Source organism: Artemia franciscana, chromosome 8 (genome assembly GCF_032884065.1).
Source record: "Artemia franciscana chromosome 8, ASM3288406v1, whole genome shotgun sequence".
Classification (NCBI taxonomy): domain Eukaryota; kingdom Metazoa; phylum Arthropoda; class Branchiopoda; order Anostraca; family Artemiidae; genus Artemia; species Artemia franciscana.
Window position 1 is genome coordinate 29,346,014 of NC_088870.1, and position 470,863 is coordinate 29,816,876.

At 35.2% G+C, this 470,863-nt stretch overlaps 5 protein-coding genes across 10 annotated transcripts in view; 3 read left to right on the top strand and 2 right to left on the bottom strand.

Annotated features, from left to right (window-relative positions):
- Nucleotides 1–9,088: 9,088 nt before the first annotated feature.
- Nucleotides 9,089–114,438, bottom strand: LOC136030255 (protein sly1 homolog). Its single transcript, XM_065709096.1, has 15 exons — nucleotides 114,347–114,438; nucleotides 107,930–108,080; nucleotides 93,470–93,683; nucleotides 90,561–90,651; nucleotides 89,043–89,132; nucleotides 86,806–86,947; nucleotides 82,815–83,030; nucleotides 64,654–64,744; nucleotides 62,989–63,106; nucleotides 49,877–50,061; nucleotides 48,087–48,166; nucleotides 23,873–24,020; nucleotides 21,386–21,589; nucleotides 16,145–16,222; nucleotides 9,089–9,214 (listed from the first exon to the last, which is right to left on the bottom strand). Exons 1-15 carry the CDS (start codon nucleotides 114,369–114,371, stop codon nucleotides 9,188–9,190), a joined length of 1,860 nt encoding a protein of 619 aa, XP_065565168.1. The 5' UTR covers nucleotides 114,372–114,438; the 3' UTR covers nucleotides 9,089–9,187.
- Nucleotides 114,439–116,286: 1,848 nt separating this feature from the next.
- Nucleotides 116,287–283,179, top strand: LOC136030256 (serine/threonine-protein kinase pakG-like). 3 transcript variants are annotated; one of them, XM_065709097.1, is made up of 11 exons: nucleotides 116,287–116,377; nucleotides 133,319–133,485; nucleotides 142,986–143,244; nucleotides 174,558–174,770; nucleotides 187,868–188,006; nucleotides 194,970–195,096; nucleotides 206,409–206,457; nucleotides 235,907–236,086; nucleotides 238,268–238,402; nucleotides 242,414–244,791; nucleotides 278,426–283,179. In XM_065709097.1, the coding sequence occupies exons 3-11, from the start codon at nucleotides 143,006–143,008 to the stop codon at nucleotides 278,857–278,859; spliced, it is 3,894 nt and encodes a 1,297-aa protein (XP_065565169.1). In that variant the 5' UTR covers nucleotides 116,287–116,377; nucleotides 133,319–133,485; nucleotides 142,986–143,005; the 3' UTR covers nucleotides 278,860–283,179. The 3 variants fall into 3 exon arrangements, with proteins under 3 accessions (XP_065565169.1, XP_065565170.1, XP_065565171.1); XM_065709098.1 differs by lacking the exon at nucleotides 142,986–143,244; XM_065709099.1 differs by lacking the exons at nucleotides 133,319–133,485; nucleotides 142,986–143,244 and having other exon boundaries at nucleotides 116,292–116,377.
- A 14,654-nt stretch (nucleotides 283,180–297,833) lies between these two features.
- LOC136030257 (protein FRA10AC1-like) lies at nucleotides 297,834–325,062 on the top strand. The gene is made up of 6 exons (XM_065709100.1): nucleotides 297,834–297,882; nucleotides 301,001–301,119; nucleotides 302,067–302,232; nucleotides 304,396–304,561; nucleotides 312,380–312,539; nucleotides 323,098–325,062. Coding segments are annotated over exons 1-6 (894 nt in total). The 5' UTR covers nucleotides 297,834–297,880; the 3' UTR covers nucleotides 323,379–325,062.
- Nucleotides 325,063–327,447: 2,385 nt separating this feature from the next.
- On the bottom strand, nucleotides 327,448–367,492 carry LOC136030258 (3'(2'),5'-bisphosphate nucleotidase 1-like). 2 transcript variants are annotated; one of them, XM_065709102.1, is made up of 6 exons: nucleotides 367,473–367,492; nucleotides 356,985–357,123; nucleotides 345,165–345,377; nucleotides 342,017–342,065; nucleotides 331,347–331,639; nucleotides 327,448–327,765 (listed from the first exon to the last, which is right to left on the bottom strand). In XM_065709102.1, exons 1-6 carry the CDS (start codon nucleotides 367,475–367,477, stop codon nucleotides 327,502–327,504), a joined length of 963 nt encoding a protein of 320 aa, XP_065565174.1. In that variant the 5' UTR covers nucleotides 367,478–367,492; the 3' UTR covers nucleotides 327,448–327,501. The 2 variants fall into 2 exon arrangements, with proteins under 2 accessions (XP_065565174.1, XP_065565173.1); XM_065709101.1 differs by having other exon boundaries at nucleotides 367,470–367,488.
- Nucleotides 367,493–367,778: 286 nt separating this feature from the next.
- LOC136030259 (L-asparaginase-like) overlaps nucleotides 367,779–470,863 on the top strand; it is a 120,711-nt gene continuing 17,626 nt past the window's right edge. The window contains exons 1-14 of one of the 3 annotated variants that reach the window (XM_065709106.1): nucleotides 367,779–367,878; nucleotides 402,780–403,020; nucleotides 406,854–406,974; nucleotides 413,316–413,430; nucleotides 418,383–418,508; nucleotides 430,841–431,051; nucleotides 433,321–433,433; nucleotides 436,892–437,077; nucleotides 440,665–440,778; nucleotides 448,715–448,806; nucleotides 453,178–453,407; nucleotides 454,889–455,069; nucleotides 459,080–459,179; nucleotides 463,438–466,412. In XM_065709106.1, coding sequence (XP_065565178.1) covers nucleotides 402,999–403,020; nucleotides 406,854–406,974; nucleotides 413,316–413,430; nucleotides 418,383–418,508; nucleotides 430,841–431,051; nucleotides 433,321–433,433; nucleotides 436,892–437,077; nucleotides 440,665–440,778; nucleotides 448,715–448,806; nucleotides 453,178–453,407; nucleotides 454,889–455,069; nucleotides 459,080–459,179; nucleotides 463,438–463,608 — 1,782 coding nt within the window. In that variant the 5' untranslated portion in view covers nucleotides 367,779–367,878; nucleotides 402,780–402,998 and the 3' untranslated portion in view covers nucleotides 463,609–466,412. Of the gene's footprint in view, nucleotides 367,879–392,639; nucleotides 392,764–402,779; nucleotides 403,021–406,853; nucleotides 406,975–413,315; nucleotides 413,431–418,382; nucleotides 418,509–430,840; nucleotides 431,052–433,320; nucleotides 433,434–436,891; nucleotides 437,078–440,664; nucleotides 440,779–448,714; nucleotides 448,807–453,177; nucleotides 453,408–454,888; nucleotides 455,070–459,079; nucleotides 459,180–463,437; nucleotides 466,413–470,863 lie in introns of those variants that run through there. The other 2 variants (XM_065709105.1, XM_065709103.1) reach the window with 2 other exon arrangements.

Genomic DNA, 470,863 nt, shown 5'->3' on the forward strand with positions numbered 1-470,863 from the left:
GAGGAGAAAGCCCACTTTATAAGAACAACTTAAGGGGGAAAAACTGAATAATGAATTTAAAGTTCTCATAGTTAAGCAAACCTTTGGATATACTAACCAACAACCCTGGTTAGCCTACCCTTGGCTCGTAAATAGGGCCTTGTAAATGATCGTTATGTTGTTCCAGCCCAGTGATATGAGATGAACACCACCAAGATTAAATGTAGAAATAAAGCCCAAAATGACATTGATACCAGAGTCCAAATTTACAAAACATTTCCACTAGCGATATAAGCGGGCAAAACAGATTTTTGGAAAACAAGGCATTTGTAAATATCTAGGAACCAAATAGCATAGGGGAAAACGGATTAAACGAATTGATAAAGCTTGCTTTGCTTGAGGTAGATTGTGAATCCAACTTTTCGCAAAAACCCGCCTTTTGAACAAACAGAGCCATGTCTCAAGGAAGGCATTAAATGCTTCGGGAAGTCGTCTCGAAATGATATAATATCTTGAAATAGGATTAAAAAATATTACAGAATAGAAATATTATCAAACAGTTCGTGGTAACGAACTGTAGTAAGGAGCGATCCGGCTCAATAGTAACCAAAACTCTAAAAAATTGAATTTTGATATCCATAGCTACATCAAAAGAATCGCATTTTAATGTTGATTTTAAATATATAAGTTTCATCAAGTTTAGTTTTACCCATCAAAAGTTACGAGCCTGAGAAAATTTGCCTTCTTTAGGAAAATAGGGGGAAACACCCCCTAAAAGTCGTAGGATCTTAACGAAAATGACACCATCAGATTCAGCGTATCAGAGAACCCTGCTGTAGAAGTTTCAAGCTCCTATCTACAAAAATGTGGAATTTTGTATTTTTTGCCAGAAGACAAATCACGGATGAGTGTTTATTTGTTTTTTTTTCCAGGGGTCATCGTATCGACCAAGTGGTCCTAGAATGTCGCAAGAGGGCTCATTCTAACGGAAATGAAAAGTTCTAGTGCCATTTTTAAGTGATCAAAAAAATTGGAGGGCATCTAGGCCCCCTCCCACGCTCATTTTTTTCCCAAAGTCAACGGATCAAAATTTTGAGATAGCCATTTTGTTCAGCATAGTCGAAAACCATAATAACTATGTCTTTGGGGATGACTTACTCCCCTACAGTCCCTGGGGGAGGGGCTGCAAGTTACAAACTTCGACCAGTGTTTACATATAATAATGGTTATTGGGAAGTGTACAGACGTTTTCAGGGGAATTTTTTCGGTTTTGAGGGTAGGTTTGAGGGGAGGGGGCTATTTGGGAGGATCTTTCCTTGGAGAAATATGTCATGGGGGAAGAAAAATTCAATGAAAAGGGCGCAGGGCGCAGGACGAATCTGGTCACGTTAGAAAAAACGTCAAATTCAGAGCTTAATATACAATGCTGGGTGTTCGGAGCCTCTCTATTATGGAGTATAATTTGAAAATAACACAACTATACGAGCGATAAAACATATATACCACAGCAATAACTCAACTAACGAAAGAACTCCTAAGAGATAACACGACTATAAAGCGAAAACATGTGAAAACTAACGGGAAAATAAACGAACTAAGAGGTGGAAGGGGCCCAGAGAAAAAATATAATCCTTTTCCAATTTTGAGCCTAACTTCCGCAAAGGAGTAATAATGTCAGAAGCCCCGAAATACCGAATTATTTTCTTTCAAACAGTTCGTGGTAACGAACTGTAGTAAGGAGCGACCCGGCTCAATAGTAAACGAAACTCTAAATAATAGAATTTTGATGCTAAAATATACATCAAAAGAATTGGATTTTCATGCTGATTTTAAATATATAAGTTTCATCAAATTTGGTCTTTGTCATCAAAAGTTACGAGCCTGAGAAAATTTGTCTTATTTTAGAAAATAGGGGAAAAACACCCCCTAAAAGTCACATAATCTTAACGAAAATCATACCATCGCATTCAGCGTATCAGAGAACCCTATAGCAAATGTGGAATTTCGTATTTTTTTCCATAAGACAAATCACGGGTGCGTGTTTATTTATTTGTTTCTTTTTTCGTTTTTTTTTCTTTTCCCCAGGGGTCATCGTGTCGACCAAGTGGTCCTAGAATGTCGCAAAAGGGCTCATTCTAACGGAAATGAAAAGTTCTAGTGCCCTTTTTAAGTGACCAAAAAATTGGAGGGCACCTAGGCCCCCTCCCACGCTCATTTTTTCTCCAAAGTCAACAGATCAAAATTTTGAGATAGCCATTTTGTTCCGCATAGTCAAAAACCATAATAACTATGTCTTTGGGAATGACTTACTCCCCCACAGTCCCTGGGGGAGGGACTGCAAGTTACAAACTTCGACCAGTGTTTACATATAATAATGGTTATTGGAAAGTGTACAATCGTTTTCAGGGGATTTTTTTTTGGTTTTGGGGGTGGGGTTGAGGAGAGGGGGCTATGTGGGAGGATCTTTCCCTGGAGAAATATGTCATGGGGGAACAGAAATTCAATGAAAAGGGCGCAGGATTTTCTAAAATTACTATAAAGAAAACAATGAAAGCAAGGAGTAGCATTGAAACTTAAAACGAACAGAGATTATTACGCATATGAGGGGTTCTAAAAATACTTTAGCATAAAGAGCGAGGTATTTAGGAGGAGATAAATACCTCGCTCTTTATGCTATAGTATTTTTAGTAATTTCAACTATTTATTCTACGGCCTTTCTGATTCAGGGGTCATTCTTAAAGAATCGGCACAAAACTTACGATTTAGTGTAAAGAGCGAGGTATTAACGAGGGTACAAACCCCCTCATATACATAATAAAAATTTAAGAATATAAAAAGTTTGTTACGTAAGTTAATTCTTAAGTTACGTATATTTTTTACTAATAAAAAAATTCGCTAAAAATTAAAATTTATAGTTGCCTTTTTGTGTAACCGAAAAATTGCATGGCAACTAGGCCTCCTTCCCCATCCCTTATTTCTCAAAATCGTCTGATCAGAACTAAGAGAAAGCCATTTAGCCAAAAAAGGAATTAAAATGTAAATTTCATTTTAATAATTTATGTGCGGAGAGCTAAAATCAAACATGCATGAATTCAAAAACGTTCAGAAATTACACGAAAAAAAACTAATTTTTCTAACTGAAAGTAAGGAGCGAAATTAAAACTTAAAACGAACAGAAATTACTCCGTATATGAAATGGGTTGTCCCCTCCGCAATCCTTCGCTCTTTACGCTAAAGTTTGACTCTTTACCACAATTCTGCTTTTTAAAACAATTAAAAGCTTTAGCATAAAGAGCGAGGGATTGCGGAGGGGACAACCCATTTCATATACGGAGTAATTTCTGTTCGTTTTAATGTCGCTCCTTACTTTCAGTTAGAAAAACTAGTTTTATTTTATGTAATCCGTATGTTAAAGCAGAGGTTAAACTCTAGCAAAGAAACGTAATGAGTAAAAAAAAGTAAAGAAAGCGGCACTAGACTTTACAGTTCCTACCGGCGGTGCTGACCTCCGTTTCATGACCCCTCAACCAGGAAGCGCGAAAGTGGTTGGGGGCCAGCCATCCTGTGTTTTCGCATACCCTTCCTGTTTACCTTTCCCAGATTTCTCCATGTACCCATTTAGATCTGGGTTGATTCTGGCTCAGCTCACAGAGTCAAGCCAGTGACCCCCGTCCCAAACCAAATAACCAGCAACACCAGGATTCGAACCCCTGTCCTAACGGACAAAGGATTTCAAGTCTAGAGTACGAAACACTCGGCTACGACGAAGATTAAAGTGTGACTTAAAATAATAATAAAAGAAACTCTAAAAGAGGTTTGATAATAATAATTACATCAAAAGAATCTACTTTTTACAGTGATTCTAAATATGCAAGACCCATTAAGTTTAAGTTACCCAACAAAAGTTACGAGCCCAAAGATAATACTCCTGATTTTCAAAAAGGAAAAATAGCCCAAAATGGGAGAATGATCTTGATGAAAACTACACCATATCAGAGGACCCCACTGCAGAGATTTCCAGCCCGTATGTAAAATTTGTATTTTTTTCACAAAGGATGACCATGGATGCTTTATCATTTTGTTTTTCTTCCAGGAGTGATCGCATCCAACCAGTGATCGTAGAATATCGAGGAATTTTTTGTTCGGACGCATGTTGACAGTCTTAGCACCCTTCCTAAGAATTTAAAATATTGTACCACATGGAAGCAGTGTTGTCTAGGATGTTGTGCCGCAAGACCATTTCGATTCAAAGAAGGCACAAAAGCTATCCTCGTAATGGAGCAAAGAGACAGACGAACGGTATATCGGGTGGATAGAAATACCTGGCGCCACAAATTTATGAATAGCTAATAAAATGTGTACATTTATATACATATATACAAATATTATCATAGACTGAGGCATGCAGCAGGAACGCTGAGCGGGCAAAAGCTCTCACCTTATTTCAAAATGATATTTTATTTTGAGGCTGCCCTCTCCTTAGCCCCCTGCTCTTTACGCTCAAGTTTGAAATTTTGTCCCTAATTCTTTAAGAACGACTGCTTGTTCTTTTACGTTCTAGTTCTCGTTCTGAACGACTATTTCCACAATATGTTAAGAATGAAAAAGCTTATTAATGTACATTTACTTTAAAAATAAATTTCGAGTCCTAATATTCTAGCAGGTAATCAAAAAAAAAACAAAAAGAACATTTACCCGCTAACTGTTTTTACTGCACCCATAAATGCTTTCAAAATAGCACTCTTAAACTTCATCGTAAAGACCGTGGGGGCTAAGGAGGGCAACCCTCTTCATACACGGAATGATTTTTGTTTGTTTTAACTTTTAATATCACTTTTTACTTTCAACTGAAAAACAAAACTTTTTATTTTTATTTTAAAGAGCACACCGTATTTAAATTGCATAAAACTACGCAACAGTGATTTAGCTAAGGGAAACAGTTGTAGCTGATACAAGTTACGTCAAAATGTGGTTTTTGCGCACCAAAATAGCCGTGATTCACTTACACTAATAAAAATATTTTCTTCCAAATTTAAAGTGCATGTCAAGGCCACTACGGTCGGAAATGTAAGCTAGAAGAAATAACATTCTGATACGCGGTGTTGAGGCTCCACAAGGAACTGAAAACCTGAAAAATACCGTACTGACATTCCTCCAGTCTAAGCTAGGAATTACAAATGCCGACCAGCTACGTATGGGTACGATGTATCGCATTTCTAAAAAAAAACGACTCCCTCTGAATCTGCAGCCGTTCCGAATCAGTGACGTAATACACAAAAACAAAAAGTTGTTGAGCCGATTTTTGTTAGCCTTGGTGACAATGACCGCTCTGACAATGACAATGAAGCTGAAAAAGACGGCTTTCAGTGTGTCAACAGACTTACCAGCTGAGCTCGGTAAAAGAAGAAAAGAATTACTAGCACTCGGGTACAAGCTGAAAACTTCGAAATCAGCAGCTGAAAAGGTTGTAGAAACGCGGGTGGTCCAACGACGAATAAGACTGTGGTTGGATGTAAAAAAGTCGCGAAGTTCTGATTGGTCAAAATTTTCAGACGAGTGCTTTGATCCGTTTACACTGAGAATAACGGCACAACCTGACGATCCTGATTCGAATTCTCAAAGACTTTAGAGTTCAGTTTTTTGTGGTTATAACAGCAAAAGTGGGCAAGAATGTCATTGATCAATAAGTTGTTTCGCTTGCCTAAGTGATTGATGCATTTTCCAAGAATGTCTCATTTTCCTTTTTTTCCTGTGTTTTGTAGTTATTCATGTTTGTTTGCGTTAGTTTACTATTGCAGTTTGGAAGAAATTCATTCGGGTGTGGACTTTTCTCACGGCTCTTCACTTCGCTTCAAGATACGACCACACTCCTCCCAAAGATTTAGGTAAGTTTTGAGTTCCCACTCTTTGTCCCCGGGGTGCAATGCCTTGCCGATAGCTCAGAATAGGTTAGAACAGTTAGAAAAATCGTTTTTGAATTTGGAAGAAATTTTTGATCGAGTAATAAGTAATGAAACAGATTATTCTTTGTTTAGTAGTAGTAAGTTTCCTCGAACTAATTATACTCAAATAATAAATATGGCCCAAGGATGCTCCAAATCTCAGCTCAGTGTAATTCAACAGTGTAATTCCAGGATTATGTTCATCACTGACAGATGTAATGACTATGTGTCGGCAAGTACAGCCTGATGTTCTTGCACTTTGCAAAACATTCCTGACGAGACAGAATGATAGCCTGTTAGATATCCCCGGGTACACATCGAATTTTATACATAGAAAAGATACGAGACGAGGAGGATTGGCAATCTACACAAATAGTGAATACCCAGTTCATATAAACAACCAACTGACTTGGAACGTGGAGGGTGTATTTGAATCACTTTTCCTTGAAATGTCGCTTCCTTCACAAAGAAAAGTAATCATTGGAGAAATTTACCGATCCCCATCAGGCTCTGTTTCTTCTTTTATGGATATATTATCGGACACACTCCAGCTTCTGGAGAAACAGAATGTGATGTGGTCTTTATGGGCGATTTCAATATCAACCTGTCCCATCCCCTTATAAGTTGCGCCAAAGACCTCCTCACGCTCATGTCTGGATCTACCCTCTATCCGTCAATCACTATCCCGACAAGAGTTACGGAAAATACTCATTCTCTAATAGACAATATTTTCTCGACTTTATCTCCATTCTCAGCTTCAGTCATCGTCAGTGATATGTCAGATCATTTCCCACTATTCACCATCTTCGAGACATCAAAAGTAGCAAGATCATTTTTGAGAATAAGAGAACACGTACCGATTATTGACCTACGTGAAGAAAATTTAAGGTCATTAAATGATGAACTGGAGAAAATTACGTGGGATAGTGTTCTGGAAAAAGAAGATTTGAACGAAGGTTTCGAAGCATTCCATAATACGTTTACAGCTTTATACAAAGCACATTGTTTTAAAGAAAAAGCAACTAAACATGGGAGAAAAAATACACCAATTTATCCGTGGGTTACTGAGAATTTACTCAGATATATTAATAAGAAGAACAATCTTTGGGCTAATTACCGTAACCGACCAAGTATAGCTAGCCTAGAAATCTATGAATCTTATAAGAAATGCCTCCAATCAATTCTCAGAAAGGCCAAAAGAGAATATTTTAATACAAAACTAGCTGAAAGTGGTAAGGATGGAAGGAAAGTTTGGAAAACAATTAATTCACTGTTACGACCCAACGACCAAAAACCTGAACTACCCTCCAAAATTACTGTTGATGTGAAAACCTTTACTGAGCAAGCCGAAGTTGCGAAAGCACTTTGCACTTTCTTCGCCAGCATTGGAGAGAAAACGGCGAACACAGTAACATCCCAAGCAAAATCCTACAAGGATTTTCTAGGTTCAGCGTGTGTTAAGTCAATGGCAGTCATTCCCGTAACTTCCCTCGACGTCTCAATGATTCAAAAACTTGAGAGGTACATCTGCGTCCGGATTCGACCGCGTTCACACGAAAGTGTTGAAAGCATTCAACTGAAGATGCGCTGACCTCATTGAGCTTATTTATCAACAAAGCTCTTGATCTGGGACTTTTGCCAGCTGCTATTTTACTTGATATCAAAAAAGCATTCGACAGTATGGATCATGGAATTCTACTAGGTAAACTAGAACAAATCGGCGTTAGAGAAGAGGCACTGAAATGGTTCCAGTCCTACCTTAGCAATCGGCGCATGTACATAGGAGAAGATCCGTTGAACGATATCGTGGTAAATTTCGGTGAGCCACAGGGGTCGATACTAGGTCCACTGTTATTTCTGATTCATGTGAATGACCTAAGTCGTGTTCTGAACCCAAATTTCAGGACCTCACGGTGCTGCAAACTCTGCTGCGGTGAAGACACTTCAAATAATGACAACGACTCTAGTGAGCTGCTGACATTCACCGACGATACTACAATGGCCTCCTGTGACTCTGGCATGACGTCACTCCAGAGAAAACTAGAGATTGTCTTAGAAGAAACTTACGTCTGGATGGATGCAAATCGATTTGTAATAAATGTCGACAAATCGTGTGTGCTATTCTTTTCAAGGATTGGAACTATTCATCCAGATATAACTGGAATTACAACTTCTAGAGGAACGATCAGGCGGCCAGAAACGGGTTTTGCGAGGTATCTAGGTGTACTCCTGGAGGAAAACCTCTCCTTTCTAGACCACACCCAGGCTGTGGAGCTGAAACTCTCTCGCAATCTTGGCATCATCAGGAAACTGAAGCACGTATTTCCTCAAAAAACCCTTCGTCTACTTAACAACGGACTTCTGAAACCTCACCTGCAGTATTGTGCCATAATTTGGCAGTCAACCTTCAAATCACACCTGAAGAGACTTGACTCAATCCACAAGCGTGCATTGAAAATTATTGGAAATGTAGAAGACTATCTGTCCCTTGGTTCCCTTTACCGCCTGTCGTGCTCAGTTTTTGTTTTTGAATTTTTATCCGGTTTACTTCCATCTCCCTTCCACAATCTGTTTCGGTTGATATCTGAACAACATAATCGAAACACGCGCTCTGCCTTTGACCTTCAAGTGAGACGAACTCCAACAGTACGTTCAGATTTTCCCCGGATGTAGCATGTGCTAAAGTGTGGAACATGCTTCCAAAAGAGCTGAGATGTAGGAGCTCCCTCGGGTCTTTCAAAAATAATTTAAATAAATATTTAGTTAAAGGTCAATAAGTGAAAGATAAAAAAAGAAAGATAAATTAAATTAGATGAAGCTTAGATTTTTTAGTATATTCAGGTGAGGTGGTTGTACGTCTGGGGAGGGAGGGAGGAACCCTATTATTAAGATTAAAAAAAATATATAATGAGGAGGCGTGTGGTTGTGTCGAAGAGTGAAGTGGGAGCCGTACTGCGTGTTAGTTAAGAATCTTTTATGTTTATGGGTCTCAACGTGAGTTTTTTCACAGAGCAGTATACTTTAAGTTTAGTTATTTCCTTTTTTTAATTAAACCCGATTGAACCTTGAAAAAATTAGAAGTGGCATATTAGTTGGGCCCTTGTAAATGATGCCCATAGAACAAGAGGTAGGAGTAATACAGAACAGCCTACCCAAGAAAGTCCGAGAAGTCAAAGGCAGATTTATTCAACACATTTAAGAAATTAAACAGAAGCATCTCTCCAAAATAATAAATACCAATTCAGGTCGACAAACCAAGGATGAAGTCACATTTCTTGTCCAAGACGATTCAGCTGAAATGAAATAAAAAATCAGTATTAGTTTCATTCCTTCGTCAACATCAATTTCTAGCGACCATAGTCACAGAATAGGGTTCAAGTCATTCAATGAAAGCGAAATTCCAAAGAAGTTTCTTTCAAAAACGGTAATGGGGGTGGGGGATGGGTAAGCCTATATTCTCCTACTTGTTAATGTAATTTTTGTATATTTTGAACCTAAGTTACACCACCGAATCGTAATTACCACTCCCAGGTTTCGAACCTGTCCATAGTTAGATGTCATGGTTATTTGCGTGTATTTCAAATACAAAAATATTCCTTTTAGGGGCTTTAGGCGATGAAACTTTTCTAAATATAACCATTATGTCAAAAGTTAATTTGGTAGAAAAGAGCTTAACATGGTGCGTTTAGTGGTTGGTTTATTAAGTCCAATAACAGCTCAAAAAGCGCATCGCCAGTCCAACTGTTCAAGAAACCAAATGAAAAAATACCCTAAAAAAAAGATTTCAGAATCATTGTCAAAAAGTAGTTTCGATAGCATTAACTTTTGCAATTTTTCTAAACAACACTTGCCCCTCCCCTTTACTACAACATGTTTTCAAACATGTTTTCAAACATGTTTTCAAACATTTTATTTTGACTTTGCGAAACTATCATTCTGACACAAAAAACAAAAGTATACATCAAAATCCCTTTTTAAAGATTTGAAGATTAGAAATTTTTAAAGATTTTCAAAGACTAAAACACCTGTGTTGATTCAGACACACAAATTTGACTCTTTGAATAGGCAGTCGGTACCAAAAATTGAAACAACCATGCCGTTAATTAAAACCATAATTAGAAAATCATCACTAGACTTTTACAAAATTGTGTAAAAATCCAGGCTTGTTTAATTGTACCACCTTTGGGACATGTGTACACAGGCGAAATCACGAAGTCTTGGAAAGCTAAGAAAATTATCAGTTAGTTCTTGGCAACGAGCTGTAAGTAACGAATGACTCGTGATGATAGTAACCAAGAACTCGAAAAAAAAGGTTTAGATAACAATATATAAAATAATTAGCTGTTGATGTTATATATATATATATATATATATATATATATATATATATATATATATATATATATATATATATATATATATATATATATATATATATATATATATACATATATAGGATTCAAGAAATTAAGAATTACCCACCAAAGTTAAGAGCCTGTGGCAATTTCCAGAAAAGGGAGAAAACCCCTCCGAAAACCATCCATCCCCCGACCGTCCAGGAAGGATGGTCATGGATATTTCTATTACTTTTTTCTCAGGAATGATCGTTTCAGACCGACCATCCGACAGTACCGGAAAGAGGGCTCATTTGAACGGAAATTAAATGTTCTAGTTCTCTTTATAAGTAGCAAGAGAGGTTACGCCGCAGGAAAACGGCGTTTTCTTTCGTTTGTGGCGCAAAACAAAAATTTCGGCCTAAGAGGAGCCAAAAACTTATCGAGGGAAGATTCTAAATTAGCCACTCAATTTAGAATTACAGGAAAACATCATGCTGAGCTTCTCAGTTTTAGCGACCGTAGTAAAGTGCGGTGGTCCATTTGTTTCTAAAGATACAAGCAGTCATATAGAATAAACAATTATTATATACCTTTTTTGCGCTATATTTAATGAGTTGATTCACCTGATTTCACATAAAATTATGGGCTGCAGTGCATAATCGCGCATCAGCTATTATGAAGAAAGGCTATTGTATACTTCTGCAGGTGACAGGGAAAAGGGAATTCCTGAAGCCTCGAAAAGTGTATTTTTTTTGCCCAGTTATTTTGATTTCCAATGAAACTTCAGAGAAATGACTTATATAAGCAGAGGAGGTGTGGGGGAGAAGAGTGAAATTTAATTCTTACTTACTTTATTCCGAGAATATTTCTGGACCAATCATGAAAAATGGGTATTATGGGGTGATAACTCCTTTTAAAATTAAACATTGAAGATCATATTCATATACTTACCTGCATAAAGGAGGGAGGCGCATCCCTGTCAAAAAGATATTTTCAAAAAACTTCCCTTTTAAACTGTGAAAACGATCACTTCAAAATTAAATTATAATCTTCCAAAACTCCCCCCCCCCCATCTCCTGAGAAAGACCTGAAGTGACACCCTTTTGTTGAAATGATTATCATTCTTGGCCCATTGCTTTACATATTTAAACTTGAATGTATAATATGAGGGCTTAAGGAAGGTGTGAAAGCCTACACCGCGTTTGAGAACCTTAGATAAAAACATTTCTTAGTTATTTAGTTATTTCGGGATTTAAAACAAGAGCTCTGAATCACGAGGTCCTTCTAAATATCAAAATTCATTTAGATCCAATCACTCACTCGTAGGTTAAAAAAACTTCAATTTTTCTAATTTTTCCTCTCCCTTCAGCCCCCCAGATGGTCGAATCGGGGAAAACGACTATGTCAAGTCAATTTGAGCAGCTCCCTGACACTCTTACCAATTTTCATCGTCCTAGCACGTCCAAAAGCACCAAACTCGCCAAAGCACTGAACCCCACCCCCTATCTCCCCCAAAGAGCGCAAAACAGTCCGGTTACTTCAATCACGTATCTACGACATATATAAGCGTTTTCCATGATTTCCGGTTTCTCCCTCCAACTCCCACCAATGTCAAAAGATCTGGTCGGAATTTGAAATAAGAGCTCTTAGACATGAGTTCCTTCTAAATATCAAATTTCATTAAGATCTGCTGACCCGTTCTTAAGTTAAAAATACCTCAATTTTTCTAATTTTTCCAAATTAACAACTCCCCCAAACAGAACGGATCCGTTCCAATTATGTCAGTTACGTATCTATAACTTGTGCTTATTCTTCACATCTAGTTTTATACCGATCTCTCCACTCTAAGCGTTTTCCAAGATTTCCGGTTTCCCCCTCCAACTTCCCCCAATGTCACCGGATCTGGTCGGAATTTAAAATGAGAGTTCTAAAGCACAAGATCCTTCAATCAGTCACGTATCTTGGACTCGTGCTAATTATTCCCACCAAGTTTCATCCTGATCTCTCCGCTTCAGGCGTTTTCCAAGATCCCCCCCAATGACAGTGGATCTGGTCGGGATTTAAAATACGAGATCTGAGTAACGAGGTCCTTCTAAATATGAAATCATTAAGATCCAATCATTCCTTCGTAAGTTAAAAATACCTCATTTTTATTAAATTTTTAAAATTAACCCTTCCCTCCCAACTCCTCCAAAGAGAGCGGATCCGTTCCGGTTATGCCAATCACATATCTAGGACTTGTTCTTGTTTTTCACACCGAGTTTCATCCCGATCCCTCCACTCTAAGCGTTTTCCAAGGCTTAAGGTTCCCCCCAACTCTCCCTAATGTCACCGGATCCGGTCGGGCTTTAAAATAAGAGCTCTGAGACACGATTTCCTTCCACAGATCAAATGTCATTAAGATCCCATCACTCCTTCGTAAGTTAAAAATATCTCATTTTTTCCAGTTTTTCAGAATTACCCCCCCCCCTCAACTCCCCCAAAGAGAGCGGATCCGTTCCGGTTATGTCAATCATGTATCTAGGACTCATGATTTTTTCCGTCCACTCTAAGCGTTTTCCAAGATTTTAGGATTCGCCCCCCAACTCCCCCAATGTCACCAGATCCAGTCGGGATTTAAAATGAAAGCTCTGAGACACGATATTCTTCCAAACATCAAATTTCATTAAGACCCGATCACCCGTTCGTAAGTTAAAAATACCTCATTTTTTCTAATTTCTCCGATTTAACCGTCCCCCACTCCCCCCCCAGATGGTCGAATCGGAAAAGACAATTTCTAATTTAATCTGGTCTGGTTCCTGATACACCTGCCAAATTTCATCGTCCTAGCTTACCTGGAAGTGCCTAAAGTAGCAAAACCGGGACAGACAGACAGACAAACCGACCGACAGAATTTGCGATCGCTATATGTCACTTGGTAGATACCAAGTGCCATAAAAATTGTAAGTAAAAAAGAATCTTTATCGATAGAAACCTTAATTATAAAAAGCAAAAATTTGATTGAAATATATAAAATACAAAATCTATTATTTATGCTGATTCAAAATACGCAAAAGGTTGCTCACTAAAAGCTGCAAGTATACAAAATTAAAAACACTGAAGAAGGGTATTTCTCGGCGATTTCAATAAAATTATTTAATTAGATTCAATGTGGTGACAACCGTAAGGCTATTATATACAAAGTATGATTTATTTATTTATTTTTAGGGTAGATAGGGTAGTCAAACCAGTATATTTTTTCCCTAGCCATGATCCCGTCAAACGATTAGAGCTAGATTATTCAAAAAAGGCTCATTCAAACGAAGAATTGAAACCCTAGTACAGTTCTAGGTAACAAAACTCATCAAGACACAGAAAAGTATAGAATTCTAGCATTTTCACACGTAAAAAAGTAATTTTCGTCCGAAATCTACCAGAATATTATCCAGCAAAAATTCTGAAAAGCAATCAAGCCTCCCAGTCTCAGACGCCATACTGGAGTGTGGTTTACGATTCACCCCTAAACAAACACACGATCTATAAGAAATGAACCGATATTACAGATCGTAAGGAAAACTGAAACTATTATTTATATGAGGGGGGCTATCCCTTTAGCAAACCGCACTCTAAGACAAAGTTTGACTTTTCCCTCAGTGTTTTAAAAAGGAATGCTCAAACAAAAGGGCAATTAGAACTAAAAAAAAAAAAAAAAAAAAAAAAAAAAAAAAAAAAAAAAAAAAAAAAAAAAAAAAAAAAAAAAAATCACATTGCCTCACGAATGAAAGAGCTTGTTGATACACATTTGCATTAAAAAGGTCAAAGTTTCAGTTCAAATACTTTTAAAGGCAATAAGTAACTATTGGAAATGCCCATTAACTACTTTAGCGCATTTATAAATACATTCATTAAAGCACCGTAAAAACAGAAAGTTAATAAGGGGACAGCCCCCTCATATACTGAATAATTTCTCTTAGTTTTAAGCTTTAATGTCACTCTTCACCTTCATCTAAAAAAACGTTGTTTTCTTTTATTTAATTACAATCTAAAAGGTCAGAAACATTTGATGACATCACTGTGTCTCTCATACTTTGCCTTGAGCAAAGGTAAGTAAATGGGTAGGCACATGGTGATTTCTTAGACAAGGCCAATCAACATTTCAGGAATAATAGTCCTATATAATATATTCGGTTCTTCAGAGGCACTACCTTTGGATTTTGAACGACTGAGCTAAAATCTCACTGAGAAAGATTCCCTTACTTATTTGCCGTTAATTATAACCTCTACCTTAGCACACACTATCGAAACCGTCACCTATTAGATAGCTAATGACGGTAAAGGAAAAGAATGACCCTAAATCACGAACACCGTTTAATTAGAATAAATTACTCTTTTGAAAGTACAAAAAAAAATTAGCGAAAAGAGCGAGGTATTGACTAGGGGACGGATCCCTTCACATACGTAATAATTTCTGTTCGTTTTAAGTTTTAACGTTGCTCCTTACTTTCAGATGAAAAAACATGTCTTTTTTATTAAATTTCTGATCATTTTTAAATAATGCGGGGAAATCCTGCACCCCCTTCATAGAATCTTCTCTTCTCCCATGAAAATTTTCTCCATAGAAACATCCCCCCACGTAACCCCCCATACCAGAAAAAAAAACCTGAAGACGTCTGTATACTTCCCAATAACAAATACATGTAAACAATGGGCAAAGTTCATAACTTGCAGCCCTTCTCCCTGGAACTCCGATTATGTTGAACAAAATGGCTAGCTCAAAAATTTGATCGGATGACTTTGAGATAGAATGAGCATGGGAGGGGGCCTAGTTACCCTCCAATATTTTTTTCACTTAAAAAGGACATAGAGTTTTTAATTTCCGTTCGAATGAGCACTCTTACGATGTTCTAGGACCACTAAGTCGATACGATAGCCCCTGGAAAAAAATGAATAGACGCGCATCCATGATCTTTCTTCTGGCAGAAAATACAAATTCCACATCTTTGCAGATAGGAGCTAGAAACCTATACAGCAGGGTTCTCTGATACACTGAACTTGGAGCTGTAATTTTCCTTACGATTCTATTTGTTTTAGGGGATGTTTCTTTCTTTTTTCAAATACAAGGTAACTTTTCTCAGGCTCGTAACTTTTGACCAAACTTGATAGAACTTGTATATTTTTGAAATTAGCATAAAAATCCAATTCTTTTGATGGATCTATTGGTATCATAATTATGCTTTTTGAGTATAGCATTTAAAACTGTATTTCAAAAATATCTAAAAAAAATTTTTATTTGAGATGTATTTACAAAATTTTATTTCTGAAAAAAACTATAGCCCGAGTGTATAAACGGATGAAACAGAAATAATATTTAAATTTCCAAAAGTTCCGACGTTAGATGCGTTATCTTTTCATCAGCATCATTACCTAGGGCTACTGTAAAAATATACAGTGTGAGAGACATTTTATTTTTAAAACACTATTTAAATATATTATAAAATTTATAAATATTTGTATAAAATATAAAAATTAAATTTTAAATATAAAATGAAGTTACGTTGGTAAGCGGGAAAAAGACAAACTATCTTTCTCCAAATCTACCACATTTTTTTCTATTCTACCAGAATTAATTGATCGGCTAGATTGAACTGTTAGCTAAAATAAACTTAATTTTTACTAATATTCTTGATATATACACTTCTCGCTAAAACACTAAAAAGCTGTTTATATATAGCAATGGGACACTGATTTACAATCAATATCCTTAGAACATAAAATGTCCACGCATCCAGCATCATCCAGGCCCGTTAATGTCAGAAGATCGAGCATCACCGGAAGTCAAAAGTCGAATAACCAAAATATATTCAAAAGAATTTTAAAAAATAAAAATCAGGAGAAAAGAAATAATACCTGGTTCAAAAATTGAGCCCCATTTTCCAAACATGTAGTACCATAAATAATCCTCTTTTGCACAGTGGAACCCTTTCCCTGAAAATGAAAAAAAAAAAATACAAAACCAAATTCAAGACATTAAGGTGGAAAACTTACACAAAATTCTATTTTGAGGGTAGAGAGATGGGGAGAGAAAGAATGTAAAAAGGAGAAAACATGTAAATTATATGGGGAACATAAAAATTAACACCAAGTAAAACACCACAGCCATGATTTAAAAGAAAAATGAATCTGAAGCAATCCACTAGCAATGATATTTTACTACTAAATAAGTGAATAAATCAGTTCACTTGGGCAAACAGGCAAGCTATTTTATAAGATTACAAAGTAAAGTGAAGTAAAGCTGATGCAAAGTACACAATTCCAATAAGTAATAACAAAATAGCAAATAAAAAAAAGTAAGCGGAAAGAAAATATAACTTAAACAAGTTTTGTACTATGCGAAGGATTATACAGCAAACACATATTAGAAACGGCCACGGGTGCCAATAGAAAAGGCCTAACATGGCTAAAAGGCTGAAAGGGCCCTACAAGGCTGTGAAGGAGCGCATAGGTTTTGCATGACAAGCAAAAAATAATTAACCAGACATATTTTTATGATTGTTAGGCATGCAGTCAAAAATTGTACCTAATTTGCTTTAGTGCTCGACATTTTGGGTCTTTCTGTTCAATTTAATATAAAACAATAAATAGGTGTTTCAATAAAAAGTAATGAGCAATATTAAAACCCAAAATGACCAAAAACCGACTCGTATAAGAAATCGGATTACTATGACTGCAAACACAACACCCAAACGGAGCAGAAATAAATGGAAGATTGAAATAAACTTACGATATTTGCAACACAATTAAGACAAGTAGGCATAAGGTTGGAAGCATAGAATCTGCTTTTTTGAAAATGAAATAAATCTAAGCAGTTTCCTATTTTTTTTTCGTTAAAGGTTATGTTCCCTGTGTCAGCTTTTGATATGTTATTTTCTGTAGTCTTGCGGTTTGAGTATTTTAACACAAGACGACAACTTTGCTATCACTCGTTAGCTGAGATCTAACTACTGAATTAAAATTTTAAACCTGGTTTTCATTTCCTTTTTAGATTGAATAATGTTCTTGAAACGTGCGACAGTAAAAAATTTATGTATTGATTTAATTATGCAATTATATTATTATGCACTGATTTAAGTGACACTGTATCATACTCAAGTAGTGTTGAAATCAACCTCATCTTCTCAGACCATCACTGAGACTTAGAAAATAGAATAGTACAAGGAAACACTTCCAATTACGGTAGATACTTGTGGTATTTAAGGGAACGACGATGAGCGTATCTCTGTGGGGCAGAGACAAATGCCTAAAGGAAGAAGAAGGAAATACACAAAACTATTTGTTTTTACACAAAGTGCTTTGTAACATTTGTTTTGGAGATACACAGTGTTTTGGGACATCTCAGATTTTTGAGATGTTCCACGTGCCTCTTCATAAAAGGAGTGGTTCAACCACACTGAGTAAACATACATATGTTGAAAGAGCGACCGAAGTAGCTTGAGCATGTCGTCTGGATGAAAAAAGGTCATTTACCTAAAATAACTTTATTAGATAACCCGAAGTATGATAAGATTAACACAAGACCAAGATTACGTTACAGATTATAAGCGTCACTTAGAAATCTTTGGAGACTTCCTCTGAAATGAGGAAAGGGTGGTATGGAGAAAGGGTAGCCACCAATATGTCGGGTTCAGGCAGCTTAACTCTACGACAAGTGTGTAGCGATATAACTCACACAACTCTAAAATGAATGGTTTGAGAATAATAAAATAAGTAATATCATTAGGACGTTGAGATATTGATTATGCTATTGAAAAGAGAGTAATTGAAAAAAAATGTAACCGTTTAATATAAAAAACAACATACAATTGCTGAAAATATCTGATTTTACATGAAGATAGAGAAGATCCGCCAACTTGGACTAATGAATATTTTAGGTTGAAAATAGAATAAAAATACGATTAGCTTTATAGTTTATCGATAAAATCTACAATCAGTATATTTTTATTTATGTTACTGACAACCGGTTCTACAAGGCTAAATGACACCATAAGCACATTTCGCAACATGTTTTCAATATTCATTTACTCGTAAAAAAAGGAAGATAATTAATAAAAATATGTCTATATAACAAAGACGACAAAGAAGTAGAACAAAATTAATTTATGTGAAATAATCGAATGAGAAATATAAATATTCGAATTTAACTATAAAAGAAAGGTGAGGTTTGCACCTGACGAAAAATTCTCAGACAAAAAAAATACTTTAATTTTATTATTTAATTTTCCAGTCGATTTTAACTAAATAATTTAATTTTATTAAGAATCAATTTGTGTCAATAAATTATTTTAAGAAAAGAGAAAAAAAACAATAAAAATGGATTGCATAGCAAAGGCACTAAAAATAAAAAAAAAAGATTTAAAAAGAGTGATTAACCGAAAGTAGTACGCATGCCCCTGACGGTACATAAACATAATGAAATTGGTACACAAGGAATTTCACAAAAAATGTATCTCTTAAAAAAATACATATATTTTTATGTAAAATGTTCATGGACTATCCTGAAATTTCAAATTTTAATATATGTTGGTATACATATATATATATATATATATATATATATATATATATATATATATATATATATATATATATATATATACCTAGCTGTTGGGGTGGCGCTTCGCGCCACCCCAACACCTAGTTGGTGGGGGGGCGCGTAAGTCGTTACGCGCCATATTAGTTACGCGCCATTGTAGTTGTGTCCCTGTGTCCCACCTGTGAATAGAGATAGATATAAATATATGTTTTTAACTACGTAAAACATGCGAATATACAACATTCTTCGCTGTCCCATTGTCTCTGCATATAAATAGATTGTCAGGTTTACTGACTCTTGAACATGCTACATATAATTGTCCATCGGAAAAACAATCCGTATTCAGATCTATACCTCATTATTCTAATGATGTGTTCCTGTGTCCCGGTCGTCATTTATATTCCCTGTGTCCCGGTCGTCATTTATGTCCCGGTGTCCCAGTTTGTAATTTCTCTTTGAGTGTCCCGGTCGTCATTTATATTCCCTGTGTCCCGGTGTTCTGGTCGTCATTTGTGTCCCGGTGTCCCGGTCTGTAATTTCTATTCGAACAATCCCTGTGTCCCGGTCGTCATTTATATATCCCGCCTGTGTCCCCGGCGTCCCCGTTGTAGTTGTGTCCCTATGTCCCGGTCGTCATTTATATTCCCTGTGTCCCGGTCGTGATTTGTATCCGGGTGTCCCAGTCTGTAATTTCTCTTTGAGGTTCCCGGTCGTCACTTATATTCCCTCTGTCTCGGTCGTCATTTGTGTCCCGGTCTGTAATTTCTCTTTGAGTGTTTTTTTCTTTTTAGTTTTTTTTTAGTTTTTTACCTTTTTTCTTCTTTCAGTTTTCTTTTTCTTCTTTATTTTTCAGCGTCACTATGAAGTACATATCGACGAACCTTTGTTTTTTTTAACTTAAATCTGGTAGGCATTGATGACCTTATCCAAGTCAAAATCCCAAACCCAATCATCGTGGCTATCATTTTCAGTTTTGATATGTTTTGACTCTCGCTGTCCAGGTGGATTTTCATCTAACTGCGCGGTTTTGCGTTCTTTAGCCGCAAGCCTGTTTTCTTGCTGTTCTTGTGATTCCTCGGAACGCTTTCTTTTCTTACTTTCTCTATCAGCAGCAAGATTTTTGGCATAAACTCTTTGAGCAGCTTCCTCGGCTGTTGCCATGTCTTAAATACCGTTAATGACGTCACCGTCAAAGCAAAAATGACGACAACTAATTTCATGACGTCAGTCAACACAGAAACTTGACGTCACCTGATCCACAGACAGACACACAGACAGACAACTTATTTTTATATATATAGATATATATATATATATATATATATATATATATATATATACATATATATAGGCTATACATGGATAATCAATAGGATAGGTATGCAAGTAAAGCTGTAAAATGCACAAGCACAAAAGAATCAATTGTTCAAACAAGAAAACAAAAAATTGACCAAACAACATGACAATTCTGCAGTAATTTCAATTACTGATTAGTAATTCGTTAGCAGTTGCAAACACTTATATTGACATTGGTGACCAGTGTTTACAAGTCCCCCCCCCCTCCCCGAGAAAATACCTCCACCAAAAATACACCCCAAAAATATCTACTGGAAAATCTCCCCTTGGAAAATAAGGCTTTCCAAATTTGAGAATTTTATTTTAGTTTTTTTTTTTAATTTCCGTAAGAGGAAGAAATTTTGTCACTTGTGTATTATGCACTACTCACTTAAGTTTATGCGGTGTTTAAAACTCGAGAACAAACCAGTTCTTTGTTACTTTAGAAACAAATTTTGGGTTATGGACTTGCACATTAGGAGGAGGGGTAAAGTATAGCGGGTCTGCATGCAAAATGTGCTAGGTACAATTATTCTGCATATTACGAAGTAAGAACTATTTCCTGACTTGAAACTGTCAAAATACTGTACCCCCCACCCTATGTGCAAATATACAGCTCAAATTATATGTTTTTCCCATATATTTTGTCACTTGTCTTTGTCTTGTCTCGCCCTAAGCTGAAAGAAACTAACTACGAACCCGGTTTGTTCTCGAGGTTTAGACAACGTAAACTTGAGTGAGTGGCGCATAGTACACAAGTACCAAAATTTCTTAGCCATAAAGAAATTTAAAAAAAAGAAACAACACTCAAATAAAAGACTCAAATTTGGGAAGCCTCATTTTCCACGGGCAGTATTTTCCCCGGGGGGGGGGGGTATTTTCCACGGGGAATATTTTCCTCACAGGGTATTTTTAGAGGGGTTTCTTTCACGGAGTGGTATTTTCCGGGGGGGGGGGTGTTAACGCCTAGAGCCATTGAAAATCATCAGCAATGAACGACTAAAAAAATTATGAATATAGTTAATAATATAAAAAAATTCATCAGAAACACTTCTTACGGAAACCATCACATAACAGAACAAAAGACAACAGAATAACTTTTTCACTTTTTTTTACTATTACCCTGTTTCAATCAATGCTATTTATAAACTTAATATTCCTTAAAATGCAGACGTAGATTGTACTCTAGAGCCATAACTGAATATTATAAGATTTAAACTCACCTTGCAATAATCCTGCAAGTTTTGATATTCAATATAATTACCACTGCTGAGAACAAAGACCATACACTCTTGGAATGGAGATTTTGGCTTGAAATTCTTGTCAATAGCTCTGTTAAGACGAGGGTCAAAATAGCGATAATCGTCAACTTCGACCGAGTGCTTTAATTCCATTAAATTGTCCACAATTCTTGTAACAGGAAGATTCTAAATAAATAAGACATTCTATATGTTAGTTGGAAAACGCTTTCTAAAGAGCAGTACCATTACCAATCGCAGTAAACTCACCGTTGCAAATGGCAACTACAGTTGCTCTTACACAGTTACTTGGAAAGAGCCTCTTTTATTTTAGTTTTTTTAAGTTTGCCTTGTATTTTGTCCTGTGGATTCAGACCTGTATGAGTCTTTAACAAAATTTTAAATGTATAATTGCAAATAATCATGCAAACCACGAACGTATTCAGGGAAGGAGGGGATTGCGACCCCCCCCTAATCCTAATTTTTTGAATTTCTAGGGCTTTCTTACTAGAATTTAACGAATGAATTCATCAGACCTGTATGAGTCTTTAACAAAATTTTAAATGTATAATTGCAAATAATCATGCAAACCACGAACGTATTCAGGGAAGGAGGGGATTGCGACCCCCCCCAATCCTAATTTTTTGAATTTCTAGGGCTTTCTTACTAGAATTTAACACATATTATTAACCCCCCCCCCCAAAAAAAAAAAAGATTTCTTGAGAACGTGCTTGATTGAGAGCAGCCACATGAGCGGAGAGGGTGGAAAGGAACTACATGGTACCCAAATATTTCCGACAGTATTTCTACAAATAATCGATTTTTAATGTCCTAACGACCACTCCACTGAATAAAATCCTCCGCACTTGCGATGCAAACACTACAATCCAAACACCAATAATGTCAGAAAATATTCACAAATTTGTGAAGCAAAACGCACTTTTTTCCGTTTTCTTGGATAATTATATTGAAAATTTTACCTAGTAGGAATTTCAGAATCAATACTACTAAACAGAGGTTGCATGAAAAAAAACTGCGTGTTCTTAAACAATAAAGGAGACCCCACCCTAAGTTAAAACCTATAATCATACAAAAATTGCAAAAAGCGTCAAAAGTCTGTCCTATCCTTAAAGCTTTTACATTTTTAGACTTGCGTTTTCAATTTTGCCCATGGAGGCTGTCACTACCAGAACATATGCTCTTAACCTTTAGACCAGCCTCTCTTTCAGTTGATATTGGCAAAGGCTTTATACCCAAACACCCAAAACACACACAACTTTATTGTCTGGCCTTGAATCGCATCAATACGTTGTCCTTTATTTTCCTGGTCTATTATTTATGAGACAATGTGCTATTTGCAGGAGACACTCCAGAGTATTTCCTTCCAGTCCTGTTTTTCAAACTGATATAAAGATGTTAGAGCGATAAATTGTACTAACCAGTGAAGTTACAATATGCTAATAGTCTCCCATATCTGCTGCAAGCACTAATAACATACAGTTTGGCAAAGATGCATGTCCAAAGTTACAAAGTGGGGTATAAGGAGGAGGTAGGCCGTATAAAAAAAAAACAGAGCATAAGCCTTTAAAGAAAGGAGGTTTGGGAGGAAACAACCCCTAACACTGCCATCAAATTTAGAACATTTTAATATTTAATAATGTGATACCTCCTCTTTGAAACGATTTTTTTTATATGATTTATCCATATACCAGTCAAAGTCGAAGCCAATATAGGAGAAAAAAGTCTTCAATGCTTAAATCAAGAATAATCAAAAATATAAAATGGTCTGGAGATTATTTTCTTAGAAAATACATCTGAAATAAGTTCAAGCTTCACAACACCTGTGAGCAAAGATGCTAGGGGTGCGATCAATTACCTTGAAGACCTCTCAAGACATCGATGATAAATAAGGGCAGATGATTCAACACTGGAAGAGATTGAGAGTCATCTTTACAACTTTATTAGGATAAACTAATTTTGAACTGCTTACTATACATTATGAAAGCTCACGGTATTACTTTTCAGCCTCATAAATAAGTGAAATGATTGCATAACGAGTTGATTACCTTATAAAACGAACTCTGAAACTTTTTTTTTGTCAGATTAAACTCATACTTAAAAGTTGACAAAGCAAGCAAAGACACGATAATTGTTTTATTAGTTATTTTTAAACAATATCTATATAGTTATTTTTAAACAATTTAAACAATATGGTGTGCTTTACAACCAATTCAAGCTTTGCAAGTAATTCTTATTTACAATGTCAAATCCAAGCTTCATACAGTTATTTTATTTTATCTTTTTTTACACATTTCAAGGGAGGAGGTTTAAAGAGAATAAAAAAGCATCTTGAAGACAGGAGCGGCTGGATAGGAATAAAAAATATAACTCTTCTGAATAAGTCCAAAGCTAGAAGTGATACTGTAAGTAACATACAAAATAAAAGAAATGGAATATTTAAAAGAAACATACATGTTGCTTTACGACTAGGTTCTTAACACCTTCCATGAATGATGCTGAAGTTTTTGCAAGTTTGCTAAAAAGAGAGGCAGCCTTTGTGCCACCTCCAAAGTAGTAGTCACCGCCAGTGGTGGTGGATACTTGTGGCTGAGAATAAGCCCTACAAAGAAAAAAACAAACAAGAAATGCTAATTTTAAAACGTTGGTTTCATTGCCGGTGTTAAAGACGGGTAAGAATTAAACAGCTTAAACACGTGTTTTTGAAGGATCGGAAATTAAATTCTGTATAGCATTAAGATATTACACAATATGGAGATCCCACGCGTACATTTACATACTGTCCGATATAGAAATACTGGCAAAAATAGCGCCTAAAAAGTGGTACATTCGGATCAATCCACATCGAATCATTCAATTGGGTCAACGCTAAAAATTCAAATTTTGCACGAATAGTTTCCAGCTGTTAATAGCACCGATAGTACAGGCTGAGATTTTTCCAAGCTTTCTGGATAGGCACTTTTTCCTAAAAAGATTTCCAAAAGCTTCAAAATACTAGAAAAATCAAGGTTTTTATACACAGCTGAAAGATCTACGATGATCTATACAGATAGAACAGGTGTACGAGAAAAACAAGATTGAGCCAATTAAATAGCCTTGAAAGATTGGACCATTTTTCAGACAGTGATTTTATCTGAGATGAGTGAAACTGATTTTCAATCCAATTGGACAATCCAATGTCCACCTGATTTTTTGTTTTGCTCCCGGTAGTGCCAAAATAATCTTGAAATCAAAATCTCAGATCCCAATCTCCTCTGAAGCAAAAGAAGAAAAACAAAGTTATTAAAAATCTAAAATCCTTCCACTCCCATCTCGAGAATTGGAAAAGAGATTGGACGAATGGATGTAACGTAATAGAGAACAAATGCTGACTTTACAGAGTATGCATTACAACGTCTTTTGAATTGCATATCTTAACGTCTTATAGTTTAATGCTTGAATTATGCTTCCTATACAGCCCAAAGCGGTGCTATTAATGCAAGTATTGACATATTACCTATTAAACAATTTGTGGTGATGAACAGAAGGTAAAGAGCGACTAGAAGTAATAGTAACCAAAGCCGTACTAAATTTGACAAAATGGTGCGCTTTAAAAGGATCCACTTCTTGGAATGATTCCAAATATGTAGAACTCAGTAAGGTTATCAAGTTCAGCATATCATGTTTGCATGGGTTTTTGTATAGCCCCTACATACAAAAATGAGACATTTCATATTTTAACCAAGAAGGAGGGTCATAAAAATGCGATTAATATTATTCATCTATTCTTTTTGCTAGAGGCGATCATACCAAGCCAGTGGCCTTAAAATATTGAGGACGGGCTCATTCGAACAGATACTGAAAATTCTAGTATAAGAGATTTCGCTATTTCGAAATAGCAAAAGAGATCATATCACAGCAAAAAGTGACGTTTTTCGCCATTTTGCGACAAAAAACAACAATTTAAGTCCAACGAGGACCAAACAGCTAACAAGTGAAAAATTCTGAGACAGCCAATTGATATCAATTCAGCTTCCTAGCTTCTGATGTCATATTACCGTATGGCGGCACATTCGTCACAAGTATATGCAGTCCATAAAAAAAGGTCAATACCGATATATTCTTAATCTTCATTGCTCTAGCACTGCCATGATAAGAGTTACGTTCCTCAAGTGTATTATTTTTTCTTCGAACCCTTCGTATGTACTGGGTGGTCGTGGAACTTCGGAAGTGGCTCGTTCGTTAGGCTTATTTGTTCTAGCGTCATTTCGAACGATTGAAGGTGATTAAGGAGGGGAGAAACCAACTCTCATCCTACGCCTTTTTGACTACTCAGCCCCCTCCCATAGTCCCTCAAGACATCCAATAGGAATTTCCGGATAATCATTTTCCTCAGAATAGTCGTATAAGTTCCCCTCCCCTGGGAAGACATGAGCCCCACAGTCCCTATGGCAAGAGCTATTAAATATGTAAATTGTTTACAGATGTGTATTATGGTAAAAAGGGGAGAGTGGATGCTTGATCTTGAATGATAGATTGGCTTGAAACTTTCAGGGATCGTCCCCATGGCTAAGAGGAACCATATTTTGTTAAGCAGGCAGGGTATTTTGAGCCCAGAATTAGGCCGAAAAACTTGCCGACCCTGATCAGTTTAAAACTTACAGCCAAGTCCATGGGCCAATGGGAAGCTAATGAAAAAAAATTAAATCGGGGGCATGGTTCCCTAAAAATAAGGCCCAAAATGGAGAAAGACCTTTTATTTGATCAACTCCAAACTTACATCCCCAAGACCTTGAGTCAGTTGGGGCCCATGCACAAGAAAAAAAAAAGAAAAACTAATATTTCTTCCGCTGAAAAAGGGCAAACAAAAAATCTCTCCAGGGAACTTCGAAATTATCACCATAAGTTCCTTGGCAAAGGTGCCTTTATACACAAAAAATAAGCCTAGGGCAGGAGCCCAGAAGTTTTTTTTTATTACCATAAAACTTAAATCTGATAGTCCTTAGACCAAAGGGTCCCAATTAACATATGGAAAGAAAGCAAAATTCAAATTTTTATGTTGGTTCACCTGCAAATGGAGCCCCAAAATGCGGCAACAAACGTTTTTCAGACGGCCTGAAACTTAAGCCGTAAGTACCTGGGCCAAGGAGACACTAATAGACTAAATAATTCTAGTTTAGGGCATGGGCTCCCAAAAAGGATCAATTTATCTTCTGATCTGATGGAAACCTAGATCTTTAATGTACTTGGGCCACGGAAGCACCAATGCACGAAAAGAACAAAATTCAAAAAAAAAATCTCGAAATGAGATTAAAACTCCTGCATTAGAGCATTTGGTCCTGGAGCAATACAAAAAATGACACTTCAGCGCAAAGAATGGGCGAAGAGGGGCAGCAGCGCTCCTCATATACAGAATACTTTCTCTTCGTTTTCAGTTTTAACTTATCTCTTAACTTTCATTAGTAAAAGCTTTGGTCTTTAATTTTATCATAGATTAGGGTCACTGAATCAGAATTACAACAGAAATGAAAATGAATTTGGGCGTGTTGTCAATGGCCAGATAGCCCTTTATTTCACTGAAATTAGGCGATGAAGCATATACCATTGTGATGAATATACTTACTTCAAAAATTGTCATGCTTTTCTATAGTTCAGCAAAAGAGTACATCATGCTTCTCAGAAATTAGCAAGGTGAACGCTCTTGCTCTCTGTTTAAACTCAATTTAAATTATCTGTTTTTTTTTTCCTGGGTAAAAGGTTTTTCTTAAATGGTCATTCGATCGGTCCAAAGGTTCCCTGGGTCATTTTGGAAATTTAGACTCAAAAACATATTCTCGAACAGTCCTCCCCTCCACCCACCCCAAGTCCTTTTTCCCCAAATGCCTCTGATCTAAATTTTGAGCAAGCCATTTTGTTCAAAATTTCATCAGATAACAAAACCCCCTCGGATTGACATGACCGCCAGTGCACGAGGGCAAGTGTTGTAAGTTATGCTCCGGGGGCATATAAGGTTTTATATAAGGGACGGTCGTTTTATTATTATTTATTTGTTTTTTTTTTCCAGAGGCACTTCATATGGCAGGGGTGGTCAAATAAACTTCGAATGGGCTCATTCAATTAGAAATTCGAAGTTCTAGTGCCCTTTTAAAGAATTAAGAGTGATCAAAGGGCAAGAATCCCCCCAAACCCTTCCTCTCCAAATGCATCCGATAAATATTTTGAGATAGCCATGTTTCTAAAATAGTTGAAGATGATACAACAAAAACTCCGGGGTTAACACACCCCCCCTTCCCGATCCCGGGGTCCGGTATTGTAAGTTATACCCCGGGGCATATAAGGTTTTTACGGAAAGAGTGTTCATACATGCTTCAGAGGTGAACTCAGGTTGACTAGAAATTGAAAGTTCTTGTTAACTCTTTAAGAGTCAAAAGTGATCGGAAGGCAATTAGCCCCTCTCCCACCTTTTTTCCTCAAAAACAACCTATACAAATTTTGAGATAACCTTTTTGTTAAAAATAGTTCAAAGATCAGATAACAAATACGCTCGGGTCAATACAACCACCCAGAGCCCGAGCGCAAGTGTTGTAAGTTATGCCCTAGGAGCATATATGTTTTTTTTTAAATGGATGATCGTACAAGCTTGAAGTTCCAGTAGACGTTCACTAAAAGTTCGAGTACCCTTTTTAAGAGTCAAGAGTGATCGGAGGGCAACTAACCCCTAAGCCCTTTTTCCCAAATACATATAAACTTCAAAGGGGGTTCATTTTATTTGAGATTTAAAGTTCTAGTTCCCTTTTTCAAATACTTCGTGGTAACAAATTGTAAGTAAGGAGTGGCCCGGCCCAACAGCAACCAAAACTCTAAAAAACGGAATTTTGATACCAAAAATATATCAGAAGAATTAGATTTTTATACTGATTTCAAATATATAAGTTTCGCTAAGTTTGGTCTAACACATCCACGGTTACGAGCCTGAGAAAACTTGCCTTATTTTCTAAAAAGGGGGAAATATTCCGTAAATGATAGAATCTTAACAGAAATCATACCATCGGATTCAATGTATCAGAAAACTCAGCAAAAATGCGTGTTAATTTTTTCCTGGGGTGATCATATCGACCCAGTGGCAATAGAATGTTGGAAGAGGGCACATTCAAATATAAATTAAACGTTTTAGTGTCGTTTTAAGTGAGAAAAAAATTAGAGGGCAACCAGACCCCTCCCACGTCCCTAGCACATGGGGCAAAAAAACAAGAAGGATCTGAAGCTAGCGACCAATAAGACTGAATGAAAACCTTACAATTCGACAAAACTATAAGATAATTATAGTTGTTGGAATAGGAAAATATGCTGAATGAAACATGTCGATGAGGAGTCAAGGGCGACTCCTTATGATGAAAGTAGTTCGACCCCACCCAGCATATTCATCACGAAAACGTGGCTTAGTTTCTGTCTTCGTAAAGGACAATGAGCGTACACCAAGAGAAGTTCTACTAAATGGTCAACAAAATGGTAAGACAAAGACTGGGATCTACCGATTAGGCCGAGATGTGACAACAAAAATTACGAATTTCCGGAAGCCTCCTGATATGTCTCCAGAACAGAAACTTGGGTAGATGACTTTTCGTCGATGCGTTGGCCTCATGTGGCTTAAAGCAGCAACGAGGTTTTAGCAGTAGTAGTTGAACCTTTACTTCCTTCCTTAAGCTATTTAAAAAGTTTTAACTATTATATAACGGCCATTCAAAAATCCCCAGGAAAAGGACGGGTTCAAATTTGTCTTACCAAAAAGAGGATATCCTGTCAGGGATTAATTACAGTACACCACCTTCCACTCTTCAAAGTATCATTTTTCCAAGCAATTATCAGCAGAGTTCCTGAAGACCCACTATTCTCTATAATATTACACACACCATGTTTGCAAATTCCAACCATTTAAAATGAGATTGTGTGAGGCTATAATGATAGAGGAGAGGCGGCTGGTAAGACAAAAAAGTGGTAATTACAGAGACATCTCAGCTGGTGAGAAGAATATTTCTCGTCGACACGCAAACACTGTTTTATTTCTGTCGTGAATTCCGATTACTTACTATGGGCTTGCACAGCACATTCATTCATAAAATAAGTATAACCAAATATGTATTTTTCTCAGACTTGATTGACTGACAAGGAATGCTTATAAAACCTGTACTTATGAAGAATACAGACCTACCAAAATATCAAAGCCAACGTACTAGAATTGCTTCCATAAGCCTTCCCCGATTTTTTTTTCTTTCTCTCTCTCTGACTACTTCAGGAGGTGAGGGCAGCTCCCCCTCCTGTGTCCTTTTTGCTCCCAGGCAACCTCTAGCCCCCGGAAGCAAAATTGGAGAAATTTTTTTGAGATATCTATTTTGCTCAGCTTAGTGAAAACGTCTAATGAGTACACCTCCGGGATCGACGTTACCCCCCAAAAACCGGGCGGTAATGGCTCCAAGCTAAACTGTTTAGTAAAAAAGGCAGGCATGTTTGCTCTTGGATGTCTGGTCCGCTTGGAGCTCTCAGAGAATATTCGCTAAAAAAAATATTTCTCAGAGATTCCCCAGGGTATACTACTGAAAGCGCATGGGTACTTGAACATATCAAAAGATTTTATCTGCACTCCAGTTTTCAAAATAAGTTACCCATAATATAACGAGTAGAGGTGATACTTTTCAGAATGTCGTAGAGGGGTCTTGTCGATATCAAATTTTCACTGAGGAAGAAAGCATAGGCAAATTATTTGTCTCCACTCCCCCTAACATTTAGGTACATTTATATCCCAGTTGGGTTAAAATCTATTCCTGGTGAAGCAGCGATGTAAACCGAAACACATGCGCCCCCATGTTATCACAATAATATCTTTTTAATATTTTAGGAACAGTTTGGGGGATCAACTTGAAACTTCAATGGGATAATAGGAGCCCAAGTGGGCCGGGAATTTCAACTTGGGGAGAGGAGGTAGAGGTAAATTAAATTAGCTATATGTAATTAAATCACTGATCTGGAATATCTCTGGACCGGCTTAGGGGAATCAAGTTGAAACTTTCAGTGCGAAACTTCCGTGAATGAGGGGAGAAGAGAACTTCGTATTTTATGTTTAGGAAGAAAGGATTAGGGGCAAAAAATTAGCGCCCGATCCGCCTAAAAGCTGAGGGATCGCTCAACGACTTTCAGGGAGTGTAGAAGGGTCATGACCATCTTAAATTTGGACTTGGGATGAAGGTAAGTCAAAAGGCACTATACAAATCCAATTTATCAAAATTGCATATCCAGAGAATTTTGGGAACGGCTTTGAGGATCCAGTTGTAACCTTCAGAGTTAGGATGAGGAGGGCAAAGGCACTCCTATTTTTATGTTAAGGGTGACGGGAAAAGGTGACAACTTTTTTTTTCTTTGACTGACATAAGAATTTTACAACATAAGCCCAGGCTGAATTAAGAATTTATTCACAGTAAAGTAGTGAGGTAAACCAGAAGACAATATACCACCGAATTTCTCAAAATCAAAAATTTTCGGGTTTTTTAATTGTTGTAATCCCTTTTCAAAATAGGCTATCGAATCATAATTTTGTAATAATTGCAAATTTTCGTTATGGGCCATCCTACTGACCTTATGTAATTGGTTGCATTCAAACCAGAGAGCTTAATCAGGTAGCGAGTTGATTTATCTAACATAAAAAAATAATTTTTAAATTGTCAGGCATTTCTTTAGTTTAAATTAAAACATTAAAATTATTGCTCAGGCATCATAAATATTTTGCAGTTTACATAATAGCTTTAGCGACTCTGATTTGAACTTAAAAAATTTTTTTAACTTTTTTTCATATCTTAAAAAGGTATTGCTTATACTTATAAGAAAGTAAGCTAGCAAGTAATCGGATTAACGACGCTTCTTGACTATTAAGGTCCCTGCGCTGGCCCTGCTGTGTGTTGCTACAATAGGGTCAAATCCACTCGGTTGATCTCTAGGTCCCGTATTACTAAGCTAGGGTCAAACCCACTGTGCAACTATAGGGCTAAACTTATAAGAACAAAATTCTATTCAAAGATATTTGATTATTACAGCCCAATTTCTAACAACAATTTCTACTAAGCTTCAAACTTTCAGTTTTCTTTTTTAAGGTTTTTGAATTGTTGGAATCCATTGTCAAAATATATGCAAACATCTTTGAAATTGCCAGTTTTTGTTCTTTAAGCAATTTAATATAAACCTCTGCATATATGAAAATATTCAATTTTTCGACTTAAGTGTGACAACGTCAATGCAATACTGATGTAAGTAAAAATGATGTTACTTATATAGACTTTTTTTTTCCAAATTTAACGCCTTAAATGAATTTTCTCAACTTTCTGACCTATCTAGATCGTTTTTTAAGGCTAGATTATCCCCAATACCAATTTTCCCGAAAAACATGGAGCCGATTTTGATAAAAAAAAAATCCGTCACGATGGTGACCGGGGTTTAATTCCCCGTTGGAGAGAACTTTTAATATATTGACTATTAAATATAACTGTCCAAGCCTATACTATAGTTAAGTTGCCTATACAACTTAGTAGAGGCAAGACTTCGTTCTCTATAATATTTCTTTATTGTAACAGCTAGGTAAGTCCAATATACACAGCGGCTAGTTCTTCTAATAATCGTCTTTTAATATAAATCAGCTGAAACCACAAAACTCGTAATTACAAATAATTTTGTTATTTAATAATAGCCTACTAATAATATTGTATAAAGTTGTTTAAACATTAAGATAAAATAAAACATATTTAAAATTTTCTAGGAATATATCTAATCTATATATATATATATATATATATATATATATATATATATATATATATATATATATATATATATATATATATATATATATATATATATATATATATATATATACTAGCTGTTGGGGTGGCACCCCAACACCTAGTTGGTGGGGGCGCTTCGCACCCCCCCCCCCCCAAGCCCCCCTCGCGCGTAAGTCGTTACGCACCATTATAGTTGTGTCCCTGTGTCCCACCTGTGAATATAGAAAGATAAATATATATATATATATATATAATTATATATATATATATATATATATATATATATATATATATATATATATATATATATATATATATATATATATATATATATATATATATATATATATATATATATATATATATATATATATATATATATATATATATATATGTTTTTAACTATGTAAAACTTGCGAATATACAACATTCTTCGATGTCCCACTGTCTGTGCATATAAATAGATTGTCAGGTTTACCGACTCTTGAACATGCAACATAAAATTGTCCATGGGAAATACAATCCGTAATCAGATCTATACCTGATTATTCTAATGATTGCCCTTGAGCTTTGTTGATGGTGATTGCTAATCGAACATTCCCTGTGTCCCCGTTGTCATTTATATATCCCCCTATGCCCCTGGCATCCCCCTTGTAGTTGTGACCCTGTGTCCCGGTCGTCATTTATATTCCCAGTATCCCGGTCGTCATGTCCCAGTGTCCCAGTCTGTAATTTCTCTTTGAGCGTCCCAGTCGTCATTTATATTCCCTGTGTCCCGATGTCCCGGTCGTCATTTGTGTCCAGGTCTGTAATTTATCTTTGAGTGTCCCGGTCGTCATTTATCTCCCGGTCGTTATTTGTGTCCCAGTCTGTAATTTCTCTTTGAGTGTCCCGGTCGTCATTTATATTCCCTGTGTCCCGGTTTTTAGTTTTCTTTTTCTCCTTTATTTTTCAGTTTTTTTCCTTTTCTTAGTTTTTTTTTTCAGTTTTTAGTTTTTTTAGTTTTTTTTATTAGTTCATGTTTTTTTTCTTTTTTGTTTTTTTTTGTAGTTTTTACCTTTTTTTATTTTTTTTTATTTATTTATTTTTTTGTTTTTAGTTTTTTACCTTTTTTTATTTTTTTTTTAGGTTTTTAGGTTTTTTAGTTTTTTTAGTAATTTCTTTTTAGTTTTCTTTTTGTAGTTTTTACCTTTTTTAGTTTTTGTCTTCTTAATGCTAAAGCCAAGGTTCGAACCTGGAACCTCTCGGACCTGGAACCTGGAACATAACACTTTACCAACTCAGCTACTTCGGCTTGAATACATTCGTTTTTGAATTGGTATATGATGACAGACAAACAGACAAGTTATTTTTATATATATAATATACTAGCCACCAACACCTAGTTGGTGGGGCGCTTCGCGCCCCCCCAAGCCCCCCCGCGCGCGTAAGTCGTTACGCGCCATATTAGTTACGCGCCATTGTAGTTGTGTCACTGTGTCCCACCTGTGAATATAGATAGATTTATATATGTGTTTCAAACTACGTAAAAATTGCGAATATACAACATTCTTGGCTTTCCCATTGTCTGTCCATATACAAAGCCGTATGTACTAATAATGACGTCATATGCAAACGCTCTTTTTACAAACAAACAAACATGCATACACACAACTCGTTTTTATATAGATAGATAGATAGATAGATACAATACAAATTAACTACGCAAAACTTGTGAATATACAACAGTCTTCGCTGTCCCATTGTCTGTGCGTATAAATAGATTGTCAGGTTTACCGACCCTCAAAGATGCAACATACAATTGTACATTGGTAAAGCAATCTGTATTAAGATCTATACCGCATTTTTCTAGTGATTGCCCTTGAGCTTTGTTGATGGTGGTTGCAAATGCTAATCGAATTGGGAATTGCAATCTTTTAAATTGAAAAAGCAGATCCATTGGAATCATGGGAATGCGAGGAATAAGAACAGCCTCACCCTCATAAGGCCCTGTCAAGATTGTGGCCTCTATTAGGTTTTCCATTGTTTTTTTTACGGCAAGTCGCGTGCCATTGCAAAGCTTTGGTGGGTTGATACTTCTTAAAAGTATTATTGGTACGCCTATTTTTAGTTGTAGCACGTGTGGTGGAAACCCTGAAGGATCTATGGAATTTAAAAATTCAGATGGATAATTAACCACTTCATTCTATACTACATTTTTCCAATGATTGACCTTGAGCTTTGTTAATGGTGATTGCAAATGCTAATCGAATTGGGAATTGCAATCTTTTAAATTGAAAAGGCAGATCCGTTGGAATCATGGGAATGCGAGGAATAAGAACAGCCTCACCCTCAAAAGGCCCTGTCAAGATTGTGGCCTCTATTAGGTTTTCCATTGTTTTTTTTACGGCAAGTCGAGTGCCATTGCAAAGCTTTGGTGGGTTTATATTTCTTAAAAGTATTATTGGTACGCCTATTTTTAGTTGTAGCACGTTTGGTGGAAACCCTGAAAGATCTATGGAATTTAAAAATTCAGATGGATAATTAACCACTTCATTTGGTTCCAAAACTGTGTCGACTGACTTGTAAAGGACTGCCTGGTCTCGAATCTTGGTCAAAACAATATTGTTGATTTCGTGGACGTCTATATTTTTGGGTGCGAGAATCTTTCACTTAGCCATTTATTATTTTTATAATTGTTTAGAATATTCGGAAATACTTTTTCAATCAATTCATTTTTGGACGTCACTAAATTACAGAAATCAGCAGGTAGTTGTATACATCCTGAAATTGAGTCTACTGGGAGCTTTCCGTTTCCCATTGCCAGCAATTGATCTGAAAATGTTTGACCAGAGTCATCGTTTTGCAATCGGACACGCATATTTGTAGTTAATTTTAATGTTTTTACGTGTGCCCATAAATTGGAATTTTTCAGGCAAGCATTCATTTCGTCTGCAGGAGTTGATCTAGGTATTATAGGTAATGTTTGCCTGAAATCTCCCGCAAGCAATATTAATGTGCTGCCAAAGGGTTTCGACTTCCCTCGCAAATCTTTCAAGCATTGATCCAGAGCCTCGAGCGATTTTTTGTGTGCCATTGTGCACTCATCCCAAATAATAAGTTTGCATTGCTGCAATACTTTACCCATCCCAGATGATTTGGAAATATTGCACGTGGGAGTTTCTGTAGAATGCAAGTTCAGAGGCAATTTCAAAGCGGAATGAGCAGTTCTTCCACCAGGCAGCAATGTTGCGGCTATTCCGGACGACGCAATTGCCAACGCTATATCATTATTTGATCGAATTGATGCCAGAATCAGTTTTATCACAAACGTTTTACCAGTACCTCCTGGCGCATCCAAAAAGAAAATTTCTCCAACGTTGTTATCGACACAATGCATTATCGTATCATAAATGTCTTTTTGTTCCGACGTTAACTTGGAAATGTTATTTTGTACATACGGCAATCGATCACTCGTACTGTAACTTTGTTCACGATCCAATTCTACACATGTCGAAACAGCAGCGATACGGTTAGGTGAAGGCATTCCCAAATCCTGAAGAGGTTTGTTTGCCATACTTACGCACAAATCTTCTATAACAACTAAAGTGTAGTTATAAATTTCTGATGTAAAATCAAAAGTCATATCTGACATCTCTAACTGTTTTCGATGGAGTATATCTTCGGACATTTTTGACTTATATTTTTCCCATAACTCTGTAGGAGCTGATGGAGAGCAAGTTGTTAAAATGATGCCAAACAATGCACGAATTTGACTTGGGGTTGACGTTTCGCACGCGTCATTGATGCAGTTATCCCAGTGTTGGTCATTCTCCAATAAATCCAGAGCTTGGCATGCACTACGGTAAGTGTCATGTATAGTACCGTTTACAGTTCTCAAATACTCAAAGGATGTCGGACCGGGTACATTCACCAAAAGCAGGCGTAGAAAGAAGCATTCATGTTGATTGGGGTGAACGGTGTAGAGTCTTCCTATCGTGGTATCTTTGAAGATGGTAGGTTGGCCGTCGACTGACTTACCCTGTTTTCGACGTTCAAATACTTTATTTTTAGTATTCCACGTGTAATACGAAGGCACTTCAGTATACAGCAGTTTTTTTGCAAAAGAATCATTTTTGCAAAGCGAAAAAAAAGCTGTTAATGTTGTATCCGGTGGATTCAGGACTCTTTGTTGCACGTTGGTTTCCGTGAAATAAACACGTTGACCATTCTGTAAATGTACCGCTAAGTGAACAACAGCTGGACTACGTTCATGTATCGGAAATGAAAGAATTCGCCAAACAGCTTCATTACTGCTTATGTATCTTCCAGCCTGATATCCTGAGACTCTTTGAGCATCTTCATCGGCTTTTGCCATGGTAAGTTCATTAGTCATTGTAAACTTAAACATTAATAGATTTCTACGTGAACATATGTCTTAAATATCTTGAATGACGTCATCGTCAAAGCAAAAATGACGACAACTAATTTTTATATATATAGATATATATATATATATATATATATATATATATATATATATATATATATATATATATATATATATATATATATATATATATATATATATATATACATTTATATATGTATAAATATTTATATATATATAATATCTATATATATAAAAATAAGTTGTCTGTCTGTCTGTGTGTCAGGTGACGTCATGTTTCTGTGTCGACTGAAGTCATGTTTTCGACTGACGAAATTACGAAATTACATTGGGACACAAATGACGACCAGGACACCGGCACATAGGGAATATAAATGACGACCGGGACACTCAAAGAGAAAGCGACCGGGACACAAAGAATGTTCGATTAGTAATCACCATCAACAAAGCACCGGGACACAAATGACGACCGGGACACAGGGAGTATAAGTGACGACCAGGACATAAGTAAAAAAAAGCTAAAAAAAACTAAAAAAGGTAAAAACTACAAAAAAACTAAAAAGAAAAAAAAACTAAAAACTAATAAAAAAAATTAAAAAAACTAAGAAAGAAAAAAAAGAAAAAAAGGAAAAAAAATGAAAAATAAAGGAGAAAAACAAAACTAAAAAAAAAAAATAAAAAAAAAGAAAAAGAAAAAAAAAAAATAAAAAAACTAAAAAAAAGTAAAAACCAAAAAAAAATAAAAAGAAAAAAAGGGGAAAAATACAAAAATTTATTTCATCATATACCATTTCAAAAACGAATGTATAGCCTATACAAACCGGGACACCGGGATACAAATGACGAACGGGACACAGGGAATATAAATGACGACCGGGACACAGGGACACAACTACAACGGGGACGCCGGGGGGCACAGGGGGGTATATAAATGACGACGGGGACACAGGGAATGTTCGATTAGCAATCACCATCAACAAAGCTCAAAGGCAATCATTAGAATCATGAGGTATAACTAAAAAAACTAAAAAAAGGTAAAAAACTAAAACCTAAAAAAAAGACCAATTCAAAAACGAATGTATATACAGACCGGGACACCGGGACACCGGGGACACAGGGACACAAATACAACGGGGACGCCGGGGGGCACAGGGGGATATATAAATGACGACGGCGACACAGGGAATCGTCGATTAGCAATCACCATCAACAAAGCTCAAGAGCAATCATTAGAATCATGAGGTATAGATCTGAATACGGATTGTTTTCCCATGGACCATTATATGTTGCATGTTCAAGAGTCGGTAAACCTGACAATCTATTTATATGCACAGACAATTGGACAGCAAAGAATGTTGTATATTCGCAAGTTTTACGTAGTTAAAAACATATATATATATATATATATATATATATATATATATATATATATATATATATATATATATACAGGTCGGACATAGGGAGACAACTACAATGGCGCGTAACGACTTACGCGCGCGGGGGGGCTTGGGGGGGGGGGGCGCGAAGCGCCCCCACCAACTAGGTGTTGGGGTGGCGCGAAGCGCCACCCCAACAGCTAGTATTATATATATATAGTATATATACAGTATATATATATATATATAGTATATATACAGTATATATATATATATATATATATATATATATATATATATATATATATATATATATATATATATATATATATATATATATATACATATATATTGTGATTCCTCGGCACGCTTTCTGTTCTTACTTTCTCTATTAGCCGCAACCCAATTTTCTTGCTGTTCTTATGATTCCTCGGCACGCTTTCTTTTCTTACTTTCTCTATCAGCCGCAAGTTTTTTGGCATAGACTCTTTGAGCAGCTTCCTCGGCTGTTGCCATTGTAGGTTCTTCAGTCATTTTACAATTAAACATTTTTCCGTCCACGATCTTCTTACAATTAAAAATTTGTCTTTGAACGATTTTCTTAAATACCTTTAATGACCTCATCGTCATAACAAACATAACGACAACTAACTTCATGACGACATGACGTCACTCGACAGAAATAACCCACAAACAATTTATTTATATATCTATATATATAAAAATAAGTTGTCTGTCTGTCAGGTGACGTCATGTTTCTGTGTCGACTGACGTCATGAAGTTAGTTGTCGTCATTTTTGCTATGACGGTGACGTCATTAAAGATATTTAAGACATATATGTTCACGTAGAAATCTATCAATGTTTAAGTTTAAAATGACTGATGAACTTACCATGGCAAAAGCCGATGAAGATGCTCAAAGAGTCTATGCCAAAAAACTTGCTGCTGATAGAGAAAGTCAGAAAAGAAAGCGTGCCGAGGAATCAAAAGAACAGCAAGGAAACAGGCTTGAGGCTAGGATCTTCAGTTAGATGAAGATCCACCTGGACAGCGAGAGTCAAAACATATCAAAACTGAAAATGATAGCGATGATGATTGGGTTTGGGATTTTGACTTGGATAAGGTCATCAATGCCTACCAGATTTTAGTTAAAAAAACAAAGGTTCGGCGATATGTATTTCATAGTGAAGCCAGTCAGTCGACGGCCAACCTACCATCTTCAAAGATACCACGATAGGAAGACTCTACACCGTTCACCCCAATCAACATGAATGCTTCTTTCTACGCCTGCTTTTGGTGAATGTACCCGGTCCGACATCCCTTGAGTATTTGAGAACTGTAAACGGTACTATACATGACACTTACCGTAGTGCATGCCAAGCTCTGAATTTATTGGAGAATGACCAACAATGGGATAACTGCATCAATGACGCGTGCGAAACGTCAACCCCAAGTCAAATTCGTGCATTGTTTGGCATCATTTTAACAACTTGCTCTCCATCAGCTCCTACAGAGTTATGGGAAAAATATAAGTCAAAAATGTCCGAAGATATACTCCATCGAAAACAGTTAGAGACGTCAGATATGACTTTTGATTTTACATCAGAAATTTATAACTACGCTTTAGTTATTATAGAAGATTTGTGCGTACGTATGGCAAACAAACCTCTTCAGGATTTGGGAATACCTTCACCTAACCGTATCGCTGCTGTTTCGACATGTGTAGAATTGGATCGTGAACAAAGTTACAGTACGAGTGATCTATTGTCGTATGTACAAAATAACATTTCCAAGTTAACGTCGGAACAAAAAGACATTTATGATACGATAATGCATTGTGTCGATAACAACGTTGGAGAAATTTTCTTTTTGGATGCGCCAGGAGGTACTGGTAAAACGTTTGTGATAAAACTGATTCTGGCATCAATTCGATCAAAAAATGATATAGCGTTGGCAATTGCGTCGTCCGGAATAGCCGCAACATTGCTGCCTGGTGGAAGAACTGCTCATTCCGCTTTGAAATTGCCTCTGAATTTGCATTCTACAGAAACTCCCACGTGCAATATTTCCAAATCATCTGGGATGGGTAAAGTATTGCAGCAATGCAAACTTATTATTTGGGATGAGTGCACAATGGCACACAAAAAATCACTGGAGGCTCTGGATCAATGCTTGAAAGATTTGAGAGGGAAGTCGAAACCCTTTGGCAGCCCATTAATATTGCTTGCGGGAGATTTCAGGCAAACATTACCTATAATACCTAGATCAACTCCTGCAGACGAAATGAATGCTTGCCTGAAAAATTCTAATTTATGGGCACACATAAAAATATTAAAATTAACTACAAATATGCGTGTCCGATTGCAAAACGATGACTCTGGTCAAACATTTTCAGATCAATTGCTGGCAATTGGAAACGGAAAGCTCCCAGTAGACTCAATTTCAGGACGTATACAACTACCTGCTGATTTCTGTAATTTAGTGACGTCCAAAAATGAATTGATTGAAAAAGTATTTCCGAATATTCTAAAAAATTATAAAAATAATAAATGGCTAAGTGAAAGAGCGATTCTCGCACCCAAAAATATAGACGTCCACGAAATCAACAATATTGTTTTGACCAAGATTCGAGACCAGGCAGTCCTTTACAAGTCAGTCGACACAGTTTTGGAACCAAATGAAGCGGTTAATTATCCATCTGAATTTTTAAATTCCATCTTTCAGGGTTTCCACCACACGTGCTACAACTAAAAATAGGCGTACCAATAATACTTTTAAGAAATATCAACCCACCAAAGCTTTGCAATGGCACGCGACTTGCCGCAAAAAAAAAACAATGGAAAACCTAATAGAGGCCACAATCTTGACAGGGCCTTTTGAGGGTGAGGCTGTTCTTATTCCTCGCATTCCCATGATTCCAACGGATCTGCCTTTTCAATTTAAAAGATTGCAATTCCCAATTCGATTAGCATTTGCAATCACCATTAACAAAGCTCAAGGTCAATCATTAGAAAAATGTGGTATAGATCTTAATACTGATTGTTTTTCCCATGGACAATTGTACGTTGCATGTTCGAGGGTCGGTAAACCTGACAATCTATTTATATGCAGCGACAATTGGACAGCAAAGAATGTTATATATTCGCAAGTTTTACGCAGTTAATTTGTATTGTATCTATCTATATAAAAACGAGTTGTGTGTATGCATGTTTGTTTGTTTGTAAAAAGAGCGTTTGCATATGACGTCATTATATGCTCAAGGTCAATCATTAGAAAAATGTGGTATAGATCTTAATACTGATTGTTTTTCCCATGGACAATTGTACGTTGCATGTTCGAGGGTCGGTAAACCTGACAATCTATTTATATGCAGCGACAATTGGACAGCGAAGAATGTTATATATTCGCAAGTTTTACGCAGTTAATTTGTATTGTATCTATCTATCTATCTATCTATATAAAAACGAGTTGTGTGTATGCATGTTTGTTTGTTTGTAAAAAGAGCGTTTGCATATGACGTCATTATTAGTACATACGGCTTTGTATATGCACAGACAATGGGAAAGTCAAGAATGTTGTATATTCGCAATTTTTACGTAGTTTAACTCCTGCAGACGAAATGAATGCTTGCCTGAAAAATTCTAATTTATGGGCAAACGTAAAAATATTAAAAATTAACTACAAATATGCGTGTCCGATTGCAAAAGGATGACTCTGGTCAAACATTTTCAGATCAATTGCTGGCAATTGGAAACGGAGAGCTCCCAGTAGTGGGAAAGCCAAGAATGTTGTATATTCGCAATTTTTACGTAGTTTGCACAGACAATGGGACAGCGAAGAATGTTGTGTATTCGCAAGTTTTACGTAGCTAAAAACATATATATGTATATATATATATATATATATATATATATATATATATATATATATATATATATATATATATATATATATATATATATATATGTATATATATATATATATATATATATATATATATATATATATATATATATATATATATATATATATATATATATCTATATTCACAGGTTGAATATAGGGACACAACTACAATGGCGCGTAACTAATATGGCACGTAACGACTTACGCGCGTGGGGGGGGGGGGGCTTGGGGGTTGGCGCGAAGCTCCCCCACCAACTAGGTGTTGAGGTGGCGCGAAGCGCCACCCCAACAGCTAGTATATATATATATATATATATATATATATATATATATATATATATATATATATATATATATATATATATATATATATATATATATATATATATATATATATATATATATATATATATATATATATATATATATATATTCACAGGTGGGACACAGGGACACAACTACAATGGCGCGTAACTAATACAGCGCGTAACAACTTACAAGCGCGGGGGGGGGGCTTGGAGGGCAAGAAGCGCCACCACCAACTAGGTGTTGCGCGAAGCGCCAAACCAACAGCTACTTTCTTTCTATAAATTGAAAATATTACATCTTAGATATTTTTTGCAGTTTACACAGTTTTGCAGCTTTTTCTCATTCCTTTTGCTTCGTCATAATATACTGATAATCTTAACTATAGTTAAGTTGCCGTTGCAAAAGAGTATAGACAAGAGTTCGTTCTTTATTATAGTTCTTCACTCCAAAATATTTTTAGGCGTTATGGTTTTTACTAGAACATCCTAGCTACCGCTGCAACCCGGATTATGTAAACCCTGATTACAAATAGGAAGAAACCTACGGGTTTTACTTCTTTGGAGAAGTAAGAGAGGAACGTAAAAGAATCAGTCAGCTTACTATGTCCAATATATGCAATGGCGCGTTCTTCTAATGGTCGTCTTTTAATATAACTCGAGGCAGAATATCGTGGTTGCAGCCACTTTATTTTAAATATTTTTTGTTAAATACGAAAGTTCCTGATGTAACAATAACATAATATACTTTAGTGCTATACAAAAATGCAGTGTTTCGTAAACAAATTTATCAAAATTTGTTTTAATTACAAAATATTTTTCTAACCACATCGATTTCCTTTATAATGAGCCATTAAAAAGCTCTCTAGGATGTTCCAGTGCTCAGCTATCTGAGAAAAATAAAATGCCGTATATACAGAATATCCTAGTTGCAGTCACTTCTCTTGATTTTCAAGCCTATGTATTTCCCTTGTTGGTCAAGCCAAGGAACAGTAAGTTTCCTATATAGATTTCCGATTTCGGACAAAACAGTTCTACTATTACACTTCTTGTTTGGATCTGACTCTATTTTCAGGAGTTATGGAGTATTATATTTCTTAGTATTGGACGTTGTCGTCTCTTACTAGGTTGTTAGCAACTGCTACCGGATGCAACCCGGATTACAGACAGGAAAAATCCTATGGCTTTTCTTAGCTGGAAATAGTAAGAGAAAAACATCAGTATAGTAATATACCCCAGACAAGTGACTTCTGAAAATATGCTTATAATACCTTAACTTTTAGTTACTATGTGCCGTGGTTTGTTTTTAGCTAGGTTTCAGGTATATCTGATGAAATTTATATTGTCCCCATTTACGTGCTCGTCTTTTACTAGATTGCCGCTACCGCAGCGAGCGGCAGAAAAAGAGTCGAGCGCAAAAAAGGTTGGTTTAATACTAAAGAGCAATAAAAAAATGCAGTTTTTAGTAAAAAAATTATTTTATTTTGAAACTTTTCCAGTGCCCAGCTGGCTGAGCAGAAACAAAAACCGAAAAACGAAAAAAGGTCCCGTATATCAAGATTATCGTGGGTTTAATCACTTTTCTTGATTTTCAAGCCAATATAGTCCCTTGCTGTTCAAGCCAAGGGACGGTAAATAGTGCATTCAGGTCCTCTTAACACATGCAATTCAGGATACAAGTTTTAAGCCGATAATCACAGACAATTTTTGGCTCTATCTCAACCCTATCTATGTGGCATATCTATATAGAAAACAAAAAATATTGAGTTCCCCTTGGCACAGAAAGTTCGAAACTGATCAAGGACTATACGGTGTCTGGTACATTTCAGGATACCCAAGAAATGCTAGAAATGCCCCCAACGAAATACTTGGCCCTCTAAAGCAAACCAATAGTTCTTGAAAACTTCAAGAAAATCCAAAAAAAGATTCTTAGGACATTTGTTAGTCCTATATTTGGGGGCCCAGACCTATACAAATAAAAAAAATTAGCCCTTTTGCCGGGTAATTTTCGGGGAAGTTAATTTTTTCCAATTGAATTTGTGCATTAGAATTCGCACTGCCCTGCCAAAGAAATTAAGAATACAAGTTTCAAGCTTGTCGAACGAAAGGGACATTATTGGGTCCCAATCTCTCGAAATCAAAATTCCTTTTGTACGTTAGGATTCTCTTAGCCCAGGGAATTAAAATTCAAGTTTCCAGCTGAATTTGGCCCTTTTCTAGGGAGCCAACAATTTGTGTTTGTTCTGCATTTATGTCCCCTTAGCCCAAAGATTTCAAGTTTCGACCCCAATAAGAAAGAAAACTGTTGGCCCTTTTTCAGGCCCCATTTTCGGGGAGGGTCAAGGTGACAGAACTCCGGGACATATTTTTGTACATAAAGACTCGTTAAGTACCTCTTGGCCCAATGACATCCGGGTTGGATTTTCAGACTGACCAAGGAAAAAAATATTTTTGACCCTTTTCCCGGATTCCCCTACCTTCTGCCGCTCCAGAACAAAATTGGTAATCCTCTTGGCCGAGAGGGTGATCACTTAAGATCTCAGCCAATCGCAAATCCAAGATTAAAAATGCCCCCTTTTTCCTCATATAAACTTTGCATACACAATTGTCAATCTGCATTAATTATGACCCTTACCTCATGGGCCCAGAGTTATGTCATCCCCGGAGGCATTTTCACTGAACCTTGGACTATTTTGAACAAACTGTTTATCTCAAAATTCTGACGGGGTGTCTTGATGGATTATAAGCGGTCGGGTAGTAAAAACGGGGCACAGGAAGCGGGGTGGTTAACCTCCTTTTTGGTCTCTGTGGGTTTAGCCTCATAGCGATCTATTGATATTCTATTCGGTAGTATAGCAATCCAATCAGTGATCCAGTGACCCATTGAGTGATATAGTTTGTGTTTTAGTTTTGCCCAAGGAAATCTTTCTATAGGGAACTCATTAAAAAAAGTAAAATAAAACTCATGCAAAAGTAGCACTAAAAGATTAGCATCATTTAAAGAAAAGGACGCTAAATTATTTCCCTCTTTCTCTTCACGGAAGTATATCGAATATCGTAACAAACCAATGTTCTTGAAAAGCCAGCAAAGGGCACATTCAATTGAACTTTCTAAGATATAGCACCTTTGTGTTGTTGTTTTTTTTTTTTTTTTTTTTTTTTTGTAGGTAGTATCGGGCTGAAAATTGTACACATGTTTGATTTTATTGTGTTTTCTGTCTATATTTTCTATTTATTTATCTTTTGTGCTCTAAAGCCGATTGTTCATATTAAGGTTAAAATATTCTTTATACTTGTTTTCTTTTTTCCATTGATGTAAAAAAAAACCTTCAGCCTTAAACCAATCCATTTCCTTTCTCTATTCATGAAGTGTTATACTTAAATTTTTCATTTCATTTATTTTTTTCTTTTGTTTTTACCAAAGGTTTGGCTACATAAATGCGGGAGGGCTAGCTTTACATTATACAAAAAAAGACAGATTTCGTGTAGCTTTAGCCTCTTCTATCTTATCGAGTAAAGGAGAAAGCAGAAATCCATTAAACCATCTCCTAAGCCTAATGCTTGACTTAATACTAAATCTAGTTAGTTTATAGCTTCAGATCTAGATGGGCGGCAGCAGCATTTCAACAAGTATTGAATGATATTTTTCATTCAGCTAAGCATCCAGAATCGACTGGACAAATCTGCCAATTTTTTTTATATATTTTTTATGACTCCTTGACAAATACATCTTAATGACGTAGCAAATACTTTTGCTAAATGACCAAACACTCTTAAACTAAACAAATTATTTGTTTAAATACTTGTACTGAAGGTAAACCTCTTGAAACATTAGTTGTAAACTCATTTTAAGAGGAATTTGGAGATTCTACAAACAAAGTCTATCTGCACTTTTAATTCCAACCATTCGTTTAAGGAATTTTAAGTGATAAAATGTTATTTGTTAACAGTTCTCAAGTGCTTAGTGCTCTTTCTCAATGCTAATTTTAATAAACAGAAAGAAAGTGTTATGATCTAGTTCTGCCCTAGGAATGATGCATGGACGGATGATAGATAAACTTCTTTTTTTTCGCTAAATTTATGTTTATTTTATATAGAATCTGTACAATTACACCAGGATTTGACTTCGCATCATCTTTAGACCAAATATTTTGCCATCCTACTTTATTATTCCCCCCCCCCAAAAAAAGAGTTGATATTTAACCGAAAATATCACTTACTTCATTTCTTTGGTACTAATCGTCCAAATTTTCCCCGATAAATGATTGAATAGATACAAGATATCACTTCGAAGCAAAAAGTGTGTACATAATTCTGAGTTTCAGTTATTATTATTTTTTTAATTCTAGACCCCACCCCCCAAAAAATGGTCCATAAATTTATCCCTTTAGCATCCAAAAATGTCATTTTTGGCTAAAATGTGTCCAGCTTAAAATCCCACAAAGTAGAGGTAATTTGTTTACCAGTATTATTGACAAAAGACGCTTTGTAAACCCCTTTCAAAGAGGCCAATTAGCATCAAATATAATGAGAATGATGACTTTCACCATTACTTAAAAATTTCATTTTATGTAATCCTTTATTCTGCAAAATATGCTTAACTTACCAAGCTAGAAAGAGAACGTTTAAGCAATAAATTTGGATCATATGCTAAAAAAAAATACTGCAAATTTGAAATAACGTAAAAAAAAAAACGTGTGCGAGGTCACATTTCAAAAGCTTTTGATTCAATTTGTCATAGCCAACTTTGGTATTCTTTAATCCAACTTGGTGCAAATGTGTCTATTATATCAACTCTTCGTTTTTGGTATGCTAATTCATATGTTCGACTCAAGTCAGGTGACACCTACGTTGGTAATATCCCCATCCGTTCTGGTCTTAGGCAAGGAGGAGTCTTATCCCCTTATCTTTTTAATGCTTGTCTTTATTCTGTTTTGCCACGTATTAATCCATCATGTTTTTTAGGCCTAACTAATCTTTCGTACATTGCATATGCAGATGATTTACTTTTGATCAGCCGCACTAAATGTAGCCTAATTAAGTCGACCCAGCTTGTTTCTAAGTCTTTTGAGGAAATCGGCCTCAAACTTAATACTGAAAAATGTGAATATTTAGTTTTTAATGCTAAGCATCAAAGCAGTGATCTTGATTGTGGTTATTTTTCAGTTAAGCTCGTTTCTTCGATTCGGTGGCTTGGTATTAGTATTTGTTCATCTTTATCGGCTTTTCGATCCTGTGGGCTAAATGATATTAAAAGTAAACTTAAAAAAGGGTACGCGAAAATTGTCCCGAACCGAGGCAGATTTTCACGAAAGGCTTTATCCAGACTTTATTCTACATATTGCGATCATTCTATATTGTTTCTTTCCGGTTTGCGCCCATTGTTTAATAATCAAGATTTGCAGGGCATAAGAGTTATGTATTTTTGTTATTGTAAATATTTATTGTATCTGCCGCGTTCTTATAGAAATCAGAAGATTATCAGAAAGTTTTGTGCCACTGATATTATTTTCGTTTATAAAAAACTCTATGCTAGATTAGGTGCTGAGGCCTGTCAACGCTTGGGCCCTTACCACCCTTTGATTAGAATGTATTAATTGTATTGTTTGTGTTATTTCGTTTTTCTTTCCTTAATGTTTTTACTCCGCTTAATTTGTCAAAACAAGCGGGTAACAAATAAATTATTATAATTATTATTAATTATTTGTGAGGGCTTACCCTTTTTGCTAGCTAAACCGAACAAAATATCAATTGCAACCTTTAGCTAAAACTTTAAGCCATTTAATATAAGCGAAGATTGAGTAATCTTCCTATTATTTTGCTACACCATTGGAATTTCGCAAATTACATTTTCCTATACAATCACCAGAAAAAAAAAAAACTTACTTCCACTGCTTGATATAGTACAATGCAGTCAAATTGCATCCAGAATCGACCAATGCTTGTTGACACTTATTATACTCTTCCTGAAACAAGAATAAATAAGACTGAGACAATAATGTAGCCTCTTTGTTTTACATTCTGAAAACAGAAATTGACTGAATAAAATGACTGACAGTCAAACTGCTCATGTTATTGAAGCTGAGTAAATTTTATATCAATGGAAGTTTTTTTTTTACTCTGCACTTTTGACCTCGAAGCCCATTTCATGAGACGGGGGAAGACAGCGAATTCAAAATTTAATTCAATTCAAATGAAAATGTACATGCTCCAGGTAAAGGCTCTCCTTGGCGATGGATGCTGAGCAATGAGAAAATTTCATATTAACCAAGGATTTCGACGTTTTTTAATCGTTTTAATGCTTTTAAAACTCTCTGTTCCATTAATTTCCAGATTTTGAAGTTAATCCATTTATTTTTAGCTCATTTATTGCCGATTTTCACCCACTTTTTTCTTTTCTAAAATTTGGCGCCCTATTGAAAACAGCACTGACAGTCTATCTATCCTTAAGTAGAAAAGTAGGTATTTGAGCGTTCTGTTTTGTCATCAGTTGTTTAAAAAAGACTTTAATTGCTTGATTGAGAAAAACAAATTCTTAAATGTGCAATCTTGAAAATATTGTTGTGGAGCCTATTCGGTAACCTATTTTCTTTAACCTATTACTTTATTCGGTAAAGCCTATTTTCTGGGTAGGCTAGTACTATGTTTTTTTTTTTTTTTTTTTTTTTTTTTTTTTTTTTTTTTTTTTTTTTTTTTTTTTTTTTTTTTTTTTTTTTTTTTTTTTAATTGAAACTATTGAAAACAGCACAACTATGTAGATGCTATTTTCATTAAAATGGAATTAAAATTTAATTCCTGATTTTTTCCTATTTTTCAAGATAAATATGGTTGCTTTACGTAGGTTTTACATTTTCTTAATAATTCTTTATTTATAAGTCTCTATTTTTCTTAATAAGGTTCAAGTTCAATTAATCTTAAGTTTTCATTTAAGAAGACAGCAAAAAAAGTCTTGATATTGTTTTCTCAAAGATATGATTTTAACTGCTGAAACTGAATTATACCATATACCCTCTTCACCAACCTACATTTTCATCCTATTCATATAGAAAAAGGGAGAAAGTAAACATTAAGGGATAATTTTTTAATTTTCTATTTTTACTTTTGCAGGGAGGGAGGTATCTGGTCATAAAAGAATATTAAGTTTCAACACAAACAGATGGTTTCATTCAGAATAAAGTCAATAATCACGCTTTTGATTTTATTTACGCCAGTCTCATAGAATATTGTAATATTATTGGAAAAAAGCATTGAAAATTTCTATTTTATTATGCTGTGAGTAACATTTAGTAGAGCTATTAGAGTTCCACTTCCATATTTAATTTCAAATGGTGAACAATTTTTTTAAGCTGGAAAAGAAAATTCAACCAAACCTTAATTACCCAAAATGAAAGACGGACGTCAAGAGGGGAATTAAAACAACTGCTTAAAGTTAAGGTATTTAGAATATTAAAGAATCAAAATGTTTCTTATTTACTAAAAAAGAAAATTATCTTTATTAGGAAAGAAAATACGGAAACCAAGCCTCGTCGTGTCCATACTTTTCCAAGTAAACAAACTTTCATAGATGCGCTCTGCCTGATATAAGAAAAATGCTTATTAATAGCGACCGTATTTTGGAAAATTGGTCTATTCACTACATATACCTCATAATATCTATTTTAGGAACCATATAATACCTCAGGAATGAAAGGTGCACAAATGAAGTAAATTAGAAACAATCGAAGCTTATCGTCAGGGTTTCCCATCGACTGATCAGAAAGAATTTCATGAAGAGGTCTTTCCAAATTCAATTTGGTCATTATTTTCTCTTCTGATTCAAAATAAACATCTAAATGTCTCGCTTTCACTTGATCCAATATGGCTGAAAAAAAATGAAAAATTACTATTATCACTTTAAGCAAAAGGGAAAGTCAAATGCAAAGTTTGATGAAATGGAAATACAGAGACACACTTAATTGCGCACACTTAATTGCAGGATATAACGATGAAATAAACTTTTTGTTGGTTATCGACGATTGGGCGGTTATTATCCAACTTTTTCGCTAACAAATCTGTTCTTAGTTTTTTCATTATAATTCTAATTTTTTCTAATTTTTTATTTTTTTTATTACCCGCAGATTTTTTAAAGGACCTTTGCCGTTTTGCTTGGTTGGATTGCCGGAGATTCAGACTAGCCACTATTACTACTGAATCTCAATCTATTTAAAGCCTCCCTCTTTACACCCTCCCCTGAAGTTCCTATTTCCCTTAATTCTTCCCTTGCGATATCCAACGCCATTGTGGGACAACCTTCTTTTCGTTTAACCCTAGACGGTTGGCCGACAAGAACTATCTTTGGCCATCTGTCATCCTTCATCCACAGAATATATCCTAGCCATTTCAATATTTCTTTCATTATAGCCCTAGAAAGCAGGATTGAACCACATTCTTCGTAGAGCTTTCTGTTTTAGATACGGTCAGTCAGTCCGAGTACCCAAAACAATCCGTAGCCAATTTCAATGAAAAACACCAAGAAAATCCTCTTTTGTTTTTCAGAGCGCCCACGCTTCAGAATCAGAACCATTGTGATCGCTGCAGCTTCCAATATTCTAATCTTTGTCCACAGACTTGTCTTCCTGTTCTTCCAAACTTTTTTCAACTCTAAAAAACACTCTGGGCCTTGGCTATTCTACTTTTAACTTTTTTTTTTTTAGACTAGCAAAATCTTAAAAATACATTACCCAAGAACTGCTGACCATAGCAAAAGTCTTGTTATATTTTTGAACTAAGCATAGCAAGTTTACTTAAGAAAACATCCTAAACAATGTATTTACGTGTATGAAACTATGGTGCATCCAAATTTTTCAAAAAGAAAATACAAGCGCTTTGGATGACAGTATAACACCGTGTGCAGATTTCAAATCAGCGTAATAAATTCGACTAGAATCTCATTCCTAGTGGAAAAAACGAAGAAGGAGAAATTTGTTGCCAATATATTTACAAGTAGGCTATGAGCACGCTTAGTAGAAAATAATAGCTGTGATGTGATTCAGTTTCTTTGAAAAACTTATTTTGTGGAAAAAGTCTTTTTAATTAATATCATAAATACATAATAAAACACAAACCTGATTTCTCTGTTGAGTTAAGACCAACTTAATTCAAATGAGAAATGCAGTGTTTAAGTAGCGTTATACTGGACCAGAAGTTTGTAATTTCATTCCAATCGCCATTAGAAGTTGTGTTGATAAAAAGTAGTTTTCATATCTAGTCACAAAAAGATGTAGCAGACCTACCTTAAATTAACCCCCGTACAAATATTCCTAGAAAACATCTCTTTTAGTTCCGATTTTGTTAGGAAGCACACACACTCAGAATTAAATTTCAGGTATTGCCGCTTTTTTTTTCTTTGCTGTTCTAGTAACGAATATATGCTGTGTTTAAGTATAACATTAGGTATAGGGTGGGGGAGGTAGAGAAGATTAATATTTATTAATATTTTTTGTGTATTATTTAATAATTTGGTTATGTCCATGTTTTGCTTGCAGTAAACTTATTATTATTCTTAAATTTTAGATTAAACCTTTTAAGTAATTGTCTATAATACCCGTTCATTCTATATAAATTGCGTAGGAGTTCACGGAGGCACGTAGGAGGAGGACACAAGTCGTCACCATGTGCTTATCTTTTTTCACCAGAGTTAATATTTGAGACCAAAATTGTCAGAATGGGACTTTGTTCAGGAACGACATCTGTTTCTACTTTAAAAAAGGCATAAGAGCATCAAATTCTGATCGAATAAGCCCTCTCCTAATATTCTGCAACTATTGGTTCGATGCAACCCCTCCAGGGGAAAAAAGTAGAAAATTCTTTTTTCCTTTTACTTGATAAGGGTATAAAACTAAATTTTCCATTAGAGTGCAACCTCTTTCACACTCAAACGTCTACTAGTTCGATTCAATCCCAGCCCCCCCGTCTACTAGTTCAATCCAATCCCAACCCCCAATAAAAAAAAATATCTTTGTTTAAATATAATATTTGTTAAAGACTGCTCTCCTCATAGGAAAATACCATTTTCTACGATGATTCACGCTTTTTATTTATTCCGATCACTTTTGAATAACAACTGAGAACTTGCTGAACTTAGCGCATTTGAAATTTTTTTATTTATTTAAATATCACTTACTGGAATAAGAATAGAAAGCAGATTTTAAGATTTTCTATATTATTTCAAACTTTAATTTTTTAGAGTAATGATTACTATTGACGAAAGTCCTTCGTTACCATTGATATCAATTTTGATGTCACCTACCCACCCACCCCCCTGGATGCGGCCTTGACGTGAAGTACTTAAAAACCACAAACAATGTAATTTGTCAATTTTTCCAAGAGAATAAATAAATTATATACTTATGAAGGTACTTGTCTATGTGCAAAATACAGCGAATTGACCATTTTCAGCTTGTTGTGAAGAAACAGCATCAAACAGTTCGTCACAACAAACTGTAAGTAGGCTAAGAGCGAACCGGCTCAATAGTAATCGAAATTATAAAAAACGGAATTTTGATACCAACAATAATATCAAAAGAATTGAATTTTTATTCTGATTTCGAATGCACAGGTTTAATTAAGTTTTGGCTTACCCATTAAATGTTACGAGCCTGAGAAAATTTGTCGCATTTTCAAAAAAAGGAGTAAACACCCCCTAAAAGTCATAGAAACAGAATGAAAATCACACCATCAGATTCAGCGTATCAGAGAACCCTGCTGTAAAGGTTTCAAGCTCCAATCTACAAAAATGTGGAATTTTGCTTTTTTTGCCAAATGAAAAACCACAGATACGTGTTTATTTGTTATTTTCTAGGGTTAATCATACTTAAACAGTGGGCCTAGAGCATCGGGAGAGGGCTCATTATAACGGAATTTAAAAATTCTAGTGCCTTTTCCAAGTGACTAAAACTATTGGAGAACAATTAGGCCACTTCCCAAGCTATTTTTTCCCAAAAATCGTTCCATCAAAATTTTGAGATAGCTATTTTGTTCAGCATAGTTGAAAGGTCCAATAACTACGTCTTTGGAGATAACATGCCTCGCCCCAGCCCCTGGGGAAACGTCTTTAAATAATAAGATTTGCCTATTGTTTACATATAGTATTGTTTTTGAGAAGCATGCATGCACGTTCAGGTGGGGAGGAAAGGACAAATTTTCTGCTCGGGGGATTTTACACGGGGAGAATTAACCAAGGAGATGGTAGATTGCAGGAGGTAAAGTTTTTCAGGGTAATTTTAAACTGGGAGAATTCGCCAGAATTCTTATACGAAATATCTTTTCATCTCTTGCTTTCTCTTTACCGATTCAATTTTACGCGTTGACATGTTAAGGGTAATTGTCCGGGGCAAATTTTCACCAGGATTGAATTGTCCTAAGAATATTTCTATGGGGAGAGGGATTTTTCTTCCAGATTTTCTGGCATTATTTAAAAAACGAGTCATGCACAGCAGGTAATTTTATTTTTCTGGAGAGCACAGGGGATTGTGGGGCAAAAAGCTCCTTTGTAGTGTCGCTCTTTACTCACTGTTTCATTAGGTATGAAAGCTTCGAAAAATAATCCAAAGAATAATCTTTTTTTTAAACATTAAAACAGATTCATTTTTAATTTGATTTTCGAAGCTTTCCGTCAGTCGCAACATCCAGTGACGATTCAATCTGATTCAAAGTAATGGAAAATTTTTCAAGCAACAAATTTTTTTCAGTTAGGGAATGCATGTCAGATTTTGTCGTAGTTTGAATCTGTGTTAAATCCTCTTTACATTTTTTCATACTTGTCATCAGCTCCTGAAATTCTGTAAATAAAATTTTCCAGTTTTGTTTTTGAACTTTCTTTTTTGAATCTTTCTGTTCCTATTTTTCTGTCGTGTTTTTATCTAGTATGTCTAAATCTGGAAGAACTATATTTTGGCTTCTTTTCGCTTCGCTGTTTGAAGAACAGCGAGAGGTCTTTTTCAGAGGTCTTTTTGGTATACTTAATCGTTTCAAATTTCTCAGTCAGGTTAGTCGCCGCATATCTAGCACCATAATGTGCTTGTTCATTATCATTTATGGCCATGTGGGCTGGTACCCATATAAACTTTAACTCCTTAACTTTCTTTGATGCTCTTATGATGGTATCTTGGAGGCGTCTTACCATCGGCTCTTTCTTATAAGCCTTTGTGCTTACCAGAGAATCTAAACTGGCCAAAGAACCTGTGCAAATCACGATCTTGTCTGTGGATTTAAAGTCGGAGATGACCATCTCCGCAGCTTTTAATATCCCTTCAAGTTCAGCTTGTACATTCTTCTCAGTTTTAATTTTGAAAACTCTAATCTCTTCTAGTTCAGCTATTGCTATGGAACATCCTGCTTTTCTATCCTCCTGGACTGAACCGTCAGTGTACAGTTTAATAAACCCAACATAATCTTCTTTCATTGCCTTTTTTAATTTCAGGCGGCGCTTTATGGCTTTTTGTTCATCTCTTAAGATAGCGACGGAAGGGTCAAGAAACTCCTGCAGGGTTTTAGCACAGAGAATGGCTCTTTCTTTTCTATTTTCAATACCATCAGTCATTTCTGCTGCAAATGCCTTGAAAGCGGCACTAAGTCTTTTCACCTCTTCGGCAAAAATCGTGTTTTTGGCTTCAGGCATTGGCTTCAATCCTGGAAGAACGAAATCCGAATTTCTTCTTATTTGGTTTTTATTTGTATGTTGTCTCATATTTCCTTAGTAATTGTTATCTATGTTTCACTCAATAATTGAGTTTTTAGGCTAAAAGTAAAATCATGGAGTCTGAATGATTTTACTTTTCGCCCAAAAACTGTCAATAATAACATTTTAGAAAGTAAATCATTAACTTAAGCTAGACAATTTTGCATCTATCCATATTTACTATTCTTTGTAACTAAAGTTAATTTTCATCTTTTTTTCAGATTGGAAATCAACCTCAGTCCTCTTCGTCACACGGAACAAGAGTACGTCACAAGTTATCAGTCAACATCTAATCTGTTAGCTATGACGTAATGTTGCCTAAAGGGTAATGGTGTTTGGACGGAGAACTTCTAAAGAATAGACCAAGTTCCCAACTTTTAGTTTTCAAACACTCACAAATCCCAGATTTGTCCCATCCCAGAGATGTTAAAGAAAAAATTAAAGTAAGAATGTTTAGAAAAAAAGCTAAAAAAAACTAAAAAAGAAAAAATTAAAGCATGTTTGTTTTGTTGTATGTTTGAGGGTTTGCATATGACGTCTGAAATATAAAGAAGAAAATGGAAACTAAAAAAGAAAAAAAAGGTAAAAAACTAAAAAGAAAAAACAAAAAAAAAATAAAAAAATAAAAAAAGAAAAAACTAAAAAAGAAAAAAAAAAAAAAGAAGAAAAAACTAAAAAAAGTAAAAAAAAACTAAAAAAGAAAAAACTAAAAAAGACAAAAACTAAAAAAAAGAAAAACTAAAAGAGAAAAAAAAATAAAAAAAGAAAAACCTAAAAAGAAAAAACCAAAAAAATAAAAAATGTAAAAAACTAAAAAGAAAAAAGCTAAAAAAAAAAACTAAAAAAGCTACAAAACTAAAAAATAGAAAAAACCAAAAAAAGAAAAAAATTAAGGCATGTTTGTTTTTTTTGGTGTTTGAGGGTTTGCGTATGACGTCTGAAAAATAAAGAAGACAATGAAAACTAAAAAAAAAATAAAAAAGGTAAAAAACTAAAAAGAAAAAAGGTACAAAACTAAAAAAAAAGAAAACTGAAAAAGAAAAAAAAAAGAAAAATTAAAAACAGAAAAAACTAAAAAAGAAAAAAAACAAAAAGAAAAACTAAAAAAACAAAAGAAAAAAATAAGAAAGAAAAAACTAAAAAAAAACTAAGAAAAGAAAAAACTTTTCTTTTCAACTAGAAAAGAAAAACAAATTTCTTTTCTAACCAACTAGGTGTTGGGGTGGCGCGAAGCGCCACCCCAACAGCTAGTTAAAATATATACAAATGTGCTCTTTACCGCAATTTAATGTCTTTTCATACTTACGTCTATTGAGAGATATTTGATTAATATCGCAAGTCCGATTTCTAAAAACAATTTCTACTAAACCTCAAAGTTTGTTTGAAGGTTTTTGATCTGTTGTAATCCCTTATCATAATATATACAAATATTTTTGCAATTACCAGTTTTTTGCTCTTTAAGCAATTTAATGTAAACTTTTCAACTTTTTCGTGCATAAAAATCTTCAATTTTTCGATATAACGATATATTCACTCTAGTGGTTTGGGGGGGGGGAATAGAATGGTATACTTCAATGTAAACTTTTCCATGCATAAAAATCTTCCAATTTTGTCAGTTTTTTTTTTGCTCTTTAAGAACAACGATATCTACTAAGCTTCGAACTTTTGGTTTTCTTTTTAAAGGTTTTTGAATTTTGTAATCCCTTGTCAAAATATATACAAATACTTTTGCAATCGCAGTTTTTTGCTCTTTAAGCAATTCAATATAAACTTTTCCGTGCACAAAAATCTTCCAATTTTGCCAATTTTCTTTGCTCTTTAAGCAATTCAATATAAACTTTTCCGTGCATAAAAATCTTCTAATTTTGCCAGTTTTCTTTGCTCTTTAAGCATTCTAATATAAACTTCTCTACAAACGGCGCATGGCAGGCTTCTAGATATGGATTCTCATGGTCGCTTGTCTCCTAACCGCAAACAATTTGTTGTCTTTTCAAAAATATTTGAAAATATTTTTTATTATAAAATATTTGAAAAAACTTTATATTATATGCGCTTAAGGTATGAAATTCTTTCTTTCTTTCAATGTTATAGCAACATAACAATATGAGTTTTAATACCAAAATTAAGAAGATGAAAAAACACTCGAGATTGGACTATTGAATCAGGTCCTGCTTGCAGTACTTGATGAAGAATCCGCGCTACAGAAGTACACGAATTAGACATGATTTTTGGTTTTTGAGCTTGATGTACCAAAATTATTTAGTTATTTTTTTCCAAATCCGCGATTGTATTATTTTGAAATATATCATAATATGTGTTTGCTTGTAGAACTTCATCGAAAGTCCTAGAGAATCTTTTGACTGGCTTGCAAATGTCATAATTTTATGCCTCTTGGGATATGTACTTGAATTCTGGTGTCACCAATTACTTGGCATGGTGCGAGGCTCAGTGCTGCGACTCTGTAAGCTCACCCAGAGTCATCAAAGCTTCAAATGAGTTGGTAAGCTAAAAAGGAAGGGTATGTGAAAGAACAGAATGGCTCGTACCCAGTCCCTTATTGTAGCTCCTGCCTGAAGGGACAAGAAACGGAGATCAGCATCACCTGAAAGGACTGCAAAGTACAGCGACGCAGTCTTTACCTTTTTTACCTTTAAGTATTTTCCTAGAAATTTAAGATTTTAGAATAGCTTTACATATTTTCCTAAAAATATAAGGTTTTAAGTTAAAAGTAAATAAAGTTTCAAAAACACACCTGGCGTAACTACCTTGCTGTTGTCCAAATGTCAATAGCATGATCTTTAGTGGCTAGGTCTGCTTGTTCATCACCAAGTATCCTCGCATGACCAGGAATATATTGTACGGGTAGGTGTGTTCTGGAAGAACTTAGGCATGTTCGATTCAAGTTTTGTGCCCAACTTTCCACTTATTCTTTACCTCAAACACTGTGTTCGATATTTGAAACCTTCACTTATTTGTCTTGCTATTGTTTGGTTGACTCAAACAGTTTGTAAAATAATATTTTTATCTTGCGTTTTATGTCTTTAACTCGCCCGCTATAACTTGAACCGCTCATATGCGTAGCCTATTTGTTTTTCTACAAAATATCAAATATTTTCATTTCCTCAATTAAGATGGCGTCTTTTAATCTTTACTGCCATCTTTTAATATTAATTAATTATTAACTCCAATAGAATGTTATCTTTATTTTTATTGATAAAATCTATAGAGTTACATTTTTGGATTCCTAGTGACAACATCAAAGTGAAGGGAAACAAAAACATTGACTATAAACTGCATTCTCAAACAAAAATAAGGTTGGATAGTGAATTAACAAAAATGTCTCGACCTAAAAAATGTGCCGGGACGAACAAGAAAGGGCACAGTGAAAGAAACCCTAGAAATATTGAAAAGGTGAGACGAGTGATAGCTCTATAGAAAGGAGACCTGAAACCAAAAGGCATCGACCAGAGTCAGCAAGCTCTTCGCATACTGAACTAATAGAGGCTGAAAGTGTGGATATAGCCCCACTAATAGTGAAGCTGAAAGAAAATGAACAAGGCCAAAAAATCAGCAAAGTTACTGCGTGCCTATGGCTCTCAAGGAATTACCAAGTACAGGAAGAAATGAAAATCATGGCAAGAGGAGATATTCTTTGGTAGTTTATTTATGACATGATACAGTTCTTCTATATCAAAGTCTTTGTCATAATCTCCCTTTTCTTTGACTGCAACCTCAATTTTTTCTTCATAGTATTGTTTTCTTCCGTAGAGTAACTTGGTAATTGCGCCCTTTTATTGACAAGAACTGCCGCTAGGATATTTGCAATGGTTTTAGGGTCATTTGTGATTTGTCCAGTATGTGGGTCCTGTATTGGTTTGTTTGCTTTTTCTTTGAATTTCCTGAAAAAGTTTTTTTCACTTAAAGTAAAAACCAGCATTAAAAATTAAAACGAATAGAAATTATTACGTATGTGGGGGGTTCATCACTTCCTAAACACCTTGCTCTTTACGCTAAAGTACTTTTAGTAATTTCAACTATTTATTCCACAGCCTTTGTGATTCAAGTGTCAATATTAAAGAATTGGGACAAAATTAAAGCTTTAGTGTAAAGAGTGAGGTATTAACGAGGGGGCAAACCCCCTCATATACATAATAAAAAATATACGAATATAGAAGTTCTTTACGTAAATTAATTTGTAAGTTACGTATTTTTTTACTAATAAAAACGTTCGTTAAAAATACAAAATTCTAGTTGCCTTTTAAGTAACCGAAAAATTGGAGGGCAACTAGGCCTCCTCACCTACCCTTTTTCTCAAAATCGTTTGCTCTAAACTAAGAGAAAGCCATTAAGCAAAAAAAAAATAATACGCAAATTTCGTTTTAATTATTCATTTGCGGAGAGCCAAAATCAAACATGCATTAATTCAAAAACGTTCAGAAATTAAATAAAAAAACAAGTTATTTTAACTGAAAGCAAGGAGCGACATTAAAACTCAAAACAAACAGAAATTACTCCGTGTATGAAAGGGGCTGTTCCCTCCTCAACAACCCGGCTATTTTCCCGAAAAATTCTCCTCCCCAGAGAATTCCGTCAGGAAATCCCCATAGAAATTCCCCACCCCTGCGGACAATTCCCCCCTCACGAAAAGTTTCTCCCACCTAAAAAAAATCTCCTTGCAGACACTCACCCCCTAAATATTCACCTATATATAAAATTTATCAGCCTAAGGGAGAGTAAGACAAAGAAAAAGAATGAAGAAAAGAAGGGATTCTGGAATATTCCACCTATATTCTAATTTACAATTAGAATCCGTAGCATAGAATATCCTATAGGATTTTTTTGTATTTTTGTTTCTCCTAATTCTTTTTTGTGTTTTGGATCCTGGGGGATGAGTTATCATAGCAGGGTAAGATCAAGTATAAAGAAAATAGCTTGCTTACTTTTTTGGAATAAGAGATGTCCTGGTGGAAATATTCCACAGGGAAAATTTTGCCGGGGAGAACTATCTACGGGAGGTAATTCCTGGGGGTGGGAGCGAATTATCTGCAGAGAGATTGTCCAGGGGGAATTGTCTGGAAGGCAATTTTGCAGTGTGGGGCGAGAATCCTTTGCTGTAAAGCATATGTGGTTACTCAAATCGAGGACAAGGCAGAACCAACTTCTCAGAGACCTTAGGCCTCTGAGCCAAATGTAATGTTAGAGATGAAACATTATTTAAATGATACTGTTTCCCAGGAGCTCCTTATATGGAGTCCCCTATTTTATATTCCAAAGGGTCCAGGTATTTAGTGACCCAGGTATCAAAGTATAGTAAGAAAGTACGACGCCACTAGACCCACAAGGTCCAAACCGGTGGTGCTGAACTCTGTTCCCCTGGCCCTTCAGCCAAGAATTGTGATTGGAGACTGGGGGCCAGTCAGCCTGTCCTTTCGCCAACCATTCCTAAAAACCTAATTGAGTCATTATAATCCTTTATAAAGTACTTTTATGGTTTGTCTATTTTCTGTGCCTCCCTGAGGCTTAATTAGGGAATAAAATATATTCAAGCCCGCTGCTTATTGAGCACCAGGGTCCGGGTGAATCCAGGGTGCCAGGCAGTGATTATTAAAACCAAAATAAAATAGGTTAACCCATATATAAAAGGTAAACTTCCACTTCATTGAACGCTAAATATTAAATAGTACATAACAGAAAGTTTTTTCAGCTCAAAGTAAGGAGCAACATTAAAACTTGAAACAAACAGAATTTATTATGTATATGAAGGGGGTTTCGCCCTCATCAACACCTTGCTCTTTATGCTAAAGTTTAAATTTAGTCTGAATTCTCTAGAAACGATTCCTGAAATACAAGGATCGTTTAATTAGAACAATAAGTAACTTTTTTAGAAGTGCCGAAAAACTTTAGCATGAAGAGCCAGGTGTTGAGGAGGCCCCCCCCCCCATATACGTAATAATTTATTTTCGTTTTAAGTTATAATGTTACTCATTACTTTGAGCTGAAAAAACTTTTTTTTACAATAGTCTAAAAGATTATATATACTCGTAGTGATGGAATTTCTGGAAAATCTTACCCGATTCTTACCCTAACTAAGGGTGTTGTATCATCCATATATTTTATCTGTGCTTATGGGAGACGGAATAGTCCTCTCTAACAAATGCTAATGCAATTCGGTCGTTTTAAATTTAACCACTTTATTATCATTTGAAAAACCTGTTTAACTGAAACTTATTTACTTATTTTTCTGTGGTTTGTTTAGGGTCAGACGTAAAATATATATCATACATCACTTTCAAAATTACGCGTATCTCAAGGATATATTACACATATGAAACTGAAAGTTTCTTTTTAAACAAAAGATTGAGTATCGTTCATTGAGTATCAAAGATTGAATATCGTTCAAAAGCTCATTGAGTATCGTTACTTCATTCGGCAAAAAATGAAAAACGGAATCTCCACAATCGCTCGAAATCTAATTTAATTCTAATTTTTCAAGCTCCTTTTTTTTAACTGTAAACATACTTCTACTGACGCTGATTCCATATACAAAAGTTTTATCATTTTTACTTTTGTATGTTGGGGGAAAAGGACTTATGACGCAGCTTGCACTTTTTATTAGAAAATGGTAGGACTCCCACCTCTGAAAAATTTATGGAAACTGAGAACCTTCAGCCAGATTGGAAAAGCTGACATTAAATGAGAAAACCAATTTAGTTCTTGTCCAAGCCCAAAAGTGAAGATTTTGCCGGTAATTAAGCCATGGCCAACAGCGTCTGAGCTGAAGTGGAGTCTATGTCAGAGGAGATTACTCGAACTTGTAAACCAAGCCTTCATATCTCCGAGCAATGTTGAAGCCTTTGAGTGGAAGCTTTAGTCTAAAAAGCAATCAAATAGGGTCCAATTACAAACTGAAGTTAGGCTAAAATCTTGAAGTGCTTCAGATATGCGGTGCTCCTCTGGTCCCAACGCCTACATAGTTTCTTAGATAATTATACCACCTGAGATACAAAAAAGAACATTTTCCCCACAGTTTTGAAATACTGCCGCCTACTCATACTAGCCATCTCCATTCATGATTTCGATCGAGTCTCTTATTTCACTTCCCATGTTTGGTACGGGGCCAGAAAAATACAGTTGCAATACGTAGTATAGGTAAATTTTAAATTCAATCATAAAAAAACAATAAACTCTTAATATTGCAAAAATTGTATCTTATCTTTAATCTGAAACTCGTCAAAAGTTCAAGTGATCTGTATATTTGAATAATAAATGGAAGTCAATGATTTTTAAAATAAAATTCGACAATGAAATGGTCTTGAGATCCAGGAAAGTGTTCTCACTTCCAATGCTGATACCGATTCTAGCAAAATCCTCGACTTTTCTCTTACAGTCGATTCCCTTATTTATGGATATGCTTGTCACACTAAATTTAACTCGAACTTTAAATTTAAGGCCATGGAGTAAAGACCATATGTAAAATTTAAGGTTAAAATTCAAGACTGAGGCTAACGCTGTGTAAAGAGTGTTTTATCTTTTCCTATAAACAACGTCAATTTTACTATGCAAATAACTTTATCGGTTAATTTGTACTATAAAATTTTTAAATAGGCTATTTGGAATCAGCAAATTCTGTTACATAGAAAAATATATAATCATGGTTCCAACAGTTGCAACTGTTTATTAAATAATGGAAACATACAAAATTAATGAGTGAAACATAAAAAGAAGGATGCTTACTTATTGTTTGCGATGTTTTGGTGTAAACATTCCAAATTACATTTTAAGGGAAAATTTCTTGGATTTTTTGTCACACTCCATGGTCTTAATTCATTAACAGAATATTATCATCAGATTCGCTTATTTATGGATAAAATTAGTTTAATTATAAAATTAACATAAGAAATATAAAAAAATTGTCATTTCAGGTGGTCAGCGTTTATCCGCCCCCGGAAAATACCCCCCCCCCCTCCCCCAAAAAACCCTCACCCCGAAAAAACCTTGTCAGTAATTAGTGACTTCTTTAATTAAGAATAAAAAAGCAGAAGAATTAAAGAAAGTGTGAAAAATATTTACCTTGAGCCAATGAGGTGTGCATCTCAATTCGTTTTTTCTTTTCAACAAGCTGCGGCAAAGAGGACACAGCTGTAGTGATTTGACGGTTTGTAGAAGTCAAATCCACCTCACCTTCTGTCTAAAATAAACACAAAAAGTCAATAGCAAGCCTCCATTGCATGTCATTATTTGCTGTACAATATTAGCAGGTACGAAAAAAGCAAATCCAATTGATAAAAAAAAGACCTTAACTGTTCTAGGTATGATAAACCCTTTAATTAAACTAAAAGCATAGAGGCCAAAAACGCTAAAATTTCAACAATTGGGTGTCAATAGTAAGAGAATCCTATCCAAAATTTTCCAAAAGAAAAGTTTATTTCATTTGACACTTTGGCCAAAAATAACTATCATACAATTAAAGATTCAAAGTTTGAATCAGATCTGATATCATACAATCAGATTCATGAGTTTTTTTTTTATATTGGTAGATTGGATAGCATTTCTAGAAATAATATTTTTTGATTGTTATATTTTTTTTTTTCAGAATGGACGTAAGGACTACGACAGCCGATCTCTTTATTTTTCATTTCTTTCCCTTTACTTCTCACCGACTATTTCTTTTTTTCTTGTTTTTTTGTGACGTTTACATTTGCATCAAAAGACAACTAGCCCAGTAATTAAAATTTTGCTTCTCAGGTAGATTATTGAACTTATCTTTAATTATTATTAATTTATTCTTTTAACAGGTTATCTCTCAAATACATAACAATAATAATGATAAAAAAGGTTTCAGGACACTATAAAGTCTTCAAACAGATATTGATGCTAAAGGCTAAAAAGATCTGGATCCCGAGGAGATCATCGCTTAGTGCCGTACTAGTCCTAGTACTCGTCAAGGGGTTAGCGCGCTTGACTTGCAATCCTGTGACCGTAAGGGCAGGGGCTGGAGTCCTGGTGTCGGTGATTGTTTGGCTCGGAACGAAGTTCAGTGGCGTAATCCTCTAAGCCCAACTAGAGTCGACTGTGCTCTAAAAAGTTCCTTTCGAAATCCAGGGAAGGTAAACAGGAAGGGTTTGCGGAAACAAAGGATGGCTAGCCCCCCCCCCTCATAACACTTCCTGGGAAAATGGCCTCGAAATGTAAATCAGTATCACCGGTTTATAGAGTCTAGTGATGCATGTTTTTCTTCTTTTTTTCTTCGCTACATACTAGTGAGCATCATTTCTTTCAGAAACAACTAAAAATTGGAATGAAAAAACGAACAAGGAAAATAATAAGAGGTTGGGGACAAAAAGGAAACAAATTGGAGATATAATGAATTAAGTATATTTCCATCTTCATTAATGGTCCATTGATAATCTAACTCGAATGCTTCATATTTATTCTAGAAGCAAGCATTTTCATATTTTTGAGATTTTTTTTTAAACATAAGAACGTTAAAATTTCATGTTATTCGTTACATTGAATATTTAGTGATAATTATAAGGTAATCGCGTATTTTTTTTCTTATAAGCTACAACAGCAAACTTAATACGGTACAATTCCGAATGATATACTAACAATCCAATCCCAAGAGCAAGCATGGACCAACAAATCTAGCCGAAAACAAAAGACTCTCCATACCCTGACTTATACAGCTAAAAGTGTGCAACTTTAATAAACTAATCAGGAAAGTATCATTATTACCATTGTTTCTTTAAGCCTTTTGACTTTCTCATTTTCAGATTTATAAGAGTCAATTTCTTGCTGCAGAACTTCAGCTACGAACGGAATAGCACTGCAAAACAAAAGATTTATATACTTAACGCATTTAAATATTAAAACATGTTAAATTAACATTGAGTTACTCTGAGCAAGTTGTACTTGTAGACTTTTAAATGACAAAAATCTATCATAAGGGCCTATTATGTAGAAAACTCTAGGAAAATCTGCTACAAAACGTCCGGGAAGACTCCATCGTGGAATCCTGTTTTATCAAGACTACATCCCAGCGCATTCTACACGTGTATAGACAAAATTGCTGAGAGCATTTCCTTAGAAATTACCGCCACGCCCACCTTATAGCCCAAAACGAGCCCCATCAGCCATTGGTTTTTTTCCGAAATTCAAAGAACATTTGAAAGGCATCCATTTTAATAGCAATGATGAAGAGAAACACACAGCAAAAACAAAGTTCATAAAGGGGTTTCTGGATTTCTTCAAAAACGGTCTAAATCAAATAGGATGAAAGCGCTTCCTGGAAAAATGCGTCAACGTTGACGGAATGCGTCAACGTTGACGGAGATCATGCTGAAAAACAGATACACTGAAATACAAGTTGTTTGTCGACTGATGAAATTACATACCGGGACACAAATGACGACCGGGACACAGGGAATATAAATGACGACCGGGAACCTCAAAGAGAAATTACAGACTGGGACACCCGGACACAAATCACGACTGGGACACAGGGAATATAAATGACGCCGGGACATAGGGACGTAACTACAACGGGGACGCCGGGGGCACAGGCGGGATATATAAATGACGACCGGGACACAGGGATTGTTCGAATAGAAATTACAGACCGGGACACAAATGACGACCGGGACACCGGGAATATAAATGACGACAGGGACACTCAAAGAGAAATTACGAACTGGGATACCGGGACACAAATGACGACCGGGACACAGGGACACATCATTAGAATAATGAGGTATAGATCTGAATACGGATTGTTTTTCCCATGGACAATTATATGTTGCATGTTCAAGAGTCAGTAAACCTGACAATCTATTTATATGCACAGACAATGGGACAGCTAAGAATGTTGTATAATCGCATGTTTTACGTAGTATAAAACATATATATATATATATATATATATATATATATATGTATTTATATATATATTTATACTAGCTGTTGGGGTGGCGCTTCGCGCCACCCCAACACCTAGTTGGTGGGGCGCTTCGCGCCCCCCCAAGCCCCCCCGCGCGCGTAAGTCGTTACGCGCCATATTAGTTACGCGCCATATTAGTTACGCGCCATTGTAGCTGTGTCCCTGTGTCCCACCTGTGAATAGAGATAGATATAAATATATATTTTTAACTACGTAAAACATGCGAATATACAACATTCTTCGCTGTCCCATTGTCTGTGCATATAAATAGCATTTATATTCCCTGTGTCCCGGTCGTCATTTGTGTCCTGGTGTCCCAGTTTGTATTTTCTCTTTGAGTGTCCCGGTCGTCATTTATATTCCCTGTGTCCCAGTGTCCCGGTCGTCATTTGTGTCCCGGTGTCCCAGTCTGTAATTTCTATTCAAACAATCCCTGTGTCTCAGTCGTCAATTATATATCCCGCCTGTGCCCCCGGCGTGCCCGTTGTAGTTGTGTCCCTGCGTCCCGGTCGTCATTTATATTCCCGGTCGTGATTTGTGTCCGGGTGTCCCAGTCTGTAATTTTTCTTTGAGGTTCCTGGTCGTCATTTATATTCCCTCTGTGTCGGTCGTCATTTGTGTCCCGGTCTGTAATTTATCTTTGAGTGTTTTTTCTTTTTAGTTTTTTTTAGTTTTTTACATTTTTTCAGTTTTTTTTTTCTTCTTTATTTTTCAGCGTCACTATGAAGTACATATCGCCGAACCTTTGTTTTTTAACTTAAATCTGGTAGGCATTGATGACCTTATCCAAGTCAAAATCCCAAACCCAATCATCATCGCTATTATTTTCAGTTTTGATATGTTTTGACTCTCGCTTTCCAGGTGGATTTTCATCTAACTGCGCGGTTTTGCGTTCTTTAGCCGCAAGCCTGTTTTCTTGCTGTTCTTGTGATTCCTCGGCACGCTTTCTTTTCTTACTTTCTCTATCAGCTGCAAGCCTGTTTTCTTGCTGTTCTTGTGATTCCTCGGCACGCTTTCTTTTCTTACTTTCTCTATCAGCAGCAAGTTTTCTGGCATAGACTCTTTGAGCAGCTTCCTTGGCTGTTGCCATTGTAGGTTCTTCAGTCATTTTACAATTAAACATTTTTCCGTGAACGCATGTCTTAAATACCATTAATGACGTCACCGTCATAGCAAAAATGACGACAACTAATTTCATGACGTCAGCCGACACAGAAGCAAAAATTCCACCAAAACACCTGAAAATACCAAAATACGAAAAAGATTTATATAAAATCCTGCAAGGCGTGCGTAGCTGTGTTGGCCTCGGGCGGCTTGGTGCTGCAGTGAGTTATTAGTAGTAGTAATAGTAGTAATAGGGATGTCGAATAGCCCTTACCATATATCCCCTGTTTGCAAGTGTGATATTCGGTAAAACTATCCAATTTCGACACTGCTACTCTTGTAGGGCGTTAATTTGCAGGGTTTCATGGATTATATATAATATCTGTACGAGATTACAGTCGACAAACTGATCGTAATTACTATTTTATTCGTGTCGTAAGTCCCCAAACTGTGCCTTTTATGCCAATGCATTATTCCGTAGAACTATTAAAAACCCGTTAGGGCTGCTGTTCTTTTTTTTTATTATTCTTGTTCCTACCTTATTCAATACTGAACGAAGAAAAAGCTTATGATATTTCTTTCCTTCCTTTTTTTCGGTGCGGCTAGACAAGGCAATGATGTCACTTAATGACAACATAATTACAGGTTACCCTTTTAACGTTTTTAAGTTGTCAATGAAAATCAATGCACAATTACCTCACAAAAGCTTCTTGAGAAAAGGTTGAGGAAAAAGTGAACCGGATAGTATATTGCCTGTGCTTAGTAATTAGCAAGAATGCCGAAAACCCACTGAATCGTTGGTACAGTATATGTGAATAATTTGCTAAGCATTTTTGATACCTTGAGAGCTTATTATGATCTTAGTGACCGGATCGACGGGAAAATGACAGGGTTTTTACCGAAAGACCTACCACGAAATAGTTCAATACATTTCAACACAATAGTATACAGGAATAGTTAAACAAATAATGGATTAGGCGGAATGTATTGCTCAAATGTAAAGACGCCTTCAGCCTACTGTATTCAATCAACTTGGGAGGCCTTGCGTGCAATTGGAGCAGATCAAGAAACATATTCTGTAAGACACAAAAGTGTATATTTCTCACAAGCCCAGTGAGCCCAATAAGGAAGACAATAAGAGTCAAAGATCCGCGGTCTAATTTTTACTATCTGTGATCCATGTCTTATAGTTGAGGAGCAACACATTCGACAATGTCTCACAAGAAAAAACTTGTATATTCTGTTTTGTTTCCAATTTGCCGTAGAGTTAGATATTGGAGAAATAAATGTAATATGCCAGACGCAACGATAAAACGAATACACGAAAACTACTTTTTTGCAGATATCTGTAGCCTATCTATAAAGCTGTATTAAGCTTATGTTTTTACTACTTTATTGACGGCCATACAAAATTTCTCATTATTTTTAACCGTCCGTAAAAAAGTCTGTTCACGGACGTTGAGGCGTAACGTAACTAAAAAATGAAGCCAAATAATACCTACAGAAGTTGCTTGTAGCAGCAAACACTCTATAAGCTATAGGAATCGAACCTAATATAAGGACAACTGAAAACCTAGCTACAGATCCATATCACATATGAGATTCCATAATCCCATCTAATGGACGCGGATTGCAAGAACGTAGCCCTTCCTATCAGAGGTTGGATCGAGCAAGGATGCCAAAGTCACAATTATAGCTGTTGACCAGGTCGGATTCTGCCAGCCATACCAATAATTATGGTGATGACCAGATATTTTGATGACTCTTGGTTGGGATTAACTCAAAAGAAAAATAGGATTTTTCTATTGGGAGCAAATAGTAAAGCTAGAAATTAAAACGAACGAAGATTATTGCTTTGCAGATTACGCAAGATATATCTACACAACTAGCTCAAATAAACTGACAAGTGCCATTTTTCAATAATTGTAGAGTTCTAAAACTAGCACTTTATTGGAAACACAAAACAACATATAATTTTTGCAGAGTATAAACACAAGGTGCTTTAATATGTCTTTTTACTGTCGGAAAATAAAGTAGGATGTTTTTATATGATTTCAATTTGCTTAATTTGGCACGGGTTGTAGATTACTTTTTTGTAAACAAATCTGAAGTGAAAGCGTCTGGGTAGTGTTTATTATACATTAACCTATGAAATTCGCATCATTGCTTAAAAATATCAGTACAATAGATAGAATTACAGGATTTCTGGAGTCTGCACTGCAATTTATTAATTCGTGACTTCGAGTACTACTAAATCGCATTTACAAGGCTATTGATAATACGGCTGGTGAGACCGATAAGTTGCCTTAAAAATAAACATCTTGTTGATTTTTTGGTCTTAATGACTTTACAGTCATCATAGACTGCGCATTAGTGCTGCCTAAGTTAAGAGCGATGTGGGCACAATGTATATTTTTATTCACCAAGGCACTTCATAGAGGAGAAGTTGTAGAAACTTCAGAAGGCGGTAATTCGATTGGAATTGAAAGTTCTAGTGCATTTTTTTAAGAGTCAAACGTGATTGGAGGGAAACCAGCCCCCTCCCAAGGTCATTAATTTCCCAAACAAATTCAATCAACATTTGAGCCATTTTGTTCAGCATAGTAGAAAGGTGTAGAAACTATGTCTATGGGGATGTCAACTCCCACAGCCTTTAGGAAAAGGACTATAAGTTAAGCAATTCACCCGTTGTTTACACATAGTATTTGTTATTGGGAAAGAGGGCATATTTGAACTTAAGTTTTCAAAACGACGAAAAGCATTAAGGTGAAGCTTTCATAGAATGTTGAGGGGAGTGCTGAACTAAGTCAAAACTCATTAAGTGCATACAAATTGTCAAAAGGGTGTAACTCAGGAATGACTGAGGGTATTAAATTTGAACTTTCAGGGAATTTAAGGGGCATGCTCAATTTACCAAAGAAACAATATTTGCCCGCTACTACTACTACTACTACCGCTAATACTTCTGCTACTACAACTAATGCTTCTGTAGCGACTACCGCTAAGACTGAGAATGCCGCGGTGAGAGATTGAGATAATGTTGAGGGGAAAGTTGAACTAAATCAAAACATACTATGGGCATACAGATTGTCAAAAGGTCGTATCAGCAATATCTTAATAGCACCTTACCGTACCAAGCTAAAACTTCCAGGGGATGGTAAGGGGGATGTCCACCTGACCAAAAGGCAATATTTGCATACTACTACTGCTACCAATGTTACTGCTACTATTGTTATTACTACTAATACAACACTACTACTAATACTATTATGAAACTAGTACTACTAATGATATGCAGGTGAATATTTAAGAGAATACTGAGGGGAAAGTTAAACTTAATCAAAACAATTTATGAGCATGCAGGTTGTCAAAAGGACATTTTCCTGGAATGGCTCAGAGGATTAAGCCAGAACTTAGTCGTATTAAGATAAAGCTTTCAGTATCGAGGGAGATGTTGAATTCACCAAAACGCATTATGTACTTATTACCGCTATTGCTACTATTACGACTGCTAAGACAACTGCTTCTACTGAGGTTAAGGGTATTAAGGTGAAACTTTCAGGGATTAATTAGAGGTATGTTGAAGTAAATCAAAACACACTGTGTGCATTGAGGTTGCTAAAAAGACGTAAGAGCAATTTCACAGTAACAGCGTGGAGTATTAAGTTGAAACTTTCAGAGTATGTTTTTGAACAAACCAAAAGACCTGAATGCACACACTGGCGCTACTTCTGCTACTATTACTATTAATACGACTGCTACTACTGAGGCTAACAGTAAGAAGCTAAAACTTTCAGGGAATGTTTAGGGGGATGTTGAACTTAATCAAAAACACGTTCTATGCGTGCAGGTCGTATTGCGTTTCAGCAATATCCCAGGAATGTTCTAACGTATTAAGTTTAGACTTTGAGGGCATTTTAAGGGGGGATTTGAGCAAGACAAAAGGCAAAATATGCATACTATTGCTAATACTACAACTGGTACTACTACAATTACTGCTACTGCAGCTACTAGTCTAACTACTACTACGACTATGCTACTACTACTACGACGACTACTAATAGTACTAATGTAATAGTACTGAAACTTTCAGGAAATGTTGAACAGGATAGTTAACTAAATTGAAATTTAATATGTGGATGCAGGCTATTAAAAGGGCACAGTAGCTATATCTCAGGAGAAGCTTAGAGTAATAAGCTGAAACTTTCAGTGTACGTTGAGGGGGATGTCAAACAAGCCAAAAGGCGCTATATACATCCTACTACTACTAATGCTACTACTACTTTTACTACTACTGCTAATACCACGACTGAGGCTAAGGATACCAAGGAAAATTTTTCAAGAAACTTTGAGGAATATGTCGAACTAAATTATAACACGCTGTGTGTATACAGGACAGGCTGCCAAAATGCCATATCAGCAGAATCTTAAGAATGATTTAAAGTATTAGGTTGAAACTTTTCATGGCATGTTGAGCCGTATGTTTTAGTGATAAAATGCACTATTTGTATATTACTACTACCACCAGTAGTAGTGTTACTTCTGCTGTTGATACCAATACTAATAAGGCTAATGGTGTTAATGTAGAAATTTCAGAGACTGTTGAGGGAAATATTGGGCTAAATGAAAATAGATCATGCGCATGCAGGGTATCATCCTGCGTGTGCAGGGTGATAACCTGCGGATGAATTTTCAATTCGCGGATGAATGCGGAGAAATTTTTAGAGGATGACCTTTTCGTTGAATTCAAAATCTAGGGCGTATCAGCAAAATCTCAGAAACGGTATAAAGTATCAAACTATCAGAGCACGAGAAGATGTTGAACTAGACCAAAAAGGCACAATGTGAATTCTATTGCTGCTTATTACCAATACTACTACTGCTATCACTAATACTACTCCTATTGCTCCTACTATTACTTCTGCAACTATACCTACTATTATTACTAATGCTAAGGGTATTAGTTAAACTTTGGGACAATGGCGAGGACGGTGTTGAACTGAGTCCAAACACACAATATACATATGGGCTATCAAAGGGATGTATTAGCAATGCCCCAGCAACGGCTTAGGGTTTTAATTTCGAACTCCCAGAGTTTTTGGTAAATTGAGCTACGAATATTACTACCACTTTTGCTGCTACATCTGCTCCTACTACTACTATTGAACTAAATCAAAATAGCTTTGTCAAGATATCCAAGCGGAAATAGGGTACAGAACAGGGTATAAAATAGAAACTTTCACAGAAAGTTTATGTTACTTTAAAACTAAATCAAAAGGTGCTTTGTGTATGCTGGTTGCCAATAAGACGCCTCAGCAAAATCTCAAGAGCGATCTTCTGCTCTTACTGTTGAACTAAATCAAAAGAGTGTAAGTTTATCCAGGTTGTAAAAATAGCATAGATATAATGTCTTAGGAAGGGCATCAGATTGTATTTTTCATGGATACTAGAGGTGTCAAAATTGATCAAGGGATACTGTAACGAACGAATAGTTCTTAGATCTTTTATTCAAGGGATACTACGCGTGTCCGGGTTTTCAAAAGGGCGTACGTTATCAAAAATTGTGGAACATTTTGTCCAACATATAAATAGTAAGCCAAAATATGAGTTCTTGTTAGAATTAAATTAAAAAAAAAGTTCTTTCAACTAAAAGTAAGGAACAACATCAAAACTTAAAACGAACAGAAACTATTACATATATAAGAAGGGTTGCCATCTCCTCAATACACCGCTTTTCAAGCTAAAGTTTTTTAGTATTTATTAAAGAAATTCTTATTGGTTTAATTGAACGACCCTTATGTTTCAGGAGTCATTATGTTTCACACGAAAAGGCTTGTTGCCCTCCAGTCACTTTTGAGTCTTAAGCACGACACTATAACTTTTAATATCCAATTTAAATGACGAGTTTGTTATAGGGATATAGCAAATATCTCCACACAGTTTCTGTTACATAAACATTAAATTTCAACTTAATACCCTTAGCCATTTGTTTGCTCCACCTTAGCCGATGTTTACTCCACCTTCTTTCCTCTAAGGTCAAAGATCATCTCTTCATAGTATGTTTACAGACGAAGTGTTTTCTGAATTGTTTGGACAAAGTATTTATGATGATAATTTTATTTTAAACCGTCAGTTTCTAAAATCTAAGCTATATGAAATGTGGTATAGTGATTTTAAAAATTCAATTAGCTATTGGCCAAGCCGTTACTTTTCAAGTACACATGATTTATTTGCTGCTTCTTCTTTTTAACCAAAATACCAGTTGACACAATTTAATACCGGCCATTGTCGTCTTAAAAGTTTCCTGCATAGAATTGGTAAAGTTCCTTCTAGCTTGTGCCATTGTTGCCAAATTCCTGAAACTTGCAGCCATCTTTTATTTGAATGTCCTTTATATTATACCCAAAGAATGTTTTTGTCTATGTGTTTATCTGAATTAGGTCTTAGCTTTCCTTTTAGTTCGAATTTAATAGTGAGTAATCAGTATGTTAGAAACCTCGTTATTGTTTTTTTTAAAGAACTAGGAGATTAGAAATTTCGTAGTTGGTGATCTTTGGTTGTGTAATAATTTCTTTCATTTCCTTTTTTTCTTCATTTGAGACTTTAAGATTAGATTAGTGTTTTCTTTTTGATGTCATGCAGTTTTAATTTAGTATATAGAGTGAAATACCTTGTTTGGTTTACTCACGAATAAATACTTACTGACTTACCCTTAGCCAATCCCAAGTCTCAGATACACCGTTTAGACAAACTGGATGCAAATAGTGTCTTGGATTTAGTCCAACATTTCTTGAAAGTTTAATATCCTTGGCCATTCCTGGGATATTGCAGATACATCATACTGACAAAATTGATGCACGTAGTCTCTCTTCAATTAGTTCAACAGCCCCATCCGCAAGGTGTAGGAAAAAACCCAAAGGTTTATCTATTGTACTTATAAAACCTAATGCTGAAACGAAGGTTCTAAAAGGAATTTCTGACAATGAAATAGCCTCCCAGAAAATTATTCTTTTTAGGTTTGGGTTACAAAGAGCCACGGTCTGCTCTTTACTATGCTGCAACTATAAAATGAAGAAAACCGGATACTACTTCAGTGGCAAACACATTTTCTGCAGAATTCGCACAAGTAAAACACAAAATAAAAATAAATTGGTACCAGTTAGGTTCAAAACTGAAATCTAGAGTTCCGACGTTTGGCGCGTTAAACTACATTGCCAGGAGAGTAAATACACACTCGTATTTCCATAATATTGTAACGGTTTCAAGAGTAGCAAGACTGTAATATGGTCATGGGACAGAAGTTTTCAAGATGAGGAATTGTAACCTCCGGTTAAGGATTTTCGGTCGTCACCCATTTCCATCACTTTGTCATTTGTTTCGCTTCATCATCATTTTCGAGAGGTTTCCAGCTCTTTTTCAAGTTTTTCGAAAAATATTGTTGTAAGCCACTGTTACCGCTAAGATAAATATTGAAAACAGTAATTATTCCCGAATCAAAGATAAACAGTTTCTTATAGTATGCAGTTTTTTCTCATTTCAGTTTCAACTCGTTTTTTACTTTTTACTTGCTAAAGGAATCAAATCTAAACATTTCTTTTTTACAAGGGAGCTTTTTCTTACTTTAGTTTCAACATATTTTTGAATTTTACTTGCTAAAAGAATCAAACCTAGATAGTTTTTATTTTACAAGGCAGTTTTTCTCTTTGTAGATTCAACTAATTTTTACTTTTTACTTGAGAAAGGGATCCCTAAGGAAAGTATTCCTGAGCAGGACTATAAATATTCGGTTAAGGGTTTTCGACCATGGAGATTTCAATGTTACACAACTCGTGGTTTCAAGTTTTCAACTCCGGAAATGACGCAAAAAGTCTTATTATTGGTGCCATATGTGCATTGTGTCCAATTATGATTAAATAAAAATAAGAAAATTCCAACTGAAAGCAAGGTACAATATTAAAACTTAAAACGAACAGAAATTGTTCCGTACATGATTGACCACCTCCTTCTCAACCGCTCATTTGTTACGCTACATTTTTGTAGTGCTTTAAAAAGCTTCTTAGTCCTATTCAACGATTCTTGTGTGATTCTAATAAATTGGGACAAAAAGTCAAACTTTAGCGTAAAGATCGAGGGGCTAAGGAGTGGGCAGCCCCCTCATATAAGGAATAATTCCTATTCGTTTTAAGTTTATTATTGCTACTTGCTTTCAGTTGAAAAAAATGTGTTTTTTCATTCGATTTCTGATCTTTTTTCCAATCATACTCAGGCCTAACCAAGATATAATGTGGGGTACGGGCCCCATAAGCACCCGAATTCATGCTAACAAGATAGTATGTATCAAATAAGTAAATTGACTGAATTGATTTAAGTCCCGTTTTTCCAGTTTTCTGCAAAAGAATTAAAACGTCAGATTGTAATTAAAACTTTTCACAAAATTTGAATATCTGGTAAAAAATTTCAACGAATAGTAGTTTTGTTAAATAAGTTATTAATAATATTTTTACTACAGAATTTCCCGTGGACGGAAAGGGGTATTATTATTCATTTAGATGCAAATTTTAGGTAACTTCGAAGATCAAACTGCCTTTCCATGACGATAATAAAAGGATCCATCCCTACTTGAACTTTTATTATCGTGATTGACATTTTTCACCACCATTGATCTTCAACGCGGTTGAAGCCATTAGGACCCCTAGAATGGGGTTCTTTGATGTTTAAATACGGTATATTGTAAACGTGTGTTTAAATACATTTAAACTTCGCACATAAAAAGGAAAAGACAAATATTGCCATTTAAACATCACAGAAAATCAAACTGCTGGTAGCACTAGCCAACCCCCCACTCCCCAACGAGAAATTTCCAACCGAGATTCATGATACCATGTCATGCCTTTTCAGCAACTCTGCCGATAGGCAGGCAAATGTAATATTTCTGCCATAGAAAAAGGAAGTCACAGATGGAGGGGCTGTATTAACCTTCTTAGCAGCAATAATAAATGCGAAGATTAAAAACTTTCCCTGAAATCAAGAGCGATGAGATATCCCTTTCTACCCCCCCCCTTTCTTTCCTCAGAATCCGTTCAATATTTATTTGAAAGCTCAATGAGATTTATGATATTAATGCAATAAAATACACTCTTCGAGGAAAATGCTTATCCCCCTCACCTACAAAATGACCCACCGCTCCTCCTTCTAATAGTTGATATCGTAACTATTTTTCTGCAATGAGACGGGAGGTATGATCCCAAAATCCCTTATTCAGGCTTAAGCTAACCTAAATTAAGGAAGATGAGAGATTAACCTTCCACCATAAATCTTTCCATTTTCATCTGAAGGAGAGTTAGACAATTTGGACTTTGAAATGTGCTATTTAGGCACCTACCCCTCCCCACCCATCCTTCATAATAACTGATGCACAATTATCCATCACTAAACATAATTTCATGAAAAATCTCAAGAATGAGCTCAGTCAAATCAAGCATTAGGATTCAAGGTTCATATTAACCATTTATCTTTTATCGACTACATGATTTTTCAGTAGCGAATGCGCTACCACCAAGAATAGCTTCCTCTGCAACTGTGAAGCAATATACAGTAATTTCAAACTTTTAAATCGATTGGCCATCTAAGAACTTGAAATTGATTTAAGATTCTTCTTTTGAAAATGTCCCATATTGGTATAAGATGGAATGCTTATTCATGGTTTCTATCATTTTTAATCTACGTCAATGACCTTATTAATGCGGTTAAAAATTTAAAACCTGCTATTTGCTGTCGTCTTTGTCAACCAGTATCCGTTACTTGCTGTGACAAGAGTTTGTCCTTACCAGATACACTTATTGCTTTTGCTGATGACAGTACTCTTGGCACAACTGGTAGTACTGAGTCTGATCTTCGTTCAAGGATGATAGCCCTTCTTGAAAGAGATATCCAGTAGTTTGATGTAAATTATCTTGCCTTAAATGTCGAAAAGTCATGTTTTCTCATTTTCTCCAGAGTCTCAAAGGCTTGTCCTGATTTAAATGAAACAAATCTATCAAGAGGTTCTCTAAGTAGACCTAAGGATCGTTACGTTCGATTCCTAGGCATCTTGCTTGACGAAAATCTTTCGTTCAAGCATCATAATGACCTGATTAAAATGAAAGTCTCCAGGAGTCTCGGAATCCTTAGAAAGCTCAAATATATATTTCCAGGGTCGATTCTTAGAATCTTGTTCTGCAGCCTAGTTCCGTCTTATGTTTCATATTGTTCTGTTATTTGGATGTCAACTTTTCCCTCGTCTCTGAAGCCACTTTCAAAACTTTATGATAAAGCAAGGACTCTTATTCAGGAAACTAACCAATTTTCACTTAAACCCTTGCTTGATTTGAAATCACTCTATTTTCTTTCTTGTTCTTCTTTCATTTTTTTACAGTTGCACGGCCATCTTCCTGCTGTCCTATGTAATAATATATCTTTTGTTTCTGATCAATCGACTTATCATCTCCGCACTTCCAACAATTTACTGGTTCTTCACACAACGTCAGTGAGGTCTGACTTCAACCCTCTGACACCTTGCAACAGGATCTGGAACACGCTCCCAGAGTTCGTACGAAGCTGCCACTCGTTTGGTATGTTCAAAAATTATGTTAGAGATTTTCTAGCTAGTAAATAATTTTGTTTGTTTGTTGTTTTTTTTGTCTCTTTATTTTATATTCCGGTTTCCCTTGGAGTTGATGTCTCTGGATTGAGTTGGATATTTAATTGAGTTGGTGAAATCATGTGCTACACCCTGCCTAGCTTGTCATTTTTTGGAGATTATTAAAGTGGGCGACTCAATTTTGTTTTTTGGATTTTGTTAATATTTTTTTTTGTTGGTATTTTTTTCTCCCCTGTTCTTTCCCGGCCATGGAGCCTTATGGGGGAGATTGTCTTGATGCAATTTTTTGTTTATGGATTTTATTGTTAAATAAAGAACTCAGAACTCAGAAAGAACTCAGAACTCAGATAGTAAATTTGTACAGTTTGGGGCAAAATTGCAGTTAGGAGCCAAAAATAGCAGAAAACACCACTTTCCCATGGCACAATCTTTTGGTCACTTAAAAAGGGCCGCAGCATAAAAAGAAAACAGCAGAAACCAGCATAAAAAGCCAATTTTTTTTCTTTTATGTACCAATCTTTATCAAGACCCAATAGTTCCAAACCCTGTAAATCCTTTTTGCTATTCTATACCCCCCCCCCCTCTTAGTAAATCTTTAGAGGTGTACTCTTTCAGGGATGATTATCATGGGATGAAATTACTCACAAACAGGGATGAAATTACTCACAAAGGTCTTAGCACCTGAAACTTTGTACGATTTTAGAAATAGGAATAAACCTCCTTCAAAAAGGTTTGCGGTGTTGATGGAAATTATGCAACACAACTCAACATGCATGAGAGCTCTGAAGCCAACATTGACAAAATATGAAATTTCTTACTTTTTCAGAGAAGGTTGGTGACGCAACTGACCATCCACAATCCTTAGTTATAGATTTGTAAAAGAGGGTTCACTCGAATGAACAGTTGTAGATCTAATGTGCTTTGTAAGCAACAAAAGAGATCCCGCCACAGAAAATTGCTACGCTAGGACATTTCGGACCAAAAAAAATATCATCCCGTCAAGCGAAAATGGTAAAAACTAATGAACGAGTATTTATATACATTCCCCATCTCAAAGGCCATACTGGCGTGTAGTATACTATTCGGACCGAAAGATAGAAATCGCTAAAATTATAAAAACTTGGCTTGAATGGCCTGTTTCACCCCTTATTCTCTCCCCCAATATTGCCAACACACAAAATATAGTCTACTTTCTTTCTTTTTTTTTTATTCAGCACAGAAATAGGCTTTTATCTTTTCTCATTTCTATAATTTTGCCTTCAGCCTTCATTTTGTTGGTTAATCTTAAACTATTCTTGAAAGGCGAACATTGCCTAATACATCAAATCACTTTCGAAATACATTACTGACACCGTTGCCATGTGTGATTTTCGGTTTTATCCAAAAGTAAGATTATAATACGATTTAGGCCTTAAGGTTTTCAGGTTTTAAGGTTGACAAATAAACAAACATTTTTTTTTTGTTATTTTCGGCTTGTGAAGGCCGAATGAGAGGTTTATATTTCTTCATATCGGTTACTCTTCAATGTTTAGTAATATTATTATATTTTGTTTTCGGTTAACTCGATTTTGCCTGCACACAACAGGCGTGTATATATGTAATTCTCGCTGTCGCTTGTCTTCTAATCTCAGATTAATGTGAACTTCTACTTGATGCCATGGCGTCACCGTAGGTTTGATACGACCACCCTGGGAACCAAGCAAATTCTTGCTTAAAGTTGTGACCTATCTAGATCATTTATTAAGGCATGAAATGTCAGTATGCCAGTTTTCAGAAAAAAAAATATCTAGCCGATTTCAAGGAAGAATAAACGAATAGATATGCACAATTTTTGCTCCTCGAATTAATAAAAAAGGCAGCCTGTAAAATATTGTCCACAATTTCAATTTGTTTTCCTTACAGAAGTCGATACATATGTTCTCCAGAAGCAACTAACTCATTAAAATTTAGAAATTTCATGTTTTGGTCATTTCCGTAAGTCTCAATATCGTCCATGCCATATCGTTCGACTCCTAAACTAAAATTTCGACTTTCTGTTGCTATCGTGTATAAACTGAATGGAATAATATGATAAGCACGTTTGATTGCAGTATCCTCAGATACATGCTTTCATCATGCCCTGGTACGCCCGCTTGTATAGAAGTCGTGGTCGTAGAAACATGGGACGGTGCCAATTCAATTGGAAACACAAAACTCTAGAATGCAACTTGCCCGTTTTTCATAGATACATTAAGTTAAAAAAGGTCATTTAAGTTGATGATAGATTGGTTCAAACCTTAAACATCTTGCAAACTGGACCAACAGGAATTCAAGGCACAAGAAATTATGCCAAAAGTTTATTATTGCACAACGAATTATTTTTGTTTGACGACTTTGACACTTACAGGGTATACACTGAAGACCAAGAGGATCTCAAAACACAAACAATAATTCAGATCAAATGTGCTTAAGTCTACGAAATGTGTAAAAACATTGAAACTACCTCAATCAAGGGAGACCAAGGCTATTCGTCAACTACTTTGAAAACAGGGTAATATTCAATAGAAAACATAAGAATTACGAGATCGCTGCAAGTTTGAAACTTCATTGATACTTTATTGATGCTTGATTTGTAAGATACTTTATTAAATATTCGCTGGGGAAAGACATTAATCTGAAAAAATTTGCCAATAGATAAAGACCATCATTTAAGGTGGTCAAATTTGTAAGCTTTAACTGGAAAAGTTTTGAACAAAACGCAGAACTTTTGATATAAACGAACTAATTAAAACTAATGCGATTATACTATGATAAAAATGGTTACGACAAACACAATTCAGAGGGGAAGAATGCATAAATGGATGAAGGGATTGAAGCTATGAGATATAAAATCCATCACTTTAAGTGTGAACGTGATTTCTTTTTATCTTGAAGGATTTTTTTTTCAACTTTTGAGGAGATTTCCAGGCGTTTGATCCTACATTAAGAATGCAATATGGGTATTTAATATGTGGTGGTTCCGCTCTTTCTGTGGAAATATTTTATGTAAAAAATAAATATTAATTGTAAATATTTACTCACGCAAATGTGACAAGTGTCGGGATATCCTCCAGATTAAAATTTTTCCGAAGAGCCTCTACCTGGGCACACGCGTACAGTTTTCTTTTCGCGTACAGTCTTTCTACGCCCTGTTAAAACTATACTCAAAATATTAAATTGGTTCTTGATCTGTATGACTGAAGAGCTCAAAGTGAGGTGCTTGTTCTCGCACCTTATTTAACACCCAAATTCTCAGATCCTTTTGCCTTTAAAATCTGACTTTCACCGAAAAGGGTTTTTGAGCTTGCTGATAAAAAAATATGATGCTAACTGTGAGATAATTATATCAAGAGCCAATACACAAAAGTGCGTATTCCTTGAATGATGGACGTATTACATCTTATTGAAATTAGAGTTACGCATGGATTTTCAATTTGCGGTATTATGGCACCCGATGTGCGAGTCCGGTTTCCTGTTAGTCCCCTTCCACTTTGCAAATGTATTTTTAATTTTTAATTTTTCGACTCGCAATCATTCAGGGATAAATCAGGGAGCGGTGCTTAATTTTCAAATGTTAACCACTTGACAGCAAATTTTTAAGATAACACTATGATTATACTAAATCCAAATGCTACAAGTGCAAACTTCACAAATAGTGTTAGATTTTCCCCAAAAGTTGTACAAAAGGATTTCTGAGCTTTCTGATTACAATTCAGGAACGAAACATTAAAATACGGACATCAGAGCACTTTAAGTACCCATTTCAAGGGATCCATCTTCTTTTGACAATCGACTCTCCGACTTCGTACACATACTGATGTTACATTTTTTTATCCATTATAATGATTCAGAGCTTATAGTAGAACGGTTCTTCTGTGATCAAATATTATTAGTTGAAAACCCTTATGATCGTAATATGACAGTCTTTAGCCAGAACAAGCTATGTACTGCGTATATTTCCCATATGATGCTCGATTTCCGCCAATACTGATTTATAAGAAATTGTTAATTAGATATTTAGCAGGAGTGCGGATTGAGGAGGAGCAAGAGATTTTTCACTAGCAAGTAGATTAATAGTTCAAATGGGTTTTTCAGGTCTTCCCAAACACGCTACTATGCATCGGGGCCTATTGAGGAATTAAGCATTTATGTTTATTTTTGCTTTGGTAGAATTATACGGAGATTTAGCCGTTGCGATTTTGTGACTCATTTGTCAATCAAAAAGAGGATTTCTGAGCTTGCTTATTATATATCCAAGCATAAAATTGCAATATAGACGTCCAAAAGCAAAACAATTCATGTGCGTATTTCACACTCGATTAATATGTCACACCCTGTTGAAGTCCATGCCATGCACACATTTCAATTTACGTAAATGGGAGGCCTATATGAAGGGCGACTTGGGTCAGGAGCTCCTCCGATCCGACTCACCCACCAAGCCCACTTTTCCCATACAGGCGTGCTGTACATCAATCGACTCCCGATCATGCAGTGATCATTTTAGGACTAGTGATTAATGGTTAGTTGTCAAAAACTGAAAAACCACAACAACGTAGTATCACTGCGCTATTCAAAACATATTAAGTTCATATTTCACACGTGGAGGCCATTTCAAAATCTGTCTAAACCTGAGTCGTGCAGATATTTTCTATGCTTAACAGAGTAGCCAAAAGTGAGCGCTCTAAGCAGAGCTTTTAGACCTATGCGCATTCCAAGATCTCTCCCTCCAGTCCCGTGCTCTACTGATATGAAATGGTTATAACACTTTCAATTCATAATCGTCCAGGATTATTTAGTAAATTTCCCCCATTTCTAAACCTTTCACTTCTTACTAAGTTTAGTCACTCAGCGATGCGGCATATTTTGATTTTTTTTTAAAGGATAGATTTCAATGCTTGAAAACAACTGAGAAGCTACAAACTCTGGAAATATAACGGAGCGATCTAAGAAATCTGAAAGATCGAGAAGGCTTAAATGTGTTTTCACATTTTCTTTTATATGACAACAAGCCTATAAAGACTGGCAGTACTTTCTGATGCCTCTGATTATGCTTTTACAGGTTTGATTAATACAGCTAAATCTTAATTTACGGTTACTCAGAAATGCTATGACTACTGTAACTAATTCATTTTTCCCTCGATATAAATTGACACTGTTTTGCCAGGCTACAAGAAAAAGAAAGGAAGAAGAAGTTCAAACCTTCCTTTCTGATCCATCCAGAATTTGTCGTCATTATTCAGTTCCCAAGCGTTTTTCTTTTCCTTGCCAGTGTTTTCATCCTTCTCCTTAACTACGACTAATCCTGATTTATAATCCAAAACATCCGCAATAAGTGCTTGATAGGTCCATGTATGATGTAAGCAAGTGGCTAAGTCTATATCCCGGTCTAGAATCACCAACAACGGTCTCTCCTGACTGCAAAACGAAAAATAATTTTCGATCAGATTTCTTTTCTTTCGGCACAGGGTTAAGGATGAAACCACAACGATCAAAGAGAGAGGAAAAGAATAAAAAGAGGAAACTAGTGACAGTAAAAAAATAACGGATTTCATCTAGAAATCCCGGTCTAGAATCACCAACAAAAGTCTCTCCTGACTGCAAAACGAAAAATAATTTTCGATTAGATTTCTTTCTTTTTTTTCGGCAGAGGGTTAAGGATGAAGCAGCAACGATCAAAGGAGAGAGGGAAAAGGGAGGAAAAGAAGGAAAGGAGGAAAAAGAGAACGTCATGACCTCCATCACGAATGTTATAACAGCGCCATAACATACGTCATAACAAAGTATTGTCAGAGGAGCAAAATTGATCAAACTAAACACTGATAGCCGCTTACAACTTAACTAAAAAAAAAAAAAGCAAAAAACCATCGAAGTGCGAAGAGCACTTAGCGTTTTGTGGTGCATTGCAATGGATAAACCATAACCTCATTGTTGCTTGATGAATGATATGTGATACGGTTACTAATGAAATTTTGAAAGATAAAATTTCAGAAGGCACAGCAGAAAAATTTCTCACCCAATCATACGAAATCTAGTGGCTAAAGAACAACATCTAATAGTCAATGATCGACACCTAGTAGCAACTGAACAGCTGCAAGAACAGCATCAACCACATAGAGAATGGAACCCAGTACATAGCAACAGGAAATTCAAAAGCGTTTCGACACAAAATATTTCATCAAAAACCAAAGCTTGGATGGTGCGACGGAACGCATTATTGGGAATATGGAAACCCGAAAATTACCAAAGAAAAAAGAAGCTTACTTTTCCCTCCTTGGACGTCATCTACATTAACTTCAATAGATGGAAACAAGAACACCGTCACCCATGAGGTTGTGGAAAACAATTTTAAAACCATATTTGTTGCAAAAAATGGTGTTTTGAAATTTAATATTCTGACTTGCCTAGATTGTGGATTAACAAATTCAGTTCTATAAAAAAATGTACCATTCTATAAGTAAATGAACCTGTATTCAATTCTATACATAAATGTACCAACGCTCAGTTCTATATGCAAATATATCGGAGATTCGCTCTATGTCCGGGTTGCAGCGGTAGCTAGCAACCTAGTAAGAGACGATCACGCCCCATACATAACTCCTAAAAATAGAGTCAGATCAAAACAAGAAGTACACTATTAGAACTGCTTTATCCGAGACCCCTAAATAGAAATTTCGTCATCTCTTCCGTTGAACAACAAGAAAATTACATTGGCTTGAAAATCAAGAAAAGTGGCTGCGACAACGATATTCTGACGGCATCTTTTTTTTCTTTCTTTCTGTTGTTTTCCTCTTCGGCTAGCTGGGCACCGGAAAATGATAGAGAGCTGTATAATGGCTCATTTTAAAGGAAATTGCTACATCTAGAGCCGTTAGCAATTAAAAATAAAATATTTTAACAAAAAACTGCATTTTCGTGTACAAGCTTGATGAACGACGTTATAACCGTATAGGTTATAACCATATAGGACGTAATAAGTGAATGCAATATTTATACAAGCTTGTCTTTCAACAAGATATTAATATATGAAATATTATAGAAAAGAAGGAGCTCAAGCCCGTAGTAACTGAGATATTATCATGACTGTAGACAGCTGCATCATAGCTACAGCTTAGTAAGAGCTGAATCATGATTACAGTTGTAGCTGCAACCTAGAAAAAATTGAATTGCCTAAAGGGTCGATATAGCTCATCATAATTTAAATAAAGGATCGATATATTTTACAGAAGAGAACAGACAGTAAAGTCCATAATAGTTCCAGCCATGGGACTGTAGGCTTCCTGCACAGGGTTTTCTGCCAAGTTGATTCCAAAAGTATAGTTTGTGTTTCAATCCGACGCTATTTTTAGGGGGATTAGTTCATAATTTTTATGGGCAATTGATATTAATATACATACTACGACAAAAATTTAGTGCTAGAGAAAGAGAAAAAGCTAGTACGATTGTCTAATTAGAATCAAATCTGTACAAAATATTTGATATATTCAAAAAACGGTAACCAAACGGCAATTTTCAGCAAATCAGTTTGATAGAAAACATAACTAAGTGCACCTACATTTGATTTCTGCTCAGAGAAATAGGCAGCTTCTAAGATACTATTGTAGACAATTTACAAAATAAACCATGACACTCTAAAATTAATTGCAACAATTTATTTTGGACCAATGGATGTTTTTTTTATGTTCTTGTTTTAGTTTACAGTTTTTTCATTGGTAGGTATATAACATTTGTTGTCTAATCTCTTTATATTGCGGTCGTTGCGTGCATGTCCCTTCTGCGGGAAATCGAGAAAAGCTTTTAAAAATTTGTTCAGATGCTGTCACCAAAAGCGATGCCCAATTTCTCATGTTTAAAATCTATTTCGATATTCAGTTTTCGATATTGTTTTCGATATTCAGTCTTCATCTACGCATAATGTGTAGAAAAAAAATGACCCAGGTGCAAAAGATAATCAGAACATATGATTAGGATTACGCAAAAAAGATCTTCCAGGGCTCATTATGGCAATTACGGAGTCAAATCGACGTCTCAGTTGCTGTTTTTTTACAGGGACAATTAGCAAGCTTGTCGCCTAGCTTTGCGGCAGCGGGGATCGATCACTGGGTTCCGCATTCTCAATCAGAGTATCAATCCATTGTGAAACTATGATATGCAATTATGAAGTAGACATAATTTACTATAGAAAAATATCGTCTCTTACTAGATTGCTAGCTACCGCTGGAACCCAGATAAGGTGAATAATTAAATAATAAAATTTAAAAGTGTTGCATTTTTTCCTTTGATGCTTACAATTCGACTAACCGGGGGTACCATAATCGTGGAAGAAAGTAAGTGCAAAACAGATTATCCACTTTTGTCTCTCCTTCCCCCCCCTTCTAATACTTACAAACGTATACTAGCACGTTTTCAGGAATCAAATAAAATTTAGTAGCCTTTAAAGACGTGAAGGAAATGGTAAAATTAGTTTAAAAAAAAAAATCTTACAGAAAATAAAAAATCCATATAATTTTTACGAAGCTTTACAAGAACATTAGAATTTGCGTTCTAGCGTTTTGGCATTTTTCCCAGAAAAAGACATATATACTTTCATTATACGGGACATTATAGCTTCAGAAGGAGTAAAATGATAGACTGACTTCCAAGAATTTTCACAGCCGTAATATTTTTTTGTTGTTGTTTTTGTTCGTCATACTTCAAGGTTATCTCAGTCCTTAAAGTGCTTTATATCATTTTCCTTTATACAGAAATAAATAAATTATTTAGTACATTTACTTGTCGGAAAAGAGCTCTGGAAGTACTAAAACAAAGTCTTTTTATATTTATAGGCCCAATGCAAAAGACATTTATGTGTCTTCATTTCTACAGTGGTAGCTGCAATCTAGTCAAGGAAGAACCACAGCCCATAGTAGCCAAAAATTAAAAATAGGTTTTAAGAAAATGGAAAGTGAGAATAAATCGCCCTTTTCAGCTGATTCAGAAATAGGAACTACTACCTAAATTAGTCTTAAAAGTAAATGTTATCTTGAAAGCAAATTTAAGAGAATTTTGAATTTTACGCAGGAGCAGCTCGATTATCTACTAATTGTCAATGATCAAATTAATAGGGTTCTATGATCCTTAACTACTTACTAGCGACTGAGTATATTAGAATATAAAATAGATAAATACAATATTCAATCAACAATAAATTTACCTAAAACTTGCGAGCGACCCGACATCTCTGTTGAATAAAGTGTTAGAAGTGTCGCTTATGTTGCTTTTGATTTTTTTATATAGTCGTTCAGCTACTTGTTCTGCAGCATTTCCTTTTGGACATCGGATGATGGGTGCACAACCTAAACAAAAATTGATCAAGGTTAGAAGATAATTCATACTAACCATGTAGCCGACAAATGCTCTTAATTTTCAACATTTTTTTGGCAATTCAAAAATGAAGAGCATTTTTTTTTCGGAACAGCAGCTGACTCTATGGTAATCTTCTATAGATGGATAAATAGATTTTATTGAGCTTCACTTTATACAAAACTTCAGTAAATTTTGGTACCTGAAGAGAGAATATATTAGCCTATAATAATTAATCCCAGGTAGAGTGAGCAATTGCACTGATCATAGTTTTTATCCTCGACCAAAAGAAATTGCAGTGAAGCGACAAGTAGTGTGCTCATGGGCAAGCAGTCCACTTCACCTATGGTAAGTAATTCTACTCTAAGTAAAGTCTCGTAAAATGCTCTCTTCGATGTTTAATCATACTTATATAGCAAGCCAAAGAAAAAAGATGGGGAGCATTATTGCCTCTAATTTGTACTATGATAGAACATTTTTCACTTCCAACACTTTTAACAAATCAAACCATTTTTCAATTCAATGATGCTAGACAAATAATTTAGAAAGAACTTTAAGGTATATTTATGGCAGTTTAATAATCAAAAGGATAATCACCAGCATAGCATTGGTGTTTGAATGCTCTCGAAGAGTACCGATATTTTCAATACACGAATGCAAGCCTTAGTTTGAAATTCTTGTCTACAATCGTTCAGAATAAGGTTGCTTCATTTGCCAATACCACTCTAAAGCCAATTTTAGCCACAGTAGATCTAAGCAGTCATCGTCCTAGTTTCTGGAAAGCTAGTTCAAGAATAGAATGCAAGTTTCGTGCCGAAGACGCCATTACGTACCTTGAAGGATGTCAACCACACTGATAAACGTAGTTGTTGGCCCCAGAAAGTTTTATTGAACTTCCCAGGTATGAAAGTTGGTATCTTTTATGCATTATCTCGCTAAAAACAACCTTCTTACAATAAAAATTTGTATGTTAGAAACCTCCACAAGCCAAATTTAAGGGTGCATCTATAACCGTAGATTTTTTGGCAAATTTAATTATCGACTAGCGTCTAAACAAGACTTAAAAAACCAGTAATCTAACATTAAAACCTTCTTTGCAACGGAGCATTTCCTTTAAAATGTTCCTTTTATCCCTATTTGACTAAACAATTTAGACTGTAGAAAGAAAAAAACAAAATAATAAAGCAACACCAACTGTGTCATTGCTGTTGCTTTATTGCATGGCGATATACAAGACCGACAACCTACTTTGTCGCTTCGTTACTTCGTTACATGGTGATTATATTCGTATCGCACAGTTATTAAGATAAAATTTTCGTTTATCATTTCTGTTTTTTCCTTTTCTTTATATGTTTTGCTTACTGCAGTTTAATTTGTTTGTTTTCTCCCCTTTGATAAAGCCTTCAGGACGTGAAGCCAAAATATTCAGATCTTTATTATTTAAAGTTGGCTTTTTAGTCTTCGCTTTTGTCCACTGTCTTGTTTTAAATATTACACCCGTTTTTCTATATTTTCATTCGTTTCATTTTGTAAATGGAAAGATAGTGTTGTCTAAGACTTTATTTGCCCTTAAGCAATACAATTCCCTTAAGTTTAAATTTATTTTTTATATATCTTTTTACAGTGCTGTATGCACGCAATTTCTAATAAGGTGTCTTGCAAGGCTTTGAATTGTATACCTAATAATCAAAATCAGTTTTTGAAATTTACTGAATATAATTGAACCCGTATAAAAGTGGCAGGCCAAAAACTCTTTATCCAACTAATACTTTAATCAAAGAACTGCAATTAAACTTAACATGTACCACTATGACAGCAAAAGACGTTTATAAGATTTTGACTTGAATTGAAGTTTATGGTGTAATAGCTAATGACCCCATCAAAATTATTCCAACGCATTAAAATGGCTAAAAACCAATATTGAGCTTAACAAAAAAGCTGAAAAACAAAAATCAGCTATGCTTCTTACTTAGAGAGCAAAAGTGAAATAAACATAATATGATAAATGGACATGACACCGCCAAGCCGACGAAACATTTTCTTATGTAGTAAGAGACACAAGACAAAAAATAGGATATTTAAACTTGCCCATTGTTGCCAGAGTGTCAAATAATCCTTCCACAATTTGATCCAAGATATGGTCCATTTGTTCCTCAGTGGTTCCAGACCTAGACAGGTCTAAAAGGGAAAAGAAAACAAAAGATTAATACTCTTAAATAGCCTGAAACCAATATCGAAATCATATAGGACCCTTAAATAAAAATTTTGGTTCTAAGAAAACACATTTAAGACAAAAACAAGGAAACAAAAACATTTTTATCTATCCGTGACGTCCTTTCTTGAAGACAACAAAACAAATATTTTTTGGATAAATAGCCTTCGTCTGCATTTATTTCAACAAGCAAACGCAACAAAACCAAAATCCATACTGAATTTGATTCATGAATTTAGAGTCTCTAGTCAAGTATATTCTTCACCAGGGACTGTGACCGAAGCTGTTTAACCTTCCCGATCTTAAATGATAAGTAATAAAAGTGACTACGCCACAGTAAAGTGCCGTTCTATTCCGTTTTGTGCCACAAAACATCGATTTTGGCAAAAGGGGGCCAAAAGACCAGAGAACAAAAATTATAAAATGGCCAATCAATTTGTGATGGTCAAAAGTACAAAACTGTAGGCCTAAAGTTCACCATATTGATAAATGAGGAAATTATTATGTAAGATGCATGACGTAGTTTTCTTATATTTCATGAATTTTATGAAACGACAAGTCAAAATCGTAAGATGGTGATTCCAGTCAAGCTACGATTCTCTTGGTGGTGAGATGCAATAGGCGTCTAAAATCGTTTTAAGTCTTAACCTGAATCGATTGATTAGAAAAAAAAACATTGACATATATCTAAAAAAAAATAGAATATTCATGATCCATATCCACCTCATTTTGAGACAAACTGGAGTTACTATATTTTGGTCTTGGACCTTTCAATCCCCCTTCCCAAAATTTGGCAAATTTTGTACTTTTCTTACTTTCATATTCATGCTAAAAAAGAAACTAATCTATTAAAAACCGATTAAGAAAAGAAAATTTGCATAAACCCAATTTGATAGTTGTGTAATTTGTTGTCTGTTGATCATGCTATTATTTAGAGGTATTTTTACTCTGTAGTATTGACGTTATAACAAGATATGGATCAAATTTTGTTTGAAAAACTTCGTAAGTAACTTAAAACAAATAAGAGCATAAGCTAGATGGTTTTAAGTCTTGAATTTCCGAGTGACACTTTTTGGAATCTCACAAGAGGGGAGGAACTCAATCTCAAGATCCTGTGCAAACAAATAGTCAGCAAGCACCTTTCTTGGCAAAGCGGCATTGGTATAGTCATCAAAGCCATTGTTAGCCATGGATCGTTGAAGTATAATCCCCTTTTCAGAAATAAAACAAATCACGTGTTGTTGACGATAAGGCAATTTCTTGCATTTTTCTTAATCCTTTCTCCTATGTTCTGAATACGTTTTATTCTCGTATGTCCATATGTTCCCCTAAGCCCATGAATTCAATTGAGAACACACATACGATGGAAGAAAAAGAAGAAAAGGTGAGCTTACTGTAATAGCCAAGAGCATCCGCACCAATTTTGTATCTCAGCGTAAATAAGTCTTCTTCCGGGCAAATAAAACTAGTATACTGACAAAAAACCTGGAACAAAGAAAATTTGACCATATTTTGAACCTAAATTTAGAGAGATATACCTTAAAACTTAACTCCCCTCGTCCCAAAGAAGAAAAAAACATATATTTGACCCCTTTTAATGGTTTTACTAGCCTTCCAAGTAGCATTATCTCCTCAAACAAGATTCCTGGGGAGGCGCCTAAGAAGAATTAATTCAATCTAATTTGCGGTTTTTCAACACAAAGAATAAAAATATAAGGCATTAAAAACAAGTAATTTGATGATTTTTTATATCTTAAGGACAAAGACGAGAATAGACATTGTAAAAAAGCATAGCTTCAGTTAAGCAAAAAGATGTTAAATTTAAAAAGGTTTTTTGTTTTTCATAAAAGTTATTCTGTAACGATCATTACGATTTTCTCACTATCTCAGAAACTGTAGTATCTAACTAAATTTACACCTTTTATTGTGTATTACTCTGTTTTTCTGTCTTTATTCTAGACCCTTTCAAGCTTTATCTTAGTTTGTAGTGCTATTTACCTTTATTTCACTTTACTTGAGTTGCTGTAATACAAGGTTTTGAGAAAATTGTATACTAAACTTAACTGATTTAATGGTTTTATTTTCTGTAGGATACTTATTTTTCGTCCCTAATCGTGTTTTGTTATGTCGATGTTGTGTTTCCAGTAAAGAGCTAGTTTATAAGAATTCCACGAATTTAGCAAAATATTACGAGCTAGTTTATTTGAACCTATATTGCAGATATATATTACATAAGGACTGAAACAATAATTTTGTTCGTTTATCTTCTCTCTTCACTTTCATCGGAAAAACTTTGTTTTTTAACAAATTTTCCAAGGAAAAAGGGGGAAAAATTATAAACAATTACTGGCAGAGATGGTACTGTAAATAAATGTAAAAAATATCCAGACACTCAGAAATAATCCATGAACTTCATTACTTTTATTTCTTTTTTACTGCTTCAGTTCTGAGAGCCTTTCATTTCTACCGTCATACATTTTTACTTAAGCTATATTTTGCTATAAATCCTTCCCCACAATTAGTAAGTTCCACGATACTGCAAGACTTTACAAAATCATAATCCTATAGAATAAAGTAATTCTATCAGATTCCATAAATTAGGATTCTATGAAATTCTAGTAATTCTATGAGAAATCATAGCAAGGAACATTTAAGCTTTAGAACCATGGAGTTTTAAGACACTATTTTTGTTCATACTTGCCTCAATAGATTATTGCAATAAAAACTACTCGTCTTCCTATCCAATAACAGTCTCTGCAAACTCTGCTGACCCATACCTACATTTGATTTTACTTTCGCTCAAGCTATCTTTGTTAAAACTAGTTAAATAAAAAATACTTTTTTTAAAGGCTAGTATTTTTGTATTACATAATTAATGAATGGTGCTGTCGTGTTTATATTAATATGTAAGAAATTCTAATGTTTAAATTCGATTCCGATGTCAGAAATTCACTTTAGTCTAAAATATGTCGTGGTGGACGCGCAACTCTTAGATAGAGTCTGAAGAAAATTTTTTCGGGCATTTAAAAGGCTATGCATTTAGCCTGAAGATGTCTCTGAAGTTAAATCTTTTTGAATAGACGAAGGTGAAAAGCGCTTTGCGCGGTCCTGTCTACAATTTAGTAACCGGTAATGCTGACACGGAGAACAATTTGTTAGAATTTGACAATTTGATCAGAAAATTTTACAATCCAAAATATATCTATCATATTTTCCTTTTCTTTCTTTTGTGCACATGCTTCTGTGCCATTTTTAGCTACATAGCAATCTAACCTTAAATAGCTCTAACCTAAGCTCCGACCTTACTCGATTCTTTTTACCCTCCCATACGTCTTTGAATTGAGCAAAAATACATTGTAACTTGCTACTCTAATTTATATCGGCTCTGCAACATTCATCTCATGTTCGTTTAAAGCTAATTTCAAGAAACCATTTTGTCCTCAGTGTGATTTATCTCTGTAGTAGTATAATTTCTTATTTACTAGCTACCATGTATAATTGTACATCTATTAAGTATTGGCTGCTTATTTTGGACTAAAAACCTTTTTCAATATCGTCCCTTTTGACGGTTTCAAATACACACACCCTTCACCTCAGAGAATTCCAGCGGTTGCCCCTGCTACTGCTAAATCGTAGCTCTTTTAAAGTCATCGGAAAATATGTTGTAATCCATCCGATTCAACTGGTTACAGGGCTTTTAGAAACTTACAAAGGGTAGTTGCCAAATTATTTACAAGTCCCATTATAATACTTTTTCTTGTATTTTAAGTTTGAATATGTTTTGACTTTTATTTTCAATCAGTTTTAGATAACAATTCCCCAAAATTTGTCTTCTTAGTTCGATACTAAGATAACTTCCTTTTCTTCCAACTTAAAAATGTTATTTTACATTTCTTATTGGATTTTTCTGCGTTTTGCACCTTTACTAAACTAGTGAAGTACCTATCAAACAGTCACGGGGAAAGATTAGTCCCCCAAAAACATTTTTGTCCTTTCCATACATACTGTTATTTGACATCTCAAAAAAGTTCACCTAGTTTAAAAAATGTAGGTTTTTGTTGGTTTATTTTCCTATTTAAGGCAAAAATATAAAATGTTTTGCTAAAATTGCATTTTAAAGATTTGTTCAATGATTATGGTCTCAATCCCGCACAAACAAACAAAATAGCAACTAAATTAAAAGTATTGTAAAATAAAAATCGTTTTCGTTATCCTGAAATAGCATTTTTAAGCTATTTTATTTTTCCTTTTACCAAGGAATTTGCCTCAAAAAACTAAAAATAATAAGCAGCGAGAAAACTACCTGATGCACATCATCAGATATGCCACTATCAAAAGCCCCCTGTGCCAATTCTTCTAGCAATGGTCGTACGATGTTGCCAGTAAAATTGAAGTAATACTGGCAATACAAGCTTTCCTTCATATCTTGAACAATCCGGGCAATGTTTTCAGAGGTTGGCTGACAAAAGTAAACGCATGGACTTTCAGGAACCGGTTCCCGAGAGGAGTGAAGGCTCCTATAGAATAAAACGTGTTTTGATTAGAAACGGCTTAGTCATTGAAGAATCCATAATAACTCTTATTAAAATTCATTGTTCAAGACCAAAAAGGATCCTCATTTGCCACTAGACGTCCAAAAGATGCGGGTTCTATAGTGATTTTTTTTTTTCATTAAAAGGAGAAGTTCCGGACTGGACACACCAGCTTTACCCTCCCCCCTCAATTCAATCACAATAAAAAAATAAAAAAATCAACATATTTTGGACTTGCTCTGAAAGGATTTTGAGTTTTTGACAACTTAGAATTTAGGTCTTTTTAAACAAAATAACAGGGATTTTAACATTTTGGCAATTTTTCTAGAACAAACATCAAAGGAAACACGTAAGCCACATCGTTCATCATAGATTGAGGCTGGAGGGGGTGGTAGGCCCCTCCTATTTAGGACAGCCTGGGTATGGTATTAAAAATAACAAAATCAAAGGTAGTGCTATAGCGAAGACTAATTAAAAAACTCATTTGACTGAAGATTGAAAGTTCAAACACCTTCTATAAGAGTAAAAAATTAGTGGAGAGCCACAAGCCTCGTTCGCGTGCTTTTTCTATCACCCATTCCTCCAACAACCGCCCATGATATCGGATCGTAGTTTTTAGACAGCCATTTTGTTAACACACGTCGAAAGGTCGGATAAACATGCCACCAGGGTTGGCATCACCCCGTTGTCCCACTGGCAATGGTCCTGAATTATGTAAATTATCCGTTGTTCACTAATAGGTTGAAGGAGACTTGAGGTGGATCAAAACGTAATATATTTTGCCAGGTTATAAACAGGGTGTATTTGCTTTATCTTAGGAACAGCATTGGAAACCAAATTGAAACTTCGATTTTTTCTCCTTGGGGGGGGGGTCGAGTGTGCCTCAAGTTTTGACATTGAAGAGGGGAAAGAAAAGGGCATAAAGATTTTTGTCTTAGATCTACCTATGAGTTTTGGCACCTTAAGATCCAGTGAGACTAGAAATTACTCATAGGTAAGCAGTGATGTAAATCAAAAGACACTATATTTGTTCAAGAAAACAAAATAGAGCATCCGCAATATATTGAGAATGGCTCGGGGGATCCAATTGAAACTTTCAAGGGGTGTGAGGTGGTCAAGTGGACCCCAAATCTTGAGTTGGGATTGGAGGAAGAGGTAAATCTAAAGACAATGTGCATATTCAGGCTATAAGCACATCTGCAATATCTCAAGAACGACCTGCAGGATTCAGTTGAAACTTTTGAATAATGGGGGGATGCAAGAGAACTTAAATTTTTTGCTCGGTGGAAGCGGTTAGAAACGTTATATCTTCAAAAGTTTATTAACACCAGTTCTGCATCATCCGTTTCAGATCCGCAGGTTCTGAACCCTGTCTCAGACAGTTTTCAGCCATCACGTTCAATTCTCTTTCGTTTTCAGTCCAGGTTTGTTGCATCTGGAACACACTGAAGATTTGACATCAAACTCTGGGATCCACAGTTTGGGGGTCAGATTCAAATATCAACGAAATTGAGCCCCTATAGCACTTACAATCTATCCCGTTAAGTAGCGGAACGAAAAAAAAACCTTGTGAGCTATCAGAGGATCAAAATTGGCAAAGTGACGATGCAGCCATGGATCAGGACTCTCCTTTGAGATCTTGGCCATCGCGTGTCAACTGACATATTGACGTCAGAAAGACTAAACATTATGGACCAAGGGAGGCTTCAAAAAGCAACCTGGATGTTTTTGACACTGAATGCATCTGCATCAAAAAGTCCACTCTCTAAAGAACTGCGCAAGAACAAAATCGCAGGTCTCGCAGAAACTCGTCTTACCGGAAGCAGAGAAAAGGGAATGGGCAACAATCACTTGTAGCTCTGGTCTGGAGGGAGCACGAGAAGAAATTGTGAAGACAATGCACTAAATAGCCATGTCTGACAGACTGATGGAGGCCCACTTTGGACACAAGCATAGCATGATGACCATCATCATATGATATACCCTGACGCTCCGGCGATGTACCAAGCAAGAGTACTACTATGTAATGCCCAGATGTCTTGCGATAGCGTCCTCCCCCCAACGACGTAACTATTCTTCTTTGTGATTTCACTGCGACAGTGCACGACGATATAGGTGTTTAGCACGGCGCCATTGGTCCTGTATCCACGACACACTTAGCAATGGTTTACGACTACTTAGACTGCGCCGATCTCACGACCTTGTCATCGCAAGCATCTAGCTTAAAACTATCCACTAGTGCACGTCGTAAAGAAACAACGATCGTGAAGAAAAGATTGCTGATTACGTCATTATTGCAAACGCTGAATATCCTCGACGAAGAGTCGCAGAACTTACAGATCAGCAGAGTTTGGAAATGCTAACCACAGGCTTGTGTGCACAAACATCCAGCTTAATCTCCAAGCACAGCAATTTAAAGAAAACCCGTCACTGTAAACGTTGGGAAAGTAAAAGAGTTAGATACTCGCCAGAAGTACAGTGTCGAGCTATCAAATCATTTCGAGATCCTTGGCACACTCAGCAATAGTGAAGATGCGTTGAAATATTTCAAACAACAGATCAGCTGAACAGCATATCTTGTGCTTGATAAGAAGAGCTACCGAAGGATCCATGGCTAACAAATGAAATACTGCAAGTTATAGAGCAAAGACAGAGAGCAAAACTTCTTGGGGACATAGCCACTTATCGAAGACTCAATTGAGTGTGGAACAGACATATTCACCGGGACCTAACCCCTGTTTTTTGCAAGGAAAGCCAATGAAAACGAATTAGCATCAAAAAAGAAGGACATTAGTGACTTGTTCAGGCATGTCCGAGACCTCACGGAAAATAAAGCATCCATATTGTGACCTATCCTATCTTGGGATAAGGCACTTCTTCCTGGTGAAAGTTTTGACATGACTGCCTTGAGCAGCAGAGGGACCACTCCTGCTCGCTCTACAACAATAGTAGCCCATCTGTGATATACTCCTGATTCTCCATCTCCTGTTATCTGGCAAACTGAGATAATTCTAAAAGATTGGCGAAAGGGTGTCTCATCTGCTTGTGGAAGAGGAAAGGCTCTAGAAGTAATTGCACCAACTACCTTGGAAAAATTCTACTCTGAGTCCCCGGAAGACTTTTCTCAGATCACCTGCTAGATCAATGTCAGAAAATCAATCGTAAAGTCCGACAGCCGGAGCAAGACGGTTTTATATTACACTGTTCTACTATCGAACAGATTTCCACGATTCGACAAAAAGTAAAAAAGATCATGGGGTTCGAACAGGAAAGCATTTATCATCTTAATCTACTTCCGAGCCGCGTTCGACTCGGTTGATTGAGAAGGTCTATGGTAGATTCTAAAGTCGACTGGCCTCCCTCAGAAATACTGCAGAGTTTTCAAGGTTTTACAGGATGGGACGCAGAGTCGTGTTCAAGTGAACGCCCAGAATAGCCTGTTTTTCCAAATTACGACGTAAGTGCGCCAAGGACGTTCAGTGGTCCTAGACCTCCTAAATGTCGTCATTGATTACACTAAGATAAAGACAACTTCACGTTTCAGGTTTGGCCTGTAGCTTGGTGACCGAGTCATCTCTGACGCTAATTTTACTGATGATTTAGCCATTCTGGTTGACTACGTGGATCAGTTGCTGGAAGGGCTTCGAACCATACGAGAAGGGCTGCAAAAATAGGACTGCCATAAACTGGAGCAAAACCAAAATTACGGCCAAAAACCCATCTGCTGCTACTGCCAATTTCTCAGCTGCTCTAGACAGCACCACTATCATTTGATATAGTTCTGAAGTTCACATACCTCGGCCCCATAATTTCATCAGCAGGCTCATTTTTCTCCAAGAGACAAGCGAGATTAATCAAGACATATTTTGCCATAGACAGACTTAACTGTCACCTTTGGCTATAACCTAATATCAGCTGCACAACGACGCTGCGATTTTTGAAGCACTTATCGGCTCTGAGATGCTTTAAGGAGCTATGGCAAGACAAGCATCACCCATAACCCTCAAGGCATTGACATATTTCAGTCAAAAAGCTTAAAGAGGATATAAGATCTACGATGGTTCAACTTCATCAGCAACGAGAAGCTGTTGGAGCTAATTAAGCAGTCTCGGTTTCCTACCCAAACAGCCCAGCACACCTTACCACATCTCCAGAACGCCTCCACATCTACCCCGAAAGAGAATCTACTACTTGGAATCTACCAAAGCCGGCTATAAGCGACCCCGTGGCCGACCAGAGGAGTGATGGTCTAACAACCTATCAAAGTTTCCAATGATAGCAAACATCAGACTAAGCGAAACACAAACGCTTGAGATGGACCGAAGTAGAGGGATTAGGTAGACGTCACTCTTTACGTCGATCAGCATCTAGCACGATACATAAACAAAAAAGAAGAGAAGGAACATGAAAACTTCAAATCTTGACTTAGGGACAGAGGTGAATCTGAAAAAAAAAACACGCATCTAAGTCATCATAATGAGTATCTACAACGTCACAGGAACAAATTTTGGGGAATAAGCTGAAACTTAGGTGTGATGGGGGAAGGGGCGGGGATACTTCATATTTTTGTTTCTAGGGGCGGTGAAATATACAACAATACTGCCAAAGAAGCAGATCAGTAATGTCTTCGAAGCAACTGGGGATCGAGCTAAAACTGTAAGGAAAATTTAAAGAGGGTAAGCAGACTTTAAAAATTATGCTTGGGAAATGAGTGCCAAAACATTTTTGTCTCCCATACAATGGCACGTCTGAAAAAAGACCGAAACTTTTTTCTTGAAAGCTTGAAACTTGTGCCTGTAAGTTATTGGGTCGAATGACTTATTTACCGAGGGAGTTTTATATGGACAAAAATAACTTGAAAAAAGTTATTTCTCTCAAAAATAGACCGGAAACTTGTTTCAAATCAGCTAGATCTCACAAAACTTATTCAGACCAGTCACTTGACTTGGCGAGTTTTTGATCACGTTAGACCAAAAAGTAAGAGTCTAGACGCACAAAAAGGGGCCTTAAACTTCATCTCTCCAATCGGATAGAAAATACCATCCGTAAGCTTCTTGGCTAGGTGGACTCTAATGCAGAAAATGAATTTAAAACTAACATTCATGAAACTGGAATATGAGCCTAATATGTTTCTTGTCTCTGATCGGCTTGTATCTCACAGGGCATATACACAGGAGAAATTGGACGTCAATGAAAATACAAATAATTTGAAGATTGGTCATATCGATATCTGCCACTTAAAACATTGGTTTATTGCAATTAAATTTTTGTTTTCTTTGATTGGCTTAGATTTGCCGAACAGGACATTAAAGACAGGGAGTCAATGTAGACTAAACATGTGGAGGAAAAAATTTATATGATTCATGACACTCAAAACAGGCCCAAATTTCTTAAGCGCAAACAAAATAGATAGCATCGATTCAAGAAACCTCAAGATGGGTGATTTCAGTAGCTTACTTCAAGCATGGAGGAGACTATAATACTAAATCCTGTGTTAAACTACATATCGCGTTCAATGATTAGCGGGATAAAGAAGGAAGTATATTTGAAACGAGCTGTGGAGTTTTTTTTATAGAGACTCAACCTTAAAGGCCAAAGAATTGTTACTAAGGAGGCCGAAACTGGTGATCAATTTACGAAATGCGTCCAAGAAGTGGATAATTTAATGGATATTACTAAGCTATTTGCAAGATACGCTAAAGAAAGAATATAACTTCCCAAGTTCGTCATATTTGATCCTCAAGAAGTACCGGCCAGTGGAGCAAAAGTAGTCGCATGCGTTATATCAACAGTGAATGAAATACGACGGCAGTTCTCAGGTTTTCTCAAGAGCTACAACCAAGTCCCAATCACGTGGCCTCCAAGCAAATTTGTGAGTGACGAAAACCAGCCCAATCCTGCACCAGATAGACTTTCTCCACTACCCTATTCCGTAGTTCTGAAGCCAGCCCAATCCTGCACCAGATAGACTTTCTCCACTACCCTATTCCGTAGTTCTGAAGAACCCACCCTCCACTACCACGCCAGAGGAACGAAAACAATTTTTAATGAGTATGCGTGGAGAAGACTTGTCAGTCGATGATGTTGAATTGAAAAGAGGTCTTTCTGAATGGCGGCTTGTAGTTAAAACGAAGGTCAAGGCAAACAGCACTGCCTCTTCTATCAACCAGAAGCCGCAAAGTGTAGAAGCTAGGGTGAAATCTCCAGTTTTTATAGGCGTGATCAAAAACATTCCGACTACATATGATGCCAATAAGGTGAAAAACTGCGTTTCAGGTTGCGAAAGGGCAGAGCAGCGTGGTGGAAGTCGAACCTATAAGTTATATTTTTCTTCCCGCTATCAGCTAGGTTTGGCCATGAAAAGTTCGCCAAAACTAGAGTTTGAACTTTTTCCGATTGAAGAATTTGTGTACCTTCCAAAACGATGCTATAACTGCCAGAAATTCGGTCACGTTTCAGCGGCATATTCCGCTCCCCAGGTTTGTCCCCGTTGCAGTGTCCTAGGCCATACGTCAAATGCTACTACCCCCTGCACGAATCCAATTGGCTGTGCAGCATGTAAATCGACAAAACATACCTGTCAGTCATTCCAATGTCCTGAGATGAAAAAGCAAATTGGAAAGAAAAATCGCTCCAATGAATGAACAGCCTGCAAGTACTAAGATTGTGTCGTGGAACATGAACGGAGGTGTGTCTCCCAGAATCCCCTTGATGAAGAATTATGTCGGCGAGGCAATATTCTATGCATCCAAGAACATCTGCTGACAAGTGATAGTCTCAGCCTGTTAAAGTTTTCAGACAATCATACATTTTATTTTGTCCCAGCAAAGTCTCGTCAACGTGGAAGACCCTCTGATGGACTAGCGATTGTATGTAGCTCTGCAGTTGATTCCGAGAGTCTTGATACAGCTGAAAACTTTATGGTTATAAGAGCTGGGAATCTTGTGATCGTCAATGTCCACCTCCCCACAAACTACAGCGACGAAGAATCAGATAACCGATTTTTCAAAGTCAGTGCGTGCTCTTGCAAAGTGCCTCGAGACCATTATGTTGTCCAAACTGGAATGCGTTATAATTGGAGACTACAACTGTGATATAGCTGACGACTCTTCTCCTCGATCCCAGTTGATCCTAAGCACACTGGAAAATCGGTATCGTGTGCTTCCAAAAGATATTGATTTTACTTTCGTACACACTAGTGGTTCAGTCTCAAATATAGACCATGTCGGATGCACATTAAACGTGAGTGGCACAGTTAGAGTGCTAATGGTAAGTCACTCCACCGACCATATCCCCATTGAATCATGTGTTAATGTGCTTTCGAATCTGTTTAAGAACTTTCGACAGATTTAACAACTTTAATCTGTGCTATGGAATTCGAGTCTCCCGGACTTTACCGTAACTGTTTCAGATGTAACTGCAAATGTCTTTGAGTTGAAAAAGAAAAAATCGCGTGGAGTTGACGGTTTGTGTGCACTTCACATTGTGAATGGTACTCGTTTTTTGTATGAAATGTTAACATTATTGTACCTGATCATATTCGTAGTCGGTATTGTACCCGATGTTTTCTGTAGAGGACAACTTACGCCCATCCTGAAAAAAGGAAAGCCAGCTAATATATGCTCCTCCTATCGCCCAATTACTGTGTCGCCAGTTTTATGTAAGCTTTTTGAAATGCTTATACAACTGAATGTTAGAAACTGTTGCCAAATACCAAACTACCAGTTTGGCTTTACGGTAAGTCTTGGTTGCGCTGATGCTCTGTTCGCTCTTGCTGCTATTTTATCTGATTCTGAGGCAACGGGTGACCCATTAGTTATTGCTCCTTTTGACGTAAGCCGGGCGTTTGACTCGTCGGTGCATATGCAGATCCTTTTAGAAGCGTATAAACAAGGGCTAAATCTGTGTATTGTCAGAGTTGTGTATTATATGTACAATAACTATAGAGCGCAAATGAAAATACCCCCAAGTCCGGCTGAATCTGTTGTTATACCGGTTCGTAAAGGGGTCAGACAAGGCTCAGTTGTGTCTCCGACTTTGTATAACAGTAGCATTCTGCCGGCACAAGCCCAGGTAGCTACGTCTTGTGTTTCAAAAGGGATCGATGTTTCGTTGATGACATATGCCGACGTATGCTGACGACCTACTTAATTTGAACAGGTCTGCCGATCGACTATCGAAGAATTTTGATGTTTTGAGTAGGGAATATAACAAAATAGGTTTATCATTTAATGTGTCTAAATCGGCCGTACTGTTCTTCAACGCAGGGTATTATGAGACAGAAATTCCTTTAGGTGATTCAGCTGTTAAGCTCTTTAGGTGATTCAGCTGTTAAGCCATGTGAGAGCATTACTTAACTTGGTTTTCCAATCAGTCGAAGCCTCTACTCGACACGAACGTTGCTTGTACGACACGTAGAGGCGAAAATCCGGATTGCTTACGGATCAATCATTGGTAAGAGACATCGATTCTGCCGCAGATTTCTTGCGTCACTGTATAATGCCATTGCCCTTCCACATGTACTGTATATAGCACCTTTTTGGAATTATTTGTCGTCCGCCCAGTGTACAAAAGTAAGAGTTCTGTTTTTTCGATTCGCGAAGTTCCTTCTGAGACTTCCTCCGTGGACGAGGAACTCGTATATCATGCGTAATTAAGGAGTGTCCGATCCAACAGTTTGCATTAACCGGGTCGTAGAGAATTTCCTGGAAAAGGCTAAGGGAAGGAGGAACCCGCGGCTAGCTGTCATGTGTCAGTAGTTTTGTTGGTGTACATAGTGTGTGTTTACTTATGGTTATGGTTATGTTCGTACTGTGATTTTCTTTTCTTTTTCCATTCGTACTCCGATGTAATTCCAGTGAATTTTCAGGTAATAAAAGTACTTACTTACTTACATAGTTTTTATCCGACCGACAAGAAACCTTTAGGGTAAGCAGACTGACCAAGGGGACCTTAATCATGACGACAAATTTTGGAAGGGCAATGCTTTGTACAGAGTCTTAACACGAAATATATGACTTCTTGAAGCTAATCTGCTTTAAAATTTAAAGCTATATAAATACCTCAAATTAAATTTTTTGGCCAAGGAAGCCTAAACTAGGACAAAAGAAAATAGGGAACAAATCTGGTTGTGCTTATTCACCACGCGATAAAAATTCAGAGCTCTTTTAATAACTGACCTTGACATTTATTGTTTAAAGAAACAAACAGTTACAACAAATTACAACACGAAACGATTCTTTTTGATAAAATGAAGGATTAGGGTATATGTATATTCAAGGATGTCTACAGTATAAGGAACAGAACCCCTTTAGCCCTAAGGAAGACAAAAAGTAACTCATATTTTCAATTCATATGAACAGTAATCCCCTTTCCACCCACCTGCTATTCTATAGTAGAACTATTATAACTAGTTTATTGCATAAGACCATTGAGAATCAAAAATTTTTACTGAATATTCAAATTTGGTCCAAAATTTAAATTACAATCAAACATTTTAATTTTTAAGCAAAAAAAACTGAAAGAGCTTTACAGAAATTCTTAATTTTAATCAACAGGAAAACTATATGAACAAAAAAAAAATAAGAATTCATTTAAAAAAAATTAAAAAAAGAAGTTTTTCAAAGAAAAGTGAAGATTTATATTAAAACCTAAAAGGAGCAGAAGTAAAGTCGTGAAATAACTCCAGCTTTAAACGAACAGAAATTACTATCAATCAATAAATAAAACCTGAAACGGACAGAAACTAAGAATGAATAATTAAATTACTGGCAACGCTATATGGAAGGGGTTATTGAATAAACTTCGGAAGGGATTCTTTCAACTGGGAATCGAAAGTTCTAGTGACCTTTTTAAGAGTCAAAAGTGATCGGAGGGCAACTAAACCCCCTTCCACACTCTCTTTTCCCCAAATGCATCCAATCAAAATTTTGAGATAGCCATTTTGTTCAAAATAGTCCAAAGGTCAGATAGATATTCCTCTGGGGTTGTCAAACCCTCCACAGTCCCCCGGGAAGGGGCTACAAGTTATATAAGTTGCCCATTGCTAGCTAATAAGGTTTTTATGGAAGGGCTAGTTGTAGAAACTTCGCAGGAAGTTTATTTGATTTGAAAGTGGAAATTCTAGTTCCCTTCAAAGAGCAGCCAGCCACACACACCCCCCCTCCCACACCCTTTTCCAAAATTACATCTGAAATCAAACCAAATACTTCAAATCGAACTTAAATCGAACAAAAATCACTACAAACAAGAGCTTGGGGATTGCTCCTTTCTCTTCCCCTAACTGTAGAAGTCTTCAGCCTACTGCGTCATTTACGCTTTACTGAAAAAAATTACATTACGAATATTTTCTTTTGTGCCTAAAATCTTGAATTGCTAAGCTTTCAGCAATTAATACCATTATATATCAATTATTCAGTTTAATTTTATTAGGTCTTTCTAATGACTGCTCGATTTTTCAACAAACGCAAATGTTGCAGTAGGCTTTAGACTTTTACAATTAGGGGAAAGGGAAAAGGGGAGGTATTCAAACTCTTTTTTTGTGTTAATTTTTGGGTTTCATTTATTCTTTAATAGTAATTTCTGGCCGTTTTAAGTTTGAATTATCATAAGAAATTATTTACGCTGGTCTTAAGCTTAATATGGTTCTTTACTTTTCTTTGAAAAACTTCTTTTTCGGAAAGATTTTAATCAAATACGCATACATATAACGTAAATGATAAATGAATCTTAAAACGGACATAAATTAAAATGAACTTTCAAGTCAAGCTTCAAACAAATAAAAATGGCTAGAAATTGGACTAGGGTGACCACTCCAAAACCTTCTAGAAACCCAAAGCGTTATTTTCTCGTTACCAAAGACAAAATGCATTTTTACAGCTTCTCTTTTATAATTATGAAATTGAGAAATTGAAAAATCAGTGAGACTGACAGAAATTACATTATTATGTAAGATGGTGATTTTCTTTTACGACTTTTGACTTTATTAAACAAGAAACGATATACATAAATCTTACACAAAGGAGACAGGGAGACAACTCGTTTTGTCTCCTTTAACAATAGAGAGAGAAAAAAGAAGAAGGAATTAGATCTCAATAACTCACACAGAGTACAAAAAAAGAGAGAAAGAGAGAGAGAGAGAGAGAGAAGAAGCGGAAAAAAAAAATCGACTCATGTAGACACGGATGGGACTTATAAACTAATTTATAAATAAATCACTTTACATTCAGTCCCCACAACTATAGGCAGAAAGAACTATCTCTTTCAATTTCTTTTTATATGTATAGAGTGATGGTGACTCACTTATTAAATCAAGTAGTTTATATTTATTGGCAATCTCAGGAAGTTGATATCTTAAACTTAGTCTTGATCTCTCATTTTTAATAAAAGGAAAAAGAAACTTATTCCTTGCTCTTCATAAATGGCTATGTTTATTTTCAACTAAGAGTTTCATTTTAGTGAAAAAATTATCCTTACGTGGATTTCTAAAAACCATATGCCTGTACTAAGGTGAAAAATTTGTTGTAAATGAAGAATATCAAGAAATAAAAATGTTTTAGTTTCAGATAATTCTTTTGTCTTCCTAGGGTGTGTTAAAAAAAGGTCCAGGATTCTTATTGCCTTGTTTTGCACAATTTGGAGTCTTCGTAAGTGTGAATGGAATGTCAACATCCAAACGGTCGGGCAATATTGAAAATAGCATTCCACTAATGAAAAATATAATTTTCTCATTATTTGGTAAGGAAACAGGAACTTTACTCTATGCAAACAGCCGAGATTCCTGGACACTGTTGCCTCGAGTTTATTAATATGCGCCTTGAAAGACAGAGTTGAGTCAATGTAGATACCTAAATATCTAAATACATCCACTCTTTTTACGGAGAAAGTTCCAATACTAATAGTTTTAAATGACACACGCTTCACTGCTCTCAAACTTCTCCCAAAAACCACAAATTCCGACTTCTCTAGGTTAGGTATTAGTCGATTAGCATGAAACCAAGAATTTACATTAAAAGCAACAGTTTCGAGGGCCAATCGTAGGTCCTCCTCGTTGCCAGCCTTCAAACTAATTTCTGTACAATATTGTTTGTCTGCAAACAATATTGGTAATTCATCGTCCAAAGGCATGCATTTTGGAAGGTCATCTATGTATATAAAAAAAGGTAACGGCCCCAATACAGACCCTTGTGGAACCCCTATATTTTCTAAATGAAAAATATAAGATGATTCCTCACCAGCTTGGACTTTAAAACTTCTTTCTAATAAATAAGATCTCACTAACTCAAGAGCTATTCCACGAATTCCTACATTTTCCAATTTATCAAAAAGAATTGCATGTTCTATTGTATTAAAAGTTTTTTTAATGTCAAAAAATAAAGTTGCCTACAAGTAACTATCATCTATAGCATCTGATAAGAAATTATTTAAAGCAGCTACTGCTTGCTCTGTTGACCTACCACGCAAGAAACCAAACTGATTGGGAGAAAAAAAATTATTCTTTACGAGAAATGAAGTAAATCTACTTTTATTATTTTTTCAAAAACTTTAGAAACAGGTGATAAAATAGAAATAGGCCTGTAATTATTTGGATTATCTTTATCGCCTTTTTTAAACAAAGGTAAAACCTTAGCTACTTTAAGACAAACTGGAAAAAAACCATTTTTCATGCAAGAACTAAAAATGAATAAAAGCGGCTGACTAAGTACTTCAGCTAATTCTTTAAACAGAGAAGTCGACATAACGTCACATTCTGCCTCCCTGAGAACAAAAGTTAACCGATTTTTATATTTTTTTAATTTTTCAATATTAATTTCATTTGGATACTGCATCTTCACCTTATATAATCAATTTTTTTTTCTTTTAAACTATTTAACAAGCTTTGAGTAACCCATGGCTTACAAGGTAAATCCTGACTGTTTCTTAATACCAAAGGACATACTCGGTCATAAATTTGGTTAAACTTACTATAAAATAAAGCAATTGACTGATTTGGGTCTTCAATATTCAACGGATCGCTCCAGTCTATATCTCTTATTTTTATTTTCATCTCATACATTATTGCCCTTGCGCTAGAACATTAATCCTTGAATTATCCGAGGGGCGGGGGGTCCTCCATACACAGGATAACTTCTGTTCATTTTAGGTTTTGATATTACTCTTTATTTGAAAAAAATTGACATTTAATTTCTGTTCATTTTTAGCACCATTAACAGGTTTTCTTAAATATACGGGAGGCTATTACCCCCAAAAACCCTATTTTTTAAAACAAAGTTTAGATTTTACACAACAATGCTTCGAAAAACAACTGCTTATTTTTGTGTGTTTGCTTTTTAAAATAAAATAGAAGTTTCCAAAATAAGAGGAAACCAAACTCTTGTTCTTTACATTTTAATTCCACATTTTTTCATAATACTTTGACATTTAGAATCTACTGTTTAGGTTGAAAACTATCGTTCCTACTATAAAATGTGTAGCAGTCTTTTACTATTGAGTTTTTTTTTTTGCTTTTGTTTTTTTGTTTTGTTATTTTTTTTTTTAGCTTCTGCCTTAGGATGGTAGAATATCATATAGAAGTAAAATTAATCATTTTTATATAACCCTAGAAAAGTTATGCCAGCTTTGACTCTCACTAACACAATCTATCTTGGTTTTATTCTAATTTACACTTTGTAAAAATTGTTCATTTTGACTGGCCTGGGTCTCAGTCAGGCTCGCAACATGTCTCTGTTAAAAAGAAACAGCAATATGCGACCCTTATTTCGACCCCTATGCGCTTTCAATGGCAGAAGAAGACCGTCATTCTTTTTTTGTTGTTGCTTTGTTTTGTTTTTTTGTCACATATTAACATTCACTGACACGTTGCATCAATGAAGATCCAAATTCAACTGCTTCTGCTTTGTCAGGATTTGACTTTTAATCAGATACTTAGCACTTTTTGGTTGACTCAAATTACCAGTAGTAATAAAATTATTCTCTAATTAAATTACCTTGGTTAAGTTAAATTTGATTTGTATTTAATTAAATTATATAGAACAAAACTCAGGTCCTTAAATCATCGACTTAAATTCCTGTTTTATAATAGTGCTAATCATAATTTCTGTCATAAAATTGTCTAAACAAAATCATAAGATTTTGATACAAAATCATAAAATTGTCCAAAAAATAAAAAAAAAACATTAAATATTTAAAAAATAAAACAGAAAAAACTTGAAAGTGTCCTACTTCCCACTTACATGTGCATCAAGACACCCATTTCATTTAGCTCTTTTTGAAGAAATAAATTTGCAATTATTTCTTGAGAAAACTGGTCGTATATCAGCATCTTCCAATCATAGACTTTGTTCTTGAGAGGCTTATTGAAGTTCAGCATTTCTTTAAGCATGTCTGTAAATATAAATAAATCAAATGAGTGACTGTAAAAAAAAACAAAAAGGACTTGAATTTATAAAGCCCATATATGAAACTAAGTGTTGATTATTCATTCAAGTCAGGCATTCACAGCAGTGATTTAAAATCCTATATAAAGATGTGACATACCCCACTTTCCAATGTCCACCAAGTCAGTCTGTACCATAGAATGAACTAGCTTTTACATGGGGTCAGAATTTAATATGTTGTCACAAATGCATCTCCAACATTTTCCATACTGGACTTTGAAAGGGTTTAAGTCCAGAGTAGGTTGGAGGGCTGGGGTGGGATTTTTCCCAAAATAGTTTAACTCTATTGTTTCCACTTTGAAGCCATCTGGCTGAGTAATCAAAAGAGCTAGCATTTTAAAACTTGAAACTTTCTTATATTCTATTGAATGATATCACATGTCATAGTAGTTCAATGGCAAGCTTAGATTTACATAAAAAGGCCAATTTCAAGGATTTTGGCATGTTTCTTGAGCTTAAGCCCTTGTGATCCTTGAGTTTTGCATTTTGAGGAGCCCTTGGTAATAGATACACAGCTTACCCAGTCAGTTCCAAGCCAATCAGGTGAAATACAATTTTTCAAACTTATCCCCTTTTAGAACAAATTGTAGAGTGTTGAGGTTTCATTAACAGTAGATATATACTTTATATGTTTCAATTCAACATCAAATGCATTTTGCAAAAACTACTTGTGCTTTGAGATACCCTTGGAAACATGATGCAAGCACTGTAATTTTTAACCAAATGAGAAAAAAATTGGATTGTAAAAGTGTTTTAAGTCCTGTAATGCTGTTTCCTCTGGTTTGGGAAGCCAAAGGCCGGGTTTAAAAACATGAGAAAGATTGTAAGTCCAGTAAATCCTTTCAATCCAGACTCATCATACATATTACAAGAATTGTAGCTGCTTTTGGTCTGGGTTGACTGAAAATATTCAAAATCTGGCAACCCCTTTGGTCTATGCTGATCAAAACGCTCCAAGCTTGGTATTTCATTGTAGACTATAGCAGAACCAATTCTTTGCTTTTTTCTTGTTTATTCTTCTTCTTCTATTAACTGCAGGATTTAGATTTTTGCAAAGTAATTGTAATACAAGGGTGTCACATTGCCCTTTACTTACTAGATACTAGTTTACTGACTTTTAAAATACAATATAAACTAAGAAAACTTACCGTTAGATTCCTTATCTTATGCTCTCTCCAAATATCATAGTTGCTTTTTGGACAATGCACCCCAATGACAATGCACCCCAATGACAATGCATTGATGATTTACGATTCTTTGATAAATTAGTTTATTGTTTTCTACCCATAAAAAGTATTTACCCTGTCTAATGGCAAGAGATCAGTTGGATATTGAATATTACTTAAATATAATTTTAATATATGGACAAAATGGAAGGAAACACGATAATCAGATTAATAGAGACATAATACATATTATAAATTAAGAATTTCATATTTTTTTATTTTGTTATATATATTAGGGAAAACCTGTTTTTTATAAGCCTGAGACTATCAGGGGGAGAGGGATCATTGTCAGAAATATATTTAGAGGCTTGCTTCATTTAAAAGCGGACATGTATTAACCTCTTTTTTATATTTAAGATCAAGCAAGAATCAAATTTATTGAATACCCTAGTTGAGTACAATTATTCTTCTTCACAACAATTCTCAGTGTTAGAACATGTGAATGCTTAAGTTAATCTACTATTGATATACTTTGTTCTAACTGAAAGATCTTGTGCTTAAAACAGGGGAGCATCTTTACAGATCAGTTTCAAGCTGGAAATGCCTTTTTGATTATGCTCAACTATTAACTATAAGTACAGTTAAAATTGTCCTTGTATAGATACAAGAATTCAACCTAAACTAAATAAAATACTTTGAAAATTTACCCTGTATTCAAAAGAGCTAATTGCAATAAGCAAAGCATCAAATAAATTTCTTTCAAAAAGATCAAAATAATCTTGCAACCCCATAGAACATTTGGAACTAGTCAAAAATAAGATAAAATTTTAGTTTAGCAGCTTGTCTGATACTTATAGAGAGTAGTGTTCTTGGATCTCTTATTTTATTCTCTTTCCAAATATCATGATTGTTTTTCTGACAAAACACTTTCCCACTGATGGTCCCATATACAGCCCTAATAAATTTTTTTTCTGTTTTTCATCATATAATGTGTTGTAGAATTGTAGCTGTATTTTTGACTTGATGAAATTCAAATTTTGACAGAGCAGTCACAATGGAATTGCAAATAAAAATACTATTTGAAATAATCCAATGTGTTGATAAAAATGGAAGGGAACAAAATAATCTGAGCGATAGAAAACTGCTGCATAATATAAGGCCAGAATTTCAATATTTTTGTGTATTTATTCGATTTCTGTGTCTATCCTATGGCTATATCTGGGACCATCATGGGGGAGTGGTGCATTGACCCAAAAACAACTATTATATAATACAACTTGTAAAATAGATGCTCTTATCCAGTTGTATTATTTTCTGATTTCTTTTAGTTTTTTTTTAATATATCTTAGAACTATTGGACCATCAGAGCGGGGTGCATTATCAAAAAACAACCATGATATTTGAAAATAGCACAAAATAAGGAATCTTATGGTGTTATTTATTTTTTATGTTTTCTCTAGGAGAGCTCCTAAGCTGCAATTTTACCTTTATCAAGATTTACATCTTTAAAAAGTGAATGACAATTGGAAAAAAAACAAGAAAGGTGATTAATAGAAACATAATGCAAATTATTAAAACAGAATTCAGGGGGAAGAGTGCACTGTCAGAAAAATATCCATGATATTTAGGAATAGCATAAAATTAGAAATCTAATGGTACTGCTTTTATATATTCACCATGCTTCCTTTTTAAGTGGCAAGCCACTACATGTTTACCTAAATATTCATTTTTTCATATTCTTCCTGCTGCTTGTTTACTGCTCCCTGCTGTTAAATTAATAAGAAATAAAGAGATGTACTACAAAAAATATATATAATTTGGGATATATGTTTGCAAATTAGGTGAAGGGGGCACAGGGAACCAGTTCACATATAAAGATGATATAAGCAAGGGTATAACTGAAGAACTGGGTCTAGAGAGAAGGGAACATGTTAAGAAAACAATTCCTACTTTATAATATACAAACAAAAATTATAGTTAACAAATTTTGGCAACAGTTCAACTATACTTTACCCCCAACCCACCACCCCCTCCTTAAGTGCAAATATATAGCCCAAATTATATACTTCCCATGTGTTTTCCATTTCTTGATTTTGTTACTGTTGGTTCAGTTTATGGGTCCAGAGGTTAAAACAAGAGTGGCACATGGCAAAATGCATGAGAAATATGAAAACTTGGGCAATGTATTTGCACATTAAGGGGTGGCTAGTAAAGTTTAGTGGAATTGTAGTCAAAATGTATTAGCTATAATAATTTTGTATATTATGAAATATGAATGGGTTTCTTAACATGTTTCTTTCTCAACAGCCTTAGTTTTAGGTTTATTCATAAGCAAGCACTTTAGAATGTTTTAAAGGACTTTACAAAGTAATGGATGGTACTCATATGTTATAGACCCTATGTTAAGTTCTTCATCTAAGTAGAATTTGTTTCTCTCACTAATCCTGATAAAACGTCACAAAATATGATGAAAATATAATAGTTTAGAAACAAAAAATTTGGCTATATATTTGCACATTTGGGGGGAGGGGGTTGGGGTAAAGTATAGTGGGTCTCCTTGTAAAATGTGTTAGGTACAATTATTCTGCATATTATGAAGTAAGAATTGTTTTCTAACTTCAAACTGTCAAAATACTCCCCCCCCCTAATGTGCAAATATATAGCCCACATTTTATATTTCCCATCTATTCTTTCACTTGTCTTTGTTTGTCTTGCACTAAGCTGAAAGAACTAACAAAGAAACCAGTTCTACAGAGTGTCAATGGATAAAGAACTTAACATAGGTGCTATAACATATGAGTACCTAATGAATAATAACATTTTCAAAAAGGTAAGGAATTACATGTTACTTTATTGTAAATTAAGGGTTTTAAATATTGAGCAGTTCATATTACTGACCTGCAAATAAAGTGAAAGTATCACTAGATGCCATTTTTTATCTTTTTTCTGAATATAATAATTGCCTTTTGTACAATTTAGTTTTAAGCCCTTTTTGGACCCTTGAAAATGATAATTTCTTTCTATATTTTTTGGTATAAAAAGGGTTAAGACATTTGTTTCAAACTTACTATTGCATTATAAAATATATTTTCTTAAAGTTATATAGTCTGCAAGCATTGATTTGTCACAATAAAGCTATATAAAAAATTCAAAACAATTCCTCTATTTTCCATCTGCCTTATTTCTTCAGTCAATTTTTGTTATTTTTTGACATATATGCAAAAGGCAGTTTTTAAGCAACCAAACAGAATAAGAAGAAAACATAGCAGAATTGTTTTGCATTTCTTTTTATTCAACTGAATCTTGACAAATTAATGTTGGTGGATTATACAACTTTTACAAAATGGATTTATAATGAAATAGTTAGTTTGAAATAGATGTTATAACCCATTTTTATATTTAAAAATATAGAATGAAATCATTATTTTAAACAGTCCTAAAAGGGCTTAACACTGAATTTGAAACAAAAATTGATTAGCCTACAATATTCAGAAAGAGTATAAAAAACAGCATCTAATGGTATCTAGTCTAACAATTGTTTGGAGTCATGAAACTATTGTTAATGGATGTGTTTTGACTTTTTGAACATCTTTTCTCTGTTGCAAAACTGCCACAAACTCTATTACAATCTATTAACAATAGTTTCATGACCCAAAACAATTGTTCCAGTAATACCAACATTGACCCATAGACCCATCCCAGAAAGTTTCAATTTCCTAACCTAATGCATTTCTGAGATAGCAAGAAGTAAATCAACTAGAAATTTACCTCATTGGTACAATGTAAAACACCCCCTCCCCCCAAAAAAAAATCCTGGATACAGCCTTAAGTGGTATGTTCACTTTATTTGTAGATCAATTATATGAACTGCTCAATATTAACCAAAAAATTATATTTAGAAATTACAAAACCTTACTTTAGTAGTTTGCTAATCTTGCATGTATATTGGTAATTAAATTTGTTTTACCACCCATTTTAACAAAGAAAATAGCCTAGGCAATGATGCACCACAATATATTTAAAAAGAACATAAATAATAAATAAAATAGTTGTCTACTTCTTTTATTTGTTTCTTAATTTTCCTTCTAAGGTAGCTAACTATTAAATATTTATCTGATTGCTCACTGAACACCAAGAAGTACAAAAATCAATCAAAATTAGGCTTAGGCTATTGAATAAGATGTTAGTCAAACCTAAAACTGATAAATATTACAGGGGGTATAATAATTTTTGTATAGAAGTTAAAGCATTGAAGTCATGGTTAGCTATCAGACAACTGGATTTCTTGTCATATTCTATCAAAACTTCATAAATTACACTGTTTCCTAGCATATTATGCTGTAGGATCACTGTTTTTATGCTTCCATAAAAAAAAATACTGGGTACAATTCTAGTTAATTGACTTCTTGCTATCTTGGAAAGGGTTTAGGTTAGAAAATGAAACTTTCAGGAATGGGTCTACAGGCTAAAGTATGTCCTGGGAAGGTATTTTAAAGTACCCACTCCACTACTTCTCCCTCTAGAGGACCAGGAAATTTGTCTACATGACAGGTCTATACCTACTGAAATTTTGACAAAACAATATTTTACCTTAATTTTTAGTTACTAAGCTAGTTGCTTTTCTCTGCCTTTAGTTCTGAAAATGCAATTCCTGTTATTTGAGTATAATTTTGAGTCATATCAGTGTTTTTTTCAAAATTTAGGAAATGTATTTACACATCTTTAAAACCTTATAAAATGGAACTGAGCAGAGTTAAGAAGCTGAAAATAATTTTGTTGTACTTCAATTAAGCAGAAGATCTATTTTGCAAGGTTTCACTTTTATAACACACATATTTTTAAAGGTTATCAAAGATCAGGGCCCTCTAGAGCCAGAAGGAGTGGAGGTAGTTGCTTCAAAATACCTTCCAGGACATACTTTAGTCTCTAAATTCATCCCTGAAAGTTTCATTTTCCTAAACTAAACCCTTTCTGAGATAGCAAGAAGTCGATTAACTAGAATTTTACCAAAATACTGTACTGACAATTAGTTGAAGCTTCAACTTGCCTTTTTGACGCTGTCTTAAGGACATCGTATTGAGAATGGTTTATCTGTCAAAAATATCGTGTTTATGATTTAAATTATTTGCCAAAATTAAGTTGTTCTACAACATAGTTGCTTGATTTCGGCGGAAACATAGCCCAAACGACGGCAATTACTAGCCCAAAAATAGTAAACGAATTTATAGCTCTTTATAGATCTGAATTTAGCCCACTATTTAGTCTAAATAGCAAACGAAAATTGTGAAGGCCAAAACTTATTCCTTTTACAGGCAGGATTAATAAGGTTTAATTCAAATATTTCTTTTGCGTAATTTCGATGGGTAAAACAAGGAAAAAAATACAATCAGAGTATTAGATAATATACACATAAATGTAAATTAATAGCGAAATAAAAGCCTTGTGAAAAAATCTAACTCTTCTTGCTGGGACACTGAAAAGAGAATTAAAATCTCTGCAGAATTACCGAGGGAGCGGGTTAAAGACACTGGGCGGACATGTCAGTATTTTCAGTTTGACATTCAAGAGAATAAGTTGTCTTTGATCCGTCATATTGCATGTTTCTTTAGTCAGAACAAAACACAATCTTAGTGAACTCCTAAATACCAGCATTAAGAGCCATTATGCTACAATGTTAGTCTGAAGCAAAGAAGAACAAACGGTAAAAAAACCTAGAAATGCCGGTAATAGGGGTGATTTTTCAGACATATTTGTTTAAAATCATAAGCCGTTTACTAAGACAGTTTTGATTACAAGCTACAAATGAAAAAGAACAGAACAACAAATGACGAAAGTGATTACGAGTGTTACTTTCAATTCTGGTAAAAACAAGATTTTCACTTGTCAGAATTGTGACTTCAGCATAAAAATCAACTGAAGACAAACATTATAGAAACTTTTCCGAAAAGTAATTAAACACAAAGCACAGATTTCTTGTAAAAAACAGCTATGGATGAACATAGATAAAACAAATCTACTATCATCATACGAGACCAGTACTTTTTTTATGGGCTACTTAAAGGGAGAAGTGAGAAATAGAATTTACCACTACTATCCTATCATGAATACAGCGGTACCTGAAACCAAGTAAAGAGTGAATCTCTGCTCATAGTACCCAAAAACTAAATAACATGTTTTAGAAAAACTGTCTAGTACAAAAAATTCTTATTCAATACTGATTCTGGGACGATAACTATTACTTGGGTTAAACTTCAAATTAAATTTGGAGCGTGAAAACAATTTCATTGTTTTCAAAAATAGCTTGATACCTCTGAGACATAGCGTCGGATTGAAATAAAAAGTATATCTTTTAAACATGACTAAAATCCTTATTAACTAATTTATAGTTTTTCATCTTAAAAATTATCTCGAAGCAATAGCAAAATATAAACAATTTATTTAGTATTGCAGGATATGGCTCCATTGGGAATTCTTGTGCATTCTTTATTATAAGGGTCAGGTCCCTAATCCTAACCTTTACCTTAAATTTAATAAAAGGAACAAAATGAAGCATTAGGAGTCAGGCCAGTAACACTTACCAAGTCTTTAAAAAGTGCTGGATTGAAGACATATTTATCGAAGCCACTTGCATTAACTACTATTCAAATTTTGTCAAAGTTCAGGTCCATATCAGTATCTATCAGACAGGTTCACTAATAAGAGTGTGAATTTACAATACAAGATCCATTATAATTTTGTGACCCGCAAAATTTACTGACCTGACTACTAATGCTTCATTTTTTCCTTTTGTTAAATTTAAGGTAAGGGTTAGGATTCAAGACCTTATTCCTGTAAAAAGAATAAGTTTTGGCCTTCACAATTTTCGTGCGCTATTTAGAAATTCAACCCTATAAAGAGCTAAAGTTTCGTTTACTATTTTTGGGCTAGTAATCGCCGTCGTTTGGGCTACGTTTCCGCCGAAATCAAGCAACTATGCTATTGAACAACCAAATTTTGGCAAATAATTTAAATCATAAACATGATATTTTTGACAGATAAACCATTCTCAATACGATGTCCTTAAGACAGCGTCAAAAAGGCAAGTTGAAGCTTCAACTAATTGTCAGTACAGTATTTTGGTAAAATTCTAGTTAATCGACTTCTTGATATCTCAGAAAGGGTTTAGTTTAGGAAAATGAAACTTTCAGTTGATGAATTTAGAGACTAAAGTATGTCCTGGAAGGTATTTTGAAGCAACTACCTCCACTCCTTCTGCCTCTAAAGGGCCCTGACCTTTGATGACCTTTAAAAATATGTGTGTTATAAAAGTGAAACCTTGCAAAATAGATCTTCTGCTTAATTGAAGTACAACAAAATTATTTCCAGCTTTAGTTCATAACTTTGCTCAGTTCTATTTTATAAGGTTTTAAAGATATATAAATACATTTCCTAAATTTTGAAAAAAAAACACTGATATGACTCAAAATTATACTCAAATAGCCTAACAGGAATTGCATTTTCAGAACTAAAGGCAGAGAAAAGCAACTAGCCTAGTAATTGAAAATTAAGGTAAAATATTGTTTTGTCAAAATTTCAGTAGGTATAGACCTGTCATGTAGACAAATTTCTGGGCCCTCTAGAGGGAGAAGGAGTGGAGTGGGTACTTTAAAATACCTTCCCAGGACATACTTTAGCCTGTAGACCCATTCCTGAAAGTTTCATTTTCCTAACCTAAACCCTTTCCAAGATAGCAAGAAGTCAATTAACTAGAATTGTACCCAGTATTTTTTTTATGGAAGCATAAAAACAGTGATCCTACAGCATAATATGCTAGGAAACAGTGTAATTTATGAAGTTTTGATAGAATATGACAAGAAATCCAGTTGTCTGATAGCTAATCATGACTTCAATGCTTTAAATTCTATACAGAATTTATTATACCCCCTGTAATATTTATCAGTTTTAGGTTTGACTAACATCTTGTTCAATAGCCTAATTTTGATTGATTTTTGTACTTCTTGGTGTTCAATAAGCAATCAGGTAAAAATTTAATAGTTAGCTGCCTTAGAAGGAAACTTAAGAAACAAATAAAAGAAGTAGACAACTATTTTATTTATTATTTATGTTCTTTTTAAATATATTGTGGTGCATCATTGCCTAGGCTATTTTCATTGTTAAAATTGGTGGTAAAACAAATTTAATTACCAATATACATGCAAGATTAGCAAACTACTAAAGTAAGGTTTTGTAATTTCTAAATACAATAATTTTTTGGTTAATATTGAGCAGTTCATATAATTGATCTACAAATAAAGTGAACATACCACTTAAAGCTGTATCCAGGATTTTTTTATGGGGGGGGGGGGTGTTTTACATTTTACCAAGAAGGTAAATTTCTAGTTGATTTACTTCTTGCTATCTTTGAAATGCATTAGGTTAGGAAAATGAAACTTTCTGGGATGGGTCTATGGGTCAATGTTGGTATTACTGGAACAATTGTTTTGGGTCATGAAACTAGTGTTAATAGATTGTAATAGAGTTTGTGGCAGTTTTGCAACAGAGAAAAGATGTTCAAAAATTCAAAACACATCCATTAACAATAGTTTCATGACCCCAAACAATTGTTCCAGTAATACCAACATTGATAAAAGTATGTCCTGGGAAGGTATTTTAAAGTACCTACCTCCACTCATTCTCCCTCTAGAGTGCCCTGACCTTTGATGACCTTCAAAAATATGTGTTTTATAAAAGTGACACCTCTTCTGCTTGAGTAAAGTACAAAATTTTTTTTCCAGCTTCACAACTTTGCTCAATCCTAATTTAAATGGTTTTAAAGATATGCAAATACATTTCCTATACCTATTCTTTTTTTTTGGGGGGGGGGAGGTTTACACAAGGATTTTTCTTTTGAGGGGGGGGCTACACCAAAAAAACTAAGATATGTATATTCAAATTTTTTGTATTCATTTTGTTATATTTTTACATATCAGACAGGCATTTTTTTGGTGGGGGGGGGGGTCAAACCCCTAATCCCCTGGGTTTAGACTAGATACCATTAGATGTTGTTTTTTTATACTCTTTCTGAATATAGTAAGCTAATCAATTTTTGTTTCTAATTCAGTGTTAAGCCCTTTTAGGACTGTTTAAAATAATGATTTCATTCTATATTTTTAAATATAAAAATGGGTTATAACATCTATTTCAAACTTACTATTTCATTATAAATCCATTTTGTAAAAGTTGTATTATTCACCAACATTAATTTGTCAAGATTCAGTTGAATAAAAAGAAATGCAAAACTAATCTGCTATGTTTTCTTCTTATTCTGTTAGGTTGCTTAAAAACTGCCTTTTGCATATATGTCAAAAAATAACAAAAATTGACTGAAGAAATGAGGCAGATGGAAAATAGAGGAATTGTTTTGAATTTTTTATATAGCTTGATTGTGACAAATCAATGCTTGCAGACTATATAACTTTAAGAAAATATATTTTATAATGCAATAGTAAGTTTGAAACAAATGTCTTAACCCTTTTTATACCAAAAAATATAGAAAGATATTATCATTTTCATGGGTCCAAAAAGGGCTTAAAACTAAATTGTACAAAAGGCAATTATTATATTCAGAAAAAAGATAAAAAATGGCATCTAGTGATACTCTTACTTTATTTGCAGGTCAATAATATGATCTGCTCAATATTTAAAACCCTTAATTTACAATAAAGTAACATGTAATTCCTTACCTTTTAGAAAGTGTTATTATTCATTAGGTACTTATATGTTATAGCACCTATGTTAAGTTCTTTATCCATTGACACTCTGTAGAACTGGTTTCTTTGTTAGTTTCTTTCAGCTTAGTGCAAGACAAACAAAGACAAGTGAAAGAATAGATGGGAAATGTATAATGTGGGCTATATATTTGCACATTAGGGGAGGGGGAAGTATTTTGACAGTGTAAAGTTAGAAAACAATTCTTACTTCATATTATGCAGAATAATTGTACCTAACACATTTTGCAAAGAGACCCACTATACTTTACCCCAACCCCTCCCCCCAAATGTGCAAATATATAGCCAAAGTTTGTTTCTAAAGCATTATATTTTCATCATATTTTGTGACATTTTATCAGGATTAGTGAGAGAAACAAATTCTACTTAGATGAAGAACTTAACATAGGGTCTATAACATATAAGTACCATCCATTACTTTGTAAAGTCCTTTAAAACATTCTAAAGTGCTTGCTTATGTATAAACCTAAAATTAAGGCTGTTGAGAAAGAAACATGTTAAGAAACCTGTATTGTTACCAAGTAGCTTAATTTATTAAGCCAACCGACCTGCAACAAAACTACATAAGCAAACAGCAATCATAAGATAATAAGCAGCAAGCATAAGCATAAAATCACTAAACACAACATCTCCTTTCTTTCACAATAATAATTGTGCTATAAAAGCACACACACAAAAAAAGAAAACACTAGCAATTTAAATGTCCATTATCTTCCTTGGCTTAACCACTCTACCAGTTCTTGTTACATAGGGTCGTGAATAATCCTCTCCATTTCTGCTTTCACTGTTTGCTGCTGGAGGGGGTGTTGGAGTTCTTGGGGTTCTGTACGGGATGTCTTGGAAGATTTCTCCAGTACTACGATTATCTGGAGTCTTTGGAACAGCCTTTTTTGGAGAAGAGGATTGAGTCACAGGAGGGTGAAATTCTGCTGGAAGGTCCTCATCCCCTGTGAATCTTGAAGATTGTTGAGCACTGTTGCCTTCAGCACTAGACCGTGGTTTCAAATGGGCCCGATTTCTGCAATAAAATATACCATTTTCGGCTTCTATAAGGTAAGATCTTGGAGATACGCATGACGTCACCACACCTTTCATCCAACGTGTAGCTTCCTTTGACAGTTTGACCCAAATGGGTTGGTTGTCTTTCAACTCTATTAGATCTTTAGAAGCCTTGTCATTGTTCTGCTTCTGCCTTTCTTGTTGACTAGTTCTTGCTTTGAGGAACTTCGTCTTTGGAACAGTATTTGGCTCCAGTTGCTACCGAGTACAGGGAAGGATGGATCTTAAACTTATACTCATAAGAAGCTGGGCAGGTGATGCCTCACCGTCTATTGGAGTATTCCGATATTCTAAAAGACCAAGGTAGGGGTCTGCATTGGACTCTATAGCTTTTAGCATGATCCTACTCGCTATATCCACGGCCTTCTCAGCATGGCCATTAGACTGTGGGAAATTCGTACTTGAAGTCAGATGCTGGATGTCCCATTTCTGCAAAAAGGACCGAACTTTTTTTGGAATACCATATCTAGCAAAATGGGCCTTGAGCTTCTTTATTACTTCTGATGAGGTTGCCGGTTCATCTCAGTCAATCTCTATGAAACGACTATAGTAGTCACTGGTTACTATATAGTCTCTTCTGTTGATCTTGCAAAGGTCAATACCCAGGTATTCCCAAGGATACTGTGGGATTGGTGTCGATATCAGCGGTTCTTTCTGATTATTTCTGGAAAATTTCTCACAAGCTTTGCAGTTCCAGATCAGATCTTGAATTCATATTTGACCAGTAAACAGAGCTTCTGGCTCTTTGCTTGCTTTTCTCCATCCCTAAGTGTAATATGTGCAATTGCTGCAGAATGTCCCTTTGTAATGCTCTTGGAATGACAACTCTATTTCCTTTTAAAATGATGCCATCAACGCTGGACAACTCATCCCTAACATTCCAGTAAGGTTGCATGCTAGCAGAACACTGGTGTCGGTGGTTCGGCCATCCTTTTTGTATGACCGAGGTAAGTTCCATCATAATTGGGTCTCTCTATTTTCTTCCAAGATGGTCCCCATCTTCTTATCACTGACTGGGATACTTTCCATAACAGAGTGAACATGGAATTCAATCTCCAGGGAGCATTCTTCATCAAAGTGGGGCGGATGCAGTCTTGACAGTGTGTCTGCAACTGGTAAGTCCTTTCCTCTAACATTTGAACCGTAATATTGTATGGCTGCAGCTGAATCATCATTCTTTGGAGCATGGGAGGGGCTTGGCTTAGTGGTTTTGACAATATAGCCTCCAGTGGCTTATGATCTGTATGTGCAATGATTCTCCTCCCATAGACAAATTGATGAAATTTTTTACAGCCATAGAGGATAGCATATAGCTCTTTTTCAATCTGAGAATAGTTTTGTTCTGTTGATGTGAGAACCATTGATCCAAAAGCAACAATTTTTCCACCTATGCTCAACTCTGCCCTGAGACCATGTTTGGAAGCATCGGTTTTCATCTCAACAGATTTTGCCTTAGTATCAAAGGTTGCAAGGTTGTTACAGATCGAAGTTCTGATTCTATTCATTGCTGTTGCGTGTTCATTGGTCCACTCAAAGACAGTTTGTTTTCCCAATTCTCTGAGGGGATAGTTTAGAGATGACAAGTTTGGAATGTATTTTGAAAGGAAGTTTGTCATTCCAAGGAATGTGGCCAGTTCGTCTTTGTTTAATGGATGTGGCATCTCAATTATGGCTTGAACTTTTGAAGGATCTGGTTTGATACCATCTGCAGTTATTAGAAGTCCAAAATATGGCACGCTTGTTGATCCGAATATGCATTTTTCTGGATTAAATCTTACTCCAACTTCTCTGGCCTTCTCTAGGACTTTCCTTAAATTCTCATCATGTTCTTCATCTTTTCCTGATACAACGATATCGTCAACAATGACGCCAACACCTTTCAAGTTGCCAAAGGTTTCTTCCATCTTTCGCTGGAATTCGTCTTGTGCACATATTAATCCAAATGGCATTCTTTTGTATTTGTACCTGCCAAATGGGGTGTTGAAAGTTGTGACAAGTGAAGACGTCTCAGTTAATGCCAGCATCAAATACCCGAATGTTGCATCAAGCTTAGAGAACTTATTATGGCCATGAATTTTGGCTGTTATATCTTCAAAAGTTGACATTGGATAATAGGGTCTTTGTATGGACTTATTAAGCTCTCTTGGATCGAAGCATAAACGTAACAAACCGTCTTACTTTTCCACGGCTACGATTGAATTAACCCACTCGGTTGGAGCCACCACTCTTTCAATGATGTCTAATTTTTCCAGGCGCTCCAGTTCGCTTTTAACCCTCTCATGTAAGGCAAAAGGTATTCTCCTGACGGGAATAATTGATGGGATTGCATTCTTTTCTACATGCATCTCTACTTTACCTGGGAGTTTACCTATCCCAGCAAAGTCGTCATCAAACTCTTTGGGAATTGGGTTCTTCTGAACACTCTTCTTTGTAGACAAGGAAGAGATAGATGTAGCTACCTTCACAAACCCCATTTCTACGGATGCTTGGTATCCTAGTATTGGGTTCGACTGTGTATCAACTACAAAAACTGTACTTTTTGCTGATAATTCCTTTATGTCTACAATTTAAAGACCATACTCCCGCAATTGGAATGCGAGTTCCTCTGGTTTGGGTTTAAATCTGTCAAAGATAGATTTTGGGATAACATTTGCTTCAGCTCCTGTGTCGATTTTGAATAGAGTTTCTCATGCTGAATTATTCAGTTTGATAGCCACAGTCGGTTGGCTTGATTTCTCAGCTATGGCTCCAATAAGTAATGTATCAATATAAATTTCTTGTTCTTGATTTCCATCTGTTCCTTCCATATCAATAGTATCTACTGCTTTGCTATAGCAGACACGAGCAAAATGATTTGTCTTTCCGCACTTGGAGCAGGACTTCCCTTTTGCTGGACATTTGTGATTTGGGTCATATGCCTCACCACAGAAGTAACACTTCTTGCTTGTTGTGGGTTGGTCATACTTCTTTTGTCTTCTTACATAGTCTAATTCTTGTTTTACATTTGGGTCCTTTACTGTTGTAGGTGACAAGGACATGGCTGACATGGACATGAGCTGCTCTTGTGTTGTCTCAAAAGCTCTTGCAATTGTCACTGTAGTTTCAAGAGTAAGGGTTCTACCTTAAGATAATAGTTTTTCTCGAATTCTATGTTGTTTCAGTCCACATATTAATCTGTCTCTCACCATCTCCTTCTCAAAATTGTCCGTAAACTCACAATCACAATCTTTGACAAGCACCTTGAGGGCTGTAATGTAATGTTCAATTGATTCATGCTCCAACTGATCCCGCTTATGGAATTTATAGCGAGCGAATATAGGATTGTTCATAGGAGCAATGTACTCTTTAAATTTCTTAAGATAAACATCAAGTTTGTCTTTTTCTTCTGATGTTAATGTCTAAGTACTAAAGACATCTCGTCCTTTTTCTCCTAGCCAAAGAAGAAGGTATGCACATTGTTATTTGGCATTCTTTCCACTCAGCGGTCCGCTGAATATGAGATTTACATGCTGTTCAAATTTTGTCCATGCTTGTAGACTGGCTGATTCCCAGTTGAATGATGGGCATGGAAGAAGATTGTCCATTTCTGAAACTTCTGACACCATGTATTGTTACCAAGTAGATTAATTTATTAAACCAACCAACCTGCAACAAAACTACATAAGCAAGCAGCAATCATAAGATAATAAGCAGCAAGCATAAGCATAAGCATAAAAGCACTAAACACAACAAAACCCATTCATATTTCATAATATGCAAAATTATTATAGTTAATACATTTTGACTACAATTCCACTAAACTTTACCAGCCATCCCTTAATGTGCAAATACATAGCCCAAGTTTTCATATTTCTCATGCATTTTGCCATGTGCCACTCTTGTTTTAACCTCTGGACCCGTAAATTGAACCAACAGTAACAAAATCCAGAAATGGAAAACACATGGGAAGTATATAATTTGGGCTATATATTTGCACTTAAGGAGGGGGTGGTGGGTTGGGGGTAAAGTATAGTTGAACTGTTGTCAAAATGTGTTAACTACAATTTTTTTTGCATATTATAAAGTAGGAATTGTTTTCTTAACATGTTCCCTTCTCTATAGACCCAGTTCTTCAGTTATACCCTTGCTTATATCATCTTTATATGTGAACTGGCTCCCTGTGCCCCCTTCCCCTAATTTGCAAACATATATCCCAAATTATATATATTTTTTGTAGTACAACTCTTTATTTCTTATTAATTTAACAGTAGGGAGTAAACAAGCAGCAGGAAGAAGATGAAAAACTAAATATTTAGGTAAACATGTAGTGGCTTGCTGCTTACAAAGGAAGCATGGTGAATATATAAAAGCAGTACCATTAGATTTCTAATTTTATGCTATTCCTAAATATCATGGATATTTTTCTGACAGTGCACCCTTCCCCCTGAATTCTGTTTTAATAATTTGCATTATGTTTCTATTAATCACCTTTCTTGTTTTTTTTTCCAATTGTCATTCACTTTTTAAAGATGTAAATCTTGATAAAGGTAAAATTGCAGCTTAGGAGCTCTCCTAGAGAAAACATAAAAAATAAATAACACCATAAGATTCCTTATTTTGTGCTATTTTCAAATATCATGGTTGTTTTTTTATAATGCACCCCACTCTGATGGTCCAATAGTTCTAAGATATATTAAAAAAAAAAAAATAAAAGAAATCAGAAAATAATACAACTGGATAAGAGCATCTGTTTTACGAGTTGTATTATATAATAGTTGTTTTTGGGTCAATGCACCACTCCCCCCTGATGGTCCCAGATATAGCCATAGGATAGACACAGAAATCGAATAAATACACAAAAATATTGAAATTCTGGCCTTATATTATGCAGCAGTTTTCTATCGCTCAGATTATTTTGTTCCCTTCCATTTTCATCAACACATTGGATCATTTCAAATAGTATTTTTATTTGCAATTCCATTGTGGCTGCTCTGTCAAAATTGGAATTTCACCAAGTCAAAAATGCAGCTATCATTCTACAACACATGTAATGATGTAAAGCAGAAAATTTTTATTAAACAATCATGATATTTGGAAAGAGAATAAAATACGGGATCCAACAATACTACTCTCTATAAGTATCAGACAAGCTGCTAAACTAAAATTTCATCATATTTTTGGCTAGTTCCAAATGTTCTATGGGGTTGCAAGATTATTTTGATCTTTTTGAAAGAAATTTATTTGATGCTTTGCTTATTGCAATTAGCTCTTTTGAATACAGGGTAAATTTTCAAAGTATTTTATTTAGTTTAGGTTGAATTCTTGTGTCTATGCAAGGACAATTTTAACTGTACTTATAGTTAAAAGTTGAGCATAATCAAAAAGGCATTTCCAGCTTGAACCTGATCTGTAAAGATGCTGCCCTGTTTTAAACACAAGATCTTTCAGTTAGGATAAAGTATACCAATAGTAGATTAACTTAAGCATTCACATGTTCTAACACGGAGAATTGTTGTGAAGAAGAATAATTGTACTCAACTAGGGTATTCAATAAATTTAATTCTTGCTTGATCTTAAATATAAAAAAGAGGTTAATACATGTCCGCTTTTAAATGAAGCAAGCCTCTAAATATATTTCTGACAATAATCCCTCTCCCCCTGATAGTCTCAGGCTTATAAAAAACAGGTTATCCCTAATATATATAACAAAATAAAAAAATATGAAATTCTTAATTTATAATATGTATTATGTCTCTATTAATCTGATTATCGTGTTTCCTTCCATTTTGTCCATATATTAAAATTATATTTAAGTAATATTCAATATCCAACTGATCTCTTGCCATTAGACAGGGTAAATACTTTTTTATGGGCAAAAAACAATAAACTAATTTATCAAAGAATCGTAAATCATCAAGAGACACAAAATAATGGAACATTATATTATTTATGGCTAAATTTGAGACCATCAGGGGTGTGGTGGTGGTTGGGGTGCATTGTCCAGAAAGCAACTATGATACTTGGAGAGAGCATAAGATAAGGAATCTAATGGTAAGTTTTCTTAGTTTATATTGTATTTTAAAAGTCAGCAAACTAGTATCAAGTAAGTAAAGGGCAATGTGACACCCTTGTATTACAATTACTTTGCAAAAATCTAAATCTTGCAGTTAAAAAAAAAGAAGAAGAATAAACAAGAAAAAAGCAAAGAATTGGTTCTGCTATAGTCTACAATGAAATACCAAGCTTGGAGCGTTTTGATCAGCATAGACCAAAGGGGTTGCCAGATTTTGAATATTTTCAGTCAACCCAGACCAAAAGCAGCTACAATTCTTGTAATATGTATGATGAGTCTGGATTGAAAGGATTTACTGGACTTACAATTTTTTTTCATGTTTTTAAACCCGGCCTTTGGCTTCCCAAACCAGAGGAAACAGCATTACAGGACTTAAGACACTTTTACAATCCAATTTTTTTTTCTCATTTGGTTTAAAAATTACAGTGCTTGCATCATGTTTCCAAGGGTATCTCAAAGCACAAGTAGTTTTTGCAAAATGCATTTGATGTTGAATTGAAACGTATAATGTATATATCTACTGTTAATGAAACCTCAACACTCTACAATTTGTTCCAAAGGGGATAAGTTTGAAAAATTGTATTTTACCTGATTGGCTTGGAACTGACTGGGTAAGCTGTGTATCTATTACAATGGGCTCCTCAAAATGCAAAACTCAAGGATCACAGGGCTTAAGCTCAAGAAACATGCCAAAATCCTCGAAATTGGCCCTTTTATGTAAATCTAAGCTTTCCATTGAACTACTATGACATGTGATATCATTCAATAGAGTTCCAGTTCCAAAAATTGTAGGGAGGTATATGGACTAACAACAAGTCCTTTCACCTCTTTGACTTCTTCTTCAGAAAAACTAGCTACTGGAAGCGCTATTATGCTCCAGTCTGCGAACAATGGATATATACGATTATGAACAATAATACACTGTTATTGATTGTGGGAAGTGCGAGTACCTGAGCTACCTGTCCCCAGCAGTTTAAGGCACTAGGCCGGCCGGTACCAATACGGCTCTTTCTACTCATTCCCGCTCTCTTCTGCACAATCAAAAACTATGGATAAATCGCGTCCCATTAAAAATTGACTTCTTCAAGCTTTAATCCTTATTAAACAATATTTCTCTTTAAGGTATCAATTGCTGCCTTAAATATCTTACGATCAATTTCCCATGGCAGGTTAGAATCCAGGATAGCTGTATAAGTATTTGGAATCTTAGCCAAGGAGCAGAAACGCTTAAGAGCAACAGTCTCCTCACTCTGAGCCTGGCAATCAAATAAAATATGCTGGATTGTTTCCTCTGTTGAAAAGCAGATTCGGCATACAGGGGAATGATGTAGCTTCCAATTAAATAACAAGCTATTTAGAAGTAGGGCACCTGATTTCAGTCGGTAATATAGCACTGTATTTAATCTTGTATGAAATGGAGATAACATTAATGTACTGTGATTAACTTTGGATCTTTGCCTGATAATATCTCTTGAATTGAGGTCAGAGGAAGGACTAGGAGATAACATGGAAGCCTTTGCTGCTAGAGAATCAGCCATATCATTATATTTTATACCTTTATGACTAGGAACATGTTGAAAATAAACTTCATTTTCCTTGATCTTAAGATTAAGAAGCTTTCTTCTAATATTATATAAATCTTTGTCATTAGCAATTCTATTAATATTTTGATCAGTAGTAATGCTGATTTAGAGTCGGAGAGACAGAGTATATTTTCAGATTCAATGTTATAATTTATAAGAGCATCCAAGGCCAGGCGGATGGCACATAATTCAGCAGACAGGATAGAAGATCCCAATGGGAGAGGAGAATAAATATTCAAATTCAGGGATGGGATACATGCTCCTGCTCCAGCTCTTTCCCTCTGGACGGATCCATCAGTATATATTTTTCTATAGTTGGGGTAAGCCTTTGAGATTTGTTCAGCCAAAATAGTCTGGATCTCATAATTAGGAATCAAATCTTTACTAATAGAGATAAGTTCTACTTGACAGCTTGGAGGACTCATTTCCCATGGGGGGGACTCAGTAAAGGGATATGCATGAAGCGAATGTTGATTCCAGTTTGGGACCTCCAGTTGAAACTGATTCCATTATGAATGGGCATTGGGACAGGCTGACTTCTCAGCAAAGGTATGTGCATATACAGCATGCTTGGCTCCATAAGCCTGGATTTGCGAGAAATACTTTATCCTTAGACTAGATGCTCTTTCATTTAGGGATACCAATCCCGACAGTGTTCTTAACTTTGACAGAGGAGTATGCTTATGCACACCCAAAGCTATTCGAATAGCAGAATTTTGTAAAGATTCAAGGATTTTGAATGAGGATGGGGGACGAGCTGAAAATATTTGAATTCCATATTCTATATTTGAACGAATATATAATTTGTAAAAATCCAAAATAATCTTTGGGTGACATCCCCACTTACTTCCAGCAAGTCTTTTTAGAATACAAAGTCTCTGAACAATCAGAGATTTCAAAGAATTAATATGTTCATGCCACTGCATTTTAGAATCCATTAATAAACCAAGTAACCTCACTGAATTGCAATATGGGATCTCCCTTGAGAAAATTGTCAGTGGATTAGGAGGATCTAGAGTACCATTAGTAAATATAATGGCTTTAGTTTTACTGATTGATATTGGGAAGCCAAATGCTAAAGAGAATCTCTGGACTAGACTTATATCATGTTGAATAAAGCTTTGAAGAAGGCTAATATCCCTTCCTGACTTCCAAATGATCAAATCATCTGCATAAAGGCCAAATGATGCATGAGATACTTGAAATTCAGAAACATAAATTCAGAAACATGAGATACTTGAAATTCAGAAAATAAGAAAGTTTCAAGTTTTAAAATGCTAGCTCTTTTGATTACTCAGCCAGATGGCTTCAAAGTGGAAACAATGTTGAGAAACCCCTGTTTAGACCCCCCCCCCTCCCCAATAAGTCCCTTATCAACTTTCTAGACATGAGGTAGGCACTTCACATTTTTTTTGAACCGAAATAATGATAGGATTTTGAATCTATAGAGTTAGAGAACCTATGTAGGCCAGTGACCTTTCCAACACCCCCAAATACCCACCTCAGAGAAAACATAAGGCTGAAAAGTAGTTATGAGGCCCCTTCTTTGTTAAAGCTTTCTGCAGAAAGATATGCAGTGTTTTTTTTTTTTCATTTCAGAGTACTGTCTACTTTCTCCAAGAAAGTACCTGGATCCACTTTTGTCCCAATTGATACTTTCAAGACTGCATTTAAGGAAAGAATCCTTAAGAAATATTAACTATTCTGTAAAAAGACATTATCTTCAATTTTTTCCGAGACATCAACACAGAACTGACTCAGAGATGCGTCTATTTAAATACATTTACCATTACAACAAAACAGAACATGATAGGTAGCATTAAAAGAATGATGGAATAAAAGGATGGGATAACAAATCACTGCTTTGAATGCCTGACTTGAATGAATTAAATAAAAAAAAACAAGTTTTTTGAAATGAAAGTAAGGAGCGACATTAAAACTTAAAACGAACACAAATTACTCCGTATATGAAAGGGGCTTTTCCTCCTCGACAACCCGCTCCTTACGCTAAAGTTTTTTATTATTTTAAAAAGTAGAGTTGCGAGAAAGAATCAAACTTTAGCGCAATGAGCGGGGAGTCGAGGAGGAAAAGCCCCTTTCATATACGGAGTAATTTGTGTTCGTTTTAAGTTTTAATGTCGCTCCTTACTTTCATTTCAAAAAACTTGTTTTTTTTATTTAATTTCTGAAAATTTTTGAATTAATGCATGTCTGATTTTGGCTCTCCGTACATAAATTATTAAAATGAAATTTGCATTTTAATTCTTTTTTTGGCTAAATGGCTTTCTCTTAGTTTTGATCAGACGATTTTGAGAAATAAGGTGTGGGGAAGGAGGCCTAGTTGCCCTCCAATTTTTAAAAAGTACCCTCCGGTTACTTAAAAAGGCAACTAGATCTTTTAATTTTTAACGAACGTTTTTATTAGTAAACAAAATACGTAACTTAAGAATTATCTTACGTAACAAACTTTTATATTCTTATATTTTTGATTATATATATGAGAGGGTTGGTCCCCTCGTTAATACCTTGCTCTTCACACTAAATCTTGTTTTGTCCCAATTCTTTAAGAATGACCCCTGAATCAGAAAGGCCGTAGAATAAATTGTTGAAATTACTTAAAATTTTTTTAGCATAAACAGCGAAGTATTTATCTCCTCCTAAATACCTCGCTCTTTATGCTAAAGTATTTCTAGAACCCTCATATGCGTAATAATCTCTTGTTTATTTTAAGTTTTAATGCCTCTCCTTACTTTCAATTGAAAAAAAACTTTTTCATGTTTATATTTTCATTGTTTTTTTTTATAGTAATGCTAGAAAGTCCTGCGCCCTTTTCATTGAATTTCTCTTCCCCCATAAAATATTCCTCCAAAGAAAGATCCTCCCATATAGCCCCCTCCCCTGAACCCCACACCCAAACCAAAAAAATTCCCTTGATAACGTCGGTACACTTCCCAGTAACTATTACTGTATGTAAACATTGGTCGAAGTTTGTAACTTGCAGCCCCTCCCCCAGGGACTGTGGGGGGTAAGTCATCCCCAAAGACATAGGTATTATGGTTTTCGACTATGCGGAACAAAATGGCTATCTGAAAATTTTGATCCGTTGAATTTGGGAAAAAATGAGCGTGGGAGGGGGCCTAGGTGCCCTCTAATTTTTTGGTCACTTAAAAAGGGCACTAGAACTTTTTATTTCCGTTAGAATGAGCCCTCTTGCAACACTCTAGGACCACTTGGACGATACGATGACCCCTGGGGGAAAAAAAACACAAATAAACACGCACCCGTGATTTGTCTTCTGGCAAAAAATACGAAATTCCACATTTTTGTAGATTGGACCTTGAAATTTTTTCTATAGGGTTCTCTGATACGCGAATGCGATGGTGCGATTTTCGTTAAGATCCTATGACTTTTAGAGGGTGCTAGCCCCTATTTTCCAAAATAAGGCAAATCTTCTCAGGCTCGTACATTTTGATGACAAAGACTGAATTTGATGAAACGTATATATTTAAAATCAGCATAAAAATCCGATTCTTTTGATATATCTTTTAGCATCGAAATTCCGTTTTTTAGAGTTTCGTTTACTATTGAGCCGGGTCGCTCCTTACTACAGTTCGTTACCACGAACTGTTTGATTCCCATATTCGGTTAAGTTTCACTCTAATTGTTATGGGAATATTCCAACCCGCTTGGAAGTGCGTCAAGGTGGTGTTCTTTCACCGTATCTTTTCAGTATTTGGATCCGCAGTGTGTTATACAAAATTATGCCCTTTCTTTTTTGTAATTTGGTAATTGTCTCTTGTACTGCATATGCGGATGATATACTTCTAGATATAGCCGTTCTAGATCTAGCCTCTCGAATTCCGTATCATCTATTTCAAAACATTTCAAAACTGTTGGTCTGTCATTGAATATTGATAAGTGTGAGTACCTTGTCTTTAATGCAAAGTCTATGCCCATTTGAAATCCGCGTTCTAACTTCTCCATCCATTGTGTCTCTGATTTGCGGCGGTCAAGCATTCATATTTATTGGAATCTACTAGCTTTTAGGATCAATATTGTACTACATATTAAAGAAAACTTAAAGCGGGTTATGGTAAAATAGTAGCTAATCGTGGTCATTATTATCGAAAAGCGCTTGCATTGCTATACATTAGTTTTTGCGACCATTCAATACTTTTCCTATCTGGTATTTCACCTATCCTGAAAAAAAGACAAGATCTGGCTGAATTGTGTACATTATATTTCCACTATTGTAAGTTTCTATTTCATGTACCCCGGTCTTATAGGAAAAAGAAAATAATTCGGTATTTCGGGGCTTCTGACATTATTACTCCTTTGCGGAAGTTAGGCTCAAAATTGGAAAAGGATTATATTTTTTCTCTGGGCCCCTTCCACCTCTTAGTTCGTTTTTTTTCCCGTTAGTTTTCACCTGTTTTCGCTTTATAGTTACGTTATTTCTTAGCAATTCTTTCGTTAATTGAGTTATGGTTGTGGTATATATGTTTTATCGCTCGTATAGTTGTGTTATTTTCAAATTATACTCCATAATAGAGAGGCTCCGAACACCCAGCATTGTATATTAAGCTCTGAATTTGACGTTTTTTTCTAACGTGACCAGATTTGTCCTGCGCCCTGCGCCCTTTTCATTGAACTTTTCTTCCCCCATGACATATTTCTAAAAGGAAAGATCCTCCCACATAGCCCCCTCCCCTCAACCCTACCCCCAAAACCAAAAAAATCCCCCTGAAAATGTCTGTACACTTCCCAATAACCATTATTATATGTAAACACTGGTCGAAGTTTGTAACTTGCAGTCCCTCCCCCAGGGACTGTGGGGGAGTAAGTCATCTCCAAAGACATAGTTATAATGCTTTTCGACTATGCTGAACAAAATGGCTATCTCAAAATTTTAATCCGTTGACTTTGGGAAAAAAATGGGCGTGGGAGGGGGCCTAGATGCCCTCCAATTTTTTTGGTCACTTAAAAAGGGCACAAGAACTTTTCATTTCCGTTAGAATGATCCCTCTTGCGATATTCTAGGACCACTTGGTCGATACGATGACCCCTGGGGAAAAGAAAAAAAAAACAAAAAAAAAACAAACAAATAAACACGCACCCGTGATTTGTCTTCTGGCAAAAAATACAAAATTCCACATTTCTGTTGATAGGAGCTTGAAACTTCTACAGTAGGGTTCTCTGATACGCTGAATCTCATGGTGTCATTTTCGTTAAGATCCTACGACTTTTAGGGGGTGTTTCCACCTATTTTCCTAAATAAGGCAAATTTTCTCAGGCTCGTAACTTTTGATGGGTAAGACTAAACTTGATGAAACTTATATATTTAAAATCAGCATTAAAATGCGATTCTTTTGATGTAGCTATTGATATCAAAATTCCATTTTTTAGAGTTTTGGTTACAATTGAGCCGGATCGCTCCTTACTACAGTTCGTTACCACGAACTGTTTGATAATCAACACTTAGTTTCATATATGGGCTTTATAAATTCAAGTTCCTTTTTTTTTTTACAGTCACTCATTTGATTTATTTATATTTACAGACATGCTTAAAGAAATGCTGAACTTCAATGAGCCTCATTCAATAAGAACAAAGTCTATGATTGGAAGATGCTCATATATGACCAGTTTTCTCAAGAAATAATTGCAAATTTATTTCTTCAAAAAGAGCTTAATGAAATGGGTGTCTTGATGCACATGTTAGTGGAAAGTAGGACACTTTCAAGTTTTTTCTATTTTATTTTTTAAATTTTTAATGTTTTTTTTTATTTTTTTAGACAATTTTATGATTTTGTATCAAAATCTTATGACTTTGATTAGACAATTTTATGACAGAAATTATGATTAGCACTATTATAAAACAGGAATTTAAGTCAAAGATTTAAGGACCTGAGTTTTGTTCTATCTAATTTAATTTAATACAAATCAAATTTAACTTAACCAAGGTAATTTAATTAGAGAATAATTTTATTACTACTGGTAATTGGAGTCAACCAAAAAGTGCTAAGTATCTGATTAAAAGTCAAATCCTGACAAAGCAGAAGCAGTTGAATTTGGATCTTCAATGATGCAATGTTGCAGTGAATGTTAATGTGTGACAAAAAACAAAACAAAACAACAACAACAAAAAAAGAATGACGGTCTTCTTCTGCCATTGAAAGCGCATAGGGGTCAAAATAAGGGTCGCATATTGCTGGTTCTTTTTAACAGAGACATGTTGCAAGCCTGACTAAGACCCAGGCCAGTCAAAATGAAAATTTTTTACAAAGTATAAATTAGAATAAAACCAAGATAGATTGTGTTAGTGAGAGACAAAGCTGGCATAACTTTTCTAGGGTTGTATAAAAATGATTAATTTTACTTCTTTATGATATTCTACCATCCTAAGGCAGAAGCTAAAAAAAAAAAAAAAAAAAAAAAAAAAAAAAAAAAAAAAAAAAAAAAAAAAAAAAAAAAAAAAAAATAGTAAAAGACTGCTACACATTTTACAGTAGGAACGATAGTTTTCAACCTAAACGGTAGATTTTAAATTTCAAAGTGTTATGATAAAATGTTGAATTAAAATGTAAAGAACAAGAGTTTGGTTTCCTCTTATTTTGGAAACTTCCATTTTATTTTAAAAAGCAAAAACACATAAATAAGCAGTTGTTTTTCGAAGCATTGTTGTGTAAAATCTAAACTTTGTTTTAAAAAATAGGGTTTTTGGGGGCAATAGCCTTTCGTATATTTAAGAAAACCTGTTAATGGTGCTAAAAATAAACAGAAATTAAATGTCAATTTAAAAAAAAAGAAGAGCAATATCAAAACTTAAAATGGAGGACCCCCCGCCCCTCGGATAATTCAAGGATTAATGTTCTAGCGCAAGGGCAATAATGTAGAAAGTTTTTTATTCAAAATTACCACAAGAACGGAAGGGCCTATTGAGTCATATTTTTTTTTTACAATACAGTTGTCACTTCAAATATTTTGAAAGACATTTGGTATATAAAGCACTTGCATTTACCAGCTATCCACATCTTTTGCACAAGGAATGTTTTCAATCAGGCACTAGTAAAAATTTAAATATTATAGAATTGGGAGGGGGACAGCTTTCCATATTTACAGATTAGTGTCATTTTGGTTTAAGTTTTGATGATTCTCTTTGCTCTCACGAGAGCATCTTGTTTTTTATTTATTATCTAAAGTCATATGATAATAGATGAATTTTATAGCGAGGAGAAATTTGAATGAATAGTCTGAACTTAAATTGAAGAGAAATTACCACAAACAAGTGCGGGGCCCTCAGCCCATTGAATCTTCTAAAGGCCAAAGCGTCATTTCGCTCTAATGAAAACAGAAAATATTTAAAAACTTCATTCTTTCCTAATTATAATATTTGTAAAAAAATAAAAGTGGTGGTTTCCTTTCTTCTTCTCAAATCTTGTAAACAGCATGGATGTCACTGAAAACAATATGTATTTTGAACAGTGTGGTTTTTATTTATTAAAACATTGACAAAAAACAAAAGAAAATCACCATCGACAAAAAATAATGTAAAATCACCATCTTACATAATAATCATCTTACATACTGAACTAACATCAGTACTGAACTAACATTCATAAAGTGAACATCTGTATTTGCACTATACAATTTTCAGCCGGATTAACTCTGACAAGTAAATTCTTTGATATTTTTTCAATGAATTCGGAGTAATAGCATTATTTTTACGAGCGCTGTACAAAATTGGATGTGAAATATCTTGGGCGTTCGTTTATATGTTTTTTGAAAATTATAAACATTATTGAAAATAAATATGATTAAGAAAAGCGGGAAGTGATCAAGACAAAGTAATTTAGAGGATTTAAGAGGATCCACGGAGTCGACTAATAATGTCTCAAAGTTAGATAAAATCCTTGAAATAGTTGAAGCAACTAAAAATGATGTCTTAGAAATAAAAATGGAAATCGTTGACATTAAATCTGGTTTAGAGTCCCTAAAATCTCGCGTGGAAGATCTAGAATTAGCAAGAACAGTCCAAGAAAATGAATTATCTAGTATCAAGCAGGAAATATCGGCATTACGAAATCAAATTGAAAAGGAGCCTGGTTTGGGTGAATTAGCATCTAGAGTCCTTTTGTTAGAAAACATAAATAGAAGAAGGAATGTTATTATATGGAAAATTAAAAGTGAATCTAAATCAAGGGCTAAAGACTATGTTGATACCTTACTTTCCCACCTTGGATTTAATATCTGATTTGAGCTACTTGAGTTTACGGATAGATTTATCAAAATCCAGCTTCAGGATGATAAAGACAAATTCTGTATGCTTTGGGGAAACAAGAAATTACGTGAAAACCCGTTTGAAGGAGGAGCCGGACGTGAATCCCCTTATATCTATATGACAGATGATGTGACAAAAGGAGTTCATGACATTCGCAATTCCCTTAGAATTAAACAAAAAGAATTTAAAGCAAAGGGAATTAGTGCTTGGATCCCCCCAGTGGTCCCACCTGTATTATGCTTAATTGATAATGAAGAAAAAGTAAAGCTTAAGTGGTATAAAGTCCTGTAAGTGAGATACATGTATGAGAAATAGATGTATAGATAGAATAGATAGAAATAGTCGCTTAGTATTTTTTTTTTATATAGTTTAAGATGAGTATTTGTGATTTATTTATTGGATTTATGACTATAGTTGGCCTATGATCTAGCTCATGTATCCATGTTAAATTGCGCTAGCCTTCGTATGATGATACGAATAATTGCTGAAACAAATAAGAAGCCAAGAAGAGATTATTTTCTTCTTTTTTTTTTTCCTTTTCTTTTTTGTTGCTGTTGTTATCCTTATTTCTATTTTATTCTTCATTGTTCTTATTTTTGAAATATTCGTGTTTTTCTCTTCGTCTTTACTCTTCTTTCCTCTTTTTGTCTTACATTGGCTCACTGACATGGTATTCAGAATTATCATTGAATTTGGATTATGGATGATTTTAATATTTTTCAAGTCCCTGCTGGTAGGTTGGAGGAACTGGAAAAATACCCTTTTGACATAAATAAAAATTTTCATAAATTTTCGTCACAAGATCAAGATTTGTCAGTTCCTTATATTGCACCTAAAAATAAATATTTATGTATTCTTGATCTTCCACCTTTAAATAATCATATAAAACGAATGTTATTTTGGAATTGTAGAGGAGGACTAAATAGCAGCCTAAATTTTTTGCATGATTTTTTTTATAGTATCTTCAACAGATGTGTTAGGAGTATGTGAAACATTCTTTGACGAAAATAATACATTTCAACATTATGAAAATTATCGATTTTTCAGTGTTAGTCGCAAAAAGATTTGGAAGGAAGGAGTAGGTATTTTTATACGAGATGACTTTACATCTTCTTTACGTAATGATTTTGTGATTTGGAATGTTGAGATTGTATTTGAGAGTTGTGTAGTAGAAGTGAATGATGGAAAAAATACATTTTTGGTAATTGTAGTATATCGGCCACCATCGCCTAGTCTTCAAGAGTTTTTAAGACAATATGAGTCATTGATGCTCTCACCCAACAACACCATCCATTTTATGTAATGGGAGATTTTAATGTTGATTTAATGAGTCATAATGCTGTGACATCTAATAAGGGATTGGCAATTTTGAACATTTCATTTTTGCCTGGTTTGTTACCTACTTGCTTACTACCGTCAAGAATTTGTGATAACCATGCAACTCTTATTGATAACATTTTCACATCGCAAAATTGTTTTGATACCCATATTATTTTAAATGATACGTCTGATCATTGTGTTGTTGTTTCTGACTTCTCTGGATCCGGAATGGAGCGTGGAAGAGACCAAATAAAAGTTATAAGAGGGTGATTAACCAGAAAAAAATAGATGAGATGAAAATAAAAATAAGAGAGATAGACTGGAGTGATGTGTTGAATATTGAAGACCCAAATCAGTCAATTGCTTTATTTTATAGTAATTTTAACCAAATATTTGACCGAGTATGTCCTTTGGTATTAAGAAACAGTCAGGATTTACCTTGTAAGCCATGGGTTACTCAAAGCTTGTTAAATAGTTTAAAAGAAAAAAAAAAATAGATTATATAAGGTGACGATGAATTACCAATATTGTTTGCAGACGATACAGCAATTAGTTTGAAGGCTGGCAACGAGGAGGACCTACGATTGGCCCTCGAAACTGTTGCTTTTAATGTAAATTCTTGGTTTCATGCTAATCGACTAATGCCTAACCTAGAGAAGTCGGAATTTGTGGTTTTTGGGAGAAGTTTGAGAGCAGTGAAGCGTGTGTCATTTAAAACTATTAGTATTGGAACTTTCTCCATAAAAAGAGTGGATATATTTAGATATTTAGGCATCCACATTGACTCAAATCTGTCTTTCAAGGCGCATATTAATAAACTCGAGGCAACAGTGTCCAGGAATCTCGGCGTTTTGCATAGAGAAAAGTTCCTGTTTCCTTACCAAATAATGAGAAAATTATATTTTTCATTAGTGGAATGCTATTTCCAATATTGCCCGATCGTTTGGATGTTGACATTCCATTCACATTTACGAAGACTCCAAATTGTGCAAAACAAGGCAATAACAATCCTGGACCTTTCTTTAACACACCCTAGGAAGACAGAATTATTTAAAACTAAAACATCATTTTGATTTCTTGATATTCTTCATTTACAACAAATTTTTCACCATATAGCAATAACAGTAGCATTAGTAGTAGTGTGCACGTATTGTCTTTTGGTGATATGATCTTACCCTTTAACTATTCTCTAAAAGTTTCAACTGAACACCCAAATCAATTCTTGAGATACACTATTTGAGAATGTGCATGCACACAGGGTCTTTTGATTTAGGTCAAATTTCCCCATAATACTGTAAATAGAGTAGTGTGGTAGTAGTAGTGATGGTAGCTGTAGTAGTATTGGTAGCACGTAAATATCGCCTCCTTGATCATCTCCCTTTTCATTTCCTGAATCTTCCAAATTTGTATGGTCAGTTATTCCTGTGTCATACCCTTTTGACAATCCGTATACTCATAACATGTTTTAATTTAGTTCGACACTTCCCTCAACATGAGAGGCTCATCTGAACATTCTTTGTCTTCTTGGAAAGCAAAGTTCGATCATGCGTACCTTTCTCTATAACATACACTATGTGGTAAACAAAGAACACATTGCCTAACCCCAAAGACATAATTGCTGGACCTCTCAGCAATGCTGAACAAAATAGCTCTCTTAAAATTTCCATCGGATATGTTTTGAGGAATGATAGGCTGACGTCCCTTCATTTACTTTTGATTCCTAAAAAGGTTACTAAAAATTCCGATTTCAAATCAAATGAGGTCGATCCGATCCAAAGTCTATACAACTATCCGTTCTATACAAACCTTATATGCCCTGGGAATAACTTACAGCCCTTGCCCATGAGCTCTGTGGGATTGTGTCCACCCTAAAGACATTTTATATGATTTTTGGACTATTGGTAACACAATGGCTATTTCACAATCAGTTGAAAATGCTTGAGTTAAGAGGGAGGGGGGCTAGTTGCTCTCCATCTTCTTTGACTCGGAACCTGGAACTATATATTTCAAATCAAATTAGCCTCTTCAAAAGTTTTCACGACCACCCCTTCCATAAAAACCTTATATGCTATAGGGTATAACTTACAACCCTTACCCCCAGACTCTGGGGGATTCTGTCCACTCCAAAGGCCTTATATATGATCTTAGGACTATTTTTGGACAAATTAGTGTCGCGAATTTTTATCAGATGTAGTTTTAGAAAATACGACTCAGGGGGGGGGGGCTGCCCTCGATCCCTTTGACTCTTAAAAAAAAGAAATAGAACATTTTTTACTGATCTACTTAATTAGTTTAGTCTATTCAATCTATTAGTCTATTTAGTTTTGTTTTCTATAGTTTCTATTTTATTTATATTTTCTTTATGTTTTCTATTTATATTTTCTTCTTCTTCTCCTTTTTGCTCTTCAATCTATGAGTAATTGATTGTTTTTGCTCTTCTCTGAGTAAGTGACTCGTTTATTTTCCCCCTTCTTTACAGGCCAAAGAGCCTTTGGGGGAATAGTAAAATGTAATATTGTATGCGTGTTTCGTTATGAGTAAATCTTATCTTATCTTTGATTTTCAATTCAATGAGCGCCCTCCGGAGTTTATACGACCATCCTCTCACTAAAAACCATATATGCCCTCGGTGCATAACTTATAACCCTGGCGTTGAGGGCTGCGGCGAGGGAGTGGGAGGGTGTCATTCTCAAAGACATAATATCCAAACCTTGCAACTATATTGAACAAAATGGGTATATCAAAATCTTGATCAGACATATTTTGGGAATTCATGGGCGGGGGGAGGCTTGTTGTCCTCCAATTAAAAAGCTATTAAAAGGCCCTTCCGTTTTCCAATCGAATGAGCCTTTTTTGAAGTTTCTAGGACAACAAATGGTCATCTCAAATTTCTAGCAGATGTTTTTGGGGAAAATAAGAGATTTGCGTGTGTTTGGCGGGGGGGGGGTATCCACCCTCTGATCACTTTGAACATTTGCGTTGAACAAAATAGCTATATCAAAATTTTGAATCTTAAAATTTCTGATTAACAATCCAATGAGCCCCCTCTGAAGTAGTTTTTATGATCACTCTTTCTGTATATTCCTCATATGCTCCCAGGGCATAACTTACAGCCCTTTCCCTGAGGGGTGTGGGGGGTGGTCATCCTCAAAGACATAATTTCTGAAACTTTCAATTACGTTGAACAAAATGCCTATCTTAAAATTCTAATTGGATACGTTTAGGGAAATGGTGAGCGTGGGAGAGGCGTTAGTTGCCCTTCTATCACTTTCGAATGTCAAAAAGGGCGCTAGTCCTTTCAATTTCCAAGTTTCTCCGACAACAAATGGCCATCTCAAAATTTGTATCAGATACATTTCGGGGAAATACCGATAACTCTGAATCTTAAAAAGGGAACTAGAACTTCCGATTACCAATTCAATGAGTCCCCTTTGAAGTTTATACAATCACCCTTTCTATATATGCCTTATATGCCCCAGTGCATAACTTACAACCCTTGCCCTGAGGGCTCTGGCAGGTTGTCATGCTCAAAGACATAATTTCCGGACATTTCATTTACGTTGAACAAAATGGCTATCTCAAAATTTTGATTTGATGTGCTTTCGAAAAGGGTGGGCATTGGAGATAGGTTAGTTGGCCTTCAATCACTTTTGGCAATTAAAAAGGGCACTAGCCCTTTCAGTTTCCAATCGAAAGAGCCCTCTTCGAAATTTCTACGACAACTAATGTCCATCTCGAAATTTTTGTCGGATGCATTTCGGGAAAATATGAGGTGCGGGGGCATCCACCTTCCGATCACTCTGAACATAAAAAAGGGCACTAAAACTTTTGATTAGAAATCCAATGAGCCTCCTCTGAAATTTATGCAATCACCCTATCTGTATAAACCTTATATGCCCCAGAGGCATAACTTAAAACCCTTGTCCTGAGGGCTGTATGGGGGGGGTTTCATCGTCAAATACATGATTTCCAGATCTTTCGACTACGTTGAACACAATGACAATCTCAAAATGTTGATTGGATGTGTTTGGGAAAATGGTGGGTATTGGAGGGGGGTTAGCTGCCCTCCAGTTACTTTCGACTATGAAAAAGGGAAATATTCCTTTCAATTTCCAACCGAATGAGCCCTTTCCAAAGGTTCTACGACAACTCCTTCAATACGAAGTGCCCTGAACTAACCCCCCCCCCCCAAAAAAAAAAAATGATGGTGCCCATCGGTCTTTACTTAGGCAGTGCTATTGCACTGTCTATGATAAGCTTGGTCGAACAAAAATATACCAACCAACATTTAAAATTGGATAGAGCCATAATAGGCAATTTGTTCCAAATTACTAAGGGGCAATCCAAAAATGAGGACTGGGTAAAAGAAGGATTCATGAGAATAATGAGCAGTTATTTTGACAGAATAACAACAGAAAAACTTGTACCTGAGTTGCTCCATTTGTTAAACAATTTAAAAACTTCGAGTCTGTTTTATCCTTACAAAATGGGTATAGATTTAGAAATAGTTACTCTAGAAGCATATGAAAACAGATTCGACTTAAAATTCTTAGAGGTATCAAATAAGGCTTAGTCTGTATGAACAGCATCGTCGTTTTGGTGCATCTGAGAATGAATAGCTCCCTGACGGTGAACCTATAGAGATAAAAATTTTGTATGATACACTAGAGGAGAACACCATTTCTAATGCTATTCAGTGCAATAATCTGTTTAAGGGATTATTTCTTCAATTTTTGAGCGAAAGTCTTCAGCTGATTCAATTCGAAGGTATGAAACAAGGCTAATTCAAGATACTGAGTAGAAAGACATGCCGCTTAAAAGATTATAACTCCATTGACGACTGGGAAATAATATATTTCTTGGTTTTAGAGTTATTTTCAAAATTAAATTTTTTTAGAGTTATATTAAAAATTTTGGTGAAAAAATTCATAGTTTTGAACTACACTTCCCCCTCTCTAGTCTCTCCCCCTCCAAAAAAAAACAACTCAGAAGTACTCCGATTGGAAACGGCAAGCGATGTATTTGTTATTCATCTACTTACAAAATGTAAACGCGTTTATAATTTGTTCGATTAAATCTGTAGATGCTTACGCACATGAAGAGCGGAGGAGGCAGTCCATAGGTCCTTATTTCATCAAAATCTTAAGATTTTTCGCATAGCTTCTTGCATTTCAATACCAAAGAAAGAATTCAAGCGTCTATCAAAATCTAATTTTCCATTCAAAGTTTTTACATTATGGGCGGTTTCTTTATCAAAACTGTCATAAACCATGTTTGCTATCGCACTGATCCAAGCAGTGGCGTAACTAGAATTCGTAGGTCTGTTTCAAAAATGTAGCGCAAATAAATGGGTAATTAATCTTAAACAAGTTGGTATCAAACAAGGTTTACTTTACTTTTGCATCTGTTTCTTAGCCGCTCTACGGTTGGTTTAAACTTGTTGATTTAAGACATCGTGCAGGAATTTTAAACTGAGTTGCTGTCTTAAAAAAAAAATACTCAGCTGACATAACAGAACATCGCCTCAGCGCCTGTACAGTCCAAAGTTAGTTGAAACCCGCTTACAGTATAACATACATCAATGAATGGAATTGTGGATCGTTAAGTAAAGTGATTATATTTGATAGTTGCTATAAAGTGAAAAAAGATGAAGAATCGACCAAGCGCAACTGGTGATTTAGTAGCAGCAACGCCGAAAGATGAGGCTAAAGCTTCTAAAAATAAGAAAAGTCAGCGACTGGGGCAGAGACAGAAAATTGAGCCTCTTTGTGAATTAAAGAATGCTGTGAAAGGAATGATTATTCTTGAAGATGGAAAGGCTTCCCAGTTTATCAAGAAAGATAACATCGAGAATAGCTACATTCTTGATGAAAAGCCATTCGCAAGGTAAACTTTGTTTGTTTACAGGCTAAAAGTTACAAAATATTATAATCACAGTTCACACACATTTTTAAGAGTATCGAATATGTTAAGAAAACAACTCTTGGTTCATAATTGGGTAAATATTTCGCTGTTCATATTATTGAACTTACGAATAAAGTGAACATATTGCTAGATGTCATTTCTTATGCCCTTTCTGAATAGAATAATCGTTTCTATTGCAAATTCAAATTTAAGAACTTTTTGAGCTCTTAAAAATGTCAAGTTTTCAATTAAAGTATGAGTTATCCGTCGTTTTTGACAAAATAATACTACGTTTTCTCAGCGTCGTTTTCTCGGTCGTTTTTGACAAAATAATACATTTCCTCAGTGTCAAAATTATTTATAGTAAAGTTAGGCCAGGTCAAAAAGTGCTTAAATTTGAATTTCCGATAGAAGCGATTATTATATTCGTGAAGAGCATAAAAAAGGCATCGAGGGTATGTTAACTTTATTGGTAAGTCAATAATATGAACTGTGATACGTTTACCATTTAATGAGTTTAGTTTCATTTTGTGTGCAAATTTAGTTTGTTTTTTTTATTTGAGATTTTTTTCTAAATGCATTTAAAAATAAACTCTTTCCTAAGAAAATGTATCCTAAATTATATTCCCTCTGCACCCCACCCACCGCTGCTATTCTGATGTCTTACCCCCCCCCCCCTTGGGAAATTTTCTGCGACAGACTTACAACAGTTTCAGATTACAACATTTTCGTTGTCAGAGTAGTTGTAGTAAAAGTAGTAGCGTGTACATATTGTTTTTTTTTCAAATGATCTTTCCCTTTAAGCATTCGCTGAAAGTTCTAACTAATACCCTGATCCATTCCAGAGAAGCGCCATTTTGCAAATCTTATTGCAAATAGTGTGTTCTAATTTAGTTCAAATTCCCCCCCCCCCCTACATCCCCTTAAATTTTCACCTTAATACCTTTAGTCTAAATAGTACTAGTATCAAAGTGATAGTGGTAGTTGAAGGAGCAGTAGTAGCAGTAGTATTTTGGTATTAGTATTTGTAGTAGTATTCGTGTGGAGATATTGCCTTTTTGGTCAATTGATCATCTCACGTATCATTTTTTGGAAGTTCCACATTCATACACTCAGTCATTACTGAGTTACACCCTTTTGACAACCCGTATGCAAATAACGTGTTTTGATTTACTTCAACACTCCCCTGAACAGTTCACATTAGTGTCCTTCTTGTGTTTGGACAATTAAGGTCAAACATTCTCACCTTTATCCATAATTAAATATAAAACATAAATATAAAAATACTTTAACCTTAAGAGCGAGATATTGACAAGGGGGCGAACCCCCTCATAAACGTAATAATTTCTGTTCCTCCTTATTAATAATTTCTGTTACTCCTTACTTTCAATTGAAAACACTCTTTTTTAAAAATTTAATTTATGCTTATTTTTTAAATAATGCTGGGAAATACAGCGCCCCCTTCATCGAAATTCTCTTCCTCCATGGAATGATCCTCCCACGTAGCCCTCAACCCCTTACCCCCTTATCACCAGAAAAAATACCCCCCCCCCCCCCGAAAATGTCTGTATACTTTCCAATAAGCAATACTTTATGTAAACAATGGGCAAAGTTCATAACTTGCAGCACTTCCCCCTGGGACTGTGGGCGATTAACTCGTCGTCAAAGACATAGTTATTAGATTTTTAGACTATGTTGAACAAAATGGCTATCTCAAAATTTTGATGCGATGACTTTGGGAAAAAATGAGCGTGGGAGGGGGGCCTAGTTGCCCTCCAATTTTTCGGTAACTTAAAAAGGGTAATAGTACTTTTAATTTCCGCTCGAATGAGCCCTCTTGTGACGTTGTAGGACCACTGGGTCGATACGATCACCACTGAAAAAACAACAAAGAAACACGCATCCGTGATCTTTCTTCTGGCAAAAAATACAAAATTCCACATTTTTGCAGATATGAGCTTGAAACCTCTACAGTAGGGTTTTCTGATAAGCTGAATGTGATGGTGTGATTTTCATTAAGATTATATGACTTATGGGTATTTTCCCTCTTTTTTCGAAAATAAGGCAAATTTTGATGAGTAACTTTGGTGAAACTTATGTGATTAAAATTAGCATAAAAATCTGATTCTTTTGATGCTGAACATAAATGCTATCTCAAGATTTTGATGGGGTATGCTTGGGGAATTGATGGGCGTGGGAGGGGGGCCGGTTACCCTCCAGCCGATTTTGTCTCTTTAAAAAGGACATTGGAAATTCCATGAAGGAGGCGCTGGATGTCCCAGCATTAATTAAAAAACAATCAGAAATTAAATTAAAAAACGAGTTTTTTCAACTGAAAGTAAGGAGTAATAGAATTGATTAGTAAGGAGGATCAGAAATTATTACTAATATGAGGGGTTCGTCCTCTCGTCAATATCTCGCTCTTTACGCTAAATTATTTTTAGTAGTTTCAAAAGAGCTTTTTATTCTGATTAAACTGCTTTTGGGGGCGTGAGAGAGGGGCTGGTTGCCCTCCTACTACTTTTGACTCTTTAAAAAGGGCACTGGAAATATCAATTTGCAATCGAATGAGTTCATTTCGAAGTTTCTACGACATCTCCTTCTATACGAAATGGCTTGGTGAAAAAAATGAGTTGTGTCCACATCGCTCTTTACATAGGCAACGCTGTTGCGCTACCAATGACTGGTGTTGTGGATGATTTGTATATGGTCGCATGTTTTCCTTCCTTCCTACGTTCATATATATGTAGTCATTATGGCTCATAGAAATTCATAAAGTATTGAATTACCCTTATTCCATGACTATCTACCTTAATTCTGCCCTAGGATGGATCCGTGGATGATGAACCATGTATCAACAAGTGAAAGAACATCATTTCTATGCTTTGCCACTCTCTCGGACTATTTCTGTCTTGGCTTGTTTTCCAATTAGTCATGGCTTCATGGCAACTTGATTTTAATTTAAAAAAACATCTACATTTAAAATGAGTTGAATTCAAAACAACAAACATTTAAAATGTTTTTACTTTAATAAATAAAAAATTATTAAAACTTTAAGGAACAAATAACACTATATGCATATTATACTGACATTCCACGGTAATTTTTTTTCAGTAAAGTGCAAGTTATATTCTGGTCTTAAGAAAGCGTGGGAGTTGTCATCGCTACTCTCGTTAATTTTTTCTCGTTTTGAGTTTGACTCGATTATTTATTGTAATACCATTTCGTATAAAATGTGTACGAAAAATGTGGCTCAATCCCACTTTCTAGGGCTATAATGAAAGAAAGGTTGAGATGGCTAGGGTGCGTTCAGGGGATGGAAGATGACATATTACCGAAGATTATCCTTTTCGGCCAATCGTCTAGGGCTAAACGGAAAACAGGTCGCCCCGTCCGGGGTGGGATGATGTCATAACAACAGATTTAAAGGAAATGGGAATTTCTTGGGAGGATGTAAAGAGGGAGTTTTTTAATAGATTGGGATTGAGGAGTAGCGTGCGTGGCTGTGTTGACCTTTGGCAGCTTGGTGCTGCGGTGAGCTTTTAGTAGTAGTAGTAGTAGTATTGATGTTTATATGTGGTAGTTTTACGCTTGGAATGTTATTTGACTTTACTTCTGATCATTTTTGGCTTAGTGGAGCTCTTTACTTTTCTTTAAAAAACTTGTTTTGTGGAAAAAATAATTCAAATTAATTGTTTATAAAAAGTTTTTTATTTTGTATGGTCTGCGTATAAGTTTGGGGCGAATACGCTACCACTTGGCATTATCGCCTCTACAGCTAAAAGGCTCTAAAATTAGCTTTTCTACAACGATAAGTTGAGGAATGTCTCAAAAGTTCTGATCGATTGAATTTGGCCAAAATTGCTGTTTTATGACACTCAGTGGGAGAGATCGCACTTTACTGTGCGTCGATCTTTGGTGTTTTTACTTCCAAAATAGGATTTTCCCCGAGCGATTTCAAGGAGAAATAAAACCGAAAACAAGCAGAAATAAAGCAATATAACGAGTCTTAATAACTATAAACGAACATGAATTATTAAGAATGAATAAATGGCAAATGAAACGATAAGGTCATTTACGTGGGAAATCGATTCAGGCTAAAAATGACCAAAAATTAATAGCCTATTAATGAATAAAAGAAACCTAAAATGAACAGAAACTGTCACAGATAAGATAGGGGCTGCTGCCCCCTCAAATCCTCTAAAAGAAACGAAATGTCTTTTGCTTTAGGCATAAAAGAATAAAACTGGTACAATAACATTGTATCTTGAAAACTGTTTTTTTTTTTTTTTTTTTTTTTTTTTTTTTTTTTTTTTTTTTTTTTTTTACTTTGGACTAAGAAGATCCTAAACATATAATTTTCTCCATGTCTAGCTTTTCATTATCTTTGATTATAAATCAGGATTATTACTAATTGTAAACTGAAGAAAATGTGGACTTTGAACCTCAAATTCGAAAAGAAATCTACTGGTTAAGTAATTGTTTTGGCTTTACTTTTAAATAACATTGTCAGGGCGTGACTTATGAGATGATACCTGGTGGCCCCTCGTTGCCTTACGAGGTGATCTCCTTAGTGCTTGTAGTAAAAGATTTAATAAAAAAAGAATGTTCTCAATGTACATAAATTTTGCGCTTTTTGGACCCTGCCCCGGGTTCAAAAATAGGTGTAACAGGTTTTTATAACTTACAGGGAATAGTAAAAGTAGACTATGCACTTTCCCTGCACTTGAACTTAAATTCAATGTCGTCAGGGGTGAGAAGAAGCCGGCGAAGGCTACCTAAGACTGCTGTGACACCAAGTTTCTCAGATAACGTTTAAGTTTCGTTTTCATGTTCAAGCAGATTTTCACGCATTCTGATTATATTTTCTTCATCTTCTCTCTCTGAATTCTAAGTTTTACCTGTTCCTTTCTTTGTTTCTTTTCAATTATTATTTTTATATAGAAAGGCGGTATTGTTTAATAAATTATTCTAAATGCGATATACCGTAAACCGCAGAATTTTTAATTATAGATGGTGCATATATGCCCCATTTTTAATATCAGGGCCGTAAATTGCTATAGGGCAGAGGGAGGCAACTACCACCCAGACTCCAATCCCCCCCCAGCTGAAATTCAGTGTCTGCTAAAATCTTGTCAGAACTAAGATAGGCCTACATAATTCAAGCATCCACAGAAACAGATCGGTTTTCTTTAGTATGCCTTTGCCTTTATGGTAGTATATTGTTCATTTTTCCTTTTTCACCTAGTCATTTCACTTGACTTGGAAAAATCAGCTCCTGCTCTGCCCCCCCCCCTCTCATAAGATTCTTATGCAATTACGCCCCTGCTTAATGTGTGCATTTTTAGGCATATCAGGGTCCACTTTTCTATTAAATGTTTTTCCGGTACTTGTTTCTTATGGCGACCACATTCAAGAAGTTAAGTTAATCATAATGAAATGTACGAAAATATATGTTTTAGTAAAAAAAAATATTACGGAAAATACAACAGAGAATTATCGAAAGCAGCCCAGTATGCATTATATTAAATATCTAACCCAACCTAACCAAGACTATATACTAAATATTTAATTAAATATACCTTCATAGTAGTTCATCTCACTGAGACTAAGCTAGTTATCTCCGATTGCAGAGAGAGAAACTGGTTTTACTCAGATCAAGAACTTGAGTGTGGTCGCTATTATAAAAAAGAACCAATTTTGCTAAAAAAAAGAAGATAATCACAGTTTCTTTTCTTTTTGAATGAGTTTTAAGCTGAAAAATGAGTCTAATAGCTTTGTCTTTTGAAAATGTACGAAGTCACTCCATTCATGACGTTTAGTCGGGCATATAAATGAGCTAAATGGCCTAAAAATTCTAAAAAGGCTGATGGAAATGAGTCATCCCTATAATCCGATCTGTGATAAATTATCTAACGGAGACGCCACCCATGCTAGGAATGACAGGCCGTAAGATTTGAATTCACAATCCGTGTGCTAATGCATAAATGGTTAGGACCAAGCCCAATAATTGGTCCAATTTAACTCTTACCGACTTTAGGGTCGCGAAATACTTGACACCTTTTATGTGTGGTCCGTTTAAGCCGCCATTCACATCGAATACAGACAATTTGGTTTCGCTTGTGAGAACAGGCTGATTGTGCATGATTTGCGAGATTTTAATGTTGTCTCTATCCAATGGTACTTATCTACGGTTTGACATTTGTTCTGCACATGCATAATTTCCCCAATAACGAGCCACTTGTTGTACCTCCCATATCCGCTATTTCGACAAAGGAAAAAAAAAAGATTCGCAGTGCTTCATATTTCAAAACAGTTTACCTGCACGAAGATTGTTGAGCATTTTAAGTTTTCTCCCAAGAATTTGCTTAGTATTTACTATCTGTCTTTGCCGTACATTTAAAATAAATAGCTTACATCTAAAAAAATATATATATCTGAGGTACTGCTGTGACCTGTACCCATTCATTGACTTTAAACTTGATTTTTGCCTTATCTAGAGAACCGCCGAAGACATTGACGGAATAGCCGAAACGCACGATGATATACAAGCCTTGGTACAAGATGTCCTTCAAGCGACTATCAAACAGTTCGTGGTAACGAACTGTAGTAAGGAGCGACCCGGCTGAATAGTAAACGAAACTCTAAATAACGGGATTTTGATGCTAAAATATACATCAAAAGAATCGGATTTTCATGCTGATTTTAAATATATAAGTTTCATCAAATTTGGTCTTTATCATCAAAGGTTACGAGCCTGAGAAAATTTGTCTTATTTTAGAAAATAGGGGAAAACACCCCCTAAAAGTCACACAATCTTAACGAAAATCATACCATCGCATTCTGCGTATCAGAGAACCCTATAGCAAAATCCAATCTACAAAAATGTGGAATTTTGTATTTTTTGCCAGAAGACAAATCACGGGTGCGTGTTTATTTTTTATTTATTTTCTTTTCTTTTCCCCAGGGGTCATCGTGTCGACTAAGTGGTTCTAGAATGTTGCAAGAGGGCTCATTCTAACGGAAATGAAAAGTTCTAGTGCCCTTTCTAAGTGACCAAAAAAATTGGAGGGCACCTAGGCCCCCTCCCACGCTCATTTTTTCTCCAAAGTCAACAGATCAAAATTTTGAGATAGCCATTTTGTTCCGAATAGTCAAAACCATAATAAATATGTCTTAGGGAATGACTTACTCCCCCACAGTCCCTGGGGGCGGGGCTGCAAGTTACAAACTTCGACCAGTGTTTACCTATAATAATGGTTATTGGGAAGTGTACAGTCGTTTTCAGGGTTTTTTTTTGGTTTTTGGGGTGGGGTTGAGGGGAGGGGGCTATGTGGGAGGATCTTTCCCTGGTGAAATATGTCATGGGGGAACAGAAATTCAATGAAAAGGGCGCAGGATTTTCTAAAATTACTATAAAAAAAACAATGAAAAAATAAACATGGAGAAGTTTTTTCAATTGAAAGCAAGGAGTAGCATTGAAACTTAAAACGAACAGAGATTATTAAGCATATGAGGGGTTCTAAAAATACTTTAGCATAAAGAGCGAGGTATTTAGGAGGAGATAAATACCTCGCTCTTTATGCTATAGTATTTTTAGTAATTTCAACTATTTATTCTACGGCCTTTCTGATTCAGGGGTCATTCTTAAAGAATCGGTACAAAACTTACGATTTAGTGTAAAGAGCGAGGTATTAACGAGGGTACAAACCTCCTCATATACATAATAAAAATTTAAGAATATAAAAGTTTGTTACGTAAGTTAATTCTTAAGTTACGTATATTTTTTACTAATAAAAAAATTCGTTAAAAATTAAAATTTATAGTTGCCTTTTTGTGTAACCGAAAAATTGCATGGCAACTAGGCCTCCTTCCCCATCCCTTATTTCTCAAAATCGTCTGATCAGAACTAAGAGAAAGCCATTTAGCCAAAAAAGGAATTAAAATGTAAATTTCATTTTAATAATTTATGTGTGGAGAGCCAAAATCAAACATGCATTAATTCAAAAACTTTCAGAAATTACATAAAAAAACTAGTTTTTCTAACTGAAAGTAAGGAGCGACATTAAAACTTAAAACGGACAGAAATTACTCCGTATATGAAATGGGTTGTCCCCTCCGCAATCCTTCGCTCTTTACGCTAAAGTTTGACTCTTTACCACAATTCTGCTTTTTAAAACAATTAAAAGCTTTAGCATAAAGAGCGAGGGATTGCGGAGGGGACAACCCATTTCATATACGGAGTAATTTCTGTTCGTTTTAAGTTTTAATGTCGCTCCTTACTTTCAGTTAGAAAAACTAGTTTTTTTTTATGTAATCTCTTTTGGAATGGTCATATATGAGTGCAAAACAGAGATTATGTGCTCTCCACGAAATCAGCTAAATAAAAGAAAAGCCTGACTTGAAACTTGGCTGATGGAGTATTCAGTGGGTCGATGCATTCCCTTGTCTTGACTGTCCGATCACCAGCGATCAACCACTCAAAAAATAGGAAATGGTGGCTCACCCTTGTGAGTTCAATTCGTCCCTATTTGGCGTCCCAATCCGTCCCCCCGTCGTAATCTATTCACGTGAATTTTAGATGCTGAAATTTATTACTAGTGTTGGCCCGTAGCCTTTGAAAGATAATGGCTCCAACAAATTGCCATAATCACCAATTTTGATAGAATCTCAAATGCAAAATTCTTTTAACGCCTGAAAATCCAACAAACTATCCCCACTAAGATGTTCAGTGGCTCGATCACGTCCAATGGATGATTCAGTCCTGTCTCCCACAAATCAGCTTTAAAGGCCCAAATTTACTGTTTCCAGCCCTCGTGGCTATTTCCCGAAGAGCTGGAAGGATACGTTTATGCCTTTCGGACCTTCCTCGTTTCGCAGGAGAATATGAGGCATACAGAAGGCATATTCACACCATTGTGAAAAAAGAGGTCCCAAGATGACCTTCAAGAATAGTGAGGCCTGGAGAAAAGAAATTACGTCAGTTGTATTCAAGAGAGTAATTTGCGTTTGAGTGTACTAACGACGCATATCTACTTTTAAATTCCCATTTAAAATATTGCCAATTATTACAGAAATTACTATTTTGTTCTTGGAAGGCCGAGTCATAAAATGAATAATAACGGAGATTGAGTGTGATTTTGTAATAAAGCGATTTACCGCGTAAATTCTTGACGCGAGTCAATCTTAATACACCGACTACGGATATATCCAGGAAACCGAATGCTGTTTGATAAAAAAGGCTATTACTGAGGTGTTGCCAAGATTTAAATATCTTATACAAGGGGTGGTCTGCCCTACAGAGGGTAGAAGTGTGTCTATCACGGCAAACAGGGCCTGATACGGCGAAAGAGTGCAACGCGTGGTGCGGCAAGTTGTGCTCTGTGATATACGTCAGGTGGTGGACATCGGGGAACCCTTGACCATAACTGGAAGTTGAGCTTGAATATCTTCAATATTCTAGGGAAGCCAAAGTTATGCTTGGATCTTCACGAAAAAGATAATCCCATATCTATTTTACTATTTGACAGCAAATCAAATAGTTCGGAATATCCGGCATTGTTCAATGGGTTTGAATTTTAATGTGCCGCATCTTGCTTTTATTAATGCTTGGGCATAATATTTCAGATTGAGGGGATGGGGTCCAAAACCTCCTTCTGGCTTTGCCACTATGTGACCTTGTAGTATCATTGACGAATATACAAATGTGTTGGTACAGTTGATATAATTTCTTATTGTTATAAGAATCGTTCAAGAAAAACGTATTTTTCAAGAAGCTAGTTCAATTAAAGTTCGTTCAAAGAAAGTTCAATAAAGTTCGATTTCTTAGATTCATGAATGCCGAATAGACTATAACAAGTATTGATAGTGAAGTCAGACGAAATTGCCTTTATGCGAACTGGATTGTCAGAGGAAGAACGCAAGGGAAGAGGTGCCGACATTTCTAAATTTCTTTCAAGCTGGTATTTATAGTCCGCTCACTTAAGCCAAGCACGTTCAGTCGATATGTCGAATCCGCTTCTCGTCTCAATCCCCTTCGCTTTCTCGTCTTATTCCAAATATACTTAGATGTTGCTATTGTGCAATCCCACGGAAGTACGGCGACTTCCGAGGCACCAGGGGAGGGGGAGTACCGGGCCTTGTGACCTATGTTGGGATTTTAAACCATGCATATTTTCAATCCTAGCATTATTCCGAATTCACTAAGGTTCAATATTCCGCTTTCCCATTACCTATACACAGATTCTGCTGGAGTGTGCGACTATATGAATGTGTAAGCTTTTTATATTTGAGTTTCAGTTTGAGGCTGAGTGCCAGAGATCCTTTTCAAAACCATTCCGCCTGATTCAAAAGAGGCATACCATGTCTATGTAGAAAGGATCCTAGATAGACATGTAGAGCCAAATAAGCATTGAGGTTGCTACTTTACTCTCAGGAAGGCCTACCATCATCAGGGATGAGATACAGCTTGTTTGTAGTTGTGGTTTAACTCTAAAGACTGTATAATAAACGCGCGAATCATCATCTCACATGTGCAATCTTGACCATATCAATGAATCAGATCCCGAATGATCGTGATTTGAAAAAGGGCCGTAGGTCTAAATTATTGGGGAGAGAGTGGCGAAAGTCTGATTTTCCATACTGACAAGACTCGGATAACAGCAAGATATAAAATGTCCATTTTTCGTCTAAATGGTTATGTTCATGAAGCTCGTGTAGGTGCGAATGTGTGTGAGCGTAAGTTTGGGTATAATTATCTAGGTGAAATCTTTCGTGGGCCATTTTTTTTATTGCACTAATCGCTTGAAAATGAAGACACTGGACCTACTGCTCGGCTCCATTTTTACTGCAGGCCTACTCAGTACAGGTGGCCAAAACTACTTTCAATAGTAGGCTACTACTAGAAGGAAGGCTGTAACCAGGGAGGAAGGTGTTACCGGGTTTAACCACACCCCCGAAATTTTGTCCAACTCGTAAAAACGTAACAGAAATGTTTATACACAAATTCCTTATACGTTTAAAAAAATTATACTCCCCCAGCCCTCAAAATATATCCCCCCTCCAAACATAAATCCTGGATATGCCCACAGGTACACATATTCCGAGTAATCTCTTATTAACCTTAAGTATTTAGACACTAAGGATATTTAAGAGTTATGCTTATGTTTTAAAGAACTATTTTTCGTTATGTAATGCATGAAAAATTAATTTCAGCACATTTTTAGCTGGCCAGGAAATTCAAGTATGAGTGGAACATAATGTTAAGGGTTAAAAGATGTATCTCATTAATTGCTATTGTAACCATGTAACCATTGTAACCATGTAGGAAAAAACTAACACTAGAAAGACAACTCGTGATTGTTGTCAGCATTCTTGGCTCAAAAGGAAAATGTACTTCAAAACCGTCAACTTTTGACCTTTTTGTTGTTTTTTGGAGGGGGTGGAGCAAAATACTTCAAAAAATTATGTGAAGGAAATTTTTGCGGGGTGTTTGATTTTTCTGGTGGCCCCTTTTCTCATATTTCATTTTAATGGTTTAAAATGACCAAGTTTTGGAAATAGACAGCAGAGAAGAAAAAATAATCTATGGATGCTTTTAATTTTAATGCAGCAATCGGAAAAAAATTGCAGAACCAATTAGTGTTCACATATGTAGGTGACTCGACTAGCTTATGCATCATACTCCAGTGTCTTTTAACATGGATTTATTGAAACTGACTTCCAGAAAATTATTTAGTTCTTGTTGACGAAATTAGGCTATGTCGATATTGGTTCATATTTCGAGAGAATATCATTTTGACTGTGTAAGGTTGAGAGATAGTCTTGTGCTGGGGTACAGCATATCAACAAATGCAAAAGTTGACTTAATCAGATTGGCTTCTGAAAGGCTCGTATATTGTTCCGGATTAATGCTGCCAATTAACTTGTTCCTTTGACTTTTTGGTCAATGTTAGTCTTACTCATAAATTCGACAATGGGCTGTGGCATTCTTTGTGTATGATGACAAAATATGTCTATTTTTGGCAAAAGTCATTAGTAAATCATAATCCGCAATTTCTTAATGTCAGACTTTGAAGCATATAAATTGATCGCAAAATGATTGTTAAAGCCTGTTTGAAGTCATTCTCTGCTAATACATTACAACCATAAACAGAGCGTTGTTTCAGGGAATAGCTAGAGGTGACTATTCAAAGAATTATAATCACTAGTATATTATGATATTGGCCATTTGAAAACCATTTAATTTATTTTTTACATTTTTAAATTACAATGTCAAATTACTTGATTAACTCGTACTTTTTGTATGTATGACCTGATACCCTAAAATTGAGGTTTGACACCCAAAAAATATAAAATGAGTTTTCGTCGTTGAATTAAATTATTTCTTAGAAGCTGATTTGACCATGACTCTCGGACCCTTAGAAGGTGTTAATCCTAATCCTGTTTGAGATTTGACTTGGTTATTTATTCAAATTTATGTTTGTTTTGGGTCTCATAAATTAATTTGATAGGATTTCTTTTTGTTTTAATCTTAAATTATTACTTAACTTTATTTCTCCTCCTCTTTGGTTTTAATATAGCTCTTCGCTTTTCTTCCAAAAAATATTTTATGGAAAGTGTTTTTTTTTTCAAGAATTAATTTTTGTTCGTTTTTATAGACAGTTATGATAGGAGAGTTTGTATTTCTTTCTTTTTTTAGCTTTTCTCCTCACGAATTAAGATTTAGCTATAATTTGAGCATAGTTTTGAGCATAATTCTATCATTCAGTCAAAGTTTTGAATACTGATTTTTTTTGGGAACGATTTTTAATAATGGAGAGGGGAATGTTGTTCAAATTGAATGAAAGTTTGCTTAGTTTTTTTTTTTAACCTTCTACAGGGGTAGATCAACCTTTATTCCCATATTGTTATAACCTTTAAAACGGAGAAATGTTGATCCACTATCCTTTAATAAGAATATTTAATAAGTACCGTGGTGGTATGTCACTACGTAAAGTTTAGTTATGCAAATCTTGCAAATTGGAGATCTTGGCATGATTCTGGTTCAAACAAGCTGCAATATACCTACCTTTCCGCTTAAAAAACAGCGGTGGTCTTACAGACTGAGGGGAGTGTTTAGAGACTACTAGCCCACGTTGATTTTTTTAATCATAGAGATTAAAACACCGTAAATATTGAACAGTTCAAACAAAGTGCAAAAAGCCTTCCGTCCTTCGAAAAAGTTGGTGGAGGGGCCTATAGTACGGGAAAAGCCAGAGACCAGATTTACACCTACAACAACACAGAAAGAAAATCCGTTCATGATTCCACTTCAAGCATGTCTATTTTAGTGCCAAGACTTTGGTGATAACGAAGGGCTGGGGAAGTCAATGGGGTTGTAATCCCGCTTCCTGTCTCTAATTGTATAAATTGAAAATAATTACATGCTTGTGATTTAAACAGTGTTCTACCTGCTTATTCTTTTACCAAAAAGTTGACAGTGGGATTGGACAAGTGTAGCTTAGGCTTAGTACTGAGGTAGCTTAGCGGTTAGCACTGAGTTGGTGCTTAGTTTATTTTTGTATTGAAGCAGGACATAGTTCGTTTTCACATCGCGTCACTAAATTTCCACAGCTTAGAGCTAAGTTATTTTTTCATTGAGTTAGTACTTAGTTTTTTTTTTTTTTTGTCCCGACTCAGCCCTGTCTTGGACCAGAGGTCGTTTTTGCACCGAATCAGCCCTGTATTGGACCAAGGTCGTTTTCGCACCGAGTCAGTCCTGTCTTGAATCAAGGTCGTTTTCGCACCGAATCAGGCCTTAACTAGTTTGTATAAAGAGGTGATAGCTTAACTTGTTTTTGCACCAATTCAAGACTTAGCTCATTTTTGTGACAAGTTGAGAATTAATTCGTTTTGGAACCGCACGAGTGCATGTCTTGGGCTTTGCTCGGTTTTTGCTCTAAATCACGACTTAGCTAATGTCTGGACCGAATCAGGACGTGTTTGTTTTTGCAGAGAGTGGTCTTCAGCGATGCCTCTTGATTCTGCAGCTTGGACTTCGGTGTTTGTTGTCTTCGAGTCAGTACGCCATTTTGGCCTTAGATCGTACTTGGATCTCCTAGGACCAATTCAATACTTACCTCATCTTTATGCCTAGATTCAACGGGCCATTTTTCCTCCATTCACATATATTGAAAATCCTTACTTGATTCTGGCTTAGACAAGATGCGGTAGGCATATGTTTCTGCTAAAAAAGTTTGTTGCAGAGAGAAAGGTTGTAAAATTTAGGCCATTCATAGAGGGGCTAAGCTTATCATTCTCCCAAAAAACACTTTTTCGCTTTCTATTTGACTGTTCTGGTCAGCAGGGCAATGGTTAGGTATTGATTCGATGTCAGCTGAGGCCGTAAGGGTCGCTGGAACAATGAAAGGCTTCCCTGTGCTCCGTGTGTGCGTCGCTGGAACAATGAAAGGCTTCCCTGTGCTCCGTGTGTGCAATATGCACATTGTCTAGTAAGAAGCCCAATTCATGGGCTTTTGATAGCCCTCGCTTCGCTCGGACAAGATTGTAAGCACTGTATCGGACCCTCGCAGTGTTATCGCGTCAGATGTCGCGCCATTTGAACGGAAATTTTACAATTTTTACGTTCTATTCTGTATACAAAAAAAAACAACTTAAAAACATGCTTTGCCCTAAAGAGTAGCTGTCATTGTAAGGCAGATGTTTCTCATGCAGTTACATTTTGAAGAATGTATTTTTAATGAAAACGCTAGTTAGTAAACATACAGTATTTACAGTTTTATAGTTTACAGAGATAACATATCAAAGCTGGCAAAAAATAATTGTTGATGCTATCGCGAGGTCACTCTTATTAACCCTTGTAAAAGATAAGGCAAATAAATTACATCTAATGTATTTGCATACCATGAGTATTGACCAGACATTTTGTATGTCTGACAAAGATGCAATACTTGTTTTTAATGTTTTTTTTTTTTTTTTTTTTTTCTTCCACTGACGCTGAGTAATTTAACCAGTAAATTCTAGCTCACCTGGATAAACATTATAGCATTGTTTGTACTGCTCTTTATACAGTTACGCCGCCTCAACGATTATGTTGGTTAATATTGGCGGCATAAAACCAGATTTTCAAGACCGGAAGTTTCTTACTATTTTAAGCCTGTAGTACCAGGGGACCGAGCTTCGCTCGGTGAAACGAAAGACGTTATTTTTAAGAACTTAATTGAATCTAACCTTATACCAACAAATTATACTATACTAGTGACAAGGCCGTATTCAGGGGAGGGGACATTGGGCTTGAACCCTCTTCCTCCCTAAATGTTTCTCCGACTCGTCAAAACCAAACAAAAATGCATTTAAGTAAATTTGTGATGTGTCTTTTAATTTGTTTTGTGCCCCCTCCGAAGTTTTGCACAATATATATATATATATATATATATATATATATATATATATATATATATATATATATATATATATATATATATATATATATATATATATATATATATATATATACGGCATATTTAATTTTACTGTAGTATTTTTATAACATTATTCTGGGAAAATAAACAACAATATTAAAACTTATAACAGACATAAATCAACATACATAAGATATTGGAAAAATAAGCAATTATATTATTCAATAAGCAATGAACCATGTAGTCCGACATCAAACAAAATAAATTCCCCAAATAAGTGGTTTCGCTTCCCATTTTAATCCCCCTTCAAAATATAGGGTGTCATTTGTGCTTTATTCAAAACTCAATAGATGACCCATATTAAAAGTTTTGTTTCGGCAACTGACCTTTCTGTGCATTTGTAGTAATTTCAGCTTGTTTTAAGTTTGAATTTATAATTCACTGTGAAACTTCATATATTCCTTCGAGTATTGCCCAGGGATGAAAGTTTCCGCTGAAAGTTTTATGAAAGCTTATGAGATTATTATTATTATACATTTTACAGGAATACATTTAAAAAGAGAGGCACTTTACGGTAAGCCATGACGCTTATCTCCGAAAAAACAGGCCACTTACTTTGTTTTCTTTTTTTTTTAGGAGGCTTTATATTGCAACTCTCGTCCTAAATTTGTAGCTGGTCACTTCGAAAAATCTTAAGTGCTAACTTTAATGAAAATAAAAACATAATAAGAAGCATCTACTAATCACCTATTTCTTCAGGGCAGTTGTCTAGTCACTTAAACAATTCCTTGGGTCCTACCTCATCGATAAAGAGTCGAAAGTGTTGTAACACGTTTATACATAAGAAGTGGGGAAGAGAGCACAGGAAAAATTAAAATAAATCTTTGCCCCCTTCTACATTTCGTGAATCGGTACCACTAATGGGAGTCTCTAGGCCCTAAGATATTCTTTTAGCAACTGTCATTTGTCCTGCTTTGGGGTTAAAGTTGCAATTTTAGCCCTTAATTTATAATTAGGGGCAACAATCAAAAATTCGTAAGCACAAACTTTAAAAGAAATCAGACATCGGTGTCTGACACCGGAATATGTACTTACCGTGTTATAATTTAGGATAGTCAAATGGCTACTTAAAACCTCTTTGTAAGCGATCCCCTAAGAATGAGGTGCCGAAAGAGGTGCAAAGTCTTCATTTACAAATTTGAGATCTTGATTGCTTGGGATTTTGCTAGATCTTGATTTTAATAATGTATTACTTGACCCAATCCTGCTAAAATCAATCTATTTGTTTTGAAATGGACGATTTGCATAATTTGGGGCCATTGCCCGGAGGCTTTACCACTCATGTCACTTTAGGAGGATTATTTTGTTCCTTTTGGCTGTTCTGTTTAAAATTGCTGTCTCGAAATTTTATCCGATACTTTTGAGTAGTTGAGATGTTTTGGGGCACAAATTGGCTTGAAAAGACAGTCGTTTCGAAGCCTTCCGCTCGACTTCTTACCTTAAAAAGAATAGCAGCTCTCAGAATTTCTGATCTGGTGAGCCCTCTTCAATTTTCTACGATAATAAGTTCTAAATTAACCTAAAAGCACTTTCCAAAAAATTTTGTTCAACGAAAAGTAAAGTATCGAATTAAAACCCAAGACGAGCAGAAATAAACTCGTGCAGTAATTTAACCTTAACTATCAATGAACAAATGAAAAACCAACGCATACAGAAATGAAAATCCATTAACATTAAGATATTGAAATGAATCAATACAAAACAAGAGCTAAGAGCTCATATGGCACTTGTGACGAGGCATGAAGAGCTAAGAGCCAAGAGATCATATGGTATGATTTCTAACAAAATTCTATGAATCAATAGATTGATTTAAAAGGAAAGTAAGAGGCTTAATGCCGGTCAGGATTTAAAATAAGAGCTATGAGTCACGATGTCCTTCTAAATATCAAAATTCATTAAGATCCGATCACCTACTCGTATGTTATAAATACCTAATTTTTTCTAATTTTTCCCTCCCTCTAGCCCCCCAGATGGTCGAATCTGGGAAAATGATTTTATCAAGTCAATTTGTGCAGCTCCCTGACACGCCTACCAATTTTCATCGTCCTAGCACGTCCAGAAGCACCAAACTCGCCAAATCACTGAACCCCTCCCCCCAACTCTCCCAAAGAGGGCGAATAGAGTATGGTTCCGTCAATCACGTATCAAGGACATTTGCTTATTCTATCCACCAAGTTTCATCTTGATTCCTCCACTCAAAGTGATTTTCCAAGATTTCCCCCTCCAACTCCCCCAATGTCAAAAGATCTGGTCTGGATTTGAAATAAGAGCTCTGAGACATGAATTCCTTCTAAATATCAAATTTCATTAAGATCCGATCATCTATTCGTAAGATAAAAGTACCCCAATCTTCTCGTTTTCCAAGAATTCCGGTTTCCCCCTCCAATCCCCCCAATGTCACAGGATCTGGTCAAAATTTAAAATTAGAGCTTTAAAGCACAAGATCCTTCTAAATATCAAATTTCTTTGAGATCCGATCACCCGTTCGTAAGTTAAAAATACCTCATTTTTTTAATTTTTCAGAATTACCCCCCCCCCCCCCAACTACCCCAAAGAGAGCGGATCCGCTCCGGCTATGTCAATCATGTATCTAGGACTTATGCTTATTTTTCCCACCAAGTTTCATCTCGATCCCTCGAGATGAATCCCTCCCTGATACGCCTGCCTAATGTCATCGTCCTAGCTTACCTGGAAGAAAGACCGACAGAATTTGCGATTGCTATATGCCACTTGGTTAATACCAAGTGCCATAAAAAGTGAATCGATATCAAACATATAGAAAACATATACTGGTATAAATTAATAATCAAAATCTTAAAAGGAAAAGAAATTAAAATAGATATTCAACTCGAACTAAAAAATTACAGAAATTATCCTAGCAAGGAGTAGGGCTACCACCCCTAAACTTTATAAGGGTCAAAGCGTTATTTGCATTCTACTGAAAACGATTTTTTCTTCGAGCTATAATAATATCCTTGTTATGCCTCCTAGTCTTTTCTATTCCAGATTTGGCACCAAAAAGAGGCATATTTGGTGCCAAATAATTATACTATAGTGGGATCAAGACAAACCTTTAATCAAAAGCACGTAGATATGAAAAGCAACGTTTATATTACTAATTAGCCATCTCTCAACCCTTTGCAATAGCCTGCTAGCCCTGGTGGAAAAGAGAAATAAAAGGAGACATCAACGCTACCCATGATGAAAGTGATTTTCTTTATTTATCCAGCTAGGAGGTTCAGAACCTCCAGTTTAGGATTTTAAACCCTGAAAGATCGATTGGCTGTCTTAGAATTTGCATTTCCTGGAATAATGAGCCTTTTCGGTGAAAATTGATGATGTGTGGCATAAATTGTAGCTCTTTGATGTGGTACAATCTCTTTTGTTACCTTAAAAGAACACTAGATTTTGTGATGTTCCTGTTAAATAAACTCTTTCCCGATTTTTTACAACCATTGGTTCGATACCGTCACCCCTAGGGAAAAGGTATGGGAAAAATCCTTGATTTTTAAGGTGGTGGGTTGTAAGTCTGTAGTTCAAGCTTTTCGGCAATGTCTGTTCTAATGTGGCACCTTTCATTTCTATCTGCCGCCATTTCTGAGAGGTGTCAAGTTTGTCTTCAAAATCCTCAAAAATTTCTTTTTGAAATAAACTTAATATTAGGTTAAACCTACACGATAATTGTTATTCCTGAATCAAGTTTAAATGACAATTTTTTTATCACTAGACATTTTTTTAAAGTGTGTTTTTAAACTTTGGGCTACTATTTGGGGGGGGGGTCGCCATTTACTAGGCTGCAGCTGTTGCTGCAACCCTTGCAGAACCAAATATTGATGGATAGAGTAATATCCCCGTTTTGTATCATCGAAGTATAAATTGAGCCTCATGAATCAACTAACAGATTACTGACCTTCGTATGCCTTTTTTGGGTAAATTCACTACGTCTTGAGACTGCGTCAGTATGAAGTCCTAATAAATCATGTTAGCTTTGGTAATGAATCTAAAGATTTGAATGTTGATTACAGGTTTCTGACAGTAACCCCACCGCGACTCATCTTCTACAATGGTTGATTATCTCCGTCTCACTATAAAAGTGATTATTTGAAAGGGTTTTTAGTCAATATTTCTGGCAATTCCTAAGTTTGTTGACCGGATAATGTAGGATAGCCATTAATATATCAACTATTTCTTCATTTAACTTGTAAACAATTGGTTTACATGTAATAATTCGTAACTATTGTCAGCACTCTTTTTGGTGATATAGGCCTAGTTTGTATCTATCAACAGTCTATTTTTTTTTTTTTTTTTCATGCTGTAGTTTAATAACAACCAAATGCATCTTGACGTTCCTATGATGCGATATTCAGGAAGTAGGACGTTATTAATTATCTCTGCTTTAGGCGTGTATCCGTCATCCCGACTGTTAGTAACATTTTTTACCAACAATTTGCGAAAAAATATTTGCCAAAAAAATTGAAGGTGGGCGTTCGGATGTGAAAAACATCTGAAATGATATTCAAGTACGGAACATTTTGGTCAATTGATCCTTTTGGTAAATTGATCTTCCACTTTAAGCATTCTCCGAAAGTTCCAACTTAAAACCCAATTCTTGTGATGCGCCCTTTTGACAATCTTCAGCAACATAGTGTGTTTTGATTTAAGTTCAAATCTCCCCTCAATATTTTCTTAAATTTTTACCTTCAGCCTTAATAGTACTAGTATCAAAGTAGTAGTGGCAGCAGTAGGAGAAGAAGTAGCAGCAGTAGTGTTGTATTATTAGTAGCAGTAACAATAGTCACAGCAGTATTAATAGCAGTACTTACCTTTTGTATGTTGGCCAGTTAAACACCCCTAGATGATACCCTGGAAGTTCCATTTTGATACGTTAAGCCGTTCCAAAAATATTATTGATGCGCCCTCTTGACCCCCTTTTGATGCCTTTTTCCTCTTAGCCTTACAAATAGTTACAATTTAAATAGTAGTTGGAGTAGTTTAGTAGCATTAGCAATACTAATAGTAAAACTAGCAGTGGTAGTAGCATTAGTAGTAGAATGCACACAAGGCTAAGAACATTAAGATGACACTTTCAGCAAGTCAAACAGTTCGTGGTAACGAGCGACCTGGCTCAATAGTAACCGAAATTCTGAAAAATAGAATTTTGATACCAATAGTTACATCAAAAGAATCGCATTTTAATGCTGATTTTAAATATATAAGTTTCATCAAGATCAGTTATACCCATGAGAAAATACCCTGAGTACCCAGTTATACCCTGAGAAAATTTGTCTCATTTTAGAAAATAGGGGTAAACACCCCCTAAAAGTTTTTTGTTTTTTTTCCCCAAGGGTGATCGTATTGACTGAGTGGTCCTAGAATGTCGCGTGAGGGCTCATCCTAACGGAAATTAAAAGTTCTAGTGCCTTTTTAAGTGACCAAAAAAACTGAAGGGCACCTAGGCCCCCTCCCACTCATTTTTTCCCAAAAATCACCGGATCAAAATTCTGAGATAGCCATTTTATTCACCATAGTCGAAAAACCTAATAACCATGTCTTTAAGGACGACTTACTCCCCCGCAGTCCCCGTTGGAGGGGCTGCAAGTTACAAACTTTGACCTGTGTTTACATATAGTAATGGTTACTGGGAAGTATACAGACGTTTTCAGGGGGATTTTTTTTTGTTTAGGGGGAGATTTGAAGGGGCTTACGTGAGAGGATATTTCCATGGCGAAACTTGTCATGGGGGAAGAGAATTTCAATGAAGGGGTTGCAGGATTTTCTAGCACTATTTGAAAAAACAATGAAAAAATGAATATGAAAAGTTTTTTCTACTGAAAGTAAGGTGCAGCATTAAAACTTAAACGAACAAAAATTATTATGCATATGAGGGGCTTACCTCCTTGTTATACCTCACTCTTTATGCTAACGTATTTTTAGTAATTTCAACTATTTATTCTACGGCCTTTGTGATTCAGAGCTCATTCTTAAGGAATTGGGACAAAGTTTAAGTTTTAGGGTAAAGAGCGAGGTATCGACGAGGGTTGAACCCCCTCATACACGCAATAAAAACATATGAATATAGAAGTTGGTTACGTAAATTAATTCGTAAGTTACATATATTGTTTACCAATGAAAACGTTTGTAAAAAATTAAAAGTTCTAGTTGCTTTTTTAAGTATTCAAAACATTGGAGGTCAACTAGGCCTCCTCCCTTGCTCCTTTTTTCTCAAAATCTTCCGATTAATTCCAATTAATTAATATGCAAATTTCGTTTTAATTATTTATGTTCGGAGAGCCAAGATCAAAACATGCATTAATTCAAAAACGTCCAGAAATTAAATAAAAAAACAAGTTTTTTTAAATGAAAGTAAGGAGCAACATTAAAACTTAAAACGAACAGAAATTACTCCGTATATGAAAGGGGCTTTTCCTCATCAATGCCCCGCTCTTTACGCTAAAGTTTTTTACTGTTTTAAAAATAGAGTTAAGAGAAAGAGTCAAACTTTAGCGTAAAGAGTGGGGCATTGATGAGGAAAAGCCCCTTTCATAAACGGAGTGATTTCTTTTCGTTTTAAGTTTTAATTTTGCTCCTTACTTTTATTTAAAAAAACTTGTTTTTTATTTAATATATAAAGAAACAGGTCATCAAAAGGGCATATCGGCAATTTTTTAGCAACGACTAATTGTGTTAAGTTGAAACTGGCAGGACTTGATGAGAAGGATGTTCAACTGACCAAAAGGCAATATGTTAATACTACTGCTGCTACTAGTACTAGTGCTATTATTGTAAATATTGCACTAATACTACTACTGTGACTACTATTACAACTCTACCTAATGGTATGAAGGTGAAATTTTCAGGGAATGTTGAGGGGGGAAGGTGAGCTGAATCAAAACGTACCGTCTCTATGCAGGTTATCAAAAGGGTGCATCAGGATATCTTAGGAGCGGTTTGGTGTCTGAAGTTGAAACCTACTGGGCTTGTTCTGGGGGATGTTGAGCTAACCAAAAGACAATATTTGCATCCTAATACTGTTGCTTCTACACATATTACTGCTATAACTACTGCTACTAATTCTAAGGCTACTACTATCAATTCTACTGCTACTACTTCTGGTATTACTACTACCTATTATCACTGCTATTACTATTACCTATTACTACGGCTACTAAAGCTAAGCATATTACGGCGAAGAATGTGGGGATATTGAAACAGTATTGAACTAAATCGGAACACACTTTGCGCATACATTTTGTCAAGAGGACGCATGAGCAATGCTTTAGGAACGGCTTATGATATTAGGTTGAAACTTTCAGCGTGTGTTGAGAGGGATGTTGATACAAACCCAAAGTGTTGTGTGCATGCTGCTACTACTGTTAATACAACTATTGCTGCTACGCAAGCTAAGGTTATTAAGGTGAAGCTTTCAATGAATATTTAGGTGGATGCTGAGCTAATTTAAAACGAACTATGAGCATGTAGATTGTCAAAAGGGTGACGCAGCAATATCTCAAGAACGGCTTACATTATTAAGTAGGACTTTCAGGTCAGGATAACTGGTGGCGGATTTCGAACTAGTCAGAAGGCACTATATGTATACTACTAATACGATTGCTGTAACTAATGACGCTAAGGTTATTAGGTTTAAACTTGTAGGGAACGGTTAGGGAGAGTTTCAATTGAACGATATGGATGCAGGTTTTCATAAGGGCATTTAAGCTTTATCGTAGGCAGCGCAGCGCTCTCTTTGGAAACAATATCATATAAACTTTTAAAGTAGATTATCTGATTGGAAATAAAATGTTCTGGTGCCGTTCTAAGAGTCAAAAGTAATTGGAGGGTAAGCAGCCCTCTTCACAAGATCAGTAATTTTTCTAACACATCTAATCAAAATTTTGAGATAGCCATTTTGTTCAGCATAGTTGAACGGTCCAGTAACTGTGTCTCTAGGGATTTTTTTTTTGTGATTGTTCCACAGTCATGTAATTTGCCCATTATGCTGTAAAACTAAATGTTGCTTTAAAACTAAATCAAAAGGCAGTGTGTGTATGTTGGTTACCAATAAGACATCTCAGCAATATCTCAGGAACGAATGAGGGTATTAAGTTAAAACTTTCAAAGCTACTACTATTCTTACTTCTGCTCTTACAATTTAACTAAATCAAAAAAGTGTAAGTGTATTCAAGTTGTCAAATAGCATAGATACAAGTTCTTGGGAATGGTACTAAGTTTTTCTTTCAGATCAACTTGAGGAGGTATAAAACCAAATTAAACAATATTATTTTTTGTGAAGATTTTTAAAAGGGTATATGTTATAAAAGATTGTTTAAAATTTTCTCCTACACACAAATAACAAGCCGAACTATGGATTTTTATAGAAAAAAACGAAAAGATTTGAAATATTTTTTTTCCCATGAAATACTCCCGATGTGTTAGTGTAACTGTCTGAGCTTATAAATTGGGTTGCCTGCCTGTGATTCTAGGCGGGTCGGCCCTATTAGCCTTAGGTCGCTTGTTCGGCTTCGATTCAAGTTGAATTCAATCCGTCCCCTCTGGAGTCAGCCTAAAAATCTTGGTCATCCTAATTGCGATTTCAGGGGTTTTTCCCTGTAGACAAAACTCGTATAATATGAACAATTTCAGTTGTCCAGGCCTGCAAGCTCAGTGGACATGGTCAGTCATAAATCTGGGAATCATTTTTGGGATATCCAATTGCTTTCAAATGGCTCGCAGAACTGATTGGCTGTTTGAATTACCCTTACTCTTTGTCTATCTACCTTAGTTCTGAGCTAGGATGGATGATGGACTATTTATCAATAAGTGAAATGAATCATTTTTATTAAATTCTGAAAAAGTTATGCCAGCTTTGCCTCTCACAGAGACCGTCTGTTTTGGCTTTACTCTATTCAGCCACGGCTCTAAGATTTTTATTCACTTCCACTAAGTTGATTTTAATTCAAAAATCAATTATAGAAATAAACAAAAGAACATAGATAGAGTTTTTTTTTTGGGAATGGTATTAACTTCTATCTTTCGGGTCAACTTCAGGGGGTATAAAATTAAATTAAACAATACTCTTTGCGTCAGGATTAAAAATTGTTGAAGAAGTTTCTTCAATATACATAAAGCAAACCAAACTTTGGATTCTTACAGAAAAAATATATATAAAAAAAAACAAGGAATGTAAAATATTATTTGTTTCATGAAAAAGACTATGTCAATAAAAAACCAGTAGAAATTAATTTAAAAACATTTTCCACAAAATAAGTTTTTTAAAGAAAAGTAAAGACCTCAATTAAACAAAAAAAGTGCAGAAATAAAGTCAAATACTCTAATATCCCAAGCGTAAAACTACCACAAAAAATCATCAATAAATAAGTGAAACCCAAACGAACAGAAATTACAATAAATAACCAAGTCAAACTCAAAACGAGTAGAAAAAGCAAAACAAATGAACGTGGATTGAGAGTTTAATATTCTTATACTGATATGTATTCCTTAAGATTAAAACAATATTCATTAAAGTTAAAAAATTAAACATTTAAAATTTTCTTTCGTTTTGAGTAAAGCACAAATTAGGTTCTGGTTTTCAGAAGGCATGGGCGCTGTCAGTCCTACTCATGTTAATTTCTTCTCATTTTGATAGATGGTGGAGGAGGGATAACCTCTCTTTTATTTGTGGTAACTCTCATTTGTAGATCTACATTAGCCTTGTGATATTATTTTGTTGCTTTTATTTATAGAAAATCAAAAACACACAGCTTAAAATGTAAACACTTCACTGTAAGGCCCAAATGGCCTTTGCCTCAATTTGGGCGGTAGCCTCACTTGCATTAAAAGTAATTCCCGAAGACAAAATCTATGTTGCAAGGCTGCTAAAACCTTAGGCCTTTACTGCCACTGATAGATTCATCAGTTAATCAATACAGGGATTTTCAGGGATAACGTCCCTTAGCAGACCATTCCAAATTAAAGTGCAGCGTCTTATTACGATTTTCTTCAAGCGGTGTGGGGTGTATCCGCTTATAGGTTATCCGACCGTGTGTTTGCGTGTTTCCCGTCTTGGCTTGTTAAACAACACCGTAAGTAATGATCACTCGTCGGAGGGGTAGCGGAGGGGTAGCGATGGGTAGCGGATGTACTTGTGGAAGAAAGTCATTGACGTTTCATCAAATTCCACATTGAAAGGCTGCAAACTCGCCCTGTGACCCTATATTGAATACTCTGGTACTCTGGAGTGGTGTCATTAGGGTTTTAAGACCCATGCAAGAAGTGGGGTTCATATTTAACAACATTCCTAATGCGTGACTTATGCAGAGCGAGAACCACGCTCGATGGTAATAGGTTCTTAGTATGAAGAATCAAACCCAGCTTTCGCGTGTAGGTAGGAGGATCAAATCTTATCCATATACCTTTAAAAAGAGATCTGAGAAGAAATGAATACTCAAGATTGGACTCCAGGGCCCTTTTTTCTGCTTGTTTTAGTTTGAATATCGGTTCTTCATTTTTCTTTGAAAAAGTTTTGATAACAATATTTTTTTATTAATTAGTTAAAAAAGACAATTGAACTTAAAAAAAAAACTCATGCTAGTATGGGTGTATGAATGGAACTTTTACCATTGTCTAAAATTGCACAAATTCTCATAGGCTAGCAAATTTGTGTTGGAAACTTCAAACTCAACGAGTGTCACATACCAGCTAAAAGTGGGTATTTGAGGGATGAAAAAAATAAACATAAAATATATTTTATGCTAAGAAAACGGGCAATGCACTGAATTTTAAGTTGAGTTAAATAAAAAAGAAGGTGGCTTGAGTTAGAATCAAAATGAATGGAAGTATTTAATAACGGGTAAAGCTTTTAAATGAAAATCTTTATAGTTGTACATCTCAAGCATAACCTAGATCAATTCAATCAAAAATACTTAAAATAAGAACAGGCCAAAGCGCCTTTAGTACAATTATCTTAAAAAATTAATTGTTTTTTTCATTTTCTATTCTGGCATAAGTGCTTTGGTATCTCCTCAAATTAGCAGTCACTTCCCAAAGTTTTTTTTTTTTTTGTCTCACTAAGCAGTTTAAAACTTTTTATTCCTTTGACTCTCAAAAATTTCATTGTCTACTTCACTATTTGAAACATACGAGGCCCTGGTTTTATTCTTTAATTAAACTATTATCAGTAGTACTGAGCCTATAATCTTCCTCATCCTTGTCTATGCTTATTCTCTTATAGATAATCTTTTTCTATCCTCTAAAGCCAGTTTTCTTTCCTGGTTTCTCTAACAGTTAAACGTAATTATTAATAATTTAGTATGTGTAACATTATATTATGGTGTAGAAGATAAAAAAAATGCTCCATAACAGCTGAATCGAACATCTATGGTGTTTTTTTTACTTTAAGATAAATCAATTGCTACTTTGTGTTATTAGAGCATATTTTCTGCCAGCATAAAAATTTTTTCAAGAGCAAGGTGCCCCCACACGGCTCTTAGTATGTTTTTTTTTCTTTCTTTTTGTATTACATCTCTTCCCGTATTTAATAAGGTTCCTACAGTCAGCTGAGATTTTAAAATTGTCTTTATGTTGTAATTTTTTTTTATTCTTTCTTCAATTTTTGGGATAAACAACGAACAATCGGCAGATATATATAACTGTTTTTGCTTTATTATTAGTTTTTCTGTCTTCTCTTGATCTACACTTCTTGGCTTACACGTATTTCTTTCTTATCAGAGATTTTACAAAATACTTTTGTCGGATTTCTATTCCCTAAGAAAATGTTTTTCGAATAAAAATTAGTTCATAGTCCACGTATTTTTGTGACGCTGGTTTTAAAACTCATCAACAAATGAAATAACTACCCATTTTTAACTTGGTTGGGATGATTTGACGTAAAGGAAGCCAAAATCATCTGGCCTTTGTTAGAATATACGTTTTTCATTATCTTAATTAGAATTAATAGTTAAACCTGATTAGTTTTTTCGTTTTATTTTTTTTACCACGTAAGTCATCTCTTTTTTCCTTTATTTCAACTGAAAAGGCATTATGCACCCTGTTCTTTGTATGGAGCTTTGCATAAGATTTGTTTTTATTTAGAAATCGCGGTACGAAGGCCAAGTAAGATGCCACCCGTTTGAAGTAGTTTGAAATATCCTTATTTTAACTCTTTTCCTTCTCTCTCTTATCTTCTTCATCATATTTTATTCAATAGTTCTCTATTGTGGCCCACAGTGGGGTATCGTCGAGGCTATGGACCCTTTTGCGGAACTTGCAGTTTATCATAAGGATCTTTACTCCAGTAATTGACCCGTGAAGAACAAAAAAAAAAAGATGAAAAGATCGAATGGTAGTTATATATAATGTAATACAACCAACTAGAATGTAACTTGATAAGATACTCATGGATAATACTTAACCGCATGTCATTCATTCAACCGTAACTAACACTTTATTTTCTAGAAAAAGTTTCCGTTGATGTTTTTCTTTGGTAATGAAAAAGTTGACTGTAATTCTAGATGAGAAACTTTTCGCTCTCAAAAATAATTGAGCTAAAGAATTAACTGCGATTTATCTAAATTGTAAGTCACTTGAAATAGGAAACTTTTCGAAAACTAAAACGCAAGGGGCTTTAAACTGTCTGACAAATGGTGTGTACGAGATATGCAATTTTTTTTCCATGACCTTCATTGCCTTTCTATAACGGTCAAGTAAACGTTCAAATGTGGATAAGTCAATTTACTAGAATGTGAAAACTGATACAAAAGTCTGGATATTTCAACAAAATACACAGCGATCGTCATCAGCACTGCACATGACAGTCGCTGTATATGCGGTTGAAACATCAAGACTTGTGTATCTGTTTCCAATGTCTAACAAATGGACTTATCCCCATATCGACTTCTATTTGTTCGTTTTAGAAAGGCAGTGTGGTCTTAAAAACAAACTAGTTAAAGGTAATATGTCAGAAATGCGTCGTGTGGGGAGATGTGACCAATCAAGTACAGAACTATAAATTCAACAACATTTCTTTTGCATGCTGATGACTATCGCAGTATGTGTGGTTGAAATATCCAGAACTATGTAGCTGTTTTCACTGCCCAATAAATATAACGTTTTAACGTTAATCCATTTAACGTTTATTTGTTCGTGTGCGAGATCTGTGTCCAATCAAACCTAACATAAGCATGACTATACAGCCATACCTAATAGATGATCCTTTTGGGAGATTACCCATTGGATCAGTTGAAACTGATCCTTTGATCCATCTGTGAAAAGCTGAAACAGTTTCATTTTACAGCTCTAATGCTTGGTGTTCACCGGAAGCAAAATCCACTATCTTAATGAGACTACTTATCTCGGAGCAAACGTTTATGGTTGTTGGCTAGGGAAATTCAGGACTCCAGTTTCTTTGAAATCATATTATACAGATACCTTAGGAAAAAAAGTAAATTTTGGACGTTTGCACAATTTGTTGGCCTATTGTATGCCATTAAACACTAATGTAAGAAAGGAAAATGAATACTTCTACAATTTCCTGCGCGTTTTTTATGGATTACCAAGTGACATATAGCGATCACAATTTCTGTCGGTCGGTCTGTCGGTTTTGCTAGTTTGGGCACTTCCAGATAAGCTAGTACGATGAAATTTGGCAGGCGTATCAGGGACCAGACCAGATTCAATTAGGAATAGTCTTTTTCCCGATTCAACCATCTGGGGAGGGGGAGTGGGGGACGGTTATTTCGGAAAAATTAGAAAAAATGAGATGTTTTCAACTTACGAACGGGTGATCGGATCTTTCAATGAAATTTGATGTTTAGAAGGAAATCGTGTCTCAGAGCTCTTATTTTAAATTTTGACCGAATCTTGTAACATTGGGAGGAGTTGGAGGGGGAAACATTAAATCTTGGAAAACGCTTAGAGTGGAGAGATCGGGATGAAACTTGGTGAGGAAAATAAGCACAAGTCCTAGATACGTGATTGGCATAACCGGAACGGATCTGCTCTCTTTGGGGGAGTTGGGAGGGGGGTTAATTATGAAAAATAAGAAAAAATGAGGTATTTTTAACTTACGAACGAGTTATTGGATCCTAATGAAATTTAATATTTAGAAGGACTTCGTGTCGCAGAGTTCTCATTTTGAATCCTGGCCGAATCCGATGACATCAGGGGGAGTTGGTGGAAGAAACCAGAAATCTTGGAAAACGCTTGGAGTGGAGAAATCGTGTTGATGCTTGGCGATGCTTGGCGCGAAGAATAAACACAAGTTCTAGATACGTGATTGACATAACCAGACCAGATTGGCTCTCTTTGGGGGAGTTGGAGGGGTTAATTCGAAAAAAATGAGAAAAATGAGGTATTTTTGACTTACGAACGGGTCATCAGATCTTAATTAAATTTGAAATTTAGAAGGATCTCGTGTCTCAGAGCTCCTATTTTAAATCCTGACCGGATCCAGTGAAATTAGGGGGGGGTGGAGGGGAAAACCGTAAATCTTGGAGAACACTTATAGTGTAGAGATCAGGATGAAACTTGGTGGAAAGAAAAAGCAGATGTCCTAGATACATCTAGGACATCTAGACGTATTGAATGGGAAGAAGCTCTTGGCTCTTTCGACCTCATCACAAGTGCCATATGATTTCTTGGCTCTTGTTTTACATACACACGACTTACTGCGTTTTCTACAAGTGGGCACAATTTCTTATTTAATCTTATGTTCCCTATGCAATTTTTTGGCGTATTGTTTTTCTGCAGTCCTTTGGTTCTAATATTTCAGCGTAAAACAGCAAAGTCTCTTTCATTAAAACAATGCCATACCCAGGGGATATGGCCTTGTTTACAAGGGGGTGTTGGCATATAGGGGGTTTGACCTTCTCCTCCCGAGATGTTTGTTCGACTAGTAAAAACGGAACAAAAATGAATCAACGCATTTTTGATGCGCTTCTTAAAGTTTTTGTAAACCTCCTCCCCTCGAAATAATCCTTCTGTACCCCCCCCCCCCCTTGAAAAAAATCCTGGATACGGACTTTCATTCGAAGCCAAAATTTAGCTATAGCTATTTACCGACTTAAATTTTTGTAATTTGCTCTTCTTTTTTTCAAATTGAAAAACACCACGCAAGTTCAGATCATGTTTTAAGAAAAAGACTACGGAATACCACAGTTCTGTCTCTGTAAATGGAGAGATCAGAAACTAATTAGTCCAATTATACAGCTGCCTTGCCCTTGAGATGCAAGGTGAAATAACGGGGAATCTAATTTTTAGTATCCAGACATTTGTAATCATCACTATGTATTCCTTATTACTTTAAAACAATATTTTGAATATCTATCAACTAGGTCTATTTCCCTTCGTTAGGACTAATTCTTTAGTTTAAGGAGTGATTTTAAATCCTTAATTGTAATTCGGCAACATTAGAAATTTGGATTGATTTTTTTTGTCTCTCAGACTATTGGTTTTTAAAAAAATCAAAAATACCTAAAACGCTGGGTCAAGAAGTCTTCAATTATCTTAGTTTCTAACTTGCCAAAACAAATCACTGGCGCCTTCGGATAAAACCGTTCTCGTCGTGATCGTTACCGTATATGTCTCCTTTTATGTTCGAGACACTAAATCATGGTTGGTTAATAACTATTTATGACCATAGAAAAAAATGGTCATAATGACATTCATACTCTTATTTATCTGTTAGTTTTCCAGTGTCGCCTTTTTATGGTCTAAAAGTGACATTACTTGTATAAATTAAGCTACTCAGAGTTTTTAATTTGAATTTCAATCAATTTTATTTGATTTTAATATTTATTTAATCAAGCATTTTTTTTCTAGTGGTCTCTTCGCCACAGTAAGAAGGGTCAGGGACAAAAATACTGGAGTAGTGTATGCAGCAAAGTATGCAGCAAGAGACCGTTATGGCGTTGATTCCACTTCAGATATTATGCATGAACTGGGGCTTCTTTCCCTTTGTCGGCCTTGTCCTCGGATAGTTCGCCTACATGCAGCATATGACACTCCCTCAGATCTCATTCTTGTTATGGATTAGTAAGTCATTTCTCATACTATGTGACATAAGAATCCTTTTTTTTTTCTTGCGAAAATGAATTAGTGGAAAAAAGATAATCTTTGAAAACTTGAAACGTAATAATTATAAAGAAAAGTTTATCTGGTGGAAGTAAAGAGCAAAGATAAAACTTAACGGAAAAAACATTATTGCTTCGCAGTTCGAATAAAACTGACTCGCAGTAGTTCCTTAATTTTGTTGAATTCTGAAATACAACTTTACTGAAAACGCAAATCAACACGACAAAACACGATTATGAGGAGAAAAGTCCCTAGAAAAGTCCTTAGCAGCAGTCAAGTACCCTGCTGAAAATAAAAGACGAATTTATAGGCTCTCAATATTCTTTCACCAGCGATGAAATCAGTAAATTTACGATTTGACTTCTCTCAAAACCTCAAGTTATATAATTTTTCATAAAGCGCTTATTTTCAAAATCCCACAAATTTAGGAACCAGTATTTCTTAGGAACCAGGACATATATTGTTTTACAGGTATAAAAGCTTTTACCAGACAAGTCTCTCGGAAGCCTTTTTCATAGCGGTTAAGATTGAGTTTGCCATTCAAGACAATGAATCAACTATCTAAATTAGTATTCGAAATGCAGAACATTCCTGACAATCAAGGAATAAAAAAAAAAAAAAAAAAAAAAAAAAAAAAAAAAAAAAAAAAAAAAAAAAAAAAAAAAAAAACGCCCTACACATTCGACAATCATAACTGCGTCCACTGCAAACGGGATTGTAACCATATTGAGGACTGTGACATAGTGTATTAAACAGTTTGTGTTAACGAACTGTAGTAAGGAGCGACCCGGCTCAATAGTAACCGAAACTCTAAAAAATGGAATTTTGATACCATCAAAAGGATCGCATTTTAATGCTGATTTTAAATATATAACATTCATCAAGCCTAGTCTTATCCATCAAAAGTTACGAGCCTTATAAAATTTGCCTTATTTTAGAAAATAGGGGAAAACCCCCTAAAGTCATACAATCTTAAATCACACCATCAGATTCAGCGTATCAGAGAATCCTATTGTAGAAGTTTCAAGTTCCTATCTACAAAAATGTGGAATTTTGCATTTTTTTTTTTGCCAGAACACAGATCACGGATGCGTGTTTATTTTTTTTTGTTTTTTTTTCCCAGGGGTGATCGTTTCGACTCAGTGGTCCTAGAATTTTGCGAGAGGGCTCATTCTAACTGAAATTACAAGTTCTAGTGCCCTTTTTAGGTGACCAAAAAATTGGAGGACACCTAGGCTCCCTTCCATGCTCATTTTCCCCCAAAGTCACCGGATCAAAATTCTGAGATAGCCATTTTATTCACCATAATCGAAAAACCTATTAACTATGTCTTTGGGGCCGACTTACTTCCCCACTGTCCCCGTGGGAGGTGCTGCAAGTCACAAACTTCGACTAGTGTTTACATATAGTAATGGTTATTGGGAAGTGCACTGACGTTTTCACAGGGATTTTTTTGGGGGGGGGGAGAAGTTGAATGGGGGTTACTTGGGATGATCTTTCCATGGAGGAATTTGTCATGGGGGAAGAATTCAATGAAAGGGGTGCAGGATTTTCTAGCATTATTAAAAAAATAATGAAAAATAAATATGAAAAGTTTTTTCAACTGAAAGTAAGGAGCAGCATTCAAACGAAGTAAGGAGCAAACTTCAAAAGAACAGAAACTATTATGCACATGAGGGGGTCACCTCCTCGCAATACTTCGCTCTTTACGCTTAAGTATTTTTAGTATTCTCAACTATTTATTCTACGGCCTTTGTGATTCAGGGGTCATTCTTAAGGAATCGGGACAAAATTTAAGCTTTAATGTAAAGAGCGAGGTATTGACGAAGGGGTGAACCCCTCATATACGTAACAAAAACATAAGAATATAGAAGTTCGTTACGTAAGTCAATTCGTAAGTTACGTATATTTTTTGCTAATGAATTCGTTCGTAGAAAAATTAAAAGTTGTCATTTAAGAAATAAAAAATTGGAGGGTAACTAGGCCTCCTCCCCCTCTACTTTTTCTCAAAATCTGTGGATTAAAACTATGAGAAAACCATTTAGCCTAGAAAAATTAATACGCAAATTTAGTTTTAATTATTTATGTGCGAAGAGTCAAATTCAAAGCATGTATTAATTCATAAACGTTCAGAAATTAAATAAAAAAACTAGTTTTTTTTAACTGAAAGTAAGGAGCGACATTAAAACATAAAACGAACAGAAATTACTCCGTATATGAAAGGAGCTCTCCCCTCCTCACGCCTCGCTCTTTACGTGGCGTGAAAGGACATAGTGTATCACGGAGGGTCAGCTTGAAAAACATGAGCCAATCGGTTTAAATCGTGATTTTTAGTAAGAAAATATTAACTAAACTTAGTCAGGAATGATGAGGTGCGCCAGAGGGGCAGTCAGACTGTGTCACAGTGTTTTGAATTGACATGGTGTATAACGTGGTGATATCACGTGACATGGTGTATGGTGTATCACGGGGAGTGGTTTGCAAAAATATGAACCAATGGATTTAATGCATGATTTTTAACAAGAAAATACCCGGAAATGTCTTTGGAATGGTGAAGGGTTCCAGAGGGTGCCGTTTGTCATCCATAACGTGATACTGTGTAGTGAATTGCTTGGAATAACGAGTTCTACTGCTTAAAGTTAAGTGGGAGGTGTTAAAAGAATTTTTCGGTTGTGGAGGGATTGAAATCTACCACCCAACCAAAGAAATGAGGCATTTTCATTATGACCTCTCAGAAATAACTCTTAACTTGGTTCAAATTTATCTCTAATAACAACAATCCCCTCTGGACTCACTTGCTATGGTGGGCTAGCCCCATATCGTCATGGTGACCTGAATATGCATAGCCTTGACTCACAGAAACGTAGCATTTCCATTAAAAGCTCTCAGAAATAACTCTTAATATGGTTTTAATTTACATCTAATAGCAACCCTCCCCCTCTCGAATTGGTTGCCACGGGGTGGTCTAGCCACATACTGTCATGATGGAGTGAATATTCACAGCCTTGACTCAAAGAAATTGGCATTTTCATTAATACCTCTCAGAAATAAGCGAATGCAAAATGTGTCTCTTTTTTTTGCAGGCATATCTTATAGAGCAATCGAAACGATGCATTTTAATTAAGACCTTTCGGGAATACCTCTTAATATGGCTTGAATTTACCTCTCATAGCAACCCTCCGCCCCTTCCTCCCTCGAATTGCATCTTGACTATCGACCCCCTGAACTCTAACAAGTCCTATTAAGGTTCCCTGAAAAAAAAAAGTCTCGAAAGAGAATGAAATCTCAATAAGGAAAAAAAGCCTTGAAAGAAAATGAAATCCTGAAGAACAAATACACCTTGAAAGAAAGAAGAAATCCCGAAGAAGAAAAAAACTCTTAAGGTATTATGTAACAACCCACGTGTCCATCGTCATGACGTAACATCACATGTATGTGTCCTCCACAGCTACAAGTGGGGTTCCCCCACGGGCCCCTGACCTCTAGCATGTCACGTAAGAATCCGTCATCTTTAACATAAGTAAATATTCCCTATTACATAAAAACCAAAGAAATTTCTTGAAAAACGTCTTGTAGAGAAATGTTTTAAGAAAGGTCTTGAAATGTCTTGAAGAAAAATTTCTGAAAAAAACGTCTTGAAATGCTTTGAAACATCTTGAAGAAAAAGGGCTTCGAAACGTCTTGAAACGTGAAGAAAATATTCCTTATTACGTAACATCCAAAGAAATCATGATGAAGGTTTTTCCTGGCCCTCTTAGGTTTTTAAGCAATCAAAAAAAAAATATGTTTTAACATCTATGTTTGCTTCTTGATTTGGCAGGTCCTGAAGGTTTTTCCTGACTCTCGTGGGTTTTTAAACAGTCAAAGAAATTATTACGTAAAGCATACGGTTCCATCTTGACTAGACCCCCCTCCCCATGAAGTTTTTCCTGGCCCTTGTATGTTTTTAAACAATTAAAGAATTTATTACGTAACATCTGTGTTTGTACCTTGATTTGACGGGCCCTGAAGGTTTTTCCTGGCCCTTGTGGGTTTTTAAACATTCAAGAAAAAACTATGATGTAACGTGTATGTTTGCATCTTGACTATTTACCCTCTGAACTCTAGCAAGTCCTATTACGTAACAACCAAAGAAAACAGGTTTTGGCGGGGGGGGCGCTGAAGGGTCTTCCTGGCCCTCGTAGGTTTTTGAACAATCAAAATGCTAGTGTTTAGTATTTTACTGGTATTGGGAAAGATCTATTGGATTAAAGCAAGTTGTGTGGATACATCTGGCGTAATCTGTGAAGCAATTTTTTTTCGTTTTAAGCTTCAACTTCGCTCTTTACATCTATGAGAAAAACTTTGTTTTTCAAAATAATAAGAAAAATTCATAGTACGCCGTTTTTCTCCTTCCGTCATTTCTTGATGCTGAACATTGACCATTAATGTCGGTCTGGTATTTCCTTGTTTGCATTGGCCTTAACATGTTTTAGGTACTTATGATTATAAAATTTTTATTGGGGTCATGATTGGTCAATTTAATCTTAAAAGCCATCCAGTACTCTTTTTGGGCCAAGGGAAGTTTTCGGGGGGTAGAGTCGTTTTGAAAAACTTGGCTCTTTTACTTGAGCTTTTGTGTAAGTCCAACATATTTTTCACAAATTATATCCTAAGATTGTTCACAATATGACGATATTAACGAAATTTGTAGCTTATTTGAAAAAAAAAACAGGTTTGTTTCCATATTTGACCAAGGTTTTGTGTAACCAATCAAGACTACGTCACTTTAATTTATTTTTCACCCTTAGCTTTTGTTACATAGCTAGTGAAAACTCAAATGATGCTCCAAGCAGATGAATCTTTATTTCATTAAAAAAAAAAAAAAAAAAAAAAAACTGCGGCTTCTTTGAATACCGAACTGCTAGGTGAGGTTATAATCAGTCAAACTAATTGCCTTTTTCTTTATTAATGCAACGCTTAACACATTTTTTCTAAGAAGAGTAATAAGTTTGAAATGAAGCCAAAAGCAAACCGCTGCTTTATCGATTATTACCCTAAAATATAATTGCTTTTTGCCTTTGTCTACTGTCCTTTTTTGGAATAAGACTGGCTTTACAATGTATCATTACCATTCACGAGCTACATTTGGTAACCCAAAAAGAGTTAAACTTCAACGCTGACGTTGTAGCTATTTCAGACGACTTATCACTACCATGATTATAGGTGTTGCATGAGTTTTACCATTAGAATAACTCTTTGCGTGTTTATTGTTTGATGGTATGTAATGAATACTTGCACAAAAACCAATAGCTTCTTCCCATAGACCACGAACGAGCCTGGTCCTTCAATTATAACAGATCAAATGTGTGTATGACCGTAGTGCACATAATATAAAGCATACCCTGTTCGGTATATAACTCAACCATTTCTCTGTTTTATAACCGCAGTGTAATCATGCCTCTCTGATAAATAAGTGTTAGACATGTTATCGCACTATATCATCTCTTTAAATCTCCCATGACAATAATATGGTAGTAATGTGTTTCGTATAAGCAATTCATAATTATTATGATTACAAGACGTGATATGTAAATGCTGGACAATGTCCTGTCTACAGTTTTGCAGGGAAGTCGGAGGTGATTTAGGCAGCTGTTTTCAAAAATCAAAAGAGTTTATTTTATCTCCAGCTTCTTACAACTTCGGATTTTCGAAGCCTTTCAAATTTAACAAATATTAAAGCTAAGCATATTGACAGAATAATCCGATCACGAACTACCTTGTTGACTGCCGAAGTAAAAAAAAAACAACAAAAAACTAATCAAACTCGAGCGCTAGTCAAATTTGAGTTATGACGGCCAGTTACGCCAGTAGCACCTTCATATACAGGATTATTTATACTCATTGAAGTTGCTCCTTTTTTCGTTGGAAAGAAACTGTTGTTTCGTTTATTATTTTTTTTTTACATCTTATAAGACAGTTTCAATTCCTTGAAGGGTTTAAAGCTAAATTTTTGACGTTTCCTCCGCTAGAAGCCTGTTCCACGTGGTGATTCACTGCTGTAATAAATTCTTATTTATTACATTTATTATCTTATTTATTATATTATTTATTTATTATATTTATTTATTATATTATTTATCTTATTTATTATTCTCGTTTCTCTACAAGAAACGAGCTAGCAAGTTTTGTCTTTTAAGTTCAATGTTTTGAGTTGTCAATATTTTGCCTATATTTAGAAGTCTGTTTTTTAAATTATTTTAAAAAATTAATAATAATTGGATTATTATCTTAGGCATAAACTGGGTATTTACGCAAAGGCTACTTAATTTCTTTTTTCTATAATAATCTCGTTTGGCTTTTGAGATATCAACTTGGTTAATAGTGTAAGTAAACAAAAATCAAGTTTTCTTAACTGAAAGTAAGGAGCAACATTAAAACTTAAATGAGCAGAAATTACCTCGGTCTTTACGCTAAACTTTTTTAGTACTTTAAAAAAAGCTTCTTTTTGTTCTACTTAAACCATCCTTGTGTGTCAGGAGTTGTTCTTAAATAATTGGGACAAAAATCCAAACTTTAGCTAAAAAAACGATGTACTGAAGAGAGAACAACCTCCCCCAGACACGTAATAATTTATTTTCGTTTTGAATTTTAATGTTGCTCTTTAATTTCAGTCGAAAACAACTTTTTTTTATTTAATTTCTGTTCGTTTTTAAGTACTGCTGGGAAACCCGTTTCTTCCTCCACTAAAAAGTCCCGCCACGGGAAGATCCTCTAGACAATTCAATCCCAATGAAAATTTATCCCGGACACTTACCCTTAACATCTCCACATGCAAAATTGAGCCGGCAAAGATAAAGTAAGAAAAATAAAAAGAATTTTGTACAGGAATTCTGGAAAATTCCCCCAGTATAAAATTTTCCCTGAAAAGTTCACCCCCGGAAACTTCTCTCCCCATTGAAAACTCTACCCGTGGAATATCTCCCAGTAAAAAATTCGACCGCTCCCCCAACTGTACCAAAAATGTACGTAGGCTATACTTCCCAATAACCAATTCTATATTTAAACAATATGGGCAAATTTCATGACTTACATCCCTTTCCCCAGGAGCTGTGGCGGGTCATGTTATCTCCAAAGGCATAGTTTTTGGACCTTTCAACTATGCTCAACAATTGATTATCACGAAATTTTGATTGGATGATTTTTGGGGGAAAGGGAGGTATGAGGGGGACTAGCAATCCTCCAATCTTTTTGGTCACTTCAAAAGGGCCCTAGCGCTTTCAATTTTCGTTCAAAAGAGCCCTCCGCAGATATTCTAGGACCGATCGATCACTCTCGGGAGGAACATAAAAAACAGCAACAAGAAAAAAATGAGCACGCACCCGTAATCTTTCTTCTGGCAAAAAAACAAAAAACAAAAACATTAGCCTTTCCTCTACTTTTTTGCAGACGGTAGCTTGAAACCACTACAGTTGGGAAATTGTTGTCTTGATACGCTGAATTTGATGGCGGGATTTTCATTAAGATTACTTGGCTTTTATGGGGTGTTTCTCCCTTTTTCGAAAATCAGGCAAGTTTTTTTTCAGGCTCGTAGCTTTTGATGGGTTACACTAAACTCAATGAGTCTTATACATTTGGAATCAGAATGCAAAGCCAATTATTATATATCTATTGGTATCAAAATAAATTTCGTTTTTGGAGTTTCGGTTACTATTGAGCCGCATCGCTCCTTACTTACAGCTTGTTACCACCAACTGTTTGATCCTCTGTGAAAGAAATGAAGTTGCATGTGCTGAGGTAACGTTATTATTCTATTAGGCAAAACTCCGCATCTCAGTTCTCGATTCATGAATATCATTACTCTTATGTTAGAGCATTTGTCCCTGAAGTATTGATTTAAATATGTCCCTAAAGTAAATGAGTCAAACTTTAGCTTAAAGAACAGGGTGTTGAAGATGCTGCACCCCTTATATATAGGATTATTTTATTTTTTTGTAGTCTCGATGTCGCTCTTTATTTTCTTTAAAAATATGCTTCAAAGTTTTACCTTTTTTAGTTTATTTTCTACTTGTTTTTGATAGCTCAGTGCAGGCTGTTCCTGACGGTTCACCTTCCAAGAATATGCATTAAAGATAGGCGTACCCCAGGGTGGTTTATTTGGATCTACGCTTTTCATTCTTTACATAAATGACATGGGAGATAACCTTGCGAGCCATTTGTATCACTTTACCGATGACAGCGCAACACATTTAGTTATCCCAAAACACTATGACCCAATCAAAGCTTCCCTGTCACTACAGATCTTTTGGAAATTGAAAAGTTGTTTGATCCCTGGGTGGTCAGATTTAATGCATCGAAAATAAAAGACCTGATTATCTCCCCATCAGAAATACCACACATACACCCCAGCTTCATCACCTTGAATAAAATTATAAAGAAAGTTGAAAGTTGAAAATTATAAAGAAAAATTGAAAGTCCCTAAAAATAGTTAATATATTGTTAGGCTCCAAAAAAGTAAAAAAAAAAATAAGGAAAATGTCACTACAAACACTATTTTTCTACTAGGAAAAATCACATCTAACATATTTATATCATCTTGATTTCGTATTTTGAAAATATCTCATGTGAATATCTTTTGTCACAAGTATAGACCTATATTGTCATTTTAAGACATGTAAAAAAAAATAGAACAAATTTCTAAGTCCTCCCAAAAAATTGTTGAAAAAAGTCCTAAGCTAATAAAAGTTGTAAGTTCCACAAAAAATTCCAAGTTAAGAAGGGGGCCAATGGGGGCCCTTGGAGGCTGGGCATGGATGACCATATATTCCCTCTAAAAATGTCATAATCGTTGCTTCAGCGGGGACAAAAGTTCGCTGGTTTACTCTATCCAAGCGCGCGTCATAAGAAAAAATTGGCAGCAGACTTGTTGCTGTTTGATTTATTGAAATTCGGTTCGTCTTATAAAATGCGTTTAAAATCCCGCTTTATATTCACTCAGTACAGGAAACTTTTGATAATGTCAACCGGTTTCATTCAACTCGGATAAAAATTTGTTCATAGAATTGTCATGGGATTACTAAACATTTAGTATGTACCGTCTGTAATATACTAATGAGGTATAAGGTATATGCAAATGAGGTTTAGGGTATATGCACATAGAGCCTCAGGCCCATCTATGCCATACTACTGTTGTAGTCTTTACCCTCGACTCTGTCCAGTCTGTTAATGAGAGGTTTTCTTTGGCCAGAGACCGAGTCCTAGGAATTTTTGCCCGGGAAGAAATGGCGAAAAAACAACAACAAAAAACACTACAAACTATTTAGCACATTTCCGGGAAAATTCTTTGTATGGTGGGTACGCTCCCCAGATTCTAAGGTACTGGCTTCTCCATGTAAGAGGGGACCATGTATTGCTCTGATTTTGAAGATAGTATTAATTAAAATTGGTCCAAAAGGCAGAATCAAGATCGAAGGGATTGGTGGCCTTGGTGATGTTACATATTTATTTATTCCGCATACAGTTATTCTATGCAGGTGAAATCTAATTGGATTTATTTTATATATTAAGTATTTGATAATCTGCATCATGAAAAGAATAACATGTTATGTGTCTTTCCTTTGTAGTGGCTTGAATTTGGATAATTTCGGTTTCGAGAACACACAAATTTCCTGTTATAAAAATAAACCGTTTTTCTTTTTGTCGATCTAGGCAAAAAGTGAATATATTCTACGACTTTTTTTCTTGGACACCTTAGTTTTGGTAGTTCAAAAGGAATAGGAAGAAATATATATGAAAAAACTTTTACTCTTAATATATATATATATATATATATATATATATATATATATATATATATATATATATATATATATATATATATATATATACTTATTGCTGCAAATAAACGCATGGGGCATTTAACAACCTGAGACCGGCTGACTCATTGGCCGACACTCCTCCTTAATGCCACCCTAAGGATAATCTAATGATAGTCTTAGGTACCCGTTTGACTAACCGTAGCCTGTATCAAACAATAAGCTGTACGAAATATGTGAGTCGATACACTACTTTCTAGAGGTACCCTGAATTTGGTCTTTGTAGAGTTAGACCAAACTTAATGGATTAAGGATGGCATATTGCTAGAGATTGTTATTTTCGGCCCTCCATCTTGGGCCAAACAAAAAGTAGTTCGTTCCCGAATGGGATTCGAAATTGGAATTTCCTGGAAGCGGATAGAGAGCAAAGGTTTGAATGGTTTGGGTCAGAGAAGTAGCATCTGCAGTTGTGTTGGCCTCAGGCGGCCTTGTGTTGTAGTTAGTTGTTCATCGATTTAGAAATTAATTTTTCTTTTCTTTGTATCATCTTTTTAATCTAAGAATTAGTTGGGGAGAGAGCTAATAATAACAAGGTTTTCTTGCCATACCTTCGATGTCTATAAAAAAGAACTTGTTCGCATAAACAACTGGTTCTTAATAACATTCAAAAACTCTAAGCGTGTTCTTTAGTTTTTCTCCTCTTTTGTAAAACGCATGTTGTGTAACAATATTTTTTGGGTTGCTACAGTCAGCCTAATGGGGTTTTTCAATTCCAATTATGGCGAAAGCATTAATCTAGATTAATGTCATAATGTAAAAATATAACATTAGAATGAGTCCAATTAAGTTACTGGTGTTGCCTTCAAGGCGTTACATGAGAACATTTTTGTAAGACCTTAGATTTTGTTGTCGTCTTACTATCGGCTTCATAAAGACCTATCAATATAACAAAGAAATGAAGAGGTACCAATTTGATAGATGATATCATGGACTGGATGTTTTTAAAATTATTAAAATCATCCATTTAATCTGATCACTTCATTAAAAAAAGCTTTAACAAATTATTTTGTAATTTTGCTAAAAGCAGAATTACTGTTTTCTAATACAAAACTATAAGGAAAATTGTTAGAAGTGTTTAATACTTCAAAAAACTAAATTTTGTAAAACTAACTAAACGCGGAATAAATTCTTACGGTTGAGATAATGAGATTTCCTTTCTGGCTTTGCAACGAAGAAAACAAATGTTTTGTTTATAACATTCATCAGGAATCGCAACATTTTACATGCTTAGTGTTGGGTAGCGCCTTTGGTGGGGCGTGCTTACGATCTGATAGTATTTAGCGAATTTAGGGCCAGACGCAAGTGCCCTGTGAGCAATGAGGTCCTGTTAGAAAATTTGGTTATTGTGTATCGCCATATCGGTAAACCGAAGGTTCTGTGAGCAATCCATAATCTCTAGAAATTATCCAAGAGCATCACAGAATTATTTGAACAAGCAATTACCTTGAGATATATTTTTATCCTTGTTATAGACGAGATACAAAAATTTAGCCTAAGTTTTTGATTGACCCGAACCAAGATTTGTGTTTTCAAGCCTTCAGGCTTTTTCTCAAGGGCTTTTGTGTTTTGTTTTTCTTTATATCCATCCCGTGAAGATCACCTTATTTATATTTGTATTGCATGGTAATCTATTTTCTCCCTTATGTTTTCTCTATCCTTCTTGTTAAATGTTTTTGGAAAACGAATAATAAATCTTATCATTATTATGGCCTATCCAGGGGGTGTCAATTCACGAAAATGCAAGGGAGGGGATCGAAATAGGTCTGAATATAAAAAAGGTTTTTTTTTATAAAAATACCAAAAGTGTATTTTTTAAAATCAATGGGGCGACGAAAAATCAATGGAAAGAACTGCCCCCCCCCCTTAATTGACGTCCCTGGTCCTACCTTATTGCAGTTTGCAGTTATAATTTAAAGTTTTCCGCAGTTCATAATTTCTTTATATCCCACTGAAAAGAAAATATATTCAGTTTGCTCATGTTCTACAAAGTTGTATATTTTTTTTTACTAAACGGTGTGTGTTGGAATCCATAGTCACCGTAAATTGCAGTTACTAGTACTTCATAGTTACTCATTTTGTCATTGTTATCGTCTTAAGAGGTTGTCTAGACTGTCAGCATAATAAAAAAGAATAGGCTCTGTTAAAGTGGTTTTTCTAGAGTACTGATAAAAAAACGTTACAATACAAAAAAAAGCTACAGGATGTTTCTAATTATCAAAAAATGTTTTTTTTTTCGGTTGACTTTTTGATTCAGAAGTAATATATTAATTCATCAAACCAAATATTGTATCCAATAAACAAAAGAGTATGCACTTGTATGACATGTGCATCTTATTTATGTTGTATTGTTGTGTTATGATCATATCCATATTCGGCATACAATAACCAAAATTTTGGTGCTTCTCAGAAAGCGAGTCATCTCAAGTTAGCAATAAAAGAATGATTTATTCTTTTTTATTTTGTGCAGTAGTTGGCCTGTAAGTAGTGAAATTAGCCTTTCTGCCTACGTGTCTCGTTTCTGTACTAATGAATGGGTATTACCTTCTCTTTTCTTCTTTTTTTTTTTACAATAAATAGGTTACATACATACATGAAGCGATCAAACAAGTGTTTGGTCCTTGCAATTAAAAAAAGAAAGAATATATCATCCCTGCTGAATTAGCTTTCAAGAAGGATTCAATAACTATTCTTAACTATAGGATTCTTAACTATTTACTAAATCATAAAAAGCTAATTTTGAGACTAAAATTGAAGTACTTGGTGAGACGATTTAAGATCTAGGGGGTTTTCAAAAATTCATTGTATAATGGCGATAACTATGGTGATGTACTGGGTTCATACCCCCCCCCCCTAATAGAAGCGACAAACAAACCCTAAAACGATTTTGCAGCATTCGGATTAATATGTCACTATCAGAAAAAATGCTATGATTTTCACCTCCCGCCGTCCAAGAAAAGATATTTTCAAAGCCAAGCCAAGGAGACTAGCCTCAATAATATGCTTTTCAAATTTTGACTTTGTTTTCATTTCGTTGTTCTTGGCTCTCAGTTTTTGAAGATTTTTGCATTAAGCAAATTAATTAAAAACTCCGTGGCCTTTCTCGTAAAATTTTGGAGCTCTATAACTGTAACTAATTTTTCTTTTGCTTTTCAGTAAAAAAGTAAATGTTCACTATATTATAGTTTTTTTGTTTTTGTTTTATAGTGCTTGTGGTGGAGACCTGCAAAGTATTTTAGATGCAGATATTATTCCGTTCGAACACGATGCGGCTCGATTCATTAGACAACTAGTTGAAGCTCTGGTATTTTTGCATGATAAGAATATAGTGCATTTAGATATTAAGGTAAGAATATAAAGTTTAAAATAAAAGATAACTGTCGGGTATTTGTAAGGCCAATGTAAGTGTTGGGGATTCCAATCAAGTGATCTATAAACTTAGTGTGAACTGTTTTGTATGGACTAAATAATTCTATTTTAAGTTTTAGGGTGGAGATTCCTTGCTTAACCTGAACCACAAAGGAAGAAGGACGAACGATATAAATATCTCGAGGCAAATAAAGTAGCATGCTAAGTACGAAATAAAACATAGCTTGAGGAGACAACACATAGTAGGCTAATCCTGGCCAGACATCGTTATTCTTATTTAAGTCAAACCAACTGCTTAAAGTTGTTCCATTGGGTGCGTTGTCCCCCAATAAATGACTTCTGATGCACTATACACAACTTGATGCACCCCGTTGGGGGAGGGGGGGTAATTCTGAAGAATTAGAAAAAATGACGTAATTTTAACTTACGAAGGAGTGATCGGACCTTCATGAAACTTCAAATTTAGAAGGACCTCGTAACTCAGATTTAGTATTTTAAATCTCAACCGGATCCAGCGTCATTGGGGGGGGGGGCAGTTGGGGGGACCGGAAATCTTAGAAACTACTTAAAGCGGAGAGATCAGGATGAAACTGGATGGGAAGAATAAAAACCTGTCTAAGATACATGACTGACATAACCGGACCAGATCTACTCTCTTTGGTGGAGTTGGGGGGGGGGAATAATTCGGAAAAATGAGGTATTTGTAACTTACAAACGGGTGACCAGATCTTAATGAAATTTGATATTTAGAAGGATCTTGTGCTTTAAAGCTCTAATTTTAAATTCCGACCAAATCCTGTGACATTGGAGGGAGTTGAAGGGGGGAACCGGAATTCTTGGAAAACGTGAAAATTGGGGTATTTTTATCTTACGAATAGGTGATCAGATCTTAATGAAACTTGATATAAATAGAAAGATCTTATGTCTCAGATGCTCTATTTTCGACTCGAATTGGATCCGGGGACATAGGGGGTTGGAGGAGGGAAACATAAATCTTGGAAAACGCTTAGAACGGAGAGATCGGGATGAAACTTGGTGGGAAGAATAAGCACAAGCTTTAGATACGTGATTGACATAATTGGAACGGATCCGTTTCTTGGAGGAGCTAGGGGGTGATCATTTGGAAAAATTAGAAAAATTGAGGTATTTTTAACTTAAGAACGGGTGACAGGATCTTAATGAAATTTGATATTAAAATGGAATTCATGTGTCAGAGCTCTTATTTCAAATCCCGACCAGATCTGTTGACATTAGGGGGAGTTGGAGGGGGAAATCGGAAATCTTGGAAAACGCTTAGAGTGGAGGAATCGGGAGGGAGCTTGGTGGATAAAATAAGCAAGTGTCCTTGATACGTGATTGTCGTAACCATGCTGGATTCGCTCTCTTTGGGGCAATTGGGGGAAGGGGTTCAGTGATTTGGCGATTTTGGTGCTTCTGGACGTGCTAGGACGATGAAAATTGGTAGGCGTTTCAGGGGGCTGCACAAATTGAATTGATAAAGTCGTTTTTCCAGATTCGACCATCTGGGGGGACTAAAGGGAGAAAAAAAATTAGAAAAAATGAGGTATTTACAACTTACGAGTTGGTGATCGGATCTTAATTAATTTTGATATTTAGAAGGACATCGTGACTCTGAGCTCTTGTTTTAAATCCTGACCGGCATTAAGCCTCTGATTTTCCTTTTAAATCAATCTATTGATTCTTAGAATTTTGTTTGAGCTCATACCATATGAGCTCTTGGCTCTTCTTGCCTCGTCACAAGTGCCATATGAGCTCTTAGCTCTTGTGTTTCTATTCCTTCTTATCCCACCTTTTCCAAACTGATTTGTGTAACTGATACTGCCAGTAGAGTGACTTTTACACATTAAATATTCTTTGAGCGGGTAGCACTTCCCTTTTAAAACGTTGAGCAATACATAGAATATCATAGTTAACCTGCAGAAAGTAGGGCTTTTAATAGGTAACAAGCCCGAATTAAGATTAGACGGAAGAAGCCCCACAATCTTGGAAAATTAGAAAGCTATCATCTTAAAGTTCAAGCTTGCTATTTAAGACCCCTTATCTCCCTGATAATTTATTTGTGGGTGTATTTTTCTTTGGGGGAAGTGGTCGTATCAAAACTATGGTCAGTAAACTAGCTCCTGCACAGGTTATACTATTGTATAAATTTTCTTCTCCCATGACAAATTCTCGATGTAAAGCTCCCCCAGCATATCCCCCTCTTCTCAACTCCTCCCCCAACCAAAAAAATCCTCCTGAAAACGCCTGTACACTTCCCAATAACCATTACTATATGTAAGCATTGGTCAAAGTTTGTAACTTGTTGCCCCTCCCATGGGGACTGTGGGGGAGTAAATCGTCCCCAAAGACATAGTTATAAGGTGTTTCGACTACGCTGAATAAAATGGCTATATCAAAATTTTGATCCGTTGACTTTGGGAAAATAATTGGCGTGGGAGGGGGCCAAGGTGCCCTCCAATTTTTTTGGTCACTTAAAATGGGCACTAGAACTTTTCATTTCTGTTAGAATGATCCCTCTCGCAACATTCTGGGACAACTGGGTCGATACGATCACCCCTGGGGAAAAAAAAACTACAAAAAAAAAACAAATAAACACGCATCCGTGATCTGCCTCCTGGCAAAAAATACAATATTCTACATTTTTGTAGATAGGAGCTTGAAACTTCTACAGTAGGGTTCTCTGATACGTTGAATCTGATGGTGTGATTTTCGAAATTGGAAATCTCTTGGTATCAAAATTCCATTTTTTAGAGTTTTGTTTACTATCGAGCCGAGTCGCTCCTTACTACAGTTCGTTACCACGAACTGTTTGATCAACTAAAGGCGCACTCATAACGAGATTTTATTAATACCGTAATTCAGCTAATATTAATTTTTCAATCAGCCAGTCTAAACCCGCTGAAAATCATGATTTTTCTTTCTAATATTTTTGACGTCATGAACCGGGCTTTTTATAAGTTTGAACAAAACACAAAAGTGGGGGGGTTAGTATCAACATATCAAGTGACACTGCATTATTTAATTTTCTAAATTTTGACATCAACTAAATCTCCTTATGATGGCTTTTGAATTGAGTTGATTTGGTGATGCATTATCACGGGACTTATCGCTATGTTTGCAGTTTTAACGATACGATTTAGCAAAACACCAGGGCCTTCCCAGATTTTTAGGTGCGTCAAAGGTGTTATAACTCATAAGTAATTGCGATTCATCTTTGAACATCATATCTTGCAACCATTTGCAAATGAGCCATTTTATTACTTTTCCTATGTCCAAAAGACTATACCCTCACAAAAACAAGAACTCCGGCTCGTTTAAATCCATCGGTAAACCTTGTGCGATCATCCTTGAAACAAAGTCGGAGAATAGAATGCAATCAAATACTCCAAAAATCAATAATCTTATTCTATTAACAACAAAAGAAATCCTTTTTTGTCCTGTATAATGTTTATTCACTTGCTTGAACATAGTTTTCTCGTCTCAGAATTTAGCTAACCCGTCATTTAAGAATGAATAAAACTCATCTGGCATTTTAATATTTCATAAAACAAATTAAAATTACTTCATCAATACAAGCACAGTAGTATATTTTTAGGAAGAAATTATCTATTTTTAAAAAAGAAGTCCGTGACGAAAATAAGGAGGGAAACCGGGGGGATATATCACTTAATCTCCCTTCACTGCGAGAAATGTATTTGGGCTAAACCTGCAATACGTGTATGTACAGTGGGTCAAATTTCGAGTACAACAAAATTATTTGATTCAAATGATTACCTACTCAAAAGGGGAAACTGCGAACATCTCCCAAGAGATGCCGAAAAACTTTATTCGAACATTTTCCAAAGAAAACCCAATGACAAGTGTAAAAACTATGATCCAATTTTTTCATCTGTAAGTAATTATTGTTTCGAATTCTATAGCCTTTAGCAATTCCCGTGGTTTCCACAATATTTAGCAGAAAATCATTCCTAAGGTTTTAACAGTTTAGATGTTTATTCAGAACACACAAATTTAAAAGTCAGTTTATATAATTTATATCTCTATATTCGTAAAGCTATGTATGTTTGTACATATATATATATATATATATATATATATATATATATATATATATATATATATATATATATATATATGTGTGTGTGTGTGTGCGTACTAACAACAGACCCAGATTCTTCGGCTCTTTAGTTAACAGAAATCTGGCAGCACCAGATTTTCGTCTTCTCCCTCCACTCGTTCGGGCAATTGCCCCTCCATCATGGCATCCTGCGTGATACCGCTAAATCCTACCTGATCGAAGTGAGGGCCAAGGTATGGAGCACTGTCCGAGAACAGTAATGACTGTTTGTTCGAGACCCATAGGTCAATGTCAAACACGAGCAAAGTGATGACAATTTAAAAAGTTCAAAGGCCCAAGCTGCCAAATGAGGTTAATAAAGAAAGGTTATAGTACTGACAAAAAAAAAAAAAAAAAAAAAAAAAAAAAAAAAAAAAAAAAAAAAAAAAAAAAAATGATTATTGTGCTTTTCAAACAGTTCGTGGTAACGAACTGTAGTAAAGAGCGACCCGGCTCAATAGTAACCAAAACTCTAAAAAATGGAATTTTGATACCAATACCTACATCAAAAGAATCGCATTTTAATGCTGATTTTAAATATATAAGTTTCATCAAGTTAAGTCTTATCCATCAAAAGTTACGAGCCTGAGAAAATTTGTGTTATTTTAGAAAATAGGGGAAACACCCCCTAGAAGTCATAGAATCTTAACGAAAATCACACCCATCAGATTCAGCGTATCAGAGAACCCTACTGTAGAAGTTTCAAGCTCCTATCTACAAAAATGTGGAATTTTGTATTTTTTGCCAGAAGGCAGATCAAGGATGCGTGTTTATTTGTTTTTTTGTTTTTTTTCCAGGGGTGATCGTATCGACCCAGTTGTCCTAGAATGTTGCAAGAGGGCTCATTCTAACGGAAATGAAAAGTTCTAGTGCCCTTTTTAAGTGACCAAAAAAACTGGAGGGCACCTAGGCCCCCTCACACGCTAATTATTTTACCAAAGTCAACGGATCAGAATTCTGAGATAGCCATTTTATTCAGCGTAGTCGCAAAACCTTATAACTATGTCCTTGGGGACGACTTACTCCCCCACAGTCCCCATGGGAGGGGCAACAAGTTACAAACTTTGACCAATGCTTACATATAGTAATGGTTATTGGGAAGTGTACAGGCGTTTTCAGGAGGATTTTTTTGTTTAGGGGAGGGGTTGAGAAGAGGGGGATATGCTGGGGGAACTTTCCATCGATAATTTGTCATGGGGGAAGAAAATCTCCATGAAGGGAGCGCAGGATTTACTAGCATTATTTAAAAACACAATGAAAAAATAAATATAAAACAGTTCTTTCAGCTGGAAGTAAGGAACAGCATTAAAACTTAAAACAAACAGAAATTATTACCCATTTAGGGGCTCACCTCCTCCTAATACCTCGCTCTTTACGTTAAAGTATTTTTAGTAATTTCAACTATTTATTCTACGGCTTTTGTGATTCTGGGGTCATTCTTAATGAATTGGGACAAAATTTAAGCATTAGTGTAAAGAGCGAGGATCTGACAAGGGGGCAAACCCCCTCATATGTGTAATAAAAATATGAGAATACAAAAGTTCTTTACGTAAGCTAATTTATAAGTCACGTAAATCTTTTACAAATAAAAATATTCGTAAAAAATTAAAAGTTCTAGTTGCCTTTTTAATTGACCAAAAAATCGGAGGGCAACTAGGCTTCCTCCCCCGCTCTTTTTTTCTCAAAATCATTTGATCAAAATTATGAGAAAGCCATTTAGCCAAAAAAAAATGCAAATTTTGTTTTAATTATTCCTCTGTGTAGAGCCAAAATCAAAACATGCATTGATTCAAAAACGTTCAGAAATTAAATAAAAAAAAAAACAAGTTTTTTTAACTGAAAGTAAGGAGCGACATTAAAACTTAAAACGAACAGAAATTACTTCGTATATGAAAGAGGCTGCTTCCTCATCAACGCCCCGCTCTTTACGCTAAAGTTTGACTCTGTCTCTCAATTCTTCTTATTAAAACAGTAAAAAACTTTAGCGTAAAGAGCGGGGCGTTGATGAGGAAGCAGCCTCTTTCATATACGAAGTAATTTCTGTTCGTTTTAAGTTTTAATGTCGCTCCTTACTTTCAGTTAAAAAAACTTGTTTTTTTTTTATTTAATTACCATCCAAAGTGCCTGGGAAGTGTAGCTTTGTCGCTAGTTATATATATATATATATATATATATATATATATATATATATATATATATATATATATATATATATATATATATATATATATATATATATATATATATATATATATAATATATGTATATATATGTATATATATAATATATATATATATATAAATATATAATATATATATATATATATAATATATATATATATATATATATATATATATATATATATATATATAAATATATAATATATATATATATATATATATATATATATTTATTTCCATATTTGTTATGATTATATAACAAATATATATATATATATATATATATATATATATATATATATATATATATATATATATATATATATATATATATATATATATATATATATATATATATATTTCCATATTTGTTATGATTTTATAACAAATATATATATATATATATATATATATATATATATATATATATATATATATATATTTATTTCCATATTTGTTATGATTATACAGCTCAACCACTCGAGCCACAAATGTAAAAATTGATGTATCATCTTGCTACTTTAGTGTTGTCAATGCGGTGTCAATACAGTGTTTGTAATTTTTATTTTCGGTTTCAAGAACCTTACTTTGCATTCAAAATAAATTCATGAATATTTTTTAGCCTCAAAATTTAGTCCTTACGGGCCCTTTTCCTGACTGTGATATCAAACTCTGTGATTTGGAAATCTCTCGAGTTCTCACCGAAGAAGAGCAAATTCGTGAGATTCTTGGAACCCCTGACTATGTTGGTAAGTTTTGCAACTTATTTTAGATTTATCGTTGCTTATCGTTGAATGCAGCGAGAAAAAAAAAATGAAAAAAGATCTTTCTTTCATAAAAACAACCCTTCAGATTATGTTAATTTTATTTTTCAGAGACAGTTGACATGTGCCACATAGCTTTGTCCCGTTTAGTTGTGTTGCAGAGAAACACTACTGCTTTCGTAGCTTTGGGATTTGTTTTCGTGACTAGCAGTCTGTAGCTAGGTAACACTCGGAGGTTAAAATTCAAACTGATTTTTGGTAAGGGGATAGGGCAATCTGCTTCTGCAAGCTCATGGGCACTCAGAAGATTTTTATTTTGGTGTAATTTTTATTTTGATTGCGTTTCTAAAACTTTACATTGTCGTAAAAAATGGTGCCAAGTAATAGAATAAAACAGGTCTTTCTGAGAGCTCACTCGATGGCTCGTAGAGGGATGTCTTCCTAGAATCTTGTCATCAGCATATTTTCCAGAATGGGGTATCTAAAAAAAATTTGGTAGGAAGTTAGAGTAAGATTTACAATTCTAGGTGTACCTGGACTTACAGGGCAAAATCCAGTGTCTGTTGAAGGAAGAGCAAAATATCCCTCCATTCTAATTATCTTGATTCCTACCAGAAGAGTCTATTTGATATCAATCAAACTTGTAAGAGCCAATATTTTTTGTATTTTTTTTTTTTTCTTCTACTGAAAACCTACAGAAAAATGCAAGTTAATGAGAAGTCAGTCATCTTTAAAAATTGTCTTGTGCCTTGGAATAAAACTTGCGCTTCACTGAAAACACATTGGCTACCGCACATAAAATCAGTATTCAGACTTCAAAGTCGTGTTTGTAAATTCCATTAGTATATGACATAATGCTAAATAGTCTAGCGAGAATACTAACATTAGCCTAGTACTCTATTCACATAATTTGAAGATGCAGTTTGTTCTCCGACAATTTTGGGTACTTGTGTATTATTCAGCCAGTGACTGTGCATACATCAATAAATGGAGAAAAAAAAAATTAGCTTTCATTCGCTATATCAATACATCTCCAAGCTCACTTGGATTGTTCTTAACGTTTGTTAGGGAGACGTGACTTACCCACAGCAGAAGGATTTTATTTTTATTACAGTATTTACCAGCAAATACTTATACCAACCATTATTCATTACAGATTTCTCGGACACAAAATTGATCTTTGTATCATTTACAGAGAAAAGTTTATTCTGGGTTTGGTGAAGGTGGCACCGTGACTTACACACGTGACTTACACTCACGTTTTTGGCGCTGTGAAAAAACATTTAAATGTTTGGTTTATTTTGTTAACTCCGATTATAAAAAATAGGGACAAAAACTAAAGGAGTACTTATCACTTTCTGGCAAACATCACTAGTGATTTCACGTGGAAACCTTTATCTGAAAGACTTGCCATCAAACAGGACTGGGCAGAATCTGGACCACTCTAGAAAGTTCAATTTCATCACAGTCATTGGCATGAAACTTGAAGCTGCACGGAGAAGCATCAGCCTTTCTGAGGAAGATCACTTCAACAGAATGTGGATGAAATGTATTAATCATTCCAACATAAACTTTTTCACACATATTTCCTCTTTTCCCTTTCACCTCATAAGCAACTGTGATGATCATACCCGCCATTAAATCCACCAGTTGGTGCTTTGAGGGGAGTTTCATGTCATCCTTCTCTTCGTTGGTGTTTGTTATTTGGGTTTGCTTGGTCCTTCAACTGCATTCTCCGATGGTTCGTGGAGTGTCTTCTCACTGCATATAGTGGCAAAATGAGTCTTGTGTGTTTTGAAAATTGGCTGCTTCCTGATGGCGGACCAGCTTGAGGATTCAAGAGATGAATGGATACCTTCAAGTCCTGAATTGGCGAGGTAAAGGACCATAATAGAAGTCTCGTCTGTTTTCAGGGCTTTAAACTGTTCACTGTTCAGCAGTGTTAAAAACAACTTGGCCTCGCAAAGTCTTCAGCCAGAACTTTCGCTTTGCTTCGGCTCCAGTACCATCCATGGGACCTTTACCGTGAGCTGTTCCTGAAAAAAACCTAGTTGCAGGACATCCATAATCTGATGTGTGATGAACAAGCGCACCAATCGTGTAGTGATTCTTGTACTGACTGGCAGCACCATCACTCTAGTGATGTATAATGCTAGGTTGGAAATGATATGCACGAAAATAGTCGACACAAATCTTGATACAGGCTGCAACAGCATTCTTGTCATGGGTTAGGTCGTCACTTACGATTGCACAGCTCAAGCGTGCAAGAATCCCATTCAGACTACTGTAGTAGATAACACATGTAAAGATTGGCCCCTCTTAGAGTTTCTTCTACTTTCCTGAGCTCATAGTGTTGGCGATACGTGTTATAGAGATGAAGGGAAATTGTTTTGAGGGGTTCTTTGAGGCACATAAGAACTTCTTTAGCAGAGCATTTCTTTATCCAGTTCTTTCTCTAACATAGAACATAAGTAAATTGTGCTTTCTCTTCACTCGTGACTTGTGACAAAACGTTACTTACACTCGACACTTCGAGTGTAAGTCACATTTTTTCACCCTGTGGTAATCAATCTCTCACATGGAAACCGCTGGTCTTACTGACAGTCTCGTTGCACATTCTAGATCGTGGAGGGACACGTCAGAGCTGGACAGGTTGGGACTCGATTCTGCTTTAATCTGTGCTGTGGGTGAAAACATTACGTGCTCCCAAACGTGACCAACCCTCGCAGTAAAAATGGGTAGCTTGAGATAAGCAGTCAAAAGTTTGTTTCATTAGATGGCGACTGTTGCAAGAACAACAGTTAAGTCTTGTCTAACGATGGCACTGATTTTAGATTTTTTCCGAGAGTAATTATAAGAGATATTTCTTATATTGCCGGATCGGTTCGCGGGGGTAAGTCACGATAATTTTTCTTTTGTTATATAAAAAGCTCAATTACCGCAATTTTTCTTCTATTATTTTAAAAATGAACTTCACAACCTAACGATTTGGATTCTTACCTTTCCAATGATGTATTCACATGTCCAAAATTATAACTTTTATAATTTAGACCATGTGTCTGAAATACCGTGTTTTCACCCTACATTTTAATTAAATATTTGGTACTTGTTCATTATTCAATTGATTCAATTCAATTCAGAACACACTCAAGAATTTTGCTGAGAAAATTCGGTTTCATAGCCACAGAGACAAAACTCAATGTAGTTTGCTGCGCATAGTGATAGAAGATGTATCACTAGATGTATCATAGTGTCTGAACATGGATTTTGAAATGAAGATTTGGGATTTGCCGAAGACTGAAAAAGAGGCAATTATATTTTTCTATGATAAGGGGTTGTTGCCCACAACAAAACAGTGCGCCATAGGACACATCATGACTTTATACTCTTATGAGAAGGAACATTTTTGGAAGTGTAACAATAGGCCATGTTTGAAAAAAGTCCATTTGCGTGTAATTTTACATGTAATCTTACATTTAAGTTGTAATTTTAAAATTTTCCAAATAAAGTATTGTATTTTCATCATGCATTTTTTTTTATTTCATCAGCTTTATCAAAAGTTTGGGCTATATATTTGCACATCAGGGGCGGGGTGTATTATACCGAATACCTAACTTAACCTAACCTAAACACCTCTATATACAAAATATTTAATTAAAATGTACCTGCATAGTAGTTTGTTTCAGGAAAGAACCTATTTTCACTTATTGAGTGTGTTCTGAATAATACACAAGTACCCAATTTTGTTATGATTGGTTATCCTGTTACTTCTCATGTGCTTTTTTTTAAGATCAAAGAAATAAAAAATAAAACAACTTTCCGCAATATATATATTTATCTTTTACATAATATTAATCCCTTACAAAATGTAATCTCTCACAATAGCCTATGTACTTGTAGAACCAATTTTTTTTCATCTAATTAGGCTGAATTAGACGTATATCGACGTAATATTTCTTCGTATCCATATATACTATTGCTTTTTTTAGCACACAAAATCATATTCCCATTTGACATTTAAATTATGTGATTGAATAAAGGCATTATTTAAAAGTAATAAAAATGGAAATCCAAGATATTAATGTAATTTGAAACAAGAAAATAAATTAAGAATTAGTGACGTGGAAAAAACCACCGCACTCAAAAGTGGGATGACCATTTTTAGCTTGACAGTTGGCATCGACCGGAGAAAAGCAATGCTATTGCGTCATTCATTTACTGTTGTTGTTTTTTAATAGCGACAGGCGTCTTTTATTGTCATCAAGCAAGTCGAAATCCGGTTATCGTCTTCATTATAATATCTCCCAGAAGTGTACGCAGTCAAACCTCCGTAGCTCGAGTGTGAAAAATATATCGAAACTTCCAGGCATTGAATTCTTTAAGCTTTGACTTACCGCTACTTTTCGACACATCCATTGCATCAGTTACTTATGCTCGAGAACAAGAAACCAAAAAGCGGGAAGACTAAACCATGGTGTCGAAAATACGGCTTTTTCTGTTCGGCTACAGACTGCATTGAGCCACTTCTTTCATGGAAATATAACCTATGTTTTGGGAGGATTAATCTTTGAAAAACTTACTAACAAGAGCTTGAACGTTTGCTGAACTTCTAGAGACAGGATTTCTGATAAGACAACAACAAGTGGCTGAAGATGCAAAAAAGCTGATGCATAAAAGGGAAAGTTGTTCTAGCCATATATTGGTGTTGTCCCAGGCGGACATTTAGGAGCAATCGAAAGTTAAGTAAGAGCACCCATACTGTGACAGCTAAACTTCAAGTCGAAAACAAAAGAGAACGGGGAAAAAATTGGTTCGTCACCGATTTAACATGTGAAGATGGGAATTAAACACTAATGGCACTAATCACAGCGTCTGCTGATTTAATCGAAAAGTAGGAATTTCAAAGAAAGTTGGATAACTGATATAATCAGTTTTATACACAGTTTTATAGGATTAAAACATCTGTAAGTGATAATTAATCTGTGTTTTTTGTGGTTTCAAGAATTATTTAAGTCATAATTCAGTCTATACAACGAAGACCTAGATTAGCTGAAAGAATCTTAGCAGTTTAAGTAGGCGAGTTGATTCTAAGCTCGTATGTTTATAGGTGATAATTCTGCTTTGGGTAGAGTAAAAATAGGAACAAATTGCTCAATGCTAAATGGCAATGATGATTTTTCTATTGTGTTGTTGTTGTTGTTTGGGGTTTGACGCGTTCGACCAATAGGTCATATGCGTTCGTATCACTCAGTTGTTCTGTGCCTTCTATGATCACTAGCTTGCTTGGGTGTCACTTAGTCATTATTCACTGAGCCAGAACAGTATCGCTTGACTTGCTAATGGAGGGGGGTTATTTGCCTGCAGCAACTGCCTGCGTTGAAAAACGGGAATCAAAATACTGCAACTATACATTGTCAAACATCAATTAAAATACATGTACAGCACAATAATAAAAAGTAATACAAGTTTACACATTATAACCAATAACAATACAACCAAATGTCGATAAAATATACCTAAAATGATAAATGGGGCAATTCTAAAAATCCTATTGAACAGGTAATAATAAATTAAAAAAAAAAAAAAATTATAGGGAATGAACCAAACCAGTAGTCTTAACAAATCTGCCTAATAGGTTTGTGCTTAGTTTTTTAGCCCAAGGAGGAGACGCGTGATGTCCCAGAACAGAACGCATTGTGAATGCACTAAATGCCTTCTCACAGCAATTTCTTAGTACTTCTCTCTCTTTTTCGTATTTTCTACAGTTAAAGATGAAGTGGCGTATATCTTCATCCACTCCACAAGTGTCACAGTTGGGGGATGGAGCCATTTTCCACTGGAATAGTGTTGATTTTGTCTTTGCATGGCCACATCTAAGACGAAATAGGCAGGTAGAAAGGATGCGAGAAGTGAGGTACATTTCTTTTGAAGGCTGCTTATAATCATAAAGATCGAGGAGCTGAGTATGAGAAGAATGGAGCCAGGCCTCTTCTTCTTCAAAAATGTTTGAGCTAATTGAAGAAAGAACTTCAGGACCAGTGACAGGGGTTTGGGTGATCAGGCCTAGTTGGGAGGCTTGTTTTGCAGCCTGATCTGCTAGTTCGTTTCCTGTTATACCACAGTGTGCTGGAACCCATATGAATAGAACAGTAATACCCTTTTTTGCAAGATGAGTAACCAAATTTTCAATCTCAATGGCAACATTTCTTGCTTGGTGTTGCTGGTGTGAGAGGTAATCCAGCGCTGAAAGTGAATCAGGGCAGACAATATACTTCTGGTGTTTGCTCTCTGTTTGGCTTGATATGGCTTGAAGTGAAAACTTAATTGCCATAAGCTCTGCAGAGAAAATTGTCAGGTTAGGGGGTAAACGGTATGAAAGAGACAGGCTCTGGGAGGGTATAACTACTGCACAACTGCATTTTGTTACTGTCTTTGAGCCATCTGTATAAACTTAAATGTACTCCTCATATTCTGCCAGCTTTCCCAGGAATATGATTTTCATCAGTGCTTGGGGGAGGCCCTCCTTTTTTTTGATGGTGATCTTAGGAATAATCAATTCCTTAATTCCCTTGGAGGCACTAGACAAATCATCATCCAAATTGACAGTCAGCCTGCCATTTTCTATGAACTCTTCCATGCCCGGAAGGCAAAGGAATCTCTGGAAAGAAGATATCTCTGTTGGTTTAAAGTGGATGTCAGGGTTGTGGTGGCTAATAATTTCTTTGTAGATAATATGGTTCCTGAGTCTTATTTTCTTAGCAAAATATCTTGCAAGGAGGTATTTTCTTCTGGAGTGAAGGGACTGGATTCCTGCTTCACAATACATAGCTACAATAGGAGTAGATTTTAGGCCACCAAGGGCCCTTCTTAAGATTGCATGAAGTGTAGTGTCAAGTTTCTTCAAGAGACATTTCTTAGCTGATCCGTATATAAATGATCCATAGTCTATCTTGGATATCACCACTGACTTGACAATAGTTGAGGCAAAGGCTGTGGGTGCACCTCTTCTTCCAAGGCAGAGAGCATTAATGAAATTCTGTCTTTGTTTGAGACTACCAATCAGCTCATCCAAATGGGGTTTCCATGTCATTTTATGGTCAAATATAACTCCCAGAAAGCGTGCATGTTCTGCAACTACAATCTCTTGTCCATTCAGTTTCACCTGAGGTTTGAAAGCAGCCAGGTTATGCATTTTGTGGAACAACACACTAACTGACTTATGGGTTGAGAAAACCATATTATTACTATTTGCCCAAATTGATAGTGTATCTACTGCTTTTTGGGAGGCTGACTGTAAGCATAAAGGGTCTCTCCCCACAACTGCAACAGCAATATCATCAGCATACAGAAACAGCTCTGCTCCAAGGACATTTTCCAGGCTTATATCATGGCAATACACCGAGAAGAGAAGTGGGCTTAGAACAGATCCTTGAGGAAGTCCAATGTCATAAGCTTTTCTCTTAAACTCTGAGAAGGAGCCACCCAAGGAAGCCTGAACCTCCCTGCCCATCAAGAATTGGTGGATCCAATTTACCAGTAGATTTGGTAAACCCATTACAGATAGCTTTCTAATTAGTTGCCCCACATCAACTCTATCAAATGCTGAATCCATGTCTAGAAATATTACATGGACAGCTTTTCCTGTTTTGAAACTAAGTTTTATTAGATGCTCTAGTCTAACTAGGGCATCTGTGGTGCTTCTTCCAGGTAAAAAGCCAAGCTGTTCAATTTGGATGTGGTCTGATAAAGGGGTTAAAAATCTTTGTTTTATTACCCTCTCAATTAGTTTTGCAACACAAGAAGTGAGAGATATGGGGCGGTAGGAATCAACCAGCTTAGGGTCTTTGCCTGCCTTGAGAAGTGGGATCACTATTGCCTTATTCCATTCAGATGGTATTGCTGACTCTATGACAGATCTGTTGAATAGCTCTGTCAGTAGCTCAACAAATGAATCTGGCAAATTTTTCAGCATCAAATTTTCTATCAGGGCCAGTTGCACCAGGCTGGAGCTTTGAAATGGTGTCTTTGACTTCCAGAGAGCTAAAAAGGGGAAAAGGGGCATTACTATTTTTGGGACTAGGTTGGTGGGGTGTGGACTGTAATGGAGTAACTACATTCAGAAACTTTTCTAAGAAGAGATTAAGTTTACCATTGGTTGAAGATTCTGTGGACCTACCCATCTGTATTTCTGCAGGGATGGGGTTCCTCCTTTTTTTGCCTGAAAAAATCTGGAAGTTTCTCCATAGCTCCTGAACAGGAGTGTTGTGGCTAAATTTGTCTTCAATGAACCTTCTCCATCCATCTTGTGTCTCAGCTTTCAGTGTCTTTTTGAATTCTGCTGTCTTTTGCTTAAAAACCATTTTATTCTCAATTGAGGGGTATCTAGAGAAATTATTTTTTGCTTTTTTCTTCTCTAGATAGGCTTTCTGGCATTTACTGTTCCATCCTGGAGTAGAATTTTGTCTTTTTGGATGAGGTTGTTTGTAGCCAAATATTCTTTCTGAGGAGGCTATGATAGCTGAAGTAATCTTATTAGACAGTGATTCCACTGACTCATCAATTGTCTTAATTTCCAAAGCCTTTTGGTATAAGTTGTGTTTCCAAGAGTTTTTCTATTTGATCCTGGCGTTAATTTTCCTCTCATATAAATTTCCCATTCCCTTTAGCATAAACGCCCGTCGGGTTGAACCATTATAATTTTTTTTTTCATCTTTGACGCTATAACTTGAATCAGGATACATTTTTTTTGGGAGAAAATGAAAATGCTAGTCAAGTTTCCGTAAAAAAAACCTTGTTTAAACGAATGCAGTTCTGACTGTCCGTTTTGTTCTACTGTTTTAAACTGACACTTATTTTCGTCACTACTTAAAATGGACCTTTTGGGGACCATTTCAAAAGAATGAAAAATATAAGGTGTTCTGAGAAAAGAAAGAAAACATCTTCGAAACTGACTGTTCAATTAAAGAGGTCATAATGCCTTAAAAGTTGTCTGGTTTGTACGTTTTCTTTATAATCGGATACTGATTTTCATGTAGATTTCTCGTTTCCCATTTACCACAAAAGTGTTTAGATAAGTAGCCTAAGCTAAGTAACATTAGCTTAGGTTCAAAAAATTATTTGAATAGCTGAACAATTATTAGGATAAGTTTCGGGAAAATCTAAGGCACAATAAGTTTCTGAGTTTAATACAACAATAAGGGTTGCATTCTGATTATTTTCTTCGTAACATCAACTTAATTTCATTCATATTTATTTCTTAGTAAAATCCTGATTGCTACCAGGGGTGGATCCAGGATTTTCTTTAGGGGGGCGGCGCATAATAGGTTAGTTCGATAAACTTGTGAACAAAGAAATACCTGCAATTTAAATGGAACCTTGACAATTATGTGTCGTAGGTAGGTAGTGGAAATGGTCATAAATTTGATCAAAAATCTTGTGAGGGTTAAAGTTCTAATAAATCTGTTTGAATAAAATGGTATAAAATATTAATATAAAAAATAGTAAGTTATAAAAACCACCCCGTCATAAAAATAAATAAAAATCCGTTCACCATCTGTAAAAAAAGAATGATATTTAGTATTTTCTGCATAATTTTTTGCCTTTGCACTTCTGACCGATATAGTGAGTGAATTAAGCTTTTTATTGTAAAAAAAAGATTGGTCATGAACCATCTTTTGGGGTCATTCACTCTTTGTGACAACTTGTATAGGTCAAATCATTTAGCATGTCGCTTAACGTTATGGCATCGCTTAGTAACCATGACTGTCATGAAGAGTAGGAAATGAGGATAAAGATATAACTTGTATATTCGTAAAATGTATATTAAACATTAAATACTACTTCTTTTGGTGGTGTAAAAATAAAAACAGAACGAAGAGATAGAAATGCATGGATGACCTTTAAGACGAGGCTTTTAAGTATAGGCAATAAAGCATAAACTAATCACTGTTTCTTTTTAAAAATAATGTTTTAATAAACAGTGTCAACTTTGATGAAATCTCAAAAATTTACTAATCAAAATATTGCTTTTCATAACAACGTAGCGTGTCTTTCCACTTTTTAAAGTTCTATATATTTTGCTAAAGTTACAGAATGCACAATTTTGTAAGAAAGGTCTATTTCTGTATTTCCACAACCGACATATCTATTTGTTACAGGGTCAATATTTTGATGAACGTTTATAATGGCTAGTGCTTTCAGTCTAGAGTCCTGTCAGTTTTGAGCTCTTAGTTAGCATTTCCTCTTCTATTCATCCTAAAACATTCGAATAAAGACCAAAATCGTCAGACAAATATTAACTCTAATAAAGATGCATGTAGGTATGTGCTTCAAACTAAGTACATGATTCGAACTACTCCTTAAAAAACAAATAATTATTTGTTTGTTGTTTTTTTATTTGATAGGTATAGATTGGTGATTTAAATTCTCAGGGTTTCAAGCTGTGGTAGGTTTCTAATTATTTATTTTTTTTAATTTTAAGATTTTCGTATATTCAATTCAAATGGCCACTGTTTGCTCACCGAAATTCAAAACTTAAATTAATAATTTTTGTACTTCTCATACATTTAGTTTCTGTTATACAAATCTCAAAAAAAAAACGACAATGTTGTAAAACCACCCTGTTTTGCAAAAAAAAAGCAAACCCCAAAAAGCAAACCCAAAAAACCAAAAAACAGACAGCCAAAAAAGTAATGATATCAATCTATTCACCTCAGTACCATAGCAAGATTCGAAAACAGATTTTTGACAGTAAATAGAAGTGAATATTTTGCTCTTTAACCCCGCCGTGACAGCACAAACCTCAACTATTAAAACTTTACTATTAAAACCAATTACAAAAAGAAACTTTCATCTTAACCCAAACCAGAGCAAGCGGCTCCAACCACAAATTCACCACTACGACAGCGGGGGGGGGCATTCTCGCCCCTGGATCCGCCTCTGATTGCTACTCTATGCTATCTTCGGTGCATAATTATGACACTCGGTCTTCTATAAAGATTAATAAGCCAGTGGTTGTTTCTATCCTGTTTTCTGGGCTTCATAGGGGGATTAGGGGTTGGATGCATCTGGATCAAAATATTTGTGATATTTCTTCGTTTCAGAGTGCAGTTAAAGACAAACTTTTTAGTAAGTATGAATTCAATTTTATTTTTAGAGGGGTAGGAGGAAAGGGGTAAGTAGATAAGTTAGTAATTATGGACTTTCGGTGTACGATTAGAATAGTACAATTGTTGAATAAGGTTTGTGGTGCCGATTAAGAAGTGTGTTAAGAACTGAGAGTAGATTTTCTTTTCCAGCTCCTGAGATACTGCACTTTGAACCCATTTCTTTGGCTGCAGACATCTGGTAAGAGCTTACGATTTTTAAACACGAAATATCATGGCCGGTTAATGACTAGAGCGTTATAAACTAGTTTCTTGATTCCGCAGACTACTTAGGGACTTAACTGTTTCGAAGAGAACATCTTGTTTTTTGCTTCGATTTCGTGTTTTTAGTAAAGTAAAGGGAAAACCACGTGTCAGTTCATCTGTTTTAATTTACAGATATTATTTAAAAACAATTTTTTTTCTGAGGGAATGAAAGAGCGAAGTTGAAATTTAAAACAAATAAAAATTAGTGCTTCACACTGTTCACAGCCTATCTAACATATTTCAATAAAACTAATGCAAATAAACCAACTGATGATATTCCACTATGTTTGTAGGATTAAAGAAAACTAGCGCTGTGCTGAAAACACAAAAGTCAAGAATAAAAAACAAGAATATGGATTCTAGGAGTCAAAAACGTGTACTTAGCCTGACAACAACAAACTAGTCTATAACTTCTTTTCATAGTCTTATACCAACGGTGATATCAGTAACTTTCTGTATACAATTAAAATTGCCTTAAAAACTTAAGCATAAAAATAATTATTATTTTAATAACCGCAAAGTCATTGAACAGCATAGAAAAATAATGGATTAACTTACCAGGTAACATCTTGACCTTACCAGCTATAATACCAATAGTGAGTATTATACAATTTTTAATTCTAAAAAACACGCTTTAATATTGCTCGAAGCAGGACAAATAAACCACAATATGAACTCTGGAAATTCGGTTATTTCTCTTTATAGAACAGAGAATTAACTTACGTTGGAAAAAGAATTTTTTAATTTTTAAGCAAATTTAGATTATTCTGAAAAAAGAAAAAAAGGGAAGCACATCAGTGCTACCCATGCAGAAAAGTGATTTTCCTCGTTGTTTAAGGTGGAAGACAGTAATTCTCCTATACGTGATTTTAGGCCATAATGATTTCAATGGATTGCTTTTCATTCTTATCTGACGACACTTCGAAGGGTTTAAGGCTCTTTTTCGAAATCATCATAAACCTGTTTTCGCAATAAACTTACTTTTAGGAAAATGCTCCTATTTTTAAGAAAGTTTAGGTGTTTCTGCAGTCTCTACTGGTACTTTTTTAAGCTCAGAAAGACAAATCAGGCGCATTTGAAGTGGATTTTTTCAGGAAAGTATGTTTTTTTATGAACGAAATTTTTTTCTTACTCCGCCAACTTCACCAGAAAAAAGCCATAATGAAGACAGGACTAAAGTAACACCATAATCCTGCCCCTACTTGCTAATGTTGCCAGAAATAGCCCTAAATGATATGTTTATCCTTTGTTTATCATTAGCAGCCATTGTGAAATATCGCCCGGTACCCTTTTTATACTTGGTTCCATGTGGCACTTGTAGGTGATGGAATTTATAATTCTCCTATTCACGTTTTTTGGCCATACTGATTTCAGTGATGTACTTTACATTTTGATCGGACGCCATCTTCGAGGGGTTTGAGCAAAGTCGTTTTTTCTGAGTTTGGTTTGCTTTTTACTAAGTTGAAGCTACAGCTGCAACTACAATATCATTCATAATCTGCGAAGCAATAATTTTAGTTGGTTTGAAATTTCAATTTCGATCTTTGCTTTAATCAAACAGTTCGTGGTAACAACTGTTGTAAGGAGCAACCCGGCTCAATAGTAACCGAAATTCTAAAAAATGTAATTTTTATAACAATAGCTACATCAAAAGAATTGCATTTTAATGCTGATTTTAAATATATAAGTTTCATTAAGTTTGGACTTACCCATCAAAAGTTACGAGCCTGAAAAAGTTTGCCTTATTATAGAATTAAATAAAAAAACTAGTTTTTTTAACTGAAAGTAAGGAGCGACATTAAAACTTAAAACGAACAGAAATTACTCCGTATATGAAATGGGTTGTCCCCTCCGCAGTCCCACGCTCTTTACGCTAAAGTTTGACTCTTTGCCACAATTCTACTTTTTAAAACAACTAAAAACTTTAGCGTAAAGAGCGTGGGACTGCGGAGGCGACAACCCATTTCATATACGGAGTAATTTCTGTTCGTTTTAAGTTTTAATGTCGCTCCTTACTTTCAGTTAAAAAAACTAGTTTTTTTTATTTATTTTCTGAACGTTTTTGAATTAATGCATGTTTGATTTTGGCTCTCCGCACATAAATTATTGAAATGAAATTAGTATATTAATTTTTTTTTGGCTAAATGGCTTTCTCTTTGTTTTGATCAGACGATTTTGAGAAATAAGGGGTGGGGAAGGAGGCCTAGCTGCCCTCCAATTTTTCGGTTACTTAAAAGGGCTACTAGAACTTTTAATATTCAACGAACGTTTTTATTAGTAAAAAATATACGTAACTTAAGAATTAACTTACGTAACAAACTTTTATAATCTTATATTTTTATTATGTGTACGAGGGGGTTTGTACCCTCGTTAATACCTCGCTCTTTACACTAAATCGTAAGTTTTGTTCCAATTCTTTAAGAATGACCCCTGAATCAAATAGGCCGTAGAATAAATAGTTGAAATCACTAAAAATATTTTAGCATAAAGAGCGAGGTATTTCTCTCCTCCTAAATACCTCGCTCTTTATGCTAAAGCATTTTTAGAACCCTTCATATGCGTAATAATCTCTGTTTGTTTTAAATTTCAATGCTAATCCTTACTTTCATTTGAAAAAACGTTTTCATGTTTATTTTTTCATTGTTTTTTTTTTATAGTAATGCTAGAAAATCCTGCGCCCTTTTCATTGAATTTTTTCCCCCCATGGCATATTTCTCCAAGGAAAGATCCTCCCACATAGCCCCCTCCCTCAACCCTACCCCCAAAACCCAAAAAATCCCCCTGAAAACGTCTGTACACTTCCCAATAACCATTATTATATGTAAACACTGGTTGAAGTTTGTAACTTGCAACCCCTCCCCCAGGGACTGTGGGGGAGTAAGTCATCCCCAAAAACATAGTTATTAAGATTTTCGACTATGCCAAACAAAATGGCTATCTCGAAATTTTGATCCGTTGACTTTGGGAAAAAATGAGCGTGGGAGGGGGCCTAGATGCCCTCCAATTTTTTTGATCACTTAAAAAGGGCACTAGAACTTTTCATTTCCGTTAGAATGAGCTCTCTTGCGACATTCTAGGACCACTTGGTCGATACGATGACCCCTGGGAAAAAAAACAAATAAACACGCACCCGTGATTTGTCTTCTGGCAAAAAATACAAAATTCCACATTTTTGTAGATAGGAGCTTGAAACTTCTACAGTAGGGTTCTCTGATACGCTGAATCTGATGGTGTCATTTAAGATCCTACGACTTTTAGGGGGTGTTTCCCCCTATTTTCCTAAATTAGGCCAATTTTCTCAGGCTCGTAACTTTTGATGGCTAAGACTAAACTTGATGAAACTTATATATTTAAAATCAGCATTAAAATGCGATTCTTTTGATGTAGCTATTTATATCAAAATTCAATTTTTTAGAGTTTTGGTTACTATTGAGCCGGATTGCTCCTTACTACAGTTCGTTACCACGAACTGTTTGATAACATGAAGTAACATCAATGTATAAGTTATGTGATTTCTGAAAAGTTAGGCACAAAGCTATAATATTTTACTTAAGATAAAATGTAGGGGATTTCCAAATCAAAACTTGAAGATAGAAAAAGTCACTAAAGGAACTTTATTTTAGGTTTGAAACAGGGGGAAACACCTCTTAAAAGTCATAGAATCTTAACGAAAATCACACCATCAGATTCAGCGTTTTTGTATTTTTTTGCCACAAGGCAAATCACGGGTGTGTGTTTATTTGTTTTGTTTTTTTTTTTATTTTTTTCCCAAGGGTAATCAAATCGACCCAGTTGTCCTAGAATGTCGTGAAAGGGCTCATTCTACCGGAAATTGAAAGTTCTAGTGCCCTTCTTAACTGACCAAAAAATGGAGGGCACCTAGGCCCCCTCCCACACTCATCTTTTCCCAAAGTCACCGGATCAAAATTCCGAGATAGCCATTTCATTCAACATAATCCAGTAATCTAATAACTATTTCTTTGAGGACGACTTACAATTATTATTATTTCTTGCATATAGTAATGGTTATTGGGTAGTGTACATACGCTTTCAGGGAGATTTTTTTGGTTGGGGGAGGGGTTGAGTGGACGGGGTTACGCGGGGGGAAGGGGCATCATGTCTCAGAGCTCTTATTTTAAATCCCGACGGGATCCGGTGACAATGGGGGGAGTTGGAGGGGGAAACCTAACATCTTGGAAAGCGCTTAGAGTGGAGCTTAGAAGGAAGAAAATTGGTGGAAAAACTAAGCACATATCTTAGATACATGATTTACCTAACCGGAACAGATTCGCTCTCTTTGGGGGAGTCGGGGGCAGGGTTGATTCGTAAAAATTAGAAAAAATTACGTAATTTTAACTTACGAAGGAGTGATCGGATCTTAATAAAATTTGATATTTACAACGACTTCTTAATTCAGATCTCTTATTTTAAATCCCGACCGGATCCAATGTCATCGAGGGGAGTGGGGGGTGACCGCAAATCTTGGAAAATGCTTAGAGTGGAGGGATCGGGATGAAACTTGGTGGGAAAAATAAACAGAAATCTTGAATAGGTGATTGAAGTAACGGGAACGGATCCGTTCTCATTGGGGGAGTTGGGGAGAGGATTAATTCTAAAAAATTAGAAAAAATGAGGTATTTTTAACTTACGAAGGAGTGATCGGATCTTAATAAATTTAATGTTAGGAGGACCTCGTAACTCAGATCCCTTATTTTAGTTCTCGGCCGGATCCAGTGTCATCGGGGAGAGTTGGGAGGAACCGGAAATCTTGGAAAACGCTTAGAGTGGAGAGATCAGAATGAAACTTGGGTGGGAAGAAAAAGCACAAGTCCAAGATACGTGACTGACACAACCGGACCGAATCCGCTCTCTTTGGGGGAGTCAGGGGGGGGGGTAATTTATAAAAATTAGAAAATATGAGTCACTTGTAACTTACGAACGGGTGATCGGATCTTAATGAATTTTGATATTTAGAAGAACCCTGTGTCTCAAAGCTCTTATTTTAAATCCGACCGGCATTAAGCCTCTGATTTTCCTTTTAAATCAATCTTGATTCTCAGAATTTTGCTAGACCTCATGCCATATGAGCTCTTGGCTCTTCTGACCTAGTCAAAGTGCCATATGAGTTCTTAGCTCTTGTTCAATTATATTTGTGCTTTGTTTGTAATCGGTCGTCTAGCCGGCATGAATTATATTTTGATTAAGACGTTGAATCCAAAAAGTTCAAGAGCGATTCCATTAGTTTTACAACTGATTTCTGTTTTTATAATTTTTTCATTGTTCTAAGGATTTAATTATTTTTAGTCTCCCTCCCCACGTTACGTAATCTCATGGAGTGGCAACATGTTTTTTTTTTTTTTTATTTGTCCTCCTGAACTCCAGCTTGTTGAAGAACATTTGAAGCTTTCGTGGTTCTTACTCCATTGAGTGTTGTTCTTCACGTCGTTTTTGCAAATTAGTCCACCCAATGTTCAAAACCAATTATAAGTTATTACTAAAGACATGCGCAAAATCGATTGCTAGGTTCAGAGGTCATTGTAATTGCAATTCCTATGCACCTAATGTGTCTTGTAAAAATAAAAAGTGCTATGTTTTTAGAATATTAATTGTTCTGCAGATACTGTAAGATAAGTAAGCAATAGCACCCTACCGAGCCTTCGGAAAGAATAACAATAAAGACATTAGTGGTCGCGTCATCGTTGATGTATTAAAAAAAATCGTTTACGATTATGATCGCATAAATCTTAATCAAGTCAATGAACTAAACATTTAACGAATTAACTTATTTGGTTCAGAAGGAGCATTACTATCTGGCGGTGACATTTCCTTAGTTCTATTCGCATAATTTCAAGCCAAGCAAAGACCTGAGAATAAATTCTACCGTTTGACTATTGTTAGACTATATACTTATTAAGAGGGGTTGATAGTAATGTATGTATGTATGCATATGTTTATTTCCCGTCTTATTGCAAAAAAATACAAAACTGACGGAGTATTGCGAGAAAAAAACAAAATAAAAGAACAAAAATTAAAAATAAATGAAAGTGATTCTTTTGTTGAATTCAAAATAGTAATTGGTTTGAGAAGTGATTTTACCAAATCAAGCCGTTCTCATTTATCCATAAAGGTATTTTAGAGTACGCTACAGTTTAAAATGCCTTTTAACTCCGTAGAAATATCCGTTCCCCTACAAAGGTATTAGTTTAATTATATTCATTTTAATATGGAATCAACAGTAAAATTTTATTACAGAATTTTAGTTTATATTGTTAATTGCATTAAAATAAGGAGAGTAAAAATAAAGTATGTTACCGAAAATTGTGACAAACAGATGTGTTTCTGCGAACCATCAACAAATAGTAATGAAATTTGATAGCTAATAGAAATGTTGTTGCTACATTTTCGGCTGGATCGAAAAAAAAAGAGGAATCAAAGCGGGAATGAAAATCCTAGATGTCTCTGTCTAAGAAACAGATGCAGAAAATGGACTGGATAATTGAACCAGTAAAAGTTAAAAGATGGACGAGACAGTTTCGTATCCTTCATTTTTTTGGGTAGGGGCCGGAGTTTACAAAAAAAAACTTTAAAAACACATCAAAGATTTATTTATCTTTGTTACATTTTTACGAGTCAGACAAACATTTCTGTGATGGGCGGGAGGGGGTTCATATCCCCATCCCCGCGATGCGGCCTTTGGATGAGAAGCTGCTTTTCTCGTTGGTGCTGAATATCTATCATATGTTAGCCATGGACCCATGGGACCACTGCTCCCTAAGGTAAAGATATTCGCAAAAATATTGGATATTTCTGTGTATTTATCATCTCTACCTGCATTGAAATTCCAGTTATGGTCATGACAGGTATTTACTTTGGCGAACATTCTAAATTTAGTTGATTGTGCTGTATGGAGGATAAATGACTAAACACAAAAGGATTCACGAAAACCGTAGTCAAGGGAAAACTTTAGTGTAATAAAAGCGCATGAGCATGAAAAAAGATTAAACTTTTATAGGGCTAGACAACACCCAAAAAATATGTAAATGAAATAAGAAAAGAAGAAAAAACACTCTATCGCAAATTAGTCAATATTAGGTTACTTTTAGAGATTAAATATAAAAAAAAAGTTTTCTTAACCAAAGTAAAGAGCGAAACTATATGTCTTCAGCAGAGCAAAAAAAACTGACATTATAATGAATAATCAGCTAAAACTTAAAATAAACAAATTAGTAAAAATGAAACCAATCATGAACTTATAAGTTACAAAAAATAAAACTAATATTCAAATCAAACTCAAAACGAACAGAGATTACTAAATAATTGGACGAGGAGGTTGTCTGTCTTGCACCCCAATTATAATTTCTAAACAGTTATTATAAGAATTAAAACAATATAAGATGTAAAACAATTAAATAATAGATATTAGACTTAATAAAAATAAAACCAATAATGAACTTAGAATGTACCCAAAATAAAATTGACATTCTAATCAAACTCAAAACGAACAGAAATTACTACATATATGAAGTGGGAAATATTCCCTCTTGCACTCCAATCATAGCGCGATGTTTATGCGCGCTTTACTGAAAGCGATACATATTTTCTGTAATTTGTCTTTTATTATTATAAAATTGAAAAATAAGTAGAATAGCTAAGTTCTCTGATTTTTTTGCTATTACATTTTTTTATATCAATCTAGTTCCATCAGACTGGTATACGCTGAAGTTCTATTAATATTTCCTTATTCCCAGCATATTTCTTAAAATGCATATAAGAGCTGAATAGATTTGCTATTGCAAAACTTCACTGCAAAGAATAAAATAAATGTCTTCAAAAAATAAACTATTCATTTTCTAAAGATAGTTTCGGCACCACGTTCTATACCTTTAGAAGAAATAAAACTAAAAATAATGACATAAAACTGTTTCTTTTAACTTGGAAATTTTCTTTGATGTGGTCTTCATTGCTATTGGAATTTTAGTTTTAATTATTGTATTCTTAATTAAAAAGGAAATATAAAGTGAATTTAGTTTTAATTTGTTATAACATTAACCACAACGCAGCAAAGAAAAATGACGTCCCAGGACGAATCAATTTTTACAAAAAAATGGTGCTTTCTTTCGCTTCTTTTTCGTTTCACAAAATCTAAACTGTTTTTCTTGAAAACATTATGTATTGTGAGCAGTTTAGTTTTGTATGGCTATATCTAGGATTTTTTGAAGGGAGAGGCTATGATTTTTTGAGGGGTGTGTTAAAAAGAACTTTACAGAACGTATAAAAATTTGTTTATATACATTTTTGTAGCCATTTTATTTTATGAGTTGGACCATCGAGTGAGGGGATTAGGGGAGGGGGCTGAAACAGTATAGCACCAGTCACTAAGGATGCATTGCTTTGGATGTTTTGTTCGAGGGGGCTTACAAAAAAAATTAACAAAATGCATCAACATTAGTTTATTTTCATTTTTGTAGCCTTTTACGAGTAGAATTTAACTTTTAGGTGAGGGGGGGGGAATGAGCTGTAGCCAGGTTACTCTGGTCATGATTTTACTCTGGATACGGCTTTGAGTTTTTATTTGACAAAAAGTCCATTTTTATTTCTCTCTCGCTTTGAAATTGCTTAAAATATACATTGCTTTCAGTAAAGCGCGTATAACAATTACGCTATGATTGGAATGCAAGGGGGAAAATTTCCCACTACATATATCTAGTAATTTATGTTCGTTCTAAGTTTGATTAGAAAATCAATTTTATTTTGGACACATTCTAAGTTCATTATTGTTTTTTTTTAATCTATTATCCGTTTCATTTAACTGTTTTATCTCTTATACTGTTTTATCTCTTATAATAACTGTTTTAAAAAAGATTGTAATTGAGGTTAAAGACAGACAACTTCCTCGTTCAATCATTTAGTAATTTCTGTTCGTTTTGAGTTTGAGTTGAATATTAGTTTTATTTTATGTAACTTATAAGTTCATTATTGGTCTCATTTTACTAAGTTGTTTCTTTTAACTTTTAGTTAATTATTGATTATAATGCCAAATATTATTTGTTTTCTCCTCTGCTGAGGACACATTTTGGCTCTTTATTTTTGTTAAGAAAAACTTGTTTTTTTTTATTTAATTTATGTTCGTTTTTTATTCATTTTGGTAAAAAAAAAAAAAATTAAAGAAATAAATTGGAACTTAAAGTAATTTATTTAGAGCTGATGTTTAAATTAGCCATGAATTTTTAATTAGTAAAACAAAAGTCGTTTTTGGAATCATAATGAACATATTTATTTCTGATTTTTTTGCTACTACAGCCATTATTTAAATTAGGAGATATTTGATACAGCCATATTTAAAGTAGCCTTGAATTTTCAATTAATTAAACAAGAGCAGTTTTTACAATCATAGTGAACATATTTATTTTTAAACTTTTCTAATACGGCCAAATCTAAATTTTTTCGGGTAGGAGTCATCATCGGTTTGTAAAAGGAGAGGGTACTCTCGAGAACGATAGCTTTCAAAGGCCCTAATTGAATGGGCAATTAATACTGTCCTGTTTCTAAAGCACCAAATTAAAAAACTGAATAGCAGTTTCGCATTGATTCAACGAACATTTTGTAGAATTTTTCCGCTATCTTTGTTAAACAAAAATCAGAGGAATGCTAACCCTCTCATTTTTGCATTTTTAAGAATTGTCTTAATTTGCATGCAGAAGTGTTAAAAATTAAAAATCTATATAGCCGAAGTTGAAATCTCCCTAAAATCCCCCATACCTGTTAATCAGTTACAGGCAGCGCCAATTCAAATGAATATTTCAAATTGAGCTGTAACTGTACGGAGCAATTTCTAATCGAATGAGCTCTTTTCTAAGTTTCTACGACAACTCTTTCGAGACGAAGTGACCTGGTCTAGAAAAAAAAAACATAGTGCCCATGCGCTGTTGCGCTGCCTATGGTAATTTTTTTTTTAAAGCGAAATTTGAAAATGTTTTTGTGTTTCCTGTAGCACAGAGATTGATCTCTGCTTGGTAGTACGAGACCCAGTGATCGAACTCATTTGCAGAAATTCTCTACAGAGCCCAAAATTTTATTCTAATGATGACATTACACGGAAGTGTCTCAACAACAATCCAAACAAAACGAAGAGGCCCCAGAAATCTTTTTGGTGGTGTTTTTAAGGGGAAAGCTCAGCAAGGACGACAAAAAAGGCGTCTACGTCGGGATATTTATGTTAGTTTTGAACCCCATCAGTGAGGGCTTATCCAGTATTCTTGTTTGGTAGAAGAGGGAGGCTACAAAAAAAATCTTAAAAAACGCATCAAAAATTTGTTTACATGTATTTTTGTTACGTTTTTACGAGTCTGGCCAAAACATTGGGGGGAGGGGGAGAGGAGGGTGGTCAATCCCTATGACCCTCCACCTGGATACGGCCTTGTCCATCAAGTTATAATTTTGTTTTCGAACTCCTCCTTGTTTCCTCTCTGTCCTCTAATCCACCTATAAAAATAAAAAACTAAGAACGAAATAAAAAAGAAAAAAAAGACAGAACAAACAAGGATAATTCTCAGCAAGTGAACAACGAAAAAGAAAAAGAAATTTCAGCAAAGAACTCTGCTGAGTCATCTTCAGTGCTAATATCCACATATAATACTTTAAAAAAAAACACTGACCTATATATATATATATATATATATATATATATATATATATATATATATATATATATATATATATATATATATATATATATATATATATATATATATATATATATATATATATATATATATATATATATATATATATATATATATATATATATATATATATTATAAGTAACCGAAGGCGGAGAAGTGAAAATGTGTAACTTTTTCGCTTCATTTGAATTTAACGTTTTAAATCATCCGATATATAAGGGGGGCTACCGCCTCTTTAGACCCCCGCTCTTTACGCTACAGCTTACAAGTGTTTTTGTGAAAGAATTTATGAATGTATCATATGCATTATGCTGGTGGTTCCAATTGTTTTATTTATCGAATGCCTTTTGAAACATTCGAACAGGAAATTGTATTTTTAAAGAAAATGCAGATAAATAAACTCTTATCATATTGCTCATTCTGTTCTTGAAGGATTGATGGGAACAATTTAAGTTTAGCCCGAAGATTGGCGGCTAGGGGGATAGCCCTCCTCAAATGCTTTCTAATTTCTCTATACTTCGAGTTTCAATGTCGTTTTTCACTTTTCTTTGATTTTTTGTTTATTTTTGTTTGTTTTTAATATCATATTTTGTCTTTCTTAATGAGGATTTCTTCCTTAATGGTCCGTTACTATTTATCTTACTCCATCTTATGACACTACATCAGTTGAAAGTGCAAAAAAAAAGAAAAAAAAATGATAAACCTTGGCTCAGACATTTTCGCAAGGGCATTTTGATGTGGTTTGTAACTTGTCTAAATTTTTAAAATTCGCGACAATGGATTGGAAATTTTAATATTACCAAGGATTGCTATAGAATTCTGTCTTGAAACAAAACATATATCCATCTAAGGTCTATGATTTAATGTTTTTTTTTTTTTGCTACCTTATACATGCCGAAAATACATGATGTCATGTTATGCACAATTACGCAAAAATCAAAAGTTGGCTCCAAAATACGGCTGTATTAGCTTGTAAAAGGTTCAATAAGAGTAACTTTATTGTGGATGCTTAGAATATTAGATTAAAAATTTTTATCATTAAATAATAATATATTACTGCTTTTCCTTTTTCTTGGATGTTGTTTATTTTTGGGAGGGGGTCGGAGGAGGAGGATAAGGGAATTTATCAAGAAAAGTTTATATTGCCTGGATAAGCATTCTGTTATCATTAAATTGCTCCTTAGAAAGTAAACAATATACTTCAGGACACATAAACAGGGATGCCGCTGACAATTCACCTGTTTCCCAAGGCTAACTTGAAAAAAAAAAACACAAAGATTCGGAATTTTGAAATGATGAACAATTTTTAATTTATACTTAATACAATTAAAATTAAAATAAAATTAAAAAATGTTCAATTTTTGCTTCATCTACGTCCACAAAAAGAGAGCTGTCCCAGTTCTTCTTCAATTTTTATATCTTGTGTTGGTAGTGCCGTTTCGGCTTCTATTACCAAAGGTTTGATTTGCCGCTGTTGTCCATTTTTAATATTTTTTATTATTAAGATGATAATAAAATATTTGTTTCTGGAAATCTATCATAAGCTCTTCTAGAGTCTAACTTTCTTCCTATATCAAGGAAAGACAGAGCCAGGGGCTTTCCAGCATTCCAGGGCAAAGTTTTTGGCATTTTTTTTTTTTTTTTTTTCTGTTGACGAATGTATAACAGTTCAAAATAGGGATGAAACCTTTTAATCAACAGTAAACAGCTAGAATTTTTAACTGGATATTTCGAACACATATACAGTGTTCATCATCAGCAGTAACTTACTGCTGATGATGAACACTGTATATGTGTTCGAAATATACAGTTAAAAATTTTATAGCTGTTCACTTTCGACTAAAAGGTTTCATCCCTATTTTGAACTGTTATACTTTCGTCATGGAAAGACAGTGTGGTCTTCGAAGTTATCTATCTCTGTAGACCGAAAAATAGTGCTACAGCCCAGGGATTTGCCCGCTCCTCGCTTGGTTTTGTACGATCTCCGAAACTACTCGATCGAAAAGAACAGGATTTTCAATAGTCGCAGAATAAGCGCACTACTGTTACTCTTAAACGAATCAAAATAAATAACAATTAGACAGACAGTGGCTCTTCGACAAAGCCAACTCTTTAATGACCTTGCTTTAATAGGAAGTAAATGAAGAAAAACATACACATTTTTTTTCTGCTATTGCAAAGTAGATTTTCATTGGGTAAAAGCGGCTTCTACTTGCTATTCGCCAAGCTCCTATGACTGACCAGAGCTGCCATACATTTTTGGCCGAGAATTTAACTTCTTCGGTCAAAAAAGCTAAAATATATCACAAAAATGCCACTTTGGAGATGCTTTTAACCATGGAAATACAGACGGGTGCTGCAATGGCAAGCACAGCCTCCTTTAGTTTTATAGATCTGATTTAGTTTTAAAGGCTCTTTAAAGGTATTTAGGACAGTACCATAGTAAGATAAGTAAGATTGTAAGATTGGGTAATCTCATAGTAAGTACTATTTTATGCCATATTTATGATGTATCTTTTGAACTCTTGGAAAATTAAAAAAGTTGTGAATCAAAAATAACGCTGCTGAATTAGCAGAGCCATTTCAAAATTACCACTCTAACCGAACTAATATGTTGATGTTAAAAGCAGAAAAAATGCAGGTGATATCGTACTTTAAACAACTTAAAACGAGACGCAGGCTATTCAGCCGAACTCGGTATCAAGAAGCTACTAAATCAAATGCTTCAATTGGGTTCTGTCTTCTATTAGTAGCAGAATAAACTTAAGCCACGCCTTGTCCCATTTGTAAGTATGCTTTCGAAATCCTCCAAGTGGTTCTACATCTTTTCTGATGACCTTATGCCAAGGTTTCATCTGACCACCTGGGTTTTTCTTTCGTTAGGAAGCGGGGGCTGCTTGTAATACCTGGTGTACCAGGGTCTCTTCCAGACGCCTCATTACGTGACCTAGCCATTTGAGAATTTTTTTTCTTGATCAAGGTGGAAACGCCACGCTTTTTTCCGCATACTTTTATCAGCCGTTAGTTGCTGATTCTCTGCGCCAGACGTATTTTGCTAATGGCCCGTAGACATTTTCGGTCAAAGGTGTCAATCCGATGCTCTTCCTCTGCCTTGAAGGGCCAGGTCTTGCATCCATATAACAAAATTGAATGCGCACATGCCGAGTAGATCCTGAGCTTCGTCACCAATCTTTTCTAACCTGTCTTGAATCACTAGTAGCTCCACCTTTAGCATCTGATGATGACCATAGTTATTTGAACTCCTCCACCCTCTCAATAGGTTCTCCACTGAGGTATATAGAAGTCTTCTCTTTGGTTGAAAGATACTTTGTTTTGGGGATACTGATCGCAAGTCCTGTCTCACTAGTCGTTTTCGCTATTCTTGCTATCATATTTTGTGCTTTTTGGGTCGATTGTGCGAGTAGAGTACCATCGTCTGCATATTCAATGTCAGCAATTGTTTCTTGTGCTGAAAGGGCGACACTATCATCTTCTTTCAATGCATTTTTCATAATCCAATCTATAATATAGTTGAAAAGAATTGGCGATGCAGGACATCCTTGACGGACGTCATTTGCTATTTCAAATAGTTCTGTTAGCTCACCATATATTTGGATGTTACTCAGGATATTCACATAGTACGCTTTTAACAGGTCGTACAATAAACAGGTAATAGGTCATAGAATGCAACAATATTAGTTTATAAACCAACTTAAAAATGATGCTTCTAAATATAATTCTACACCTCAAAAATTCACTCGAATATATATCCAATGCGCATAAATTCATACATATGGCACATGACCAACATTGCCATGGTGCACGTTAATAAGCTGATAACGACACCACAAAAATGTTCCAGCAAGAAATATACAACTATTAATGATGATCTTAGAGCCTTCATATACAAGAGTCGAACGCCATTGCTGCCAATAGCAGCCAGAAAATCAAGTGAAGAGAGGTTCCATCTGCCAAAGCTCAAGCCCGTCATTGGCAAGGGTCAATAATTGATCCGTATTCTAGATTACTAGTCTAGTAATCAATTTAGATTATCTAAGAGTTCGTGGTAAGGAACTGTAGTAAGGGGTGACGCGGCTCAATAGTAATCGAATCTCGAAAAAATGGAACTTTTGTATCTATAGATACATAAAAAAAATGGCTTATCATGCTGATTCCAAATATATAAGATTCATTAGGTTTGGTGTTACCCATCAAAAGACATGAGCCTGAGAAAATTTGCCTTATTTTCGAAAAAGGGGGATACATCCCCTAAAATTCAAGGAATCTTAACGAAAGTCACGGCACAAGATTCAACGTATTAGAAAACCTTATTGTAGAGGTTTGTAGCCCCTATTTACGGAAATTTGGAATTTTGGCACGAAGAGAGATCACAGATATGTTTTTTTTTGTGCGTGTTTGTGTTCTTCCTAGGGGTGATTATATCGAACCAATGGTCTTAGAAGATCGGCAGAGGGCTCATTCAAACGGAAATTTGAAGTTCTAGTACATTTTTAAGGGACCAAACGGATTGTAGGGTAGTTAACCCCCCTTTTCCTCAGACCCCCCTCCCCCAAAGGTGTCTGACCAAAATTTTGAGTCAGCAATTTTTTCAGCTTGTTTCAACGGTCCAATAACCATGCTTTTGGTGATAGTATGACCCTCCATAGTCCCAAAGGAAAGAGCTGTAAGTTACACAATTATGGTAACAAAAGGGTAATCGTATCGAGGCACATAGGAAATCTGAAAATTCAAGAACAAAAAGTTAATTTGAATTATCAACATATTGGAAAATAATTATATTTGTTAATTCTTGCTGGATTGATTATACCACACAGCCTTCAAAAATCGTCTACACCATTTTGTGCCTTATAGATTTCCCACCTTTATTTGAAAAAAAATCTGAAATTAAGCCAAAGGGGTTAGGAGGCTTAACCTCCCAAACTGTAGGTTTGCTAGGCTGGAAGGGTATATGAAAGGGGCTGCTCCATGGGCTACCTCACTCTTTACGCTAAAGTTTTTTATTACTTTAAAAAGCAGAGCTGTGACAAAGAGTCAAACTTTAGCGTAAAGAGCGAGGTTTTGAGGGAGGGGTAGCCCCTTTCATACAGTTTTAGTGTCACTAATTAATTTCAGTTGAAGTTTTTTTTCATTTAATTACTGAATGGACTAATCACTAATAAAAGGCTAAAAAAAAGTAACTAGGTCAACTCCAACGAGCATATATGCTTTCGGCTCTTGTACATCTAAACGACTCGAGGATTTGAAAAACACGGTTATTTAAATAACCCCTTAGCAGATGCTGCACCCAAAACAATTGTATCAACTTGCCCCCGCCCCCTCCTTTAATAGCTTGGCCACTGATTTAAAGTAAAAAAATAAAAAAAGCAAAAACCGAAGACGCAAAAACAACAAACAAACCTAAAAATAACTAAATCAAAATAAGTAATACAAAAGCTATTAGAATTTAATGAGATGTAGACTACACAAGTAGTTTGTCCAAAAACTGATAAAATAAACTTTAAAAAATGGATGATAAAAATAAAGAAAAACAAGGAAGAGACTTCTCGAATATACAGGGGAAAACAGTACTTCTTTTGTGGAAAAATTAGCTTTGTGAAAATGAAATTTTTGTTCAGTTATATTGCACATAAGAAATGACAACAAAGGAAACTTGCTGTTACTCAAGCCTACCTTAATGTTTCTCAGTGAGTACCAATACTTTGGGATTTCTCATGGCTTAATTTTGAGCGTATTTGCTCACACGTTGAAACTTCTTGATTAATCATTCAGTTCATTTAATTCAATTTCGGATTTTAAGTTTAGAAACTGGATAGCTAATGCCACTATTGTTGAAGGCGACTGATTAGCGTCCCTAGCTACTGTTGGGTTCATCACGTCTAATTCTGCCATCATGCTGTACTTATTCAATGAAAATTTGTTCTTAATTTCAAAAGATAGCTCCACTAGGACTTAAAATAATCCTTTAACACACTAACTGGATGACTTGCACTGCGTGCGGATAAATGGCAGGCGCATTAAGTTACAAAAACTGAGTAAACTTCATCTTCAAGCAGTTTTTGAAAACCACTTTCCACGCCTGTCATTCTGGGACAATTATCACTTCTAAAGCCATATGAAAATTTATGTGAGGAATCCTGTTTTTCTCGAAAATATCTTTAAATTCAGCAAGTAACCAAAGACTAGTTCAAATTTCAATGGAAATGCTGTCTAACAACCGAGGGCGCGGGCAGCAAATTTTCTGGGGGGGGCTCGCTCTTTACGCTAAAGTTTGACTCTTTCTCTTAACTATACTCTTCAAAACAGTAAAAATTTTTGCGTAAAGAGCGGGGCGTTGAGGAGGAAAAGCCCCTTTCATATCCAGAGTAATTTTTGTTCGTTTTAAGTTTTAATGTAGCTCCTTACTTTCAGTTAGAAAAACTTGTCTTTTTAGTTAAATTTCTGGGCTTTTTTGAATTAATGCATGTTTTGATCTTGGCTCTCTCATAGTTTTAATCGGTAGATTTTAAGAAAAAAAGAGCGAGGGAGGAGGCTTTCCAACTTTTTGCCTTCCAACTTTTTGATTACTTAAAAAGGCAACTAGAACTTTTAACTTTTTACGAACGTTTTCATAAGTAAAAAATATACACAACTTACGAACTAACTTACGTAACGAACTTCTATATTCGTATGTTTTTATTGCGTATATGAGGGGATTCACCCCTCGTTGTTACCTCGTTATTTACATTAAAGCTTAAGTTTTGTCCCAATTCCTTAAGAATGACCCCCGAGTCACAAAGGCCGTAGAATAAATAGTTGAAATTACTAAAAATACTTTAGCGTACAGAGCGAGGTATTACGAGGAGGTAAACCCCTCATATGCGCAATAGTTTCTGCTCGTTTTAAGTTTTAATGCTGCTCCTTACTTTCAGTAGAAAACACTTTTCATATTTATTTTTTCATTGTTTTTTTAAATAATGCTGGAAAATCCTGCGCCCCCTTCATTGAAATTCTCTTCCCCCATGACAAATTCCTCCGTGGAAAAATCCTCCCACGAACCCCCCCCCCCCCTCAACTATCCGCCCTCAAACCAAACAAAATCCCCCTGAAAACTTCTATACATTTCCCAATAACCATTGCTATATGCAAAAACAGGTCAAATTTTGTAACTTGCAGCCCCTCCCACGGGGACTGTGGGGGAGTAAGTTGTACCCAAAGACATAGTTATTAGGTTTTTCGACTATGGTGAATAAAATGGCTATATCAGAATTTTGATCCGGTGACTTTGGGGGAAAATGATCGTGGGAGGGGGCCTAGGTGCCCCCCAATTTTCGGTCACTCTAAATAGGCAACTAGAACTTCTAATTTCCGTTAGAATGAGCCCTCTCGCGACATTCTAGGACCACTGAATCTATACGATCACCCCTGGAAACAAATAAAAAAAATAAACACGCATCCGTGATCTTTCAGGCAAAAAATGCGAAATTCCACATTTGAATAGATAGGAGCTTGAAACTTCTACAAAAAGGTTCTCTGATATTCTGAATCTGATGGTGTGATTTTCGCTAAGATTGTCAGGCTCGTAACTTTTGATTGGTAAGACTAATCTTGATGAAACTTCTATATTTAAAATCAGAATTAAAATACAATTCTTTTGATGTAACTATTGATATCAAAATTCCATTTTTTAGAGTTTTGGTTACTATTGAGCCGGGTCGCTTCTTACTACAGTTCGTTACCACGAAGTGTTTGATAAAATCTTTTCAGTTGTTTGTTTTAGTTATTGTTTCACCCAAAACCAAAAACCTGAGAAAATTTACCTGAATTTTGAAGGACGGGAAACACTCCCAAAAAGCAAGCGATCTCATTGAAAATCCTTTTATTAGAAACACCATATCAAAGAACCCTAACTTTTTTTTTTTTTTTATAGAAGAAACATCGTCGATACATGTTTATTTCCTTTTTTTCCCCAAGGATGATTGTATCAGACCAAAGGTCCAAGATAATTTGAGGGAGCCCATTTAAACGTAAATTTAAAGCTCTTTTTTAAGTGACCATACGGATTGGGCCGGGGGAAAGGCTTGTTTTCTGCCATTTTAGGGCCCCAAACAATGACTAATTGATTTAAGCTGCTTGATTTAAAAGTATCAATAGCTATATTTTAGGCTTCCCAGTTGCAAAAGAAGTAATGCTTCACGGTTGCAGTACTGGATTCAATCAAGTGGATTCGCTTTATTTGTAACGAAATTAGGCGATCTGTTTTTTGTGATCTGTAATTGCGTATCAGCTTTAATGAGGGAGGGGGTGAATCATTGTTTCGTTGGGAAAGGGTAGATTCCTAAAAAGTACATCTTAATAGACAAACTGCCTACTCTTCATGAGGCTTCAGATAAATGTTGATAGAATTAGGGGGGAGTAGAAATTAACTAAAATGATTCTCTATACAGCTAAAAAGTTTCATTCCCATGTCTACCAGCATATAGGTGGAAAAGGCAAGGCAGGCCATCATTAACCCCGCCATGGAATTTCTTTGGGGTGACAAATTCTACTAGGATTTTATTTTGTAGCAATTTAAAATGGTAGTATTTTTCTTTTTCTATTCATATGAAGTACTTCAATGTATATTTAAACAATTGTATGTAATGTATGTATCGATAAGGAAACACTACCGTAGAGGTTGTGATGGCTTATAGAAGTTATATAGAAGATCAAAGGTCTCACAGAATTTTCATCCATACAAACAATAATACTCCTTTTTATACAACTGAAATTCTTTAGTAGTAATATTAACAAGGACTTTTTACCAAAATTGCTATTCATCGCCAATTTTTTAAGTATGTTCAAATTTTATCCAAAATTGATGTTATAAATTTAAACGTAGGAAAGTACTAATCAATGTACAATTGTTGATTTCCACATTATGAAAGCAATTAGCCAGGGATTTAAGGGATCGGTGCCCCAAATTACATCTTTGTTTGGCCGGGGTTAGGCATTTACGAAACAATCAGAAAGTAATTTTAAAAAGGAGCTTAACAACTGAAATCAAGGAGCAGATTTGAAACCTATTTGAACAGATTATTCATTATGTGAAAGGGGGCTGTCTCCTCCTTACTCTTTACTGTGAAGTTTGGCTTTCTTGAAAATTTTTAAAGAGAACTTGCAATTGGAAAAAAAATTTTCCAAAGCATTAAAAAACTTTTGTTTAATGAGCAAGGTGTTTAGAAGGGGGCAGTCCCCCTTATATACAGAGTACTTTTAATTTTGTTTTAAGTTTAAAACTTGCTCCTTACTTAAGTTGAAAACCTTTTTTATTTGTTTAATCACGTTTCATGAAACTGTAAAGTTTTTTAAATACAATATTTTTTCTTAACGCAGAAAAATGGCCAATATTTCAATTATCTCTGTTTAGATTTTGATGGGTAATCAAGCAGTTCCTGGTAACGAACTGGAAGTAAGAAGCGACCCGGCTGAATAGTAATCGAAACTCTAAAAACGGAATTTTGACACCAGTAGATATATCAAAGCAATTTGCTTATTATGCTGATTCTAAATATATAAGTTTCATTAAGTTAAGAAAATTTGTCTGATTTTCGAAAAAAGAGAGAAAGAATTTTAATGAAAATCACACCATGAAATTCCGCGTATCGAACCCTATTGTAGAGGTTTCAAGCTCATATCTGTAAAAATGTGGAATTTTATTATTTTTGCCAAAGATCATGGATGCGTGTTTATTTGTTGTTTTTTCTCATGGGTGATTGAATCGACCCAATGGGTCTAGAACGTCGGGAGAGGGCTCATTTTAACGGACATGAAAAGTTCTAGTGCCCTTTTCAAGTGAAAAAAAAAATTGAGGGTCACTAGGCCCCCTCCCACGCTGTTTTCCCCAAAATTGTACCATCAAAATTTTGAAATAGCCTATTTTTTCAGCATCGTTGAAAGGTCCAATAGCAATGTCTTTGGACATAAAATCAACCCCTACAGATGAAATATACAGATATTTGTTATTGGGAAGTATTCATTCATTTTTCGGGGGAGAGGGGAGGATGTTTTTTTTTTTTGCTTGGAGGACTGAATTTTTGGGAGAATTTTTCATGGAGAGGGAAGTTTCCAGGGGGTGAATTTTTCAGGGGAAGTTTTAAACTGAGTGAATTTGCCTGAATTCCTATACGAAATTATATGTCTTGCTTTCTTTTTACCGAATCAATTTTACAAGTGGAGATGTCAAAGGTAATTGTCCGGGAAAATTCACCAGAATTGAGTTGTCCAGAGAATATTTCTGTAGGCAGGTGGATTTTTCCGTGGAGGTGGAGCCAAATATCCTGGAGTTATTTGAAAAAACAATTCAGAAATTAAATAAAAGAAAACAAGTTTTTTCAACTGAAAGTAACTTACGCTACTGAAAGTAAGTAATTTGTAAGTTACGTATATTTATTACTAATAAAACGTTCGTAAATCAAATTAAAAGTTCTAGTTGCCTTTTTAAGTAACAAAAAAAAATGGAGGACAACTAGGCCCCCTTCCCCGCCCTTTTTTCTCAAAATCGTCCGATTAAAACTGAGAAACCCGTTAAGCCAAAAAAATTAAAATTAATATGCAAATTCCGTTTTAATTATTCATGTACGGTGACCCAAAATCAAAATCTGCATTAGTTAAAAAACGTTCACAAACTAAGTAAAAAACAAGTCTTTTCTACTGAATGTAAGGAGCAACACTGAATAATAAAGCGAACAGAACTTATTACGTATCTGAGGGGTTCGTCCCCTCCTCAATACCTCGCTCTTTATGCTAAAGTATTTCTAGTCACTTGAAAAACAGCTACTTATTCTAATTAAACGGCTTTTGTGATTTAGGGACATTCTTATAGAATGGGAACAAAATTCGAACTTTAATGTAAAGAGTGAGGTATTGACAAGGGGGCGAACCCCCTTATATACGTAATAAAATATACAAATATAGAAGTTCGTTACGTAAGTTAATTTGTAAGTTAAGTATAATTATTACTAACAAAAACGTTCGTAAACAAAATTATAAGTTCTAGTGGCCTTTTTGAGTAACCAGAAAATTGGAGGGCAACTAGGACCCCTCTCCCGCCCCTTTTTTCTCAAAATCGTCCGATCAAAGCTTTGAAATAAGCCTCTTAGCCAAAAAAAAAGTAAAATTAAAATGCAAATTTCGTTTTAATTATTCATGTAGGGTATGTCAAAATCAAACCCTGTTTTAATTCAAAAACGTTCAGAAATTAAATAAAAAACAAACAGGTTTTTTTTAACTGAAAGTAAGGAGCGACATTAAAATTTAGAGCGAGCAGAAACTATTCCGTATATGAAAGGGGCTGTCCCCTCCTCAACGCTTTGCTCTTTGCGCTAGAGTTTGACTATTTATCACAACTCTACTTTTTAAAACAATAAAAAACTTTATCGTAAAGAGAGTGGTGTTGAGGAGTGGACAGCCCATTTCATAGACGGAATAATTTCTGCTCGTTTTAAGTTTTAATGTCGCTCATTGCTTTCAGTTAAAAAATCTTGTTTCTTTATTTAATTTTAAAATAGGTATCAATTAAAACTGTCAGTAGACAGTTTTTTCTTCTAAACGTAATTCTTAACTTATTGATAAACCACGTTTCCATCTGGTTTATCCACGGACAAACTGGAAAGTAAACGAACAAGTAAAACCACAAGAAAACTGTTTCTCAAAATTGCATTAGTATATTTACTTTCCAGTTTGTCCATAAACACCAAATTTAAACGTGGCTTTACATGACCTGTGGTTCGCTCTATGTTACAAAGCAGTTACCGCTTAAACCATCATTATTAGTATCCACGAGCCAAGACAGTTAAAACAGCGTAAAACAACGTTAAAATGTAAAAATTGGTTGAAATTGCCAAACTGTTTTTTTTTTTTTTTTAATTGGTATGTATAGAGCTTACATAGTGGATAGTACTTGTATATGTTCCAGCACATATATTTTTGTCTTACCAGCAAAAACTGAAAATTCATAGAGATAATTAGTCTTGGGTATTTGTTATGATCAAATAAGGTATCCGTTTTTCAATGTTTCATGTGATACTAAATGCTGGTACGCTATCATAATTACATATAATGTTCGTCAAGCTCTTTATGAAAATGATAAGAATCGTACGCTTTAAGATATTGTTAAGAAATACGTATACGCAACATGTTAATTGTCTAGTCATCTATATTTTGTCGCTTTAAAATCTAAAGCCTGAAATACACGTCGTTTGAGAGGATAGCATTCTAGTCGAAATAAAAATTATCGCTATTGTGATCGGATAAATGTTCTGCAATAGCCTACCTGCTAAAAAAATTAAAATTTCAAAAGCTGCCTTTTTAATAGACAAGCGGCAATAAAGTCAAATAATAATTCAAACTTGAAATGAGCAGAAGTCACTATCAATGAATAGATGAGACCTGCAACGAACAGAAATCACAAAGGAACAATCAAGTCAGACATAAAATGAGCAGAAACGACCACAAATAGAAGCAGGAATAACGCCTCCTAAGCCTCCTAAAGGTCAGAGTGCCATTTGGGCCACAATCTCGATTACAACAACAATTTTTATTTCGAGCCGTGTGGCTTTTATTTGTCCAAACATCAACAGAAACCACAACAGAAAGAAAATCACCATAATAACCAATTTTACTGGAAACAACTAATTAAAGATAAATGAGTGCCTAATGTCAAGCCGATGAAAAATAACGTGAAAAACATTACAATATTAAAAATTAAAGATTACTTAACATTATTGACTATAATTAAGCGCTGACCGTACTGGCGACTACGAACAGGATATAGCAGGATTTATATCACTCAGAAAAGAATTATAACTTCTATTTTAAACAGCCACAATAATTGTTACCGGCAATTCAATTTAATTGCAATCTTTTATCTAAGCTTAAATGACATTTCTTCTGAAATGACTGGCATATTAATTCATTTCAACATTACTTTTGTCAAACACACATGACACAGTCCTATACAAGCTTCTGCTATTAGACTATTTATTAAACCTTTATAATTGCCTTAGTTTGATATTCTTACGTAGAAAAAAAATTATGGTCACTTATCTTGCCGATTTTGTTCTGCTTTTATGGCACCGCTTCGTGTCATTATAATTTGCTATCCTAGAGACGTTCAGTTTTTGTTTGATTGTTTATATGGTTCCTTGTTTCATTTTCAAATAATCTTAATTTAAACGTATACAGTTCTAAAATAGTTCGTATAGGATGTCAGTTTAAACTCATGGTGCACTGATCCATGAGGCACATGAGCAGGAAATGGAAGTCCTTCGGTCTGGAGTGACCCCGAAGTCTCATGATCTCGTCCATAATCCCACTGATTCACCATCTATTCTCCCTGTTTCTTGCCTTTTATTGAATTTTGACCCCCCCCCCTGGAACAAACTGCTGCGTGTACGCTAGCCCTGATAGGAATTCAACGATAAAAGCCCTGATTTCATTAAACATTGATTGTGAAAGCATCAGCGTGAAAGCCCAGCCTATGGATCACATTTATTTATTAGCAAGACATTGCTCCCTTGTAGCATTAATGTGCCTAGTTATAAGTTTACTTTTGCATTTTGATAAATTTTAAAGGAAGGTCAAGCGTGTTAGATCACGTTTTATTGATGAAGGATGATCTGTTGCCGAAATTCTTTCTTTTTGACAATCAAGCTGGCGTGAGGCGTCCTGAAATGGGCCGGGAAGAGCTGGGAGGAGGAGGGGTAGTGTGCCGAGGTACATTGACCTAATGTGAATTTTCGTGCATCGTCATCATACTTAAGATGAATTGCTAATCATAGTGGTAATAGTACTCTTGCCGAATCACTCGAATGAAGAAAGACGAGCTGTTTTCTTTGAGTAGTTGCTCCTCTTTATTTCCACTCAGTTATGTTGTGGAGCAACACTATAGCTCTCGTAGATGTTTTTTTCTTATCTTTTGATCAGTGGTCTGAGCTCAGAAGTGGTGAAAGATGTGAACTCAAATTTTTCCTGAATATCAGAATTGTGAAACATGGCAGAAAAGTTCAGGCGAAGTTTGTAAAATTCCCAGTTGTTTTCCAGTAAAAAAGTGTTTATTCCTCTTGTTGCATATCCTAGCTGGGGACGAAACTATTAGGAAGTATTTGCGTATCAAATTTGTTTGATATCCTTGAGAAAACTTTTTCTAGACAAGATGCATTTTTTTCAGGCATCAATAGACAAATCTTGGTCTTCCAAGAACTAAAGCCGAAATCGGTTTTCCTAAAATAAAGTTCCTTTAGTGACTTTTTCTATCTTCAAGTTTTGATTTGGAAATCCCCTACATTTTATCTTAAGCAAAATATTATAGCTTTGTGCCTAACTTTTCAGAAATCACATAACTTATACATTGATGTTACTTCATGTTATCAAACAGTTCGTGGTAACGAACTGTAGTAAGGAGCGACCGGCTCAATAGTAACCAAAACTCTAAAAAATAGAATTTTGATGCCAATACATACATCAAAAGAATCGCATTTTAATGCTGATTTTAAATATATAAGTTTCATCAAGTTTAGTCTTACCCATCAAAAGTTACGAGCCTGAGAAAATTTGCGTTATTTTAGAAAATAGGGGGAAACGCCCCCTAGAAGTCATAGAATCTCCTATCTACAAAAATGTGGAATTTTGTATTTTTTGCCAGAAGGCAGATCACGGATGCGTGTTTTTTTGTTTGTTTTTTTTTCTTTTTCCCAGGGGCGATCGTATCGACCCAGTTGTCCTAGAATGTTGCAAGAGGGCTCATTTTAACGGAAATGAAAAGTTCTAGTGCCCTTTTTAAGTGACCAAAAAAATTGGAGGGCACCTAGGCCCCCTCCCAAGCTAATTATTTTACCAAAGTCAACAAATCAAAATTCTGAGGCGTTTTCAGGAGGATTTTTCTAGTTGGGGGAGGGGTTGAGAAAGAGGGGGATATGCTGGGGGAACTTTCCATCGATAGTTTGTCATGGCGGAAGAAAATCTCCATGAAGGGAGCGCAGGATTTACTAGCATTATTTAAAAAGAAAATGAAAAAATAAATATGAAAAAGTTCTTTCAGCTGGAAGTAAGGAGCAGCATTAAAACTTAAAACAAACAGAAATTATTACCCATTTGAGGGGCTCACCTCCTCCTAATACCTCGCTCTTTACGCTAAAGTATTTTTAGTAATTTCAACTATTTATTCTACAGCTTTTGTGATTCTGGGGTCATTCTTAATGAATTAGACAAAATTTAAGCTTTAATGTAAAGAGCGAGGATCTGACAAGGGGGGAACCCCCTCATATATGTAATAAAAATATGAGAATACAAAAGTTCTTTACTTAAGCTAATTTATAAGTTACGTAAATCTTTTACTAATAAAAATATTCGTAAAAAATCAAAAATTCTAGTTGCCTTTTTAATTAACCAAAAAACCGGAGGGCAACTAGGCTTCCTCCCCCGCTCTTTTTTTCTCAAAATCATTCGATCAAAATTATGAGAAAGCCATTTAGCCAAAAAAAAAAAAAAAAAATATGCAAATTTTGTTTTAATTATTCCTCTGCGGAGAGCCAAAATCAAAACATGCATTGATTCAAAAACGTCCAGAAATTAAATAAAAAAAACAACAAGTTTTTTTAACTGAAAGTAAGGAGCGACATTAAAACTTAAAACGACCAGAAATTACTTCGTATATGAAAGAGGCTGCTTCCTCATCAACGCCCCGCTCTTTACGCTAAAGTTTTTTACTGTTTTAAAAGGAAGAATTGAGAGAAAGAGTCAAACTTCAGCCTAAAGAGCGAGGCGTTAATGAGGAAGCAGCCTCTTTCATATACGAAGTAATTTCTGGTCGTTTTAAGTTTTAATGTCGCTCCTTACTTTCAGTTAAAAAAACTTGTTTTTTTTATTTAATCCCTTTAAAAACCGAAAAGAAAATTTCTGTATGTCCCATACATATTTGGGAAATTACCGTAAATCCTGATCCCGAAAAATAAGTTTGGTTTTTTTCTAAAATTTGAGATTTTGACGTTTGTTATATTTTAGACGTTTAATGCCATAAAAAGTAAGCAAGAAGACATGTACTCTTGAACTGTATTAAGAAGTAATTTCAAAGTTATCATAGCGTATCGATATCCTTGACATCCTAGAGGAAACTTTTTTTTTCTGTATAAAATCGATTTTTTTTTTAATTTTTTTTTGAACGCGGATAGACCGATGTTAATCTTCTAAGAACTGAGACACACAGGGGTTTTCCAGAAACTGAATTCCTTCTGTACCTTATTCTATTTTGAAGTTTTGATTTTGCGAATTTTCAAAATTTTGTCTAGGTAAAATGCCCTACCATCAAAGCTTAAATTTTTTTTAATTCAAATAACTTTTAAGTCTGATGAGCTTCAAATTGTCTCTTCGAAAATCTAAACGAAATTACAAGATCTAACCTATGGAAAATAATACAAGAAATCCTTATTTCGAAAATTCTGATTTTTTTTATTGTTATATGTTATTGTTATATATTTTTTTCATTGTTATATTTTAATGCTATGAAATTTCTCTTCTGTATCCAAAAATGAACTGTACACTGAGAAATAATTTCTGAAGTGATATTGTGCGTCTATATTCTTGACATCTGAAGATGTAACTTTTTTTTCTGGAAAAGGTATAATTTTTTCCCAACGTGAATAGACAGATTTTGATCTTCTGAAAATTGGAACTTTGATTTTTCCACAACTTAGATTCCATGAAAATTGGAAATTGGTTTTCCAGAAATAAAATTACTATTGTTACTTTTCTGTCGGTCCCGGTTTTGCTAGTTTAGGCACTTCCAGATGAGCTAGGACGATGAAATTTGGCAGGCGCGTCAGGGAATAGACTATATTAAATTAGAAATGGTCGTTTCTCGATTCGATCATCTGGGGGAGTGGGGGACGGTTAATTCGGAAAAGTAGAAAAAAAGAGGTATTTTTAACTTACGAATGGGCGATCGGATCTTAATGAAATTTTATATTTAGAAATATATCGTGTCCCAGAGCTCTTATTTTAAATCCAGACCGGATCCGGTGACAATGGAGGGAGTTGGTGCGGGAGGGAGTTGGTGCCCGCAACCCAAACCCAAAATCTTGGAAAACGCTTAGAGTGGAGGGATCGGGATGAAACTTGGTGGGAAAAATAAGCACAAGTCCTAGATAAGTGATTGACATAACCGGAATGGATTCGCTCTCTTTGGGGGAGTTGGGGGAGGGTTAAATCTGAAAAATTAGAAAAAGTGAGGTATTTTTAACTTACGAAAGAGTGATCGGATCTTAATGAAATTTCACATCTAGAAGGACCTCGTAACTCAGATTTCTGATTTTAAATCCTGACCGGATCCAGTGTCATTGGGGGGAGTTGAGGGGATCTTGGAAAATGCTTAGAGTGGAGAGATCAGGATGAAACTTGGTGGAAAGAATAATCACAAGTCCTAGATACGTGATTGACATAACCGGAATGAATCTGCTCTCTTTGGGGGAGTTGGAGGGGGTGTTAATTCGGAAAAAATAGAAAACGTAAGATATTTTTAACTTCAGAACGGGTGACCATTCGTGAGGTATTTTTAAGTTTGATATTTAGAAGGATCTAATGTCTCAGAGCTCTTATTTTAAATCCCGAGTCAGATCTGGTAACATTGAGGGGAAATTGGAGGGGGAAACCGGAAATCTTGGAAAACACTTAGAGTGGAAAGGTCGGGATGAAACTTGGTGGGTAGAATAAACAAATGTCGTAGACACGTGATTGACGTAACCGGACTGGATCTACTCTCTTTTGGGGAGTTAGGGGTCCAGTGCTTTGGCGAGTTCGGTGCTTCTGGACGTGCTAGGACGATGAAAATCGATAGGCGTGTCAGGGACCTGCACAAATGGACTTGATAAAGTCGTTTTCCCCGATCCGAACATCTGGTGAGGCTGAAGGGAGAGGAAAAATTAGAAAAAAAGGAGGTATTTTTAACTTACGAGAGCTCATTTTTAACCATATGAGCTCTTGGCTCCTCCGACCTCGTCACAAGTGCCATATGAGCTCTTAGCTCTTGTTTTAATTTTTCCTTGAATTTTCAGTTTTGACGTTTGGTGAATCTTCACTAACCGCAGAAAATACTACATAGTCTTAATTCAGAAAAAAAAAACAATCCAGAAACAGAGTTAGGCGATTACATCGTGCACATAGAATTTATTTCAGAAGTTCTCTAGTTACCTGTACATGCAGACCTTACCAATAATTACTAACGATAATAATAACCCATTTGCAAACTTGATGCAGCAGCGTACACACTGTTTAGCCATGAAATGTAGTTGCGTGTGTTGCTCTGCGACTTTGACCCATGGATCGTATTTGCTGCAACCCTTCGTAGGGTCTTGACACAGAGGGTCTAATTGAACACAACATCCCAGGGAGTCCGCTTATTTGCAGTAATACTTCCATTTTGATACGTGACAACATTATGATCTTTTTAAGAACGTAAATTCCATTGGATGCTATTAGATTTAAATAAAAAAATTTCATTATCTGCAGAATCCAGAATTTGGTAATATAGATGTCTTTTTCCACTGCTAGACACTGGAAAACCCTCTTTATACAATAGCGGAGAGTATGGAATAGATTTTGAAGCTGACATTTCTGGTTTATACTTTAAAGCTGATTTTATCATGACAGAAAAAAAAAAATAATTTTTTTCAGGTCAACGGGAGTTCTTGCTTATGTTCTATTAACCGGTTTTACACCGTTTGGTGGTGACACTGATCAGGAAACATTTTGTAACATTAGTAAATGTCAAGTCGACTTCCCCAATGAGCTTTTCGAAGATGTATCGGAAACTGCCAAGGAATTTATCAAACGACTGCTTCTTAGAGCTCAGACGTAAGTTTTTGTTTTTCATTTTGCTGTCTTGATTAGGCATGTTATTTTAATGAAGCTAAAATGCTTAATTAGCTTAGCCAGAACAAAGACATGTTGCCAAGGCGTTAGATGGCAACTAGTTCTGACCAGTAATTATTCAAAACGAGCAATATTGTTCATTTTTTAAGAATGATGCTCATCACTGAATCTATTTTTCAATAGGGAACACCAGAGAGGCACGATTTTGGGGTTTCATTGGGCAAGCAGAGATCGACGGAAATTCGGGATTAAAGGAATTTTTTGTCCTGTAGGCTACCACGAAAAAACTCTTGGCTCTTGCTGAGACTCAGTTACAATTTCTTATCGATAAGAAGACGTATTTATAGAATAGTCCCAGACATTTAAAGTGTTTCATAAATTAATGATAAATATTTTGATATTTTGAAAATGGACACAGATTTATCAAGAAAGAAGGAGTTAGAGACTAAAAGGATTAAAAATAATAAAGCTTCGGGAGCTGATGCTATGGTTAATGAGATTTTTTCTATACAGTGGCTGCGAAGTTAGGGATAAGATGCTGAAAATTATGAATACGATTTTTGAAAAAGGGCACCGAATGATTTTAGGAAATTTTAGTTAAACACCTTAACATGAAACATGATAGCAGTGAGTGTAATAATTATAGATAACTTTTTTTTGTAGGAAAAATATGACACTGCGTGATGATACTTATTAGACTAAGAATAAGACTGCGGCTACGACTACTTGCGACTGCGACTACTTGTGACTCTGTCTGCGATTACTTGTGATTGCGACTGCGAGTACTTGTGGCAGAGGCTGAAAATACTAGTGACTATGACTCCGACTACATGCGACTGCTACTGCTGACACTATTACTACTATGACTAATTGCTGCAACTATTGAACAAAATAAAAAAAAGTTTAAGTGCATCGAGGTTGTTAAAATAGTGTAGATGCAATAACTCCATAACTGAACAGGGTATTAGTTTGAAATTTTCAGGAAAAATTGACGGGGGGGGCAGAGAACTAAATTAAGACATTATGTGCATCTATATTGTTGAAGGACGTCTGTTCAATATGTCAGTCATCAGAATCTGACTCTGAAGGAGAGGAGCTAGATCTGAGAATAGATCCTATTGAAAACGGTCTTAATGACCTAACGTTCTGCTATTATGATCCAGTGCTTTGTTAATAAAAGTCATCAAAGTGTTACGAACTGCGTTTTTACTTGTATTCGGTGCTTTTATAAATAAATGAAAAATAACACGGATATGATCCGAGAAATGTGGCTGAATGAGGCTATTTAAATATACAAGGCTGTTAGGGTAACATTTCTTAGGTTTAAATATAGAAAAATATTGATAATATGATTTTACTCCCAAGTAATGTTTTTTTTTTCACAAAATGGATCATCAAAATATTGAATTAAAACCTGAAAGTAATGCTTAAAAGAAAGGCTCAAGTGGTCTTGTAGCTACAATGCGACTCTAAAACGCCAGTTTTGCCCTATATTTCGTAGGGAGTATCATATTTTACACTATTTTGCCTTATATTACCAATTTTACCAATTTTGCTTTCTGAGTTTTTATTTTGCGGTAGTTTTACAACCATAATATAAGGCATCTTTTTATTTTCCGTTTTTTCTCCTCAGCTAGCTGGGCACTGGAGAAACTTAAGAGCTTTGTAATGGCTCGTTTTAAAGGAAATTGCTATACCTAGTGCCTTTTGTAATTAAAAATACAATAGTTTTTAAAAATAGAATCAATTTTGAAAAAAAAAACTGCATTTTCGTGTACAAGCTTGATGAATGACGTTATCATCGTATAGGTTATAACCTTAAATGACGTAATAAGTGAATTTAATATTTATGCACGTTTATCGATCGACAAGATTTTAATATAGAAAATACACAATTACAAGAATCAATTTTTTACAAAAAAACTACTGTTTACTATAACTCTGTATTAGTTATATTTAAATTGAGCGTTATATTTAAAATTATAAAAAGCATGTAATATTTTAGTAATATTTTTTAGGTTTTTTTTTTAGGAGTTACGGTTCATCCTATTATCGATCCATGTGGGAATGTAGTGCTCCTCACTACCTTTAAAAAGAAGCTACGGTAGATATTTCATTTATTGCAGCAGTTTATCCTTATGCTAATTGCAAATAATTTTACAGAGAAAGGCCTTTAGCCCGGGATTGTCTTCGCTTCCCATGGCTCGCCACATCCAGACACTCCCTCAGCCATCAAAAAGAGACCATCGCATCCGAAGCTCAAAAGAAAAGTATGTCTGCTGCGGGAGGCTGCCCAAGGTTAATTTCTTTCTTTCCTCTTTTATTATGATTTTGTTTTACATAAAGTAAGTCGTACCTTATAAGACATAATAAGATGAGAGTGCATCAGCCCAGGGGCGTCATTTGGGGAAAGTGGGGCAGTTAAAATGAATAATTATGTTTAACTTAAAATGACGGATATTGTCACGAATAAGTACGATGCTACTCCCCTCTAAACCTTCTAGAGGAAAAAGGGTCGTTTGCGCTTTACAAAAAACTAAATTTATTTTAAACAGCTTCTCTTTGATAATTTTGAAAAATAAAAAATTATTCTTTCCTGTAATTTTTATTAGTATTGTGATTCTTTTTTTTATGCCAATGCTTCGGCAGATATAAAGAACTTGTTTTCAGCAAAGCACAGGTGAAACCGTGGCCTTTAAAATGTTTGGCAGCCCTGCTCTTGTCTGTTTGTATTAAGTTTAATCTTGACGGTTCATGTTTATTTCTTTTCGTTTAAGCACTCATTTATGTTATCTTTGTGTTTTATCTGATTATCCCGTTTAACTTCTGTTTGATTGTTTTTATTTAATAATGATTTTTTTATATTGGGATTATTATTTGACTGTGAATCTTTTCTTTCCTTTTCCCAAAAATTTCTTTTTTGGGGAAACGATCTTTTAAATTAATCTGCAGAAAAAGCTGATGCCATTATATAAAAATATATGTAGTTTTCGAAGTTCTTTTTTTTAGATTTTCATTTACTATTATCATTAGCAGTTCATTACTACGAATTTTTTGACCAGGAGCAATTAAAAATACCCTAATCCTTGCTTCTGTCATTTTTTCATTTAAGTTTTGCTACTGAGTAAATTATATATTCTTCTATTTTAAAAAATGCAGGCCGATGTAATTATCAATAGCTTAAATTGCATAGAAAATCCCATGTAAATGTGCAAATCGAACAATTGCCGAGCCTAAGTTGTGAATTCTATAAATAGTGCGTCATCTAGCAAATTTGGAACCAATAGAAGGGTCCAAATATCGAACCTTATTGGAAATATGACGATATTATGCTAACAAAGGGAATTTTAGACGTTTCTCCTATTTCCTTCTTCATTGTTTCCATTTTGCAGAAAATCAAAACCATAAAGATGACTACATGGTTATGTCATTTTGGAAAAGCTTTTTTGTTTAGAATTGACCTCTGGAGTAAGGTCAATATCTAGAATTTTATATCAATGGATGAAAGAATCCTTTAAAGTGTACAAAGAATTTACATTTTGTTTCATGATTAAATCTATTTTTTACGGCTGCGTCCTTAAATCCTTTAGGGGAATCCATTTTTGCTAGTCAAGCCATCAACAGGTCGTTCACTTGGTGATTGGCAAAAACTACGATGTATTGATCGCGTTTTTGAAAGGGCAGGAATATTTTTAGTGGCCTCTGAATTAAGATTTATGGATGTTTGAAATCCTATACGCAATAACAAAAAAAAAAGTTCATCCCTAAATGGTGGCTCAATTTACATACCTTAAACAAAACCTATTGTTAAAGTTTAACTGTTTTTCTTAGACTTAAAAGTGCTCTTTTGCAAATTCCTTGCTGCAAAAAGGCATGTGTGTCTCATTGCTGCTTCAAACAACCCGATGCAGAGGAAAAAACAGTCTGTTCTTTGGTTTCTGTAGGGCTAATTTAACAATTAAGATTTAGAAATATATGGAAATTCAATGCTTGAAACTTAAGAAAAAAGACATTGAATTGGAACATAATCGTTTTTGAACAGTCAATTAAATCTACAGGACAACCTCGGTCAGTGGAACTGTTTGGGGGGGGCGTGTACCTCCCTAGCATTCCTACTCTATATTCTGAAACAAAGCTTTTATGGAGGATATCTTCCTTGAAAAATGGATATTTCTTTTTACTTTCATTGAAAAAATTGAAAAACGACAAGTCACCTTCCCCCTATAATTTTTAAAAATGTGTTTTGCCCCCTCCCCCTTAAATTTTCGTGATGCCACTGGACTTCGTTGTTTATGGGAAAAGCTTTTGAATGACTGCCTTTACTTCTTTTAATCAAGAAAAAATATGCTTTGAACAATCCAAATGACATCCCATTATATAAGAACTGCAACAAAGACAACTCGAAGGTAAAAGTACAAAAAAAAAATGAAAAAAAGACGAGTTACCAATGCCAATTGTCGCCGTTGTACTTGCAGCTCCGTCTAATAGGACGACCATTGTGTAGGTCCAATTGTCCTTATGCTTATATTTTGTGTTTTACTTAGGGGGAAGAAACACATCAAGGGAACAAAGTCAAATGAAAGAATTGTATTGAGAAGGAATAGAAAACACTTAATTAATTATTATCTTAATTAACTTTTTTTCTACAATACTTTTGTGTGTTATGAGTCACTTTTTTCAATGATGATGCTACTTCATTACATCAGAAGGCAAGGCATCTTAAAAAACTGACTTGGCCACCCACTGAATAAAGACATTTTTAGCAAAAGACTAAAATAAAAAGACATGCACGATAATGAAGTAAATGAAACTAGCCTGACGTAAGTAACTTGTCAAGTTTCATTTGGTTTTGTCTTGGCTCTGTCATCCTTCCGTGCACTTTTTGAGTTACCTTTTGCGGGAAACTCTTGGGATTTTCCAGAAAACGCAGTAGGCAAGGCAGCTATATAAAGGCCGGTAATGGAATTCCCGAATATTAATATTTTTTTTTGTTTTTTTTCTGACGCAGGACCAGTGACACTCTCGTCTTAGAGATTTAAGGGAACAATAGCCTATTTCTTATTATGGTAATTTTTGTTCATTCGAATTTTTAGGAAATTATTTTTTTCTTCTCTTTTGTTTTCCTGTTCTTTTCTTTGTTTTGTTGTGTTTTCTCTTTTCTTTGTATTTTTTGACGCCATTTATTTACCATAGCAATAACTTATGACAAATAAGAGAAAATAAAGAATATAAATGAATAGCCGGGAAAACGACGGTAATATCAGCCAGTGGACAGGAAAGAAGCGAAAAAGACAAAAGCAGATATTACGGCAAGGACATCCGCCAAGCCATCTCCTGTGCTAAAAAAGAAAAAAGAAAAACTAACCTTTTGAAGTAAATCAAATAGAGCAGGAGAAACACTGTTTCACTGGCTGAAAAAAATACTCAAATTTTATTTTATTTGAAAAGAGCACAATGAATTTCATTTTCACACTTTTTTTCTTTCTTTTCGCTTTCCTTGGCAAGAATTTTTGAAAGAGAAGAGATTGCAATCTAGAATAATCTGGTTTCTAAATTTGCATACTTAATTGTAAAAATGGCTATTATATCTTCTGGATTTTCTGTATTTGGAAAAATTGCTATACTGTTTCTAAAAATAGAATAGTCAAAGGCTGCGATAATAAATCAAATGGAATCATGTCTTTGGTTTTTGTTTATGTGGTATAACCGCCATTATTAAGATGATAATAGCTGTCTTTTTTACCTTACGTTTTTACAATTTATTTCTATCTCCTTTTGTGGAAGAATAAAATGGCCTTTTCGTTAGTTTGAACGTGGAATTACCACAAATAGACTGGAATATTTTCTAAATATGGAAGCTAGATGCCTAATTTGTTGTCTGGAAGTTATTTTACTGATCTGACGGTTGAACTACCGCTGTAAACTTGTCCCAGTGTTAAGCCTCCTTAGGCCGACACACTGCCGAACATGTGTTGGCAGTGGTTCTTCAAACTACCCTATTTAAACCTTCAGCTTTGGCCATCTCCCCAGATGTCAATCTTAGATTTTAGGTGGCGATTTTTCTCAATCTCATTTCTGCACAATTTGAAGCGCTCATCATTATTCCCCCCCCCCCTTAGAGGTCATTTACTTGATCATTTTAGGGACACTGATTGGGATTGGACCACTTCCTTTGAAAGAGTCGTGTTTGGCACCTTGTCGTCAAGCTTTATGCTTAAAGGAGTCCTTAATAACTTACTGGAACATTTCTAGAAGTTTTTATTTTTCCTGCTTGGAATTTACGTTGAAATAACTATTTTGTTTCTTTAGGTCCAGCCCATTGATGCAGCAACCAGCACTTCAGCGACATCATCTCACAAAATCTCGGGAAATATTGCTAAATCGAGTTGCTTCGCTTTCCAATCTAAGGAAAAGCACTTCAAAATCCCGTGAAAGGCTCTGTGAAATGAGGTTAAGCTTATCAAGGTCACGTGATCATCTTATGGATATTCAGAGAGCTGTTGGTGCAAGCAAAGAAGGCTTGGGACAAAAAATTCTTTCTAAATCACAGGAATTCTTGTGTAATAAATTAAACAGTCCTAATACATCAGCCTTGTCGGAAGGTGAAGGATCATTACGCCAAATTCACCATGCAAACTTGTTTGACGATATTGGAAAATTGATGTCGTCCAATACTGAGAAATCAACTGACTTACTAATATCGCGTGGGCAGACTTTTAATCAATCCTCTGAAGTATTAAGCCAGCCATTAGTAGAAGTCCCGGAGGAAGATGATGAAAGTCAGGAGAAACTAGAATCGCAAAATTATAATGACATGCCAGGAAGTGATAAAAAGATTGAAGAAATTAAGGCTTTTGAAATGAATGCCTCCAAAGATATGTATGTATCAAGTTTACCTAGAAAGGGTCCTACATTTCAAAAAAAAATGGTCGAAAATCTCTCTGTCGCTTCATCTGTTAATATAAATCATGATTTACAATCCATTGAAATTAATGAAGAACAAGCGAGATTTTCTGGCTGTGTTTCAGAGAAAAATAAACAAGAAGGACTTCAGCCTTTTGACGAAAAAGGCACTGAACTTGGAAATAAAGATCTTGATTTGAAGGGAAACCGGGAGGACGAGAAATGTTTAAACAAATCCAAGGCTTTTGTCATTGAAAAAGGAGTAGTATCCTTACAACCAAACCCATCTTTGAAAGTGAATGTTCATAACAAACTTGACGAAAAGAAAGATGCGAAATTCACAAGCAGCCCAGATAAGGAAAACGATGAGGAAGCTTTACTTAGGGACAAGGACCAAAAAGAGTCTAATAGCGAAATAATTGAAGTGGTTCCCACTCCAAAAATGGCGCGTAAATTTTTCGAATGTGAGGCACATCCGCAGGTACAGAGGAAAATATCCAGACAAGAAATGATCTCCAAAGCTGAATCTGTTACACCACCATTAGTAGCAAATTTAGACATACCATTTCCTCTTAATGAAAGTAGGAATACCCGAGATGCAGAATCTTCTGAAATAACAAAAATAGTAGAAGATGAAACACAAGCACCCCCAGTTGTGCTTCTAAAAACTAAACGTCCACTACCGCTTGAACTTTTTGTTCCCAATGTCTCTTCTGTTTCTACCAACCTTCCAGATACAGTTAACGAAGGTTCTTTGACCCCTAAGCCCTCTACTTCCAAAGAAAACGCTCCGCCGCTCGAAACGCAAAACTCAAATATCTTCCCTGTACCTTCTACACCTTCAGACACGGGTAATGAAGAGCCCGGGACTCCTAAAGCTTACTTTTTGGACAGACTTCGATCGTTCCGAGATAAATTCACACAAAGTATTCAAAGGCAGAGTCCAACAAGCCAGCCTACGTCTCCGCTTAGTGAAGCCGCACAAAAAACATTTGTACCTGAAGGGCACCCACAAATCCCAGTAGAACTATTGATTCGTCGAAGAGCATCCTGGGCTCATGGTCTCAGGCATGAACCTCAGTCTGAAAAAAAGGCATCTGTTGCTCAGTTAGTACAAACATTTCTTGCAGCAAAGAATGAACCCTCCAAGGGCTTGAGCGTTGTTGAGCCAAGGAAGCTTAGAGCTGATTGGCGCCTATCTGAAAGTACCGAATCCTTGACAGACAAGCGTGACAAGGCATCTACTCCCCTTGCAAGAAAATTACGACAAGAGTGGAGAAATATAGAAGATGAAAAAAATGAAAAGCCTGAAGTAAAAATCCTCGACGAAGAAAAACCGTCTAAGCCAATTGCTTCCATTGCCTTAACGTTTGAGCTAGCAGCGCAGGCTGAACCATCAACTTCAAAAGGGAAAGTTCCACTTACTCCTCCGGTTAAAAGAAAGAACTCGTTTGAAAGAAGCAAACCAGCTCAACAAATGGCTGAAGTAACTTCTCTCCCAAAACTTCTTGAAATCGTATCTCTAAAGGAAGAAGACGAAAGTCATACGATGCTGGGAAAAAGCATTGAAACTGAAAAAAGAAATGAAAAGAATTGGTTTGCCGCCGAGAGCGAAGTTTCATGTTGGCAAGCAGATGTAATTCCTAGTTGCACCGATACAGCTGATAAAAATTCTTTGGAGAAGAAAATATCAGGCTCTGTTCAGATGCGAAAGAAGAAAGATAAATCAAAGGAGTCCAATGATGTTTGCAGCCAAACATTAGATGCTGACTTCTCTAAAAAAGGTATGATCTTTAACCAAAATGTTGTAAAAATAAGCCGTCGGAATCGTCTTTAAAATTCGAAAGTGAGATACAGCTTCTCATCCTATATGTCTAGGTACAAGAGATCTTATATTATAATTGCATTCGTTCACGCCACATTATATTATCTGATTTTCTATGCTTAAAACTCATCCGGTTCGGTTGGTATGGATCATAATTTTGTTCCATTTTTATAAGTTGTCATTTCCAGCATGACACGTAGACAATAGTACATATACAGGGCCGTATCCAGGATTTTTTGTTCGAGGGGGGGGGGGGGGTACAAAAACACTTTAGAAAATGCATCATAAATTTGTTTATATTAATTTTTCTTGCGTTTTTGCTAGCCTTATGGCAACAATGCTTATTAGCAGTAGCATTAACAACACTTGATGCAACAAAGATGTGTCTATGCTTCGACTTTGATCTTGATCGCGCAGTCTATGATATAAGACTGAAACCCCTTCAGATTTGAACAACGTTCTTATTTTTTTCGTCAAACAAAACAATGCATAATATAGTGCTATAAAATATTTTTGAACTAGGCTCTATTCTTTTCTCGTGCAAATAAGTAGTTCCGCATCCTGGGGTCAGGACTTAGTAGAATATTTCATATAATTCAACATAATTCTCATTTATCTTCTAACCATCTACCCAACCCCAAAACTAGTCCTTGAAAGTAAGGCCATAAACCCGCGGTTAGGGTTTTAAGCCCTCCCCCAGAGTTTTGGTCTGACTCGTAAAAACGTAATAAAAATGTATATAAACAAACCTTTGATGTCTCTTTGAAGTTTTTATCCCCCCCCCCTGCCGAACAAAAATATCCTGGATACAACCTTGCCTGGAAGTTATATTTTACAAATAGACCTATTTTTTGAACTGCTTATTATTACAAACCCAAGTGATCTCAAATTTAGCCTATACTGGGAAAGGCTTAGCTTTACATAACGTATTTTCACATTTAACTTATTGCTATGTTTCTTCATAATGTGTGTCAATTTCTTATGGTTTGTATTTTAGGAGTCAATATTTACTATTTGGTAACAGTGCAGTTTATTTTCTTTACTAAACTAAAGAGTACAATGACAAAATGTAGATTAAGGACTGTAATAAGAAAATTATTAACTTCATTACATTCCCAATAATTTTATCAAATAGACTTTTAGAGGCACTTCCAGTTTAACAGTATCTCACTCTCTTCCCTGTCCCTTAATCCCTGAATATTGATCTTGCCCGCATAAAAAAGTTTACTAACTTAGTAGGGTTTTTTTTAACTAGTATAGCTTGACATTGTTAGCCATACTGCTAACCATGTCAGAAAATAAGTACAAGAAATAATACTAACCTACAAAATCAGCCAATTTTCGTAGATAGACTAGCGTTGTTTTTGCATTAGGAGGGATAAGAGGCTTTGTAAATACAATAAATAGCAATTTTCCGAGTGTAATGAAGCGAGAAACTTGTTATTATAGTGTTTTCATTTGTTACTACAAACTGAACTGTTATTGTAGTAAGGTTAAAACGAGAATTTTGCATCAAAATTATCGATTTTCATATTCACTTTCAGCTTAATTGCAAACCACTTCCTTCCCCTTAAAGCCTGGATATAGCCCTGCGCCAAGCACTAAGTTTGCTGATTGTGTTGTTTTATTCTTTTTTTTTTGTGCTCTGTAAATGTGCAGTTTTTCCCCTCTTCTGGACGAAACATTATAGCAACTAAATTTTTACTGCATTATATATAGGAAATGAATATTTATTGCATTTTTAGGAGTTACTTCCAGTTTAACTAAATATCAGCTTCCTTCTATCTCCTTCTAATGCTTCGACATGGCCCATAGGCTATCATAGTCGTAACAATAGCTGCGTCCGAGTGAAGGGCAAACCACAGCCCACATTAACCAAAAGTTTAAAAGCGTGTTTGAAAAAAAAAACTATCAAGTGAGAAAATTGTATCATGTAAACCCTAAATTCATCATTTGAGGTATTCAAAAGTTATAACTTTTATATAATTCAACTTAATAGTAAAAGTCTATTGCTGTCTGGTGAGAAAAATTTATTATTTAAAGGGAAAAGTTATTATTTAAAAATTTTTCAAGAATCATACCTATTATATAATTTAAGATAACAGTAAAAGTTTATTGCAGAAACAAATGTTCGGGAACACCTAAAAAATAGTGGTGTATCGAAATAAAAAAGTACATTGCCATTGTTTAAAACTCTCTTTTTGCGTGGGTTATGCTGATTTGTCTCCTCTTTTCCGCTAGGGGTGGTTGTGCTGAATCAGCGGTACTAGAATACTGGGAAAGAGCTAATACGAACTTAAATCGCAATGTATAGTGTGCTTTTTAAGTAGCTAAAAAGACGGAAACTCAGAAATGTGGCGTTTTCTGCCATTTTGCGCTAGAAAACATTAGTGTTTACCTAAAGATGGCTAAAATGCTAGGGAAGGCAAATTCAAATATAGCCAGTCTGTTTCACTTGGTCTAAAATTTTAAAGGAGAGGTTTGGAGCCCTCATCGTTCAAAAGAAAGTAAAGCCGCTTTTTTGGTATGGTCAGCGAGTATCTCCTTATTTATTTCTATTTTTCTGCCTGGACTGTCAGGCTACTGCGAGATCGTAGATAGGTCTTTAATGGTTTTTTAAAAGCTATTACTCATATCTACGTGCTTCATATAATTTTATATTTATAACTTCATCGTTAAGTACCGTTTGACACAAAAAATAGTATTTTTTGGTGTCATTTCTGGAGTGGCATGGCTGGAAGGCATAAAAAGGATATTTGTGTAATATCTATGGTCAAAAATCCTTAACTGGGGGATTTACAACCCCTTCTTTTAAGCTCCACTCCTCCCCTTATTAAGTGAAAACTAAAAAACGCGTTTTGAAGAAAACTGCCTTATGGAAAAAGTCATTTACTTGTTTTCACTTTTATGAAAATAATTGAAGGTGCAATTCTTGAACATATCGTTGAACAAGATATCCCCCGGATTCTTTATGTGGCGAAGTTACACATATCTCATGTGAAAGTTTAAGGGAGACAGGAAGTGAAATCTATATCTAATGCCCTATTTTAACAAAACTCATGGTGACTTCTTTGGTTTCATCGCCTGAGTTAGACAAAGATTTTTTTATAAGTTTTATTGCATGCATTAAAAAGAAAACGAGCAAATTAATTTTTGAAAAAAAAACAGATCTCCTTACGGAAGAAAAGAGCGAAGTTGAAACTTAAAACGAATAAAAATTGTTGCTTTGTTGATTACGCAACTAGCTTAAATAAGCTGACCCATGATACATTCTATTATTTGTGGAATTCTTAAAATTAGCGCTTTGCTCAAAACACAAAATCTACCCCCAAAAACAGGATGCTCTGAAAGAGTTCTTCAAGCAGTTGACTTTGTTCCGAAATGAAACCGTGGCTTTACTTCTGCTTATGTATCCCATTTACAAAGCAAAAGATGTATATCCTTCTTTAAGAAAAACTCTTCAATTTTCGTTGTCCTTTTTTTCTCTTTTTTGAGAATGGCTCACGGATACACGTTGCAGCCGATTAACAACATTTATTAAAGTGTGTACAGGCGCTTGCTGAAACACTTTTAGCGCATGCATTTCAAAGACCATAAATATTGTTTTGGCTCATTTCACCTATAATGAATTGAACCTAGTAAATCTTCATTGGAGAAATAATTCCTGTTCTCGAGCCCATTTAAATAGCCTTTATTAGAAACTGACTGTGTTTCGGACATAAAATTAATGCATAAGGGGGCTCCATTTCTAGATCGTTGCCGTTTTAGGAATAGTTCAATCTTCATTTCACCATAATGTTCCAAGACATAATCATAGAATATGCAATCCATAAGTAGTATGTCAAAACTATCAAATTAGTACTTGGCATAACAGGTTTTAAACCATGTTTTTGTGCCTTTCATTTTAGCATTTCATTTTGGTTTCAAGACTGCATATCAATGTGCATGATAATATGAATTTCAAGAAGCTCATTAATTAAACTGAAATCAAAAGGAAACAATCTTATAAGGCACATAGGCAAAAATCCTTTAAGGTCACATAATTTCAGAGGTGGCCAGATTCTAAAAAAGCTAGGAAAATGGTGAAGTTTCAGAAGCAGGTACAGCCCCTAGGGCCCTTACCTTAGGTACGTGCCTGATTCTTATCAGTAGTATTCTCACAAAATATTCTCTGTGAACACACTGGTTAAGCATGTCAACATTTAAAAAAGTAGAGTAACGAGAAATTCTTCCTAATATGTAAATTAATACAGATCAAATGTGATGAACGTTTAAATTCAATTGGAACAAATTCAGTGCACTACAGATCGGACGCCTGTCCTCTTAGAGACATATTTTTTTTTCTTGGTTTCAAGTTGGAATAAAACCTTGTGAACTGATGATCTGGCTCAAAACCACAAAAGCTGGATGCTGTATTCTAACGGGATTTTGATTTGAACACCAAACAGCTAAAAGGAACAGAAATTAAACTGTCTCCAAAATTCCTCTTTCTAACGCTGGAGTATCATTATGGCTTCAGCCATGTCTTTGGTTCTAGTCTTGAAGAAGCTCTTCTTTTAATTTACTATTTTTTGCTTCCAATCGTTCTGAAAATCACTATGCTAACATGATGGGCTAATGTGGCCTATTCTTTATACTTCAGGCTATAATATTTTGTTTATAAATCCCGGGATAGGGATCCAACTGCGGGCTTCAACGATACGTTGAAAATGATATGTAAAAAGTAAAACGGACAGATCTCATGAAAGTTCAAGAACACTACCTTGCATTATATCTTGGGACTGCCTGTGCCTCCTGAGGCACTAAGGAGATCAAAGTGGCGCAGTGTATTTTTGAGTTTTCCCCGGCTACGACTTCCTGGTGGTTACCATTGTAAAAGAGCTTTTTAGAGTTTATGGTTGTCTTAACGGAGGACATGTCCCACATATCTCCACCATCGAACTTTCATGATGCCCGTCACTAGAGATTGCCGCGTCCTTTTCTGGCTGGACCACTATATCGTCTTCTATGCCCAGTGGACGTTCAAAGTTCTGTGGAGACACATGTTTTCAAAAGCCAATGCTCCCCTCTCTGGTTCTTAATTCAGGTGTTGTGTTCCAGCGGCGTAAAGTAGCATTGGTAGGACATTATTGTTAAAATGGCGTAGCTTTAGGTGTGAAGACAAATTCTAAGATCTCCATAGTGTACCATATCTACATGCTGTCGAGTCAGTGTTCATGATTATACTTCCCAGGTATTTGAACTTGGCAATTGGTACGACATCTTGGTCGCCAAATTTCATGGAAAGAGGAGAGTCGGTAGTTGTCATGCATTCGGTTATCTCTTCATTCACCCGTAGACTAAGATGGTTGGCCTTTATTGTAACCTGATCTAATAGTTCTTGAAGCCGTTGAAGCCCTGAGGACTAACACAATTTAATTTGCAAGAGAAGCTAGGGATAGTTATTTTATGTTATGCAAGTGAAACAATCATGAGCACGCAAAGGGGGGACTGGGCTCGCCCCTTATCCTCCTTAGACCACAAACCATATATATATATATATATATATATATATATATATATATATATATATATATATATATATATATATATATATAAGGTTATCGCATTCTATAGCACTCGTTAAGAATATGAACACTTATCTGGCATTTTACCTTTTATCAACCCCTTTCCTCTTTGAACTGCTTATTGGCCCTCCTCATCCCAGTTTAAATTTTCCGAATCTCCATGTGCTAATGTACTGTCTTATGAAAAAAGAAAACTAGAACTAGAATTAATGATTTTTATGAAATCACATACGTGGTCAAGAATCGAAAACCTGTCAGTTTGGACAGGAAATATTTTCTCAATCTCATTAGTAGATGCTGCGGATATATTTATCACCTCATATCAGGTGATCGGCGTGAGGTGATCTGTATCTAGGTTTTGAAAAAGGCCTAAAATTGATTGCAGGGTGTTTTTTTTTCTTTGAAGCAGTCAGTGTTTAAATTATGTTTCGCTTAAAGACGACGCCTTTTTGCTAATTATAGGTGTTCATAGGGGACCATTGATCTCTGATAAGGTGGATGAGATTTTCTTTCCTTCAGAAAAAAAAAGCTTGCCAATGACATATTTATACCAAGTCTAAAATATTCTTTCAGCCGTTACTGAGTTTACCCTGATTTTATCTTGACTATTTCTTTTATGAAAAATGTAAATTAGAGTTGCAATCAGCTCTTCATTTTAGGGAATTTATAACTTATTTCTGGGGGAGGTAAAGTGGCATTGTTTTTAAGGGGCTGTGTTAGAAGACAAAATCAAGAATATTGGTGAAGACGAGTTTGAACTTTTAGAGGGAATGGAAGACAAGGGAATGTCTACGTGGGGAATCTTAATTTTTCAAGAGTCCAAATCCAGACTCGATTATTTCAATATCTAAGATAGTCCCTTGGACAGTGGAGTTTATAGAGTGTAAAATTGCATGTTTCTTTTGGGTTGACATGCGTTTGGTAGGAAAAATAGCACCTTTTTATGTTGACGGCAAGGAAAAATTCATCTGAATAGCATCCCTAATGATAAGCTGAACTGTATCTTTATGTTTTATAATTTACACTAGTCATTTCTTCACATGAGCGATTCTACATAGACATTTACGCTCTCAGCATACACTTATGCGGGGTAGTTTCATTTAACCCCCCCCCCTGAAAGTAGTCGATTCATATGCTTTTTTTTCATGTTTTCCATTACTATTGTATAATCCGCATATTTTGGTTGGGGCGGCTTCTCTCCCCGAAGTGTGATTCTCCCTACTCAATACGAGTTTCTGTCTACATGCCTGGTTTATTATACTAGTTTTTTAAGATCTTTTAATAGGGCTTGCTTAATATCAAATGAAAAACAAGGGTTTATTATAAAAAAAAAATATATGTATATAGTAAACCATGCAATAAGTACTCTAAAGTCATCCATTTTAATCTAAATGAATATCGAATTAATCTTTTGTGTGTAGGAAAATCTACCAGTGTACAACTGGCGCCTAAGTACAGACAGAAAAGGTAATTTATAGTTTTTAATGTAAATTACGACTTACGACCGTTTTATATTGACAAAAATAATTTTGACGACCATTCACATTTAAATTGGATGGTGTGCATAGTTTTGTTTGAATGTAAAAAGGAATATCTATATATGGCCTTTTTGTTCTCTGCTGAGGGAAGAAAAACTTATGTGAGGAAACACTTACGATAAAAAAAGCATGTCTCAAGAAGCAAAAGCAATAGAAGCAGAGTGAAAGAGAGAATCATTGTAGAAAGAAAAACAAATTAGGAATGAAATGGCGAGCAAAGATGTTGATTTGCGTTGGCAGTTTTACAAATGTGCATTATGAACACCTGTATCTAGATTCCTCTGTAGGAAAAACTATTCTTTTGATTATCTTGAAATTTGGACATAGATTGTATAAATGAGAAGGAGTGTGATTAGATATGTTTGAATGATTTTTGATAGGATCCCTGACGCTCAATAGCGAAAAATTTATACTTGAAACTTCAACTAAGCTGAATTGTTTGAGCTTGACGTCTCTATGGTTAGCCTAGCTTGAAGAACAATTTAGAATATATTCTCTCCCTCCCCCTCACTGGCATTAGACAAAAAAAAACTATATGAAAAATGATTGAAGTATAATTTTTCCATGTTTTTTTTTTTCGATTAGGACTATTTTTTCCGAGGGATGTCTCCTCCTAATCAATCAGCAAGGAGTATCTCTGCTTGTCTCATTCTATGTTTACATATTGGATTAGTGACTGTATAACCTGTTTGATCTTTTTTTTATTTTTTTATTTATTTTTTTAGTAGGGATTGGATTAGATGATATTTGTTTCAAAATAACTACCACATGTTAAGATCAATCTCATGAAAAAAAACATATTGGAGCGAAATTTGAAAAGAAACTTCAAACATCTGAGACAACATTAGCTTTTCAGTTATTTGATGAGTAATTTCATGGTTTATTAACCATGGAAAAGCTTTTTTATGTTAAAATATCAACAAGTTGCCTGAAAATTTCTCCAATAAAATAAATTTGTGTCTGCCTTAAAACAAATAATTTGATCTTCTGATTTTTTTTTTCCTTTATTTTTTTTTGCTTTATACAAGGGTTCATATTACAAGCATCTTGAATGCGTTTCTGAAATTTTTCTGAATTTTCTGAAAATTTCATTACGATTGCAGGAGCTACCATGGGTTTGCTCATGTGTCAATTCCAGTAGTCTTGACACTGAACTAATCAACATTCTAGCAATTTCCAAAAATACAACTATTCCTCATAGTATGCATTTTACTTCATTACTTAATAGCATACATTACTTTATTTATACGTTCGAAAAACAATTATCGATCCAAATAGCTGTCAAATTACCTTAATTTTAATAGATTCGAGTTTTTAAAAAGCATTATTTGACTCAGGGCATGAATTTGATTTTTTTTTTCGGGGGGTGTTTTATGCAAGAATTTTTTTGGGGGGAGGGGGTTACAAAAAAGAACAAAAAACGCATAAAAAATTTGTTTATATCCATTTTTTTTACGTTTTTACGTGTTAGACAAACATTTTTTTTTGGGGGGTGTCAAACCCCCTAACCCTACCTGGATACGGCCTTGATCTGAACATCCAAATTGGTAAACGAATAAAATAAAAAACCAGTAACATCCATACACACATAGTAGGACTTTTTCACTGTGATTATTGTTGCGGAGCAACACTGCTGATTTCGAAGCTGATTTTTTTTTTTTTTTTTTTTTGATGAGCAGTATCCAGCTCCGAAGTTGTATGAGATGAAAATTATAAATTTTCCTTCTTATGAGAATCATGAAAGTGGACAGAAAATCTCCAGTGAAATTTGTAAACTTTCATCTAGTTTTCCAAAGAAAAAATGTGCCTCTTTTTTCCTCGTGATGAACATGATGTCGAAACAAAACTATCCTAGCTTGGAAAAGTGAACTTATTCAGAACAAATTTATGCCATACTCCTACAGAGCATTTAACTATCTCTTCTGGAACTGGAGAACAAAATTCCGTATACCTTCTTAACGTCTTAGAAATAATTCTGGAAATGTCGATATCTAATGCCAAATTCCAATTTTTTGTGTCGGTCTCCGATATTTTTGATTCGATTCCTCGAGCATTTTAATCGCGTAATAATTTAAAAAGTACATGCTATGACATGAACTTTCTTATATACAAAATTGCTTCGCTCACTCATTTCCAAAGTTGTCATGACGAATCAAGTTTTTTGTATCCTAGAGGTAACTATTTTCTAAACAAGGTAGAAAATTTGTATGTCGAAGGCTGGTTGACAGGTCTTAATCTTCTATGAACTAGAGCTGACGTTCATTTTCCAAAATGAAAACCCTTTTCAAATAAATCTGAAATTTTCGATTTTGATATTTATTGTATTTGACAACATGAGCAAAATTTTCGTATCTCTCATACCGGAAATCCTGATTTCAGAAGAGGGAGTTCCGAGTTGTTTTACTTGTTTTCTAAAATCTTCAAGTTTGATGTTTATTATATTTAAGACAATTAATGTCATGAAAACGAAGCATGAAGACATGCATTCCTCTACATTCGAAAATAAACTTTGCCCTAAGAAATAATTTCTAAAGTTGATATCATCGGTTTTCTTGACATTTATGAGGTAATTTTTTTTTCTAGACAAGGCAGATTTTTCCAACGCGGATAGGCAGTTTTAGGAACTAAAGTTTGTGCTGCTTTTCCAGGAAAAAAAATCTCTTCTGTGACTTTTCTATTTTGAAGATCTCATTCTGCAAATTCTCTACATTTTGAAGTAAAATGCCCTTGCTTTGAAGCAGTTTTTTAGGAACCAAAGAACTTTTAATGCTGATGAAACTTCATGCTATCTCTTCGATAACTTAAGCAAAATTTGCGTATCTATCATAAAATCTCGGGAAATAATCCCGAGGTCGAAATGTAGTTTCGATTTTTATTTTTTTTTTATATTCAATTTTTGTTTATTATATTTTAGATGTTTAATGCCATGAAAAGTAATCAAGGCACTCATTTTATTCGTAAATGAACCATATACTAAGAGGTAAAACTTAATGCAATGGACTGTTTCATGTATATATGCTACATTAACCGAAATAAATAGTACACAGTCTTAATACAGGTAACAACAAAAACAATGCAGATATAGATTTTGACGGTTACTTGATATACACAGGAGAAGGGAAGGTTAGAGAAGGGATGTTTGATTTTATGTGGGTTGGAGGAGTGTGCTCCAACCCTTGAAAAGCGTGATTTTTTTTTACCCAAATTTCCCATGTCCACGAGGCTTCGGATAAACGTATGAGTTTTTTTTTGGTGCGGGGGGGAGGAATTCGTCTATAACCTGCCTTGACTCCATTGACTGCAGGTGTGGTCCGTTTTGGACCACACCTGTAATACTGGTGCTTTGGGTGAAAGCTCCCCTGTTATTGTAGACAGTTTTTTTTTTATGAAAAATAAAAGGTTCCCTTCACATGCCTACCGGCACAAGGGTTCAGAAGTGGGGAATCATATGCGCTACCAGGGAATTTCTCGGGGGAGGGGGCTAGTGCCACCAGAAATTCGTTCCCCTCGAGATTGTAAAAGGAGAATCTCTCGTTTTTCCTATTCATTTACATTGTTTATTGTCTTCTTGTTTCCCAGGTTACATTGGCCCCTTGTAGTGCCATGGGGAATGCCTCCATAAGATATTTTTTTCGAAGAACTCGCCTTCAAAACCTTGCAGATGATGACAACTTTATAATTAAATTTTGATATTTAAGACCCCCGCCTCCTAATAAACATTTGGAGAGGTGTATTTTTTTCATGGATGATTGTCATTCTTAAAGCTTTGTTTTATGAATTTAAACTTTAACGTAAAGAAAGGGGGTTTAAGGAGGTCTTAGTAGTCACAGTTAAGAGATCATTAAACCAAACAATTCACAATAACAAACTGTAAGTAAAGAGTCATACTTGTCAGTCGAAACCAAAACTCTTAAAAACGAAGTTTTGGTTCCAATGCATGCAACAAGTTTGGTGTTTTCTGCTAATTCTTTAAGAACGGTTGCCAAATTACAAGGGCCATCGATCTAGAATAATGGGCATTTTTAAAGTATTCCAAAACTTTATTGCAAATTGCGGGAGGTTGAGGAGAGGGTGGCCCCCTTCAAACACAGAAACAATTATGTTTGTCTTAAGATGTAAGTGTAATCTTTTACTTTCTTTAGAAAAATCGTGTTTTATCAAACACTTCGTGGTAACGAACTTTATATTGTATTTTTATATGATCTATCCCTCAAATAATTCTTAAATAGACTCCTCCTCCTCTCTATTCAAACAGTTCGTGGTAACGAACTGTAGTAAGGAGCGACCCGGCTCAATAGTAACAAAAATGGAATTTTGATACCAGTAGCTACATCAAAAGAATCGGATTTTAATGCTGATTTTAAATACATAAGTTTCATCAAGTTTGTCTTACCCATCAAAAGTTACGAGCCTGAGAAAATTTGCCTTATTTTAGAAAATAGGGGGAAACACCACCTAAAAGTCATAGAATCTTAACAAAATCACACCATTAGATTCAGCGTATCAGAGAACCCTAATGTAGAAGTTTCAAACTCCTATCTACAAAAATGTGGAATTTTGTATTTTTTGCCAGAAGGCAGATCACGGATGCGTGTTTATTTCTTTGTTTGCTTTTTTTCCCCAGGGGTGATGGTATCGACTCAGTGGCTCTAGAATGTTGCAAGAGGGCTCATTCTAACGGAAATGAAAAGTTCTAGTGCTCTTTTTAAGTGACCAAAAAAATTGGAGGACAACTAGGCCCCCTCCCACGCTAATTATTTTCCCAAAGTCAACGGATCAAATTTATGAGATAGCCATTTTATTCAGCATAGTCGAATAACCTTATAACTATGTCTTTGGAGATGACTTGCTCCCCCACAGCCCCCGTGGGAGGGACTAAAAGTTACAAACTTTGACCAGTGCTGACATATAGTAATGGTTATTGGGAAGTGTACAGACATTTTCAGGAAGATTTTTTTGGGGGGAGGGGGAGGGGTTGAGAAGAGGCGGATATGTCGGGGAGCTTTCTGTGGAGGAATTTGTCACGGTGGAAGAAAAGTTCTATGAAGGGAGCGCAGGATTTTCTAGCATTATTTAATAAAAAAATAAATATGAAAAAGTTTTTTCAACTGAAAGTAAAGAGTAGCATTAAAACTTAAAACGAAGCGAAATTATTACGCATATGAGCGGTTCACCTCCTCCTAATACCTTGATCTTTACGCTGAAGTATTTTTAGTAATTTCAATTATTTATTCTACGGCCTTTGTGATTCAGGGGTCTTTCTTAAGGAAATGGGACAAAATTTAAGGTTTAGTGTAAAGAGCGAGGTTCTGACGAGGGGGTGAACCCTCTCATATACGTAATAAAAACATTGGAATGCAGAAGTTCGTTACGTAAGCTAATTCGTAAGTTAAGTATACCTTTTACTAATAAAAAAATCCGTAAAAAATTGAAAGTTCTAGTTGCCTTTTTTAAGTAACCAAAATTTTGGAGGGCAACAAGGCCTCCTCCTCGCTCCTTTTTCTCAAAATCATTCGAACAAAACTATAAGAAAGCCATTTAGCCAAAAAAATATATGCATATTTCGTTTTAATTATTCATCTGTGGAGAGCCAAAATCAAAACATGCATTAATTCAAAAACTTTCAGAAATTAAATAAAAACACAATTTTTTTTAATTGAAAGTAAGGAGCGACATTAAAGCTTAAAACGAACAGAAATTACTTCGTATTTGAGAGGGGCTGCTCCCTCCTTGACGCCCCGGTCTTTATGCTAAATTTTTTACTGTTTTAAAGAGTAGAGTTGAGAGAAAGAGTCTACTTTAGCGTAAAGAGCGGGGCGTTAAGGAGGGAGCAACCAATTTCATATACGAAGTAATTTCCGTTCGTTTTAAGTTTTAATGTTGCTCCTCACTTTCAGTAAAAAAAAAAAAAAAACTTGTTTTATTTATTTAATTTAACAAAGAATTTGAGACAAAACGCTGGTCTCTACTTTGATATTAATATATAATAAATGTTTGATGTTACGATCCCTAAGCAAGCAGAAATAAATAACTAGCAATAAAGCACTTCTAAATACACCTAAATACAGGCGAGTTAACGCGTTTGTAGTCACGATATAAATGCAATAATCAAGTGTAAATGTTTGTTCTCTTGCTTGAGGGATGACGTATTTGGTAACAGAAATTTTTGAAGCTATTTAAAACTCAAGGTATCTAATGCTTAACACAAAACACGGCAGACATAAGACATAAGTGAATAAATTTCTGTATGCAAATGTTAAGGAACGCCTATTCTGTTTATCCGGTGATTATTTTTGTGATAACCTTACATGGATGAAGCTGAATTTAGTCGATGACCCGCTAATTTTTTCAATACCGAATCCAAAGTCAACTTTAATTCATATTATTTGATCCTAATTTCAGACTCTCAAAATGAAATATGGGGAACATACCTTAACAACGTTTTTAAAAAGTGACACATCTTAACATAACTTTCCAGGAGAGAAGAACGACCGTTTTGCCCAAGACGTGGATGATAGTTTCACAAAAAAAAAAAACTATCATGAAAACCATCTAAATCACGATATTTTCAGGGAGAGAAGGCCATTCTGGACCTTCTCACCATATGTATGTGTTTGGCTCATATTTTTGAATGTACTATTCGTCCTAGTTTTTCAAAATAATGTATTTTCTGCTATATCTTGTTAGGACTGTGTCGAAGATATAGAAGAGAAATAGGGTCTAAGAAATTATTTAATTGTTTAAAAAATAGGGAAGAATATAATGCATAATAAAATTTAGAGACTCCTAGCTGCCCTTCCACTAAGGACACCTGACTCACTTACTTCATTTACCCATAAAAGTCACTTTAAGCCACACTGCCAAATTTTTTTTCCGATTGCTTGAAATGAATTGCATGTTATAAGAGCTTTTCACAAGACAAATGTCTTTACTTCCCTTTTTAATGTGAAAAAGGAGATTTTTTATCGAAAGGACTTGATTGACTCTTCACTCTGTATGCTCGTTGGATAATTTCCTAAAATATGGCTTGCGTTTGAATTCCTTTTTTTCGTGCATTACCTGTTCTGATTAACTCCACTCTTAAATGAGTATTCTTTAAGATGGAGCTGAATTTGGGTTAAAGCTAGGTGCTTCAATCCTCCTTTTTACTCGGTTTAGACAGGAGTGAAGCCTTATCCCTTTCTTATATACTTTTGGGCCTCAAAAATTCAATTTTCTGTATCTCTAATTTTATTCGGCATTCTCAGTGGATCCCTTCAAATAGTGGATACATGCCTTAGATTCGCGCAATTAAGAGCTGGTATGTATTCATCAAACCTTGTTTTATTTCTGTCCAAAGGTGGAATTAAAGTGGATAAATGCTATTTTGTTTTGTCCCATCTGTAAATGTATTAGATTTTTAAAAAAGGATATTTTACCACAGCAAATTGGTGTTCTCTGCCATTTTTGGCTCAAAACAACAATTTTAGCCCAAAAAGGCCAAAAACATATAATGTAAAAGTTTGAAGCAGCAATACTGAGTTGTGGTACATTGTATACTGGTGTATAATTGAACATGAACTACCATTGTGGAGAGTGGGTGGGTCTTTGTGTAGCTGGGGTGAAGGTGTGTGCCTAAAACAGAAAAATTGCGTTTTTATGCCGAAATTCTCTATCTCACAGTGAATCTTTAGATAAATATAGAAGGAGGTCCGGATGCCCGTAGAAAATAACCTATAATCTTCCTTTGTTCTCGGGAATATTTTTAGAGTTATTTGTAATATCGGCGTTGCAGGGGTGATAGCTCCTTCTTAATTGTGGGAATATTTCTAACTGCAAATGCTAACAGAAGCTATGTTTTCACCGAGACGTAAGTGGCAACATTTCTTATTGTTCGATACAGTATATATATAGCCAGCATTGGTTAATGTCTTTTCGCTTCCTAGGGGACAGTACCTACTAGCCCCCTCTCACCTGCCGGGATTCCTCTGGGAGATTCCTGTAGTAAAGATTCGATTGAATAGCTCACCTTGAAAACCGCGGAAATGATGACCCTAATACTCATTTTTGATATTTTAAATCCCCCCCCCTTCGCCCCTCATTTTGAGAAAAATTTGAATGTCATTTTTCAGTTATTATTATCATTCTCTAAGCACTTAAATACGAATACTAAACGTGGGTGTAAAAATGAAAAGAGTGATCGAAGAAAGATGATAGACTTCCTCATATTGAAGAGGATAGAATCAAACAGTTCTTAGTAAAAAGAGTAAGTAAAGAGCGACCATTGTCAATTGAGATCAAAGCTCAAAATAAAGAACATTTGATTACAATCATAGGTAGCGGAATAGCGCTGCCAAAGTAAAGAGCGATGTGGGCACAATGTATTATTATAATTATTTTTTTTTGTTTTGTTTTGTTTTAGACCGGGGCACTTCGTATCGAAGGAGTTGTCTTAGAAAGTTCGAAAAAGGTTCATTCGACTGGAGATGTCAAAAGTGATTGGAGTGCAACAAGCCCCCCCCCCCCACCATTCTCACCAATTCCCAAAAGACATATAATCAAAATTTTTAGATAGCCATTGTGTTCATTGTCGTTGAAAGATCTGGAATTATGTCTTTTAGGATGACAACCCCCCCCCCACAGCTCTCAGCGCAAGGGTTGTAAGCTTTGCCCCAAGGAGATATAAGGTTTTTATGGATAGGGTGGTCGTAAAAACTCTTGAATGAGCTGATTTGATTGGAAATCTGGTGTTCTAGTGCCCTTTTTATGAGTCAAAAGGATCGGAGGGTAGCCAGCCCCCTCTCTGACATCCTCTTTTCCCGAAACGCATTCAGTTGAAATTTTGAGATAGTCATTTTGTTGGCAATATTCCAAAAATCATATAACAAAGTCTTTAGGGTGTACACAATCCCCCATAAGGTTTTTATGGAATGGGTGTTCGTATAAACTTTGGATTTAATGGAGCTCATATGATTTGAAGACGGAAGTTTTAGTGCCCATTGTATGAGTGAAAAATGAATGGAGGGCAATCAGCCCCCCCAAGCCTATTATTCACCAAAACATATCCGATCGAAATTTTAAGAGATCTATGTTGTTCAGCCTTGTTGAAAGTTCCAGTAATTATGTCTTTGCGCACGTCAACCTCCCCACAGTCCTCATCAGGACAAGGGCTGTAAGCTAGGCAATTCTTTCATTGTTTACGCATAGTATATCTTATTGAGAAAGATATGCATGTTTGAACTTCACTTTCCAAGAAGACGAAGAGCATTCAGGTGAGCCTTTCAGAGAATGTTTAGGAGAATGTCGAACTAAATCAAAACACTTATTGTGTATAAGGATTGTCCAAATAGTTTGAATCAGGAATAACTGAGTATATTAATTTGAAAAATTCACGATGTGTGCACACTCAGAGGCGCCATTTGGGAGGGGGGCAAGCTTCTACCAAAAAGGGCCCTTTGCCGGCCATAATAATCCATTATGTCCAACATAATCCATTCTGTCCAATTGATTTGAAATTACTGCACACCTATTACTTTCACCACCGTATTGTTTACTTAAATAATAAAGTTTCTTGCTGAGGAGGGCCAGCCTTTAGTCTGGTTGAATTTTCCACTTTCAGTTTAATCACTTAACCTTGTTGATTATGATCTTTAATGTTATAATTAATCTTAGAGGTCAGTGTGGCTGAGTTCCACATTGGGTTACAGTACATTTCCATGCAACACATGGGTACTGAAAATGAGTTTTTACTTAGAATATTCAATCAATGTGCTGCCAAAACTCCCATTTTTTCTTACGTGAAAGTTGGGGGGCCAAAATGGAGTTCATGCCCACCCCAAGATTGGGCCCAAATGGCGCCTCTGTGCACACTACTGCTAATACTACTGCTACTGCTACATCTACTACTACTACTACTTCTATTGCCACTACTTGTAAGGCTAGGAGCACCGAGATGAAAATTTCAAGAAGTATATGAACATACAGGTTATCAAAAGGCTAATTGTATTGACTTGAAACGTCTAGGACTCGATTAGAGGGATGCTCTACTGAATAGAAGGCAATGAGTTAATACTATTACTATTAATATCAATACTACTACTGTGATTACTATTACAACTATGTCTAAGGGTATGAAGGGTAAACTTTAAAGGAATTCTGTGGGGTTAAGGTGAACTGAAACACAACACACCGTCTGTATGCAGGTTGTCAAGAATGTTTAACAGCAATATCGTAGGAACAGTTTGGTGGTTGAAGTTGAAACTAACAGGGCTTGTTGTAGGGATGTTAAACTAGCCAAAAGAAAATATTTGCATCCTAATTCTTCTGCTTCTACTCATACTACTAACCTGTTACTATTATTACTGCTTTTGTTACTACTGCTGCCACTAAAGCTTAGGCTACTATAATTAATTCTACTGCTAATACTACTACTACTGCTATTTAAGCTAAGGATATTAAGGTGAAAAATTTGGATATATAAAAAGGTATGGAACTAATTCGAAACACAATAAACCCACACAGGTTGTCAAGCGGACGCATCAGTAATGCGTCAGGAACGCTTGATGATATTAAGCTGAAACTTTCAGCGTGTGTTGGAAAGGACGTTGAAGAAACCAAAGGTGCTTTGCGCATAGTGCTACTAATATTGCTACTGCGCTAGCTAAGGGCATTAAGGTGAAGCTTTTAAGGAATATTTAGGCTGATGTTGGACTAGGTGGAGGGCGCAGTTCCATTGGGTTCCATTGGGCACCTTTCGAATCCTAATGGGGATAAAAACCATTAGAACATAAAGGTTCTCTGAAAAAAAAAACTTTGAAAGAAAAAAAATCCTTGAAGAAGAAAAAACTCTTAAAGTAGTATATAACACCGATGTGTGTACCATCATTACGTAACATGCCACGTGTGCGATGTCATTACGTAACCTTCCACGTGTGCGCTGTCATTACGTAACACCCACGTGCCCCCGTCATTACGTAACTCCCCACGTGTGCGCTGCCATTACGTGACATCAGCCGTGTGTGCCACCATTACGTAACACCCACATGTTCCCTATCATTACGTAACACCCGTGCGTGCACCTTCATTACGTATGACGTAAGGACGTGTGTGCCCTCTACAGTTACAGGCGAGGTTTGCCCACGAGAGGGGCAGGCCTGAAAAACAAGTCACGTGTGAATATATCATCCTTAACATGAGTAAACATCTCTCTTTTACGTAAGAACTGAAAAATCATGAAGAAAGACGGCTTAAAGAAAAAAATGTCTTAAAAACGTCTTGAAATGTCTTGAAACATCTTGAAAAACGACTTGAAGAAAAATTCTTACAAAAACGTGTTGAAATGTCTTGAGGAGTCTTGAAAAACGTCTTGAAAGAAAAATGTCTTAAAAAAAACATCGTGAAATGTTTTGAAACGTCTTGAAAAACATCTTGAAGAAAAATGTTCGAAAAAGCGTCTTGAAATGTCTTTAAACGTCTTGAAAAACTTCTCGAAGAAAAATGTCTCGAAACATCTTGAAGAAATTTTTTTAAAAAACATCTTTAAATGTTTTGAAACGTCTTGAAAAATTTCTTGAACTGTCTTGAAAAAGATCTTGAAGAAAAGTGTCTTAAAAATATCTTAAAATGTCTTGAAAATGTCTTGAAGCATCTTAAAGAAAACACTCCCTATTACGTAACAAGTGATTAAGCCTTGAAGAAAACTCCCTATTACGTAATAAGGACCTGCGTCTTGAAGAAAACACTCCCTATTACGTAACAAGCACCTGTGTAACGGAAACAGTATAACATAATAAGCATATGCGTCTTTCCCTGAGGGAATCGCCGTAAAACTTCTTCGTGATTAACGGTGAAGAAGAAAAGAATAGCGCCTATTTGTGTCGTTGGATCCAAAGGGCGGTCACTACTTAGATTATAGAGAGAGAAAACCATAAATATGAAGACGAAAATTCATCCTTAGCAAATTTTGTGAAATAGGAAGTGTAGAACATTTTTGCAATTTTGCGATTTACTAGGGTCGCCTATTATCTTGATGATAACGCTCTAAGGTCTATATCTGATATGGAAATATGGGAAGTCGGAAGTTTCAAAGACGGTATATTTGCAATTGTGATTGTATATTTGCATAAATGCTAATCTGGGACATATACCCAACTGCTGTGAATCACCATTTTGCGTTTTTTTATTAGTTTGCTTCTTGTATGATTTATTCCATTGAATCATGAATTTACGCGCTATATTTTGAAAAATCACTAGATTTAGGAGAAAACCATTAGTTTTAGAACAAAAATCACTATAAATCACTATCTAGAAGAAAATTACTAGGTTACATAAGAAATCACTAGAAATAGTGATAAATCACTAGGGGTGGCAATCCTGATTGATACATACTTTAGAAGTGAACAACCGCTCTTTTTGTTTACTTCTTGTCGTTCTCTCCATGCCGCCCCCTTAGGAAGTGTTGCCCGGTCTCAGAGGCCATTCTGGCGTGCGGCATACCGTTCATGTCTTGACACATATGCAAACTATAGAAAATTAACTTTTATTATGGACTGTTTACCCAATAAACTAATGGCTGTAGTGTAGGACACAGTTGGACACTATCTATTAAGGTGTTGGCAAAAGGATCCTCTTATGGGAAGGAGATGTGCCTTTTTAGCCTCGAAAAAACTTTCTATGCCTATATTCCTAAACTCTGTGAGAGGTGCTTCGGATGATTTGTGCTAATATTCAGATAATTACAGATTTAGCTTCTGACCTTCTTTCATTGGGAAGAATAGCATTGTCAGTTTAAAGCTACCTGAAGTTCAAAAAGTTAATAGCAATCCAGTTTCTGTTTGATATTAAGTGAAGTCATTTGTAGGTTGGTGTCATGTTCATTTTCTACCATTTCAGTTGTTGTGTACTGGAGTAGACGGTCGTAACGATTTGAGATAAAAGGTCAAACTGTAGTGTAAAGAGCAGAGAATTGAGGAGGAATAGCCGCCCTCATATAGGGAGTGCTTTTTGTCTTATTAAAGTGTTAATGTCGCTCTTTACTTTCATTTGAAAAATACTTGCTTTTTTTAATCACGCAGTCTGAAAGCACTACAATAACAATTAATCAATCCAGTTCAAAGTGAAATTTCTTTCGCTTGATGAAATCATTCTCACTATCAGATGAATAAAAACGCTAAACGAAAAGAACTGGAAAAACACTCCTTATACTTGCTTTTTTTGTGCCATCAATTCCTGCTAGTTGAAATGTTAGTGTAGCATTCTTGATTTTCGACTATTGAAGCTTTTTATGACTTTTAAATGAAGCTTAAAAGACAATACAGATTCAGTTATTATACCCTTGGTAGATAGCTCATCAGCAAGATATTTAACTCTTCATTGTTAAATCCTTTTTAGTAATCTTTATGGCTAAGTATAATACCAGCCCGCTTGTCTTATTGGACATTAAATTGCCTCTTTGTTGATTTTAAGTTCCCCTAGATGAGAATTTTATTCCTGTCAAGTGCCAAGCTCGGTAAGTAGCCTACCCAATTCGAAAATCAGATTTACATACTAAACTTCGTAGAAAACATGTCTTTTATTTTCTGAAATTGTCTTCAAAAGTCGCCAAACGGCTATAATATTTTTTATAGGCAACTTATGTGATTATAATGTACGAAAATGTATTGTAAAGATATGTGTTTTGAAGTTCAAGGCCAATGTTCTACTGAGATCCTGTCCTAAGAGCAAAATTATCCTATTCTATAAGAAACGTTGGAGATCTCCAGGGATTGCATATTTTCTCCCGCTCTTTCTAATGGTCTATATGAGAGGTCTACACGACCCTCTGCTGCTTAGCAATAGAGATTCAGTTGTATCCGAGTCAACATGTCAGCAGTTTTCCTTAGAGGGAAATAATCCTACTAGCGAAAATATCCAATTCTGCAATCATTAACGGCCAAAGAAAAAATTTAGATGGTATGATTTCATTCAGTGGATTAAGTTAAAAAAAAAGAAGTTTTTTTAAATGAAAGTAAGAAACCACATTGAAATTTAAAATGAGCAGAAATTATTCTGAATTATTCCGGGAAGCTGGTCCCTCGTCAACTCGCCGCTCTTTGCCTTAAAGTTCGACTTTTTGTCCTAATTCTTTCAGAACGACTGCTTAAACACACTGGTCGTTGAAATAGAAAAATAAGCATTTTAAAGCACTATAAACCTTAGAATAAACTGTGGGGGTGTGACAGGGGGACATTCCCCCTCATAAATGGAATAATTTCTGTTCATTTGGAGTTTTAGTGCCATTTTTTACTTTTCTTTGAAACACTTGCTTATTAAAATCTGATCTTTTTTCAAATCCTGTCTAGATCTATCAAATATATGACGGAGGCCACCGCCTTCCCTTTTTGTGTAAATGGGGCAAATTTTCTCAGGCTCGCAACCTTTGGTGGGTGCCTTTAAACTTAAAGAATTCTATATCTTTGGAATTACCATAACAATTCGATTCTATATTAAGTATCTAAATTAATCGTTTATTTTATTCAAACTATGTGAATTCTTACGTAGAAATGTGCCAACATGCGGTGATACTGCCTCTAAAACTGGGAAGTACCAGAATATAGTTTACCATTAATTTTAAATCAATTGGCATTAATTTTAAATCTCAGAATTTTGTATCGATAGCAACTTGGGTCAAAGTTGTAGTTTGATGCCATAAAATGACCGAACGCGGCACTTTGCTGTGATTCTTTTCAAACCATCAACGAATTTCTTATGTCTATTGGTTTGATAAGATAACCGTAGAATATAAACAACAACATAAGCTAACAAACTAATAACAACACATCCGTGATGTTCCTTGTTGAAAACAATACAAAATTCATTATTTTTGTGGATGGGAGCTTCATCTGCGAAAGGGTTCTCTATGCGCTGAATTTGATGATGCAATTCTTTAACAAGTCCACTTGCCTCCTCGGAGGTGTTTTATTCCTTTTTTGAAGATTGGAAAATTTTCTGGGGCTCAACCTTTTAACGGGTAACTTTAAACTTGATGAATTTTTTATATTTTCAAAGCAGTCTTTATATATATATATATATATATATATATATATATATATATATATATATATATATATATATATATATATATATATATATATATATATATATATATATATATATATATATATATGTTGTTTTTTACCTTTTCCCCCTAGATTCCGAAAAATACCCCCCTTAATACGTTTCGGGGAATGACTAAACTGCCTGGTCCTGCTGTCTTCCTCGATCAGTGTATTTTTGGTTTCATCTGTAATGGTATTACACCTTCATGTTAACGTTTTCTCTGCCGCTAATCAGTTCAAATTTTCATTCAACAGGCTATCTGGACTAAAAGCTTGACTTTTTTATTTTTATTATTCTAAGGAATAGGCACGACGCAAGAATTTATTTCAGGGGGCGGAGCGAATGCACGCAAAAACACCTGAACTAAATACAGTTACTGATATAGGAAAATGCGAAATCTGGAGGTTTCGAAGGGACTCGGGCTCAAAGACTTTACCATAAGCACCTGCAAAGTGCCCTGTTGGTCTTTGCTTTTTATGGCACTTGGTATTAACCAAGTGACATATAGCAATCGCCAATTCTGTCGGTCTGTCTGTCTGCCGGTCCCGGTTTTGCTACTTTAGGCACTTCCAGGTAAGCTAGGACGATGAAATTTGGCAAGCGTATCAGGGACCGGACCAGATTAAATTAAAAATAGTCGTTTTCCCGATTTGACCATCTGGGGGGGAGAGAGTGGGGGCCGGTTAATTCGGAAAAGATAGAAAAAATGAAGTATTTTTAACTTATGAGCGGGTGATTGGATCTTAATGAAATTTGATGTTTGGAATGATATTGTGTCTCAGAGCTCTTATTTTAAATCCCGACCGGATCTGATGACATTGGGGGGAGTAGGAGGGGGGAACCTAAAATCTTGGAAAACACTTAGAGTGGAGGGATCGGGATGAAACTTGATGGGAAAAATAAACGCAAGTCCCAGATACATGATTGACATAATTGGAACTGATTTGCTCTATTTGGGGTAGTTGGGGGGGAGTAATTCTTAAAAATTAGAAAAAATTAGGTATTTTCAACTTACGAACGGGTGATCGGATCTCAATGAAGTTTGATGTTTAGAAGGATATCGTGTCTTAGAGCTCTTATTTTAAGTCCCGACCGGATCTGGTGACGGGGGGCGGGGAGTTGGGAGGGGGAAACCTAAAACTTGAAAAACACTTAGAGTGGAGGGATCGGAATGAAACATGGTGGGAAAAATAAACACAAGTCCTAGATAGATGATTGACATAACGGGAACGGATCCGCTCTCTTTGGGGTAGTTGGGGGGGGGGGTATTTCTGAAAAATTAAAAAAAAATGAGGTATTTTTAACTTACGAACGGGTGATTGGATCTCTATGAAATTTGATATTTAGAAGGATATCGTGGCTCAGAGCTCTTATTTTAAACCCGACTGGATCTGGTGACATTGGGGGGGGAGTTGGGAGGGGGAAGCCTAAAACTTGGAAAACACTAGTGGAGGGATCGGGATGAAACTTGGTGGGAAAAAAACACGAGTCCTAGATACATGATTGATATAACCAGAACGGATCCGCTCTCTTTGGGGTAGTTGGGGGGGGGGGGGTTAATTCTGAAAAAAAGAAAAAATGAGGTATTTTTAACTTACGAACGGGTGATTGGATCTCCATGAAATTTGATATTTAGAAGGATATCGTGTCTCAAAGCTCTTATTTTAAATCCTGACCGGATATGGTGACGTTGGGGGAAGTTTGGGGTGGGGAAACCTATAATGATGGAAAACGCTTAGATTGGATGGATTGGGATGAAACTTGGTTGGAAAAATAAGCAGAAGTTTTGCATACGTGATTTACATAATTGGAACGGATCTGCTTAATTGGGGGGGGGGGGGTAATTCTGAAAAATAAGAAAAAATGACGTATTTTTAACTTACCTAGGAGTGATCGGATCTTCATGAAACTTCATATTTAGAAGGACCTCGTAACTCAGATATCTTATTTTAAATCTCAACCGGATCAAGCGTAATTGGGGGGGGGGGCAGTTGGGGGGACTGGAAATCAGGATGAGATCAGGATGAAACTGGATGGGAAGAATAGAAACCTGTCTAAGATAAGTGACTGACGTAACTGGACCAGATCAGCTCTCTTTGGTGGAATTGGGGGGGGGGGTAATTTTGAAAATTGAGGTATTTGTAAGGGTGACCAGATCTTAATGAAATTTGATATTTAGAAGGATCTTGTGCTTTAAAGTTGTAATTTCAAATTCCGACCAGATCCTGTGACATTCGGAGAAGTTGGAGGGGAAAACAGGAATTCTTGGAAAACATGAAAAATTGGGGTATTTTTATCTTACGAATAGATGATCGGATCGTAATGAAATTTGATTTTTACAAGGAATTCATGTCTCAGAGCTCTTATTCAAATCCCGACCAGATCTTTTGACATTGGGGGGAGTTGGAGGGGGAAATCTTGGAAAAACACTTGGAGTGGAGGAATCGGGATGAAGCTTGGTGGATAGAATAAACAAATGTCCTTGATGCGTGATTGACAGAATCGTACTGGATTCGCTCTCTTTGGGGGAGTTGGGGGGAGGGGTTCAGTGATTTGGCGAGTACGGTGCTTCTGTGGACGTGCTAGGGCGATGAAAATTAGTAGGCGTGTCAGGGAGCTGCACAATTTGACTTGATAAATTCGTTTCCCCAGATTCGACCAAAAGGGAGAGGAAAAATTAGAAAAAATTAGGGAATTATAACTTACGAGTGGGTGGTCGGATCTTAATGAATTTTGATATTTAGAAGTACTTTGTGACTCAGAGCTCTTATTTTAAATCTTGACCGGCATTAAGCCTCTTATTTCCCTTTTTAAATCAATCTATTGATTCATAGAATTTTGTTAGAGCTCATACCATATGATCTCTTGGCTCTTAGCTCTTCTCGCCTCGTCACAAGTGCCATATGAGCTCTTAGCTCTTGTTTGATTAGACATTGTTGAGACTAGAGTAATCGTAGTTGTTGTGTTCACAGCCCACATATGAATAATTATCATCTTTTCAGAAGAGATCTTTTCAGAAGAGAGGCAAACGACAAATGTGTGTACTTCACGAATTATAAATACAGAAGTATACTGGTTTGTGTGCATGAACACGACCATCCTCATGCAAAAATAAGGCAAGGTAATTGGTTAAGGGCGAGAAATCAACTCTTACATATATTTACCAGACATAAGATAAAAAGGATCTAGCAACGTCCTTTTAATTTTTTTTTTTTTTGGTGGGGGGTACCGTTCAACATCACTTGAAAAATTACATAGGCAGAACCTTTTCATTAATTTTTCAATAATGGATGCATGTGATTTTTGCTCTCGATGACCGTGATATGTACCATCATCATAAATATAACCGAGTTGCGTTAAACTGCAGCTCCTGAGAACTTGGTTTTGCCTTTAATGTTTTCAGGTTTTTAACAGCTGAACAATTTATTTTAGGATCTGCAATCACTGAAGCATCTTTTGAATGTCTATGATTATAAATTACGTAGAATCTGGCAAAAGCCTCATTTGACGTCAAGTTTCTTATGTCAACTGACACAACAGCTTTGTCAGTTTTGATATAAGAGATATGTTTGAGAAAGAAAGTATTAATTTTTACAACACCCGTCCATTTTCACTAATATGTAATCCCTTTAAGTTCCTTTTGAGCCGCTTGAAATCCGTCGTGCATGAATTGTCGTGACTTGTTTCGATAGAAGAACCAATTTGCCAAATATGGAGAGCTACCGGTATTCTTAACAATCGCTTTGAGGTTCTCTTAGAGCTGTTATTATATGTTTATCAAAGATACATTGAATTTCTTTTTTCTTTTGATTTTATTGCTGATAATAATTGGAAATAGAATTACAAATGGAAATCTGAATATTATACTGTATAATGTGCTCTCTCCATAGTGCAATTTTCTTTATTCAAATTTCCCTTTGGTGCCTTTTATGGGTAGGAAAAAAAACTTATTGCCGGTTCTGTTTTTGATATTCAAGTTTAATTCAGAGAGAAAATTACTTATTCGTCTTTTATACTTTTTAGGGAACTTCCTTGATACAAAGCTCCTACTGTAGTTTCTGAAACATAGCCCACTTGAAAGTGTTTCTTGCGTCTTTCCCGTTATATCTATACCACAATTTAGAATGTATTCTTCAGTTGTTTGCGGGTATTGAGTTGAAGCAAAGAAGGGTGTGTGTCAAAATGCATGGAAAATATACAATTTGGGTATATTTTTTCACATCAGGGGGAGCGGTTAAATCTTAGGAAACGCTTTTAGAAAGATATAAGTGTCTTATGATTTTTAGGGTTACTTATATCATTCCCTAAAAGCGCTTTACTTTACTCTTTATCCCCCCCCCCAATGTGCAAATACATTGTCAAAGCTATATATTTCCCAAGCATTTTGCCATGCGTCACTCTGTTGTATCAATGTAACACCCGTGAATTGGAGCAACTTAATCCATGAGTAAATAGTGGTATAGGTATAACGGAAAAGAGGTTGGATTTCCAACATTTCGGTATAATGAAGAAAAAATTAATTTTTATTAAGTTTTTCAAGTAGTAACGGTTATTGAGGAAAGTGATTTGTTATCACAAGGTGATTGATCTTTTATTATCGATTATAAGCCCAACATAGAACATTTAATTACTGCTCAAGTCTAAAAATTAAAAAAAAAATGCATGATATTGACTGGAATTATAGGAAGCAGAGAACATCAGCTATAGCACTTTAAATTGCCTTTCATAGATTTAAAGAATGTCGTCGTCGGAAGCTCTATACCGCAATGTACAGCAGTAACTGAGTTGGATTTAAACTAAGACAAGTATTACTAAACTACTACGTTACCTACGATGAGTCATCATGTGGCGGAACCAAGTTATCTATATTTCTTAAGGCCGTGATTAAGTGAACTTGAAAACATCGAGCTTCAAAATTGAAGTTAGGTTAGTCTTCTGTCTTTTAATTCTCTAGAGACCGTCGAATGTCAAAACTTCAAATAGTACCAATTATCAAGTCTTGTGAGAGGTTTTGATAGACAGCTTCCTTTGGTGAGATGCTTCAGCCGAGGAATAGTAATATATTTGGCTGGGTCTTGCAAAGCTTGGTTACCGACCAAGGGAGAAGAGAAAATGAGCAAAAGAGCACTATCATTCTCAAATACAAAATGCCCATGTATATAAAACTGGGACGGCATGCACAGAGTGCATTTGAAAATTTATTGTTTTTTCCACTTTTTTTCCTAGGAATAGGCTAATTAAAATACCTCAGTTGATTGATTCGAAACTAAACACCAAACTTAGTTGAAAGCTTTCTTCGAGGATTCTCAGAAAACCAAAGTTTTCTTACGAATTGAATTGAAAAAAAAAATAACTGAAAGTAAGGAGTGACATTAAAACTTAAAACGAACAGAAATTACTTCGTATATGAAAGGGACTGCTTCCTCGTGAACGCCCCGCTCTTTACGCTAAAGTTTTTTACTGTTTTAAAAATAGAGTTAAGAGAAAGATTCGGACTTTAGCGTGAAGAGCGGGGCGCTGATGAGGAAGCAGCCCCTTTCATTTTGAAGTAATTTCTGTCCGTTTTATGTTTTAATGTCACTCCTTACTTTAAGTTAAAAAGCACTTGTTTTTATTTAATTTAATTTCTGAACGTTTTCGAATCAATGCATGTTTTGATTTATGCTCTCCCCAGATGAATAATTAAAACGAAATTTGCGTTTTTTTTTGTTTTTTCTTTGGCTAAATGGTTTTCTCATAGTTTTGATCGAATGATCTTGAGGGAAAAAAGAAGCGCGGGTGGAGGTCTAGTTGCCCTCCGATTTTTTGGTTACTTAAAAAGGCAACTAGAACTTTTATTTTTTAAGCTTAAATTTTGTCCCAGTTTCTTAAGAATGACCCCTGAATAACAAAAGCCGTAGAATAAATAGTTGAAATTTCTAAAAATACTTTAGCGTAAAGAGCGAGGTATTGGGAGGAAGAGAGCCCCTCATATGCATAATAATTCCTGTTCCTTTTAACAGAAATTATTCTGGAACATTTACAGGAATTAATATTTACAGGAAAATAATAACAGGAATATTCCTGTTATTATCGCTCCCTTCATGGAAATTTTCTTCCCCCATGACAAATTCATCCATGAAAAGTTCCCCCGACATATCTCCCTCTTCTCAACCCCTGCCCCCAACCAAATGAAAACGCCCCAGAAAACGTCTGTACACTTCCCAATAACCATTACTATATGTAAGCACTGGTCAGTGTTAGTAACTTGTAGTCCCTCCCACGGGGACTGTGGGGGAGTATGTCATCCCAAAAGGCATAGTTGTAAGGATTTTCAACTACGCTGAATAAAATGGCTATCTCAGAATTTTGATCCGGTGACTTTGGGAAAATGATTAGCGTGCGACGGGGCCTAGGTGCCCTCCGATTTTTTTGGTCAATTAAAAAGGGCACTAGAACTTTTCATTTCCGTTAGAATGAACCCTCTCGCAATATTCTAGGACCACTGGGTCGATACGATCACCGCTGAAAAAAACAAAAAAAAAAAAAACAAACAAATAAACACGCATCCGTGATCTGCCTTTTGACAAAAAACACAAAATTCCACATTTTTAAACAGTTCGTGGTAACGAGCTGTAGTAAGGAGCGACCAGGCTGAATAGTAACCAAAACTCTAAAAAAAATGGAATTTTGATACCAATAGTTATATCAAAAGAATGGCATTTTAATGCTGATTTTAAATATATAAGTTTCATCAAGATTAGTCTTACCCATCAAAAGTTACGAGCCTGAAAAAATTTGCCTCATTCTAGAAAATACGGGGAAACACCCCCTAAAAGTCATACGATCTTAACAAAAATCACGCATCGGATTCAGCGTATCAGAGAACCTTGTTGTGGAAGTTTCAAGCCCCAATCTATAAAAACGTGGGATTTCGCATTTTTTGCCAGAAGACAAATCACGGATGCGTGTTTATTTGTTTTTTTTTTCCCAGGGGTGATCGTATCGACTCAGTGGTCCCATAATGTTGCGAAACGGCTCATTCTAACGGAAATGTTAATTTCTAATACCCTGTTTAAGTGACCAAAAAATTGGAGGGCACCTAGGCCCCCTCCCACGGTCATTTTCCCCCAAATTCATCGGATCAAAATTTTGAGATAGCCATTTTATTCACCACAGTCGAAAAACCCAATAACTATGTCTTTGGGGACGACTTATTCCCCCGCAGTCCCCGTGGGAGGGGCTGCAAGTTACAATCTTTGACCTGTGTGTACATACAGTAATGGTTACTAAGAAGTGTACAGACGTTTTCAGGGGGATCTTTTTGGTTTGGGGGGGATATTTGACTGGGAGGGTTACCGGGGAGGATTTTTCCATGGACGAACTTCTCATGGGGGAAGAGACTTTCAATGGAGGGGGCGCAGGATTTTCTAGCATTGTTTAAAAAAAACAAAGAAAATAAAAACATGAAAAGTTTTTTTTCTACTGAAAGTAAGAAGCAGCATTAAAAATTAAATCGAACAGAAATTATTACGCATCTGAGGGATCTATCTGCTCGTAATACCTCGCTCTTTACGCTAAAGCATTTTTAGTAATTTCAAATATTTATTCTACGGCCTTTGTGATTCAGGGGTCATTCTTAAGGAATTGGGACAAAATTTAAGCTTTAATATCAAGAGCGAGGTATCGACGATGGGTGAGCCCCCTCATATACGCAATAAAAACATACGAATATTGAAGTTCGCTACGTAATTTAATTCGTAAGTTACGTATATTTTTTACTTATGAAAACGTTCGTAAAAAGTTAAAAGTTATAGTTCCCTTTTTAAGTAATCAAAAATAGGAGGGCAACTAGGTCTCCTCCCTCGCTCCTTTTTTCTCAAAATCTTCCGATTAAAACTGTGAAAAAGCCATTTAGCCCCAAAAAATTAATATGCAAATTTCCTTTTAATTATTTATGTGTGGAGAGCCAAGATCAAACCATGCATTAATTCAAAGACGTCCAGAAATTAAACAAAAAAACGAGTTTTTTTTAAATGAAAGTAAGGAGCGACATTAAAACTTAAAACGAACAGAAATTACTCCGTATATGAAAGGGGCTTTTCCTCCTCAACGCCCCGCTCTTTACGCTAAAGTTTGACACTTTCTCTTAACTCTACATTATAAAACAGTAAAATCTTAGCGTAAAGAGCGGGGCGTCGAGGAGAAAAAGCCCCTTTCATATACGGAGTGATTTCTGATCGTTTTAAGTTTTAATGTCGCTCCTTACTTTCACTTAAAAAACTTTTTTTGTTTAATTGTAGATAGGAGCTTGAAACTACAGTAGGATTCTCTGATACGCTGAATATGGTGGTGTAAATTTCGTTAAGGTTCTATGATTTTTACGGGTTGTTTCCTCCTCACCTGTGCTTCCAAACTTAAGTCTCTAGCCGGCAATCCTTCAATTCGTCGCAATCCAAGTTTCTACCACCAGTCACGACCCGGTAGGGAAACTGGGAGGAAGCTACGGGGTTCTGCTCCGCCTCAAGGTTTGTCGCTTGACCTAAATCTCTTGACTTGTCTAGTTCTTCACCGTACCGCATTATTAGGTATTTTGGATAGTTACATCTACCAAGCTCCAAATACTTTTTACAAAGGCGCTGTCTATGTGTGGTAACACTTTTAAGATGTATACCTCGCTTTGATTTAATTTTCCCCATGATTTCGGCTTTGTGTGCACAACTTTACTGAAGGCTCCTGACTATTTCTCATTTCTAGGTTTCTTCATTGCATTGAAATAATTTATGAAAATTTCACACTCTATTAACAAGCAGCTGATTTTACCAGCTTGTCATTTTGGTCTCTGGGGGGTATTATCGGTGATCTGAAAAGATTCTTTCTGGCAACCGACTTGTAAAAATTTCAGGTAGCTGAAAATATTCTAGGGGACTGTTAGAAAACAGGAAAATAAATCGAAAAATGGTTCCAATCATCTTACAGGTTATTGTCTTCTGCTCATGATAGAACCGATTTTGTTCTAAAAGCAATATCCTTTATCGAGTACACTTGTGAAAAATACCTAGACATTTTCTAAGATTTCTAAGCAATTAGAGGAAATAGAGCAAAATCCTTTCAAACATTTTGTAGCATCTTCAAGAAGCTATGGCCTGATTTTAAAAGCGGCATCTTCCGCCAATGAATACTTGAGTACTTTTTAAATATAAATTTTCAATTTAACATGGGATTTTCGAGTTCCATCAGTTCACTTAATCACGGCCTTAACGAGGTGTGCTAAACGGCTGGGGGACATAAACTATATGACTTGGGTGGGACGTTTCTTTTTTCATATTTGTAGCTAATTTTTCTCCTTGTTTGAAATCAAGACAGGATTACTAAGTCTCATGCGGCAATCCATATTACTTTTTGTTTACCTGTATACTCCAATTAACGACGATACTATCCATATTAGTATCAACATGGTAAAACCGTGCTTCGAAACTTGGAAGATCCAGCCCAACTATAACACTGACATTTCATTTTTTCGGGTTATACCAACGATACAAAAAAAAAATATGCCTGTGCATCTACTTTTTCTTCTTTTCTTAAACCGCTTTCTAACGCTGATAATAAATTAATAAATCTTATCCAGGAAACAGATCATTCAGCAACTAAACCGTTACTTGGTCTTCAAAACTTAATGCTTTTTCTTGTCAATTTCTCACTTCTCTTCAGCTCTATGGCAGTCTTCCCAGGTCTCTTCGAAAAATTCCTGAGTTGCCTGTCATGTTATATGAAATACTCTTCCTGGTTGGCCCTATGAATGTCATTTATTTGACACTATTAAAAGACTTATGAAAAAAAAAATTCGGTTTCGGTTTAATTTTTATTTTTTGTTGTAACATTTTTCTCTGTCGTTATTCTCACTCTGTGGCCTCTATTGATATCGGTCTTGTTTTTGCTTTGGGAAAATTATATCTCTCTAATTTTTCCTGTTCGTGAATTAGTGTTTGAATAGTAATGGTGTTGGCTCCCTCCCTTACAGGCCATGGAGCTTTCGTGGGATCAGTGGCTTGCATCTGTTGTATAGTTTCTTTTCTTTTACCCTAACACCCATCATTTTTCTTTCTTGTTTTTTACATGCCTCCCTTAAAACCCATCTTTATTTCTTTTCATCTTTTTCATTTTTTTGTTATTGTTTTAGTTTTTACTTTTAAACTTGATTCAACACAATAAAAAAAGAAAAAATAATAATCGAAAACGCACATTACACATACAAAGACGCAAACATGATTTGGATGAGCGTATATGACCATTCCCTGACGTCAAAATACTATTTCGTGAAAGGAACGTCAGTAAGATAATTGGCTAAGATAAACTAAGTTCTTTAGTAAAACTGAAGCCATTTTGTGCCTCCCCCGTCCCGTATGTTGTTATATCATTGTCTTGGTGTTACTTGTATCAATAATGTCGCATTTAACTGGCGTACATAGCTGCATAAAAAACTTCATTAACTGTCATGTTTGAAGCTATACGACCATTATTGAAATTTTAGCGACTCAAAAATATGGCCAAGACTTTGGAAGTTTGGCACATTTGAGATGGGCAAATTTTACCAGCCCAGCCACAATGTGCGCCTAATCCATGTATATAGCTAAAAATTAGGCTTTCATCATGTGGTCATTGTAAAAGCACTGGCAGTCATTACATGGCCGTTATGATTTTGTTCTCTACGACCAGCTCGGTTTACTGGCTAATATTTTCTCCCAGTGTTGAATGCCAATCATCAAGTATTCTGCTTCTTAAGGTAATTTACGGGCTTTGGTTGTAGGTGGCAATATCGGAGACTTCAAACAATCGCGTTCGTTAAGATAACACAACAAAATTATCTTCGGATGGCTATCAATTACAATGTATAAGCAGTGCAGTTTCACTGTTGTAAGCAGAACAAAAGAATAAAGTTTTAGAGTTCCAGTTTCGAAGGTCAAATTTTCCATAATATAGTATTTATATAGTATAGTATAATATAGTATAGTATTATCTACTAAAGATTTAGACGAAAAAGCAATTACATGAACGGCTTTTAAATTCTTGTAGCTCTTCAAATTTGCCTATTTCTTGTTTTCTAATAAACACCTTTCTCTTAGCTACCAGAGCTCGATTTTCTTGATAATTCGTTTACGTAGTCTTAAAGCCACTGTACTTTATGTGCCTCATTCACCTTAAGGATGTCCCTCTGCTCATAAAGACATCAAACTTGTCTTTGTTCTTTGCTCTTTTTGTTCTTCTTTAATTAGGATGTTTAAGAAAAAAGAGCTGAAAAAGCAAGTGTCCTTCGCAAATAATTTTTTTCTTGAATTAATAGTATCACATAACGCAAGTTCTTAGCCCTAAAAACAACAATTTTTGTCTTTCCATACTGAAGATTTTTTTTATTTACAGAGAAATTTTTTTCTAGGTGAGACGGACATCCCTTGTGAAGTTTTTTCAGATGCATCAACAACAAACCCGAGTAATGATGCGACTTTTATCCCGCAACGACAAGCAAGGTCAGGGTCTGTATCTAGTGACACTGGTTGCAGCGAACTTTCAAGTGATGCACTTAGTGATCGTAGCAGCACTGCTTCCGTTTCAAACTGGGAAAACGGAGAAAAGAGACCGGAAACAAAAACTGCTGAGACGCAGACCAGCAGTCTTGAAGACATTATTGGAAGTGGTGATTGGCGAGTAAGGAACCGCTCAAACAGCGTACAGGCAGACTTGAGCTTTATAGCCCAGCCTTGGGGACGAGTGTGCACCGGCTCCGTTGCTCGAGCTTTTGAAAAGTTTGGCAGTAAAGAGTCAGATAGAAACCGTAGTTTTCGTATAAGAAGACAATCAACTATCCTGTAAAGTTCTCGGCATTGCCAGATTATAAGTGTCAGCAGAATATGTTTCTGATTTATGGCAAGCATGCAGCGCCAAAGGTTCATCAATGCAACCCTATTGTATAATAGAAACGTATACATTCTGTTATAAGAAATGGTAGTCTGATACTAACGAGATTTCATAGAATCCAGAAATAACAAAAATGCAGAAAATAAGTGGGCACTGAATTTCTGAAGGTAGAGATTTTAAAATGTCAAACCTAAATCTACAAGATTTAAAATTATATAATTTAATTTTTTAAATTTAAAATTGGTGAAGTGTAAGATTTAGGTTTTGCGGTGATTATTTATTGGCATGATAGTTAAATTTCCTCCTTCCTACAAGCAACCGTAAAATTGACAAATGGGATATTTCCAAGTTTATTTATTATGTGTTCAACTTACTTTTCTGTTGTTCTTATCTCTAACTAATCTAAGAGCCCGATCCATGCTATGTAATAAAACATAATCATCCACCTAGACTGTCAGACAGTAGGAAGGTCAAACTTCAGCATTCCAGAAAAGAAATATCCGCAATTTGAGTGAAAAAGCATCACAAACTCAAGACCAATTCTAACCAATAGTCATAGCAAGCCTATAACAAGGGGCTTTGTACAACAATCACTGATGTATCCCCCCAAAAGTGAAAATTACAAATAATGCATACATTTTGGATATTTAATGGCAATTAAATACTTTAATTGACTTAATAGGTGAGCCCCCTTTACAAGTCAGAAGTATGGATATGGCCTTAAATGGCAATATTCCTTATCTATGGAAAAAAAGAAAGTCTGTAAACAAGTATATGCTATTATTAAGTGGTTCGAATTCATTTTGGTATGCCGAGTTAATTTACGCTTCGTGATTGGAACTATGTGTTTTGTATTTGTTGTTTGGCTTCTTAAACTTTTGTTTGTTGTTATCCTCAGTACTTTTTTTGTAGCTCAGTTCGTATGTTTTTTGTCATTTACCAAAGCAATTTATTAATTTTATTACACATCCTTTTTTGCGTGCATATTATATTTACCTTATTTTTATCTACAAATCAACCGTCCAAAATCAGAAACATTAAGCGAAAATCTGTATTTTGAGCTAACACAGCGTGCAGATAAAAAATGTATAAGGAACGGGAAGTCTGTTATTCTGTCACCTGGAACGACGACATAGGGTGTGTTTGGCAGAGACACGTACGCAGAAAGACGCTTCAGCTCTGTTGGTCCTAAGAAACCTTCAGGTTTAGACAATTTTTGTTATTTTTCATATTCTGTATATTACTTCTTTATTTCTAGCACTCAAAGTTGGGCTCCTCCCTGAAACGTCTACCAGAAGCGAATCTTGTGTAACTCTCTGCTCTTGTACTTCCGATTATATAACCAAGAAATACGTCAGAGCCAGGAACTAAATATGACTGGGGTGGCTAGACACCGGTTTACATGCTGTGGGTGGCACATTGACCTTTAATAAGCTCGTGGAAATATATTGCCCGATCTTCTTTTTTACTATCGTCAAATATAAGGATTAGAGTATAAATGGAAACTAGAACACATACCTATAGCCGGTGGCATGTTGTTTTTGAGATCATACCCAAACGAGTAAGGGATCTCCAGGTTAGAATCCTCCCCCCCTCCCGAAATGAAAAGAAATATAGATTTGAAGGTGCTTTTCTGCACGGGAATCCTTCTTCAAAATTGACCCTCCCCCCTCTCCTTTGAATCATAATCCATTGTATAGCCCTGTCTCGACTTTATGCATATGTAAGTTCTGCCCATACTCAAAGGCGATGAACCAAAACTGACAATCGTGAATATTATGCAACCGTGTTTTGATTGTGAACAGCTAATCTAAATTGCCAAAATGTTGAAACTCTTTCTAAAAATGTACTAATCAAATACAAGTACACCGTCAAGAGTAGAATGTCAAATATTAATTATGTTCATGCAGTTCAAGAGATTTCAAAATTAATAAAAAGTCCTTTGTCTAATTACGACTTGCTAGTTATAGCTGTAATTAGCTTTGTACGTGACTTAATTCTGTCTCCTGGCTAATTAGTAGTTTCGCCGCCGCAGTTTGAGGCACGGCTTATGCAAGTTTTCTTGGTGTACCCATGGCGCCTAACCAAAGGCTTACTAGCATAAGAATGATGATACATTAAATGGCAAAAATACATGTCCAAAATAGATAAACAAAAAGTTGATTTTGGATAGCACACACGACTAGCATTCTAATGTCCTAAGGTGTGTAACTTTCCGTATAAATACGCGATTAGTCTTCTGGTTTTAACCTTTGTTTCTGCAACTATTTAGCCGTTTATTTGCATATCTGAGTATAAACAACATTCTTATCACACTATTGAAATAGATTATAGACCAAGCATTAAAAAAAAGAACCGTTTGTTAGGTTTAGTTTTTTTTTTTTACTCTTGCGATTTTCAAGAGCTAGAATATAATTTGTGAATATATCCTGTTTCCTTTTTGTTCATAATTTTCCAACAAAAAGGCATTTATTATTACCAGTAAAATGTTTTGTTAATGATAAGATTAAACGACGATATTTATCTTTTGATGTCAACTATGCTAGTGCTATTTAAAAAGAAATTGCAATTAGCTCAGTTTTTCTTCTTTTGCGTCGTTCATGGTTTTCACAAGAAATATAACATTTTGCGTTTGATTATGGAGTAGAGGGACCAGCCAGTAAATTTTTGTACTCTCAAAAATGTAATTTTGAAAACAATGATCACCAAAAGAATCCAATTTTTATGCAGATTCCAAATATACCAAAATTTTAAACTTCAGCTACTATCAAAATTCATTATAATGAAGTCATATTATGTCGGCTCAGATAGAGCCAAAATAGTAAAATATAAATAGAAAATATTTTTGGCTGGATATGGCCGATAAAAATGTACTTTTAAGACCCAAATTTTTTAGATGTTGTGAATAGTCTTACAGGTCCACATGGAAAATTAAACGGCCTAATTCCCCAAGTCTGGGGGAAACTTTACCCTAAAGAACGGGTTTGACAGCCTTTCTACCCCTCCCCAACCCTCCCTCCTCGGGGTTGAAACCAAAACTCAAAAGTAACTTTAAAGTATAAAAAGAAACACAAATTAGCCTAAGGATGCGGAAGATTTCATCGGAACGGTGTCAGAGTCGTTTCTAGGGTTGATGGCGCCCGTGAAAAATAAATTACAGCGCTCCCTCCCGATTCAAATATATGCAAAAAAGCTGAAAAAAATGAACATTTACCTAGCTGCGGCTCCCCCTAAGACCACGGTGCCCGGGGCAACTGTCCCGTTTGTTAGTTTTGCCTACTATTTATCCCGCTCGTCCTTTACTTAGATGTCCATTAACGTTTTGAAAATGCAAATTTTTTTTATGAATGGTTAAAGCTTCTGTTGAAGAGTTATGAAACATGACAAGTTTCACCGTGCAATTTCTCTATTCAGGGGACGCTTTTTCGAGCTGTAATTCTGCCAAATGTTCTGCGGCTAATGTCTTGTGATTTCAATACAAGATACAAGCTTCTTACATATTTATAATCAGTTTGGAACTTGGGTTGTTTTGGTTTGTGTTGTTTTCAATCTTTAGTCTTTAATTTTGATTACTGTGGACGAGTATCGCTCTTTGCTTACCGTTCATTACCCTAAATGATTCGTTTATTTTTAACAAATGTAAGAGTTTTTTTTTTTTTTTACTTTTGATCTTTTATGGAGACAACCATTAACCACACATTTATCATATTTTGTTTTGTGGTTGATTTACTTCATGTTCTTAAAAATATTCCCATTTGGAATGTTTGTTATTACTTTTATCATAATCTGAAAGTGTTTATGCAACATTCTATCCTGTATTAGATTTATTTAGGATGCTGCACATTAGATAGCTCACAGACGTACGCAGGAGGAGAATCTTCAATCTTCCACGTAAAAAAATCTCAAAATCTTTATGATTTGGCGAATAAATCTTAAATTGTCTAAGAAAATCGCCCATTTTTGTGCCACCCCTTCTCCTCCTCTCCTTTTGGCTCTCCAAAACACTCTGACGTTGCTCTTCTCCCATCTTAAACTAAACAGGATTTCTTTGCATGTTTAGGCAACACTGTCCTTTTAGATAGAAATGGTTAATTCGTCTCATTACATAATAATTGCTTTATTATCTGGTCAGTAATTTATTTATAAGAATTTAGGAATGTTTCATGTGCAATTCGATTTTAGTTTTTTAGTTTATTAACTTGTGTTGTGAGCGAATACTTGTCAACTTGTCGTGCATTTAGAGTTTCATTTTTAAATAAATTTCAAAGATCTAAATTATTGTATTTTATTCTGATAACCAGGAGGCAAAAGTAATTGAACTTTTTTGGAAGAAAATTAATAATTTTGTTCCTTCTTATAAACACGAAAAATTATAGGATTACTGCGAATCCCTGCAGAAATTTCAAGTTGAAAAGAATTTTCAAATAAAATGCGAAAGGAAGTTTTACATTGTGAACAATCTTGATAGATGAAACAGGCTATATCATGGGCCTTTTCACTTTAATATGTGCTCGTCAAATCGATATTCAGATCAGCAAGGAGGGCCCTTGTCCTTATCACTAATTCTAGGGATGATTTCCCTCTTAACCCCTCTTAATCTTATTTTCTATGCGGCTATGTATAAAAAAAAATAAAAGAAAACTCACTCAAATCCTTTTCAATCAATCAAAGCTAACATTCTTAAAATTTATGTTGAGGGAAGAACAGAAGAACTCATATTGGTCAGTTAGTCTTAGAAAATTCGAATTATTTTTCCTTTGCCAAGGCTTTGGCTTGCTAATCTACTGATTGATCATCGGAACAAAACGATAAATATGAGGGAAGACAATAGTGGTATTCAAAAACGTAGAAAGGTTTTAAATCCAGATTTAACCTTCTTTTTTTATGCCTCATTTGAAGGTCTAGAAATAAACAGTATAAGATTATAATTACCTCCTAAAAGAAGAAAATGAGCAATATAAAAATCCTGCGGCGAAGAAAAACTGTCCCTACCACTTTTTCACTTCCTTGATCTGTCTTTAGAAAAACATCAGTAGACAGCAGGCGGACTGAAAAGTATTATACATTTGCCTGAATTAACGCATTAGTGCTCAGTTCAAAAATTAAAAGGAAAAATAAAGGTTCATAAATTGAATCCCTGAACAAACCATTGCAAATCAGTAAAGCTTAAATAGCCTATTGTCATAATTAACGATTTTATTGCGTAAAACAGTGCAATTTGAAGTAATGAAAATATATATTTACGTAAACATCATTGTCTTATAGAGCCTAAATTGCAAGTAAGTTTAAGAATCTGAACGATTTCATTAAAATGAACACCTACAGAACCAGGAAGGCTGGGGCCCCATCCCCCCAGGATTCTTATTGATCCATCTTTCCCTTTTTCTTTTTTTACTTTTTTTAGTAAATATGTCAATTTGGTCAATTATTAGTACCTTTGTCACATTAGCCCATCCCCAAGATTTCGCTTATTGGTGCACTTGTCACATTGAGCCTCCCCCAAGATTTTTCTCTAGATCCGCCCCTGAAAATAAAAATCTGACTAGGTAATAATCAGAGAAGGGAGGTCACTATCTAGATTAAATTTCAAGCACATGAAATATATTACTACAAAATAAAACACTTGACCCTAGAAAAATAAATCAAGCGTTACTATCAGAAAAAGTAATTACCTCATATTTTTTCTTTTATTTTATTGATACACTTGAGAGCTACTCAATAAATTAAAATTTCACTGCAAATCTCTGTAGGGGTGCAATATTTCACAGTGAGAAAACGCCTACAAATATGGATCGAACCGCTTCTGATGGAAAACATTAAATAGAAAACACAGGAAGCAAGTCATCTTCCATAGTAACTGGTAGTCTAAAAGCATAAGTATGAATACAAGTACACATAGAAGGAATATTAACTTATGCTTGTTCCATATACAGGGTATCCACTGTGAAGTGCGGCAATTCAATGTCCCAGAAACCAAGTATTAAACAAACGGTATTTTCATTATTTATCTACCTGATCATGGGGAGTGGGAGTACTAGGATTAAAAAAAAAAAATCAAATGACAGCTCCATGAAAATGACTTGGAACTGCGATTAAAAAAAGCAGGTTTTGTCTTTAAAAAGCTTGTTTGGAAAGTGTTTTTATATCGCCAGACACATCACATTCTCTTGTCATCCGTCAAGTTTTGGGGTAGTATCCCAACTCTGTTTTCTAGTGGGGCCCTATCCTACTACTCCGAGGGGGCCATAGCCCATCATTCTGAGCGGGCCCATATCCAATTACTTTAAGTGGTCAGTGCTCCCACCATTCCTACGACTCTTTGGAGTTGCTAGTCCCTCGTATCCAGCTAAAAACTTCTAAGGAGAGTCTTAGCATTTTCCGAGAACAATATATTCTAGGTGAAACCATTCAATTGATGCGTGCGATCCCGTAATGTTGTCGCAATTTCCCGGTTAATAAGGAAATTCTTGGAAAGGCCTGCCAGATATTCTTTCTGAAACATCGCCACGAATCCAAGCGGCCAGTACCCCCCCCCCCCCCGATGGGTCAATCTGTACAAGCGGCCAGTACTCTCATTGTCTCAAACAAATATTTTGATATAAAAGAATGACTGTCCAAGTTATTTTCATAATATGAAGTGAGCTTAATCTACGAAGATGTCTAAAAGGAATCTTAAGAAGGACTCTAATATACAATAGGTTTGTGATCAATATATTTTCGTTGTATGCTAAGCGGATGGGGACTTTATCATTTACAGTTTCGGTTTATCGAATTGCGTTTACATTCCCCTTTACTCACCGATTGTATCTATAGCATCTGCAGTTTCAAAACCACAGCTCCCTACTAGCTACTCTTCAGCTATTGATTTCAGTGCGTATTTACCTCTTATTTTTTTTGTGTTTCTACATCATATATAATCATTATTTCTAAAAACACCCCTCCCTACTAGCTACTCTTAAACTTTTAAATTCAGTCTATCGATTATTATTGAACCCAAGCCTTAACATAATTTCGAGTAGAATATGTATTATGAGTACGACAGTGTACATCTCCTCATTAAGATATATTTTCTGGCTGTGGACAAGAAATGGATAAGCATAGTATCGCAATGAACATACTCTATACACCTCGGAGGGGGGTCAAATTTTAATGGGGGAAACTTTTGTTTACTGAAAATGTTCAACTTTTTTTTAATGTCTTAAGAATCACATTAAATATACGTATAACAAAAAAACTCACTTGAGATATTAAAAAAAATACAAAATGAGCATGTTATAAATATGTCAGTCGCGATCAGAAAAATAATGTTTATAGTTACTTTTTTTAACTGAAATTTTTCCATTTTTCAAAATCACATTAAATGTGTTTATAACACCTAAAATCGCTTGTGATATTATGAAAAATACAAAATGAGGACGTTATAAATATTTTAATCGTTATTTTTTCTCTCAGAAAAATAATATTTGTAGTTACGGTTTTTGGCAGTTTTTTTATTGAACTAAGAAATTGGAATTTTTTCAACATATTTTTGCCTTAAAATCACATTAAATATACATATGACAAAAAAATTACTTGTGATATTTAAAAAGTACAAAATAAATCATATAAGAATATCTATTTTGCTTATAGGAGTTTGATGTTTGGGCAGCATTTCCTTTAAGCGAGGAAGCAGAAGCACTACTTATAAAGTGTTCCGTTAGAAATAAAAAATGGTATATTTTTGTTAATAATTGGGAGCATGAAGCTCAAAGTATCTTCCTTGATTTAGAAATGCTCCCTTTCTAAATGCTTTTATACACTTTTTTTTCGATGGATAATTCCAAAGTGCATATTTTATCCAATTTTGTTCTTTTTTCTAAGTGTTTTTAAACGGTGATATTTTTCAAATTGATTAAAAATATTTTGTATTTATTGTAAAAATAAAAGAAAATATATTGAATGATAACATTGTATATAAACATTTTTGTTAATAGAAACATACGACTGGGTCTATTCTGGTGGAAGTTGAAGGTACTAACGGCACTGAAATCAACCTAAGAGTACCAACAGTTACGGCGAGTAAGGAGCGACATCAAAACTTAAAACAAACAGAAATTATTCTGTTTATGAAAGGGGTTGTCCCCTCCTCATGAAGATGAAATAAAAATGTCAGTTGTCACTTCGTCTTCATTTGGTCAAGGTGAAAATTCGCCATCAAGGCCAATATCATTTATTAAAGCATCTAAATAAATGTTGTAGGGGCTATAGTGTCACCATCTCCAAAACGGCCAGTCAACAGGTTATCGATGTAATTGTCTGCTTCATTGATATTACCAGACTCCTCATACTTTATATCATCATTTTGAGGTCTTTTTTGAGCGTGTTGATGAATCATTGGCCACGTGAATTTAACGATTATATCAAGGACAATCTCGAACAAGTGTACCGTATGAAAAGTGGTTTACGCAGACTACATTACATTTTAAATGCAACTGTGAAATACATTAAAGACAATAATATGAACCAGAATGTGAAAATAGTGCGATAAATATGTTATTATTGCATTTTTGTAAAAAGAATGTTTATAAGTTATAAAAAACAAAGTCTGAGATAGGTTAACAGGGTTTTTAATATAGTCTGAAAGAGATGAGCAGGGTTTTTTCCACAAGTCCACTTACAGATACACATACACACACATAGACAGACACACACAAGCACATACCCACACACAGATAGATGCACACAAAGACAACACGTAATTTTTTCTCTATGTGGCTGTCTCCGTGTTACTCTCTGGCTGATTATAAATAGTTCGTAGTTTATCACATGTTTTCAATTAGTATTATTTAGACATTGGAAGTATAAACACATGATTGGAATATATGAAACTGAATTTATTAACTTGAAACCATCGTCTTGTGGAGTTGTATTCGAATGTACACTTTTGCTACCGACTGAAGAGCATGAAGAAATTGACTGTTGTCACTGGAAAATGAATTATAATATGTTTGACCATAATAAAAGCTTGACGAGTACTACAATACGACCTTTGAACCGACACGGATTTTATGACCGATTGATTACACCTTATAATAAAAATGGTAAAGAACTGATTACAGCTCAGGAAAAATTTAGAGATATATGTAATTTTTTCGGAGTGGAAGCGCTGTATGTAAAGTATAGCGTGCCTGCTGGCACACTTTTGATACAAAACTGTGACACCAGAATTCCAATTTTCCATTTAGAAGAGTTTAAATGCCATGAATTTGAAGGGGCTTATCAGTGTCCTGAAGATAAGGTTAATTTCTTCTCACAGTGGACACCTGATTCTGGTATGTACATTCAATATAGTAAAACCCAGGGTATACCAATGGATCCTTGTTTTATGCATGTTTAAAAGTGAACTTAAAGCAGTAAACATCTCTAAGCTTAACGTTTCTTTATTTTTTAGGCCTGCTACCAGATGCAACCTACGTCTAGTTTCAAATTAAGCTATGATGGATGAAAATATTGAAACAGAATCATCTTTTTACTGTGATTGTATTCATCTATAAAGCCCATTATCATGATTTCATCAATACTTATTAGTCTAATGCAACCAATTTAGAACATGTGGACATTCGAATAGATGAGGCGAATCCGGTAGAGATGAGGAGAAAAATATTAAATGAAAGGAAATTAACTAGAATGAAGAGATACCCAGTTTTAGATTGCTCGAGTAAGAAACTAGCTAAACAAGGGGTGCCCTTACCTCACAATGAAAGATAAGCCATGACTTGGTGTCTTTCATTTCAATCAGTTTTCATTATATACCATCAAACAAATGTAAAATTGGTAATTAGAAAAATAGTGAGCAACAATCAAATCAAACTGTTGTCACAGGTAAATATAATAAGTAAGAATTACTGTATTTAAAAAAAAATCAACAGTTTGGCTGTCGAATTATTTCACTCATCACAGCAAGCTGAATTTATGTAGGCTGGAGCTCAGTATCAAAACTTCTGCTGGAAAAGCAAAAACACAATATTAAAACAAAAAATGAAAACGACTAATATTTCTTATGGAAGGGCAATACTCACTTTTCCTTATTAGTCAGTTTCGAGATTCAATTTCGTTTTTAACAACACCAAATAGGTCTTAAGCCATCTAAAAATCTAGCCTTCCAACTAGTATTCATAAAATTAAATTTACATCGACCCCATGTGATATAGATCCTGGGGTGTCAGAAAAGAAGAGAAAAAGCCCTATTAAACCTTGTCATAGTGAGGTTCTGTCTTTTTCCCAAGTTATTTGGTTAAATTGTCTTTTCTAACAGTTGGAAAAATAATTTCCTTAGGAAAATCGTGAAAACCACGAAAAAGATTAAAATTTAACTGAATACAGTTGGCGAGAAAAAAAATATCTAAATTGTAGTAAATCGTTCCAGATTTCATCGATTTTTTAAATGTAGTACAGATCTAAAGAGGAGACATAAATATGCCAGATCTGATTTTATAATTGACTTACTTGACTTAATGCTCCTGTTGAAATGCTTCCGGCGTCGAGAGGGATGCTACATGGTGCCTCCATTTGGACTAGTCTCTTACAAGGATGTGAACATCCTCCTGAATATTTGCCACGACTAAGAAGGCACCTGTCGTGTCCTTCCATCTGGTTGGGGGACGACCTCTTGGGTGTTTTCCGCCGTGCAGCACGGGATCAAAGTCAAAAATCGTTCGTAAGGTAGTGGCGAGGGGCATGCGAAGGAGATGTCCGTACAAGCGTAGTGCTCGTTGGGCGAGTTGGACTAAGAAGGGCTTTTGAGCAGTTAACACCAGGAGGTTGTCGTGGCCAACAAAATCGTGCCAGTGTAGTCCTTCAATGCGGCAAAGATGTTTTTTTGGGCTATATTTACGGTGCTAAGCACAGGCTGAGTGGCTGGCGAGGTTTCGGCTCCGTAAAGAAGCACGGATTCCACGGAAGCATTGTATATGCGCATCTTGGTCCTACGGCTGATAGAAGGTTTCCTCCAAAGGGCACTTACTCTTCCCGCTACTGCTGAGACTTTGGCAATTCGGTGCATTAGATCTTTGAGGATTGATCCGTCATTTGAGAGGAGAGAGCCAAGGTATGTAAATTCCTCAAAAATCTCAGCTGGTTTGTCACCGACCATTAGGACTGGCGAGGGACGTAGTGAGTTACGGGGTTCAATAAACATCACTTTTGTCTCCTGCCAATTAATCAACAGTCCTATCTTTAAAGCTTCATCAGCAAGGATCTATAGGGCTTCTGTGAGCTTCGACGGTGAATCAGCAGCACAGTCCTGACGGACTCCAGTATTGATTTCAAAAGATGAGCTACGCCTGCCATTGACTTGCACCTAGCTCTCAGTCCCTCGTCGAGCAACTCGAAAAGGTTGCAGTACTTTTCTGGTAATCCCGTTGTTTTCAGTGTGAGCCAGAGAGATTGCCGGTCGACAGAATCGAAAGCAACCTTGAAATCCACAAAGGCAACATATGCTTTTTGTTGAAATTCTCGAGTCTTTTCTATCAGCTGCCGCATTATGAATATTTGGTCCACGGCGGACCTTCCTGGCATGAAGCCAGCCTGTTGGATTCTTCGTTGGCTTCTGAGGAAAGTGGTACAGCGGTCCAGGAGGGTAATAACGAAGAGATTCCCGGGCAAAGAGAGGAGTGTGATGCCACGATAGTTGGAGCAGATTCTGCGACTGTCTTTCCGTTTCCAGAGAGGCAGAATGATGTCCAGTCTTTGGAATCCGTTCCGATCTTTTCCAAGCTCGCCATTCCAAGCTCGCCAGTCTTTTGGAATCCATTCAGCACGAAATACTATAGAAAACAGTACTTGGAGCCAGAGAAGGGTCGCTGTCCCGCCATATTTCAGCAGTTCTGCAGGGATACCAGAGACTCCTGGGGCTCGGTTGTTTTTCATCCGTTTCAGAGATTTCAAGATTTCTGTAGAGGTGAAAGGGTCGTGCACACTTTCACACGGGGCCTCAGGGGTGCTGGATGCAACTTGAAGAAGGTCAGGGTCGGGCTGGCTAACACAGTCTAGGGTTAGAAGTGAAGAAAACTGATCCTTCCAGGCAGACAGTTGAGCGCTCTCGCCAGTTAGAACATTTCCATCAGTAGATGTGATAGGGACTAGGGAGGATGGCTTTCCATCTGTAAGATCCCGAAAGTGTTTTTACAGAGTGCATATGTCACCCAATCTGTTCTTTTTTATTTTTTATTATAAAATTACGACAAGTTTCAAGATCAAAGTGCCATTCAGGTTTCAAGTAAAATATCACCATTTCAGCTATTCTTTACTCTAAAACTGTTGAAGTCTCGCCAAAAAGTAGTATCCCATATCTACTTCCGAGAGGGTCCTATCCTATTTCTCTGAGTGGGCCCAGAATCCATCATTCCGAGTGGGCCCATATCCCATTATTTTAAGAGGCTCCTACTCCCACCATTCTTACGACTATTTTGGGTTGCTAACCCTTCGTATTAAGGTAAAAACTTCTAAGGAGAGTCTGGGCATTCTCTGGAAGCTATATATTCTTGGGAAACCCTTCAATTGATAAAAACAGCCCCATAGTGTTATCACAACTGCCGGCTGATAGCAAATTTCTTGGAAATGCCAGCCAGAAATTGTTTCTGAAACATCGCCACAAATACAAGCAGCCAGTATCTCCCAAATGGGTCTATTTGTATAAGTAGCCAGTACATCCATTGTCTCAGCCAAATATTCGATATAAAAGAACGACCATCCAAGTTATTTTCATTTGATGAAGTGAGCTTAATCTAAGAGGATGTCTAAAAGAAATCTTAACAGGGATTCTTAACTAATATACAAGAAGTTTGTGATCTATAGATTTTCGTTGTATGCATAGTGGATGGGGACTGCTTCATAAACAGTTTTGGTCTATCAAATGACAATTACAGTAACTTTTTATTGCCAAATTGTATCTGTAACATCTATAGTTTTAAAATCACCTCTTACTACTATTTATCCTTGAGCTATTGAATTCAAACAGCGGAGTATTTTGAACCTAGACTTTCAGAGGACGGTAAAGAGTAATATCAAATCTAAAAAAAAGAGTATTTACTAAATTTATGTATTTGTACATCATATATAATCATTATTTAAAAAAAACCCTCCCTACTAGTTATTCTTAAAATTTTGAATTAAGTCCACGGATTATTATTGAACACAAGCCATAAATTAACTATTAGTAGAACATGTATTATGAGTAGGACTAGGTCAATCTCATTCACACAATAGTTTTTTGGCCTTATTTTTGCTAAAATTGTTGTTTTGCACAACAAAATGGCTGAAAACACCGCTTTGCTCTGAGACAGTCTTATTACCTGAAATAAATATCCATGTTACCCATTATTTTGCAACAATACCTGCTCCTTTAGAAACAGATATACTACCGTACGCCATTACCGCCTGTGAAACTCGAGGCTTAATATGCATGTAGTTTTCCGACAAATCTAAATCAATTGACTATCTCAAAATTTTCACGCAATAGAATTTTGACTTTCTTTTGGCTAGAATTGTTGGTTTGCACCAAAAAATAGCTGAAAACACCCCTTTGCTATGAAACAGTTTTTTTTTGGCTAAAATAAATGTTTATGTCAGATATGTCTTTTTTAGGACTACCTGCACGTTTAAAAGCTAATGTGCCACCGTATTACTGTTTCTAAAACTGGACACTCAATATGCGCATAGATTTTCAACAATTATAAATCAATTAACTATCTCAAAATGTCTATATCATAACTTTTTGAACTTCTTTTGGTAAAATTGTTGTTTTGCATCATAAAATGGTCGAAAGTACTGCATTGCTGTAGGATATTCTTTTCGGCTAAAATAAATGTCTTTGTTAACTGTTATTTTGTAGGGCTACCTGCACCCTTAGAAACAAATGCCACACTGTATGGCATTCCCACTTCTGAAACAGGAGACTCAATATATATATTGTTTTAAACAAATGTTTGTAATGTATTTATCGATAAGAAAATCGTGTTGTAGAGGCTGCGATGGCTTCAGTTATGTAGTAGATTCAAAATCTCACAGAATTTCCATTCAAAGAAACAATAACACTAATTTTCATCCAACTGAAGTTCTTTAGTAGTAATACTGAGAAGGATTTTTTACCAAAGTTGCTATTCATTGCCAGTTTTTAAGTAGCCAATATTCAAGTTTTATCCATAAAAAGTTTGAAAAACACCGGCGTCCGAGACACCCCACCGATCGCAGATTTCCAGAACTTGTTATTTGAAAGTTGCTTTCTTTAACTTATTTTCAATTATTAATAAACTCTGTACTTATGTATTTTTAGCAATGCTCCAAAACTATATAGTGTCTCAACTTCATATGGCAAAATAGAGCAAACAACAAACGTTAAAAATTTTATTCCATATTCAAGCCAACACAAGGATTTTAACTTATTAAAATTAAAAAAATGTACAATGAAAGACCTGAAGGAATTCCAAATCTACTTTTTTTTAAATTCCAAATTAGAATCGGTAAAAGAATAGACAGCACAAGTCATATAAATAATAAGCACTAAATAAATAAGCGTTTGTGAACCAGTTCAATTCTCTAACTCAAATTCGTGTATTACAACCAATTGCGCACATTTTTGTGCGCAATTGGTTCCCAAAGAGGGGGTTCCCCAATCCCCTCTAAACAGCAAGTGTGACGAAACAACATGGGGATTAATGGATTTTATAAAAAGCTTGGGAAATGGGAAATCATGACCGTAGAGTAGCTTTGTTAGAGTCCAAGTTCTTTAATAATAAATAATTATTCTTTTTTACAAAACTGTCGAATTAATGAGGTTAACTCGTGGTTAATGAGGTTATATGATTCTTTAAACTAATTTTATTTTAATCTCTGGTGGTTTATCTCTGATGAACTTTGCAGCTACTTGCTTATAGTCGCGTCGTCTTTTTGCAACAAAAAACTTTCCTTGGGCCCCTTCACCTAGAACCGTGTCCGCTAAATATACTTGTCATGAAACCGACAAGTATATGTCGTTTTTCTTTTCTTTCAGCTAAGCGTGAGACAAGACAAAGAGAAGCGACAGTATAGAGGAAAAGTATAGAAGTCAGGCTGTGCACTTAAATATTATGGGGGGATATCTTACTTTGGTATATTATATCAGGACTGAGCGTCAAAGAAACATATTGAAGAATATTAGGTAGGAGATATATCATACAAGTATCTGTTTTAACTTGAAGAATAAAAAAATGTGCGCAATTGGTTGTAATACACGAATTTGAGTTAGAGAATTGAACTGGTTCACAAACGCTTATTTATTTAGTGCTTATTATTTATATGACCTGTGCTGTCTATTCTTTTACCGATTCTAATTTGGAATTTAAAAAAAAGTAGATTTGGAATTCCTTCAGGTCTTTCATTGTAGATTTTTTTAATTTTAATTTTTGACAAGTTAAAATCCTTGTGTTGGCTTGAATATGGAATAAAATTTTTAACGTTTGTTGTTTGCTCTATTTTGCCATATGAAGTTGAGACACTATAGTTTTGGAGCATTGCTAAAAATACATAAGTACAGAGTTTATTAATAATTGAAAATAAGTTAAAGAAAGCAACTTTCAAAATACAAGTTCTGGAAATCTGCGATCGGTGGGGTGTCTCGGACGCCGGTGTTTTTCAAACTTGTTATTCTATATACAGTTGATAATTTGCATTGCATGTAACTCAATCATTGAAAATTACTGATGGGAGCGGGACTATCTTATGCAACTCTCTGCGTCCCTAGAAAAGGAAATCCAAGGACCGACTCAGAAAGTATGGGTAACTTGTAAGAGTCACTAGTGTCGACAAAAACTATCAATGCCATCCAGTATGTGGCGACAATTAGTATTTTTTCAAGCTTTATAAATATTTTCCTGTCTGGAAATGAGATTAGATTGGTGAATTAGGTACCAACCTAATTTCACCAATTATACTGAAAAATGTAATTACTCTCATTATTACACTAAAAAATGCCAAGTGTCGACTTTAGTACCCTAAAGTCTCAGCCTTCTCACAACCTTTTCATTTTCTAATATTTGAGATATCGGACAAAAAATATTTGAGATATCGGACGACATGTTTCGTTTCAGGTAAAAAAAATTTTGCCCGCTCCCCATAAAAAAATATAAATGTTTGATGGTTATGCATCCCAATCCATAAACCGAAAAGTGAAACCAAAATTCTCTTTATTGATTATTTGTTCCCTCATGTCTGGAGTTCCCCCACTTTCAGTTTGAGCGTGGTGTCTTGAGTTTCGGTTATTATTGAAATTACAGTTTGCTACCACGAACTGTTTGATTACCCAGCAAAATCCAAACAGAGATAATTGAAATATTGTTCGTTTTTTCTACTTTACCAAAAGCATTATATTTGTAAAACTAAAAGGTTTCATGAAATGTAATCAAACAAATAGAAAAGGTTTTTCAACTAAAGTAAGGAGCAAGTTTCAAGCTTAAAACAAAGTGAAATTATTTTGTATATAAGGAGGACTGCCCTTTTCTCAACACCTTACTCATTAAACAAATTTTTTTAGTGCTTTGAAAAATCTTTCTTTTTTTCCAATTGCAAATTTCATCAGAAAAGTGGGAAAAAAGCCTAACTTCACAGTAAGGGTAAGGAGCCAAGGAGGAGACACTCTTCTTCATATAAAGAATAATCTGTTCAAATAGGTTTCAAATCTGTTCCTTGCTTTCAGTTGAAGAGGTCCTTTTTTAATTTGATTTCTTATTGTTTTCCATGTCATACCCAGGCCAAGATATAATTTGAAGTAGCGGTCCCTTAAATCCCTGGTTAATTGCTTTTAAAATATGTAAACCAATAATTGTACGTTGATTAGTACCGTCCTATGCTTAAATTACACTTCCAACTTTGGATAAAACTTGAATATTGGCTACTTAAAAACTGGCGATGAATAGCAACTTTGGTAAAAAATCCTTCTTAATATTACTACTAAAGAACTTCAGTTGGATGAAAATTAGTATTATTGTTTCTTTGAATGGAAGCCTTTGAATCTACTACATAACTGAAGCCATCGCAGCCTCTACAACACGATTTTCTCATCAATAAATACATTACATACATTTGTTTAAAACAATATATATATTGAGTCTCCTGTTTCAGAAGTGGGAATGCCATACAGTGTGGCATTTGTTTCTAAGGGTGCAGGTAGCCCTACAAAATAACAGTTAACAAAGACATTTATTTTAGCCGAAAAGAATGTCCCACAGCAATGCGGTGCTTTCGACCATTTTATGATGCAAAACAAAAAGACATATCTGATATAAACATTTATTTTAGCAAAAAAAAACTGTTCCACAGCAAAGGGATGTTTTCAGCTGTCTTTTCGTGCAAAAGACAAAATTCTAGCCAAAAGGAAGTCAAAATCCTATTTCGTGAAAATTCTGAGATAGTCAATTGATTTAGATTTGTCGAAAAACTACATGCATATTAAGCCTCGAGTTTCACAGGCGGTAATGGCGTATCTGTTTCTAAAGGAGCAGGTATTGTTGCAAAATAGTGGGTAACATGGATATTTATTTCAGGTAATAAGACTGTCTCAGAGCAAAGCGGCGTTTTCAGCCATTTTGTTGTGCAAAACAACAATTTTAGCAAAAATAAGGCCAAGAAACTATTGTGTGAAAGAGATTGACCTAGTTCTACTCATAATACATGTTCTACTAATAGTTACTTTATGGCTTGTGTTCAATAATAATCCGTGGACTTAATTCAAAATTTTAAGAATAACTAGTAGGGAGGTTTTTTTTTAATATTGATTATATATGATGTACAAATACATAAATTTAGTAAATACTCTTTTTTTTAGATTTGATATTACTCTTTACCGTCCTCTGAAAGTCTAGGTTCCAAATAATCCACGGAATAAATTCAATAGCTCAAGGATACATAGTAGTATGAGGTGATTTTAAAACTATAGATGTTACAGATACAATTGGTAATAAAAAATTACTGTAAATGTCTTGTAATAGACCAAAACTGTTTATGAAGCAGTCCCCATCCACTAAGCATACAACGAAAATCTATAGATCACAAACCGCTTGTATATTAGTTAAGAATCCCTGTTAAGATTTCTTTTAGACATCCTCTTAGATTAAGCTTACTTCATCTAATGAAAATAACTTGGACGGTCGTTCTTTTATATCGAATATTTGGCTGAGACAATGGATGTATCAATTAAAAAGCATTAATCTCTATATAAATTGTCTATAAGGTAAATAATATTAATACTGAAATTTACTGTGAAATATATTTCTCAGCTGCTAGATCAAGATTTAGACGTGTCAGCACATTTTCGTCGTTCCTCTTTAAAAGAAAATAAATGGGAACAATCTTATCAAAAGTGCTAAAGATACGACTAATATTTTTTTCCTGATCAAGGCTACTTCCCTTTACCAAAAGCTTAAGATCCGTGTGCAACTGGCAAAAATCATCATTTTACGCGGGTCTAGTCAGAACAGCTCGGGAGCGGAGATCCCTTGAGCCTAGTTTTAACTACGACTACGCTCGAGCCCTACATAATCGCTAGTCAATGGCTATTAGCTTGGGTTGCAGATGAAAAAGTAGGGTTTAGACACAATTTGTAAAACTGGGCTACCAGTTTCTTACCTAAGAGAAAATGTCTAGCATTGGAAGAGAGCATTCTTTTTTCTTTTTTTTGCAGAAATCGTAGTTTGGCAAAGTTTAAGATTTCCAGACTCTGGAAATCGGGGAACCCCGTACTTTCTAGATTTGTAAATATTGTCCACTCATCATTAAAAAATTATTCCCCTTCGCCTGACTTTGTGCATTGTCTAATGTAGGTTCAAATATGTGCGACATGATGGAATAGTTTATAAGGGATTTGGTTTTAAATTAAAATGGAGTTCTAGGGAGTTTTGGGAAATTATTACACGGGATTTCAAAAAGTTAAAATTGGAAGCAATGATAAAGTTCAAACTTGCAAAATATGATAAGAATATTATTCATTTTTTAGAATGATTTCTTATAGCTTTTAGGCAACTAATTTCCAACTTAAAATTTTAATGCCCAAAAAATAAAGCTGATATGATTTACAGGCTAATCAAAGAAAGGTTACTAACATGATGGAAATTCTGACATGAGTTCATTTTAGATGATAGGTTGATGGTAAATCCTCAAATTGTAGAGATAGAAAAAAGCTTAATCTTGTTTATATTAGGACTATCGAGAAGAAAACCGTAAAATTCTAGTTAAGTGACTTCTTGCTACCTCAGAAAAGGGTTAGGTTAGGAAGATAAAACTTTTGGGGAATTGGTCTACAGGCTAAAGTGTATCCATGGGAGGTGTTTTAAACTACCCACCTCCACTCCTTCTCCCTCTAGAGGGCCCTGAAATTTGCCTACATGACAGGTCTATACCTATTGAAATTTTGTCAAAACAACATTTTACCTTAATTTTCAGTTACTGGTTACTTTTTCTCTGCCTTTAATTCTGAAAATGCAGTTCATGGTACTTGAGTAGAATTCTGAGCCATATCAATGTTCTTTTTCAAAATTTAGGATATGTATTTGCATAGCCTATGAGCTGTCCTGGCCAAGTGGGTTGGTGCACTGGATTCAGGATCCCTTGTCTTAGAGGACACGGGTTCAAATACCAGTGTACCCAATTCTTCAGTTTGGGACAGGGGTCAGTGGCATGACTGTAAGCTTAACCAGAGTCAACCCAGCTCTAAATGGGTACCTGGAGAATTCTAGTGAAGGTAAACAGGAAGGGTGTGCAAAAGCACAGGATGGCTGCCCCCAACCCCTCATTGTACTTCCTGGCTGAAGGGCCAAGAAACAGATCAGCACCACCAGTATGGACTGTAAAGTCTAATGCTGTATCCTTTGCCTTTACCTTTATGTATTTGCATATCTTTAAAACCTTATAGGCTAAATTAGGATTGAGTAAAGATGTAAAACTGAAAACAATTTTGTTGTACTTCAATTAAGCAGAAGATCTATTTTGCAATTTTCACTTTTATAAAACACATATTTTTAAAGGCCATCAAAGGTCAGGGCCCTCTAGAGAGAGAAGGAGTAGAGGTAGATACTTCAAAATACCTTCCCAGGACATACTTTAGCCTCCAGACCCATCCCTGAAAAATTCATTTTCCTTACCTAACCTCTTTTCAAGATAGCAAGAGGTCACTTAACTAGAATTTTACCAGAAAACATGCTAAAAAATTATTCTTATTTCTAATATGCAGAATAATAGTACTTGGCAAATTTCAACTGCAGCTCTAGTATACTTTACCCCCAAATTCCTTTGATGTGCAAATTGCCTATGTAGGCCTAGCCCAAATTGTATGTATATAGCCCTAGACTATATGCACAAAACTTGGTAAAATCATAGCAGCTCATATAACTGGCTTATCAGTAAAGTGAACATATCCTATCATTTGATGCCTTTTTTATGCTCTTTATGAATATAACAATCACTTTTACCTTGAATTCAAATTTAAGTACTTTTTAACCTAACCTAAACTAACCTTATTATAAATAATTTTAGCACTAAGATAATGTAGCATTATTGTTTCAAAAATGATAGAAAAGATGGCACTGAGAAAACATAGTATTTTTTTTGTGGAAAACAAGCAATAACTCATACTGTAATTAAAATTTGTTTTTTTTAAAGCTCAAAAAGTGCTTAAATTTGAATTTGTGGTAGAAGCAATTATTATATTTGTAAAGAATATAAAAATGGCACCAAGTTGTATGTTCGCTTTATTGGTAAGTCAGTTATATGAACTGTCATAATTTTTTTGAAAATTCATCATTTTTAAGAGCTCAAAAAGTGCTTAAATCTCAGTTTAAGGTAAAAGCAGTTATTATATTTGCAAAGAGCATAAAAAAAGCATCAATTAGTAAATTCACTATATTGGAAAACCAGTTATATGAACTGCTATAATTTTACCCAAAACTTTGCTGAAAAACACATTATTTGACATAGTTTCAGCTTAATAAGCTAAATATTTGTTTAATTTATTCAATAATTAATGATTAATTCATACTACATATATTCCATACTACCACAGAGAAAAATTCAAAGGTTTTCTGATGTTTTCTAGGCAGTCAGTAAAAACCAAGTCTAATCTGTGGGTGTGACATTTTACATAAACTGCATGAGGAACCTTCTCCCTAAGCTTTATTAGAACTGTGTTTGAATTTTCTTATTTGCTTGAATTCCCCACTCATAACAGATGCACTGTAATAACATTGGGTAGCACACAACATCAAATCTACATAAAGGTTTTCTATAGTTACACAAATCAAGGTTGATAAGCTTTTTGCTCTAATTTTTTCATGTGATACCAATTGATTGGTCAGTTTATTACTTTTCTGTTCGATATGTACCTCAGTAGGAGCACTGATTTATCATTTTGTTAGAAACAAATCAATTTGTATCAGATCAATACAGCCCACAATCTGACATTTTAAGATCTACCTGAAATTTTGTGCACTTATTGTAGGTCATGAAAATAGTATATTGATAAAGTTTCAGATCTTCTCCCATGTATCTTTTGAGTTATAAATTGATAAAGCTAAAAAAAAAGACATCAAAAGGATAAATAAGCTCCTAATTAAAATAGGGGCATGAAATCTATTTCAAATTAAAAACTTTTTTGATAAGTTTTTGCATGATAATATGGAACATGAATAAATTTGCAAAATCAAATTTTGCACAGAAAATATTCTACTAAAAAGCAGTTTTAAGTTAGCTACTTCCTTAAAATTAATAAGAAATGTTTGTTCTTCATTAGATTGAGCTTCAAAGAAATGCAAAATTTCAACTTGGCACTCCTAGTAGTTCTTAAGTTATTACCAAACAAGTACAAGTATGCTGCCAAGATCTTTGTATTTCATGCTTGAAGAAGCTGAATAAACGTTCAACAGGATAAGAAATTGAAATGAAAAGTACTTTCAGCATTTACACCCACTATTTGCAGATTTTGTTTTTATAAAAATTGTGGGGTGTTGCTTAAGCTTGAAAATCCCCCCTCCCCCTTTCTTACATTAGAAGATTTTCCCGCCTGACTCTAGCATTAATTCAAAAGTTTTCTTGTTTAGGAGTTCACTGAACTTGCAGAAACTGGTTATGAAACTGATGAAGAAAACCAAAAGTCAGGATACCATAAAATTGGTGATGATCTCTGCAGAAAACCTGCAACGCTTTTTAAAAGAGGCTGTAAGTCGAATTTATCTTTGAATAAATGAGCCATAATGCTATCATAGACTGTACAGACTTAATTGGAGGTTTTGACTCTTAGCTTATTCAGTAACCAAGCTGCTTATTTTTGTACTGATAAAAGTTTATAATCATGAATGCAAAGAAAGGATGGTTGGGCTTCCTTCAGAAGGGCTTGGAGAAGTTTTCAGTAGGAATCATTCTTATAATTTACCAAATTGGCAAATTCGTATTGTCAGTTAAATCCTGGTAGTGATTCCTATCACCTAATACTCCTGACACCAAAAAACTAGGCACTTTTTTTTGTTAATAAGAAAAATATAAGTATAAACAAGCATAGAAAAGAACATGCTTATGACAAGGGCACCAAACACCAATCTTACTCAACAACAGCTTAGTGTTCACACATTAATGCAGTGGTTCTCAATTACATAGCTACTATTTACCAAAAGCAATTGCCTCATTTTGAGTTTTTTTTTTTTAACTTAAAGAATTTCTCCTTGGTTAGGTTTGTAGGCTAGCTACATTTGACTTAGTTGTGTTTTATAAAAATCTGTATGGTTGTAAACTTGTATTCAGGAGTAGACTGAATTTTGTTTGAAGGGACATGACTTTGTACAATGGAGGTAAAATTATGCCTTGTTTTGTTAAAATACTCTTTCCCAGATACTTTCATGTCAATTTTTAAAACTAGGGATCACCATAGCATCCATACTCAGCCCCGATTGGTGTTATGGCTGTCCCCTTAGACTATGAGATTCTTTAGATTCCAGATCCTTTTAATCCATGCTCCTTCAAAAATCTTTTAACCCTTAATGATTTCCTATTGGATGTACTACCTTCTAGAATTATCTCTGTTACTAAATCAGACTTGTTTTTAGTAGAATACTAAAACTATTTTGGTTGCTTACTAATACTATTTTATTCTCTCTATTCGCTCTTTATAGCCCTGAAGACCAGAAAAGACGAGTTTACCGCCGAATCATCAAAAGCAGAGGGATTAAGACACCGATCATCATTCTTTTCTATGACTGCTTATGACAGGCATAAACAGATGATCAACAATTACTTTCTGTATTACAAAGGATCAACATCTGCGCTTCAACAAGATAGGTACTTTAAGTTCTATTTTAAAAATAAACGGATACCATCTATCCTTATTTCTACCAACCTGGGCTTTAAAATTTCCTAGTAAAAACACCCTTATTTCTAACTGGGATGCTGTCAATTTGCTCCTTTAAATGTAAGTAAAATTCATCTGAGTTGCTAGTATCTCCGTCGGTTGGTTCAACATGGGCATATACTACTATAACTGATACCATGAATTTTTTAGTCATAAAATGAGCAGTTAGTATTTTATTATTAATTACTTCCCTGCCTAAACAAGACATAGCAGTTTCCTTATTCATCATGAGCCCCACTCCCTGTCTATGTACCCCATCCTTCCTGCCTGAGTAAACAAATTCTTCATCACCTAATTTCATGCTTCCTCCCCTGGGATATGAGTTTTTAAAACTCCTAATAAGTCCAGTTCGTTTCGTCTGAATTCGTCAGTCAAAATGTCGATAAGAAAGTCATTTTTTAACATCGTAATATTCCAAGTTCCAATTTTCACGTTCTTTAAATCATTAAATTATTTTGACCTCAGGAAAAGTAATGATCTTGCATACCAATGCAGGAAGGGGATCAACATATCTTCTCAAGTCTACACCAAAGCGCTTAAGTCGGCTTAGAGCTGGACAGCAAGAAATCCCTGGGACCTCTAGTTTGAATGAAGGCTTTGTGCAGTCCTGGGGCCATCTTGGTCACAACATGGTTATCTGTACTTGGCGATCCACTTCTATCAACAAAAGTCAAAATCCTGCACAGACAGGCCCAAGCCTATTACCTCCAACTCATTATATGTTCATTTCTACAAATATTATGCTACCACAGGGAGGCGATCCACAGTAGACGAATTAGCTAGGAAGAGGTTTTTCAGCCCGAAAACAACTGTTAAAACAGACCAAGCCCAGGAGAATGATCCATTAATTGAAATCCCGTGCAAATGCTGTGTCGTTTACTAGGCTGTAATTTCCTCGAGGGGCGCCACTCCTCAAGTGGGAACAGAGTTTACGGCAAGGTCCTCAGTCTTGCAGGTACCCCGAAAGGGTCGAGGCAGCCCTTTGTAGAGGCTATTATCCATAGATCTAGATCTTATGCCCTGCCGCACTTGTCCCCCCCCTAGAGGATCCTCCCACAATGGTGTTCTATGTCACCATGCAATTTAAACTTTTACTGGGAGAAGGTTTATAACTCATGGGACGTATGGACACGCTGGTGGACCCTGTTGAGTGTACATTTGAGGGGATTTCTTCCTCTTCCACCTGTATTTATAGCCCCGGGTGAGATTGCCCCAGTTTTTATTATGGACCCCAAGGGATAAGGTCTCCCCTTTGTCCGTGCCCCCTATTGAGGTACCCTACATATCTGTACAGTGTTCCCCTATCGCCACCTGGGGACAAGCTTAGTAGCCTGGGGGAGGCCCCTAAAGAGCAGTAGACTCATAAAGTTTTTTTTTTTTTTCTTATAGTATACCTGCTCAGAGAACATTAAAAAAAAAACAGCTCAAAAGAAGACTCATTGAATAATTTGTCAGCTTTGGTAGTTTCCGCTTTTGCTAACTAAATTGATAAGCTTTTGCAGGCACTGGATGCATATTATTTATGCTGTATTTACATTGAATAGACAGCATTTTGCTTAAAAGTTACCAAGAGCTTATAGGTTTCCTTTGTTTTAAACTAACCCCTTGTTAGCTCTTTGAACTGTTGACGCATTTAAGATTACTTGTCAATTTTTACCAAAATTGCCTCGGAAGCTCCTTATGGTCCCGGGAAAACTTGCTAATGGGTCTTTTGTCTTTCATACTGTCAGCCGACACTGAGAGTCGCAAAATGACATTTATGGTATCGAACCTCCTTAATTTGGCAAATGAAACATTTTAAGAATCGCCGTGTACATTTGTATAAGAAGCATTTGTAATCCTCCCTCCCATTGAAACTTCACTATCCCACAACACCTTATAATGACGCATAATGATGTATAACAGGAAAACCGGCTAGCGTATACAGGTGAACTTTCACATATGTCAAGCAATCAAAAAAAAAAAAAAAATTATAAATCAAATATTTATTATATATATATATATATATATATATATATATATATATATATATATATATATATGCTTATCTCGAGGAAACAGGTCTATGTACTATTTATATTTATTTTTTTTAGATCCAGGCTTAAAAGAGATTCAGATATAGTTCGCGAACATCATCAGTTCCTGTGGGAGAGCAACGAAGAAGCACAAAGCTGGGAAAAGCGATTAGCTAAAAAGTACTATGATAAACTTTATAAGGAATACTGTATCTGCGATTTGAGGTTCTACAAAGAAAATAAGGTATCTGCTTTGTTGTGACTTAGGTAAATCGTTTCTTCAGAAACAAATAGCTAGCTTCTAAGACTATTTTAAATATTTGAAGTTCGTTTATTGAACTTGTTTACTTCCTGCTGCTTCCAAATCAGTTCTCTCCTTTCCTTCAATTTTTGAAGTTATTTTTATCCTTCATGGTCTGCTGACATACATGCATTCAGGGAGGGAAAAGGTCCACCCATGTATTAATCCGAAAGGCTCATTCCTTTTGCCCAGAAGGATCGAAAAATTATAGCCTAAAAATATAATTTTTTCATACTACACTCTTACTGAAAATTCTCTGATCCCCTTAAAGAGTCGTCAAGTCCCCCTAACGTGTTTATACTTAAAGTCGTATGTTCTCAATTATGTAAATAGCCTTTTTTAGGTCTAAATTAAGAAGAATAATTCTTGTGTAGAAAAATAGATCATATAATCTACGATACGGTAGAAATATATCGTTATTTATGGTGCAGGAGAGTTGCTTTGGTTATATTTCTTTTTGTCTCTTTACTGCCAATTTCAGATAGTTGTGAGAAAGTGGCTAGGATTACACCTCAGTGATTTTTGTGGTAACCTGAGGCTGAAAGTGTAAACCTGAGGCTGGATTGGTCAATATTACATTGTATTTTGGAAAGTTGTGTATAAATCTTGCCTGGGAGCGAAAAGGATGGTTTTTCCTTGTCCTTGAGCAGATACTTTTGGATTTGAACTAATAATCATTTTTGTAGTCTATGTCAGAGAGGACTACCTGAGGTTGTTCTACCAATGTTTTGTTTCTTCGAGCCATGTTTCTATATTTGGGCGGAAAGCATCAGTCAATAAGGGAAGTAAAAAGGCAAAAGTTTCAGATTGAAGTTAGACACAAACCTAAAAATGCTTAAGACGTACGATGGTTACCTGCTCCAATAACCAAAATACTTTCTTAGATCAATAAATAGAAAACTTTAGAGATTCAAAAAAACAAAGTTGTCACCCACGGATCATAAAGTATGACCATCTGCAAATATTAGGAGCCATTGCTGCTTGTTATATTTGTTGAGTGTATCATCTAATTGTTTTGCGTTTTGGACTGAGGCAGATTGCTGGTATTATATTTATGTCTTAAACCTTAACAGTTCTCTCTTGCTAACAAATTGGAGCTCATCCTTCGTTCCTTTTCTAGAAGTGATATTTGAATGTTAGCCCACGGTAAGAAAGTAAACTTTTGAGCTAAGAGACATATATTTTTTTTTATGTTGATCAGCAATGCTTGAAGAGCTGATAAGATGCTTATTTCGGTATGAAAGTCAACTTTTGAATGAAGAGACATATATTTTTTTTCGTCTTGATCAGCAATTCAATTCAATTTAATTCAATTCGTTTATTAACAAAAAACAAATCACACACTGTAAACTAATTACACCCTAAGAGAGCACTGCCCGTAACGGGTGACAGTATTCATTCAATCATCAAGAAGAGAAATATAAGGTAAGAAAAGAAAAGAGCAAGAAGGGAAAAGGAAACAAACGCAAATTAATAAAAAAAAACCATAAAGAACTATCGGTAAAATTCAAGCAATGCTTGAATACCTGATAAGATGCTTATTTTTTATGCTGATCAGCAATGCTTGAAGAGCTGATTCGTTCATGAGCTGTACCATTTGGAAATGCCAATATTAACGAAAGCACAACATATACATGCAGCACCTCCAGTAATCCCCTAGCTGCACTTTCGAATTTTTCTTGCTGAAAGATAAGCATGTTGCTCATTGTTTGATGAACTAGAATCATGCACGGATTTTCAGTATGAGATATTGGAGATGTATAGCGATCCCTCCCAAACTTGCCCCTCCCACTTCCTACATTTTTTCAGATGTCTAAGTATGTTACAACTTGCTTGATCCAGAAACATACAAGAATTTTGATCTTTGTGAACATTATACCAAAGTGGGTCCATAGCTCTTTCAACATCCTTCCTTCACACCTCTAACTTTTCAGCGGTGAAGTCAGTACGTTCCACTTTGTATAATGTGAGGAAATTGCAACAATTTTCAGTCTATATTATTTCAACCTCATGGTGGGCCAGTGGGTCTTCTGAATATCAGCAGAAAGGTAGATAGGCTTTTTTCACCGATTGGCTGAAACTTTATTGGGCAAGTACCTTAGGCAAGAGGACATGAGAATGATCATTTTCAGTGGTACACTTCCTTTCTCCGACCTTGGTACGATCGTGATCATAACTACTTGCGAGTTATAAGGGAAGTAATTTGGGCTTAGAGAACACAGGGGAGGGATTTCCCCACGTTAGAGTAACCACATATGAACCCCATCCAACCTTCGCAGTAAGACATCCAGATTCAATTAGAAGTTTGATTGGCAGGTAGTTGGAGTCAAAGAGGTGCTAACCAAGAAATCTTAGACTGTAGACCTTTACTGCCCATGCTTTATTGAGCTTCAAAGTCTCTCTTCCCGTGGATAGATCATCTATAACGGAGAGCGACTTGTAAACAAGCATTGTATGACATGACCATCTTAAAATTTTAGGGATTGTAGAAGATGGTTTGAGGTCTTAGGCACTGTCCCTCTGAAAATGAAGCCCGAAAAAGGACCAAATTAATTTCTTATTCCAATTGGCTCGAAATTTTCAAGGATTATTGCATCGACTAAGAGGACCGCACGTTCTATTATGAAGCAAAGGATCTTAGATGACCCCCAAATTTGGTTTAGCTTAGATTCTTAACAAGGTTTGTTCTTCTTTCGGAAAAATTGGTTCATTCCTAAGTATTGTTAAATGTGAATATTTACGGTTTTAATGGTTCCTTAGGTACGGGGGTCTTAAATTGCCTTTTTTTCGATTTTGTGCGTGTTCTTAGTCTTAGGTGGCTCGGGATTTCGGTGTGGGATTCAGTTTCAGCTCTGAGGCGGAAAACTGTATCTAACATTGATGATAAACTAAAAATGGGCAGTGCTAACGTAGTTACAAGTCGTGCTGGTTATAATATTCCGCTTTCGCGAAATTTCATTCGACTTTTTGCGACCATGATATACTCTTTGCGCCTTGTCTTATCCTTCGCTTCGAGAAAGCGATCTAAATCAAATCCTTATTTATTGTTTCGGATATTGTAAGTTTTTCCTTTATTTGCCACTATCTTACTGGAATAGAAAATTAGTTGGTCGGTTTTGGTGCTACAGATATTTTAACAACAATAAAAACAAACAATAAAAATAATCTTAAATATTAAGCTTATTTTAATCTTATATAATTTCTAATTATTTGACCTTACACCGAATAATTCTTTAAATTATTTTTGAAAGACCCAAGTGAGCTCTTACAACTCAGCTCTTGCGGAAGCATGTTCCACTCTGTAGTGGAAGTCAAATCCAGGGAAAAATCCGAGCCCAGCATTGATGTACGTCTCTCCTGAGTGTCAAAAGCAGATAGGGTGTTTTGATCATGCTGTTGAGAAGTCAACCTAAAAAGATTGTGGAAAGGAGATGGAAATGACCTGGAAAAGAACCTAAAAACATAAATTGAGCATGACAGACGGTATAGTGAGCCAAGGGAGAGAGAGTCATCTATGCTTCCAATTATTTTCAGTCCACGCTTATGGATTGAACCAAGTCTCTTCAGGTGCGATTTGAACGTTGACTGCCAAATTATCACACGATATTGGAGATGAGGCTTCAGAAGTTTCTTTGTAAAGTCGTCGAAGGTTTTTTTTTTGTGGAAATGTGTGCTTCAGTTTCCCGATAATGTCAAGATTGCGGGAGAGCTTCTGTTCCGCAGCCTGTATGTGGTGTAGAAAGAAGAGGTTTTCGTCCAGAAGTACACCTAGATACCTTGCAAAAATCGTTTCTGGCCGCCTAATCGTTCCTCGAGAAGTCGTAATGCAAGTTATTTCTGGACATGCGATTTGTTAACTTTAATTATAAGTCGATTTGCATCCATTCATATGTAAGTTGCCTCCAAGATAACTTGTAGTTTACTTAGAAGTGGTGACGTGCCAGTATCGCAGGAGGCCATTGTAGTGTCACCTGCGAATGCCACGAGTTCCCAACACTCAGTCTCTCCTGAGTGTATTAACCAAGTGACATATAGCGATCGCAAATTCTGTCGATCTGTTAGTCTGTCTGTCCTGGTTTGCTACTTTAGGCACTTCCAGGTAAGCTAGGACGATGAAATTGGGCAAGCGTATCAGGGACCGGACCAGATGAAATTAGAAGTAGTCTTTATCCCGATTTGACCATCTGGGGGGGGGGGGGGAGTGGGGGGCCGGATAATTCAGAAAAATAGAAAAAAATGAAATATTTTTAACTTAGGAATGTGTGATGGAATCTTAATGAAATTTGATGTTTGGAATAATATCGTGTCTCAGAGCTCTTATTTTAAATCCCGACCAAATCTGGTGACATTGGGGGGAGTCAGGAGGGGGGACTTAAAATCTTGGAAAACGCTCAGAGTGGAGGGATCGGGATGAAACTTGATGGGAAAAATAAGCAGAAGTCCTAGATACGTGATTGATATAACTGGAACCAATCTGTTCTGTTCGGGGGGTTGGAGGGGGGGAGGGTTAATTCTGAAAAATTAGAAAAAATGAGGTATTTTTAACTTACGAAGGAGTGATCGGATCTTAATAAAATTTGAAGTTTGGAAGGATATCGTGTCTCAGAGATCTTATTTTAAATCCTGACTGGATCCGATTACATTGGGGGGAATTGAGGGGGGGAACCTAAAATCTTGGGAAACGCTTAGAGTGGAGGGATCAGGGTGAAACTTGGTGGGAAAAATAAGCATAAGTCCTAGATACGTGATTGAAATAACCGGGACGGATCTGCTCTCTTTTTGGGGAGTAGGGGGGGGGTGGAGGGTTAATTCTGAAAAATTAGAAAAATGAGGCATTTTTAACTTACGAAGGAGTGATCGGATCTTAATGAAATTTGATGTTTGGAAGGATATCATGTCTCAGAGCTCTTATATTAAATCTAGACCTTATCCGGTGAAGGGTAAGTTAGGGGGTGGAACCTAAAATCTTGGAAAATGCTTAGCGTGGAAGGATCGGGATGAAACTTGGTGGGAAAAATAAGCACAATTCCTAGATACGGGATTGACATAACCGGAACGGATCTGTTCTCTTTGGGGGAGTTGGGGGAGGAGGTTAATTGTAAAAAATTAGAAAAAATGAGGCATTTTTAACTTGCGAAAGAGTGATAGCATCTTAATGAAATTTCATATTTAGAAGGACCTCGAAACTCAGATCTATTATTTTTTATCCCGACCGGGTCCAGTGTCATTAGTGGGGGGGGGGGCGAAAATCTTGGAAAACACTTAAGGCAGAGAGACCAGGATGAAACTTGGTGGAAAGAATAAGCACAAGTCCAAGATAGGTGACTGACATAACCGGATCGGATCCGCTCTCTTTGGTGGAGTTTAGGGGGGGGGAGTAATTTGGAAAAATTAGAAAAAATGAGGTATTTGTAACTTACGAACAGTTGATCAGATCTTAATGAAATTTGATATCTAGAAGGATCTTGTGCTTTAAAACTCTAATTTGAAATCCCGACCAGATCCGGTGACATTGAAGGGAGTTGGAGGGGGAAGCCGGATATTTTGGAAAACGTGAAATCGAGGTATCTTACGAATGGATGATCGGATCTCAATGAAACTTGATATATAGAAGAATCTTATGTCTCAGATGCTCCATTTTCAATTCGAATCTTATCCGAGGACATAGAGGTTTGGAGGGGGAGAAACAGAAATCTTGGAAACCGGAAATCTTGGAAAACGCTTAGAGTGGAGATATCGGGATGAAACTTGATGGGAAGAATAAGCACAAGTGATAGATACGAGATTGAAATAATTGGTACGGATCCGTTCTCTTTGGGGGAGCTGGGGGTTGTTGATTTGGGAAAATTAGAAAAATTGAGGTATTTTTAACTTAAGAACGGGTGACCAGATCTTTATGAAATTTGATATTTAGAAGGGACTCAGGTCTCAGAGCTCTTATTTTAAATTCCGACTAGATCTTTTGATATTGGGGGGGGTGCTGGATGGGGAAATCTTGGAAAATGCTTATAAACGTCGTAGATATGTGACTGACGTAACCAGACTGGATCCGCTCTCTTTGAGGGAGTTAGGTGGTGGGGTTCAGTGCTTTGGCGAGTTTGGTGCTTCTGGACGTGCTAGGACGATGAAAATCGGTATGGGTGTCAGGAAGCTGTACAAATTGACTTGATAAAGTTGTTTTCCCCGATTCGAATATCTGGGGGGCGGAAGGGAGAGGAAAAATTAGAAAAATTGAGGTATTTTTAACTTGCGAGAGAGTGATCGGATCCTAATGAATTTTGATATTTAGAAGGACCTCGTGACTCAGAGCTCTTATTTTAAATCCCGGCCAGCATTAAGCCTCTGATTTTCCTTTTAAAGCAATCTTTTGATTCTTAGAATTTTGCTAGAGCTAATACCATATGAGTTCTTGGCTCTTGGCTCTTCTGATCTCGTCACAAGTGCCATATGAGCTCTTAGCTCTTGTTATTAAAGTATTCCCTTTTGGCATTTCTTAATTAGTGACTGTAGGCACTTCTTGTAAGATTCATAGATTTAGGCTAGCTAAACTTGGTACGTTACGGTATTGGGTCCATAGGTTTTGCTTTTTATATCTAATATAAAATATATATATATATATATATATATATATATATATATATATATATATATATATATATATATATATATATATATATATATATATATATATATATATATATATATATTGCTTGATATATCTGAGTTAACTTTCAGTAACCCACGTGTTTATTGTTGCATTTTTTCTTCCACGCTGAGCTGTTTTTCTTTAAAACAATGTGCCTTGTATAGAGTCATAAACATATTATGGGACTCTTCGAAACCTTCGTTCACATCTTCTTTTCCCAGAACACTATACCATTCGTTTTCTTCAGTTCATCATTTAGTGATCTTTGATTTTATTCACACAAGTTAATAATCCGCAACAAAGATTGGACGATGTTTTATGTTTTGCAGCAAAGTAATACAGCACCCTCTTGAATACATGATGCGTTTTAAAAGTAGCAATATTGATTGAGTGTTACGAAATAGAAAGTGCAATCTACTTCAAGTATGACATTTTTGTTTTAAGAATTCGTCTAGGACTATGTCGTTTTCAAAGTTTTGAAGGATTGACAACTAAAGCTTTTAACTGATTACATGCCAAAATGTTTCTCTTGCAACTTTCTTTCTGTGTTATCCTAAGTCTTTTCTTGGTCGACCAGAAGCAGATGCAACGTTTAACGCTTCCTAAGTCAAGTAAATACAGTACTCTGTACTTTACGTAGTCTTTCTGGAATGTTTTAGTTTTTTCGCCTTCAGTGCATTCGTATTTCCCTTTCAAACTCCTAATAATAGTCAGGTATCTTCATTTTCAATACAAATTCTTACCAAAAACTATCTGTCTTGTTTATTAATTTTATCATTTTTCTAGGCATTTCTTTGTGCTTCTTGTAGGCAGTATTTTTTTACATGTTTTTTGGATATCTTTCTTGAAACAAAGCAATTATCGCCTGCAAAACCATGTTAAAGTTATTTAATGTAATTCCACGATCTTTAATGCTCTAAAATGTTGTAGCTGTTGGATCATATTGATATCTTGATTTGAAGAATCACCTTGAAGCAAAAACTAAACGTAGCAATAAAGGAAAGCCCCCCCATCTCCCCTAATTGTTGCCCCTTCTTTTTGGATATAATCTAGTGATCTAGCTCCGATATGACGTGTATGTTGTATAAAGTTGATACTAAACATTTTATTGATAGGTTGCATTGAGATGGAGAACTGAAAAAGAACTAGTTGAAGGAAAAGGTCAGTTCAGCTGTGGTGAGAAGCACTGCTCAGAAAAAGATCACCTCCGAACATGGGAAGTTAACTTTGCTTACGCAGAGCATGGACAAAAAAAGAATGCCCTTGTCAAATTACGTAAGTTTTCATGATTCAGTTTATTTTGCCTTATATACATGATTCAGTTTATGTATTTGCTAATATATCTATATATATAAAAATAAGTTGTCTGTGGATGGATGGATGGATGTGTCAGGTGACGTCACCTGAAAAAACTGGATCAGGTGACGTCAAAACTGAAAAAACTAAAAAAAGGCAAAAACTACAAAAAAAACTAGAAACTAATAAAAAAAATAAAAAAGCTAAAAAACTAAAAAAACTATAAAGGTAAAAACCAATAAAAAACTAAAAAAAAAACTGAAAAAACTAAAAAAAGGCAAAAACTACAAAAAAAACTAAAAACTAATAAAAAAGTAAAAAAGCTAAAAAACTAAAAAAACTAAAAAAAACTAAAAAAACTAAAAAAAACTAAAAAAAGGTAAAAAACTAAAAAAAATAAAAAATAAAAAAAAACTAAAAAAAAGGAAAAAACTGAAAAATAAGCTAAAATAAAGGTAAAAACCAATAAAAAACTAAAAAAAAAGGAAAAACTAATAAATTACGACACTCAAAGAGAAAGCGACCAGGACAAAAGGAATGTTCGATTAGCAATCAACATGTCCTGGTCGTCATAAATGACGACCAGGACATAAGTAAAAAAAAAAACTATCTATATATATAAAAATAAGTTGTCTGTGGATCGTGGATCAGGTGACGTCACCTGAAAAAACTGGATCAGGTGACGTCAAAACTGAAAAAACTAAAAAAAGGCAAAAACTACAAAAAAAACTAAAAACTAATAAAAAAAATAAAAAAGCTAAAAAACTAAAAAAACTAAAAAAAGGCAAAAACTACAAAAAAACTAAAAACTAATAAAAAAGCTAAAAAACTAAAAAAACTAAAAAAAAGGCAAAAACTGCAAAAAAAACTAAAAACTAATAAAAAAAAATAAAAAAGCTAAAAAACTAAAAAAACTAAAAAAAAGGTAAAAAACTAAAAAAACTAAAAACTAAAAACAACTAAACAAAAGGAAAAAACTGAAAAATAAGCTAAAAAAAAGGTAAAAACCAATAAAAAACTAAAAAAAAACTGAAAAAACTAAAAAAGGCAAAAACTACAAAAAAACTAAAAACTAATAAAAAAAGTAAAAAAGCTAAAAAACTAAAAAAAACTGAAAAAACTAAAAAAACTAAAAAAAGGTAAAAAACTAAAAAAAAAAAATAAAAAAAAACTAAAAAAAAGGAAAAAACTGAAAAATAAGCTAACATAAAGGTAAAAACCAATAAAAAACTAAAAAGAAAAAAAGGAAAAAACTAAAAAAAATTTTCATCTAAAAAACTAAAAAAAACTAAAAAAGGTAAAAACTAAAAGAACTAAAAACCGGGACACAGGGACACAACTACAACGGGGACACCGGGGGAAACAGGGGGATATAAATGACGACCGGGACAAAAAAACTAAAAACTAATAAAAAAACTAAAAAATCTAAAAATCTAAATAAGCTAAAAAAGAAAAAAAAGGAAAAAAATAAAGGAGAAAAACAAAACTAAAAAACGAATGTATATACAGACCGGGACACCGGGATACAAATGACGACCGGGACACAGGGAATATAAATGACGACCGGGACACAACTACAACGGGGACACCGGGGGAAACAGGGGGATGTAAATGACGACCGGGACACCGGGACATGGAATGGTCGATTAGCAATAACCATCAACAAAGCTCAAGGGCAATCATTAGAATCATGAGGTATAGATCTGAATACAGATTGTTTTCCCATGGACCATTATATGTTGCATGTTCAAGAGTCGGTAAACCTGACAATCTATTTATATGCAAAGACAATGGGACAGCAAAGAATGTTGTATATTCGCAAGTTTTACGTAGTTAAAACCATATATATATATCTATCTATATTCACAGGTGGGACATAGGGACACAACTACAATGGCGCGTAACTATTATGGCGCGTAACGACTTACGCGCGCGGGGGGGCTTGGGGGGGGGGCGCGAAGCGCCCCCACCAACTAGGTGTTGGGGTGGCGCGAAGCGCCACCCCAACAGCTAGTATATATATATATATATATATATATATATATATATATATATATATATATATATATATATATATATATATATATATATATATATATACCCCTCCCCTCCCCCACAACTCCTCTTTCACCAAAGTCATCTGATTGAAATTATGTGACAGAAATTTTATTTAAAATAGTTTCAAGAATTGTAATAATGTCTCTGGGGGTAAAACCACCCCCAGCGCCCTCGGGACAAGGTTGTAAGTTATACCATATAGGCATATAAGGTTTTTATGGAATTGGAAGCTGTAGTGTCCTTTTTAAGAGTCAAAATTATTTGAGGGCAACCAGCTTCCCCTCCCTCCATGCTCATCATTTCCCTTAACTCCTCCAGTGAAAATTTGGAGGTAATAAATTTGTTCATCGTAGTTGAAGGTTTCAGAAATTATGTCTGTGAGGAAACTACCCCCCCCCCTACATCTTTCAGGGAAAGGGTTGTAGGCTATGCCCTGGAGACATATAAGGTTCTAATAGAAAGAGTATATGCTTTGGTTGGGACTCTAGTGCCCTTTTTAAGAGTCAAATTGATCAGAACGCAGGTACCCCCTCCCCAAATACACCCAGAAACACATCGTTTTTTCCCGAGATATACTCAATAGATATGTTGAGACTGTCGTTTTATTCAAAATAGTCTAAATGTCATATAACAAGGCTTTTGAGGTTGATATAAACCACCAGAGCCTGAGGGCAAGGGTTGTAGGTAATGCACCTGGGGCATTTGAGGTTCTTATCGAAGGGATCGTTCTGTAAACTTTAGAGGTGGCTTGGTTTATTGAAATTGGAAGTTCCAATTCTCTTTTAAGAGTCAGTAGTAATGGGATTCAAATAGCCCCCCCCCCACACACACACAATTACCTCTCTTTTCACCAAACGTATATGATTGAAACTGTGCGATGGCAATTTTGTTCAAAGTAGTCCAAAGAACATGTAACAACGCCTCCAGGTTTGGCAAAACGCCCCAGAGTCCTGGGGCAAGGGCTGGAAGCTATGTCCTGTGGGTATATAAGGTTTGTATGGAATGGATGGCCGTATTAAATTCAGATGGGTCTCATTTCTTTTTAAATCGGAAGTTATAGTGCCCTTTTTAAGAGTCAAAGTGATTTAAGAGAACCCCCACGCCCATCATTTCTCATAACAAACACCAAAACTAAGTTTTCAGACATCAATTTTTTTCAGCATTGTTAAAAGGTTCAGTAATTATGCGTAGCAATAGTTGTAATTGCAGTAGTAGTATTAGTAGCAGTATGCAAATAGCAACTTTTTTCATCATCCTAACTTAATACCATCATCCGGTCCTGAAGTGTTGCTGACACGGTCTCTTGACAACCTATATGGGCACAGTGTGTTTCGATTTATTTCAATACAGTTACAAATATTGTCCAGTTACAAATATTGTCCAAAATTTTTGCCAATACCTTTAGGTTTATTAGTAGTAGCAGTAACACCAGTAGTTGTAGTAGTAGCAGTACAGTTAATAGTAGTCTTAGCTTTAGTAGCAGTAATAATAATAGTAGCAGTAGTTATAGATTAGATGCAGTGGTATTCATTGCAAATTTTTTCTTTCGGTTAATTCAACATCCCCCACAACAAGCGTTGTAAAAAATTAAATTTTTCTCTTTTATAACTTTAATAAATCAAATATTATTAACATTTTAAGGAATAAATATCAGTATATTTATACTAAACTGACAATGCACTTTCATTTGTATTTTTTTAAGTAAAGTGCAAGTTATAGGCCTTGGGAAGGCATTGGGGCTCTGAGCCCAACTCCTGTTAATTTCTGCTCGGTTTGAGTTTGAATTGGTTATTTATTGTAATTTCTGTTCATTTCGGGTTTCATTTATTTATCGATGCTGATTTGTGGAGTTTTTACGCCTGGTGGATCATTTGATTTTTGCTCATTTTTGATTTAATGGAGTTCTTTAGTTTTCTTATTTTGTGGAAAAACTTGTGTTGAAAAAGTTTTTTTTTAATTATTTCTAGAAAAAGCCAGTCACCTTTGGCGTTAGCTTTCATAGTATCGATACATTTAATTACTGATTTTAGTTGCCTTTTTGAGGTCAGGAGAAATGTCTCTTCTTCTGTAAAGACTTCAGGAGAAGTCTTTTCTGTGAATGATACAGTGGACGAGAAACATTTTCGGATCCTCAACTTTCATTAGTTTTTGCCAGCAATTTCTCTTGCCCGTGATAGCAGGAGCACCATCAGCTGCGCAATAAGTTATGTTCTTCATTGTTGTTTAGTTTGTTAAATTTATCAGTGGTAGTAGTTGTGCTCTCAGATGATTCGAAAAATAAAATTTCTTGAGTAAGTTCATCTTTTTCAGTACAGATTACATAAATTAATTGCTACTTCACTGTAGCACCAAGCCACCCGAGGCCAGCACAACTACACACGCTCCTCTGCCATCCCAATTTATTTAAAGCCTCCTTCTATAAACCCTCTTAAGAAGTTCTCACTGCCCTAAAATCTTTCCTTGCGACATCCTCCACCTCATTCGGGGAAACCTGTTTTTCGTTTGGCACTGGATGCTTGGCAGACAAAGACAATGTCTCACCCTTTATCCGCAGAACGTGTCCTAGCCATCTCGCCCTTTCTCTTACTATAGCCCTAGAAAGAAGGATTGAACCACATTTTTTGTACAGCTTACTGTTTGAGATACATTTAGTCAGTCGGATACCGAAAACAATCTGTGGGCAATTTCTCTGGGAAACATCTAGCAAATCCTCCTTCGTTTATCGAAGCGCCCACGCTTCAGTATCCTACTTGACCACTGTCGTCACTGTAGCTTCCAATATCTTGGTTCGGAGACTTACCTTTCTATTCTTCCAAACCTTTTTCAACTGTAAAAAAAACACCCTGGGACTTTGCTATTCTACTTTTAAAATCTTCTCTGCTCCCGCCGTGAATGCTAATAATACTACCTATGTTAGTGAAGCTGTCCATTTGATCAATCTTCTCATTTCCCAACATCACCTCTTCACCTTCACTTATTCCTAGTTTTAGTAACTTAGTTTCCTTGACATTAATTTCAAACCTGTTCTTGCACTCTGAACTCTCAAATCCTCTAAAAGTTTATTCATTTTTGCTAACATTTTCATTTAAGATGCTTAAATCATAAGAATAATCTAAGCCGAGGAGAGTTTTACTCTCCCATTTGATTCCGTATTCTCCCGTTGGCTTTGCTGTGCTCCTTAGGACGAAGTCAATCAAAATGATCCATACAAATGGGGATAGAAAGCAGCCCTGCTTAACTCCTGATTTAATTCAAAACGAGGAACTAGCCACATTTCCTACCTTAAACGCAGCAGTGTTATTCTCACACATAGCACTAATCACTTTAATGTATTTATCTGGTATACCATACAAGTATAGGATCTTTGCTAAAGCTCTTCTATAAGCTGAATCAAACGCTTGCTCATAATCTATAGAACTGAGGACTAAAGGCGTTTGATAATTCAAGCACTTCTCAATTACTAATCTAAGAGTGAAAATTTAGTCGACGCATCCTCTACCCTTCCCAATCCACACCGTTCTTCTCCCACTTTTTTTCTACAACATCTCTAAGTTTAAAAAGTATCATACTAAGTAATTTACTTCTTACAGAAACAAGGCTAATGCCTCTATAATTACTACACTCACTCTTATTACCTTTTTGTGCGGGGGTTTAATTAGAGTCTTCCTAAAATCGCTAGGCACTTCCCCTTTTTCAAAAATCATATTCGTAATGTTCGGTAACTTATCTCTAACTTCACAACGCCCATATTAAAACAACTTATTTACCGCAGTATCAGCACCTGGGGCCTTATTATTTTTTAATCCATTTAGAACTGTCACTCATTTTTCCCTCACAAAATAAATCTTCCTTCACATCCAAAGTGACAAACTTTTTGGTTCTTTTCTATATCTTTTCCTGTAACTCTATTACGGTTTAGTACATTCTCAAAATCTTCTGCTCATCTCTCTTTAACTCTTTCTTTCTCACTAATTGTGGCCCCGGTCTTATCTTTAACTGGGACGAGTCCAGATTGAATATTCTCTCTCAATTCATTAAAATGCCAGTACAATATTTTACTATTATGCCGTCCGTCTGCATCTTCCAGGTTTTCGGCAAATTTATCCATGGCCTCCGCTTCACGCCTCCTTAATTCACGTTTTAATGCTATCTCTAATGTTTTTTTTAGCATTCCTCTTATTTCCATTTGATCTATCACTCAAATAATCCTTGTACAGACCCATCCTCCTCTCTAGTAAACATAGCGTTTTCACTAATATTCCTATCTGCTAAAACTGAGTAGCATGGGATCTTCTCATCTTCCTCCAGGACTTAAAAAAAAGTACTGATACTGATGATATAGCTAAATTGTCACCTATAATGTGCTTTTCCTGATTTGGCAATGAGCGAAGAAAATTCTTAACTAGCCTCAAGAGGTGCGACTAGCAGTTACAGCTTGAGCAGTAAACTCATATTTCATTATTGATATTTTTTAAACCTGTTCTTCAATGATTTCAAGTACATAATTTACATAGACACTATGTTTCGCCTTCATATGGGCATCATGACGACCTCTTTTCATTAATTCATTAATTAAGCCCTTTTAGTATGAGAGGCAAAAAGGTAGCCGTTAATCATGGGCAGCAGGTATGAAACCATTTCAAATAATAATCTTTCGTCTTGTTGGCACTACTATTCTTATGGATAGTGTTTTTGATTGAAATAAATGAGAAATCTTATGATTTTTTTTACGCTTTCAAAGGAAAACGAATAGAAATACACTTGTATACAGCCGGTGATACTGCATGGATCACATCAAATAGGAATATTCTCAGTTGACTAGAAATTTCAATGCTCTAGGGAAAATCAGAACACATTTTGTTATGAAACAAAGTCTTCTGTTTAAAAATATGTGTCCATAAACTGAAGTCGCTAGTGAAAATATCTGTTTCACATCGACCACACAAGACGTCACTGTATTTGATGTAAATGAAGAAAGCAATATTTTGAAAGTGACAATTAATGTCTAAAAGCATTTGTTTTTAAATGATGCGTTAAAGTGGTTTTAAGAAGGAACGCTGTAAAGTTAATTTTGTCATACACCAAATGCGATTTTCCGAGAGACCTTATCAAAATTTTAAAATAAATTTATATTTCTAAATCTTTGGCTTTTCCAGTTGCATGATTTATCTTGCAACTGATCAACACGCCACATCCCGTATTTCCAATTAATTATTAACTTTGTTGCAATGGAAAATTAAAATCACCTTATAAATTTATTGATTGGAAAAAGTAATAAAAGCCGTTTATGGCAATCAGTACTGACAATTTCGTAAGACCACTATGTTTTTATTTGGAAAAAATGAAAAAAAAATATGGCACCCAGCAGCTTAAGAAGGTGTCTTTGGGAACCAATAGATTGTTGAAGCGTTGTCTGATTTAACTGATTAGTTTCGCTCACTTAATTTCACAATTCAACAGAAACTAAAATGTGACACTGCCCTAAGAACTTCATAATTTTGAAAAACAACTAAAAGAAGAATCATACAAAATTACGGTTTTCAGGTATGAATAGACCTAAGATGGATCCAGGGGACAAAAAAAGTTTGTATTTGGATGTCTCTGGGACTTAATAATTGTATTTATATCAAACAGTTCGTGGTAACGAACTGTAGTAAGGAGCGACCCGGCTCAATAGTAACCAAAAGTCTAAAAAATGGAATTTTGGTACCAATAGCTACATGAAAAGAATCGCATTTTAATGCTGATTTTAAATATATAAGTTTCATCAAGTTTAGTCTTACCCATCAAAAGTTACGAGCCTGAGAAAATTTGTGTCATTTTAGAAAATAGGGGGAAACACCCCCTAAAAGTCATAGAATCTTAACGAAAATCACACCATCAGATTCAGCGTATCAGAGAACCCTACTGTAGAAGTTTCAAGCTCCTATCTACAAAAATGTGGAATTTTATATTTTTTGCCAGAAGGCAGATCACGGATGCGTGTTTATTGTTTTTTTGTTGTTTTCTTTCCCAGGGGCGATCGTATCGACCCAGTTGTCCTAGAATGTTGCGAGAGGGCTCATTCTAACCGAAATGAAAAGTTCTAGTGCCCTTTTTAAGTGACCAAAAAATTGGAGGGCACCTAGGCCCCCTCCCACGCTAATTATTTTCCCAAAGTCAACGACTCAAAATTCTGAGATAGCCATTTTATTCAGCATAGTCGGGAAACCTTGTAACTATGTCTTTGGGGACGACTTACTCCCCCACAGTCCCTGTGGGAGGGGTTACAAGTTCAAAACTTTGACCAGTGCTTACATATAGTAATGGTTATTGGGAAGTGTACAGGCGTTTTCAGGAGGATTTTTTGGTTGGAGGCAGGGGTTGAGAAGAGGGGAAGAGGAATTTTTCATGGGGGAAGAAAATTTCCATGAAGGGAGCGCAGGATTTACCAGCATTACTTAAAAAAACAATGAAAAAGTTTTTTTCAGCTGAAAGTAAGCAGCAGCATTAAAACTTAAAACGAACAGAAATTATTACCCATATGAGGGGCTCACCTCCTCCTAATACCTCGCTCTTTCCGCCAAAGTATTTTTAGTAATTTCAACTATTTATTCTGCGGCGTTTGTGATTCAGGGGTCATTCTTAATGAATTGGGACAAAATTTAAGCTTTAGTGTAAAGAGCGAGGTACTGACGAGGGGGCGAACCCCCTCATATATGTAATAAAAACATAAGAATACAAAAGTTCTTTACGTAAGCTAATTTATAAGTTACGTATATCTTTTACTTATAAAAAGATTCGTAAAAAATTAAAAGTTCTAGTTGCCTTTTTAATTAACCGAAAATCGGAGGGCAACTAGGCTTCCTCCCCCGCTCTTTTTATCTCAAAACCACTCGATCAAAATTATGAGAAAGCCATTTAGCAAAAAAAAATAAATTGATTCAAAAACGTTCAGAAATTAAATAAAAAAACAAGTTTTTTAATGAAAGTAAGGAGCGACATTAAAACTTAAAACGAACAGAAATTACTCCGTATATGAAAGGGGCTTTTCCTTCTCAACGCCCCGCTCTTTACGCTAATGTTTTTTACTGTTTTAAAATGTAGAGTTAAGAGAAAGAGTCAAACTTTAGTGTAAAGAGCAGGGCGTTGAGAAGGAAAAGCCCCTTTCATATACGGAGTCATTTCTGTTCGTTTTAAGTTTTAATGTCGCTCCTTACTTTTATTTAAAAAACTTGTTTTTTTATATTTAATTTTATAAAAGCGCTGTTTGGATGCCATGATGAATTCAAATATGAAGGATCAGGGACAATTGAAACGAAATTCCAGAATTGTTTTGAAAGAAGTTGTGTGCTTGGAAGCACTAGAGTAAGGGATAATGAGAAAATCGGTGAGTGAATTGAAAATTAAATAAATACGTAATTGCTGCATTTTATTCACTGGGTGATTACGGCTGATAGATCACAAGGACAAAGACTATTAAAACATCTGAAAATCAAGGTACCTCTACGCAGGCCGTGCGCCCCACATTGGCATCCCTGTGATAGTAAAAGGAAGATCAACTTAACCTATGTAAAATCCCAACAGTGTTGAATTCAACTCTTTGTTAAATCTAATTCTTACCTCCAAAAGCCCAGCAAAGTGAGATCTGTCCAAAAGTGCATTCAACTTGATGCTCAAACATACTTTTCCTGCTTTCTCAACTTGATTTTTTTTTATTATTAATTTATATGTGTTAATGGTGTTAAATTTAAGTTTTACAACTTTTGATAGTATTGTTAGAAAAAATAACAAATTATTGTTAAAAGAAATGAAGCCCAAAAGTAACCCTTTTTAAATGCTGAATGGCAAGACTTCATTTGAGCGATCGCTGATCAGTGATCAAATACAGAGCAGCAGTCACTCGATGGCGCTGAAATGGCATCTGGTGGAGAGGTATGGTATACCGTCGCAAATATTTACTGAACAATTTCTATATGTTTTAATCGAATCGCTAGATCAATGAAACATCTTCTGAGTGTGCCAGTTGCCAAGCCTTTATATATTTCGTCATATCTTAAAAATCGGCCGAGTAATTGTCTGGTAGATAGTAATGCATCCAGCGTTGCATAGCTCTGTACACGGCAAATTTATTGAAAAAAATGTTGAGGCCACAAAGGAAGCTAAGTTTATTCTAGTATAATTGAATTCTCTTCTAAGAGTGTAAGAGTTAATAAATCCGTCTTAATATAAGCTGAGTATAAACATATAGAAGAGTAAAGTTGTATTTAGCAAACAAGTAAAAGTCAGTCCATTAGGGGCCCCAAGGGGTTTCCTATATTCAGTGCCCAGGGACACGGTAGAAATCATATGACCAAGTCTTATAAAATTTTTCACTCTAAAATTGGGACCTAGAGGCATTTTGACAAAATAACCAAACGAATGATTTTTTTTTCGAATAAGTGGATATTTAAGAATATCTTTTTTTTCTCCGTTTTAACTAACTATTTTCATTTTCAAGGTCTTTGCCCTGATTGCTCCTATAAGTTAAATTACCACAAGAAGAAGAAAGACATAACAAAGAAAGTTAAGAAGCCTAAGCACAAGAAGAAAAAAGAAACTTATTGTCAACGAAAAGAGGAAAGCACAGCGGAGGATACAACAGAAAGTACTTGCAGTGTTGAATTGCAGCAAGAGCAAGAAGCAGCCGAAAAGGAGGACTTATGGTCAAAAACCATACAACTCGGAGAAAAATCGCGTGAAGATGAGTTTGATGCTTACATTGAAGACTTATTTCTATAATTGACATTATATTCATCTACAAAGGAGGCATGATATAAATTGCCAATTTAAGCATAATGTTGGTTCTCTAACTCGAGTAAGATCTTCTTTGAAGAAAGATGTTTCCTACCTACAATGTTCTGTTGAGAAATTTTAAATCTTGAAGAAAAGACGGCTCGATTTGTTATGTTGTGCTTTGACTACAAAAAGACGGACAAGAAACAGGGTAAGCAATAAAAGACACAGAGTAAAATTATCTACAACATCTTTTTGGCAAAAGTTTGCTCCAAAATCTATTAACAAAAAAAGGCTGCAAAAGTATTTCCTAATTTAAGCTTTCTCTGATTGAAGTGTGTTTTCTCTCTGAAGTGTTTGGTATATTCTTCATTAAATATTTGGAAGTAAATCAAAGTAAATTAAAGCCTCAGGATATTTCCGGACTTCTATGCCTTTTTATTGTTTTTTTTTTGCGTCTGCGTTGAAAAATATTCAAATTTGTATTAAAATGGTACTTGATTAAAACCTAGTTATCACGGTAGCAGAGATAGGTTATTTTATGGCAAACGATTCAAATGTTGAGGTGGTCCCTCTTGCACATTTACCTTCAATTTCGAAAGATTATATGGCTTTTTTTTCTTTTTGAATCTACAATTAAGTTTTGGAAGATTTTGCTAATTTTTCATAATTTATTCAGTTTGGCAATTGAAACTAGAACAATTCCTAAAATTTTAACTAAAATTATTTTATTGTATTGTATCGGATTAACGATGCTTCTTGACTACTAAGGTCCCTGCGTCGGCCCTGCAGTGCATTCCTGCAGCATGATTCGATATCTGGGTCCCGCATTACCAAGCTAAGGTCAAACCCACTGCACCACCACAGGACGAAAAATTATTTTAATTCATCTCTCAGTTCAAAGTTAAAATTGGCTCCCGTAATCAAACTTTTTTCGGCTTAACTCCTATCGTGAGCATCAACATAACAGTGTGCTATATTTTTGTAGAAAAAAATCAAAATAAATTTTATTTTATTTCAGTTTTCAGTTCAGAATCGCTAAAGTTATTATGCAAAGTATAAAAGTATTTATAGTGTCTTAATTTTAAGTATTTTAATTTTTCAACTAAAATTATATTAAAGAACGATAAATAGCCTATGGTTACTTAATTGGATATAAATGGGGACATCAGTATTATGGATGAAGAGATATCTTAAACCTTGTGAAAAACAAACCACGGCATATAGTAACTGAAATAAATGTAAAACCAGTATCTTTGGAAAAGTTTTATAGTAAACAACGAACTCTTGTCCATGGTTGCTACTATAGCTGCAATCTATTAAGTCCGGTTTGCACCGGTAGTCAGCAACCTAGTAAGAGACGATCACGTTCGATTACTATATACAGGAGTAGTATAATACATAATAAATAGGGATTAAGCAAGTTTCAATAGTGTCATGGCTGTAGAGATAGCTCACACCTAGTAAAGAACGAACCAGGTAATGTAGTAACTGAGAGTAAAGATAATAGAAGTATCTTTTGAAAAGTTGCTTGTCTAGGGTATGGTGACATATTTGATTTACTTAGCTGCCTGATTCTTTGAGGTTCGTCTCTCACAATTTAAACTAGGAAATTACGGCTTTTTCCTGTTTGTAATTTATGTTATGTAATTTATGTATAGAACTAAATAAAACTGAGAACCTCCGGCAGCATGAGAACTCAGGGTTTCAGAAGAAAGCTGCAATGCTTATCAAGGAATATGTCCAAAAATTAGAATTTATATTAAGTTTTGGAGCAAGCAAAGCGCACAATGAATTAATTGAAGAGAAAGTTTAAAGAGTTACTGACTCTCAAACATAAATAAATACAGGACTGTAACCGGTTTAGATTAAAAGCCTGTTACTACTAGGGCTGGAGCAAATAAGGCTGATAAGGTTGCCACAGTGGGCATGAATATTAATATCGATCCTTATAAGAGACTACGTCGAACTCGAATCCTTCAGCCCTGAAGGAGAGTCATTACTACACTGTACTGTGGCAGCTTCTAAGATAAATATATCATTCATTTTGTTGGTTCTAAAACGTAATAATTATACGCGAAAACATATACGAATAATAATATTATATGGAAATAACAGTATATGAAATAATAGATGAAAATTTTGTTAAGATTTGGCGTGAAATTTTTTGGGCGATAGGATATAGCAAAGAACGAACTCAAGCCTATAGTAGCTGAAATATTAAGAGTAGTCCGGGTTGCAGCGGTATTATATAAATGATCGGTATTGTTCAACACTAGTGGGGACATTGGTGTCATGGGTTTAGAGATATTGAAACTCATTCAAGAAGAAATCACGGCATAGAGGAACTACATCCGGGTTGCAGCGGTAGCTAACAACCTAGTAAGTGACGATCACGTTCAATACTAAGAGATGTAATAGCCCATAATTCCTGAAAATAGCGTCATAATAGAACAAGAACTACATTATTAGAACCGCCTTGTCCGAAACCCCTATATAGGAAATTTACCGTCCCTTGGCTTGAATAACGAGGAAAAGCTATTGGCTAGAAAAAAAGATAAGTTGCTTAAACTACAATATTCTGCGGCATCTTTTTTCTTCTTTTCCTCCTCAGATAGCTTGGCACTGGAACATCGTATAAAGCTGTTTAATGGCTCATTTTAAAGGAAATTGCCACATCTAGTGCCTTTTGTAATTAATTTTTTTAATATAATCAATTTCTTACGAAATTGTAATAAAGGACGAACTCTAGCCCATAGTAACTTAAATATTTTATGTAAAGTAACAATAAAAGACACTAGTTAGCGTAGACTAGCCTAAACACTGAACGACTTAAGACTCAAAACAAACAAAAGAAATTTTTAAATTGCCACAAAAAAACATGAAACAATTATGTTTGTTTGATGTCAACTTCTGATTGAAATCAGTCTCTTCATTCATTTCATCACAGAATGCCTGAAACTTTAGCTCGAAGTAGGCGTTTTCATATGATATGAAATTTTTGAGAAATCGCATAATCTTAAAGGGGTCATTTTTACTCCGGACTTCTTTTTGAACAAAAATATGCACATTTTCTATTGAGTTTCACACAGTTTCTTAAGAATCAAGTGAACTCTAATACTTTTGCTCTGGAAGTTCAGCTCATTCGCTACCCGTAATATATACTCTGAAAAGAGATGCAGGCGAAGTTTGAAAGTTCCAAGTCCCTCATGGATACTTGTTGCAGTAAGGATATTTTAAGTGAGCAGGCTCTGGAAATAAATTCTCAGGGCATCCCACTGTTCCAGCAGCCTCTTGACTATTGCCAACGAGCCTGTCCAAGACGGATAGAGAATAGAGTGCCCGGTAACTTCGACGAATTTCTGGCACTGAAAAAATTCAAATTTTCTTTTCTGGACAAAATTATCCTCATTGGACAATTCTTTGGGATAATTGTCCCTTGCAACTAAATTGTAAACGTCATGGGCATAACTGAACGGTTTTGGGATCCAAGTCGTCGCATGCATTGACCGAACACAGAACGAATGAATGGCAAATACATCCAAATATAGCGAACCATTCCATACTTTTTTTAGAAGCGTAAAGAGCGGGGCGTCGAGGAGGAAAAGCCCCTTTCATATATGGAGTAATTTCTGTTCGTTTTAAGTTTTAATATCGCTCCTTACTTTCAGCTAAAAATAAACTGTTTTTTTTATTTAATTAAATATATAAATCCATGGCAATCCTTGCAATTTCCAATATCCATGACACGGGTCAAAAAATCCATGTAAACATGCCATAGCGGTGGCAAACCTGCTTTTAGGGCACAGAGCTTAGCACTCTTAGGCAACTCTTAAATTTTTTACAATAGAGCCGGAAAAGGTTGTCATACAACAAATTAACAACGAATTCGGCAGAAAACTAGAGAGACCCTTAAAAATGGTCGATCTTTTTGAGGGAAGGGGGATAAGTTACGTGCCTTTTTTTGCAATGTACACAACGACTTCTTTGAATTCATTACTCTGTAACTTACAAACTTAGACGACGCGATATTTGATACACTGTTGACTATGAATTATAACAAGCGCTTATACAATAATGTGTAAAATTTTTTTATTTCTTTCCCAAAAAAAAGAAGAAAAAATAGTGCTTATTTATTCCTAAATATGTCTTTTACATCATCTGGCAGTTTCGACAATATAGAAGCGTGAATCGTTGGAGTATGAGCCAAAATAGCACCACGAGAGCACATAGGATGTACTGAGGCTGCATAATTATAAGGATCTCCTAAAATATCCGTTACTTTTCCGCCTATTTCTGTAAGTATGGCTTCTGGTGCGCAAGTATCCCACCTTTTAAGACCAGGACTAGCATGCAAATAACAATGCGCCTTGCCTTCCAGCACCAGCATTGCCTATAAATAAAAGAAAAAAAAACTTATTTAATCTCAAAATGATAAAAAAGTTCAAAATGGACTTAGTTTATAGGCACTGAATAGCCCGATAACAAAATTTCTTGGCTATCAAAAAAAAACCAAAAAAAAACCCAAAAGCAAAAATGCAAACAACTGATGTTACCAGTAACATTTAATATAATCTTAGTTTCCTGTGTCAATTTATGAATCTTAGAATCCTTTGCAAAAGCTCCCACAATTTTTGCTGTTTTTGAATTGAAATTTGAATTGGAATAGCACTAGTATACCTGCCAGCATCAGTGAGTTGGACAGACTGTGACTGCGGAAACAATCAATCCTTCTGAGAGTCGCGTGTGCAAGGAAAAAAAGTGGCTAACACAGAGCTGCTACAAATAATAACAACATCATTTTATCCCACTATAAAAATACACAAAGAAAGCGGATAGTAATAGAATATACAAGAAAAAAAAAATAGCAGCAATTTACATGGAAAACATGGGATAAGACAACGAAAAAGTTGAAAATTGGAAGTAGAGATGGCCAGTTTTGGAGTTACACCCCGGGAATCAAATTTCTGCGTAATTTTTCTATTGTTATACCATGGTGGCAGAAAAGACATAAGATAAAATGCACATTTCATAAAATTTCTATCACAAGCCCCGAAAGGCTGAATTCAAATTTGGGGATCAAAAAACTACAAACAGGGAAAAAAATAAAAACAAAATAGAGCAAAAGATTGAAAAAACAAGTAAAACTAGTTCTAATATGGATATCCCACTTCAAATTAGAAGGAATATTGTGATGTCAAGTAATATAGCGGACACAGAAACTTCCATAGTGATAAGATTAAGAAAAAGGGGTGAATGTTTAAGGAAACTTATCGGCATTATCATGTATTTTGATATGTTTACTCTCATGTCTAAGTCCGAGGCATCATGTGCAATGTCACTGAGGATGCTCAGAGGGTTACTAATTAAATTTCTATGAAAGACAAATTTTCATCTGTCAGGAAATTCCTTAGCGAGGCTGTTCATCATAACTGTAAAAAGGACGGGATCTATGATAGTACCTCGGACTACTCAATTATGGACAGGGAGGGGACTGGAATAATGATTCGGACATATGAATACTTGAGATCAATTGGATAAGAAGGAGGTAACCAATTTCCCCAGAAAAGAGTTAGTATTAAATTCAGTGACGACGTTCTTAATTAATATATTGTGGTTTACAAAGTTAAATACTTTTTAAGGGTCGATGGAAAGTAAAGTAAGATATAGCATAAATCTCAAGTATAAAAAAAACTGAGAGAAGAACTCGAATATCTTTTTCCTTGGAAATTATTAACAAACCAGGTAAAACGAAGTGACCCTAAATTATTCGTAATGAAGATCTTCAACAATATGACGAATTCAATTGGAAGTGTAGAAAAACATGACAGATAGGTGGTGAAATAGAAAAAGTCTAATCATTAAAAAAGAGGAACTCCGTCATCCGCGTCAGTTAGGTACGATACATTTGCATTTCCCCAAAAAACAAGCATAGGGAAGATCATCCAATTTAATAGGCATCCACAGTTTAGACTTGGGAGGGAATAGGACTCCCCTCTGTCTCACGCCTTTCCTTACACAAATTAGAAATTTTAAACAAAGACCATCGCCCGTTACTAGACGAAGAAAAGAATTCTAATACTAATATTAATGCTTCACGAGTCAAATAAATGAGAAATTGATGCCGCTGGATGTGAATAAAGAATGGACTGTAAAAATGAGTCAAAGCCTTTTGATAGACAAAGGACAAAAATATTCATACGATAAGCAAATTTCGTAGCTTGATCCAAAAGACAAGAAAAAACCTTATGGGCGTGCTGACGAACAAGTCGGTTCCGAAGTCCAAACTGATTTCAGTCAAATAACTATCCAAAAGCATTCATAGAAAAATCATCTGTAATTCATTTAACTAATTACCCTTAGCATTTGGAAGCGCTCGCGTTCCAGAACCATGCTTGCCACTGTTACTATTATGATTTTCAAGCTTCTTTCAACTGCAGAAAAATGCCATACGCCTTGGCTATTCTACTTTTACATCTTCACTGCGTTTACCATCTTTAATGATAATGCAACCCTGGTAAGTGAATCTGTCCACTTGAGGATTTTCTCGTTACCTAATATCACCTATTCTCCCTAATTCTTTTCTTGTCTAGGCCACTTCGTTTTTTAACATTAATTTTCAAACCTATTTTTGAATATGTGCTCTCAGAACCTCTAAAGATTAACTAATCTCACTAGTATCTTTATCCAATCTATTCAAATCATCTGCATAATTTAAGTCTCGGTAGTTTTATCTCCCTATTTGATACCATGTGTTTCTTGGACCAAGTCCATCAAATACCATGTGTTTCTTAGGACCAAGTCCATCCAAATATTCCATATGAACAGGGATAGGACATAAATTTGCTAAGATTCCACACTGAACCAACAACTAGTCTTACTTCCTACTTTAACCACAGCAATATCATTCTCGTACATAGCACTTAGCACTTTAATATACTTATCTGGTACACACTACAAGGGCACTACCTACACCAAAACTTTTCTATCAACTGAATTAAAAGCCTGTTCACAATCTATAAAACTAAAGCCTAAGGGGGTCTCACAACTACTACTACTAGCAACTCACTGCAGCACCAGGCTACCTGAGGCCAACACAGCTACTCACCCCCTTCCCTATCTGAATCTTTCAAAGCTCTCCTCTTTACACCCTACCAGGAATTTCCAATTTCCCTTAAGTCTTTCCTTGCGACCTCCCCGCGTTCAGGGACAACCTGTTTCGCATTTGACCCTAGATGGTTGGCTGACAAGGACAATCTCCTCAGAACTTGTCCTAGCCATCTCAATCTTTCTCTCATTATAGCCCTAGAAAGCGGGAATCAGCCATATTTTTCGTAAAACTTACTGTTTGAAAGTTTGAAGTTGTTAATCTAAGAGTGAAAATTGGATCGACGCATCTTCTCCCCTTCCTAAAATCACACTGTTCATCTTTATAATTTTATCTTCAACATCTCTTAGTCTGTTAAGTACAATCATGCGAATAAGTTTCTTTCCTAAGGAAATCAAGCTAGTGCCTCTGTAATGACCACACTCGCTTTTCATCTTTTTTATAAAGGTATTTCATTAAGGTTTAGATCACTAGTTGGAACAGAGTTATCCTGAAGGTTTCCAAACACAAGAGATTGCCAGAGTCCGTGGGTTTAACCTGACGGTCAAAGATAAAAGCAAAAATACATTTCAAAACCAACCAAATCTTGGGCTAGTAACAAAATATAAAATCACGTTCTTGGCTGAGAAAAGAAGAAATATCCATATCCACAATTTTCAGTAATTTCTCTCTAATAAACAGCAATCTATATTTACTTATTGGACCAGATGCAAAAAAATTAGGCAGGAACATAGATCAATCATATAAATAATTAAACGGACATTGATTATCATAATACCATAGACAGACATGCATATACTACATACCAAATACGCTAAAAACTACCCATGACATTCACACAATCAATATGATTAAATTCTTAATACCTTCGCACCAGCTCCACTATGGCTTATTAATGTCGTTGCGCCTGTACTCTCCAAGGCTTTTTGTGTCGTGACACTTTTGTGAGATTTCGTACCAGCGATAATCAGTTCATTTTCTGGAGGGCTTTTAGCTTCAAAACCACCATAGCCTAAACCTCGGATTGCCCATAAAGTCCTACCAGCTGATAGGTTAGGATCCCCTTTGATAGCCTTATAGAAAGGCTGGTGGATTACACCTCCGATAGGTCGGTCCTTATAGGCAACACCAATTAATACTGTTACGTGATCCACGGCACCTAGAATTAGTGAGAAAAGAAAATGTCTATTCCTTAACAACCCTAAGAAGCAATGAGCTTGCTAAGAGCACCATCAAATTCCTCTCCACTCTCCCCTCCTATTATTGAAGAGATTAACCGATCTATTTTCTTTGCTGAATAATTGGATAGCATTTTTATAGCTGACATTTGGCATTGCTAATTTACATCTGGGCATAAAACATAAAAATGACAAGTTTTTTTTTAATCAGTAAAATAAAGTATGAAAGTATGCAGTTTGGAGAGCCAAAAATGAACACATCAAGCACATTCAGCACATTATATGCCTGTTTTAAACGTGTGATTACAAGATCTGTCATCAAATCAAAACTGAAAACTACTGGTATTTTACAAGCCTTTGTTTTGAATTACATCTCTCAAGAACCCATAATTTTCAGTATTATATTTTCCCAAAAATGGCGACTTGTCAATTTTTAGAGTGACGCTGGTAAAAGACATACAGGTACAAATTCATCCTTAAAGCGGTGTTTTCACTACAAACGACTTCTTTTTCTCAGTCAAGATCACCATTTCATGTTTTGTTACTGGATCAAGAGTTGGTTGGCTTTTAAATGTAGCCTATTTCTGCTTTTATCTACCCACAGGCTTGACAATCCCTTATCTTGGGAATCCCTTGGATCACTACCGTTTCAACAGATTATTGAATTATGCATCTTAGCAGCAGTTTTACAAGGACTCTATTTAAGAAGAAAATTCTGTGATGTAGGATATGAGAGTGAGCCAAAATTAACCCTGAGATCACACCTGTGTGTCAAAGATTCTGCGACCTTCGTTGCTGCGACAAAGCTGGGGCATGCATACCCACGACGTTCACATTGGATGATACGAATAAACAATGAAATTACAAATCCTAATAGAAGAAAGAAAGGATTAATTTTTTGTGTTTACCTTTTCTTGCAAAAATTACTTTTATTTCATCTGATTCTATTTTATGTGTTTTATTGCCGCTCTGTCGGCAACATGAAAATATTTTCACGCATGTAACACCATGAACTCAAGACCTGGTCAGTTCCCTGATTTTCTGTTTTAAAAATTCTGGTTTTACAATTTGGTTGTTTCCTAAAATCCACATTGAAAAAATAAGAAAGTATAAAATGAAGTTTTGGTCGCATGAATTTAGTAAAAATTCAGCCACCATGTTAGAATAATATCAGAACATATTGACAAGGATAAATACGTTAACCGTGGACAAAATGTTGTTACACGTCACAAAACCGTGCTTTTTTCATGAAAACCCGTCAGTGGGATCTTGAGGCTAGAAAAATTCTAGGGATCTAGTTGCAGTACACTGCCTAAATTAAATGTATTATTTTAAGATAAGATTTATTCATCACGAAACACATACAATATTACATTTTACTATTTCCCCAAAGGCTCTTTGGCCTGTAAAAAAGGGGAAAATGAACGAGCCACTTACTCAGAGAAGAAAAAAAATAATCACTTACTCACAGAGAGAAGAGCAAAAAGGAGAAGAGAGGAAAGTATAAATAAAATGAAAAATATAGAAAACAAAACTAAATAGACTAATAGATTGAACAGACTAAATTAATTATGTAGATCTGTAGATAAAATAGACTCCAATGAAATAATCAGGAAATATATATGCATACATACACGCATATACACATATAAAAAGAGATAAAATAATTTCTAAGAAGCCAATGAATTTTTAATAATTTTTTTGAACAAACCGAATGAGTGGCACCTTCGAGCTGATTCGGGCAACTTATTCCATACAATATAACTCGCAATTAAAGGATTAAAGTCTGACTTTACACAAGGAGTAAAAGGAACTTGAATATGATTTTCGGTATTGCGAAGATTATAATTATTCTGATCAGAGGTGAAAGATGGCTGAACACTTAGGGGACGGGGGAGGTCACCATGAAGCTGAGAAAAAATAAAACATGCACACGAAAGAATATACAGTGACTCGAGATCAAGTAATGGGATAACTCTTGAACGGTTAGTTTCCTTAATGAGGTTCCTAGCTTTATTATAAACCTTAGAAAGTGGTTTTAACAGTGAAGGAAAGGTTGACATCCATACTATTGGACAGTAGGAAACGTAAGATCGGATCAAGGAGTGAAAAAGGATTTCCAAAATTGATCCAGGGAAAATATGTTTGAGTTTCCTTAAAATACCGAGACTCCTGCATATCTTCATTTTAATCAAATCAACGTGACGCTCGAAAGACAAGTTTTCATCAACAAGAATGCCAAAAAAACGAACATATCGATCTTTAGATCTGTGAATTATCCCATTTGGCTGATGAATTTCTGATAACTTGGGATAAACCTGAGAAACATGCGAAAATATCAAAAAATTGGATTTTGAATAATTTAGGGTAAGAAAATTAGCATCAAGCCATGAAATTACTCTCTCAAACAAGTATTCCAAGTTTAATCGAAGCTCGGATTCACAGTTCCCCGAAGTGCCGAGTGTGCTATCATCAGCAAAACAAACAAGGACATCAGAAGATTGTGAACTATAGCTGGTACTATGGGCAAGGGATGGTTTAGGATGGCAGAGTCTACAGCAATGAATAGGTTTCTGCTTTTTACTGCGTAAAAAAGATCATTTATATAAATCAAAAATAGCACTGGCCCTAAAACTGATCCCTGAGGGACGCCAAAATTCACTTGTGATTGACAGAAATTAAATTGTGGATTGACAGAAATTGACCTATCATTAAAATAAGATTGAAACCAAGAAAATACATTACCCCTAATGCCAAAATGAGACATCTTCGATAGAAGAATTTCATGGGTTAAGGAATCGAATGCCTTGCGAATATCCAGGAATATAGCAGCCGGAATTAATCCCAAATCCAATTCAGAATGTATAAAATTCAAAAGGGTCATACAGGCATGCTCAGTGGAGTGCTTCATTCGGAAACCAAATAGAAAATCATGAAGAAACTCTTTAGATTTTAGAAATTTAAGCAGACGAGAAAGCATAGCCTTTTCGAAGATTTTACAAAATACTGATAAAATTGAAATTGGTCGATAATTTGCTGGATCATTTCTTGGTCCACCTTTATACAGAACAATAATCCGAGCACGCTTGAGAGGATCTGGAAAAACCCCATATTTAAATGAAAGATTAACAAGTTTTGTAAGAGGCACAACTATTGAAGGAAGAATAGATTTAACTACCTTAGTAGGAATAGAATCTGGCCCAGATGAAGATGAGTCTTTCAAGCCATTAACAATTTTAGTAATTTCAATTTCTGTTACTGGCTCTAGAAACATAGACTTAACACAAGACGGCCCGAGGTAAGATCTAAAGTCCGGCTTAGACCGAGATAAAGTAGCTGTGGAAGCGATATTATTACCAATACTAGCGAAAAATGAAGTAAATGCTTCTTGGACATTAAGCTCACCCTCTACAGTCTCGTCACCAATGACCAGACTCATAGGTAGAGCTATATTGAGAACCAGGTTTAAGCACATAATTTATTACCTTCCAAGTTTTACGAATATCCTTATTACACACAGCAAAATTATTTAGATAATAGAGAGATTTGGCTTTCCTACACAAGCAATTATATATATTCCGGTAAATCTTGAATTGACAAAGACGAATAGCACTCGTTGAAAGTGTAGCGCATTTATAATACCTCCAGATATTATTTTTCCTTCTCCAGCTTTTGAGAAGTCCGGATGTCATCCATGGGTTTAGAGGAATAATCCTTTTAGACCTACGATTAGAAGGTAGTACTTTACAAATATTAAGAATAGCCTCTTTTATGGTTCCATAAAACGACTCAAATAAACAAGAAAAATCCTTGTTATTATCAAATAAGCTCCACGAATTTTTTGCTAATTTAGAACCAAGAAGAGATAACTCATTCTCACCAAACCTAATAGAATAGGAATCAAACACTTGAGCCCGGTTATTCCTTCCCCGATTAAAACTGAACCGAGAATATATGGGAAAATGATCGGAGATATCAGTAACTAAAATTGAGTTTTTCTTCAAGCAAAGCGTAGAGAAGATATTGTCAATCAAAGAAGCTGTAACATTAGTTACTCGTGTGGGGATGGATGTAGTTGGTAGAGTTCCTGCGGCAAGCATGGTTGAAAGAAAATCAACTGAAGCCGAAGAATTTGAATCCATCAAATTTATATTAAAGTCACCCATTATGATTAACTGACACGGACGTTTCAATATTAAGTCAAGTATTTCCTCAAGATTCCGAAGAAACAACGAAACCGCGCCACTAGGAGAACGATAAATATTGCCTATGATTAGATCAATACCATTAACTCTAATTTCTATAAATTGTGACTCAAAGATACCTTCAAAATTCCTTGATAAGTCATCCCGTAAGCAATAATGCAAATTACTAGATATATAAATGGCAAGACCTCCTTTAGCCATCTTGCAGCGGTTTATATGTTCCATTTTGTAGCCATGGATATCCAATAGCATTTCGTTGCCAGAATCCAAAAATGTCTCGCACAAACCAACAACATCAGGCTGTCCATCCGAAACAATTTGTCTTAAATTATCTATTGACGAGGAAAGACCCTGAATGTTAAGCTGAAGTGCAGTCAGAGAATAATTTCCTTTGGTAACCTCCTCTCCCCTCAATTCCGAAACATATTTACTATTACAAACAGGGTTTATATTAGTCAGGTTTTGATTAACCTGACCCACAGAATTATTCACAATACTAATTAGATCAAAAAGATTATTTTCAAGCTCGCAAAGGCGTCTTTTACTGCCTTTGTGAATTATATTTTACTGCCTTTGTGAATTTTCAAGCTCGCAAAGGCGTATTTTACTGCCTTTGTGAATTATCTTCAACCAAATGAAAATCTGACTGAACTTTACATCCCCCATAACATTACAGGTGGATTCAGGTGGGTGCACCCCCACCCCCCTTAACGTAGTGATGGATTTGGGGTTGGGACCGCTTGCTCTGGCTAGCGGTGGGACAAAAGTTTTTTTTTAATTGGTTTTTAATAGTTGAGTTATCTGTAAGTTTTTAATTGTTAAGACTGTTTCCTTTTGCAGATTAAATGAAAAAAACAAGTTTTTCAACCGAAAGTAAGGAGCGACATTAAAACTCAAAAGGAACAGAAATTACTCCGTATATTAAATGTGTTTTTCCCTCCTCAACGCCCGGTCTTTACGCTAAAGTTTCACTCTTTCTCTCAACTTTACTTTTTAAAACAGTGAGAAACTTTAGCGTAAAGAGCGGGAAAGCCCGTTGAGGAGGGAAAAGCCCCTTTAATATACGGAGTAATTTCTGTTCGTTTTGAGTTCTAATACCGGTCCTTACTTTCAGTTAAAAAACTTGTTTTTTTTCATTTAATTTCTGAAAAGTTTTAAATTAATACATCTTTTGATTTTGGCTGTCCACACATGAATAACTAAAACGAAATTTGCATATTAATTATTTGGCTAAATGTCTTTCTCTTAGTTTTGATCGGAAGATTTTGAGAAAAAAGGAGGTGGGGAGGAGGCCTATTTGCCCTCCAATCTTTTGGTTACTTAAAAAGGCAACTAGAACTTTTAATTTTATAAAAAAATTTAATTAGTAGAAAATATACGTAACTTACGAATTAACTTACGTAACGAACTTCTATATTTCTATATTTTTATTACGTATATGAGGGGGTTCGCCCCCTCCTTAATACATCGCTCTTTTACGCTAAAGCTGAAATTTTGTCCCAATTCTTTAAGAATGACCCCTGAATCACAAAGGCCGTAGAATAAATAGTTGAAATTACTAAAAATACTTTACCGTAAAGAGCGAGGTATTTAGGAGGAGAAGAACCCTACATATTGCACTAGAACTTTGAATTTCCGTTAGAATGAGCCCTCTCATAACATTCTAGCACCACTGGGTCCATACGATCACCCTTGAAAAGAAAACAAATAAGCACGCACCCGTGATCGGTGTTCTGGCAAAAAATACGAAATTCCACATTTTTGTATATAGGAGCTTGAAACTTCTACAGTATGGTTCTATGATACGCTGAATGCGATGGTGTGATTTTCGTTACGATTCTATGACTTTTAGGGGGTGTTTCCCCCTATTTTCCAAAACGAGGCAAATTTTCTCAGGCTTAACAGGCTGGTTTTGATGGGTATGCCTAAATTTGATTAAACTTATGTAATTAAAATCATCACAAAAATCTGATTCCTTTGATGTATCTATTAGTATCAAAATACCGTTTTCTAGAGTTTCGTTTTCTATTGAGCCGGGTCGCTCCTAACTACAGTTTGTTACCACGAACTGTTCAACAGTTCGTTACCACGAACTGTTTGACAAGTTTGAAACAAAGTTTCAGTTACTTTGTGTGATCTCTATTAGATTTTACTGATGGCTCATACTGCCTAAAAGTATTTATTAAATTTAGATTTATCAAGGGAATATGTCCGTATTACCACAAAAGCCAACTGGGAGACTAAAATCTCATTTCGTAACAACAAGGAGGAGAAACTTAAAACCCTAACTTCTTTAGGCTGTCGAAATGATATTTCAGGATTGTGCTGTCACAACGAGGCGGAAAAAAATTATATTTAAACTACTTTTTACGGTCAAAAATTTGTTTTCAGGTCTTTTTATGGCACAGAGACGAAGAAATTGACATCTTTATTTTTTTTTTTTGGCTGTCATAAAATTTGGGTTTGCTTTTTTTTGCGAAGCAGGGTGGTTTTTAGCACATTATTGTTTTTTAGATAATTTATATAATAGAAAGTAAATGTCTAGTAATTCCCCAAGAAATACTCATTAAATTTTTTTATTGGGAGGCGTTCAATCGCCCTAACGCTCACTGGAAGCGAATTCTATACAGAAAGGCCAAGATACTTCAAAGCAAAACCAGATCTCACAGTACTTTCTATATCCACAACCAAGTAATCACAACTTCTTGTATCATGATCATGAGCAGAACTTCTGAAACGTTAATTCTCATTAACAGTTTTTGGGACTAGATTATGCACAAAATTAAACTAAAGAGAAGCGCGCAAAGAGCACTATTAGAAATGCAAAGATATTAGTAATTCACGTTGTGGATTTCGGTGAGGAAATGGTGGCCACTTTACTGCTTATTTCCATCTAATTAAAGCTTCGCGTTATATGACATATCGCCTCCTCTGTTCATCTTAAAACACTAAAATAAAGGCCAAAGTCTTTAGAAACATCTGAACATTAATAAAGGTTCGTATAAGTATACACTTAAAACTAAGTATATGAGTAGAAATACTCCTTCAAAGGTCGGAATAATCTTTTAAGATAACTAGATTTTTGAAAAATTGTTAATAAAAGAAGGCAAATAATTACGTGTTTAATTTTTTTTTCTAGCCGGTTTAGATGGGTCTCAGAATTCTCAGTTTAGATCAGCAGAATAGCATTTTGCTTTAACATTTATACACGAAATGATGAAAAAGTGAAAATTCACACAACTTGAGTTAACCATGGAAGCAGAATGCAACTACAGCATTACTTCAGAATTTCTCACCTTCTCAACACCAACCAGTCTCAAAATATAGCTACGTTTTTGTATAGGGGTTGCATATATTTGTCCATAAAATTGTATAAACTGCTATTTATACAGCTCAGGATGTTTTTACTTATTTTGATACATGCCATCCAATCTTGTTTGCACGAATAGTTGTTAGTAAATCAAAATTAACAGGACAATTCTCTTGCTTAATGCTAAAGAATTTCTTTCCAAAAGAATTTCTTAATGTTTAATGCTAAAAGAATTTCAAATTTGTATTTTTGTGCTCAACAAACATGTTGAGATTTAAACGTTGAAATTGAATACCTAAAATCTCAAGATTAAAACAAAACTAATTAGAAATCTACCACAGCTTGAAACCCTGAGAATTAAATCGCCAATCTATACCTATCAAATACAACTCGTATACTTAGTTTGAAGCACATACCTACATGCATCTTTATTAGAGTTCATATTTTTCCTACGATTTTTGACTTTATTCGAATGTCTTAGGATGAATAGAAGAAGAAATTCTAACGGAGAGCTCTAAAATAACAGGGCTCTAGACTGACAGGACAAGCCATTATAAACGTTCACCTAAATATTGAGTTAGACATCGACCGTGTAATAAATAGATATATCAGGAGTAGGAATAAAGGAATAGATTTTTCCTTATGATATTGTGAGTTCTATAATTTAAGCAAATATATCAAACTTCTAAAAGTGGAAAAATTCGCTATGTTGTTATTAAAAGTGAAATTTTGATTAGTAAATTTTTGAGACTTTGTCCGAGTTGAAACTGTTTATTAAAACTATATTTAAAAAAATAGTGAGGGTTTTAAGTTAATGCTTTATTGCTTATATTTAAAACCCTCGTTTTAAATGTATTTCTATCTCTTCTTTCTATTTTCTTGCTACACCCCTAAACGAACTAGAATTTAATACTTAATACATCTTTTACGAATATACAAGTTGTATCTTAATCCTCATTTCCTACTCTTCATTGCTATCATAATTACTAAGCGATGCGATAAGGTTAGACGACATGCTAAACCGGTTGGCCTATACGAACAGTCACATTGAATAAATGACCCCAAAAGATTGTTCAAGACCAATTTTTTGACAGTACAAAGCTTAATTCACTCGCTATAGTGGTACGAAGTGCAAAGGCGAAAAATTATGCAGAAAATATTAAACATATTTTTTTTAACCAATGATGAAGAGCTTTTTATTTTTTTAGGGTGAGGTGGTTTTCATAACTTACTATTTTTGTATAAATATTTTTACACCATTTTAATTTCAACAGATTTATTAGGACTTTAACCCAGACCAGATTTTAGATTAAATTTATGACCCTACTACCTACCTACGACGCATAATTGTAGAGGTTCCTTTTAAATTGCTTGTATTTGTTTGTTCGCAAGATTATCGAAACCACCTATTATGCGTCACCCGCTAAGAAAAATCCTGGATCCACCCCTACACAACATGCACTAAAAGCTTCAACTTAATGCCTTTAGCCATTCCTTAAATTTTGCAAAAATGCCCTTTTGACAACCTTTTGGTTAGTTCAACATTCCCTTCAAAATGTCCTGGTAGTTGTAAGTTAACAATCTTAGCCATTTCTGAGTTATTGCAGATTCACCCTTTCGACAACACACATATCGTCTTTTCATTAAGATTAACATCCTGTTTAACACTCCTTTAAAGTTTCAACCTGAAACCCTTAGCTGTTGCAGAGATATTGCACATATGTCCTTCTGACAACAAAAATACACTTAGTGTTTTGATTCATTTCGACATTTCCCGAAACACGCCCTGAAAGTTCCACCTTAATACCCTTAGCTACTCCTGAGATATTGCGGATATCCTAATCCACAATCCCTTTGACATCCTAAATGGATATCGACTTTTGATTTATTTTTACATCCACCTCAAGCATGTCACGAAAATTTCAACTTAATACCCTCAGCTGTTCCCAAGATATTGCAAATACTCGCTTTGGATACCCTGCATGCAAACAGCTCGTTTGGATTCAGTAAATTTTTCCTCAATATTCCCTGAAATTTCACTTCAAAACCCTTAGCCTTTTCAGACACAATCAGGATCAAGCATTCTCCCTTTCCCAATAATAAATTCTACGTGTAAATGGACAGCTTGCATAATTTACAATCATTGCCGATGGGCTATGGGGTCGTGTCTTCCTCGCAGACATGAATAATAGGGTTTTAGACTATTTTGAACAAAATGCCTGTCTAAAAATTTTAATCAATCTTGAGCAGGGGGCAGCTGAAAAGGCAAGGGAGAGGGCTGTTTATCCTCCAACTACTTGTGAATCTTACAAAGGCACTAGAATATTCAATTTCCAATCGAATGAGCCCATCCGAAGTTTCTATGACAACTCTTTTCATAAAAAGTGGCCTGGTGAAAAAAAAAATATCAAACCCATGTTGTCTTTACTTGTCTTTTGTTGCCTTATCTTTAGCGCTATTGCACTATCTATGATTAGCCACACAACTCCAACTTTAGTTAGAATTATACGGGGTCGCTTCACTGACGTAAAAATTGGTAAACAAATTAAACCATGATTAATGATCTACTAAGCTAAATTCTGCACTAGATATGAATTAAAGCACATCTTGGAACAATTAAAAAAAAAAAAAAAAAAAAAAAAAAAAAAAAAAAAAAAAAAAAAAAAAAAAAAAAAAAAAAAAATTACAACCCACAACTAGGATTAATGTAATTTTTGTATGTTGCGTTAACCTAAAGCTTTTGAAAGATTCACTGAGTGATAAGACTAGAGAGTAGAAATAATTTGAAGTTTTTGAGATGTAAGTTGGTGTAAAATGTGAACATGGTTTGGATCTAAACTTACCCCATGTGAATTCAGTTGTACCATCAAGTGGATCAACCCAGACTGTGAGCTGTAAGAACAAAAAGTATGTACACAAGGATTTAAAATTCAAACTAGCTGAACATATTTTTTTATATAGTTAAAGGTCTTACATACAATAAAATGTAGCTTAACGAATAGGAAAGTGACAATAATCTTATTACTAAATAAACACATTTCTTTAAAGCAATGAGGTATCAACAAATGCAAAAACAGTAGGCGACAAAAATTCGGCGAAACTTCTTATGGAATAGTTAAAGGTTCCGAGGTATATTTCAAGAAGTTTACAATTGTTCCTTTGAGATAATATTTCGATTTATGGCTGAACAAAAATGCGTACCTCAAGATGATGTATTTAGATTTGCGTCCAATTTTTTCGAATATTTTGAGTTAACAGACGAAAAGCAGAGCTGGAATCCAATCGATACCCATTCAAGTGAAAGGGATTATTTAGAATATTAATGAGTTTTTTACACCCGAACTAGGTTTACTGGGATTATGTATTTTCACATGATCAGCAAGTGAGGATTGAGAAGAGCAGCATGCCATATTGTAGTTTTAATGATAAAAAACTTGACGAAAAAAAGGGTGTTATTTTTTTCACACTGAAAAAAAAAAAAATGTTTCATAGTTTAAGAAGTAAATGCTAATCTTTTATGGAAAAGTATATAGATAAGGAGTCCCCCACACCCATATCCATATTTATAAGAAGGACCAAGCTCTAGCAAAATATACTTATATATAATTATTATCTTATTTTGACACTCCACTCCTTCCAGTGTCAAATCATCCAACATCCCTCCTTTGATGACTCCGACTTGTGCCAAACAAGACTGCATTAGTCTAGGTTGACGTTGGAAGATTTAAAAATATCTATTCTTTTAATAAATGACATCTTATCTGAGATAAATTACAGTAGAGTAAACAAGTAAAATAATTAGTTAAAATTGACTGTGTGTTCAGATTGATGTGTCTCTCGTCTGTTATTATATATTTTCTCTCAGTTTAATCGTATGGAACGCATGGTAATGGAAATGTGCAAGAGCTTGGTCGACCGCAAAGTACAAGTAATAGTTCCATTGTTATTCAAGGAAACAGATCAGAAGATAGTCCAGCTCCCCTTTAACGCCCATGTACCCATCAGACAGCCTCGGAGTCCTCTTTGGAACTGGATACGAATCTCAAGATGGCCATTTTAATCAAAACAGTCGAAACGTTTAAAATGTGCCTCCAGGGGTGATATGATGAGCGCATTTCAAGGTATATTGCTCGTATACCAGATAATTCACAGTTACATTTTGATAGAATGGTGGGCATGCTACATCTTGTTGAAATTAGTCATACACGAATTTCTGAACTGTATGAATGGATCGCTTACCTCGCCATCACTTATACAGATAACTACTTATTTCGACCCACGATTACTGGGGATTAATAAAGGAATAAAGCATAATTAAAACTGCAGTGCAACTATCCGAAATTAAAATATACTAAGCAAATGTTTCACAAATGATGTTTCAATTCTGTCAAAGTAGGTAGTTAAGGACATCTGAACTATTTATTTACAAATTTAAGGCTAGAATTTTGGCGTATAAACATCCTAAATTAACGCACGTTAAGCAAATACTTCGCATGTAGAGTTTGATTTTCAACAAAGTTGGTTTGAACGCTTTTTGAGCTTTGCGATGATACATCGAAGGCTAATATTGCACTGAACAAGTCCAAAATAAAATCTCAGTAAATAGCCCACATATTTCACGAATGGTGTTTGATTTCCACCGTAGTAAGTATTTACAGATTTCTAAACTTGCTCACAAATCTAATGCTAATGCTGTAATACAGAACACCAAAAGTAGGTAAGTACTTGTTTACATTGATATCGTTTGGTTTTTACTAAAGTAAAAATAACCACGACTTCCTCCATCACAAGTACAATCACTAATCACAGCCTCCAATCCTTGCCGATAAAGCTACTCCCACTGTGACTCTTCCGACCCAAAACCCCAACCTGACTGCTACTACTACATTTCTGCAGTAAATATTAAACAACTGCTATTATATTTTAAAGAAAAACAACCCGAGTTTACTTTGATTAAATAAACTATCAAGTGAAAAAATTCATTGAAATATGAAAATAGATTTGTTACTGATTGATGCCATATGCTATTTATTTTTATTTCTACACTATAATTAATTGTGAAACAGATTCTTAAGAATTACAAAAAAATACTTGATACACAGACGTATATTTTTTTTCATTGTTTTTTTTCTTCAACACCAGCGGATTACTGGGCCATCTTAGGGACACTGAAATGCGTACCGTCTGAGATTCTAGGAACAGGTGTTCTATTCCCCCATTCCATCAAGGCGGAGGTCATTTTCTGGTTGATCTTATGTAGAATGACCCCCAATAAAATGCTTTTACGTAGCTTCAAAAATCTAACTGAAAGAGCCTAAGGAACTGGGTTTAAAATAGAAGTTTGTCCTTCCCTTGGCAAATCCTTAGCCAAGCACTAATTGAAAAGCTCATAGTTTGAAGTAAAACAAAAAACTTTATGGTCCATGATTTTGGCGATAGACTAAAGTTTCTTTGGTTGAAAGTTTCTCTCAATTTCAAAGAGCTCTGGTGTTACCCAAATGGGTAATTAAAACTGTGAACGAATCGAGAAGCAAGTTTTGAGCTTCTGATCAGCGCTAACTCGAACTTGCTCTTAGGTTTTGGGTGGAGTTGAGTCAAACCAACCTTGACTTAAATAGGGGTTCAGTTAAATAGGGTTAAGTTGCACGGGGGTTCAGTTAAACGAGGGTTCAGTCAAAAGGGGTTCAGTTTAACAAGGGTGAAGTTTAACGAGGGTTCAGTTAGATAGATTTCAGTTGCACGGGGGTTGAGTTACACGGGGGATCAGTTAAACGGTCGTTTAGTTGCATCTTAGGTTTGCTGGCGACGGTTCAGTTGCACGGAGTTCAGTTACACGAGGGTTTAGTTGCGCACACACCTCAAACATGCCCTCCCCCTCTCACGAGTGGATTATTAGTTCGTAAGTAGAGATAAAAACTAGAAACAAATTCTACGTGAATTCGATAGTTAGCAGAACAGCTAGATTGAACATCAGTGATCAATCATGTTTACCTCTTCTTCTTTAATAGTTTCTAGCTCTGGAGTCGGCTTCAAACTTAAAATTTCTTCCGAAATCCAATTCCCAGTTAAGTTAGGTTCTAATTTAATATCATCCTCTTCACCGACTATTTTGAGCTTAGGAAAGTCTCTGGTTAAGACAGAGATTATTAACTTTTGGGCTTGACGGTCCGCTTCTGTTTGAGGATCATTCTCTCCTCCGGTTCCCTGGAAAAAAAATTATTAGCATTTACTTATTCTAAGAAATTTTGAGTAAAGCACATTAAGGAAGGCTTTTGAAAAGCTCACCACGGTTATTCAGTGTTTCCGAAACCCAAAACCACGAAGACCAGAACAGAATAGCTCTTTTTATATCTTTAATTGAAATGATAATAATAGCTACCGAATAATAATAATAAAAATCGACAATATAGAACCGTAAAAGGATTGTTCACATGTGGTTAGGACTTGAAAACTCTAAATGTACAAAAACTGTTAAAGTAAAACACACTAACTCAGTGGGTCCTTGAATTCCAGTCTTATAGTGAATTATTTTTTTTATTACATTTAACACTTTAACACTTGGAAAAATACGTAAATAAAACATTACATTTACTTTATACTGATATTTTTTGTTTTATTTTATATATATATATATACATATTTTTTTTTATTTAACAAAATTTCCAGATACCTTGCTACTCTACAAATAAACTGAGGCAACGTACTATTTAAGACACCTGGAAGTATGAACTCATTATTTCCAAATATCCCCTCCCTTATCGTAGAGACCCCCTGGAACCAGCTTAAGCAATACACTAAATAATCGTCTTTAACTCTGCAAAGCGGGCAAGTATATATAACAAACCTCTCCAATAACCTCGTATGATTTTTATCTTTCTTTTCAAGTCTAATTAAATGCTAATGATACCTCATCTTAGCAAGAGCGCTAACACTGAAATATACACTCCCGCTGCAACTCTCTAATAGCCTCCGATGATTTTTAAATAACTTTTGAAATTTTTAACGTTTAATTTTAAATACTCATGATGCCTCATCTTAGCAAGAGCCTTAAAACAGATAGGCACGCTCCTGTCCCAACTCTGTAATCATCTCCTATGATTTTTCTTTCGAGTCGAAGTTTACCTTTCCTTTTAAATACACCCACTGATGGAACTAAAAGTAGCAATAAGGCCAACAGAGGATGATTGTACAAGCAAAACTCAATCCATCAATCCCCATATCCGAAATTCCATCGCAAATGATTCAAAACAAGAAACTCAAAGTGCCAAACACTAGATTCACGAGACTCCAAAATGCCTTAAATAGAAACTTCAACCACCCGACCCAACCTAAAAGCCATGTCCCACCCACGCAAACCAAAGAAAACGCAGCCTAATCAGCACATTCAATTCAACATAAGAAATGCAAACAAGTCAACACGAGAAAGTCAGAATAGCCAAGCGATATCAAGGGCATCTCAACCAAGCCAAAACCATAAAAAATAACCAAGGAGCATTCAAGAAAAAGAGCTAAGATCTAATATGGCACTTGTGACGAGGTCAGAAGAGCCAAGAGCCCATAGGGCATGAGTTATAGCAAAATTCTAAGAATCAATAGATTGATTTAAAAGGAAAAATCAGAGGCTTCATACCGGTCAGGATTGAAAATAAGAGCTCTGAAACACGAGGTCCTTCACATATCAAAATTCATTAAGATCCGATCACCCATTCGTACGTTAAAAATACCTCATTTTTTCCTAATTTTTCTTCTCTCTTTAGCCCCCCAGATGGTCGAATCGGGGAAAACAACTTTATCAATTCAATTTTTGCAGGTCCCTGACACGCCTACCAATTTTTATCGTCTTAGCACGTCCAGAAGCACCGAACTCGCCAAAGCACTCGACCCCCTAACTCCCCCAGAGAGAGTGTATCCAGTCCAGTTACGTCAATTTCGTATCTACGACAGTTGTTTATTCTACCCACCAAATTTCATCCTAATCTCTCCACTCTAAGGGTTTTCCAAGATTTCCGGTTTCTCCCTCCAACTCCCCCCAATGTCACCAGATCCTGTCAGGATTTAAAGTAAGAACTCTGATACACGAGGTCCTTCCAAAATCAAATTTCATTAGGATCCAATCACCCGTCCGTAAGTTAAAAATACCTAATTTTTTCCGAATTACCGTATTAGACCCCCCACCCTCCCAAACTCGTCCAAAAAGAGTGGATCCGGTCCGGTTATATAAATCACATATCTAGGACTTCCCACCAAGTTTCATCTTGATCTCTCCACTCTAAGCGTTTTCCACAATTTCCAGTTTCCCCCTCCCACAACTCCCCCCAATGACACTGGATCCGGTCGGGATTTAAAATAAAAGGTCAAAGTTACGAGGTCCTTCTAAATATCAAATTTCATTAAGACACAAATCAAAACAGAATATATTGACACGCATTACTCAACATAGGAAATATAGAAAACTCGTCACGCTTAACTCAAAGTACCAGATACGCCCCAAATTAACTTAACAGACTTACTTACATGATTGAATTCTTGTCAATATTAATACACCCATATTACCTTGAAGCTACTCTTGTGAATAAACGTGTTCTATCTTTGAACCTTGGTAAATAAACAAACACGCCAACAATTGGACCCAGTCAACTCAAAATAGAACACTCAGCGGAGATGTTATAACTGAGTCAACTCAAGACAACATTCGCAAACAACTAGACACATGAACATCAACACTGCCATTAGATCTACAACTTTATTGTCTTTTATGCTTTATTTGCTTCCCTAAATTGTTTACCTTATCACGAGAAACTGTATTCTTATCTCAAACTCAAGAATTTAGCAAATTCTTTAGCAATTTCATTACACCATGATAAGATCTTATTAATCCAACAAAAAACATTATTCAACATCAAACATCAAATCCCCACATCCCCCCCCTCTGCAAGAGTATATAGCTAGGAGTGAGAGAAAAAAAGACAAAAAGGAGACTAGAGAAAAAAAAAGCTACCCACGACTGACTTCTTGCCGAAAACCGAGCCACATAAACAAAACATGCCCAATAAACAAAACACACAACTGCAACTTGACCAGAAGCACTAACCGCACGCGGGTATTAAAAAAAATTTAAAAAAAAGAAATAAATTATCCGGAGTCAAAACGATTTTTTTTTCAATTATTTTAAAGGCACCAAACAATTGGGACTTTCTATCAAATTCAGGTAAAGTGTTCTAGACAGACTGGCAAGAAGTCACGGGGTCTCATCTAACTGATGGACTGATTGGAATCCCAATATTATCATAGCTACGAAGATAATATGTAGAGTGGTCAGAGACAAGAGACGGTCGGCTGTAGGAAGATCACCGTGTAATAGAAGAAAAACAAAAGGTACAAATGAAACAATATAAAAATAATTTAAATTGAGCAACGGTTTGTTAATAGAACTATTTGTTTCAAGGATGAGGTTCCTTGCTCTGTCATATACCCTAGAGAGTGGTATCAGAAGGGAAGAAAATTTTGAGATCCATATAGCAGTGCAATAAGAGACGTAAGAATTAAACTGTGAAACTAAATTTTTAGAGTTGATCCATGAAAAACATGTTTGGGCTTTATAACAGTTCGGAGATTCCTCAATATCATCATTTTAATTTGGCTAATATAAATGTCTGGAGGAGAGATTCTTATTAAGAAGAATACCCAGGAGCCGAGCATTAAGATCCCTACGTCTATTCTCTTGAAAGATAAATTTCCGAAAGTTGGGGACAAGCCCGGGAAATTCGTGAGAAAATCAGGAAGCTCGACTAAGCAATATCTAATTCCATGGAATTAGCGTCGAACCACAGAATTACTCTCAAATAAAACACTAAAGTTAATACGGATCATAGACTCTGTTCTGACAGCAGTGCCAATGGTACTGTTGTCACCAGTTGATGGAGATCTACATTTGCAGGCATGGAAAGAAGCGGGGTGACGGAAATGAGCAAAAACCGTAAAGATAGGTTCATTAACATAAATTAAAAACAGAACTGACCATAGAACTGAGACTTAAGGGACCTCAAACTGAACATGAGAATATGACAGAAAAAGAGGATCCACGGAGACAACTCTTCCAAAAAAATAAGAATTAAACCAGGCGTTAACATTACCTCGTATACCACAATGAAAGATCAGTATTTGGTATTTCAAAAAATCAAAATGTACAAAAATATAGTTCAGTTGGGTTCACTTTATTTATAAATCAAATACATTTAACTAATATACAATTACCCGCCCCAAAAAAGATACGAAAAAGGACTTGTGGCTGGGCGGGTATATAAAACTCATTTTCTAACCAATAGTTCACTACAAACAAAACATAAAAAAAAGAAAAAAGAAAAAAAAACAATAACCCATAACAACCAATCTCTCAACAACTCATCAATAATACTAACCAATCTCATAATAATAAACAGAAAAGACAGAAAAAAGAAAAGAAAAATAAATAAATAAATAAAAGAACTATGAACCTTGGGCTAACAAATACCTCTTCAATTTATTTTTGAATAATCCTAGGTGCTCAGCCGCCCGAATGCTCCCTGGAACAGATTTCCACACATTGGGCCCGAAAAACCTAGTTGGGAAGCCGGCCCTGGTTCCACTTCTATGCGGGACGACGAAATCACTGGCGTGACACGTTTAATAATGATACAAAGATCTATTTCAGTAAAGTAACATTGATAAGTAACATTGATAAGTAAAAATTCCAACTTGGTACTCCCGTAGCTGTCCTACATTCAACACTTACAATTTTTTGAACCGAGTTGTAGTGTTGAGTTCACCTTCAACATATCCACCAATAAGACGCATTGTTTTATTTTGAAGAATCTGGACACGTTTAAAATTCACATAAAAATTGCTTGACCATAACATACAGCCATATAAAATATATAGGTGAATCAGAGCATGGTATAAAAGCAAAAGAAATCTCAGAGGTAAAAACTTTTAAACGTTGAATAGCTCCAAGGCCACGGGCAATCTTTGTTGCAACAACATCACTGTGGCGTTTCCACAAAAGATTACAATCAATGTAAAAACCTAAATAACGGATTTGCTGAACTATATGCTTATTATCAAACAGAATTTTACCATTACTATCATTGAGATTCCTTACTCCAGAATATAAAATGAAATTAGTCTTAGCAACGTTTACTGATAAAAAAAACTTGATCTAGTAAAAACATGGAAATTTCTCAAAACGCCATTCCCTTTCAAGACAAGGCTATCCAAACAATGACTAGAAAATGTAACTGCAGTGTCATCAGCAAATGACGTTAAGCAAGAATCCGAAAGATAAAACCTGATGCTATCTACATAAACTGGATAAAGAAGCAGATCGAGGACCGATTCTTGTCGCAGACCACATGACATTTCATAAGAGGAAGAAAGCACATCATCAATCATCACTTTAATAGACCTCCCGCGTAAATAACTTTTAAACCACTTCAGACATACTCCTTTAAAACCCAAATATTCGAATTTTTGCAATAGAATTCTAAAATCTACGGTGTCAGATGCTTTCTTAAAATGAAAAAAAAATACTATTAGGGCGATCTCACCTTTTTCAAAACAATTATTTATAAAATAAACAAGAGGAATGACACCATGACTAGTTGAATGGCCCTTTCTAAGCCAGAATTGGGTGTCACTGAGTAGACCATGTTTCGCGAGATATAGACGACGATGAATTACTTTTTCAAAATTTTTGAAAATAGAGGCAGCACCAAAATGGGTCTCCAATTACCGGCATCTGACCTGGCACCCCCTTTATAAAGCGGGATAGCTTTAACTTGCTTCAGCGATTCTGGAAAGGTCCCTGTTTCTAGAGACGGGTTGATATTATACAGGATACATGGTTGTATATACGTCATAACAACTTTAAAAGCTCCAAGATTTACACCATTTACCCCAGCAGAAATAAATTTTATGTTTTTCACTATCTTAATCACTTCATCATTTGTATACTTTTCAAACTGGAACTATACACTGTCACCACGAGAGTCCTTGGATTCCTCACTGAGAACATTTTCACTGTCACATCCTGCACTCCCTTCAACCGACAATTCAATTTGAGAATAAAAACTGACCAAAATGATTCGCAACTATATTTTTATCACTCACAGAACTTCCGTTTATATCAATGCAAGGGGACTGGCTATTTTTCTGGTTTCCCATGAACTCATTGATAACTTGCCATGTAGCTCTTGTATCTCCCTTATTATCAAAAAACCTCTCCTCGAAGTACTTCTTCTTTGCTTGTCTTCTCATACTATTCACCTAATTTCTGACTCCCTCTAATCCTATAAAGTCTGCGTCATCCTATTAAGATATTGCTCATATAACAAGCTTCTATTATTTATCATGTCTATTATTTCCTTCGTAATCCAAGGCTTGCGGGGATTGTCCTTCTTTTGGTCTACAAGTCGCAAGGGACATGTTTTCTCATAAATCAGTTGAAAAATTGACATGAATCGGTCATAAGCTATAGAATAATTAACTGAAATATCAAAGACTGAGTCCCACTTAATGCAACTCAACTCCATGGAAAATTTATTCAAATTCTGCTTTTTTAGTTCATGTTTCAGTATTTTCTTTGATTCGATACGTCCATTTCTGAGACGCATCATATGAGCAACTACTGGGAGATGATCCGAAATGGATATATGATCGCATCAGAACAGCTTTGACTCAAATAACTATGTCCACGAAAACATAAAAATATCGGAATCAGACTAAAGTCAACAGCCGAAAGCATAAAAATAAAAAAAAAAATTTCAAGCATGCCCAGTTTAGTGCTTTGTTCGGAGGTCAAACTGAAAATGAAAAAAAAAATCCTTTATCGATGAAAAGGAAAGTAGACGGAAAGCATAGCCTTTACAAAAAAATTTATAAAAACCGACCATAAAAATACCGCTCGAGAATTAGTTGGATCACTCCGAAGTCCACCTTCATATAAATTAATCATTCAAGGTCGCTTAGTTGTAGTGGGAAAATTCCATTCTCGAAAGATAGATTTACAAATCTTATCGAACGAGAGATAATTGAAGGAAGAATGAATTCCACAACCTTGGTAGGTTTACAATCAGGACCAAAGGCGCTGAGCCTTTTAATCCATTGAGAAGTCCATTTATATCGACCTCAGAAACTGGCTCCAGGGCCATCAACTTCAAACAAGTTGGTGCAAGTTTCTAAATACTGACAATAAAGATATCGCTCGAGAATTAATTGAATCGCTCCAAAGTCCACTTTCATATAAAACAATGTTTCAAGATCACTTAGCTGCAGTGGAAAAATTCCATTCTCGAAAGATAGATTTACAAGTCTTGTTGAAGGAAATATAATTGAAGGAAGAATGAATTCCACAACCTTGGTAGGTATACAATCAGGACCAAAGGCACTGAGCCTTTTAATCCATTGAGAAGTCCATTTATCTCCACCTCAGAAACTGGCTCCAGGACCATCAACATCAAACAAGTTGGTGCAAGTTTCTAAATACTGACAATAAAGATATCGCGCGAGAATTAATTGGATCGCTCCAAAGTCTACTTTCATATAAAACAATGTTTCACAGTGGAAATCGAAAGATAGATTTACAAGTCTTGTCGAAGGAAATATAATTGAAGGAAGAATGAATTCCACAATCTTCGTGGGTACACAACCATGACCAAAGGCGCTAAGCCTTTTAAATCCATTGAGAAGTCCATTTTTCTTAATCTCAGAAACTGACTCCAGAGCCATCAACTTCAAACAAGCTGGACCATGATTTGGAATCAGGTCCAAAAAGCGGAGAGCTTACAGAAGAAGCAGTTCTTTTTCTAGCTTTTGAAAAATCAAACAGTTCGTGGTAACGAGCGACCCGGCTCAATTGCAACCAAAACTCGAAAAAACTAAATTTTGATACCAATATATACATAAAAAAAATCGGATTCTTATGCTGATTAAATAAAAAAAATAGTTTTTTTTTTAACTGAAAGTAAGAGGCAACATTAAAACTTAAAACGAACAGAAATTACTCCGTATATGAAATGGGTTTTCCCCTCCGCAATCCCTCGCTCTTTACGGGGGTAACCAGTTGCGGTAACCTTTACGGGGGTAATTGTTTTAAAAAGTAGAATTGTGGCAAACAGTCAAACTTTAGCGTAAAGAGCGAGGGATTGCGGAGGGGAAAACCCATTTCATATACGGAGTAATTTCTGTTCGTTTTAAGTTTTATTTAATTTCTGAACGTTTTTGAATTAATGCATGTTTGATTTTGGCTCTCCACACATAAATTATTAAAATGAAATTTGCATATTAATTCTTTTTTTTTGGCTAAATGGCTTTCTCTTAGTTTTGATCAGACGATTTTGAGAAATAAGGGATGGGGAAGGAGGCCTAGCTGCCCTCCAATTTTTCGGTTACTTAAAAACGCAACTAGAACTTATTTTTAACGAACATTTTTATTAGTAAAAAAATATACGTAACTTAAGAATTAACTTACGTAACAAACTTTTATATTCTTATATTTTTATTATGTATATGAGGGGGTTTGTCCCCTCGTTAATACCTCACTCTTTACACTAAATCTTAAGTTTTGTCCCAATTCTTTAAAAATGACCCCTGAATCAGAAAGGCCGTAGAATAAATAGTTGAAATTACTAAAAAAAACTTTACCATAAAGAGCGAGGTGTTTATCTCCTCCTAAATACCTCGCTCTTTATGCTAAAGTATTTTTAGAACCCTCATATTCGTAATAATCTCTCTTCGTTTTAATTTTTAATGCTACTCCTTACTTTCAATTGAAAAAAAACTTTTTCATGTTTATTTTTTCATTGTAATTTTTTTTATAGTAATGCTAGAAAATCCCGCGCCCTTTTCATTGAATTTCTCTTCCCCCATGGCATATTCCTCAAGGAAAGATCTCACCCCCATAGGCCCCTCCCCTCAACCCCACACCCAAACCAAAAAAAAATCCCCCTGAAAACGTCTGTACACTTCCCAATAACCATTACTGTATGTAAACACTGGTCAAAGTTTGTAACTTGCAGCCCCTCCCCCAGGGACTGTGGGGGAGTAAGTCATCCCCAAAGACATAGTTATTATGGTTTTTGACTATGCAGAACAAAATGGCTATCTCAAAATTTTGATCCGTTGACTTTGGGAAAAAATGAGCGTGGGAGGGGGCCTAGATGCCCTCCAATTTTTTTGGTCACTTAAAAAGGGCACTAGAAATTTTCATTTCCGCCCTCTTGCAACATTCTAGGACCACTTGGTCGATTCGATGACCCCTGGAAAAAAACAATCAGACAAACAAATAAACACGCACCCGTGATCTGTCTTCTGGCAAAAAATACGAAATTCCACATTTTTGTAGACAGGAGCTCGAAATTTTTGTTATAGGGTTCTCTGATACGCCGAATGCGATGGTGTGATTTTCGTTAAGATTCGATAACTTTTAGGGGGTGTCATCCCCTATTTTCCAAAATAAGGCAAATTTTCTCAGGCTCGTAACTTTTGATGACAAAGACTAAATTTGATGAATCTTATATATTTAAAATCAGCAGGAAAATTCGATTCTTTTGATGAATCTTTTAGCATCAAATTGCGTTTTTTAGAGTTTCGTTTACTATTGAGCCGGGTCGCTCCTTACTATAGTTCGTTACCACGAACTGTTTGATTTAAAACATATTATCAAGTTTAATTTTACCCATCAAAAGCTACGAGCTAAGAAAAATTTGCATTATTTTCAAAAAAGGGGGAACACCCCCTAAAAGTCGTAAAATCTTAATGAAAACCACACCATCAGATTCAGTATACCTCAATGACGACGCTTGATGTAGAATTCCTTTGGTTGTCGAAAATAAATCCTGCGTGATAAATAGAAAAACTGCTTTAAATGAAATACATTGATCACCACGGAACATACCCTAAATACACATAATTATGGTAGCACACACAGCACACAGAATTATGGTAGAGAAGTATAGGAAAGGAAAAGGGGGGAGGTTATTTGCAGCTTTTTTAGACCTGAAAGGAGCATATGATAATGTGGATAGGAACCTGTTAATGTTAAACCTGTTATCTTTAGGACTGCCTCACTATTTCGTATTGCTGCTGTGCGAAATGTATAAGTACGTGAAGTTAGTAGTGAAAGTGGCGGGAAAGTGCTCAACTCCGGTGCAATCTTTATTGGGACTAAAGCAGGGATGTGTGCTGTCACCGAAATAGTTTAGCCTTTATTTAAATGATGCCAATGAATTTTTCGTTAAGAATAATGCACCAATGTTATCGATAGATTTGCTTAAACTGTGCTTACTACTATTTGCTGACGACATCGTATTACTGGCTGAAACAAAGAAGAAACTGCAACAATTATTAGAGATTACGGAGGTTTATTTGGAAGAGAAGAAGTTAATCCTGAACACATCGAAGTCAGTGGTGATGGTATTTGGTCGTAAAGCCATGGAAAGTGAAGATGTGAATTTTTTCTTTAAAGGTGAAACTATACCAGTGAATAATGAATTTGTTTATCTTGGGGTAAAGTTTACTAGTAATGGGAAATTCAGTGGGCATCTGGATCTAGCGAATGCAAGGGGGAGGTATATTAGCGGTGAAATAGCGAGGAGCAGTCTTAGACGGGTGAGAGATATTAGAGTACATAAGAGGATTTGGACAAGTAAGATAGTACCAGCGATGCATTATGGAGCAGAGATCTGGGGCTATCGGAAAGGTCCAAAACTTGAGGTGGTTATGATGAGATATTATAAGAGGATGTTAGGACTATGGGATTCGTTTAGTAATTTGTTAATCCAGGGGGATTTAGGGCTAGTATCGCTGCGATCTATGAGGCTAGTGACCATGGTGAGATATTGGGTTAGGATACTGGGTATGCAGAGATTTACGGTAGCAAAGACAGCATACTTAGAGGCGTTGAGACAGAATAATAAAACAGGGTGGCCAGCGGAGATTAAGGATATCTTAGATAAGTGTGGATTAGGGAAATGGTGGAATGAAGGAAAGGGGATTATGAGTATGGAGGAAACAGTAATAAGGGAGGTACAAGAGAGGTTGAAGAACCAAGAAATACCGATATGGTGGGCATCTGGATCGTTCAGGGTCGTTAAAATTGTATAGACAGATAAAGGGTAGTTGGGGGGGGGGTATTTTGGAAGGTTGGGTTAAGTAGAGAGGATTTGAAGGCTTATTTGGATTGGAGGGGAAATGGATTTTTGATTAGGGAGAAAAGAAAGTATCAAGGGAGAAAAGGGGAGAAGGTAGAATCTATTGCTTGTCCTATGTGTGGATCTCAGGATGAAAGTTTATTACATTTTTTGTGTGAATGTGTCGAATTGAATGATTGGAGGCGAGAGATGTATGGTAAAGAAAAATTGAATGAGATATGGATCCTAGATATAATGAAAGAGACAAATTTCCTGAGTATTAAAAGGATAGCAAGATTTGTAAGGATTGCAGCGGCACATCGGGAGCGTTTTCTTTAAATAGTATTAATTTAATGTAGTTAATTTGTTGTTTGTTTGTTGTTATGTAATTTTCCTATGGCCCACGGGCTTTTTATGGAATAAATTATTATTATTATTATTATGGAAAATGACACTGCGCAAATAAAGACAAAGAAATAAATGAAATACAACAATGACGTGAAACAGCAAAGTGATTCTGCTTTTTAATTACCACTGACATATAAAATACATAACGATATTTTAAGTAGTAAAATGAAATTTTCCTATGAAAAGGAAGAATAAAAGAAATTACACGGTAAAATGTATTATATAAAAAAAGAAATTTTACCTTTTGTATAACGCCAAGCTCTCCTTTATACATAATATCTCTTATGATTTTCCCTGCTTCTTTCGAAATTCCCACACAGGAAGAAATTAATCTCAGAATCACAGGCATATCTATTCCTTCTTTATTCATCATATACACACTAAAAAGAAGCAACGTGATTAGTTGTAGTCTACTTTGGCGACAATGCCTTGGATAGAAACCTACAGTGTAGTCCCTTATCTCAAAGCAAATGTTATTATATATCTTGTGCAAATAGCAAAATATCTGCGGGATGTTTGTTTTGGGAAACCAAGCAGGGAAAAAACAGCGACAAATATAGGTAACCAAAAACCAAATGCACCTTTTACCGATGTTCAAACCCGGGAAAAAGTCGGATTTCTGGTGTCAAGGCTCCATGGAGTGTCGCAGTAACAGTTACCCATAGGTCACAGTTGAGGAAAAACACATGCAATCTCAAGGGTCTCAAGGGTATCTCATATAAATAAAGTGTGTCTCAAGGGTAATAAATTTGTGTGCTCCCGCATCACGTTTGTAGATGCGTTATGACAATTCTAAACTATCTATAAGGTCAACGTGTAATTAGAACTTTGAAAAACTTTCAAAATAACTTTCGAACTTTCGAAACAACGAGAACTTTCGAAATAACTTCTGTACGAATGAAGTAATCGTCAAAATCTGTATATGCTTTAGAAATACTTTCTTTGTGTACAGTTCACTTTGAATGTAGAATAACTCATTTGTCCTTGCTTACCTTTTATGGTATTGGACATCTAAAATATAATAAACATCACAATCACAAATTTTAGAAACAAATAAAGTAAAGAGATTTGGAATCAGGATTTACAGTATTGTTTTCCAAAAGTTTATAAGAGATACGAAAATGCATTATAGTTTTTTAAAGAGATAATGTGAAATTCTACCCGCACTCAGAGCTATTTGATTTCTAAAAAGTTTAGCTTTGAAGATACGATATTTTACTGAGACAAATATAAGGAATTCACTTCAAAATAGGAAAAGTCACAGAAGTCACAAAGGTCGCAGATAATCAATCCGCTCTAGTTCTTAGAAAATCAAGATCGGTTTAAACGCCTTGGAAATAAAAATTCTACCTTATTTGTAAAAGAAAGTTACCGCTAGGATATCAAAAAATGGGTTGGTATCACTTATAAAAATTAATAAATTGTGAGAGAAATAATCATATATTATTCAGATTCATTTTATCCTACTTGTAGCAGACATTTCGTACAGCATGCTCATGCAGAGATAAATATCACACAAGTAGCGCTGGCGTTACGTGAAATGCGACTAATAACAAAAATAACCCTCAGCACATTCATGTCAATTCTTTTTTTTTTGGAGCTGGTTAGCACAAATATTTAAAAAGTAAAAATAGCGAGAAGTCAGCATGGAATTGCACATAGGGGCAGTTCTATGTTTATGAGTTAGTATGTGAATCCGAAACGCAAGGAATAGGACGATATCAGCACCCACTAGGCGCTTCAGTAACAAATAATAGAATTTGGAGCTATATTGGAGTTTTGATTTAAATATTGGAAGTAAAAATTAAAACAATTAAAAAATTCCTTGATCTGATCCCTCCCTCTTTTTAACTCCTATAACTAAACTATAACTGATTTGACCTATTTAGCTACACTACGAATATTATTTGAAAAAGCAAAAAGTCTTTTTTTTTCTTTTTTGACGATTTCTTTTCATGTTTTTCAATGAATAAAAATTCGTGTTTTCAATTATTTCTTGTTTTTCACTGATTGCATTTCTGACCAATTTGCAGATGTAGAGGGTGTATTCCAGGCACATATGCAGGAATTTTTTTCGGGGGGGGGGCAAAACCTTCGAAACAGCAGATATAAAGTAGCACTTTTTTATTTAGTAATGCAAAAAACAGGTATATTGGAAAATACAGATCCTGTAGTATTGTAGCGGATGGGGTAAAAAGTTAGACAGAAAATGGGTTAAAAATTGGGCAGTGACTTGACCGGATAATGGCATGCTGTAAAATCCCCCAAAAAAGCCTTCACACAGGTATCTAGATTCCTAATAAATGTCCTACTTTTGCCAGAAATCCCAGGAAACCATGGGGAAATCAAACACTTCACGGAATTTCGGGGGGGGGGGGCCGAAGGCCCCCCTCTGCATACGTGCCAGGTGTATTCATATCCATTTTTGAAAGAATTAAAACAAAAATATCTTATATATTAAACTGATAGATTTTAGGAAGTAAAGGACACTTCCCTATCAGAGGAAACAATTTAACCTGAGCAAACATGGCAAAACAGGAAGTATAATAAATTTTCGTAACTTCGCATTAACTAGGCTCACCTTATTACTTGATGATAAGGTTTCGAAGGAGGTGTATTTGAATAAATATTAATATGAAACAATTGTAACAGTTCCCTTTAAAAAAGATTTCCACGAAACAAGTTTTTCAAAAAAAGTAAAGAACTTCAATAACCAAAAATGGGCAAAAATAGAATCAAATAATCGACCAAGGCTAAAATTACCAAAAATCAGCATTGATAAATAAATGAAACCCAAAACGAACACAAGTTACAATAAATAACTGAGTCGAACTCAAAATGAGCAGACACTAACATGAGTAGGGCTCAAAACACCTATGCCTTCCCAAGGCCAGAACATAATTTGCACTTTACTAGAAAAAAAAAGAAGGTACATTGTCACTTTAATATAGATATGCTGATATTTACTCCTTAAAATGTTAATAACATTTAATTTATTAAGGTTATAAAAGTAAAAACATTTAACTATTTTCCAGTGAAGTGCAAATTATATTCTGGCCTGGGGAAGGCATAGGGGTTTTCTGCCCAACTCATGTTAATTTCTGTTCGTTTTGAATTTAACACGGTTATTTATTGTAATTTATGTTCGTTTTGGGTTTCATTTATTTATCGATGCTGATTTGTGGTAGTTTTACGCTTGGTACATTATTTGATTCTATTTTTGCTCATTTTTGGTTTAATCCAGATTTTTGCTTTTTTTGAAAAACTTATTTCGTGTGAAAAGTTTTTCCTAATTAACATCTGTTCGTCTTATGTGGACAGAGCTTTTTCAGAGAAAAAAAAATAACAGTTTAAGTCTTTTCGGTTTTTTTTAAGTATTTATAGTTTGACCTGCTATTTGTATACTGGAGAAAATGTTTCAACAATGTTTAACAACATTCACCCTTTTTAAAATCTGGACATAAATAGTAGTGTTTAATTTAATTTTATACCTCCTCTAGTTTACCTGAAAAAAGTTAATACATATGCTCTTTTTACAGCTTGGATACACTTAAACCCTTTTGATTTAGTTAAATTTTCAGAGTAGAAGTAGTTACAAAAGTAGCCCCAAAAGTTTGAACATAATACAGTCATTTGTTCTTGGGATGTTGCTGAGATGTCTTATTGTCAATCAGCATACACGCAGTGCTTTTTTATTTAAACTTAGGTAACATTTAGTTTTTAAACATAATTGGCAAATTGCATAGCCTTGGGGGGTTGACCTATGCAATAGCACTAGAGATACAGTTACCAGACTGTTCAGCTATGCTGAGCTAAATGGCTATCTTAAATTTTGATCTGGAAGTGTTTGAAAAATTATGAGCTAAAGAGGAGGGCTGGTTGCCCTCCAATTACTTTTGACTCTTAAAAAGGGTACTAGAACATTGAATTTCCAATCAAATTCGCTCCTTTAAAATATTAATGATATTAGTAACCATTATAAGCAGCGCTGCCTATGGTTTTGCTTATATGCCCTTTTAATATTTGCATCCGTATAGTTTTTCGTTTAATTGAAACTTCCCTTAATGTCATTAGTTAGAGTAACCATAGAAGTAGTATCAGAAGCATACACATAGCGTATTCTTGCTAGTTCAAAATCTGTCACAACTTACCCTGAAAGGTCTAACCTAATAATGTAAGCCATTATTGTGATATTGCTTTGTCACACTATTGTCAATCTACATGATCATGGTTAGTTTTGATTTAGTTCGGCATCCACCTAAACATTCCTTGAAAACTTCACTTTAATATCCTTAGCTTGTATAGTAGCATTAGATGCACATAACACCTATTTTTTTAACATCCCCTTCAACACACAATTAAACTATTAACTTAATGCCATCAAACGGTCTGCATTCCTGATATGTCCTCTTAACAGCCTATGTGGGCATAGTGTGTTTCGATTTATTTCAATACAGTTACAATATTGCCCAAAATTTTCCGAATTAATACCCTTAGATTTATTAGCAGTAGTAGCACCAGCAGTTATAGTAGTAGGAGTAGGAACAGAGTTAATATTAGTAGTCTTAGTTTTACTAGCAGTAAGCTTTACTTTACTTCAGTATTGATTCAGAGTTCATGGTGTTAAGACCTATTGTTTATAGATTTAAACTTATCATCAGTTAAAAAAGGACTATAGTTTCGTTACAGTAAATATACTGAAAATAAAAAATTCATAATTGCCTTGTCAATAATAATGCTAACAAACAAAAATAACCTTTTTCTGACATTACCTTGTTCTTTAAGCGTGAAAACAAGCTAAAATAATAGCATATCTTTTTCAAGTTATAAGGATAAACTATTATGAAACTATAAAGATAGAATTGCATTAACTACATCACTCAAACGAATACCGATTTACTTGTGTGTGGCTTTGCACCAAGTGAACAGAGGATTTGCTGTGAAATCATGCAAAAAAGACTGATGTTGTTTGTTTTGTTAATTACTGGATGCTATGCTGTTTTTGATGCAAGAAAACGGTGGCAGAAAACGTTGCAGGCCTCCACAGTCCACTGAGCCACCCTACAAGAGCAGTGTATGCCAACGTCATCCATGGGCCTGCCCAATTTAAGATAACTCTCATTTATTGTGTTTTCTTCCTTTTTCTCCTGCGCTCGTTAACCATGCCGTCATACAAGCAATTTAATTTAGCACTGGCGAAATTTGCAGGATATCCACTGTGGCCTGTATGAATTCTAAAAATTATGAAAAATGATGGAAAGTGAATAAACTATTTGATCTTCTACTACCAGGGATTCTAACAAGCAAATTGTTTCTGTGAGTAATCTTGAATCATATAAAAACAATGTCCAAGAAGCTTCTACTAAAACTGCAAAGAATGTCAAAATAGCATTGGATGAACTTGAGCCTTTTCCCGAGATTTACATGTCAATTTCAAAAGCATTTTCTGGACTAAGAGTGTCTGACTAAGCTGCTGCATTACCCTGTTCACAGTCTGCTTCATTTACACAAATATCCACTACAGAACAGGAGTTTTAAATGATTTAAATAATATTAATGATCATTGGCTGTTATTGCAGGTTATACAATTGAACAGTTAAATAGGTCAAAAATGTCTAAAGGATTTCTTGCTTTTCACATTACAAACAGAAAGAAATTTCTGTTAATTTTGAAGGAGTATTTGAGTTGCTTTGTATTGAATTACAAATTAATCAGAAAACCATTCTATTTGCAGAGGTTTATTGCCCTCTTAATGGACCCTTTAGCTCTTTCCTTGACATTCTTATGGGTGTATTGGAAAAAGTTCATAGTCTGAATTTTGATATTATATTTATGGTTGATTTTAATATTAACTTATTGGATAGAAACTCATCAGTGGCAATTGATATTTTATCTTCTATGACTTCTTTTGGTTTATTGCCTTCTATTTTGATCCCAACATGTATCACTGAGTTGTCTACCACTTTAATTGATAGCATATTTTCCTCTATTTCTTCTCAAAATAGTACTGTAATTATTTTGGATATATCAGACCATATTTCTTTATGCTCTAAGTTTGATGTGTTGCATACCCATGACATGTTAAATCATTTGTTAAAAGGCAACATTTTCTCACAAATGACAAGCATCTCTCAAACCTTAGGTCAAAACTATCAGAAGTATCATGAGAATTTGTGGATGATTTTAATATGCCTATAAACAATGTGTTTGAAAAATCTCATGGGGTGATCAAGGACACTTTCATTGAGGTATGTCTACATGATCAGAAGAAAAACGATTCCAAGAGCTCAGCCCCATTGTGTCCATGGATGACTCCTGGATTAGTAAAGTATGCTAAGCAAAAAACTTATCTTTAGAAAATTTACAAGAATCACTCTACACCTGAGCAACATCACCATTTCAAAGAATATTGAAATATATTTAATTCAGCAACATGTATAGTTAAAACAGATTATTATTGTAAAAAATTTTCAGAGTGCAGGAAAGACGTAAAAAAAAATGGATTATTATAATTTTATTGTTAAGCCCGGTCATTCACCTCCATCATTACCAACAAAGCTCAAGGTAGATGAAAAAGATATTGATAAAGAAGAAGAAGTAAACAGGAATTTATATTGTATCTTACTTTAATTGGTCATTTGACAGCTAATTCTGTATCTGAATCAAGATCTAATAGTGATTTTACTAGAAATTTGAGTCCTTCTTGCCACAAATCTTTTGTGCTTGAACAAGTGGCTGAAACAGAGGTTTCTCAGATAGTTTCTAATTTAAAGAGATCATCTTCTTCAGGACCTGATTTAGTTCCCACTACTGAGTAGTCAAGTCTATTCTCCCAGCAATAATGACTCCATTAGCAAAATCAATAAATAAGTCATTTGAATGTGGAGTTTTCCCTCAAGCACTGAAATCCATGCCTGTAATTGTCACCCACTAAGGTGGTAGCAAGAGTGATCCTTAAAATTACCAGCCTATTTCCTTTCTTTCTACATTTTCAAAGGTTTTTGAAAAATCATTCCATTCTTGTTTGGCAGATTCCTTTGCAGTGAAGAAATTTTTTCATGAGCATTAGTTTTGGTTTTGTCCAAAGCATTCTAATGAACAGGCTTGTATTGGCCTTCTCAATTTTGTGAATATTGCTTTAGACTTGAAGAGAACACCAGTGTCAATTTTTTTGAATGTGAGAAAAGCTTTTGACAGTTTGTCCCATGATATTCTTTTTGCAAAATTTTTGCATTTTGGTGTTTGGGGAAAGGCATTAGAATGGTTACAATCTTATCTTCATGGCTAGTTTATTTCTTTTGATCCCAGAGTCTGATATTAAGGCCAAAGTAGACTTTGGAATTCTACAAGGATCTATCCTTTGTCCTTTGCTTTACACTGTATATGCCAATGACTTATATTGGGCTATAAGAGATCTGCCAAGGTCCATTTGCTCCAATATATGTCACCCAGGTGAGTTGCAGTATCCTAATTCAATATATATTGAACAAAACATAGATTTATTTGCATATTCTGATGATCATACACTTGTTTGTGCTGAGTGGGATCAAAATAATTTGGTAATAAAGCTTCAAATACTGATGGACAGAGGTTATGAGTGGTTTGAAGCAAATTGTCCTGCTCTAAATGTTTCCAAGTCCCAATTTTTGTTTTTTTCCAGAATTGGCTGGCAATTCCCTGGTTTGAATATTATTCCAAGTTCTAAAGGTATTATTTCTAGATCATAAAATAGGTTTGTTAGGTTTCTAGAAGTCCTTGTCAATGAGAATCTTCCATTTAAGGACCATCTTAACCTTCTCTAATTAAAAGTGTCAAGAAACTTAGCAAAGGTATATTTCTCCTGGATGTATTTTAAAGCTTCTTTATAATTGTCACATACAGCCATATATAAATTACTGCTCTACTTTTTGGGTGAGTACTTTCCCATCCCTATTAAAACCATTTTCTCTTCTTCATGAAAAGGCCTGTTAGTTAGTTTCAGATACAAATAGTATGTCAAAAAATTCTTTCCCTAGGTTCTATCCACAGTATTTCTTATATTATGCTATTTTTATTCATAAATATCTCCACAGTCAACAACTCTCTTGCTTTTTGAATTAGTCAAACAGTTTGTGGTAACAAACTGTAGTAAGGAGCAACCTGGCTCAATAGTAAACGAAACTCTAAAAAACGGAATTTTGATGCTAAAAGATACATCAAAAGAATCGAATTTTCACGCTGATTCTAAATATACAAGTTTCAATTAATTTAGTCTTTGTCATCAAAAGTTACAAGCCTGAGAAAATTTGCCTTATTTTGGAAAATAGGGGGAAACATCCCCTAAAAGTCATAGAATCTGAACGAAAATCACACCATTGCATTTGGCGTATCAGAGAACTCTACAGCAAAAATTTCAAGCTCCTATCTAAAAAAATGTGGAATTTCGTATTTTTTGCCAGAAGACAAATCACAGGTGCGTGCTTATTTGTTTGTTTTTTTTTTCCCCAGGGGTCATCATATCAACCAAGTGGTCCTAGAGTATCACAAGAGGGCTCATTTTCACGGAAATGAAAAGTTCTAGTGCCCTTTTTAAGTGATAAAAAAAATTGGAGGGCACCTAGGCCCCCTCCCACACTAATTTTTTTCCAAAAGTCAATGGATTAAAATTTTGAGATAGCCATTTTGTTCTGCATAGTTGAAAACCATAATAACTATGTCTTTGAGAATGACTTACTCCCCCACAATCCCTGGGGGAGGGGCTGCAATTTTCAGGGAGATTTTTTTTTTGGTTTGGAGGGTTGGGTTGATGGGAGGGGGCTATGTGGGAAGATCTTTCCTTGGAGGAATGTGTCATGGGGGAAGAAAAATTCAATGAAAAGGGTGCAGGATTTTCTAGCATTACTTTAAAAAAAACAATGAAAAAATAAACATGAAAATGTTTTTTTCAATTGACAGTAAGGAATAGCATTGAAATTTAAAATGAACAGAGATTAATACATATATGAGGGGTTCTAAAAATACTTTAACATAAAGAGCAAGGTATTTAGGAGGAGATAAATACCTTGCTCTTTATGCTAAAGTATTTTTAGTAATTTCAACTATTTATTCTATGGCCTTTTTGATTTAGGGGTCATTCTTAAAGAATTGGGACAAAACTTACAATTTAGTGTAAAGAGTGAGGTATTAACAAGGGTACCAACCCCCTTGTAAACATAATTAAAATATAAGAACATAAAAGTTTGTTATGTAAGTTAATTCTTAAGTTATGCATATTTTTTACTAATAAAAATGTTTGTTAAAAATTAAAAGTTCTAGTAGTCTTTTTAATTAACCGAAAAATTGGAGGGCAGCTAGGCCTCCTTCCCCACCCCTTATTTCTCAAAATCATCTGATCAAAACTAAGAGAAAGCCATTTAGCCAAAAAAATAAATATACAAATTTCATTTCAATAATTTATGTGCGGAGAGCCAAAATCAAACATGCATTAATTCAAAAACATCCAGAAATTATATAAAAAAAACTAGTTTTTTTAACTGAAAGTAAGGAGCAACATTAACACTTAAAACAAACAGAAATTACTCTGTATATGAAATGGGTTGTTCCCTCCACAATCCCTTGCTCTTTACACTAAAGTTTGACTCTTTGCCACAATTCTACTTTTTAAAACAATTAAAAGCTTTAGCATAAAGAGCAAGGGATTGCAGAGAGGACAACCCATTTCATATATGGAGTAATTTCTGTTTGTTTTAAGTTTTAATGTTGCTCCTTACTTTCAGTTAAAAAAAACTATTTTTTTTATTTAATTACAGCCCTAAGTTAGTGTAAATCTTCATGGAGCTCATAACTCTGAAATTTTATTGGTTGTTAGAACTCCAGCTGAGAGGTTAGATTTTAGCCCTATATATGCATGTAGTAAGGTTTGGAACTCCCTGCTGAAGAATATCATAGATAGCCACTCCATCAGGGTCTTCAAAACATTAATGAAGTCATCTGGGTTAATTTTTCTTCTTTATTATTTTTGTACAAGCAATAATAGTAATGTATATTTGTCAGTTAAATTGAGTGTAAATAGCCTAATAATAAAAAAATTGATATAACTATTTGCTTTTCTCTGTTTTCTTTCTGTTATTTTTTTCCTCTCTATATTTATATCCCTTATCCTGTATTATGAATATTGACTGATAACTTTTTTCCCTATGTTCACAGGCCATTGAGCCTTTTGTGCAGATGTTAAAATAGATGCATGTATTGGTTATTTGATACTGATAAAGTTGAAGTTGAAATAGTAGGCCTAGTAGTAGCAGTAACCTAATAATAATAGCCTAGTAGTTGCAGAACTAGAAGGAGTAGTAGTATGATGCAAATATTGTCTCCTGGTTAGTTCAAAATCCCACATAAAAAGCGTTGTAAGTTCTAATATCACATGTGAAACTGTTCCTAAGATATTTCTGATACACCCTTTTGACAACCTGGATACAGATGGCAGGTTGTCACATATAAAACAGAAATTTTCAAAAACATTCTCTGACAATTTCGCCTTCAGATCCTTAGGTATAGTAGCCACAGAAGTAGTATAACTACTAAACTTAATAAAATTAGCCATTGCTACGACACTGTTGTTTTTGCCCTTTTGATAACATTTATTATTTAAGAATTAACGACGCTTCTTGACTACTAAGGTTCCTGCAGTGCATTCCTGCAGCGTGATTCGATCTCTGGGTCCCGTATTACCCTTTTGATAACAAACTACCTCATTTAATATTTTTAAAATATTCTGCGCATAGTCAGTTCTACAAATTGCCCAAATTCGCAGGCTAAAGAGTGATTTTGGGTACAACAGTCAAAAATACTTTTTGGCCTATTGCGGGCACAGTTTGCACCGCGAAACGCTCATGGTCCGTTTCCCCGTGTACTTTTACTTGTCCGATTACTTATCTGAAATCCAAGCGTTTTATGAGATACACATGACGTCAGAGGCTACTCGGATTACCCCCTCGAACGCTCGGGATTACTTGTCCGTGGGCCTGCACTTTCTAACCCCGAAAAGAAAAAGATTATTGAGGACAAGTGACGTCAGTGTTATGTATTTCTTTTTAAATGGATTAACATGTGAAATCGGAAAGACAGGGAAACTGTAAATAGCTTTTTAGTGACCTGTAAGTAGTCTTATGCATATTCCTTAGGATCTAAAGGGTTTTTGGTATTCTAGACCCGTCTTGCATAGGTATAAGAAAAGTTTTTTGGTTATAAGAAAAGTTTTTTGGTGATTAAAAAGGTTGGTTCTTAGGAAGGCAGCTATCATTACCTTAAATCACAGCTTGGAGAGATATAAGGATTATCCATCCTTGTGATGCTCCACGAGAAAAAAGAATTCGTTTGATGTAGATTGTGGATTGTTAGACTGTTAGATTGTTTAGACTGGTTGTAGATTGTTAGACTCTTGTGGAGGACTCTGCAGCTTCCCAATTGTAAAGGAACTCCTGGCAGAGCCATTCCCTATCAAGGTGGGACTTGAACATATCAGTTGAAGTAGCAGAAACTGTTTCTTCATAGAGCTGGTTCCACATATTGGTGATTCTTTGGCTGAAGAAGTGGCTTCTATGTCTACTTGTGGAATACTTTCATATTTCAATTAATCATTAATCATATTGGTGAGTTAGTCAAATATTACTATATCAAGCAAGCCTAGTTTCTAAATCATCCTATAATTTTTAGTTGAAAAAATTTAGAATGATTAGGCCAATACCTATAGTCTTTTATATAGTCTATATTTGTTGAGATTGCTATTTAAACAGGATTTTTAAGGTAAAGTAGGATAAAATTTTACTTTAGCTACTTTTGGCTATCTTTGAAAGAGGTTAGGCTAGGAAAATTAAACTTTCAGGGATGTGTCTGCAGGCTAAAGTATGTCCTGGGAAGGTATTTTGAAGTACCTACTTCTACTTCTTTTCCCTCTAGAGGGTCCTGAAATTTTTGTGTGCCTTATTTTTTGGTTACCAGTTTCTTTTTCTCTGGCCTTAGTTCTGGAAAGACAATTCCTGTTGATTGAGCAGAACTTTAAGCCATAACACTGGTTTTTTCTAATTTTAGAAATAATCTTTTATGCCACCTCATTATAGGTTAAATATGTGGCTTATATTATTTATTCTCCATGAATTTTCGTTTTATTTGATTTCATTGATGTCAGTTGCTTTCTGTTAAAAATACATTTATTTTTTTACATCAAGCTTCTTCTTTTGTGAAAAAATTTGAACTGTGTTTTTTTTTTTTACATGTTGTATAAAATGTATAATGTTCATAGATAAAATTTTCATGATAGAAATGTATAAAATGTTCATAGATTCAACTAAAAGTCTTTTAGGCATCTTATATCAAAATACATCTGACACATTTTAATATTTGTTTTTTAGATGACATAGGACACTGTTAAAGTTTTGCCTTTGCTTTGCTAAAAATTGTCTTAAAAAGTGCCAACTTTAGAGAGTTATGTTAATATTCTTCTTGCTGATCAGTATAATTGTTTTTAAAATTCCTTCTGTTTAAAGCATTTTAGAGAGATTCTGAGCCAACCATGGGTATATTGTTGTCATAAATGATTTTTCTCAAATGGGCTGGTGGAAAACAAATAGAACATATAATTTCTCTTTTTTTATTATTTCAAGACTGAAATATCACAAAACTAAGTGTTCATATTGCTGATTGTATCTTAAGTAAATATAATCCCTGATGGAGTTGTGGTGATACCTGTCTTAAAGTTTATTTGTCTAAATAAAGTACATATTGTTTATGGGACAGCAGTAAAAAATGGGAGCAACTATGACTTGAGTTGTTTTTTTTTTCAATATTTTCTTTTTCCAAATGATTTTTGTTCTCTGGTGACATTTGTGTTCCTTCCTAAGTGGCTGGCACTCTAGATTGAGAATCCTCTATCCAAAGGGCACAGGTATAATTCCTGGATGATGTGACTCCATAAGTTCAGCCAGAATTGGCCCAAACTTAACAAGTTACCTAGAGAAATCTGGGGACAAGAAGGGCATGCAAAAGCATAGGATGACTGGCCCCTAGCTTCCTATTGCACTTCCTGGCTAAAGGACCACCTGGTCCTTTACTGGGCTTCTGACTTAGCCATAGAAGCTTTCTTTTAAACCCATTAAATATAAGTACAAAGGAAGAAATGCCAGTAAGATGGTCCTTCCTTTTCAATGAATTGTTGATGTATAGACAAGAGTGTAGGTCATAAGAGGTGGCTGGTGAATGTTTTGCAAGGTTTAAAAATTTAGGGCAATTACTCAGGTTGGGAACTCAGCACAAAAGTAAAATCTTGTGAATGGCTTTTATTTGTGAATGTTATATTTATGCAATGTCAAGCATTTTAAAGTTAATCTTCATTGTTTTGTTTTAATTTTCATGGCCCTAGGACTTTAGTGTATTAATACCGACTTATGTCCATCCATTTTCTTTTAAACAGAGAAGAGTCCTAGGTTTCCTAGCTTCAATAAATTTATATGCGATCTTGAGACCAGGGTTACAAAGTAGGTCAAAACTTGCAAATGGAACTGTGGTATGATTAATTAATTTGTAAGAAATGTATATCAATTTAAAGATTAAAAAAATCATGTAGAAAACAAACAAGACAAATAAATAAAAGTATCGCTTTACAACCATTTAATGAAGTATGACAAATGTAGATCATCCCTTAGATTGAAATGAACAAAGCTTCAATTATGAATCTGTTTTCTTTAAACAGACTGAAGGGGCAAACCTCCGAGCTATGACAAATTCAATCTCACTTTTGGTCTCTTTCCTTTTCAATAGGAACTTCCTTTGGATTTTTTTCAACTAAGTAAAAACAGTAGGGACAGGATCAGGTATAAGTGACCTTCCATTTAACCTACATACCCAGAGGAAAATCATGCAGCTATACTAATAATTGGTAAATTTTTTGTTGTTCATATTTTTGATTTACAAATAAAGTGAACATACCCCTTGATGCATTTTTTATGTTTTTTTACAAACATAATAAGTGCTCCAATTGCAAGTTTTTGAGCTCTTGAAAATGACCAAAATATACCCAAATAGTTTTTGGGTATAAAAAAGCATAAAACATTGGTCTCAAACTTACTGTTTCATTATTAATCTATTTTTTAAATGTTGTATAATCTATGAGCACTGATTTTCCACAATTAAGTTAGATTAATAAATTATACAATATTATGCTGTTTTTCTTCTTCTTTGATGCCAAATTTTCAATTAAAATATGTGTTTTTGGTCATTTTTGACAAAATAATGTATGTTTTTCACTGCTAAAATTTGTTAGGTTGAGTAAGGTCAAAAAGTGCTTAAACTTGAACTAGAAATATAAGCAATTATTATATTTGTAAAGAACATACAAAAAGGCATCAAGTGGTTCCAATTCCAGAATTTGTATGAGGGTATACAGACTGCATACAGTCCTTTCACCCCTTTGACTTCAAGATGGCACTAGCAATCCTTCTTTTTCATCCTCTCTTCTGTTTGGTTTGTGGGAAGTGCAAGTACTTGAGCTGCCTGTCCCCAGCAGTTTAAAGCCAAGAGGCTGGCTGGTACCAATACAGCTCTTCCTACTCACTCTTGCTCTCTTCTGCACAGTAGATCTTCATTAATAAATTAGCTCGTTTTCCATTGTCTTTTTAATAATTTTGATCATCACCCTATAGATTGCTCTTTCAGTATTAGGAGGTAGTTGTAAGCTAATGATGGAGTCAAACATTTCTTCAATCTTTTGTTTTTTACAAATTATCTTAATCTTATTAGTTTTGGGTGCAAGTATATGGCAATCAAAAAATATGTGTTGGGGAGTTTCCTCTGTTGTTAAACACCACCTGCATAGTGGAGAATGATATAAATTCCATTGAATTGGACAGAATTCAGAAAAAGATATCCTGATTTCAGTCTATAGTACTGCACTGTGTCTTCTGTAGAACGAAATGGGGAATTTCGAAATGGTAGACACTTTATTTGTCCATGGTGTTTCATAATATCTTGTAGGTTCCCCAATTTTGATTCTGGTTGGGGGTCAATATTTGCTGCTTCATTTGCTAGCCTATCAGCAGTCACGTTATGAATCAGTCATTTATGACTAGGAATATGCTGGAAGCAAACAAAAATACCACATTTATTTAATCTTTGTAGATCATCTCTTATTAATTTCAAATTAATAAGATTTATTTTTTAAATTTAAATTTATTTTCTTATTAATTGAATTGCATAATTTGAATCTGTAAGGATTAACATATTCTTTGACGAAAGGTTTAGTCTGGCCATAGTTTCAAGTGCTTTATTTATAGCAAATAACTCTGTTGACAGAATGGAGTGTGGGATGGAAGAGTTGCTGATATATTCAAGGAAACATGAGGAATACACACCCCTGCTCCTGCTCTTGATCCTTTTACTGAACCATCCGTGAAGGCTAGAATATGTTCAGGAAAGTGTGAGGATATCTTATTAGCAAAGAGTTGACAGACTCTTCAAGTGGTATATTCACTTTATTTGTAAGTCAAAATATGAACAACAAAAAATTTACCCCTAACATGCCTAATTTGCAAATATATAGCCCAAATTATATATTTCCAATGTTTTCTGCCACCTTTTACTTGTTTTTCCAGTTCTTGTTTTGCCACAGTTGCTTCAATTAACAGGTACTAGGGTTGAGGGATAGATTGGCAGAATCAATAGAAAATATGTAATTTCAGCTATAGATTTCCATATTAGGAGGGTTGGGGCTAAAGTAAAGCAGGACTGCATGTAGAATGTGTTAGCTATAATTATTATGTAAATTACAAAGAATCATCTTTTTTTAACAGGGTTTCTTCTATAGGTCTACAGGTCCTTCTCTTGGCTTATATCAAGCATTATATAACCAGAGAAGAATAAGTAGCAAAAAGCTATATATACACAAGCACATGTTATTTAACAATGACTTCTCTAGTGCTTAACTATGACACCTTAGTAATATTGACAAGAAATGAGTAACAGAAAAAGTAAAATTTAGTGTAAATGACAATCAGGAACTGGATACTGGCTCAAGGGGGCCAAAAACAGGGCTATATAATTGGAGTTCAAAGAAGGTGGTGATTTTTTAGTGAAAAAAAAAACACTTCTCTGGCTAATTTAGGACTTTAAATTGATTAGCCTACTGAAATTTTCCTATCTTATGCAATTGAAATATTTTTCCCTTTTCAGAGCATTAAGACAATTTATCATAATAAACAATATCCAAAGCATCTTGAATGGAATGACTAAAAAAGGCAAATGACAACCACAATTTGCAATCTTACAATTAAAGTTCTGGCCACACAAACTGTATTAGGCTACCCAGCTCTGAAATAATTACTGAAGGTGTATTTGCCTGTAAAATTAGAAACAGGCCCGAAGCCCCAGCCTCTTCCTTGTCAGAACTTCACATAGCATTAAAGCAATAATATAGGTTTACATGTGAAAAATGTTGCTATTCTCGTAGTTATTCGTGCTGTTTCAAGTGACACGCGGTCATATAAGTATTTGTTGTTATCTTTTAGGGGTTAAACCCCGATAAGGGGAAATCCCATTGGACAAATAAAAGAACACGGGGTTTAAGTGTACTAAGATTAGTTTTAAGGTAAGTTTTTTAATCGTTTCAATGTAGAAGAATAAAGAATTGTCCATGAAAATGTAGCTGGTCATAGCGCTGAATTTGAAGATGTGCGCGCACACGAATATCCCGTAATTAATATGTATTTAGATCATTGTCATGCATAAAAAGTTCTGAAATATATATTGATGTAAGACAGATCATGTAATTGCATTTTATATGTCTATATTTGAAAAAATTCTTATTAGACAAAAAAAAACATTCAATGTACCATTTGCTAAAGTGCTACACATGATGAAATAGTTCTAAAATAACAGTTTCTCGATGCACATCACAACCCTGTAGCCAGTATTATCCCATTTCCTCGTGATTACATCCCTTTTTAGGCCTCATTACGTAGACCAAATGGTTATAAGAATTTCAAAGAGCCTTTGACGTAAATTGGGGTTGCCACCTCCCCCTTTAAGTATTAATATACCCTTGTATTGGTATTTTCATTGAAAAATAACAATTTTTAATATTGTCATTGAAATAAATATGAAAAGCAAAATTGCCCCCCTGGATTTTGAAAGATACAGTTTTTACAACCCATATCCTAATATTCTGATATGACATCGCTATGAAAAGGGTGCATTTGATAAGAATTTCTGAACTCCATTCACTAGAGTCTAGGGCTTATTTTCAGGGTAAATACCAATCATAGGGCAGACTTTCGAGTTTGAGCCCTTACAATTTCATATATCATCAGATCAAAATTTCAAGTTAACTATTTTAATCTATAGGTAAAAAAAAATCCAAAGATAAGCCTTCAGATTTGCTGTCGAAGGGAAAAGGCTTGAACATTATGCAGATGGGAAATACAAATTTCTAGGAATTATATAAAGATTTCTACTCACTTTGTTTAATCGGAGGTTCCTAAGTGAAGCCCTTGATGCCATAGCCTCTTCACCTCTCCAGCCAAAACAAAAACACGGCAAGTTGCTCTAAAAAGGGTACACATGACACACCATATTGAGTCTAGAATCCTGCAATGATTTTCAGTCTAAAAGCCCATACTACCTTTTTTAAAAGCCATTCTGAAGACTTCTTAGCCTCTTCCCTTGCTTATAAAATGTCCCTGTTCATTCCTCTCTTGGAAATCTTAATCAAGTACCAGAATTTCCGTTTTATCGTTTTTAACCGTTTCCCTTGTTCGGCTGGTACACACTCAATGAAGTCCAAGAAAATAATCTTAACGAATTTTCAACACAACGGCTTGAAAGCAAAAGACTTTCGAAACAATTAAGTGCTGTCAAAAAACTCCTGATTTTATCAGACATATCACATGACAGGATTAACACAGTGTACGTAGAGTTGAACTTCTGGTGATTAGTGTTCAGTCAAATCTGGCACGTTTGAAAAAACACACAGTTATTCTAAAACACGTGGGAATGATAAAAAAAAGATTGAACATATTTTTTTCCCTTGTTTGGCTGGTAGACACCCAACGAAGTCCAAAAAATAATCTGAACCACTTTTCAACACAACGGCTTGAAAGAAAAAGACTATCAAAACAATTAAGTGCAGTCAAAAAACTTCTGATTGGATCAGACAGATCACATGACAGGATTAATACAGTGCACATATAGTTGAACATCTGGCGGTTAGTGTTCAGTCAAATCTGGCACGTTTGAAAAAATACAGGGCTATTCTGAAACATGTCGGAATGGTGGAAAAAATATTGAAAATAGAAAAATAAACTTTGGATTGGCTTTAAAACAGATAAAAGGTAATAAAGTAGTTCATTCTCTTATTCAATAAGTAAAAACCTTAGCAACAAAAAACTTAAATTTAAAAGTAAGGAGCCAAGTGAGTCAGTTGCAGACTTTTTTTAATAAGAAAAACCAAAGCTCAATAATCAAAAATCAATTGATGACATGTCTCGCCCTCGGCACCTTTACAAGGAAATTGCCTCAAGTTCTCAAGTTAAATTTCAGACATGCTATGAAAAATGTATGGCATCTATATCCTTTGGCTGGTTTTCACTCAAGCAAGCCGCATTCTATGTAGTCAATTCAGATGGTCGGTAAAACTCCCTGCAAACATATATTATAAAATCACGGGCCTGCAGCAAGCCCGCTGATTCAGACGCATTCCATACGGCTGGTCAACTGCAGAATGAATGAATGAATCAATGAATGAACTTTATTATACGTAAAAGTATAAAAAAAACAAAAAGTTCTGAGTATTATTAATAAACAAAAACGATAAACAGCAAGAAAACAAATTCAAACTAAAAAAAAGACAATATGGACTAATTAACCAGCATCAATATGGAAAAAAGGCTGCAGAGGGTCGTAAACGTGAATAAAGTAGATAGTCTTTTTACACAGATCATCACTGGAAGACTGAATCCAAGAAGGCATATCTATTAAACCAAATCGAGCAATTATTTTTCTGTTTTGGTGCCATCTAGGAAGCCGGAGGAGGAATTTGCAATATCTGAAATAAACCGCAAGTAGAGTATGGGGATTTTTCTTACGAAACAGATGAGCCATGCCTGATAAAAACAAAAGCACAGGAGCGCAATAAGCAATATAAATCATGCACAAACCGTTGTGGTTGCAACAGCTTTTGTTTGGGGATATTTTTCCATAAGCGACGCGAAGGTTTTTCACGGCTTGATTCGCTAGAGATGAAAAGGTAGTGGAAAGTGTTGGACCGAGACACAGACCAAGCCAACTAACTAAAGAAGAACATGTCAGAATTGCAGTCCCAGCAACGAATGGAGCGACCATATAAGGGCTATTAAAACAAATAAACTCGCATTTAGACGCATTAACTGACAGTCCAATCTTAGATAGCTCTTAGGTTAATATAATAAAATTGGAAAGCAATCCACGGCTAGTCCGGACAACAAGAAGAATGTCATCTGCATATGCAACAGAAGACAAACCAATATTACCGTAAGAAACAGAACTTTTAAGGGGACGCAGGAACGAAGCAAGCACACATTTAAATATACTATAAGACAATACGGCAGAAGTTGCAACCTATCTATTTCTAGCAGCAGTTTTCACACCATGAAGTGGCAAAAACCATGAAACTAAGTCGAAAATCTTCTGAGAAAAAAGGAATAAAACAAGAGCTAAGAGCTCATATGGCACTTATGACGAGGTTGGAAGAACCGAGAGCTCATATGGCATGAGCTCTAGCAAAATTATAAAAATCCATAGATTAATTTAAAAGAAAAATCAGAGGTTTGATGCTGATTGGCATTTAAAATAAGAGCCCTGAGACACAAGGTCCTTTTAAAAATCGAAATTCTTTAAGATCCGATCACCCACTCGCAAGTTAAAAATACCTCACTTTTCTAATTTGTCCTCTCCCTTCAGCCCCCCCCCCCCCCAGATGGTTGAATCGGGGAGATCAACTTTATCAAGTCAATTTGTGCAGGTCCCTGACACGCCTACCAATTTTATTGTCCTAGCACGTCCAGGAGTACCAAACTCGCCAAAGCACTGGACCCCCCTAACTACCCCAAAGAGAGTGGATCCAGTCCGGTTTCGTCAATCACGTATCAACAACATTTGCTTATTCTACCCACCAAGTTTCATCCCGATCTCTCCACTCTAAGCATTTTCCAAGATTTCCGGTTTCCCCCCTCCAACTCTCTCCCAATGTCACCAGAACTGGTCGGGGTTTAAAATAAGAGATCTGAGACATGAGTTCCTTCCTAATATCAATTCAAAAATACCTCACGAACGGTCACCCGCTCTTAAGCTAAAAATACCTTAATTTTTGTAATTTTTCCGAATTAACACCCCCTCCAACTCCCCCAAAGAGAGCGAATCCATTTCGGTTATGTCAATCACGTATCTAGGACTTGTGCTTATTCTTCCCACCAAGTTTCATCCTGATTACTCCACTCTAAGCGTTTTCAAAGATTTACAGTCCCCCCAAATCCTCCCAATGACACTAGATCCGGTCGGGATTTAAAACATGAGATCTGAGTTACGAGGTCCTTCTAATATGAAATTTCATCCGATGAAATTCAAGATCCGATCAATCCTTCGTAAGTTAAAAGTACCTCATTTTTTCTAATTTTTCAAAATTAACCCTCCCCCCAACTCCCCAAAAGAAAGTGAATTCGTTCTGTTTATGTCAATCACGTATCTAGGGCTTTTGCTTATTTTTCCCACTAAGTTTCATCCCGATCCCTCCACTCTAAGCATTTTCCAAGATCTTAGATTTCCCCCTCCAATGTCACCTGATCCGGTCGGAATTTAAAGTAAGAGCTCTGAGACATGATATCCTTCTAAATATCAAATTTAATTAAGATCCGATCAAATTTTTCCAAATTAACCGTCCTAAAGATGGTCGAATCGGGAAAACAACTATTTCTAGTTTAATCTGATCTGGTCCCTGATACGCCTGCCAAATTTCATCGTCCTAGCTTATCTGGAAGTGCCTGAACTAGCAAGACCGGGACTGACAGACCGACAGACCTAAAGAATTTGCGATCACTGTATGTCACTTGGTAAATATCAAGTGCCATACAAAGTAATTTTTCTCTGGGGACGGAGTATTTGGTTGAAGGTTGGCTTCAGTATGACTTATTTTGGAAAAGGATTATTACCAGGCTTTCGGCAAGCCATGGGTGGAAGTACTTATAGGCCCTACTAAACTGAAGGAAAACTTGACTTTCTTAAAACTTGAAACCCCCTCCCCCTCGCCCTATTTTAGGTAGGGCTTGTGATATCAGAGCTCGATATGAGCTCTGATTCTAGTCATCTTTGATCTAGCTTTCATTTGGATCCGTTGCTCCATTCGCAAGTTATACTAAATTAAACCAAAAGCTTGACTTTTTTCAGCACTTAAAACCCACTCCCCCTCGTTCTATCTGAGCTAGGGTTTTGATCTCAAAACTTGATGCCTGTCATGGTCTTAGGCACCTGTGATTCAATCTTCACTGAGATGCATCAATCTCTCGCAAGCTACACTGAGTTAAATGAAAAACTCAACTTTTAATTAAGCTTGGGTCCCCATCCCAGAACTCAATGCATATCATACTCTTAGGCATCTTTATTCAATTTTCATCAAAATTCATCTCCATATGCAAGTTACAGTGAATTAAATGAAAAAACTCGAATTTGTTTTAACACTTAAAGCCCAATTGCCCTAATTGAGCTCAATTTTAATCCAAATAGTTCAATTTCAATACAAATCTGACTGGCGGTTCTCCCGCTATACTCGATTGCACAGACGGGCGGACAGACAGACAGACAGATCTCAAAAACCTATCTTGATGGATATTTTCCACTATCCAAATAGATGATGATACCTGAATGATGATATGCCATTGTTTTCCTTTTTTTGATCCAATTAGCCAATATGGCTACCTAAAAAGTTGCAAAATCCGTCCGTCCGTCCGTCCGTCCGTCTGTGTAATCACGTATAGGGGGAGAAACGCTGGTTGGATTTGGATGAAAATTTTGATGGTCAGATTTGGTGCCAAGGATCATGACACACATCAAGTTGAAAGACGAAGACCCTAGCTCAAATAGAACAGGAGGGAGAGGGCTTTACCTGCTAAAAACAGTTTTTTGTTTAATTCAGAGCAACTTGCGACTGGAGTGATGGATCTGAATGAAAATTGAACCAAAGAGGCCTAAGACCATGACGCACATGAAGTTTTGAGATAAAGACCCTAGCTCAAATTTAACAAGGGGGAGTGGGTTTTAATTCCTGGAAAATTTAAGTTTTCTGTTTAATTTAGTATAACTTGCAAATGGAGTAACGGATCCGAATGAAAACTAGACCAAAGATGCCTAAGATCAGGGCTCATATAAAGTTCTGGTACCACAAACCCTATCTCAAATAGGGCGAGGAAGAAAGGGTTTCAAGTCTTAAGAAAGTTGAGTTTCCCTTTAATTTAGTAGGGCCTATAACTTATGAATGGAGTGACAAATCTGAAGTCAGATTCGTCTGAATACCTGAATTTGCTGGAACGAATTTGACAAAATACCACTGCATCGGATCCAGCTAGAATTCCCTAGACTTGTTTATTGTATACAACATTTAGACGGGCAAAGATTCATAGCTTCAGTAGTTTTACCAATAATATGGTTTTGAAAATGATGAAATCTGGTTCAGTTGACGAGATGACAAAACTTAAACACTAATGTCAGAAATATAAGCCCAAATGGACTACAGTATGCAACATTTAGCACAAAACAAGGGATTTTAGCTCACTGTCGACCGGTGAACTGTGAAATAATTTCAATTTTCTTTGTTATATAACTTTAAAAAAAATTAAACCAAGCGTTAATCATACTATAATTTTGTTTTCGTCAAAAACAAATACCTTATTTCATATCAAAAAATAGGGTATGGAGCTGTATCCGAGTTTGATTTAAATCTAAAGGTGATGTTTTCTTGTACATTGCCAAAGCACACACACACAAAATTTTCGTGTCAAAGGTAAAGTATTTGAAAAACAAGTACATTAAAAGTATCTTAAGTAATAATTATTTCGTAATCTTACTTAAGTATCAAGTAATAAGTACACCCTAAAGTTTTTACTTAAGTACAAGTACAAGCATTGGAAAATTTTACTTAAGTAGTACTTCAAGTAAAAGTACTTCAAGTAAGTGACAGCACTGCAGCTGACCATTGGAATTTGGTTGGTTACAAGTCAGATAACAGTTTAGCATTTTAATTTTCACAATGGGCAGAAAAAAAAAGAACAAATAAGAGACAGGATAACCTGAGACATTGGTAAGTTCTATCTCAACGTTATAGTAGAATATATTACTTTTATTCATTTTCAAACAGTTCATGGTAACAAACTGTAGCAAGGAGCGACCAGGCTCAATAGTAACCAAAACTCTAAAAAACAAAGTTTTGATGCAAATAGTTACATCAAAAGAATTGCATTTTAATGCTGATTTTAAATATATAAGTTTCATCAAGTTTAGTCTTACCGGTCAAAAGTTACGAGCCTGAGAAAATGTGCCTTATTTTAGACAATAGGCGGAAATACCCTCTAAAAGTCACAGAATCTTAACAAAATCACACCATCAGAGTCACCGTATCCGAGAACCCTCCTGTAGAAGTTTCAAGCCCCTATCATAAAAAGGTGGAATTTTGTATTTCTGCCAGAAGACAGATAACGGGTGCGTATTTTTTGTTTTTTTTCCTTAGGTGTGATCATATCGACCTAGTTGTCCTAGAATGTCGCAAGAGGGTTCATTCTAACGTAAATTAAAAGTTCTAGTTCCTTTTTTAAGTGACCAAAAAATTGGAGGGCACCGAGGCCCCCTCCAACGCACATTTTTCTACAAGGTCACCAGATCAAAATTTTGAGATAACCCTGTTTAACTTAGTCAAAAACCTAATAACCATGTCTTTGGGGATGACTGAATCTACCACAGTTCCCGGGGGAGGGGCGGCAACTAATAAACTTTGACCATTGTTTACACATAGTAGTTGTTAATTATGAAGTGTACAGACGTTTTCAGGGGGATTTTTTTGTGTTGGGGTTAGGGTGGGTCGGGAGGGGGCAGGCTACGTGGGAGGATCTTTCCATGGAGCAATTTTTCTTGAGGGAAGAGAATTTCCGTGAAGGGGTCACATTATTTTCTAGCATCATTTATAAAAAGACAATGAGAAATTTTATTTTTTTTTCAACTGGAAGTAATGATCAACATTAAAACTTAAAACGAACATAAAATATTACTTATAAAAGGGGGTTCGTCTCTTCCACAATACCTTGCACTTTACGCTAAAGTATTTTAGTAACTCTAACTAGTTATTCTACGGCCTATGTGATTCAAGGGTCATTCTGAAAGATTTGGGACAAAATTCAAGCTTTAGTGTAAAGAACGAGGTGTTGACGAAATTAAGTCCTTCTTAATTTTCAACTTAAGAAGGAGAGATTGGATCTTATTGAAATTTGATATTTGGAAGGATATCATGTCTCAGAGCTCTTATTTTAAATCCCGACCAGATCCGGTGAAGAGGAAGTTGAGGGGAGATCTAGAATCTTGGAAAACGCTTAGAGTATAGGGGTTGGGATGAAACTTGATGGTAAAAATAAATACAAGTCCTAGAAACGGGAGTGACATAGCCGGAACGGATCTGCTCTCTTTGGGGGAGTTGGGGGGGAGGGTTAATTATAAAAAATAGACAAAATTAGGTATTTTAAGTTATGAAAGAGTGATCGTACCTTATAGAAATTTTATATTTAGAAGGACCCCGAAACCCAGATCTCTCATTTTAAATCCCTACCAGATCCAGTATCATTAGGAGGGGCGGAAATATTAGAAAACGCTTAAAGCGAAGAGATCAGGATGAAACTTGGTGGAAAGAATAAGCACAAGTCCAAGATAGGTGACTGATATAACCGGCTCGGATCCGCTCTTTTTGGTGGAGTTAAGCGGGGGGGAGTAATTCGGTAAAATTAGAAAAAATGAGGTATTTGTAACTTGCGAACAGGTGTTCAGATCTTAATGCAATTTTCTAGAAGGATCTTGTGCTTTAAAACTCTCATTTTAAATCCTGACCAGATCCGGCGACATTGAAGGGAGCTGGAGGAGGAAACCGGAATTCTTGGAAAACGTGAAAATGGAGGTATCTTACGAATGGGTGATCGGATCTTAATGAAACTTAATATGTAGAAGAAACTTATGTCTCAGATAATCCATTTTCAATTCGAATTGGATCCAAGGACATAGAGGGTTGGAGGGAAAAACAGAAACTTTGGAAACCGGAAATCTCGGAAAACGCTTAGAGTGGAGAGATCGGGATGAAACTTGATGGGAAGAATAAGCACAAGCTATAGATACGAGCTTGACATTACTGGTACGGATCCGTTCTCTTTGGGGGAGCTGGAAGTTGTTAATTTGGAAAAATTAGAAAAACTGAGGTGTTTTTAACATAAGAATGGGTTTTTAACTTAAGAATGGGTTGGATCCGCTTTCTTTGGGGGAGTTAGGTGGTGTGGTTCAGTGCTTTGGTGAGTTTAGTGCTTTTGGACGTGCTAGGACGATGAAAATTGGTATGCATGTCAGGGAGCTGCACTAATTGACTCGTTACAGTTGTTTTCCCCGATTCGATCATCTGGGGGGCTGAAGGGAGAGGAAAAATTAGAAAAATTGAGGTATTTTTAACTTACGAGTGGGCAATCGGATCTTAATGAATTTTGATATTTAGAAGGACCTCGTGACTCAGAGCTCTTATTTTAAATCCCGACCGGCACTAAGCCTCTGATTTTCCTTTTAAAGCAATCTATTGATTCTTTGAATTTTGCTACAGCTCATATCATATGAGCTCTTGGCTCTTGGCTCCTCTTGACCTCGTCACAAGTGCGGTATGAGCTCTTAGCTATTGTTTTGACGAATAGTATATAAATATAAGTAGTTTCAAAAATTTATTAAGTACCCCTAAGGGTTTTCTTCCTCCCTTACCTGTATTTATGACCCCAGGGCAAGGGTGCCCAATGTTTATTATGTACCTTCACGAAAATACCACTTTAAATGACACTAAATAGTATATGCATTACTCTCTAAAGTAAAGTATATGATTACCCCGATTCCAAACCGGTGTAATCAGTCATTTATGAACGAGCCTATTAATCATCAACTGTATGAGATGATGGGGAAAAACCAAAATATTCTAACATGCGGCACTATTAGGAATAAAATGATATCTCTGGAACTGAAATGGACGAATATCCTACAATTTTAGATAAAAAAAATGTTCGTATATTTTAAAGGCCTACAATCGGCGTTTCTTTACTTTTAAGAGCCAATAATGATTAAAATAATGTGTTTTAAAGAATAACGTTCTTTTTAACAATAATATTCATACATTTTATAGGCCTACAATCGATGTTTCTTTACTTTTAAAGTCCAATAATGTTTAAAATAATGTGTTTTTAAGAATAATGTTGTTTTTAAGAATAATGTTCTTTTTTAAAATAATGTTCATACATTTTATAGGCCTACAATCAGTGTTTCTTTAATTTTAAAGACCAATTATGTTTAAAATGATGTGTCTTTAAGAATATTGTCCTTTTTAAAAATAACGTTCATACATTTTATAGGCGTACAGTCGGTGTTTCTTTACTTTTAAAGGCCAATAATGTTTAAAATAATGTGTTTTTAAGAATATTGTTCTTTTTAAAAATAACGTTCATACATTTTATAGGTCTACAATCGGTGTTTCTTTACTTTTAAAGGACAATAATGTTTAAAATGATGTGTTTTTAAGAATAATTTTCTTTCTAAAAATAACGTTCATACATTTATAGGTCTACAATCGGTGTTTCTTTACTTTTAAAGGCCAATATTGTTATCTGCTTTGTAACCTAACAAATTCCAATTCGTATGAAGTGTTAAAAATGATATTGCCTCAAGGTGTTGTTGCCAATTATACATGTTTTCAACTTCCTTTTAAATCTGGTCGTAATGCTAAGGAGATGTCAACATTCTTAATGATATTCTGGCAAACCCCTCAAGGAGTGCTTAAGCCAATGAAAAAGAAGGAAATCTTGAATACTAAGAATTATTGCTAAAAATCATCTCTCATAACTACAAACTTGAGAATCTTTGGGATTATTTATCGGTATAAGATCTACAAGACGATATAAAAATCAAGGCTGTATGATTAGTACAACCCTTTTAAATAGTAAAGGAAGAATATCTTAAATGACAAATTTTAAAGGAAACTGATGATAATAAAAAAAAAATTCACGGCCAAAAATTTTGAAATCTTGTGGCAAATCCAGAGGCTACTTTACAATTCTCTACGTATTCTAAAAGTAATTTTATTACTACTTTTAAAAATTAGAGGTGTCTAATTAATTTTTTATGAAGCTCTAAAGGAAAAAAAATGCAAATTTGTTTGGCCTATTCATGTTAAAGCTTTCAATGAAGCCACAGTAATTTTTTGTCAAAGAATCTGCTCGTATCTGTTGTTAATACGCATTTCACTGCTATAGGAAAATAGCATTGGCTTCAAACCTCGGAGATTGACCTTAAGTCAAGTCTTCACCTCCCGGAGCTTCCGGAGTCTGGGCTTCCAGATCATTCTTTGGCGTCTTCTTCCTGTCATCTGGAATACGAACCGGTCCGAAAGTATATCAAAATAATCCAGAAAAAGGGGGCTTTTGAGCTTTCAGGTTTCCGGAATTTTGGGGAATTCTGGAAAAACATGAGGGGGGCTGTACCCCCCGGTCACCCGTTCCAAATTTATGCATGCCTCAATATTCCGGATTCCCCCTTCCTCCACTCCCCCACGACCATTGGACCGAGTAAAGTTTTATTTACCAGTCAGTTTGATCGGGTTCTTGATTCTTCGATCCCTCCATTCTATCCGTTTTTCGCGCTTTCCGGTCTCCCCAAACTAGAACAAAATAACACACTTAGAAAAGTAAAATAATACACTTTGAACACAGCGACATAAAATTTAAACACATCGGCACTTTGAAAACAGATTTGTCCCTTTGAAAACAGATTTGGTATGGCTGGCTTTGGCCCACATCTTAAAAGCCATCCTCCTATATTGTGAAGCCGATTTCACCGGCACTCGAAATCGTTATTTTGATATAGACTAGGCTATTAGTCTGGCAAATACCGAATGTCTATAAGATCCGTGAGAATAGTGTATTCAAATTTGTACTATAGAATTCTTGAACTGCCAACAGGTTAAGAACTGGTTTCAAGTTAAAACATGTTATTTTGGTAAGAAAAAAACAGATAATAGAAGTATAAAAGTCGCCTAACCCCCTAGGAGAGGTCAGTGGCCTACTTCTTGGGTTGCACACGTGCAGGGATGTATAATTGTCCAGTTCCAGTAAACTTAGTACTTACCCTTAAAAAAATCTTTTTGCGTAAGGTAAAGAACGTCCTTATTGTACACAAATTATCCAGTGAACCATATCTGATCAGATCAGATAAAGCTATAAACTGAGAATCAAATCAAATCAACCCTTTTTTGATCACAATAATGGTGAGTCACGGGACAAGCTGCCGATAAATTCATTGATTAAAGTTCGCGGAAATGAAATTCCCTACGGGCAATGAAGACATATTTTGCAGTTTGCCAGAAAATTGCAAAAGATTATAAACGTCAAGTTGGACAGAGCTCAAAGCAACAGAAATCGGGAGATTATATCGAACGAAGGTAAATATGAGAAAAAAAAACACCTGAATATCTCTAAAAACATGAGAAAACATCTGAAAACATGAGAAAACCTTGAGAACATGAGACAAATTTTTTTCGCATGAGAAATCTTCCGAAAACATGAGCTCTCATGGGAAAACATGAGAAGTGGAAGCCCTGCAGCAACGACGAGATCCATACCCACACAGGCCAGCCAGATATTGCAACTGTTGTACGACAACGTAGATGGCGATACCTTGACGATTACGTGTGTCAAGTTACAGCCTTCCAAAAATGCTCCTCTACTGGCAACCGGTAGCCAAACATCCCACAGGAAGACCAAATTCCACATTTTTTTTACATAGGAGCTTGAAACCTTTGCAGTAGGGCCCTCTGATCTGCTGAATCTGATGGAGTAATTTTCATTTGGATCACTTGATGTTTGTGGATGTTTTCCCCTTTTTCAGAAATTGGACAAATTTTCTCAGGCTCGTAACTTTTGATGGGTACATTGAATTTGATGAATTTTACATATTTTGAATAAGCATTAAAATTTGATTCTTTCTTGCTGTATCTATTGCTATTAAGACTCTGCTTCTTAGAGTTTCAGTTACTATTGATTCGCATCGCTCCTTACTTACAGTTCGTTAGGACGAACTGTTTGATTCCAAATATGTTTTTGTATCGAGTTTGAAGTTAGACACCTCAAGTTATTAGTACATAAGAAAGTAAAAATAAAGAAAAAAAAGCAAAAAAAGGGAGAAATCTCAACAAAAACACAATGTCAAATTTTCCTTGCATTGCACAAGTACCCATGAGCTCATATCTAAAGTAGCTATTAATTCTGTATTTTCCTCCTGAACGGATGTGTGTTTTCTTGTTTTTATTATCATTTATTTCTTTTTTTTCTACCAGGAGTAATTTTATGAAAAAGCTTAAATTTTTTGTAGTTACAAAGAATACAGGCGCCAAATGTATTGGTTTTTTAAAATTCAAAACTAAATTGAAATATCAATATTACTTAGTCACGCTTATCACTTTCAGCTTGTCTTAAAAATGCCCTGCACTAGAAATTTTTATTTGACTTTAATCTTAGTTTTAATGTTTTAATTGGAAAAAACTACTTTGAAAGTGCTTTACATTCTATTATCACTGAGTCTGAAGGCGTTAAATATTTTATTGTTTGATAACCAAGTTCAAAACAATCGAAAGTGTTCAAAAATGTCCGTCCAACACCTTGGCATTTTTTTGTGTATTTTTTTGTAACTACTTCACTTTTTTCTTTTTTATATACTTTTTCTTTTATTAACATATTTTTTCATTGTCTATAGAAAAATGTTTGTCTCTAAACTTTACTATCATAGGCAGTGCAATACCGCTGCCTAAGTAAAGAGCGATGTGGGTACAATGTGTTATTATTGTTTATCTTTTTTCTTTTAGACCAGCGAACATCGTATAGAAGGAGTTGTCGTTGAAACTTAAAAAGTGGCTCATTCGAATTGAATTTGAAAGGGCTAGAGCTCTTTTTAATAGTCGAATGCGACTGGACGGCAACCAGACCCCCTCCCTCGTGCCCATTATTTCCCTAAACAAATCCAATCAAAATTTTGAGATAGCCATTTTGTTCAGCGTAGTTGAAAGGTCCGGAAATTATGTCTTTGAGGTTGACATCCTCCTCCCGCAGGCCTCAAAGCAAGGGTCTCTGTCTCTGTACCTGTCTCTGTACCTTTGTAGAGCCTGTCCGTCTGTTTGCATGTTTCGGTGTCTGTCTTTGTTGGTTTGTATGTGTCTGAATATGTGTTTGTGGGTAGTTTTTTTTTCTCTCTCTCTCTATCTCTCTCTCTGTACCTGTGTATCCGACCGTCTGGTTGCTTTTTCTGTGTCGGTCTTTGTGTGTTACTGTGTGCGACCCTGTATATTCTTGTGTTTTTTTGTCTTTCTTTCTCTATGCCTGTGTGTCTGACCCTCAATTTGCCTATTTCTGTGTCTGTTTATGTGTGTTTGTTTGTCTGACTTGTGTGTTTGTGTGTGTTTTTGTTTCTCTCTGTCTCTGTGTGTGTACCTGTGTGTCTAACTATCTGTTTGCCGTTTCTGTGTCTGTCTTTGGTGTTTAGGCGTCCGACCCTGTGTGTTTGTACGCGTTTTTGTCGTTCTTTCTCTATACCTGTGTGTGACTATATTTTTGCCTGTGTGTCTGACCGTCTAGTTTGCCTTTCTTTGTGTCTTTCTTTGTGTGTTTGTGTGTCTGACTCTGCGTGATTGTGTGTGTGTGTGTTTTTGTCTCTCTCTCTCTGTACTTATGAGTCTAAATGTCTGTCTGCCTGTTTCTGTGTCTGTCTTTTGTGCTTGTGGGTCCTACCCTGTGTGTTTGTGTGCATTTTTGTCTTTCTCTCTCTATGCATGTGTGTCTGACCGTCTGTTTTCCTGTTTTTGTGTCTGTTTTTGTGTATCTGACCCAGTGTGTTTGTCTTTGTTTCTCTCTCTCTCTCACTCTCTCTTCATCTCTCTCTCTCTCTCTCTCTATCTCTCTCTCTCTCTCTGTCTTTCCCCCCCCTCTCTCTCTTTCTCCCTCTCTCTCTCTCTCCCTCTCTCTCTTTCTCTCTCTCTCTCTCTCTCTCTCTCTCTCTCTCTCTCTCTCTCCCTCCCTCTCTCTCTTGAAAACTTTCTTGTCTTGTTTAAGACAAGAAAGTTTTTAAGGCATTAAGACAAGTCCTACATCTGTTATAATCTTTGAAAGCAACAATCTTTCTCCAATTTTGGTTGGAGTCTGTTTTTCTTCTACGATATAATCCATAACAATCAAATGTATTATTGTTTAAATATATGAGCTCTGAGTCACGAGGTCCTTTTAAATATCAAAATTCATTAAGATCCGATCACCCACTCGTAAGTTAAAAATACCTCAATTTTTCTAATTTTTCCTCTCCCTTCAGCCCCCAAATGGTCGAATCGGGGAAAACGACTTTATCAAGTCAATTTGTGCAGATCCCTGACATGCCTACCAATTTTCAACGTCCTAGCACGTCCAGAAGCACCAAACTCGTCAAAGCATTGAACCCCACCACCTAACTCCATCAAAGAGAGCGGATCCAGTCCGGTTATGTCAATTACTTATCTACGATACTTATAAGTGTTTTCCAAGATTTCCGGTTTCCCCCTCCAACTCCCCCCAGTGTCATAAGATCTGGTCGGGATTTGAAATAAGAGCTCTGAGACATGAGTACCTTCTAAATATCAAATTTCATTAAGATCCGGTCACCCGTTCTTAAGTTAAAAATACCTCAATTTTTCTGATTTTTCCAAATTAACAATCCCCTGTTCCCTCAAAGAGAACAGATCCGTACCAATTATGTCAATCTCGTACTCTAAGGGTTTTCCAAGATTTCTGGTTTCCAAGATTTCTGTTCCTCCCCTCCAACCCTCTATGTCCCCGTATCCGATTCAAATTTAAAGTGGAGCATCTGAGCCATAAGATTCTTCTATATATCAAGTTTCATTAAGATCCGATCACCCATTTTCTAATTTTCAGAATTACCCCCTCCCCTACTCCCCCAAGAGAGCAGATCCATTCCGGTTATGTCAATCACGTATATAGGACTTCTGCTCATTTTTCCCCAGCGACTTCTATCCCGATCCCTCCATTCTAACCGTTTTCCAAGATTTTGGGTCCCCCCTTCTAACTCCCCTCAGTGTCACCGGATCTGGTCGGGATTTAAAATAAGAGCTTCGAGACACGATATCCTTCCAAACATCACATTTCATTAAGGTCCCATCACCCGTTCGTAAGTTAAAAATACTTCATTTTTTCTATTTTTCCGAATTAACCGACCCCCACTCCCCCCCAGACGGTCAAATCGTGAAAACGACTATTTCTAATTTAATCTGGCCCGGTCCCTGATACGCCTGCCAAATTTCATCGTCCTAGCTTACCTGGAAGTGCCTAAAGTAGCAAACTCGGGACAGACAGACCGACAGTATTTGCGATCGATATATGTCACTTGGTTAATACCAAGTGCTATAAAAATATCTTAAAATGTATTCCCAGTCCCCCAATCACCATTTTTAGTCTGGTATCTAACCCCCATGAAAATGTTTTGCCAGTGCCCTTGGTACTACTACTGCTGCTAGTTTTACTATTATTCAGCTAATGGACAAAATTACTAAAACACAAACATTTAAAATGTTTCCTCTTTTTTAGCTTTAAGAAACACAATATCATTAAGACTTTCAGGAATAAATATCAGTATGTATATTAAACTTTCAATCCATATCCATTTGTTTCATTAGTCTTGGCTATAACTGTTTTGTTTTTTGTTGTTTTTTTTTACTTTTTCATTCGATATTATGAGAAATAGAAACATACACCTCGAAATAATTATACAAATTGCCTAATTAAATTACATTGAGTACAACTGGAAAGAATTGGACAAAAGGTATACAAACCAAATTTAATATGTAACACTCATCCCGTCCCGACAGAATTCCTCTGATGACTTCTCTCTTGCCGAAAACTACCCACGACTTATTCCCCTCGGGAAATTTTTCCTGACGTGTAAAATAACAATAATATTTTTTTAAATCTGGAGTGTATTTGAAAAATTCGGTTGAATACAAAAGTATCGAAACTGTTGAACGCCCAATTAAGAGAATTTATTGAAAAAGAAGTTTTATGATTTTGTAAGTGCGTTAGATGACAGAATTCATAATTAACTAGCCCGTTAGTTGAATATACAGAGCATGCATGTGAATAATGTAATCAGAACAACTTTCAAGATTTAGTCTTGAGGGGTCTCAAATATCAGCCAGCATGAAAAATGTTAAGACGGCTTTGATGGGAGCCGAAAAATTTATGCCTTAAATTTTCGCAAGTGTATTCAACAACTTCCTAATAAAGTTTCTTGGTGATAAGATGAGCAGTGTTGTAATGCATATAGGACAAACGTGAATGTCGACATTCGCTGGCGAATATCGAAAATATCTTCGATTCCTTTCTCCTTGGATTAAGTCAGTGTTGCCAGTCAACTTTTCAATTTCATGGAAGGTTTGATGGTGACAGGTTAGGTTAGATTAAGTTTGGTTTGCTTAGGTTTTTAGCCCATTTTTTACATTTATAACCAAATTCAACCTAATTTAACCTCAATTAAGCTAACATAATCAGACTTTAACTTTTACTATTGTTCAAGATTTACTTTAGAATTGACTGCATTTTCATATTATTTTGCTCCTTAAGATTTGACTTTCTCTTCCTTTTTTTATCCCCTCTCCATTACTTAATTACAGTGGCACCAACTCAAGGAAGTTTTACGGAGGAGAAGGTTGTATAAATGTACTTTTCGCATATTTGGAGGAAGGGGTATTTTTGTTTCCTTTTTCTGATAAAGATACCAAAGAATGGGTGTGTATTCCGATAAAATACCAAAAATTGGGCACTTTCCGAAATATTTGTGGGGAAAAGAAATCTAGAGGGAGGATTAATTCACCTTCCCGTGATTGGTGCCACTACTTAATTATATTTGAAATATATAATCGATCAAGAAAGAGAAAATGGGAACCTTTGAACCAGTGCTCCCTTTCCTTATCAAAATTAAATTAAAAAAAAAGTAAGGAGTGACATTAAAACTTAAAACAAGCAGAAATTACTCCATGTCTGAAAGGGGCTGTTCCCTCCTCAGCGCCCCGTTCTTTATGCTAAAGTTAGACTCTTTCTCTCAATTCTACTTTATAAAACATTGAATAAATTTAGCGTAGAGAGCGGGGTGTTGAGGAGGGAACAGCTCCTTTCATACATGGAGTAATTTCTGTTCGTTTTAAGTTTTAATGTCGCTCCTTACTTTCAGTTAATAAAACTTGTTTTTTTTTATTTAATTTCTGAACGTTTTGAATTAATGCATGTTTCAATTTCGCTCTCCTCAGATGAATAATTAAAACGAAATTTGCGTATTTTTTTTTGTTAAATGGCTTTCTCTTAGTTCTGATCAGACGATTTGAGAAAAAGGGTGGGGGAGGAGGCCTAGTTGCCCTCCAATTTTTCGGTTACTTAATAAGGCAACTAGAATTTTTAATTTTTGGTGAACGTTTTTATTAGTAAAAAATATACGTAACTTACAAATTAACTTACATAACGAACTTCTATATTCGTATAATTTTATTATGTATATGAAAGGGTTTGCCCCCTCGTTAATACCTCGCTCTTTACACTAAAGCTTTAATTTTGTCCCAATTCTTTAAGATTGAACCCTGAATCAAAGAGGCCGTAGAACAAATAGTTGAAATTACTAAAAATACTTTAGCGTAAAGAGTGAGGTATTTGGGAGGACATGAACCCCCCATATGCGTAATAATCTCTGTTCGTTTTAAGTTTTAATGCTGGTCCTTACTTTCAATGGAGAAGACTTCATATTTATTTTTTCATTCTTTTTTAAAAATAATTCTAGAAAATCCTGCGCCCCCTTAATGGAATTTCTCTTCTCCCTTGATAAATTCCTCCAAGGAAAGATCCTCCCACATAAACCCCTCAACCCAAAAAAACAAAAACAAACAAACAAATAAACACGCACCCGTGATCGGTCTTCTGGCAAAAAAATACTAAGTTCCACATTTTTGTAGATAAGAGCTTGACACTTCTACAGTATGATTCTCTGATACGTTAAATGCGATGGTGTGATTTTTGTTAAGATCTTATGACTTATGGGGGGTGTTTCCCCCCCATTTTCCAAAACATGGCAAATTTTCTCAGGGTCATAACTTTTAATGAGTAGGACGAAATTTGATGAAACTTATATATTTAAAATCAGCATAAAATTTCAATTTGTTTGATATATCTATTAATATCAAAATTCCGTTTTTCAGAGTTTCGTCTACTATTAAGCCGGGTCACTCCTTACGAACTGTTTGATTTCACGGTTTTTATGAATTTTCCCCCCAACTTCGAGCATTGTTGATGCTACTCGCTTGATTTGCAACCTTTAAAAAATGTTACCGTCTTCTTACCCTCTCCTCCTTCCTGGTATTTTTTTTCTAGCAGTATATCAAATATTTTGTGAAAATATATTTTCACAAAATATCGAATATTTTGTGACGCAAATTTACACTTAATGAAGGCACGTTGTTTCGGGGAGACAGGATGCGTAGAATTTTAAATGAAATTTTTAATTGGCCAGTGACTGAGCATGTCATTCTCATTTTCGCATCAAAGAAACTCTTCGAGTATTGAGCGTACTGGAAACAGCTGTAAAGGAATAGTCTGTTTTTTTGAATCATCGAAATCGGATTGAACGTTTGCATGGTAAAACATTTTGTTTATTGTCGCTATTGTGGTTCTTTTTGGTACACATTGGGAAACGGCGTTTGAATCTTATGGCTTTTTAAGGACCCACTGCGTTTAACTTTCTAGACAATTAGTTAATGCAGGTGAATGATGTCACAGAAAGGGTATCAAGTACCTTCCACTACGCCTTGTCTATTTCATCATAAAACTATGTGTTTGCGTCTGCGGTAGCCAACCCGGTAAAATTCTAGTTAATTGACTTCTTGCTATCTTGGAAAGGGTTTAGGTTAGGAAAATGAAACTTTCAGGGATGAATCTACAGACTATAGTATGTCCCGGGAAGGTATTTTAAAGTACCCATCTCCACTCCTCCCTCTAGAAGACCCTGAAATTTGTCTACATGACAGGTCAAATACCTATTGAAATTTTGACAAAACAACATTTTACCTGAATTTTTAGTTACTAGTTGCTTTTTCTCTGCCTTTAGTTCTGAAATTGCAATTCCTGTTATTTGAATAGAATTTTGAGTCATATCAATGTTTTTTTTTTTCAAAATTTAGGAAATGTATTTGCATATCTTTAAAACCTTATAAAATGGAATTGAGCAAAGTTTAGAAGCTGAAAACAATTTTGTTGTACTTCAATCAAACAGTTCGTGGTAACGAACCGTAGTAAGGAGCGACCCGGCTCAATAGTAAACTAAACTCTAAAAAACGGAATTTCGATACTAAAAGATATATCAAAAGAATCGGATTTTTATGCTTATTTTAAATATATAAGTTTCATCAAATTTAGTCTTTGTCATCAAAAATTACGAGCCTGAGAAAATTTGCCTTCTTTTGGAAAATAGGGGGTAACACCCCCTAAAAGTCATAGGATAAATTTCTATAGAAAAAAATTCAAGGTCCAATCTACAAAAATGTGGAATTTCGTATTTTTTGCCAGAAGACAAATCACGGGTGCGTGTTTATTTGTTTGTTTGTTTTTTGTTTTTTTTTTCCAGGGGTCATCGTATCGACCAAGTGGTCCTAGAGTGTTGCAAGAGGGCTCATTCTAACGGAAATGAAAAGTTCTAGTGCCCTTTTTAAGTGACCAAAAATTTGAGGGCACGTAGGCCCCCCTCCCATGCTCATTTTTTTCCCAAAGTTAATGGATCAAAATTTTGAGATAGCCATTTTGTTCCGCATAGTCGAAAACCATAATAACTATGTCTTTGGGGATGACTTACCCCCACATTCCCTGGGGGAGGGGCTGCAAGTTACAAACTTTGACCAATGTTTATATACAGTAATGGTTACTGGAAAGTGTACCGACGTTATCAGGGGGATTTTTTTGGTTTGGGTGTGGGGTTCAGGGGAGGAGGCTATATGGGAGGATCTTTCCTTGGAGGAATATTTCATGGGGGAGGAGAAATTCAATGAAAAGTGCGCAGGATTTTCTAGCATTACTATTAAAAAAAAAAAAAACAATGAAAATATAAACATGAAAAAGTTTTTTCAGTTGAAAGTAAGGAGAAGCATTAAAACTTAAAACGAACAGAGATTATTACGCATATAAGGGGTTCTAAAAAATACTTTAGCATAAAGAGCGAGGTATTTAGGAAGAGATAAATACTTCGCTCTTTATGCTAAAAATTTTTTAAGTAATTTCTTAAAGAATTGGAACAAAACAAGATTTAGTGTGAAGAGCGAGGTATTAACGAGGGGACCAACCCCCTCATTTATATAATCAAAAATATAAGAATATAAAAGTTTGTTACTTAAGTTAATTCTTAAGTTACGTATATTTTTTACTAATAAAAACGTTCGTTAAAAATTAAAAGATCTAGTTGCCTTTTTAAGTAACCGAAAAATTGGAGGGCAACTAGGCCTCCTTCCCCACCCCTTATTTCTCAAAATCGTCTGATCAAAATTAAAAGAAAGCCATTTAGCCAAAAAAAGAATTAATATGCAAATTTCATTTTAATAATTTATGTACGGAGAGCCAAAATCAGACATGCATTAATTCAAAAACTTTCAGAAATTAAATAAAAAAAACAAGTTTTTTGAAATGAAAGTAAGGAGCGACATTAAAACTTAAAACGAACAGAAATTACTCCGTATATGAAAGGGGCTTTTCCTCCTCGACACCCCGCTCCTTGCGCTAAAGTTTGATTCTTTCTCGCAACTCTACTTTTTAAAACAATAAAAAACTTTAGCGTAAAGAGCGGGGTGTCGAGGAGGAAAAGCCCCTTTCATATACGGAGTAATTTCTGTTCGTTTTAAGTTTTAATGTCGCTCCTTACTTTCATTTCAAAAAACTTGTTTTTTTTTATTTATTAAGCAGAAGATCTATTTTGCAAGGTTTAACTTTTATAACATACATATTTTTGAAGGTCAGGGTCCTCTAGAGGTAGAAGGAGTGGAGGTAGTTGCTTCAAAATACCTTCCCGGGAGATACTTTAGTCTGTAGATTCATCCCTGAAAGTTTCATTTTCCTAACCTAACCCCTATCCGAGATAGCAAGAAGTCAATTAACTAGAATTTTACCGCCAGCCCTAACCCTCACCCCTGTAAACTAACCTAGCTATAATAGCAACAAAGAGTAATGCGCAAGTGCCATGGCGGCCAATATTATATCTGGAAAACGTGTCGATTGGGGAATCCAAGGGCCATTCGCGTCAATGCTAAAGGGAGCTGGGGAGGGGCAATTGCTAATTTTAGAAAAATATCAACTTTCATTCAAAATACCTTTTCTGGTATTTTCATTGAAAGAAATTGAAAATACAAAAAAATTTCCACCTAGAATTTAAAAAAATAAATTTTGCCCCTATATGCCCTCTGCTAGCTCAGAAGAGCTAAACAAGATTAACTTTGCCCCAAATATTTGGAAAGGTGGTGTGATTAAATAAACCACTTGTAATTACCAACGGGCCATATTTATTGTACTCCTTCAATGAAATCTAGGAGGCTCTAGCCCTCCCTCTCCTTATACACAAGATGATCTCTGTTTCTTTAAATGGTGCCAATTCACGAAAATATTGGAAATGGGTAATGCATTTTTTTCAAAATCTAGTACGACAATTTTGTTTTCTTTTTCGATGCAAATGCCAATTAGGGCTATTTTTCATTGAAAATACCCCAAAAAAAAGTATTTTTTGAAATCGAAAATTGGCGCTACTGGTTTATCAAACAGTTCGTGGTAACGAAATATAGTAAGGAACGACCCGGCTCAATAGTAACCAAAACTCTAAAAAATGGATTATTAGAGTTGAAAAATGACTAATGGTAATTTTGATACCAAGAGCTACATCAAAAGAATCGCATTTTAATGCTGATTTTAAATATATAAGTTTCATCAAGTTTTGTTTTACCCATCACAAGTTACGAGCCTCAGAAAATTTGCCTTTTCTTCAGAAAATAGGAGGAAACACCCCTTAAAAGTGATAGAATCTTAACAAAAATCACACCATCAGATTCAGCATATCAGAGAACTCTATAGTTGAAGTTTCAAGCTCTTATCTAAACAAATGTGGAATTCTGCATTTTTTGCCACAAGACAGATAACGGATGCGTATTTATTTGTTTGTTTTTTTCCCAGGGGTTATCGTATCGACCGAGTGGTCCTAGAATGTCGTGAAAGGGCTCATTTTAACGTAAATTAAAAGTTCTAGTGCCAATTTTAAGTGATAAAAAAAATTGGAGGGCACTTAGGCCCCTCCTAGCTCATTTTCCCCCAAAGTTACAGGATCAAAATTCTGAGATAGCCATTTTATTCAGCATAGTCGAAAACCTCATAACTATGTCTTTGGGGACATACTCACTCCCCCACAATCCCCGTGGGATGGGCTGTAAGTTACAAACTTTGACCAGTGTTTACGTATAGTAATGGTTTTTGGGAACTGTACATACGTTTTCAGGGGATTTCTTTGGTTGGGGGAGGGGGTTGTCTGGGGGGAACTTTCCTTTGGAATTTATCATTGGGGAAGAGGATTTCCTTGAAGGAGTTGCTGAATTTTCTAGTATTTACAAAAAAATGAAAAACTAAATATGAAAAAGTTTTTTCAGCATTAAAAATTAAAACGAACAGAAATTATTACGCATATGAGGCGTTCACCTTTTCCCAATACCTCGCTCTTTACGCTAAAGTATTTTTAGTAATTCTAACTAGTTATTCTACGGCCTTTGTGATTCAGGGGTCATTCTTAAGGATTTGGGACAAAAATTTAAGCTTTACTATAAAGAGCGAGGTATTGACGAGGGGGCGAATACCCTCATATACGTAGTAAAAACATACAAATATAGAAGTTCGTTACGGAAGTTAATTCGTAAGTTACGTATATTTTTACTAATAAAAATGTTCGTAAAAAATTAAAAGTTCTAGTTGCCTTTTTAAGCAACCAAAAAATTGGAGGGTAACTAGGCCTCCTCCCCCTTGTTATGCCGATTTCACTTTAATTATTCGTGTGCGGAGGGCCAAAATCAAAACATGCATTAATTCAAAAACCCTCAGAAATTAAATAAAAAAACAAACAGGTTTTTTTTTAAAACTGAAAGTAAGGAGCGATATTAAAACTTAAAACGAACAGAAATTACTCCGTATATGAAAGGGACTTTTCCCTCCTCAACACCGCGCTCTTTACGCTAAAGTTTTTTACTGTTTTAAAAAGTAGAGTTGAGAGAAAGAGTCAAACTTTAGCGTAAGGAGCGGGGCGTTGAGGAGGGAACAGCCCCTTTCATATACGGAGTAATTTCTGTTCGTTTTAGGTTTTAATATTGCTCCTTACTTTCAGTTTAAAGAACTATTTTTTTTATTTAATCAGTATAAACTATAATATTGGTCTTCTATTTATCTGTCATAATGATCAAAATCCTTCAGGGATATGCTGCATCTGTACGGTATTTAATAAAATTATAGACGAAGAACTTTTTCTTATTTTAGAAAGTAGCGAAAATTCCATCATTTGGAAATGATGAATTTTACATTATTTCTAGAAAGAAAATCACAGACGCATATTCATTTTTTGTTGATTCACTTGATGCTTGAAAAAATTATGAATATTGATGTATAATTACCAATCAGCTATTATGGAAGAGAGCTGGCGGGCCATTGTATAGATGGGGGAAGGGGCTGTGCCTGATGCCTCAATAAGTGCATTTATACGCCCAAATTTTTTTAACTTTCTCTGAGCCTTCAGATAGACATAGAAGAGGATCACGGGTGGGGGGAGGGAGGTGTAAGTTAATCCTTAAACTTCCTACATTTGTATTAACCCTGATCATAGGTAGGCCTACTACTGGGTAATACCTCTCTTCCTATAGCAGAAAATGTTTTCTCTATTTAACATAAAGATTACATTTACAGGCTATGCTTGACGACAGAAAAGGTGGAGAGGTGGGGGGAATCTTGGGCACTGTCAGGCATTTCCCAGGAGGGGGAGGGAGGGCCGTGTCATGGATTTTTTAGGGGGGTACAACAAACTTTAAAAAGTGTTTCGAAAATTTGTTTATATGCATGTTTTGGTACTTATGTGCAATAGTAACCACACCCAAGAAGTAAAATTTAATGAAATATATTAAAATATGATGAAAATATAGTACTTTAGTAACACAATTATGGAAACTACAAAAGAGAATTATGGAAAGCAGGCCGCCCAGAACGCATTATTTTAAATACCTAACGTAACCAAATCTGTATATTAAATATTTAATTAAAAGATTCCTGCATAGTAGTTTATCTTACTCAGACTAAGTTAAATATCTCCGAGTGCACACAGAGAAACCAGTTTTACAACAGATGAAGAACAACAGTGTTTTGTTAAAACCCTTTGAATAAAAAAAATGATTAGATTGAATATCACAGAATAAAAAAAGAAGCAGACTGGATGTCACAGAACGGGGAGTTTTGCGGTTATATCTAGCACAACTAAAGATGAAGGTACATTTTAATTAAATATTTTATATATAGAGGATATTAGATTAGGTTAGGTTCTCTTAAGATTATAAAGTCATGTTGTGTCCATTGACGCACTGTTTTGTTGTGGGCAACAACTCCTTATCCTAGAAAAATATAATTGCGTCATTTTCAGTCTTTCGCAAATCCCAAATCTTCATTTCACAATCCATATTCAGACACTATCTTCTATCACTGTGCGTTGCAAACTAAATTGAGTTTTGTCTTTGTTGCTATGAAACCGGATTTTCTCATAAAGTGTACCTGCATCGTAGTTTGTTTCACAAATCCCAAATCTCCATTTCAAATCCATGTTCAGACACTATCTTCTATCACTACGCGTAGCAAACTAAATTGGGTTTTGTCTGTGTGGCTATGAAACCGAATTTTCTCATAAAATCTACCTGCATCGTAGTTTTTTTCACGAAAGAACCTAACTTCACTTATTAAGTGTGTTCTGAATAATACACAAGTACCAGAAGATATGTTACTGATGTTTAATTTTAATTGTATTTCGACTGTTATCATATTACAATATTAAATGAAAACAATAATAGTTAAAAGTGTACCAATTGACTATTTGAATAAATACAACACATGAAAATATACTATTTTATTTTTAACACTACAAATGGGGGGTTTTCTAAATAAAATAAATTAGAATGGATCGTTTTCCTATACTATGAGTGTATATAAAGAAATTAAAGTTGGATGGAATCTCTTTTTCGAATGACCGACTTTATATTACAATCAATTAGTTGATGAACCAATCAATTCTCATTTTCTTTTTCGAAAACTGTTAATTGTGGTTGGAACAAAATTCCATAGTAAGATTTAATCTCCACATTTTTGTCAAGCTCCGGGAACATGGTAGAAACTTAGGTGCAGGGGCTCCACCGGAACGAACAAAATTTTTAAAGTGGTCTACGAGAAAAAAAAAGTTTGGGAACCTCTGGTTTAGCGCTTTTGTCTTATGGCTGGAGGGGATGTTGAAATGCTTACTAGACCTTTCAAAATTTGTTACAAAATGGGTACCTTTGATCCGTTATCACGAGATGGAAGCGGGTGAGTAGCAGGAAAGGGCACTGGAAGAAGAATGGCTGCCCTCCAAACCCTTTCTTCTATGAAAAAGAAAACCAGGACTTGCGATTGCGAGTCGAAATAGCCCCTTCCCAAGTTTCTACCATCACCACTCCCGTACGGAGTAACACTAAAGTTTTTAGTACTTTCAAAAGCTTCTTATTCCAAGGAACCGCCCCTTATGTTTCAGGATCAGGAGTCGTTCAGCCCCTTTTATATGCGGAAAAATTTCTGCTCGTTTTAAGTTTTAATGTTGTTTCTTACTTTCAGTTGAAAAAAAAAACTTTCTTTTCATTTAATTTCTGATCTTTTTTCAAATAAGACCACAACCCCCCCCCCCCCCCATCGTGTAAAATGTATCCTAATAAGCTCCTCCAGAAACTTTCCTCCCCACGTAAATCACTCCTCGCGGGAAATCCTCCCTGCGAAAATTCCTTTTCCCCCAGAAAAATTCTGTATAATTAATAAATTTGTATAATTAAAATTGTATAATTAATTTTACAGAATATAAAATTCTGTAAAAATTCTGTATAATAAAATTCCCCAATAAAAATGCTATATGCTAGCACTGGGAAATTGCATAACTTAGTGCTTACAGCATTTTCTACAATGACCATGGGGGGGGGGGCATGTAATCCCCAAAGGAATAGTTACCCGACCTTTCAACTACGCTGAATCAGGTGGTCATCTAAAAATTTTTATGAGATTACTTTGGGGAAAGGGGGGCGTGTATCTTTATGGCCACTTAAAAAGGACTCTGAACTTTTTACTTCTGATTAAGTGATCTTCCATCAAGATGATCAAGTGGTCATCTGATCTTCCGATATTCTAGGATCAATTTGTATGTACGATTACTTGGCTAGATGCCTCCAACCTTTTTGACCACTTAAAAATGACACTAGATTGGTTCGATACGATTCCCCTCTAGAACCAAAGTTGTGTAATTTACAGCCCTTTTCCCAGGTATTATGGAGAGCCATGTCATGTCAAAAGCATAGCTATTGGATCGTTCAACTAAGTTACACAAAATGACTTTCGGAAAAGGGGGCTTAGGCAGCTAGCTGCCCTCAAATCTTTTCAGTCACTTAAAAATGGCAATAGAACATTTAATTTCCTTTCGAATGACCTCTCTGCAGATATATTGATGGACCATTACAGATCTGTTGATGTACCAGATCTATTGATGGACCATTAGTTCAATACAATAAGCCCTGGGGAAAAATTACAAAAATTAATACGCATCCGTTGTCTTTTTTCTGGCAAAAATAACATAATCCCACATTTTTGTAGCTAGGAACTTGAAACATCTACTGAAGTATCGTCTTATATGCTAAATTTGATAGTGTGATTTTCATCAAGATTCCTTGATTTTTAGGGATGTTGCCCTGTCCCTTTTCGAAAATCAGGCAAATTTTGTCAGGCTCGTAACAAAATAGAACAACTGGTCTTTCTAGGATGTTTTTGTAGTTAAGTCAATTAGATAATAATTTGCAGTTTTTAAGCTTGAATAATTCTAGCACTAACCATGTTAAATCATTGATTAGATGTTTAGCTATTCAACTATTATATATACAATTCTTTTCAATATCTCATTTGTAGGTATTACATTCTTACATAATTTTATTGATTCAATCACTAGTTTTTTACCCAGCTTAGCAACAATTAATGTGAGCTTTGACTACAGCCATCCTGGAAGCTATACTTTCTAGAGCTCCATGATGACATATTTTTTCGCTCATTTTTTTTTCTGACTTTTCGCGCACGTTCTTTATTTTGAAACTTGGCGGCTGTAAAGCGTGAACATGTATATCTGGATTGAACATCTTATGCATCAAAATTGACTTCCGTAGTTTTCAAGATGCGTATGCTTGTGAAACTATTTACTTTACCAATTTAAAGAATCAAGTTTTATTTTTACTGTCCTTGGTACTTTAGGGATGTGAAATCTTTGACACTTAATGGATTTTATGGAAGATTTTGCCTACTGTAACGGATTCAAGGAGGGGATTAAAGAGCCATTCCTGGGGGGGGGGGAGCAACTGAGTGAACTTATTCGGGGGCCGCAGCTGGGGAAGGGGCACTATAACTGTGGAATTGCCTGCTTTGATCAAAAGTTTCATTTTGATTCGGCTATTTGGGTCGGGAGGGGCGGCTTTAATTAATTTTTTCCCTGGCACCACCAACCCTAGTAACGGCTCTGGCTCGGGTGGTGTCAAGGGGTATGCCAAAGAAAACAATCTCAAAGGAGGGTAAAGTATATAAAAAAGAGCTGGGTAACATTGCAATAAGCACTGGAGGCTATGCTTATAAACCGATCGTTGTATTTGTTCTATATTCTTTTTTCTTGAAGACCCCTTTTTATTCTGTTTGGCTTGTCGATAATATTTAAATGTCTGCCAGAATATCATTCCCAAAAATTAATGTGAAGGTAAACAGCGATGAAAACTACAATATATACGAAGAAAAAAAGGAGCCATGTCATCAATATAAAAAAAAAAAAAACACTGAAAATTGTTGCGTAGACTGCGTCTAAATTTTGTAAATTTGTCATAGAATGCTGCCCCGTCGGAGAGCTATCAATATGAACTTTTACAGGTAATTCCAGCAAATTAGTAATAAGCGTAGTAAAAAAATAAATAAAAAAATACGGTACTTATCGGTTATATAATAAACACTATAGAATTTCGATCGCGGAAGATGCGAACATGACACAAGAAACAGGTCAAGCAACTTCTTTATACCACAAAATTAGCTTTGGCTTGGTTGGAAAATGATTTGTAGCTATATCTTATTTAAATGTTTAGCTGGTATTTTGGTTTGATCAGGTTAGGTTAGCATAGTATATGCTATGCTTTACACCCCCCCCGTAATGGTCAAATATATAGCCCAAATTTGTTTCTAAACTAGTATATTTTCATCAGATTTTGTTTGATTTCATTACCATTAATCGGACTTCACTTCCAGAGTGTTTGCTATATAACCGACAAGTACAAAAATTACAATTTTACTCAAATCACTTTCAGGATAGAAACATAAAGTTTGAGCTTGGCAGTGAGGAAGAACTGAATAGTGAAGAGAGTGATGAATGCACAGAAATTGTTCATGGTCCGACAGAAAACAACCCTATCGATCCTGCACACGTACCAAAGGCCTTGAGAAGATCCTGTAGTTTGGAATGTTGCCAGACTGATATAAAGACTGAATCTAGAGTTCTTGTGCTCTATACTGGTGGCACAATTGGAATGGTCCGAAATGATAATGGTGGTAAATAGTTTAGTTTATGGACATGTGTACCATATCTTTTAATAAGTTTTAGATACTTGTCTAATAACCAGTACGCACTCAAGAATTTGGATCTATAAAATCAGAAAATAACAGGTTTATTGCTGTTTAGATTCTGAGACAATTAGCTTTGACTCAGTGGAAAGTTACATTGTAGCTGTATTTAATAAATATTTAGTTGGTAATTTCCTTAGGTTTGGTTACATTTTGCTTGTAGTCCCGCTATATTTAACCTCCCTCCCCGTAATGTGCGAATATACAACCCAAATTAAATATATCCTATCTATCTCCCAAGCGTCTCAGTTGTTTCAACCTGGTACCTGTAGATGCAAATTCTCGAGTGTGTACTGGCTAACAGATAAGAACCAAGTGTTATTATGAAGATTTAAGTAAGTCAATACACATGTAGGCTTACTCATATCTCCGATTGTGCTATTACACACGGTAAGTATACAGGGGCGTAACTTGCTATAAGGCAGGGACCAACTGTCCCCTCTCCCAGACCACAATTTGCCCCCCGCCACCCCAGCCGAAATTGAGTTTTTCAAAAAATCTTGTCAAAACTAAGATAGGCTCTCAATTTTCAAGCATCTAAAGATACAGATAAGTTCAATTAGTATACCTTTGCCTTTATGGTATTATATGATTCATTTTGATTTTTCACTGTAATTTTCACTTGACCGGGGAAAATATTCTTCAACTTTACCCCCCCCCCCCCACAAGATTTTGACAAAATGACTCTCCTGGGGGTAGAGGGTAATCAATCTCCTCTCCTGTTCTCCGAAATAAGTATGTTACGAAAAATGTAAAAGCTGTGGCCTAACCTGTTTTTTTTTTTACTTCCTTTAGAAGTGTACCTATCTAAACTTATGCCTCATAATCAAAAAGTCTTGTCTATATTTTAATGGATCATATATGTGCGGGCACGATTTTTTTTTTCCGTAAAAGAGTTTTGAAATTCTTAAAATGCTTGTTGTAAACACTACAGTAAAACTGGTAAATTCCACTACAGTAAAACTGGTAAATTCCAGAGGGCATAGCCGGCCCTTTTTCCATAATCTAAAGAGTTTTTTTTTTAGTGGATCAACATCCTATGGGTGCATTTGCAAATACATCCAATTGATACAATGTAGAAGTCCCCCTCCCAACACAAAAGAAAGACCGTTCCTGTGAAAAGCCTCAACATCATATTTGCGCTCACCCCTAGAGCAATGAAAACGTCAAACAAGTCTTCGTCATAATAATAGAAAGGAATACTATTTTGATAAATCAATACCCTTGTGTTTGTTTAAATTGGAGCTGATAAGTACGCATGGTCCGTCTGAGTCCAGGCCTTTCGAAGTATTATAATTTGATTTTCCCCAATAATTTTTCATAATTTCTCCTTGACTTATTGGGTGTTTTTTGTTGTTGTTATTACATATGTCTCTTTACGAAATGAATTCCTAATAACATGTATTACGCAGTGTGATACTGTATTTAAAAGAGCCTTAAACGTTGGAAAGGGTATCTAAAAATGGGAATGATGCTTAATAGCTTTGCGCAAAATGAAAGCGCTTTGACTGAATTACTCCTTCTTTTAAACCTTGACTTTTCAATACTTTAATTGGTGAAAAAATGGAAAAATAGTTTAATTGCTTCAGTATCATCTTGTTGCTTTTTTTATATTAAAAATGGATATTATAAGATATAGAAACTTTAATAGACAATGTCGATCTATAGTTGACAGTTAGAAAATGGCCCTGTTTTTACTGGGGGAATAACAGAATCAGTTGACTTTTTAAAATTTCGTTGATTTTATTACTTTTTCGGAAATATTTTTGTTTATTCTGTGTTGTTTTTTTTCCACACGAATAAATTCATCGACAGTTATCATTCGAAACTGTAGTAAAACAGTTGTTTAGAAGTAATATAAGTTTGAAAATTCTAAGTTTTATGTTTGACTTTATCAGCTAAATGATCGAAGTTGAAATTTAGCGTCTTTGTATTTTGATCTCAATCCGTCAAATTTACACAATCCCAAGTTTTAACTATCAAATAAAAATGACAATTAAAATTCTCAAGAAGTCAATGTGAAATCCAAAAAGAAAAAAATCTATACGCCAACAAAAACTAACAGATCGATTTATAAGACAATTCAACGGTCTCACTAGTGGTTAACGTCAATAGCTAGTAATATAAAACTTGAATTTCAGAAATACACTTTTGTATTGCCCCAAACCAAACATTTACAAATCACAGTAAAAGCCCAGAAATCCAATTATTTGCGTGTATTGTATAGAGAATATCAAATGATGATGGAATTTTCTAAAGTTAGTGTAGAGCACAACACTGCTAAGAAAGGTTTATTTTGTATTTATCTGCGAAATAATCCAGAAAATATCTACTTGAAAACAAAAGAGGAGCCTTTTATTGACTTGGTCTTTTTTGCCGAATCCTAAATAGATTAAGCGATTTCAAAGCGTAAAAGAGCGTTACGTTAGGCTTTGTTTTCTTCTGCACAAAATCCTAATGCTTTCAGTATTCCCTATAAAACGCTAGTTAAACCTCCCTCTAAGGGTTTGCAGCTAATTTCTGCATAATTTTCAAAACCTAGCTTTCTTAATTACATATTAGTAATAATGGATTAGCCCCTTGAAGGGTAAAAATTGCTTTTCTGGCGGCATTAAATGACCAAATATGGCAGTCTGTTGCCAAGTGATATCTTTTCCGGCTAAAAATGTATGTAACGGTTCGCTTTCAAATGAGCTCTTATTCACCTCTGTATGACCAACCAGTCTAGACCGGATTGAATAGGTGCGGAGCCTGATTGGATTTTTTTTTTTGCTCGACCCTCTCTATATATTAAAAACTTAAATAAAATGTACCTGCACAGTAGTTTACGTACGTTAAGAAGTTGACGTACGTGGTACAAAATCTCTATTATAGTACTCAAGGTCGTATCCAGGGGGTTGGGGTTTGAACCCCCCCCCCCAAAAATGATTGCCGGACTTGTAAAAGCGTAACAATACTGAATAAAAAACACGTTTTTGTTCGTCCCCCCCGCCAAAAAATATCCTTGGATACGACCCTGATAAGACTATCCCGATTAAATTCAATAAATTTCACATGAACTTTTGTGGGTATCAGTTTTTTAAATTAGAAAGTATATATTATACAATAAAGACATTAATTAATTTCATCCATCAATGGGAACTTAAAATAAATATATTTCTAATAATTTGAACAACTCATAATTTATCCCTTATCGTCAATAACAATTTGCTTTGAATTTCAAAATTTTCCTTTTTGTTCATTTTGGTGGTAACACAAGGCCCTTTCAAATGCGGGCCCGATTGGGTTCCATCGCCCTTTATTCTGCCTGCAACCAGTAGCAAGGTATCCATGGTGCAAAAGAGGATACATCACTGCTATCAATGCTTAAGACAATTTTTGCTGACATAAATACGATTTCTTTGTCACCATTTTCAGCGGCGCTCAAACAATTTTTCGTAATTATTAATATATTAATTTGTAATCAAGAAATATTAGCAGATAACTGAATGTAGGAAGAATTATTTTAAGCTGTAGTTTGTTCTAAATTAAAAAGATTTAAAAACTTGATCATGACGTTTAACTGGAAATGGAATTTTGTTCGTTAAGAAGACCTTCCAGCTCGATTTGAGCACCGACTAAAGGAACATAAAAAAGGGCTCAATATCATGTTAATTACTATTGTGTTACAATACGCTTTAAAAAAAATAATTAACAATTTTGGTTATTTTCCAATATATCGCTAGTTTACATTATTTTTAAGCTTTTCTTTATTTTTCTAGTTTTGGTCCCGAAGCCAAATGTCTTGGAGCATAGATTACGTAAATCAGCTATTTTCCACGATGTAGCTTATGCAAAGTCAAGGTTTGGGCACGCTAGTGGCAAATCTCCACTTGTGTTACCGTGAGTTACTGTTTCCACTTGTTATTTCTGTTATTTTGTAGTAGGTGAAACAACACCATATTTTTCTGAAATTTTTGTGGTAATGGAAAATAATAAACTATATGAAGTTTAAAAATAATTTTTGACTAATCGAAAAGGGGATACATCGTCTCGCTGGAGCTATTTTTCAGTTCAAAAGGGTTATTCGAAAATCAACTTCTATGAAATGCCCTACTGTACTGGACATTAGGCGATTGTAGAAAAACTCCATCGAGTCAAAATCTAACGGAAAGACAGAATCCATCAGCAGAGGGTATTTGTGAAGCAGCTTTCAAACTAAAATTAAAGTCTGTCTTTAGCAGAAAGACTCCCACGAGTCAGTTTCGAGTAGGTGCTGCTACAAAATTTGGTAATCAAGAAGCTATTGCCTCCTCGATTTGCTCTTGTAGATAAATCAGAATTTTATCAATTTCCTGAAACCATCATTGCTCTCTGTGTCTGCTTGAAAGCATTTAGTTTAGTCAATAAGCACTCCTGGCAGATAATTTTTGACCGTGTAGCTCCCCTAACAGGGTTGTTTGTGTCATTGTTGTATTGTATAAGAACGAGCTATGTTCTACCAGACACACAATGCGGACCTTATATACGCCTTGAACTTCACCTACCTACGCCTTGAACTTCACCTACCTACGCCTTGAACTTCACCTACCTACGCCTTGGACTTTTTGACATTAAAAACCTCTCTTAAGTAACGAATAGACAGAAATCTTGAGTGTTAACTAGGAAATCAAAAAAGTCTGGAGGCTTAAGGAAAAGAAATATAAGAAGCATCATTTGCATTTATCTTATAAAATCCTTAAAGGTAATCCCGCCGATGACTCACATAAATTTTAACAGTTTATGTTGCTATTGGGGTCATTGTTCGAATAATTAAGGACAAGATGTCAGACAAGCTCAGACAGGATGTGCGTGGCGAGGCCCCTTCTACCACCAGGAGATGTAGACAACAAAAATCAAAATAGGGCTATGCCTCGTGAAGGATGTTTCGCTCTTCTTATCATTCCGCACCTGGAAGCCCTTGGAACTGCAGTTAAAAGTCTCCCTTTCTTAACGCCTTCTTCTTAGGGGAGGGCCAGCCCAAGAAACTGACACGCCTTTATTGTGGGAGACATTTTGCTGTGACTACGTGTTAGAAGTGGTTTTCTAATCCGAGAAAAAGCAATTGTTTCATTGGCCCAGGCAAAGATATTTAATTATCTACTCACGATTGAGCTTGACCAAGAGGTGATGTATCAGCCTCATCTGCAAAATTCAGTGATGGACTTGTGGTAGCCTCATCTGCAAAATTCAGTGATGGACTTGTGGTAGCCTCTCGGCCTCTTATACAGACATTTATTTGACTGATGTAAAGTAATTTTTGGTCAAGGAAATAACAACATTTGTTCTTGTTTTTCATAGTCACAAAAACGACCTAGTGAAACACTAATTTCCATTAACACAGAAACAAGATATCAGTCGTAGGAAAGAAATTTAAAAGAAGAAAATAGAAACAACCCAGCAGTTTATTACTGCTGTTTTCCTCTTTCATAATTTATAAAAGCTAATAAAATAGGGATTGTCATTGGGACTATTTCTTTGTTAAATCAGAAAGGGGCTATATTCCTAGCCAGACCCCCCCCCTCTAGATAAACCCCAGTCCAGTTTCAGTTAATAACTGGGAAATTTTCTTTTTAATTTCCTTAAATGACCATTGATTCTTTATGAACGCAGTTGGGAACGGAAATTGTTTTCTGAAGGCTTCCTTTGGTTAGTAATTCAAGTGTTTTCTACATAAGTTTGAATTTATTCCTTTCTTTGTTTCATTTTTCTTTTAGCAATAACTTCGAAATGGGGATTTTCTTGTTTCTATGTAGCCTACACTCACTAATTTTTTCTAATGAATTTGTACTAGTTTGACTGGTATAATTTGTATTGTTTGAAATTTTTCAATATGTTTATTTGCACTACTGACTTATTGATTTGTGTCTGAAGCTGTCTTTATTTGGGATAAAGAAAATCCATTGACCACTGTTATTCCTTTTATTTTACATATTCATTTGCTGATGCATTCCCTATTTTTACCGTTCTAAGATGTTAGTGGAAAATTGATAAGTATATGTTAAATAGGTATGTTTTTCATCCATTCAAGTTTAATTTTCATTCGTTTCGCAAGCATTCTAAATATTACTGAAAGTAAAAATCAAGCTTGATTATTCGTAGGCAAGGATATTTCTTTTAAGTGCTCTTGCTTATCTGTCAGTTCTACTGCCGTACATATCTTGGCCCTTATCTCGACAAGTACCCACCTGTTTCTACCAGTACATCCAGTGGTAAAAGAAATATAAGAAATGAGTTCTAAATATAATCTTACAGTAAAATCAGGGGATACCTCAATTAAACAAAAACTGGTTCAAACAATCACTGGTTTTTAAACAAAAAGTGGTTCTCCAGGACTCCCTGATTCTCTCCGGAAGACAATTCCACACCTTCACGCCCGGCTTTCGCACACAAAGCTCACCTCTAGACGACTCTCCAATATCATTGACTAGTAGACTCGCATTTCTCGTCTCATACTCATGGTAATGGGCATGATCAAAATAAAAGTTTCTAAAATATGAAGGGCACAGCTGATTTAAACTCTTATAAACAAATACACCAATCTGGTGTTCACATATCTTTTTTACCGGTAAAATACATAATTTATACATAGCAAATACATAAATACATAGCAAAAATTTGACAGCATTGAAGTAAAAACAGTGCCACTACTAGAAGCAGGAATCAAATCCGCTATTTAATCTCAAAGAAGAGTTATGTCTAGACTTGTGCTAGAGCTTATTTTAGGCACATACGTCTATATACTGAAATGATGGCTTTGCTATTAGTTCAAATAGGAAGTTCCTGGATTACTTTCACGTTTATGAGACCAAGGCGTTGATACCCATTCCTCCCCGAAAAGGCAAAAGTGCAGTCCAAAACAAAGAGTGCACCAAACGGTGAGGGTCTTACGAAACATCTGAATCACTTACCCGAAAGTCTCTTCTCCCACCTTCGGCTCATCTTTCAGATGTGCATCACCAAGGGTTCAATACTAAATTCTTTTCTGAAAAGGGTTGTCATATCTGTGGCTAAAACAGAGAAATATCCAAACCGACGTGGATCTTGTAAACCCATATTGTCCCTTGTATCCTGAGTAAAATCTTTGAATATGTCGTCTTTTTTGACCTTGAAACTGGATACTTTGGCCATAATCAGCGTGAACTCCAGAAAGGTTTTGGATGTGTAGAAGCTCATTGTTTTTTGGTTATCGTACAAATGGATTCAGAGATAAATAAGTTTTTTTTTTTAATTTATAAAGAACTTCTAAACACTGCTATGTCCAAAATTTGCTATGTCCAAAATTAGCAAAAGTATTCTTCATATCGATAGTTCTTTTTCGTTTTATTCAGTTCCAATAGAACAGAATAGTGATAAAAATGTGTCTGTCAGATGACTTTGCTGAATTTGCTCGTTTTAATCATAAATGACGAAATTTTTTTTTTTTAGCAGTTTGAATTGTGGATTTTGTTTTTGTAAAAGTTTGTTTGTCTACACGATGGGTGCTCAGCACTCGTTTTGGCTTTTTTCCATGATGAATTGAGTCTGTGTATTTATCGTAATAATTGTTTTAAACTACATTGTCTCCTAGCTGGTAACTGATTGTAATTTACTGAAGATCCTCTTTCCACGTATTTGTGTTATACACTGTTGTCTGGCATTTTTTGGGGCCAGTTAGTTTAAAATTCAAAGTTCACATTTAAGCTCACTTCAATGCTCACTTCAGATCCCGACCGTGTAATAGCTTCTATTTACCTCCGCACTTCGGCCGTTCAGGTAGAGCTGGATTTGAATAGTCAGATCATTTACCAATTCAGTTTTCTGCAGTAATTCAGCTCGATAGTAGTAATTATTCTCGAACGTGGACTCCTTTGAATAATCCTGTCTTATCTAGCCTCTATTGGCGTAAAATTGATCACCACGTTTTCAGGAAAAATCAATCTTAATTCTAAGCACAATTCATGTCCCTTTCCATCTTCTATCCAAATCGATTGATACTTGAAGATATAAAATACACATAGCAATCTATACTTATTGCACAGAAATTGGCCATACCTATCACTGCACCAATAATGTTGCTGCCCCTTAGGTAGGTCAAATCAAACTAGCTTTCACGGGTAGTTCAAAATTTGGTGTTAATGGATGCCCACTCCAAGGCAAAACTTTGGCTTCAACTATGGATTTATTGGGGTTTATCTTGCTCAGGGTTGTCAGTCCAATGATTATATGGCGCAAATTGCAAAAGAAATCATTCATGATTAATAGGAATAGTTCTTTCCACTGGCGTTTCCTAACCTCTAATCACAACGTTTCGATGTGTCCGTCTACCATCCCAGACTGTAAATGATATGTACATGAAAACTATGAAGCTGATTAGCAGAGACTTTTCGCTAGTTATCTCTATGTGGATTAAATTGTTTCCAAGAAAACTATCGCTAATGCCATCCAGCACCTAGAAGCTAAGCAACTTATTGGAACTAATGGAATCAGTGCACTCTATCTAAATTGTGGTGACCTCACTCTTATTAGTCACCTGAATCTTCTAATACAAAATATCCTAATTTTAAATTTTTTTCTGAGCAGTTTTTTTTGGAGATATTGCGCTGGTTCCTAAAAAAGGAAAAGCTGCCATGCAGTGTTCTTCTTACCATCCATTTACGATTACTAGTCCACTCTGTGAGTTATTTGATCTACTGTTTGTCGATGAAATTGAATCACTGCGCTATAGTTTTCCTAGAAAATTTAATTTCCAGCACAGCATTGGTTGTATTGGAACTTCCGACGTTGTTACAAATACAATGCTAGACGCACAGAAATCTGGCAAATGCGTAAAAGTTGGCTGGTTAGACTGGACTTTCAAAGTGCATGTGATTCACTGATTTGTGCACTAATACTGCCAATATCAGCCAAAGGAGGATTCTGTGCTTCTTTCTTTGCGTGTAACATAAACTCCTTCCCAGAGAAGACCTCCCATCAACCCTCCTGATTTCTTTAGTGGCTACAAGACAGCTGTTTTCACGTTTCATTCTCAACGCTGTTACCATGTCATTGATCTGTTTTGCAGCTGAGTGGTTAAGTCTCGACCAGAGTCCTGTCTGACTCCAGGGCCGTAATTTGATATGGGGCGGGGGGAAACTGACCTCAGTTTGACCCCCCCCCCCCTCAGACCCCAATTTGCTCCCCCAGCTGAAATTTAGTTTCTTCAGAAATCTTGTCAAGACTAAGACAAGCCTGCATAATTCAAGCATCAACAGAAACGAGTCAGTTTTCTATAGTTTATATTTGACTTTATAGTACTATAAAGCACCTTTGTAGTACTTTTATAGTACCTTTTTGGGACAAAAAAGTACATAGTACCTTTTTGGTACGAAATTCGTTGGTACCATTGTACCATTTTTGGCTCATTTTTCAGTTTTTACAATCATTTTCACTTTATTTGGGAAAATTGGCTCTTAATTTTTCCTCCTCTCCAGGATTTTGACGAAATTACGCCACTGTCCGAGTCACTGAAAAATTCATATGTTTTCTGAATTTCCAAGTATGTCCTATGGTAACCACCTTAAACACAAAATGGTGTCATACTTTGGTGCTTTAGCCCCAATTGCAGAAAATTCACATCCAACTTAAAAAAACACTTGTAATCTACGAACAAACAATAGCTGTCCTTTAAAAAAATTTGAATATGTATTTGAGTAAAGATGCACTCAAGAAAAAAAAAATTGCATAACAACTGATGCTGTTCATGCTTTGTTTTTATGTTGGCTTTCGTAACGATATTTTTTTTTGGAATTTAGCCCTTACTAATGGCCTAACCTCACAGATCCATATAAATAATGGTCCACAATTCATGCAAATTTAATGACTTAACTGAGTCCAGTGAAAAGACATCGTCTCACTTATTTTATTTCGAGTGCCTAAAAAAGTTTATGTGCGTGTTTTTTTTTTATTTTCTTTTTATTTCCTGTGCTCCACCGTAATCTTCTGTAGTTTGTAGGCTAGTCTATGGCATTATTACATTATACAGCCAAGTCATAGGGTAGTACAGAATGCTGAAGTATGGGGAATAAGACAGTTAATTACTTCCTTATTTCACAATGAAGAATTCTTAATAAAGTTTTTGCTAGAAGAATCTCGGAATTTCTAGTGATTTAATTGTTGTAGCTTTAGTTTTTAACGTTGCTACTGTGAATGTGGAAGCGTCATTAATAGAGAAATAAATTTTTCAGAAATCTTGGTGATAGAATGCGAAGGGCGCTGTTTATGATATATGAATATTCTCCCCTTTTGGACTCCAGCAATATGACCATGGATGATTGGATTCAAATATCAAAGGATCTGAAGGTATAATATCACAAAAAACAAGAAAATGTTGCATAGCAACCACAAAAATCCATGAACACGTATCGACACTGGCGTATTGATGACTGAAATATGTTCTGCGATTTCGCTTCCTCATTCTCCGCTTTTCTTTCTGTATTTTAGTACGCGGTCTGAATGTCTTATTATCTGGAAAATGGGGTTTACAACATTGATAAACATTTTAAAAGACAATAGACACAAAATACGTTTCCTTAGTAATATGATTATGATTTGACATTTCCTGAATCGAAATGTCCTTTATCATAGTTTATCAACTCTGGATTTCAACCAAATTCTTGGCGTTTCATGCTTTCGTTTATGTAAAAGAGATCTATCAGAAAAATCAAAGATGGAAACTTTTTACCCTTAGGAAATCGGTTTTCAAAGTTTTTAGGATAAAAGGACTTAAATATTTCACCATGAAAAATCGAAATCTTGTTTGGCTCCAACACATTTAAATGTTTCTTTTTACGTGTGTGGAGTCTGGTATAGCTCAAATCTGATGCAGGGACTAGTCGTTAAAAGTATCCTTGATTTTAAGCCTTATCCATTATTTTTTAAAACAAAATTCAAGAAGAAATCAAATTCTCAATCGTTTGAAAAAAAAGAAAACACAATAATCACAAACCTGGTCAAGGGAACCACAGTTGTGAGCATGGATAGGATAGATTATGATAAAAAAGCCTATGAGCTTTTGTCGAATTTGATTACCTACAAATGGATCAAGCCAATGAAAGCACATACCTATTGAAAAAAGAATTCTTACTTTAAAAGATGATAGACTATTAAACTTTCAAATCTACACTAGTTTACTCTAAATGTTGTACAGCTCCAAAATAATATGGCCTTCCTGAAATCCTTAAAAATGATATTCCGCCGATCCTTATCATGGCATGCTATTATTCCCCAACTACAAGACTTATAAATTTTTGGGCCACGATTTTTCAACTCATTTCAAGAATCAGGAAATCATTTATAAAAAGTTTATTGAAAAATGTAAGCAAGTTTTACAAAGAAAATTGATGGAAAATTTTGGTGCGTGATGAGATATTGACATTATCTTAGCTCTTGTTTGAATCTTGTATATATTTTCCTTATATTTTAGGTTCAGAGAAATATTTTTCTTCAAGCTGTGGATTTATCAATTGGAAAAATTTAATCTCTCTTTATGGCAAGCTTCTATATGGATTTGGTCGAAACCACGCTTTGAATAATTTCCCACTGAAACATTCTCTCATGGCCTTTTTTGTTGTTGTTCTGTCTATTTGGGACCATCGGCATGATTCTATGAATGAGTTTATGGTGCATTTGAACACTTTTGATACCAATCTACGGAAAATATTGGGGTCGAAAATTCAAAGCTTCCTTTCTTGGATGTTCTAATTCTAAAAAAATGCCTCCAACCTTGAATTTCCTCTGTATATGAAACCAACTCGCAATGATCGCTATTGACATTTCTTCAAACCAAGTCTCTTTTTGTAATTTTTTTTATTCTTTGGTATATTCTTGAAGAAACAGAATGAACTGTACATGATTCTTAATGCTCCTGCATGAAATTGCAGCTCTTCTAAAGCGTCAGCCCAAATTTTTACTCCTTAAAAATTTTATTGTTTGGACATATTTACCGCCAAAATTTGTTTTGGAACTTATTATTGTCTGAGAGTTCCTTATTCCTGGCACAAGAACTATGACAGGACATGGTTTTGCAAAGAAGTCTGGTGAAAACGGTTTGGAATAGGCACAGGGACCTGAAAATCACATTTTCAGGAGATTATACGAAAGGGAAGAGACAAAATGGGGGTTGAGGAGGGACCATTGGTTTGACTAGTCAAAAAAGTTGGCAAAAGTACCTCATTTTTGAAACACAAATTAAATTAATCAATGAATAATTAAAGGAAATAATGCTTTTTTTATTTATAATCCAAAAATATCCAAAAATAATTTCGGTGACTACAAACAATTTCCTTGATAAGTAAATGTAACTTATCGGACTTTCTACTGACAGCATTAAGTTTTGCAAAATGTTGAATCAGGACATCTTTCCTATTGGTGCTAACATCCTCTGCATTATATAAATTTTGCAATCTAACTTCCATAAAGGAAAACTATATCTACCGACAAGCAGGTATATTCTGAAAAAATTTTTTTTTTGTGGTGGTCTAATTTATTCTAATTTGTGGGTCTCTCGCACCTGGAAAAAATTTCTTCCACAAGTATTCACTCTCTTATTGCTGGTTTTGAGTACGATACTCAACTAACAACTTACAGCTGCACCAAGATGCCGATGCCAGCGCTGCTACGCATGCTCTTCCTCTTGTCCAGTCTGTTTAATTCCCTCTTAATATCCAATCTCTCTTTACATCCTCCCAAGAAGTCTTAATTTCCTTTAAATCCAACGTTACGACCTCTTCCCACTCCATTCGGTGACGACTTGCTTTTTGTTTGACTATAGATGGTTAGCCGAAAAGTTCGGTAACCTGTCATTCCTCATCCTCAGAATGTGTCCTAGCCATCTCAAATTTTCTTTCCTTTTAGCCCGAGCAAACGGGAGTGAAGTGAATTTTTCTTACAGCTTACTGCTTGAAGTACAATCATCAGACGGGTATCCGGAGACAATTCCTTCGAAAAGCATTATAAATTTTCCCCTGTCTTTCGTAACATCTACGTTTCAGACCCCTACTTGACCAGCCTAATCGCTGTAGTTTCATTTCTTCTTAACTTGGTTTGCAGATTTATCTTTCTGTTCTTCCATACGCTTTTCAATTTTGAAAAAAAAAGAAACACCTTGGGACTTGGCTATTCTACTTTTGACATCTCCACTGCATCCACCATCATTACTAACAGTACTACCCAAGTAAGCGAAGCTATCCACTTGATCTATCTCCTCTCTGCCCAAAATCGCCTCTTCAACTTCATTTATATCCATTCTAAGCGACTTAGTTTTCTTAATATTAATTTTCAAGCCTATTCTTTCCCCCTGAACTTTCAAAACCTAAAAAAAATCATATATTTTGGTAACCTTTTCATCTAGGACACTTAAATCGTCAGCATAATCCCAGAATAGGAGATTTTTATTTTCCCTTTTGATTCCATACTCTTCCATTGCCTTTGCTGCCTTTCTTAGGACAATGTCGATTAAAATTAACTACACAAAAGTGGAAAGAATGCAACCCTGCTGAAGTACCGATTCAATATGAAATCACGTACTAACTTCATTTCCTACCCTAACCGCTTAATGTCGTTCTTGTACATAGCAATGATCACTTGAATGTAATTATTTGGTACATTATGCAAGGATTAGACGTTCAGTAAATTCTCTTATCGGCTGAATCAAACGCTTTTTAATATTCAGTGAAATTGATGACTAAAGGGTTCTGATGACTCAGGCACTTCTCAACTGTTGATCTAAGATTGAAAATATCGTGGATGCACCCTCTCCCCTTCCTAAAACCATACTGTTCTTCTCTTAATATTTTGTCTACAGCATCTTTAAATATAAAAAGTATCATCGTGCTAAGCAATTTCCTCCATATAGAAACCGAGCAAATGCCTCTTGAATTACCACACTCACTCTCATCACATTTCTTATGGAGGGATTTAATAAAAGTTTTACTAAAGTCTCTAGGTGCCTCTCCCTGTTCAAAAATCGTATTCATAATCTTCAGCAATTTAAGCACATGAGTTTAAGCGCAATTGTATTTTTAAGCACAACCGCCATGCTTAAAAAACTTATTTACCGCACTATCAGCAAACAATCATAGCAAACAAAAACAGGTACTAATATAAATGAATAAATAAATCTTAAAACAGGCGCAGCTTAAATTAAATATGCAAATCAAGCTTAAAACGAACAAAAATATTTTGCCGTTGAAGTATAAATGAAACCCAAAACGAACAGAAACTAAATAAACAGTTGTAATAGACAAACATTATTTTTTCAACAACATTAACTTTATTAAAAATAATTCATCCCGGCTTGACGACCGATTACAAACAAAGCACAAATATGCTTGAAAACGCAACAAGTACACAATTACTAAATTTGACAAGTAACCAAATAATCACTGAAATAAACACAAATAAAGAACAATAAAAAAAAAGAGATAATAATAATTATTGAATAAGAAACTTAAAAAAGAAAAAAAAGAAAAAGAATATATAGATAACAGAAGAAAGACCAAAACATACAATAGGTACAAATATAAATGAATAACTAAATCTTAAATTAAGTGAAACTTAAATTGAATATGCAAATCAAGCTTGAAAGACCAAAGATCACTACAAACAAGAGTTTGGGGTTTGCCTCCTTCTCTCACTGTAAAAGTCTAAAACCTACTTCGTCATTGGCGCTTTACTGAAAACTATATGTGTCTTGAACAGTCTTGGAAAGTGTAAATAAAATCAAACTGAATATCTGATGTATAATGATATTAATTGTTGAAAGATCATCAGTTCAATATTTTATGTCACTGTAATTTTTATTTTCATTTGCAATGCTGTAATATCTGGAAAAGAAAATCTTCGTAATATAATTAATTTTCAGTGAAGTTCCAATGACGCAGTAGGCTTTAGACTTTTACAGTTAGGGAATGGGGCAGTATCCAAACTCTTGTTTGTTGTGGAACTATAAAGTTCAAAATTTAATTTTACTTTTATTTTTATATTTATTTTCAATGTTGTAATAAGTACAAAAGAAAATATTTAGTTAAAATCTTCTGTGGAAAATAAAAATCTATATGCAGTATTGCATTAGTAGTTTGAAGTCGCCCGAGAGGATTTATTATTTTCTTCCTTTGTATTAAGGTCTTCTGCTATTTGTTTAAGAGAAAGCGCCGATTGATTATATTAACCAGAAGTGTGTTATATTGCAGAATTTAAAAAAAATACACGTATGTAAAGTCAGTAGAGAAGATCTAACGCTGTTTTTTTTTTAGATATGCTATGAGAATTTTGATGGATTTGTAATACTCCATGGTACAGACACGCTGGCCTATACAGCTTCAGCATTATCTTTCATGCTTGAAAACCTTGGGAAAACTGTCATAGTAACAGGATCTCAGGTAATTTTATATCTTATTTCTTTTTTAAGAGTAAAGTTGAAAATTTTAAACGAATAAAATTATTCCTCTGTAGATTATGCAAGATTATTGTGCAAAACCACCCTAATTAAACCACCGCTATATTTTTCAGTAATTATAGAATTCTAAAAACTAGCACTTTGCCGAGCAGACAAAACTGGCAGAACTTCTCCTAGGAGAAGAAAATTCCGTAAGTAGCCTGCAGAAAATAAAAGACTAACTTATAAGGCTCTTCATAATCTTTCACCAGTTATGATGTCGATAACTTTTAGCAACCAGTTATAATTGTCTTAAGAAACTCAAGCAAGCTCAGCTTTCAGTAAAACGCTAGTTTCTATCACTTGCGAAGCGCGATAGTTTGGAACTCAAATTTCTTTGCAAAAATTTAAAACTAGAATTCTCCATTTGTTTCAAGTTTTAGTGTCATTTGTAATATGATTAGAAAAGCAGGTATAAGTTTTGATTTATGGCCGACGCAGTAGTGGTGACTTTGTATAGAGCGATTTTTCCTAGCTCATCATATATAACTGATGGTTGTAGAAACTTGGGAAAGGGCTCATTTGTTCGAAAACTAATACTCGTAGTACCTTTATCTATGATATGTTCTAAAATGAATATTCAACAAATTAAAATCAAAACTACATATTACATGTCATCTTTCGCTGCAGCACAATAAAAAGCCAGAGGACAACTAACTGACCCAATCTAGACCAAGAATCATTTCAGCGTATTTCAGCTTTTTCAAAATATTAAATTCAAACTGATTTGCAAAATATTATATAACAGATAAAAGATATAACATAATTTTCCAGCAACAGTAAATTATGAACCCAAATTAAAATACAACAAATAAGCGGGTGCTGCCAAGCCCGAACTCCCTCCTCCTCCTTTAAGGCCGGAGTATTATTTGTGTTTTACTGAGAAATAAAATAACGTACTGTTCTGTTTTTTTATTATAGCATGAAAAACAGTAGATGTGCTCGAACTGTTGCTGTTTTTTTTTTTTTTTTTCGATTTTAGTAAATATGTAACGATGATTTTAGTCTTGTATAATTTTCACGTTATTGTCTCTTATTAAATTAAATAACCAAAGAGATTTTTTAAATGACAGTAAAGAAGGATAAAAAGGATAAAGATCTTCTAGAGCCGTTGTTGGCGTAAATGGTGTCGAATCGACTTTTCAGTTGCTGGTTCATTTTTACAGAGACAAGTAGCAAGCTTGGACTCCAACCTTGCTGCGGCAGGGATCAAACCCGGGGCCCCGTAGTACCAAGCAGAGCATCAATCCATTGTGTTGCAACAGGGTATAGGGGAATATTAAATTTTTAAACGAATATAAAGCATTCTGTGTATGAGGAGGGCTGCTCTCCTGAGCCTCCTGCTTCTAAAATTTTATCGTGTTTTAAAATACTTCTTATTCCAAAAATTATTGTCCAATCCCTCCGGTAAATGTTCTGGTTGTTCCCGGGAATCAAAGGGGACTAGACATTAATCTTTAACCCCATCTTCCTCCAAATCCCCCTCTGTGTAAATCTGAAGCCTCACGGAAAGATGGAGAGAACGACGAACTTTTCAAGGTTTCAAGTCCTCCCTTCTCTGTAATGGCAGATGCCCAGTTATAGATCACAAATCATAATTTCATGAAACCTCAATGAATCAACTTAGTTAAATGGATTTTGAAAATAACTATCTATATAGACTGTTTATTTTGTGTGGATTACATGCATGTTTAAGAACGAAGGCACCACCGGGCCACACTATCGCACCTGAAACTGGAAAGCTCAATGTATAGTTTTTTCAATAAATTCAAATATATTGGCATCGCAGAATCCTCACTTTATGGTTTTAGGCACCCATTTAGCTAAAACTGTTGGTTTATGCCACAAGATGGTGGATAGCGCCACTTTCCTGCGGCCCAGAATTTTTGGCTACTCAGAGGGTAATAGAACTTCCAATTTACTTTCTAATGAGCTTTATTTTTATATTCTAGCCCCGTTGGTTTAATATGATCACTCTTGAGAAAAACAACAAAAAATAACAAACAAATAAACACGCATCCGTGATCATCCTTCTTAGAACAAATCTACAATTTCAATTTTTATAGATAGGGACTTGAAGCAATTATAAAAATTATTTCTGATACATTGGATTTGATGGTTTAGTTTGCATGAAGATCATTCTCACTTTGGCGGCATTATCCCCCTTTTCTCAAAATAAAAAAAATATCTTAGAATCGTAACTTCTGGTGGATAATTTTAAACTTAATGCACACATTTGGAATCATCATAAAAATTAAATTCTTTTATATTTATATATTATTATCAAAGATCATTTCTTTAGAGTTTTGATTATCATAGCGATAGATGCTCTGAACTTATAGTCAAACAGTTCGTAGTAACGAACTGTAAGTAAGGAGTGACCCGGCTCAATAGTGACCGAAACTCTAAAAAACAAATTTTGATGCCAATAGATACATCAAAAGAATTAAATTTTTATGCTGATTTCAAATATATAAATTTGATCAAGTTTAGTTTTACCTATCAAAAGTTAAGAGCCTGAGGAAATTTGCCTCATGTTTGAAAAAGGAGAGAAACACTACCTAAAAGTGATAGAATTTGAATGAAAATCGCACCGTCAGATCAGAGAGTCCTAATGTAGAGGTTTCAAGCTCCTATCTGCAAAAATGTGGAATTTTCTCTTTTATTTTGCCAGAAGAAAGATTACGAATGCTTGCTAATTTTTTTTTTTCCCAGGGTGATCGAATCCATTAGCGGTCATTCCGTGGGAAGATCTTTCCTTGGAGGAAGTTTTTATGGGGGAAGGGACATTTCTATGAAGGGGATGCCGGATTTCCCAGTATTATGTAAAAAACGATCATAATTACATAAAATGCAAGTTTTTTTCAACTGAAAGTAAGGAGCAACATTAAAACGAACAGAAATTATTACGGATATCAGGGGGTTCGCCCCCTAGTCAATACCTCGCCCTTTGTGCTAAAGATTTTTTAGTTCTTTCAAAAGAGCAATTTATTCTAATCAAACGGTCTTTGTGATTCAGGGGTCATTCTTAAAGAATTGGAACAAAATTTGAACTAAAGCGTAAAGAGCGTGGTATTGACTAGGGGGCAAACCCCCTCAAATAGCAATAATTTCTGTTCGTGCGTTTGTAGAATTCGTGAGTTGCGTAGAATTTTTCATGAAGGGGTCGCCGGATGTCCCAGCATTATTTAAAACCGATCAGAAACTAAATAAAAAACCAAGTTTTTTTTCAACTGAAAGTAAGGAGCAACATTATAACTTACAACGAACAGAAAATATTACGTATATGAGGGGAGTTGCCTCTCCTAAATAGCTCGCTCTTATGCTAAAGCATTTTTGTTAACTTTTAAAAGAGTTTATTATTCTAATTAAACAACCTTATATTAATTAAGCAGCCTATTTATTCTAAATAAACGAACTTTGTGATGCAGGGGTCATTCTTAAGGAATTGGAACAAAATTCGAACTTTAGCGTAAATAGCAAGGTATTGACTGGGGGGTGAACCCCCTCATATACGCAATAATTTCTGTTCGTTTGTTCGTGGAATTCGTGCGTCGGACGCCGGATTTCCCAGCATATTTATAAGGCGATCAGAAATTAAATAAGAAAAAACAATTTTTTTCTACTGAAAGTATGGAGCAACATTAAAACTTAAAACAAACGGAAAATATTATGTATATGAGGGGGGAGGCTGCCTCTCCTCAATAGCTCGCTTTTATGCTAAATTATTTCTTTTTAGCTTTTAAAAGAGGTTATTATTCTAATTAAATAGCCTTTGTGACTCAGGAGTCATTCTTAAATATCTGGAATAAAAATTAAATTTAGGTTATTAAGGCTGAATACTGAAAAGAGTGCAGTTGTTATTAAAGAAAAAAGCAGCGTAGGTTGCGAAGAAAAGTATAGATTTAAGTTTAATTATAAGGAACTAATTATAAGTAAAAGAATGAAACATTTAGGCTTTATTTTATCGGAAAATGGAAGCCTAATGAGTCATGTTGATGAAATAATTAAGAGAGGTAGAGTGGTCATGTCTCTAATTTTTAGAAACCCGACGATAATGGGGATTAAAAATCTAAAAATGCATAAAAGAATATTTATTACAAAAATTTTTACCCGTGATAGAATATTGAGCAGAGATATGGGGTGGAGAAACGGTACAGCAACTGGAGTCCCTTCAGCTCCAGTATTATAAAAGAGTGTTTGGTCTACATCAGACAACTCATTCACAGATTTTAAAAGGTGACATGGCCTGTTTTCTTCAAAGCTACGTAGGTATATTGTAATGCTTAGATTCTGATTGAAGTTAATTAAGAGTAATGAAGATATAATCAGATGTTGAAAAGTGGTTTAAAAACCTCGTGGCCATCCAAAATTAAATAATTACTAAAAAAAAGTAGGAGTGCCTTACTTAAGGAATAATGGTCTTTGTTCTAGTATTATACCAACAGATTTAGAAAGCCAGGTACGATATATATTAGAGAGTCAGGAAATTCAGCATTGGCAAGGGCTAGTTTTGGACTCTACAACTCTACAACATATAATCAGGCAAAACCTAGTTTTGGAGAGGAAGTTTATTTTAAATTTGATTCACCGGCTATGATTCTACGTCGTTGGATTCAGCTTAGGGCGAATTGTCTTCCAATCCAGAACTGGCAAAAGGCGAAAATGTTCGACAAAAAAAAAAGATAGTTGGTCCTGATAAGCGATATATTTTCCCCCTTTGTTACCCTTGCCTTCGTAACGCTATTACGAATCCTTCATATCTGAAGAAGAGTCCTTTCACCTGGGGCACTGAAACATCTGAAGCTCTGAAATTGCTACATCTAGTTCCTTTTGTAAGCAATATATTAAAGAATGATAGTAAAGAACTCATAGCTGGATCTAGTAAAGAACGATAGTAAAGAACGAATCCCTCATATCTGAAGAAGAGTCCTTTCACCTGGGGTACTGAAACACATGAAGCACTGAAATTGCTACATCTAGTGCCTTTTGTCAGTAATATATTATATAACACATAGCTGGATCTAGTAAAGAACGATAGTAAAGAGCGAATCCTTCATATCTGAAGAAGGGTTCTTTCACCACTGTACTATGACAACTGATTAGACAAAAATACCATTCAGTTTATCGTATTTAAGCAGTCATATCCAAACTTTTGCTGTAACGAACTGTAATTAAGGAGACGCTCAGGGCAATTGTAACCAAAACTCAAAACAAAGGAATTTTTATACCAATCAAAGAATACACAAAAAGAATTGGCTTTTTATAATAATTCCAAATACATAACATTCATATCCCATATCCCAAGATCATATCCCAGAGAAGCCTCTGCTCAAAGGATACGCGTATTATAATTTCTTTATTATATCATGCTTCATTATGATTTTTATGATATCCCAAACAAGTATATTTACACAATAAACAAAATACATATTTTTTTTTTTTTTTTGTGATAAGAAAGACTATCCATTTTAGAACCATTTTACAACGCCTCGCTCCTTACGTTAAAGTTTGTATTGTTTTAAAAAGCAGAGCTGTGAGAAAGAGTCAAACTTTAGCGTAACGAGTTAGGTGTTGAGGATGGGACAGCCCCTTTCATTTACGGAGTAATATCTGTTCGTTTTAAGTTTCAATGATCTTCCTTACTTTCAGTTAATTTTTTTTTTGTTTAATGCGCTGCCAGGAACTGCTTGAATCCTTTAAATTTGCAGAAAATCAATTGCATGAATATGACTCAATTTAAGCTATTTATTTGGTACGTTATTCAGTAAAGCCTAAATGATATTCGACCATTTATGGGGTTTGAGGGGTGCAAAAATACGTTTTTTGTGGTAAAATTTATTGACGTAAAACATTTATCAGAAAGTATATGGCTTGACCATTTCGAAAAAATGTTACCTTTGTTACTGTTTTCTTCATTTTGAACCCATCCCTTTTAAACGAACAGAAAATCAAGTACCTAAACCAAGGGTGTATCCATGATTTTTGTTTGGGGACGAGGAGGATTGCGCAAAAAACTGTAAAGACCACACCAAAATTTGTTTATGTGCATTTTTTGCTAAGTTTATACAAATCGCACAATTTCTTTTTTTGGGGGGGAATTAGTTAACCCCCCTCCCTGGCTACGGCATCGGCCTTTATAAAACTCTCAGCTTAGGGTAGTTTATCCTCTTTTCAGTTAAATCCAATCGACGCTCTAGTCTATTGAGAAACAAACAAAAGTTCAAAAGGAGATAAGTCCTTTTATTAGACAGTGAAAACAAATACAAAATATCTGGATATTTTGACCATATACACCAGTGGTCGTCATCAGCATAAAACTTAAAGCATTACAGTTAAAACAAACATATTTATACAGAACAATATAATTAGTTCCGGGTCACAAATAGTTTCCGGTTCATTGAATAGATCAGTCTGAAAGAGTGCATTAACAGGGTTCTTTCAAATCTTGAGTTGTAAATTTTCTTCTTTAACTTAGGCTAAATGTATGTCGAATCTCTAATAAAGGTGGCACAAACATCTTCTTCTTCCAAATGCAAAAGAAATGTTGAATTTACACTTATATACTTGATTGGTCACATCTCCCCATATATGCGACATATTTTCGAGGCAATACATTAAATTACATATTTTTGAGACCACACTGCCTTTATATATTTATTTGTAACCCACTTACATAAAAATATAAATAGTGGAGTAAACACAAGCGAAAATCAACGATAAAATTGCGCCAAAAAAATATGCAGAAAAAAATGTATACAAAAAATAATATATAAAAAAAAAGTTCAAATTTATATTATCAAGTGAAAGTAATTATTTTGTTCTGTATAAATATGTTTGTTTTAATTGTAATGCTTTAATCTTTCTGCTGATGACGATCACTGGTGTATGTGGTAGAAATATCCAGATTTTTAGTATATGTTTTCCCTTTTTAATAGAAGGACTTATTCCCTTTTGAACTTTCATTTGTTCGTCATAAAAAGGCTATGAGGTCTTTGGAAAAAAAAAACAATTTAAGGTATTGCATCGAAACTAAGTCTATTGAGGGGCCAGAAGGTCAGGAACACCACCATTGTTTATGTCGATTTTTGTTTGTTTTGTGTTATGTTTCACTGTTTGCAGTAATTCCCGACTGTTTTGGGTTTATCATGTTCACTCGTAGTGATTAATGCTTATTTTAGGCTTATGTAAGCTGATTCCTGCTTGTTTTAAGTTTAAAATTTGCTCTCTTCTTCCACCTCAGAGACTTTTTCAGTTTTATCATCTAATAAAAGAGTAACTTTGTATGAAATAAGTAAACTGACTTGAAAAAAATCGAAATATTTTAGTTTAAATTTCTTTTATTATTATTATTTTCATTGTTACCTAATTGAGGTAAAAATGGAGAGCGGTCGAACTAAAATCAATATCGGACGGTACACTTTCGAATCTTCAACGGGACCCTATTCGGGCACCTTATGAAAATGAACTAAAAGATAATTACATGATACTGATTTTCAAACAGTTCGTGGTAACGAACTGTAGTAAGGAGCGACCCGGCTCAATAGTAACCAAAACTCTAAAAAATGGAATTTTGATATCAATAGCTACATCAAAAGAATCGCATTTTAATGCTGATTTTAAATATATAAGTTTCATCAAGCCTGAGAAAATTTGCCTTAATTAAGAAAATAGGGCGAAACACTCCCTAAAAGTCGTAGAATCTTAACGAAAATGACACTATCAGATTCAGCGTATCAGAGAACCCTACTGTAGAAGTTTCAAGCTCCTATCTACAAAAATGTGGGATTTTGTATTTTTTGCCAGAAGACAAATCACGGGTGCGTGTTTATTTATTTTTTTTTTGTTTTGTTTTTTTTTTCCCAGGGGTCATCGTATCGACCAAGTGGTCCTAGAATGTCGCAAAATGGCTCATTCTAACGGAAATGAAAAGTTCTAGTGCCCTTTTTAAGTGACCAAAAATTTTGAGATAGCCATTTTGTTTGGCATAGTCGAAAACCATAATAACTATGTCTTTGGGGATGACTTACTCCCCCACAATCCCTGGGGGAGGGGCTGCAAGTTACAAACTTTGACCAGTGTTTACATATAGTAATGGTTATTGGGAAGTGTACAGACGTTTTCAGGGGGATTCTATTTTGTTGGGGGGTGGGGCTGAGAGGAGGGGGCTATGTTGGAGGATCTTTCCTTGGAGGAATCTGTCATGGGGGAACAGAAATTCAATGAAAAGGGCGCAGGATTTTCTAGCATTACTATAAGAAAACAATGAAAAATAAACATGAAAAGTTTTTTCAAATGAAAGGAAACAGTAGCATTGAAACTTAAAACGAACAGAGATTATTACGCATATGAGGGGTTCTAAAAATACTTTAGCATAAAGAGCGAGGTTTTTAGGAGGCGATAAATACCTCGCTCTTTATGCTAAAGTACTTTTAGTAATTTCAACTATTTATTCTACGGCCTTTCTGATTCAGGGGTCATTCTTAAAGAATTGGGACAAAACTTACGATTTAGTGTAAAGAGCGAGGTATTAACGAGGGTACAAACCCCCTCGTATACATAATAAAAATATAAGATTATGAGATTATGAAGTTTGTTACGTAAGTTACTTCTTAAGTTACGTATATTTTTTACTAATAAAAACGTTCGTTAAAAATTAAAAGTTCTAGTTGCCTTTTTAAGTAACCGAAAAATAGGAGGGCAACTAGGCCTCCTTCTCCACCCCTTATTTCTCAAAATCGTCTGATCAAAACTAAGAGAAAGCCATTTAGCCAAAAAAAGAATTAATATACAAATTTCATTTTAATAATTTATGTGCGGAGAGCCAAAACCAAACATGCATTAATTCAAAAACGTTCAGAAATTAAATAATAAAAACTAGTTTTTTTAACTGAAAGTAAGGAGCGACATTAAAACTTAAATTGAACAGAAATTACTCCGTATATGAAATGGGTTGTCCCCTCCGCAATCCCTCGCTAATTACGCTAAAGCTTTTAATTGTTTTAAAAAGCAAAATCGTGGCAAAGAGTCAAACTTTAGCGTAAAGAGCGAGGGATTGCGGAGGGGACAACCCATTTCATATACGGAGTAATTTCTGTTCGTTTTAAGTTTTAATGTCGCTCCTTACTTTCAGTTAAAAAAACTAGTTTTTTTTTTTATTTATTTCGTATACAGGGCACTGGTAGGAACACTACTTACAAAATCCTCTACACTAGAAAACAGAAGTCAATAATTTATAGGGAAGAATAATGTGGATAAAACCTGCTGGTAAATTATTCAATTTTTGATCAACCCAGGAAAGAGACAGATACAGAATTTATGTGTGTAATTCCTCCCCCCCATCCCCCCTGTAACCAAGTTTTAAGAATTGGTGGAACTAAAAAAAGATTAGTAAAGCGTCTTGATTGATTTTCGATCCCCAAAGGGAAAAACCCGGTACCAAATGATGACTGGGTGATTACTATTTGATTGTGTAGCTATCCTACATCTATCTTCATCTAATCATTTTCTTACCTCTGATTGTAAATATGCTTCTGGAAAATATGGAATTGCTCTCCAAAACCGAAACAACCAAATATATAAATAACTAAGCATAAACAGGATGTAAATAACTTGGATAACGCAAAATAGTTTTCAAATCACAAATTTTATTAAATTTGTTTATTTCTTTATTTTGATTTGATTGATTTCTTACGGCTAATAATATTTAATTACCAATAAATCAAGTCAGGGGTCTCAAGACGAATTTTTGGAGGACACGAAGTATCTTTCTAGATGTTTTATATGGGATTCAAGGAAATTTTTATGAACAAAATGTCTGCTATGAATTGAAATTACGCTGCTAAACTCAAAGAATGTTTCACGGAATAACCTCAAATGGTCCCCAAGTCATTTTTGTAAGAAAGTCACTGATGCTGTGTTTAGGGAAATGCGTGGGTTAAAATACGATTATCTCAAACATCAGCTCTAATACGAAGAAGGAATGTTCTTGGAAATTAATAATAGTTTGTGTAAAAGACCTACGTATAAACAAAATTTTGTTCAAATCTGACTCACAACTAAGAAATACAGTAGGCTTGCCCCTAGGATGAAGAAATTTTATTCCATTGAAAATCACCTCTCTTGCAATTGTCTACAGCATCTTTAAGCATAAAAAGCATCATCATACGAAGTAATTTGCTTCCTATGGAATCCGAGCTAGTGCCTCTGCAAATGTGAAAAATTGTTTTTCATTGAGAAATCGAAAAATAGCAAAGTTGGCTCCCCTTGATTTAATAAGATACATCACCCCCCACTTCATGCATCTTCATGAATTATCGCTCCTGTTGAGTCTAGGTGCATTGAGTGATCACTGTGTCCAGTTCTTGCTTATTCCAAAAGTGACTGCAGAGACACTTGACTGAGAGTTCAAACAGTTCGTGTTAACGAATTGTAAGTAAGGAGCGACCCGGCTCAATAATAACCGAAGCTCTAAAAAACAGAATTTCGATACCAATAGATACATCAAAGAATCAGATATTTATACTGTTTTTAAATGTATAAGTTTCATCAAGTTTATTCCTACCCATCAAAAGTTAAGAGCTTGAGAAAATTGCTTTATTTTCGAACACCCCCTAAAAGTCATAGAATCTTAATGAAAATCACACCATCAGGTTCAGCGTATCAGAAAACCCTACTCTAGGGGTTTCAAGCTCCTATCTGCAAAAATGTAGTATTTTGTATTTTTTGCCAGAAGAAAGATCACGGATGGTGTTTTTTGTTGTTTTTATTTGTTTTTTCCCCAGGGGTGATCGTATCGGCCCAGTGGCCTAGAAATTTGCGAGAGGGCTCATTGGAAATGAAATTAAAAGTTCTAGTGCTCTTTTTAAGAGACCATGAAAATTGGAGGGCAACTAAGCCCCCTCCAACGTTCATTTTTTCCCAAAGCCACCGGATTAAAATTTTGAGATAACCATTTTGTTCAACATTGTCCAAAAAAAACTTTTTTCAACTGAAAGTAAAGAGCAGCATTAAAACTTGAATCAAACAGAAATTATTACGTATATGACGGGGTTAGTCCCCTCATCAATACCTCGCTCTTCACGCTAAAGCATTTTTAGTAATTTCAAAAGGGCTTTTTATTCTAATTAAACGGCTTTTGTGATTCGGGGGGTATTCTTGAAAAATTGGAATAACATTTGAACTTTAGCGTAAAGAGCGTGGTAGTGACGAGAGGGTGAACCCCCTCATATATGTAATAATTCCTGTTCGTTTTAAGTTTTAATGTTCCTCCTTATTTTCAGTTGAAAAAACTTGTTTTTTGTATTTAATTATCATAAAAGAAGACACAAGAATAAGCAAACAGGTAAATAGCGGAATCCCAAGCTGAATTTTACACTGAGTAGATTTAGCTCGTAATAGAGTGAATAAGATTGAAGCTAAAAAAGATTGAAGCTAAAATAGGCTTGAAAATTAATGTTAAGAAGACTAAGTCACTAAGGTTAGGAATAAGTGAAGATGAACAGGTGACCTTAGGTAACGAAAAGATTGATCAGGTTGGGAGCTTCAGTTACCTTGGTAGTATTATTAGTAAAGATGGTGGGAGCAGTGAAGATGTTAAAAGTAGAATAGCTAAAGCTCAGGGTGTTTTTTCACAGTTAAAAAAAGTTTGGAAGAATAGAAAGATAAGCCTACAAACCAAGATTAGAATATTGGAAGCTACAGTGATGACAGTGGTCAAATATGGCTCTGAAGCATGGACACTCCGAAAAGCAGATGAAAATTTACTAGATGTTTTCCAGAGAAATTGCCTACGGATTGTTCTGGGTACCCGGCTGACTGACCGTATTTCAAACAGTAGGTTGTACGAAAAGTGTGGTTCAATCCCGCTTTCTGGGGCTATAATGAAAGAAAGGTTGAGATGGCTAGGCCACGTTCTACGGATGAAGGATGACAGATTACCGAAGATTGTCCTTTTTGGCCAACCGTCTGGGGCTACACGGAAAGCAGGTCGTCCTTGTCTGGGTTGGGAGGATGTCATAAATAAGGATTTAAAGGAAATGGGAACTTCCTGGGAGGGTGTAAAGAGGGAGGCTTTAAATAGATTAGGTTGGAGGAGGAGCGTGCGTAGCTGTGTTGGCCTCAGGCGGCTTGGTGCTGCAGTGAGTTATTAGTAGTAGTAGTAGTAGTAGTATTGATTGGTAACTTCCAGTTCTTCTCTTTGTTTTTTCTCCGTTTAGTAAACATTCGCGGTAAGAAACGCAACTTAGAAACTTATTCGCTTTTCATTTTTTCCAGATACCTATTTTTGAAACGAGATCTGACGGTCGCGATAACTTCCTGTCGGCTCTTGTTATAGCTGCAAATTATTCTGTTCCGGAGGTGTGTGTATTCTTTAATAACAGACTCCATCGAGGAAACAGGACTACTAAAGTGAATACTAGTAGTTTGGATGCGTTCAACTCACCGAATTTTGCTCCGCTTGTCAATATAGGAATTAATATTGAAGGTTGGTGCTACTATAATATTTCTACTGTTGTTCAGCTATTATGTTAAGACAATTGCATAGTGACTCGGTAAGCTTTATTCTTAGCTGACAGTAGCGTTCGTTTTTGTGGCTAGTAGCAACTATTCTGGATTCTTTCCGCATAAAACTGAGTCATCAGTAATTAAGACCCAGTCAATTTCTTGTATTGGCTTGATCTCAATATCTTGTTATGGTCTACGCAGAAATCTTCCATGTCACGTACCATGCATACAATTGTAGAAGGTTTGCCCGATTGTAAGGCTAATAATATTGGTACTCTCCCTATGCGCTTATTATTTTTGTTTTCCCTCCCACCACAAAAGAAAATTACATTCGAATAATGGGACCCAATAAGATTTCTAGTTAGACAAAAGACAACATCACCTTGCCAAGCTTTGCTTGGCCTAGGAAAAAGAGGGACTTCCTGCAAAGACTAAGAATTCACTGACCAAAATTTTGGAAGCTGATTTCGAAAAAAACATTGACTTAGGGAAGTCAAAAATGTATTTACATTTATTTAGGCTATCACGGATTTTATAAATACTGGAAAGTATGTCGTTTATCTATAAATTCTTTTGTTTTGTAATAGATTGTGGGCTCAGCTTGTCAGGGCTCAGCTTCAATTTTTGAAATAATATGGCAATTTTGGCAACTACCGTTTTGTCCATTGCAAGGCACACCTGGTCCTTGGTTCATCGAAGAAAACGGACAATTAAAAATTATACTGTTTCCAGGACAAGGCAGCAGTTGAAACTTACCGATTTCTCACAATCCTTTATTTCAAGGATGCCGTTCCACAAAAATTTAGAAGAAGGGATTCAAGGACTAAAGTTTTTATGAATATATCAAAAATAGTACTTTTGTAGTAGGGCCAATTTCTTTCAGTTTTTCCGATGAAAGCTGCAAAAAAGGGTACATTTCAAAATTAGCAGGGGTGGGGGCAATGGAATTTAGGGGAAATAATGCCACTTCCCTCCTCAATTCGTACCCATGATTAAATTTACGAGCTGCAGGAGGCTACTAGAAGAATATGTCTGAAGAAATGGGAAGATAGTAATTACAGTAGTAGAGAACTGATTAAAGACTTTTCAATAGTTCTTGTCAAAAGCATCGTCATTGCGCTGCCTAGAATGTGAATGTGAATGCTGTAGCCATATATTTGACCTTTTTTCAAAACCGTGCACAATTGAAGAATAAAAGTGGAATGTGATTGCAGTAATTGCAATCTTAGCCATAGAGGGGGATTTCAAGATATGTCCATAGTTTTGAAATCTCTTATTGACTTAAGAAATCAGTAGAGGTTAATAAATCTTGTGAAATAGTTGTTATTTGCATTTTGTAACCCTAATAAGAATTATAAAATGAATAATGTAATCGGAATGAATGCTTGAATGGATACTTTGGATGGGAGGTTTATTGTGAGGAAATTAATCATTTTTCTAGGTTTCAGAAGAAGAAGAAACTGGGGATCACCGTTTATCAGCCTGAGGCTCATTTTATTGTCACTGTCTCTATTTTGTATATTCTTCTTTAATTTATTCAATTTATTTTATTTTAATTCTCCTCTTTGAGCATTTTTAGTTTTGTAGCCCAGGATAATGCAAAATACCTTACAATACTATGTATTTGTATTACTAAAAACCATTCATAGTTCTGACCGCTGAAAAGGAAAAAAATATGGGTTTAAAAAAAAAAAAACCTGGAAGGTTATTTAAGTCCACATGCCACATGTTACTTTTTACAATAGATGTAAGCCGCTATTCTTGCTATAACTATGTTTTAAGTGTTCTATTTATGCCCAAAAAATTAGCGGTCGATCATAAATAATTATTTGAGATTGATGAAAATCTTTAGTTTGTTCTTGTAAATGTATAAAATGATAGATAACACCGGTTTTGGGCTATGTGCTAGTGGGTTATTTATATTTATTGGGTTTTTTCCTTAGTTCAAGTTACTAGAGTAGATAATCACTTTCCAGACAAAACTTCACTTGGTATTTTGATGGGAGTCGTAGAGACAGGTGAATACAACTTTCGGGAATTAGCTCCGGTCCAAATTTCTAAAAATCTCTGACATTTTCTTTTAACAAGCTTAACCACTTCAAATTAGAAAGAAAGTTTTTACGGAAAGCAATTGCTTAACCCACTACAACTTAATAGTTGTAATTTCTTATCATTAAATAATTTGATTTTAGCCTAGACTTCCTTAATTTGACATTTTCACAAGTTAATTCTTTTTTATTTTATTCTAGTCAACCAGAATCTCATTTTTCGACCAACAGAACTCGAGAAATTTCACGTTCACACTACTTTAAACAGGAATGTTGGTATACTCAGGATTTTCCCATCGATTACAACACAGACGGTAAGTAATAAAAACGGTGAGGCACCTTGGACTTATCCTAAAAATGTCCCCAAAAGAGAAAGCAACATAGACTATTGTTAACTTAGATGTTTTACCTCATCACATAGTTAAGTTTTAAAAATTAATTATGTATACAATGTAGTTTTGTGTCAAAATACTCTTACAAGCTCACTCTATTCCCATACGTTTAATGAAGAGAGGTAGTCATTTGTGTTGCAAAGAGGGACATAATCTTGTTGAGAGGGATATCTGCACTGTAGTTCTGTAAAGAGGTTGTCTATTTAAGAGACATTTCAAGAAACTTCTGGGAAATCGACTTTTTTCATTTGAAAGAATTTCCTTCAGGTTAGGTTAGCTTTTCCCAATTGGCCACAACTGATGGTTATTTCCTACTGGTTTAAAGGTGCAGAAAAATATAATGGCCATGCTTAGTGTTAAGTTTAGCGCGTTTTGACAGTTTCTTCTTGTTGGATGCTCCATATAATTGGTCCTTATAACGACGTAAGAAAATGAAATAATTAGTACTATTCCAGTTAGATTTTATCACTGACCTTTTTGGAAAGAACCTTTACTAATATTTGTGATCTAGGCTTAAGTAGGGCTGTTCTTAGTCTGGTGGCGTCTGGGACCCTTCAAAGCTTTTTGAAGTAATGACTAATGTAATGAGTTTTTTTATATAAAAAAAAAGATACTTAAAAAAGTTTAGTTTTTCATGGCGATTTTAAGTATGTAAAGTTCATTTAGTTTGAAGTTACCCATCAAATGATACGAACCTCAGAACATAGCGTGATTTTCGACAAAAGGGTGAACACCTGCTAAATGACGAGTGATCCTTATAAAATTACACCATAAAATTCTACATATTAAAAAAACTACAGTGCAGAGTTTTTATATCCCTCTCTATAAAATATTACCAATCGATTTAAATCTGTCGAAAAATTATACAATGAGCTTCCCAGTTAGTGGTTAATGGTTAACATAGAAATTTATTTTAACACTTCACTTAAATAAGTTGATTGGTTTCAGGCTTAATAAAATTATGGCTAGTAATGTGTAATTGCGCATAAACTATTATGGAGGAGGACAAGGCGTATATGGGATTGGGAGTCTGTACCGGTAGTTTAAAAAAAAGTTTTATGTAAAAATTTTCTAGCCCTTTGTGAGCCTACAGATTGAGGTTTTGAGCAGGGAGTATAGAAAGTAGTCTCTATTCTCCCTGGTTCCAGAGAATATTTTTTTACTTAGCCTGTAATATCTATGCTGGTGAATGGTGGATGGTAGTTTAAAAAAAAGTTTTATGTAAAAATTTTCTAGCTCTTTGTGAGCCTACAGATTGAGGTTTTGAGCAGGGAGTATAGAAAGTAGTCTCTATTCTCCTTAGTTCCAGAGAATATTTTTTAACATCTATGCTGGTGGATGGTGGCTCCTCTTATTGCAGAAAACTTTTCTCTCTATAATAGTAAAAATTACATTGATATGTTTACTGGCACAAAAAGATGAAGATCACTGTAACCAGGACTTTTCTCAAGGGCGAGGCAAATGTTACCGAGAGGTTTGCTATAACTTAAATTTAAATGGGAGTATATCTCTTATTCCTATTCGAAGATAACTTCGAAGACCACACTGCCTTTCCATGACGAAAATAAAACAGTTCAAAATAGGGATGAAACCTTTTAATCGAAAGTGAAACAAATATAAATTTTAACTGAATATGTCGGACACATATACATATAATGAACCAGAACCGAAAAGGTCAAGGAGATTTGCTTCCGCTGCTGCGTTGAAAAAATAAGAGCAATAAACTATATGTAATTAGTTTAGTGGGTTATAAATTTTGTTGTTTTTATTGATGTCTTTTAGTTTTATTGCTAATGATGGACACTGTATATGCGTCCGAAATATTCAATTAAAATTTTATATTTGTTTCGCTGTCGATTAAAAGATTTCATCCTGTTTTGAACTGTTATATTTTCTTAGTTATGTACGTTTTCTAATGCTTTCTTGCTTCCCTGGGATCGTGACCCCCCTTGACCCAATTCTAGGTCCATGGGTGACATCCTTATAAAAAAAGGTTATTTCGAAGAATTCAAATTAAAAATCATGGGAATGATTACCCTTTAACTCATTTTGGAGAGCTCAGAGCTCCCCTCAATAACTATTTCGAGTGGTGTACTTTTTGCGAGATGATTATCATTCTTGAAGTATTGTTATACTAAACCTCAATGTAAATAAATAAGAACAAACAGGGGTTAAATGAGCTCATTTTCTCGAAGCATTAGTCTGTAAAAGATAAATCTGATTTTAAAAGTTGAGGTTGAGGGTTCAATAGCCCTTCTCAGATATACTGTAAACCTGAGAATGATATTGAAAATGAACAAAAACCAAGTATAAAAAATGTCTCAAGTAAAAGTAAAGAGCGACACAAGAACTTATAACGAGCAGAAATTATTCCGTAGCTGAGGGAGGTTGTTCCCTCTTTAATCCTCAGCTTTAGCGCCAAAATTTGAATTTGTGTCTCCAATGCTTTAAGAAAGACTGTTCAAGCAACAGGGCAATTGGATTAGAACAAAAGTATTTTTCATATTACCTCAAGAATTGAAGAGCTTGTCGATGCGCGTTTGGTTTAAACAATTTTACGCATAAATTTCTTAAAAGATATGACGTTTAAAATGTGCTTCGCTCATAAATACTTTCAGCATAGCATTGAAAAGCTCCAGCGTAAAGAGTGAAAGGCTTAAGCCAAAGAGATGGTTAGCCAAATATACGGAATAATTTCTTACCTTTTTAAGTTTTGTTGTCGTCCTTTCTTTTCATTCGAATCTTTTTTTCTCTCAAGCAAGCCTTAGTCGTGTTCTTATTCAAAACAAACTGGGAAAACCTCCAGATGTCCTATAAGGTTTTCGAATTCAGAATATTGCTCTTACTCTTTTTCATATAAATAAAGTTTCACTATTAGGAAAATATTACTAGCTAATAAATAATATTAACAAAAATAGACAAAACAAAAAATGATTTAGTATCATATTTAACGATTTATTTCGGCTCCTATTTTCACCCCTCAAAGAAATCCTTAAAGTGATTGAGCAATATTTTCTTACAAGAGGCCTATCCAAACCTGTTTTCGCAAAAATCTTTTTCTTCTTCTTTTTATTCAAAGCGGGACTTCGTGAAATCAAGCAGGGTTATTCCAAACTCATATAGAACGTTAAGGAGCTCTTAAAATAGTAAATTTATACATATCCTGGATCTCTATGATCCTGAAAGAACTGCTCCTGATTTCCTTGGACACTCTGTATAATAATTCGGGGATTTTTCAATTGTGCTAGATTTTCTAAAGCTGAAATCTACGGGGAGCAATTTTAAGCATAGTGTTTCTGGCATTTACCGTAAAATTTCTAGACTCCCCCCCTCAAATAAGCTCTGTTGTCTTATCCTCATCCATCACACTATATTTTCAGGTAAAATCTTTTCTGGCAGAACCGATGCACGGTGTTGTTCTTCAAACTTATGGAGCGGGAAATATTCCTTCGAGTCGTCCGGATTTGATGGAAGCCTTGCGGGAGGCAACGGAGCGAGGAGTCATTATTATTAATATAACGCAATGCGCAAAAGGAGCTGTTGCTGCATTGTACGAAACGGGATCGGTAAGGACTGCAAATTTTCCTTTTGTCGAATTACACAACAGGATTCGATTTTTTGACAAGCTTAATCCTCCTAACTAGGAAATGTGAACTAGTAATTTCTTAGGTAAAACTGAAAAAATCTCAACTTTTAGTTTGGGGAACTAAAGTCCTCCTGATTGATTTGACCTCTTCGTCCTCTGAAATAACGATCCTCGCGAGCATTAATAAGCCATAACGTATGACACTAGAGGTTAATTATTTATAAAAGTGGAAAATACTTCGAACATCCGGGGAGGGGGACAAAGTTGGGGCTATTTTTCCGAAATCGAATGAAAATGACAGTAAAACGAGCCATTTGATACCATAAAAGTACTATAAAGGACTTTGTAGAACTATAAAGGTAAACATGTACTACAGAAAACTGATCTGTTTCTGTTGATGCTTGAATTATGCAGGCTTATCTTAGTTTTGACAAAATTTTTAAAGAAACTAAATTTCAGCTCCGGGGCAAATTGGGGTCGGGGGGAGGGCTGGGCTCTGGGATGGACAATTGCCCCTCCTCTTGCCTCTTCGAAAATTGCGCCCCTACTTTTGTGCTCAATGAAATGCTGATTTGTGCATTATTCCAATCTACATCCACGGATTTGTTACCTTTCAGCAATCCTTTTTGGTGTCCTCTAAAGTTTTTTTTCTCTTAAAAAAATAAGTTTTGCTTGAAAGATAAAATTCGGTAAAATTTATAAAAGTCTGCAAGACATTGTGTAAGTTCCAGTAGCCTGGGAAAAAGCACATGGTTTTGCGTAGCAGAACTTCACACATCTTCACATACAAGATGATGTCATATCGGAAATGATGTCATGCGCCCACTCCAACGGATTCCTTTTGATTAATAGCAAAGCTAAATTGAGGTATGAATAATGAATATTATGTAGCAAGTTATAGACATATGGGTAGAAGCTCAAAGCTTCTTGGATCTGTCGCTCTGATCAGTAATCGAGGAGTGTCTTTTGGTATTATATAGAATTATGAGCTTTTCACTGCGAGGTGACAATTTGTTTTGGAGCTTATTTGAATGAGGGTTTGGCTACACAAGGGCTGGGTTGAGTTAAATAAGGGTTGAATTACATGGGAACTAATTCGAACGAGTCTTAATAAAGCTCGATTTGTCTTACATACGCAATGTATAGCATTTTGTTTTCGAACTCATCATAAAGAACAGGATAGTGTAAAGTTGAGGTGTGGCTTTCCTGACCACAAACTCAAATTTATAGTATCCCAATAAAAGGCCGAAATGACCAGTGGATAGTCATCCCTGAAAATTTTAATATACTCCTTCTCTTTAAAAAGGTCTTGAATCAACTTATTCTTCATTTGTAATTTATTAAAATAATCTTCACCCTTGATTTTAGCTTCGAAATTTTTCTCGAAATCTTTGAAATCGAGAATCATGTTACACCAGAAGCTACATTATTTTGTCTTTTTTCTTCTCGTGTCTATTTGATTCAATCCACATTGTCCTATCTTTTTTGTTTTGTATTGCCCTTAAGAATTATTCGTGAACTGCTTTATTATTTAGATGGCTAAAGAGTAGGTTGCCGAAGCTTGTAGGTTTCTTTTCTTCTACTGTACATTTTTGTTAATTTTTAACACATCTCATCCATATTTGAGTCCTAAAAAGGTAATTTACAAAAAAAGAAAAAGAATCAAAAATTGCATGTGAATCTACAAATTATGACACAGTCAAAACAATAAAAAAGCAATATTCAAATCATTTCAGTTGCCCAAAATTAAAGCTATGTTATGTCATATGCATTGCAATGAAAACCCGGGTAACTGGGGCTTCTTTCAAATCTTTGCTACTTTGCATCACATATGGGAGTGGGAGGATGGGGCATACTTTCCTCTATTAATCAACTCAACTCTCTGTCTGTTATTCATCAATGTATTTATCTACTCCACAGTTTAGCTAGACCATTGGTGAAACTCGACATTTGTTAAGTTTTCACAGGTCTAGAACGTCTCACATGACTGTATATCAAATTTCTGCAATAAAATGAAAGGTAATAGGTTACCCATATTGTGACCATTGAAGCCGAAGAGCTATATATAATTACCTTTTAATTTGAAGTGGGAGAAGGGGTTTTTCAAGAGATTCGGGCCCAATGATCTCTTTTGGACCACCCTTCATACAGATAAAATAAATCTGAGGAAAAATACTTCTTGATAAAGGAAAAAAACTTACATCTGGTTATAAGTTAAACCTAGTGTCCAAAAATAGACTGCACTTTTAAGAATTACCAATTAAATGTTTCAGAATATACTACCTTGGATTGACAAAAAATGCCCTTTCCAACAATTTTTATGTTTCTATCTTCTAGCATTTAGAAGATGCTCTGCAATACCAGGAGTAAAATACAGTAGCACATGGACCAATCAGCGGTCTAAAAGAGAAAGCCATCTTTCAAATATCAACATTTAATCTATAGTAAAGTAACTAAGACAGATACAAAAAGGTGCAAATAGACTCTAATATGCATTGCCTGGAACCCCATGACAATTTCATCAGTTACGAGTTCTTTGGCAGTCCATGACTGATTATCTCTGACTGAAAAAATTACTATTGTTACGGATAAAAATCTTGCATAAATTATATTTAATTGAGACTAATATGGTGCTTAAATTCCATTAAATTCGAGCACTTGTGCAATATTGAGATTAAAATTAAAAATGAGATTGATGAATATTAAGATCCAATAGAATTTTTCAACGTGATAAACAAGACTTTCAATTTGGATCAAGTGGGAATAATTTTCCTGCATAACAATGTGTAAATTTAAGGGACACCTTCAATTTATGGTTATTACTAATCACCTGTTGTTATTAATCATTTTCCCAGAGAAATTGCCTACGGATTGTTCTGGGGGCCCGAATGACTGACCTTATCTCAAACCAGGGGCAAATATAGAGCAAAATCTTTGGGGGGGAGGGCCCAATGTGAGATGGGTGCCAATAAGCAAATTTTTTTTTGGGGGGGGAGTGTACCAAAGGTGCCAATAATTGACCAAATTGACAAATTTATTCTAAGGAAGAGTGAAAAAAGGAAAAAAAAACATTGAAGAGGGCACCAGAAATAATCTTGGCGGGAGGGGCAGGGCCCCCTATGGCAGCCCTGGATCCGCCAGTGCTTTTTGAGATGGTGTAAAGGGGGAGACTTTGAATAGATGGGGATGGAGGAGGAGCGTGCGTAGCTGTGTTGGCCTCAGGTAGATTGTTGCTGCAGTGAGTTGTTAGTATTAGTAGTATTAATCATTTGCAATGCAATGGAAGCAATGCCAAGGATACATTGCTTATATGTTTCTTTTGCAATTGAGTTCAATATCTCCTACAGGGGACAAGCATTGTGCAAAAACTGGGAGGATTCAACCCTTTAGCCAGGGCCTTCAGAAGCCACGGGAATTAAGATAATTTGTAGATATGGAAGAATAGCGAAGTAAATTCTTTTTTTTTATGCAGCAACAAAACTTTGATCTTATACAGCTACAGAAAATGTCATTTTTGTAAACTCGAGAAAGAAAGATTGCAATCAAGCCTTTCCTCTGTTATTTTAGGCCTTACTTGACGTCGGAGTTTTGCCTGGTTACGACATGACACCAGAGGCGGCACTTACCAAGCTTTCTTACGTATTAGCTCATCCAGACTGGGATATCGAAACCCAACGAAAGGTGAGACATAGGCTGTTAATCATAGTATGGCAACATACCGATTTTTGTACTGGTAAATAAGTTAAACACAAAGATAGTGTTAAGAAAAGCTACATACCAAAGTTAATTCTATTCAATAGACATCAAATTAAACAACTTATAAATCTTAATCTTATAAATTAAGCAAAAGGACCAAAGGACTGGAGCTGGACCGAAGTAACCTTAATATGCATAAACAGTAATTTAGTTCAAGAGCTGAGGCCTTCTGAAAATGGGCAAAATTTGTTTTTCCATCAGCTTAACATTATTCATGAATCTTTGGGCCAAAGAGATCGCAACGCAAAAAAAACAAAAAAAAAAATGGACATTCCGAAGACATGGGCCGAAAAAGGGCCGGAACAACGTTTTTTTCTCAATGGCTTGAAACTTATATCTGTAATATCCTTGTGGCAAGGGAACCGCAATAAACACAAACAAAATTCATTCCCCAGTAAATAGGGTTTTAAGGGTGCTATCCTTTTTTAACGGCTTGAAACTTACAATTTTAAACTACTGGGCCAAGGGGACCCAATGTACAAATTATTAGGTTAGGGTATGAAAACTTATAAAGTACATGGGCCCAGAAACTTTTTCTTTTCGTTTTTCTAGAAATTCAATAAAACACTATGCCATGTGGATCAGTAAGCTGTACGAAAAATGTGGTTCAATCCTGCTTTTTAGGGTTATAATAAGAGAAATGTCGAGATGACTAGGGTGCGTTTTGCAGATGAAGGATGACAGATGCCAAGATTGTCCTTGTCGACAAAGTGTCTAGGGCCAAACGAAAAACAGGTCGTCTCCAAATGGAGTGGAAGGATGAAGTAAGGAAAGATTTAAGGAAAATGGAAATTGTTGACAGGGGTGGATCTAGAGCAAAATATTAGGGGGAGGGGCAAATGTGATAAGGGTCCCAGTGAAAAAAAAATCTTGGGGGGGGGGCAGTGTAACAGAGGTGCCAAAAAATATAATAAGATAATGGCTTACCTAAAATGGGCTCTAAAAACAGCAAACAAATAAGATGGCCAAGATGACCCATGTGAAATTTTTTTTTTTTAGGCTGGGGGATCGGCTGACAAAAATAAGACCCGAAAATTGACCAGAAAATGATATTTAAGCTTTAAAGTTTCAGGGATCATTCCCTGAGCTAAGAGCACCTCAAATTTGTTCAGATAGGAAGGGTGCTATAAAAGGGTTCCTGACAATAAGCCAAATAACTTTATTGTTCGATTGGCCTCAAACTTATATCTACAAGTCATTGGGACAAGGAGATTTTAATGCAAAAAAAAAGGAGATCATTGGCTCAATAGGGGTTGGGACCCAATAGAGGGCCAGCGATTGTTTCTTTTTTGAGCTGCTTAAGACTCAAATCCGTAAGATCCTTGGCAGACCCTAATGCAAGGAAAACATTTGAAAATAAATGGGGGTTTTCCTGAAAATGGGCCAACATGTTTTGTTTCCGAAACCATAAGTATTTTCAAGGACTGTGTTCAGTCAAGCCCCAACAAAATAAGTTCTTGGATTCTGAATGTTTTTTAACCGCACATACTGTATAATTACCAAGTTCTTGGCGTCCAAAAACGAGCCCACAAATATTGCGTCTCTGACAGGGTTGAAAATTACACCCGGTTGTTTTGCTAACTGTACGAAAAGTTCTGGAGCCATTTAGGCCACCAATGAATAAAAGGGAATTTAAAACAATTACGGCTGGATCAGTTCGTGACTCCTGAAAATATGCTTTAAAAATTGTTTCATCTTTAGTTGGCTTGAAAATCACAGGGAATTTAGACAAACAAAAACGGGAAAATCGCAAAGAAGAGAGAGACGAGGAAAATAACAGCCGGTAAAAAACAGAAGAAAATGTTGCATATATTTCGGTCGAGACCTCCTCTCAATTGTCCTCAGTGTAGAATAATAAAAAATACAAATTAAACACCAAAGGAAAATATAAAAACCAAACCTCAAAACAAACACTGAAACTAAAATAGGACCCTTTCCAAGCAGCGATAGTAGGGTGACTCTTTTTTTTATATTGTCCTTTGGACTTTATCTGTATTTTTTTTATTATTCTGCACCGAGAACGGTTGGGCGTAGGTCTCGACAGAAATATCTGCATAATTTTTCTTTTGTTTTTCACTGGCTGTTATTTTCCTCGTTTCTTTCTTCTTTGCAATTTTTTTTTTGTTTTTTCATGATTAGCCAGTGTGGTCTCGGAAACTATTTAATTTAGATAGGGTCATGTATACTCAATTAAGGCAAACATTTGAAATGAATTTTATTGCATCGGTTCGTGACACATGAAACGGGACCAAAAAATATGTTCTCTCTGACCACCTTAAACTTGCAAGACATGTAGACAGAATCAAGGGAGGTCCTTTTGGTCTAGTCGATAAAGACAAATCCTTAAACAAAAAGTTGGTTATATCGACACAAAAAGCAGGAATATCCGAAAAAACTTTATTTGATTGTTTGGTACTTTTTATAGCATGCTCATGTATTACAAATTTTTCTGGATTACACTTTGCTTTTCTTGTAACTTCGTTTTCAACTGTAAGATTAGTGCAGTATTCGTTTATTTGACACAGTCAACAATTATAACTATGAAGAATCTATCCATACAGAAACATATACAAAATATTTCGTTGCTTTTATATATGACTGGCCTGTAAAATACAAAATAAAAACGCAACAAAATTTGGATTCACTAGCATGACTTTGAGGCGTTCAACTCCTAAGAATGTTTTCGGGTAGAATGCATCCACTTTCGTTATATCTGAAAAGAAAGGAAAAAGTTGGAATTATATATATAAAAAAATGAACGAAATAGAATAACTAGCAGAACTGTATAAATAAGTTCAGATAGAGCATTACACCCTCAGTTTTCCTGCATGAACATGCATTACCTAAATTAATGCAAGCTGTAAAAAAAAAGAAAAAAAAATGCTGAAGGAATAAGGGCATGCAAATATGCAGATGTTATGATTTTTAAGACTTTTAATTTAAATGCCCATAGAAAGTGCTAGAAAAAAAACCTTTTCAAAATTAGGATGCCTGGCAATCTTTAAGTCAAGGAAGATTCGTTTTGTGAAAATGAGGTAGAGACAGCACTAGAAAGATGAAAAATAATAAAGCTTCAGGTGTTAATAGTGAGGTAAATAAGTTTTTTAATTATGGTGGTTGCGAATTTAGATATAGATTGTTGAAGGTTATGAATATGATTTTTGAAAAAGGCGAAGTATCTTGTGGTTTTAGGAAAAAATACAATGAAACTCCTTTATAAGAAAAGTAATAAGAGCGAATGGGATAATTAGAGACGCATTACCACATTAGCATTGAAAGCAAATTACTTAGTATCTCGATGTTTACTAGACTAAGAGATGCTGTAGATAAGTTTCAAGAGAAGAACATCGTGGTTCTGGGAAGGGGAGAGGATGCGTTGCCTAATTTTCACTCTAGATCACTAATTGAGAAGTGCCTGGATAGTCGGACCCCTTTAGTCTTCATTTTAGTAAATTCTGAACAGGCATTTGACTCAGCCTATAGATGGGCTTCAGTGGATTTCCTATCTTTGGTGTGCATGTAAATGAACCCCTTGCAACTGAACCCATGTAACTAGAATCTCGTGCAACTAAACCCCCATTTAAATGAATATCGTTTTAACTTAATCCCCGTGTAACTCTACCCCATTGAACTGAACCCTCGTAAATTCAAAAAAAAAAGAACTTTCAGGAATAGGTCTGTTGCCAAAATTTTGGCCCGACAAAGTACTTTTTGGTTTGATTGCAAAATGTGAGATTTACAACTAGGGCTAGGGTATGTATTTGCCACGGGGCAAGTGAAAACGCTGTCATTCCACTTCTCACAAGATAAACCAGGTAATGACATCCATTGTTACAGACTCTGAAAAAATAAAACAAAAACTGGCAACTTTTTTCTGTCTTAAGCCATAACAAATTTTGATTACTTTTTTTTAGGTTGTGCCGTGCAACCATTCATAATTTCGACGATTTCGACTTCTTTGTATTAAAAGGAAACAAATACTATATTTATTTTTGTTTCGGAAGTAATGTTTATTTTTCGTCGTTACAGGTTAAGTGAATTGGAAGTTTTATCGTTTTAGATATCTATGTGAATAATAAAAAAATGTTTCGAATTTTTAAATACTTTCAAAATATTGAAAAAAAATTATGCTTGTTAATATTTTTTTTGTTTTTTATAAAAATTCCTGTTATATGCTAATATTATATGATGATTGCATTCTAAACATAAAGCTTCAAATAATTGTTTTTGGTAATTGTGTATTATTCAGAACACACTCAATAATTGAAGTTAGGTTCTTTCGTGAAACAAACCACGATGCGAAAATCTGGTTTCATAGCCACAAAGACGGAACTCAATTTAGTTTGCTATGCTAGAAGATAGTGTCTGAACATGGATTTTGAAATGAAGATTTGGGATTTGCCAAAGACTGAAAAAGAGGCAATTATATTTTTCCAGGATAAGGGGTTGTTGCCCAAAAAAAAACAGTGAGTGAGTCAATGGACACAACATGACATTATACTCTTACGAGAAGGAACATTTTTGGAAGTGTAACAATAGGCCATGTTTGAAAAAAGTAGAGAGAATGTGGGGTTCCGCAAGGTGGCGTAAGGGCTATATTTTGCACATTAGGGGTGGGGTGGGGTGGTGGGGTTCATTATATAAAATACCTAGCTTAACCTAACTTAACCATATCTATATATAAAATATTTAATTAAAATGTACCTGCATCGTAGTTTGTTTCACGGAAGAACATAACTTAACTTATTGAGTGTGTTCTGAATAATACACAAGTACCTTCTTTTTATTAGATCAAACTGTCTTAGGGTCTATTCTAAAGTCTTATAAAATAAAATGGGTAAGAACGGCAAGTATTTAAGGCAGATTTATCTTTTTCTTTGTTTTTGCTTAGATTTATCATCAATTTTTATGACACTCATTTTAACTCTTAATCACCCTTCAATACTGGCGTGTGTTTTCAAGTTTTGAGCCTTTTTAAATTAAATAAAAAAAAAGGCTTTTTAACTGCAAGTAAGGAGTGACATTAAAACTAAGGAGCGACAAACGAACAGAAATTATACCGTATATGAAAGGAGGTGTCCCTTCCTCAACGCCTCGGTCTTTGCGCTAAAGTTTGACTCTTTCTCACAACTTTACTTTTTATAACAATAAAAAACTTTAGCGTAAAGAGTGAGGCGTTGAGTAGGGGACAACTCTTTTCATATACGGAATAATTTCTGTTCGTTTTAAGTTTTAATGTCGCTCCTTACTTGCAGTTAAAAAAAACTTATTTTTTATTTAATTTCTGAACGTTTTTTAATTAATGCATGTTTTGATTTTGGCTCACCACACATTAATAATTAAAACGAAATTTGCGTATTAATTTTTTTGGCTAAATGGCTTTCTCATATTTTTAATCGGACGATTTTGATAAAAAAAAGGGGGGGGAGGAGGCCTAGATGTACTCCAATTTTTGGCTACTTAAAAAGCCAACTAGAATTTTTAATTTTTTTACGAACGTTTTTATTAGTAATAAATATATGTAACTTACGAAATAACTTACGTAACGAACTTCTATATTTGTATATTTTTATTACTTACATGAGGGGGTTCGCCCCTTCTTCAATACCTTGCTCTTTACACAAAAGCTTAAATTTTGTCCCAATACTTTTAAATATTTTTGTTCGTTTTAGGGTTTAATGCTGCTTCTTGCTTCCAGCTGAATTTTTTTATTTATTTATTTTCTCATTGTTGTTTTTAAATAATGCTAGAAAATCCTGTCGCCCCTTCATGGAAATTTTCTTCCCTCAGGACAAATTCGTCCATGGAAAGATCCTCCCACGCAACCCTCTCCCCCCCCCTTTAACGTGAAAAAGTCCTCCTGAAAACTTCTGTACACTTCCCAATAACCGCTACTATATGTAAACAATGGTGAAAGTTGGTAACTTGCAGCCCCTCCCCCGGGGACTTTGGGGGATTGAAACGTCCCGAAAAACATAATTATTAGGTTTTTTTACTATGCTGAACAAAATGGCTATCTCAAAATTTTGATCCGGTGACTTTGGGAAAAAATGAGCGTGGGAGGGGGCCTAGGTGTCCTCCAATTTTTTGCTCACCTAAAAGGGCACTATTACTTTTAATTTCCATTAGAATGAGCCCTCTCGTGACATTGCAGGACCACTAGGTCGATACGATCACCCCTGGGAAAAAAAAAAAAATAAACAAATAAACACGCATCCGTGATCTGTCTTCTGGGAAAAAAACATACAAAATTCCACATTTTTGTAGAAAGGAGCTTGAAACTACTACAGTAGAGTTTTCTGATACGCTGAATTAGATGGTGTGACTTTCGTTAAGATTCTATGACTTTTAGGGAGTGTTTCCTTCTGTTTTCTAAAATAAGGCACATTTTCTCAGACTCGTAACTTTTGATGGGTAAGACTAAACTTGATGAAACTAATGTATTTAGAATCAACCTAAAAATGTGATTCTTTTGATGTAACTATTGGTATCAAAATTCTATTTTTTAGAGTTTCGGTTACTATTGAGCCGGGTCGCTCCTTACCACAGTTTGTTACCACGAACTATTTGATAATCCTAAGCAAGATGTTTGACGTAATTTTCAACTCTACTCCATCAAAAATGATGTGGTAGTGGCCACCTTTGAAGTAAAGTTCGTGGTTTGCGTCATAGCTCTAACTTCCAAGGCGCATTACCGAGAGGGAAAAACACAAGGGGAAACACGTTTCAACGATTTTTAGACATAGGGGGTGAGTAGTTAACCCCATCCTGCTTCCCTTGTTAGAACATGGTTGTTTAGTCAAGTATGATGTCCAGTTGTGCCATTTACTTGTACCAGCCCAAGACTTTGTCTAAAACCAAATCATCTTTATTCTGTTAAATTTAAATATTCTGTTGAGTCTAAAAAATACGTTCTAAAATAGAAGCCTGAATGAGGTTCAAGTTGTATAGGGTTCAGTTGAATCGGGTTGAGATGAATGAAGGTTGAGTGGCACGAAGGGTTCAGTTGCACGATGTTTCAGTTACATGGACTCAGGTGCACGAGGCTCAGTTACACGAGGGTTCCAATGGAACACCCACCCTTGTGTTGCAAGCCAGATAAGTTCATGAAAATGATTAGTGCTATGTATGAGAACAATATTGCTGCGGCTAAGATAAGATGTGAGGTTAGTAACTGATTTGATGTTGAACCGGGAGTTACGCAAGGTTTTGTTCTACCCCGCTTATATTGATTATTTCGATGCACATTGTCTTAAGGAACGCAGAAAAGGCTAGAGAAGCATGGAATCAAATGGGAAGGTAAAACCCTCCAAGACTTACGTTATTTCAGATGAGTTGAGTGTCTGAGATGAAAATTTTTGTAAATTGAATAAATTTTCAGAAGTTTTGACAGTTCAGGGTGCAAGAATAGGCTTAGAAATTAACGTTAAGAAGACTAAGTCTCTTAAACTAGTAATAAATGAAGGTGATTAGGCAAACAAAAAGTGGTTCGTCCTTGAGTGGGGTATGACGAGTTAATAAAGAAGGATTTTAGTGAAATTGGAACTTTTAAGTTCCAATGTAAAAACTTAAGCTTTGAATATATTTGAGTGGGGGAGGAGCGCCTATATCTGTGTTGGCCTCAGGTGGATCAGTGCTGCAGTGAATTGTTAGTAGTAATGGTAGTAGTAGTAATAGTAGCAGCAGGAGTTTTCAAAATTTACTTGAAAGTCAGTCTTTTTTTGAAAATCTGACAGTTATCTTTTTTCGTTGGCATGACTGTGAAAAATCTGATAGGCCTACTAGCGTTAGAAATCTAACACTAAGAAATTGAGAAAGTCCTAAATAAAAGGAAATAATATTCATAATATTGTCTTTTCAGATTATGGCGAGGAATATTCGTGGTGAGCTTACTGCACCTAGAAATATCTTGGACTTAACTAGACTGCCAAGAAATAGGAGCAGTTCAGTTAGGTAAGACTCGAGATGTTTAATAATTTAGGCTTTACTTGTTAGTTTTTCTTCATGAACTAGTTTATTGAATCCTACATTTTTTTTTAATTCTCAAGAAAGAAAAGGAAACTTTTTTATTTTAAGAAGATATTACGAAATTAGGAAACAAAACCTCACATGATATCACCGACTGCATCATCTTAGCCCTATTTTCGATGACATTAGACAATAATGAGGGATCTGTTGGGGCATATGGTTCTCATGAGAGCCTTCTGGACGGTACTGGAAACCCTATAGCAGTGTTCGGACTCGCCTATAAATTCCAATAAATTTCTATATTTTAATGCACTTCTATAAAATGCCTATATTTTGGCTAAAATCCTATTATTCCCATATTTTCGGCTGAAGAGGACTAAGAACATTGCTCATGATTTGCAATTTTCTGTCTTTTGGTGTAGATTGATAATTAATTACAACTGTTGAGCTTTTTGAACTTAACTAATGCTTTGTGTTGGGCTTAGTAAGCTGCTTCTGCCTGGGCTATGCTGTTGTGTTGAATTAGTAGCCTATGTTTTGTTTTGTCATGTTGGGCCTGTCCGAAATTAGCAAAGATCAGTATATAGGCTAGCAGTCTCTGCTTAATGAGACTGGAGTTCTTGCGACTTATGTGTTTCCTGGCTGAACGCTGACTGACTGATGTGAATACGGCCCAGTTATTCAAATGGGCTATTCTAAGATAGTTGCTAATCGAGGGAAGTATAATAGACGTGCACTGGGTAGGCTATATGCTACATTCTGTGATCAATCTGTCCTTTATCTATCTGGTCTTTATCCCCTTCTAAAGAAAAATGATGTTAATCAGATTCGGGCTTTTTATTTCAGATATTGTAAATTTTTACTTTATCTCCCCCCTTGGTATAGCAATGGTAAGATAATTCTTAAGTTTGATGTCCTTGATATAAGTGCAAAGTTGGCCCTCCATGGAAGATTGTCGGAATCAGCTTTTTATTGTTTATCGCCTCATCATCCTTTGGTCCGTCTGTTCGTTTAATCTCATTGTAGCATAGTGTTTTTATGGCACTTGGTATTAACCAAGTGACATATAGCAATCGCAAATTATGTCGGTCTGTCTGTCTGTCGGTCCTGGTTTTGCTACTTTAGGCACTTCCAGGTAAGCTAGGACGATGAAATTTGGCAGGCGAATCAGGAACTGGACCAGATTAAATTAGAAATAGTCGTTTCCCAGATTTGACCATCTGGGGGGGGGAGTTTGGGGCCCGTTAATTCAGAAAAAATAGAAAAATGAAGTATTCTTAACTTACGAACGGTTGATCAGATCTTAATGAAATTTGATGTTTGGAAGGATATCGTGTCTCAGAGCTGTTATTTTAAATCTCGACTGGATCTGGTGACATTGGGGGAGTTTGGAGGGGGAAACCTAAAATCTTGGAAAACACTTAGAGTGGAGGCATTGGGCTGAAACTTGGTGGGGAAAATAAGCACAAGTCCTAGATACATGATTGACATAACCAGAACGGATCCGCTCTTTTTGGGGTAGTTGGGAGGGGATGTTGATTCTGAAAAATTAGAAAAAATGAGGTATTTTTAACTTACGAATGGGTGATCGAATCTTAATGAAATTCGATATTTAGAAGGATATCGCGTCTTAAAGCTCTTATTTTAAATTCCGACCGGATCTGGTGACATTGGGGGAAGTTTGGGGTGACCTAAAATCATGGAAAACGCTTAGATTCGAGGGATTGGGCTGAAACTTTGTGGTGAAAATAAGAACAAGTCCTAGATACATGATTTACATAACCAGAACGGATCCGCTCTCTTTGGGGTAGTTTGGGGGGGGGGGTTGATTCTGAAAAATTAGAAAAAATGAGGTATTTTTAACTTACGAATGGGTGATCTGATCTCAATGAAATTTGATATTTAGAAGGATATCGTGTCTTAAAGCTCTTATTTTAAATCCCGACCGGATCTGGTGACATTGGGGGAGTTCGGGGTGACCTAAAATCATGGAAAACGCTTAGATTGGAGGGATTGGGCTGAAAATTGGTGGGAAAAATAAGCACAAGTCCTAGATACATGATTGACATAGCCAGAATGGATCCGCTCTCTTTGGGGTAGTTTGGGGGGGGGTTGATTCTGAAAAATTAGAAAAAATGAGGTATTTTTAACTTACGAACGGGTGATCGGATCTCAATGAAATTTGATATTTAGAAGGATATCGGGTCTCAAAGCTCTTATTTTAAATCCCGAATGGATCGGGTGACATTGGGGGGGAATTTGGGGGACCTAAAATCATGGAAAACGCTTAAATTGGAGGAATTGGAATGAAACTTGGTAATTTATGTGACAAGGCATCCCACGCCATCAACCACAGATCTGATCCCGAGGACTTCCGAATCCTATATTTGGACTATATTTGGGCCCGGGAAATATATGGGCCTGTCCGAACCCTGCTATAGTCTTCGTAAGTCAGGAAGACTCCAAATAACCCTTGACAGGTTGCAGTTGAGAGAGGAAAATTTAGCGAGGATTTATTTGGGAGAGCTCTGGTCGAATGCTGAGGACGGTTTATTGTGGTGAATTTCTGTTGTTGCCTTATGCGGCTCTAGGCACAAGAGGAACTAGGTATAAATCAATCAAGAACATATCCTTTATTTAATTCAGCTTCAGAGTATTTTTGAACAAAAATATTAAGTTTTGACATTATTGTCTAATACAATGTATATGGGTTATTATGAATAGTTTCATAGATTTATTGAAATTTAGTACACATCACAGAACTTGTATAAATGAGAGTATTTCTTTTTTTTTCAAACAGATTGGGTAACAATTGCAAGTAAGGAGGGACGAGGGCTAATTGTAACCGAAACTTAAAAAACAATAGTTTTTGATAACAGTTTATGCATCTAAATTATCTGCTTTTTTCATGGTGATTCCAAATGAAATAAAATTCATTAAAGTTTAAGTTAAACATAGGAAGCTACGAGCCTGAAAAAAATTGCCTATTTTTACAAAAAGGGGAAACACATATTCAAGGCGTAAGTGATCTTAGAAATCTATTGTTGAGGTTTGATGGTCCCACCTATAAATTGCGGATTTTTTGTTAAGAAGAAAGATCACGGATGAGCCTCCATTTTTATCATTTTTTACTCTTTTTCATGAGTTACCTTATCGAATCAATGGTCATAGGAAATCGGGAGACGGCTCATTAAAACGGAAATTAAAAGTTCCATTGCCCTTTTAAGTTGTAAAGTAGACTGTGCCACAGTAAATTGGCATTTCCTACTATTTTTGGCAGCGAACTACAATTTTCACCCAAAGAGGGCAAATTTTGTATCGATTAAAAATTTTCACATAGCTAACCGATTTGAAACTGTTGAAAAACTATATATTAAACTTCTTAATTTCAGCATTAGCAATGTACCAGAATTGCCAATTCGATCCGAAAGAATCAAGTAGTCCATATAAAATAAACGGTTAACATAGACACCTATTTAAAGCTTCATTTAAGAGGAATAAAAAGTTTCTTTTTTAGAGAAAAGAAAAGAGTAATATCTAACTGTTCGTGGTAGAGAAAAGTCGATGATTGAACAGTCAATGAAGAGTCAACCATGCCAATGGTAGTTGAAAATTAGAAGGAAGGAATTTTACCAGCCTAAAATGCATCAAACTAATCATATTTTCATGATAATTCAATTTCTGTAAAATTAATTAAGTTCAATGCTGCTATTAACAATTCTTAGTATAAGAAGATTTGTATCATTATGGAAAAGAGAAAGAACACCCCTAAATCCTGATGTAACTTCCAAGATCCTGATATAAATTGTACCATCAAATTCTATATACGGAATAACCTCATGAGTTTCCTGCCTATAAAAACACTGTATTTCTCATTTCTTCGATAATGTATTCCTTTGTTTTCCCTACGAGCCACTGCATTGAACCAAGTGACGTGGAATGTTAGATAAATGGCCATTTGAAAAGGCCCTTTTCTAGTGCCCTTTGGGGCAACAACAAAATTTTTGCCAAAGCAAAGTGGCGATTTCTGTCACCTTGCATCGTAAAACCATATTTCTTGCCTAAACAGGGCCGAATGTTTTGGGTGAAGATGAGAAAGTTCAAGCCGCGTATTGTATATGTACGGAGTACTGTAGGAACTCCAGTCTTTCTAAAGTTATATTACTATATAGCAACGCAAATGTGTACCCCCCCCCGCATTTATCGGCCCGTCCTCTGAATTTGTACCTTTTTCCCCGTTTTACTTATCGTACGCAGACTCATTTATCCACCAATTTAACTACTCAAGTTGCATTACAATAAATATATTTCTTTTTTGTTCAACTCTTGTCAACTATAATAACCATTTTATTTTAGATTGGACATTGACTCCAAGAGCCCATTAGAGTCCCTCGCTGCTCTTCTACCCCTACTGGCGAACGGGACATCTCTTTCCTACATTCAGGCAGTACTTTATCCATCATTTTTATACGATGCAGTGCGTGCTGGTAGCATAGCCCGACTGGAAGATTTAAAGAAGTGTGGTGTAGATTTAGGAGCAAAAGATGCTAATAGTAGAGATGCTTTGTTTGTTGCCACTGAAATCGGTAAAATGCCTTTGTTTGTTGCCACTGTAATCGGTAAAATGCTTTTGTTTGTTGGCACTGAATACGGTAAAATGCCTTTGTTTGTTGCCACTGAAATCGGTAAAATGCCTTTGTTTGTTGCCAATGAAATCGTTAAAATGCCTTTGTTTATTGCCACTTAAATCGGTAAAATGCCTTTGTTTGTTACCAATGAAATCGATAAAATGCCTTTGTTTGTTGCCAATGAAATCGGTAAAATGCCTTTGTTTTTTGCCACTGAAATAGGTAAAATTCCTCGCTAATTTATAAATATAATTCATACTTACACATGGAATACTGGGCGAATTGGAGGAACGCTAAATTCCAAGGATCAGTTGAGAATCCTACACTGGAAACTATTTAGAAAACAGGCCTATTTATTGGATAATACACATAACTAAGCGCTAATCCACGCATTAAACCCTCCTCCTTTAGTTTCTCATTTGGTTTAGTTCTGGGTACCTCGAAAATAAAAGGAGAGATTAAAACGTTAAAGTAAAACGAGCAGAAATTTTCCTGTATGAATGGGATACAGCCACAATCCAAGAGTACTGCTTTCTACGTTAAGGTAAAACTTGTGCTTTTAAGAAAAGTATGATCTAAAACACCTAGATTATGGTATTAATGTTGAAGCATTAACATAGATGCCATAAACATACGGTAAAGAGTAAAGAAGGGTGTTGAGGATGGCGGTAGTCGACTTTATATTTAGCATCCTTAGTATGACAGAAAAAGAAACATAAATTAAACAAGTTTTTAAACGAAAGCAATGGGTGACTTTAAAACTAAAATGGCTCCTTTTCTTGCCTGTTTTTATAATAGAACAAGTATCATATTATTGTGTCTTTGATACTATCATGTATAATATAGCTTGTATGTTAAGGGAAGGGATGAAAGACTAATACGTATTAAAGAATAAAGCTTTGTTCTCCAAAAGTTAAACTCTAATATACGAAGTGGGGTTGAGGGGGTGGTTGCTCCCCTCACCTTCAGGGAAACCTTGGATCTGCTATAAAAGTGGATAGAAATAAAAAAATATGTTTTTTTAATGAAGTAATAAGCAGCATTAAAAATTTCAACAAACAAAAACTATTCTGTATATGGTGGTAGTACCCCCTCCTTAGACCCCATCCTTTGCGCTGAAGTTTGACTTTTTGTCCCAATGCTTCAAGAACGACTGCTCAAACAAAAGGGCAGTTGAAATGGAATAAAATTATTTTTACAATATCCTTATTCAAGTGTATTTGCTTTAAACAGTAGAATTTGTCAGTTGAAAACTTTAGTGAAAAGAGTGGGGTGTTACGGAGAGGACAACTTCTCTTATTTACGAATAATTTATATTATTTTGAGGTTTAATGTCGCTCTTTGCTTTCGTTGAAAAAAAACTTGATTTTCTTATTTGGTTAAACTTAAATAATAGTCTAAATTGTCAGCAAGAGAGAAGAGAACTTTTTTTTTTTTAGGCAATCACGAAATTGTAGAATATCTTCTACTGAATGGTGTCTCAGTTCACTCAAGAGACATTAATGGAGACAATCCTCTAATGCTGGCCTGCAAAAAAGGAGATGTCAAAATAGCTGACCTTCTGCTGAAGACAGGAGCCCACTTACCTCATCAGAGCTGTTTGTCAGATGTTCTTATCAAGTAAGCTACCCCTATTTACCAACATACTAAGGACGCTCGATACCAAAAATGCCATTTTACGAGTCTCAGCGTCGGCTGACAGTCTCAAAGACAAAGGTTGCATTAGCAAAAATTAATTAGCACCAAAGGGAGGTTCAGAGGTGATCTTGGTATAAATTGATAAGGATCTTGTATGTGCCAACGGTTCGAAAAGCTAACGAGAGGCTAATTTAAAACAAAGGAAACCTATAATCTCTTACCAATCGTTAAGCAAATTGCAGTCTAATCAACGTACATACAGCATAAATAATGTACATCGTTTGTCCACAAAGATTTCAGCCAAACCAGCTAGCTCAATAGGGAATGTCAAAAGCTTTCAAATTATTCAATGAGACTTCTTTTGAGCTGATTTATAATGTTTTCCAAGCAGGTATACTAATTTGTAGGGACTGCCTTTCCAATCTTTAAAAAGAAAATTATGCTCCATTCAATCAAAAAACAAAATTTATCCCTTTTAATGATGCAAGTCTAATTACATTTGAATAACTCTATCTCTAGCACAAAATTGGAAAGTTAAATAGTTATTCTAAGATTTCTGAGAAAGTAGGTGTTGGCCTTTAGTTTTCTGTCATTTATTTGTATCTCTTGTCTTAGCTATACAAGCTCTGGCAGGACAGCTCAACTAATTTTAAATAGTTTGGCCACACAAATTAGAAAACCTTGTACTTGACTAGATAAGGTGATTCTTTAACGTATCGAACGTCTTTAAGCTACATGCCTTACATGCATTTGATATGCAAGTAATTACTATATAGGCTATGCCTTATTTGGATATTCGGATCCAACGCGGTAAGAAAGAGTCTAAAAGAAGGAAGAGCTTTACAAAAGATTTTGCTTTTAATCACACCGAAAATTGATTTTCAAAAGAAATGTAAAGAGCCATCTTAAAACTTGAGACGTGCATACATAAAGTCTTACTATAATTTAAACTTAAAGTGACCAAAAATTACCTTCAAAGAATAAATGAAAATCAAAACAGACAGAAACTAAAATAAATAATCGTATCAAACACAAAGATGTCAGATACTAATAAAGGTGAAAAGATTAATCGTAAAACAAGTAAAAATTCAGTGAATACTTAAGTATTACTTAAAACGAGCAAAAATACTACGAACAGAAGTTTGGCAATTGCCCATTTTCCCTGGCAGTAAACCTCCTAAAGCCTATTGTGTCATTTGTGCTTTATTGAAAACTATATGTATTTTGAACAGTGTACTTTAACTTTTCAAAAAAATTAACAAAAACAAAAAATAAACCACTATAATAATCAAAATTAATGGAAAGAACTAATGAAGATCAACCGAATGTGCGATATATAACGGTATTCATTTCTGGAGATTATAGCAATTCAAGATTCAATATTTTATTTAGCTGTTTTTTTTTTCAATGTTATAACTATAAGAAAGAGAAATATATTTTGTTTTCAGTAAAGCGCAAATGAATTAGTAGGCTTCAGCAGATTTATGGTAAGGGAGTGGGATGGGGTTCAATAGCCAATCTCCGGTTAGGAGTAATTTTTTTATGTCGTTCCTGGAGGCATAGTTATTTGACCTGTTGACTATTTTGAAAAAAATGGTTATCTCAAAGTTGCGATCCGATGTCTTTGAGGAGGGGATAGCTAAAAAGGGCATGGAAGGGGGCTGGTTATCCCCCAGTCACATGTAACTCTTAAAAAGGCACTAGTGCTTTGAATTTTCTATTGGAAGAGCCCCCTTCAAAGTTTCTAAGACCAACCCTTCGCAAGTAGTCGCAGTAATAGTCACAGTCCAAAGTAGTCACAGTTCCAAGTTGTCGAATCTGTAAGTAGCCGTAGTCGGAAACAGCGGAAATAGTTTTTTTTTTGGAAACACCCAGGATCAAACACTCTCCCCTTTCCTAATGATAAATTCTGCATGTAAACAATGGGAAAATTACATAGCTTACAACCCATGCCTTGGTTGCATGACATCCTTTGAGGCATAGTTAATAAACATTTTGAACAAAACTACTATTTCTAAATTTTGATCAGTCCTGAGGGGGGCGTCTAAAAGGGCTGAGTGGGTAGTTGCCATCTGATCACTTTTTAACATGCCCTTCAACATTTCTTGAAAGTTTCACCTTAATACCCTAAGCGTTTTTAGAGACACGGGATCAAATGTCCCCTTTCCCAATAACACAATTTATGCGTAAACAATTGGCAAATTCTGTAATAATGCAATATAAATGTGATAAAAAAAAAACCTCGAAGTCTTGATAACGGAAGGGCATATTTGTTCATATTAACTCAAAAAAAGAACTGATAAAAAAAACAACTGATTTTCAATAAAAAACTTGTCACAAGAAAGTAAAGATCCAAATTGAAACTTAAAAGAAGCAGAAATGAAGTCATATATTAATTCAGACTTAAAACGAACAAAAATTAATCCTTTTGTATCAATGCAGCCCAGATTGACCAAAATTACAACAAGTGATGACATCAGATACAAAAATAACAGATGCTGCATTCGGTGAATAGATTTGAGACTTGAAATGAACCGAAATTAAAATTGATAATCAAGTCAAGTTTGAGATGAACAGGAATTACAAAAAATAAGAGTTGGGCTACCGTCCAGCTATGACCCCTAAAGACCTGACTGCCATTTACGCTTTAATGAAAGCCATTTATGTTTCAAGCAGTGTTATTTTTGTTTTTTGTAACATTAAAAACAACCCAGCAGAAATAAAATCACGAGGTCTTTCAAAATTTAAAAGTAATAGCAATCACAAGTAAGCGTGAGGCAACTCCTCCCTCTTTTGAACCCTGTAGAAGTCTCGTTTGTCATTTGTGCTGTTCTGGAAATGATGCGTATATTGAACAGTTGGGTCTCTATTTGTCCAGACGTCAACAACAAGTGAAGAAAATCGCGATAATAATTATAATTAAAGAAAAGAGTAAAAACCATAGAATTATTATATTTCGGATTTTTACTATTCGAAAAGTATGTTCTTGTTTTTTTTTTAAAAGCATTTCCTTCTAATTTCTTGTTCCGAAAGTATCAAATAGTAAAAAGAAGATCTATTGTGAGCAATGCCAAATGATAAGGTTAAGAAAAAGAACTGATAGCGAAAAAAGGGATGAATATTTCGGTGTATGAAAAAAAACGCTGAGGTTCATTAGATTTTCGTATCGGCAGACAATATGGGTGAGTTAGACCACTGTTTTGTACTTGTTTGGCTTGATTAAGCCCTTAATCTGAGCTGTAAACACTGCTAACAGTGTTTAGTCATTTAGAGGAATGATCAGTCCTCGCTTAGGCTTATTCTGGCCAAAATGAACTTATGTAGGATCTTTATACTTCAATATGCTTTGAACATCTATCCTGCTTCTCGAAGGCAGGGGGAATGGATAATTTTGTCTTATATTTTGAAAACTATTTTTTTTGTACTTTCATAAAAATAAATAAAAAAAAACTGCCTCCGTCCGCCTGATTTTGAAAAGTACCTTGTTTTGTGCCTCCGTTACGGATATTGAAGGAAAATCCTCGCCCTCACATTTTCGTGAATTCGTGCCCCACTGGGAGGAGAAGGGAGAAGGTAAAATTCAGAAAATGTCTTTGAAAAGGGAATTGCGTATTATCCAGTCCCCCATACGAAGCTTGGGCGATGATATACACCTCCCTCTCTGTGTGTGGGTATTAGGTACCAACAAAGAATTTAGGCCAACTAACGAAAAACGCACAAATGCATGAAAGACGTGAAAAAATGTAGGAATGATTATTGGATTTATAATAAAATCTCCAGGTTTTTTAGGAGGTCTTCAGGCCTGTTAAGCATGCTACTTGATTCAGTTAATAGCTTGAAAGAAGCGGACACGAATTTTTTTTCTTTTTGTATTGTCAAATCCTCTTTTTGTTTATGTTTTCTGGTTTCTTTTTTTCTATAAGTTTCTAGCTAAAAGGACATATAGAAAGAAAGTCCATATTTTCAATACGTAATATCACATTTTTTTGTAGGAAGGCAGAGGCAGGTGACCTTCGATCACTGGAATGCTTTAAAATGGCTGGTGTTCAGTTCAATCAACCGGAGTGTTGTGGCCACACTGCTCTTCAATCGGTATGTCTTTAATTATGTATCTGCTGGACATGAGTTACAATTTAAGTCTTATTATAAACACTGAGCTATTCATATCACAAGTAATCAAGTGTGTGAGTCCAGGTCAAAGTAAGTTCATTACATTAAAAAAAAATTCTAGTATCTGAGGCATTAAGATTAAGGAATGCAACAAATACTCCCTTCCCTTGTGTATTATAAATATTAGACTGTACTATGGTTTGAAGGAAATACGATTTGTACGAACTGTGTCCGCTCCTACTATGGTAGAAAAGAGCAATACTCCTCTTTTAAGAGTAATCTATCTAGTTCCAGGCTCGCTGTCAAACAGTTCGTGGTAACGAACTGTAGTAAGGAGCGACCCGGTTCAATAGTAAACGAAGCTCTAAAAACGGAATTTTGATGCTAAGAAATACATCAAAAGAATCGGATTTTTATGCTGATTTTAAATTTATAAGTTTCATCAAATTTAGTCTTTGCCATCAAAAGTTACGAGCCTGAGAAAATTTGCCTTATTTTGGATAATGGGGGGAAACACCCCTAAAAGTCATACAATTTTAACGAAAATCACATCATCGCATTCAGCGTTACAGAGAACCCTAGAGCGAAAATTTCAAGCTCCTATCTACAAAAATGTGGAATTTCGGATTTTTTTGCCAGAAGACAGATCACGGGTGCGTGTTTTTTTTTTTTTTTTTTTTTTTTTTTTTTTTTTTTTTTTTTTTTTTTTTTTTTTTCAGGGGGTTATCGTCTCGACCAAGTGGTCCTAGAAAGTCGCAAGAGGGTTTATTCTAACGGAAATTAAAATTTCTAGTGCCCCTTTTAAGTGACCAAAAATTTGGAGGGCATCTAGGCCCCCTCCCACGCTCATTTTTTCCCGAAGTCAACGGATCAAAATTTTGAGATAGCCATTTTGTTCAGCATAGTCGAAAACCAAAATAACTTTGTCCTTGGGGTTGACTTACTCCCCCACAGTCCCTTGGGGAGGGGCTGCAAGTTACAAACTTTGACCAATGTTTAGATACAGTAATGGTTTTTGGGAAGTGTACAGACGTTTTCAGGGGGATTTTATTTTGGTTTTGGGGGTGAGGTTGAGGGGAGGGGGCTATGTGGGAGGATCTTTCCTTTGAGGATTATGTCATGGAGGAAGAGAAATTCAATGAAAAGGGCACAGGATTTTCTAGCATTACTATAAAAAAACAATGAAAAAATAAACATGAAAAAGTTTTTCAATTAAAAGTAAGGAGTAGCATTAAAACTTAAAACTAACAGAGATTATTACGCATATGAGGGGTTCTAAAAATACTTTAGCATAAAGAGCAAGGTATTTAGGAGGAGATAAATACCTTGCTCTTTATGCTAAAGTATTTTTAGTAATTTCAACTATTTATTCTACGGCCTTTCTGATTCAGGGGTCATTCTTAAAGAATTGGGACAAAACTTAAGACTTAGTCTAAAGAGCGAGGTATTGACGAGGGGACAAACCCCCTCATATACATAATAAAAATATAAGAATATAAAAGTTTGTTACGTAAGTTAATTCTTAAGTTACGTATATTTTCTACTGATAAAAACGTTCGTTAAAAATTAAAGGTTCTAGTTGCCTTTTTAAGTAACCGAAAAAATGGAGGGCAAGTAGGCCTCCTTTCTCACCCCTTATTTCTCAAAATACTTTCAGAAATTAAATAAAAAAAACAAGTTTTTTTTTTAGCTGAAAGTAAGGAGCGACATTAAAACTTAAAACGAACAGAAATTACTCCGTATATGAAATGGGTTGTCCCCTCCTTAAGCCCTCCCTCTTTACGCTAAAGTTTGATTCTTTGCCACAATTCTGCTTTTTAAAACATTTAAAAACTTTAGCGTAAAGAGCGAGGCGTTGAGGAGGGGACCACGTATTTCATATAAGGAGTAATTCCTCTTCCAGGGTTCATGTTGTGATGAAAAAGTTGAGCCATTAATTTGCGTAACTGTTGCTGGTGTGCAGAAAAAATCGCCAGAAAAATTGCATGGGTTTTTGATGAAGGTTGGGTGCCAAACTCAATCAACTACCTTGCAAAATGACTAGAATTTTTCAGTTTACCAATAGTCTCTGTGTTTGAAGGGGGGGCCGGGTTGCGAAATTGAGAATATGACAAAATAGCAATCAGAGGGCTACAAGTAATCCGAAGGAGATTTCCAACTAAATCGACTATGCTAATTAATGATCTTTCGGGAATATAAGTACAATCATGATTTCGATGGTTACAACTCTTTTCGTAGATTTTTTGTTTCATTTAGACCAAGTTCAGCTTTCCACCACAAAATTCTCTTTATCACCTTTATGCTTAGCCAGAAATCAGATAACCTCTGGTCTACAAAAAAATTGACACAAAATTCAATGCTTGATCCATAAAACCCGTGTTGATATATCGGAATTTCAGTTTACTCAGATTGGTACCATGACTAAAAGCAACAATTTCTGCATTTGGATTTCCATACAACAGGTGAATTGTAACAGCTTCAATTTGCTTCAAACTGCTTTTATTAGGCTAGCTTTTGCATTAAGACCTGAAACTGGAGAGGGGAACACAAAGGACAAAGATAGAGAGAAGGGAAAAATAGAGGGTAGAACAAAAACGTAGAGAAAGCAGCACTAAGAAAAAAAGAAGTCTGCAGCTTGGTGAGATATAATTACAGTTAGAAATAGCACACAATGTGGACGACTTATAAGAACTAACTGTTGACCTAGAATGGCCATGGGAACGATTCAGTTTTTTAATAAAGGTTTGATGCTTGTGACATCGCCAGCGTAATAGCGTTGTCTTAGTAAAGGACGATATGGCTTCAAGGTATCATTCTTTCCCCCGTCCACTTTGTATGGCAGGTGATGTCATCGAAAAAGCTAGGGGGGTTTCATTTGATAGACAATTGAAATTTTCAACATTGTGCCCTTTTTAAAAGTCAAAAATGGTTGCAGTGAAACTAGCCCCCTTACATCGTCCGCCTTCCTGCTCTCTCCTTAGTTGTCCTCTCCACGAAGACATCGGTATAAATTTTTAGAGAACTTATTTATCAAACAGTTCGTGGTAATGAACTGTAAGCCAGGAACAACTTTGTCCAATAGTAACTGAAACCCTGAGAAAAGGAATTTCGATAACAATTAGCATATTAAAGAATTTGCATTTTATGTCGATTCTAAATATAGAAAATATTGATTTAATGTTACCCATCAAAAGTTACGAGCCTAATCTAACCCGGAATAAAGAAGAGGAACGGAAAAAATAACTCAACATAGCATTATTTTGAACGCGTTAATTCAGATGTACTTTGAAACTTTCTATAATTCATTATCAAGCCAAAATAATTGTCGCATTCATAAAGGTTCCTTGACTTAGCAGATTCACAGAGCAGGTCACAATTATGGGCTCCCACGCAGCAGCACTTTCCAGCATAAGCAATTTTCCATTTTTAATTGAAAGAAATACGGGTTATTGAAATTAGCCACTAAGAACATGCAGTCGAAACAATTACCCCAAAAGTTTCATTGTGTCCCCACTAAAAGTTTAGGGGTTCCGTAACTACTGGTTCACAATTAATAGCTTTTAAAATGACTCTTCAGTCCTATATAGCTTTGAAGGTATAATATTTAAAGCTGTTTTTGGCCGGCGGACGGTTTTCCAACGATTTTTTTCATGTTGAACACCTCCCCTCCCGTAAATCATTCAGTAAGTGACGGCCAGCAGGACAGTTTAATTGGTGGCTATTGTCCCTTTTATTTCCATACCTCTAAGGCATCACATCAGTCCAAAGCTCTCAACAAAGTCCTGTGGAAGAGAAATAGCCAAGTCAGGTAAAGAGTAAACTCTGTCAGGACATTGGAGGAATACCTCCTTTTTTGTTCTCTTGTGTAGCTAACAGAGCACTTTTGTTACTGCAAGTATATATTATGCTTGTCTCGTTCGTACAGGAACCGAAGGATGGCATGTAAAAAGTTGGTTTCGAAGTTAAATGAAGAGGCCTACCTAGGATTGGGTCCTCTCTTGCTCATTTTGATGTTTTTGTTTTGGTGATAAAAGTTTATTTCGTTATTGAAGGTTTCTTTTTATGTTTGATGCATGTTAATGTATAATATGTTGAAGACTTTTTTTTGCGTTCTATGGTAGGTTTACCTTTTTATGTTTTTTAACTATCTCTTTGTTATCCAGCGAGCTATAAATAAATCTTTACAAATTATTAATTGTGTCTTTACATGATCTATATTCAGTTTATAATATTCAAACAGGCTGTTCGGAAAAATCAGTTGGAGGCTGCATTTTTCCTGTTGGAGCAAGGATTAAACCCTGGAACTGAAGATGAATTTGGTCTTTCATGTTTTGATTATGCTAAACGAAGAAACAATTCAATTATGCTAGAGTTACTCTTGAAGTACAATACACCAAACGGGTGTAATTAGGATAGGCGTACTAGAATCCTGAAAATATGGTTCGTAATTTTCATCTTAAACCGTACTATTTCTTGGACACTATTGCTCTTAATACAATATATGCCTTGTTTGAAAACGATATTAAATCTATAGAATGGACAGCTTGACCTTGGATAGTTTTTATTTATGCTCAGGAATAAGAATGATAGCCTGGTTAAGAATAAAATAGACACTATTTTTTTTTTTATCTGTTTCTTAGGAGAATGCAATTTTTTTTTTATCTTTTTCTTACAAGAATGTAAGAAATGTAAAATAATTTACAGGAATGATTGTGAAATCATAGAATGACCTAAAAATCTTCTATGCTTAGAAGAGATGATTATTTATTGAATTATTATGAATCATAGAAATAATTCCTAGCAAACATGACACAACAGGCATAAATATTCTTCAGATTGTTTAAAATTTACCAGACTTCCTTTTGGTTGATATAACATATTACTTTTATTAGACTTGGTAATTTTTTGGATTGTGTGATAAGACTTAAAGAAGAATGTTGAAAACGGTTAAAACTTTTAATAATTCCTGTGAGCTGAGTGTAAAAATGAAGTTGGTCATTTAAATAATAATAATACTCCAAATAACTCAGCTCTGATTCTAGAGGCTTGATTCCACTATAAAAGAGGTTAGGTGAGTAAAAAAAACAAGCTGAAAATAGATGAAACAAATTAACACAAATATAATGAAATGTTAAACATAACAAAAAATTAAAACAAAATACTTAAACAGGTTTTGATAAACCACAAATACAAGGCAGGGCAACTGCTGTATACTTTTGGATACGTCCGAGTTTTTCCCCTGATACGATATTTTTGCAAAATGAAACAAATTTTTTACTTAAAAATTGAATACATAACATAAGTCAACTTAAAATTTTTCTTCTGCTAATCGAGTCAAGATTTGTTAACCTTTTCCGAAGCTTTTTTTCATTTTGGAACTACTTAACTAAGCATCCAAAATGTCTCCAAAATGTTTTCTACTTCTATGATTTCCTTAAGACTTTGTAATTGTCTAACGTAAAGATCAGTACTTTTGCTTGATTCATCACATTATTGTTTGCAAAATCAAATAAGTGTTTTGCACTATTGCTTCGAATGTCGTTGGTCTTTGTCAAACTTTCAGGAGGAATCAGTTGCTGTTTTATGTTGCTGGAGCCTATTTTCAAAATTGTATAGAGTTTGGCCAGTACAAAACTTTCCACAAGAACTATAGGGAGACTCCTTGCTTAGTACAGTTAAAGATTAGAAACTTTTCAACCATTAGTTGTGAAACATTTGCTTGGTCTTCTATAACAGAACAGACTGCTTGATCGCGTAACAATTATTGATAATTATTTTTATATATATAGATTGCCTTGGACTGTTATAAGGTATAAAGACACAATAAATATTAAAAAACATGTTATATTCTAAGATTAGTATATATAAAATGACGGAAAATACAGGTTGAATATTATTTCTGATGGTTTGGTTTAAAAACAGATTGAAGCCTTGTATGCTTCTAATAATAAAGGAAATAAAAAAAAAATTGCACGCTTAACTTTGAACAAATTTGAACCTAATAAGTTATGTTCAAAATGAAAAATACTCTAGAAAAAGCCAACGCACCTTGGCTTAATTAACGAAGAATAAAGTAGAAATAAAAATAAATTAATTTTTTTGCACAAGAGCAAAAGACTTTAACAAGAGCAAAGGCTTTAAAAAGGCTTTAACTTGTATGTGATTTTAATTAATTATGATCCATAATATTTTTAAATAAAAACATTTTAGTTTTTGAAATGCCGTATCACAAGAAAGCTCGGACATAAACTGTAGTATAGAGCTTTCACCTTGACTTACGTTGGTTATTGAACTACCATACTGGACGTGTTTAAAAACAACAACTATAGTTTATCAGATTTGAATTTCTGTCGTTTCAATCTTTTTTTATAGCGATTGTATTTGTTTTCATCTTTAATGCATGTTTTAATTTGCTCTAACTAGTTTATTGTTATCCCTCCCTTTTTTCTGTATCTATAAAGGCTTTCCAATGTAAAGTACGAACGTTGAGACTTTAATCATCATTTTCTTAAAGAGCTTTTTTTCAATCTCTGTCTTGTTTATATCTTAGGTGTTTTTATATTTCATTTCATTCTCATTAAAGAAATACAAAATTGCAAATACTAAGAGTGAAGAAACGTGGCATTCTGTTTTGGTTGCGACGTTATATGTATATATTGTTGTTATGATTTAATGATCCATAATTGCTCTATATAGTGTTTTTTTACAGTTTACTGAATTTTGTGAATTTTTTGTTAATAGTGGTAATATTTTTTCGCATGTGAGCCAGAATAGTTTTTACTACGGTCATGGCTAACATATGTTTACTAGTATACTAATGTGTTAAGCGTAAAATTTGTAGGTAAAGTCTTGGTCTCAGACTTTGTCGTTTGAAGGTATCATTTTTCATGATTCCGTGTGACTTAGAAAAAAATTAGAAAAACTTTACATAAGATGTGCATATTATAATTTTCTCAAGTACTTAACATTGTAATGATGTTGAGGCAATCTAATTTGGAACGAAATAATCGAAATATAGTTTATATCCCTATGTCTCTATTAACGCCACCTGTTAATTTTAGCTGAATTTTGTTTATTTGTAGTTTTCTATTGTTGCCATATTTTTGTTTAACAGGTATTTGTTCGTAAATTTCTTTTGCAGCCATGTTAGAAATCTGTGATTGCTCCAAGTTCATTTGCTTTTTTGTGATTACTGAATATAAATGTCTTCCATTTTTTAGATGTTCCTTATTTATGTATTTAGTTTTTTTACCTCCCACGAACAAATGCTAAATTTTTTCTGATCTTTTTCTGTTACAAAATCGTCATAAATAACAAAATTTTGGCACTTAGGATCTAGGTTATCTACATAAATGATAATGATTTCGCCTTTATCATTACTCGCAACCAAAAGATTCATGTCAGTTTTTTCTTCCAAAACAATCGTATTAAGCTTTAAGCCTTTATATCTATCATACATTTCAGGTTTGGTATTATTGGGCTCATTGATTGTATCTGTTGGTATACGATCGGTGATAATAACAATTTTCAAGTGTGCTTTTTTACCATCGATTCGTCTTTATATTTCTTGGTGAAATTATCTGCCAATACCCTTTTTATTGTGCTTTTGATTTGACTGTCTGATGCCACATTATTTGTTCATAGTTATATATATATATATATATATATATATATATATATATATATATATATATATATATATATATATATATATATATATTTAAACGTTAAAACAAGCCCAAAGTAAAATCCTATCACCCTGGCCACTGCTCTGTGTTTACTGTTGCTAAATTTTAAAGGAAACACCCTTCGCCAATCGCCCAATTTATCAAATTGATCAAAGTTTTGCCATAATTTTTTCTTTAGTATTTTTCATAAATTGTCCCTTATTACGTTGTTTTCCATAATTATGCGAACTTTCTTATGTACTAATGACTACCTTATTTACTAATAAGCAAATACATATTTAGGATCACCATAAAAAGCTGACTTTCTTTATTGAATGTTATCACTAGTTAGGCTCTTATACTTTCGTTATTGACAAGGTTCGTTATTTACTTAGTATTAAAAAAAAAAAGTTTTTGTAACGGTAAGTAAGGAGCGACATTAAAACTTAAAACGAACAGAAATTACTCCGTATATGAAAGGGAATTTTCGTCCTCAATGCCTCGCTTTTTACGCTAAAGTTTGACCCTTTCTCTTAACTCTACTTTTTAAAACAGTAAGAAACCTTAGCTTAAAGAGCGGGGCGTTGAGGAGGAAAAGTCCCTTTCATATACGGAGTAATTTCTGTTCGTTTTAAGTTTTAATGTCACTCCTTACTTACCGTTACAAAAACTTGTTTTTTTTATTTAATTTCCGGACGTTTTTGAATTAATGCATGTTTTTATCTTGGCTCTCTGCACATAAGTAATTAAAACGAAATTTGCATATTAATTAATTGCAATTAATCGGAAGATTTTGAGAAAAAAGAAGCGAAGGAGGAGGCCTAGTTGCCTTCCAAGTTTTGATCACTTAAAAAAGCAACTAGAACTTTTAATTTTTTACAAACGTTTTCATTGGTAAAAAATATACGTAACTTACGAATTAACTTACGTAACGAACTTCTATATTCGTATGTTTTTATTGCGTATATGAGGGGGTTCAACCCTCGTCGATACCTCGCTCTTTACACTAAAGCTTAGATTGTGTCCCAATTCCTTAAGAGACCTCTGAATCACAAAGGCCGTGAAATTACTAAAAATACTTTAGCGGAAAGAGTGAGGTAGAACGAGGAGGTAAACCCCTCATATGCGAAAAAAATTTTGTTCGTTTTAAGTTTTAATGCTGCTCCTTACTTTCAGTAGAAAAAACTTTTCATATTTATTTTTTCATTGTTTTTTCAAATAAAGCTAGAAAATCCTGCGCCCCCTTCATTGAAATTATCTGTTACCATGAGAAGTCTCTCCATAGAAATATCCTCCCACGTAACCCCACCCTCAAATCTCCCCTAAACCAAAAAAATCCCCCTGAAAACGTCTGTACACTTCCCAGTAACCATTACTATATGTAAACACAGGTCAAAGTTTTCAACTTGCAGCCCCTCCCACGGGGACTGCGGGGGAGTAAGTCGTCCCTAAAGACATAGTTATTAGGTTTTTCGACTATGGTGAATAAAATGGCTATCTCAGAATTTTGATCTGGTGACTTTGGGGAAAAATGAGCGTGGGAGGGGGCCTAGGTGCCCTCCAATTTTTTTGGTCACTTAAAAAGGACACCCGAACTTTTAATTTCCGTTAGAATGAGTCCTCTCGCAAGATTCTAGGACCACTCAGTCGATACGATCACCCCTGGGGAAAAAACAACAACAAAATAACAAGAAAACAAATAAACACGCATCCGTGATCTGTCTTCTGGCAATAAATGCGAAATTCCACATTTTTGTAGATAGGAGCTTGAACCTTTTACATTAAGGTTCTCTGATACGCTGAATCTGATGGTGTGATTTTCGTTAAGATTGTTTGACTTTTAGGGGGTGTTTTCCCCTATTTTCTAAAATGAGGCAAATTTTCTCAGGCTCGTAACTTTTGATGGGTATTACTGATCTTGATGAAACTTGTATATTTAAAATCAGCATTAAAATTTGATTCTTTTGATGTAACTATTGGTATCAAAATTCCATTTTTTAGAGTTTCGGTTACTATTGAGCCGGGTCGCTCCTTACTACAGTTCATTACCACGAACTGTTTGATTCATTACTACGAAAAATTTGATCTTCTTTCTGTTGCTCCAACCAAATCATTTAGAAAAAGTATTGGTGGAAAACTTGAAAGGGGTCAATCAGTCACAAATTAGAACTTATATTTTCCTTATTCACAGTAATGAAAGCAAAAATTTTGGAGCACCAGGATATACATGTCTACTGATAGTTATTAGAGATCTTGAATCACGAAAAACCCTGTAAATGATAAAGTAGTTACAATTCAAAGAAAGTTTTCTCATACATTTGCTTTTATGAAAGTGATTGTATAGAACTAGGGTTACATAAATTTTTTTTATGACGGGAGCGTACAACAAACAATACTAGCATTTCTAGCATCTAGCTAGCATTTCAAGCATTTTTTTTCTAGCAAATTGTCTAAGACAATCTTTCAACCATACTTTCTATAGCTTTAACAGCTTCAACACCTCTCTTCGTCTACATTGTTTCTTCTTCTACTACTACTACTAGTATTAGCGCTAGGCGTGCTTGTATTTTCTAAGATTGATTTAAAATATTCTTCTTCTTCTTTTAATGTTAGACTACTATGCTCTAGTAGTTTCTTTAGAATTTGCTTATTAGTAATAAAACTTTTCGGGAAGTTTAATGTAATTAAACAGTTGTATAGATGATTTTCAAATGATAAAAGTCCTCTACGATTTTTAACCATATCATATTCTAAATCTACTAGATTATAACTTTTCTTCTGAATTATAATTCGTTTCCCTTCACTATCGACTTCAATCTGATCATTTTCCAAGAGATATGTCAAGACTCTTTCACTTTTTTGGCGATATGAGTGTGGCGACAGTAGGTCTCCAAGACTTGATATAACATTGAACAATATTGATTCTTCCTGCTTAGGTTTTGTTGTTGTTCCAGAATCTTGAAAAGGTGTTTCCTTTTTATAAAAAATACTTACATTAACCGGTCTCACGTGATAGGGTTTATGTCTTTCAACTTCTAAAAATGCATCTTGAAGCAAAAGTAGTTTTTTATCATCACAATATTCTTGTAATTAACGATTTTACTGATATTATCCTTACAGTTTTTCATTGGCGAAAGCACAATTTCTATTGGAGTCAATTTGTAGGGTTTAGCCATTTTTCTAGAGAAAACTGTTTACAACCCCTGCAATTATTGGTAGCAAAAGCGTAAATAAGCTATCATCCTCTTGGAGAAGACGTTTTCTTTTAAATATTAAATCTTTCCTTTGTTATTGCTTCTTGCGAGGGAACGTACAATAAAACGTTGGTGCTTTGTCTGTTGCCTAACTACTTCTGGCAGTTGAAATTTGCCCTCGAATAAATTTAAACAAAGTTCCGATATGAGATTAATGAATTCTTTGTCGATACAATGTTTGAGTATGGCTTTCCTAAGTCCCAGGACTGCTTAGAACGGAAAATAAATGTCTATTTTCATGTAGTTTCTTCTGTGTTATGATGGTAACTAAGGACCTTTTTTGCTATCCATTGAAAGATATACGGTAGTTTAATTGTCAAAATTATCTCTGACTACACGCAAATTCTAGGGTGTTTTCTGATTGGGATCCATCAGAGAGTTACCATAGGGTACATTTGTTGCCTGATTGTATGCTGATTGTATGGTGTCAGGAAATGCTACAAATGTTTACTGTACGCTCCCGTCATGAAAAAATTGCTGTAACCCTAGTTCTACACAATCACTTTCATAAAAGTAAATGTATAAGAAAAGTTGCTTTGAGTTGTAACTACTATGTCATTTACAGGGTTTTCGTGATTCAAGATCTTTCATAACTATCAGTAGACATGCATATCCCGGTGCTCCAAAATTTTTACTTTCATTACTGTGAATAAGGAAAATATAAGTTCTAATTTGTGACTGAATGACCCCTTTCTAGTTTTCCACCAATACTTTTTCTATATGATTTGGTTAGAGCAACAGAAAG

Coding starts and splice junctions, on each gene's coding strand:
- LOC136030255 (XM_065709096.1), bottom strand. CDS start 114,371: ATGTCCTTAAGACAGCGTCAAAAAG. Junction 89,133..90,560: donor GGATGCTCTTGGCTATTACA/GTAAGCTCACCT, acceptor TTTCCCTTTTAG/ACCTGTCTAGGTCTGGAACC. Junction 21,590..23,872: donor ACCTAGTCGTAAAGCAACAT/GTATGTTTCTTT, acceptor TTATTTATTTAG/AATCTTCCTGTTACAAGAAT.
- LOC136030257 (XM_065709100.1), top strand. Junction 302,233..304,395: donor TCTGCGCTTCAACAAGATAG/GTACTTTAAGTT, acceptor TATTTTTTTTAG/ATCCAGGCTTAAAAGAGATT. Junction 312,540..323,097: donor GAATGCCCTTGTCAAATTAC/GTAAGTTTTCAT, acceptor TTCATTTTCAAG/GTCTTTGCCCTGATTGCTCC.
- LOC136030258 (XM_065709101.1), bottom strand. Junction 342,066..345,164: donor AAACTATTAAAGAAGAAGAG/GTAAACATGATT, acceptor TTGTTCTTACAG/CTCACAGTCTGGGTTGATCC. Junction 331,640..342,016: donor TACAACTGAATTCACATGGG/GTAAGTTTAGAT, acceptor CACTAATTCTAG/GTGCCGTGGATCACGTAACA.
- LOC136030256 (XM_065709097.1), top strand. CDS start 143,006: ATGAAGAATCGACCAAGCGCAACTGGTGATTTAGTAGCAGCAACGCCG. Junction 188,007..194,969: donor TAGTGCATTTAGATATTAAG/GTAAGAATATAA, acceptor AATATTTTTTAG/CCTCAAAATTTAGTCCTTAC. Junction 244,792..278,425: donor TGCTGACTTCTCTAAAAAAG/GTATGATCTTTA, acceptor ATTTTTTTCTAG/GTGAGACGGACATCCCTTGT.